Source organism: Dasypus novemcinctus, chromosome 17 (assembly GCF_030445035.2).
Source record: "Dasypus novemcinctus isolate mDasNov1 chromosome 17, mDasNov1.1.hap2, whole genome shotgun sequence".
NCBI lineage: Eukaryota > Metazoa > Chordata > Mammalia > Cingulata > Dasypodidae > Dasypus > Dasypus novemcinctus.
This window is the reverse complement of record NC_080689.1, coordinates 50,802,950-51,379,665: the sequence shown is the minus strand read 5'-3', so window position 1 is coordinate 51,379,665 and position 576,716 is coordinate 50,802,950. Positions and strand designations below refer to the sequence as shown.

Here is a 576,716-nt window from a genome sequence, read left to right as displayed (position 1 = left end):
CTCAGGGTTGTTGCTTATGCCTCTGATGGTCTCCCTCACAGCCAATGCACTTTAACACATTGATTCCCTTCTGGGCGGTGGGGGTTGCAGACTGGTGGGGGCTGAGACCCGCAGGCTGTTAACAGTCTAGTTCAGGACTCCAAATTCCCTCCGGTTTACCCCAGGGAGCCATGTCATGCCAAGAGGTAAAAATGGTTGGGTGAAATGGTTGCCTGGCCCAGTGCTTCTCAAACAGCTCTGGTTTTTCAGTGGTCTCTGAACCAGCAGCACCCAGGAAATGCGAATTCTCAGGCCCCATCCCACATGTGCTGAATCAAAAACCATTTCAACAACTCTGGGTGGAACCCAGACACCTGCATTTTCACAAGCCCTCCAGGGGAGTCTGATGCCCACCGAAGTTTGAAACCATTGTCTAGATTCTAAGGTCCATGAGGCAGAGGGACAACTGCCTTGTTTTCAGTGCGTATCCTCAGCACCAGGCTATGTCCGTCTGGAATAGTAAGTAGTCATTAAGATGTTGAATGAGTGAGTGAATGAATGAATGAATGAATGAATGGTTTAGCTCCATGTGTCACTGACTTCCTCTCTCCAACAAGGTTTCACCCAGGACATCTGCAAGCTGATAAAACAAGAAGGGTGTGCCTATATCTGATAATACATACCAGCTTCTTGTTGGGTCAGTTTAGTCTCTGAATTATTAAGCAGGACTCACAGCCCATTTCACGTTTTCTTTTTAGAGATGAAATCTTGGATCTTGGACAATTTTTTTCTCTAACCTCTAGAAATAAAAGCAATTTCCATTTGATTTTGGAACGAAGCTCTCCCCCACAGCATTCTGACCCTGGAAGGAAAAGGCAGATACAGCTGAATGTTTTTTTTTTTTTTGCTTTTTGGGGTAAAATGTACCCACATTTATTATATATCTGGCTCCTAGGAGAAACAAGAAATAGAGGCCAGGCATTTCTTAGAAATCCTGGGTGGGGGGTGGGGATGAATGGCAGGTGGGTTGTACACAAAAAGAAACAGACTTGTTCCCCTTTTATAAGCTGTGGTTTGGCCTAGGTCTGAGCAGAGCTTGGTGCCTTCCTTCATCTGATTCCAAATTAGGGGCAGACTTTCTGGTTTTCTGGTGCACCTTCCTCTAACTCTTCTCTCTAATGCCCCAAAGCTTGCATTTTTTTCAGCTGCACACCTCCCTCAACCACTCACTCTGTCACCCTATCCAGTGTCCTTTCTGCTGTCACAAAACATTTCAGCTGGCAAGATACCAGCCTCAGACAGGCTGGGCATACTGCCAGGACACTGAGGTGTTCTCTGTCTCCAGAGCGCTCTGCTTCCTGCCACTGGATCCTCCCTCAGAAGTCACCACACTCAGCTGACATGCCCTGACCACCCTCTGGGACCATCTCACCCCACACTCCCACTGGGCATCCAACATCTTCTCCTTTTAGAACAGGGCCCCCACAGTAGTATGCCTGCATCTGTTGGTAGACCAGCAGGCTGCCTGCTCTACTCCCTCCTTCATCTGTCACCTGGGATTGCCAACAACAAGGGGGAGGGCAGGGCGGGTCGCAGTGCTCTTAGTCACTCTGCTCAGGCTCTGAGTTGTCCGCTTCACTTCCCATCCATCGTTTGTCACACAACTCAAGGACCATCATCCAGGCCTGCTGACTGTAGATCTCAAAGCTTTGGGAAAATCCAACACAACCACTCAACTCACAAGGGTCGAGTCCTCCGTGAAGGAATATTACCTCTGAGTGCTCAGCCCTGAAATCTTCTAAGGAGTCTCCTCTAGTTGATATTGACACCTCTGGAGATAAAACACCGATGAGGAGGGAAAAAGCAGACTCCAGACAAGGAGACAATAGAGCACTCTTAAAAGTGAGGTTCTGTCCAGGAATATACCAATTCACTCATAAGAAAACTAATTCCTTCCTTCCTTCCTTCCTTTATTAATTCCCTTGACATTTATTGGGCACCAACACCTACTGTATGTGGCAGGCAACAGAGATACAAAGAGAAATGAGATATGGTCCCTTCTTCAAGGTGTTTATAATCTTGTAGGGAGACAATCTGTCTCATCTCAGTGCTCTGATGGAGGCGACCTCAAGCTAACAGAGAGGAAGGGCATCTTTCTTGGCCTATGGAGGGGTGCAGAGGGGAGGAGAAAGTGGCCCATTGAATGATGGGAAGTAAAAGAGAGCATGGTGCCTTTGGGGGAGGCCAAGTAATTTGGTATGTCTAGTGAAGGGAAAGGGGTGCAGGGAGAGGAGCCCTGGTGAGGGACCTGCTAATCCATGTGCTACAAATGGATCTAAGACAAATTGATTTTTCACAATTAGTAGGTTCTTTTTAGAAGCTCTCAGTACCTTCCCCAGTTAAAGGTAGGAGATGTTACGAGTCACCTGCCCCATAACTCTGTTTCTAAGGCACGTGTTATAAAGAAAGCATACTCAGGCTGAACTTTGCCACACTTACACGTATTCATCACCAAGGAGGTACAACATATCCCTGTCCCTTTCAGGTTTTCCATTGGCCCCCTGCATGAAATGTTCACTTAGGGCAGATGCAACAGTACTCTGGTGGCAGGATTCAGCTAACCACCCAGGGGCCAGGTGAGAGGATTCTCTGTGAAGCAGCTGAACAGGACTAGGGTAGGCTCCTGAGCCAGAGGCAGCATTTTAAAGGGGCTAGACAGTCTTCTTGCTGAATTCCCTCTCATGTAAGGGCCTGCTCAATATGTCTAGTCAATCTACATGTCATGAACACTTTTCTTTTCCCCAATGAAGACTGGTTTCTAGCTATTATGCAAATTAATAAACCTCTGATACTGGTCAGTGATAAAGGTGATTGAAGCTGGAGGGGTCCCTCTGGAAGAAAAGCTTCCATTTAGAGTTGTTCAAATGGTAACAGCCAACCACTCCTGGAATGTTCCCCATTAGGGTACTTCAAATGTTTACTAACCCTCCTGGCGTTCAGACTCAGACAAGCATACGTCATATGGTCTAGGTTAAATATTGTGAAGTATATTATAGGAAAATTAAATACCATCAATATCACACTGTTAAGGAAAGCGATGAGGGGAGTGAGCTGAAAGCTTTTAAGATTTTCATTTTAGGAAGATCATTCCAACTATGGACAATGGATTGTAGAGGGGCAAAAGGAGGAAAGACCAGTTAGCAGGAAGTAATCCCAGAGAGAAATTATGAGGACATATTTGCAGTTAGTGAGAAGATAGGGATGCAGTATGGGAAAAAGTAGATGGGAAACAGTAGATTCAGGAGATAGAATTGAGAGAACTTGGTGAGTAATGGGTTGTAAAGGGTAAAGGAAAAGGCTTGGCAGTAGATGGATGGGAACCACTTGCTGAGATAAGGATGGGAGGAAGGGCAGGAGGTGGAGGGGAGAAGACCGAGTGTTGGGTGGAAGATTTGAGGTGCCTGTAGGTCATCACCTGGAAAGGTCCAGAGGCAGGGCCATATATGCATGTGGATCTCCCTAAGAGAGTCAAACAACAATATAACAACAAACAGTTATAAAAATAAACCAGGACCACAATAAAAATTTAAATACTAACAACAGTTACCTCTTCAGGTCATCATGAAGAATAACAGATAATAGGAAAAAAATGCTTAAAACAAAACCTGGCATACACTAAGTGCCAAGTATTATCTGTTATCTGTTGCCCGCTTTGACATGATGTAATCTTAATATTTCCTAATAATAAACAATATTTGCATTCTTGGGAAATCATTGTTCAGTCGTGGAGAATTGTTTTTCATTATATTATATAATTAAAAAACAAAAAAACAACCCGGGACCAGAAGCTAGAGGAGAGTCCACTAAAAACTAGGCGGTGGGCCCAGGGATAATTAGACCAGCAGTGATAGGACAAACTGAGCCTACACGGTCTAGAAAAACAAAAAGCCATGTAATCATTATTGACTCCTGTCTTTTTCCATCCCTACATCCAGTCTCACAAAATAGGCAGAAAAATACGAATTACACGTCTATCTATTTGGAGCCCATAATAAACCATGATTTACATGGAGCAAGCCATCACGGAATTCTGGCTTCCAAGGTCTTCCAGAATCTGTACCCACTTCGTATCCCTGTCTTAATTCCCACCAATGTCCTTCCGTGCACTTAGACCAATCTATTCTTCCTCCACACCCTCAGCCTTGCTCGTTCCCCTCTGCACTAGCCTTTTCCTTAATCTTCTTCTCCACTACCCAAACCCCACCCACACGCCCAAGTCCCACTAAGGTCCCACCCATCCCTGGTGGCTTCCACACCCCAACCAGAGATTCACCCTCTTTGAAGTCAGTTCAGTGGAACACATTCTTCTTCTGAGGGTCCACTGTATGCCAGGCACTATTCTGGGTCCTGGGAAAATCATGGAGAACATGACAGCCACCGCCCCTGACCTCATGGCATTCTTGAGGGGAAGATGGGATTTAACAACTGATTCCACATGTGCTGGGGATTAGAAAAGAAAAACCAGGTGCTGCAGGAACTGAAAACAAGGGAGCTTAAACCAGTCCAAGAGGCCAGAGAAGCAAGGGCCTGAGGAGATTCAGTACACCAGTCTCATTTAAATTATTTTGAGCCACAGTCCCAGAAACTATTGCCCTCTTGTTTGAGCAGGTGGTGGAACAAGAGAACTGAGAAATTAACTGTCTGTTGTTTTCTGGTCTGGAAGCTCATAATGAAAAAAACAAAGCATCTTCCCCTTCTCCTGATGGACACCAGAGTCCTGGGGGTTTGAGTTTCCCTTGCCCAAAGAGGTAAAGTTGTTGTTGTTGTTGTTTGTTTGTTTGTTTTAATCAAGCAGATAAAGAGCTGGTAGGAGAGCTTAGATGGTAGCTAGAGAGGGGAGGAACCCAAACTGGAGGCAAGGAACGGGGGAGGGCTTTAGCCCACCCTCAACAGGCCCCAGGACTCACAGAGCTCTGCACCCCAGGAGTGGAGGCATCTTGAAGGGGTGGTGGCCTGAGAGCCTCCACAAAAATGTGTCCTAGCTTGGCCCAAAAGTAGGGAAGCCTCAAGTATGGAAAAGACCACGAGGGCTATGGACAAACTGCACCAGGAGAGGCAGTCGGTGCTGGATTAGGGACTGCGCAAGGCCAGGGTTCATTTGCAAACCCGCAGGCTGGGATGGAGGGGGCTAGTAAAGATGGTAGAGGAGGGGGAGTCCACAAAATGACAAAGAGTGTGTTTCCTGCCAACCCACGTGGGCAGACGAGATTGGGTTTGTGATTTCTCACACTTGGGGGAGCATGAAGAAAAATTATAAGCTCCTAGAGACAGGACCCAAGTCTTTTACATTTTATATTCCCTTCCTGGCCCTTGATGGTGGCCGGCACGTTGTGACTTGGCTGAGTGGGTATTATCATTTCTGTGTGGTCATTTTTCCCCTCCTCCTCCTTCCTCTTCCTCTTCTACTTCTTCTTTCGAAATTAACTTTTTTAAAGGTATTATTTACATACAATGAAATGCACCCTTTTTAGTGCACAGTGCTATTAGATTTTATAAGTTCATATAGTCATGTATCCATCAATGAAGACAATTATAATTCAGTAATAATAAGGAAAAACAACCAAGTTTTTAAATAACCAAAAGAGTGAAACGTATTTTTGGACTCTGCATTATCTTTATAATTTTTCTGTAAATCTGAAATTATTACAAAATAAGTTTATTTTTTAAAAGGGAATAAAAGATTTGAACAGATATTTCACAAAAGAAGATATACGAATTCCCAGTAAGTGCATTAAAAGAAGCTCAACATTATTTGTCATCAAAGACATGCACATTAAAACCACAATGTAACACCACTATACACTAAAATGGCCAATATTTAAAGACTGACAAAAACCAAGAGGTTGCAAAGATGTAGAATAACTGGAGCTCTCATACATTGCTGGTGGGGATGTAAAATGGTTCAATAACTCTCAAAAACAGTCTGGCAGTTTCTTAAAAAGTTAAATATACCCTTAGCATAGGACCTAGGTATTTACCTAAAAGAAATGAAAACCCAAAAATGGCCAAAAAGCACATGAAAAGATGCTCAACGTCACTAGCTATTAGGGAAATGTAGATCAAAACTGCGGTGAGAGGGAGTGGATGTGGCTCAAGCAGTTGAACGCCCACCTCTCACATGGGAGGTCCCAGGTTCAGTTCCCCGTGCCCCCTAAAGAAAAAACAGACAGACAATGAGCAAAAGACAATGAGCAGACAATGAGCGAACAACAAGTGCAAATGAGCAAAACTAAGCAAACAGAGGAGGGAGACGGGGAGGGGGGGACAATTACAATGAGACATCACTTCACACCTTACAGAATGACCATTATTAAAATAACAGAAAACTGCAAGTGCTGGGGAGGATGTGGAGAAGAGGGAACACTTCCTCACTGTTGATGGGAATGCAGAACGGTGCAGACTCTGAGGAAGACAGTTTGGTAGTTCCTCAGGAAGCTAAATATAGAACTGCTGTATGATCCAGCAATTCTGCTACTCGGAATATAATCAGAAGAACTGAAAGCAAGGACATGAACAAATATTTACACACCAATGTTCATAGTGGCATTATTCACAATTGCTAAAAGATGGAAACAACCTAAGTGCCGGGCAACCAATGAATGAATGAACAAAATGTGGTATATATATATATGATGGAATACTATTCAACTGTAAGAATAAATGAACTTGGGAAGTATATGACAACATGGATGAACCTTGAGGACATTATGTTGAGTGAAATTAGCTAGACACAAAAGGACGAATATTGTATGGTCTCACTAATATGAGCTAAATATGGTGAGTAAACTTACGTGTTAAAGTATAGAATAATGGTTACTAGAAGGTAGAATGTGGGGTGAGAAAGGGAGATGATGCTTAATGTACGTAGAATTTTTTATAAGGCTTATTGTAAATGTGTGGAAATGAATAGAGTTGATGGTAATACATTATAGTGAGTATAACTAATACTGCTGATTTTTAAATGTGATTGTGGCTCATAAGGGTAGTCTGTGGATATATTTCATTTGAAAGGAAGCTAGAGAATAATGTAGGGACTGTATAACATAGTGATTTTGGTTGGGATGAGGCTTATGGTTAATAGTATAAGAATACTTTTCCTTTACAAAGTGTTAAGCATATGGTGATACATAGGAAAATTACAACTAATGTAATTTATAGATTATAGTTAACAGTAATATTGTAATATTTTTGCGACAATGGCAAAGAAGATATTGTATCAATTCTAAGGGACAACAATAGAGGGGTATAAAGGGGGGTGGATTTTTCATTTTGGAGTAATAAAAACATTTTATTTATTTATTTTTTATTGACTTTGTAATAATATTACATTAAAAATATATATATATATATGAGGTCCCATTCAACCCCACCACCCCCACCCCACCTCTCCCCCCCCCCCCCCCCCCAGCAACACTCGTTCCCATCATCATGACACATCCATTGCATTTGGTAAGTACATCTTTGGGCACCTCTGCACCTCATGGTCAATGGTCCACATCATGGCCCACACTCTCCCCCATTCCATCCAGTGGGCCCTGTGAGGATTTACAATGTCCGGTGATTGCCCCTGAAGCACCATCCAGGGCAGCTCCATGTCCCAAAGACGCCTCCACCTCTCATCTCTTCCTGCCTTTCCCCATACCCATCAGCCACCATGTCCACTTTTCCCAATCCAGTGCCACCTTTTCTATGTGGACATTGGATTGGTTGTGTCCATTGCACCTCTATGTCAAGAGGAGGCTCAGATTCCACATGGATACTGGATGCAATCCTCCCACTTTCAGTTGTAATCACTCTAGGCTCCATGGTGTGGTGGTTGTCCTTCTTCAACTCCATCTTAGCTGAGTGTGGTGAGTCCAATGAATCAGATTGTAGGTGCTGGAGTCTGTTGAGGCTCAGGACCTGGCTATCACATTGTCCGTCCAGAGATTCAAATCCCCTAAATATATCTTAAACCCCAACACTAACTGCACCTCCAGCACATTAGAATGAAAGTCTTATGAAGAGAGATCCCATCTGAGTCCAGATTCATCACACCTAAACACCATTTCCAAAGAGGGGCCATCTGACCTGGTAGTTAACCCCATCGGCCATGACCATAACTCCCATGGGTCTCTTTAGCCCTCAAAGGAACCAATACCTGGGGGTTGTATCTGCTTTATCTGTCTCTCAGACTCTGCTCAGTTGTGCATAAGGGCAATCCTTCTGCCAGCCTCCAGACTCTTTTTTAGAGACTCGTAGCCATATAAACTCATTTCTCCTTTCCATTTCCCCCTTACATTAGGTCAAACAGCATTTTAAAGTCATGTTATAATAAAAACATTTTAAAATTGACTAGGTGATGACAGCACAACTCTGTGATGAATATGAGAGCCATGAGTGTACACTTTGAATGGGTTTTACAAAGCATGCACCTATATAACACAATGAATCCTGAGGTGGAAGATAGACTGTGGTTAACAGAACAACTATGAGAATGTTCTCTCATGAACTATAACAAGTATATAATACTAACACTGTATAACATGGTTATTTGGGGGATAGATGTGGATTATGGTTAATAATATAAATATAAGAATAGTCCTCTATTACAAGGTGTTAAGAATATAGTGATACATGGAAAAATATAACTAATGTAATTTACAGATTATAGTTAGCAGTAATATTGTAATACTTTGGAGTAAAGGCAAAGAAGGTGCTATATCAATGCTAAAGGTCAAAAAAGAATATGGGATTTAGTTTTATGAGATATAAATATGATAAAGCTTTTTTTCCTTCTTCATTCACTTCATTAACAAGGAGACCTTGGTCATGTCATTTAACCAATCTCTGCTCATTTATGTATCTCTCTGAACCCTGGAGAAACAATGGAGTTTGTTTTTAGGATTAAATGGGATAAATGTACCAGGACAGAATTTTTTAAAGTAATGCTTCCTTAATTTATTAAACTGCCTTTTGTCTATTATTTTATTTTTTGAAGTTGAACTAAACTTGACTTAAAAATTAAATTAAAAATTGGTTGTTTTTTTCTTATAGTTACTGAGTGGTAAAAGTCCTTCATAGTTTCTGAATACAAGTCAGATATATGCACTACAAATATTTTCTGCCAACCTTTGCTTTTCATCTTCTTAATGATGTCTTCCAAGGAGCAGACGCTCCGTATATTTAATAAATTTCAATTTAAAAATTCTCTTTTCTTTCATCCTAGACTTTCTGTGTCTTGTTCAAAAAAAATTTGCCTACCACAGTTCATGAAGACTACGATTTATTCTAGAAGTTTTTATTACTTATTTTTAACTCTAACATGCCCTCAGGGGTGACTAGTTAACACTGTTAACATTTGAAATACCCTAATTACGAGTAATACAACAGAGATGGTTACTTAGCTGTTCAAAACTGCTATCAAAATCTACACCAGGGGGTTTGTTAATTAGCCTAAGGGAAATTAGAAATGCATTTTCATAGGTGAAATCAGTGATGTTCAAGAAATGATGGTTGGTTGTGGAAGTTGCACAGACCACACCAGCACGAGGCAGGTGTAAGGCTCGATTGGGCAGGCCCCTGCCGCCCACCCCATCGCAGGGCACTCAGCCGAGGCCCAGGGGTGCTCCGTCCCTCCACATCACCGAGGAGCCTGTCTTCTGTCTGAACCACAGGACTGGCTGAATCTTTGGTCAGGATCGTGTGACCTTCAACTCGCCTCAGAAAAAAACATTTCAATGAAGGGAACAGATGCTGTTCTCAGGACAGAGAGCAGAACTTCACAAAGCTATAGAACAGGCTGATCACTGTTTTTGTGCCTGCTTGCTAGAATGTATTTGTGTGTTTTGTGGGCTTTGGTCTCATGTGCACCTGTCTCTGCTCCATTTTGTCTAGGAAAACTCAAAGAGCTAAGGGTGTGGATGTGCCGAGATCATCCAGAACTGCATTGTCCAATTCAATACAGTCTAGCCACATGTCACTATTTAAATGACTATTTAAATTAATTAAAATTAAATACAATTTAAAAGTCAGTTTCTCCATGGTGCTGGACACATTTCAGGGCTCAAAGCTACATGTGGCTAGTGGCTACCATATTGGAAGTACAAATAAAGCAAATTTCCATCATGGTAGAAAGTTTTGTTGGACAGCCTGCTCTGGAGGCTTCTTCACTCACCTGGAACATGAGCTGGGATGACTTGAAATCTGGGCTCAGCTGGGACCTTTGACTGCAGCTCCTACATGGTGGCTGGATTCCAAGAGGGAATGCCCTGAGGAGGAGATCCTGTAGCACAAGAGGAAGGCAGAAGCTGCAAAGCTTCTTCTAACCTAGCCTTGAGAAATCATGCACATTCCTTCTGCCATGGTCTATTGTCTACAAGAAGGGTTGCCAGATAAAATATACATACTGCATGGGACATATTTATACTAAAAAAAATTCAGTGTTTAATTCAAATTTACTAGGTGTGATGGCTTGAAGCTGTGCAGACCCCCAGAAAATCATATTCTTAAAGCTAATCCATTCCTTTGGCTATAAACCTATTGTAAGCAGGACACTTTGATTAGGTTACTTCAGTGAAGGTGTGGCCCAGGGTGGGTCTTAATCTTTTTAGGGGAGTCCTTGATAAAAGGGATGAATGTGGGGAGAGAAAGAGAAAAAAGGCCGTGGAAGCAAGAAGTTGAAAACAAGGAAACCCAGAAGAGAAGGGAGGGGCCAGCAGAGGCTGCCATGTGCCTTGCCATGAGACAGAGGATCCCTGGCAGCTGGTCTTCTGGGGAGAAGCACTGCCTGAAGAAGGCTTGATTTAGACATTTTCACAGCCTCCGTACTGTAAACTTGTGAGTTTGTGAGTTAATAAATCCCCATTGTTAAAAGTCAACCCATTTTATGGCATCTGCATTTTGGCAACCTAGCAGACTAGAACATTGGACATCTTGTATTTTTATTTACTAAATTTGGCAACCCTACAGGTGAGTCACTAAAGCCAGCCAGATTTAAGCAGAGGAGAATTAAATCCACCTTTTGATGGGGGATTGGCAAAGTCACATTGAAGAAGAACATGTGGATCCAGAGATATTTTGTAGCTGTCTTCGCAGATTGAAGTGGCATCTGACAGGTTTCTTTGTTAGGAGGTTACTTTTTGTTATCCCTATTAATTTAGAGTTCTACTTAATGACTTCCTGGAATTAGCTATTTATATAGAAATACTTCGGTTTAGAAAATGCTTTTACAAACTTCCCATAATTATCCATAACTACATAGACCTAGTTATTTCACCTTAAAATATATTTCACCTTTAATAGATGAAATTTACTTTCACAAGCCCTCTGCAACTTTTTATATTTATTCAGGTCTTGTCCTACTTATTCCTGCCTTCATGAAAACCAACCATTTTATCTTAGGACAAAAACCACATTCCCTTAAACAAGCTTATCAAGTTTTAGACAGGATTGACTATGAATTCACTTCCACAAACTTTTTACATCCCTCTATATTCTTAAGTCTCATCTTACATCCCTCATTCTGTTTTGTGAAAACTAATAGTTTTATGTCAGGACAGATTTACATGTGTTTTTTTTTCCTTTAACTTAATTTTATTAAACACAAACTTACTACTTTCATTATTTTAAAAATCTAATAAGTATAGTGTTCATTTAATTAGCATCTGTAAAACCTATGGAGATTACAAAAACAAAACTGAAACAATTATAGTTTATGCAAGAAATTTTTTTTCCTCCATAAAAGACTAAAATTTCTTTTTTAAATAATATTCTTAAAATTTTGAACAACCTCAAAAGCATACTAACTATCAGTCTCTGGCATATACTATAAATTATTTAACTTGTTTTAATCATAATTTAGAAAAACCTTTCTATAGCTTTTAAGGATCTTTTTTTCCTACTGAAATTTGACAATTGGATTATTAATTATTCTCATCCCAAAGCTGTTAAAAAGTTGAAATCAAATTGAATTACAGGGCAAACTAAGGTTTATTCTGTGAACATTTCCTCTGTCCATATCATTCTTAATTTCCAGGCCAGCTAAACTTGCATTTCCCTTCCCCCACAGCTCTCTCAAAGATAAGATGGGGGGGGAGGGGTGAGCTCCTAGGAAAGACTTTTTTAAAAAAAGTTATTCAGTTTAAAAGTTACTAAACTTTAACAGGACCAATTTTATTAATGTGGTTATCCAGGCCCAATAAGAATTAACATGGAAACAGAACAGAGAACATTAATATTGTTGTTTTTTACCTTATCCCTTGTTTTTTCTAAATAATATAGCAACACTACACAAATGAAACTATGAAAACACATTTTGTACTAGCAGATTTTTTAAATACTTAAAACACTTTAATTAATGCACTTAAAAGCAGTAATACACAACTTTTAAAAGAAGAATTAATGGCACATATCAGTATTACTCTGTTTTCAAGAAAAACAATGTAATGTATACAATTTAATTTTATATGAAATTTGAAAGTTACAGAGGTATTCTATCTTAACAGTTTTGTTAAATACTTTGTAATTAGGTATATATGCATATACAAATTTAATTTATACAAAACCTGGAGAGAAGAAATTTCCTTAAATAATTACTTTTTTTTATGAGGACATAAATAATAAGCATTCAAAATGTTTGTTTTAAATTATACTCTATTTTTATGATAAGATTCTTAGATTGCTGTGTAGTGAAAAGCACCTTTGCTTTGCTTTTCCAAATAGTTTTGTTTATCTAAATTTTTGCATGATTGCTATCAGCAGTCCTGTAAATCAATTGGCAAAGGTCTGAGTATCCAGATTTATAAATCTGAATAAGCTTGAATTCTTTACAAGGCCTACTGAATCTTCATGAGAATTTGGGAAATCTTGTTATTAAAGAAGAGGAGTTAAACTAAGAGCCCAGAGGAAGAAGGCAGGATTTTAAAGAGCACCCGAAGCTCAGCCTCTCTAATTGCTGGGACCCTAGGAGTATTCATTTATCGTTAAGCAATTTGAATAGAGCTCTCTTAAGAATTTTCATTTGTTAATTTAGTATTACCATCTGGAAGTAGGGAAAATATATATTGAACAAACAGACACAAATCACAGAAACACAAAGTACAGAAATATAAAACTTACTGATTCCCACAACTCTAGGGAAATAGTAAAGAAACTGAAACAGTTCTCTTACCTGATGGCCGAAAACAGAGGCCATGACAGAGGACCTGACCAGACTTTAGCTCAACAAATGGATTTTGACCTCAACCACAACATAACAGGAGTGCAAAGACCCGAGGGCTTCCTGGGTGAGCCAGGAGACCGAGAGGATGGAACACAAAGGACTCCGACAGGTATCTTGCTCCTCTCTGAGGTGTCGGAGGTGTCGTCCCAGCATCCACCTTTGGATCCCATTTCTGTAGAATAAGTACTATTGTGCTGAAAATGAAACAGCCTTTTCTAAAAAGGGTGGTGCAGAGTACGTTTACTGAGCTAAAGTTGCATTAATGCAGGAGCAGCATCAAAAAGTTTCTGCTCGAGGGATGCAAACTTGGCCCAGTGGTTAGGGCGTCCGCCTACCACATGGGAGGTCCATGGTTAAAACCCCGGGCCTCCTTGACCCGTGTGCAGCTGGCCCACGTGCAGTGCTGATGCGCGCAAGGAGTGCCGTGCCACGCAGGGGTGTCCCCTGCGTAGGGAAGCCCCACACGCAAGGAGTGTGCCCTGTAAGGAGAGCCGCCCAGCGCGAAAGTGCAGCCTGCCCAGGAATGGTGCCGCACACATGGAGAGCTGACACAACAAAAAGAAACACAGATTCCCATGCCGCTGACAACAGAAGCGGACAAAGAAGACAACGCAGCAAACAGACACAGAGAACAGACAACCAGGGTGGGGGGGAATGGGGAGATAAATAAATAAATAAATAAATCTTTTTTAAAAAAAAGTTTCTGCTCAAAAGGTTGAGTTGGGGGAGCAGCTTATATGGCTGCTTGAGGCAAAGGGTGTAGCTGTCTTTGGAAAACAAAATCTTTCACATGCTGCCAGGTGGGTCCGTACGACCTTCAGCTTGGAGACCTACATGGCTCTCCACCATCTACAAGATGGCATTCAAGTTTCATGGCCTGGATGGATAGAATTAGGAGAAAGGATATTCTTTTATCTTTTTCCACTTCACTCTGAGCTTTGATGCACAAAGCTCTCTTGACAATAGGCCTTTGTCTCTGCTGACCTCATGGCCAAAATAAATTATAGAGAATGATGGCAGTTATCCCACGGCACCACGGTAGACAATGTCTTCCCTTAAGTAAGGCCATCTGAGAAGACAACATGCTGTGGGCACACTGAGTGAGTATCAGTGAAGGACCTTTTGCTAGGGACAAATAGCTGCCCATGTAGAGTTCCTAAAGTTCTGGCTTGGCAGGAGAAACTCTCCTCTGCACACCTCTGTATTATCCAATGTAATGACACACACGGTGAAAGTATGAGTGATATATTGTGGAAAAGAGTAACTATCTCACTAACACCAGGTCTGTGTACATCTTGCATTATCAGGTCTTCTAGAGATATGGTTGTTCTACTGAGGCCTGCAAGAGTAAAGCTGTGACTTTTCAAGAGAGTGAGACCGCTCTGATTGGCAAGCGCTTGCCAGGAAGAATATATCCTCGCTCTCTCAACCTAAATGGCAAGATGTCCCGGGAGTCTCGAGGGTGCTCTTGGATGGAGAGTGTTAAGATGGTATCTTTCATGTGGAGACAGTTAGGAGCTAGGAAGTCAGGACCTTCCCAAACTAAAATGACTCTGAGCTCATTGATAACATTACTGAGAATCTAGATAGGTTCTGTGCTTCTTTTCCTTTCCTTTGAACATAGGTAGAGAAGGGGCTGGGACCAAAAAGGAACAGCAACATCACCATAGACTTTTACATTTTTCCATGTATACTATATTCTCTCCAATGAGCAATGAATATACATTACTTTTGTAATAAGAAACATACAACATTATTTTAAAAGAAGAAAAAGAAGGAGGACAAGGTTATTAACAGAATTTCAAATTAAAGAGAAGACAAACCAAAGAGCCATGAGCAGCAGCCACAGCCGATTGTTGATCCAGCTGCCATTTTCTCTTCTTTCTTCTTAACATAAAACCTGATTTGATTCAGGAACAGTGGGCCCAACCCAAGAATTTTAATCATAGTTAGTCCAAGGCTATCATAGTAAGCTCAACCTCTTTGCCAGAAATGAGAAATAGATTGGGCATATGACCCATTACTGGTCAATGAAACTCTAGTTGAAGTTTGCTAGTGGTTGTTAGGGAAGATTTTACTCCTTGACTTAAAATAGAGAGAGTCACAAGAAGAGAATGTCCTCTATGTCCCCTTCCTCACCTTCATACTTAGAATGCTGCCATGTGCTACAGCAGACATCATGAGACCACAAGGGGAGACATGCCAGCGTGTTGACACAGCACAAAGTAAAGGTGAGAAGAGTTCAGGTCTCCAATAACATCACTGAGCCCCAAACACACCCTGAAATTGCTCATTACCAGACTCGTTACATGAAATAATAAAATGCCTTTATTGTTGAAGCTATTTTAATTGGTATTCTGTTACCTGCTGCCACCCAAACTGATATTCCCAATCAGGAGATAAGGTTAGGAACCAGGAGTTGAGAATATATTCAGGTGGTTGAAGCCACTGGAAGAGCTAAGGAAAAGCCATGTTAGGTGGGAGAGATCGGGTATGATTCAAAATATTTAACAGCCAGGCCATTATGGGCACTAAATAATCTGAAAAGGCACTGGCCCAGTGTGATGGTTAGGCTAACGTGTCAACTTGGCCAGGTAATTGTGCCCAGTTGTTTGGTCACGCAAGCACTGGGTTAACTGTAATACAAGGGCATTTATGGACTTTAGTCACCATTGACTTTACTGCAGTGGCAAATCATAGATAGCTGGTTATAATTACATCAATCAGGGAGACTGCCATCAGCAATGAGTGATGCTTTATCCAATCAGTTGAATGCCTTAAAAGGGGAAGTGATTCCAGCATTGAGTGAGAATTTCCTAGTTCCGTCTTTGGATAGCAACATCTCCCAGAACTCGTCAAGAACCTTCATTAGACTTTGATTGGAGCCACTGGTTGCAGCCTGCCTGCAGAACCTGGGCTTGTGCATCCTCACAGTCACGTGAGAGACTCTGATAAAATCACACACTATTGACATCTCTCATTGATTCCGTTTCCCTAGAGAATCCTGACTAATACACCCGGTCAGAATGGATAGCAGCTATAAATAACTGATATGCCCATGCCAATGCATCCCAGCAACCACAGTCCCAGACATTTCATTTCACCCAACTATTTAAAGAGAAATTAATTTCTCCTTATCCATCTCCTTTATTAGGGAGGAAATCTTTTCCCAGAAGGCCAGCTGCAGAATCCCCTTCATAATACATTGCCTAGAACATGACCAGCCAGAAACCAATCACTGGCAAAGAGGAATAGAATTACTATTATTGGCTTATACCAATTAGGGTTAATCCCCCAGGATGGGAAGGGCCACTTTCCCTGAGCACAGTGCCTGCTGAACCTGAACCAAATCAAGGTTCTATTGGCAAGAAGGAAGGACAAAATGTCCATTGAGTAGCAACCAAGAGGGCTTTCCACAAACACCCTACATAGCCATTTTTGTGTATACATGCAAGTCTACTGATAAAGTCCTCTTACAGACTTGCTGGGTCAAAAGAGTATGTTCATTTACAATGTTGATAGATATTGCCAAATGGTCCTCAAAGAAGCTTTAGCATTTAACCCACCCTCCCTACTGGATAGGACAGCACTTGGGCTCCCCATAATGGTATTTTGGTTTTCTGTTGTTGTTTTTTAGGAAGTACTGGGAATTGCACCCAGCAAGGCAGGGTAGTATAGTGAAAGGGGGAAGGCGGCTGGCCCAGCAGCAACATGGCCGGCAGCCCACATGGCCATGAGACCCCGCCCGGAAACCTCTGAAAAGAAGGCTGAGATCCTGGTCATGAGAATCTCATTTGGAATGAGAGGGGAAGCCCCAGAGAGCCTCAAAAGGGCCCTCATCACTGGACCTCCTGAGGAACTGGGTGGGGCCATCAATCAGAACAGCAAACAGCTGGGGCTCCTTCCTGAACATTAGCAAGGGGAGGAATAATTAATAGCTTAAAAGGTGACCACACAAGCCAAATCCCACTCTCTCTGCCTAGAGGAGTCTGTATCAAATCTCGGTGTGTATTTCCATCCTTCTCTTCCATTTCTCAGCAAGCTCTGTTCTTTTCCCCCATTTCTCAATTAATCCTCTTTACTGGCCTAATTAAACTGGTGTTTAAATTCTTAAATTCTTTCATGTCACATAGCCAAGAACCTAGAAGAATCCAACACTTCCCTGGCTTTACCAGGACCTCGTGCATGAGAAGTGGATGCCCAACCACCTCACTACATCCGTTCCCCAATGAGAGTTGGTTTTTTCGTTTGTTTTGTTTTTAGGAAGTACTGGAGATGGAACCCAGGACCTTGTACATGGGAAGCAGATACTCAACCACTTCAGCTGCATCCACTCCTACCCCATAATGTTTTGAATCCAATGCTAGATCCAGAATCCCCAAGTGGTGGCACAGTTTGGTGGATGTAAGAAAATCAACAGTCGGATCAGTAGCTAAAAGTTCCAATTTTAGAAGTAAAAGAAGAAGCCTCAAGAGGGAAGGGCTGAGCAGATATTTCTCTTTGTCTTCCTTGAGTTTCAACGTTGCCTGGCTTTCTTTTCTCGTAATTAAGGGTTGTGATGGCTCCAGGACTCCACTGACCCCTTCAATTCTCGGACCTAAGAGAGGTCAAAAGTGCAGTCCCTTGCTTCCGCATGGTTAAGAAAAGTTATCTAGAATCTGGAAATTGAGCAGAAAGATTACTGCACACCCTTTCAAAGTCACATGACTGAGTATTGTGTAACAATCTGCCTGAGAATCATCTGATTTTCTAAGGGATGTAACTTTGTTTGGTTTACTATTTGCAATTGATTAGACCTGGCTCTGTAAAGTTAGATTTAACCTGCAGAATTTAACCTGATGAATTTTACAAGCAACTTTATTTTTTTCCTGGTAGGGATGATTTCTCTCTGGAAGAAAGGATAACCCCAAAGTTACAGTTTGATTGCTCTGTATGGACTTAAGCCTATTTTCCATCTAACTTCTTTTCACTAACTAGATATACCTCAGTCTAGTCTCCTTTGAGTGAGCTATGCCATCACGCTGGTTCTCTCATCAGTGAACTAAATAAATCCTCACTCTATGTTTGTGTGAGAATCAAGTTTTCAACTTACGGAAAATTATACTTTTAAACCTATAGTCCAACTGAAGCAGGCTTTTGAACAGTCTCTGCTAAATATGAAAGAACAAATGCAATAAACTGAGGGAATGTGAGAAGCATAAAAACAGCGTGGTTCACAAAGTGGTAGCTTTGTTACCTTGTTAGCTTGCCCCCAATGATAACAAGTGGCTGCTGCAGAGGGCCACGGGGATCATCGTCGGGTTCCTTCCTCACTCTGCATCCCCACAGACCAGGCCATCTGTCCAGCTGCTGACTCCAGGCCCGCTGATACCCGCAGAGCTCCAAACCTGCCATCCACCTGATCGACCCGCTTTTGAGGTGGTGGGTAGGAGAGATTGACAAGGGGTGTGTCATCTCCCCTCTGGACACCCTCCTCTTCCCACACCCTAATCCCCCACCGGCCACCATCCAGCAGTGAGACTTGGTCTCTTCCAGCACCCAACAGCACCCTCATTGCCATGGCTCATAGGCGGGCTGGGAAGCCTTTCCTTGAATGTTTGCATCTCAGGCTCAGGCTCTGCATCCCGGGGGCTTCCGGCTCCTGGCTCTCTCCCCTTCCAACCTCCTATTCCCACTGAGCTTCCCTTTGGAGCTGTCATCTCCGCCCAGAGGAGAAACCCAGCCCCCTGCGCACCCCTCAGAGCCACGGCTTGCCCAAAGCAGTTCCACGTAGCAGATATTTCTGAAGTGCCTTTATAGCACTGTTTGCCCAGCATCTTAGCATTTAGTATTAAATTCCGCACGCCTCCCTGCCTTTGCCAGGCCCCAGCAGGCTCGCCCTTCTCAGCCTGGTGGCTGCTTCCCCGACCTCAAGCCCTTCCCTCTTCCCCTTTCTCTCACCCTCTCCATATTTCCTCCCTCCTCTTCCCTGCGCCTCAGCCCTCTCCCTTGTACTGTCTCTGGGAATTCACCACTCAAAACTCTTCCTACAATATAACCTATAATCCGTGCAGAGCAGCAGTGCTCCAGAATGTACTCACCAGATGCAATGAAAGTGCCACACTGATGAAAGAGGTTGTTGATGTGGGAGGAGTGGGGGGAGGGGAGTGGGGTATACGGGAACTTCTTATATTTTTTAATGTAACATTTTGTCATGTACCATTTAAAAAAAGACAATAAAAAAATCTGCTAAAATTGAAACTTAAAAAAAACTCTTCCCACCTTACCAGGCAAGCAATTCCTCTTCCATCTTTGCGTAGCCCTGGCCCATCCTGCCCATGAACGGAGGGATTGTTCGCCTTTAACAGCCCAAGAGGCCGTGAAGGTATTTCCTAAGTGAAGGGCCAGTTCTCCTCACACAAAATATGACATTTCTCTAGACTGTGAAGGTGGTGGCTGTGGTTCTTATTTTAAAAAGCAAAATTTTCTTCTCCCAGCACACAAGGGAAAGAATAATACATAAGTAGAGCAAAATGGAGGGAGGAAAAAGAATTTTTTTTCTCTCACATGACTCCCAGGGATACTATCCCTAAATTTACCATATTTATATTCTCACTCTCAGAGTCCCCAAAGAGCTTAATCAAGAATTTCTCTCTGAAGAGAAACCAGATTTCCCAAAGTGCAGGGCAAACCTCTCTGGCACAGGGATTTGTGTCCTTCTCCACATACATAGTCTAAAAGCTCTCAGCTGTACCAGGAAATGACCAAGCTCTCGGGAGATACTCTTAGAAGCAGCAGCAGGAAACCTGCCAAAACAGCAAAACGCTCCTACATGTGTATCAACTCATCATCTCCATATTTAGGCCAGAAAAGAAACTGAGCAGCAGTTAAACTGCATGGTGCAATTCCTTAAAATAAAAAGTTCTAACTTTGAGTTTCATCAAGGCCTCGTGTAGTTTTGCAGCATCATGCCATCTGTCCTTTCCCCTCCCATGTTGCTTCAACATTGACACAGCTTTTAGCAGACTTCCTTTTGCATGGAGAGCTGGCCTAGGAAGCTCGATGTGTAACCCCTTTGCTGACCCTGAATTTGGAGGGGAGTGTCACCAGACAATGTCCCCATCTCGGCCTGTCACATGATTGACAGGAGAGCCAAGGTCGCCAGCTGCTTTTTAAATTGTCACTCATGACTGGAAACAGGAAAGCATTTTAAAAATTACTACCCTTGTTTTTAAAGGTTTTTTAAAGTACTCTATGGATACTTACTTTCATTAGCAAAGTGGGTAGTAAATTTCTATGAATTTCAGAAAGTTTGTGCAACATGGCCTTCTTTTGGAGAAAACGAAAGTCATGCTAGATACAGGAAGAGGATGACAGTAAGTTCCTCTTTGCTGTGATCTAAAAAGATCACAGAATGCTTAGGAGTTCAAAATGCACAGTGACTTTCTTACCACCCTTTTATATCTCCATTTATAGACTATGATTCATAAGAATGCTCTGTCACTGAAAAAGCATAAAAATCAAATTTCACCACAGCATATTATTATTACCACTAGGAAAATATGTGGTATTGAGAGTGTGGGTGACTCTTTTTCCTTCTCTGAGGTGTTACAATGTTGGTTGTATAACCATTTAGTAGAAGGATAGTAAGTAATAGAGCTTGCTAACCTTTACTGAGTTTTTTGTTATGCATAAGTGATGTTTATTATAGCTTTGCTTTTAATAGAAAAAGGATTGGAAACAACAGAGAAGCCCATCGACAAATGAATACATAAATAGTGACATTCTTACAATAGAAAACTATATAGCAGTGAAAATGAATGTACTAGAGCTACATGTATCAACATGGAAAAAAACAACAACAAACATACATTTGCCAGCAACTTGCCACAGCTTTACATGCTATCTCTTTTAATTCTCACAAAACCCCATGTGGTAGATATTATTATTATCCATGAAACAGTGAAAAAAAAATCTCAAATGTTTAGTTATTTATAATTGTCTCCCTGCTTTTTGCATTCTAAGAAGGTAGATTTCTTAAAGGATCCTTTATTTTCCTTGGTGGAAGTGCTATTGGGCACAGGAATCAGAGAAATCAAGAAAGGAAGCTAAATTGGAGTGAAGAGATGGAAACCCTGAGGAGCTCGAGGGAGGGGGACAAATGATGGGGTGGATGGAAGGAGTAAGCAGAGGGATAGAGAGCTGAGGGGCTGGGAGGAGCCTGGCAAGGGCAGGCAGAGTGCACGAAGGAACTAGAGAGCAAAAGAAGAAAATGCATGGCCGCTGTAGAGGGAAAATGAATTTTGAAAAACAGTTGGATACTCAACAGGATTTTTCAAAGTTCTGATAATGTGAAGTGTAACTTAACTCCTTCTTCCATATCCCTGGGAAAACCTCAGTACAGGATCTGCCAAATATCATTTAATCTAAGACATTACTAACTACGAGGTACAATCAACGGCAAGAAACACCTTGATTTTCTGTGCCAGTGAGAATGAAAGGGAAAAAGTTACCAGTTACAATTACAAGGCCCCATCAGTGGTAAGAAGCATCCCGATTTCAGAGAATTCAAATGTGAAAACAAGTGCTCTAAGGGTTGATCAATGCAGCATATTATACTTTAATCCTTTCTTGGACAGATTTATGTGTTTTTTTCTTTTTTAATGCATCATAATCCTGCAAGGCCAGATCTGATTTGCCCAGAAAGGCTGGGTTACATTTGAGTTATACTCATTTTACAGGTGTGTGAAATCAAGTCTCTGAAAACCTGTAGGCTCCAAGACAATGAATAGGAAACAAAGAGTGTAACTTAAATCAGTTTGATTCCCAAACCTGTATGCTTAACAGTACTATATACTTTTTCATTAAGACACACAGACTTGAAGGCCTTTTATTAGATATGTAGTTATCAACAACCTTTAAATTAAAAAATTAGAGTTTACACAGCATCTCTTAGACATTGTGTTGATTCAGGACCTCCTCCTCCTCTAGAGCGAAAGGTGGGAAACTGACATGGGTTTTGTGGCTTAAACATCTTACAAGATAATGAATGGAAGGAGGGTACAGTGGGCCAAGTGCCAGAATGTCCATCAGTGGGTGTCTAAAATCAGAGCAGAGTCTCCACCACTCACTGAGCAAGCATTTTCTTTCTGAGTCAACAAAAGTGAAGGTTTTGTGTGATTCACAGGAAGAGAAGACAATCAAGCTCTAAGACCAAACCCAGTTAAGCAAATGCAAACGGAACAGATGATAAACCTGGGAAAACCTGCTCAACACCACTAATAATTACAAAAATCCTGGCCTCTCTGGTCCCATACTGGGCACCTGACAACACGGTTTCCCAAACTGACTGGCACCTTAACAATCTGCTCACCCTCCACCCAGGAATGCCCGCCTCCACCACCACTCTGCTGTCAAGACCCTTCAAAGTGGGTCCAAAAGCTGCCTTTTCCACGAACCCCTCCCAAATCCTCCATCAGGGATTGAATCCTGTCCCCCACAAAGCATGTTCAAGCCCGAGCCCCTGGTCCTGTGGTGTGGACTCCTTTGTGAATAGAATCATCAAAAATCCTATTAAGATGGGGCCAAACTGAATCAGGTCGGGCCTTAATCTTACATACCTGGAGACCTTATAAGCAGAATACATTTAGACACCATGGTAGAAACCACAGAAAGAGACCAAAGGAGTGAGATGGCCATGTGACAGAGGCAGAGATTGATTACCAGCAAGCTGCCACCAGAATGCTAAAGACTTCACAGAAGGCATGGGCTGAAAATGCCCTGATTTGGGACTTCGAGCCTCCAAAACTGTAAGACAATAAACGCCTGTTGTTTAAGCCAATCTGTGTGCAGTATTTGTTATAGCAGCCTGGCTAACTAATGGTTGTTTCTTGAATCTCCTGCCTCTTTATTGAATAGGGAGCTGTTGAATGATGCATCTGTCAAGTAGCTCTCAGCATGCATGTTCATTGCATGTTTTTAAAAAGAAATTTTCCTAAAGTTTGAGCACAGTACCTGGTATATATTATAGAAGGAAGCTGAGATCCAAGGGGGGGGGTACCTAGTTAACGGTGGAACCCCAATAGAAGTGAGAGCTGTAGCCCCAGTCCTCCACGGAACACTGGCTCTTCAATTGCCATTCTTGATAACAATAATCACTACCTCAACAAACAAATAAAAACAAAAAACAAAAAAGTTGATACATAAGAATTAGAAGGAAACATGGAGCAGTAATGTTCTATTTCTTTTATTTCTTAACTTTTATTATGGAAATTATCAAACAATCAAAAGAAGTTGAAAGACTTGTAGAGAGAACTCCTTCTGTACTCATCAATTGTTAACGTTTTTTTTCCTGCTGAACAATTTGACAATAAATTCACATCAGGACACTTCAGCATGCATTTCCTAAAATAAGGACATTCTCCTACATAACCACAGTAATACTGCAATATAATAATTTCCTGGCATCATCACATATCCAGTTCGTATTTACATTTCCCCGATGCCCGCACCGCCCCCCCCCCCCCCGCCCCCGGCCCCCAAATGTCTCTCACAGCTGGGTTTTGTTTTCTTTTGTTTTGCCAAGTACGGTCCAATCAAGACTTAAACATTGCATTTGGTTATTATTTATCTTTAGAGCCTCTTAATGTAGAACATTGCCCCAATGGTTTTTATTGTTTATAACATTGACTTTTTGAAGAATTCAGGCCAATTGTCTTATAGAATGTCCCCTGACTGATCGTGTGTGTGTGTGTGATATAGTCTGCATTTCCTATAAATGGAAGTTGGGTGACTCAAGTTAAACTTTTTTGGTAATATTATTCCACAGACGAAGCTTTATACCTCCTAGGGCAGCCCATCAGAATGTACATGTCATTGTCACACTCCCAGTTACTAAATTGGATCACATGGTTAAAAGGCCGATGACCAGCTCTCTCTCTTTGCAATGAACAAGTAACTTGCTTGCGGAGTGATGCTTTGGCGACATGCAATATCCTCTTCTGCTCTATTTATTCTTGTAGCCCACAGTTCCTAGCACCGGCCACACCCAATAGACAGATAAGACTATGATTGCACAGAAGCTCCCAAACCTCACCAAGGCACTTCCTGTTGTGGAGGGGTGTGGAGACCCTGTAGCACTGAGAGAAGCCAGCACTGATCCCTGGAGCAGGGGCTGAGGGGGACAAAGTTTTCTCTGCCAGAGCATCAAGCTGAGTTCCCAGACCCACGCTACATGCTTGGAAGGAGCTGCCTTCTTCCAGAGATTGTTGTGGGAGGCTACCCTAAGCTTGACAGAAGCCAGAAAAACAAAAATAGAAAAAACTGCCATTTCAAACCTGGGAACAGTTCTCTGTTTTGCAGTAGGTGAAGACTCAGGTATCTCCCTTTGTTCTGAGAAACCACCTGCCTGGTTCATTAATGTTATGCAAATGTTATACGGGAAATATTTGAGCTAAATTGTTTTCTATAATAATGTAAGAGGGTGTCGACACATCTGCAGAGTCAAATCTATTTAGGGTTTGTTCCCTTAGAAGAAATGTTTTTTGTTTTAGAGTGTGTGTGTGTGTGTGTGTTTTGCTTACGTGTGGTTTGAAGATACTCTATGCTTGAAAACTGCTGCTAGTTTTGGAGGAGATGGGTGGAAGGGGCAACCCAGGAGATGGTGGCCTGTTCACAGCCTCGCTGTTATCCACAGAAGCCTCTCCATGCTAGGTTGGCTCCTGGGCAGTCTGAGAACAAACCCAGGGCCTTACCAGAAATCCCTGGGGGACCTCCTGAATGATAGCTTAAAGTCATCTTATTTGGCTATGAAAATCTAATGTGACCTCACTGAGATACCAGTTCTACAAAGCACACAAAATGCCTCTTAACTAATTTGCATTTCATAAAGCAATGTGGTGCAGGAAGTAGTGGGCACAGGTGTAAGAGACAAAGAAAAGGGGCGTCCTCCTTTGAGAGACAATGAAAGGGCACCAGTTGGTACTAGATCCCTTCAAATTTTAAACAACAAAGATTCTTCTTTAGCCAGTCTTGGAGGGTAGCTACCTATGGAATGTCATTAAAGTTGATGAGTGCTAGATAAGGGGCAGTTCTCTCACCTGCTAACCTTGATGCATTAGCAGTGGGTCAGCCTTTGGCCACATCAGAGTGGGATTTCTTCCCTGGGATGAATACATGATCCAAAAGCTTCTTGATTATATGGAATCCCTAAATACCCTAAACCTCTGGAAAATAAAGTTTGGAGAACAGTCCACCAATCTCCATTTATCTCAAACAAACCATGAGGTCCCTCCCAAGTCCCCAGGGACAAAGCACTCTGGGGACTCACCCTTTGCGGGGTCTTGAGTAGCCTTGTGACTGGTTCTGCACACGGGTGGGGAAGGGGGCAGGTGTGATCTTGTCTCTCTTGTCTCTCCCTCTTATAAGCCACTGTCTTGATAGGAACCCTGCCCCCCATAAGCTCTACCCCCAAATGTTCATTTCTCCAAATCTCAAATATACAGTCAGGTCTGAGCCTTCCAATTGACCTTGATTTCATGGCGCATGGCAGATATTCATGACTGTAGTTTGGGATGATGATAGTTTTCTAGTTTCATAGAAAATGGAAGTCTCTATTTTCCTTTAAAAATTTTTTTTTTAAGTTTGATTTCGGGGAGAAGAGTGAAATAGAAATGGCTTATTCATCATCTCTAAAAGTCTTATTTTTTTTCTACCTTCTTGAGTTAATGTTTTCTTCAGTTGTGTCCAGTAGTTCTTGTCCTTTTGTAAGAACAAGACAAAACAAAACAAAACAAAAAAAACTTTGGGGACTATAAACTGTCTTCTAATTGATGCTTATGTTGCAACTCACCAGTTTTGGCACAAATTATTCTCATTGTCATTGGTTCTCTAAATAGTTTGCAATTTTAGTTTTAATTTTCTATTTATCCCAAGAGTTATTTAATATAAAAACACCCTTAACAAGGATGTTCTTACTTTACTGAGAGCGAGATTTTTATTTTTTTGCTATTCCATTGGTTGTACATTATTTATTTTATTGTATCATGGTCTTAATGTACTCTCCATAATTTCTAATTTATGTTTTTTACAATTTGTTTCAATTTCTTAATGACTTTGTTCTAGTTTGCTAGGCTACTGAAAGCAGATACCATTAATGCATTGGCTTTTAGCAATGGGAATTTATTAGCTTACAAGTTTAAAGTTCTGAGGCTGTAAAAATGTCCAGATTGAGGCATCATCTATTTACCTTCTTCCCGAAGACCAGCTGCCAGCGATTCTGGACTTCTCTGTCACATGGCAAGGCACATAGCAGTATCTACTAATCTCCTCCTTCTCCTCTGGGTTTCGTTGCTTTCAGCGTCTTGCTTCTATGGCTTTCTCCATCTCTTCCCCTGAATTTCATTCTCTTATAAAGGACTCCATCAAGAGGATTAAGACCCACCTTGAATGAGGTGTGTCACCTCTTAAGTTAAGAACCTACTCACTAAAATATCCTACCTATATTGAGTCCACACCCATGGGAATGGATTAACTTTAAGAACATACTTTCCTGGGGTACATACAGCTTCAAATCATCACATCTTGCTACATAGTCAATTATCATCAATGTTCCTCTAGTGTGTGAAAAAAAGTGAGTTCTCTTATTGTTGGTTACAAAAAATATATATAATACATAGCATTATAATTGTTATACAATTAATATGTTATATATAATGAATATATTATATAACGTGTTAATTCAAGTATATCATTTAAATTACCCAAATTCTCAAACTTTTTCATCTTAGGACCTCTTTATATTCTTAAAAGTTTTATTTATATAGTTTCATTTATCAATATTTACTATTTTAGAAATTAAAACAGAAATTTAAAAAATATTTAAAGATGAAAATTACAGATAGACTTTGAAGACAGCATAATAAAGACATTACATATTAATAAAAGTAATATATTTTATGAAAAATTACTATGTATTTTCCAAAACCAAAAAACAATTTAGTTAGAAAAGAAGATTTGTTTTACATTTTTTCAAATCTTTTTCTAATTGACTTTATTTTTTAGAGTTGTACGTTTACAGAAAAATTACACAAAGTACAGTGTTCCCACATACCACCCTCCTGAGTTCTCACAATTAATAACATTTTTATTTAAATCTTTCTAAATTTATTGAGACTTTTTTTTTTTTTAAAGGTTTATTTTTATTTATTTAATTCCCCTCCCCTCCCCCGGTTGTCTGTTTTCTGTGTCTTTTTGCTGCGTCTTGTTTCTTTGTCCGCTTCTGTTGTCATCAGCGGCACGGGAAGTGTGGGCGGCGCCATTCCTTGGCAGGCTGCTCCCTCCTTCGTGCTGGGCAGCTCTCCTTATGGGTGCACTCCTTGCGCGTGGGGCTCCCCTACGCGGGGGACACCCCTGCATGGCAGGGCACTCCTTGCGCGCATCAGCACTGCGCATGGGCCAGCTCCACATGGGTCAAGGAGGCCCGGGGCTTGAACTGCAGGCCTCCCATGTGGTAGACGGACGCCCTAACCACTGGGCCAAGTCCGTTTCCCGAGACATGTTTTATGGCCCACAATATGGTCTATCCATGTGCACTTGAAAAGAATGTGTGTTCTGCTGTTGTTGGATGGAATATTTTATAATGTCAATTAGACCAAGTTGGTTCATAGTGTTGTTCAAATCATCTATATCCTTAATGATTTTCTGTCTTCATATTCTATCAATTATTAAAAGAAGTGTAACAAAATCTCCAACCATAGGTATAGACTTGCTTGTTTTTCCTTTCGTTGCATCACTTTTTGCTACACATGTTTTTTTAAAGACACTTAGACTACCTAAATGTTACATAAAAAACATAGGGGATTCCCATATGCCCCACTCCTTACTCCTCCCACATTTTCCCACATTAACAACATCTTTCTTTAGTGTGGTACATTCATTACAATTGATGAACACATTCTGGAGCATTGCCACTAAGCATGGATTATAGTTTACATTGTAGTTTACACTGTCTCCCAAACAATTTTGTAGGTTATGGCAAGATATATAAAGGCCTGTATCTGTCTTTGCAATGTCATTCAGGACAATTCCCAAGTCCTGAGAACACCCCCATATTACACCTGTTTTTCCCTCTCCCTCCCCCCAGTAACTCAGGAGGCCACTGCCTCCACATCAATGATAAAAGTTCTTCCATTGCTAGAATAACAATAAGTCTATAGTAGAATAACAGTAAATCTACTCTAGTCCATCGTTCATTCCCCGATTCTGAGGATTCTGGGATGGTGATGTCCACTCTGCCTCTAATTGAGAAGTGGCTTAGATCCCATGGGGCAGATGGATGGGACTATCTTGCTTGCAGTTGTAGACTCTCTCTGTTCCTTGGGATGGTCATTGCCCAAAATCATTAGTTGTCCTGGGTGAGTCCAATGAACTGGAGAGTAGATGTTACAACTCTGGCACATGGAAAGCCCAAAGATTTAAGTCTCTTGGACATAAACCTATCAACTCTAATAAGCATAAGCCTATCGACTCTAGTACTAACTATAGGATCAAATAGAAGGGGCAGAAGAGCCATGTGTAGGGAAACCACAACTGAGTCCAACTCTGTCACACTGGGGAGCATAAATTCCAAAGCAGGTCCCACTGGCAAAGCACCAAACTCCTGAGCTGTCAGCCCTGACTATACTGTCTGGATGTCTCCAGAGTCCTCAGGAGCTCCACTATTTGAGGTAGAATTTACTTAGGCAGTCTATGATATTCCTGCTGAGATCTGCATAAGCATAACCTCTGGGATGACCTCCTGACTCACTTTGAAATCTCTTAGCCATATGAATTCATTTGTCTTTACGTTTTCCCCCTTTTGGTCAAGGTCTCTTTCCAGTTGCATTGCTAGTTGGTACTTGGTAGTAATTCCTTGGTGCCAGGGAGGCTCATCCTCAGGAGTCATGTCCCACTGGGTACATGACTGGGGGGAAGGTAATGCATTTATATGCTGAGTTCAACTTAGAGAGAGGCCACATTTGAGATTTGAAAAAATGTAAAACAAATTACCTTTCATGAGGTAAGTTTTAGGCACCCTATAATACTAGGCTAAGCTTCAATTTCAAAAGTTAAGGTTCATAAGTACAGTCATCAATATCAAGGGTCCATCAATGGTCCATCCTCCTTCATCCGTCACCGCCCCTGTTCTCAGGGGATCCTCACTGTCCCACTAGAGAATGTGGCAGAGTTTCCCAGGATGGGAATTTGATATTCTTTCAATTATTGTGTGAATCTCCACCCACCGTGACAATGCCCCATGAATATCTGAACACATTTATATGCCTTATAAATGCTTCATGTGTTCTGAAGATGTGTTATTGTCTACATAAACATTTAGGATTATTGTGTCCTCTTGATGAACTGATCCTTTTATCATTACAAAATGACTTTTTAAATTATTTTTTTTTTAATTTTTAAAGAAGCTTTAGATTACATAAATGTTACATAAAAACTATGCCCCACTCCCTCCCCCTCCCATACTTTCCCACATCAACAACATCCCTCATTAAGTGTGGTACATTTGTTACAATTGATGAACACATTTTGAAGCATTGCTAGTAACTATGTATTATAGTTTACATTATAGTTCACGTTCTGCCCTGCACAATTTTGTAGGTTATGACAAAATATACAATGACCTATATCCATCATTGCAATGTTACATAGGACAACTCCAATGTCCTGAAAATGCCCCCATATCACACCTATTCTTCCCTCTCCCATCCCTCAGAACCTCTGGTGGCCACTGCCTTTATATCAATAAGAGTTCTTCCATTGTTAGAATAATAATGTCTATAGTAGAATAATAATAAGTCTGCTTTAGTCCATTGTTCATTACCCAATCTTGAGGATTTTTTGGGGGGGATGGTGATGCCTACTCTGCTGCTAATTGAGAGGGAGCTTAGATCCCCTGGAGCAGATGGATGGAACTCTCTTGCTTGTGGTTGTAGACACTCTGTTCCTTGGCATGGGCATTGTCCATCATCATTTCCTTTTAGTTATCCTGGGTGAGCCCAATGAACTGGAGAGTAGGAGTTGCAACTCTGCTGAAATTCAGGGTTCAACTGGCACATGGACAGATCAAAGATTTCAGTCTCTACCCCTGGTAATATTCTTTGCTCTGAAATCTATTTTGTCTAATATTGAAATTGCCACTCCAGTTTTCATTTGACAGTGATATATCTTTTTCCATTCTTTTACATTTAACACAGGTTCCTTTACATATAAAGTGTGTTTCATGTAGGCAGCATAAAATTGGGTCTTTCTTTTATCTTTAGTCTGGCATTCTCTGTCTTTTAATTCAGGTGTTTAGACTATTTTTGTTCAATGTATTTATTGATATAATCAGGTTTAAGTTTATGATAACTACTCAATGTCTCTGCTAATTCTAACATCTGTGGTATTTTTGGGTTGGTTTCGGCAATCTTTGTTTGGGTTCCAGTCATTGCTGGGTGCTAGGCATTTTTATATTCCTATAAATACTCTTGAGCTTTGTTCTAGGATGCGATTAAGTTACCTAGAAACAGTTTGATGTTTTCCATTCTTGCTTTTATGATTTGTTAGGCAGATCTAGAACCATTTTCAGTCTAGGGTCAATTATTGATGCAAAACCTTCCTGAATATTCTACCCAGTGCCTCATGAATTAAGAGGTTTTCTAGTCTAGCTGTTAGGAATAAGTGTTATATTCGGTCCTGTGTAAGAACTGGGTATTGTTTTTCTTTTCCTTTTGGATGTTTTTTTTCCCAGGTCTTAATGACATGTGCTTAAAACACATGTGCTGATTAATACCTTCCTGAACATGCAAGGAGGCCCCATGATAGATCTCTGGATTTCTCTCTCTGTCTCCCTCGGTCCCTCTCTGTCTCTCTCTCTCTCTCTCTCTCTCTCCAGCTCTCTCCAATCTAGCACTCTCTTGACGCACTCTAGCCACTTTGGTCTCCCCAGACTCTCCACTCCATCTCCTCAATTCAGGGAATATACTGGGTTCCACATCTCTGAGTCAGGGCCTGGAAACTTTCTCAAGGCAGTAAACTGAGGCAACTGTAATTCCACCTAGTTTGTATCCTTACTCACAATTGCCTTATGTCCAGTTGCTTGAAAATTATTCTTTTAAATCTTTTGCCACTGTTTTTATTTGTTCATTTGTTTGTTTGTTTTTGTTTTTGTAGGCAGGGGTATAAATCCAGTTTCTGTTACTCCTTCTTAGTTAGAAGTGAACGTCTACATTTAAATATTTGATTGACTTGAAATTTATCTTGGTATATAATATGAGGTGAAAAGCCAACTTCAGGGAAGAGGCTGTGGCTCTATCAGTTGGGCTCCCATCTACCATATGGGAGGCCCTAGGTTCACGTCCCGGGGCCTCCTTGTGAAGGCAGGCTTGCCTGCACACTGCAGAGAGCCGCTGGCCCACAAGCACTGCGGAGTGCCGCTTGGCCCACAAGCACCACGGAAAACCAATTCATCAAGGTGATGCAACAGAGAGGGAGACAGGTGAAAACCAGAAGAGTGTGCAGTGAATGGACACAGAGAGCAAAACAACAAGCAAGCCACAAGGAGAGGGGGCAATAAATAAAAATAAATACAGACACACAGAAGAATGCACAGTGAATGGACCCAGAGAGCAGACGGCAAAGCAAGCCGCACAAGGAGGTGGGAATAAAAAAATCCAATTTCAATTTTTCAGATGGCTACTCTGCTAGGCTGAATAATGGTCCCCCAAAGAATGCTCTAATCACCAGAAACTATGAATTTGTTTTCTTAATGGCAAAAGGAATTTTACAGATGTGATAATGTTAAGGAGCTTGAGATGGGGAAATTATCCTTAATTATCTGGGTAGACCTGATGAAATCACAAGGGTCCTTATTAGAGGGAGGCAAGAAAGTCAAAGGTGGGGGAAGGCAATGTGAAGACGGGAGCAGAGATTGGAATAATAAGGCCACAAGCCAAGGAATGCCTGTAGTCTCTAGAAGCTTGAAGAAATAAGGAACAGATTTTCTTCTGGAGCCTCCAGAAGAAGCCAGCCCTATCACCCCCCTTGATTTTAGCCCTGCAAGACTTACTTCAGATTTCTGAACTCCAGAAGTATAAGAATACATTTATGTTGTTTTAAGTCACTAAGTTTGTGGCAATTTGTTAGAGCAGCAACAGAAACTAACACAGCTGCCCAAAATCCACTTATTCAAGAGTCTATCTAGGAAGCGGATTTGACTTAACTGATAGAATGTCCGTCTACCACACGGGAGGTCCAGGGTTCAAACCCCGGGCCTCCTGACCCATGTGGTGAGCTGGCCCATGCGCAGCGCTGATGCACGCAAGGAGTGCCGTGCCACACAGGGGTGTCCCCCTCATGGGGGAGCCTCATGCATAAGGAGTGCGCCCCATAAGGAGAGCTGCCCCATGTGAAAAAAGTGCAGCCTGCCCAGGAGTGGCACTGTGGACACGGAGAGCTGACACAGCAAGATGACGCAACAAAAAGAGACACAGATTCCTGGTGCCACCGACAAGAATACAAGTGGACACAGAAGAATATACAGCAAATAGACACAGAAAGCAGACAACTGGGGGGGGGGGGGTGCGGGGGGAGGATAGAGAAAGAAATAAAAAATAAAATAAATAAAATAAAATAAAAAAGAATGTCTATCACTCATGGTTAAAAAATATCAAATTTATCATAGTTGTGAAGGAGCAACTCAGTTCTAGCAGGGGGAATGTAAACAGAAGTGACTTGGGTTTCTCCCACTTTTTGCCTTTAAAAAGATTTTCTATCATTCTGTCTGGCTCCTTTTCCTTTTCCCATTGGTTGGAAGATGGCAAAGCTGTAGCATGTACCATGGACCAGAAGTGAAAACCACATGTTCAAAATGACAGAGCTGCTCTTCTGGCCCTGGACTGCTCAATGATGACAGGACTGTTTCGTGAAGGGAAAGTAATTGTCTATCCTAGTTTAAGTCTTTGATTTGGGGTCTCTTTTGTACCTAAAAGTGGAGAAACCATAAACACATGGCATTTGCATAGGAGTTGAATGGCAGACAAGGCAAGGCATAGACATTACAGATGAGAAAACTGGTGACCTTAATGCCAGGACAAATTTTTGGTGGGGACTGGAGAAGATTCAGGCTTTGTGGACCCTGAAGCTTATGCAATTTTTGGCCCTTTTAAGGAGAATACAAACTTCCAAAAACCCACCAAAAAATTATTTAACATAAGAAAGAAAGTTGCAACAAATTAACAACTTTATGATGCTTATAAATACTATGAGAATCACAAAACCCAGAAAAACTACATATTTTCAGTAACTGCCTGACACACCTCTATAATGCTTTCTCCCTGCATCTTTCATCCATGCATTCTGATTACTACTACATATCACTTTGCAATAGAATTTCCATTAGAGAGATTAGAAAGAAAATTCAATTATTATTCTAGCATGGTTGATCAAAATTAGCTTTTCAATGACATTTTTTAAAGGTTTCTTTTAGTTTCCCAACTTGTTATTGGTAATGCTAGGTATATTGTTGGATTTAGGGCAAATTTGGGGAAAACCTCTATCAAGTTCCTGTCATATAAGGGCTATGTGATTTTGGGAACTCTCAAATTTTCTTGTTCAGTGACTCATCTTAAATACTCTTTGAAGTGATTACATTCATTACCCCAGTTTGTCATCAATAAACTTGTAGTGTCTTTTGGTGAGTTTTTAGTCAGTATTTAGAACAAGATGGCAAAAAACAAGAGTCTGTATAGATATGCTTGAGAGAAGTCCTTTCAGGCTGAGGAAGAAGCAGGAGCACAGGCAGGTCCGGCAAAGGCAAGAGTTCATGGATGGAGTATAGGTGCAGGGATGGTGGCAATGGGTGAAAAGCCTGGGCCTTATGTAATTTCTAGCCTGCTGGGCTGCCAAAATCAATATACCAGAAATGAGTTGGCTTTTGCCATGAGGATTTATTACCTTACAAGCTTACAGTTCTGAGGCTGTGAAAATGTCCAAATCAAGGCATCATCAAGGTGATGATTTTTCCTGAAGACTGGCTGCTGGCAATCCTTGGGTCCTTTGCCACATGGCAAGGCACATGGCCGTGTCAGCTAGTCTCTCCCTTCTCTTCTGGGTTTCGTTGCTTTCAGCTTCTTACTTTTGTGGCTTTCTCCATCTCTTTGTTTGCATTTCATTCTCTTACACAGGACTCCAGTGAGAGGATTAAAATCCACCCTGGGCCATGCCTTAGCTGAAGTAACCTAATCAAAAGTCCTACACACATTTGGTTTACATCCATAAAAAGGGACTAACTTTAAGAAAATATTTTCCTGGGGTCCATTCATCTTCACACCATCACAGATAGGTAGGCAGGTGAGAAACAGTGTCAAACGTGGCAAGTGTCTGAGGATGGACTCTAATGCCTTTAGTCTGAGGAATCATGGATGCTTGGTTGATTGCTGGGAATATGAAGGCAGTGTAGGCCCATGTGAAAGTCATGGCATCAGAGTGAGACAAGCTTTGGACCGAATCCCAACTCTGCCAAGTACTATCCTGGGAAAATTTGTCCGCAAAAACATGACTCGACACAGAAGTGACTGCAAGCCACATGAATATATTCCCCTAAGTCCTACTAAATGCACTCCCAGTTCAACTTCCCCTTAGATCAATCCCCGTAACTACCCCATTCTCAGGCTGCAAGACTCAAGGGGAAGTCTGAGGGGGAAGATGAAGTGGCGAGAGACACAAGCCCTATCTGAATTCAGTTAAAATAATTTTTGCAAATTTTACAAAAACATATGACTATGTGAACACATTGCTAGGGACTCTCCCAGAGCCCTACAAGGGGCTTATACAAGCAAAGGGCCCAGAAGCTCAAGCTTCATTAGCTTCATAGTAAAACCATCTCTTGTTGGGGAGCATAAAACAAAACACACACACGATGCATTAGTTATCTACTCTTGGATAACAAATTATGCCAAAATTCAGTGCCTTCAAATGATACACATCGATTACCTTGCAGTTTCTGTGGGTCAGGAATCCAGGCAGGACTTACCTGGGTTCTCTGTTTCATGGTCTCTCACAAGGCTGCCTTCAAGATGTCAACCCGAGGTCTGTGGTGTCATCTGATGGCTTACCAGGGAAGGATCTGCATCCAAGTTCATACAGTGGTTGTTGGCAGGATTCAGTTCATTAAGGGCTAAGCTGAAGGCATCAGGTTTCAGCTGTTTGCTGTACACCCTCAGTTCCAACAGGACAGCTTGCTTCACCAGCAGTTCCTGAAAAGCATAATAAACACCCTTAACTCTCTTAATATAGAGGATCCCAGATGTTTTTGTTTGTGTGAGTTATAAATATTGATAGTTACTGTATTAGAAATGAAAACAATGGTTAAAGAGTGTGAGTGTCAGAAACAACAATCTGGGCTCTACTCTGTAACACTGGAGGAGCTATAGCATTCTCTGTGCCTCAGTTTCATCATCTATAAAATGGGGACAATGGTATCTACTTCATAGGACACCTTGAAGAGTCAATGAACTAATAAGGGTAAGGCACTCGGAACTTGATTAAAAGAAGAAACCCTCCTTCCAAGAAAAAAAGACAAATTTATACTTGGTGGAATGAGAGTTACATGGGTTATGAGAACAATATCTGAGTTTGCCACGAACTCATGGATGTAATCTCTCTCCTGGTGTTATTTTCCTCCATTGATTTTCAGCTCGTTGATTATTTGCATCTGACACTTCAGTTTGAGTGGTGGAGTCTCAGGGTTTTCTTCTTCTGCCTCAAATATTCTTCTCTTCCTTGTTGTTCCCTATTAATCTTTGCGTTTGAAGGGTTTCACACCAGCTGATTTGTTTCATCAGCATATCTTTTACATATCTCATAGAACCTACCCTTTCTAACACTACTTAAAACTCTTAAGCCTTTGATTAAGTGAATATGCATTTAAAAATTTTTCAAAACCTTTTTTTTACTAAGTTGTACAATCATTTCCATCTCTAAGAACCATGAATGTACTTTCTGCCTATATGAATTTACCAATTCTGGGCATTCCATATAAATGGAATTATATAATATGTGGCCTTTTGTGATAGTCTTCCGTCACTTAGCGTAATATTTTCAAGGTTCATTCATGTTGTAGCATGTATCGTCAGTATTTCATTCATTTTTATGGCTGAATAATATTCCTTTATAAAGATTACCACATTTTGGGAAACGGACTTTGGCCCAGTGGTTAGGGCGTCCGTCTACCACATGGGAGGCCCGCGGTTCAAACCACGGGCCTCCTTGACCCGTGTGGAGCTGGCCCATGCGCAGTGCTGATGCGCGCAAGGAGTGCCGTGCCACACAGGGGTGTCCCCCGCGTAGGGGAGCCCCACGCGCAAGGAGTGCACCCATAAGGAGAGCCGCCCAGCGCGAAGGAGGGAGCAGCCTGCTGAGGAATGGCGCCACCCACACTTCCCGTGCCTCTGACGACAACAGAAGCGGACAAAGAAACAAGACGCAGCAAAAAGACACAGAAAACAGACAACCGGGGGAGGGGAGGGGAATTAAATAAATAAAAAATAAATCTTTAAAAAAAAAAAAAAAGATTACCACATTTTGTTCATCCATTCATCTGTTGTTGGGCATTTGGGTTGTTTCTACATTGGAATAGGCTAAATAATAGCCCCCAAATATATCAGGTCCTAAACACTAGAACCTGTAAATGTTACCTTATTTGGAAAAACAGTCTTGCAAATGAGATTAAATTAAGGATCTTGAGATGGGAGATTATCTTGGATTGCAGGGTGGGCCCTTAATGCAATCACATATTGACCACACGGATGTAGAAAAAGAGAAAGCAATGTAAGCATGGAGGCAGGGATTGGAGTGCTGCCCCCACAACCCAAGGAATGCAGGCAGCTACCAGAAACAGGAAGGGGCAAGGAGCAGATATCCCTCTAGAGCCTCTGGAACAGTGCTACTTACATCTGGATTTCAGCCCAGTTTGGACTTCCAGCCTCTAGAACTGTGAGAGAAAAAAAAAATCAGTTTTTTTAAGCCACCAAATTTTGTTGTAATTTGTTACAGCAATGACAGGAAACACAGTTTTTGGGGTTTTTTTTTTGCTGGATCCAGTGTACTTTATTGATGATACATGACAAGGTAGGTCTCTTGGGAATAGACTTGGCCCAATGGATAGGGTGTCTGCCTACCACAAGGGAGGTCTATGGTTCAAATCCCAGGCCTCCTTGACCCATGTGGAGCTGACCCATGCGCGGTGCTGATGTGCACAAGGAGTGCCCTGCCATGCAGGGGTGTCCCCCACGTAGGGGAGCCCCATGCTCAAGGAGTGGGCCCCATAAGGAGAGCTGCCCAGTGCAAAAGAAAGTGCAGCCTGCCCATGAGTGGCGCCGCACACATGGAGAGCTGACACAACAAGATGACGCAACAAAAAGAAACACAGATTCCTGGTGCTGCTAATAAGGATAGAAGTAGTCACAGAAGAACACACAGCAAATGGGCACAGAGAGCAGACAACTGGAGGCGGGTGGGAAGGGGAGAGAAATAAATTTTTTAAAAAAAAGGTAGGTCTCTCTAAAACCCTCCCCTTCTTCAGGGGTCTGGGATGGGAACTGTGTCAAGGATGAAAGATTATTAATGCTGGGGAAGGAAGGTGTGGCAAGGATGCCCCAGCAGCTGCCTGCCTCTTGTGCTATTGCTGGGGCTGGTGGTCCAGGGGCTTCTTACTCCTTGGAGGCCATGGCTTATTGCTCTGTAGCTATAGCCAAATTCATTGTGACACCAGGAAATGAGCTTGACATAACGGTCATTAAGGGCAGTGCTTGCCCCAGCATCAGAGGTAGAGGAGTGGGTGTCACTATTAAAGTCTCAGGAGAAAGTTAAAACATGTACTTTAATTAATAGAAAAATTATAAAAATGTGCTTTCATCAATTGTAACAAATGTTCCCCATGAATACAAGGTGGTGGTGGTGGGATGGGGTGTGGGAATCCTGCATTTTATGCATGATTGTTCTGTAAATCCATAAATTCTCTAATATGGAAAAAAAAATAAAAGTCTTAGGAGACAACCTCGTCCTCAGGGTAGCCTGGGATGCCCTTTAGGTGGCCCTCTGATGCCTGTGTCACCATCTTCTTGATGTCATTGTATTTGGCTGCTTTCTGCAAATGGCTGCTCGGGTCCATGATGGACACAATGGGGATGCAGGCCATGTCAGTGAGATTCCCATTCAGTTCAGGGATGACCTTTCCCTCTGCCTTGGTACTGCCAATAGATGAGAATGATGTTCTGGGCAGCCCCTTAGCCATCATACCACTGTTTCTTAGAGGGGTCATCCATAGCCTTCTGGATGGCAATTATAGCATGGACTATGTTATGAGTCCCTCCATGATGCCAAAATTGTCATGAATGACTTTGGCCTGCAAGGTCAGACAGTTGGTGATGCAGGGAGCATTGCTGACAATCTTGAGGGAGGTCTCATACTTCTCATGATTCATGCCATCACAAACATGGGAGCATTGGCAGGAGAAACAGAGATGATGACTTGTTTGGCTCCACCCTTCAGGTGAGTCTCTGGCTTCTCTAAAGTAGTGACGGTATCAGCAGACTCCACAACGTATTCAGCATCAGCATCACTCCATTTGATGTTGGAGAGATGGAAGCCCTGGAAGATAGATATGGGCTTCCCATTGATGACAAGTTTCACAGTTTCAGCCTTGATGTTACCGATGAACTTGCCACGGGTGGAATCATACTGGACCATTAGACCATGTAGTTGAGGTCAATGAAGGGTTGACTGATGGCAACAATTTCCACTTTGCTGAGTTAAAAACAGCCCAGATGACCAGACACACAATATGGCCAAATCCGTTTACTCTAAACTTTAACTTCATGTCTCAGGGATGCACTGGTCTGGTACAAGCAGATATGGCTATTGATCAAAGAGGGAGGAGCAGAGACAGGAACACAGTTTTTGGCTGTTATAAGCAATGCTGTTACAAACATTCAAGTACAAGTTTTTTGGGTGGACATATGTTTTTACTTCTCTTGGATTTAGACTTAGGAGTGGGATTTCTGGGTCACATTGTAACTCTATGTTAAACTTTTTGAAGAAATGTCAAACTGCTTTCCACTTCACATCCCTACCAGCAATGTACAAAAGTTCCAATTTCTCCACATCCATACTAACACTTATTTTCCTTTTTTGATAATAGCCATCCTAATGAGTTTCAAGTGGGATCTCATTGTGGTTTGATTTGTAATTCCCTAATACCTAATGATGTTAAGCATCTATTCATGCGCTTATCAGCCATTTATATATCTTCTTTGGAGAAATGTTTATTCAAATCCTTTCCCCACTTTTTCATTTGCCTATTTTTAAATGGGTTATTTGTATTTTTATTATTGAGTTGTAATAGTTCTTTATATATTCTGAATACTAGACTTATTAAATATATAATTTGCAAATATTTTTTCTCATTCCATAGGTTGTCTTTTCATTTTCTTGATAGTGTCCTTTGAATCACAAACATTTCCAATTTTGATGAAGTTCAATTTATCTACTTTTTCTTTTGGGCCTTGTGCTTTTAGTATCATATCTAAGAAACCATGGACAAATCCAAAGCCATAAAGATTTATGCCTATGTCTTCTTCTAAGAGTTTCACAGCTTTAGCTTTCACATTTAGGTCTCTGAACCACTTTGAGTCAATTTCTGTATATGGCATGAGGTAGGGATCCAGCCTCATACTTCGGTCAATGGATATATGGATATCCAGTGACCCAGCACCATATGTTGAAAAGACAATTCTTTTGCTATTTAATTGACTTGGCACCCTTGTTGAAAATTAATTGACCATAATGTGAAGGTTTATTTCTGAACTCTCAATTCTGTTCCACTGATCTATTATATCTTTAGCCTTATGCCAGTACTACACTGTCTTGATTATTGTAAGCTTAGAAATTGTGAAGTTAAAGTCCTCCAACTTTGTTCTTCTTTTCCATAAGCATTTTGGGATGAGCTTATCAATTTCTGCAAAAAAAGGCACATGGAAAACTTTGTAGAGATTATGTTGAATCTGAGGAGTATGGTCATTTTAACAATATTAAGTCTTCAATCCATGAACACAGGATGTAGTTCCATTTATTTAGTTCTTCTTTAATTTCTTTCAATAGTGTTTTGTACTTTTCAGTGTACAAGTGTTGTCCTTTTTTTGTTAAATTTATTCCTAAGAATTTTATTTTTTTGATGCTACTGTAACTAGAATTGCTTTCCTAATTTCACTTTTGATATGGTCATTGCTAGTGTCCAGTGGTGGGCTTGAATGTCAGCAGGAGTAGGTGTGATCCCCTGATGCACAGGGTCTGCTTCCCCTTCAGCTCCAGAGGAGCCTACCCACAAGCGAGGGAGGGAGATGGAGCGGGAGGGGAGCTAGATGGAACCTCCAGCCAACTGCCAAAATATAAACCCTCTGAGAGGGGTTTAGTCACTCAAATCAGTGTACTGTACAGTGCCTCCTATGGTCTTCCTGGAATTATTCAATCCCAAATCTTTTTTAAAAGGCAGATTTAATTGGGTTAACTGCACCACTGGAATTTGTGAAAGGCAAAGGTGACAACCACTTAGCAAAGTACCAGAGAGCTGATTTTTGGAAACTAACAACCTACCACTCACCAACTATGACTTTGTGCTATGACTTAATTCCTCCCTTTCGGATCTGTGTTGGGGATAAAATGAGATTGTATATTATAATATACATATAAATGAAATTATATATATCCTTAAAGTTTATATATATAGGTGTGTATATATGTATGTGTGTGTATATATGTATGTGTGTATGTATACACACACACATATATGACCTAGCTCACCACCTATCATTTAATAGGTACTCAGCAAATGTTACATGTGATAATTAGCTCTGTAGTTGGTGGGCAGGCAGAGCCAAACTTCTTGACGCATTCAATCAATTAGGATGCCCTTAGGGGAACCCAAGGAAGAAATATAGACCCTCTCTCAATTCTGCCCGGCACAAATCAAAGAACCACTTACTGAAAATTCTCCTCAGCCTGGGAGCTCAGTGTTTCCTCTTTCAGTTGTATGTGGATCGAAAAAGCAGAGTGAGACACAGAAGTTCTTGGTAAAGGTTTGGTTTGGGGTACCAGTGGCAAAGGGGAGGCATGGCCTCTATTACCTGCTCACGGAAGGCTGACTATGGGACACCTAGTCACGTGGTGCCCAGCTGCATGGCACGAGGTCCCCCTTGGCTCTGGAAGGACAGTACTGCTTGGGCCCAGGAATGGAGTGGGACATTAGGTCACCCATCATCCCCTGGACCCAGAGATATTTGCAGGCCCCAAGAAGTAAGCTGTCTTCTAGAGTAATTTCCAATTCCCCTCCACTATGAGGGACACTGGGCAGGAAACAGCCTGGTTGTTGGCCTACAGGGCGGGGTAGGAAAGAGGAGTGTCTCTACGTGCTGAGACGATAGCCAGGGCTAGAGCCAGAATGCTGGACTCACGCCAGTCCAATGGCTAGTGCTAAGATTCAGATCTCAAAATGCGTCATCCAAGGCAGGGCTGGGAAGGGTCTCAAAGCTGAGAGCCAAGGCAGATGGAGGTGGAGGACTGGACAGGAGGTGATTCAGGGAGTTCTTGAGGTAAGTGACCCACACCCATGGCCGGGTGTGTGCTGGTCCTTAGGTTATCCTTGCCTTGGCATTTGAGTCATGCACAGGCCCAGATAGGACAGACAGAAACATTAAAATGGAGAGTTGGTGACTCTGTGGAACAGATTTTTTGCTCCTTCTTCCTCTCCTGTCAGGAGACTTTTCCATTGTCACTCACACATTTTTTTCCTTCAGCAAATATTACAGTGTTCATTTATTCATTCACTCAACAACAACTATCATGCTCCTACTATAGACAAGGTGCAGAAATGAACACAACAGATAACTTTCCTGCCCATAGGGCACTTTTCTCCTGGACACTGGGTGAAAGAGAACAAAGATTAAATTCAAATTAAATCAGTCTATCTACTTCCTACAAAATCTTATGAAAAACACTTTGGGAATCTGAAATTATAATTTATTCACTCACATATTTCTTCAACAATAAGATTGTGTTCATTCATTAAACTGCTACCTTATTGAGCACCTACTGTGGGCAAGGTATGGAGGTGAAGGGGATGGTAACTTCCCACATGCCCCGGGAAGATTTTCATTTTAGTGGGTGGGAGACATTATATAGACTAAATAACAAGTGCTTTGAAGACAATAAAATGGAGTAACAGGACAGGAGGCACTGGGGACTCTGGGACAAACAAGAGAGAACAGGTGTCTACCCTACGTGGGCACCTAGCCTAACAGGGTGACAGGAGAGAGGGCAGGGTACAGGACAGCCCTGCTCCGCAGACGGCACCCTGATTCCAGGCAACCTGCTCAGAAACGGCAGGGACCCACCAGGGAATCAGCTCCCAGGATCGGTTCCCGGAGCCTCCTAATGAGAACACAAGCAGACACAGAAGAACACACAGCGAATGGCCACAGAGAGCAGCCAACCGGGCAGCAGGATGGGAGAAATAAATAAATCAATCTTTAAAACAACGCCCTAGGCATTCAGCATCAGAAGAGACCTTAGGCCTTTATTTTGTACTGGAACTGGGAAAGAGTGTGTGGACAACTCAGGCAGGGCCCATGCCCTTCCTGGGGGAAAAATGTTAAAAGGATACTTCTAGTGGGTCAAGGACCTAGAGGAGCACAGTGTGAAGGGCCTGTCTGTTACTGGTGTTGGGAGAGCAGTCTGAGGCGATTGATTTGGTCTGGTTTTGGCAAGACCTGGACTACAGGCTCTGCTTTACCTTCTTTAAAATTCCGTATTTAGCAACAGAAGAAATTGTACCATTGATGTGGAGACAGTGGTCATGAGAGTTGCTGAGGGCAGGAGAGGGAAGAAGAGGTGTGATGTGGGGGCATTTTTGGGACTTGGAGTTGTCCTAAATGATATTGCAGGGACAGATGCCGGACATTATATACCCTGCCATAACCCACTGAATGGACTGGGGGAGAGTGTAAAACTACAATATTAACTATAATCTGTTGTGGGAAACTGGCTTACCTGTTCCTTATTGTAAATGTTACATCTGTTCTATTGTAGATGTTGCAATTGTTCCCAATTATTGTTGATGATGTTGCAGTTCTGATAGCAGACAGCTGCTCGGTAGTTTCCAATAAACATGAGGTGGGAACTAAGGTTGAGGCTTTCAGTTCCCGAAGCTGTGAGTCCCCTGGTCCCATGTTTATCTCCTTTCTTGTGTGTCTCTCTCTGTCCTTTATTTTGTAAAGTTCTACGCTGCCTTCCCTTCAAGCCAACCTATTGCTGAGCTGATCTCAGCAATAATCCGTGCGGTGCAGCAGTGCTCCAAAATGTATTCACCAAATGCGGCCACCCTTCAGGCTGAAGTGTGGTTTGCTGGCCTAGCAGGAGAGCAGCCGCGGCAGGCCAAGCTGCTGCCCCCATAATAGGGTGGCTGGTCGGGCCCACCGCCACCCCTGAAGGGAGCTCGGCATGGGTGCAGAGTGCCCTCGGGTCTCCCCTTCTCAGCAGCCATGCTTCCGCGGCCGCCCCTCCTCCCGGATGGCACCACACGATGCCTGTGGGGCGGCACCCTTCTTCTTTCTCCCTGGGCAGGCACAGGGCGGAAAATTCCAGTCTGCCCTTTTCCCCTCCCCCGACAGCAGCAACAGCCAGGCGTGGGCGGAAAAATCCAGTCTGCCCTCCACCCCAGCAACAGCAGCCACCAATCCCTAAACCCTGCCCCTTCCCCCAGCAACAGCGACAGCCAATCCCTAACCACCACCCCTCCCCCGTCCAGTACCGCCCACTGACCTTTCGCCGGCAACCAATCAGAACAGGGCGTGGCTTCGACCAATCAGCCTTCCCCAGCCCCTATAAAACTGTTGCCTCTCCCTCAATAAAGTGGACCTGCGTATTTACCTTGTCTCCACGGTAGTTCTTCTGCCGTGCGCCCTCCAGTCCTGAGAGCCCCTGACAAGGGCCTGGCCTCCCTTGTCCCCAGTTCGTCGCCTGCTTCTCCGGGCGACCCCTTCGTCACCTGCTTCTCCGGGTGACCCCTTCGTCGCCGGCTTTGCCGGGCGACCCCGTCAGCCAAACCGCGCAACCCCTTGTGAGACCAATCCCTCGTCTGCTGCCGGACCGACCCCTCGTCCCAAGCGGGACCGACCCCTCGTCCAGAGCTGGACCGACCCCTCGTCCGCAGCCAGACCCCACCTCTACCGACCGAGCAAGCCGCCGTAACCAAATGCAATGAATGTGCCACAATGATGAGGGAGGTTGTTGATGTGGGAGGAGTGGGGGGCAGTATATGGGAAACTCATTTTTTTAATGTAACATTTTTTGTGATCTATTTATCTTTTTTAAAAAGGACAATTAAAAATAAATTAAAGAAAAAAATCTATATTTTAGATTTACTGAAATTAATTTAACTATGATTTTTTTAGTAACAGCTTTATTAAGGTATAATTCATATATTGCACAACCCACCTATTTAAAGTGTGTAATTCCAGGGTTTCAGTAGATTCACTGAGTTGTGTAACCATTGCCACAATCAATTGTAGAAGAAATTCTGTATCCATAGCAGTCAGTTCTCATTTCCCTCCCTCCCACTCCCAGTCTTAGGCAACCACTACCCCACCTTATCTTTTACTGCCTATTTGATATTAAAAAGGTCACATACTCTCGGAGCCTCAGCTTTCTCAGAGTACACATGTGTACTCTGAGGTGGCCAGGCAAGTTCATTGGCAAACCATGAAGGTTGTGCACAGACCTTGCACGTGGAGGCCCCTGGAATGACAGAGCCTGAGCGAGGCAACTGATAGAGGACAAAATCTCTGGCCAAAAGTGAAAATACAGGTGGGCTGCTTGGCAGAGGCAACGTGGCGCTGCGGGCACTTCCTTAACCATGGCGGCTGTGCCCATCAGCCTTGGGAAGGACCAGTGAGGCAGCCCCACAGGGTGGGAGTGTGGGAATTTGTGTCAAAGAGACCCCAAGTATAAATCCTAGCTCCTGCACTTGCTAGTTGTGTGAACTTGGGTGTTTGTAACTATTTAACCTCACTTTCCTCATCTGTAAATTGCAGGAGGAGATCCAGGACAGGGTTACTGGAGCAAAGCTGGCAAGACAACTGACTACTCTCTGTGGTGGCCGAGTGCTGGCCAAACTGCTGGACCCCTTACACTCCCTCCAGCAGGGCACGGGGGTCCACCACTCTTGCCCCGCCACATCCTTGCCAACGCCAAGCAGGTTTTCAGGAACGAGCCCATCGATTATGAGAACAAGAAACTGTCGGCTAACTATTGCACGGCCTGGCCCCAGCTCGCTCTGGCCCCTTGAACCTGGAGGCACCCACAGCCGGGCTCAACTTAAAACTCAAGGAAGGAACAAGGCTTTCTGCTGTTCTCATATATCAAGAAGCTCAACTCCAGCTAAAGCGAAGTGGGAATGCTCCAACTCACAGAACTGAAAAGGCCTGGGATGGACATGGATTCGGGGGCTCGAGGTTCTCTGCCCTCTCCCTGCTGCTTCCACACGCACAGTGCTCTTCTCCTCTCTCCTGCAGTTGAATGCAGCCTTCAGTCAAGGAGGTGGCCAGGTAACTCTGAAGAAGGGCTCCCGCCCCAGGCCGAAGGAAGATTCCGATTGGCCCGGCTTGGTCACGTGCCCACCTCTTCAGCCCTGGGCATGGTCTGTCTCCAGGAGGCAGGTGGAGGAAAGCAGGCTGGGTAGGCAAAAACAGTACAACCGTTCTCTACATGGCAGCTGTTTTCAAACATGGAAACTTCTCCTGTCTCAGTAAAAATAGAACCCAAATGCTCCAAAGTAGGGGAAAAGTCTGGGAACCTGAGAAAGCTGCCAAGAACAGCTGTCTGCAAATAAAGCTCTGTGTGCTAGAGAAGGAGCAGGAATCTCCTGGAAAGCAATCTGTGGTCGGTTGTCCTCAAGCACATTGGTGTCTCCGGGTCGTGGCTGAGAAGGTGTGGAGGGCCCCTGGTCTCACTGACAGAGGAAGCCAAGGTTGTGTTCCTTCAGCTCGGGCGTCCTTCCCTGGTGAAGCAGGAAGGCTCTCGCACATCAGCCTTCGGGGCTCCCCCCCCTGCCCCTAGCAGGTCACGCCGCACGGCAACCCAGCCCCTCTTCGGGGAAAACACCACTTCCTTCTAGAGGAGAAGGCCGCCTCTGTCTCATTTCTGTTTCAAGGCCTCAGCCGAGAGGGTTCCTTCTCCATCCTACCTCTCCATCCCAGGTCTATCAGGAGTGTGAGTGTGGGTCTGGCTTCTCATTCTGGTGCGATCTTCTCCAGAGGGAAGCGGACAAGCTGGGGCCCTCCAGGTTACTTCTGAAGCAAGCACTCCTTGCAAAGACAGATGCTAATTGAGCTGGGAAGCATCCCTCCTCCCGTGAGCACGTCTTCGTCCCTCCCTTGGGGCGACAGTAGGCTCTTCCCCTACCCTGACACCCGAGGACTGAGAGGCACATGGTTCTGCGCATTGTTCTCGAATGAGAGATCCAACACTAACGTGTGGAAGTACCAGTGTTGGGGTCAGAGGAGAATCAACACCAGACGTGAAAACCAGGGAGAGAGAGGGGCAGATGCAGTGAGAACAGGGGTGAAGAAAGCAGCAGGTGACATTCACGGAGCACTGAACTACACCCCGGGCACAAAGTACTTGACATGATTAACCCATTTCAATATTTGTACATTTTCAGTGCATGAACTTTTAAAAGTACAAAGCAAATATTTTTCCTTTATTCACTCAGCAAGTCTTTACTGAGGCTCTCCCCTGTTCCAGATGGTGTGGCCGCACTGGGGTTAGTTACAGCATGGCAAGGCAGAGGCTGTCCCCATCTCCCAGAGTTTGCTGCCTGACGGGAAACAAACCAGCAGGCGATTATGATAAGGCGTGCTGCGGTGGATGGTGGGGAAGCTGTGGCTGCTGCAAGAGAGTAGGGCAGGGGCCCTAAACCAAGAGACCGTGACTGCTGAGCAAGGCTGAGGAGGCGCGACCCAGGTGAGGAGGATGTGAAGAGTGTGGGGGCTCAGAGGGAGAGGATGTGGCATAGGAGGAACAGAAAGTTCCCCAAGTCTGGCACAGAGATGGCAGAGGGACAGAACATTAAGCAACGAGGCTGGAGAGGAGAGCAGTGACCTGCTGAGGCTCTGCTTTACAGCTCAGGTGGGAGCACGAGCTGTGGAACCCAGAAGACCTAATTCCCAGCCTGTTTCCTTCACTTACAGCCTATTTGACATTGGGCAAGCTCATAAATCCCTTCACCCTAAGATAAGGTTCTTTTTTTCTCCCAAAGGTTTGTTTATTTATTTATTTCTCTCCACCCCATCATTGTTTGCACTTGCTGTGTGCTGTATCTTTAGGAGGCACCAAGAACTGAACCTGGGACCTCTGATATGGGAGGGAGGCATCTAATAACTTGAGTCACCTCTGTTTCCTGCTTTGTTCTGTCTCTCATTATGTTTTTTCTTCTTGTGTCTCTTGTTGGGTCAACTTACCATGCCTGCCCATTGCATCATCTCACTCTCTTGCTTGTTTTCTTTAGGAGGCACCGGGAACCTCTGCTCCCTGCTTTGTTGTGTCTACCATTATGTCCTTTCTTCTTGTGTTTCTTGTTGCATCATCTTGTTGTATCAGCTAGTCGCACCTGTCTGTCATGCCAACTCGCTGTCTTCTTTAGGAGGCAATGGGAACCAAACAACAGACCTCCCATGTGATAGGCGGGAGCTCAGTCACCTGAGCCACATCCACTTCCCCCTAAGATGAGGTTCTTAATGGACTTAAACTGCCCCCACACATGTACAGACCATATTCCATATTATTAATGTCAAGTACTTTAGTTCCCTGTGCTTTATTGTTATTTTTTTATTAGAAAACTTGGAGGTTTATAGAAAAGTCATGCAGAAAGTACAGAATTCCCATACACACACCTTCACATTGTTTTCCCTCTTATTAACACTTTGCATTAGAGCATTAATGTGCCACCTTTGTTACAATTAGTAAGACAATATTATAGTAATTATACTGTTAACCAAAAGCCATAGTTTAGGGTTCACTGTTTGTGTTGTACAGTTCCATGGTTTTTTAAACTTTTATTCTTGTAACATACATACAACCAAAAATTACCCCTTCTAACTACTTTCAAACATACAATTCAGTGATATTGTTTAGTTTCCCAATGTTGTGCTACCATCACCACCACCCATCATCAAAACTTTTCTCTCATTCCAAACAGAAACTCCGTACCAATGAAGCATTAAGTCCCCATTCCCTAACCCTACGCTGGCCACTGATAAACTCTATTCTACTTTCTAGCTTATGAATTTGCTTACATAGTCTAATTGTTTCATACCGGTGAGCTCATGCACTATTTGTCCTTTTTTTGTCAGGCTTATTTCATTCAACATGAGGTCTTCAGGTTTCATCTATGTTGTTGCATGTTTCAGAACTTCATTGCTTTTTACAGCCAAAGAGTGTTGAGTGTATGTATATACCACATTTTGCTTATCCATTCATTGGTTAATAGACACTTGGGCTGCGTCCACCTTTTGGTAGTTGTGAATAATGCCTCTATGAACATTGGTGTTCCAAGAGCTATTGGAGTCCTGGATCTCGGTAATTCTGTACTTAACTTTCTGAGAAACCACCAAACTGTATTCCACAACGGCTGTACTATTTTCCATTTCCACCACAATGAACAAGTGTTCCTATTTCTCCACATGCTCTTTAGCACTAGTTATGTTTCTGTTTTTTTAATAGTAGCCATTTTAGTGGGTATGACATGGTATATCATTGTGGTTTAGATTTGCATTTTCTTAATGGCTAATGATGTTGAGTATCTCTTCATGTTCTTATTGGCCATTTGTATATCTTCTTCAGAGAAATGTCTGTTCAAGTCATTTACTCCTTTTTTAATTGGGTTGTCTTTTTTTTGTTGGTTGTAGGATCTCTTTGTATATTCTGGATATTAAACCCTTATGAGATATATTGTTTCCAGATATTTTCCCCAATATTTTTAATAACTACAAAGGGAAAGATAGTAACTTACAGTGGAGAGACTCAGTGAACAAGGTTAACATTGTCAATAACGACAAAGCAAACTCATGACCCCTCTGATGGGATGTCCTGAGAAGGATATGATATCACTTCTGTGATATTCTTGCCAAAAATACGTAATCTCATTCTAGTGTAAGGAAGCATCTGACAAGTCCAAACTGAAGGACATTCTACCATTCTAGTAGAACTATGGCCATGTTGGTTTCCTGGTTTTGATGTCTATACCATGTTTGTGTAAGATGTTACATAGGGGAAGCTGAATAACATGTACAGGTACTCTTTGGACTATTTTTGCAACTTTTCTACAAGCCAAACATTTTTTTTTAATTTTAAAATTATTTTGAATTTCAGGTTCTGTAAATGATAGCTTTTCCAAGCAACTAAATCAATTACATCTCAGAAAAGTAACTTTAATAGTGGATGCCATAATTGTTTTAGCCAATTAAAAAATTATAATAGTCTGTATCATATTTAATTGAACCATTAATAAAGGTAGCTAAAAGTGATTTTACAATTTGGGGAGTGGAACAATAAACTGTTATTAAAACAAAAGTATATGTTTTGTTTTGTTTTTTAATCTGTGAAAGGTAAATGATTAAAATTAAGTAACAGACCAGAACTAAATACTATTTATTTGCCTCAGTGTCAGCACTGGAACTCTTTACAGATACATAAGGGGATAAGAACAATAATCTCAATTGTTAGCACAAAATTATATATAAATTTAAAAGAGAAAACCTGGGACTATTTAAGAAATGCCTTCAAATCTATAATTTCATTTTTTTCAGCATTTTAGATGTGAAGCATCATTTCCACATTCATCTGAAATGCCCTCAGCCTCTGTTTGGAACTGCAGAAAGTATGTCCTTAGGAAACAAGGCCTTTGGGCAGGGCCTTTGATCACCAGAGTCTTGGCTATTTTCTTGGTCAACCTTTCAATTAATTCAGGATCTGCCATCTGCAATAACAAAATAAAAGAGTAGAAAACCGCCTACATGATCCACAATAAAAGAGAATTAGATGAGAAAACTACGAGGGTCCATGCTCAACGTTTATGAATAAAACTGTGTTTATGAAGAGTTTTAAAATAACATGGGGAATGCACCACACTAATGAAAGAAGTTGTTGATGTGGGAGGAGTGGGGGATGTGGGGAGTGAGGTATATGGGAACCTCATATTTTTTAATGTAACATTTTGTGTGATCTATTTATCTTTTTAAAAAAATATTTTTAAAAAGTATGTTAATAAATAAATAATATGGGTGTGGTAGTGATTGCGGTACAACATTGTAGATATAATTAATACCACTCAATTGTATGCTTAAAAATTTTATGAGCTATATATATGACATATATTACCACCACAAAGAAAGAAATTTTTAAAAATTTTAAAGTAAAAAGTAAAAAACCATGGGGAAATACTAAACAGAAAGAAATGCTAACAATTACCCAGTAGTTACTACATCTTAAGCACTGTTTAGTCCTCATAACAACCCCATGAAGTAAGTGAATCATCACTCCATTTTACACATGGGGAAACTGAGGCACAGAACAGTTAAATGACTTGCTCAAGTTTATACCGCAAGTAAGGGCAGAACCAGGAAGATTTGAGCCCAACCATTTGCTCTCTCACCCCCCATAAATAACAAAGTAGCATTTTTATGGTTATTAAAATGAAACTTGTTTAAAATGTATAGAAAAGAAACTAGAATGAAAGAGTCCCCAGTAGTAACAGTGGTTGTTCTGGGGTATTGGGGTTGGAATGACTTTTTTTCTTTTCAGTGTTTTTCAAATTTATTCAATGCACAGGTACTACTTCCATCATTTAAAAAATGGTTTTTGACTAAAATTTTAAAAAATAACGAGCATTCACAAAAATATCACTCCTTTTAAAAATAACCTGGGCATATTGAATAGAGATTGCTCACCCACTTCAGAAACAGGACTTCTTTCGGAGTAAATTGAAGAAAGTGCTTTTGTTTTCAAAGAAAACAGAGTGGTTTGGGAGTGGTTCTCACTCCCAAATTTCAACCTATTTGAAGGATCTAGATAGTTATCCTGGAGGGCGGGGGCAGGCACAGGAGTTGGGGAATTAAGCTGTTGCAGACTTCCAAATATCTCCAATATTTGAGATATACAAATATCTAGTTTCCAAGCAAAATGCAAATAACAAGATTACTTATTTGCTTAGTGTAAATCTTCATATCAGATGGTAATATGATAATATGGTAATAAGGAAACTGACAAATGAAAATTCTTAAAAGAGTTCTATTCAAATTGTTAAAAATTAAGTATGCAATTACATATGTGAATGAATATTCCTGAAGCCCAAATTAGGATAAGCAGGATGGAACCGTCATATAGAAATCTAAATAAAGAAACTACTGGGAAAGAGAAAAAGATTTTCCTGAGCTTTTTGACCTACCCAGCCCCCAGGGCCTTCTCTTTGCAAGAGCTCTGAGGGAGGGACTAGATGTGGCAGACTGAAACTCTGTGTTCTATACCGGGGAATTAAGAATCAGTTTGTCCTGTAATTCCTCAATTTAAACCTTTTAATAGCCTAAAAATAAAGGTGGTTAATAATTCTATTACCAGGGAAGTGGATTTGGCCCAACGGATAGGGTGTCCACCTACCACATGGGAAGTCCAAGGTTCAAACCCTGGGCCCCCTTGACCTGTGTGCAGCTGGCCCATGCGCAGTGCTGATGTGTGCAAGGAGTGCCGTGCCATGCAGGGGTGTCCCCCGTGTAGGGGAGCCCCATGCGCAAGGAGTACACCCTGCAAGGAGAGCCGCCCCATGCAAAAAAAGTGCAGCCTGCCCAGGAATGGCGCCACACACATGGAGAGCTGACGTAGCAAGATGACGCAACAAAAAGAGACACAGATCCCCGGTGCTGCTGACAAGAATATAAACGGACACAGAAGATCACACAGCGAATGGACACAGAGAGCAGACAACTGGGGGGCGGGTGGGGGGTGGGGGGAGGGCGGAGAAGGGGAGATAAATAAATAAAAAATATATCTTAAAAAAAAAATTTATTACCAAATTTCAGTAAGTAAAGGGAATGTCCTTGAAAGCTATGAAAAGATCTTTTAAAACAAATTAAACAATTATAATTATTCCAGAACCTAGCAGTCAGTCTGCTTTTAGGACTATTCAGTTTTATTTAGCTTAGGTGTTATCACCCCAGGTTTATAGAATACCAATTAAATAAATTAAAATTCTTTGTGGTTATGGTTAATTCTGGGGAGTTTGTGAAAGCATCTTCTAAACTGAAGCATTTGAATGGCTGTAGCAGTTTAATATAATTGACAAATTCAAAAAAGAAATATTGGATTATGTTTATAATCTGATCTGTACCTGGGCATGACTAAGTTATGATTAGGGCATTGAGTCACCACCCACCAATGGGTGGGGACTCACAGATAAAAGGCATGGCAAAGAACAGAGGTTAGAGTTTCTGATGTTGGAGTTTGATACTGAAGCTGGAGCCCCAGGGAAAGAGACAAAGCTGTTCACCTGATAGTCTACAGCTGACCTTGTGGAAAGAGGCAAACCTAGAGAGTCTCATAGTCTACAGCTGACCTTGTGGAGGAAACAGAGGAGCCAAGCCTAGAGGAACCCAGGAAGCCTGAACCCTCGCAGACATCAGCAGCCATCTTGGTCCAACACGTGGAAATAGACTTTTGTGAGGGAAGTAACTTATGCTTTATGACCTGGTAACTGTAAGCTCCCACCCCAAATAAATACCCTTTATAATGCCCAGCAGATTTCTGGTATTTCGCATCAGCACCCCTTTGGCTAATACAATGGCTAATTCCAGGAAGCAATTATTAGAAACCTAAACTGATATTGATAGCAAAAAAGTAACTTCATAACAAGAGAACTTGTCAGAGGCCACCACAATCTGCATGTTAAAATGGTGGTAAGGAAAGACAATCTTGATTCATTGGGAAGCTTAGATTTTCATAAAATAATTGAGAAAGTAGTTTTTCTGTACTGCTAAAGTAAAATATCTGTTAATTAATGTAATCATGGTAAAGGTGTAAAAGTAAAAAGCAAAGTACTTAGTTATATTCATTTAATATGTTATATATTGCATTGGAAGTGTTTAAAAAGTGTATAAGAGATAATAATAAAAGAGAAAAGAAAAAAGAAAAAAAAAGTGAATAAGAATCAAAAGTGACAAACTTCAGTATTATCAGTCTCTCTTGTGTGTTCAGGCCAGGTGCAAATACCCTGCATTGTGTCTCTCCATTTGAGTTATTGGCTAGATTGGTCACTGACCTCCAAAACAATAAAAGTTTCTACTACGTGTCTGAACATGCTCCTGAAGTGGATGGAGAGCATGACGCAGTTTCAGACTCCTGCAGCAGCTGGTGATTGCGCAATATGGCCAGATGCACAATGGATATTGCCTTCGGACTGGCACTATTTCAGCAAAGGGCACCATGCACCAGGCCAGTGAACTACTGGAGTCTACCTTCCTAGCTTCTCTCTAGGGTCCAAGGTACTGCAACACACTGGCTGTGCAAAGGGCATACCAAGTGGAGCAGTGATTACCAGAGTGATGTGAGTAAGATCTAAACACAAATGGCATTGTGACCTGCTCCCATGGAGAGATCACGTGTGTGGTATGGCAAACCCAGAGCTTAAACCTATTCATTGGATCTCAAAGGGGAACTTGTGTGCTGATTAGCATTAAGTACTGTACCTATATACCTGCTGATTATGATGATATCTTTTCTATTCTAGATCATATGCAGAGGGATGTTGAATATGTTAATAGTTCTGGTAAACTTAATTCATTTTCTAAGTAGTTAATGAACATGCCTATAAGATGAAGGAATGGCTTCCTTAAGAACTGTCTTTATGTTGTCGACCACGTGCTTGTCTTGCTGTTACCTATACTGTCTTTGTGAGTTTATGTCTAGAGCAGTGCCTCTCCATCCTCCTCTTGGCTGTCTTAGGCATAACCACCAGCAGGAAAGACTGGGATTGACAATTTAAACCAACCCCTGCTGTTCACTACAATCTCTCCCTAGAGCTAACGGCATAGAATAAACTAGACGTGCCTTAGAAGCTCAAAAACAGCAAACGGACTTTCTTGCTGCAGTGGTGCTGCAAGATCACAAGGCCCTTAGCACGTGAGCAGCAGCGTAGGGATGAGCATGTCTGTCCTTAAAGAGGAGTGCTGCCTCTATGAAAGTCACTCTGAAATGGTCCTAGGGAACATTTGAAACCTGTAAGGTGAAGCCCACCAGCTCCGGGAGGATGCAGCCTTTGCAGCACCTGGGCTTCCCTACTCTTGTGGCCCACTATCCTTTTAGTGGGACCACATATCTTCAAAATTCTAATTCAGTTTATTTTTTCCAGAATCAGTGCCTTGTTAGCTGGATTTCATCCAGCTCCACCCATGATGCCAGATTTGTCTTCCCTCAACCATGATAGAGTAGCAAGAGGGTTTTACACCTTGTCAGGTAGGGTCTACTGCCCCTAATCAGCAGGAGGTCATTACAGAAGAATGACCATCGTCCTTCAGTACCCCCTTAAGAATAGGGTGTAAACCCTCTGAGGGGGGAGTAGAAACAGGCTAGTTTGAGGAATGAGAAGGCAATATGGGACCTAGCAGAAAACCACAGCCATGAAACATGTGAAACTGCCTGGAATCCCCTGAAGGAAAGACCCCTCCCAGAAGTCTCCTGGAAGAACTTTGCAAGAAACCCTATTTGGGATTTCATCCAGGATCATGGAAAAGCCCCAGATGTTCTCAAGGGACCTTAACATTGCCTCCCCCCCAGCAGGGGGGAATTGATGGGTGGGGTAACCAATCAAAACAGCAAATAGCTGGGACTCCTCCCCCCAACATTGACAAGGGGAAAGGTAATCAATGGTTTAAAAAGCAATCACACAAGCTCTCTCTCATTCTATCTTTCTGGCTGGACCAGCCCACAAGTATACCTGGGAGCCATAATCGGTTATTTTCTCCCATTTCTATTCTCTTCTCTCATTTCCTTAATAAACTACTGGCCTAATTGAACTGGCATGTTCTTAAATTCTTTTATGTAACAAAGCCAAGGACCTAGAGGAATCTGGTGATAGATAGATAGTAGATAGATAGATAGATAGATAGATAGATAGATAGATAGATAGATAGATAGATAGATAGATGATAGATAGGCAAAGATGATAAAATGCTAAAATTGGTAGAGCTGGGGATTCAGCATGAGGTATGTTGGAGTTTTTTAAATGCATTTGTATTATTTTTGTAGCTGTCCTTAAGTCAGAAATTATTTTATAATAAAAAGTTATTAGTCTGCCAAAAGGGTGCTGATGCAAAGTACCAGAAATCTGTTGGCTTTTATAAAGTGTACTTATTTGGGGTAAAAGCTTAGTCCTGAGGCCGTGGAAAGTCTAACTCAAGGCACCATAGGAGGTGCTTTCTCACCGAAGTCAGTTGCCAATGTGTTGAAGCAAGATGGCTGTGATCTCTGGCTGGTCTCTGCTTCCCCTCCGGGCTCACCCTTTCATCTTGATCTCCATGGACCCAGGCACTTGAGGCTTCCTGCTTAAGTGGTCCTGCAGTCCTCTCTCCTGGCATAGGGCTTGTTTCTTTCCAGGCCTCCTATATCAGTCCCGGCTGGTCTGAGCTCTTTCCAGCCTCAGCTGTAAGCTCTCAGTTCATCTTTCCCAGCTGTTTGAGCCTTCTCCGTTGTCACAGGGCTGGATCAAAAACGACAGAACTCTCTCTTCCTGTGTGTCTGTGTGAGTGTCCATTCAGAGCAGACCCAGCAAGGGGGCAGGGATCAACCTGAGTCTAGAAACCCCTCAACTAAATTGATTACAATAAAAAGGGTATCCCACCTAGAGGAAAGGATTCATTTACAAACATAATCTTTCTCTTTTTGGGATTCAGAAATAATCTCAAACTACCACAAGAAGTAACAGAAAAAATGCTCACACATTGGATAAAGCTGAAAATGGTTTTAAATGCCTGCCGTAGTTATAAAATATTGCCACAGCTGTTTCATCTTGCTATCACAGTCAATGTTTGTGGAGCACACACTTCAGTCCAGGGGCAGTGATAAGCACTCATTTAGATAAGGCGCTCTCATTTCTGGAGGTGTGACCTGAGACAGCTGGTCAGGGTGGCGTCACCCGCATCTTTCCTTGGTCTGGCTCTTCAGTCCAGCAGGGCTCAATGAGCAAATTGTCTAGCTTTCTTGCCAGAGCATCGTAACTCCTCCTTTTTCATTCCTTCCACAGTGACTCACTTCTGGAGGCTTTTGGAATCAAATAAAGGCATTTTCTACCAATTTTAAGCCCAACAACTTTATCGCTCAATGGCCACCATTCATGCATCGTATCTAACAGGAAGAAAACTAAACATGAGATTATCGGTATTTAAGGGATCTAGGTTTGCACAGATGTGATTAGTCTCTGTTTTTCTCCCTTTATGTTTCCCTGGGTATCTCCCATCTCGCCAGCCAGGAGAATACAGCAGATCAGAGGCTGCTGCTGTGCAGCTCTGGGAGGTTGGTCCACGGAGTTTCCAAAGGCAAATCTATGTGGCAGGGCTTGTTTGCCTCTCACTGTGCTGGGTCTTAGGGCCTCTTGTCTAACTCCCTGTGCTTTCTTCACAGCACGCTTCCTGCCAGCTCCCCTGCGGGCTCCCCTTTGCTACCTTTAAGCTGATTCAGCAAAATTCCACATTTTCGTTCTTCTCTCTCCACCCCACAGACTGTAAGTAAATTACCCAAAGATTGGTTAACACCCCATTACTGTGCCACATTTTGCAATGAGGTGGGACAATTGTGACCCCAATAGCCTTGAACCCCTGAACTAGAGGAGAGGGAGCCAACAGTGAGCCAGTTAGTCAAAAGGAAGCAGGAGGGTAGCAGACTTGGCCCAGTGAATAGGGCGTCTGTCTACCACATGGGAGGTCCGCGGTTCAAACCCCGGGCCTCCTTGACCTGTGTGGAGCTGGCCCATGCGCAGTGCTGATGTGTGCAAGGAGTGCCGTGCCATGCAGGGGTGTCCCCCGCGTAGGGGAGCCCCATGCGCAAGGAGTGCATCCCATAAGGAGAGCCGCCCAGCGTGAAAGAAAGTGCAGCCTGCCCAGGAATGGCTACGCACACAGGGAGAGCTGACACAACGAGATGATGCAACAAAAAGAAACACAGATTCCCAGTGCCACTGATAAGGATAGAAGCGGTCACAGAAGAACATACAGAGGGCAGGCTACTGGGGCGGGGGGGGTGGGGAGGGAGAGAAATTAAAAAAAAAATAAATCTTAAAAAAAAAAAAAAGGGAAGCAGGAGCCAGGGCTTTCTGGAGAGACCAGGGAGATCTTGTTTAGACGAAGCCTGAAGCTGGAGGGCCTGGCCACTTCCCACACACCCCAGGACTGTGTGGCAGCTGCAGGGGTGCTGCCTGGGCCTGGAGCCCTGCTCCCTGAGGCTATCTCCCCAGCCGCTGAGCTCTGCAGAGAGGGCCTCATGGATTCCAGGGCGCAGGGAGACAGCTCTGTCCCAAGCCCTTTCAGGGGAGCCCCCAAGCAGAAGAATGAATAAACGAACAAGGGGGCAGCAGCCTCACCCCAGGCAGTCTGAGGTGGCCCTTCGTGGGGCTGGGGGGCGCAGGACACAGGGAGGATGAGGGGTTGGCCTTGACACAGGATGCAAGTGCACAAGGGCGAGGCAAGGTAGAAAGTGCTCCAACCACAGAGGAACCGACCTGGAGGATTCGGGTTTTTGCCTTGGAGTGAGGGGCACTCCCGCCGCCTTCACACTCAAGGCTCTGGGCAGCCCAGAGGCCCTGAAAGGGAGCCGAGCGCCCATAAGCGCACTCCAGCCTTCCGCAGAGGTCAGAGCACTCGAGGGGCTCAGAAGCCAAGGGGGAGATACATGCTTAGGCCATGACACTGACCTCCCACTAGGTAAGGCCTCCCCCAGGACAGGATGGGGATCAGAGGGGTTTAACTGGGATTCTGGGAATCTAACGGATTAGACCGGTGGGACCCTGAGAGTCTTGCTGAGCTGGGAGATCTGTACTCCAGGGAGCACTAGGTGAGCAGGTTCTGCGGAGATGGGACCGCCTGGAGGGAAGGAGGGGCAACTGACCGTGAGGGCCTTAGCGTCATGGCCCTCGGCTCTGGAAGGGTGGGCCAGAAGTCCACTTGGCAGTTTTCTTCTTGGTTTGAAGGGCCAACTCAGCTGGCAATGGCCTGAAGAGGGCGGCTGACTCAGAAAAGGGCTGAGAGGTAGAAATATGGGTGACAGGGGGTCCCACAGAAAAGGCTCCTGAGGAGAAAGGGAGGAGCCCACCAAGGGAGGGGCCCAGGAAGAGGCTGTGGGGGCAGCACAGGAAGCTCGGGTCCAGGAGCCAAAGAAGGACTTCATGATGGAATGGGCGAGAGCAAGAACTCCAAGAACACCATATCACATGAGGTAGGGAAGAGAACTGAAACGCCTACAAGGTCAAGGATGGCAAGAAAAAGCGCTGGGGGCTTCCAGTTCAGGATCGTGGGTGGTCAGAAGACGAGCCTCCTCCCCCTGTGAAATGTCAGAAGAGATACAAAAACGAGGAACGTCAGAGCAGCACCGAAGAGTGCCGTCAGCAGGAAGATTTTATTTCTCTAAAATGGGAAATGCATGGGATTGTGCTAACGGACAAACCAGAAGAGGAAACCGCAGCCCGAAGATGAATGGAGAAGGCTGCGGGGGACGTGGGGATGAGTCCCCCAGGGAAGCCTCAGAGGCCTCCAGCTTGGAGGACACAGCGGAGGCATTAGCGGAGGGCCTGGCTGTGCCACAGCTGAGCCAGCCCTCCCTCCCTCCCACACCTACACACGGACACGCAAGTTCGCTGAGCAGGAGCCTGAGGCTTACGTGCTAAGAAACGTCCTATGAACTGAGCAGAGGTATCGTTTCAGGCCGGGAGGAGAGGCTAGACAGAGCACCCCAAAAGAAACTTCAGAGCACAAGAGAGGAAAGGCAGCTCCAGCATCTGCTCCAGCATCCAGTCGCCTGTTTCCCACCCACTCAGTCCTTAAAGGACATGAGCCTAAGAGGACACTCACACAGACCTGAATCCAGCCTTCCAAGGCCGCAAGGGGCCTCTGGGGTAAACAGATGTGAAGAAGAAACCCTTCCCAGGAACTTACATGAATTACTTTCATCCTTCATTCATAAAAATGTCAGGAGCGGATGTAGCTCAAGTGGTTGAGCACCTGCTTCCCACATATGAGGTCCTGGGTTTGATCCCTGCACCTCCTTAAAAAAAATGTCAATCAAGGATCACTTGGTATTCTCTCTCATGAGAACTAAGAATTAGCACACTGAACCCTGAGAGAACTCATTAAGAATCATCAGAATAAAACATATAAATTCATAAGAAGTCATTGCATCCACAAAGAGCAGGCTGCTATGGAAAAAGGAGCAATCAGAGAGCAAGATCTTGGGAATTAAAAAAAAAAAAAAAGACCCAGACAAAAAACTTCTATAGGACTAAGTAATAAAATGGTTATGCCTGAAAACCAAATTGGTTTTGTGGTAGTTTGCAGTAATCGCTGCACAACTTTATACATCTACTAAAAAATCATTGGACACTTAAAATGGGTAGATATTATGGTGGGAAAATTATACCACAGTAAAGCTGAGGTATAATTTTTTTTAAAAAGCCCCAGTCAGCTCCCTCGCCCTTTAGGAGGGATGATCCCAAAGCATGTATTTTGCGCGATTGCTCAGAGGTTCCCCTGAGATTAGGCGCCGGTCTCACGGTGGTAGCAGCTTAGCCTGCATTTCTTACTGGCTTTCCTTCCTCCCCAGTATCCTGTCCCCACTTCCCTAACTATGTACCTGCACTTCCCCCAAAACAGACTTGCCCTAGAACCCTCATTTGAAGGTCCGTTTCTGGTAGAACCAAGAGCAGGATAAGAGTTTTTCTGTTTGTTCTCTTCCGAATGCTCTATTTAAAGCCGTGTGCGCGATCAGGATTACTGATGACTTGCCAGGGGAGCCAGATTTCAAGAGGGACTTGGGTGATGAGCAGGGAGAGAGAATATCAGTGGAAGACGGGCTGGGAAAGGGCGAGTCACAGGAAGCTTTCCAGAGCAGTGGGGGTTGCTGTGCTTTATTGTTGGGTAGGAAAATTCCTAAACGCAGATCAGGGTGACAGAGAAGCAGGAAATGCACCTAAATACTAAATAAGTCACCTTGCAGGTAAAGTTTTATTTTGGTGCACCTTATAAAAAACGTTTACACACACATTTATGTAATTCATGTGATGTCAGCAAACAAGTTTAGGGTTCCTTAAAGACAGTCCCTGATTCTTAACATCTACTTTTGAAGACAGCATTTAAAGAATAAAGCCATTATAGAAATAAAGAACATTAGGGGAAAAAGGAACTTCTCCAATGCCCAGCACATGAAGTAATTTTCTGTTCTGGATGAAGATTTTTATTTCATTTAAAGATAAATCATGCAGAAGTTAACTTCTGGCCCAAGTAAAGTCTCATTTCACTTTAGTTTTCCTGGAAGTGAAGGTAAGTCATCCTTTGCTCCAATAAAGTCACCCTTTCTTTCTTCATCTCAGTGGTGGTAAGATGACCCAGCACCTCAAAATCCTACTCCGTATGGGTGGAGAAGTATGAGACAGTTATACTTTGTGTGCCTATAATTATGGACTCAACTTCCAAGTGTACCTCAAAGGTGTGCCCACCCCCTCACACACACACAACATGCTCCCCAATTTCCTATACTTCTATTCTTCCTTGACCTACTCAAAAAAGGAGATGGGTAAGACCAGGGGCCCAGGTGGGAATGAACTGGGTCTCTTTCGTCCTTTTCCTCTTAAGGCCAGGTTGGGTTTGTGAAAAGTCCAAATGCTGGCTGGCAAGTGCTTCTTCAGACTTTTTTTGACAACAAAAAATCAACATGATTTAGGAGCAGCCGTGAAAAAGATCCAAACACCAATTTCTGCTGTGGCATTGTTAAGCAGTTCTTGAAGGATAAAATAACCCTCTGACACTCACATACATGAGGTGGAGGCTCAGGGAATAATCCACCTCATCAGTACAGAGAGGGCTTCACAGATTTAACGATCAGTTAGTACCACGTCTGGCCCCAAGTGTGTGTAAAGCTTTGCAACCCAATTAGTCCTTGCTGAAGAGACGGTGAGATCGACCTCACAGTGCAGCAAGTGATGGTGTGAAGCTGTATGTGCCCCAGAAAAATATGGTCTTAAATCTAACCCATTCCTGTGGGTGTGCAGCCTTTTTAAGTAGGACCTTTTGATGAAGTTGCTTTAGTCAAGGTATGGCCCAGCACAGTCGGAATGGATCTTAATTCTATTACTGGAGTCCTTTATAAGCAGACTGCAACTCAGAGAGAGAACGCCAGAAGGAGCAACCAGAAACTGAATATCAACAGAACTGGAAGAGAAAGGAGAGACAAGGAGTGTCACCATGGGCTTTGCCATGTGACAAGCTAAGAACCAAGGGTCATCAGCAGCCAGCCCCAGGATGCCAGTCTTCAGGAAGAAAGCATTACCTTGATGATACCTGGATTTGGACTTTTTCCTAACCTCAAAATCATGAGCAAATAAATTCCCATTGTTTTAACCCAACCCATTTCAGGGTATTTGCTTAAGCAGCCTAGGAAACTAAAACAAAGTCACCAGGTCTTGTGGGCTTGGGCAGTTGCTGCACACAAGAACTTCTGTCAAAAAAAGAAGGGCCAGAGGTTATTTCACCCACCAAACATCATCAGCACCAAGGACTTATGTTCTAACAATGGCACAGGCCAAAAAAGGCATGGACACATGCAAACTGTGTACCAATTATCTGTGAGTGTTCCTAGAGCTGCTTTATTCTTCCTTAAACCCAGTGTGGCCCTCAGAGTTGTACCGCAACCACTGGCATAGGAAGGTCAGATGAAGGCTCCATGAAACCTTCAGAACGACCTGGCTGATGCAAGTATTCAAACCCACATCGATATTTGTCCCCAATTGTGTTCCTACATGGCCTCAACATTCCAAGTAGGAGAAAGTAGTCATAAAATTATTCAAGACAGGCCTTCTAACAACACTAATCCTTCTATCTTTGAGTTTTACCATGTGTCTACTCGGGGTTTTTTTTTTTTCCTCTCCCTGTCCCCACCCCCCCCAGTTGTCTATTTTCCGTGTCCATTCGCTGTGTCTTCTTCTGCATCCGCTTGTATTCTTGTCAGCAGCATCGGGAATCTGTCTCTTTTTGTTGCATCATCTTGCTGTGTCAGCTCTCCTTGTGTGCAGTGCCACTCCTGGGCAGGCTGCACTTTTTTCGCACAGGGTAGATCTCCATATGGGGCACACTCCTTGCACGTGGGGCTCCACTACACAGGGGACACCCCTACATGGCACAGCACTCCTTGCACACATCAGCACTGCGTGTGGGCCAGCTCATCACACAGGTCAGGAGGCACGGGGTTTGAACCCTGAACTTCCCATGTGGTAGGCAGATGCTATATCTGTTGAGCCAAATCCGCTTCCCATGTCTACTCGTTTTTAATTGAATATTAGCAATTTATTCTGAACATTAGTCTATGAAAGAAACTCCAATCATCAAGGGTTGCCTCTGTATTTCATCATGGGTACAAACCCCAAATGGACATGGCTCAGGATAATACGGTTTTCATGCTGCAGCTCCATTTACTAATTATAGTCTTTATGTTCACTGAAAATGGAAGCACAAACAGAGGTTCACACTTCTCTTCAAAGACTCTAAACTGAAAAGCACTTTTGAGAATTTTAAATATAGAGGGAAATAATGACCCATTGAGAGAAAAAGTAATAGTTTAATGTTACTGTTATGATTTTGGGTATGGCACAGGGGCAGGGGGAGGAATGGTTTCTTTCTGGAAAATGTTATCCAAGGTAGGAAAAAGGATGGGCACTGGGAAAATTCTGGAACATTCTTTGTGATAATTTGAAGAGATCATGGACTATTACATATTATATATTACATATGACAATTAAAAATACACAGTCTTTATTTCCTCCTTCTTACAGTCCCCAGTATTGCGTCAGAGAAGAAAATCCTCACACCTATAGACACAAAAATATTTCAAGAAAGCATGTTGCAAGATAGTATGTATAAGCAATAGTTTGGCAGGGTTTCATCACCTCTAGTAGCTCATACAAAAAAAAAACACACACATTTTAAAATTCAAAAATAACAGTTAGCTTTATTTAACATATATTACACCTTAACATTTTAAAATACCATGCTCTAGTTAAATATTTCATCAACAACACTGTATACAAATAAAATATTACACAAAATATATTTAAGAAAATGTTTTGGTCTTTGATCTGAACAATAAATAAAAACACAGGCACTTCTACACTGAGACAGGGAAGCAGTGACTATTCAGAATAGTAATTTTGTATAAGCAATGTGTGAAAATATGGCAAGAATAGAATTCTGGAGTTTCAACCTGACAAAGTTCAAAAGTTATATATGCCTTCCAGGTCCACATTTAAAAATCACAAACTCAGTATAGTTGTCAGGGGCAATTCAATCTTCAGTTGGCCATTATGGACTTATACTCATTATTTTCAAATACTAAAATTAGAGAACTATTTTATTATTTTCAAATACTAAAATTAGAGAACTATCATGACGCCACCCAGCAAACCAAATACTAGGAAAATGAAATTGTCTTTCTCTTTATTATGAGGGTAGTAAGACCAGGACAAAATAAACTGGACCCATGTTAGTGACTCTCATTTTGCAAAATTAACTGACTAGATTAACACAAGAAAACACTGTTGGGGTAGCAGGAAATTTCAACAGAAGTCAAGTTTTCTTGACAATTTTAAAAATTCACCCAAATTTCATGGAAATAATTTAATTCCATTAAATTCCAGAAGCCACTGGATAGTGTGTAACAAAATCTTTGCGGTCAACAGGTTTATAAACACCCATATGACAGACAAATGAATGAAATATCATATCTGAAGGCTAAACAAAAATAACTTAAAATGGTTAAATTCCAGAAACTTAGGATTTCAGACTAAAAGGGAGGACAAATAAGGAAAAAATGACCACAAAACAGTGGTAAGGATCAGAGCCAATTGTCCTGCCATATCCTCTTTAAAAAATCAACATCTTCTGCCTTCCTTCTTCAGAAAAGTACCAAATTAAAAGGTTTACAGACCCTCAAATGGATACTATTTATGAAGGCAATTCTGATGGATTAACATAGAAATTACTCTAAATATGTGAACACAACATGGGAGTTACTCAAGATATATGCCTTCCTATGCAAACTTTAGTCTATCTGTATTTCAGCATTTTAAATGAGCATTTTGTAACCGAGACCAAATATCGATCATCTCTTGGGGTTTTCTACTATGGACTAACATCAGATCGACATAGGAACAAATGTTATTCTTGTTTTTCTCCTCTATATCAAATGTTCTGAAGCCTTTGTGCTTCTCTGGAACGAGGCCGAGTTTCTGAAGGCACATTCCAGTATAAACGTCGTCAATGGGGTAGAGGTGGACGCGCTCGGTGACGTTGTACAGCCTCAGGGCCAGCGGGCCCGAGTAGAGGAAGCCACCGCCCCCGGCGTACGGCGGGTAGACGCCCGAGTACACGACTTCCGGGATGTAGTACTTCAGCTTCTTATCGCGATGAGGTCCCGCGTTGTGGATCACGTCGCCGATAAACAAATCTTTGGCTTTGTTCTTGGATAAGCTATTCAAGTAATTCAGGATGTGATGCGTGTTCACGAACACATCGTCGTCGCCCTTGAAGACAAACTCGGCGTTTGGGCAGGAAGTGCTCACCCACCTGAGAAACAGTACTTCTTTCAGGGACAGGTTGAAGAAAGTGTCTCTGTAGTTCCACAGGAGAATGTCTTGGTGTCTCTCGCTCTCAAATCTCAGCATGTCTGACAGGTTGGGATGGTTGTCCTCGGGGGGCGTCTGGCCCAGCAGGAAGACTCGCACCACCGTTTGGTTTCCCACGTTGGCCTCTCTGCCCCAGGATTCCCGGATCGCCTGCCTTCTAGCAAAATGCGGGGTGAGTGACTTAATCGCCAGCAAGAGGAAGGGTTTCTTTGCACACTTATCTGGTTGATCTATCAGCAGTGAATAATTTCGACATCTCAAATAGAGCAAAAAGTCTTTAAATCTGTCCGGCAAATTGTTAAAACCTGTAACTACTGAAGTGACCCGCAGGTCAGGCTCGCAGTAATTCAGATGGCTGATGTTGGAAAACCCGTGCATGTCCCCCGTCTGGTTGACCAGCATGCTCAATATGGGATTGTACCGCTTGTTCAGTTTTTCTTGTTCTCTGTTCCAATACGCCACGGGAGGATCGGTTATCTTCCAGAACTTTTCTTTGGGTATGATTACTTCTCCCTTTCCATTTTTTTCTTGGGTACTGCTTTTGGAGACTTCCACAATCAAATAAATGAAGACATTTACCATCATCAGGATACCCAACAACTTTATTCTTCGACGTCCAACACTCATTTCTCATATCTGGAATAAAAGGGGGAGGGACATTATATTAATTACATAATTATTAATGAACATTTGCTCATACATTTTTATTTATTTCGCTTGCCTCTTTGTCTTGTTTCCCCTGGAAAGTGGTTGAGAGCACAGATCCTGGAGTCACACTGCCCTGGTTCAAAAAAATAGTGGCCCTTCCACTCTAGCTTTGGGATCACAGGCAAGTTGCATAATTTGTGTCTCAGCTTCTCCATCTATCAAAGGGAAATAATACCCACTTCATAGAATGGTTGTGAGGACCATATCTTTCTTTTTTTGAGGTACCAGGGGCTGGGGATTGAAGCTGGCACACAACCACTGAGCCACAGTGGCTGCCTTGAGTTGGCTTTTTCACTTGTTTGCTTGTTATTTGTTTTTGTTTTTTCAGGAAGTACCAGAAATCAAACCCGGGACCTCCCGTGTGGGAGGCAGACGCTCAACCACTTGAGCCACATCCATTCCCATGGACCATATGATTTTAAACGTAAAGCTTTTAGAACAGTGCCTGACCCCTACTATGGCACTATGTTAAGTGACTCTTAACATGACTGTTGTTGTTCTGGACACCATGAGGGAAGAGATATGCATTTGCTGAATAACCTCATAGCTGTTCAACTTCCTTGCTTAACAGGGCACATATAAGCCGGTGCCTTGCAAACTGATTTTACCACAATCCATAGTAACAAATACATTTCACATTGTGTTCCAGCATACACAAGTGTACATACACATATTACTTTCTTTAAAAATGCTAGTCCCAACCCTACATTATTTCATGACCTGCCATTTGACAGATGAGGAAACTAAGGTAGAAAGATTAAGATATTTGCCCATTATGGTGTGGACCATTGAACATGGGGTGCAGCGATGCCCAGAGATGTACTCACCAAATGCAATGGATGTGTCATGATGATGGGGGAGAGTGTTACTGTGGGGGGAGTGCTGGGGTGGGGGCGGTGGGGGTGAATGGGGACCTCATATTTTTTTAATGTAATATTAAAAAAAAAAAAATGAATAAAAATAAAAAGATATTTGCCCAGGGTTGCAGCTTAGTGCAGACTCAGAGATAGAATGTAGAAGAAATTCAGAGCAGCTTTATCCACAACAGCCAAAAACTGAGAACAACCCAAATAATAGGGGAACAGATTAAGAGCTGTGGTATATTCATATAATAGAATTACTCCACTTTCCTTTGAAAAGAATCCTACAGAAGCACTGTGTCCCAGGCACTATGAAGTAGGTATTGTTATTTATTCCTAGTTTATATTGAAGAGCATAAACCAACCAAAGCAATGTGGTTCCAAGAACACCTGTTAAATAGTGGCCACTCTTCTCCGACCTCTATAACAAAGTTGAGTGACCATTTTAATCAAGAACAGTGTCTACATTTGTCATAGGTTTTATAAATTCACTGGATTCTAACTAATAGTCCCAGAATATCTGGGACTGATGAGTATGGGACATGCTGAGTATGCTGTGAAGCTTTTACATCTTTGACAGCCAGAGTAGAGCAACAGGAATTCACAAGCTATTTTGTGTCTCATAAAATTCACCTAGTATCTACTTAATCTAGTTGCTTGTATTAGTCACTGCTTCAACTAGGGACATAGAAGTAAAATTCTTTTAAAAGCCAGGCTCTATCCATACCCCCACTCTCTAAAAACCTTTGCAAGTCTAGAGAATAACATGGCAGATGATGAAATTAGGCAGGTGTTCTCAGAGCTCCACCAAGTACACAGTCTTCCCTTACAACTCACTTCTCCCCTCATTTTCCCAACCACTATCTATCTGCCCTCTAACACTGAGGATTCCCATTACTGAAATATCAAGAGAGAGGGCCTTCTTAAACTTTTTTCCAAAGAAGGTACCATGAAACATTTCTTACTCCCCAATTACAGGCTTCAAATCACATATAGCCTGACAAATTCCAAACGTCCACACCAAAGTCTAGGGTCCATACCATTCTTAGGTCAAATGAGCCTCTGAAGAAATCTTAGGAGCGCACTAAAGGTCTGAATCAGTACGTCTTTGTCAATCTTCCTTCTAGTTTAAAATGATATCTATGGCAACCTACATTTCTTTACTATGAGCCTAACTGGGAAGGGCTAAAGCACTTAAATAGACACTTCATGGGTATCTGATGAAGTTTAAGAACCAGTATCAGGGAAGCGGACTTGGCCCAGTGGTTAGGGCGTCCGTCTACCACATGGGAGGTCCATGGTTCAAACCCTGGGCCTCCTTGACCCGTGTGCAGCTGGCCCACGTGCAGTGCTGATGCACACAAGGAGTGCTGTGCCACGCAGGGGTGTCCCCACGTACGGGAGCCCCACTTGCAAGGAGTGCGCCCCATAAGGAGAGCCACCCAGCGTGAAAGAAAGTGCAGCCTGCCCAGAAATGGCACTGCACACACGGAGAGCTGACACAACAAGATGACACAACAAAAAGAAAACACAGATTCCCATGTTGCTGACAACAACGGAAGCGGACAAAGAAGAACATGCAGCAAATAGACACAGAGAACAGACTATTGGGGTGGGGGAATAGAGAAATAAAATAAATAAATAAATCTTAAAAAAAAAAAAAAAGAACAGTATCAGGGGACAGATGTGGCCCAAGTGGTTGAGCACCTGCTTCCCACACAGGAGATCCCAGGTTCGGACCCCAATGCCTCCTAAAAACAAAGAAACAAACAACAAGCAAACAAATGAAAAAACCAACTCCAGGGAGCCAATGTGGCTCAGTGGTTGACAGTGTTGGCTTTCCAAATATGAGGTCCAGGGTTCAATCCCCGGCCCCCATACCTAAAAAAAACAAACAAACAAAAAACTAGTATATTTTAATAAAACAAATCCTAGACATTTATTTAAGCATTATTTTTTGGCTTCCAGATTTGAGACATTTTTAAGAATTAAATGATTCCCTTTAAATTGGGAAAACTTTCTTATGCCAAAGTAGCAATAATCTCTAGGTTTTGGGCTGAAAGCAATTGGGAGAAGAAGAAGGGCCGGAAGGAGAAGTATGAGGATGAATGGAAGAATGGACTACAATAAGGGAAAAGATTTAGAAGGGTATACAGGAAAAAAATGCACATATTATAAACACAAAACTACTCGGCAGAAATTTTCAACTCAGAACAGGAATTTACACATCAATAGGTATTCCTAAAACTCTTGAGTAAAAGGACAGCTTAGGGAAGAAAGAAGGGAATCAGAGTATGCTACATAGCAGGCAGTGAACTTCTAGAACTAATTTTCCCAGGAAAAAGTATAGGGTGTATAGAACATGAAATGATCCCAGCTAAATCAATAGGTAACAGGGAATGCCGTGGAGTCTGGAATCTAGCTTAACTATTTGGAATTTCTATCATTGACATCAACAGTCCTTTTTTGGAAAGGCTTTGAAGACTAGACTCCCAACTTCATTTGCCATGAATTCGGACTATTATTTCCCAAATCCAGGCAGGATATAGTCCCCAGTTGCCCTCAACTCAGAGAGAGCTGTGTAGCTTCTAAGGAACACTATTTTCACCTTGCTAAGGCTTCAGTAAGTAAAGCGTTTTCTACACGTCTTATTAGAAGCCCAAAGTGAAGCTGAGGGGATGCCACTTATCCGCTGGGGGTGGGATGGGGAGTGGAAGTCCAGAAGGGGCCAAGTAATGTGTCCGAATGATACTTAACAGTGGCTGACAAGGCTGAGACAACCCACTCCCAGCGCAGGGCTCTTAGGATCTCTTCCTCTTTCTAGTAATACAAGGTACGGCTACATTCTCATAACCTGGTCCAGGTAAAAAGTGAAGCCTCAAGAGCTGGCTCAATTAGAGTGATTACAACTGAAAATGGGAGGATTGCATCCAGCATCCATGTGGAATCTGAGCCTCCTCTTGACATAGAGGTGCAATGGACACAACCAATCCAATGTCCACATAGAAGAGGTGGCATTGGATTGGGAAAAGTGGACATGGTGGACGATGGGTATGGGGAAAGGCAGGAAGAGATGAGAGGTGGAGGCGTCTTTGGGACATGGAGCTGCCCTGGATGGTGCCTCAGAGGTAATCACCGGACATTGTAAATCCTCACAGGGCCCACTGGATGGAATGGAGGAGAGTATGGGCCATGATGTGGACCATTGTCTATGAGGTGCAGAGGTGCCCAAAGATGTACTTACCAAATCCAATGGATGTGTCATGATGATGGGAACGAGTGTTGTTGGGGGGGAAGAGGGGGGGTGGGGGGGGTGGGGTTGAATGGGACCTCACATATATATATTTTTTTAATGTAATATTATTACAAAGTCAATAAAAAAAAAAAAAAAAGAGCTGGCTCAAGACTGAAAACACAAGATCATAATATATTTGACTACTAGAGAGAGAGAGAGAAAGGGTGGAATGGGAACACCTAGAAGCTTCCCTCCTCACCCCGTAAGAGAATAGGCCAGCTTTCTTGTGTAAGGGCCCAAATTCTCAAAGGCATAGCTTAGGGGAACTCTTGCTCTTACTTGCAAAAGAGCATTTCTTCGAAACCAACCTGAGGTGGAAGGGTGAGGAAACCAAGAATCTCAATTACAGATTCCCATCAATTTTAAACGTCACCTTCCATTTGTGACCTGGCACAGTCCCTTACGTGGGAACTCTGCTTTTGGTAACCTCTTACAACAAGCTGAAGTTCATGGAAAGGACGATCAAGCAATGACCCCCATAAAAATATCTGTGGGAAAAGGCTCTGAGAGTATCTGAGTAAATATTCCCATCGCAGACATAGAACTGATTCCCTGTCCCTTCTGAGCAGGAAGTTACGTTGCTTCAAAAGAATTTGCAAAAGAAAACTTACCCCACAGCTGGGGAAGATGTTCTAAAACAGAATTTTCATTCTGAGTAACAGAAATAGGAGAAAATCCCATATGCAAACAAGGAACAACCTTAGCTTTTTACCTTGTGCTGGGGAGTGGCCCCACAGCTCACCCGCCGTGTTCGCCCTGCAGTGTCAAGCAGGGGCTCTGTCCCAGGGCCCACCCTGCAGCACCTCCATCCTTCCCTGTGGCCCTGCCGCCCGTGTACCCACAGCCATCTATTAGAGAGGGCTCCTAAGTGTAAAACTGTGAACACCTCTGCTTTATTTTAACAAGCACTGTGAACCACCCACTCTGTGCCAGGCACCAGCAATTCTATGAGGCAGCTGTGCTAAACACCCCCTCCCCTTTTTTCCCAGATGAGGAAACTGAGGTAAGAGAAGTGAATTAACTTGCCCAAGGTCACAGAGCTGGTAAATGGCAGAGCCAGGATTCAGACCCGAGCAGCTTGGCTTCAGAGTCTGAGTTTTTAACCATGATGCAAGTAAATACTGCTGCACAGGGTTATGGCTAAAGGAACTGAAAGGATGCTGATTTTATTTCCTGTGGTCAATCTTTACAAAAGCCTTATGTTTATACATTTTGATTCATGAAACTCCCATGAATCAAAATTAGATCTGAGAAGCAGGGTGGTATCACAAGGAACATTTCTTGACAGACTGCTCTAGGTCCAGCTCAGGTAAAACACCTCACACATTCCATTTTCGTGCCCTAGTAGGCGGCCTGTGCTGTGGTCAAGAATCTCATAAATGAGGAAAATGAAGTTTCGAGACATTAGGCATAATTGGCCCTGGTTCCGAGCTAGTGGAGTGAGAATCTAAACCCGAGCAGTGTGGCGCCACACCTGCTATACGTTACGCTGGAATATGAGGAAAGATGACCCGACTGTGAAGAGACACATAGACTTTCTCTATGACACTGAGGAAGTCAATTTCTCAAGTTTCTTATGAGAGGCGGCTTTTACTTCTTCTCACACAAAGCCACAGTTTGGAACGATTTCTCCATTTTTATCAGTTTTCTCATTTCTCCGCTAATCACCCTCACACCTGCCTCCTACCCATCCACAGAAGACGCATGCTAGGCATTCAGGCGGTTTCACTCCAACCAAAAGCAAAGGCTTTCAGCATCTACGTAGCCTTCACAGCCTTGATTTTCTTTAGGCGTCTGAAATGCTGAAAATAACAAACAACCCCAAAGCTTCCTTCATGGATACTAGACTGGGAACTCCTGAGCTAGATGACTCCAAAGGGTTCCCTTCAGTTCTGACAGCACTATAAACACCGAAGCAAAGCACTGGTCAGAAGACCTTGTAATGGGGCCAGCGTGGCCACTGACCAGCCGGCACCCACCCCCAGGGCTGATTCCAAAATCGATGCCTGGGTCTGCCCTGTACTCCCCCCAGCACCAAGGCGAAGAGGAAAAGGAAGGCAGGACCTTCCTGTGATAATGAAATGAAATGATCGGCCATTCTCACCCACCCCCCAAAATCAAGCTGAGACATGCCTGGTCAGCCACAGGAGAGCCAGCTACAGAAGAAGAGTCTGAGTTAGCAGCTTCCTGTCCAGTCTCCTGTGCAATCAGCACAAACACATCCTCAGAGAATGAGCATAATTCCAGCATGATGTCACGGGTGGGAAGGGGGCTGGAGGGAAGAGCGCGTTCCTCTTTGGGGAACCTGTCCGTCAGCCTGCCTGCCCCCCGTGCCTCCAGGAGCTTGGCGAGAGCAGCTTACCTCAATCCTTACCTCCCACACGGCTCCCATCTGTTGCCTGGTTCCTGCCAGCCCTTTCTAGGTTCTGCTCAGATCAACCCAGACAGGGACAATTTGTAGCTAAGTGGTTCTGGGGGAGAGGAGAGCAGCTCCCAGCCTCATGGCAGATGGTGAGGATGAGAGGGAAGCAGCGGAAGGGGGTGAGAGGAACTGAGCCATACCTAGAGCTTTGTTCCTTAACCAGAGCAAGAAGCCTGGCCTGGGCTCCTGCCAGGGCTGGGGCCGGGGGGCCCGGGACTCCCTCTACCCCTCACCCAGATGCTGGCACTAAGCTGAGAAGATGTGTCCAACTCTTCCCTCAGGTCTGTAAAGTCATGGAACAACGACCAGCTAAATTCAGCAATTTGGCACCGAGTTCATTTTTTATTATACTTCATGTTCACAACTGAAAAGTACGTATAATGAAGCCATGTACCCACACATCCCCACCGGCAAAAGCATACATCAAAGTGGCTGGCAGGACATATTCTGATCCCTACTGATAACAAATGCCCCAAAGCCCACTGCTGCTATTTTTCTCACATAATAGTTATCATTTAAAATTAAATTAGTCGCTAAACTTATTCTTCAACTAAGCACATGTAGAACTTTCAGAAAAGGAGGAAGGAAAGAGATGACTAGAAACTTAGCAAATGGTGATAGGGAATTAAACGTCCCAGAGGCCATTTGCTCTGCCTTTAGTAAAACTGAAAAGGGAAAGATTTTCCTTAGTGGAAAGATTATGTGATTATAAATCAAGGGTGGCAGATGTTTGAGGAAAGAGATGTCCTAGATCCACTTTCAGTTTTGAAAAGCAGTTTGGCACCTGGAGCCAGACAAATTCTGTGTAACCTTAGGTTAGTTACTTGACCTCTCTGAGCCTCAGCTCCTCATTTGTAAAATATAACTTAAGATATTAGCTTGTTTTAAGAATCAATTCTGACTAAATATACACAAAAACGCCTAACACACAGTAGGCATTCAACAGTTCTCCTTCAGGAGTTCTGCCTCCTCTACATAACACTAAATGACAGCACATTTTCCCAGTTTTGTCCTTCACTACCTCTTTCATAAATATTCGCTCCAGAAACTCAACCATCCACTACTATAAACATCACTTCCAAAAAGAGGACTTAAAAAAAGAGTCAACTCCAGACATGAACTTCGAAATGCTTCGGGGAGTCAGTCCTGTTTCGCAGGTCGCCCATCTGTCAATGGCATGAGCTTCCCAGCTACTTGGGCGGCAATCTCTGGAAGGGCTCCTTCCTGCCGTCCACAGCCTCCCATCTCCTCCTCCTCCGCCTCTCCTCCGTTCCATCTGAGCTCTGCCACTGAGTACTGCAGCAGCCTACTGTCTCGTTTTCCACTATGCTCCCAAACAGGTTCTATCCCCCAAGGAAACCCGGTCTCCTGCGTTCCCGGTGGCTGTGCCCTGCAGGCAGCCGAGCAGAGGAAAAACAACAGGCTCCTTGGGAGACTGGCGAGACCCACCCTCAGCTCCACCCAGACGTGGGACCCTGGAAGGAAAACCCCTTCCTCCTGCAGGGTGCACCGCAGCGCCCTCAGCTGACACACAGCTGGCAAAGGAAAAACACGTAAGGGGCCCACATCCACTTTCATAGAAGGGTGAATTTTCAGCTGAGAGGCAATAACTGAGAATAATTGGCACAGGAAGGCAGCTGCCTATGTCATCAGCCCCAAGTTATCTTATGATTATAAACATATTCATTTTGAGTCTGGAGCTGGGGTGAAAAAAGCTATAAAACATGGTTTCTGTCCATTGATTTGGCACAGATAAGCCTTAAATACAAGGCCAAAAGCCAACACCTTCAGGCAAGCAGGAATTCCACTCCATGCGGGAGAAGACCTAGGTTCTCTACAGCTGAGTCTCCCTCTAATACCTGCCCACGGAATTAGCCAGCACCCAAATGGGAAATTTCTACAACACCAAATATAAGCTAAATTCAAATGAGATTAATCTCCTAGGCTGGCATTAAAATTAATCTTTTATGACACTAGTTTAGTTAAATGATACCCTGCAATCATGATAGTTCCATGATTTTGGTCATTGTTCACACAAACACAAGGGACAGTAAGTGAATGAAGCAAAGTCACTTTCCCTTGGCATATTTTGATGAAACTTGATTTTTTTCTTTAGGGTCTGACTGAATTAGCAGACTATCGAAAATCTGGATTGAACTAATTTTATCACTGATATAAATCAAGATCTGCGCTAGGGGTTTTCACAAGGTCATTCACATTTAATCTCAGAAATAGCTTTACTGCTTATTCTGCTTGATAATGAACCTGATATATACATCTTGAAAAGAAACCACACAGTCTTACCTGCCACAGATAACGTTTTGATACATACAGTCTTCTAGATTTTTCAATGCACATATTTAATGCTTTTCCAAAAATGGTACTAGTTCTGATTTATGAAATATAATCCACATGCCATAAGTCATTAAGGTGTATCATTCAACAGTTTTAATATATTCATAATTTGTACAACTGTCACTATGATCTGAGTTTAGAATGTTTCATCACTGCCCAAAGAAATTCCAAACCCATTAGCAGTTACTTCCCATTTCCCCTCAACCTCTCCAGACCTAGGCAACCTCAGTCCATTTTCTATCTCTATAGATTTACCTATTCTGAACATTTCATATAAACAGAATCATACAGCACGTAGTCTTTTGTGAATGGCTTTTGGAACAACATCATTTTTAATGTCACAGACTGTTCAACTTTTGTGGATGTACCCTGACCAATTGCTTTCTGATTTCGCCAATTATTTAAAAAAAAAAAAAAGGTGGTGAACAACCTCTTATGTGCAGCTTTTCTCACTTGTCTGATTATTTGCTTTGAAAAATTTACAAAGAGAACAAGTCTTTAAAGTCAGCAAAGAGAAATGCTGGACTGACTTGTCCTTTCCCTGTTTCAATTTGTCAATTTCATTTCTTCCTTACCAATTTTCCTACTCCTCATGTGCTGTGCCCATTTTTCTATGCCAGGCTGCTCTCGTCTCATTGAATGTTTACAAGTTCAAAGGTGTGCAATAATTAGTCTAAGGTCACAGAACTAATCTCGGTGAAGCAAGCATTTGGACCTTGCAAACCAGCCCTAGGTCTATTCTGCCACACAACACTGTTGCTCAAAGAGGATGCCAAGAATCCCCAAATGAAGGTTTTCCAAAAAACAAGTAATTGAAATCATTGCCTTTGCAGACACCCAGGAAGATGTAAACAATGCCATGGAAAGCTACGGATATTAGAGATTTTCCTTTTTTAATCAACACAAGAAAATCTCTCAGTTGGAACAATTCACTGATTCAACATGTCCGGGGGTGACAGAGGTACCTTCCATTGCCCTGGTGGCATCCCTGCAGAAGTCTATTTTGTGCCTGAGGAGTTACTTTTTGATTGTTGGTTATCCTAGCCAATTCACAAATACCTCCCTTTCCTCCTCTTCCCCCCAAATTACATGATTTCCCACCACTTTATTCCATGGATTGTGATAGATGACCAAAAACAAAAATAGAAATTTTAAAAGTTCTTTTTAAAAACCAATCATTTTAATGTTAAGCACTTGGACAGCGTATTTCAAGCCACCATTTTTCCTGGCATAGAAAAATGTCCTTCCAAAAGGTACACCTACAGACAAACTTTTCCAAAACAATGAACTGCCCTTCCCAATTCTATTAAACTATATTTGGCAATCCCCATGAAATGTGGAGTTTGAGAGCATCTCCTTTAATTTCCTGCAATATAATAAAGTTTACTTTTATACCCCTTCCAAAACAAAAGTATAATCTCCAAGAGCCACCCAGCGCGAAAGAAAGTGCAGCCTGCCCAGAAATGGTGCCAAATACACGGAGAACTGACACAACAAGATGACGCAACAAAAAGAAACACAGATTCCCGTGCTGCTGACAACAACAGAAGTGGACAAAGAAGAAGCAGCAAATAGACACAGAGAGCAGACAACCGGGGAGGCGGGGGGAGGGGAGAGAAATAAATAAATAAATCTTAAAAAAAAAAAGGTATAATCTCCGAAAATCAGGAAGAAATTGTTGCGTGAAGCCTAATCTCAGCTGGTCCCTATATAGACCCATTGCTGCCCCAATGAAATGAAAGAAACTATCATGAACCAGGAGAAATTTGCCAAACTGCAGGCACAAGTATACATTACTGGGAAAGGAACTGCTCACAGAAAGAAGGCAGTTCACAGAACAGTGACAGCTGGTGATAAAAGCTTCAGTTCTACTTAAAGAAAGTAGGGGTAAACGATATCTCTGGTATTGAAGAGGTGAATATGTTTACACACCAAGGAACGGTGAATCCACTTTAACACCCCTAAAGTTCAGCCATCTCTGGCAAGAGAACTCTTTCACCATTACAGGCCATGCCGAGACCCAGCAGCTGACAAAAATGCTACCCAGCATCTTAAACCAGCCAGACACAGACAGTTTGTCCAGTTTAAGGAGACTGGCTGAAGCTCTGCTCAAACAATCTGTGGACAGAAAAGCAACACTTGCCACTAAAGAGGTGAAGATGAAGTTCCAGATCTTGTGGACAATTTTGATGAGGCTTCCAAGAATGAATTGAGTCAACTTCTGAAAGGGATAGAACTTGGAGCTGCTATTTTATATCACAACTGCTTTTTTAAAAACTTGTTTTGCTTATGGATCTAATAAAATCTAGATCTCTAATGTATTTTAATATAATAAGCTTTATTTTTAAAGAGGTTTTAGATTATAGAAAAGTTACATCAAAAGTATAAGGGATGCTATATTAGTCAGCCAAAAGGGTGCTGATGCAAAACACCAGAAATTGATTGGTTTTTATAAAAGGTATTTATTTGGGGTAGGAGCTTACAGATACCAGGCCATAAAGCATAAGTTACTTCCCTAAGCAAAGTCCATTTTCACGTGTTGGAGCAAGATGGCTGCTGACATCTGTGAGGGTTCAGGCTTCCTGGGTTCTCCCCTTCCTGGGGCTTGCTTCTCTTTCCTCTGTGTGCTTACTTTCTGGGGCTCCAGCTCAGGGCTTCAGCATCAAACTCCAACATCAAAACTCCAATATCAAAAACCCCCAACTCGGTCCTTTGCCATGCCTTTTATCTGTGAGTCCCCACCCCTTGGTGGGGACTCAACACCCTAATAATGTGGCCCAATCAAAGCCCTAATCATAACTTAATCACACCCAGGTACAGGCCAGATTACAAGCATAATCTAATATCTATATTTGGAATTCATAAGCATATCAAACTGCTACAGATGCCCATATACCCCACCCTGTCCCCCTCTCCCATCTTCCCCTATTAACAACATCTTACAATTGTGTGGTGCATTTGTTACAATTGATGAATAAATATTGAAGTATTGCTACTAACCAAGGTCCATAGTTTACACTCTGGTTTACACTTAATTCTGATGTCCTAAAAATGTCCTACGTTCCAACTATTATTCCCTCCCCCTTTCCTCAGAACCTCTGATAACCACTAATGTTATGACAATGCTACATCTTCTTCCTTTACTACAAAGTTAATAAGCTTACTTTTGTGCATGGTTGCATTTCCCCCTTATGTTTGTTCATTCCTCAACCCTGAGGATTTGGGGATGACGATAGATGCCTGCTCTGCCTCAGACTGAGAAGGGGCTTAGATCTTAGGAGCAGATGGAAGGAGCTTTTTTGTTTGTAGTGTAGATACTCTGTTTTTTGGGGATGGAGGTTATCCATCATTATCATTTTGTGAACTGTCTTGGGGACCTCTAATATTTTTGAGTTCAAGGCCCCTGGACTTTTCAGTTTTGGCTTATACACAATTTATTTTTTGCAGCTAATTAAGCTGAAGAAGCCTGTGAATAAAATGTTTTCCCCCCACTATTTTTTTATTAGAGAAGTTGTAGGTTTACAGAAAAATCAGACCTAAAACACAGAGTTCCCATATACCACCCTATTATTAACACCTTGCATTAGTGTGGCACATTTGTTACAATTCATGAAAGAACACTTTTATAATTGTACTATCAACTACAGTCCACTGTTTACAATAGGATTCACTGTTTTTATTGTACAGTCCTATGTTGTTGGGTTTTTTAAAACTTCTATTCTAGTAACATATATACAACCTAAAATTTTTCCCTTTAAGCACATTCAAATATATAATTCAGTGCTATTAATTATGTTCACAATGTTGTGCTACCATCACCACCATCCATCTGGGAATAAAATCTGAAAACAAAGATTAATAAAGTTCCTTGCATAGTTAAAAAAAAAAAAGCTGCTGCAGCTTGGGGTTGCACATTATATATTAAAAATAGCCTTCTTTAAAAACTTTGATGGTTGAATCAATCCCACTGACATTCATTGTGTTTATTTTAAGTAATTTAATAAATTGCCTTGGGAATTCTCAATTTCTTGGTTGTTAAGGATGACGGTTTCCAGTGACAGATTTTCTTAAAGAGAAATGCACTTAGTTACAGTGAAGGGACATACCAAGGAGCACAAGGCGGGCAGCCTCACACTCCAAGAGCCCCAGCCCCTTGCCCTGTACCACCCATCTGGAGGGTCTTACCGGATTAGCTTTGAGATATCTGTCTGATACACCCTTCAAAAAGCATGCATGAGAATCACAGAATTTCTGTAGAACTTACATATGCAAAAATTTGTAAATAATGTTGTATTTAAAATAAAGGAATCAACTGGAAGGCTGGCCAAGAGTCTGACACCTCGAGGGAAGGGAAAAAAAGGCTTTAAGAAAGTGAAGAAATGGGATTAAAGTATCACGGACACTCTCTCTTATTACATGGCAAAGTAATAATTGTACACCCCAACCCCCATCTGTTCACCAAGGGTTTCATGTGCTAGGAAGTGTGCCAAGGGCTCAACTGGACCCCGAGTCCTGTGAGTGGCTACTGAGGTATCCTCATGTCACAGAGTAAGTGGCTCCAAGGATCAGAATCTTGTTGAGGCTATTATATACCCAAAGCACAAGCAACAAACTAAAAACAAAACAAAAAAAACAATAAATTGAACTTCATGAAAATAAACTTTTGTACATCAAAGGACATTATCAAGAAAGTGAAAAAACAACCTATAGTACGGGAGAAAATATTTGGGACCTATATCTCTAATAAGAGCTTAATATCCAGAATATATAAGGAAATCCTACATCTCAACAAGAAAAAGACCAAAAAAACCTAATTTAAAAATGGGCAAAAGACGTGAATAGACATGTTTCCAAAGAACATATATAAATGGTCAAAAGGCATGTGAAAAGACCCTCAATATCATTAGCCATTATGGAAACACAAATAAAAACCACAATGAGGTATCATTTTACTCCCGCTAGAATGACTACTATTTAAAAAAAAAAAAAAAAAAAAACAGAAAATAGCAAGTGTTGGTGAGAATACAGAGAATTAGGAACATTCATTCATTGTTGGTGGGAATGTAAAATGCTGCAGCCATAGTAAGAACTACAATGTGACCCAGAGATCTCACTTCTAGGTAAATAACCAAAAAGTATTGAAAGCAGGGACTCGAACACGTATTCGTACACCAATGGACACAGCAGTATTAGCCACAATAGTCAAAGGGCAGAAGCAATCCAAATGTCTGCCAGCAGATGAAGGGATAACAAAATATGGTATATATAAACAATGGAATGTTATTCAGCCCCCAGGCATTCTCGTACAGGGTGCCACACAGATGAACCTTGTAGGGATGTTCAACACAGTAAGTCATACAAAAAGGGACAGATATTTATGATTCCACTTAATTGAAATAGCTAGAATGTACAAATTCATAGAGACAGAAAGTAGAGTACAGCTTACCAGTGGCAGAAGGGGAAATGGAAAGTTAATACATAAAAGGTGTGGGGTTTCTGTCTGGGGAGGGGAAAGTTCTGGTAATGGATGGTGGTAAAGGTAGCAGGACATTGTGAATGTGATTAATCCACTGAACTGCAAGCTTGGGAATCACTGAGATGGGACAGTTTATGTTGTATATTGTTTTTACCATTTAAAAATAGAGATACTAAAGAGACAAGAACAATTAAATGCAATACATGATGGGCCGGATCTAATAATGGAAAATGCCTAAAAGGACATTACTGAGACATATGAAAATACTGGAATACAGACTAGAAGTTTTATATCCATGATAAATTTCTAGAACTTGATAACTACTTAAGATAGTTACAGAAGTGATTATCGTGGGGGCTAGGTGTGGCTCAGTGGTTGAGCACCTGATTCCCATATACAAAAATCCCCGGGACCTCCTTAAAAAAAAGTGAAAGTCATTATTCTTAGGAAATGTACCTGGAAATGTTAAATATTCACAGAGCAGGATGTATACAACCTACTGTCAAATGTTTTAAAAATAGATAAATAGACAGACATATAGAGTGCTACAGCAAATGTGGCAAAATGTTAAAAGGTGGTGGATCTGGGTATCTGGAGGGGGATGGCTCAAGTTCTCTATATATGTTTTGTATTCTTTTTGCAACTGTGCTGTAAGTTTGAAATTATTTCAAAATTAAATGGTTTTTATTTTTAAAGAAAAAGATACTTATAGAGGCCCCTACGTTCCCCGGACGGAGAAGGGGAGCAGGAACTGGGAACCCAGCGGGCCACCCCCAGCCTGGCCCAGCCACTGCCAAACCCCCAAGGCGGGAAAGGGGCGGGCAGGACGGCGAGCACCCCGTCCTCACTGAGTGCTCTCGCAAAGCCCCGCGCCCGCCCCAGGCCTGCCGCCCTAACACCTCCAGCCCCCTCCTGGAAGGCCTCTGGGCGGGAGGCGGGAGCCCGGGGTCAGGCTGTGTAGGTTCTCACCCCCACACCGGGCTTCCGAGTCGTGCAGTTCCTCCTCCACCCCTTCCCACACCAAGCCGCCCCTCTCATCTTCCTGTCCCCCCTCCAGTCCCCAAGGACTCCTCGGCTGCTTCCTCAAGGCAGGGGCAGCCCGAGTCACTCTCCTCCCAGCCTGCAGGGCTGCACTCCCCCACCAGCCGGGAGCCCGAACCCGCAGGCACCCTGCTCCAGCTCTCCCGCTCCAGCCAGCTCCAGCCCCCCTCCCACCGCCCCGGGCCCGCGCGCCTCTCCAGCCTCAGCCGCACCTCTCCTGCCGCCCGTCCCACCCCCACCCTTGAAGGCCTAGGTTCAATCTTCCCTCCCGGGAGGATGACCTAGATTCCCCCAAGCAGAGCTGGCCACTGCATTATATGTAGTCCTCACCTCCAGCCCTCAGGATCCCCCCAGCACTGGAGCCCCTCAAGGGGAGGTGCGAAGCGCTAGTGGCCAGCACCCTCCCACAGCCATGCTTCCCAGCCCAGATGCGCCCAGGTGGGCCAAGCTCCAGCTCTCCTCCCCCGCGGGAGGCAGGGCTCACCCGTCCCAGGGCGCTGAGGGGAAGGGCTGGGAGGCCGCTCCTCCTGCGTACGGAGTAGCCAATTAAGGTGGGCTCCCTCTGGGATGCCCCTCTCCTCCAGAGTCAGAGGCCATCCTTCTCCCAGAAAACAGCCTGTTTGTGACCCATGACCCTGGGGTGGTAACCTCAGGAACAGGCACCAAACAAGCAAAACGTCTTCCTTCCCCTTCTCCCCTACTCCTACTCTCAGACTCCTTTCCTTCCTCTTCTCCCACTCTCAAATGTTGATTAAATTTCAACAAGTTACTGACACCGATGCTTGAGGATTGTGTTTAACCCTGGTTTTTTTTTAAAAAAATCAAAATAAATCCTATATATTTAAAATACATATCCCCAACCAGTGATGTTTTCGTCTCTTTTACAGATGCTCTGTTAAAGGGGGAGCTATTCAACCATGACTTAGGTCTACATAGTTAAAGAGAAGGTGAAATATTAACACAGCCTCCTCTGGCCACCTGTCGAGACAAATGTGTGCTGTTAAAATAAAAGGGAACATGTTGTTTGCTCAAAATATGAGCAGCTTAGAAACTGGGCTTCTATTACCAAGCAATTTAAATCGACTTAACTCACCTCGATTTTAAGTACGTTTAAGCTATCACATATGAGGAAGCCTCGAGCTTCCACCCTCTGCCCACGGCTCACTGTCCTGGTACTTTACTACCTCCACACTGGAACCCCCCTCCCCCGGGAACTTTCCTCTCCCGCTCTGCGTGGTGCAGTCTCCGGCTTGGCAGCCACCTATGGGGCAAGGATGGGAGAGAGACCATCACCTCGGTGAATCTGGTGGTGGCTACCTGAGGCTTCAGTATATCAGTCTCTACATTTCCATTGTTTGAAAATTTCCATTAAAAAGTTTTTTGTTTTTTGTTTTTTTTTTTAAATGAGAATCCATCTCTGGGTAAGAAATTCAAAAAAGATGCATTCAGTTAAAAATAGGAATATTCATGAGAGATATTTTAAGTTCACTTGAAGAAAACAATTCCTTATGTGGTGAGGCGAAAGAAAAAAAAATGGCTGCATCTTATTTACCTAAAGAATAAAAGCCACACAATTTCCTCAAGAACAAGCTTCAAAGTCAGCTGTAAAATAATAAATGTAAAAATACACCTCATTAGTTCCAAATGTCACACTATTGTGCTAAAGCCTGATCCGGGTTCAAAAGAAACACTTCAAAGAAGCATTTGGATGTTAAGTGTGTCTCAAAGAAAAAGTAACAAAATTCTGAAGCACAAACTGTAAACCTTAGCAGAGGTTTATGGTTCCCAAGAATACCTTACTAGAATATTAATATTTTCACATCTGATTTCATCTGATTCAAACAATGAGCGTGGTAAGTTGTGTAAGTTTTATCATATTTGCAGAGGGGTAAGCTGGAGCTAAGTGGGTTGCCAAAGTTACCTAGATATTTGATGTCAGGTCTGGGACCAAAATCTTCTCCAAGCCCTCCACAAAGGCCAGTCTCCCCTTTTCAATACATCACCCCACTCCAACTCTCTCCGGGATCACCGTCCCTTAGGGTCTTGTGACAATAACCATCTCCCACTGCCTCTTCCACCTGAAAGCTCTCCTTCCTCCTGCGGTGCCAGGTATATGCTTCTCCTTCCCTTCTCTGCCAACTTCCTGAAAAGATGCCGTCCCTTGTCATGCTTTGACCTTCCCGATCCCCTTCATTAGTCCTTGCAGTTTCCCAGCTTCCCAGGGCATCCAACACTGCTGTCTACCACCTCTACCTCCATCAAGTTCAAGATCACCCCCTAAACCTGTGATTCTCTTCCTAGTTCTCTCGCACCTTTTGTCCTTGCCCTACCCCACACAAAATGGGCATTCCTCACAGTCCTGAGCCCAGAGACACTGCTGTCTCTTCCCGTACCCGCACACTCCTGTTGCCTGGACTTTCTCAGACAATACCACAGCTTCCAAGGTTCCAGAGTGCTAAAAAATGCCCTCAACATACCTTTAACTGCAGGTCACCTCCTTCAGATCTCCCTTAATCAGCTTCTGAATCCCATCCCACCCACCATGAGAGGTTTTTTTCCCCTAATCTCTCACTCCCTCTTTTTTTTTTTTTACATTATCAGTAGTAACTTTTTAAAATTTAATTGCCTTTTTAAAAAAGATACATACATCACAAAAAAAATTACATAAAAAAATATAAGAGGTTCCCACATACCCCACCACCCACCCCACTCCTCCCACATCAACAACCTTTTTCATCATTGTGGCACAGTCATTGCATTTGATGAATACATTTTGGAGCACTGCTGCACCACATGCATTATAGTTTACACTGTAGTTTATACTCTCCCCAGTACCTTCAGTAGGTTATGGCAGGATATATAATGTCCAGCATCTGTCCCTGCAATATCATTTAGGAAAATTCAACTGCAAGCAGAGAACTGCATGTATCAACCATGTGGGATCTAAGCCCCCTCTCAATTTAGAGGGGGAGTGGACATCACCAACCCAGGGTCCACAAGATGGAGTAATAAAGTATGGATTAGAGTGAACTTACTGATATTCTAATATAGAACTATTGTGACTCTAGCAATTGAAGAAACTGTATCATTGGTGTGGAGACAGTGGCCATGGTAATTGCTGAGGGCAGGGAGAGGGCAGTGATATGGGGGCATTTTTGAGACTTGGAGTTGTCTCACTCCCTCAACTCCAACACAATCATGCCCACACACACTTCAATCTTGTACCGTACCTCCCTGGTTTGGGCCCTGAGTTTTCCCTCCACCCAGACTACTGAAATGGCTTCACTGAACAAATACATACCAAGCACCTACTATGCACCAAGTGGTGCTCTAAGGTCTGGTGACACGGCAATAAACAAATCACACCTCCATCGATGCTCCTACGGAATTTACTCCAGTGGAAGGAAACATACAATGAAGAGTAACATTCTGTGGTTGAGTGTGAGGCTGAAATGAGCCAAGATGAAAAGTAAAACCTGGTAAAGGGGACAAGGATGTGGTTGGTTTTAAAACAGGGTGGCCAAAGAAATCCTCTCTCCTCAGAGAAGGGGGCCGGGCTTATTCCAGGCAGGGGCAACAAATAGCCAGTGCAAAGGCCAGAGGCAGGAGACTGCCCCAGAAGGACAGATTCAAGCCCTAACCCCAAGTGTGGGAATGTGACCTTATTTGGAAATAGGGTCTTTGAAGATGCAATTAGTAAAGATGAGGTCCAACCAGATAGGATGGACCTAATTCATATAACGGGTGTCCTTAGGAGGAGGAGGAAATTGGACACAGATAAAGGGGAGAATGCCATATGAAGACAGGCAGAGACTGAACTGTGGCAGCTGAAGGCCAAGAAGTGAATGCCAAGGACTGCCAGCACACCACGGGGGCTTAACAAGAGGCAAGGAAGCCTTCCACCCCACAGGTTTGAGGGAGTGTGGCCGTGCCAACACCTTGATTTTGGACCTCTAACCTCCAGAACTGAGAGACAACACATTCCTATTGTTTTAAGCCACCTAGTTGGTTGTGCTTTGTTAAGGCAGCAGAGGAAACCAAGATACGGTCTTTCAAAATCTGCCTAAAGTGTGTTTTTCCTAAGGTCTTTCTAGAAGTATGTAGATACAGAGAAAAGTAACTAGAAGAGAAGGGTCTAGACCAAGTTCTTAACAGTGTAAAAAAAAAAAAAGATAGAATTATGCTTTTATTTTCTTCTAGCATATTTTAAATTTTTCTAAATAAACATGTTCTAAGAAAAAAAAAAAGTTCTTTAGAAAGTACCTCCCAAGTATCACTCAAGTGAAAGAATGATCCTAAAGTAAGAAGTATCTCCTCCCCAAAAACACTGGGGACAGGAGACCAGATGTATAATATACCATCTGTGGAATAGGATTACAAAAACTGATGTTTTAAATGGTTTGTCTGAAGCATGCAATTAATAGTCGGCCTGTGCTTTCACTTTTGAATAAATATAAATAAATATCTCATAAAACAAAAAGTAATCTATGTTGTTCTGAGCATCTTGGGCATTTATTGGCGCCTAGTAGCCAAGCTAAACTCTTCCATCAGCTTCAACTAGCTCTCACTGTGCCCTTCTGCACATATCACAGAGGTGACTAAATAATAAATAGGACGATTCAATGACTATCATTTCATGACTTAGAGAGGAAATATCAATTTAAAACAACAGGGTACTAGCTATTAACAAATAATACATCTTATTTAAACTAAATGCTACATCAACAAGGTGTTAAACCAACCAAGATTTGATGCTAACTTTCAATTTAAAAACCCTATATAACTTTTATAACAAAACAGCTTATTAAAGTACACGGAAGATTTATTTGTTTTAGTTACCACCTTTGTAAAGAAATAAAAGAGGGAAGAGGAAACTGATGTTTGTGTGTCAAACATCAGTACTATGTACATTAAGTATATTATCAACATGAATCTTCCCAGAAAATCTACGATAGGGCTTTATTGCCACTTCACAAATAAGAAAACTGGGATTCAGAGAGGTTAAGTAACTTGTTCAGTCACAAAGTAAGTGGCAAAAGCGGATTCAATTCCAAGTCTGTTTCACAAACAATCTACACATAGCATGATTTTGTGTGATTCCATTTATATGAAGTTCAAGAACAGACAAAACCAATCTATAATGATATATGTCAGAATAATGGTTCCTTCTGGGGGCAGATATTGATTGGAAAGGGGCCCAAGGAACTTTTGGGGGCGCTAAAATGTTCTCTATCTTGATCTGGGAGATGGATACACATTAATGAGCTGCCCATAAACTGCCCATAAGCCCATAAGATTACTTTACTATAAACTGCACCTCAAGATTTTTTTGAAAATCCTGGTCTGATCAACTCCAGGTTCCTGATCACAACCCCTAAACAACCGCATGGCCACCCTGACAAATCCTGGCCATTCCCTAGAATTGACTGTCTTGGATAATCAGTTTTAAAAAACATTCTGGTAAGCAATGTACATCCTAATCACATCAGAGTGAAGATGTCTGAATAATAAACCTGCTTTAAAATACCACAGAATGAAAAGTAGAAAGCATCATTTTCTGGCTACTGGGAATTTCCCCTCTAAAACCACATCAGAATCAAAACAAAATTTAACCCTGCTATAAAAGAATATTCACATGCACAGAAAATAGGTTGTAACAAAGTTCTTTGAGACAGAATTATCTATAGCAAATAGCTAAAGCTAGAATCACACAAATTATTTCAAGACATAAATGCAATTACTTCATCAACACTACTAAATCTCAAAAACAATTGAACTGTTACAAAAACTAAGACAAAGTAAAAGACAAAACTAGTGGGCAAAGGGCATAAAACAATAGGGGCAGCACTAGGGCCGAGCAAAATTAAATTTGAGAACTGTTACAAACAGAAAACTCGGTAAAAATAGCTTTTTTCCAGTGTAAAGTGTGTAACACATGTAACAGATTCTCCTTCAGCTAACAAGTTCTCACTGCAGCTTCGCTCAGGCTGGTAAAGCCTCATCACCAGCAGATGATGATGAAATCATTTCATCAATTCTCTCAAAGACTTACCCCATACATACACACACCTCTTTTTCAAAGGGTAACTGCCTCCCCAGAGAGAGGAATTTATTCATCATACAATTTGGAGACACATTTGACAAGCACTTAGTAACAGTTATTCCACCTTAGACCGGAAAAGAAACGAATAGCTGGACCCATACCAATTGGGTATAGCCACTGTCTTCTTTCCTGGATGCTTTCAATAATGCAGCCAGGAAACACTTTCTACTTTCAAATGATGAGAGCCGGGTTTAGCTCATGCTTTAACAAAACACAAAAAATACCAGGCAATTGACTGAAATGACTTGAAAGAAGTTTTACCTAGACCAAAGGTCATTACGTGAATTTTTCAGCGTTGGTAATTTATGCACCACCATTGGATGAGTTGCAACAGATTACATAACCTAAGTAAAATATCAATTGCAAGAATGTCAGTGTTTATAAAACCAATCATTTGCATTTATGAGTTTTAAAGTTTTTAAGAAACTGTTAAAACAAAACTGTCAACAAGTTAGACAGAGTCGAATATTGAATCCATTTCAGTGAGTCAAAGAATTAAAAGCAAAAAAAGTGCCTCAGTAATATTCACAATCCTGGTCAGCACATCTAAATTATGGGTATAAAAAAACCAAACCAGCATTACTAGAAAACATTAAAGCTTAAATTTCAAAGTTCCTTTGTTTGAGAAACAAAGTCTTCACCTTATCTCTTACCCCTGTATCAGCTGAAAAATCATTTCTATCCAGAACATGTCAGCTTTGTACCAACAGTGCATAATGTAAAGCAAAATGAGTAATAATTTTTCTGACCCTGATTCATTTCCTAATGTAACTCTTATTTTTTTAAATCCCCTCTGAATGAAAAGTATAGTGAAAAAATCAACCATGAATGAACACTTCTTCTTTTCTATTTTTAGCATAACTTTAGTATACTAGAATTAGAGAAATGTGAACCATGGATATTTTTCAAACAAGGAAATCTTAAAAACTACAAGCCAACTATATATTCAGGCCTCCATTAGAAATCTGGAAAAAAATCATAAGGCTTTACAGCAAGCAAATTATGTTTATTTACTCAAAAGAGGGTCTCATTCTTTGGATTCTAAAAACCTGCACTCTGCATCGGCCAAATTTTGCTAATTTCAGCCTAGGACACATCTAAAGGGTTACTGGCTTTGGTAAGGGGAATCTGATGTCAGGAGAAAATTCTACATTAATTACTGCCACTTATTAAACACTTCCTAATTCTCATGAATCACTGTGTTTTGTAAATATTATCCTATTTTGTCCCTGAAAACAATATTTTACGGCAGACACAATGATCCCCACAGCCAGATATGGAAAATCAGGCGCGGGTGAAAAACTTGTCCAAGGTCACTGAGCGGGACTGGGTCTCAACAATGAGGATGGGAACTCAGAACTTTTAAGGAGAATCATGCCTTTCAATCACACACAGGTCGCCCGCGCAAAAAGCTAAATGCAAAGCAGCGAGCCCAGCAAAGGAGACCCCCATAGGAAAAAGTGATATTCCAAATTGCAAAAGTAATTTTAAACAGAAGATATAAGGAAAAAGTTATTTTTAAAGGCTGGGTGGAAGAAGGTGTACTCAAGTATAGATATATAGGGCTCCCACACTTACCGGATCTTAAAATCTAATTTGGTTTAAGAGCAGACGGGCTATGTGTAAAACTCTCACAATTTCCACCAGGCTTAATAGCCTCCATTGAAATGAATCAGAAATGGGAAGAAGTGACCGCCCTGACCTGGTCTCCCTCAGGGTCAGCTGTCAGATCGGCATCCCCCCACTGCGAGCCGCCAAGGGGGTCCCCGTCCCGCCTTCCCAATCCCGGCCCTGCCCCCCCACCGGGCACCTCTTTAACATCCCACCACCGCCCGAGGCACAAGCAATTACAATGGAAGAATTCGTTGTAACAAGTACAAAACCATATTCACCAACTGGCTTCCAATCTGAAATCCACAGAAAGAATACCACAAGGGAGGGGCAGGGAAAAAAATTGGGAGAATTGTTCTGAGCAATCATTGTACGAAATTGGGGGAGATTAAAGCGGCCCTGGGGACTGGAAAGCAAAAACCAACCAACCACTCTTACACGCGTTAGGCAGGAGAGGGAAGCCTCCTCGCCAATCCAGGTTATAAACGTATGTATTATTTTAAAAATGAACTCGACACCAGTTAACCTCGGAGTCTCTCGACTTCTCCCAAATTAATGGGGGGGGGGGGGGGTTCCGCAACTCCCCAGCGCTGAGTGTAAAATGCTGTGGCCTGAAAATCAAGTTAACTCGGTTTTGTTGCCGCCAGGAAGGGCCTGCCTGCAGTCCTGGGATAGCAGCCAGAACCTGCGCCCTCAGGCCCCGCGGGGCTCCCCACTCAGTGCCCCCCACGCACACTGTTACGCGAGGTGTTTTTACCGAAATACGCATTACCTTCCCCCGGACCTGGTAGAAAACCCCCTGCCCCTCCCCCCCCCTCCGCCCCCATCTCGGGCAAGTACCCTGGTTAATCATTCAGTGAGGGCGGCGTGGAATATTTTTTAGAGGTCAAAGATAAAGATTAGCCCTAAATTTCACAGAATACAGCCTCTGGACCCAGGGGTGGCAGTGGCAGTGGCAGGCGGCTGGGGGTGGGGAGAGGCTGCCAGCCGCTCAGTGGCTGGTACAACACCTGATCTCCCCATGCGGCACCCAGACCAGCGCAGTGCGAGGCGGGGTGCTGAGGCGCGACCCCTTCCGAAACGCCCTGCGCCCCACTTCACTGCGCCGGGACCCGGACGCCTCGCCAACATCCGCATCACCCCGGCGCGGGCTCCCCCGGAAGTTGGGGTGCAGCGGGGAGGGGGAAGGTCTTTGGACTACCCAGGGTGGGGAGGGGAGGGGTGGCGGTGGAATGGGGCACAGGGCCGCCGGCTCTTTCGTTATCCTTTTCCTCTGGGGTCAGGAAGGCGACCAGGGATGGAGGCGCTTAAATACGCCAAGAGCTACCTAGGTACGGTTTCCTCGGCCGGGGCGCCGGGGCGAAGCCGGAACCGGCGAGGAGAGCGCGGGGGGAGGAAGGGTCCAGTGGATGGGGCCGGCGAGCGGGCGGGGGGCCGGCGAGAGCCGCGGGGAGGGGCGGCGGACAGGAGGGATGCGGCGCGGGTGCCGCGCGCCCCGGCCCTACCTTGTCCGGGAGCAGCTCCTGCTCGGCGGGGCGGGGGCGGGAGATCGCGGCCGCATCCACGTCCCGGCCGCTCCGCGCGGCTCAGCCCGGCGACCGCCGCGACCCCCGCTCCATGCGCAGCGCCCGGACGCGCGGCCGGACAGGATCGGCGGCGGCGAGGGCTCGGGCTCGGCTGCCTCCGGCACTTGTTGCCTGCGCCGCTCCGGGTCCCGGCTCCCCGCGCCGCGGCCGCCGCAGCCTGCCGGCTCCGGGCCCCCGCCTCCCCGGACGCGCCAATCAGGCCCGGCGCCGCCCCTCGCGTCACCGCCCCGCCGCGCTCGCCGCCCCTCGCCCCAAGTTTGGGGAAGGCCCTGCGCGCCGCGGTCGGCGGTCTGCGCCCAGAGCCCACCCAGGCTCCGGGCCCCTTGGCCACACCTGGAGAGCCAAGGTTAAGCCTTGGTAAGGGGACCCCCCAGGAAAGAGAACCCCTGAGAAACAGGGAACCCGAAACCCACTCTTTGCAAACTCCAGTCTAAATCCCGCCAGGAGCAGCTTCCCCCTCTTGTCTGTCCGATGCTGGGGGACTAACCACATCGCCTGATGAGGACCCCAGGGACGTTTTCTGGCAGGAGCCAGTTGGTGACTGGCCCTAGCTGTTTCTCGAAGGCCCGGGTTGGTGCGTGGTGGTAAGGGCTCCACCACGGCAAGTCAGGGGAGGGGGAAACCAGCGCCTTTGCTCTCTGCCCGCCGATACCTGCCAAACGACGCCCTAGAGGCCGAGGCCCAGGTGGCGCCCTGCTTGGCACTGGCAGCCGACCCTCGGGTTTGTGAAGCCGCCCGGGATTTGGCGGGGGACTGCTCTCGGTTCTCCTTGCCGTGCAAAGGGTTCTCTCAAGGTCTCATGTGCGGCCCAAGGAGCGGGAGAGCTGGAAGGGCAAGGTGCCTGAGCTTTGGGTCTGGAACCCGCGCCGCGGCCGGGGGGCAGCAAGAGTGCCTAAGCGCGGCCTAAAGGGCTGAACTCTGACGTCCCACCACGCTTCGTGGCGCGGACGACCACCGACGTGCCTCGGTGGCAACCCTTGAGCCGTGCATTCCCACTCCGCCCCTAGAACCCACCCGGAGCCTGACTCGGGAAGGTGAGTCCGAGCCGCTGTTTGACACAGCCTAGGGGCCCGCAGGTGGCCCCGCGCTGCGGGACGGAGATTTTGCCCCTGGCTTGAAAGGTCCAGTGAGCACCCGAGCGAGCTCGGCTGGGCGACAGGCCTGGCCCGAGGCGAAGCTGGAAGCGCGGGTCCGCTAGGTCTTTAACTCTTGGAGAAGAAAGGAACCCCTTCTAGATAATCGGACTGAGGAATTATGGCCCCACTCCCTACGATTTGCATTTTTCTGAAGGCTCACGAAAGAGGATTAGCGGAAAGGGAAGGAATTGCTGAAGGAGAATTTCAGATACCTGTGAGTTTAGCCCACTCTCCTACCCGCCCTTACTCTAAGAGCAAGTTCCTGCAGGATGTAGAGAGCCACGTGGGTGCTGCTCTCTAAAACAGGAATTCTGAGTCAGTGGATCTGGGAAGGTTATGATTGGCCTTCAGACGTTTTTGCTTTTATGTGGATCACATGATTCTCCCCAGCCTGCCATATAAAGTCCAAGAAACAAGTCGGGTTTTTGTGTACTTGTTGAAAGACATTTGAAAAGATGCACACGGACGTTTAGCCACGGTTACCCCAGGTGTAAGGCTGGGGTGGAAGAAGGAGGGGAGATGAATTGTATTCCCTTATCCACTTTGAATTTTATGAATTTTTTTTCTCAATTATGTTTACCTAAATAAGCTAGAAAATAAAACATTTAAAAAGAAACAAATTACAAATTCAGTAAAAGCTCTACAGAAACTATAAATGAATAGATAAATGAAACCTATGTCTTTCATTCTATGTCAAAATAAATTCATCCTGAGTCCATGTTCCTAAAGATATTTCTAGGCTTCTGTTTTGATCTCTAGATGCTGTGACGGGACAAAACCAACATTTGAAAAATATTGTTTCTCTGCATATGTTTCCCTTTAAGAGCATTCCCAGCAGCCACAGACAGCTTTCAGGGACTGCCAGCCAAGGATTTTTTAGTGAAGGAACTGCTACCATGTCAGCTGGCAACAAACAAAGAAATTAAAGCTTGCTTCCTTCATAGCTGCCAAATGCTGCCCAGGCCCTGATATTAAAAAAAAAAAAAAAAGGGGGGGGGCACATTCTCTCCACTGTGCCATCAAATAATGCAGCTGGTAGTGGTGTATCTGCAACAGCTATGCTGTGTCATTGAGGGAATTACTCAATGCTATATTCCACACCCATTGGGTTGGGTTCTGGGTGGTAGGTGGAGATGTATTATTTGTTACTCAGGAAATATGTATTGACTACCTACTACGTCCATGGCCCAGGGCTAGGTGCTGGAATGGTGATCATGGTAGACAATTCTTCCCTCTTGGAGCCCACAGTCTAGCCAGAGAGAGAGAGACAATTACACATACTATCAGTTGTATAATTACAATTGTGTTATGGGCAATGCAAGATAGTAGGACTGTTTGTCTGGGGGGTCAAGAGAGGGCTTCCAAGAGGAAGTGACATTTGAGCTGAGCTCTGAAGGATGATCAGGGTAAGAGGAGGGTGGAAGAGAGTTCCAGGTTGGTTCAGGCTGCAAAGGGAGAAGTGGTTGAGGGGAAGTCAGAGAGGTAGGCAGGGGCTTGACCATGCAAGGCCTAGTACACTATGTTAAAGAGTTTGGCCTTTATCCTAAGAGTACTGGGGAAACATTAAAGCCTTTTAAGCGTAGTAATATGCTCAAATTTGTATTATAAGTAAGATCACTCTAACTGCCATGTGAAAAAGGAACAGAAGAGAGGGTGTAATAGGATGGAGGAACAATTACAAAACTGTTACCATAAGTAAGAGGGACTGTTTGTCTAGGCTAAGAGGTAATGCAAAGGAGAGAAATAGACACCAACAAGACTTAGTGGTTCTCCTGATAAGGAGGAATCAAGGAAATCTCCTAGGTCTCTGCTTCTTCAACCAGATGGGTAGTGATGGCAATTGTCTGACTTGGGGAGCCCTGGCAGAGAAGGGATGAGAAGACCCTCCCAACCAAGTTTAAATATGGTCAAAGTGGGTTTGAGGTGCCAGTGCAATGCACAACTGGAGATGGTAAGTAAGGGTCTGTTGCTAGGAGGAGAGGCTGGGGATGGAGTAGCTGATGTAGAGGTTTTGATGGAGCCATGGGAGTGAGAAGGTCTAGGAGAAAATGGAGACTTAGACCAGAAGAAGGCCTGAGGAACCCTTATCTAAAGGCCAGAGAGAGGCATACTATCTGACAGTGGTGGCTGAGAAGGAGCAGCCAGTGGGGCAGGAGGAAAAGTAGGAGCTTGGGGAGGTGGGAAAATGTTTGAAGAAGGAAGATGTAGTTGACAGGACTCAACACGGCTGAGAGACCCAAGGTAAATGAGGACTGAAAAATGTTCACTTGGCTTAGTGACCTTAGTGCCACTGCAGCTCTTACAGAGTAGTAATACTGGTGGAATAAAGGGGACAGGAGACTGGAGAGAACTGAGGAGTCAGTGAGAGGTAAAGAAATGAAGAAAAGCACTGAGGATAAGAAACTCTTGAGAGGTTTGACTGAAGCGTAGGAGAGCCAAAGAGAAGTAGCTGGAGAGGAAAGCTGAGTCAGAGGTGGATTTATTTTCATTTAAAAAAAAATTATTATCATTTTAGGATGAATAACTTAAGTTTGTTTAAATGCAGAGTAGAAGGATCTCAGAGAGAAGAAGATGAAGGTACAGGAGAGAGAGGACAAAGGATATTAAAGATTCCTGTGACCATAGCAGGGGATAAAACCAGAGTTGGGTAAAAAGACTGCAGGAGATCACCTCTTCTGTTATAATAGGGAGAAAGACGTTGAATGAGGACTGAGCCAGGCAGGTTTGATGTGTGAAGTTGAGTCTTTCTACCTGATGACTTCCTCCAGGGAAGGCTGGAGACAGGGCAAGGAGAGGTGGGAGATTTGAAGAAAGTAGAGAAGGTTTGACACAGTCATTGCAGAAGGTAGGAGAGCAAGCTGACCAGAGAAATCAGTTGATGGCAAGCAGCATAGCAACTCACTTGAAGTTGGTGGCTGTGAGCTTTTTGGATGTCCTTTGGTCCTTCTGTGTGGTTTCCTCCAGCAGAGTTCAGCTGTCTGCTCTGGCACAAGCTCAGAGAATACTGAGACTCATGTTTTACAGATGAGGAAGTTGCTAGGTTAGAAAGGTTAAGGAATTGAGCATGTTGGCAGGAGTGAGGTTGGTTTGATGCATGTTAAGAGAGAAAAGACGTAAGTCAGTGGGCTGGAGGGGTGAACAGGATCAAGGCTCAGTTGCACAGGAAAGGAGAAAGTTGGGTCAGAGATCTGGTTGCTTAAGTTAGTGATTTAGGAAGTGAGAATTTTACAGGGATGTCAATGCCAGGAGTTAGAGGGGAAAGTAGAGGAGAAAGTCATTGGAGAATATGGGGTCAAGGGACTGAGAGGCAGGGCATTGGATGAGTCATCTGGGTGGACAGGGAAGACATCCAGGATGTGGGCAGGAATTGTGGTCATGGTGTGAAGGCCACAGAGCCAGGTCCCAAACTCTTAAGGAAGTGAGAAGGAGGGGTGGCCAGGAAAAAAGAAAATGGGAGCTAACAAGAAAGAAGAGAAGGGAATATGACTAGGCAGCAGTCTCTTCAAAGGAAGAGGTGGAGGAAAGAAGATCAGGTGGAGGACCCACCCAAGGGAGATGGGTGACAGAATCAGCAACCTCGTCTCCCAATGCTGCAGGGAAAGCAAAGAGAAGGTGGGAGTTTCCTGAGCAGAGGTTAAGGATCTTGCATGGACACGTGGATGCATGGGTGCATGGATGGATGAACAGAACTTCCAATCAGTTTACTTGTTGAAGGTGCAGTTCCAGAGGACCATGTGCAAGGATTTGGAATGTTGCCCAGTAGAGAGGGCTAGGTAAGAGGTGAGGTAGGAAAGAGAATGATGAAAATAGAAATGGGTGGCCCAGTGGATTTTGCCTGAGACATCTCTTTGTGAAGCCTGTCCAAGTAGCTCTGCAAACCAGGGCCATATCCCCTTCAGTTCCTTTTCCTCCTTACTATTTCCATCAGGGAAAGGTATGTGGAAGCTTCACCCTTCTCTCTTATCCACTTTGGGCTTTGTTGTCTCCAAATGAGCTCCTCTGGGGCCCTTGCCAGGAATCAAGAATCCCCGGCTTCCTACCTCTGCTACTCACCTCTCTCCTTCAGACTGGTTGTTGATCCCTTGAGTCTCAGTTTGATGGGGACACTGAAACACACCTACCTCTCCAGGCTTTTGTAAGAATTAGAGGAGATAACAAGTTCAAACACTTCCTAAACTGAAGGCCTGTGTGACTGTGAGTGGTTTCCCTTTTTCAGAAACCCCCACCCACCACCACACCCATCTCTTCCAGGAATCCTTCCCAAAGGATGGGGAATCCTTGCTCTTGAGGAAGCTATAATCTTGCCCCGGAGACAGGACAAACACACCCAAAACAATTAGAGTGGAATGCACAGCTGTGTCGGATTAAGTGCTAAATTGTTAAGGTGCAGACAATAAGAGCTCTGATATCAGAAAAAGGGAAAATTTGCCTGGGTTAGAAAAGTCTGGAAGACTTCCTGGACAAGGCCGGGTGGGAGGTGCTTAGATACTCCACTTATCCTGAGCACAGCATTTGCAAATATACCCATTTTCTTTAACTGACAGGGGTCTACAAAAAGTTTCTAGGTCATAAGATTTCTTCTTAGTTGCTTCCCAACTTGGTGTCACTTCTGTGGTCCTGTCCCCTCAGTCCTCCCAGCTGATCCAGCAGCCTTGGCATCAAACACCTATGTGCTTTGTCTCAGGTCTCTCATATTTGGGACCTGTTTTCCTGGTGAGGAAACAGAGGCTGATCTTCAGCAAGTTTTCCATGTCCCCTTTGGGGCCAGCAGCCACTAAGTATTTTTGTCCAGCCTTTTGAGCTATAGGCTTTTGAGCAAGCCATCCTAGATGCCCTGCCTTTTTTGGCCTTTGAGGTCTTTGGTTCATCTCACTGCACCTGGCCAGCCTTGGGCACCTGCATGTCCACCGAGTTGCAGCCCTGGATCTAGCCTGGCCCAGCTCACACACTCTGTCCTCTTTGCTCTCGACTGCCTCCACCTCACTGGCCAGCACCTCCCACCATTCAGATACAAACCTCACAGAGTGGCCACCCCAGAGCCCAGGCACCTGCAAGCCCAGAGCTGGCTTCCACACTCTTGGTTTTGTTGGAGCCAACCCCTGTGGCCTTTTGCACATGGTTCAGAATAAAGGCCTCCTTCCTTGGCAGCCAGCCCCATGGCCTGGTTGGTGCCTCAGCCCTATACCACCTGTCATCACAGGCCAGGGAAAGGCCCAACATGCCTCAGAGCCAAGCTCACATTGGGTAGTATCAGCAGAAGAAATCCCCAAACCTTATACGTGCTGTGACTTAGGTTATTCCAGAAGGACGGCAGTGCTTTGCTAGTCTCTTAATCAATCCTAGATGGGGCTATGAAAACCACAGCCATCTCTATCAGTGGCTAAAATATTAATTATTGATGGAAAGGATGGAATTTTGGCACTGGGTCACACTTTAGAATTTTAGTCAAATCCCTTGGATCTTGCAAATGAGAAAAAAAAAAAAAAAGGCCCCCAAAGTAGCTTTCTGAAATCCAAACACCTGATATTAGAGATAATATCATAAATGTTGGACAACTAAGTCACAGGTTAAACATTACCTGGCTCTAAAAGTAGACCCTTTGCTAACCAGGTGACTGTTACTTTGCAACAGCAGAAAAACATAAAGCCTTTTTATCAGATGCGGATACCAATAACATGATTCCCAGGGGGACTTGCTCCATGTCTTTAAGGAGTTCTGAAGCTGAAAGGACTAAAAATTCCCAGGTTAGTAAAGTCCAGCTTATGTATATGACATTGTGGTAGTGCCTGAGGCCAGCAGTTTGAAGGGGCATGAACAGCCATCTCTACTGGGGCATCACATTGTTTTGGCAATGTAACTCTCATTAAGGAGAAATGCAAAATCATACTCCCAGTTATTATCAAACTGCAAAATTACATTCAAGAGGAGAGGCCCATAATTGCAGCATCAAGCATGAGACAGTGCCATTAATACGATTATCAGGGCATAAGCCTATTAGAGAACTTAATGCCTCTTTGCCGGTATCATCCTTTGTAAAGCTTCCCTGGTCTGGAAACCATCTCAGTTGTAAACATAATTGTTAAGCACCAGTAATTTTCAAGGGGCATAACAAAGATCTGCTGACCTTTACTAAAGGGCAAAGCTGCCTCGCTAAGGAGAACAGAGGACATTTCTGGAAAATGAAGACTGATCTGCCAACTCTAATTGAGAAAGGAAAGGCATCTGGCTTCCAGTCCTCACCAGCCCTGCAGCTTTCTAGTCATGGATATAACCTGGAGACATTCCTATGCCACCTCAGATGGACACAGAGGCGCAGGTCTTTACCATCTGTTACCAGTGAAAAATCATGGCATGTTAATCTTCAAGTCCAAATTCAAATCCCACTATGAGAACAAGCCATGTGTGGAACTCATGGGAATAGTAACACCTTCCTCAAAGAATTCCCAGGAAAGGAAATGAGGTCATCTATGACCAAATGCCTGGCAGACACTTGGTGCTTACTAAGTGTTTGTTTCCTTCCTTGGTCTGGCCATAGGACCAAGACCTCATTAGGAGGAAGTGTGGGTAGTATATTGGCATAGAACGCCAAGAATTCTCAGCATTTGATCTGGGGAACTCACAAGTAGAATTGTCACTCTAGCCTTCTTCTAAAGTTTTCAAAATCATCATTTTCATCATGTAGAATTGACAAATCAATAGGCCTCCCTGGGAGGTGTCATCTGCTTGATCTTCAGGAGCCAGGGATCCTATGAAACTCACTTGGCAGGCCCATCTCACAGCAAAACCATCACCACACGGGGCATGGTCTCCTCCTCAAACATGGCAGTCAGGGGAATCAGAGCAATGAATCTCATGGATAGTCTTAAAAGGGAAGCAGGATATTATGCTGAGTGGAAGAAGTCATACGTAAAAGAATATATATGAAGTTCAAGAACAGGTAAAACTATGGGGATAACACAGGTTGCCTCTGGGACAAGGGGAGAATTAACAGGAAAGAGACATGGAGAAATTTTCTAGGATGAAAGAAATGTTCTATCTTCTTATTAGAATGATGGTTACATGGGAACATACAATGTCAAAATGTATCACATTGTACACTTTAAATTTGTGCATTTTATATACGTTATAACTCATTTTATATAAATAATAACTCAACCAAAAAAAAAAAAAAAAAAAAACCAAAGGAAATTGCAAGCTTTAGGCAAAGGAGAATATGGGCTAGTGGGAAAAAGCAGGGAACTGCCCACTCATCAATCCCACCACCATCTGGTGGTTTCCCAGGACAAACTTTAGTGCAGCTAAAGAACTAACATTTCAAAATGAATGAATGATAGGAGAGTTCGCATTTTCTAAAAATGAATATCCTAGTCTGGGTGAAATATTTAGGTTCATGTCCTGTATCTCTACATTTTGAAAGCCTTTCATCACCATTTCCTTCTTTTCTCATCTCTGGCCATCCCAGGACAAGATTTTCCAGCATCTGCATCCTTTAGGAGACATCTTCCCTTCACCCCCAGCTGCACATACACATTATTACATAACATTGACAATAAACTTTGATGTTCATAATGCCATAGAAAAAGGAAGCAGAGTTTAATTGGTCAACCAAAGAAAAAAGATCATCAAAAGTCAGAAAAATGAGAGTTTGGCCACCAGGAGACTTTCAGGAATAAAGAATTTTGACATTGTAATATTTCAAAAATGCACAGGCCCCAAAAGAGTGGAAAAATGGAATGGGCAGTTGGAACTGGGACAAAAAACATAGATTGTAGACCCATCTCTGTCTCTAAGTATTTGTATGACAAATCCCTCCTGTGTTGTCAAGGGTATTTATTGTCGCACATAGCAATATCATAGGCAGGTGGACTCTGGCCCAGCATGTTGTAATTCTGCTTCAGTTTGACTTCTCTGTTATTTTTTTTTTTATTCCACCCCTATCACACATCCACTCCTTTCAACAGCTTTCCCAGGCAACTCATCTGGAGCCATCAGCAGCAGAAGAGGGACTCTTTCTTCCCTTGTCTCTTTTTTTGATCTAAGAAACCTTTCCTGAAAGTTCCTGTGACGGTTTGAAGCTGGTTGGATCCCAGAAAGTCATGTCCTTATGGCTAATTCCATTCCTGTGGGTGTAGGACTCTTTGACAGGATTGTATTCAGTTTTGGGGGGGTGGGGGTGGGGGCTCTGATTGAATTATTTCCGTGAGGCATGACCCAGGGTGGGTCTTGGTCTCTTGCTGGATTCCTTTATAAATAGAGGACTGAAAGCAGAGACACACAGAAAAGAGAGGCTGAGAGAGAGGTCCCAGAGCCAGAGGCCGAAATCAGCAGAGAACAGAGGCATGGAAAGAGGCCCCCAAGAGGCTGAGATAGAGGCCTGGAGGAGAGTGGAGAGAGAAGCCACGTGCCTGATCACCCACAGCTGAGCTTGGAGAGAAACCCTCACTTGATGCCTTGATTTGAACATTTCCATAGCCTCAGAACTATAAGCTTTTAACCGAATAAATTCCCATTTTAAAAGCCAACCTGTATCTGGTATATTGCTCCCAGCAGCTTTTACCAAACTAAAACAGTTCCCTACCAGATTTCCCTTCCCATCTCATTGGCTGGGATGGAGTCACATTGACCCTTCTTAAGTCAATCACTGGCAATGTGAATGACATGGACTTTGTAGTTTAGACCAACTACGGCTTTCTTCTGAGATACACAAAGGTGTATGCTCCCAAACACAGTGATCTACCAGCTAGAATAAAGGGGGTGTTGCAGGTAGGGCTTTTTCTCTGAATCAGCAATTTGCATGTAGGAAGTTTATTGGGAAGTACTCTCTCAGCACCAATACCTGGAGGGAAGTGAAGGCAGCAGGATTGCACAATGAAGTTCAACTGCAGTGCAATTGCAATAAAGGCCTCAGCCGATCCTACAGGGAGTTCTGCTGCTGAAATGACTCAGAGTTGTCCCAAAATTGGGGTGAAAGGGCTGGACCTTTTAATCTCTAAATTGCCCAGTCATTAGATGTGGGCCCCCTGGTTGAGGGCACAACATTGGCAAGGTGGCTCTGTGAGCAGAGGACAAGTCTCAGAGAAGGACTCCGTTGAGAGTTGCTGTGATCAACACTCCTAGTAGATGGGGAATGAGTGCTTCAGTCTTGAGGGTACAACTGGGTAGCACAATATGTCATTCTCGACCAGGGGGAAGGATGTCACATGGACAGTTCCTCAGGCGTCCTAGAGACTAACCTGGAGTCCACACTCGTGTCCAGAGATAACATTATATAACAGCCTTTACCAGGACCAGCTCTGGAACCAGTTATCTCCATTCCCCTCTACTTCCTCAGGGTCCAACACAGAAGGGTCCTCCAAGGGCGGGACAGATGGGAGGCAGCTATGAGGATTGAATTTGGGTGGGACCCAAGCCCTCAGACTTAAGAGGCCTGATGCCCACAAGAATGAAAATCCGCAGGATTAGTCTTGAACAAGCTGGGAGCCTGCTAGGCCCTGGCATCTGCTGAGCTTACCAAATTACGCACATTAAGCTGTTCAGTTCCCCATTTCCATAGTGTGCTTCCTGCCAAGCTTCCCAGTACAGTCTACACAATAGGAAAAGCAAAATGAGCAGTTAGGGAAATTATGGATAAGACATGTCAAACAAGTCTTTATGTAGGACTTAAACAGAAATAGTCAACAAGGGTCTAATCCAAAATTTAGATTTGGACAAAGAAAGGGGCTTTACAAAACAGGAAGAAGGTGGAGGGGGGTGGGCAGAGCAGAGATATTTGGATGGTTTTATTTTATCACTGAAAATACTAAAATAATATTTTTTTCAGCTCCTCCATGCTTCCCCTGCCTGCCCCTTGAACATTCCCTAATTCTACCACTAGTCTGGCTGTAGGGCCAACTCACAGGAAATATTATGCTAGAGTATCAAAATAGTCATCATTGAAAGGAGCCAAGGAATTTACTTTGTTCATTATTACATATTTAATTAAATACTTAAAGAATTAAAGTCATATACATTCGTGTTTATGTGTATGTTCAGGAATGACAGAGACTGTGTATTATAGAAACCCCGAGCATTTCGGCTACGTGAACCCTACCTAGGTAGAACCAGGAACTTGAATCTGATACTATAGACTGCTAGGACTGTAGTGGTGAGCCAGATGTGGTAGTCTTTTTATTATTTTTTTTTAAGAGAGAAACTGGTTAAAAGTTTCTGGCCACTCCCTGTTCTAGCAGTAGAGACAACAAGTTTTTGAAGGATCCCTTCAGTATTGTGGATGTAAGGTCAGGGGCTACTCATTGTTCTAAGAAAAAGGAAATGAGAAGAGCTTTGCTTTCTCTGTCTTTTTCCTCTTGAGCCTGACAAAGGCCACCCCTCCTCATTCAAGCCCACAATCTCTTTTCTGCAATTCTGAAGGCTATAAAGCGCTGGAAAAGAAAGTTTTTTCATAAGGGGGCACTAAAATTAACTTGGCAGCAAAATCTGACTGGAACTTACAGGAAGATAGTTTATAGTTTTTATTTATTCACTTCATTTGCCTAAAGTTTCACTGCAGATATATTAACGTGTTTGATCATAAGTCTTTGATACAAGAAACTTCTCTTACTAAATTTCGAAAATTCTGATTCCTGAGTAAGGATTGTGGGCCTGTATTGGAAAAGATGATCCCAACTGATGTTAGTATGTAGGACAGGACACTGGGGACATCTGGACTGGTGGCCAAGGCTCAGCTCTAGGACTCAGTTTGGTATGGAGGGAGGTGGGCATAGTGTGTGGCCGATGGGGAGTCAGTCACATCCAGTCACCCGTATGTCAGGAAAGTGACAAAATCAGGAACCCAGACCTTTTGGTGGATGGAAGCACCCATTTCTGTTGAGTATATACCCAGGTGTTAAATTGCTCAGTCATAGGCTATACATCTGCTTAGCTTTAGTAGTTTTAGCCAAACAGGTTTCCAACATTATTGTACCAATCTACACACCCATCTGTCTGAGAATTTGTGTTGCTCCACATCCTCACCAAAACTTGGTATTGTCTTTTTAATTTTAGCTGTTTTATCTGGAATGTGGTGGTACCTCATTGTGGTTATAATGTATATTTCCCTGATAATTAATGATGCTGACCATCCTTTCATATTGGACACTTTTTTTTTTAAAGATTTATTTTTTAAAATTTCTCTCCCCTTCCCCGCCCCCATTGTCTGCTTTCTGTGTCCATTCGCTGTGTGTTCTTCTGTGTCCACTTATATTCTTTTATTTTTATTTTTATTTTTTTCCAAATTCTACTCAATTTATTCATTTTAAAAAAAATATTACATTCAAAAAATATGAGGTCCCCATTCACCCCCACCGCCCCCACCCCACCATTCCCCTTACAGTAACACTCTCCCCCATCATCATGACACATCCATTGCATCTGGTGAGTACATCTCTGGGCATCGCTGCACCCCATGTCCTGTGGTCCACACCATAGCCCACACTCTCCCACGTTCCATCCAGTGGGCCATGGGAGGATCTACAATGTCCAGCAATTGTCCCTGGAGCACCACCCAGGACAACTCCAAGTCCCGAAAATGCCTCCACATCTCATCTCTTCCTCCCATTCCCCGCACCCAGCAGCCACCATGGCCGCTTTTTCCACACCAATGCCACATTTTCTTGATTACTAACCACAATAGTTCATGAATAGGATATCATTAAGTCCACTCTAATCCTTACTGTATTCCTCCTTCCTGTGGACCTTGGCTTGGTTGTGTCCATTCCACATCTATGTCAAGAGGGGGTTTAGATTCCACATGGATACTGGATGCAATCCTCCTGCTTTCAGCTGTAGGCACTCTAGGCTCCACGGTGTGGTGGTTGACATTCTTCAACTCCATGTTAGCTGAGTGGGGTAAGTCCAATAAATCAGAGTGTAGGAGCTGAAGTCTGCTGAGGCTCAGGGCCTGGCTATCACACTGTCAGTCCAGAGATTCAAATCCCCTAGATATATCTTAAACCCCAGCACCAACTACAATGCCAGTAAAGTAGCATGAAAGTCTTGTGAAAAGAGATCCCATCTGAGTCCAGCTCCATCACGCAGAAACACCAGCTCCAAAGAAGGGCCAACTGACATGGCAGTGAACCCCATCTGCCATGACCATAGAACCTGTGGGTCTTTTTAGCCCTCAAAAGGACCAATACCTGGGCTTGTATCTACTTTATCTGTCTCTGAGACTCTGCTCAGGTGTGCATAAGGGCAATCCTTCTGACAACCTCCAGACTCTGTTTTAGAGACTCATAGCCATATAAACTCATTTGTCCTTTCCATTTCCCCCTTACTTTAAGTCAAACAGCATTTTTAACTCCTGTTATTATATGTAGACAGGGATATTCTGCTGGTCCATGATGAACCTTTAATTCAAGGTCATTTTCTAGTTATGTCATCAGCTGGTACTTGGTAGTGATCCCTCGGTGCCAGGGAGGCTCATCCCCGGGTGTCATGTCCCACCCTGGGGGGAAGGCATTGCATTTACATGCTGAGTTTGGCTTCGAGACTGGCCACATTTGAGTAACACGGAGGCTGTCAGGAGGGAACTCTTAGGCACAGTGCTGCTCTAGGCCTTGTTCTTATTTCAGGTGTATAGGCTCACAAGCATAGTCATTAGTATCAGGGGCTCACTGTTGGACCCTCATTCCTTCCTGATCCTTACCGTTGCACCTGGGGGACTGCTGCTGCTCCCCTAGGGACCACAACAGAGCCCCCACCCCCCCCCCCCCCCGGCCAGGAACCCAGTACCCCCCCAGCTGTTGTTTTTAATTGTTTCCACTATGAGTATATCCAAACATTTCCATGCACCCTGGACACATGCCCTGTATAACTCCCTGTCAACCATATATCACCTGTCAATAACATCCCATACCAGTATTCCTCCACTGCCATTGTTGAACCACTCTGTGATCCAAAACTTCCTGAAAAGAGAAGCCCAGTATAATGTCAGGTTCCCTTACTAGTAAAATGGAATATAGCGATGAGTTTAAAGGTTAGATATAGAATACATATTGATTTGGAAAAATTCTACATCCTATCTTTTTCTTTTGTTTTTTCCTAATTATTGAGCTTCTCTTCACAAGAGCCTTAGATCACAGTAATTCATATATACAATATAGAGTACTCCCACATATCCATTATAAAACCTTTTCCCTTCCACAGCAATAATCTTTTAACTTATTCATATCATATTTACTGAAACTGATGTACAGATATTGAGACAATAGCTTTCAAACAAGGTGACATTTGTGTTTACATTGTGGTTTATACTTTAGGCTATACAGTTTTCTAAATTTTTTAGTTATCCTATGTTTTACATTATGGTTTACATTATTAGTCTGTCGTCCCCTATATGTTTTTGGTGTAATATTACATGTTTTATATCCATCCTTGTGTACTCTTGTGAAACACTTCTTTTGCCCTCACATTTACTTTGGTTCCATCTATTCAATATCTATTTCCCCCTCCCCTTGGGCCCCACAGTGACAGTCAATCTTCATTTCTTGAGGAGCCATGTTCAGAGATACTTGCAACAGTGTTGAGGGTTTGACTTGCTCAACTGCCCTAATGCCCTGGGAGCCACCCTTTCTCTTGAGAGATACAGTTCCCTCTATTTGATGGCATTAGTCCTCCCCAGGATGTGGGTCTACCTTCACTCTCATTATATGGGTCTCTACCCAATGGTATAACCCACTCTGGCAAAATGAGCATTCAGATATTCCCTAGGAGTCTGTCCTGCGTCAGATTATCCCCTTTGAGTATCTTAAACAGGTAACTTTCCTAATTATATTTTGAAAAGGTTTTCTCAGCATTTTACTTTCAACCAACACTTGACAATCTCCTATGTTCGTATGTTGCCCCTCCCTCCCCCCAATTTCTTGGGCAATATTTCTTGGGCCATCCGCCCATCCCTTGTCCCCCTCAATCCCGCATGCTTATATTCTTGTCAGCAGCACTGGGAATGTGTCTCTTTTCGTTGCATCATCTTGCTGCATCAGCTCTTCGTGTGTGCAGTGCTGCACTTTTTTTGCACTGGGTGGCTCACCTCACGGGGCACACTCCTTGCGTGCGGGGCTCCCCTACATGGGGGACACCCCTGCGTGGCATGGCACTCCTTGTGCGCATCAGCACTGCACGTGAGCAGCTCATCACACAGGTCAGGAGGCCCTAGGTTTGAACCCTGGACCTCCCATGTGGTAGGTGGATGCTCTATCCATTGAGCCAAATCCGCTTCCCTGGACACCTTTTGTGATGTGCCTGTTCAGGTCTTTTGTCATTTTTTAAAATTTGTATATTTTTAATTTATTTTTAAAAGATACATAGATTGCACAAAATGTTACATTAAAATGTTTTGTTTTGTTTTGTTTGAGGTACCAGGTACAGGGATTGAACTTGGGACCTTATATGTAGGAAGCCGGTGCTCAACCACCGAGCTGCACCAGCTCCCCCAAGTTGGGTTTTTCATTTGTTGTTGGTTTTTAAGAGGGGATTGAACCTGGGACATTATACATGGGAAACTGGCACTCAATCACTTGAGCTACATTCTCTCCCCATTTTGTCCATGTTGAAACTAGGTTGTCTGTCTTTTTCTTATTGATTTGCAGGCATTCTTTAAAATATTCTGGGTAAGTCCTTCATGGATTATAAATAACTTTTTTTCTGGTCTCTGGCTTGCCAAGATTTTCTTTTTAAATTAAAAATCCCCTGCACTGGGTGCTGGACACATGGATTATCTAATCATGCCATGATAAAGGTGGCGCAAACAAGTAAACCAGAAGGTTTCCATTGAATAAGTATTCTTTGAGCCTGAACAGTTGGAATATTTTGCAGCTTCCTCACAAGTGCACAGATACATCTTTTTGTTCTACTGACAGAACCCTCAAAAGACTGATGTTCACATAAACTCATTTGAACTCTTAAAAAAAAAAAAAAAAGCCCTGTGCCAAGGAAAATGAACTGGGGAGAAGCAAGTTCGGATGTGGAGGCCAGTTAGGAAGCACGAAGAGTAGCAGAGTTGGCAGGTGATAGAGGTTAGGACTAATATACAGGGAGTGGGGATGGAGAGAAGCAGATGGATTCGTGAGATATTTATGAGACAATTGATTAGATGTAGGGCAGGGGTGGGGCAGAGAGACTGGAGGAAAGAAGAGTGCCAGGTTTCTGGATTGAATGACCGGTTAGATGGTGACAGTGACATTTACTAGATTTGGAATCTGGGAGGCAGGGGTAGGGGGTTGGGGGAAAGGTGATGAACTCAGTTGTGACTATGGGGAGTTTGAGGTGCCTGTGTGATGTCAAAGTGGAGATATCCATGAGGCAACTGGACATTCAGGTCTGGAACTCAGATGTATTGGGGAATGATTGGCATATAAATGGTTATTAAAGCCATGGGAATTATAGAAATGGTCCAGGAAATGACAATGAGCCTGAGAAGAGAAGAAGGCCTAAGTGTGGAGTCACTGAATCCCAAAGAGAGCCTTTCAGCACAGCAACTGGTTATCATTGTGGACAGCAGGAGAGCTTGGAAGACCAAAAGGCAGCACAGGGATACATTGGCTCAGAGGTCTTATTTTATCTTTTTAACACTACTGAGCTGTGCTTTGTCCATTGTAGGTGCCTGATAAAAACTTATTAATTAATTGAATACATCAGTTAAAACCAAAGATCACAGAGGCCAGCCTGCTGTTCTGGGGACTCATCTGGGATAAAAGGCTGGGGAGACAACAGAAAGGGCGGGAGAAAGACCATGAGAGAAGTTTGCTCACTGGTGTGAAGAGTCTGGAAAGGAGATGCTTTCAAAACTTACAAATGGAAGTGCATAAGAGGGGCTTAGTAATGAGGACCTGTGAAATTTGGTAGATCTTCAAGGTGAAAAGAATAAGAACTGTGTTGGAGAGGGGGAGGAAGTAGGTAAACCAAATAAATATTTTACCCTTAAACTCTATGGGTCTGAGCAATTTATAGAACCTGAGATACAATCAAATCTAACCAAATTACATAGCAAATTATAAATACTCGGCGTGAGAGTCTTGCTTAAAGAAACACAGCTGGTGACGAGCAAAGCCTGGACTCAAAGGTAAGGTTTAGCCTCCAGTTCAGTGCTATTTGCATTAGAAACCTGCGCTCTCATTACTGAGGCCCCTCTCCCCATTTCTTTCTTGTCACTCCACACTTTTACATGAGGGAAATCTGTTGAAAATGAGCATCTGTCGCGGTTGTCATCATCTGGATGAAAGCACAATCACAAACACAGCTGAAGCACTGTTGATGGGCAGCAGTGTCACGATGGAGCTGAGGGCGGGACAGAGACCGAGGCTTTACTCCCAGGTGCAGCCTCATCTGCCTTCTTGGGAAACCCCTAAAGGGGAGAGTCCAGCCCAGCTTCAGAAATGCACCCTGCAGATCATTTTAGAAATGCATTAGAGTAGGGGACAGTATGCTCTCTTTTCCAAATTGCTTCCATTATTGTTTTATAATCAAACTAATTATTAAAAATATATATTTTTTAAAATGAAAGAGTGGGCAGTTGAGGAGGAAGAGTTAAGTGGGTAGGTGACGACTGGCAGCCACCTAGAAGTCAAGTGGTGCCAGATGAAAACCAAGCAGGACTGAAAGGGAAACCAAGTCTCTTTTCCCTCCCCCTCTTGTTCTCTTTTGGTTCGGTTTGTAGTTGTTGGTTTTGGTTTATAGGTGAACTTATGCACAAGGTGGCAACTCGTACAAGGAAGATGTTGCATTTCCTTGACACGGGAGACAGGTCAAAGGAGGGAAGGGGATAGAAAATAGACACTGGAGAATAGGGCAAAGCCATGTGACTCTAGGGAAACATTTTAGTGACATATTAGCTGAGTGCCTCTTATGATCAAGACAAAGAATGAAACATGGTCCTTGCCTTTAAAATGTGTGACTGTTTGAATCACTGCTCTATCCCCAATACCCAGCATGGTGCCTAGTAGACAGAAGGTAGTCAGCCAATCTTATCTGATGAAAGAATGAGATATCCTCTCTAGAAAAGATTCAGTACGTCCCTTCAAATGGAAAAAAACTTCCCATACCTTTGCCTTGCCTCTTTTTAGATCCGTTAGTCCCAACAGGCACCCTCAGCTCCAAGATGTCAAGCAAAGCAGGCCTCATGTCCCTTTTCCTGTTAGTCAGCACTGCCTGGCTAGCCATTACATCAGCTAGCTGTCTCTCAAAGTCCTGGACATCGGGATACGTCCCAGACCGTTGCAGAGGGTGCAAAGTCAAGCGGGCAGTGTGTGCAAGAGAACCGAGCCTAAGGTCAAACAGGCCATTCGGGCCCCAAGGAGATTCCAGAGAAGTTTCTCACCTATTTAGTGGCAAGATTCAGGCTTAGTGGATGCATTTTGCTTCCAAAAGTCACTTTTGGGTCCCAGAAAGGGGAAGCTTTAGCCTCTGCACCTTGACACATTCCAAAACAGCTGGAAAGGCCTTAGAAATTTTTCAGAAGTTAATTGAAACCTTCCTCTGCCTGAAAAGTCAGCTTCTGGTGTTTATGGAAAGACTTCGAATTGCTGTCCAGCTAAATCTCTGTGTAACCAAGTCTCCAAAGACTTGAGAACTTGGTTTGAAAATAGTGCCATGTAGAAAGTGTTGGCTGTCACTGCTAGGAAAATAACTTTTTTCCTCTGCCTCAGAGGCTCTAAGCCAGAAGGGTAGAAAAGCCCAAAGGTTTTTCTGGTAGCAGTTTTTACTGTGGTCCATAGCCCCCAGTTTTGAGCCAAAGGAATTCGTCCTCAAAATCTACCCAGGAAAACACTCTATGGCCTTCATCATTGAAGCTCTCTCCTCACTATAAGAAAGGACAGTTTTGCTCCAGGAAGAATTAGCCGTATCAGTCTCTGTGCAATGTCAATGAGCTCATATCACTAAAACAGAGTAACTGGTTATCTCCACATGAAGGTGGTGCCCGATTTCATAGGGCAGGGAATTGAGCCCAGCCCTGGCTTGGCCACACACAGTTGGGAGGTGTTTCAACATAAAGGAGCCCTTGTCTGGGAAGTGGACTTGGCCCAGTGGTTAGGGCGTCTGCCTACCACACGGGAGGTCCGCGGTTCAAACCCCGGGCCTCCTTGACCCGTGTGGAGCTGGCCCACGTGCAGTGCTGATGCGCGCAAGGAGTGCCCTGCCACGTAGAGGTGTCCCCCGCGTAGGGGAGCCCCACACATGTGCCCCATGAGGAGAGCCGCCCAGCGCGAAAGAAAGTGCAGCCTGCCCAAGAATGGTGCCGCTACACGGAGAGCTGACACAACAAGATGATGCAACAAAAAGAAACACAGATTCCTGTGCCACTGACAACAACAGAAGCGGACAAAGAACACACAGCAAATAGACACAGAGAGCAGACAACTGGGGCAGGGGGAGAAGGGGAGAGAAATAAATAAATACATCTTTAAAAAAAAAAAAAAGGAGCCCTTGTCTCCCACAGGATGCACGCTTTACCAGCATGTCTCCTCATCAGCCCAAACACAGGTTGACTTCTCTGTCTGTGGATCACAAAGTCCTTCTCAACAAATGTCAAATGTCTTTGTGCTTTAAAAGATACCTACAAATGGATGTGTTTGAGATATATAATTGTAACTTAGCCGTTATTTTGCCCAGTTTAATTCAGCAAACACTGCCTGAGAAGCTGACTTACAAGAAACAATCTAAGTGCTACTGGAAAATCAGTGTAAGGTTCAGGTCCTTGACCTCAAGGACCTTATCATGTAGGACAGAGTCCTGGGCATGTTGTGCAAGGCTCTGCCACAACCAATGTCTCCTTTCTAAGGGAAACTGCCCCATCAACAGCCCCTGCCCAGAGAGATAACATGAAGCTGTTTTATGCCCAGGAATGGCCACCTGATTGGACCAGGATCAGGGATCTCACCCAAGAACCACCTCCTATAGCCTAGGCAGTGACCTCGGGTGAGGCTGAAGTGGAGATATGGTCTGGGCCAAACCTTTGGGAATGTGAGCTGGAAGCTGGATGTATATGGAAGAGGCAGAGGGCCAGTCCCCTGAGTTGGGTAGCATTAAAGACTAAGCCCTAGAGAGAAGCTCCTGGGACCTGGCTTAACCTCCCTTACTGCTTTTCCTGAAGATAGGCTGTTTCTTTTTCTATGGATTCCTCTGTACATGAGCCTTCAATACTCACTCCTCAACACACACACTGACATATATATGCCATCATTACTGCCATTACTTATGGTAATGAGACAGTCTCTATTCCTGACCAAGAAGGAAGAGGAATAAGCAAGTGCTGGATGAATGACTGATTGAATAAATGACCAAATGGACTGGAAACCCAAAAGATTAATAAAGGTTTAGAATTGGATATGATCTTTGTATGTGACCTCTCTTGGCTACTCTGAGCCCTGAGGGCTGACCTATAGGTACTACATTAAAGGACTTCCTTGTCGTCTTCCAGAGGAGTCAGTCAAAATGGGGGACCCTAGGAGAATGATACTGGGATATTTATACCAACACCAAAGGCTACATTCTTGTAAGTGACTCTTTCCTTATGACTCCTCTGTCTCCTGCTTCTCTGGCTACTTCAGGTCTAGGCATGGTAACGACCCCCAACCCCCAATCCCAGACCAATCCTTTGTGGTTTCCCCACCAACCCTTGTAAATTATCCCTTCATTAAACTCTCCTCAAATTACCTGGTTTGAGTGTGCCATCTGTTTCCTGCTCAGACCTTGACTGACAGAGGTTCCAAAACTCAAGTGTGCACTTTTTTTTAGTTCATTTTTTGGGGGTGGGATAGGAATAGGGTTCTTTTTGTTTTTGAGTATAGTTTTACAGAAAAATCACACAGAAAATAGAGTTCCCATATACTTTGCCCCCCCATCACATATAGTTTTCCTTATTCTTAACACTTTACATTAGTGAGATACCTTTGTTACAATTGATGAAAGCATATTATTATAATTGTACTATTAACTACAGTCCATAGTTTACATTAAGGTTTACTGTTTGTATTGTACTGTCCTATTTTTTTATTCTAGTAATATATATATACAACCTAAAACCTAGCCTTTTAACTCTATTTGAATATATAATTCAATGGTGTTAATTACATTCTCAATGTAGTGTTACTATCGCCACCATCCCTTAACAAAACTTTACCATCACTCCAAACAGAATAAAATAAAACAAGCATTAACTCCCATTCTGTACCCCTACCCTCGTCACTGGTAACCTGTATTCCAGTTTCTGAATCTATGAAGTTGCTTATTGTAATTATTTAATGTCAGTAAGACCATAAAATATTTGCCCTTTTGTGTCTGGCTTATTTCACTCCACATGTCATCAAAGTTAATCCATGCTGTCTTGTGTATCAAAAATTCATTCCTTTTTATAGCCAAATAATATTCCATTGTATGTCTATACCAGATTTTGTTTAACTATTCATCTACTGATGGACACCTTTTAGCAATTGTGAATAAATGCTCCTATGAATATCAGTGTGCAAATATCTGTTCAAGTCCCTAATTTCAATTCTTTTGGGTATATACCTAGAAGTGGGATTGTCAGGTCATATGGTAATTCTGTACTTAACTTTCTGAGGAGCCACCAAACTGCCTTCTGCAGTAACTGCAGTCTCACCAACAATGAAATGAGTGTTGCTATTTCTCCACATCCTCTCCAACACTTGTTACTTTCCTTTTTTAAAAAAATAGTAACCATTCTAGCGGGTATGAGATGGTATCTCATTGTGGTTTTGATTTGCATTTCCCTAATGGCTAATGATGTTGAGCATCTTTTCATGTGCTTTTGGTTATTTGTATATCTTTTTTTGAGAAACCTTTATTCAAGTATTTTCCCCATACTTAAATTGGTTTGTTTGTGTTTTTTATGGTTGAGTTGTAGGAGTTCTTTATAAATTCTGGATATTAAACTCTTATTGGATTTGTGGATTCTAAAAATTTTCTCCCATTCTCTAAGTTGTCCTTTTAGTTTTAGGATAAAGTCTTTTGATGATAAAGGTTTAAATTTTGATGAAGTACTATTTATCTATTTTTTCATTTGTAACTCATGCTTATGCTGTAGAGTCTAAGAAACCATTGCTTAACATAAGGTCCTGAAGATGCTTCCCTAAGTTTTCTTCTAGGAGTTTTATAGTTTTGGTTCTTATATTTAAGTCTTTGATCCATTTTAAATTAATTTTTATATATGCTGTGAGGTAGGGTCCACCTTCCTTCTTTTGCATATGGACAGCCAGTTTTCCCAGCACTATTTGGTAAAGAGACTATTTCCCATCTGAGTAAACTTGGCACCCTTGTCAAAAACCAATTGGCCATAGATATGAGAGTTTATTTCTGAACTCTCAATTTGATTCTATCAGTCCACGTTTGTCCTTGTGCCAGTATCATGCTGTTTTGATCACTGTAACTTTATAATTAATTTTAAAATTGTAAAGTGTGAGTCCTCCTACTGTATTCTTCCTTTTCAAGGTGGTTTTGGCTAGTCAGAGCCCCTTAGCCTTCAATATAAATATGATGATTGGCATTTCCATATCTGCAAAGAGGCTTTTGGAATTTTTAAAAAAATTTCTCTCCCCTTTCCCCTCCCCCGCTCCAGTTGTCTGTTCTCTGTGTCCATTTGCTGTGTGTTCTTCTTTTTGTCCACTTCTGTTGTCAGCGGCACAGGAATCTGTGTTTCTTTTTGTTGTTGTTGCATCATTTTGCTGTGTCAGTTCTCCGTGTGTGCGGCACCATTCTTGGGCAGGCTGCACTTTTTTTCACGCTGGGCTGCTCTCCTTACGGGGCGCACTCCTTGCACGTGGGGCTCCCCTATGCAGGGGACACCCATGCATGGCAAGGCACTCCTTGAGCGCATCAGCACTGCACATGGGCCAGCTCCACACGGGTCAAGGAGGCCTGGGGTTTGAACTACGGACCTCCCATGTGGTAGACGGATGCCCTATCCACTGGGCCAAGTCCGCTTCCCAGCTTTTGGAATTTTGATTGGGGTTATACTGAATCTGTAAATTGCTTTGAGTAGAATTGACATCTTAACAATATTTAGTCTTCCAATTCATGGACATGAAATTTCCATATATTTAGCTCTTTGATTTCTTTTAGCAATGTTTTATAGTTTTCCATGTATAAGTCCTTTACATTCATGGTTAAATTTATTCCTAGATTTTTATTCTTTTAGTTGCTATTATAAATGGACTTTTTTCCTTGATTTCCTCTTTAGACTGTTCATTATTAGAGTGTAGAAATATTACTGATTTTTTGATAGGTTGATCTTATATACCCTGCCACTTTGTCGAATTCATTTATTAACTCTAGTTAACTTTCTTGTGGATTTTCCAGGATTTGCTATGTATAGAATCATGTTATCTGCAAATAGGGAACGTTTTACTTTTTCCTTTCCAATTTGGATGCTTCAATTTTTTTTCTTTCCCTAATTGCTCTGGCTAGAACTTCCAATATAATGTTGAATAGCAGTGGTGACAGTGGGCATCCTTGTCTTGTTCCAAATCTTAGAAGAAAGTTTCAGTCTTTCACTATTGAGTATGCTGTGGGTTTTTCATATATGACTTTTATTTTTAGGAAGTTTCTTCCTACTCCTACTTTTCTAAGGGTTTTGATTGAGAAAGTTGCTAGACTTTGTGACAATTGAGATGACCATGTGATTTTCCCCCTTCATTCTATTAATGTGGTATATTACATTAATCAATTTTCTTTTTTTTTTTAAGATTTATTTATTTATTTATTTCTCTCCCTTCCCCCCACCCTGGTTGTCTGTTCTCCATGTCTATTTGCTGTGTCTTCTTTTGTCCACTTCTGTTGTTGTCAGTGGCACAGGAATCTGTGTTTCTTTTTTTTGTTGTTGTGTCATCTTGCTGTGTCAGCTCTTCGTGTGTGCGGCACCATTCCTGGGCAGGCTGCACTTTCTTTCGTGCTGGGTGGCTCTCCTTACGGGGCGCACTCCTTGCGTGTGGGGTTCCCCTATGTGGGGGACATCCCTGCGTGGCACAGCACGGCACTCCTTGCGCGCATCAGTACTGTGCATGGGCCAGCTCCACACGGGTTGAGGAGGACTGGGGTTTGAACCGTGGACCTCGCATGTGGTAGACGGACGCGCTAATCACTGGGCCAAGTCCGCTGCCCTCAATTTTCTTATGTCAAAATAACCTTGCAAAACCGGGATAAAACCTGCTTGATCATTCTTTTAATGTGCTATTGGATTTGGCTTGCTAGTATTTTGTTAAGGAATTTTACATCATATTCACAAGGGACATAAGGGACATTGGTCTGTAATTTTCTTTATTGGGTTATTTTTATCTGCCTTTGGTATTAGGGTGATGTTGGCCTCAGAGAATTAGTTAGGGAGTGTTCCCTCTTCTTAGTTTTTTGGGAGTTTGAACAGGATTGGTGTTAATTCTTCTTGGACTGTTTGGTACAGGCACCTGTGAAGCCCTGTGGTCTTGGGCTTTTCTTTCTTGGGAGGTTTTTGATGACTGATTCCATCTCCTTACTTGTTATTGGCCTGCTGAGATCTTCTGTTTCTCCTTGAGTCAGTGTAGTATATAGGTAGTTTGTGTGTTTCTAGGAATTTGTCCATTTCATCTGTTTTTCAATTTGTTGGTGTACGGTTGTTCATAATATCCTCTTACAATCTTTTTTATTTCTATGGTGTTGGTAGTAATGCCCCCCTTTCATTTCTGAGTGTAGTTATGTGCATCAAGTATGTACTTTTTGCTACCTGTTTTTTTAGGTACATATATACCTTCTCAATTCTATCAGCAAAGGCTCATTACTTCACAGAAGCAAGCTGGAAGTAGGAGAAGGAAGAGAGTGTCATGTTTTAATGCCAATAAACACATTTCATAAACACTAATATATCCACTTAGCCTGGTAGCTTTCTTTCCCCAGAATGTAGTATGGGTCCAACCTTCTACTAAGCAAGAAAGTTTTTCCTCTTAAGTAAAATTAGCTTCTTTGGCTAAAAATGCTTTGTTTTGATTTATGTTTAATTGTACAATCATACAATAACAATCAAAAGCCAGGTTCTCTTGGTGGGAAGAGCCTCTGTTCTGTTCTAATCATACAAATGATTTAGCAGAAGCAGGGTAAGGGTAGAAACTTCTTTTCTATCTCATTTTGCCTTTTTAATATTAACAAACTCTCCTAAAGCAAGAACTTCTGGGAAGCTCAGGCTGTACTCTTTTTTAATTCTGTAGTATAGAGTTAAGGAAAGTAGGTGGAAACAGGATTTTTAAAAAAAAATAATTTATGCCCTCTGAGCATACTAATGGGGAAAGGTACATTTAAAATATTCTTAAAAGAACATTAAAAGGGTCTCAAATGATCCAAAGCTTTCTCTCACCTCTAAAAAAATAACTTTTCTCAGTTCTTTAGTGCATATTATCTTGTCCACTTGGAATCTGCTCTTAAAGCAGGCTTCCCACTAGGCAGCGGTGTAAGATAGAAATGCCTGACCGCCTACTTAAGACTCAAATGGAAAAACACAGGAGCTGAGTTTACTTGATCTTCGCCCCACCCCACCCCCATCCCTTAAAAAAAACAAAAAAAACCCCCACATACTGGTTTCTTTAGTCTGCAGTCTTTTGGCAACAGCCATTTAAAAGAAAGAATCATGTGGCAATTATTAATTTTACATGGAATCAACTCTGGCCTCAGCTTTCATTTGAGATGCAGTTACATGAAAAACAGACTGCGTTAATTTCATCCCCTCCAGGGTTGCCTGGCAACAAGGCCTTGTTCCAGACCATCTCTTCTCCTTGGCCCAGAGCGTTCTCTTTGGGGTGCTGCTCATGCTATGGCAATTATCATCCTGTTGCTCTTGCTTCTGAGTGTGTTCCTACAGTCCCAATGGAGAGGAGGTTGGTGGCTTCACACCAGTTGTACCGGCTGGGGTCTGTATAACCCTGAGCTTGACAGCTCAGGGAATGAACTCTGCCTGGGGAATCTGGGATTTGAACAATCAGGGTAAGACAGGAAAGAGAGGGAGCATGAGCAGTGTCTGAGGGGATGCTGAAGGGCAGCAGGGCTGAGATACAGACTGGCTCTAATGAAGTAAATACTAAAGTCCTTTAAAAAGAAACATAAGGGAAGTGGATTTGGCTCAACTGATAGAGTGTCTGCCTACCATATAGGAGGTCCAGGGTTCAAACCCAGGGCCTCCTGATCTGTGTGGTGAGCTGGCCCACGTGCAGGGCTGATGTGCACAAGGAGTGCATTATTATGCCTTGGTTTGGAAATGCTCCTAAGATACAGTATTAAAGAATAAATGCAAGATTCAAAACAGTATGCATGGGATACTGGCTTTGGGGAGGAGGATGGGGAGCCGGGTAAGAAAATATTTTGTTTACATTTGCATACAGAAAAATACAAATGGTCACCTGTGAGTGCCTGCGAGGGGTGGCAGTGAGGAGGTATTAGGAGCAGAGAGGGGAACAAGATTTTTCACTTTGTACTTGCTTTGCTTTATAAGCCAAATAAATGTGTTCTCTAGTTTAAAATTTTTTAAAAAAATAAACATTAAAAAAGTGTTAGCAAACCAATGCAAGTTGTTAACATTTGAGAAGATTGGGTGAACCATATATGGGAAGTTTTTTGTGCTGTTTTTGCAACTTTTTGGTGAGTCTGGAATTATTTCAAAATTAAGTTAGAAAGGAAATGTTTTGGGGTATATGGGAACTCTGTACTTTCTGCATGACTTTTCTGTAAACTGCAATTTCTTTAAATGTAAAAAAAGGTAAAAATGGCAAAAATAAAAAAAGAGAAAAAGAAATGTTTAAATGTTAGCAGCCCACTGTTAAATACCTTCTTGCTATCCTTTGTAAAGGAAGTCAACCCGCACATTTTGAATGTTTTGAGTGACTTGGTAGGAGTTGGGAGTGCCTTCGAGCATTTCAAATGGCACAGGAAAGCCCTCAGCTAGGATGAAGTTAGGAGCATTAGCCTTCATCAGGGTGTGGCCCATCCATCATCCAAAGAGCTGCAGCTCCCTAGAGATCTGAGGTAAAATAAGTGACCACCTCTGAGTGTGGCACTCCCATGATCACTCTTGAATCAAATGAGTCCTTAACTGTGCCTTCATGGATAAGTAAGCACCATACTCTAGTTGATAAAAAAAATGTTCCCCATCAGGGTATGAAGAACAATTCTGAAACCACTATACATGTACATTGGACTTGAAGAAATAGGTAAATAAATGACAGGTCATGGGAGCCAGATTTCTCACTGTTGGAATGGGAGGTTATGGATAAGCAAAGGGAGGAGGATTTGAGTTGGAGACATCCGTAAGAAGTCATGTTTAGCTTAATATAGATACAGGTCGTTATACACAGAAATATTTATAGATATGTGTATAGACACAGGTTAGTATACACACATATATTTCTTTGCTCTGTCAATTTAGAGGGCTTAAAAGAGATAACACCCCAGAAGCAGTGAGCACGCCAAGAGCCCAGATCTGTATTTATAATACCATTCTCCAATAAAAGAAACCAGGGTTTTTGGAGAAACAACTAATTCTAGGACTGGGGCAGGAAATATACAAGATGAGTCTGGAGCATTTTGTTGTGCCAAGAAGTAAGAAAATGTTCAAAACAAAATGAAACAAACCACACACACAAATCCCACAATGATCGTCATTTGTCAAAGGGATACAGGAACCAACTGAAAGATCTTCCAGCAATTTGAACAATTTGAGAAGCAAAATGAATAAAGTAGTATTGGCTTATAACCCAAAATAGAAAATAAATATTCAAGAGCCTATATTTATATAAATAAATGATTGAATAAATAAATAAATGGTGAAGCCAGCTGACCAAGGGCTTTTGTTTGTGGGAACTTTTAAAATTATTAATTCAATTCCTGCTCATTTCGTAAGATTGTTAGATCAGATTCTATTCCTCTTGTTTCACACATTTGTAATACATTTAAATTCTTTATTCATAGTCTGCATTCCATCCTGGCATACCCCAACCTCCTAAATGATTTTTAAAAATTTGCATATAACGTTTACTCTCCGCAATGCTGTGTATTCATCATTACAGTAATAGTTTCAGTGTCCTAAGACATGGTTTTGCTTTGCCTATTCAAACCCCACCCTTCCCCCTGAATTCCTGGCAACCACCAATGATCTGTTCACCATCTCTCTAATTTTGCCTTTCCTAAAATGTCATATAATTGGAATCATACAGTATGCTATTTCTTTTAGACTGACTTCTTTCACTTAGCCATATGCATTTAAGATTCATCTACATCTTTTTGTGGCTTGAAAACTCATTTCTTTTTGTCACTGTATAATATGTGGTGCAACTGTACTGGGTTTATTTATCCATTCACCCACTGAAAGACTTTGGTTACTTCCAGCTTTTGGCAATTGTGAATAATGGTGGTAATAAACATTCACGTACAGATTTTTGTGTGAGTATAGGTTTTCATTTCTCTGGCACTCACAGGGGAGTGATGCCCAGGAGTGCCATTGCTGCATCGTATGGTAAGTGCATTTTCAGGTTTGTAAGAAACTGTTAAACTATTTTTCAGAGTGGCTGTAGCATTTTACATCCCCACCAGCAATGTGTGAGTGATCTAGAGTCTCTTCATCCTTGCCAGCATTTGGTGTTATCGCTGTTTTTCCCACCCCCCCAGCCATTGTGATAGATGTGTACATTCTTTCTTATGGAAAGTCATAAACATCTTAAAACAACTGAGCCAATACTAGCTAGTGTTTCCGATACACCTGGTTCCCAAGCTGTGCTTTTCCCCCAGCTCCTGCATGTGAGGGGCTGGAGAGGCAAGAAGAGAGCACAGGAGGAAGCCATTTTCTTCCAAGTCACCTCGAAGAACCCTCGAGGCTCATCATAATGCTGTGTGTTATATGGTACTCCCTGAGCTCTAATAGGAAGCTGTCTCGGGCAAGCTTCTCTGTGGAGCCCCTGGCCCAGGGTGAAAAACAGCTTTGGGAAAGGATAGGTAGAAGTACACTGTCTAGATCCAGCAGAGGATCAAAATCAACTTTTTGAAGTTCCGGGTGAAAAGAATGGCATTTACTATCTGGGTTTCCAAAAAAGGGTTCTGATTCTGCCTGCACTGTGCAATGAAATGGGCACAGCTAACCAACAGGACAAAGCTGCCTTCCTATGGCAATGTGAGACTGATTTTCCTTCTACCCAAGAAAACACCTGGTCCCCTTCCTAGTGGTCTGTTGAAGAAGATTCTTGGGTAATGGGTTATTCAACACTCTTATTTACCTCACTTTCTATCTACTGTATCAAGCCTATGGCAATAAGTTCCATTTACTAAGAATCAGAAGTATGGATGAAACAATGTTACTGAACATGAATGGATTTCAGTTATCCAAGAAGTATAAGATTTTGATATATCAAAAGTATTTGACTGGGAGTGGCTGTAGCTCCGTGGTTTGAGCAACTGCTTCCCATGTAGGGGGTTCTGGGTTCAATCTCTGGTACCACCTTAAAAAAACAACAACTATTTGGCCTTTTAAAAAAATTACTATTTAGACAAAAAGCAGTTTCATCTGGAATGAAACAGAACACTGTGCTCAGGCCCTCACTGCCCAGTGATACTCCCAGGGGACTCTGTCCTTTCTGGCCTACCTTTCTCCACCTCTGCTCTTCCAGCCCTTCTCCCCAGGGGAAATCTATTGTCCACACTCTAGTCTGATTTTTCAAAAAGGTATTTATTTACACAAACCTACCCCCAAAAAACTATGAAGACATTTAAGTATTAAATATTTTCCTATGTAAAACAGGACAATAAAAATGAAAACAGAACCCACCTAGTTAAAAGGAGCAGCAGAACAGATTTGGACAAGTGAGTAGTTATCACCCACATCGATCATACTTTGCTTGACCGAATACTCTTGCCCTCTAATATTCAATCACAATGGAACTCTTTTAGAAAGTCCTTTAACATTCCCCACATATCTTCAAAGATTTAGGTTCAATTTATGCTCTCATTTTCTATTTCACTCCTTTGTTTCTTAATTACAGAGCTTTGAATAACTAATCCATGTAAAAAAAACAAACAAAAAACTTTAAGGATTTTCCAGTGGCCTAAGACTCTAGCTGATGGCTATTACATCTTCTAGAATGCTCAACAGATTGCCCTTCTGTTGCTCCCAAGAACAGGCATTATTCATCTTAAAAACTTTCTGATGATAATTTGCAAAAATGTGATAAAACCAGTTTCTCAGAGAGAAAAATCTATGGATGAGTAAATATAATTTAAGGAACTCGGGAATTCATATATATATATATATAGCCACTGTTTATTTCATGAAAACTGGCATTACTCTGATGGTTGAGCAACACACACATTGAAAAAAATATATAATAGTCATTAAGTCTGTGTTTGGACATCTCCTTTGGAAGTTACAAAGGGCAGTGATATTTTACCAGCTGGACCAGGCTCCAGTTCTAGGCTTCCTGGCTCATTCAATATACCTCCTGTAGCTGTTTGATATTATTAATGAATTCCAAAAAGAAATATTGGATCATGTTTGTAAACTGATCTTTTCCTCTGGTCATATTAGATTATATTGGATTCATAGGTTTACTTGATTAAGTAATTATGTAAACCTCTTGTGCCAATAGGGTACTGAGTCCCCACCCTTTGGTGGGTGAGGACTCACAGATAAAAGGTATGGCAAAGGACAGAGTTAAGGGCTTTAGTGTTGGAGTTTTGATGTTGGAGTTTGATGCTGAAGCTGGAGCCCCAGGGAGAGAGACAGCTGTTTGCCTGATAGTCTACAGCTGACCGTGTGGAGAAAACAGAGGCGCAGAGCCCAAAGGAACCCAGGAAGCCCGAACCCCTGCAGCTGTCGGCAGCCATCTTGCTCCATCACGTGAAAGTAGACTTTGGTGAGGGAAGTAACTTATGCTTTATGGTCTGGTATCTGTAAGGCCCTACCCCAAATAAATACCCTTTATAAAAAACAGCCAGTTTCTGGTATTTTGCATCAGCACCTCTTTGGCTGACTACTCCACCTCCCTACCTAAATAAAAGTGCATGCCCCAGCCCCATTCTCCCAAAGGATTGGGGGTAGAGAATGGGGAAGAAAAAGAAGAAAGGGGGAGCAGATGTGGCTCAAGCAGTCGAGTGCCTACCTCCCACATGGAATGTCGTGGGTTTGGTTCTTGGCGCCTCCTAAAGAAGACAAACAAACAACAAGCAGACAACAAGCTGACATCAAACAAAAACAATGAGCAGACAACAAGAAAAAAACAAGCAGGCAAAGAGCAAAAACAAAAAAATGAGAGGTAATGGCTATGGCTCAAGTAGTTGAGTGTCCGCCTCACACATGGGAGGTCCCAGGTTCAGTTTCCTGAGCCTCCGAAAGAAAAAACAAACACAACAAGCAGATAATGAAAAAAAAACAAACAAAAAAAACGAGTAGACAATGGACAGACAATGAGTAAAAACAACAAACAACAAGCACAAATAATGAGCAAAAACAACAAGCAAACAGACGAAGGAGCCATCTTGGGGTGGGGAATAAAAAATTAAATTTAAAAAATAAAATAAAAATACCTTGTTAAAAAAAATCCTTAAAAAAAAAAGGAGTTGATACTGAATTACCTCACTTTCACCTGTGATGCCCTTTGCCCAAGCCAGAAGAAAGCAAAGGGGAAAGGGGCTGCAGGGCACACTATGTATTTTCACTTGAGCATGGGAGGAAAATGTAACACTCCCCCTTCCCCTTTTCAAGGGGAATGGGTTTTTTTTTGCTTCATTTGTTTTGTTTTATTAACCAGCCACCTCTTCTCCATCTATCCTGCGTAGTGTGTACCCACGCCACAGCTGGGAGGAGTGACTAGGCTGACCCAGTTCTCTTACCTATTACTCTCTTGAAGAAGATTTTATAAGGGAGAAGAAGGAAGGAACCACACCAGTCAGAAGTTTCAAAACAAGAACGGAGATAAGGAGGCAGGAGCAGCACTGGAGGCCAGGAGAGTGGAAAGGGCCACAGCGTCTTTGTTTTTAAAAAATTCTGTAATTTGGGAAAGAGTGGTGATTAATTTTCAAAATACACTTCAGAGGCCCACCTTCCACAGAGCTCCCTTACTCAGAGACCTTTGGTTTTTCAGACAAAATTTAAGAGCCCTCATAGAGCCAGAAGTATTGATAACCCCTCAATGCGCCTGCAAGCAGCGTTCACTTCAATCTCTTACAAAGACTCAGTTCTCCAGACTTTGCCTCTCCCCACACATTTGGCTCAGTGGGTGGTAAGGTGGCTGTAGAGACACACATTAGGGGTAACTGGAAAAGGGAAACTAAGGGAAAGCAAGGCACACCGGTGCAGGGAGGGGTGGGGACACCACTTCCACCTCCCTTTGTCTTTACCTTAGAAAAAAAAGAGACAGGAAGTGATCGGAAGTGTAGAGAACAAGCCCCAGAACCATAGCTAAGCTCCGGGGTGGGTGGGAGCAGACCCCAGAGAGGTGGAGCAGGAGGGAAGGTCAGGGCAATGCCTGCAGCAGCAAGTTCCTCAGGAATTTCTGTCAGCACATCAGAGCCCTCCTGGTCCACGTTCCCCAGCAGCTTGGTGGCTTCCTGGCCCATAGCCTGCTTGAGGGAGGCTGTGAGAAAACACCTTTAAGTCCTTCTGGTAATTAGCATTGATAGAGCTGCACCAGAATGCGTTGAGGTAGGTGAGCTCAGAGAACTTGATGTCACAGATGATGGAGCCCAGGTCCTGGGACCTGAGGATGGCGTTGGCCTGGTTAAAGTGCTCAAACTGGTGCTCAAGCACATCCTGCTTGTCAGAGAAGCCATTGCCCTGCAAAGCAGTCTCGTGCTGGCAGTATTCAGCCTGGACTTGCAGTGTGATGTCACATGCCTGTTTTTCCTTAGGATCTGGTGTCACTGACTGCCGGTGTTTTCTCTGACTCCTAAGTGTGGCTCTCCTTCTGGCTGGCCACTGGCTACACACCTGAGAGCCTGAAGTGGGGTGGCACACCACTGCAGAGTGTGGAGGCACTGTGTTAGGGGACTGGGGGGGGCCTTGGTTCTGGATCACTGGGGCTCTGGAGGACACACAGCACATTGACATCTCCTCCAGACACTGGTCTAAATACAGCCTGCCTCTTCTTGAGGGTGACTTAGGGCAGCAGGTCATGGCGAGTGATGATGTGCAGCAGCTGCAGCACTTGGTGAGTTATTCTCAGCACAGTGACCCTGGCGTTCCAGTGAAAATGAGAAGTCCTGTTGTTTCGGATGAGGCCACGCTTATAGTCATCAATGACATCAATAAAGAGGACGGAAAACCCACATATCTCTATGCCCACCCTGTAAAACATGTGGCGCAGGCTCTACTGTCCTTGCTCTACCTCACCATGCCTTCTGGCCACACCTGGCTTGCTTGCTGCTTTAGGCCTGCCATGCTAGGGGCTCAGGTGCACAATGCTTTCCAGAATCCCTGTTTGGTAGTTGTAATTCCCACTGGACTCTGCAAGAAATTTAGCTTCACAGGTCTCTTTCTTGCAGCATCCCATTACCTACTCTTAAAACACTGTACTCTTTCTTCTTATCACTTACCCTAATTACAGCTTGACAGTTACTGGCATGATTCATTAATTCATGTCCGACTCCTCCAGTAGACTGTGTGCTACCTGAGGGCAGGGGACTGGCACACAGTAGATCTTTGCTTACGTATTTACTGAAAGTTGCTGAGTGCCTTCTCAGAGCAGGATACTGTGCTCAGACATTTTGGGAACATGCAAAAAGGATTCATGACCAGTACCTCCCACTCTCCCACCCACCCACCCAAGGCACATACATTCAATGGTGGGTGGAAGCTTCAACTTCCAGAGAAGCTAGTATTTCCTTTGTGATTCCCTTGTTCTTTGGAGGCTTTAGAATCCCTGCGCAGGTCCATGATGTGGAACTGGGAGGGGCATAACCCTGGACCCTTAGCCACTCAGCCTCTGGAAATGGCATTTCATGAGGGGAGACCCAGCAGCAAGAGTCATATGTGACATATCTCTGGGGTTCTTTAAGTCCTGTGGTGTGGTTTATTACAATGTCATAGAAGGGCTGCCTCAAACAGGGACCAGATCTTCCAAGCGACAGGCTTTACTGTCTTGGTGAGCCATGTTAATGCTGCCACCTGACTTCTCACTTGCTGCCTATCACTTAAATACTCGTGTCTATTAGTTTATGGTGCTATTCACATACTACAACAGATTGTGTCTGGTCCCTATCTTAAGCAAATGTTTAGGCTAGGGGAATCAACTGAAAGACCAAGTGATAAGTAAATCATATGAGGTACATACACCCTATGCCCAAAACCCTGATCTGAGAGTAAAATCCCCACCCTGTCTCTCTCCTTCTTTCTCTATTAAAAATAATTGTTATTTATTAATATTACATCTCAGTTCCCCCTATTTTTTTTATTCTATTCTATTTTATTTCATTTTATTTTAGGAGGTACTAGAGATCGAAGCCAGGAACTTGCATGTGGGAAGCAGGTGCTATACCCAGTCCCCCATAATTTTCTCTTTTTGACAAACACCTTAACAGAGTAGAGCAGGTTTTCTCAACCTTGGCACTATTGTCATCGGGTTGGGTAATTCATTGTTGGGAAGGTGACCTGTGCATTGTCGGGGGTTTAGTAGCATTTCGGTTCTCTACACACTAGATGCCAGTAGCAGTTCCCCACCCCCACTTGTGACAGCCCAAAATATCTCCAAACATTGCCAAATGTCCCCAACTGAGAACCACTGGGGTAAATGACACTATCTGAAAGTCAATGAATGCATCAGCCTGAAGTTGATGAAATTTGTCCTTAAAAAGACACAAAATGTTAATAATTGGTGAACCTTGCAACTTCCTGTAACCTTGAAATTGTTTCCAAATAAAAAGTTTAAAAAAGATAATTTGGGGAAGCAGATGTGGCTCAAGGAATTGGGCTCCCATCTACTATATAGGAGGTCTAGCGTTCGATGCCCAGGGCCTCCTGGTGAAGGCAAGCTGGCCCATGTGGCGAGCTGGCCCACATGAAGTGTTGGCCTGCACAGAGTGCTGGCCTGTGCAGAGTACTGTTCCATGCAGGAGTGCTGCCCTGCGCAGGAGTGCTGACCCACATGGAGAGCTGGCACAGCAAGATGACTCAACAAAGAGACACAGAGGAGAGACAATAAGAGACACAGCAAGGCAAGTGGTTGTAGCTCAACTGATAGAGCATCTGCCTGCCATATGGAAGGGCCAGGGTTTGATACCCAGGGCCTCCTGACCTGTTAGGTGAGTTGGCCCACGTGCAGTGCTACTGTGCACAAGGAGTGCCATGCAGTGCAGGGATGTCCCCGGCATAGGGGTCCCCACACTCAAGGAGTGCGCCCTACAAGGAGAGTTGCCCCATGTGAAAAAAACGTAGCCTGCCCAGGAGTGGCGCCGCACAGGAAGAGCTGACGCAGCAAAATGATACAACAAAAAAAGCGACAGTTTCCTGGTGCTGCATGACAAGAATGCAAGTGGACACTGAAGAACACAGCAAATGGAACAGCAAGCAGACAACAGGAGGAAAGGGGAGAGAAATTAATAAAATAAATCTTAAAAAAAAGAGAGAGAGACACAGCAGATTGGGAAGCTGAGGTGGCACAAGAGAATAAGCGCCTCCCTCCCACTCCAGAAGGTCCCAGGATTGGTTCCCAGAGTCATCTAATGAGAATACAAGCAGACAGAGAAGAACACACAGCAAATGGACACAGAGAGCAGACAATGCTGGGGGTGGGGGGGAGGGGGCGGAGAGGGGAGAAATAAATGAAACAAATTTTTAAAAAAGGAAAAGACAGCCTGCATTCCAGTTACTTTTTTAAAAACAGTTTTGAGATATAATTCATATTCCATACAATTCACCTATTTAAAGGGTTCTTTAGTAAATTCACAGGCTTATGTAACCATCACCATAATCTAATTTTAGACATTCCTATTCTCCACAGAAGAACTGTATCCATTAGCCAAAATTCCCCTGACCCTCCCTCCCCTAGGTAATCTCTAATCTATATTCTGTCTCTAAATATTTGACTATTCTAGACATTTTATATAAATGGAATGATAGAATATGTCTTTTGTGACTCACTTAGAATAATATCACTTAGAATAATGTTTGTTAAGTTTATCCATGTTGTAACATGATTCAGTAATTCATCCCTTTTTACTGCTGATTTATAGTTTTTGGGGACATGTTTTCATTTCTCTTGGTTATATACCTAAGAATAGAATAGCTGGATCATATGATAAATCTAATGTTTATGATTTTAGGGAACTGTCAAACTGTTTTGAAAGATGCTGCACCATTTTACATTCCCATCACAATGTGTAAGGGTTTCACTTTCTCTGCCTCCTCCCCGAACTTGTCATTGTCTCTCTGATTACAGCCAGTCTTGTGCATATTAAGTATTATTTCGTAGTTTTGATTTGCATTTCCCTAATGACTAATGATGTTAAGCATTTTTTAATGTACTTATTGGCCATTTGTATGCCTTCTTTGGAAAAGCGTCAATTTAAATCCTTTCCCAATTTTTAAAAAAAGTAAGCTTTTTGTTTTGAGATAATTCTAGACTACGTGCAGTTATAAGCAATAACAGAGAAAAGTGCTAAGTTATCTACTACCCAGTTTCACCCAATGGTAACATCTTACAAAACTACAGTACAAGATTACAACCAGGATACTAACATTGATACAGTGAAGCTATAGAACAGTCCCATCACCACAAGTACACCTCATGTTGCTCTGTCGTCTTGGAGTTTGGTATTTTTGTTTGTTTTAAATACAGTAACATATATGACATAAAATTTGCCATTTTAACCATTTTTAAGTGTACATTGCTTGTTTTTAACAAAAGCTAGTACTTATTTCACAGGTAAAATTTCCCTTAGTTGCTGAGAAGTCTGAGTTACCAACCACTCCAGATCAGGGGCATTCCCTATGGCAAGTCCAAGGCCCCTGTCATGAACCCTGTATGTACTGGAAGCATCTCTCTCTCTCATGCTCATTCTTTTAAGAGATAGGTTTTAAAGAGGTGAAGAAAAGACTGTTAAAGGGTTTAAAGTGATTGCCTCTGTGAAGGATTGACAGGGTAAAAATGAGTAGGATTGGAGAGTGAAAAAGAAATGAAAGGTGCTGCTTTTTAATTTTAGCTCTTTGCCTTCTTTTTTCCTCCGAACTTTTTATTATGAAAAATTTCAAGGGAAGTGGAGTGGCTCAAGCAATTGGGCTCCCATCTACCTTATAGGAGGTCCAGGGTTCGATGCCCAGGGCCTCCTGATGAGGACAAGCTGTGTGGCGAGCTGACCCACACGGAGTGCTGGCCTCCGCAGAGTGCTGCCCCGTGCAGGAGTGCTGCCCACACGGACAGCTAGCACAGCAAGATGATGCAACAAAAAGAGACAAAGAGAAGAGATAATAAGAGATGCAGTAGACCAGGGAGCTGAGGTGGTGCAAGAGAATGATCGCCTCTCTCTCACTCTGGAAGGTCCCAGAATTGGTTCCCAGAGCCACCTAATGAGAAAACAAGCAGGCTCAGAAGAATACACAGCGAATGAATAGGGAGAGCAGACAATGGAGGGAGGGAAGAATAAATAAATAAATAAATCTTGAGAAAAAAATTCAAACCCACAGAAAAGCTGAAAAACATTGACAATGATGACATCAAAAGAACTATACATAAATTGATAAACTGGGCTTCAATAAAATTAAGAGCTTCTGTTTGTTGAAAGACTCTGTTAAGAAAAAAAAGCCACAGACTAGGAGAAAATATGTATCTTATTTACATACTGGTAGCCAGAATATATAAAGAACTTATAAAATTTAATAACACAGTCTAGTAAAAAATGGGCAAAAGATTCAAACAGCTACTTCTCCAAAGAAGAAATACAAATGGCAAATAAGCACATGAAAAGATGTGCAAATCATTAGTTATTAGGAAAATAAGGATTAAAATTACAGTGAGATACTACTACATGCCTATTAAAATGGTTATAATCAGAAAAACTGACAATATAAAGTCTTGGTGAGGATGTGGAGAACTAGAACTCTTATATATTGTGCATGGGACTAGTAAATGGTACTACCACTTTGGAAAACAGCTTGGCAGTTTTGCATAGTTAAACATAATACCACTCCTAGATATTTACCCAAGAGAAGTGAAAATTTATGCTTGCCCAAAAACCTACACACAAATGTTTATAGTGGTTTTATTCATAATTGCCTCAGATTAAAAAAACCCAAATGTTCTTCAGCTGCTAAAAGGATAAGAAAAACAACTGTGCTACATCTATATTGTGGAATACTACTCAGCAATTAAAAAACAAACAAATCTATTGATACATGCAAAAACATGGTCAATTCTCAAATGCATCCTGCTAGGTGAAAGAAGCCAACATACTATATGATAGCATTTATATGACATTCTGGAAAAGGCAAAACTAGAGGGATGGAGAACAGATCAGTGGTACCAGACATTGCAGGAAAGGGTTATTGATTTAATATTTGTCAATATTTGGCCATGTTTGCTTCATCTATATATTAGTGTGCTTTTTGTTGAATAATTTAAAAAGAAGTTATAGGTATCATAACACTTCATTGTTAAATACCTCATCATGCATCTTCTAAAAATACACATTTTTATATAAGACATCTAAGAAAAGTCATAATAATTTCTTCAATTGTACTCAAAATGTCTTTTGTAATTGCCTTTTTCTAACAAGGATCATATAATATATTTGGATGTCATGTTGCTTCAATATCAATCTAGAACAATCTTCCCACCTTTATCTTTCCATGATCTTTTTATCCTGGCCAATTGTCTTGCAGAGTGTCTGTTTCTGGACTGGTCTGACTGCTTCCTCCTGCATATGTCATTAAATATATTCCTTTACCCCCGTATTTCCTATAAACTAGAAGTTAGGCCTAGAAGCTTGATTAGAGTCAGGTTAAGCACTTTGGGCAAGAATATTCCACAGGTGATGGAGACCTATTTTTCCATCATGTTGGCTTCCTTGAAAACCATTTTCCTGTCTTTCTGTTCCACACCATAAAGGACTTGTGTACATCAGCAGCAAAATCTTGTGGAGGGCCTGCTGTACTTTGTACCAGCTCGATACTGAGGTCACAAATATCAATAAGACAGGTGCTGTCCTATAGGAGAAGAATGAATGAAATAGCATGTTTTATCATCCAATGACTACTTAGTAAGTGCTACAAGGGGCCAAGCTAGGTGCAGAGAATAGAGATTAAGCAAATGCCAGCTATGGTCCCTGCCCTGTCTAATGCAGGAGACATTCATAATAGGAAAAAAAATCCAGAAATAATTCGCAATAAATGCTATGAAAGTAAAGTACAGGAATCTATGGCCCTGAAGGTCACGGAAACCTTACCTAGAAGGTGTGCCACATGAGCTGAGGAATAAAGGCAGAACAGGTATCAAGTAGGTGAGAGCCAGGGGAGGGCATGGCACATTCAGAAGGGGAATGGAAGAAGGCCAGGATGCCTGCAGTGCCAAAAGGAAAGATTAGTGGGAGAAAGGGGAGGGGAGCAGGTCCACATGGCTTTCATGGTGAAGGCTTGAAAGAAACCTGCCTGTGTGATCAATTAGAGGATCAGAAAATGCTTCCCTGAGAGAATGATGTCTAAGCTTCTAAAGGGAATCCAAGTGAATGAAGACAAACGGAGGGGGGATGATGGGAAGTAAAGGAGCGAACAACTAACTAGTGTGTTGTTGGAATTAAATCTGTGTAGGAACTTAGGTTCAAGAAAACAATGAAGGGGGGCGGATGTGGCTCAAGTGGTTGAGGGTCTGCTTCCACATGGCAGGTCCTGGGTTTGGTCCCTGATGCATCCTAAAAACAAAAAAACAAACAAGCAAACAAATGAAAAAACCAACTCAGGGAAGGTGACGTGGCTCAGTGGTACAAGGTACTGCCCCCAGTACCTTAAAAAAAGAAACGAAAGAAAACTATGAAGTATTCTTGCCAATAATTTTAATTTGAACCTAATCAAGTTTCTAAGACTTAACTTCAGGTTTACAGGAAACACAGATTGTTTCAACCTTAAGTTGAATTAAAAACCTTAACCAGAGAAGTTCAGAATTATAATCAGACCAAATCACTGGTCTATGCTGTCATCTGAAAGAACTGTGGATCCTGGAAGAAAAGATGGCCTGGTTAAAGTTAGTGTTTATCAGCCTTTTACTTTGTCCCACTTTCCTGAATATTCAGGTTAGGCCAAAGAACTCAAACCCATTCTCCAATAGAATCATAGCCCTGCTATTATTGCGTTTAATAGTAATAATGATATAAATAAATAAAAGAAAAAATACATGTTCCCCTAAGCCACATAACTAACCAGTGGCAGAGTCAGGATTCAATCTAAAGTTGCTGGCTCCAAATACCTGGGTTTAAAACTATCACACAACTCAAGCCCAACAGTAATAGTAATCATGGTACCTACTGAGATGAAGGTAATAGAAAAGGACTTTTTGCAGGTAATTCAAGGGCTGGAAGGGATACTCTTTTAGCACAATAAGAGTGCAGGAGTGATGCCAGCAGGAGGATAACTGATCCAGTATGAGTGGCTGGGTTATTTTTAGTTGCTCCAACAGGAGGCCAGGCCACAGTGGGCATCCCTTTCCATTTCCTATCCTTCTCACCCTCCATCAGGAAGAGAAGATGATGGTACTAGAGATAAGCAGACATTTAGGTGAAGGAACAATGGGGTACAAAGGAGAAAAAGGATATGAAGGAGGGGAAGATAAGGGGAGCATAAAGGAAAGGTTGGGGGGAGGTCTGCTAACCAGAGGTGGGCCTCCTGGTACCATGGCCAAGTAAGCCCCCTTGCCCACAGCTGAACTTAAGACAAGTTGAACAGCTTAGAGAGTCCATGCAAATCTCTGTCATCCATGTACTCTGTATTGGTTAAAATATGATGTATGAGCCTGAATAAAAAGAGTCACTCACCACCCTCCAGCTTCAACAGTCAAGTGGAAGACAGTTTTTTTTTGATGGGCTTCCACTAACTTCTATTAATATCAGGTACTGTGCTAGGTGCTTTAGATAAATACACTAAACCTTAGATAATTACTTGCCTATGTCCACAAAGCTACCAAATCAGAGAATTTTTAGTACTATCTGTCTGATTTAGATGGTCTAGAAGAGTGCTTCTAACACTGTCTATAAGGGAGGACCAATTTTTAAATTTTCCAGTCATCATAGACTGACAATTTTATAAGATACATAATTTTGTAAAACACAAAATGAAATAAAAGACATGCAAAATATAAACCCAAATTTCTTTTTAGTACATTCAACAGACTAAAATTACTGTCAAATAGCTGTAAACGTTTCTAAACACTGTCACTGTCTATGGAGGTATAAATTGGGCTGCTTTAAAAAAGGGCTATTTGCCAATATCTATTTGCATTCTGAGTTTGATGGATTCTGGGAACTGTGTTGGAGGCAGTTCACAGGAGCTCCCAAGAGCCAATTGTGCACATTTCTTTCCAGTTCCAAGTTCATAATGCCATGTGGTAGTCTGCAATCAGCCAAGGTGCTAGAATTCACACCATGGAAACCAGCAAGTGCTACAAATCAGCCCCAATTCCCCTCTTTTGTTTGTTAAACATTTACCAGGATTCTACTGTCTACTTGAGTGTCTACAATCTAAAAAGCACATTACCCATGATATAGCAGTTTTTCTTTTCTAATTTTGCACTTATATATAGGCAGGGAAGTACAAGTTTCTTTGAAACATTGTTTGCAATGGGGAAAAATTGGAAACAACCTAAATATCTATTGTTGGGGAACCGAATTTTTAAAAAATTACTGGATATCTATATTCTACAGTAGTTGGAGTCAATGAAGTAAATTTATAGGTATTAAAAAGGGAAAGCCTCAAAACATATTGTTGGTAAGAAAAAGCAAATTGCAGGACAATGCATACAGCATTTATGTTATAAAATACTATAAAATACCATAAATAAATAATACTATGAATATGGGTCTATATACACATAGATATAAAGCAATACTATAAATATGAGCATATATACACATAGATAAAAAGCACAGAAAAGCCTGGAACAAGACTGGAGAAGTGAAGGACAGAACTGGTGTCGGGTATTGGCCAAAGTAGACTTCAACATAATTATAAGGTTTAAGTATTTTTCAAGGATGATATATTCATGCATTATTTGTGTGAAGTTCAAACTAAGACAAAACAACTCCTGAAGACAGAATGTTCATAAGCTTCCATAAAACAGACCAAGGAAATGGTCAGGGTTTGCGGGTCCTAGACTGGGAGGCACCCTACTCCTGGAATACAATCCCTCCCTCTCCATTTGCCAGTGGCCCCCCTGCTTCTTGGGCCAGCCCAAGGCTTCTCCCCTAGGGTACTGTGGAAACTTTGTGAGATGTCTCTGGTTATCAGGCCAGGCTAAAACCCTTAAATACTTCCGAAAAGCACTGAAAAGATGATTCTCTTTTCTCCTCTGCAAATGTAATTCAAAATAAAAAATACTATGTAAGTAAGGAAACCCTATAAATTTCTAATTTTTTTCATGACACAAGGGTGTTTTTGGCATTTGAAACTAAAATCAAAATTTAAAAAACTCTAAAAATTTTTGACTTAGCCAGAGGCTACTGTTTAATTCTGATTCACTGTGTAATTTAGCATCTGGTAATATAAGGATGGGAAATGAAGTAGTCACCAGCAATCATCAGTCCTTTCTCAAAGGGCAAGAAGGATAAAAGAATGGAAGGAAAGTTATAAGTTGAATTACTACTTGTCTCCTCAAACCAGCACCTTAGCAAACCATAAACACAGTTAATTGGCTAAACTTCCAGGTGCAAAACTAGGTGTGGAGTTTGAATTGCAAAGAACAGCCCAGGCTGTAGTTACCATAGCAACCACTTCTCTCCCTGGGCTCATTTAAGGCAACAGCAACAGGGACTTGCTGGGTCTTGCCACTCCAGCAGTGATTCCTGGGCTGGTTTCCCAAAAGGCATGCAGGTCGATTCTCCCAGGGTTGGGTCCCCAGTGAGGAGATTTCTCCAGCTCTTAAGGGACCTTCAGAACCAAATTCCCTTGGCTTTTAGTTCCACTGTTCCCTAAGTGTACAGGGAGAGGAGAGAGGACTATTTGTTAAACATTTGCATTACCCTTCCCCATTTACTAAAATTATGTGCACATGCATTGATGAGGAACAGGCTCTGCTGCTTCTACCTTTCTCAGGAAGGGAACTGATCAGGCCCAATAATACACCACCAGATATTCTTGGACCCAAATTACCATGTTTTCTTGTTTCTTCATTTAAAATTTCCTGATAGTGGGGGAAAAGTTTTTTCTCTTAAATTCCCTATAGACGATGTTTAAGTGGTATACTATCTAGCAAATGGTTACATCTATGGTTTAAATTATCATTCAATAATTTGAGGTGATATGCTTTCTTCCAGCTCAGAGGGGATCCAGGGAAAGCACTTTCTTGCTAAAGGAGGAACAAAGTCAGGTAGAACGTCAGCACTCCAGGGGATCTAGAACCTCACCTCTAGCCCCCACTCTAGTCAAGTTCAAGTCAGCCTGGGGCTCCAGGGAAGAATGAACTGTTACATGACCTGCCTGCCTGCTTGTGCCATTCTTTGGCTGATATTGTTTGAAAGCAAATAGAAAACCTTTGGATAAAGATAGGTTTTGCACAGAGCAACAACCTTCACCCCTTTAGGTCTTCCACAACTGAACTCTGCTTTGAGGGTAAGGCCAGGAAAGGATTTGTTTTTAAGAACTCTCATCCCACTCCTGCAAACTGCTTGCGGGACAAGGCTAAAAAAGAACATGAATCTCATGGGCTAACAAGACAAAGTCTTCTCTTAGATGTTCTTCCTGCTTTCCCTTACCCTTCCAGAATCTAGGCCCTGGCCATTCCTTTCTCTTGGCATCTAAGAGACCCTTAAAGTACAGTAGACCTCACCTTCCTTTCCCATTAAGCTAGAATGTCCTCACAGTTCTGCCCAGAATGCTACAGATTCTGCTTCTGGCCTCAACTCCCCAGGGAAAGAGCACGCCTTGGGGTTTGTTTAGTTGCACAGTCCCACGTCTGTTAGCAGTCATAGGCTCTTTCTCCAGCTATGTTTAGATTTGTTTGATTCTTTTCCATGGGAACACAACTGCATTAGGTTTGCTTTTCTCAGCTCTCCATTTATAATAACTTGTCAGCAAGAGCCCGAGCTGCTGCTGAGGATAAGTCGGATGCAACCTGGGTTTGTAAACATGCACCAGAGAGAAAGGCCCATTCCGTGAAGAAGTGCGACCCCACCCACTCCAGGAAAGGTAGTCCCTTTCCAAGGCTAGATCTGAAGACACTGCCAAACTAGAAAGCCTTCATTTATTTGACTTCCCCACCCTACCCTGGAGTACCCTTTTACCCTTCTAAAGTGTGCCCAATTTTAAAAGCTTTGGCTTTCTCCAAATCAATGCTACAATTTCTTCCATTACTAGTCACAACAGTTCCATAAACTTTCCTTGGCGATGCCAGCACCCTCTGACTTTGCTGAAACTCTCAGAGCAATTGTAGTGTGTACCATTCAATTTAGCACTTAATTGGCTACTGACTTAAATTGCTTGTAAATTGTTTCATGCTTACTAGTTTCATCTTCATAACTAGATACTGTAATTCCTGACAGTAGTAATAATGACAAAGTAATAGTAGCAGCAAACACTTATATATGTTGACTCTGTCAGATATTGCTCTAAGCGCTTTCCACATGTAACTTATTTTTTTCTCCCAATATGCCCACTGAGGTAGATGTATTATCACCCCCTCTTTTTTTTTTTAACAGATAAAGAAACCTAGGTACACAGATGTAAAATAAGTTGCCCGGGGTTACAGAGCTAGCAAGTATAAGAGCTTACTCTTTGACCAGGATTTGACTCAGGTATTTTGGCCCATGGGGGCCAAAAAAATGTTGAAGACTATTTCCTAATTCCTATTCACTCCATAGTACCTAACCCTGTGAATTGGATTTATCATCTTTAATTTCAGTTGAGAAAACGAAACTTTCCTGAGGTCACACAGCTAGGACCCAGAGAGGAGTTGTGATCCAAATCTAGTTCTTGACTTTAATGCTTTATTTTCCATACTAAATGGAAACCATGGATTTGCTCATTACCCAACTCAATCATCACTCCCATAATGAGTGCCCTTGGATGCTCATTCATCTCATGCACATTTGTAGGAAGACTTTGGGCCCAAAACTCTCCCTGTGCTGGGGAAGGATACTAAGATGTACAAGACAAGGTCCCAGCCCTTAAGGAGTCTACAATCCTGGGGGAGACTGACATGCAAACAAGCAGGTGTAATGAAATGTTGTAGGTGCTGGGATGGCACTTGTGGAAGTTTAGCAGGCTATAATAAAAGAAGTAGAGAGGTTGGAGTAGATCCTGGATTGTTAACACAGGGAACTGAACTCAGCTTTTCTTTAAAGTTTTTAATCCAAGTTTTGTGATTTAAAGAAATATTTTGTTATTAAAGTCTCCGTTGACTAGAAAATTCAACTAAGAGCACCCTGAGAATTCTGGGTTATTAAATTTCTGCTGTAAATAATAATCCTCTCCAAATCCATTATGAATTGTTGCTATTTTCTAGGTTGCCCCTGGCTCCATGAAAACTTGGGGGTTAGGGAGAGGAGGAGGGGTCAGAGATTGCCTCCAGGGAATTTCTGAAATTCCTGGCTCCAAATGAAAAATTCTGTATGTGCATTTTGGGAGGAGAATGGATTAGGGGAATCTATAGCCTGTCCTTGATTTTATTTTAAAGGAGGTACTAGGGATTGAACCCAGGATCTTGTACATGGGAAGCAGGTGCTCAATCACTGAGCTACATCTGTTCCCCTCCCTTGATTCTTTTATTTTTATTTGAAAATTTTAAAATTTGAGGTACCAGGGCCAGGGATTGAACCTGGGACCCCCTAAGTGGAAAACCTGGCATTCAACCACTGAGTCACATCAGATCCCAAGTTGGCTTCTTAGTTTGCTCGCTATTTGTCTTTGTTTTTAGAAGGCACCGGGAATCAAACCCAAGACCTCCCATGTGGGAAGAGGGTGCTCAACTGCTTGAGCCACATCTGCTTTCCCCCCTTGATTCTTTTTTTTTTTTTACGATTTATTTTTTATTTATTTCTCTTCCCTCCCCACAGTTGTCTGCTCTCTGTGTCCACTCACTGTGTGTTCTTCTGTGACTGCTTCTATCCTTATCAGCGGCACTGGGAATCTGTGTTTCTTTTTGTTGCTTCAACAAGATGTTGTGGCTTGAGCCACATCAGCTTCCTCCTTCCTTGCTTCTTGAAGACAAGGTATAACCCAAAAATTAGAAACATTCAGATGATGCTTTGAAGGCATACCTGGGCATCTAACTATATATAACTATAAAAACACACACACAAAACTCTAAAACTCTGAGGGACATAAAAGTAGTACCAGAACCATCAGTTAAATATGAGAATTTAGTATATCACAAAGGTGTTAAGGCAAGTGGCTAGCCATATAAAATAAAATACAACAGGTTTCTTACATCACTCCTTCCACCAAAATATATTTAAAATTGATTAAACTATTTAGACCAAAACAAACAAAAGGAGGAGAAGGGGGAGAGGGAGAAGAGAAGGGGAGGGGAGAGGAGGGGAGGGAGAGGAGGGGAGGAGAGGGTGAGGAGGGGAGGAGAGGGAGAAAGACAAAGAGAGCACCAGAAGGAAACATGGAAACATTTTTAAAAAATCTTATAATAGAAAAGGCCTTGTTGGGAAAACCATAATGGTGAGGAGTACAGCTGTTACAAAATTCATTATAGACATAATTACAACTAATTAATAGGCAAGAATTATGCTGTAATTAGCAAATTTGGGTCATAGCTGTCCAGCAAGGATGAGGACAATCCATTGTCTTACCTGGGCACAATGAACAGCCAGGAAGCCCATGTGGCAGCAGACTTACTTGTTTTGCACATTGCAACAAGAGATGAGTGGCATCTAGCAGACAGTGAGGCCAAGGCCATTACCAATAGCACTCAGCTCTACAAAGAACAATGGCCTCAAGCACAAGGACAGGTCTAACAGGGATGCAGGATGCAAGTGACATTGGGCCTCCTAGCCCCCAAGGTCACTTCTGCATACAAAAAGTATCACATGGGACTATCATCATCTAACACAATGCGTAAGAACATAGTTACTTTTTCCAAAGACAAATTATTCTTTTGAAGGATCTGACAGGTAGAACATAATGATGAAAGACAGTCGCCCTGAAATCTTCCTGACTATAGCCTTATACAAGACCATCTACCCTGTCTATACAGATGTTTCCTCATTTTTGACACAATGATACAATAGCTTCTACCAAAGCCTCCAAATTAATCATTCTGAGATCAGCACCAAATCTTAGCCATGGTCCTAAAAATAGCCAGAATGGTAAATCTATAACCCCTCCCAATTTATTTTTATTTAATATAAAAGCAGTAGAACAACAGCATTAAAAGATTTTCAGTATCTGATTTTTCAGCCTATATTTCTTTTAGGTAATAGTTTTATCTATTCTAGATAATAGCAGGAAACAGAAAACTAGCCAAGATCAGATAAAAGAGAAACAAAAGGCCTAATTACAGTCCTTGGTGAGTAAATGATGTAAATACCCATATTTTATTATCTGCTCATGTACAGATTAAGTCTCTTATTCTGATAATATATGTAACAAGCTTGCAAACTATGTCAGTGGGCACCATTTATCTGACAGGAAGCAGGCCCAGGCAGGTTCCTTTGTAACAAAGGCTAGTTCAGTGTTGCATACACTTGAGAAGCTGTGAAAGACAAAGTATGGCCATCTCCACAAAAAGGACAGTTGACCATACAGATAAAAATTGCTATTTCTGAAACTGTGAGGTAAAAAACAACTGTACACTTTACAACCGGAGTTAAGCTCAAGCTAACTATGTTTCATTTGGGTTTTCCCTTCTGCTGAGTAAGTCACCATCTCAAGTATTTGAAAATCTTGGCTGCAAAGTTGGAGAACTAAGAATTATAAGGGAGCAATTGTTCCACAAAGGCTCATCCCTTCCAGCATCCTGTTCTTTTAGGAAAACATTCAAACATTTCTCGGTTGACCCCAGTAGGCTTCACGCGACAGTCTGTTCTTTCCACAGGGCTAGATATTACTATAGACTATAGAAAACAATACAATATTTTCTAACATTCATTTTCCTTTAATTTCTATTTATATCTGATTTCCAAATTCTCACCCAGGTCTAAAAAAAGAACTTTCAATAACTAGTAGCTTGACACAATGACAGCTATTTAATATGATTTCAGATAGACAATGTCATCCTTTGCTTTTCACCACCTTCTTGCATTTGGGGGAGAATAAATTAAACTAAATTTTAAAATGTTGTATTCTTTATGAATCATCATTGAAATAAGACTTGGGGAAGAGAGGTTTTATAAAGGCAAGAAACAGCTATAATGGTGGATGAAGCCACTAAAAGCCAGAGATTTTAAGTAAAGTCAGTTCTGAGAATAAGGCCAAATTCATTGCTCCTTAGCAACACTACAGAAGGTTGGAAGTAACTGAGTTTATTCTGAAACCTAGCTTTTGGCCTGGCTTGGCTTGACTGTTTATAAACAGACTAAGTTACAGAGTGCTTATGGCTTAAGTAAGGACAAATTCTTTAATTCTGGTTAAGGATTAATTTAATTTTGTCCTACATGTCTTGAACTCAGAACAAACTGGTTTAAACCTGGGGTCAAAGACCTAGTGGGCTCTGCTGTGAACTGTAAGTCAATTTTCTCCTTCCCTAATGGCCCTATCAGGAGTTAATAGCATGCTTCTTGCACTATCCGCAGGGAAATATCCTGGTTTATTTTAAGGGTCCCTCAAAAACTTACAAAAAACAGCTTAGTCCCAGAAAATACAGTAATACAAATATCCAATTATTTTCCTTCCTTAGAGGGAATAAAAATTGATACAACCTTTCTGGAGAGCAATTTCGCAATGTTTATCAAAGTCTTCAAAATATATGTACTCCACTTCCAGGTAAGGCAACTTGTTTTTGATTTCTAGCCTTTTTTCTGTTATTTCTGTACGTTAGATTGATAGGCCATTTGTTCTTTTTGGCATGTTTCTATATTTTCACAATAGACTATAATAAATATATACTACTTTGGTAATCAGAAATAAAAAAACTACCATAACTATTAAACACACACAAACACATCTTGTCCGAAAACCATAGTGTTAAATGTGAGGACCACTTGAGCAAACTCTTTTTTTTTTAATTTTGGGAAACTCAGTAAACATTAACAGTAGTTTTTCCTCAACTACTGCAAGTATATCCTCAAACTACTGCGAGTTTGAGGATATAATAAAAATAAAATACTGGAAAAAGCCCATGCTCAGTTTTGTGACTATTACTTTCATAGGATGGCCTAAACAGAGCTTCAAATGAAGACAATGATTTGCATTCCTTGTGGGTCCATGGACTGTTCCTTCACATTTTCACATATTTTCATAGGATATGTGAGTTAATATTAATGTGGTAGCTACAGTTCTTCCTTCCAAAGACATCTGGAATCCCATTATCTGATGTGATATTCTTTTCCTCCATTTTACAGCAGGAGACATTGTCTAAATTCTCCTGGATTGCCTGGCAGTAGCCCTGGGAACAGAAAAGCAAGTTTTAATAGTTCTTGGCCAAATCTACAAGTCTTTTCTGAATCTATTTATAGTACTATTTCAAGATGTTTTCTGAAGGGTTCACAGGGGCTACATTAAAAACCTTCTGGTCATTGTTTGCTAACTGCTGGGATGGTTTTAATCAGGAAGGAAGCCAGTATTTTCAGCTTCAGTGTTGGAAAAGCTTCTGAAATGTCTTCAAACTGATTTAGGAGAAACTGTTTAACAGAAGAGGACTTATTACTGCCCTGGAATAAATTCATTATAACTGACACATGCTGTAACCGTGAATCAAAAGAACCACATTTTTTGAACATATTACATCCTAAAGGCAAATAAAGTTTCTAAATCTTTAGAATTTAGACTTGCTCAACAAGGGCCACAGCCTCAATATATTGGTTTACAGCCTTCTCTTGGAGTACTCTTAGCATTTGGTGTAACTTCTTTATTAGGATCTAGTTTTCATTACACTAGTTTTTCTTGCAGAAATTTTCTAGAAGCAGTTTTATTTGATGACTCAGAAAAATATTCTGAGATAAAAGACCTCATATAACCTCACTGACATTTCCCCTCTCCACAATTCCAAGGCAAGTGAAAGGGATCCCTTCATGATGAGACCAGTTTTTCTAGGTTCCAGAAAAGCTTGAGTCTTACAGTAACTCAGATCAAAGCAAACAGATTAGATCAAGACAAATCCAAGTGCCTGAATTAGTTCTACAATTCTCTCAGGTTTTACTAAGCTCAGGTATGCCTCTTCTAGATTAGAAAGACCTCTAGACTTCTCAATGCAGGACACATAGCACTGTAGGTCAGCCCTGGATATGTATGCCTAAAATGTTTTCTTCCTCCTTTTCTAATTCTTGCATGATTTATCCTGTATAAACTCCTAAAATCCCACCCAAGAACAAACTATCATAGCGAAGGTTTCCAAAGTTGTGGTCCTGAACTTACTCTATCAGAGCCATCCGAATTACTTGTCAAATGTACAAATTCCTAGATCCCACCCCATTCCCACTGAATCAAAATCTCTGGGCATAGAGCCCTAGAAGCCTGCTTTTAAAATTAATTTTAAAATGTTTTTACAACTCCCCCTGGTGATTCATATGCATGCTAAAGTATGAGAATCCCTGCACTGGAACAACTGTAAGAGTAAATGAAAGGGCAAGGGAGAAAGAAATCCCAGCAAGAAGAGGCAGTCAAGGTTTGAATTTGAGGATTTAATACCAATGGAAAAACAAGATTAAAAAAAAGTCATTGGGAGGGACCATGGACACCTTTGCATCAACACCTCCAACTCCTTCCTTACATCATCTTCAGTTAGGCTGGGTGCATCAGTGTGCTGATACTTTCTTCTATCTCTGAGAGTTTCTTCAGGATTTGGTTGACCTTGACCTCATCAAATTCCAAACAGAGAAATTCAGATTCCTAGAAAAACAAAAGAACGTTTTAAAGGGGATCCCAAGACAGACAGGTCTCTCCATCCAGTGTGACCCAGTTCCAAAGGCTCTAGGTCCCTACTCATAAAGAGGCTGGCTCAGGCCTCAACTCTGCAAATGCCTCTTTGATATTTTACCCAGCAAAGCAGCTCTTCTACAATGCCCTAAACCATTTTTAGGAAGGTGTCTCATAATCGGTGAAGAGGTATACAAATGTCAGGTGTTCTCATTATGAGGCAAATGAGAAGCTCTGCACATCTGTGATCTCATTTGATCCTATAATAATTTTTAAGGTAAGTAGTTAAGTATTGCCACTTTACAGACAAGGACCTTAGGGCACAGAGAGGCTGACTTGTATCATAAACTTTGAGAAAGGCAGAGTCAGAATGTGAATTCCCAGCTCTGGCTGACTCCAAAGCCCATGCTGTCTCCACTATAGTATAGCAACGGAAGGAGGATTTGCACTGGCCCTGAGTTAGCCTGGCAATTGGGCTAACTCGGAGTTAGTAGTTACGTAGAAATTGTGACAAGTAGCTTAGGAAACATCAACCAGATAATTACTAACTGTAGCAGTTTGATATGGTTCATGAATTCCAAAAATAGATATTGGATTATGTTTGTAAACTTGTTTGTACCTGGGCGTGATTAAATTATGATTAGGGCTTTGATTGGGCCACATCAGTAGGGTGTTGTGTCCCTGCCCCTTGGTGGGTGAGGACTCACAGATAAAAGGCATGGCAAAGGACAAGAGTTGGAGATTTTGATGCTGGAGCTTTGAGCTGGGGCCCAGGAAGTGAACACACAGGAGAAGAACACAGAGGAATAGAGACAGCCCCTTAGACATGGCAGAAGCCCCAGGGAGAGAGTCAGCGCCTGTTGCCTAATAGTCTATAGCTGGCCTTGTGGAGAGAAGCAAAGCCTAGAAGGCCTCATAGTCTACATCTAATCTTGTGGAGAAAACAGAGAAGCTGAGCCCAGAAAGAAATGAACCCTAGGAAGAGAGGAATCCAGGAAGCCTGAACCCTGGCAGACATCATAGCCATCATGCTCCAACACGCAGCAATAGATTTTGGTGAGGGAAGTAACTTACACTTTACAGCCTGGTAACTGTAAGCTTCTACCCCAAATAAATAACTTTTATAAAACCAACAGATTTCTGGTATTTTGCATCAGCACCCCTTTGGTTGACTAATATACTAACCTGCGATCTTGACAGAGCAATAAACATTCCTGGGGTTTTTCCACTTGCTGCAAGCCACCCCTCCCCAAGATCCCTCAAAAACATTCTCTTCAGTCACTGTTTTCCCACTGTGTACAGTGGTCAATCAATCCTAAATTAGGTAGACATAAAAGAAAGGATTTCAAGTGCAGTGGCAGAAGTATCATGTACACTGGACAGATTCTAGGCCCACAATATCTAGAGAAAGAAGGGCAAATTATATGTATCCAAAAATGACCATATTCAAGATCTTCAAGGGAAGCAGATGTGGCTCAAGCAGTTGGGTGCCCGCCTACCATATGGGAAGTCCATTTAGGAGGCACATAGGGTTCGGTTCCCAAAGCCTACTGAAGAAGACAAGCAAGATGGTAGGCTGACGTGATGGGTTGGTGCGGCAAGCTGACGCAACAAGATGATGCACCAAGATGATGCAGTGAAGAGACAAAGCGAGGAAACACAATGAAAGACACAAGCAGGGAGCAGAGCTGGCTCAAGTGTCTGGGTGTCTCCCTCCCACATGGGAAGTCCTGGGTTTGGCTCCCAGTGCCACCTAAAAAAGAAGACGAACAGAGAGCATACAGTGAGCACAAACATGGTGAAGGGGGGAGGAGGCGGGAGGTAGAAATAAAAATAAATCTTAAAAAAATAAATAGATCTTCAAGAACATGAATCACATTTTAAGAATAGTATGGATCCTTAGTGATCATATAATCCAACTACTTTGGTTTCGAGATAATGAAATTGAGGCCCCAGGCATGTTAAATGACTTGCCTAATAATGTCCCTCTGTCAATGGTAGAACTGTCAAGCCAATGCTATTTTCTCTACAGTTTCAGCTCTAGATACCACAGCATCCCCTCACTTCCTTCTCCATGTAGGTAAAGGACACCCTTGGAGCCTTTTCAGAGGGAGGAAGTTACTCTGCCCTCAGGTGGAAGAACCTTCAGAGTCTGTTTTGAAAAAGCACCTTTGCTGTTGTTAAGCAGCAGTGCTGAGCCTACAATGATGCCAATGAACACCCCCCAGGAGAAGTGAGTGCAGAGGGAAAGAGCAGGCCTCTCCCAGCAAAAGGCCTCCAAAGGGAGGGAAGGCGGCGTTCTTTACTCACAGGGAACCCTCTCCTCAACATGAATAGAAGAGTAGAGGAGAGGAGTGTGGTCTCATATATGAACCTGGAAACTCTGCCAAGTTTTCTTTTGGTCCAAAGCAAAAACCGATTTTAAAGAAAGAAAGAATATTTATAATGTAAGCCTTCTGGATTCAAGCTGCAGTCAGGATTATTTCCTTTTGGAAAGAACAAATTCATGGCTGATTACGGAGTTCAGTTGGTTAAGAATAGGTCTCAGATTTGACAGCCTCTTGTTTTTCATTCAGTTTTTACTGAAATTTTTAAGTTTGTGTGTGTGTGTATTTTTGTTGTTGTTGATTTAACATTTGGCCTTGGAAACAATGGTCTAGAAACTAATAATTACCAGAGTCTAACATATACATTCAGGAAATTGGCAGAAAAGATGATAAAACCAGTGTTTTGCCTCAATGAAAGAAAGTTGGTCACAACAATATATCACCCTATTTTCTATTTTTTGGGAAAGATTATCACGGACACTATTCATAGTTAGGAATCACTGAGCAGAGTGTATTAATGAATAGCCAGGATCTTTTCTGATTATGGGGCTGTCAGTTTATTGTAGGTTTCTGTACTCAAATTACCTCTGACTGAACCTCTAAGTATTAATGAAGCCCAGTAATAAGGTATACCAAATACTAAAGAGAAATAGTAAGCCATCTAAAGAAAGTCCAAAGTTAAACAAATATATTTTCCCTCCACTCTCAAGGTCTACCTTCCTCAGTTTATATTATCAAAATATTTTATAAGGAATTCAAGAGCCATAGGGAGCAGATGTAGCTCAGTGGTTGAGTACCTGCTTCATATGTACAAGATCCTAGGTTTAATCCTTAAACAAAATAAAAGAGCTTTTAAACTGGAGCGCAACACATGGGGTTTTGTTAAAATTTCACATTGGCTAGGGTACCCTGCAGAAAGTAAATCCAATGATCTTGAAAATATCTTTAAAAATGTAGGTGATGTCTATCAAGCCAGAAGCAGAAGATAAATGAACAATCTGAAATAGTATTTTTTTCAGTCATCCTTCCTTATGTGAACCTAATTGGTAATAACAAGAGAGACAACAAGACTAAGCTTACCGTATTTAGGCATCTGAGCCAAGAGTTAGAACTTGCTTCTTTTTAGTAGAGGGTATAGCATGGAGGAGAGTCAGAAAGTAGATAGGTAGTACATGAATAAACAAGCATATCACATCACAATCAAGAATATGTATTTGGTGATAATGGGGGGTACAGCCTTATATTAAACTGAAGGGTTTAAATAACTATTTCAGATTAGAAAAGAAAGCAAAGGCAAAATATTGAAACTCTGCATTTCCAAACGTAAAAGCCAAAGTCTTAAAATATTAAGAAATCCTCAAGAGGCCGCTCTCTCCCAGACCAACAAAAAAAACAGGCCAGCCTTAAAGATTTCCAGAGAAGTACATTTCACACATGTGTAAGGAATTCTTTTCTCAGGTATCCACTTTAACCTCCTCAGGAAACTCTTACCTATCAAGCCTAAATCCTAATTTCCTAGCATTTCCTAGCTGGGTCAGAGAGTATAATTGATTATTAGTCTATATAATAATTGAAGGCTGTAATTAAGCAAATGTTCAGTTTTCTCCACTTACACACTAAATAACATCTTTGTATATAATGTTCTAGGTCTATAGACATACCCTGAGCAATTCTGCAAAATACGGTAGTGACAAAATGCTAAAAATCAAAAATATAATGGACTTACGGCTTAGTAATACCCAAGTAGGACCATTTAAAACAAAACAAATAAAAAATCCCATTATTTGTTTTCTATAATATTACTATTTCCTACGCAAAATTCTCTCAAAATTTTATCCCCAATTTATTGATCATAATTAATATTATGATACAACTTGGGAAACTTCTAACATGTTGCAGTTTCTTTTTAAAAAAATGCTAAAGTTGGGACATGAAGGGTGAGAGTGGGAAAGGTGCCTTAGGATCTAACTAATCAATACTGAGTCAGGAAGACCACATGCATACAGCTGGCCAGGTTTCATAAGGCTTATTACCCAAGTGTTTCTTTTGGTTTCATTTATTGACACAAGGGAACTCTGCTGAGCACAAACTTTGGCCATAATAAGGCCTATCACCTGTTTGGGCTATTCTTTCATAAGCCTTTTTTTTTTTTTTAACAAATCAATTTTATTGATACATATTAATAAAGCATACAAATCATCCAAAGTGTACAATCAATGGTATCTGGTATAATCACATAGTTGTGTATTCATCACTTCAATCATTATTAGAATATTTTCATTATTTCAATAATAATAATAATAGGAAACAAAAAACAGACAAGAAAATTAATCACCTCTCAATCTCTCTCTGTTTCCCCTGTTGCACACTGCTGCTATTTCTGGCTATTCTTGTACAAGTATTTATTTCATAAACTTATATTAACCCTCTAACCTACAGCTCTGTAACTCTGTGTCTACTGTGTTTAATGACTGGAGAGAATGCGAACATGTGGAAAGGTCGCAATCGGCAATGGCTTTTTGGACAGCAATTATAGAATACGTAAGATACCCAGGAGCTCTGCCCACAAGAGAAATTTAAAACATTTTCATAAGTAAACCTGCGTTTACACTCACTCCCAAACTTCCTGTGGCTTTCTCATTATTATCACTTACACTGCACCATAAGTCCCTCAGGAGACCCTGAATTCCAGAAATGGTTCCTCTATAGCAAAGACCTTCCAAGTCCCTTCTTCCCTGAAAACTAGACTAATTACTCTTCATTTGTCCTTTTACATCTATTCTCCGCCCTTTTTCTTTCTTGTTCCATGTCCTGTGAGGCTGTTCTCTAAAGACAGCATCACCCCCTTGTTCTCTGGCTTACAGGTGGGTTCAGCAAGAGGAGAAAGAGGTCAGGATATCTGTTCCCCCACCACCAACTCCTTCTTGGCTTCACTTGGTTCTAGTTGAGGTCATGTTCCTTTATGTCCACAGCTCCCAATGTGTGGTACCTCTTCCACGGCAACAGTTCTTCCTGAGTTCCTGGAACACTATTCTCTCCCCTACACTGTCAGGCCTAGGCTTCCTTGCTTGCTATTCCTAAGCTGCTTCACTATCCTTTGCTGATTCTCTTGATGTGGGCTATGGGTGGGAGGCTCTTTGTCTCTTAATAGATAACCTAAGCTGTCTGTGACTTGTGGGTGTGGGATGATAAGAGGCTGCAGTCCTGCCCTTGGTAACCATGGCACCTGACTCCAGTCCCAGAAAACGGTTTAACAATGCAAAGTCTACAAACTTTAAATATTCAGAGAAAATGCAGACCAAATGGGCTAGAAGCTTATCTGGAATGTGTGAAGTCCAGGCTGGGGGCTTGCCTAAGATGTGGAAGACATATATGCTAATTCAAGCCTATTGAGAACTGAAACAACAGGACCATTTAACCTTTCCTCTCTGTATAAAAGAAACTAAATGCCCGTACTTAAAGTCTAAAGTTACTATTTTTAACCTTCTCCTAAACCACACAATGACCTTGAAACACATTAACTCCAATAACCCTCTCTATTTACATGCTATTATTGTCTAGTATTTTTGTTCTATTTTGATTAGCTCCACAAATTAGATATTACTATTTAATTAAAGGCACTGATTAGATATTACTAGTATACGTGTATATAAGCTTTTAGATATTATCATTGTTTATGTTTGTTTAGATTTATCAGGAGAGAGATTGATCAAAGTTCTAGTAATCCATTCTTTTGCTATCTCTACTCCCTATCTTCAGTCCAAGAAGTACAGGACAAAATAGTGATGACACTTCCTGCCCACTTAACCCTAAGCCTGAGTGCTCTGCCTGGAGTTGCTATATCTCTCTGACTAGGCCCAATCTGCCTTAATAGCCATGTGTCCTCCCTCTCAGATCGAACTTCTATCTCTACCTAGAGTCGTCCACTCATCATATCCTGCCCCAGAAGTCTTTCCTTATGATATTCCTCCCATTTATGCTTCTCTTCCTTCTCCTATTGCCTACATTTTACATCTCCCCTAGAACTAAGTTGAAATATCAAATCATGAAAATTTCATTAACCAATTTACGTCCATTTTTTGGATTTTCCTTTGCATTAAATATTCTTTGGATGGTTACGTTTTTATGTATCTTTGTACTCCTTCCCAGGTGCTCAATAAAGATTTCTTGTTTCCTTTTCACTTTTAGAAAAAATTGAGATCATCATCAATTAAGATTTTTAAAGCATCTTTTGGGTTTGGGTTGCATTCAGGAACTCTGAGTGGCTTTTATAGACCACTTCTTAAGCTCAAGGCTATCCTCAGAGTCTCAAAGTGCTTACACGTTAAAGAGCATAAAGATACAGAATGACCCTGATACTCTCTGGCCTGTGCTTCTGAGGAAGATATGGAGAAGCCTGCATACGGGGATCCTAGAAGCACAAATGGAGCATCTTACACTTGCAACACTATTGGTCAAAAAAAAAAAAAAAAAGCTAGAAGTAAATGGCCAATACTTTTTAACATAAATTTTGTTTCACCAATGAGGAGTATTTTATTTAGAGTTAACACAGAAACCTGTTCTCCCTAGGCAGTGGAATTCTCACTTTCCCTCCCCACCCTTACCCCTGCCCCCACCTCCTCAAACAGACACTACAGACTGGGTAGAAAGTCTTAATGTAAGCAGACTACCTCCCCATAGATAATAATACACAAAGATAAAAATGCTTTCTTCACACTACCAGTGCCATTTTCCTCACCTTCCCTTGGCAGAAACAAAGGAGACATAAACACAGTTAATGCCACTTTTGACTTAACTGAGGTAAAGATGGCAGCTGTACTTGCTGGGATTACTTCAGGATATTACTGGATCTTTCTAACCAGGAATGCAGAGAAACCTTTGTTCTACCTCTGGCAAAAAAAAAAACAACAGGTGCCAGGCCTTGACTACCTCCCACAGCCGCAGCAAAGAGCTGTGAAAAACTAGAGCAGTGGTTAACAATAGATAACTTAAAAACCTTTCTGAAAACTGACTCTTGAAATTCCTTAACCACTTATTTTTGCAATTATATAAATATGACAGGCTGCAGGTGGGAGGACTCCCTTAATGTTCTGATCTCAATGCAATGGAGGTCAGGACTTGACTATGAGTCACTTCTCTACCTGTCAAACTGGGTATTTTTTCCTTTTCCTCTGCCATTTCCAGTATTTTCTATGTAGGGGTGTCATTTCTCCATTTGCTTTATTTTCTGACATCAAACACTACTTCTTCTGACTTACTCAACCAACCCTATAAACACAAAACCTAAATCTCAGACCATCAAAATACATAATCATTAAATACAAACTCCAAAGATGAGCAAGGCAAGAATTTTCATCACATCTAAGTTATAAGAAGACTATTCTCTAAGTGAAAAATGAGATGAGCCAGAATCAATATCTGATTTTTTCCATTATCATTTGATATTGAAATCTTGTATGGCAGCACTTTTTGTGGGGGTTAAAATAACCTTTAAATATTTTTATTATTATTGACATATAATTCACATAACATCACCATTTTAAGGCGTACAATTCAGTGGTTTTTAATATATTCACAATATTGTATAACCATCACCACTCTCTAATTCTGGGACATTTCCATCACTGCAACAAGAAACCCTATACCTATTACATGGTAGCACTTTGATATTCAAAAAAAAGATAACAAGACTATGAGGAAGGAGGACAACTGTGGAGGGTGAAATTCATTAAGAATTTGTAAAACAGAAACATGCCCTCAGCCCTACAATTTGTTCTTATAGCTGATATCTAAAGAAATAGCTCATGCTGTTCCTTAAGATAGTTTCAAAAAGCTAATAACTTGTGATTTATTAACTTTTTAATTTTTCAATGAGTTTTTTTTTTTAGGTATTACAGCTGGGGGATTGAAACCTGGACCTCAAATGTGGGAAGCTGGTACTAAACCACTGAGGCACACTGACTCCACTCAATGAGATTTTTAAACAATATATATTACAACCAATATACTAAGTCCATTTTTATCCTGAGGCAATCTTATTTCAAATATAATAGCCAATAAGACCTGCTTCTATTGTGTAAAGAGCATGCTAACCCAAGTTTCCTAAACGGTGAAAAAAATCATACTGTAAATCATAAAGCAAGTCATCCAACTGAAAATGAAAAAGGGCTGGAATCAGGCATTTTTGGAGCTCTAAGATGGCAACTTAATAACCAAGCAACTGAATTAAAATGACTTGGCCAAAAACTCAATAGGTTTGTCCATAATATGCTAAGAGAACATACTCTAACAAATGAAATAGCAGTGCCCCAGCAAAATACCAGGTACTCTCAGAGCCAATGCAACATTCTAATGGAAGCCTTCAACCATAAGCTAAAACCTCCTAGAAGATGGCTGAGGATTGCTGGTATAGTAGGAAGTCATTAACTGTCACTAGACAACAACTCTTCATTTCTTTGGAGATGTCACTCAGGCAAGTTAAAGGACTTCTGTGAGGACAAACTGACAACAGCAAAGTGTTTTTAAAAAATTAAAAGCATTATCCCCATTCTTACTGTGTTTAAAAGTAAACCTGATAGGAAAGGACAGAATTTTAAACAGTTATTAGAAACTCAAGGGGGAGAAAAGACACTGGGTATCTAGAAAGTTTCAGGTACGTCAGTTATGTAAGTTACAGCTAAACAAATTAAGGGCACCTAATTTCAACTTCCCAAGTGGCACACAAGTTTTATATAAAATGGCAAACTTTTAAAATAACATCAGCTCTCAATTATTCCAAACACCTACTATATGGGTCTTTTACTGCTTCTTATCCCCCTCATATTTTGGTTCATCTTCTGGATTATTTCCACAAGATGGAAAAATGAGATGACATCTAAATAGGTTAAACTTAAATTTAATAGATTATATCACAGCAGCTCTGCAAAAGGTTTCAGAGAAAAGGCGATTAGAGCTATTGGGAGGAACTGTATGACTTCACAAACAACTTGTGAAAATTATTTCCACATGATGCAACGTAAGCCAAAAAGATCTTTTTATTCCCAAATATTTCCCTTCTTTTAGACACAAGGATTACTGCCATCCACTTAGATACTGTCTTTAAAATAAATATTTCCAGGAGTTGTCAAAAAGTCATTAACACTTTTCTGCTACTTAAGTGAGGAGATTTATTTTCTTCCCACTAGAATGAACCTGAATTGCCTGCCTTAAAAATACAGAGTACTTAGCATTAAGCGAGACTTGGGAAAAGGTAGAGTCAAAATATAGAAGAACCAGGAGAGTATCCAACGTATATCTCTCTCCCTACCCTATAACCATATCCTGAGATCCACAGTACGGACACATAGGTTAAGTATCTTCAGCTACTCAGATCCATATTCATTTCATGTTTCTTTATTTCATTTTGTTTAATGTGGTAAAATATCCATATGGTAAACATTTTAAAGCATACAATTCTATGATGCTAAGTACAATGACAATGTTGGGTAATTCTAGAACATTTAATTCCCATGTTGTGTAGTTCCAAAACTATTTTCAGAACATTTTTTCATCCCAACCAGAAACTCATAGCCAATAAGCAATACTCCCCAAAACCCTGTCTCCCCAGCCCCTGGTAACCATTGCATTCTGCCTCTAAGAAAATTCTTATTCTAAGTATTTCATATAAAGAGAAATCATACAGTTTTGCCATTTTGGCTTACTTCACTCTATAAGATGTTTTTAAGGGTCATTCATGTTGTGGCACGTATCAGCCCTTATTTCTTTTTATGGCTGAATAATATTCCACTGTATGCCTATAGTGCATTTTGTTATTCATTCATCTGTTAATGGACATTGGATTGTTTCTATCTTTTGGCTATGAAAAAAATGAATATGCTGTGATAAACACTCGTGTACAAATAACTATCCAAGTCCCTGCTTTCAATTCTTTGGGATATATACCTAGAAGTGAAATTGGATAATATAGTAAATTTAGTTCAACTTTCTGAGGAACCACCCAGCTGTTTTCCACAGTGGCTCCAACATTTTACATTCACAACCATGTAGGAGGGTTCCGATTTCTCCCCATCCTCCACAACATTTTCTTATCTCATTTTGAAAAATCATCCTCCTCGAGGGCGTGAAATTGTTGTGGAGAAGTGGGGTGTGTGCAGTACTGAAGGCCAGGACACGAGAACTCTGAGAAGGAAGTTGGTTTATTTTGACCTGCCGGACTCAGTGGACTCTTGTCCTAATAATAACCGAGCCCCAAACAGCATTTTTCCGTCCCTATTATACAGAGGTTTAAGATTAGGGAGACAAAGGGTGATGGTATGCAAACAGACCTTTGGTTAGTTTCTCCAGTGTTTGAGTTGAGTATCATAGGTTATTTCCTCCAGGTGAGTTGCATATTCCCCACATTCCAAGCCAGCTTGGATTTAGCATATCTTCCACATTCCATCTGGATTCAACTTTGAATACACCTTTAGTCTTACATCCTTTTTGAACATTCAAAGACTGTAGGGCCTATATTACTTATTTGGACTTTTAGGGACTAGGTACACTTGGAAACAATTTTGAATTTATGCACAGGCTATATTATATTTCCCCCTCTGAGGTCAAGCTTAAGTTATTAAGCTTCGGCATCACTACTGTCTGAGTCCCTCTGGACTGACGGGTATGTATATAGAGTCATGAGATGGGCAGCTGTTTGCCTTCTTACTATACCATTTATTAGGGTGTACATTCTGTTTATGATGAAAGGGAGGAGGCATGGAAGGATGGTGCTTGCTCCTATGAAGAAGGCAATTATTCCCAGTAGAAGCTTGAAATTGTTTACTATTGACTGCCAGCTTCCAAAGGGATTATTTAAATTCCAACCATTCCAGGTTTGCACTGGGACATGAGCAATTTTTACTATTTTGCTTGTAATTTCATCAATAACCTTTCTAGTGTTATCTAATTCAAGGCAGCAGTTAGAGAGGTTGAACTTTCCACAAACTCCCCCTTCAGCTGCCAACAGATAGTCTAGGGCAAGATGGTTTTGATAGATAGCATTTCTGAATTTAGTTTGCTGTTGGGCTAGTAAGTTTAGTGAATGGGCAGTTTCATTAGTTATTATCTCCACCACAGCTTGTCGGATGATTCAGTTTAGCATATAGATAGGGGTTCGATAACCCCACATGCCATCCTCTGCCCAAGTTGCTGGCCCATAGTATTGGATTATATGCTCAGGGGGCCATTCTTCACCTCCCTAGGTAGTGACAGCCCTCGTTTCCCTTATGTTTTGATACACTGGCTGGCTTAGCTCTTTCCCTTCTGTTAAGGGAATGAGGAAGAAGGAGGGTTTTATTGTACCAAGCATACAAGTTCCACACCAGTTTCGCGGAAGTTCTCAGAATGCAACCTTCCCACAAATCCAGTACAAACCATTTGGGGCAGTAAAGGGGCCCTTTGTGGTGGAGTTCCACACTGTGATTAATTTGGGGAAAGTACAATTTATGAGAACGAGGTCAGATTCGTTCCATGTTCCCCAAGGCTCTGTTGTATTTGTGGTATAACTCTGGAATTTTCCCCCTGTACATGTTAAGTTTCCAACAGCTATAGAGGAGCTTAGGTAGGCCCTTGAAGCACAATATTTTTCTATGACAGAAGTTTGCAAGGGCCACACACTATCTCGGGGGAGAGCCGGGAGGTCAGTTGCATTATATGATTGGCTGTAATTGTATTCCCTGGTTTCCCAGGGTCATTGGTCTCCCATATTAGTTATCGCCACATACATAGCATGAGGAGACATTTAAGGCTGCCCCTACCACTTCAGCCAGGCTTATAAAGAGGTTTCTTGCAGCTTGTGGGATGGAAAAAGGCTTTTCCATTTCTTCATAGAAGGAATGGAACACAGAATGGGCTTTATTTGTGAGTGGGTATTCCCGATACCCAACCCAGATGTAGGCTCCTGGGTCTATTCCTTTACCATCAATGTGGAGGCCCATTTGGACTCCCTGAGTCTGCCAGGATTCAGGTTTAAGGATGGTGAGGTTTAAGGGGTTACATGGACCATGTGGACAGTTAGCTGAGGCCACACCCTTGGTGAGGATAGCCGTTTGTTTAGCTATGTCTGTGTTTCAGGTGGCCCAGGTGACACAAGACCAGTAGGGGCAGTAGTATGCACCTATGTATTTGCACCAAAAGCCCCCCCGCCTTGGGCTGCACTTTTTATTTCTGGAGCGCACATATACTTATTCTTATGAGTACATGTGTGCTCCCAGCTGAGCCCTCACAATCTGTGTTCCATGGTATCCCGGAGTCTGTAACTTGACATGCGTCAAATAGGAGGGACACTCGTCAGTTCTGGCTAGTGACTGGGGTGGAGGAAAGTAGCTCCCCATTTTGATCAAGCACTCTTATTTCCCATTTATGGGAGACTTTTGGGGGTCTAGGGTCATAGCAGGTTATTGGCCAGATGCGTTACAGACACTATAGGAGATTCCCTGAAACTGACAGGTGGTTATCTGGCCCTTGCAGGTGTAATGACTATGATATATTAATGTGGTGCTGACATGGGCCCCTGCACGCACCTTTTGAATACAAGGCTCACACTCCGTGGTGTCGACCTGGGACCAGGGGAGGGTTAGGGCTAGAAGTAGAAAAATAGCTGAAGGGGCATTGTAACGGATTAAACTGGATTTCTAATTTTCGGCTGTGCGTAGACCAATCAGCTTCCAGGGTGTGATTGGAGCAAAGCTTGGTGTTCCATCCTCAATCTTCAGCCGTGTGTGGACCAGTCAGCTTCCGGGGTGTGACTGGAGCAGGGCTTGGTGTTCCTTTTTATCGCAAGATGAGTTTGGTTGGGCTGTGGGTATCTGGAATACAGGTCCAGGATTCTGGGGCAGCTTGCTTGACTTGGCTATGGTGTATCCACGGAGTTATTTCAGCTACTTTAACTGCAGTGGGGGTGGATAAAATGACAAGATAGGGTCCTCGCCATCGAGGGGTTAGTGGAGCTGACTTCCAGTCCTTGACCCAAACTGCATCTCCTGGCTTGTACGGGTGTACAGAGCTGCTTAAGCTAATGGGGGCCCTTTCTTGGACTCAGTAATGCAGGTTATGTAGGGTTTTTCCTGTAGGGTTTTTCCTAAGCTGATCATCTGCTGGGCTATTGATAAGTTTCCTCTTTCTCTGAGATCCCCTCCTATATTTCTGATTAAGGGAGGAGGCCTCCCAAAGAGGATTTCATAAGGGGTTAGGCTTAGTTTTCGGCTAGGCCTGGCTCTAACTTGTAGGAGAGCACTTGGAAGTACTTGCACCCATGTTAGCCCAGTTTCTTGGCAAATCTTGGCAATGTAAATCTTTATCGTACGGTTCACTCGCTCTACCTATCCTGAGCTCTGAGGATGGTAAGCGGCGTGCAGTTTCCATTGGATGCGCAGTGCCTTTGCAATCTTTTGAGTGATTTCGGAGACGAAGGCAGGTCGGTTGTCAGAGCCAATTGAGAGGGGTAGCCCATAGTGAGGAATGATTTCCCTGAGGAGAACCTTAGCTACTTCTTCAGATTTTTTTGTTCGAGTGGGAAAGGCTTCCACCCAGCCAGAAAACGTGCAAACTAGGACTAGGAGATATTTATAGCCTCCGGATCGTGGCATTTCAGTGAAATCAACTTCTAGATCTTCAAGAGGCATATTGCCAATTCTCTGGACTCCTGGGGCTCCTGGGGCCCCTGGCGAGGGTTATTTTTTGCACATGCCACACACCGCTGGCATACAGCATGGGTAATAACGACTAGTCTTAGGGTGTAGAAGAATCTTTCTAACACTTTCTTAAGATGGGTTTTTCCCAAGTGTGTGTTCTCATGGTAGCCTTGAACTACAGTTGCTGCTAATATTTGTGGCACAACTATTCTGTGATCAGGCAGTGTCCACCATCCATTTTCTCCTTGTGTCCCGCCCTCAGAGAGTATCCACTCTCTCTCGGCTTGAGTATATTGCGGCTCTTGGTGACTCAGAGGCTGCGGAAGAGAGCAGGCATTGGATACTGGAGGTTCTGATAATTAGGATGTTGAAAAATGAGAGCGGTGGCCAGGTTTTCAGATAAGGATCCTTCCCGTGCCACTCTTTTTGCTTCAGCGTCTACCCTACAATTTCCCTGGGCAATGGGGCTATGGCTTGTCTGGTGTCCCTTACAGTGCATTACAGCCACTTTGACAGGCTCCCAAACTGCTTCTAGTAGCTCCAGAATCTGTGTTTAATGCTCATATTTAATGCTCTCCCCTCCCGAGTTAATGAGTCCCTTTTGTTTGTATAAGGCTCCATGTGCATGCAGGGTAATGAAGGCGTATTTGGAGTCTGTGTAGATGTTAACTTTGGCTCCAGCTGCAAGTTGCAGGGCTCAGGTGAGGGCAATGAGTTCAGCTTTCTGTGCTGATGTGTTATGCACCTCTACTGTGGTTTCAGATGTTACTACAGCATATCCTGCTCGCCGACTGCTGCCCTGCATAAAGCTACTCCCATCTGTGAAGAACTCCATGTCAGGATTTGCCAGTGGCTGGTCTTGGAGGTCTGGCCGCTGGAATATGCTTCTTGCAATGTTTCCAGGCAGTTCTGGGCTGGAACCCCTGGCTCCACGGGTAGCAGGGTGGCGGGATTTAGGGTTTATACAAGTTCCAGCTGGATGGATGGATTTTCACATAATAGGGTTTGATATTTAACCAGGCGGCTGTTAGTAAGCCAATGTGTTCCTTTGGCTTCTAAGATTGTGATTACTGCATGCAGAACCTGGACAATTATAGGCTGCCCAAGAGTTAATTTTATAGCTTCTACTGTAAGCATGGCTGCAGCTGCTACGGCTTGCAAACATGAGGGCCATCCCTGGGCTACAGTGTCCAGTTGTTTGGATAGATACGCTACAGGTCTTTACCAGGAACCGAGGTATTGAGTGAGTACTCCTACTGCAATGCTTTGGCGGTTGTGAACGTAGAGGTAGAACGGCTTAGTGAGGTCTGGAAGTCCGAGGCTCGGTGCTTCCATTAGAGCTTGTTTCAGAGCAGTGAAAGCATTTTTCTGTGGGCTTTCCCAGAGCAGGGGGTCACGATCTCCCCCCTCTGTGGCTTCATATAAGGGGCACGCGAGGATCCCAAAATTGGGGATCCAATTGCAGCAGAATCCTGCTGCCCCAAGGAACTCTCACATCTTCCAGTGGGTATTGGGCTCAGGGAGACTACAGATCGCTTGCTTTCTTTCAAGTCCCAATTCACGGCGCCCCTGCGTTATTTTATAACCTAAATATTTGACCTGAGGTAGGCAGATTTGGGCTTTTTTCTTAGACACCCGATAGCCTTTCTGCTGTAGATGCTTTAAAAGAGCATGGGTTCCACCAGCGCAGTCTTGATAGGTGGGACTTCCGAGAATGAGGTCATCTACATATTGGAGAAGAAAACAATTATGGCTTTCTGCTTTAAAGGGTTTGAGATCACTGGCCAGGGCTTGTCCAAAAATAGTGGGTGCATTTTTAAATCCCTGAGGCAATTGCATCCATGTTAGCTGCTGCTTTTCACCTGAGTTTGGATTTTCCCATGTAAAGGCAAAAATCGGCTGGCTCCAGGGTGCTACCCAAATGCAGAAGAAGGCATCCTTAAGATCTAGGGATGAAAAGTAGATTGCCAATGAGGGTATTAAGCTGAGAAGAGTATATGGATTAGAAACCGCAGAATGAAGGGTTATTACTAGCGGTAATCCCCATCAGCCTTTTTAACTGGGAAGAGTGGGGTGTTCCACGGAGACTGGCACAGCCTCAATATGCCCTCACTCAGCAATCTCTGAATATGTAGCTGGACCTTTTCTTGTGCTTTGCGTGGAACTGGATATTGCCTTATGCTTACTGGACTGGCCGTAGGCTTTATTTCAATAATAACTGGAGGAATGTCATGTGCCATCCCCATTGGGTTACCCTCTGCCCATACTTCAGGCACATCTTCAAAGGGGAACTGCATGGCCATGGATTGGCCAGTCTCACTAAGGCAAAACAGTCTCCATGTTGCAGGTCCTGGCTTGAAGGAAGAGCCATTGGGCACCTTCCTTCATACCTTACCCTATGATAGTGGCTTGTCTTTTTGATAGAGGCCCAACTGGCTTGGTCATTACAGAATGTTGAGCCCCAGTGTCAACCACCATATGTATGGTATGGCCCCAAACTGGACTCTGACCATAGGCTCCGCAGGGCCAATAGGAGGCCAGTCTGTCCTAATAATCTCCATCAGAGTCCTCCATTCCTGCCAGCCCAATGATCTGATCTGCAGGGTTTTTTTCTGAACTTCGGACCCAGCGTTTGGGTTGTGATGCCCCACTGGCTTTTCTTTTTTTTTTTTTTTTTTTATTGACTTTGTAATAATATTACATTAAAAATATATATGTGAGGTCCCATTCAACCCCACCCCCCCCCCACCCCGCCTCTCCCCCCCCCAGCAACACTCATTCCCATCATCATGACACATCCATTGGATTTGGTAAGTACATCTTTGGGCACCTCTGCACCTCATAGTCAATGGTCCACATCATGGCCCATACTCTCCTGCATTCCATCCAGTAGGCCCTGTGAGGATTTACTTTTCTGGCTAATGTTTTGGCTGCAGAGGCCAGGTCAAGTGGCCAGCTGGGACACTCTCGCTTCCAATGCCCATCCTCTTTGCAGTATGCACACTGATTTCGCCCTAGACGTGGGCCTTTCCCTTTCCTTGGGGCTGGGGCTTGCCAGGTTACTTTTCTTGACTCAGGAATGGATTTTTCCACAATTGCCGCTGCCAGAAGATCTGCCTTTTTTTCATTTTTCTATTTTCTTCCCTTCTTGTTTCTACATCACAGTTGACATAGACCTTAGTAGCTACTTCCATGAGCTGAGAGATATTCATTCCAGCAAACCCATCCAATTTCTGCAGCTTTCTTCAGATGTCAGTCTGTAATTGGGCAACAAATGCTGCATTGACCATTGTTTGGCTCTCTGGAGCGTCTGGGTTAAAGGGCGTGTATATACGAAACGCTTCACACAGTCTCTCATAGAATTGAGCAGGACTCTCATGCAGAACCTGTAGAATTTGACTGTCTTTGCCATATTCACTGCCTTGCAGCTCCCCGTCTTGAATCCTTCAACTAAGGCCCTATGGAACGTTTCTAGTTGGTTGAGCCTGACGGCACTATTCGGATCCCACAGGGGGTCCTCCTCTGGGAACTGCAAGCAGGCATATTGATCACTGTCCAAAGTTCCCTCAGGTGAGTGCTCTCTAAGCCAGGTTAGAGCTCCCTGTGTGACATGCATTCTCTCTTCAAAGTTCAATAAAATCATTATAAGTTGTTTACAATCAGCCCAGGTGGGTTTGTGGGTCTGTATGATGGACTGGAAAAGGTCTGTCATGGCCTGAGGCTTCTCCGAGAATGGTGGGGTGTGGCTTTTCCAGTTAAAGAGGTCCATTGTCGTAAAGGGCTGATAGATGAATGTCCTGTTTCCCCCCTGAACCTGGCCATCTGCATCGTAAAAGATTGGGGTCTAGGCTTCACGGAGAGGTAGCTGAAAGGCAGCCCTTCTCTCTGCTCCCTCTGCCCCCGGGGCTCCCTGTGGTTTGAGTTGCCGCCTCTCAGCGTCTCCTTCCTGGCTGAGGGGCAGCACTGCAGCCGGCGTTGCCAGGGGTAACTAGCTGTAAAAGCAGCTGGTCTGCATTTTCCCTTGGAAGGTACCAAAGACTGCTACAGAGACGGTAAAAGCTGGGGATGGCATAGGGCTCTCAGGTGCAGATGGCGATAAAGGCAACTGCGGGGATGGTATAGGTGCCCTCTCAGATGGCGATAAAAGCAGCGGCAGGGATGGTGTGGGCGACGCACTTTCCCACGTGGATGACGACAATGGGGCACTGCTTAGGGAGACTAGCTCATTTTTATTCCTTAGTACTGCCGGGGTGGGAGTCATGGCATAAGGCGGAGGAAATTCATGTTCATATGGCCCTTCTGAAATGGGCAGATCGGCACTGGATTTGGGGCGCACTTTCTCTGGGCCCTTTGCACGGTGATTGTTTGGTCTGGTCCCTGGGACGGCACCCCTCGGTTTCTGTATTAAGCAAATTCTAGCTTCCTTAGTCATGCACTTCCCTAACCAAGGTGGGTTTTGGCTCACAGCGTTTTCCCAAGCATCAATGTAGGGGAATTGGTCTGGATGTCCTGGATTTCCAGTTACTGCATCGTGGACTTTACGGATGCTCCGGGGATCCAAAGTGCCCTCCTGGGGCCAGCCCATGCCAAAAGTTGGCCATTATAATTCACAAAGCATTCTAAGCTTTCCTGGCTTAAACCTTATGCCGTACACATCTTCTGGGAATGCACGGGGGAAAGTTTTTCAGCATACAACCTAAGGGGTTTTACTGTGTTTTTTTCCCATTTCCACCCTGTGGTGATGGTACACAGCAGTCACTCAAGCCTTACGCTTCATCCATCTCCGGCCGCGTCCCTTGTGGGAGCTTTCGGCACCTCTTAACCTTAGTGGATCGGTATATAAGCCCCCGATACAGAAGAGGGTCTCTTTGCAGGGACCCCACAGACCGCCCTTGATAGTATGAGGTTGCCACGGAACCGTGGATCAGGACTCCGCACTCGCCCTGCAGAAGTGATTTTCTGCGTCTCACTCAGTCGCCACAAGCACACGCACACAACCACCCCCCTTTCCTTTCCTCGGACCTGGAGAGGAGACAGCTTCCTCCTGTATTCTCAGGAATACTAGGGCCTCCCCTTTTAGAGAGTTGATCAGGTTCCCTCCTACTTTTAGAATTAGGCTTTTCCTGCACTATGCCCCCGGGAGTCTTACCAGTCCTACATGTGGAGCTCCTTGCTTCGTTCTCAGGGTCTCTCAAACCTTCCGGTGCCTCCAGTTCATCTGGGAGGGCTCCAGCGAAGACCACAACCTCTTTATGGACTCAAATGGGGTGTCCAGGGGTGCCCAGGGCTGGGTTTCACCTGGGCCCTTCCGGCCTCCTTGGAGACGTCCGGGAGGGGCAAACAACTGTTGCTGCCTCTGACCTTCTCAGCGCTATCCTGGACGAGCCCCCAAAATGTTGTAGAGAAGTGGGGTGTGCGCGGTATTGAAGGCCAGGACACGAGAACTCTGAGAAGGAAGTTGGTTTATTTCAACAAGCCGGACTCGGAGGACTCTTGTCCTAATAATAACCAAGCCCCGAATAGCATTTTTTGGTCCCTTTTATACAGAGGTTTAAGATTAGGGAGACAGGGAAACGGACTTTGGCCCAGTGGTTAGGGCGTCCGTCTACCATATGGGAGGTCCGCGGTTCAAACCCTGGGCCTCCATGACCCGTGTGGAGCTGGCCATGCGCAGTGCTGATGCGCGCAAGGAGTACCGTGCCACGCAAGGGTGTCCCCCGCGTGGGGGAGCCCCACGCGCAAGGAGTGCGCCCATGAGGAGAGCCGCCCAGCGTGAAAAAAAAAAAAAAAAAAAAAGAAAGTGCAGCCTGCCCAGGAATGGCGCCGCCCACACTTCCTGTGCCGCTGACGACAACAGAAGCGGACAAAGAAACAAAAGCAGACAAAGAAACAAGACGCAACAAATAGACACCAAGAACAGACAACCAGGGGAGGGGGGGAAATTAAATAAATAAATAAATCTTAAAAAAAAAAAAAAAAAAAAAGATTAGGGAGACAAAGGGTGATGGTATGCAAACAGACCTTTGGTTAGTTTCTCCAGTGTTTGATCTGAGTATCAGATAGGTTATTTCCTACAGGTGAGTTGCATATTCCCCACATTCCAAGCCAGCTTGGATTTAGCGTATCTTCCACATTCCATCTGGATGCAACCTTGAATACACCTATAGTCTTAAACTATAGTTTAAGAAATTATAGTTTCTGAACATTCAAAGACTGTAGGGCCTATATTACTTATTTGGACTTCTAGGGACTAGGTACGCTTGGAAACAATTTTGAATTTATGCACAGGCTATATCAAAATAACATCTCACTCTGGTTTTGATTAGCATTTCTCTAAGGCTAATGATGTTGGCATCTTTTTGTGGCTTATTAGCCATTCGTATGTCCTCTTTCAAGTAATTTGCCCATTTTTAAAATTGGGTTGCTTGTCTTTTTATTGTTAATTTCTTTATATATTCTGGATTTTAAACCCTTATCAAATAAACAGTTTCCAAACATTTTCTCCCATTGAATAGGTTGCCTTTTATACCAAACATTCCAAAAGACTTAATTTTCGCTCAAACTATTCCAAAAAATTTAAGTGGAGGGAAAACTCCCTAATTCACTATATGAGGCAAACATCACCCCATACAAAAGCCAAATAAAGATACCACAAGATAAGAAAGCTATATACCAATAACTCTCATTGTTGCAGAATTCCAGAGAGGTTCAATTATTTGCGTATAGAGAGGCCAGGACTCAGGAATGATTTGGGGAAGGAAAAATAATTTATTGATGGCCCGCCAGACTCGGGAGCTTCCTGTTGCAAACCCGAGCCCCTAATAAGATTTTCTAGTTTCTTTTATACAGAGAGGAAAGGTTAAATGGTCCTTTTGTTTCAGTTCTCAATAGGCTTGCATTATCATATATATCTTCCACATCTTAGGTAAGCTTTTAGCATGGACTTCATACATTCTAGATAAGCCTTTAGCACATTTGGTTTGCATTTCCCCTGAATATTTAAAGTTTATAGACCTTGCATTGTTAAACTGTTTCCTGGGACTGGAGTCGTTGCCATGGTCACCAAGGGCAGAACTGCAGCCTCTTACCTTCTCACACCCACAAGTCACAGACAGCTTAAGTTTCTCTGAAGAGACAAAGAGCCTCTCACCCATAGCCCACATCATCATGAATATAGATGCAAAAATCCTCAACAAAATACTTGCAAACTGAATCCAACAGCATACTAATAGAATTATACACCATGATCAAGTGGGATTTATCTCTGGTATGCAAGGTTGGTTTGGCATAAGAAAATCAATTAATGTAATACACCACATTAACACAATGAAGGAAAAAAGCTACATAATCTCAATTGATGCAGAAAAGGCATTTGACAAAATCCAGCACCATTTCTTGATAAAATCACTTAGAACAATAAGAATAGAAGGATAATTCTGTGACATGATAAAGGGCACTTAGGAAAAGACCACAGTTAACATCCTATATAATGGTGAAAGACTGAAAGCTTTCCCTCTAATATCAGGAACAAGACAAGGATATGCACTGTTACCACTAATATCTAATATCAGGATATCTAATATCAGGAACAAGACAAGGATTAAACACTGTATTGGATATTCTAGCCAGAGCAATTAGGCAAGAGAAAGAAATACAAGCCATCCAAATTAGAAAGAAGTAAAACTTTCCCTATTTGTAGATGAGATTATTTTATATACATAAAATCCTAAAAAAGCTACAGCAAAGCTCATAAAGCTAATAAATGAATTCAGCAACATGGTGGAATATAAGATCAACAAAAAATCAGTAGGGTTTATATACATAAGCAATGAACAGTCAGAAGAAGAAATCAAGAAAAAAGTTCCATTCACAATAGTAACTAAAAGAATCAAATATCTAGGAATGAAAACACCATTAATCTCATTGTACATCTCCATCAGAGATTTGGGTAACTAGGTACATTGTCAATGAGCAGTAGTATATTAAATCTTTTTTGTTGACAGGTCTCAACAGTGGGCTTAAAATATTCAGTAAACCATGTTATAAACAGATGTGCTGTCATCCATACTTTGTTCTTCCATTGATAAAGCAGAGGCAGAGTAGATTTAGCATCATTCTTAAGGGCCCTAGGATTTTTGGAATGGTAAATGAGCATTGGTTTCAACTTAAAGTCACCAGTTACATCAGCCTGTAACAAGAGAATTGGCCTATCTTCGAAGCTTTGAAGCCGGTCTAGACATCTCTCTAGCTATGAAAGTCCTAGATGGCATCTTCTCCAATATACGTTTGTTTTGTCCATGATGGAAATCTGTTGTTTAAAGTAGGTGCCTTCATTAATTATCTTAGCTAGATTTTCTAGATAACTTGTTGGAGATTCTACATTATCACCTGCTGCTTTACCCTTCATGTTAGAGAGATGGCTTCTTTCCTTAAACCTCATGAACTAACCTCTGCTTCCTTCAGACTTTTCTTCTACAGCTTCCTCATATCTCGAAATTCGTGAGAGTTAGGGCCTTGCTCTGGATTAGGCTTTTGCTTAAGGAATGTTGTGGCTGGTGCGACCTTCTATCCAGATCACTAAAGCTTTCTCCATATTGGCAATAAGGCTCTTTCACTTTCTTATCATTTGTGTGTTCACTGGAATAGAATTTTTTTTTTAATTAGAGAAGTTGTGAGTTTCCAGAAAAATCATACCTAAAATACAGGATTCCCATATTATTACTATTATTATTATTTACATTTCACCATGGTCAATTTTTTTTTTTTAAGATTTATTTTATTTATTTCTCTACTCACCCCCCTGGCCATTCCCCCTATTTTTGGCTCTCTGTGTCCATTTGCGTGTGTTCTGTGTCTGCTTGTATTCTCACTAGGCAGTTCCAGGAACCAATCCTGGGACCTTCGGGGAGAGAGGCGATTACTCTCTTGCACCACTTCAACTCCCTGTTCTGCTATGTCTTCTTATTTTTCTCTTTTCTGTGTCTCTTGTTGCATGATCTTGCTGAGCCAGCTCTTAGCACCGGCTAGCACTCCTGAGTGGGGCAGCTTTCCCGCGCTGGGTCGCATTCCCATGCAGGGGGGCATTCCAACATGGGCTGGCACTCACCAGGAGGCCCTGGGTATTGAACCCTGGACTCCTATATAGTAGATAGGAGCCCAATTGGTTGAGCCACATCCATTTCTCCCACCATGGTCAATTTTATTGCTTAGGAACTGGAACAGTCATTTGTAAAAGCCTTTCCAGGGCACACAAGCCAAAACCCCGCTAAGCAAAACTGCTGGGACAGAGCAGGGCAAACACAGAACCTCATGGGCCCCAATCATCCCTTAAGCTTTCCTTAAGCTTTGGCTTCAGGGAATGTCATGGCTGGTGTGACCTTCTATCCAGACCACTAAAACTTTCTCCATATCAGCAATAAGGCTGTTTTGCTTTCTTATCACTTGTGTCTTCACTGGACTGACATTTTTAATTTCCTTCAAGAATTTTTCCTTTGTATTCACAACTTGTCTGTTTGGTCCAAGAGGCTGTGTTGGGCTTATCTTTTGTTTTCAATGTGCCTTCCTCACTAAGCTTAATTATCTCTGGCTTTTTTTTTTTAACCAAATCAATTTTATTGATACATATTAATAAAGCATAAATCCATACAAAACATACAATCAATGGTATTTAGTATAATCACAGTTGTACATTCATCACTTCATTTTTTGAGAATTTTCATTATTCCAATAATAATAATAAACAAAAAAACTCATCACCTCTTAATCTCTCTATGCTTCCCCTGCCATACATAGCTGTTACTGTTTCCATCTAATATATCTGTATTTATAGTTTGTAAGAAGTCTTATATATGTAATATCACCCATATTTGTATTTTACATGAGGTTTCACTATATTATAGTCCCATGTCACATTTTTTCACTTTCCTTCTAGTAATACATATGATGTTAGACTTACCCTTTCAACCACTGTCATATCCATATAATATCTCTGCTAGTTACAAACACTATGATACGCTTTCATATTTCCAAAGATTTACAACCAACCTTTTTACCAATTCTGCACAGACTAACCCTCAGCTTTCCATTCTCTATCCTCATTCTATTTTCTGGTAACCTATATTCTAATTATTAATTCCATGAGTTTACACAATATATTTAGTTGATAATAGCACAATCATACAGTGTTTGTCCCTTGCATCTCACTTACTTCACTCAAAATAATGTCCTCCAGATTCATCCGTATTGTCAAATGCTTCATGACTTCATTTCTTCTTACTGCTGCATAATATTCTATAGTGTGTCTACACCACAGTTTGTTTATCCATTCATCAGTTGATGGGCTGTTTCCAACTTTTGGCAATTGTGAATAACGCCGCTATGAATATCAGAGTGCAGAAGTTTATTTGAGTCACTGCTCTCAGTGATTGCACTGAATCTGTAAATCAGTTTGGGGAGGACTGACGTTTTAACGCTATTTAGTCTTCAATTCATGAACATGGAAAATCCTTACATTTATTTAAGTCTTTTTTGGTTTCTTTTAGCAATGTTTTGTAGTTTTCTGAATATAGGGCCTTTATGTCCTAGGATAAGTTTATTCCTAAATCTTTCATTCTTTTAGTTGCTATTATAAATGGAATTTTTTTCTGATTTCCTCCTCAGATTGCACATCTGTAGTGTATAGAAATGCTATGGATTTTTGCATATTAATCTTGTATCTCGCTACTTTGCTGAACACGTCTATTGGTTCTAGTAGCTTTGTTGTGGATTCTTCAGGATTTTCTAGATATAGTATCATGTCATCAGTGAACAGATGAAAGTTTTACTTCTTCAGTTCCTAAATGGGTGCCTTTTATTTCTTTATCTACACTAAGTTCTAGCTAGAATTTCCACCACAATATTGATTAACAGTAGTGACAGTGGGCATCCTTGTTTTGTTCCTGATCTCAGTGGGAAAGTATTCAGTCTTTCACTATTGAATATAATGCTAGCTGTAGATTTTACATATATTCACTTTACCATATTGAGAAAGCTTCCTTCTATTACAATCTTTTGGAGTTTGTTGTTTTTTTTAAATCTAGGGTGCTATATTTTGTCAAATACTTTTTCTGCATCAATTGGGAGGATAATGTGATTTTTCTTCTTCAGTTTATTAATGTGTTTTATTACATTAACTGATTTTCTTGTGTTGAACCATCCTTGCATTCATGGTATGAAATCCACTTGATTGTGGTGTATAATTCTTTTAATATGCTTCTCAATTTGGTTTGCAAATATTTTATTGAGGATTTTTGCATCTATATTCATTAGAGATACTGGTCTGTAATTTTCTTTATTCATAGTGCTTTATCTTGTTTTAGTATCAGGGTGATATTTGCTTCATAGAATGAGTTTCATAGTGTTCTTTCCAGTTCAATTTTTTGGAAGAGCTTGAAGAACATTGGCATTAGATCTTTGAATGATTGGTAGAATTCACTTGTGAAGCCATCTGGTCCAGGGCTTTTCATCTATAGGAGGTTTTTGATAACGGCTTCAATCACTTCACTTGTGATTGGTTTGTTGATGTCTTCTGTTTCTTCTAGGGTCAGTGCAGGTGGTTCATGTGTTTCTAGGAATTTGTCCATCTCATCTACATTGTTTAGTTTGTTGGCATATAATTGCTCATAGTATCTTCTCATGATCTCTCTTATTTCTGCAAGTCAGTGGTAATGTCCCCCCACTTATTTCTGATTTTATTTTCATCTTCTCTCTTTTTTTCTTTGTCAGTCTAGCTAAGGGTTTGCTGATTTTGTTGATTTTCTCAAAGAACCAGCTTTTGGTTTTGTTGATTTTATTTTTTTTGTTGTTGTCCTCAATTTCATTTATTTCTGCTCTGATCTTTACTCTTTCTTTCCTTCAGCTCGATTTTGGATTAGTTTGCTGTTCTTTTTCTAGTTCCTCCAGGTGTGCAGTTAGATCTTCAATTTTAGCTCTTTTTTCTTTTTTAATGTAAGCATTGCGGACTATAAATTTCCCTCTCGGCATTGCCTTTTCAGTGTGCTAAACATTTTGGGTTTTTAAAAAAGATTTATTTATTTATTTCTCTCTCTCCCCTCCCCCCCCCCCCCACCCCTCCCTGGTTGTCTGTTCTCTGTGTCTATTTGCTGTGTCTTCTTTGCCTGCTTCTGTTGTTCTCAGCAGCACGGGAATCTGGGTTTCTTTTTGTTGCATCATCTTGTATGTCAGCTCTCCGTGTGTGCAGTGCCATTCCTGGGCAGGCTGCACTTTCTTTTGCACTGGGCGGCTCTCCTTACGGGGTGCACTCCTTGCACGTGGGGCTCCCCTATGCGGGCGACACCCCTGCGTGGCACGGCACTCCTTGCGCACATCAGCACTGCGCATGGGCCAGCTCCACACGGGTCAGGGAGGCCCGGGGTTTGAACTGCGGACCTCCCATGTGGTAGACGGACACCCCAACCACTGGGCCAAGTCCAATTCCCTGCTATAGGTTTTGATATGTTGTATTCTCATTTTCATGTCTTAAGATATTTACTGAATTCTCCTGCAATTTCTTCTTTGACCCACTGATTATTTAAGAATATGTTGTTTAATCTCCATATATTTATGAATTTTCCTTTTGTCAGTTACTGATTTCCACTTTCATTCCGTTATGATCAGAGAAAGTGCGTTGTATAATTTTAATCTTTTAAATATCTTTAAAATATATGATCTATCCTAGAGAAGGATCCATGAGTACTTGAAAAGAATGTATATCTTGCTGTTTTAGGGTGCGATGCTCTACAGAGTCTGTTAGGTCTAGTTCATTTATCATATTACTCAAGCTTTCTGTTTCTCTATTTATCCTCTGTCCAAATGTCCTGTCCAATAATGAGAGTGGTGTATTGAAGTCTCCAACTATTATTGTAAAGATATATATTTCTCCATTCAGTTTTGCCAGTGTATGCTTCATGTATCTTGGGGCATTCAGGTTAGGAGCATAAATATTCAGTATAATAATTTCTTCTTGGTGAATTGCCCCTTTATTAATATATAACATAGTGACCTTTTCCATCCCTTATAATAAGTTTGCAGTTAAAATCTATGTTGTCTGATATTAGTACTGCTACTCCAGCTCTTTTTTGGTTATTATTTGAGTGGAATATCTTTTCCAACCTTTCACTTTTAACCAGGTTGTGTCCTTATGTCTGAGGTGAGTCACTTTTAGACAACACAGAGGTGGCTCATATTTTAAAAATGCATTCTATCAGTCTATGTCTTTTGATTGGGGGGGAGAGGTTCAAGCCATTAACATTCAGTGTTATTATTATAAAGGCAGTACCTACTTGATCTTGGCTTTCTGTTGTCATATCATACTACTGTCTGTCTTTTACCCCTTAATTTACCCTTCTTAAAAACTTCATTTCTACATTCCTCTCCAAGTTTCTTGCCCTTGTTTTTTCCTTTCAGGCTGCAGGACTCCCTTTAGTATCTCTGGTAATTCTGGTCTTTTGGTAACATACTTTATCAGTGTTTGTTTGTCTGTGAAAACTTTGAATTCACTCTTATCCTCCACCAACTGAGATGGCTCCCTCACCTGTCTGCTCATTGTGTCTGCTCATGGTGTCCACTCCTGGTCTGCTTGTCTTCTTTAGAAGGCACCAGAAACCAAACCCAGAACTTCCCATGTGGGAGGTGGGGGCCCAACTGCTTGAGCCACTTCTACTCCCCTCATCCTTTTTTGAAGGACGGTTTTGCCAGATAAAGAATTCTTGGCTGGCAGGTTTTTTTCTCCTTCAGTATTTTAAATATCATACCACTTTCTTCCTGCCTCCATGGTTTCTGATGAGCAGTTGGCATTTAATCTTACTGAGGTTCCCACATATGTGATGCTTTGCTTTTCTCTTGTTGCTTTTAGAATCCTTGCTTTATCTCTGATATTTGTCATTCTGAATAGTAGGTGTCTCAGGGTAGTCCTATTCAGATTTATTCTGTTTGGGGTGTGTTGTCCTTCTTGGATATTGAAATTTATATCTTTCAAAGTTTCTGGCTGTTATGTCCTCAAATATTCTTTCTGTCCCTCTTCCCTTTTCCATTCTCTTCTCCTCGGGCACACTGATAATACATATGTTTGTGCATTTTGCATTGTCATTCAATTCTCTGAGACCCTGTTCCCTTTCTTCCATTCTCCTCTCTTTCTGTTCTCCTGTCTTTTCCAGTTCAGATGTTCTGTCTTCAAAATCATTTATTCTGTCTTCAAGCAATTCAAATCTGCTCTATGTGCCTCTAGTGTATTTTTAATCTCATTCATCATGTCTTTCATTCTCATAAGCTCTGTTACTTTTCTTGCAGGCTTTCAAATTGTTCTTTATGCTCATCCAGTGTCTTAATATCTTTTGTATATATTTTTTTCTGTAAAAAATTTTTTTTTAATTTAATAAGTAAAAATGGCTATTCTTCCAAAAGTTCTTAAATAGGAATTCAGGGGGAAGAAAGGCCAAAAGGCCAGTGAGCAAGAACTTGGAATCAGGCAGATGAGGAGAGTACACAGGCCTCCCTGCCTGCTGGCCTCTGCCAGCTTAAACAGAACCTGGCCCCATGGAGAGGCCACTCCCGTGTCTACCCGGGAACACTACATACATGCATATCTGTGGGCTCACGGCAAGGGCAGGGCTGCCCTCCAGTGCCCACACACCCACCCCGATTAACATGGCCCAGTTCCAGGCAGGGCCGTCCTGCAGGCTCCTCAGCCCACCCTCAGGAAGGGGCCACCCAGCCCTGCATGCCTGGGAGAGGAGCTGGGCCAGCCCTGGCAAGGGCTCTTGAAGGCTTCCTCACTCCCCACAGGGTGAGGGGCCCCCTTTATATCTTTAGTTATATTTTCTTTCAATTCTTGGAACTGATTTAGGAGATTTGTGTGATTATCATTGATTAATTATCTTAAATCCAGTATCTCTTCAGGATATTTGGTTTGCTCCTTTGTCTGGGCCATCTCTTCCTGTTTCCTAGTATGGCACGTAAGGTTTTGCTGATGTCTAGGTATCTGAACATGTTGGTGAATTTACTCTGATGGCCAATTTCTCTCTCTTTCCTGCTGGTTTTTTCCCCACAGCTCTTCTTTGATACTTGGTTCAACTTATTCTAAGTCTTTAAAATTGCCCAACTTAAGTTATCAAAATTGGGCCAGGGATTCATTAATGGGGTACAGATTTTCTCCCAGGAGCTTGGGAAAAGCAGTTTTTCTCTGTGCAATTTTCAGACTGGTCAGCAGATGGCACTTGTCGGAACACCTTTCCAAGGAGGTATTTCTTTCAATCTCCTGCTTTTCTGTGTTTTTGTCTGGCCAGAGCTGAGATTCAAAGCAGGTTCTGCTGGATGAATTCATGAAGAGAAGCCCCCCAACACCCCCTTTTTCTTCATAACGGGGAGGAAGACGTCCATACCCTTCTCCCTTCTCAGTCAGCTGCAGTGAGCCAGGGGTTTATCCTAGCTTAATATCGTGGGAGCCGGGGATGACAGCCCTTCCTGGCTGCCGTGAGGGGGTTTGGTAACTCATGTTTGTTGTTTTGGGTTCTTCGTCTCTCTGTCCCTTGCCCTCTGGGGAGTTTATAGCACCATCCAGGTCTGCTGACCCCCAAGCAGGTCCCTCAGACAGCTTTTGGCCCTTTCTCCAATGTTTTCATGACAGAGTTGAGCCCTGCCTGCCTACTCTGAAGGCATCTTCCCAGAACTCCTCTAGCTTGGTACTTATGTTGGTATGTTTGATGGTGTCTCACGGGTCCCTCAGGTTCTGTCCATTTTTCTTCATTCCTTTTTCTTTCCATTCCTCATACTGGATAATTTCAACTGCCTTATCTTCATGTTCCCTGATCCTTTATTTTATCTGCTCAAATCACTCCGGTGAGTTTTTCAATTCAATTATTATACTTTTTAGCTCCACAATTTCTGTTTGGTTCCTTTTAATAATGTCTATCCCTTTGTCCAGACAACATTTTCCCAATTTCCTTTAGCTCACTGAACATATTTAAGATAGTTGACTTAATGTCTTTTACCATATTTCCAATGTATGAGCTTCCTAAGGGATGGCTTCTGTCAAATTCTTTTACCTTGAGAATGGGCCATACTTTCCTGTTTCTTTGTGTGCTGAGCAATTTTTAAAATTGAGAACTGGGCATTCTGAGTATTATGTTATTGTAACTCTGGAAATCTAATTCTCTCTCTCTCCTTTGGGATTTGTGGTGTTTTTTCCTTATTGATGGCTGGAGCCATCAGTTTGTGACTTTATCACAATATATTTGTCCCCAAACTGAGAAAAAAAAAGGAAAAAAAAAAACACGAAAGAAAAAGAGGTACTGTCTCTGTAAGACTCCTCTACTGCCCCTGCCTACTGGGAGTTAAAACTGTACTAACCTCTATGCCGGCATCATGGAGCTCAAAAGCAGTGATCAAGAGTCAAACCCTACACCTTTGGTTTTGGAGGATGGAGGACAAGATTCTTATTGCCTAACCTGGAGCCAGCAAGCTGCAACAGGAATGTAGGCTACAGTCCCTCAGCTGCCTGCTATGCAGCTGGGAGATGGGGGATGGTAGTCAGATTAGCAGGAAGATGAAATTCACGGATAATAAGTAAAATTTACCAGCCTTCCTCCAACTCTTCCCAAGTGTTCCACTCGAGTCCAGAGTTCCCAAAGAGTTGCTTCTGTCAGTTCCTGCCAGTGCAATAGTTGTTTTGGTAAAGGGACCAGTTTGTGGATCTTCCTACTCCATCTTCCTATAATCTCCCTCCATGGTTTTCTAATTACTCAATCTCCAAAATTGCTAGGCACTAGGAACACTTAGGCAACTTTATAAAGGAGGCATCAGCAAGATAATTCTCAATGAAAACAAAGGGTTGGATTTTGATGTATACATACACACACACACACAATACATACATACATACATACATACATATCCCTAGTGCTGCTGTGTTTTCACTTTTATCTGCAGACTCAGGCCCTGAAAGTCAAGGTAATGAGTATCTAGAAATACTGTCCACTCAAAGTTGTCTGAATTTCTAAAAAGAGAGAAGGTGGGAGTATGCCAAGAACAAAGACCCTGAGATCCTTTTGGTTTAAGATTTCCTAGCTAGAGAAAAGCCAGAGTCATGATTGAGAGGAAAACTAGACATGCCTATCCTGCCAATGTGTTGTCAAAAGGAACAAGTATTTTGGCCCAGGCAACCATGACTTGTTTCTGAAAGGGACAAAATAGCTTTGACCTTGCAAGATATGAGTGGCTCTTTGGCTGGCTGAATTATAAACTGCTAAACCAAGACTATCACTATTTCTCCCCGCTCCCGCCCCAGAGATCTCAAGGCAGCCTGACATACATTCTGCATCACCTGACTCATCAGTCAGTGGATAGTGAAAGAAAGAAGTATCATCTACCTTCACTTTACCATTAGGGAAAAAATGAAACCCAGAGACTTGCACAGTTTCATGAGGCCCAGAATTCTCAGCTCTTTGATTGAACCTATCCCCTGCTAACACCCACATTCGACTGATTTCCGATACTTTCAAACCTGACTAGAGTAAATGTAACAGATTAGAATGGTAATTAATTAGAAATACCTGGTTTTGTCTGATTTCCATAAGTACTAAGACTTAAGCATTCACAAAGAGATTTTAGAAATATCCAACAAAAGAAAAAAAAAAGGTAGCCAGGTTATATAAAGAGTAAAAGCTCAATACAATTAAATGATTGGCATAATTTCTATGTGTTTCAAAAATATAGTGTTCCAATTCCTTTTACAGGTTTTCCTTTTTGGTTGAATTTATTTATTTATTTAAAAAAAATTTTTTTTAATGTCAATGTTACAAGCACACCACTAACACACAATCTACAATAACAATACGCCTGCTTTGGTCCATGGTTACACTTCTTATTTTTGTTCATTCCTCAGTCTTGAGGGATTAGGAATGATGTCTACTTTGACTGGTTCAAGCTGAGCATGGACTTAGATATTATGGGTCAGAGGAAAGGAATTGTTTTGCTTGCCACTGAAGATACTCCTTGTTTTCTAGTAGTCCAGGGCAAGCCTAAAGTACTGGGGAGTAGGAGTCGGCCACAACTCTGCTGGATTTCAGTGCTCTACCATATGAAACAATCTGCAGATTTAAGTCTCTGAGAAATATAATTTAACAGGTACATTAAAAATTATAGGTTCAGGGAAGCAGATGTAGCTCAAAAATTGGGCTCTTGCCTACCACACAGGAGGTTCATCGTTTGGTTCCCAGTGCCTCTGGGCTGGGGCAGAAGACAGCGAGGTGGTCCAGCAGGCAGGCGCGGCAAGCTGACACAACAAGATGATGCAACACGTGACACAAGAAGGAAAACATAACAAGAGACGTGACAAAGCAGGGAGCAGAGGTTCCTGGTGCTCCTTACTAAAGAGGATGGGCTGGTGCGCGGTGAGCTGACACAACAAGATGATGCAACAAGAGACACGAGTGGAAAAACATAACAAGAGACACAGCAAAGCAGGGAACGAGGTGGTTCAAGTGATCACATCTGAGGTCCTGGGTTCAGTTCTTGGTGCCACCTACATCAACAAAGAAGACAAACAGAGCAAGTGCAAACAATTATAATTTTAAAGATTATAGGTTTAAATAAAAGGAGGAGAAGAATCATGATTAGGGGAATTATAAACGAGTATAACTATGCTTATTGGGGAAACAGATTTTCATATATTCCTAAACAAGGCCCACATGAGGCTGTGTGGCTTGCCCATGGAGCACTTTTATTTGAGGCTTTGTTTACTCTGGCAATTTGTGAAATCTTTCTGAGACCTGCATAATTATAACCTCTGGAATAACTCTCCATCTCACTTTGAAATATCTTAGCCATAAAAATTCTGTTTTATTTAATATTACCCCCTTTTGGTCAAGGTATTCTTCAAAATGCATTGCTGATTAATGCCTAGTAATAATCCTTCAGTGCCAGGAGGCATATCCTTGGGAGTCATGTCCCACTACAGGGAGTGGGTAGGGGTAGTGAGTTTATTTGCATAGTTTGGCTTAGAGATATTTCACATTTAAGTAACATGGAGGTTTTCAGGAGGTAACACTTAGGCACTAAATATAATTAGGCTTAGTTTCATTATTACAGGAATAAGGTTCATAGGTGCAAGCACTAGGATTAAGGGCTTGGCATATTGGCCTATTTTCTTTTATTAGGCAAGGCTTATATATTCCAGAGATTTTTGCCATCTTATTTGAGAAAGTAGCAGGAATTCCCCAGGACAGATGTTTAATATTTTATTAGTTACTGTGTGGGCCTCTATCTATCCAGAAAACATACCTACAACAAGAATATATTTATATCCCATAGAAGTATGCTTTAGGTGCATTTTCTCCCATATACAAACCCACTATCAATATTTGGTAGGATTTAATGCTTTGCTCTTAAGATTTTCTGTATTCTGAAAGCTTTTGTTGAACAATATTTGGATAAAAAAACTGTTTTTAGTTGGTCTGATTTGATCTGCAGGATACTGGTTTTGGCCAAGTAGAACTAGCTCCCACGTCACACTGGGCAAAGTACCTGAGGAACAACTGTTGAACAGTTAGGAGGAAATCTCACTGAAATCTTAGAGAAATGGCGAAACTCTCAGCATAAATGAAGAGTGTCTCTAATTTTAGTCTGAAGTTCAAACTGCGGCCATCATCATTCTTTTTGAGATACATACCAGGGCAAACTCATTTGCAAACAACTTTGACAAACAAACTAAAATATATTTACATGAAACAAACAGAGAAGATTTAAACAAAAACAACTAATTCAGAGTCAGGCAGGAACAAACTATGCAATAGTACATGCTTTGTAAGGGATTCTTGATAACCTGTAAATTAAGTGGGGAAACATTTAGGCTCAAATCTTCTAAAGACATATAGTAATGACTGACAAACTTGCTGGCATGAGGAGTTAGGCAGAGGCAGTAATAATCAAACCAATTCTGGATTCCAGATTTTCTCCAACTAGAGGGATCACCATTTTGCTTTGTAAACCGCACTATCTATTCCCAGGTTTTGTTTTTTTTTTAAGATTTATTTTATTTATTTAAACCACGCCCCCCCTTGTTTTGTACTCGCTGTTTGCTCTGTGTGCTCATTTGCTGTGTGCTCTCTGTGTCTGCTCAACTTCTCTGTAGGAGGTACTAGTAACTATACCTGGGACTTCCCATGTGGGAGACAGATGCTCAATCACTTGAGCCACCTCGGGTCTTTGCTTTGTTGTATCACTCATTGTTTTTCTTCTGTGCCTCCTTGTTGCATCACCTTGTTGCATCAGTTCACTGCACCTGCCCCTAGCACCAGCTCGCTATCTTGCTTGTTTTCTCCAGGAGGCACTGGGAACCAAACACAGAACCTCCCATATGATAGGCAGGAGCTCAATCACCTGAGCCACATCTGCTTCTCTTCCTAGCTTTTTTGATATGGTTTCTTTAAGTCATTTATGACAGCCCAATTAAACAGAAATAGGCAAGGCTAGAAAGCAGCATTTCCCTTGGCCATTCTTTAGAGGAAGCAAATAAAGCTGTGTGAGGAGGGTAAAGTTTGACATGGTCAAGGACAAGAAGGACTTCCAAATTCAGGAAATGCTGTTTTGGAGAGAAAAAGCCTTGTATAATTTTCAGGAGTCATGTCACATATACATTGGAATGCTGGGGTTATGGGAAAAGGAGTCTAATTTTGTTGAGTTTCCAACTGCAAAAGCTCTTTCTACAGGCCTGCCAGAATCATATCACATCTATTTGTATCTCTAAAGCTTGGACAGTTTTGGGTTTATCAAGCATCCACTAAATGTTTGTTCATGATAATGATGACAATCTCACATACAGTTCTGCCTGCTGCTCACTCTGCACAGCTAAAAATTTTTAGCACTTAGTCCAGAAATTAGAAAAATATACATACACAAAAGCTATCTTCTGATTGTCCAAGTAATCCATATCTGGCCTCACACTCACTGAACTTGATTTTGAAACGCCATTTAATCTATGGGGGCTCCAGAGTAAAAGCTGCCAGGAAGGGGATTAGAAAATCACGCAGAAGAAATCTCTCCTAATCCCCACTCCAGATCCTTTTAAGTACCTTGCCTGCCATACTATATTCCAAAGTACAACTCCGAAGATTGATTCAGGATCTGGCATACCATTCTGTACAAGAGTACTATAGGGATGAGGGAAGGAGAAAAGAGTTGTAATTACTGTAAAAAGTTAGTCATTAGCCTCTCTAGCGCAAATGACTTCCTGCAAACTTCTAGAGGTAGTGTGTAGGGAAAAAGGAGGAGGGGAAGTTGCATGTTTATTATCTAGTGTTGAATTCTGCCTTTACTTGGGTTGCTAGAGGCTTTGTTCATATACAATAACCATTCCTCATATTAACACAGTTTATAAAAGTCCTTTCACATGTACGGCCTTATTTGATCATTAGGAACAGTCCTGTTTACAGGGAAGAGACCAAGCAAGCAGATGCTAAGAACTGTATGAGAAGTGAAAAACTTTGTCCATTTGACCTAAGGCAGATCTTTTCAGCCATACCTGACAGAAGACCTCGTCAGATAGTGCAATAGATTTTATGGGCTTTGGTGTACTCCCGATTCAATTTATGGGGAAAGTAATACTTCATTTACTTAAAATTGCCCACAATTCTAGAACTAGTGTATAAAAGTTCAGCCCTTTACAAGAGACAGAATAGGCAGTCAGGTCCAAAATGGCAAAGGAATGGACTTTTTCACTTGGTCTCCATTCATTCAGTAGACTTTGGAAGCAGTGGAGGGAATGGAAAAGCTTGGGGGAGGGAAGGGATGTGAGCAGAGGGTCATGATGGAGTAAATCTTCCACTTGTGGGGTGAGATCATCTCTGGAACCTGGAGGAAACTGAGATGCCTAAAAATGAAATGTCACAATTTTTAAATAATCAGCCTGGAAATTAGGAGTAGCAGAGATTGAGGAGAAGACTGGCTAATATTTATTGGACACATAAAATCCTAGGTTTTACTCTATATGCATCATGTTGGTAAGGATAATTTTATCCCATTTTATAGATGAGAAAAGTGAGGAAAGATGCTGAGTGATAGTTCAAGGCCACACAGGTGGTAAGTGGCAGACAGGTCTGTCTGGCTTAAACCTGAGCATTTAACCATTGCACAATCTTGACTCTTATTCATACATAGCATAAACAATGTCACTAAGTATCTACATGTGAATGTTATTCTATGATTCAATTAACTTTAACAGAGACACAAATGAAAGCTGGGTATTGACTATATGATACCCAAAGTTAATCTAAAGTGACCTCTAAAACTAAGTGGATAGAAAGTGGTACATCTTGGCTGCATTTGGAAGACTTTCAGCAGCAACTCTGCATGAACATGGTTGTGTGAGAGGACAGCAGCACAGCTAGGTTAGTGTGGGCATGGTCCCAGGGCAGAGAAGCATATTATAGAGACCACGTTTTTATTATGAGGCAGGATGGCCTCTTGTTCCCTCTGTATGTGGAGGGAAAAGAGGGGGTGGAAGGAGGAGAGAACGGGAAGGTTCAATTATATATATATATATCCACTTGTCTCTATCAGCAGGAAAGCTAGAGGCAAGGTTTACTTTTGTTGTTCTACTGGACTAATGTGAAGTTTTTTGAGAAGGTTACCTTTCCCATTACCCCAAAGTCAGAGTCAGTAGAACCAAAATACCTGCTTAAACCTGGGGTTCTTTCCATCTAAAATCAGAAAGAATTTTCAATTCTGACTAGTACAACTCCAACAATACCAAATTATTCATCTTGAAAAATAAAATCACATCTACATTTACAGGTATTTTGGGCATGCAAAAAGATATAAATATATTAAACTGTGAGTTTAAACCTTTAAATCCTTCACATCAATTCCCTGCCCAAGCCAAGGTTAAGTAGGCTTGGGGTGAGGGGTAAAGGAAAAGAAGGCCCCGTTCATGCCCCCAACAGTACAGTTTACTCATACACAACCAAGGCTTGATAACCACCCAGAATGTAAAGAGTATGCAGGCAGGGAAGCGGACTTGGCCCAATGGATAGGGCATCCGCCTACTACATGGGAGGTCTGCGGTTCAAACCTCGGGCCTCCTTGACCCGTGTGGAGCTGTTACAGAAGAACACACAGTGAATGGACAGAGAGAGCAGACAACTGGTGGGGAAGGGGAGAGAAATAAATTAAATTAAATTAATCTTAAAAAAAAAAAAAAGAGTATGCAGGCAGCACATACAGTTATGAATAAAATAAAGAAGTAATTCTTAGTCTACTTAGTAGTCTGTCCTTTCACTAAAAAGAATACATTTACTACTCTATCCAATATTGTCAGTAATCCAGAAATATGAACTTCCTGAAAGAGACCAAAAGAAATGGGGCAAAAATTTAGCCAAAGCAACTATTTTGAAGAAGAGTGAGGTATGTTTCAAATGGAAGCATAAGAAAAACACCTAAAATTATAGTCTATGTCTATCTCTACAACTTGGTTTGGAAAATTCTCTTCCAATGGAGGAAGTAAAAGTAGAATATAGTTCTTACCTCCTAACAGTTTGGTTTGATGGTTTCTGAAGAATTTTAGCTACATATGTAGAATATAAGGCCTCCCTCACCCCCCATTTTGTTATATAATTTCAAATGTACAAAAAAATTGCAAGAGTATGAGAGGAACTCTGAGGTAATATACTCTTTACCCAGATTTACTTTGTTCAATTATTTACATTTTGCTCCATTTGCTTTGTCATTCTCTCTCTCTCTCACAACTTGAGAGTAAATTATAGATGCCGGTCCCTTTTATCACGAAATGCTTTAATGTATATTTTCTAAAGATAACCACAACTATGTAACATTGATAAACATTACTAACTAATCCACAGCCTATATTCAAATTTCACCAATTGCTCCAATACTATCTGTAGCAGTTTGATATGGCTTATGAATTCCAAAAATAGATATTGGATTATGTTTATAAACTGGTCTGTACCTGGGCATGATTAAATTATGATTAGAGCTTTGATTGCGCCATGTCATTAGGATGTTGAGTCCACGCCCCTTGGTGGGTGAGGACTCACAGATAAAAGATATGGCAAAGGACACAGTTGGATAGGTGATGTTGGGAGGTTTTTTTGTTTTGCTTTGTTTTGTTTTTTTTTTAAGATTTATTTTTATTTATTTCTCTCCCCCCCGCTCCCAATTGTCTGCTCTCTGTGTCCATTCACTGTGTGTTCTTCTGTAACCGCTTCTATCCTTATCAGGTGCACCGGGAATCGGTGTTTCTTTTTGTTGTGTCATCTTGTTGTGTCAGCTCTCCATGTGTGCAGTGCCACTCTTGGGCAGGCTGCACTTTCTTTTGCACTGAGAGGCTCTCCTTCTGGGGCACACTACTTGCACATGAGGCTCCCCTAACCGGGGGACACCCCTGCATGGCACAGCACTCCTTGCGTGCATCAGCACTGAGCATGGGCCGGCTCCACACAGGTCAAGGAGGCCCGGGGTTTGAACCATGGACCCCCCCATATGGTAGATGGACACCATATCCATTGGGCCAAGTCCACTTCCCTGATGTTGGGAGTTTTGATGTTGGAGTTTTTTCGATGCTGGAATCTTGAGCTGGAGCTCCAGGAAGTAAGCACACAGAGGAGCTTGGCTGTGAGGAAAGAGAAGCAAACCCTAGGAAGAGAGGAATGCTGAGCCCAGAGAGAAGCAAGCCCCAGGAAGAGAGAAACCCAGGAAGCCTGAACCCTGGCAGACATCAGCAGCCATCTTGTTCCAACACATGGCAAAAGACTTTGGTGAGGGAAGTAACTTACGCTTTATGGCCTGGTAACTGTAAGCTCCTACCCCAAATAAATATCCTTTATAAAAGCCAACAGATTTCTGGTATTTTGCATCAGCTCCCCTTTGGATGACTAATACACTATACTTGATAGATTTTTTTTCCTGGTCCAGAATACAATCTCCAATCACAAATTGCATTTAAATATCATGTAATTTTAGTTCCCTTTAATCTGGAACCATTTATCAGCATTTCTCATGGCTCTTGACTTTGCTGAAGAATATAAGCCAATTTTCTAAATAGTATCAATTTTGACTTGTCTGACATTTCCTCAGGATTAGATTCAGGTTATACATCTTTGTGAGTATACTATTAAAGTGATGGTATGTACTTCTCAGTACATTTTATTAGGAAGCACATGATGATAGTTCTAACATTTGTTTTGTGGTTTGATTTAGGCAGTCATTTATCAGATTTCTCTACTGTAAAGTTATTTTTTCTTTTGTAAGAAAGAAGCGATTAGTAGAGAGATACTTGGTGACAATGTGAATATCCTGGTCCTTGCCAAACTTACACCACCTAGTTTTAGCATCCATTGATGATTTAGCATTCATAGATACTTTTCTCCTATCCCAAGTATTTATTCATGGACTTCTATATGCTTATGAAATTCAATAGGCTCAAATTATCTCATATTTGGCCTGGAGGAGACCCTTCATATTGGATCCTGTGTCCTTTTAACATGTCTCCATGATTGTTTATTTTCTTACTTTCTGAAGCAACATGATGTTCTAGGTTCTTCTTAAAGAGGTTCCCTGCCCAGTCCTGGAAATGGCCATTTCTCCAAAGAGTGTATAGCAAAATTATTTTTAAAATAAGTTTTCTTATTATAAATGGAAGTTTATGAATTGTAGAAAATTGTTTTAGTTTGCTAAATGCTGCCAAAGCATATACCAGAAATGAGTTGGCTTTTACATTGGGGAATTATTAACTTACTTATGAGCTTACAGTGAGTGTCCAAATCTAGGTATCATCAGAGATGTGTTCTCTCTGAGTTGCAGGTGCAGGTATCAGAAGATGCGCAGCTGTGGGCAAACAGGCATATGGTAGTGTCAGCTCCTCTCTCCCTTTTCCTCTGGGTCTTATTGCTTTCAGCTTCTGGCTAACGTATGTTCCATTGATTTCAGCTTCTGGGTTCCTCTCTGTTTCTTAGCTTTTTTCTCTGTACCTTTGGCTTTTTATTATTTGGTTTATAAAGGACTCCAGTAAGAGGATTATGGCCCATCCTGGGTCATGCAATCTAATCAATGGCCCTTAACTGAAGCAATTTAACCAAAAGTTCCTACCTACAATAGGTTTACATGCACAGGAATGGATTAGCTTTAAGAACAAGACTTTCTGCAGTCCACAAAAGCTTCAAACTGCCACAAAGGCTATACTCACCTTTCACCCCATCCTCCTTAGGAGGAAAAAAATGAAATAGCTAATACTAACATAGCACATACTTTGTGCCAGGCACTGTTCTAAGCATCCTATGCATATTAATTTATATCACTGTACCTATTAGTAGGTGCTACTATTACCTCCATTTTACAAATGAAGAAATAGATACAGAGAGGTAAAAGGACTTGCTTAAAGTCACAGACACAGTAAGTGATAGAACAGGGATGCAAATCCAGGTAATAAGGCCTCAGAGCCTATATTCTTTATCACCACAAAAATAAAAAATTGCTTTAACCCCATCAAGAAGCAACCAATTTTAACATTTTGATATATATACATACTTCCAGACTGTTTATGAAAGTCTTTTTAAAGGTATATTATATTTATCTTCTTAAATAGAAGATAATGGTTTTAATTTAACATTTTCTAAAGACAACGTGTAGTATGTTGGAATATGTACTAAACTAGAAGACAATCAGAGCATATGGCTTCTATTCAAGGGCACCTTAGGCCAGTCATTTCTCTTCATAGTTTCCTCATCTATGTAAACTTGGTCTTAAACTAAGTGTCTGCAAAAGCTGCCTAACTAGTCTGTGCCTCCCCACACCCCTTCTCCTTTCAATATCTTCTAAACACTGCACAGAGATTAATATTCCTAAACTATAGTTTTATGTTTTTTAAAATCATGTCATTGCTGGTGAAAGAAGAACTCTTAAAAGTTCCTCTCTGCCCTTGGATAAAGTCCACGTTCCTTAGCTTGGCATTCAAAGGTCCTCCATGATCCAGACCCTTTACATCATCCAGCTTTATTACCAAGTACAGCCCGACATGACCCTCTGCTCCATATAAACAACTTCAATATGTATGAACACACCCTGAGTGTTACTATCTTTTACCCTTTACTCACATTATTGTTCCCACATGGAACTCCTAACTACTTCTGGCTACTTCTGAATCTTATATTTCTTTCAAGGTCTAGTACCATTTCCTTAATTAGGATTTTCCTGACCACTCCAGCCCCCAAAGCCTCTCCCTCCTCTGAATTTCCAGGATACTTGTTGATTTTATAAATATGACAATTATTACACTCTACCTTGTACTGTCTGATTATATGTAAATGTGCATGCCTATCCATCCATCTACCAATTCCTATCCCCAGTAATTAGTGAACATGGGCTTTGGAGTCACATAGACCTAAATTCAAATCTAAATCAAGACTCCATCACTTTCCAGCTCTTTGATTGGCTAAGTTTTAGTTTCCTAATCTGTAAAATGGTGTTGTGAGGATTTAATGAGATAATGTATCTAAAACATTTAACATAGTCTTTAGGGTAAGACTATATCTTATATCTTATATACACAGTACCTTATACCCAGCAAAATTAAAATAATATTGATTGTTTCAAAAAAGCATCTCTATTTACTTCCCAAAAGTGCGTGGGTGGGGGAGAGGGGAGTACTTCACTCTGATACACACTGCCTCTAGCAATCTAGTCTGGCCAAGGTACTTCACTGACAGCCTAAAAGCACTAGCATTCCCCTCCTGGTTGTTTCTAATGACTGTCTCCTGAGATTCTGTACTAGCCCAAGAAGTAGACATGGCATTGACTAATGGAAGAATACCAGAGATGCTGTGGTTGAATGTGTTCTTTCCTAATGAGCTCTGGCCATGACACTGGCCAGTGCAGCAGAGTGGAAGAGTCGGACATGGCACCAAATGCAAACAAGACTCTAGGCTAGAGCTGCCAAGAACGTGAACTTGCTTAGGGGGACTGGTAATGAGTACTCTAAGTAAAAGAAGGCCAGGAGCTCAGGTGCAAACTCTGCGCTTCCTGTCAACCCATCACTGTCAATCCTAAGAAAGAATAGGAGACTATCCAAATAAAGCCATTTCCTTATAATCAAATTGAGAGATAATTTTAATATTCAAAGATAACACTGAAAACTCAGGAAATCCACAGTTAAGATGCCACTCATACTTTATTTCCATAATCCTCTTGACCATAACAAGATGGAATGGGAGCTAATACGCCAAACATTTCTAATCTATTATTGTAGTATGATAATCTCATCCTCCCCACCCTCTCTTAGAAAAGATCAATAAAATTATTCTATTTATGTTAAATCAATCTTCTATGTCAGAGATAAACCAAGCTAAACCAAACCAAACGAAACCAAAGCAAAAGAATTACAGCACTGGACCAATTCTTTAAAGTACAGAAGTACAAGTCCACTTTGGGATTCAGAATCAAATTTAATCTGGATACTTACATGTTATTAACTCAAATATTCCACCATTTTTCTGTTTTTCTCTCTGTCAATGAAAACTTCAAATGAAAGTCAAATGCCCTGGGGTAAAAATATAAAATGAAACAAACAAGAAAGTCCCTTTATCCCACATTTCAATTCAGCAAAACTAATGAAAAATTATGTTCTCATCGCTGGGCTGTAATGAAATAAAGGTTTACATCTATAATCTGAAAAGAGAAAAGAAAATTCTGATGCAAAGCCTTTCTTTTATCTTCTCCAATGAAGAGTAAAAATACCATAACATTAACATTAAAACAGAACTTCCAATAATTCTGTCATTTACTGGACAGAAAGAGTATGTCTGATAATGCCCCTGAGAAGTACTAGCACTCACATTAAAATGATTTAGAAATGGGAATTCTCATCTGGAGCATAAATCTAAACAGATGACAATAAAAGATGTTCTATTCTGAAGGTCACTATCAGAGCCTATTCCTTAGGATATAATGGCACTATTGGAAATTTCCAGAAAGCTGTATATACTCTGTAGACTCTTCAATTCAGGGAGAACAACACTTAGCTAAATCCACTGCATCATTTAAGAGATCTCAGTGTTATGCTTAAAAGTTGAGGATATGTGAAACATTTTGAATGTCAGGATTAGAAAGGAGTCCTTGCAGGTAGATCCTGCCATTTTACATTTATGCCAGGAAGTGAATTTTTTCCATCAGTATCCATGGAACCTAAAGCAGTATTATGGGACCAAAAAAAAAAATTTTTTTTTTCACTGATTAGAGAGCTAAACAATTTATTTGCTGTATGACTTTGGAAAATTCATTTCATTTTCTTGAGTCTGGGTTTCCAAATATAAAGGGAAAAAATGGAGAAAGAATACCTAAACTATAGGACTGTAAATAAGACTAAATAAGAACACATGTTCGAACACCCAGAACTCTGTCTGGCATAAAACAGGCTTGTAATAAATGTTTTCCCTTTCTAATCTATTCCATACATACCGTCCCCTGACATTTCATAAGGAGTTCTACTAAGCACTTTAACTACCAGCTCTGTTTTCTTCAAAACAGTCACTTGGTTCTCAACAGTGACAAATAGTCATGTGAAAGACTCCTGGGGCCTGACGCTGTTCCAGAGAAACAAAAAGGTTCTCACATTGGGAAACAGCACCAACTGCTTCAGGCTAAAACAAGGCCCAAACAGTAAATCCTTCCTGCATGCTTTCAGCGTTACTTAACATCCTGAGAGTTTTGTGCTCTTCCAAGAGTCTTTCTCCCTGGAAGGGTCAGCACACTATTTGTCTTCTTTTCCCTTCTTAAAAGATGTCTTTATTGAACAAGACCACCAGCCAGATTCCAGTATCAGGAATCAGAAAAGGCAGGTGCAACTAAGAAGAAACGAGCAGGATGCGGACTTAGTCCAGTGGTTAGGGCATCCATCTACCACATGGGAGGTCCGCGGTTCAAATCCCGGGCCTCCTTGACCCATGAGCTGGCCCATGAGCAGTGCTGATGTGTGCAAGGAGTGCCATGTCACGCAGGGGTGTCCCACAGGTAAGGAGTGCGCCCCGTAAGGAGAGCCACCCAGCACGCAAGAAAGTGCAGCCTGCCTAAGAATGGCGCCACCCACATGGAGAGCGGACACAACAAGATGACGTAACAAAAGGAGACACAGATTCCTGTGCCGCTGACAAAAACAGAAGCAGACAAAAGAACACGCAGCAAATGGACACAGAGAACAGACAACCGGGGTGGGGGGGAAGGGGAAGAGAAATAATAAATAAAATAAATCTTTAAAAAAAAAAGAAGAAGAAACGAGCAAAGTCTCAGGACTAAACAGTAAGCCCTTCTTGGCCTTTTACAATCTGGTCTTCTTGCTTTCTGCCCTTGGAAATGGCAAACTTGCTGATGCACTAGTTTAAACATATCTGTGTAGATCCTTCACCTACATTATCAAAGAACTCTTGCCATGTACAAGATTTCCCACTGAAGTCCAGAATCTCGGATGAAACAATTATCTAATAAAGCAGAGCTTCCCAAACTTTCCCACTGCATGGCACAGCCAAACTTTAACACAGGGCACCTCTTAGAAAGATCTGAACTAAAGTGACTTAAAAGTGTTGATGGCTATGAAAGGTTAAAGTACAAGCAGCATTGAGAGAAAAGGTATATAAAGAAAAACCTGTCATCTAACTAGGGGGAGAGGGAGGGGAATGGGGACGAAAAATACAATAAAGCTGTAATCTAAAAAAAACAAGATAAAATAAAATAGGTTAATATGACAGACTTGAAGAGTGTTATTTTAACTAGGGTGATCAGGGACTGCCTTCCTGAGAAGGTGACATTTCAGTTAGACCTTTGTGAAGATCTAGAACTGCACTGTCCAATTTGACTCCTGTGCACTGGAAATGTGCCTAGACCAGAGTAGATTACATGCTAGATTAAGAAGGCTTAGCACAAAAAAGAATGTAAAATATAATGAATAATTTCTTAATATTGATTTCATGCTTAATTTATATTTTGGATATATTAGGTTAAATAACATATCATTAAAATTAATTTTCACTGTTTCTTTTTTACTTTTAAAAAATGTGGCTACTACATAACCTACAGAGTTGAGTGGGAGATAGTATAAATTACAATGTAAACTATAATCCATGCTTAGTGGCAATGCTCCAAAATGTGTTTATCAATTGCAGTGACTGTATTACACTAATGAAAGAAGTTGCCAATTTGGGAAAATGTGGGAAGTGTGGGGAGCAGGGCATATGGGAATCCCCTATATATTCTATGTAACATTTATGTAATCTAAGTATCTTTAAAAAAAATAAGATTAAAAAAAAATGAGGCTACTATAAAACCAAGCTACTAGAGCTAATAAACAAATTCAGAAAGTGGCAGGGTATAAGATTAACATACAAACATCAACAGTGTTCCTATATAATGAAAAATCTGAAAAGAAAATCAAGAAAAATATTCCATTTACTATAGCAACTAAAATAATTAAATACCTAGGAATAAATTTAACCAAAGATGTAAAGGACTGATAAATGGAAAACTATAAAACACTGCTGAGAGAAAATAAAGAAGCTCTAATAAATGGAAGGACATTTCATTTTTATGGATTGGAAAACTAAATATTGTTAAGATGTTGTGATGGTTTGAAGCTATATGGACCCTAGAAAAGTATGTTCTTTCTTTTTTTTTTTTAAAGATTTATTCATTTCTCTCCCCATCCCCTCCCACCCCGGTTGTCTGTTCTCTGTGTCTATTTGCTGTGTCTTCTTTGTCCGCTTCTGTTGTTGTCAGCAGCACAGGAATCTGTGTCTCTTTTCATTGCATCATCTTGTGTCAGCTCTCCGTGTGTGCGGCGCCATTCCTGGGCAGGCTGCAGCTTCTTTCGCGCTGGGCGGCTCTCCTTATGGTGCACTCCTTGCGCGTGGGGCTCCCCTACGCGGGGGACACCCCTGCGTGGCATGGCACTCCTTGCACACATCAGCACTGTGCATGGGCCAGCTCGACACGGGTCAAGGAGGCCCGGGGTTTGAAACGTGGACCTCCCATGTGGTAGGCAGATGCCCTAACCACTGGGCCAAGTCTGCTGCCCTGAAAAAAGTATGTTCTTAAAGTTAATTCATTCCTGCGGGTGTAAGCCTTTTGATTAAGTTACTTTAGTTAAGGCATGGCTCAGGGTGGGTCTTAATTCTCTTACTGGAGTCCTTTATAAGAGAATGTAATTCAGAGGGAAAGCCACATAAGCAAGCCATGGAAGCCAGAAGTTGAAAGCAATGAAATCCAGAAGAGAAGGGAGATCAGCATATGCTGCTGTGCATATGTCATGTGACAGAGGAGTCCAGGAGATGATGCCTTGATTTGGACATTTTCATGGCTTCGAAATTGTAAGCTTGTAGGCTAATAAATCCCTATTGTAAAAGCCAACCATTTGGCATATTGCATTTCAGCAGCCTAGCAGACTAAACAGATGTCAATTCTACCTAAAGCAATATACAGAGTCAATCCAATCCCAATCAAAATTCCAACAACCATGTTTGCAGAAATAGAAACACCAATCATCAAATTCATAAGGTAGGGTAAGGGGTTCTGAATAGTCAAAAACATCTTGAAAAAGAACAAAGTTGGAGGACTCATACTTCCTGATTTTAAAACTTATACAAAGGCACAGTATCAAAACACCATGGTTCTGGCACAAGGAGAGACATATAAACTGAATCCTCAGAAATAAACCTTTACGTCTGTTGCCAACTGATTTTTGACAAGGGTGCCAAGTTTACTCAATGGGGAAAGAATAATCTCTTCAACAAATAGTGCTGGGAAAACTGGATATCCACATGGAAAAAAGTATAAAAGTGAACACCTATCACATACAATATACAAAATAACCCAAGGTGGATTAAAGAACTAAAACTATGTAACTCCTAAAAGAATACTAAGGGAACATCTTTAAGACCTTGTTCTAGGAAATGGATTCTTAGACTTTACAGCAAAAGAAAAACAATAGATAAATGGGATTTCTTCAAATTTTTGTGCATCAAATGGGAGAAAATATTTGGAAAATATATCTGATAGGCATTAATAACCTGAATATTTAAAGAAATACTACAACTCAACAACAAAAAGACAATTCAATTTCAAAAATGGGCAAAGGAACAGACATTTCTCTAAAGACATACAAATGACTAATAAGTACACCAAAAGATGCTCCACATCATTAGCCATTAGGAATGTGCAAATCAAAACTACAATGAGATTCCATTTCACACCAATTTGAATGGCTACTATTATAAAAAACAGAAAATAATGAGTGTTGACAAGGATTCAGAGAAATAGGAACACTTGTTCATTGTTGGTAGAAATGTAAAATAGTACAGCTCTTGTGGAAAACAGTTTGTTGGTTCCCCAGAAAGTTAAATATAGAATTATCATATGATGTGGCAATCCCACTTCTAGGGATACACAGAGAAGAACTGAGAGCAGGGCCTGAAACAGATATTTGTACATCAATGTTCACAGCATTATTCACAATTGAAAAAGGTAGAAGCAACCCAAGTTTCTATCAGTGGAAGAATGGATTAAAAAATGTGGAATATAAATACAATGGAATATTATTTAGGCATAAAAAGGTACGAAGTCATAGAGAAATTTAGAGGTGAAGAATTTTGTCTGTTTTTTGTTTATTATTATTACTATTATTGAATTAATGAAAATACTCTAATAATGATTGAAGCTATGAATGCACAACTATGTAATTAAACCAAATACCACTGATTGTAAACTTTGGATGGATTGTATGCTTATTAATATGCATCAATAAAATTGTAAAAAAAAAAAAGGAATGAAGTACTGATACATGTGACAACATGGCTGAATCTTTTTTTTTTTTTAAGATTTATTTTTATTTCTCTCCCCTTCCCCGCCCCAGTTGTCTGTTCTCTGTGTTCATCCTTTACGTGTTCTTTTGTCTGCTTCTGTTGTTGTCAGCAGCAAGGGAATCTGTGTTTCTTTCTGTTGCGTCATCTTGTTGTGTCAGCTCTCCGTGTGTGCGGCGCCATTTCCTGGACAGGCAGCACTTTTTTCACACTGGGCGGCTCTCCTTACGGGGCGCACTCCTTGCGCGTGGGGCTCCCCTATGCAGGGTACATCCCTGCGTGGCACAGCACTCCTTGCGCGCATCAGCACTGCGCATGGGCCAGCTCTACACAGGTCAAAGAGGCCAGGGGTCTGAACCGCGGACCTCCCACGTGGTAGACGGACGCCCTATCCATTCAGCCAAGTCCACTTCCCAACATGGCTGAATCTTAAAGACATGTTGTTGAGTAAAACAAGCCCGGGACAAAGTGACAAATATTGTATGAGCTCACCAACATGAAATAATTAGAATAAGTATATTCTAGAGCCAGAAACTAGAATATAGGTTACCAGGGGTGGGTGAGGAATGAAGTATTAATGCTTACTTTATACAGAGTTTCTATTAGGGTGATGGAAAAGTTTTGGTAATGGATGGTAGTGACAGTGGCACAACATTGTGAATGTAATTAACACCACTGATTGTATATTTGAAAGTGGTTAAAATGGGAAATTTTAGGTTATATATATGTTACCAGAATGAAAAAAAAATAAAAGTCCTCTACAACAAAGTGAAGCCTAATGTAAACAACTATACACTATAGTTAATAATGAAATGATACTAATATTTCATTAGTTGTAACAAAGCATAATAATGCAAAATGTTAAAAGGGAAAACTGTGTGGGAGGGAGGGGTATATAGGAATTTTGTACTTTATGCATGAATTTTCTGTAAACCTACAAATGTAACAAAAATTTTTTTAAATGGCTACTAGAAAAGTTTATGTAAGATATACTCACATTATATTTCTATTGGACAGTGTGGATCTAAAGGAAGCATACTCTGTGAAAGTTTAAGAGGAGAATAATTATTTGTCAGTGTTTAAAATTTTGAAAGTGGATCTAAAGGAAGCATACTCTGTGAAGGCCTTAAGAGGAGAATAATTATTTGTCAGTGTTTAAAATTCTGAAGGTGTTACATAAAAATGTGCTTTCAAAGATTGAATTAACTATAGATAAAGGCTGACCTAGTTCCAAAGGACAATTTTTACATTATTGTCCACTTACTATGGACTTAGTGTCACTACCTCTGTCCTTTGGTACACTAAGACATGATAAATCATTTATGGGAAGATAATGAAATCACAGGTAATATAAAATGGCAGCACAAAAGAGCAGGTATCAGAAGATTTAGGATCTGCTTTTAATTCTATCACTTAATGGCTGGGGTAATTCACTTAAACTCTTTGGAGCCTTACTTTCCTCACCTATTTTATCCCACATCATAGGGGTTTACATGTTGCATAAGAATAAAAGAACTTGAAACTGTTTAAAACATTGGAAAATATCAACCATGACTACCTAATCAAGACATTTATTAGAAGACTCAAATGAGAAAATATATAGGAATAAACTTTAAGACTAAAATGAGTACCTGCTCCTGTACATCATGGCATATCTCTCTCTTTTCCCTTGGGAAGACTGCCCTTTTATTTTCCTTGGCTATCTCTATAATCACCATCTCAAATTCAGATGCCCATGGGGCAGGCAGGTCAAGTAGAATGCTAAAGCAGGCTGGGGTAACAATGGTGTGGTACCTTGGATCTATGTACGCCAGTAAAACATGTTCTCAAACTTAATCCATTCGTATGGGTGTGAACCCTTGTAAATAGAACCTTTTTATGAGGTTACTTCAACTAAAGTGTGGCCAACTGAGGTAATGGGCCGTTATCCTATTACTGAGGGCCTTATAGGGAAGGGCACACAGAGAGAACAAGGCACAGGAGCAGTCAGAAACTGGAAGTAAATGGGATCCAGAGGAGAAGATAGGAGAGGCCACCATGTATATTACCATGTGACAGAAAAGTCAAGGACAAGGATTGCCAGCAGCCAGCTCCAGAACGCCAGTTTTCTGGAAGAAAACATCACTTTGATGATGCTTTGATTTTTTTCTCTTCTAGCCTTAAAACCATGAGCCAATAAATTCCTCTTGTTTAAGTCAACCCATGGCACGGTATTTGCTATAGTAGCCAGGAAACTAAAACAAAAAGGGAGACAATATCAAGGAGTGGTGGGAGTGAAGTGGTGAGCATAAGTATTATCTACAGGGATAGATGTTTCTCAGCTCCAGCCTGTTGTTGTCTCGTAGAAGAGTGAGCCCAGATTTTTGTTGTTTCAAAAGATTCTAACCACATTTGTATGTGACACACCCAAAATTATGTTTTATTTTATTTGTAAAATGCCCATAGTCATTTGGGCTATGATAAATTCATAGTGTAGATTTCTTCTGCCAAAAAAATGGCAACTCATTTATGTAAAAAATATTTACTTATCCTGATACACCATTTATCAATATTCTAATTTTAGAAAGTAAATATTAAGTTAGGCCTTGAGAGTAAGAGATGAGGAGTGGGCATTTCAGGCTGAGTAAACAGTATGAGGCAAGACACTGAGGCAGAAATTAACCAGTCATTTTGGGGTAGGAGGATAGGGGAATGCATAGACTAATTTGGCTAAAATGGAGGACACCTTTAGAGAAGGAATGGGTCATAGGTTGGAAAAATTTGCAAAGGACCTTGAACTCTAGAATAAGGTGCTAAGATTTTTAGATAACCTTTAAAGGATAAAACCTACTCACAATGGAGACCCATTATGAACTACTGATTCATTGTATTTCCCCTCTTGCCAAGATTATATATTGCTGTTCTTTCCATTATTTATCTTTTTTTTTTTCCAAAATAGAGGGTAATGCTAAATGTTGACCCATGAAACTTGGAGTTTTGAAAAATTCCCAAATGTCTAAGTCAATTCTGTTGGCACCATGGTGGTCAAGGCTTTCAAAGCAAAAATTAAGTGATCTCCAAAGGGCTATTTCTTTGTGATCAATAAAGCATTTAGAATTTAAAACCAAAGAAAAGGCTACTGGACAGTTTGGTACACTGTCAAGTTCATCATCAGGCAGAACTCTCATCCAGACGGTCTTTCAGTTGGCAAGAAGCTGAATGAGGAAGGCTGGCTTCATAAAAGTCTTCTACCACAGGCACAGGCCTCAGAAAGCACCACCATCCATATTCACTATGTAGAGACCTGCCAGTAGCTCGTGTTTCAACCTCAGAGCCATTTTATTTTCTTCTACAAAAAAATGATTTGGTGCTTCTAGTCCAGTTAACACTCTCAATAAAATTCCTTGAGGCAGTGGCCAGGAGAATACAGCTAGTGGCTTTCACCATGACCGACAATACTATAAAATACCAAATTAAATGAACTTTGCTCTTTGACAGAAAATATTTTAGAAGGCAGTCCTGAAAAAAAGACTTTCTTCACATTGTTAAGTTATTTAAACTTTATTATGAAGGCAAAGGGAGAAGCATTAATGATTTTTGGCCAGGTAAATAACATGATCAGAGCAGATTTTAGGGAGCCTAACCTGGAGGTAATATTCAGGAAGGCTTGATGTGGGGAGAAAAACTAGAAGCAAGGAGACTAACTTAAGAAATGCACAGAGTTGGGAAGAAGCATGGTATGTCTGTAGGATAGTGAGAAGGCTAATTTAAGCCTTTCAGTGCCTATAAAAACCAAAAAGAACTGCTGCTTCTTTCCCTCAGGCTTTTGTCTTTCTTTTACATACACACCTACTATACAGTGGTTGCTTCTTTCTGCTTACCCATTCCGTTATGTTCTTCCTTCTAGAAAGCTTTGTCAGCAATGTTCAATAATGACAAACCCTAATCCAAGATCTATCTGATCTCACAGCTACAACACACATCACCATCTGGAAGCTTCCCTATGTCAATAAGTGGAAACCCTGATAAGAATCTATTATCTCTACCTGGGCAGAGCCCATTATACCAATCTGAGTCACAAATACCTGTTTAGCCTATGGGTGGGCCACCTTTGTTCAGATTCTCCTTTGATTTAATTAGCTGGTTGGGGTTAAAAATTGGTATGGTCCGCTGCTCATATTTCAAGAACTCTAGGGAAAGCAGCTCTTCTTAGGTCATTTGGCAGGGTAGGGCAGGCAATGATAGACATTTTGGTTATAGACCAGAAGAGTAGAAAATAAAGCTGCCTGCCCAGAGAATTTTTGCCAATCAGAAATAACAGTCCCTTATATACTAGCAAATGTATGCAATTAACTAGTACCCGATGGAAACAAATTGATCATTTTACTAAAAATTGTTGTGTGCCTACACCTTAATTCAAGCAAACTACCATATATAAAAACTGAATTTCACACAAGTGAAAAATGACTGTTCATTTTCTAAAGGAAATGATTAAATTTTAAAAATTTTGATGTTCATATGTATATAGGATTATGTAATCTGTAACCCAAAATACAAACCCTAAACAAAATCAGCAAAGGTAAGGAAAATGGTAGACGAGCAAGAATTTCAGTGGAAATTTAAACACAACAAGCATAGCTCAGATTCTGACAATCATATAGAAATAGATTTTCTCTATGTTTTGCTGGCATTTTGTACAACTCCTAATCTATTACTGTATTGTATATATTTACTTTCTTTATATAAGTGTTTTCTGAACCTAGAAGACAGACACTGTTTTGTTTACTATTCTATCTCTAGCACCTATAGTCAGACCTGGCATATAGTAGGCATTTCTCAATGATGAGTGAGTGGCTGGATCGAAGGATATAAAAATGGAACAGACTAGACATTGTGAATCCTACTGGCCCATATTGTTGTCCTACAAAGAGTTTCATAGAAAAGAATACAAAATGGAACATACATTAATACAACATTAAAATTTTAATTGTTTAGAATGATTTTCTATGGATGATAAAAGATTCTCCTTCTATCTGCACTGTGGATTTCAGGAAACATGTAGAAAGACAGAAATTTTGTCCTGAGTTTTACTGTCAGTGAGGCAAAATTGTTCTTTCTTCTCATTACTTTTTAGTGGTAGTATGAAGATGAATTAATATTTTTTCAAGGAGGTACTGGGGATTGAACCTGGGACTTCATGTGTGGGAGGCAGGTGCTCAACCCCTGAGCTACATCTGCTCCCTGATGAACCAATTTTTGAAAATACTCAATTGATCTATTCAGTGAATTATAAAATTAAACTAAAATTTGCAAGCAAAGACTACTACATGCAAAGTTATAAAGGGGTGGCTATGTGTGGAGAGGCTACTGTGCATATAGGTTCTGCTTGCAAAAAAGCTCATGGCTTTGGAAGTATGGCACAATGAACTATAATTTGAGGTAAAATGTCAAAGATGCAATAGAAAGGGTACAGGCCAGGTATTATAAGAGAATATAGAAGGGGATGTTAATTGTGACTGGAGGAATTCACAAATTTAGTGAAGGAAATGGCATTTGTTCTAGATCTGAAGTATGACTAGGATTTTTTACAGGAAGAAAGAGAAGAGGGTTTTTTAATTTACTTATTTATTTTTTATTTATTTCTTCCCCGCCCCCCCATTGTCTGCTCTCTGTGTCCATTTGCTGTGTGTCCTTCTGTGTCTGCTTGCATTCTTGTCAGCAGCACTGGGAATCTGTGTCTCTCTTTGTTGCGTCATCTTGCTGCATCAGCTCTCCATGTGTGCGGCGCCATTCCTGGGCAGGCTGTGCTTTTTTTGCATGGGGTGACTCTCCTTGCAGGGGCAGGCTCCTTGTGTGTGGGGCTCTCCTATGCAGGGGACAACACTGCATGGCACGGCACTCCTTGCACACATCAGCACTGTGTGTGGGCCAGCTCACCACATGGGTCAGGAGGCCCTGGGTTTGAACCCTGGGCTCCCATATGGTAGGCGGACGCTCTATCAGTTGAGCCAAATCCACTTCCCAACAGGGTTTTTATAAATTGAGGGAATAGCAAAAATACAAAAAATAACAGTGCAAAGTATTTGCGGAAAGTTTAAAAGTCTGGACTGATGGAAGGAGAGTGAAGATGTGACAAAATCAAGATGGGAATTCATAGTAAGGCATTAGCATTTTTTATTTCAGATGATGGGAAGCACTCAAGAGGAATCAAATGATCGGGTGTACATTTCAGGAAGCTATGTGAAGAACGGACTGGCGAAACAAAAGATTAGAGACCACACATGACCATGGGAATGCATAGACAGATGGATACACAAAATACTTAGACATATAAGATTAGGTAACACAAAATATCTGAGGTGAGGGAGAGAGAAGTAATGAAGATTCCTGATATTTCCAGCCTGGGTGATGAGTATGACGCCATTAACTGAGATAGGAAACCAGGAAAAGAAACTGTTTGAAGTAAGAATAACACATATTGGGCTAGAGATAACCTTATGCAGCCCTGCTTACTATGTAGTTAAAAAAAAATGTGGATACAAGTCTTTGAGGAGAAGAGAGCACTGAAGACATATATGAGGAAGTCACTCACATGGAACAGACAGTGAAGATAGTGGGGCATGAGGGGATGGCTTTAATTTTCATGAGAAAGCATACAGAAAAGAGAAGTATATTTACAGGATAAGTAGTGAAGTAGTAAGGAAGGAATCAATGAAAGAGACAGGAAAAGAAAGGGAAGAGAAACAGGAGAGCAGTATCAAAGAAGTCAAAGGTAGAGGGAAAGGTGAAATATCATATGTGACAAGTGGACTGGAATAAGAAGAGGATAGTGTAAAATCTGGTGGCTAAGAAGTTACGGGGAGAAGCGGATGTGGGTGCCCATCTACCACATGGGAAGTCCCGGGTTCAGTTCCCAGTGCCTCCTAACGAAGATGAGCAAGAAAGTGAGCAGGCATGGTGAGCTGATGCAACAAGATGACACAACGAGACAATGCAATGAAGAGACACAATGAGGGAACACAATGAGAGACACAACAAGCAGGGAGTGGAGATTGCTCAAGCGATTGGGTACCTCCCTCCCATATGCGAGGTCCCAGGTTCAGTTCCCAGTGCCTCCTAAAAAGAAGATGAGCAGACACAGAGAGCACACAACAAACAGACATAGAGAGCAGACAGCAAGCACAAACAACAAGGTGGGGGAGAGAAATAAATAAATAAAAATAAATCTTTTAAAAAAAAAAAGAAGACATTATTAGTGAGAGGAGTGGGTGTAGCTAAGTGAGCGCCTGCTTCCCATGTATGAGGTCCCAGGTTCAAGCCCCAGTTCCTCCTAAAAAATAAAAAATAATAAAAATTAAAAAAAAAAAAAAGAAGTTATTGGTGATCTTTGCCAGAAAATTTAAAGAAAAACAGGTAGGAGGAAGAAGATGGTTACCACTATGACCAAAAGTAAATGGCCTGCAAAAGTAGAAAAAATGAGTATGGACTAGCTTTTTAATGAATTTTGACGGTAAAGCAAAGAGTCTCCAACTCCTCATTATACAACATTGATATTAATTCTCTGTTAGGTATACAGCAGAAATATCAGTAGGCATTTTATGAAATTTATCAAGGTTTTAGTGAATTAATAATGAGCAGTATAGGGTAATTAGGAAAACATCTTTATATCAAAAAGGCATTTGAAAATAATAGTGGGTCCTGTTTTTATACAAGCATGCTAACTACAAGTTAACAGTAAAAATTTGTTATCTACCCTCCACTTCCACTCAGTCCCTTTGATGGTTCCTGAAGCCTCATGGACTCAAAATTATGGAATATCTCAGGAAGACTGAAAACTATTACCAAACAATAATTCTGTTCAGAATTTAAAATTATTTTATTATTTGTCGGACATTATTCAGAAATTGTGCCAATGTTAGATTGCAGCTTCACATGTAGAATTGTCTCTTTAACTCTAAATTGAAAACATAAATAATCTGTATCCTATTGGCTTTCGATGTTGGGCCTACTGTTTAATTCTGGGGAACATTTAAGGACAAATTACTATTCTCATTGAGTTTAGTTAGAAGATAAATAATAAATGATAATGTGTCCATTGTTCATTGTAAAATCAAATTATTTTGATGAAAGAGACTATCACCAATAATTATTTATTAAACACTCACTAGATACGTTAGTTGAGCATGAAATGCAGTAACGAGAACAGACTAAAATTTTCATTTTGCTTTTATCTTTTGACAAGAAAAAAATTCAAACTAGATTATCATGATTACTATAGCTCTGAAAAGCCCCATTTTGGATTTAGAGTAATCTAGAAGATTAAGAAACATTTTAAAATTCCATTCCTACTTTTGCTTTTAACTCTATGTGGAGCAGTTTTCTAACCTCTTAAAGACCACAAACTACATTTGTAAATTCAGTTAATAGTGTTTGCCTGCCCACTTCAGAGGATCATTTGAGAATTATGAGATAATATTTTTGTAGCTCTTTGAACTACAAAGATAAAAGGCCTTAATTATCAATCATCAGTGGAATTATTCTGATGTCATTTTTCCTACTCAGGTTTCCCTATAGTCTATTCTTGGAAGAGGCTACAAAAATCTTTCAAAGTAAGTCTTCGCTTGTTTCATCTAGATGTAAGTCAGTCACGGCAATTATAGAGCCTAAACAGCGCATTCAAAAGAACACTGGTAAGAAAAGACATGCTTATAAGATCAGAAAACATGCAAAGAACAGAAAACAATTTAGAAAACAACTGATGCTGGCATGTTTTTACAGAACTACAAAAAAATAAAATAAACCTTTTGAAATGACATAAAACTGGATATTAAATAATGAATTAGGAAGTAATCTTGTAAGCCATCTGCTCTCCTGATTTATGACAATGTAATTGTGTTTAGAAGCTGACCCTTTGAGGGAAAACAAAACAAAATTTAAAAAACAGCAATAGAGAAATCATTCAATGTTTACAAATTTTGCTTTATTTAGAAGGAATAAAACATATTTAATTAAATCTTCTAAAAACCAGAATTCCAGTTGCCAATTAGACTGAGCACTCTGAGACCAATGAGTCCATTAATGAATAGTCAAGTGATAGGAATAGCTTTGTGAAAACTTAAAATCTCTTTGTCCAGGACCTGGGGATATTTTTCTGTCACTCCTTCTGTTCTGGCCATACCTTTCTCAGATGTTCAGTCTATTGAGAGCCTGGTTCATCTGAACCTGCTATCTACAAAGAGTGACACTCTGAAAATCTTCTCTCTTCCCTTTCCTTGAGCAAAACTTCTATTAAAAAATTTACCTCTGAATTATTCTTGCAAAAATATTTTATCTGAATCTAATCAATTCTCTAGATTGAATTCCCATTTTACAGGCAATACAGGAACAAAATGAACAAGTTAATTGACACATGAGGAAGCACAAGGACAAGTCCAGAACATGAGATATTCTACAAGAATACTGGCTAAAACTCTTTAAGAAAAGAAAGGAAAAGAAAACAAAAAGTTATAGGATTGCTCTAGGTCAGATTTGGCAAACTTTGGCTCATGGGCCAAATTTGGTTTGCCCTGCTTCTACTGAAACACAGTATATAGCTCATTCATTTTCGTATTGTCTGTGGCTACTTTTCAACTATACAAGCAGAATCAGGTAGTTGCCAAGAGACCTATAGCACACAAAGACTAAAATACTTATTATCCAGCCCTTCAAAGAAAAATATTGCCAACCCCTACTCTAGATTAACGTAGATTAAAGGGCTCCAAAAACAATACAATAGTGAGAAGCTTTATTTGACCCTGGTTCAAACAAAATAGCTATAAAAAGGCACTTTGGAGACCAACTGTGAAATCTGAATATAGACTGAATATTAGCTGTTTTTCTAAAAAAACTTTATTTTATTAGTGTAATAACAGTTGTTTTAGTTTCTTAGGCTGTTTAAAACGAATACCATGAAATGGTTCAGCTTGAAAAATGGGAATTTTTTTCTTTCATAATAGAGATTTTGTTGGTTGTTTTGAAGATCAGCACACAGACATCATTAAAAATTTGTACACAATTCTTAAGGTATGTACTGAAAACGTGAAAAGCTGTGAAATTGTAAATATTTTCTAAAGTTATTCTAGTGACTTTCTAGCTTAAAATTTAGAAGCAAGTTTTTTCTTAAAATGACATCAAGTACCAATAACGTCAAATATCAACAATCTATTACATTGGTAAACCCCACTAATTCACAATTTAATATCATACGCACTACATACTGATATTTTCAGTCTTTCACAGCACCTAACAAAGTCATTATAAAAACTGGACAACCATGACCAAGGATGTCACAGAGTGCACAGAGCTCTGAGAGCAAGAGCCAAGATCAGGGAATAGTTTTAAGAAACAATTCTACTTGAAAGCATGAAAAGAGAAGTAATTTTAAAATGTTCAACACATATTAAATGCATAACTGTGACTACAAATCACCACGTAGTATGTGTTGTATTATAGGGTATAAAAACTGCCCGCCCTATGGAATGTTAAATTGACATCCAAGACAAAGTCTCCCATAATTCAATATCCCACTATTTCCTGGTTGTACAAAAATAAACAAGTAAATCATTTCCCCTCTTTAAAAAACCATTTACACTTAAAAAATGGGATGAGGTGGGATTCCAATCTCCTTTAAAATGTTCCTTCTAGAGTTACTGAAAAACTCATATTTACAAAATAGTCAATAAAAATATTCCTCTGGTTTGTTCAAAAAGGGAGAAACAGCAACCACTGATAAGACATGGTATATGATATCAAGCAGACTTGGCTTCTTTCTCTCCTGCTTCATCAGAGGCTGCACTCTCATTTTTAGTTTCTCCATTTTCTTTAGTTTCTTAGTTAGCCACTTCAGCTTGTTTTCCCTTTGCTTCCCTTTCCTCTTTTGGTTGCACTTTTTTGTCTGAAGATTAATCCTTTCCTGCAGTTTTTTTTTTTGGCTTTGTTTCCACTTCGCAGGGACAGGTTTAGCTGCCAGCTTCACGGATCTCCTCTTGGGCTCCTCCTTCTCTGCTCTTGTGGCCAGTTAATTTTCCTGTTGCACATCTTGGTAGTGGAAGCTACCGTGTGTTGCAGGCCAAGAGCCTTCACAAAACTGGGTTGCTGGCCACTGCTGCTCCTCCCACCACCAGAGTGGCTAACAATCGGAAGTTATTAGTATACAGTTTTGAGGTTGTAAAAATGTCCAAATCAAGGCACCATCATGGTGATGCTTTCTTCCTGAAGACTGGCTGCTGGCAATCCTTGGCTCCTCTGCCACCTGGCAAGTCACATGGTCTACTGGTCTCTCCATCTCTTACAAGTTTCACTGATTTCAGCTTCTTGTTTCTGTGGCTTTCTTTCTCTCTGTATTCATTCCATTTATAAAGGATTCCAGTAAAAGGATTAAGACCCATTTTGAATGAGGTAAGTCTCAAAAGGTCCTACTTACAATGGGTGTCCACAACCACAGGAATAGATTAAATTTAAGAACATAGCTTCCTGAGGTACATACGGCTTCAAACCACCACAATGGTTATGTAGGAGAATAACATTTTTTTAAGAGATACATGCTGAAAAAGTTAAGGATGAAGTTTCTTGATGTTTACAATTACTTTTCAAATAATTAGGTAAAAATACAGGTATCACATCCATAGATAGGTAATATGGCAAAATAATAATTGTTGAAATGGAACATTATACTATGTTTTAAAGTTTCTTTCTATGGGTAGAAAAATTATCAAAGTAAAATGTTGGGAAAAATTGTTTTAATTAAGTAAATGTCAAAATTGCAAGGGGGGAAGCGGACTTGGCCCAGTGGTTAGGCGTCCGTCTACCACACGGGAGGTCCGCGGTTCAAACCCCGGGCCTCCTTGACCTGTGTGCAGCTGGCCCATGTGCAATGCTGATGCGCCAAGGAGTGCCGTGCCATGCTGGGGTGTCCCCCGCGTAGGGGAGCCCCACATGCAAGGAGTGCACCCCATAAGGAAAGCCGCCTAGCGTGAAAGAAAGTGCAGCCTACCCAAGAATGACCCACCCACATGGAGAGCTGACACAACTAGATGATGCAACAAAAAGAAACACAGTTTCCGGTGCCGCTGACAACAACAGAGGCGGACAAAGAAACAAGACACAGCAAATAGACAAGCAGACAACCAGAGTGGGGGGGGGGGGGGAGAAAAATAAATAAATAAAAATAAAAAATAAAAAACTTACAAAATAAAAATTGCAAGGGACTTCTGTTCCCTTAGTGCCCTACTCTTTTCTGTGTCAGAAAGTTTTAAAAACTCTACTGTCTTAGTGACCAAAAAAAATTTAAAGAATGACTTAATTAAAAATGGCCTCTCTTAAGCATATTTTACAGGACTCACTATGATTAAGACAAAAAGATAAATCTTTTAGGAGATGATTTTAGGTATTAGTGGTAGGCAACTAGCACTCCTCATACAATGGTAATACAACTAATTTCTTCCTTTGTGTATAAAGCTGGACTTTCCACAGACTGACAACAGATCAGACAGTTGAGGGGTCTTCTGAAGAGATTTTTATTTCTCCAAGATTGACATTTCATTTCTCAAAGTATTCTCTATTTCTCCTTGTTATTTGTGTTTTTTTGGAGGGGTTAAGGGGACTTGAGATATAATTCATATACTAAAATTAACCCTTTTAAAGTATACAATTCAGTGGGTTTTATGAAATTGTGCAACTATCCCCACAATCTTTTCTTTTTTTTTAAAGATTTATTTATTTATTTCTCTCTCCTTCCCATCCACCCCCTCGCCCCAGTTGTCTGTTCTCTGTGTCTATTTGCTGCGTCTTCTTCTTTGTCCACTTCTGTTGTTGTCAGCAGCACTGGGAATCTGTGTTTCTTTTTGTTGCATCATCTTGTTGTGTCAGCTCTCTGTGTGGGCGGCGCCATTCCTGGGCAGGCTGCACTTTCTTTCACGCTGGGCGGCTCTCCTTACGGAGCGCACTCCTTGCGCGTGGGGCTCCCCTACGTGGGGGACACCCCAGTGTGGCAGGGCACTCCTTGCACGCATCAGCACTGCACATGGGCCAGCTCCACATGGGTCAAGGAGGCTCGGGGTTTGAACGGTAGACCTCCCATGTGGTAGATGGACGCCCTAACCACTGGGCCAACTCCTTCATCTCCTTCCACCCCTGTCCTTGGAAATCATAATCTACTTTCTGTGTCTATATATTTGTATAATCTAGTTGTTTCAAATAAATGGAATCATCCAATATCTGTCCTTTTGGGTCAAATGCATTTCACTCAACACGAAATCTTTAAGGTTCACTCATGTTGTAGTATAGTTTAGAACTTCACCCCTTTTTATGGCCAAATGCTATTCCATTTATGTATATACTACATTTTATTTGCTAAGGGACAGTTGGGTTGTTTCTACATTTTGGCTATTGTGAATAATGCCACAATGAACATTGGTGTACAAATATTTGCTCAAATACCCACTTTCAATTTTTTGGATATATACCTAGAAGTGGGATTGTTGTGTCACATGTTAATTCTATGTTTAACTATTTGAGAAACTACCAAACTGTTTTCCACAGTGGCTGCACAGTTTTATATCCCCACCAAAATATTCTAGGGTTCCTGTTTTTCTACATCCTCTCCAACACTTGTTATTTTTCATTTTTTAAAACAGTAGCCATTCTAAAGTGGTTTGAGATGGTATATCACTGTGGTTTTGGTTTGTACTTCCTTAACGGCTGATGCCATTAACATCTTTTCACGTGAAAGTTTTTATTAGCTCTTGATATGAAACATTTTCTTTTTTAAAAAAAAAGATTATTATATTTTTACTCTCCCCCCCCTCAGTTGTCTGCTCTCTGTGTCCATTTGCTGTGTATTCTTCTGTGTCCACTGGTATTCTTGTCAGTGGCATTGGGAATCTATGTCTCTTTTTGTTGCATCATCTTGCTGCGTCAGCTCTCCGTGTGTGTGGAGCCACTCCTGGGCAGGCTGCACTTTTTTCGTGCAGGGTGGCTCTCCTTACGGGGAGCACTCCCTGCGCATGGGGCTCCCCTATGCGGGGGACACCCCTGAGTGGCACAGCACTCTTTGCGCACATCAGCACTGCACGTGGGCCTGACACGGGCCAGGAGGCCCTGGGTTTTGATCCCCGGACCTCCCATGTGGAAAGTGGACACTCTATCTGTTGAGACAAATCCACTTCCCATGAAGCATTTTCTGAGATGATGAAGAATATAGGTTTTTTGCTCAATTCTGAAGGCATATATACTTTGCCGATGCCTGAAATTATCACAGATCACAGCTCTGTGTCCTATATTCAATTTCTATTTAGTGAGGAATTATGTTAAATTATGGATAAAAGGTTAGCTTTGAGGTCCAATGATAAATTACACTTTTCTAGTTACCAGAAAAGGGAAAAGAGATCTCCAACTCTGGCTTACAAATTTAATGTTAAAACCAAATAATAATAATAATGCACCAAAAAAAATGGGAGAAAAATTTTAGGGAAGATCTAAGAATAAAGAACAAAATCTAAATATTTAACAATATAAAAAGTAAAAATCTTTCTTAAGAAAAAAATCACAATTAACAACAGCAGTATATAAGGATATAAGTATCTTTGTGTGTGTGTGTGTGTGTGTATGTAGGTAGGTAGGTATACATATACACAAGGATGTTTTTTGCTGGATTGTTTGTGGTGGCAAAAACACCAATAAATACAACAAAGTGGGTACATCCTGAAAGTCCACTAATAGGACAACAGTTGAATAGATGTAGAATATCTATACTATAGAGTATTACGTAGCTATTTTTAAAGAATGAATCATTTCTGTACCTACTGACCTGGTAGTGCCCATGATCTATTTATTAAGAGAGCAATTTCAGAGTAAGATGTATAATATAATCAAATTCTGATCAAAACATTCAACCACTCCTAACCCCGTAATTATAATTATGCTTACATTTGCAAGGAAAACAATGTGAAAGAATACTACCATTGGTAGAATTGGGGGATATCTTATTAAAGTTTTACATATTTTTGTAGTTTTCACTAGGTTTATAAATGCATATCTGTTTAGTTTTTGAAATGGAATTTGATAAACAGAATTTACTTGAAATGGGAGTTCTTTACCCATTAAGCGGCTATTTAAAAAGAATTGTTCTGCTAGGAGTCAATTACATGCAACAATTTCCACTAATATTGGCCTTGTGTATCCAATTTCTCCCCTGACCATAACCTGATCAAAATGTATTTATCAGTCACCAATTAACAAACACTTAACGCAGAGTTTATTCATCCACTCAACGCATACTTAATTTACAGCCAACTCTGCTGGGTACTAGAGGTACAGCAGTGAATAAGGAGACACAGCACTAGTTTTCACCTTCATGCTGGCATTCTTTGGAAGCATATTCATTACATAAATTCTACCAGATGGGTGGATACCAGAGCAAATCATGCAAAATAAGACCAGACCTACAGGTGGAATTGTGAGGCATACAACTATTTACATTTCCCAGGAAGGAGGATTATTTGGTTACTAACTTCAGACCTTTTGGAAAGATAATATTCAAATAGTCATTACTTTTCAATTCTTCACATTCCAGCACACTCTACTTATTTAAATGCTGCATAAAAGCCTCTATGTATCAATTCTCAGTGCATTTCCAGCTCAATCAATTTTTTTCTGTTGATGTCAGACAAAGGCATAAGCAGGCAGAATTTTGCCTTGGGAAGGCATTTTTTTTTTGGGGGGGGGGTGGCCAGTAAGAACAGAACTTGCTGAGAAATGGGAGAAAAAGATGGAAATATGCACTGAGATTTGGTGCAGGCTCTTCTAGGCAGACATCGGGTTTTGATTGGTGTAGTCATCTTTTAAACTATTAATTATTCCTCCTCTTGCTAATTCTAAGGGGAGGGACCCCAGTTGTTATTGGTTACCCTACTAATGGTGGGGGCCAATGGTGAGGCCTGTTTGGTATATACGGGGCCTCTCCTCGGCCTGGAGAAGAGTTCTAACTGGGACCTCAAGTTCAAGGTCAAGGTCTCAGTAAAATCTTATGGCCATGTTGTCTGTCGGCCATGTTGTGGCTCAACTTCTCATTTCCCTGTACTAACCTGCCTCAACTCCCCCCTCAGACAGTTCATGCTCTTATTCTTAAGGGGGTGCTGAGGGGCAATGGTCATTCTTCTGTAGTTACTGTATTTCCTGCTGGTTAGAAAGGGCTCTTTTTAGATGAGGCCTCCCTCGTTTAAATGGGAAGGAAAAAGTGGTTTCATTTCTAAGCACCCATTATGTCTACACACTGTGCTAGCCACTAGGAACACAAAAGTAGTAAGACTGGATCCCTTCAGGAATTTACAATTTCCTGTAAGTCACAGCTATGTAAGTAGATCCTGTCCATAAAGTGAAGTAAAGTACAATGATAATTAATATGTACAGAAGACATCAAGTTGCCTTGATAAGCAGAACAATGTCAAATTCTACTTGGTGGTCCAATTCTAGTTTGCCAATAATAAGAACATCAGAAAATTCCTACTTAGAGATAAAAACAGTTTCAGTTGAGTGTTTTTACCTTCAATTAGTCAGTTTAGAAAATAGGAAGGGATTTGATTTAGTTAACCCTGAAATCATCTCTTTGTTTAAAATTTACTATTTGTTCTTTATAATATTAACTCTAACAAGTATACTTACAAAACAAAATTAATTCCTGGAGGTTGGAATAATGAGTTTTTTCCATATCTTAAACCTAATTAAATATCTACTGCAGGAGGCGGATTTGGCCCAGTGGTTAGGGCATCCGTCTACCACATGGGAGGTCTGAGGTTCAAACCCTGGGCCTCCTTGACCCGTGTGGAGCTGGCCTATGTGCAGTGCTGATGCGTGCAAGGAGTGCCGTGCCACGCAGGGGTGTCCCCCGCATAGGGGACCCCCAGGCACAAAGAGTGTGCCTCGTAAGGAGAGCCGCCCAGCGCAAAAGAAAGTGCAGCCTGCCCAAGAATGGCGCCGCACACACGGAGAGCTGACACAACAAGATGATGCAACAAAAAGAAACACAGATTCCTGTGCCACTGACAACAACAGAAGCAGACAAAGAAGAACATGTAGCAAATAGACACAGAGAACAGACAACTGGGGTGGGGGAAGGGGAGAGAAATAAATCTTTAAAAAAATATACCTACTGCTAGCTATTTTAGGTAACATGAAACTGAACTTGTCTAATAACAATTATTCTTAACAAATATATGCCAAATTATTTTCATATGCCAAAGTACAAAAGTATCTTTACTTTTTTCTCTCACTCAATAAAGAGATGTTCCCAATTTTCTGACTTTGGATGTCTTATCTTCCTTGTTCCTTCCCTGGGCAGTTATAAACCAGCTCATTGTTATGACAATGAAGTCTGCAGAATACTTTGAGATTAATCATTTCAGTCCTGACATATCTCTTGAGCACAGTTTCTGTATTTCTAACTATATACTAGACATCTCCACAAAGGTTTTCTGCTAGCACCTTAAACCTAGTATATCAGCCCTTTCCCTTCCCCCTCCCAATGAACTCTGGAGCCACATAGTCATGGGTTCAAATACTAGTTTCTATCACTCATCAGATGTAAAACAATAGGCAAATGACAAACCGAGTGGGTTTCCTCCTTGGAAAATGCAGATAAGAGTAGTTCCTCTATAAAGGCTTGCTGCAATGTCTAAATAAGATAATGCATGTAAAGACCTGAGCACAGTGGCTGACACACAGGAATCACTCAAAATATATTAGACATGTTCTTTCCAAAACTTGTTCTTCATGCAGTGTTACCTGTTTCTCCAAAAAGCATCAGTATCCTACCAGTCAATAACCTCAAATTCTTCAATTTCACTATTGAAGAACATGCCTTCAAGAAGGTCACAGTGAGGAAGCAGACTTGGCCCAGTGGTTAGGGTGTCCATCTACCACATAGGAGATCCGCGGTTCAAACCCCGGGCCTCCTTGACCCCTGTGGAGCCGTGCCTGCAGGAGTGTCCCCCATGCAGGGGAGCCCCACACGCAAGGAGTGTGCCCCATAAGGAGAGCCGCCCAGCACAACAGAAAGTACAGCCTGCACACATGGAGAGCTGACACAACAAGATGATGCAACAAAAAGAAACAGAGATTCCTGTACCACTGACAACAACAGAAGTGGACAAAGAAGAAGACGCAGCAAATAGACACAGAGAACAGACCACTGGGGTGGGAAGGGGAGATAAATAAATAAATAAATAAATAAATCTTTAAAAAAAAAAAAAGGTCACGTTGTACTACCGGAAAAACTGAAATTATAATCTATTCTTTTCTCTCTACTACCACAAACACTATCCTACTTGAGGTTCTTATCTACCATCACTTGGATGACTGCAAGAGTCTCCTACAGAAGTTTACACCGCTAATTCTTTTTACTCCAAAACATGAAGTTTATCCACTATAAACAGATTAACTTTCTAAAGGATACCTATAATTCTTTCACTTCCTCACTCAAAAATCGTCTGCATTGCCTTTCAAATCAAGTCCAACCAATTTCCTAACTTAAAATTCCTAGGCCTTCTGTCTGATTCTACCAAGTTCCCCCAAGTTTATTCCCTTTTCAAATACCCTCTGACACAGTCAACAGACAACCTGGTTTTCTTCGTACATGCCCCTGCTTTTTGGACTTCTTCCATTTGCTCTCACTTCTGTTTTAACCTGAAATGACCTCTCACCCTTCCCTATTGTCCAAAATCTATTTTTTTAGGGAGGAGGGGAGGGTGGTAGGCAAAAGTTTATTCAAAAACAAGAAAAGAGATAGTGTACACCCTAGACACAGGTGTAGTCGTGCCACATACAGGATGAGATACACTCTATCCATTCTTTACAGTTTAGGCTGAAGACATCCTCTTTTATACATCCCTCTCAGATGCTATTCCCAGCTTCTCTTCCCATGTCTGGTCCCCCTCAGTACTTTACCTTTCCTGGCAATCATTCTTTCCTAACAAAGACTACAGTTATTTGTATGACAGTTCTTTTCTTTCACAAGTGTCTGATTTATTATTCATTTACACAATGTTTTTGAATTGCTGACAAGTTGAGGAAAGGATAAAAGTTTGGACCTCAGTTAAGCAGGGTCAGAGAGAATGAGAGAAGCAAATTCATAACACAGCTACCAAATGCCCCAGCCTGATGGTGGCTAAGACAGTGGGAAATGAATATTACAACTATAGAAAGTCTTTTCCTTTCTTTTTAACACAGCCTCCCCCGACCCATAGCTGTCAGGGGAAGAATTCTGGGGAACTTACAGCCAGAGTGGCCTTAGACTCTGGGACATTCCAGCAACTCAGCTAACTGGAAGATACCTCTTCCAAGGGCTCCCAAGTTATTATATTGCCATGTGACAACATACGGTTCATACAACTTAGACATAGTATTCTGGCTGTCAATAAATTCATCATTTAATTTTTATTTCAACTATCGAGCTGCCATACTGAGCAAGAAGACGTGCTAGACACTTAAACATGCCTTGTTTGCATCTGAATTATGAGCAGCAGCTCTCAGAACAGCCTGGGAACCAGAGATCTGGGGTCATATGAGCAGAACTATAACCAGTAAAGAATGAGATTTGAATTACAGTTCTTCCATTTATTATGATGTCTTGGGAAATATATTTAGCCAAAGTTTCATTTGTTCAACTACAAAATGGGAGTTATAATGCTTACCTTACATGATTATATACAGAATTAACTGAAAGAGCATAAACAATGGGCTCTAGTTAGAGCTTGACATACTATAAATGAGTTTATTTTTATTTTTTTAACTCAGAAGTTCCTTAAAGTTCAAGCTGCAAGATAGGGGTGAGAAGGGGACGTAAGAACTGTGGTGAACTGGAAAGTCTTCCAGATTGCCTTTTAAAGGGGCTGGCTATTATTCCACTTTGGCCTATTGTTGCTGTCCAGGAAAACAGGCCCAAAGAGGATTTTTATTTTTTTAAGACAAGTCAGAAAGTTCATATTACTGTGACTCTCCTTGTTTTTTAAACATTGGCATGCAATTCAGATTTTTTTAAAAATGTGCACACCAAATAAAATGTGCCAGCTAACACCTACAAGCCACCAGTTTGCAATCGATAACTTAATGATTAAGAGAGAAAGGATAAACAGCAAAAAGTTACCTTGCTAGACACCAGAAAGACTTGGTGCAAGCAGAAGGTAATGCTTTGTATGTTTTCTTCACTTGGTTCTTAGTTTTTCCTGTGCTGAAAAAGAGGTAATAGACAATACAGGTAAGACAAGAAGATACACTATTCAGAGACAATGCTAGAAACAGAAAGCAAAGACCTTAAATAGTGTTTAGACCTTTGGGTTCAGAGTATATCCTTTAAAGTAAGACTTAGTCTAATGTAAGGCTTACTGAAATATTTTGATAGATCTAACTTGTTGGTGCCAGAGAGAACTCCAGTATCAGATTCTGTAATCTGGAGCCAGTCATTTAGGTTATCGTCTAAACTCAACAATTTGTATTTCAGCAACAAATGATAATGTCAGCAAAGCAGGTATGAAATGTTACCTTGAGAAGACAAAGTCAACTTGAAAATTTTTCCTTTCTTAAAGCAAAATAAAAATCCAATATTTATTCTCCCTTGAAGACATCAGGTCACAAATCCAGCAGCCAGGAAAGAGGAGTGAGGGTTTGTCCTTCAGGCCCAGCAGTATGTGCTATTACTTACTTTCATTCAACTATAATTTCTTGCCTTCCCCATTCAACTACAATTCCTTTGGCAGGCCTCCCACCTGAGGTTCTTTTTCCACTACTAACTGAGCTCTAATTCTTTTCTCAAGTCAAATAATAGGCATGGCTTAATCAAGGAGGACTTCATCTGTTAGATCATTTCCTATCAGATAGTTAAAATATTTTGGCTGTTTTACCAAAACTCTCAAATCTCCCATATCTACCTCTGTCCTTGTTGTCTAGAGTCCTAAAACTCAAGCTTCAATTCATTTCAAAACTTGACATCAATATCCAGAAAAAGCAAAACTAAAGTCAGCATATAAAACAATATCTGCTCTTTTTTAATGCAAAGCCAAGGTTTTCTAATTCTCAAATAGTATGGCTATGGAAAAAATATTTAATAAATGTTGGCGTAATTGACTTCCATACTCTCTAAAAACATCTCTAGTATCTTTTCAAAATTATTTCAAAATTATTTACTTTTATTTCATTTGTGTTTTAAATGAGTTTCATCATAAACTTAAGAACATATGTAAGGTTTAAAGGATAACAAAAATGCTCAGTCATCCAGCTGAAGGATTAATATGCTATCAACGTCTTTGAAGCCCCTGTGACCACTTTCCAATTACATTCTCCAGTCTTCCCCTAGGATGTAATCACTATCCTTGCAGTAACTTTTGCGAGTCACTTTTAATTCCAAATGTTTTTATGCCCTTATAATTTTTTTCTTCTTCTTTTAATTGAGATGTAATTTATGAATAGCAAAATTCATCCTTTTTAAAGTGTAAAGTTTTACGAATTTTGACAAATGCATACAGTCATGCAATAATCACTATAACCAAGATATGGAACTATAATATCTCCCCCCCCGAAAAAAAGCAAAACCCTCCCCTCATACCTAGTCCAGAAAGAGACCCACACATATAGATATGGTCAATTGATTTTCTGCTGACCTGTTCTGTTCAATAAAATTTGTACTAAAACAGATGTTTTAGTACACTGGTCTGTTCATATAAAGTCGAACACTGGTCTGTACATATAAAGTTGCCTGTTACGAAATCCCATATAAATGAAATTGTACAGAATGTAGCTTTTTGGGTCTGGCTTCTTTTATTTGGCAAAATGCATAGGAGATTCATCTATTTATTATGTGTATCAGTAATTCATTCCTTTTATTATTCAATAAAAGCATACATTTAAAAACATTTTTGGTCATTATGAATAAAGTGCTATCAATGTTTGTGAACAGGTTTTTGTGTGAAGATAATTTATCACTTCATGAGTAAATACTTAAGAGTGAAATTTCTGGGTTGTATGATAAACTTTACAGGAAACTGCTAAACTGTTTCCCAAACTGTTGTTACATTTCCCATTCCAAAGCAATATATGAGAGTTCTAGTTGTTCTGCATCCTTATCAGCACTTGGTATTGTCATTAAAAAAAATTTTCGGCCATTCTAATCAGGTGTGTAGTGATATTTCATTGTGGTTTTAATTTGCATTTTCTTAATGACTAATGATGTTGAGTATTTTTTTAATATGCTCATTTGACATTCATACCTGATCTTTGGTGAACTATCTACTCAAATCTTTGACCATTTCTCTTTTGGGTTGTTTTTATTACTGAATTTTGAAAATTTTTCATATCGGAAACAAGTCCTTTATCATATATGTGTTTTGCAAATATTTTCTCAGTATCTGGCTTGCCATTTCAGTCCCTTAATAGTATCTTTTGCAGAGCAGAAGTTTTTTTTATTTTGATGAAATCCAATTTACCAATTTTTTTTCTTTAATGGATTACGCTTCTGGTGTCATATCTAAGAATTCTCTGCCTAACCTAAGATCACAAAAATGTTCTTCTATGTTTCCGTCTTTTTTTCTGAAAAAGACAGTTAAGGAAATGAAAAGACAAGCCAGCACCTGGGAGAAAGTATTTAAGAGAGCTTTTATAGTTTATAATCCATTTTAAATTAATTTTTTTATCTGGTGCAAGGTATGGATATAGGTATTTTTTTCCCTGCACAGATATCTAATTGTCCCAATCCGATTTCTTGCAAAGACCTACTTCCATTGAATAAAAACTTTCCTTCATTGAATTACCTTTGCACCATTGTCGAAAATAAATTGACAATGTATGTGTGGGTCTATTTCTGGATTCTATTCCATTCCATTGACCTACATTCCATTGACCTATGTGCTTACAGGGACCACAGACTTATTGATTTTGATTTGGTGGCTCCATTGTGAACAGTTTGTTTCTTCATTAACTGGGATTTGAGCATGTACTCAGCATCCCATAAATAGAACATGGAGCTAACAATCAGTAGACATCAATTTTAGTACAAAGTTTATTGGCAATGACCTGAAGCCACATACCTCCATGTAACCTAGGGACAGGATTGTTGAGGACAAGTGAGAAAAGAGATTTAAAAAAAAAAGTACTGAATAGGAGACACATATAAAATATTTATTCTGATATTACAGTTTGGAGACTAATTTTAAATACTCATGAAGAGCAGCTTGCATTCTTTTTTTGGAGCTGAATATTGAAACTTAAACCTAGAACTTGAGCAACAACAAACAGCCCATTAAATCTGTATAGATTTGGTCTTGATTTGCATCCCTGATCAGTCATTATGAGAGTGAAACAGTTGTAGTCAAAATTTCCCCTCAATGTCTCCTGGGAGCTTAGGTATTTTAATATAAACTTTTATGCAGATATTTTGTCCTCTCCTCCTGCTCTACCTAGAGTGTAGGCATTTAAACCCCAAACAAAGATTATCTTAAGAGTTAGAGCATGGTAGGAAAAAAAAGGGAGGAGGTTTCTACTGGCCATTTCTGGAAACAAGTGTGAAATTAGAAATAAATAAATGAAGAACCGGATTGTCCTTTCTCTAACTTTACCTTTTGGGAGAAATGAGAACAAATACCCTTAGTCAATTCAAATTAAGGCTGAGTAATGTCAGTTTCACTGCCTAACATCAGCCAAATTAACTGGGAAATGCCACTGTTAATTCTGATGTACTTCTAGAGTAGTTAATGGAAAGACCCACCTATCACATCTCTCCCCTGGGTATGTCACACACTCCTTTCATGGTGACTAGCTGCTTCCTATCCTTATTTCTTTCCTTTTCCTTTTCCTTTATTTTCACAGTTTATCTAATTGTAATTTAATAATCAAACTGCATGACAGACTTCAAATAATCCCAAAGAGATTTCAGTTAAACAGTTCCCTCTTTTCTTAATTACACAGAAATATCTGTTAATTTTTGCTTTGAGGTATAATCTATCAAATTTCACCCCGAGGACATCTATCAAAAACAAACTAAATATTATAATAAACAAAAAAACTTATCATCTGAAAAACGTCATTCCTTAAAGAACGTATGAATGAGAATAACAATTAAATTCCAGGCTCCCTGTAAAGCAGGGGTTCTTACCTTTTTTGTTCCATGGACCCCTTACTAGCCAACACTATACTGTGTGTTATTTAATATATATATCACACTCACACCAACATGTCCCCACAAGAAAAATGTTTTTAAATTTCAATTCAAGTTCATGGACCCCTTGTTAAGAACCCCTGCTTTAAAAGTAAAGTGCATATTAAATGCCATTACTGTATTTTTCTGGTGACAGAGTTATAACTAGTTATAATTAGTTTGGATTCATAAATTTTTAATCTCTACATCCTATTGATAAAACTTCAAGCTTCATCATCTACTTGCCATATAAAAAAGCATTTTTTTTTTAATAAAAACAAAAACTTGTACAATAGGGCTAGTCATGTTCCTTTGCATCCATCCAGGGCAGGATAACAGTAATAATACTATCTGAATTAATGTAGCTGGAGATTTTGGTTTCTGATAACACAGTAGTTAAATACCCTAAAAAATGTCTCATAAGAGATATTAAAAAGAAATGCTGGATAAATAAAGCACACATCCTTTTAAATGAACAGCTAAGCTCACAAAAAGAGCAAAGGGGCCAAAAACAAAGAGGAAGCTGAAATCAGTGAGTTTTGCGGATTACACAAGGACAGAAGACAAAGACATAGGACCAGGCAAGGCAGGGAAGGAACTGAGACTCTTGCATAAACTGTAACCTTTAGAGTGTTTTCCCCTCAGCAAAAGAATGAACAAGTCAAAAATCTACTTCCCATAAAAGGAAACAACAAAGAGATCACATGACATTCCCATCCAAACTTAGAAAACACAGGAAGATAAAAAGCCACTATGAGTGAGAGTAAGTAGAAGAAATAGAATTTAGAGCTTCAAGGACTTCATAAAATGGAATCATCAGATACAGAATGAAGAATATATAATTTTTAACTGACCAGATGGCTTTTAAAAAGAGCCAAACAGAATTTCTAGAAATGAAAATATAATCTCTAAATGCAAGTGTCTGCTCTAATCGCAAAGAAAAATTCTTTTAAAGTGCCCACATGATGTCAAGACCTATACAAAAGAAATTCTTAATTTGTGTATAGAAAATTCTAGTGGACTTCCAGGAAGATGGCATAGGAGTAGGACATCAGGGTTCAACTCTCTTACAAAAACAATATAGGAAGGATAAAATAGCTGTCTAAGGGAGCTGGTTTGGGAATCAGCAGATCAGAATAGGGCTGTACACCACCCACAGACAAAGAAGCCTAAGCAAAAACCATGAATTACTGGACCTGGTGGCCAGGAACAGCACACATCACCCACACTCAAGGCAAACAGCCTGGGTAAAACCCATGGCTCACTGCAACCAACTGAGAGAGGAATGGAAGTCTTCCTCTCTGGGAGTAGGAAGGATGCTGAGAAGGGCAGAGTGGTGGGTTTGGCCAGCAGAGTCTGTTTCAAATCTCGGCTCCAGCCAGATAAGAATCACCAGCGAGGATAAGCTGAAAGAGACACTGCCTGGAAAGGTTCACCAAAGAACACCATCTGCTGATAGGCCAGGAAACTGCAAGAAATGAAAACGCTTTTTGGAGCCTCTCATGTCCCAGGCCCTCTTATCTGGTCTGTGCTCCATTAATGGATCCCTGGCCCTGTTTTGATAACTTAAGTTAGGCAATCTTAAAGATTTAGAATAAGTTGAACCGAAAACCAAAGAGTCACGAAACAAAACCACTAGGCAAAAGAGAGAAATCAACTGTCAGAGTAAATTCACTAACATAATCAGCTGCTTAGGTATCAGCATAAAATTACAAGCCATACTAAGAAACAGGAAGAGATGGCCCTGCCAAAGGATCAATAAAAAAATCCTGACGAGACACAGGATTTAAGACCAATAATCAATGATCAACTAAGAGATAAAGGATATTAAGAAGACACTGATGAGCATAAAAACAATTTGAAAGCCGGCAAAGAATATTAACAGAGCTTATGGAAATGAAAGACACAATGAGTGAGATTAAAAATAATTAGGGGTAAGCAGTTGTGGCTCAGCTGATAGAGCATCCACCTACCATATGGAGGGTCCAAGGGTTTGATCCCCAGGGCCTCCTGACCTGTGTGGTGAGTTGACCCATGCATAGTGCTGCCGTGTGCAACAAGTGCCGTGCCACGCAGGGGTGTCCCCCACACAGAGGTGCCCCAAGCACAAGGAATGCACCCCACAAGGAGAGCCGCCCCATGCGAAAAAAGCACAGCCTGCCCCATGAGTGGCAGTGCACACACAGAGAGCTGACACAGCAAGATGATGCAACAAAAAAGTGACACTGTTTCCCAGTGCCACATGACAAGAATGCAAGTGGACACAGAAGAACACACAGCAAATGGACACAGAACAGACAATGGTGGGGAAGGGGAGAAAAATAAATAAAATAAATCTTAAAAAAAAACACATTAGGGGGTAAGCAGATGTTGCTCAAGCAGTTGGGCTACTGTCTACCATATAGGAGGTCCAGGGTTCAATGCCCAGGGCCTCCTGGTGAAGGCAAGCTGGCCCGTGTGGTGAGCTGGCCCACACTGAGTGCCAGCCCATGTGGGAGTGCCGCCCCACACAGGAATGCAGGCCAACACAGAGAGCTGGTGCAGCAAGAAGACACACTAAACAGAAACACAGAGGAGAGACAATGAGAGATGTAGCAGAATAGGGAGCTGAGGTGGCGCAAGATAATGATTGCCTCTCTCCCACTCTGGAAGGTCCCAGGATTGGTTCCCAGAGCCGCCTAACGAGAATACAAGCAGACACAGAAGAACATACAGTGAATGGACACAGAAAGCAGACAATGGGGGGGGGGGGGAGTGGAGAGATAAATAAATAAATAAATCTTAAAAAAAAAATTCATTGGGGGAAGTGGATGTGGCTCAGGTGATAAAACCTCCACCTACCATATGGGAGGACACGGGGCCTCCTGGTGAAAAAGAAGAGAAAGCATGCCTGTGCAGCAAGCCAGTGCCCACATGGTGAGCCGAGTTCCTGCGCAGTGAACCAAGTGCCTACGTAGGTGCCCACGCAGTGAGCCAAGTGCCACACGAGTGCCCGTGTGGCAAGTCAAGTGCTGCGTGGTGAGCCAAGTGCCTATGCAGTGATCTGAGTGCCCGTGTGGTGAACCAGTGCCTGCGCGGCAAGCCAAAGCCCGTGCATTGAGCTAAGTGCCTGCGCAGTTACCCACATGGTGAGCCAAGTGCCCGTGTGGCAAGCCAAGTGCCTCTGCAGTGAGCCAGTGCCCATGCAAGTGAGTCACATGGCAAGATGATGATGCAACAAAAGAGAGACAAAGGGGAGAGTCAAGGTAAGGCACAGCAGAGACCAGGAACTGAGGTGGTACAGTTAACAGGGAACTTCTCTCCACATCAGAGGTTCCCAGGATTGAATCTGGAGAATCCTAGAGGAGAAAGATGAGAAGACAAAAAGAGAAATAGATACAGAAGAGCATACAGCAAATGGACACAGACAGCAAAAACAGCAGGGAGGAGAAGAAAGGGGGAGGGGAGGGAAAGGGAGAGAAAAACTACATTAGAGTCATATAATAGCAGATTTGAATTGGTTAAAGACAGAATAAATGAGCTGGATGACAAAAATCTGAACTTGAAAAGACAGGAGACCAGAAAGAGAAAAGAATGGAAAAAATGTAACAGGGTTCTCAGGGAATTGAATGGCAATTCAAAACGCACAAACATACACATACACAGATGTCCTAGAAGGAAAAGAAAACAGAAAACAGAGAGAAAAAATGTGAGGAAATAATGACCAAAATCTTCCCAAAAGTTACGAAAGACATAAATACCAATATCCAAGAAGGACAACGTATTCCAAACAGAACAAATCCAAACAGAGCTATTCTGAGACACCTACTATTCAGAATGTCAAGTACCAGGAATAAAGAGAGAATTCTGAAAGCAGCAAAAGAAAAGCAATGTATCACATACAAGGGAAACTCAATAAGACTACATACTGATCTCTCATCAGAAACCATGGAAGTGTGAAGACAGTGGTATGAAATATTTAAGGTTCTGAATGAGAAAAACTTTCAGCCAAGAATACTTTATCCAGAAAAACTATCCTTAAAAAATGAGGGTCAGTTTAAAGTCTTCACAAACAAACAAAAACTGAGAAAGTCTGTTACCAAAAGACCAGATTTACAAGAGGTATTACTGGGAGTTCTGCAGTCTGAAAGGAAAAGACAAAGGTAGAATGAGAATGTACAAATGAAGAATATTAATAAGGAAAACCTAAAAGGGTAAAAAGACAGTAGTAAGATATGACAACGGAAAGTCAAAGGATAAAATGGACAAAGTAATGTCTTTACAGTAATAATATTGAAAGTTAATGGATTGAACTTCCCAATCAAAAGACATAGGCTGACAGAATGGATTAAAAAATATGAACTATCTATATGCTGTCTGCAAGAGACTGACATCAGACTTAAGGACACAATCAGACCAAAAGTGAAAAGTTGGAAAAAGATATTCTATGCAAATAGTAATAAAAAAAGATCTGGAGTAGTGATACTAATATCAGAGAAAATAGATTTTAAATGCAAAACAGTTAAAAGAGATGAAAATGGTTATTATATATTAATAATAGGGGCAATTTGCCAAGGAGAAATAAGGATACTAAATATTTATTGACCTAACTTGGGTGCTTCCAAAATACACGAGACACATACTGGTAAAACTCAAGGGAGAAATAGATGTTTCTATAGTAACAGTTGGAAATTTCAATACACTACTCTCAGCACTGGATAGAACATCTGGACAGAGGATAAATAAAGAAACTGAAAGCTTGAATAATATGACAAATGGACTAGACCTAACAGACACTTATGGTGCATTATACCCCAAAACGGCAGTATATACATTCTTCTCAAGTACTCAGGAATCGTTTTCCAGGATAGACCATATGTTCAGTCACAAGACAGGTCTCAATAAATTTAAAAAGACTGAAATTATACAAAGCACTTTCTCTGATCAAAATGGAACGAAGCTGGAAATCAATAACAGGGAAATAGGTAAAATTCACAAATATGTGGAGATTAAGCAACATACTCTTAAATAATTAATGGCTCAAAGAAGTTAACAGTAATATAATATTTTTACAGCAATGACAAAGAAGGCACTATATTAAGGCTAGGTGTCAATAAAGGGGGGTATAAAGGGATATGGGAGTTTTCCTTTTGCATTAATGAAAACATTCTGAAATGGACTGAGGTGATGACAGCACAACTCTGTGTTGAAACTGAGACGCACTGAGTGTACACTTTGGATAGATTATACAAGGCAGGGGACTGTATAAAGCACTGAATAATGGACTTTAGTTGACAGTACAAGAATAATAACGTTCATTCATGAACTACAATAAATATACAATACTAACATATGGTGTTAATAATAGGATGGTTTGTGGGAAAAACATACCAAAAATAAGCTATGAACTATAGACAGCAGTAATATTATGATGATGTTCTGTCATCATTTGTAACAAATATGTCATAACAACTGTAGCAGTTTGGTATTATTTATGAATTCCAAAAATAGATACTGGATTATGTTTGTAAACTGGTCTGTTCCTCCAGGTATATTAGATTGTATTAACTTGAGAGGTTTCATTTTTACTTGATTAAATTATGATTAGGGCTTTGATTGGGCCACATAAGTAGGACATTGAATCCCGCCCCCTTACTGGGCAGGGACTCACAGAGAAATCTACACAGCAGAGGATTTAGAGAAGTTTTTTGATGTTGGAGCTATGGGAAATAAACACACAGGAGGAGAACACAGAAGAACAGAGATGACTCCATAGACACACAGAGAACCAGGGAAGAGAGAGCCTGATAGTCTACAGCTGACCTTGTGGAAAGACCAGAGCAGCTGAGCCCAGACAGAAACAGCCCCAGGAGAGAGATGAGACTTATCCCAGTCTACAGATGATATTGGAAGAAGTTGGTACTATGGAGCCTTAAGAGGAAGAGGAAGGTTGAATGGCAGCAGCCATCTTGCTCCAACACATGGCAACAGACTTTGGTGAGGGAAGTAACTTATACTTTATGACCTGGAAACTGTAAGCTTCTACCCCAAATAAATACCCTTTATAAAACCCAACACATTTTTGGTACTTCGCTTCAGCACCCCTTTGGCTGACTAATACAACAATGTAAGGTGTTAGTGGTGGAGCAATATATCAGAATCCTGTATGGCATGCACGATTGTTTTGTTAATTTACAACTTCTCAAATAAAAAATAAAAATAAAGAAAAGTTTTTAATTTAAATCTTTAAAAAAAATAAAGAAAATTCTAGCAATCATACAGGCCAAATCCTTTATTCAAAAGTATAATGTAGAGAGATTGAAAGTGAAGAATATTTTTGCTTACTTGTTTGTCTGTTTATTATTATTATTGAAATAATGAAAATGGTCTAATAAGATTGAAGTGCTGAATGCACAACTATGTGATTATGCCCAATACCATTGATTGTACACTTTGGATGTACTGTATGCTTTATTAATATGTACCAATAAAACGGATTTATTTAAAATAAAGTATAATGTAGCATAAATGCTTTAAACTATAGTTCTGTTCTCAGGAACGTAATAATTTGGCTTTACTGTAATAAAAATCTGTCTTGTTCACTCATTCATCACTTGAGAAATATTTACTGAGCACCTCCTTCAATGTACAAGTTAATAAACAACCAAGGAATTTGCTAAGAGAATTACAGAGAATACATGACTGGCAAACAGAATACTTAATGCCATCAATAAGCTGTGTCTCAATTTATCTTCTGTTAAATGCTTGTTTTAATACTTTATAGAGCATAAGGATAACAGATATGAACAGAATTTAATTTTTGAAAAATTAAAAGTCCTACACAAATACAAGGTATTGGCAAATGATGTTTTAAGAGGGATGAATATGAATCCACTTAAAAATAAATAAATAAATAAAATATATGAAGAAAAACAAAAAAATTTTAAATCTAATAAAAAGATAGATTAAAAACAAAAAAAATTTTAAAAAGAATCCATTTATTTAGCAAAAGGTATGCTGTTTTCTCCTGTAATATATTGACCCATCTAATATTGTATTTTAAAAGAAAATCTTTAAGAACAGTAATGGAAGATAACTCTCCATAGGTTTCTTACAATTTTGCATGTTCTTTGAACAAAAGCACTGACTGCCACTGTTCACACCGTTTTTTCAAAAATGTTAGTATAGGAAACAGCCTTGGAAGATAGAAAAAACATCTCTCTCAGGTGTGGAGGGCAGGTTTGTTCACTGTCCAGTATAATGAAGTTAATGTCTCTCCCCAGGGCAAAGGTCAGGTATGCCAAATGCCTACTTTGCCTATGGGTTCCTCTCCTGCATTATCAGGTGTCACTTGGCCCCTTCTGCATAACTCTGAGAGAACTGAGGCTTGGGCAATGAGCACAAATGCTGGCACTTTGGCTACTGAGATTACCATGAGTGCTAAAGTCCTTTGTCTCTGCTCTAGGAATCTTGTATCTTCTGCCATTATCCACAAAACTAATACAGTGAAAACACTTCATAGTTCTTGAGAGACAAGAACCACAGTGTCTCATCTTTATTCAATTCTTTAAAGATTTATTTATTTAATTTCTCTCCCCTTCCCCCCCACCCTTGCCCCCGCCCCCGCCCCAGTTGTCTGTTCTCTGTGTCTATTTGCTGTGTGTTCTTTGTCCGCTTCTGTTGTTGTCAGTGGCACGGGAATCTGTTTCTTTTTGTTGCATCATCTTATGTCAGCTCTCCGTGTGTGCGGCGCCATTTTGGGGCAGGCTGCACTTTCTTTCACGCTGGGCGGCTCTCCTCACGGGGCGCACTCCTTGCGCATGGGGCTCCCCTACGTGGGGACACCCCTGCATGGCAGGGCATTCCTTGCGCGCATCAGCACTGCACGTGGGCCAGCTGCACACGGGTCAAGGAGGCCTGGGGTTTGAACCGCGGACCTCCCATGTGGTAGACGGACGCCCTAACCACTGCACCAAGTCTGCTTCCCTCAATTCTTTAATTAGTACAAACACTCTGAGCAAATGGGGAAACTGTTTTGAGGTCACTATCTCTGTAACAATGCAATGCTGTCATCACAACAAATAATTTATTCAAATGTCTTCATTCTCTGTTCCAAGATGGCCTTCAGTGACCTTCCAATTCAATATAATGGCCTACTTGAGCTCTTCCACAGGGGAAATCCCACTAGGAAAAGCAAAGTGTAAGGCACCAAATAAATGTGAAATTTGTTAGGCTCTAAAACATTTTAATATCTGTAGTTTTTTTCCTCATACATACATACTACCAGACACAGAATCAAGAAGAGCTCTGTATAAACGCATGCCTGCTACTAGAAAAAATACCTCAAAGTGATGATCTCAATTAGAGTATGTTTATTATCCAATGGTCCAGGTGTGATGTGATTAATAGTTTCATCCTTATTCAACAACAGCTGGTTAAACAGGTGCACCCTTTGTTGCTGACTGCTCTGTGTCTTGTAAACTGAACACAGTTGACAGGCAATATGTTATTATCATTACTCCAAGAGGACAAGGTTTGAAGATTTTAACAAATCTGATAAATCCATGGGTTCCTTAGGACCAAAGCATGCAAAAATAAACTACAGTATTTATTCTGTTGACTAATAATGTGAATTAAGTAATTTAAGTCTGAGTTATTTATCCACAGTTCAATTTTAATATATTAATAGGTTGTTCAAATGTGTGTATACACGTACTGGAAAGTTGAAATCATAAGCACCTAGCATAATGCTCTATTTTCTTCTTTTTTTTTTTTTTTTCCAAAGATTTATTTTATTTATTTAATTCCCTCCCCCCCCCCGCCCCCCCCCCCGCCCCGGTTGTCTGTTCTCTGTGTCTATTTGCTGCGTCTTGTTTCTTTGTCTGCTTCTGTTGTCGTCAGCGGCACAGGAAGTGTGGGTGGCGCCATTCCTGGGCAGCCTGCACTTTCTTTCGTGCTGGGCGGCTCTCCTTACGGGGCACACTCCTCGTGCGTGGGGCTCCCCTACGTGGGGACACCGCTGCGTGGCAGGGCACTCCTTGCGCGCATCAGCACTGCGCGTGGGCCAGCTCCACACAGGTCAAGGAGGCCCGGGGTTTGAACCGCGGACCTCCCATGTGGTAGACGGATGCCCTAACCACTGGGCCAAGTCCGTTTCCCTCTATTTTCTTCTTGAAGGGAGTAGCCCCTAATTCCCACTGTGAAGTACCACATTTTGCTTTTCCTTGTGCTGTTTTTCCTAGTCTCACAACTCAAAAGGATATTTCAATTATAACACCAGTTGCATCTAGCATTCAAAGTACTCCCCCCTTAATACTGGAAGGTACAGAGGCAAAGCCATATGAGGGTATTGGTAAAACTTAAAGTATAAATGAACAGCGCAATTTTTTTCTCAACTTTTTAAAGCAAATAAGTTAAATTAACCTTGGAATCATAAAACACCTGGTTAATGAAGGATCTGGGACTATAGTTTAGATGCTGTGGCATCTCAATCTCATCTTTCCCCTATATTATGTTGTCTTCTAATTTCCAATTTTTAATAAGACATAGAATATCAATAGAATCTGTGCCCCTGGTATTCAGAATGGCCAAGAAGAAGAATCTTAAGTTACTGCTTGGTGGCATCCTACCTTGCTGCCCTTCCAAAAAGCAGTTTTAGGTGGCTTTTTTGGTTTTAAACCAAAACAAACATTCTACTTCCATTTATTCTACCATCCCACATTTAAGAATTATAAACACAGGATAAAAGAAACAACAACAACAAACAACAAAACCTTCAACTATATGAAGGCACTGAGCAACCAAAAGCAGACAGAAATTGCTGGGGGGACAACACCTAAGAACGGCACTGACTAGGTGAGCATTTCCCTTTGCCCTTTAAAATTATTTAAACAGCTCTTCATACAGAGGGCAGGTCCCAGTAAATTTGCAGTATTACTGGTTTGTGGAGCAAAAAGGACAGTATAAATACCAGTTAGAAATTGAGAAAAAATCTTAAAAAGGAGGCAGCCAAAAAAAAGAAACCCCACTTTCTGCAGATAAACTCTAATGAAATTTCTGACAAGTAAACAATGCATTCATAGGGTAATTTCCAAGAAGCTCAAATAAGGCTTAAAAATCTGGAGAGAGGGAAACGGACTTGGCCCAGTGGTTAGGGTGTCCGTCTACCACATGGGAGGTCCGCGGTTCAAACCCCGGGCCTCCTTGACCCGTGTGGAGCTGGCCCATGCGCAGTGCTGATGCGCGCAAGGAGTGCCCTGCCACGCAGGGGTGTCCCCCCGCGTAGGGGAGCCCCACGCGCAAGGAGTGTGCCCCATAAGGAGAGCCGCCCAGCGCGAAAGAAAGTGCAGCTTGCCCAGGAATGGCGCCGCCCACACTTCCCATGCTGCTGACAACAGAAGCGGACAAAGAAACAAGACGCAGCAAATAGACACAGAGAACAGACAACGGGGGGGGGGGATGCTACCCACAGGCAGAGTTTGGTGCTAGATTCGGCCAAGTTAACTGCCTACCAAATGAACCACACAAAATAAATCAACATTTCTCAGAGGATCTTAACAGAAACCATATTATCTACACTGCATCATTTACAATGTCCAATATACAATCCAAAATTATCAGACACGTGAAGAAAACAATAACTATGACACACACTCAGGAGAGAAAATGGATACAGCCCAAACTCAAAAGAAGCCAGATGCTGGAATTAGTTAGTAAAGCTACTATAACTATACTTAAGGATGTAAAGAAAAAGATGTGTTTGAAAAAAAGACAGGCAATCTCAGCAGAGAAATAGAAACAATATTAAAAAACCAAATTGAAATTCTAAAAAAAAAAAAAAAAATTATATAAGAAATTAAATATTTACAAAATGGGCAAAACATTAGATTGGAGATGACAGAAGGGTCAGTGAACCTGAAGATGAAGCAATAAAACTACCCAGTTTGAAGATCAGAGAGAAGAAAGATGAAAGAAAGATGAACACACACACACATACACACCACTACTACCAGCACCTGAGGAAAATGTGGGACAATCTTAAAATATTTAAAGTTTTAACATATGTGCGACTGGGCTCCCATATGAAAAACAGAATGATTTTAAAACAATTAGACTAAGCAAACTCATAAGAGTCAGAATCTAGAATATAGGTTACCAGGAGACAGGATGGGAATAGGGAATGGGAAGTTAAGGCTTAAAATGTACAAGGTTCCTATTTGGAGTGATGTAAATGTTTTAATAATGGATGGTGGTGATGGTAGCACAACATTGTGAATGCCGTTAATAGCACTGAAATATATATCTGATTATGATTAAAAGGGGAAATGTTAGATTGTATATATGATAACAGAATAATTTTTTAAAATCCATGGAACTATATTATACAGTGAACCCTAAATTAAACATGAACTTTAATTAATAGTACAATTATAAAAATGTACAATTATAAAAATAGTACAAATATAAAAATGATCAATTGGAACAAATTTCCATACCAATGCAATGTGTTGGGTATGATACAGGAATCCTGTATTTTATGCATGATTGTTCTGTACCTACAACTTCTCTAATTAAGAAAAAAACTGTTCATAGTAACTTTATACATAATAGCCCCAAACTGAAAATAGTCCAGGTGATGATCAAAAGGAGAAATGATGAATAAGCTATAGTATATCCATACAATGGAATACTACTCAGCAATAAAAAGGAATGAAACACAGATACATGCAATAACATGGATGAATTTCAGAAACCTTATGCTGAGTCAAAAGCCTTTCACAAAAGAATACATACTGATTCAATTTAAATGAAGTTCAAGACAAGGCAAATCAATCAATTACAAAAAAAAATCAGAATAGTGTTACTTTAGCAGACAAGGACTGAATGGGAAGAGGCATAAGGGAACTTTCTGGGGTGAAGAAAATATTCTATAACTTGACAGGGGATATGGTAATACAAATGTATGCATTTTTCAAAGCTCGTGACATGATACCCTTAAAATTCACGCATGTGTAAATCTTACCTAAAATATATATATTTAAAAAACACCACAAATATTGAAATCTAATTAATGAAATGCATGCTGAAGTGCTTAAGGGAAAATTGTGCTGTTGTATGCAGTTTACTTTTATTTTTATTTTTTATTTTTAAAGACGATTTAGATGGGTGGATGGATGGAAAGAGAGCAGCAAATAATAAAATAAATAGAACAAAGTGTTTAAAATTGTATAATATATATGGTGGGTCTGTAGGTGTAATTCTTTCAATTACTCTATGTTTGAAAATGTTAAAAATAAGTAAGTAAATAAATAAATAAATAGTAACTCAAAATAAATCCCAGGATGTACAAGGTCCTGGGATCAATCCCAAGTGTCTCCTTTAAAAAATAAATAAATAAATAACTCAGAAAATGTTCATAATAAAACATCAGGGGAAAATTACGTTTTCAAAAAATCAAGGCACAGACACTATGGTTCATAGATCTAACAATTGATTTGCATTTTTCTACCCCATCCATGATATGTAGAATTCTGTTTCCTGGTATTTTGCTAACATGTCCACTAGTTTATTATGCTTATTTTAGATTTAAAATGTTTTCTTTTATTATTTCTTAAGTGTAATAACCTATCTTGGAACATTGGTTAAATTCTTTTGAATTTCCTCATACAAAAGTGACTTTTTAAAAAAAATATTTATTTTAATTTATTTCTCCCCACCCTTCATTCCTCCCATGTCTACTCTCTGTGTCTATTCACTGTGTGTTCTTCTGTGTCTGCTTGTATTCTCATTAGGCAGCTCCAAGAACCAATCCTGCGACCTTCTGGAGTGTGAGAGCTCTAGTGCCACCTCATCTCCCTGTTCTGCTACATCTACTTATTTTCTCTCCTCTGTGTCTCCTGTTGTGTCATTTTGCTGTGCAAGCTCTCCTCATCAGCTGGCACTCCCATGCAGGGCGGCTTCCCTATTGCAGATTGGCATTCCCAAGCAGGGTGGCACTCCTGTGTGGGGGCCACATTCCCAGCTCGCCACGTGGGCCAGCTTGCCACGTGGGCCAGCTTGCCTTCAGCAGGAGGCCCTGGGTATCAAACCCTGGACCACCGATGTGGCAGACGGGAGCCCAATTGGTTGAGCCACATCCATTTCCCCAAAAGTGACTTTTAAAGTGTTTTTCATAACCCATTGAATGGACTGGGGGAGAGTGTAAACTACAATGTAAACTATAATCCATGTGGTGTAGCAGTGCCTCAAAATCTATTCATCAAATGCAATGAATGTGCCACACTGATGAAAGAGGTTATATTGATGTGGGAGGAGTGGGAGGGTAAGGGTGGGGGGAGTGGGGTATATGGGAACCTCTTATATTTTTTAATGTAACATTTTGTACGATCTATGTATCTTTTATAAAAAAGACAATAAAAAAATACATTTTAAAAAAATAAAGTGTTTTTCCACTATCTGAAAAGTGCTCCAAGAGTGAGAAAATGCCTTTCAGCTTGCCCTAGATTTCTGAAACATATGTAATTTAATAAAAAGCATTAAGTTCTTGCTTTTTCAGGTCTTGTTTTAAATAGGTAAAAAACAAAATGAAACATGCAGCAATATACCAAATACTCTAGATACATTTAAAAATATATATGCCAACCCTTCTATCTGATTTACAAAAAAACCCTCTTCTCTTATATAAGGTACAACACTAATGTGATATCCAGGAACATACCCACTATTCCCTGGAATTTTGTCAAATGTGTGTACAGATGTTCCACTGGACTACATTATAGCCTATCCAACCTTTTTGGTCATCCCTAAAGTCCAAATGCTGATGTCAATCCCACAGGAACTCACTGAGTTCATTCCGACAATTCAAAAGCAATTGGCCCCCCTGTTCCTTTTTCTCAGAGCCCCAGTGTTAGCCTCAAAATTGCATTCAGATCATTAAGAGCTGATAATTAAGTATTGTTTCTCTCATCCACTGGGTGCGTGAGTGGGTAGCATCTCCCTTCAATTCTGAAAACTGCACAAAATTCTATTAATAAAATTTTGATGCTTAAAAAAAAAAAGGCAACAACCTCCCAAATGCAGTCTTGGTCGTCATTTCTTTTCCAGGGATCCCAACTTCTCATGGTCTCATGTTCTATTTCTTTGGATATCACCCAGCCTTAAAAGCCCTGAATTCCTGGAAAAAAGTTCTCTATTAACATCTTATTTGTCATTATTTTCCCTGTAACTGCCTCATGCTTACCTTCTTCTCATTATTTTGTAACTTCTATCACTACATTGAACACTCGGATGCATTCATGAAACACAAACCCCTACAAAAGGTAAGCATCAGAATTATAAAAGATATTGTAAATGATGCTTTTTAATCAGCTTAATTTTCATGCCCAGGCTTTTTGAAGACTGGAAGGACCTTCCATAAACATGACTTCTACTCAGCCGTCCCTTTGGCCCAAATGAAACTGCAGGGATTAGTGAGAAAAACTCCATACTGATATGGAAACTCAAAAAGAAAAAAGAGGGCTGTGTGAATACAGTGGCATATAGCTTATGTCAGTTCTATCCCTGACCCCCATCTCATTCTACCCGCACCAAAATTATCCCAAAGACAATATACTAAAATTGATATAAATTGCATTGAAATTTATTCTACTCATGACAATGGATGAAACAGAAGTCATGGTGCAATTGTGAACAGATTGCCATTTGTCCTCTACATCCATTTTCCCTTTTTCCATAGTAATAAGTAGGCATATGATTGTCCAGAATAAAAACATGTCCCTCACTCCCGTGCAACTAGGTATGGCCATGTGACTAAGTTTTAGTCAATGGGGTGGTAAGTGGAAGAGTTGCCAGGGCAACTTCAAAGAATCCTACTTGAAGGACAGGAGATATGAACATTTTGCCCCTTTCTTCTTCAACCCTTCCTTCATCCTTACACCTGAGATGTGTAGTAGCTTCTTAGATCATGACTCTAGGGACAATATACAGTGATCTGATGATCTGGGACTCTGAGGGACTACGTGGTATAGAGCCTATATGTGGACTTTCACATAAAAGAGAAATAAACTCCAATCCTTTTAAAGCCTGTATTAATTTGGATCTCTGTTACTGGAAGCTGAACTATATCCCAACTGATCAGGAAGTAAGAAAAAACAGGATGGTTAAGAGACTCTTTCTGAGTGAGTTTTAGTCCACTAGCTGACTATTTTAGTCTGCTAGGCTACCAAAATGCAATATATCAGAAATGGGTTTAGCCTTTACAATGGGAGTTTATTAATTTTCAAGCTTACAGTAATCAACGTTGGAAAAAAAAAAGTCCAAATCAAGGCATCATCAGGCAATGCTTTCTCCTTGAAGACTGGCTGCCACAATCCTGGACTCCTCTGTCACATGGCAAGGCACATGACAGCGTCTCCTGGTCTCTCCCTTCTCATTCGGGTTTTGTTGCTTTTAGCTTCTGGCTTCTGTGGCTTTCTCTCTCAGTTCCTGTGTCTTTCTCTCTGTATTCGTCTCCATTTATAAAGGGACTCCAGTATGAGGATTAAGGTCCACCCTGGGTCTTAGTTATAAGTAACCTAATCAAAAGGTCCCACCTCACAATAGGTTAACACCCACAGGAATGGACCAGTTTTAAAACATGATTTTCTGGGGGTACATACATTCTCAAACTACCACAACTGACTTGAAAGAGTCAATGACATACTCTCTGAAAAAGGAGATCTGGAACTTTTGATTACTGTTCTTCCAATAAAGTCTGGCAGGTCTGAAGGCTTGTCTGTATAGCATAACTTTGAGTCTTTTAAGAATTGAGCTCAGCTGACTGAATGATATAAAATCTTTGGCATATTCACAGAATGCGGACAGTTGCTATGAAGCCCAGTCACATTGATAACAGGATATGCTAGCTTACTGAACCATTAACGTGTTTTATTAAACATACATATGGCTTTAAAAACCTTTGGACTATCTCAATTCCACAAGGTCCAAATGAAACCAAATTATGATATACATTAGGAAACCTAAAAGCCCATTTCTAAAAAAAGTTACACTCAAGAAAATCCATTAAAGAATCACTCCTCATATGGCTAAATAACCAATAAGATATATAATCACTCTTAGAAATTTGTCAACTTAATATATCACGAACTTAATCAAGGCAGTTCCATCCATCTGCCTCATGGGATCTAAACCCCCTCTCAGTCAGGAGCAGAGTGGGCATAATCATCCCCAAATCCTCAAGATAAAGGAATGAACAAATATGAGGGGGAATGCAACTATGTACTAAAGTAGACTTATTATTATTCTAGTAATAAGAATTTGTAACACTGATATAAAGGAAATGGTTGGATTAGAGTGGACTTACTGATATTCTACAATTGTAAGAAAAAGAAGGGATTTCCTTAAGAAAAAAATGTTTAATTTCAAATAGCAATGCATGTTTCTTGAGTAGGTCAAGTCCCAGAAAATCAGTCATGTATCTTCTAGGAAAAAGAAAATCAAATTTAAGCATGGACTTTTCTTATTTTAGCTTCTCCCAGTGATCAGAAATATATTTTTAAGTGCCACACGATGTAAGTCAGCTTACAAAATGCAGTCTCTACAGCAAGACATGTGATTCCTGATCTCTCTCAGCAGGTCTCTTCCTAAGTAATAAATTCTTTCCTGAACTGTTCAAAGCTTAGCAACAAAACACAGTAGTAGAGAGGACAAAGAAAGTGAGAAAAAAATGAAGGGGAATTTTTTTACTTCCTTGTTTGCAACAAAAGCAGATATACCATGTATAGTGCATATACTGTGGTTAAGGATTTAAATTTTTTTTTAGCGCAATTGTAGGTCTACAGAAAAATCACCCAGGAAGTACAAAGTTTCCATAAGCCTTCCCCCACCACACACAGTTTTCCCTATTGTTAACATTTTGCATTAGTGTGGTACCTTTTTTACAAATTTTGAAACGATATTACTATTCATTAACTATACTCCATAGTTTCTATTAGGACTTACTCTTTGTGTTGTACAGGTCTATGGTTTATTATTATTTTTATCCTGGTAACATATACGCAACCTAAAATTTCCCATTTTAACTACTTTTAAGTACAGTATACAATTCAGTGGTGTTAATTATATTCACAATGTTGTGTTACCATCACCACCATTAAGAATATATATTTTCCAAGGTCCATAGGTTAAATAACTGGAAGAAAATGCACAGAATACTAGCTACTTCTTTGGAGTGGGAAAATGATTAGTACTAGAAATTTCTCTTTTCATTTTATTTTTCGAAACGTCTCCAACATTAGTTTTACCATTTTATAATGAAAAAGCAAAATTATAAATAAAATGTGGGGAAAGTCTTTTTTAAAATGAGCCTTCTTTCTTTTGTTCAAGGAACACTGATATGCACAAAAGATCTTGCACAAAAGAATTGCAATGATGGATACAGGCCATTATATATTATGTCAAAATGTATAAAACTGTACAATGCAAAGTGTAAATCATAATATAAACTACTGACCATGGTTAGTAGCAGTGCTTCCATAAGTGCTCATCAACTGTAGCAAATTTATCACATTAAATGAAAGATATTGAGAGGCGGAGGGGATGGGGTATATGGGAATCCCCTATATTTCTTTATGTAACATTTATATAATCTAAAGGTTCTTAAAAATAAAAATAAAAAATAATATATTAATCATTCCACAACATTTTGAGCAAAGCTTTTAAAAGAAAGCATGTTCCTGACTCCAAACCCAAGCCACCATCTCCTATAATCCCTATTATAGTAACCATATCCCTTGAAATGGACCAAAACCAGAATACAAGTTGAGTATACCAGAGAATCTTTTAATATACCCTGTAATCCACTGTTGATAACATACTAGAACCACACAGGATGGCATATTGCAGCACAGTAAATGTTTGAGTGTTCATTTACTTTGAACTGTTCATACAGGGCAGTTTCTCAATCTTGGCACCACTGACATTTGGGCCAGATGATTATTTGTGTGTGTGTGTGTGTGTGTGTGTGTGTGTGTGTGTGTGTGTGTGTGTGACTCTCCTAAAATCCACCCACAGAGAGTATGCTCTCTCATTCCTGTATGATCATTAATATTTATGGACCACACAACTGAACAGTACAAGTAAGTGGTAACTGTCATAGTTTCTCATTCAGATTCTGGAATTACTAATCATGTAGCTCTAGTTTGTCAATTGGGCTCCTTGCATGGGGATAATGAGAATCTTAGAAATACAGTATGTGAGGAAAGTGCTTAAAAGCTATAAGAATACATCATCTTAAATTATTTTCTTTTCTGTATCCCCAACCAAATTACAAGGAACCTGGGAGCAGAGATTGTATATTGTAATTCTCCTGAATACTTTTTGAGGACCTGCAAAACTGAATGAGTGTTTCTTAAAGTCCGCCTCAAGCCAGAGGGCTTGCTTCCACAGTTGGGGAAGTGGTAGTAACCATCTCTAATCTGCATCCGAAGTGAATACAGAGAGACCAAACATTGCCTCACAAAAACTTCACTGGCCTGGTCCTATCTTTGTAAGTCATATATTAACGCATCTACTAACTTTACTCCATTACTGTAGCTATTGTAGAGTTAGCTAAACACCTGAAAAATGTGAAGGCTTTATAAATCATGAGTTGGAGAGAGAAAAAAAGAAATCCATCATGTTTCTTTCCTCAAAACTGCTTCTCTGAATCAAGCAGTCAAGATTCATTAAAAGGAAAATGAACTATGTCGGAGGATCAAGACAATACACAGTTAGGTATAAAAATTTACAAGCTTTTCTCTTTGCTCAATTTCTTTAGTGAATGTTTCATAGTGAGTTCTATACTAATTTTAATTCTCAGACAGAAAATGGTCACATAATGAAAACCACAATGGACAACAAATTCCAGTTCTGTTAGAATCCATGGAGCTCTGAATAAATCCTACCTTCCTTTGGAGTCCAATTCAAGTCATCTTTCTATGAACTCTGTTGTGACTAGCCTCAATTCCCTTGGCTTTGTGGTTACCAGCACTTTTGTCAACAGTCCCTCAGGCCATTTTATCATAAACTTTATTGATCAAAACTGTATAGCCAAGTATCTGTTGTACCTCCCTAGTCAGATCAAGTCCTCTACTTTCTTGTGTCTTTGTAGCATAGAGATAGCCACATTTTTGGCACTTGCTAAAGGATAGGTAAAATAAAATGAAGTTATATGACTTAACCAGCCCTTGATTTCTTCTTCTGTAAAAACAACACTAATAATCCCAACCCCAATGTCTGTATCACAGACCAAATTAATGCGAATGTACTGACAGAAACCCTCTAATCATTTATTATACAGGAAGAAAATAGGTAATTCTTCTCATGGTCAGGAGCCCATTCCTGGGTGATCCTACATACAAATGACTAGATGCCCATTCTCACCTATTTCTTTGGTAGGTGATAGGGAGGGATCTGGTCCCTAACGTCTATTTATTGTCACTTCTTTTTACTGTTCTTTGGCACTGGTTACTAGTCCACAATGTATGGTTTACCCTTTGAGAAAAAAAAAATGTAAAAAAACAGGATAATTTCAGTTCTTAAATCTATTTTGAAAAGATGTCAAGAAAACAAATAAAACACATAACCTAAAATCAGGAAGCACTTTGGAGGAAAGTTACTATGCAAACAAAATATACTAAAGAACTACTTTCTATTTCTAATTTCCAATTTAAATTGGTAGTTTTTTTAAAAAAGCAATCAGTAGAAAGGATCAAAGCAGGGAATTGAAATCAACAAAAAGTAAAAACAAGAGATTAGGGAAGCGGACTTGGCCCAGTGCTTAGGGCATCCATCTACCAGATGGGAGGTCCACGGTTCAAACTCCGGGCCTACATGACCGGTGTGGAGCTGGCCCATGTGCAGGGCTGATGCGCGCAAGGAGTGCCGTGCCACGCAGGGGTGTCCCCCACGTAGGGGAGCCCCACGTGCAAGGAGTGCACCCTGTAAGGAAAGCCACCCAGCACGAAAGAAAGTGCAGCCTGCCTAAGAATGGCGCCGCCCACACGGAGAGCTGACACCACAAGATGATGCAACAAAAAGAAACACAGTTTCCCATGCCACTGACAATAACAGAAGTGGACAAAGAAGAAGACACAGCAAATAGACACCGAGAACAGACAACCAGGGTGGGGGGAAGGGGAGAGAAATAAAATAAATAAATAAATCTTTAAAAAAACCACAAAACCCGAAGAGATTTATCCAGAAGTACATTAGAAGGTAACTAGAAATAACATAAAGACCTGGCCTTCAAAATGACAGCTGTCCTCTACTAGCATGACAAAAACAGAATGAAGGTTACACAAGCTACAATTTCAAGTAAATGTGCAAATTAAAATCTAGTCTCCGTTAATCATAATGAAAGAAAACAATAAAGAAACGGATTACAAATATCCTGCCAGAATTTTCAATGGTTTGGAATTTAATCATCGGTATATTTAACACAAACAAGAAGGAACCCAAAAAGGTAAAAAGAATACCTGAAGTACAGCAACAGGAAGTCCATCAAAACAGCAAAAAAGGGAAACGGACTTTGGCCCAGTGGTTAGGGCGTCCGTCTACCATATGGGAGGTCCGCGGTTCAAACCCCGGGCCTCCTCGACCCGTGTGGAGCTGGCCATGCGCAGTGCTGATGCGCGCAAGGAGTGCCGTGCCACGCAAGGGTGTCCCCCGCGTGGGGGAGCCCCACGCGCAAGGAGTGCGCCCGTGAGGAAAGCCGCCTAGCGTGAAAAGAAAGAGCAGCCTGCCCAGGAATGGCGCCGTCCACACTTCCCGTGCCGCTGACGACAACAGAAGCGGACAAAGAAACAAGACGCAGCAAATAGACACCAAGAACAGACAACCAGGGGAGGGGGGGAAATTAAATAAATAAATAAATCTTTAAAAGAAAAACAGCAAAAAAGAAGACTTTACTACTTGATGGTCACAATTTTTCTGTGGAAAATATTTTGATTCCTCCTATCCCTTAAGAGAAACAAAAAAAAAACCACTCTACGAATGATACAACAAATATTCTGAAATGGCACAGTGAGTGATACAGGACTTTTGTGAGCAATAATAGTTATTATTAGGCATGGTTTACAAGGTCATTCATATAATTATGATATTACTTTTCTTTCCCATCTCTCAGGCTCTACCCACAATTTAGCAGAATTACACATTCTGCTAAAATCTTCACTGCCTTTAAAAAAATCAAACAATGAAATGATCACACAAAAACCCTAAGCTAGGGAAATGGACTTTGGCCCAGTGGTTAGGGCGTCCGTCTACCACATGGGAGTTCCGCGGTTCAAGCCCCGGGCCTCCTTGACCCGTGTGGAGCTGGCCCATGCGCAGTGCTGATGCGCGCAAGGAGTGCCCTGCCACACAGGGGTGTCCCCCGCGTAGGGGAGCCCCACGCGCAAGGAGTGCACCCATAAGGAGAGCCGCCCAGCGCGAAGGAGGGAGCAGCCTGCCCAGGAATGGCGCCACCCACACTTCCCGTGCCGCTGACGACAACAGAAGCGGACAGAGAAACAAGATGCAGCAAAAAGACACAGAAAACAGACAACCGGGGGGAGGGAAGGGGAATTAAATTAAAAAATATATATATATTAAAAAAAAACAAAAAACAAAAAACAAAAACCCTAAGCTACATGAGCATCAAAAGAGCATTAATATAGTCTAACTAGAAAATAGAAAAATAAAATATGCATACCAAAAAATAAATAAAAACGAAAACCCAGCACAATAAATAGAAAACAAATACCCCAATGCTCCCATAGTTACTAAAAAACAAATTATTCCCCACCTTGTAAATTTATACAGGATTCTCCCTCAGAACAATTCTCTTAGTCCATATTCATTTTTAATGTTCTTTTCTCAATCTCTGCTTAGTCTAGGTCATGCATAGATTTTAGAGGAGAGTTCTTACTTTAGGGAATTAAATTTCCGGGGAAAATGAGTTAGGCAAGTATTCACTCAAAACTACTATCCTCTCTAAACATCTAACCATTCATTTGCTCATTCATACAACAAGCTTTTATTTGGCACCACTGTGCCTAGTACTGTGATAAACACCTGTGATTCAGACAGGACCAAGAACAGCTTAACTCCTACTTTCATGGCCCTTAAAGTCTGGTGAGACCTATACAAAATAAGGAACTACAAACGTGATGGGCATTATAAAGGGCAAAGGAGGCACTGTGGAAGGCAGTGTAATAGGAGGAACTAACCCATACGACGGAATCAGGGAAAAATCTCCATAATCAAAGGACATTTGAGACATGAAGAATGAAAAGGAATTGGTTAAGTTTCCCAGGGTAAGCACTTAAATTTCCTCCCTTCCTATTCATACGGAAGAATAATAGTACTCCTTTACTTTTTCTCTAATACCAGTATGACATTTTCGGTTCAGCTTCATTGTATTTCAAACCTTAAGTGTTCCTGATTTTAATAATTTGCATATAAACAAGCCAGAGAACTATAAATAAGTCCTTTCCCCCTCTACTAACTGTTCCCAATCATTTGATAGGTAGACTTATTCAGACCTAACTTCCAGAAGTAAAGTTCAAGTAAACCCAAATTAGATTTAAGGACAGAGCAATTAGAGACATACTTTCTGTATATCAGATACTACTGAATGACAAGAAAAAAATGTAAAAACCTTTCTTCCTTCCTTAAGATATTGAGAAATGATTTCCAACAGATGTGGTTCTTCAATAAAATAACAATATTAAAAACTGAGGGGAGGGCACCTAACAAAAAAAAGAAATCTGAAATAAGACAGTGAACTCAAGTCTAATATTTTGAAGAGACATCTTTAGACCACCTAGGCATTGTTACACAAAGGAAAACAGTGACTGCTTTTCTTGTTTAATCTTCAATTGATCAAGATACACGCTATTCCCTTTGCTTGAAGATATATCCAGTGTCACTGGCTTAGCTGGTGTTTCTAAAGGCTCTGAGTCATAGACAAATCTCAAGATGATGATCGGGTTTGGAATCTTTGAATAAAACAATGTGTGTTTAGTAGGTGAAAGACTGTACACTCAATGTTCCTTATCCAAAGTTAGAGGATACTTGACAATCTTCTCATGTGTCTAAATCTTCACAGAAAATAGGTTTGGAGTATTGTTTGGCCTGAAAAATAAAAAGGGTATTTCAATTTCTTGTTAATACCTCTTGGAAAGCAAAGGCTTTAACTGGCCTAATATCTCATGTGCGTCAAAGGGTTGTTTTTACTGTCGGCGCCATTACCTAAGCACCAGCATATAAAATGCATAAAAGCAGCTCAGTAATGACTCAACTTCTTTTACTGACAAAGCAGGGACAGAAAACATAACTCAACCAATGTCAGTATTGACAAATGTCAAAACTAGAAGTATTTTTCCAGAGACTAGAAAAGTACTCATTTAAAATAAAGGCATGAATAAAAGAAATCTCAAGCTGAAGCACGTCATGTGTTAGAGGATGACTTCTACTGACTAGATGTAATATTGCACTGACATCTGGAAGAAGAGCAAAGTTTCTGGTGACAGGAACCAAAAAGATCCCCATAATCTCTTGCAGATCACAGGTATAGCTGTGTGGTGAGGAAAACAGCAAACAATGCTCAAGGAAAATTCCCTTACTAAAGAACATAACACAAATAAAAAATGAGCTGATAGGGGTACAAAAACCCTCAGCAAGGCAAATCACAGCTGGTGATCTATAATGACAAGTATTCCAACCTTAACTTTCTTCCTGAAATATTTTAATTGAGGTTTTTTGTATTCTAATTCTCAGGGACATTAAATCTAATTTCACCACACACAAAAAATAAAAAGCAAAATAGGGTTACTTGACATAAATTGTTTAAAGGCAAATTATGCTCCCTGAAAGGTAAGACATATTTCATAAATGAGTCTTCACTGACAGGGAGCGTGGTAGGAAAATGAGTTTTACAGTTAGGGAAAATTGTGTTCAGCAATCTAATCTAGTCCTGCTACCTAGTTGTATGACCATGGGGTTTACTGCTTAAATTCTCTGAATCTTCTTTCTCATTTATGAAATAAAGATAGTAATTCTGACCTTGAAAGTGTTGTTTTAAGAACTGATACATAGGCGGTACTGAATAAATAGCTATTATTATACTTATTAGGAATTCCTACCCACACATATTTTTCTCAGAAGGACTTCTGAACAATAAAACTATCCATTATTGTGCCAGAAAATATCTGACTAGTTTCATAACTCCTATGTAAACTCCTGGTTCTAATGACTTTTGTTTGTTTAGCAGAGAATTAAATAAAGAAAAAGAGGGCTTCTTTTCAGATATTTATTTTTGTTAAATTCCAGAAGATAGAAAATACTACCCTTCAGCATATTTCACATTTAACTCTATGGGCAGATACTCAAGTTTTTATATTTTCCCATAAAAACTGGCTGGCTATGCTCAAAATTATAATTTGGGCTCTCTATCCTTGGTGGTATGATGCCAGCAACAGCTGCACTGTGGATACTTAAAGGATACATGCAGTGCAAGAGCTAGAAAATCAGTCAGCATCACCTAACCTTACAGTGCTACTGTCACAACCACTTTTTGAGTCAAGATTGCTAATGAACTCCAAATAAGAAAGGCCATTCTGATACCCTATTAGGTAATAGGGAAGCATACAGGCTTTCTCTATTTAAGGCTAGAACACTGTTATTGAGAATTTTTCCCAAAAAGAACTATTTTTCATTCCTGTCCCTGTGATTTTACAAGCTGTCAGATTTAAATTAATATAAAGGCTAGGGACGGTTTCCTAAAGGAAACATAAAGTTCTGTTCTCTGCTTGAACAAGAAATGAAATGGCATCCAACCCAACTAAATAGAGAAACTGTATTAACAAGAGTCAGATTCAGGAATGTGCCAATCCAATTTTCAGGCTAAGTTTTCTGGCCCTACAAAGAGTAGAAATGAACGCAAGCACACTGAGATTTGATTTCTCTTGGGAACTAAACTAAGCTTCACTTATTTATGTTCTTAGAGAGGCACCATGAAAAGAAATCTATATAAAGTTTAAAGCCCACAGACCTATATAAATGCATTCATATTTATGCATAGAAATAGTCATTATCTTCCATTAGAAATGAAGTTTTAAACAAGGCTGCCAACAAGCATTATTTGAAATTAGGAAATAATAATGCCCAAATATCACAGAAAATTGGAAGATACTTTCTGCAAAAAAACTCAAAACTATACTGGATTTCTCAGTTCGTAGGTATTGCTGCTATTTTAAGAGTATTTTTTATAGTTACTTTATATTTTTGGCTCATGGCAGGTTTTAAATCTCAAAACAACCCATTAGGAAGATAAAAGTAGTGTTATTTTGTATACAAAAACCTGAGAAAGACATTTTAAGTAACTTGTCTAACATTAGAAAACTAGTTAATGGTGTAGCCAAAAGAGACTTAAGTTTCCTTACCCCTAGATCTTTCTACTAATCTGGTGGTATACAAATTTATTTTATTTTCTTTCAAATTAAATCTTTTGTGGAACCCCAGCAACTCAACAGATAAAACTGGAGTTGCTCCAACTGAAGTAGATATTGGCCAGAGCGAGCCATATATACACAGCTTCCCTTTCACTCCCCCATGATGGACCTTGAGGGACTTCTGAGGAGCAGCATGGCTCCAAAGAACATGGTTTAAAATACTATCATTAGGGAATTGGATTTGACTCAACTGATAGGGCATCCGCCTACCACATGGGAGGTCCAGGGTTCAAACCCAGGGCCTCCTGACCCATGTGGTGAGCTGGCCCACATGCAGTGCTGATACATGCAAGGAGTGCCATGCCATGCAGGGGAATCCCCCGCGTAGGGGAGCCCCATGAACAAGGAGTGCGCCCTGTAAGGAGAGCCGCCCCACGTGAAAAAAGGACAGCCTGCCCAGGAGTGGTGCTGCACACAGAGAGCTGACACAGCAAGATGATGCAACAAAAAAGAGATACAGATTCCCAGTGCCACTGACAAGAATACAAGAGGACACAGAAGAACACACAGCAAATGGACACAGACAGCAGACAACTGGGGCGGGGGGGTTAGGAAGGAGAGAGAAATAAATAAAAAATAAATCTTAAAAATAAAATAAAATAAAATACTACCATTAGGGGAGAAGGTGCAGCTCAGTGGTTTAGCACCTGCTTCCCATATCGAGGTCTCAAGTTCAATCTCCCGGACCTCAAAAAAAAAATACTACCATCAAAGGTCATCCTTGAGATTCATTCCTTAAGTAAAATCCATGAAATTAATTTCTAATCCAAATATGAATAAGACTAATAATTAATAAAATGACACTTCCACACAACTACCATATTGAAAACTAGTATAGGCACAAATATATATATTGATGAAAGCAAGTAAAAGCTATAGCCCACATGTACCATTCTATTGATAACTCTATTATGAATTGCTCCCACATACTGTGAGATGTGGTTGGGAACTGAGAGGGAGAAGATATTATATTCCTTTAGTAACACTGCCATCTCATTTACAACTCTGAAATAGAAAACACTTTTTTGGAAGCCATTTGCTTCCAAAGTTAAAGGTAGACAAAATAAAATCTCATATATATATATATGGTACTCTAGTTAAATGGGGGGTGGGGGTGGGGGGAGAAGGGACTCTCCCCAAATTAGGCTAAGGTTCTAGGAACACTACAATGGAGGAACAGCTGGCATAAGTAAAAGATTATTTCCAGGTTGCTAAGTGGTTGCTGAAATGTACATGGGGCACAGTACATGCTCTTGATGGGCTGACATCTAAAGCAGAAGCAGAGGCAGCAACACCTGATTTATAGCAATAAGTAAAGGTATTTGAGTACAAAGTACAGCATAAACTTCCAGCCAACTCACCTGGGTAAATCACTTTATGCTCTTCTGCAAAAAAAAAAACTAGTCAGAGTCATACACAAGTCTCATAAAATAAAAAATTATTTAAAAAAATATTACCACAAACTTTCCAGAATTTCAGCAGTTATCAACTAACAGACCACGTTTATTAATCCCAGGTGCCAAATAGGAGTCAAACCTCAAACTTATCTTTGAAAATATAGATTAAATTCAGAAGAGAAGCAGGGTAGAGAACAGTGATAGTTTATGTAAAAAAGCAGCAAACAATAAGAGGATACATCTATGAGAACCATCAGGAAAATTAGTGCCGGTATCAATGTGTAAATCACATACATGATTAAAAAACAAACAAACAAACCTGCACCAAATTCAGAGAAGCCATTCTCAGCCCCACTACCTAGTTATTACCAAACACATTCCATCCAATAAATCAACTATTGTACCCAAAAATACATCCTCAAATCATAACACATAATAAATTAAAGACTACATGGTTTTCAGAAAGGGATTTCAAACTGGAAGGTAATTTTGTATCCTTCTTGACTGTGTAAATTTTAGCACAAATTCAACAACTTATTTCAGTAGCCTGAGCAATTTTTCAGTTGTGTTGCATAAATCTAATATTACAAATATTTATGAAAATGAGAATGGGGGAATAATTTGGGAAAACATTTAGAGAAAGCATTAAATAAGATGGCTTCTCTTTTTTTGGACGTATAAGTATATAAAATGATCCAATTTTTCAAATATGGAGTGAACACCTCACCTATTCCACTCTGTCCAAAGACCTTTCCTGTAGAGATTTGTGCTGTAATGGCTTGGACTTGCAAACAGTCTAATACAAATTTTTACCTAAAGCATATACTGAGATTAACTTCTAACCTTCCTGCATGCTTCACTGAAGGAAGTGAAAAAATTAAACATGTTAAATTATAATGTCCTACACCAAACAGGCACTCTATAACAGTTTTTAGCTATTTTGAGAACAAGGATGATAATGATGAGGCATGTGATGTGGGCCTCATGTGCTAACAACCTCCAGTATCACTTAGTTTTCTTTGTTAGTATGTGACTAAACTGAGGGTAAAAAAGTCTAGCATTCAAAAACATAGGATGAGATCTTTTGCGTTTTTATGTAATTGGTTTTTTTTTAACCTCACTGACATTTATAGAATACTCCAACCAACAGCAGAATAAACATTTTTACAAGAGAACATGGAACCCATTTTACTGAATGTAAACCAATGAAAAAAATTTAAAAGAATTCAAATCACACAAAGTACAAATTGTGATCTATGCCTCTCTTTCTTTATAAAGACCCTTGTGATTACACGAGTTCCCTCCCTGCTCATTGTTTATTTCCTTTTTGTTTTTTTTTACTATCCTATAGTATTTATTTTTTCATTTTGACAGAATTCTTTTTTTTTTTTTAGAAATTAGAAATTTGTACAATCTAAAATATAAACCATAATCTAACCAAAATAGAACCATGTTTGGTAGCTATACATCAGCTGCAGCAAATACAACATGAACATGTAAAAAGATTACTGCTGGAGAAGGGGGAAAAGGGTTTGATGTTGGATATATGGGAGTCCCCTATATTGTATATATGACTTTACTGTGATCTAAAACTTTTTTGAAGACAAAATTAAAAATTTTTGAAAAAAAAAGGATGTAGACAATGAGGAAGAAATGAAAGAAATTGCCTTGCCGCTGTACATACAGGACAACACCTATTACAGTGATGAAAGGCAAAATGTAAAAAACAAAGTTTTATATTTTTAATTTTTTAATACCCCAATTTATTTTTACTTTATTTTTTCTAAATTAGTATGTATTCTATTTCTAATCTTTAAACCTATCATTACTATTTCATTTTCCTATTAACTGAATTTGGCAATATAATAGGCTTCATTTTTTAAGAAGTTTTGGACCACAGAGGGTTTCAACTATGGCAAGGGAGGAACACTGGTGTGGAATGTTATTGATGGGGGACACATGATTGGGAGGGAGTTATCCAAGGCATGTATATAGGGTATATAAAAATGTTCAGATATTCGTTGGGTATTTTCATAGTAGTTACAGTTACAAACAACAACTGAGGGAGTACTGAGTTCCTAGCCAAGGGAGCTCTGTCACATTCCCCAATGGAACAGCAACAATCCCCCAAATGCAAGGGCAAAGACCAGCAAAGAAGGATGGTCCAATGATGAACACTTGATACTGATGACTATGCTTATGAGCCTGTGTGACTGAAATATGAACGAGGCCTAGTGCTGCAGGGTGCCTAAGAATTACCTCCTGAGAGCCTCCATGTTGCTCAAATGTGACCACTCTCTAAGTCAAACTCAGCATGTAAATGCATTACCTTCCTCCCAGCATGGGACATGACTCCCAGGGATGAGCCTCCCTGGCGCCGAGGGATTACTACCAATCACTAACAGGTGATTCAACTAGAAAAAGACCTTGAATAAAAGGGGAAAATGGTAAAGACAAATGAATTTATATGGCTAAGAGTCTTCAAAAAAGAGTTGGGAGGTCATCAGAGGGGTTGCACTTATTCACGCCTCAGCAGGATCCCAGAGACAGCCAAAGCAGATGCAACCCCAAAACTAGTGCTCCTGAAGGCCATGGAGACACATAGGTTCTCTGGTCATGGCAGATGGCTCTGGAGTTCAGTACCTTGTCAGTAGGCCCTACTTTGTAATTTCTGTTCCTGAGTGTGATGGAGTTGGACTCAGATGTGATCTTTCTACACATGCCTCTTCTGTCGTTTTTACTGAACCTGTGGTTGGCGCTGGGGTTGCTGTATACTCAGAAGACCTGAATCTCTGGACTGGCCATGTGCAAGCTGGTCCCTGAGCCTCAGCAGAGTTGCAACTCCAACTCTCCAGTTCCTTGGACTTACCTAGGTCAGCTAACAAGGAGGTGAAGATGGTCAACCACCACACCAGGAAACCGAGAGTGCCTACAACTGAGAATCACATCCATCAACCATGTGGGATCTAAGCCCCCTCTCGATATAGAGGGGGAGTGGACATCACTATTCCAGGGTCCACAGGATGGAGCAATAAAATATGGATTAGAGTGGACTTACTGGTATTCTACTATAGAACTATTGTGACTAGTAATGGAAGAAACTATAGCATTGATGTAGAGAAAGTGGCCATGGCAATTGCTGAGGGCAGGGAGAGGGAAGAAGAGATGTGATGTGGAGGCATTTTCAGGACCTGGAGTTATCCTAAATGATACTGCAGGGATAGATGCTGGACATTATATATCCTGCCATAACCCACTGAACGTACTGGGGGAGAGTGTAAACTACAATATAAACTATAATCCATGCAGTGCAGCAGTGCTCCAAAATGTATTCACCAAATGCAATGAATGTGCCAAAATGATGAAAGAAGTTGTTGATGTGGGAGGAGTGGGGATGTGGGGTATATGGGAACCTCTCATATATATATATATATATAAACATATATATATATAATTTTTTAAAGATTTATTTTTTATTTTTTTCTCTCCCCTCCCCTCCCCCCTGCCCCCTCATGTCTGCTCTCTCTGTCCATTCACTATGTGTGTTCTTCTGTGTCTGCTTGGATTCTTGTCAGTTGCACCAAGAATCTGGGTCTCTTTTTGTTGCATCATCTTGCTGTGTCAGCTCTCCATGTGTGCGGTGCCACTCCTGGGCAGGCTGTGCTTTTTTTGCATGGGACAGCTCTCCTTACGGGGCACACTCCTTGCACATGGGGCTCCCCTACGTGGGGGACACCCCTGTGTGGCACGGCACTCCTTGCACACATCAGCACTGCACGTGGGCCAGCTCACCACATGGATCAGGAGGCCCTGGGTTTGAACCCTGGACCTCCCATGTGGTAGGCAGATGCTCTATCAGTTGAGCCAAATCCACTTCGCTCTCATATTTTTTAATGTAACATTTTTTGTGATTTATGTATCTTTAAAAAAAAAAGGCACTTTATTTCATATATTGAATAAACGTTACCAGTGTTACACGGAATATATACATGGTGACTGGTTATTATACTGCAATTGCTACATATTGTATACTATGCTATAACAACTTCCTGGTCAAGGCAGATATGATCTGATTACAAAAGGGGAAGTTGTGAAGTTCAGTACTGAGAGTTTGTTAGTTATCACTGAGAGGTAAAACTAAAAGGTCACGATGAAGAGAAGGGATGGGAAAACCATGAGCATTACACATACCACAGCTATGATGGAAAAAGCAAAAGGTGCTAGTCAAAAAGGGAGAGGAAAATGGTGGAAGAGAGACAGTGAAGGTGACTATGCAGAAAGCAGAGGGAGGAAAGAGACAGAGACACAGAGAGAAAAACTGGTCAGAGAAAGACCAGTCCTGCAGCAATCCTGGGGCTACCTAGGCTCAGTTCTAGTAGACATGCACCCTTATAAAAAATTCTCCACTCTTTGACAGAGTTTGAGAATAATCATTAATAAAAACTAAAAGTACCAAACTAAAGGGAAACGGACTTTGGCCCAGTGGTTAGGGCGTCCGTCTACCATATGGGAGGTCCGCGGTTCAAACCCCGGGCCTCCTCGACCCGTGTGGAGCTGGCCATGCGCAGGGCTGATGCGCGCAAGGAGTGCCGTGCCACGCAAGGGTGTCCCCCGCGTGGGGGAGCCCCACGCGCAAGGAGTGCGCCCGTGAGGAGAGCCGCCCAGCGTGAAAACAAAGAGCAGCCTGCCCAGGAATGGCGCCGCCCACACTTCCCGTGCCGCTGACGACAACAGAAGCGGACAAAGAAACAAAAGCAGACAAAGAAACAAGACGCAACAAATAGACACCAAGAACAGACAACCAGGGGAGGGGGGGAAATTAAATAAATAAATAAATCTTTAAAAAAAAAAAAAAAAAAAAAAGTACCAAACTAAAATACACTGTTTCCTACCTGACATTTCCAACAGAACAGGCTGAAGTTTTGAATTCATAGTCTCTTTTCACATATTTTCTTTTTTCATCACAAACTGCACAGAACAAAGTGGGCAGTCACACACCCTTTTATGGGTTCTCTCCAAATGTGCTATCTAATTATACCCACCAACTAAAATCCAGGATTCAAATTTAACAATTAAATGTAGTAACTTGAGAGCAGGGCAATTCAAACAATAAATATTTGAATTTCTACTACATAAGACTCTTCTTTTTAAGAAGTGACTTTTAAAGAAAATCTTTTTCTGATCCTTCTTCCTTAAGCTCTCATAGATTCAACATTTTCATTCTAAAAAAAAGGCATGACACAGTTGCCCTTGTCATTAACTGGGAGAAAGGTGAGTAAAAACATAATGAAAGAAAACCCTACTAGTAGAAATAATCTTAGAACTATGGCTTCCATATTCATTTCTCATCAGTTCCTTATAGCAGATATTCTTGTCCCCAAAGAAATAGGAAAGTATTTTAGGTCCTGTAATATGCATTTTTTTTTCTTTTTAAAACTAATTCAAAATAATAGCCATGGGAAGTGGATGTGACTGCCAGTTGGGCATCCACCTACCACACAGGAGCTCTTGGTACCTCCTAAAGAAGATGAGCAAGACAGCGACCTGATGTGATGGGCTGGCATGGTGAGCTGATGCAACAAGATGACACGATGAGGAAATACAATGAGAGACACAACAAGCAAGGAGCAGAGGTGGTTCAAGTGATTAGGCACCTCCCTCCCACATGGGAGTTTCCAAGTACGGCTCCCAGTGCCTCCTAAAGAAAAAAGACGGGCAGACACAGACAGCACATGACGAACAGACACAGAGAGTGCAGACAGTGAGTACAAACAATAGGATGTAGTAGTACATTAAAAATAATAATAACAGCCATAGGCAGAGGACTCATTAAATGGCCCAGGAATCTAAATATAAGATTTAAAGTAATGTGCTTTTATTTGTGTCGGTTTTAAAGAAGCTAAATTTATAGAAAAAGGGCAGCAAAGGAGAAGTCCATATCAGTCTAATAGTTTCCACCAAAGTAAATAATTCTCATTTCCAAAGAATATGCTTCAGTCTTTGAAAAGCTGATATATGACATTTTATTCTATTAATCAGTGGTTTTTAGCCTAGTCAGATCTGTAGTAAATCCTCCTAAGAACAAATTCACAAAATTCACACATTCTGGACTTAATCATATGTCAGTCACTCACAAACATACTCTAAGTATTTTCTATAGATTTGGTATAAGAAACAACAAGCTGTTCCTATACTCAAAAAGTTTTAAGTTTAACTGTAGACCGCATGGGGAAAACTTGTAAATTGTAAAGGAAAATATAATTAAATGCTAGACTGCATTAGACATACTGAAGTGCCAGAAGAGTATAAAGGAAAGTTAGACCAATGTAACAGAAAACTCTGCTATACAGAAGCAATAATCAACTAAGTGCTGTTGTCAGTATGACAGCAGATGTGCTCAGAATCAAATTAACAGGAAGCTAAAGCAACTCAGTTTCTATCTACAGCAGACAAATAAAAGGAGTCAAGTTCATTGGAACCCCACCATGCAAGCCTTTCTTTCATGATTCATTAAAGTTCAACTTCTTAGTCTTCCTAAGAATGCAAAATCATTTTTATAATTCAACTGAAGGTCTTCAAAACAAAGTTCAATATAAATGTGACACTATAAATATAAGCATCAAACAAAATTTTGTCTAAAGTAATGGCTATATGCTAGCTGAGCCCTGAATTTCAGAAGAGTTGCAGGCAACACCTACTCTCTAGATTATCGGACTTGCCCAGAACAACTAACAAACAGATGATGATGGACCACAGCCATCCCAAAAACAGCGAGTATCTATAATTGCAAGCAAAACAGTTCCTTTCATCTGCCCCATAAGATCTAAGCCACCTCTCAATCTGAGGCACAGCAGGCATCACCTTTCCAAAATTCTCAAAGATGAAGAATGGACAAACTAAGTGGGGAATGCAACCATGGACAAAGTAAGCTTATTAATATGGTAGTAATGGAAGAATATGTAACATTGTTATTAAGACAGTGGTTACCAGAAGTTCTGAGGGTAGGGGGAGGGAATAATAGGACGAACTTGGGGCATTGGAATTAAATGTAAACTATAGGTCTTGATTTGTAGCAATGCTTCAATATTTATTCATCAATTTAAAGAAATGTACCTCATAATTGTAAGATGTTATTAATAGGGGAAGATGGGAGAGGGGGAGAGAGGTATATGTGAATCCCTTATACTTTTGAGTGACTTTTCTGTAATATAAAACCTCTTTAAAAATGAAGTTTATTATATTAAAAAATAATAACAATAAAATAAATGGCAACAGGCCTCTAGAGAAAAGATGAGCTCAGTGAAAAATGATACCCTAGCTCTTCAAGTTTAATGTAAAATGAAAAACCAGATAAGTTAATCAATTTTAATTGCCAACAAGTTTTACTGTAAAACACATTTAGGGACAACTAGTGATTTTTTGTGTCCTACCAATGATACTATTTAGCATTCTTCAGTCAAGCCAATTATTGGGATAGAAAAAATTTCATGATCTTTAGCAATATAGGCAGGTTGCTTAAAGGATCACATATGAAACATTATCTACTGAATACATCTGAGTTTCCAGATAAACCCAATTTTAAAAGAAAAAGTACTCATTAAATACAACAGCATTTATTTAGGATTTAATTATACTTTGTCTTGTATCATTTAGAGGCCTGGTTCACTGAAGCTAGGGCTGATTTTGTCAAAGCATTGTGAAGATTTACAGATGAAAGTAAAAACAGAAGCCCCAAAGAAAGGCAACCCAATCTTAGCTGGGGTTGGCAAGTGTAAGGTCAGATGGAAAGGAGATTCTAAGAGAAAAATGAAGGCAAAAGGAGGCAGATAAAGAAGTGAAGGGAATGTGATGCTTTCTTACTAAAGCAAGGATGTTCATCTACTATAAAAGGTGAAAAGGAACAGTCAATTAAGAGGTCAAGAGACAAAGGTCAATTGCAAAAGGTTGAAAGAGAGTAGCGAGGCAATAACCAATATGGCTAGGAGATAAAGAAAAGAGAAAATGTTTCACAAAACCTCAAAGCTATGCTTGGTCTGTATTTGCCCTTTTCTTAACTATTTGGAATTCTATTGAGTGATACTAGGTATTCTTCCTTTTCATGTAACTGGTATTTTGTAAAGATAATACTAAAACAAGAGAATCACCTGCACATAAAAAACTGTAAAACTGGGGCGGCGGCCAGGTGCAGCCTTCCAGACGCAGCTTGCCAGCTGGGTCCCCAGTGTTGGCCCATGGCCGAGGTGGCTGAGCCCAAGCCCGGGGTGGTTCCGGAGACGCCGGCCTGGGAGGCCCCGGAGCACGCGGGTCCCAGCCCCGCAGCTACGAGATCCGCAGCTATGGACCCGCCAAGTGGATCAGGACCTTGGTGGAGTCCATGGATTGGGAGTCGGCAGTCCAGGTCAGTTTCTCCAAACTGAGTGGCTACACTGCAGGCAAGAACGACAGAGAGATGAAAATACAGAAGACAGCCCCGGTGACAAGCTTCTTGGAGCCGGGCTCAGGCCCTTTCAGCCAGTCCACGGTCACCATTTCCCTGTACCTCCCCTCAGCACAGCAACCCGATCCACCCAAGCCTGTAGAGCCGGGTGTTTTCATTCAAGACAGAGCTGAAATGACCGTGTTTGTCAGGTCTTTCGATGGATTCTCGAATGCCCAAAAGAATCAAGAACGACTCCTAACGTTAGCCAGCATTTTGAGGGAAGAAGGCAAAGTTTTCTATGAAAAGGTTTACTATACTGCAGGTTACAATAGTTCTTTCCAATTGCTTGACAGAAATAATAAAGTATAGTTGATTCAGAAAAATGAAGACGCCAAAGAAAATGAGTAAGAAAATGAGAATCCCACTGCCAGGGGCAAAGCTTGTATTTAACAGACATCAAGACAACCCATATGTAAGTGTGTGTTTAGTATCTTCCAGCTGAGAGCAATCCTATGTACCGAGCTTACTTCCAATGTGCCTTTTTAATGCTCAAAGTTCTGTCAGAACACGGAGACAATAATCTATCAACATGTAGATTGGGGGAAACGGACTTTGGCCCAGTGGTTGGGGCGTCCGTCTACCACATGGGAGGTCTGTGGTTCAAACCCCGGGCCTCCTTGACCCATGTGGAGCTGGCCCATGCGCAGTGCTGATGCCCGCAAGGAGTGCCATGCCACGCAGGGGTGTCCCCCGCATGGGGGAGCCCCACGCGCAAGGAGTGCACCCATAAGGAGAGCCGCCCAGCGTGAAAAGAAAGAGCAGCCTGCCCAGGAATGGCGCAGCCCACACTTCCCATGCCGCTGACGACAACAGGAGCGGACAAAGAAACAAGACGCAGCAAATAGACACCGAGAACAGACAACCAGGGGAGGGGGGGAAATTAAATAAATAAATAAATCTTTAAAAAAAAAAACAAAACATGTAGATTGGGAATGACTCTAGTTATCTGTCTGTGAGGATCCAGAAATGGGACACTGCTTCCTGCTCCTTTCTGTCCTCACAATTGGTTGCCTTTTGGTTTGTGTCATTTGGCTGTTACCCCTCCAGATACTATCAATAAAATGGATAAAATAAGAATCTTAAAAAAAAAAAACTGTAAAACTAAATCTAAAACCTGAAGGCCATAAGTAAAAATTTCAAAAAAGGGCACACAGCCAACTTGTGCACTGTACGTTAATATCTTTATCAAATTGTAAAACATAGTTCCTTCTAAAGCTCAAAATAAATGGCAAAATAACTAATGTATTTTGGATATTACCATCTAATATACTCAAATAAATTTTAAATTTTAAATATAAAGCTTTAAGAAATATTTTAAATATATAGTCTACTAAGAGAATATGTATATGACAAAGGAAATAGAGAAAAAGTAGTACTAGGAAAAAGGAAAAACCACCACCATCATATATGAGGGATTCCTGTCAAGAAACTGAACCTAAATCTGATCAAGCCTCCCCTAGATTAGTGGTTCTCAATAGGAGCAGTTTTCCCCCAGGGGACATTTGGCAATGTCATAACTGGGGGTGGACAGGCTGCAGTGCTAGTGGCATCTAATGATCAGAGGCCAAGATGCTGCTAAACACCTAAATACCCCCCAATGAACAGGAGAGTCCTCCCCACCCCAACAAATTATCCAGCAGAAAATATCAACAATGCTGAGGTTTAGAAACCCTTCTCTAGATCTAACTGGAAATACATACAGAGGTCAGATAAACATGTTAAAGAACTTCATGGGTATGCAATCAGCAAATCCAGATCATGGGAAACTCTAGAATACAAACGACCCAATTCTTCAACTAATATATTACGAAGGAGAAAAACATGACAGAGGTATCTAGGATGTAAAAGAGTCTTAAGAATCATATCTACCAAAGGCAATATGTGGCTTTAAAAACAAAACAACTGTTTAAAAAAGGTAATAACCAAATAGTTAGTAACTATTAATAATAACTAAATAGTTGATAATTTTAAGACACTATTGTTAATTTTTTTCAGATGTGATAATGATATTTTGGTTATATGTGTGGAGATACAGAACAAAGTTTTTATAGATTTAATGACTTTTAGAATTTGCTTCAAAATAATCCAGGGGCAGGAAGCTGTAAGTAAAATAAGAAGGGTCATGCGTTAGGGACTATTGAGTCTGGGTACTGGGTACACAGGGGCTCATGAGTGTCTTATCTCTACTTTTATATATGTTTGAATTTTTCTGTAACAAAAACTTTTTAAAGGGAGGTAAAAAAACAAATCCATGTCAGGACAAGATTAGAAAGAATTTAGTAATGTCAAATTAGATGTCTCTAAATCTGTGAACTTTATGAATACACATAACCTGTTGTATTTTCTTTGGTTTATAACCTTGGTGCCAATTGGCAGCATGCCTAAAATGTATAACTAGCAGATTGGGCTACTCAATTGAAAATATATATACATCCCATAATATTAGCATTTCTATTCTTAGGTTTAGTGGTTGTCCAGCAGTACCTCATTATATGAATCTTATCTCTATAATTATGTTTTGAATCATTATAAAGGAACCAGATGGTAGCTAAATAGAACCCTAGTAACTTGCCTTTGGAGAGTGAACCATATTTTTCCACTATCTCATAAACTGGATGGTGAAGTCAACTTCCTCTTTCTTCTGATAACCACAGTGCCACTGACAAGAAAGACCAATTAGATAAAAGCAGCCTATAGGCAAAAATTTTCAGTAATTGTCAGTGAATGTAATTAACAGCACTGGAATATATACCTGAATGTGATTAAAAGAGGAAATGTTAGACTGTATATAGGGTTACAGAATAAATTTGTTTTAAAAATCATGGAACTATACTACACAGTGAACCCTAAGTTAAATAATGGGCTATAGTTAATAGTACAACAATTAAAAATGTGCTATCATAAAAAAGTCAGTTATCAGTACACCAGCACCTCAAAATAAAATGAACTTAAGTAACTTGAAACAAAGCATTCGTCAAGCAAATGTTCACATAAACACAACATAAATAAAAACTATTAAAAGTATCTAAAAAATAAAATAACCTCATTAATAGACTAAGTCAAGTAAATGACTCATTTATAATTTTCCTATACATAGTTCTTATGTTCTTTTATTTGAACCTACAATTAGCACTATACCAGTTAAATATGTGTCCCAGACACTTAAATCTTCTGGTTGTTCATATGCCAGTTGAGCCCTGAACCTCAGCATAATTGCAGCTACCATCAGACTCGCCCAGGAGAACTAACAAAAGAATGATGATGGAGAACGCCCATGGCAAAAAGCAGAGTATCTACAACTGCAAGCAAGACAGTTCTATCCATCTGCCCCATAGGATCTAAGCCCCCTCTCAATCAGAAACAGGGGGGCATCACCATACCTAAATCCTCAAGACTGAGGAATAAACAAACATAAGGGGGAAATGTAACTATAGACTAAAGTAGACATATTATTATTCTAGAAATGGAAGAACCTGTAACACTGATATAAATGCAGTGGTCACCAGAGTTTCTGAGGGGAGGGAGAAAGAAGAGTAGGTATAACATGGGCCATTATTGGAACATTGGAATTTTTCTGCATGATATTGCAATAATGGATACAGGCCATTATACGTGTTGTCGAAATCTATAAAATTGTGTGGTACAAAGTGTAAACCATAATGTAAACTATAGACCATGGTTGGTAGCAATGCTTCAGTATGTGTTTATTAATTGTAATAAATGTACCACACTAATGAAAAATGTTGTTAATGGGGAAAAGGGGAGGAGGAGGGGGTAGAGTATATGGGAATCCCCTATATTTTCTATGTAACATGTAACCAAAGAGACCCTGGTCATGTCATTTAACAAATTTGTGCTCATTTATTCATCTTTTGAAACACTGGAGAAACAACTGAGTTTGTTTTAGGATTAAATAAAATAATTGTGATTTTTAAAGTAATGCTTCCATAGTTTGTTAAGCTGCATTTTGTCTGTTATTTTATTTTTTGAAGTTGAAATAAAGTAAAAAAAAAAAAAAAGAATATGTATTCTACTGCGGTTGGTAAGAGAATGCTATGTCTATTATGTCTAGTTGATTTATAGTACTGTTCAAGTGTTATAATTCTTTGTTGATCATCTTCTATCCATTAGAGAAAGGAGTATATTAAATTCTCCACTATTATTGCTGAATTGTCTATTTCTCCATTAAATTCCATCAGTTTTAGCTTCATATCCTTTAGGGATTCTGTTAGAAACATGTATGTTCATAATTGTAAATATTCCTGATGGATGACTCTTTTAGCATTACAAACTTCCCCCTTTATCTCTAGTAATATAGACTAGTTCTTTTAGGATTGTTGTTTGGATTGTTTCCATCCTTTTGCTTTCACCCTATTTGGACATTTGAGTCTACAGACAACATATTATTGTACATTGATTTTTTATCCAGTCTGACAACCTCTGCCTTTTGATTGGATTGTTTAATGCATTCACAATTAATGCTATTAAGTGGTTGGATGTACACCTGCCAATTTGGTGTTTGTTTTCTATATGTCTCATGTCTTTTTTCTTCCTCTAGTCAGTCTTTATCACCATCTTTTGCATTATTTCCTAATGTAGTATTTTAATTTCTTTTAAGTTTTTTTTATCCGCCCCCCCCCCGTGGCTTTTTTTGTGTGCTGTCTGCTCTCTGTGTCCATTCACTGTATGTTCTTCTGTGTCTGTATTTTTATTTATTTCATTTCCCCTCCCCCCTTGCAGCTTGCTTGCTGTCTGCTCTCTGTGTCCATTCACTGTGGGCTCTTTCTGTGTTCTTGCTTGTCTCCCTCCTTTTTATTGTGTCACCTTGCTGAGTCAGCTCTTCACTGCGCCTGCGGGCAAGCCTGCCTTTACAAGACGGCCCCGGGACGTGAATCGAGGGCCTCCCATATGGTAGGCGGGATCTCATCTGATTGAGCCACAGCCACTTTCCCTCCTTAAAGCTTTTTTAACTTTAACTTTTTAAGGCTATTTTTAGTGATTGCTCTAAAGCTTACAGTATAAAACTTATTACAATCTATTTCATACTTATATTAAATTAATTCCTGTTAAATACAGAAATGTTACTCGTGTAGGTCTATTCTCTCTCCCACCTTATTTGTGCTACTACTGCTATACATATTATGTTTATATATGTTACAAATGCAACAATACATTGCTATAGTTATCACTTTAAATCTTATGTTTTCTAAAGAAGCTGATTTAAAAAAAAGGGGAGCAAGTATATTTTTATAGGGTTTTCTATATTAATCTATTATTTACCCTTTCTGGTCTTCTTCATTTTTCCTATTGATTTGAGCCACCAGTTGGTGCCATCTACTTATTCCATTATAACTTTGTTGCCATCTCCTTTGTGTTATTATGGTCAAATATGACACATTTCTATATGTAATAGATACAATATACAAACATATACATATTGTTAAAGGCAATTGTTTTGAAATCTGTTAAGAGAAGAAAGAAGAAATATGCTATTATACTCTCTTTTGTAATTACCTTTACCAGTGTTCTGTTTTCTGTTTATATGTATTCAAATTACTGTGTGGTATTTATTTCACCCTGATGAGATTCCTTTAGTATTTCTTATAAAACAGGTCAGCTAGCAACAAATTCTCTCACCTTTTGTTTATCTGGGAATATATTTATTGTACCTTCATTTTTAAAAGATGGGCTTACTGTATATGACATTCTTTTTTAACAGTCTGTTACTTTCGGCACTTTGATTATACCATCCCACTGCCTTCTGGCCTCCATTGTTTCTGTTGATAAGTCAGTTGTTCATATTTGTGATAATTCCCTTATATGTGATGAATGATTTTTCTCTTGCTTCTTTCAAGATTTTCACTTTTTTTGCTTTCAACATTTTGACTATTTTATGCCTGGGTGTGAATCATGTTATGTTTATCCTACTTGGATTTACTGAAATTCATGTTTATCATCAAATTTGGGGAGCTTTCAGACATTATTTCTTTGAAATTTTTTCTCTTTCTTCTAGGACTCCCGTTACACATTTGCTACTCCACCTAAAGGAGTCCCACATTTCTCTGAAGTTCTGTTCATTTTTCTTCATTCTTTTTTTCTGTCAGGTCTTCAAAAGCATATTGATCTATATTTATGTTTACTGATTATTTCTTCTGCCAGTTCAAATCTGCTGATAAGCCCCTTAGTGAATTTTTCATTTCAGTTCTTGTAACTTTCAACTCCAGAATTCCACTTGATTCTTCTTAATAATTTCTATCTCTTCATTAATATTCTCTGTTTGGTGAGATATTTTAATCATACTTTTCTTTAAGCATGATTTCCTTTAGTTCTTTAACACATGCATAATAGCTGACTTGAAATCTTTGCTAAGTTTACCATCTGGGCCCAACCCCATTCTAATCATAAGATAAACGTGAGGGACATTCTATGAAATACGTAAACAGTACTCTTCAAGACTGTTAAAAAATAAGGGAAGTCTGAGAAATTGTTACAGGCAAAGGGCATCTAAGGAGACACGACAACTAAATACAATGTGATATTGTGGATGGGCTTCTGGGAGCAGAAAAAATACATGAAGTAAAAACTAAGGATGTGGATAAAATATGGATTTCAGTTAATAATAATTTATCAATATTGCTTCATTAATTGTAGGAAATCTACCATACCAATAACAGGGAAAACTGGGTACAGGATACATAGGAACTCTCTATATTAGCTTCACAACAAATCTATAAATCTAAAGCTATATTAAAATTTAAAATTTACTTTTTAAAAAAAGCCCTCTGATGTACTATAAGAAAATTATTAAGAATTGTGAATTCATAAGCATTCTAATCAATAATGTCTGCTGTTTTAGCCTAGAAATGTGAATGATTAACTTGTCCATTGTCCTTTGGAATGTTATAATGCTGCTATGCAGGCAACCCCCTCACCTAGTGACCAAAAAAACACAAATGTTTAAAAGGAACAAGTTACCAGACATGGCATTTGCACATCCTGTTAGTATCCCCTGTAAAACTAAAAGCCGAAAACCTCATGTTCCTGTTCAGTGTACCATGTAGAATAGAGCACTTTGGGGCATGATGTCCCACCACAGGGGGAGTGGCCATTCCCCTGGAAACAGGCATTGTTGTTCCAGGGGGAGCTGACAAATTACAAGTTGCATGACCACCCTGAGATCAGAGATTTGGTCTCTTGGCAGCTGGTCGAAGTCTCACCCAGGAGAGGACGCTCTGCCTGGGACCGTTTTTCTAATTAGGACTCTGATCGGCTGCCAAAGGGACTTGCCAGCCTTGTAAAAGATCAGATGTTGTGTTTTCCCCCAATTGGTAAGTGTTTGTATATACTTTCATTCTTTCTTATATCTTTAATTGATTACTTTCTTTTGTGATTGCTCACTTATCATAATAATTTGATATAACCTGAAATGCATTTAATTGAGTAAAGCTGCTTTTATATAGCATTTAGAGTTTCTGCCTTTTCCTTAGCAAAACATCCCCCAAGAGCCTTAGAACTATACTTTTATAATAAAACCATACTGTCCTTAAACAAATTCACTCATCCCCAGAACACGAGTTCCTTATGGACAATATGAACAATCTATAAACAAATAAATCCATATTTTTAAAAAGGGTCTAAAAGTATATTAAAGAATGGTCTTCAATAGATCAGAAAATAGAATCAGTCTTTTATGAATATGTTTGATATGAGCTAAATCCTGTAACACCCAAAACACCACAGCACTCATATAAGCAACTATTTCAGGAACATTTAAGAGAGTCAAATAACGTTATCTAATTAAACTTACCAAGAGAAGAACAAACCTTTTCTAATTCTTTGATCTCATATCTTATCTCTCTTAATCCTTCTCTTCCCACTGACCCCCAACCTCACAAAAATTTCCCACTGGTGGGTTCAAAATTCTCCTATTCTCCGAAAAATGAGTTCAGATCCTCTTTATCAAAGCAACTCATTCACTCATACTAAGACTAGGTCTGTGTAGCATAGCGTTAAGCAGCAATTATCCTGTGTTTCTGGGCAAGATAATCAACCACATGACTAGAAGAAGACTGAGCTGGGCTGAGAAAGCAAAGTCAGGAAATACACATAGGGAATTGTATGGAAAACTGAGTATCCTTCCTCCTCTATTTCATTTTAGGATATGGAAAAGGATATAAGAAGGCTAGTGATAAGGTCAATACCATGGCAAAAAAAAAAAAAACTGGTTTTTATTTCCTTTCTCTTTTTTCTATTTATCTTCTCTACTCCAAATTATTCCAGCTCCACCCCAAAGCTAATGCAAGCCACCATGGTCCACTAGGTTCTTGCAGGATAGGTATGCTATCCTCCCTTATCCTTTCCTGTTCTTGGTAAACTTATATAAGAATGTCTTCTATGCTGTACAGATAGTACATTCCTAAAGAAAAAAAAATTCTGAAGATGTAACTCTTATATATGTTTATATACTTACAAATTATATCAATATACTATTGCACCAAAATAAAAATTTAAAGAGCTAAGATTAAAAAAAAAAAAAGTTAACAGTTCTAAAAACTTTTCCCATATTCCCATGGGTCATCTTATACACCTAACTTGTGAAACCACTTCTTTTGCTTTCCATTTCCCAAGTGAAGTTAATAGTAACAGATTTATCTACTATGATAAAACAAATTTGGGGAATGCTCAATCCTATCTCTTTCCTACTTGTCAACCTTATGAAGATCCACAATACTGCCTACTCATTAAGAACCGGAGCTTTAGAGTCAGACTATGAGTTCAAATTCCAGCTCTACCTCATTTAAGCTGTGTGACCTTGGATAAGTTACTTAACCTCTTGGAGCCTCAGTTCTTCACCTATAAAATGGTAATAATGTTTCCTCCTCATATGTTTGCTGTGATAATTAGAAAGCTGGGATAATCTATTCAAAGAAAGGCCAAATAAGTGTGATAATCAATACAACAGCATATTAAGGTTCTACAAGTTCTACCAAAAGAAACCTGTTTAGTGGTGGGAGCCAAGATGGCGGCAAAGTAAGGAGCTCCTGGAGTCAGCTCTTGATACAGAGCATTGGTGGTCACCCAGAGTTACCTAAAGCACCTGTTTGGAGGACCCAGGAGACCAGAGGAGTATCCTGCAACATCCTTGAGAGTGTCTAAGGAGGAGACCGCCCATCTGCATAGAGGATTCGTGAGTAGAGCCCTCCACACTGTAGAGGTCTGTGCTCATGGTGCACAAGCCGCCTCGGGAGCTATTCCATGGTTGGAGTTGGAAGCTGCACTTCTCAACAGGAGGAAGACATGGTGTGGCACCGACTTCAACTATTGATTGATTCGGTGGGCTGAAGCAGAATCCTAGGAACAACTAAACTTTGAGCCTGTCCAAGTCAAAGGGAAGCCAGTGGCCACCGTTTTGACTCCACCTCAGGCACAAGTGGAAGTGGGGCTGACTGAAAATCACAGTGCTTGTAAGGACCGACTTCTTTCCACCCAGGTTGGATTGCAGGTCTAGCCTAAACTCCAGTTCCACCTTCAGCAGGGAGGAAGCTGGGGGGACCTGCACGACCTCTCTAGGAATACTATAATATTCTTGCATCAATGCCAAAGATGTACTGTGTTGATAAAGGGGAGTATGGAAAAAGTGTGCCAAATATACAGTATGGACCATGGTTGGTGGTAATAGTCTGATGATATTATCTCATAATCTGTAACAAATGTTCCACAATGGTGTAGTGTGTTGTATGGGAATTCTACTCATGAGCTGTGCATGACTGTTTTGTAAGTTCACAACTTCTGTAATAAAAATATATTAAAAAATAATAATAGGGTGGGTTGGGGGGAAAATACACCAAATGTAAGACATGGACTAAAGTTAGTAGTAACATTTTTATGATATTCTCTTATAATTAACAACAAATGTTTCACAACAATGCAAGGTGTTTGTGTTGGGGTGATGTATGGGACCCCTGTATGATATTATGCATGCTTGTTTTCTAAGTTCACAATGTTTACTATATACCTATTGTTTATGTATGTTCACATTGAATGATATACTTCAATAAAATTTTTAAAATAAATAAATTTTAAAAAGTAAATGGTGACATATATTTACTATTTAAAAAAAAAAGAAGTAATAATATATGGCTGAGATACTAGGTCATACAAGGCTTCACCACTTTCTGCTTACTCTCTCTCGAATCACTTGCTCTAGGAGAAACCAGCTACTATATTACCATATGGAAAGGCCCAACACCACTGGCCAACAAGCTACAAGGAACTGAGGGATGAGGCTCCAACAGCCCCGTAAGTAAGACTGAAGGCTGATCCTCCAACTCCAGTCAAATCTTTGGATGACTGCAGCGCTGACTAACATCTTGATTGCAACTCATGAAAGATCCTGCACTAGAACCAGTTATCTAAGCTCCCAAATTCCTATCCCAATTCCTATGTGAGGTAATAAGTGTTTGTTATTTTATAGTCCTTAAGTTTGGGGGTAATTTACTATGTCTGATATTAATGGTAAATTGTAGGCTTCTTGTAGGCATAAAGTAAGAGGACTCTAGTAGACCTAAAATGGTTTTGTCTAGTATGCTGTTTCCTTTGGGGAATTGCTCACCTCTTCCCTCAGATATCAGCTGTCAATCTCACTTTACCTTACCCTTGGTCAAAGGGCTGGGTAAATGCTACAGTTTTAAATTACCTTATTTCCTGTACACAGTGACTTCTCCAGAGGTGGGTATAGAACCTAAGCAAGGAAAATAATAATCTTCCCTTGATCAATCTACACATTGGGAAGAGAGATATACATCTTTCCACTGCTATTGCTAAACTGAGAAGATGTGAGCCTGGGTCTGCTAGCCATCATCTTACCCTCTGCATGTAGTCTGCTTGTTTACAGAATGACAGAGCCAAGCCAGATAGAGATAAGAGATAGCTGAAGCCAGGAACTAAGTTGGAGCTTCTTACATACATAAGCCAATAACCTCCTTTTTTGCTTAAGTTAGTTTGACACTAATATAGATGTGTATTTTTTTAAATGTAAGTTGTATTAAGTACTATAAAAAGGTTCAAAATATCCAGGGAAATTAGACGATCAGATCTGGTTGGGATAACTGGACAGGAATTCATGGTAGAGGTATTCAGGAATCTAGACTTTAAAGAAGGGAGAGGACTTCAACAAGTGAAAATGGTGATAGATACAGAATATTCCAAGTAGCAACAGAAAAGGATATGGCACGTATGGAAAATGTAGTCCAGCATGGTTGGTGACAGATCATGGAAGCCTTAAATTATATTCAAAGAGACTAGGGTATATCCTCCAGTCTAAAAGGGTATGTGAGGGGGAGGTATCACATGATGACAGGTCAAATTCATTTTGTGATCAATACTGTTTGGCTATCGTCAAATAGCTATGTACTCAAAACTTTTATCTTATTAATCCAGTTCATGTTTCTCTACAATATGCGTAAGGTTATTAAATGACTGAATAAAATTCAGGTATATTTCCTCTGTTTTTGATTTCTTCTAACCTATTTAGGTTAATAACCTGGCAATAAAGAGGAAGTTTGGCTTATTTGGCAATCACATTGCAGGGGTTCTTAACCTTTTTTGTTCCACAGACCACTTTGCCAGTCAGGTGAAAACCACAGACCCCTTATTAAGTCTATACTATATTACAGATTGTTTAATAAATATATCACACCCACACCAACATGGCCCCACAAGAATGTTTTTTTTTCATTTAAATTCAAGTTCATTGACCCCTTTTTAAGAACCCCTGCTTAACTGACTCCTGCATCTTGAGTGATACTAATGAGCTCTCTTTAATTAAGTAAACTCAGAACTATACTGAAAGATCAGAAACACGATAAACCTGAAACTTATCGGCTTCCAAGTTCTTAAGTCCCCTTTTCTGCACCACCACCACCCAGGTCCATAAATCATGACCAAAAAAATCCACACAAAAGTACTAAGAATGGGCTTGGGCGAAGGCCTCCTACATTTATATTGGCAGCAAGTAGTGGCATACATGGCACAAGGCCCACAGCGAATGGCTAGTATACAAATACTAGACAAACGCAAGCAGTCTCAACATTGCTGGGCAGGATACCCTGTCACCCTGAGTTACTTTAAGACAAGGGACTTACATCCAAACATTGTTTCCAAGTCCTCCTAAGACTAGGCTTCCTGGTTTCTTCTTAAGCACCCCTTCTGTCCACAAGAACAGAACCAGAGAGAAAGAACGGCAACAATCTGAAAGAAGTCCAACACCAGGGACTGCCGGTTGGCAGGCTACTAGTCAGAAGCTAAGGCCTTCAGGAAGGCCAAAACCCAGGTCTCACTGGGTCACTGAGTTTGCAAAAACAAACACTCCTCTCTCTCTCTCTCTTAGTATAATAAATATAGAGAAAAGAAACACCATAAGAAACAATGATTTTGTTAAATACTTTTTTGGAAAAATTTTAGCTCAGTAATCACAAATATATCTCTTCTTAAATTAAGAGTTTAAAAATAAAATCATTTCAGCACAAAAGCATTTTGCTAAATGCCAAGTGTTAAATAATTTTTTTTTGTTTTGTTTTTTCCCAAGTGAATGGCTTAATTATAGCTATCAAAATACTCAAGTTGTGTGGTCAACTTAATAACACCATTAAACAAACCCAGGATTACCAATTTATACCAACATATCCATGCAAAAACCCGAGTTACTCCAGATTCCTCACTTGCTTTCACCCCCCACATCCCATCAAGACATCTCCAAGCAACTCATCTATGTTCAAAATATATCCTCTATCAAAAATATATATATATATATCCTCTATCTACTCATTTCTCTTCACTTTGATGACTAAAATTCCTGACTATTAAAATACTTCCATCTTCCTTGCTATTATTATCTCGCCTAGACCACTGCAACAGTCCCCTAAAGTGGTTTCCTGGCCTCATTATTTTTTTCACAACACCAGTTCTTATCAGTTTTCCCTGGGCTTGGCAAACAAATTTAGGAATATATTAGGAAAACTTTTAAAAGGAAAGAAACTGTCATTAGTGAGGTGTAGCAATAAAAACGTGGAGATTGCTAGAGTCATGTAACCCTATTTCTAGTATGTTTTGTTTGCTTATTTTATTGCTTTTTGTCTCTTGATTGTTCTAATACCTTTTTTTTTAGGATTTATTTATTTACTTCCCCCCTTCCCCTTCTCCCACCCTGCTGTTTTTGCTGTCTGTGTTGTCTTCTCTTCTAATTTTCTCTCCTCTAGGATTCACCACGGTTCAATCCTGGAGACCTCTGATGGTGAGAGAGGTTCCGTCAGCTGCACCACACAGTTCCTGGTTTCTGCTGTGATTCACCTTGACTCTTCCCTTGTCTCTCGTTTTGATTCGTCATCATTTTGCTGCATGACTCACTTGTGCGGGGCACTGGCTCACCACGCAGGCACTCACGCAGGCACTGGCTTGCCACACGAGCATGCTTTTTCTTCTTCTTTTTCACCAGGAGGCCCCCAGGGATCAAAGCCAGGTCCTCCCATATGGTAGGTGGAAGCTCTATCAGTTTAGCCATATCTGCTTCTCTGTTCTGATATCTTCTTTTTTTTTGAGATTTGTTTTTTTATTTTCTCTTCCCTTCACCCCCTCCTCCAACCCCACCATTGTCTGCTTTCTTGTGTCCATTTGCTGTGTGTTCTTCTGTGTCCGCTTGCATTTTTGTCAGGCAGCACGGGAATCTGTGTCTCTTTTTGTTGCATCATCTTATTGCGCCAGCCCCCCCCCACTGTGTACAGTGCCACTCTTGAGCAGGTTGCACTTTTCACGAGGGGTGGCTCTCCTTGTGGGGTGCACGCCTTGTGCATGGGGCTCTCCTACATAGGGGACACCCCTGCGTGGCATGGTACTCCTTGTGCACAGCCACACTGCACATGGGCCAGCTCACTGCACGGGCCAGGAGGCCCTGGGTTTGAACTCTGGACCTTCTATATGGTAGGTAGATGCTCTGTCAGTTGAGCCATATCCGCTTTCCATGTTCTAATACCTTTTTAAAATGAAATGTTAATTTTGGCTCTGTTCATTTCCACATACCTAATCTTGTTAACAGAATGAAGGACGAAGGTTTGTTTTTATGTTGAGTTCCCATCTTACCTAATACTATCACATAAAAATTTGGAAGCAAAAGAAAACTGCTTTTAATGTACAAAAAAGCAATTCCAACTTTAGTGATTTTTTTTCCCCTGGGCTCTTGGCATCCTGGCTTCACTCCTGACCATACTATAATGCATCCTCCAAGTGTTAGTCAAAGTGATCTTACTAGAACATCAATCACATCTTATCACTCCAAGTATACTTCAAGTATAGTCTAATAGAATATTGGCAGCATCCAGAGAAGAGCTGGATGAAGAGGCTGGTAAATGTTAGTAAACATAGGTGAATTACATTCCCTCATGCTGCTACCATCCCCTAAACCCTCTTATATGAAATACTTAGAACAAGCAACTTCATAGAGACAGAAAGCAGAAGAGTGGTTACCAAGGGCTGGGGGAAGGAGAATGGGGAGTTATTGCTTAATGGCTAAGAGTTTCTGTTTAGGGTAACAAAAATGTTCTGGAAATAGAAAGTAGTAAAGTTACAAAACACTCTCAAAGTACTTAATGTCACAGAATTGTACACTTAAAATGGTGAAAATGATTTTTATGTTAGGTATATTTTACAACAATAAAAATAAAATGAATGAAATAAATAGCATACAATAATAATAAGTTACAAGGAATAAAAATAAAACAGAAACAAATTACAGGAGGCAGATCAGTAATTGCCTAGGAATTGGGGTGGAGGAAGAGATACAATACAAAGTGAGACAAGGGAACCTTTGGGGGGTGATGGACATGCTCTCTTTCTTGATTGTGGCAGTGGTTTCACCGGTGTATATATTTGTAAAAACTCATCAAATTATACTTCAAATAGGATCGGTTTATTTTATGGAAATATAGTATCACTCAATAACATTTTAAGAAATAAAACAGGGAAGTGAAAGACCAAATATTCGAGTCAGTGAAGGCCCCGCTGTGGTGATTTTTAAGAAAAGAAGCGAAGGAAGTGAAGGAGTTAGTTATGCAGGTATCTGGGGAAAGAACTACCTAGAGGGGAATAGCAAATGCAAAAGTCCTGAAGGGAAACATACCTGGCATGTTACAGGAGTCAGCATGGTCTGTGTGAACAGGTGAACAAGGGAAAGAGCTCTTACTCAATTAACATGCGAAGCCACTGGAGTGAGAAAGAAAGCCATGAATACATTCTCTAACTTAGGGCAAGAAGATGTGGCTCAACCAGTTGGGAGCCCACCTACCACATAGGAAGACCCGGATTCAGGTCACAGTGCCTCCTAAAGAAGACAAGCTAGATACCACCCCTGCCACAACAAGCTAGGTGCTGCACCTGCTGCAACAAGCAGATGCCTAAATGAGCAGATGCCAAAAGCCAGCAGACACTGAAGCTTGCGAGGAGCAGATGTGTTTCAAGCCACTGGATCCTTGCCTTGCATGTGGGAGGTCCCAGGTTCAGTTCCCAGTGCCTCCAGGAGAAGATGAGCAAACACTGAGCAGACAGACAAGAAAACCATAGGCGGGGAGGTGTGGGGATGCGGGGGGGATAAGTAAGTAAATAAATAAATAGATAGATAGATAAATATCTTTACCAAAAAAAAAAGTCACTCTGAGGGAGCAGATGTAGCTCATATGGTTGACCTCCTAAAAACAAAACAGACAAATGAAAAAACCAACTCTCATTGAGGAGTGTATGTGACTTAGTGGTTGAGCACCTGTTTCCCATGTACAAGGTCCTAGGTTCAATCCCTGGTACCTCTTTAAAAAAAAAAAAAGGTTCACGCTGTATGCTGTGTGTTCAGAATAGGCTAAAGAGCAGAAGTAGAGAGGCCAGTTAGAGAACGTTAAAATCTAAGTGAGAGGTAGTGGTGATCTACACAGAGTAATGGGGGTGGTGAAATTTTAGATATTTTTTAATTATCACACAAAATTTCATGATGGACTACATATGGTTGTGAAAAAAAGAGAATGAAAAGCATGAGGACCACTGCTTTAATACAACATAAATTGAAGACATTAATTTAATTGCTTTGTGATATATCAGAGGTCAAGAAAAATCTAGTCATCATTCTTGGAAACAATCTCTTAATATCCAAGGATCATTAATTCTCTTGTGAGTTCATCTAGTGTCAGTAATGTAAAAATAACTTTGACATTTACAGATGTTCTGAAAACTGGAAACTTGATTTACTGTAATATTTCATAAGTAACACTTACCTAGAAACTGAAAAGGTAAGCATGAAGGATCTATATTTCATTTTAAAAATTCCTATATGATTTGGACTATGTATCATACTGCCTGCTTCAATTCTTGTTTACTTTTTTCTGTAAAACTTTTGTCAGTTAAGAAAATATTACTATTGAATTTGCTATGGATTGAATCATGTCCTCACAAAGACACATTCAAATCTTAACCCCTGGTCATGTGGATGTTGGCCCATTTCTAAACAGGATCTCTGAAGATGTTATTAGTTAATGTGAGGCCAAATTGAGTAAGGGCAGGCCTTAATCCAATATGACTGGAGTCCTTATAAACAGAGGAAATTTAGACACAGGAGGAGAAAGATGGGAAGAGAGATGGCCATGTGACAGAGGCAGAGATTGAGCTGTGGATTGCCTGCAAGCTATCACCAGCAATCTACAGACTTCACATAAAGTATGATCCTACCAACACTTCAATTTTGGATTTCTAGCCTCCGAAATGGTAAGATACTGAATTCCTACTGTTTAAGCCAACTAGTCTATGGTACTTTGTTACAGCAGCCCTGGCAAACTAAGACAACTTTATATAGAATTTTGTTAGGTAAAGTACAATTTCAGTCATTTTCACAATGACCAACATTATTTATAACTTTGAAGTGGCACACAATAAATTACACATATTTCGAGTATACATTTTGACATACCGGTGAAACCATCACCACAATTAACATAAAACATTTTTATCATCCTCAAAAGTTTTCACCCAAACCTATGTAATCTAATCCATCCTCCCACTTTACCTCTATGTGACCACTAATCAGTTTTCTGTCACTACAGATTACTGTACATTTTCCGGGATTTTATATGAATGAAATCATATCTTTGCCTGGCTCATTTCACTAAAAAAAATGATTTTGAGATTCAACCATGTTGCTGCATGTATCAAAAGTTCTTTCTTTTTTATTGCTAAGTGATACTCCCACTGACACTTTTGACTACCATATTTTATAACCAACATGTTTTCTTGGCACAGAATACTATGAGAAGCTTACAAAAGCTCCTAAATGTTAGGAAAAATAGTCAGGTTTTTTTCCCTGTTTAGTTCTCATTTCACCACTAATCAACTATGTCTGAGCAAGTCACTTACCCATCTCACATATCTTCTCTAGAAAATAAGGATATATCATATCACCTATATAATTCACTTACTTAAATTAGACGATCTCTAAAGGATTCTGACTTTTAAAATCTATTGACTCTATGGAGATTGGTAAACCTCATAGGAATACAGCAATGCCCAAGTATTGTCTGTGGCTCCTTCTGAGTTACAAACAGCAAAACTGAGTACTTGCAACAGGGACTAAATAACCCTCAAGTTTAAAATATCTGGCCTTTGAGGAAAAAGTTTACCAACCTCTGTTCTAGGTAATCATGAAATTTCCCTAAAACTACCCTAAAAAATCCTTTGTAGTGGTATTAGGTTTATTGACTGCCAAAAATAATTCTACTGTTAATTTTTTTTCCTACCACTTTCACTAACATGACCAAAGTAAAAACAGAGAGCATTGCAGTCCTATGGTGGTACTCAATAAATGTAGATGTTCTGTAAGTTACTAAAATCACAAGGCACACTCAAAACCAGAGTTCAAGAAATATTAGGAAAATGTCAATTTAAAGAAATACTAAAATAGCTTTCTAGAAAAGTCTTTTTTTTTTTTTTTTAAGATTTATTTATTATTTAATTTCCCCCCCTCCCCTGGTTGTCTGTTCTTGGTGTCTATCTGCTGCGTCTTGTGTCTTTGTCCGCTTCTGTTGTCGTCAGCGGCACGGGAAGTGTGGGTGGCGCCATTCCTAGGCAGGCTGCACTTTCTTTTCACGCTGGGTGGCTTTCCTCACGGGCGCACTCCTTGCGCGTGGGGCTCCCCCACGCGGGGAACACCCCTGCGTGGCACGGCACTCCTTGCACGCATCAGCACTGTGCATGGGCCAGCTCCACACGGGTCAAGGAGGCCCGGGATTTGAACCGCGGACCTCCCATATGGTAGACGGATGCCCTAACCACTGGGCCAAAGTCCGTTTCCCTCTAGAAAAGTCTTGAAACAGATATGTGTGTTTTCATATTCTTTCCCAAATTTTAACTTAAAGACAAAATAATCACTACTGCCAGAATAAAAAACAAATAACCTGTACAAATGGCTGGTGAAACTTAGGTATCCAAATATATTTATCACTTTCTAACCTGTCAGATTTCTGGTTTAGGAAGAATAGGAGGAAGGCTATAAAATCTTTAATATAATGATTAACAGAATGACTTTAAGGTCAGACAAACCAAAGTCAATTAGCAAAATTGGCACTGTTTTGCAATAACAATAAAAAGCCCTCTGAATGTATTTTGAAAAGGAATTACTTTTTAAAATAAGTTATCTTTTTCATTAAAATTTAAGTCAGTATGGAACTGTGAACATTGCAAAATATTAAGAAACTAAAGAAGGGAATATGTGAGGAAACTTGCCAACTAAAACTCTCATCATTACAAAAAAAGAAATAGACGTCTGTAACAGGATACAATAAAAAGCCTTTATTTGATTATCTATGTGAAAACATATCTGATTAGCTAGTTCACTGATCTGGATTTTCTCTCCATAACTCCAAGTCTTCTTTCTTTCCAAAAGATATAAACTAGGTCATCAAAAACCTGATCAGCAATATTTAGAGAACAAATGAATGTTCAAGAAAAAACATGGAAATAATAAAATTATGTTATAATGACTGTGGAAACTACATGGAAAAGGAGCAGTGTTTTATAAATAACCAAAATCAAATTTAAAATTATTTGCCGGCTCAAGAACAGAGATAGCATACTCAGGGTCCTTAGGAACAATACAATAATATAATTAAGATACACTGCTTCCCAAACCTGGCTTTGACTGTAAAGATGACTGGGTAAGATAGTTTTGTTCTATGTTGTTTAATCTCTATTCTGGGTCTTTAATTAGTACTCTCACCACTGCCTTGGAGATATGCCAAGGATTTTGATATCTAACCAAAATACAATAATGACCAACTTCTGTGCAGTCCCTTGTTTACCCGTTCTGTTCTTCTGAGATCCCTAAGGCTGGTTTCCAGATTCTATCCACAATTAGGACTATACACAAATTTTCAGAGGATTCTACCACCATATGAAATAGGGGCTTTTCCTATTATCTCTGCAAAGATGACTTTTATATAAAATCAGTCTGAATGCATGGATAATATTCTCTAATAAATAATGGAAAATATCATTTACCAAGGGAAATGGACTGAAGTTAAACTCACCTGTCCACTCTTTCCTAATTCCAACTCCACTATGGCAACAGGAGTATGTATTTGAGCCGAGCACTTTGACTGTGACTTGCCATCGACTCTCCAGCTCAGACCTTGAAGCCCGCTGTCCCAACGGCTCTGGTTAATGAGGCTTTCTCGGATTTTTGTCTTATGGCTCTTCCAGAATTTGGAAATGACAGCAGCCTGGTCAGATGTGATTCCACCTTGCTTTTTGGTTTGAGCAGTCAAGAATGCCTCCAGCTGGCTGAAATCCATGTCTGCTGATGCAATAGACTATAAAGATGACAGAAAAAGTAAAACATTTGATTTTGGCAAATAAGTGGAAAAAGATAACTTCTTAACTATAGAACATTTTGAGTGATTTTCAATCACTAAATAAGTTTTCAAAAAGGGAACCAAATGACAGTAATAAGAATAAGCTGTTCATAAGTATAAAAATATTCCCTTTGGAAATATCAAATAAGCTACTGTTAAATCCCATGTCCCCCCCAAATTCTCTATCAGTACCTAGAGTCTGATTTTTAAATAATCAGTTTCATGAATGGGGAAATAATAAAACAAGAAAATAAAAAATTAATTTAGCTCAGGAGCAGATGTGGCTCAAGTGGTTGAGCACCTGCTTTCTACATGGAAGGTCCCAGGTTCAGTTCCCAGAGCCTCCTAAAGACAAAAGCAAACAACAAGCTAACAAATAAGACAACCAATTCAGGGGAGTCAATGTGCCTCAGTGGTTGAGTGCCAGCTTCCCACATATGATGTCCGGGGTTCAATCCCAGCATGGGTACCTCAAAAAAAATTTAATTTAGTTTTCTGATTAAATGTTACATAATTTAAAGATGGCTTCTAGCCAAGTTTGATATATACAATAACTGTACAATGACTTATCCAGGAGAAGCACTAAGTAAATTTTGTTAAATGAATTATCTTAGCTTTGCAGCCTATCTTCAGCCAAATGTCTCACTCACAATAATACTCTGAAGTTGTATACTACTTTATGTTTTTCCATAAGTTTTCAAAACTTAACTGCTACTGAAACTGGGTTCTCCCTTCAAACATCCACTAAACAGTAACTAAATATAATTTCAAGTACAATAAAAATGCCTTAAATTTGCAAGGTACTTTTTTAACCTTTCAAAGCATTTTCATACCTATTACCTCATTTGAGCTTCCTAATCCTCTTTCAAAGGCAATGAGGTAAACTCCTATGTTAGCTGGGTTTAACTTCAATTTGTAGACAAGGAAACTGAAGCATAGAGAAGCAATATGATTTTCCTAAAAGTTCAATGAAATTAGTGCAGAGCCAAAGCCTCCAAACTGGTAAGCCATGTTTCCTCCTGACTAGTTTCATACTGACTACAAAGAGAAGACAATTCTGTAACATTACTAATGAAAAAATCTAAACTGGTAAACATTCTGCCAACAATGAAACAGAGATGTTGCCAGTACCTAAGAAGCAGCTATAATGGTTCAGTCTCTGGCCTTCAGAGCCTGAAATATGAAATAAATAATAATATGGAAACTATTACCACAAAACTTTTACTTCAGATTTGGCTCACTCAGGGAGGAATACAAAAGTGTTATCAGAACTCAGAGAGGCCAAGTAGCTCAGTTTAGCAGGGAATAGGAAAGCAGAAATAAAAGTGAAAAGGCAGTTTGGAGGCAGAGTACAAAATGCATCCAAAGCCATAAATTTAGATGTTGCTATATATAGGCAATAAGAAGCCACTAAAAGTTAGGTAACTGGGGAATCATGATGCAAGTTCTTGGTTAGCAAGATGAGTCTGAGAATAGTAAGTAGCTGGACTGAGGTGGGAAATCATCAGAGGACTGGGGTAATAGAGCCTTGGAGAGGACACTAACGGTTAATGATCTTGCCATCCTGCCTCTTCTTTAGTTATGCACCTATGCGCTCCTGGTCACGAGGTTGCATGGGTTCCAAAACAGACAAATCATACAACTCTCCTTTCTCTGGGCAAACTGGTTTATCCAAATAAATTTCTCAATTTTAGAGCAAGAGAAATGGTTTTGCCTCTGGGGTCAAGGCACCAGAATGAGATGAGCCTGCAGCAACCCTCTCTGATCTTATAGACAAATGCCTAACTGAAATAAAAAAGGATGAAACCAAGCAGAGGCAAGCAGAGATGAGAATAGTTCCTTTCAGTGTGATTTCCCCGTTCCGCTCCCCAAGACCCTGGTCCTACAGCCCTTCATTCAATTCTGTATGCTGCCTCAAGATCCTTCCCACCTACGAGCACCAAAAAATTCAATTTAATGTCAAGCTATGAGAGTCCTGACTAAACTAGTGTAAAGGCAGAGGGAACAGAGGACTGTAAAGGTAGACAATTTATAGGTAGAACATAGGTAGAGAAAGTAGAACTAGGGCAGAAAGAAACACACTGCCTTTCATTTCTCCATTAATTTAAAAAAAAAAAAACTTGTACAGTAAATATTACAACTTTCTGGTAGATTAAAGATATTTCACATTACAATTCAATAAACAGCTTTTGAATACCTGCCCATTTACCAGGCATTAGGACCCCAAATATCTGGCTATGCCACTCAATAGAAGCATTAATTTGTATAGCAATATACTGTTAAATGAAATTATTTCCACTGGCACCTTGTTTCACACTATCATACAACAAATCAAAGAAATTTGTATCATCTTATTGACTGATTTCTTTTACTCAAATCATATCCAGAGAAATCTATATTCTGACATGATTTCACCTGTGACAGAAATTATTTTGGTTGGGTCTAGTTAGTAAGATCTTGAACTGGGGTCAATTCATCCAAATATAAAACAATCAAAAATTAAAAGGGGAATTGATTTTGGTTTGAGTCCAAAGTCATCGGTTTTCATTTAATTTTAAAAAATATTAGAATAGCTACCACGGAACAGACACTGTTCAAGGCACCAACATCCCCATTTACCTAAGCCTAAGTCAGCAGCCTGGGACTCACCCTTCATTCTTTCCTTTCCTCTACAACTGGAATTAATGGTTCTCATCACTGGCTGCATATTAGAATCATGAAGCACTTCATAAAAACAAAGTAGTAATATTTCTCCCAAGAGCACCTGAGAAACACTGGGTCACATTTTTGGTTTCACAGAAATTAGAGTGCTGTTGGAATCTCCTGAACAGGAGCAAGGAATGCTAAGCACGCAGTAATGCTCACGGAAACAGTAGCTGACAAACATTTTCTATAAGGCTATTACCATCTCTGTTATATATTCCTTTTTTATTCCCCAACCCTTTAAAACTCTAAAAATCGTTCTCATGGATTTTTATATAAAAATCACATAGGGAAGCAGATGTGGCTCAAGTGACTGGGCCCATCTACCATAGGGGAGGCCCAGGTTTCAGTTCCTGGGGCCTCCTGGTGAAGGCAGCCTGGCCTGCGCCTGTGGAGAGCTGACAGCCCATTTCCAGGGAGAGCTGGTGCAGCAAGATGACGCAACAAAGGGAGACAAGGAGACACAGAAAAACGTGCAGTGAGTGGACACAGGGAGCAGACAGTGAGCACAAGCACAAGCAGGGGAGGGAAGAAGGGGGGAATAAATAAATAAACATTTTTAAAAAATCATACAGACTGTGGGCAATACAAAACTGGCAGTGTGGTCTTCGGGCTATTGTTTGCCAATCCCAGATCAAGAACATCTCACAGAACAAATAGATCCATGGCCCACATGACTTTGTAATGTCCCATCTAAGTTGATGTGGAAAAACCTGTTAATAATTATTTGTGCCTAGAATTTAACTTTTTTTTAACATAAGAAAGCATTTTTTCAGTTTTAATAAACACTAAAATTTTTAGGAAAGCAACTAACATAACATATACTTTGTTTTGGTCAGAACTTTATTTACAAATGGGTTGTTGAGACTTTTGGAAAATCTCATCACCAATAGGAATGTCATTTAAACTATATGAGCTACAATATAACACATCTATATAGGTCCACATTTGTGGATGCCACATTTGCAGTATTTCTACATATAGGCACAAGTATTTAATACATTAAATGCTCAAAGCATAATGCTTAAACATTTACATTTTGAAATACATATTTCAAGTTACTATATTATTTTAGTTCCCTTATTTTTTCCTTCATATTACATTTATGGCAACATATTCATGTCACAAATAATGCATGTTGGTAATCTTATTACATAAGAGTTTCATTTAAGGATAACAAAGGGACATAAGGAAACAATTACTCTAAAAGGAAGATACTGGGACTGATAGGGTTGAGAACCACTGAGGATCAAGTCCAAGCTCAATAAAACAGGACCTTCAAGATTTAACTCTAGCCTCATATCTTATAACCTCCTGCCTCCAACACTTAATGCTCAAACAGCACTAACTGGGTTCGTGATTCCCCTATTAACAAACCTAATCTGCTGCTTGTTTTTTGTGTGCCTCTGGTTCATGCTGTTCTAACTACCAAAATATCCTTCCAACACCACCTTCATCAAATTAACTTCTATTCACCATTTAAAATTCAGTTCAAGCCTAGATTCCCCAATCTTTCTCCTCTCCTACTATGATAATTGTTCCCTTCTATACCAAAAATGCTATAATATCTCAATTACTGGACTTCCCTAAGGTAATGAAATTATCTGTTTACGAGTTTATTTCACCTACCACATTCTAATATTTGAGGACAGGGTCTATGCTATTCACCTCTGCAATATATTATTTAATACAACCCCTTAAAATGGAATTCATGCTCTCACATTTGCTGATATGAAGATACCATCTCTGCAATTGTAAGAATTCACAATAACTTTTTAAATCAAGAATACTAAATGTTTTGGATAAATTTAAATCTAGAATTATTTAAAGTTACTGCTGGGTTTTTTTTCTGGCATTTTGTATCTGGCTTGTTTTCAAGGTTCATTCATGTTGTAGCAAGTATGAGTACTTACTTGCTTTTTATCAGAATGATATACCACTGCATGGATAAAGCACATTTTTTTTATCCATTCACAAGATGATGAACCTTTGATTTGTTTACACTTTGGGAGTTATTAGGAATAATACTGCTTTGTACATTCATGTACAAGTTTCTACATGAAAGGAAATTAACTTTCTAAATGTTTTTACATACTTCTAGGTCTTAGCCCTCTCATTTTTATTATTATTAGAGAAGATATAGGTTTACAGAACGATCATGCAGAAAATACAGAGTTCTTAAATGCATGACAATTGTTTTTACTATAGAAAATTGTGGATTTACAGAATAATCATGCATAAAATACAGGATTCCCATAAACCACCCCACCATCAACACCTTGCATTGGTATGGAACATTTGTTACAATGGATGAAAGCACATTTTTACAACTGTACTATTAACTAGAGTCCATGGTTTAACTTAGGGTTCATTGTTTGTGTAGTGTGGGTCCATGGATTTTTTTTTTTTTGAGTTTTTACTCTATTACCATATATACAATCTAACATTTCCACTTTTAATCACATTCAGATATATATTTCAGAGCTGTTAATTGCGTTCACAATGTTGTGCTACCATCATACCACCATCCATTACCAAAATAATTCCATCATTCCAAACATGAATCCTGTATATTTTAAGCCTTAACTTCCCATTCCCCATCCCCATCTTGTCCTCTGGTAACCTATATCCTAGATTCTGACTCTGTAGCAGTTTGATATTATTTATGAATTCCAAAAAGGAAGGATTATGTTTGTAAACCGGCCAGTTCCTCTGGATGTGATCCCCTTTGATTGCATTAGATTCACCTGAGATGTCTTTGATTAAAATTACCTCCTAAGATTAGGGCTTTGATTTCACCACAGCAATAGGGTATAATTCAGGTTAAGCCCCACCCCCTTGGTGGGCCTATATAAATAGACACTCACTCAAAAAGACACACAGGAAGAAAGAGCTCCATAGACACAGTATAGGAGAGAACTTTGATCTTGTGGCCCCGAGAAGAGAGATAAGCCCTTCGCCAGCCTACAGCTGGGATCAGAAGAAGCTAGGTCCACAACAGAACCTTAAAAGGAAGAAGGAAGGAGACCAGTCAGAGATCTTCTGCCATCTTGCTTCAACATTGTGGCAACAGACTTTGTTGAGAAAACAGCTTTGAGATGGACTCCTTAGGGTCTTGTAACTGTAAGCTTTTACCCCAAATAATACCCTTTATTAAAACCAACAGATTCTTGGTACTTTGCATCAGCACCCCTTTGGCTGACTAATATAGACTCAGGACTGTGCTTATTCTAATTGTTTCAAATCACTGAGATCCCTCAATACTTGTCCTTTTGTGTCTGGCTCATTTCACTAAACATGATGTCTTCAAGATCCATCCATGTTGTCACATGTATCAGGACTTCATTTTTATGGTTCAGTAAAATTCCATTGAATGTGTATACCACATTTATTTATCATTCAGTGGTTGATAGACACTTCAGTTGCTTCCATCTTTGGCAATTGAGAATAATGCTGCTATGAACATTGGTGTGCAAATATCTATTCATGTCCCTGCTTTCAATTCTTTGGGGTATATATAGAGTACTGAGATTGCCAGGTTATATGGTATTTCAATATTTAACTTTCTGAGGAAACCCCACATCATTTTCCAGAAGGACACACCATTTTACATTCCCACCAATGATAAACAAGTATTCTTACTTCTCCACATCTTCTCCAAAACTTGTTATTTTCCATGTTATAACAGTAGTCATTCTAGTGAGAAGGAAATGAGATCTCATTATGGTTTTGAATTGCATTTCCCTAGTGGCATTTCCCTAGCACATGAGCATTCTTTCATGTGCTTTTTCGCCATTTGCTTATCTTCTTTGGAGAAATGGCTATTCAAGTCTTTTGCCCATTTTTTCATTTGACTGTCTTTTGTTGTTTAGTTATAGGAGTTTTTAAATAAACTCTAGATATTAAATCCTTATCAGATATGCTTTCCAAATATTTTATCCCATTCTGTAAGTTGTCTTTGTACTTTCATGATGAAGTTGTTCACTGCACAAAAGTTTTAAATTTTGATGAAATTCCATTTATCTATTTAGTTTTCTTGCTCGTGCTTTTGGTGTAAAGTCCAAGAAACTACTGCCTAACACAATGTCCCAAAGATGCTTCTTTATGCCTTCTTCTAGAAGCTTTATAGTTCTAGTTCTTATATCTAGGTCTTTGATCTATTATGAGTTCATTATTGAATATGGTCTGAGTGAGGGATCCAACTTCAATCTTTTGCACATTGATATAGAGTTTTCCTTGTACCATTTGTTGAAAAGGCTATTTTTTCTTAATTTAGTAGACTTGGCACCCATGTCAAAAGTCAATTAGGAGTATTCTCTTAGCCTCTGAGCCTTGAAGGGTGGGAAGGGGGCACCGAGACCTGGCCTGGAGAGCAGAGACAGGGCGCCCGGCCCACCACGCATGGAGCAGAAGCTCCACTAGAAGGAATGCACTGGACTGATCTTCCTTCCGCCCAAGTCTACTTCTGCTCCTCGGAGTGAGTCCAGAGCTATGGGGCCCTTGGGGAGCCCTGTCCCAGGAGATACACTTCCTGCCGAATCGTGAGCATGAGGCATGAGGGAGCTTCTTGGGAAAGGCACATGGTGAGGGGTGCAGAGCCCCAAGAGATACTACTCTCCCTCAGAAGGGCAGGCAGGAATGGGCGCCAGGAAGGGCCACATACCGCAGCTTGGGCTTCCCCTTTCCATGCTCTGGGCCTGGCTCCCACTCTTCTCCACATTTTGACCCAGAGAAAATGCCTTGTTCTTTTTCTGAAACAGAAAAATCTTTCTTCTTGGTGGTGTTAGTTACAAATTTAGTGTTGAAAAGAAAGTCAAGACTGCATGGAGAACTAGAAAGGTATTTTTCTTTCTCTTAGTCCCCACAAGACTAGCGCACTCTGCTCAAAAGTCAACCTCTCAAAGACTGCTTCCTCAGCCCTACCTAAACATCTCTCTCCCTTATGCCTCTTCCCTGCCTTATTTTTCTTCCTAACATTTACCACTATGTGCCAAAGTTTGCTTGTGTAGGGATGTCACAAACTGCTCGACTATAAGCTCCATAAATAGATACTTTGTTTTTTACTGCTGTACCCCCCAGCACCTAGAATTGTGCGTGGCACTGGTATGTGCTCAGTAAATTTGTTGAATGAATGAAGATAAAAAAAACATTCCTAACACCACCATCTAAAAATAACTGCTACTAATATTTTAGTCTATTCTTAACAGTTCTATATCTTTGAATATATTTCTAATAGAAATCTGGAATCATTCTAAGTACAACAAAAAAGTCAATAGGCCATATGTGAGGGTCTATTTCTGAACTTTCTATTTGATTCTATTGGCTTATAAGTCTGTCACTGTGCTAGTACAATGCTTTAAGAAATGCTTTTTTGATCACTCTAGCTTGGTAGTAAGTTTTTAAATCAGGAAGTGTGAGTCCTCCAAGTTGCTCTTTTTCAAGGTAGTTTTTTTTATTTGAAGATCTGATGATTGTTATTTAAAAATCTGATGATTGGCTTTGCCATTTCTGCAAAGATAGCTGTTAGAGTTTTGATTCGGATGACATTTAATTTTGTAAATTGCTTTAAGTAGAATTGACATCTTGGCAATATTAGTCTAAAAATCCATAACTATGGTATGTTTTTCATTTATTTTTAGGTCTTATTTGATTTTTTTGTTAATGTTTTGTGGTTTTCTGTGTATAAGCCCTTTCACATTCTCAGTTAAATGTATTCCTAGATATTTGATTCTTTTAGTTGCTATTGTAAATGGAATTCTTCTCAATTTCTTCTTCAAATTATTCATTACTAGTATATAGAAATGTTACTGATTAGGGGGTGTTGATCTTGTATCACCGCATTGCTAAATTCGATTAGCTCTAGTAAAATCTTGTATTTTATGCATATATGTGTGTGTGTGTAAATGTATGATCATAACATTTGCAAATAGTTTTTACTTCTTCCTTTCTTATTTGGATGCTTTTTATTTCTTTCTCTGGCCTAACTTCTCTGGCTAGAATTTCTAGCACAAATGTTCTATCTTAGATGGAAAATTTTCAGTCTTACACCACTCAGTATGACGTTAGCTACGGGCTTCTCATATATGTGTGTGTTTGTTTGTTTGTTTTCAAATCATGTTGAGGAAGTTTTCTTTTATTCCTAGTTTTCTGGGGGTTTTTTTCTTTTTTTTTCCTAGGTGTTTTTAACTAGAAGTGTTGCTAGAACTTGTCAGTGCTTTTCTGCATCCATTGAGATGATCATGTATTTTTTCCCTTTGCTTTATGAATGAGATATATTACATTAATTATTCTATTAAAGTGGTATATTCCATTAATTGATTTTATTATGTTGAACCACCCTTGCATGCCTGGAATAAATCCCACTCTACCAATCATGGTATATAATTCTTTTAATAGGCTCTTGGATTCAGTTTGCTAGTATTTTGTTGAGGATTTTTGCATCTATATCACAAGGGATATTGGTCAATAATTTTCTTTTCTTGTGGTATCTTTATCTGGTTTGGGTAGTAAAGTGATGCTCTCCTCACTGAATGAGTTGGGAAGCATTCCCTCCTCTTCAATTTTTTGGAAGAGTTAGAACAGTACTGGTGTTACTTCTTCAAGGAATGTTTAGTAAAAGTCATCATTGAAGTTGTCTCATCCTACAATTTTCTTTTTTGGGACGTTTTTAATGACTGATCCAATCTCTTTACTTGCTACTTGTCTATTGAGATCTTTTATTTCTTCTTGAGTGAGTGTAGGTAATATGTGTTTCTAAGAATTTGTCCATTTCATCTCAATTATCTAATTTGCTGGCATACATTTGTTCATAGTATCCTCTTGAAATCCTTTTCATTTCTTTGGGGTTGGTAGTAACATTCCCACTTTCATTCCTAATTTTAATTATTTGCGTCTTCTCATTCTTTTGTCAGTCTATCTAAGAAGGTTTGTTGAATTTCTTTATCTTTGCCAAGAACCAAATTTTGGTTTTGCTGATTCTATTTTTTTTATCCTCTTATTTAACTTACCTCATTCTAATCTTTGTAATAACTTTCCTTCCACTCTCTGTGTTTAGTTGCTCTTCTTTTTCTAGATGCTCCAGCTGTAAGGCAAGGTCTCTGATTTTGAGATCTCTCTTCTTCTTTTTTAATATAAGCAATTAGAGCTTTCAGTTGCCCCATCAGCACTGCCTTTGATGCATCCCATAAGTTTTGATATGCTGAAAGGGGTTTTTTCATCTGCCTCAAGCTATTTCCTAATTTCCTTTGTGATTTCTTCTTCGAGCCATTGGTTGTTTAAGAGTGTGCTGCTTAATTTCCACATTTTAGGGAATTTTCCAGTTCTCCCTTGCTGATTGATAACTAACTTCATTACATTTGCAGTTGGAGAAGATACACTGTATGATTTTGCTATTTTAAAATTCATTGAGACTTGTTTTGTGAACTAATATATGATCTATCTTGGAGAAAGATCCATATGCACTAGACAAGAATGTGTAATCTGCTGTTTTTGGATGAAGTATTCCATATATATCTGTTAAGTCTAGTTGGTTTAGAGCATCATTCAAGTCTTCTGTTTCCTTATTAATCTTCTATCTTGATGTCCTACCCAATATTAAAAGTGGTGTATTGAAACCTACTACTACTAATAAAGATAGTTTGTTTATCCCTTCAGATCTGTCAATATTTGTTTTGTATATTTTGGGGCTCTGACATGAGGTGCATATTTAGGTACATTTATAATCATTATGTCCTCCTGTTGAATTGACCTATTTGTCCTTCCTAACTGTTTTTGACTTAACCTCTATTTTATATAGGTATAGCTACCATAGCTCTTTTGGTTACTATTTGCATAAGAGAACAAAACAGAAAAAAATAAATAAATAAAATGGCAGACCTATTGTTGAAGCCTAACATTCAACAATTAAATTTAATGAATAGTCTATATATACCAATTAAAAGTCAAAGCCTGGCAGGGTGGATTAAAAAACATCATCCAAATTCATGCTTTTACATGTATTTATAACAAACACACCCAAATATGACAATACAGGCAGGTTTTAATTAAAGGATGGAAAACAATACACTATAAAACTTAAATCAATAAAAACCAAAAGTGTTGAGCAGCAGGTATAGCTCAGTGGTTGAGCACCTGCTTCACATATACAAGTATACAAGGTCCCAGGTTCAAAACCTCCTTTAAAGAAAAACAGTTAAGGGAAACGGACTTTGGCCCAGTGGTTAGGGCGTCCGTCTACCATATGGGAGGTCCGCGGTTCAAACCCCAGGCCTCCTTGACCCGTGTGGAGCTGGCCATGCGCAGTGCTGATGCGCGCAAGGAGTGCCGTGCCACGCAAGGGTGTCCCCCACGTGGGGGAGCCCCACGCGCAAGGAGTGCGCTCGTGAGGAAAGCCGCCCAGCGTGAAAAGAAAGAGCAGCCTGCCCAGGAATGGCGCCGCCCACACTTCCCGTGCCGCTGACGACAACAGAAGCGGACAAAGAAACAAGACGCAGCAAATAGACACCAAGAACAGACAACCAGGGGAGGGGGGGAAATTAAATAAATAAATAAATCTTTTAAAAAAAAAAAAAAAGGTAAAATCTACCTTTAAAAAAAAAGAAAGAAAAAACAGTTAAAATAGATTTTATAGCAAAGAAAATCACCAGAGACTGAGACAGGCATTATATAATGATAAAAGGTTCAATCCAGATAGCCATCTCTTCCAGCCCCTCATACTCTTCCGCTCATTCAATCTTACCTTCATCCATATTGAACTACCTTTAGGCCTAACTATGCCATTTGCTCTCTATTCTCTAGACCTTTGTCTTTGCTCTTCCTTCAGTTAGAAACACCTTATTTACTGCTTTACCAGTCCTCACTTGTTGACACCACCTTTTTCTTCAGGCTTCAACATCTATCTTACGTTCCAGGAAGCCTTCCCTAAACCCCCAAATCTGAGAGAGAGGTATCTTTCTGGGTTGCCATAGTAAACTAGTAGTATTTATAACAATGTAGGTTAACTGCCTGTTTTATATGTCATTCTAAAATACGTGTGCTCTAATAGGGCAAGAAACTTTGCCTCTATTGTTTAGTATTTAATCCCTAGGGCATAACACAGTCACTGCCACATAGTAGAAGCTTAGTAAATAAAGTCTGAATAAATGAATATTTGGATGTGTGCAGAATCTGGAATTCACGATACCAGGTCCTGACTACCCATTTTGTCTTTTTTAAGATGCTTGCTTTTGGAACTCAGGCACAATGCTGAGTAAGCAGCTTACAGAGGGATCCATGGCAAAAGAACTTGGGCCTACAGTCAACAGCACTGTCTGAGTTTCTGGCCAAAAACCAGCATCAACTTGACAGCCACATGAATAAATCATTTTGGAAGTAGATCATCCAGCTCCCTGCCCCTTCCCCCAGGTTGAGCTGACACCATGTGGAGAGAAATGTCCCTTCTAAGCCCTGCCCAAAGGTCAGATTCATGAGCTAAATAAATGATGGTTGTTGTTTTAATATAAAAAATTTTAAAAACTGACGTCAAGAGAGTGGTGCCTCTTTGAGTAAATTGCTCACTAAGTATCAAATTATTTATTTAAGTAATTAAAATTGAGAGCTAATATTTGAAAAGAGAAAACTATGGGCTTGATTTGATATTAATCAAGGCCAAGTCTTTCTTTTGTCCTGTATCAGTCCCTTATAACTTAATATTTATATTTAATTAATTTCTTCTTGCTGCTCTAAAGGAACAGTATATAAAATTGGCACTAAAAATAAACCACAGAAAGTTCTTGTTACTCTATGATAGATAAAACATAAATTTTCCCATTAAGTTTCTAGTTTAGGAGAGTGGTGTTTTAAAACAAAGGTTCAATAATAAACAAGCAAACATGGAAAAGAGGCTTTTAGAGAAAAATATAGACTCACACAATGTAAGTTTTATATATCAGAACAAAGTAATTCCATAGTATCAGCTAGTAGGAATGTACCAATGATGCACACTTCTGCCTTGAGTATTTGAAAAAACTAGAACTATGAAAAACAAACCACGTAACATCTTTAATAATCAGTAAGTTCCAAATGCATTTTTTCAGCCATTTCTTTTTATTTTTAAAAGATACATAGATCACATAAAATTTTACATTAAAAAATATAGGGAAGCGACAGTGGCTTAATTAGTTGGGCTCCCGACTACCATATGGGAGGCCCTGGGTTCACGTCCCAGGGCCTCCTTGTGAAGGCAAGCTGGCCTGTGTGCCGCGGAATGCTGACGGCCTGTGCGCTGCAGAGAGCTGACAGCCCGTGCGCTGTGGAGAGCTGGCGCAGCAAGGTGACACAGTAAAGGGAGACAAGCAGATACAGAAAAAATGTGCAGCGAATGGACACAGAGAAGAGACAGCAAAGAATGCAACAAGCCAAAACGGGGGGGGTAAATAAATCTTTAAAAAAAATATATATATATATAAGAGGTTCCCATATAACCCACTCCCCACACCCTCCCACGCCTCCCACATCAACACCTTCTTTCACTAGTGTGGTACATTCGTTGCATTTGATGAATACATTTTGGAGCACTGCTACACAGCATGAATTACAGTTAACATCATAATTTATGCTCTACCCCAGTCCGTTCAGTGGGTTATGGCAGGGTATATAATGTCCTGCATCTGTCCCTACAATATCACTCAGGACAACGCCAAGTCCTAAAAATGCCCCCATATCACACCTCTTTTCCCTCTCCCTGCCTTCAGCAACTCCAGTGGTCACTGTCTTCACATCAACGATATAATTTCTTCAATTGCTTGAGTCACAAAAATGTAATAGTAGAATACCAGTAAATCCACTCTAATCCATATTTTATTCCTCCATCTTGAGGACCCTGGGATGGCAATGCCCACTCCACCTCTAAATTGGGAGGGGGCTTAGATCCCGCATGGCTAATGGGTGGGATTCTCCTTGCAGTCTACAAGCTTGGAGTTGTAGACTCTCTCGGTTCCTTGGTGTGGTGGGTGACCAACCTCACCTTCTTGTTAGCTGACCTGGGTAAGTCCAACAAACTGGAGAGTGGGTGTTGCAACACTGCTGAGGCTCAGGGTCCAGCTGGCACACGGATAGTCCAGAGATTCCAGTCTCCTGGGCATACACCAAACCCAGTGCCAAGCACAGGTTCAGTTAAAGGGACTGAAGAGGCATGTGTAGAGAAGTCACATCTGAGTCCAACTCCATCACACCCAGGAGCACAAATTCCAAAGTAGGGCCCCCTGGCAAGGCACCAAACTCCAGAGCCATCTGCCATGACCATAGAACCTGGGTGTCTCCAAAGCTCTCAGGAGCACCACTACCTGGGATTTTATCTACTTGGCTGTCTCTGAGATCCTGCTAAGACGTACTTAAGCACAACCCCCCTGATCACCTCCAGACTCATTTTGAAATCTTTTATACAAATGCATTTGTCTTTACCATTTCCCCCTTTTAATCAAGTAATTTTTCTAGTTGCATCACCAGCCGCACTTGGTAGTAATCCCTCAGCACCAGGGAGGATCATCCGGGAGTCATGTTCCATGTTGGGGGGAAGGTAATGCATTTATACGCTGAATCTGGCTTAGAGAGTGGTCACATTTAAGCAACATGGAGGCTCTCAGGAGGTAACTCTTAGGCACTGTGCAGCTCTAGGCCAAATTGAAATTTCAAGCGCACAGGCTCATAAGCACAGTCATCGATATCAAAGGCCCATCATTAGACTATCCTTCTCCACTGGTCATTGCCCTTTCACTTGGAAGATTGTTGCTCTTCTATTGAGGAATGCAACAGTGGTCCCTAGGATGGGAACTCAGCACTCCCTCAGTTGTCCTGTGAAACTCTACCCACTATGTTAATACCCAACAAACATCTGAACATATCATAACTCTATAACCTATATGCATGCCTTGGTAAACTCCCTCCCATGCATCCCCCATCAATGACACCCCATACCAATGCTCCTCCCCTGCCATAGTTGACACCTTCTGTGATCCAAAACTTCTTCAAAAATGAAGCCTAATATATTACAAAATTCAGTTAATAGGAAATAAAATAGCAATGATAGGTTTAAAGATTAGAAATAAAATACATAATATGTTTTCACCATCTGCCCACTATATATCATATCCTCTTCTATGTTCTAGAATAATATAGTGAATAATATATGGACCTGCCTTTGAAGAACTTTCAATCTTGTCATGTAACCAGAAGCACCGTACAGTATCCTTATACTGTGAAGATCTAGAAGAGTGCTACTCAAAAGTGTGGTGTGCAGACCAACACCAGTCCACAAACTTCATCACCAGTTCACAACAAAGTAATTAGAGAAATTGAGCGTAAACACAAACATTTTGTAGCAATTTGATGTAATTTTTATGTTATTAATCAAATAAAACAATTTGGAGCTTCTATTTCGTGTCTTTTATTTTGTTTCCAAGATTGAAATTTTAAACACATGCACAAAACTGATCCTTACCAGATATCATTTAAGAAGCACTATTGAGGGTACACATATTGGAAGGTTCTATTCTCTTTGCAATTGAGGTCAGCTGCATTTAAAAATAAAATCATTCATCTCATAATGGATTTCATCAACTAATGGTTAATGGCCCCCATTTCTATGATAAGGGAAAAGGATGCCAAGAAAAAAATAAGGTGCTTGCTATGGTCAAGGCAGAAAGCTAAAAGCCAAAACTAAAAATTTAAAAATAAAAAAATACTATCACTCTCCATTGGGAAGACAGGAAAATATTTCAAGTTTGCGGTCACCCCTCAGGCTGAAGTGTGGTTTGCTGGCCTGGCGGGGGAGCAGCCGCGGCAGGCCAAGCCGCTGCCCCCATAATAGGGTGGCTGGTCGGACTCACCGCCACCCCTGAAGGAAGCTCGGCATGGGCGCAGAGTGCCCTCGGGTCTCCCCTTCTCGGCAGCCATGCTTCCGCGGCCGCCCCTCCTCCCGGATTGCGCCACACGATGCCTTCTTTCTCCCTGCGCAGGCGCAGGGCAGAAAATTCCAGTCTGCCCTTTTCCCCTCCCCCGACAGCAGCAACAGCCAGGTGTGGGCGGAAAGGTCCAGCCCGCCCTTTTCCCCTCCCCCGACAGCAGCAACAGCCAGGTGTGGGCGGAAAAATCCAGCCCGCCCTTTTCCCTTCCCCCGACGGCAGCAACAGCCAGGCGTGGGCGGGAAACTCAAGTCTGCCCTCCACCCCAGCAACAGCAGCCACCAATCCCGAAACCCTGCCCTTCCCCCAGCAACAGCGACAGCCAATCCCTAACCACCACCCCTCCCCCGTCCAGTACCGCCCACTGACCTTTTGCCGGCGACCAATCAGAACAGGGCGTGGCTTCGACCAATCAGCCTTCCCCAGCCCCTATAAAACTGTTGCCTCTCCCTCAGTAAAGTGGACTTGCGTGTTTACCTTGTCTCCGCGGTAGTTCTTCTGCCGTGCGCCCTCCAGTCCTGAGAGCCCCCGACAAGGGCCTGGCCTCCCTTGTCCCCAGTTCGTCGCCTGCTTCTCCGGGCGACCCCTTCGTCGCCGGCTTCGCCGGGCGACCCCGTCAGCCGAACCGCACAACCCCTTGTGAGACCGATCCCTCGTCTGCTGCCGGACCGACCCCTCGTCCCAGGTGGGACCGACCCCTCGTCCCAAGCGGGACCGACCCCTCGTCCAGAGCTGGACCGACCCCTCGTCCGCAGCCAGACCCCACCTCTACCGACCGAGCAAGCCGCCGCACAAGTTGACAGTAAATTCTAAAAAGTACTGTTGTCTATGCCTGGCTCTGCTTGTAGAAAAAGAAAGAAAAAAAAAACTCTAGTAGAATTTCTCACTTATACAATTTAGCAATCTAAAAGTTCGTGAAAAAAGGAAACTATAGCTAAAAGAACTATGGAATGGTAAGTGACTTTGTTCCTCACAAATCTGTGTAATTAATCCTGTTTTTGCCATCTGTGATAAAATAATAAAGTCTCTATATAGCTGATGTCTCCAAGCCCTGGGAAATTACTGGAGCCCTTATACACAAAGTCCAGTCTTATTTCATTTGGCACAGATTAAAACAGAAATGAAGCCAAATTATATTTTGAGGGCAAATTCATTTTTCCCATTACTAAATTTAATATACAATGGACTGAGCACTATTGCCATATTCTGCATGTTAATTTAACAAATTTATACCTTAAAAAAGAAATCTGTTCTCTTAAGAAAAATGTGGTCTGGGATGGATTCACCTAGAGCACTTCTGGATGCTTCCCAAAGTTCAATGACTTCTTTTTTTTTTTTAAGATTTATTTTTTTTTTTATTTCCCTCCCCTGCCCGCCCCCCCCGGGTTGTCTGTTCTCTGTGTCTATTTGCTGCGTCTTCTTTGTCCACTTCTGTTGTTGTCAGCTGCACAGGAATCTGTTTCTTTTTGTTATGTCATCTTGTGTCAGCTCCCCATGTGTGCGGCACCATTCCTGGGCAGGCTGAACTTTCTTCACACTGGGCAGCTCTCCTTACAGGTGCACTCCTTGCGCATGGGGCTCCCCTACAAGGGGGACACCCCTGCGTGGCACAGCACTCCTTGCTCGCATCAGCAACTGTGCATGGGCCAGCTCCACACGGGTCAGGGAGGCCCAGGGTTTGAACCGCGGACCTCCCATGTGGTAGGCAGACGCCCTAACCACTAGGCCAAGTCCGCCGCCCTCAATGACTTCTTGATCACCTACTATAAGTCACTATGTAAAGAACTTTCCAGTTTATTGGCTGCTCTAATGGCAGCTAGACAATTGAACCAATAATCAAGGCAATAGTCTGGTAAGAGAGAACTAGGTGGGGAATGGGAAAAAATAAAAGTACATATTGTATTAGAGACAGTATGGAATCTGGTTAACATGTTTATCAATGACAAGTGAAAAACATGAACAGTCACAATTTCAAACAATTTCAAGCAAATGGAAGGTCTTATAATTAGTTAATGTACTAAGATGTGAATTTGAATCTTATATACTAGGAGGTTTGCTTAGCCTAGCCAGCTGCCCAGCATTTCAGGGCAGCTTTATAGAATTTATTTAAGACCTTAAAGAAATCAACCATGATAATTCAATATCAGCAACTTATTTACCTTTGTGTTTGTCTAAAAATTCTTAGTAAAGTCTTTTTTTTAAGCAAAGAATTAGCAAAGTACTAAAAAAAAAAGTGACAATTGAGGGAGACTCTCCATTTGAGAATGTTAGCTGACTTTGAAGAATCAGATTCTACCCTTGAGATTTATCTTGCCCTTCCGAATAACTCAGTCCCTTACAGCAGCCATTTTTGTAGTTTAGTAACTATTTTGCAGGATTTTCTAACCTCTTCCCCTGCCCGCACTTGTTTTAAGGTCTTTCTTAATCACTGTGGTGACCTGAAGCTATGTACCCCAGAAAAAAGCATGTTCTTAAACTTAATCCAGGGAAGCAGACTTGGCTCAACGGGTAGAGTGTCTGCCTACCATATGAAGTCCAGGGTTCAAACGCAGGGCCTCCTGACCCGTGTGGAGCTGGCCCACGTGCAGTGCTGATGTGTGCAAGGAGTGCCATGCCATGCAGGGATGTCCCCTGCGTAGGGTGCCCCACACATAAGGAGCATGCCCCTTAAGGAGAGCCGCCCAGCGCAAAAGAAAGTTCAGCCTGCCCAGGAGTGGCACCGCACACACGGAGAGTTGACGCAGCAAGACGACACCACAAAAAGAGACAGATATTCCCGGTGCCACTGACAAGAATAGAAGCAGACACAGAATAACACAGAGTGAATGGACACAGAGAGAGAACAGACAACTGGGGTGGGGGGGGAGGAGGGTAGGGGGAAGAAATTAAAACAAAAACCTTAATCTATTCCTGTGGGCCTGCACCCACTGTAAATAAGATCTCTTCAAGACGTTACTTCAGTTAAGGTGTGGCCCAAATGAATCAGATTGGGTTTTTAAGAGGAGCCAGACAGGAAGAAAGAAAGAGACAGCACCAGAAGTTGAGTATCAACTAAATGCAGAAGAGAGGAGAAGCCAGGAGAGCCTGCTGTGTGCACTGCCATGTGACAGAAAAGCCAAGGACCAAGGATCACAGGTACATCTCTCGGAATGCCACAGTCTGCTGAGAGAAAGCATCACCTGGATGACATCTAGCCTCAAACAGTGAGCCAATAAATTCCCATTGTTTAAGTGGTTAAAAAGCATGTGAAAAGATGCTCAGCATCACTAGGTTTTAGGGAAATGCAAATCAAAACTACAATGAGGTATCACCTTATACCTATTAACTGGCAGCTAAAAAAACAGAGGATACAAGTGTTGGAGAGGATGTGGAGGAAAGGGAACACTCATCCACTGCTGGTGGGAATGCAGAATATTGCAGTCATATAGGAAGCTAACTACAGAATTGCCATATGATCCAGCAATCCTACTTCTGGGTATTTACACAGAAGAAATTTAAGCAGGAACATGAACTGATATATGCACACCAATGTTAATAGTGGCATTTCACTATTGCCTGAAGTTAGAAGCAACACAAGTGTCCATTAACAGATGAATGGATAAACAAATTGTGATATATACATAGAATGGAATATTACTCAGCTGTAAAAAGGAATGCAGTATTAACACACAGAACCACATGGATGAATCTTGAAGACCTTATGTTGACTGAAGTAAGCCAATCGCTGAAGGGCAAATATTACATTACCTCACAGACTTAAGTAAATTGAACAGACTCACAGAGCTAGAGTTTGGAATATTGGTTATCAGGAGACAGAAAGGGAGTAGAGGGTGGTGAGACAATGTTAAATATGGGCAAAATCCATATTAAGGTGGAAGGGGGTGATTAGAGAGTAGATGGGGGTGATAGTGGTGCAGTGATGTGATTGGGTTCAATGGTGCTGGAATGTGAGGGAGAGTAGGTTGGGAAGTGGGACTGGACTATCCATGGAACTAGGGGAGGGCTGGAGGAAGGAGAAGGTGAACTCTGGGAATATGTAGGTCTGTGGTTAAAACTACAATGGTGGGAATGGTCTTGTAGCAAATAGGGCAGATGATATATGAAACTTAGTGTGGCAGTTTGGTATTGTTTATGAATTCCAAAAATAGATAATGGATTGTGTTTGTAAACTGGTCTGTTCCTCAGGTCATATCAGACTGTAATAGATTCAGAGGTTTCACTTTTACTTTATTAAATCAAGATTAGGGCTTTTATTTTACCACATCATTAGGGCGACTTGGTTTGAGTTCCCATCCCGCCCCCCCTGTGGGCTATATAAATTGATACCCAATAATGACAGGGAAGTAAATATATGGAAAAGGAGAACACTGAGTTTAGTTTTGAACACTGGAGCCCCAGGGAAAGAGCCAAGCCATTCGCCTGATAGTTTGCAGCTGAAGAGACCAGAGCCCTAAACAGCTGAGTAAGCCCAGAAAGAAACAAGCCCAGGGAGAGAAATGAGCTTTGTGCTAACCTACTGCTGAGACTGGAAGAAGCTGGGACCACAGAGCCTTAGAAGGAGGGGAAGGCTCAACTGGCAGCCATCTTCCTCCTACACATGGCAACAAACTTTGGTGAGGTAAGTAATTTACTCTTTATGGACTTGTGACTGTAAGTTTCTACCCAAATAAATACCCTTTATAAAAGCCAACAGATTTCTGGTATTTTGCATCGGCACCCCTTTGGCTGACTAATCCACTTAGTCTTGAAAAATTGAAACTTGGTGGTTACCATTGGTTCCAAGAAGAGGAGGAGGGAAGAACAGAAGAGTTGGAATATATGGCATTTTTAAGGCACTGGAATTGTTCTGCACAATCGTGCAATGAAGGATACAGGCCATTTTTAATTTTGTCAAAACCTATAAAAGTGTACAATGCAAAATGTAAACTATAATGTAAAACCATTGACCATGGTTAGTAGCAATGCTTCAATATTTGTGCATCAACTCTAACAAATGTACCATCCACATGTAAAATATTATAAAAGAGGAGAGTAAGAGGGGGGAGGGGGTTGGATATATAGGAATCCCTGTATTTTCCATGTGACTTTTCTGTAACCTAAAGCTTCTTTGATGAAAAGCAAAAAATAAGACACTGAGGGAACATATGGAAGAAATTGTCATTGTACATAAAGGATAACAGAACTAAGGGTGATGAAAGACACATTGAAAAAAAAATTTCTTACCGTTTTAAATTCTTTCATTTTACTTCTATTTTTTACTTTTGTATTTTATTTGTTATTTATTATTGTTTTATTTTATTTTATTTTGGCTTTGTATTTGGGGAGGTTTTAGATCACAGAAGGGTCACAACTGTGGCAGACAAGGATCTCTGGTGTGGGGTGTCAGTGATAGGGGGATGTGTGGGGAGGGGTGCATTTGGGGCATACCTCTATGCATATGAATATGTTCAAGTGGTCATGGGGCATTGTCTGGGTGGGTGGAGAGCCACAAATAACCAAAAGAATACTGAATTCCCATCCTGGGAAGTCCTGCTACATTCTCTATTAGAGCAGCAAGAATCCCCAAATACATAGGCAGTGCCTAGCAAAGGACAGACCATTATGCCAGGCCCTTGACATTAATGGTTATACTTATGAGCTTTTCCTTATAAAATAGAAATTTAGCCTAATATTATATATTATCTAAGAGTTACCTCCCTTGTTGCTCAAATGTGGCCTCTCTCTAAGCCAAACTCAGCATATATACATACAACCTTACCCCGGTGTGGAACATGATTCCCAGGGATGAGCCTCCCTGGCACCAAGGGATTACTACCAAGCACCAACTAGAGATGCATTTGGAAAAAAACTTTGTCTAGAAGGGAGAAATATTAAATACAAATGAATTTTTACAGCTAAAAGATTTTGAAATGAGAGGTCATTCCAGAGGTTATGCTTATGCACATCTAAGCAGGATTTCATTGACTACCACAGTAAACAATGCCTCGAACAGCAGGGCTCCTGAGGGCTCTAGAGACAATCTGGACACTATAGGCAGGGCAGACAATCTCAGGAATTCTGCACCCTGTCAGTGGGCCTTACTTTGGAATATATACTCCCCAATGTAAAAGAGTTAGACTCATTTATAATTTCCCTACACATGACTCTTCTGCCCTTTTTATTTGACCTATGATTATCACTATATTCATTAAAAACTTGTCCCAGAGATTTAACTCTTCAGTCTGCTCATATGCTGGTTAAGGCCTGAATCTCCGCAGAGTTGCAACACCTACTCTCCAGTTCATTGGACTCACCCAGGACAGCTAACAAAAGGATGATAATGGACAACACTCATCCCAAAAAAACAGAGTATCTACAATCGCAAACAAGAAAGTTCCATTCATCTGCACCATGGGATCTAAGTCCCCTCTCAATCAGAAACAGAGTAGGCATCACCATCCCAAAATCCTCCAGACAGAGGAATGAACAAACATAAGGGGTGAATGCAACCATGGTCTACAACAGACTTATTATTGTAGCCATAGAAGGACTCATATCATTCATATAAAGGTAGTGGCCACCAGAGGTACTGAGGGGAGGGAGAGGGAAGGATAAGTGTAATATGGGACTGGAACTGTCCTGCATGACTTTGCAATGGTGGATACAAGCCATTATACATTTTGTCAACACTTATAAAATTGTGTGGTGCAAAGTGTAAAAGTATAATGTAAACTACAGACCATGGTTTGTAGCAATGCTTCAATATGTGCTCATCAATTTTAACAAATGTACAACATTAACAAGAGATGTTAATGGGGGCAGGTGTGGGGGGGTGTGAGGCATATGGAATTCCCTATTTTTTTTCATTTGTTTTGTTCAAGTATATCACTCATACATAAACATACATAGGCAATATGTATACTAATAGTTGTGAATTTACAAAACAAATATACATAACATCAAACAGGGCTCTCAGACCTCACACTACCACCAATACCTTGCATTGTTATGAAACATTTTTAACTAAGGATTAAAGAGCATCATCAAAATATCACTACTAACCAAAGTATCTTATATTTGGTGTATTTTCCCCCTAACCTACCTTATTATTATTATTATTTTTAAATCATTTATACATAAACATACATAAAACAATTAAGTGTATAATAAAAGTTGTGAACTTAAAAAGCAAAAGTCAAATAAGATCATACAGGGATCCCATACATTAACCCAACACCAACACCTTGCATTGTTATGAGACATTTATTACAAATTATGAAAGAATATCATCTCTTACTACTATAGTCCTTATCTTACATTTGGGGTATTTTCCTCCAATCTACCCTACTATTATTTTTTAAATATATTTTTATGACAGAAGTTGTAAACTTACAAAACAATCATGCACATGTGCTGAATTCCCATATAAAACCCCTCTATCAACACGCTACCACTGTGGTGGCACATATGTTATAGATTATGAGATAATATCATCAGATTATTACCAGGCATACTCACTTTTTTAATACTCCCCCATTATCAAGACAGTACATCTTTGACATAGATGCATAAATATTACATTATTACTGCTAACCGCAGTCCACAGGTCATCCCAGTTGTATTTTTCCATGCCTTTCCACATTCCCACCACTCTGCAATAGTGATGTATATCTGCTCTAACTCACAAAGGACACTCTTGCATCGTACCATCAACCACAATTCTCATCCACCTCTGGGTTTACTGTGTTATTCGGTCCCTAGATTATTCTCTGGCTTTCTGTCAATTGGCAATTACATTCCTAGACTAACCTTTTAAGCCACATTCCCATTTATAAACCAGCTGTTACTGACCATAATGTGTTACCATCAACTCTATACATTTCCACACTTTTATAGTAAAGTTAATTAAAACTTAAACATATATTAAACATCAATAGTCCATCTTAGTCCTCGTCTTATCTCCTTTAAGAATACACCACCTACCACCAGGTCTTGAATATTTTCCAACTTCTTTTACTAGAAGCTTTATGGTTCTTGCTTTTATATTTTGGTTTTTGTTCCATTTTGAGTTAATTTTTGTATAAGATGTGACATAGGGGTCCTCTTTCTTTCTTTTGGCTAGGGATATCCAGATCTCCCAACACCATATGTTTAATGGACTGTTCTGCCTGTGCTGGGTGGGTTTAAGAGGCTTATTAACAATCTCTTGACCCTGCACTTTTTTCACACTGGGCAGTTCTCCTTATCGGGCGCACTCCTTGAGCGTGGGGCTCCCCTACACGGGGGACACCCCTGCATGGCACAGCACTCCTTGCGTGCATCAGCAATGCAGATGGGCCAGCTCATCACATGGGTCAGAAGGCTCTGGGTTTGAACCTTGGACCTCCCATGTAGTAGGCGGATGCCCTATTAGTTGAACCAAATCTGCTTCCCTCTCTTCTTCTTCTGAGACACCCATGACATGTATGTTTGCACTCCTCTTGCTGTCGTTCAGTTCTGAGATCTTGTTCAATTTTTTCCATTCTTTTCTCCATCTGTTCTTTTGTATGTTTGCTTTCAGAGGCCATATCTTCAACCTCACCAGTCCTTTCTTCTGCCTCCTCAATTCTGCTATTATATGATTCCAGTGTATTTTAAATTTCATTTATTGTGCCTTTCATTTACATAAGATCTATTTTTTCTATGCATGCTTTCAAATTCTTTGTGCTCGTCCAATGTCTTTTTAATATCCTTCATCTCCTTAACCATCTCATTGAATTTGTTAAGGAAATTTGTTTGAACATCTATGATTAGTTGTCTCAACTCCTTTAGGTCACCTGGAGGCTTATCTCATTCCTTTAACTGAGCCATATCTACCTGTTTCTTGGTGTGGATTATAATTTTTTGTTGGTGTCCTGGCATCTGGCTTACTAGATATATTTATTCCGGGTGAAGTTTCTCTCTTTAGACATTACCCTTTCTCCCTTGCTGATTGTGCAGTAGGAGACAAAGGTGTAGTTGGTGCTGTAAGCTGTGGAGACTCAAGCTGCTCTAATTGTCCCAGGGACTGATGAAACTTCTCCCAACTTTCTCCTTTGCCAGGGGGAGGAACAGAGTCACAGCTGTGTGAAGTTGTGCAGGCCTAGGCTGTTGTTGCCCAGAGAGACTGATGAAGCTTTCTGCCCCTATTCCATGCAGGTCCAAAAGGACCACAGTTGCCCTGGTAGAATTTCAACTATTCAGTCTGCCTGCCAAATGTACCTGCAGTTACTGGAGGATCTGGTTGAGGGCCCACCAGCTTCCTCCCTGCTAGAGGTAGGGCTAAAGCCTAGGCTAGGGCTGCAGGTCGATCTAGGTGAAAGAAGCCAGTCCATACCAGCACTGTTATTTCCAGTCAGCCTGGCTTCCCCTCATGCTGGACAGAGTCAAAATGGCAGCTACTGGCCTCTTTCTGACTTCGACAGGTTCAAACTTTAGCTGTTCTTAGAGTTATAATTTAGCCAGCCAAATTTACTAATCAGTAGCTGAAATCAGTGGCCAACCATCTCTCCCTCCCCTTTTTTGGGAAATGGAGCTCCCAATTTCAGCCACAGAATAGCTCCTGAAGCACTTTGTGCCACCAGAGTAGGATGCTCTCCAACCCCGCAGAATGGCCTGTATTTTTCTGGAGAGCTATGCATGTCCCCTCAGCTTCCTCCCTGCTGGAGGTGGGGCTGGGCCTTATGATACAGCTACAATCTGATCTGGATGGAAAGAAGTTGATTCTTTCCAGCACTGTAATTTTCAGTCTTCCACTTCCCTTCTTGCCAAGCGCAGAGTAAAAATGGCAGATACCAACTTTTCTGACTTGGACAGGTTTAAGCTTTAGCTGTTCTTAGAATTATACTTTAGCCCTCTGAATTTACTAATCAGTAGCTGAAGCTGGTGCCAAATTGCCTCGTCTTCCCCTGTTTTGGGGAAGTGGAACTTCCAAATCCATCCACAGAATAGTTGCCAAGGCAGCTTGTGCCCCCAGTGGAGGATGGGCACTGGCCTCCAGGGCATGGAGTGCTCTACTTATGAATCTTCTCTGCAGATGGGTAGTTTTCTCCTTCCATTCTTTCAAATATGTTGCAGGATGCTCTTCTGATATTCTGGAGGCCCCAAACAGGTGCTTTAGATACCTCTGGGTGATTACTAACTGCCCTGTAGCAGGCGCTGACTCTAGGAAGCTCCTTACTCTGCCGCCACCTTGCTGGTTGTTTTCAATTCCCTATATTTTTTATGTAAAAGTTATATAATCCAAAGCTTTTTTAAAAATAAAAATATATGTATTTTTAAAAATTGGTTCAACGGAACAAAAATGACAAAAATTCCCATTGTTTAAACCAACCCATTGCACGGTATTTGTTTCACCAGTTAGGGAAACTGAAACAGTCATGTTGTGGCTTCAAAAAGTTTATATCCCAAGCAACCTTTTGTACAGCTAGAGGAAAATATGTTACTCCTCCCTCCAAAAAAGGAGTACACTAAAATAGAAGAGAGAAAATTTGAACAGAGAGAGAAGACAGGTATGATAATGTGAGGCAAAGCTTGCAGAAGCCAAGGAAAACCTGGGACTAATAGAAGCTATAAGAGACAAGGAAAGATGCTCCCCAAGAGATATTATGGTATGCCAATATAATACAATACTAAATAGTCTATATATTAAAGTTATATAGAAATGTGGAAAACATGGAAATTATTAAAAATTATTTAACACAATCTAATACAATCTGATATCAGGACAATGGAAATAAGATGTGATCCAGAAAAAACCTAAGATATCACTGCCTACATTTTAATTTTAAAAGCAAATTATAATCTATACATTATGACTGCTAATACATAAAAATTAAAATGTTTATAAATAAAGACTAGAAAGATTATTAAAACAAAATGGTTTTGCTAAGATGATGGAATTGTGGATAATCTTTCACCAAAATCGGTAGAAAGGTTTTTCACCTCATTCAGTATGTTTCTAACTAAACTATAATATAAGTCAGTTTTCACAATTTTAAGCTATTTAATTTTGTTGTTCCTCACACTTTGTACATGCATGTGTGCACGTGCATTTGGACGAGAGCATGTGTGTGGCTTTTCTGTGAAAAATAAATGAGGCACCCTCATTGTTCCAAAAGTCTTCTAAAACATCAGCAGAGAAACAGGCAATGGGAAAATGTTAAAGTTTAAGATGCCCTTTGGCTTCACTGTAGTAGCAATAGTGACTTGCAGAGTGTCCAAGAAAGTTATATTTGCTGATGATACTGCTTGCAGGAACTCTGAACAACAAACGACTACTGGTTTGCAATTGCTTTCTTCAAATTTTTCAAATGGAATCAGGACACTTGAAAATAAAACATAGAAAAAAGAGTTAGATATACTGGTTTGTTTGGTTTTTTTTGTCTTTTTTTGTCTTTATTTTCTTGCTTTTTTAATTTTTGAGATTTTAAAATTTTTTTTTTTATTAGTAGAGGGCTTTCTGAGTGATGAGGCTATAAATAAAAGTATAGCATCTAGGGAAAACATGGCACATCTATGGAACATATTGAGAAAATATTCCTGGCTAGGATTCGGCGTCTTTTCTGTTTATTTGCTTTATTTTATTTTTTAAAATTTTATTTTATTTTTTTTAATTATCTTCTTTAAAAATTAATAGATCAAGAATCAGCAAGATGGCGGCGGAGTAAGGAGCTCCTAGAGTCAGCTCCTGCTACAGGGCAGTTAGCAAACATCCAGAGCTCTCTGGAGCTAGCTGAAGCACCTGTTTGGGGGCCCCAGGAGACCAGAAGAGCATCCTGCAACATCCTTGAAGGAGTGGAAGGAAGAGACTGCCCATCTGCAGAGAAGACTCGTAAGTAGAGCGCTCCACGCCACGGAAGCTGGTGCCCATCCTCCAATGGAGGCACAAGCCACCTCAGGAGCTATTCCGCAGCTAGAACTGAAAGCTCCACTTCCCCAAAATGGGGGAGGAAGAGACAGTTGGGCACCAATTTCAGCCATGATGAGGAAATTCAGTGGGCAAAAGTATGATCCTGAGAACAGCTAAGGTTTGAGCCTGTCCAGGTCAGAAAGAGGCCGGGAGCTGCCATCTTAACTCCATACCTGGCAAGAAGGGAAGCGGGGCGGACTGAAAATCCCAGTGCTGGTGGGGACTGGCTTCTTCCCATCCAGATCATATTGCAGGTCTAGCCTAGGCCCCAGTGCGGTGCACCTCCAGTAGGGAGGAAGCTGCGGGGACCTGCGCCAGCCTCTCCGAGAAATTACCGGCCAAGCCGCAGAGGCTGGTGATTATCCTACTCTGGCGGCACAAGCCATCCCAGGAGCTGCTCTGTGATGGGAATTAGAAACTCCATTTCCCAGAAACAGGGGAGGAGGAGATGATAGGCTGCCCATCAGCTACTGATTGGGAGACTTGGCTAAGAGATAACCCTGGGAACAGCTGCGGTGAGAATCAGCCCAAGTCAGAAAGAGGCCAGTGGCCACCATTCTGACTCTGCCCCCAGTCTGAGGGGAAGTTGGGCTGACAGTTTCTTTCACGCAGATCAGCCTGCAGCCCTAGCCTATACTTCAGCCCTGCCTCTGGCAGGGAGGAGGCTGAGCCCTGCACCAGCCTATACAGGTAACTGCAAGGAACTTTGGCTGGCAAAGACTGAAAATCAAAAGTCTACCAGGGCAACTGCAGTCATCTTAGGACCCGCACTACATAGTTGCTGCCCACACCTGCAGCTCCATCCCTGCCTCAGGTAGGGGAGAAAGGGATGTGAAGCTTTATCAGTCTCTCTGGGCAACTACAGTCTAGGCCTGTGAGTGGATTATTCCACATAGCTGTGAGTCTTTTCCTACCCCTGGCAAAGGAGAAAGTTGGAAGAAGCTTCATTGGCCCCTGGTGCAATGAGGGCAGCTTGAGCCTCCCCAGCTTACAGCACCAACTACATGCTTGGCTCCTATTGCATAACCAGCAAGGGAGAAGTGATAGGAAGCCCTAAACTAGAGAGAAAAACTGTACCCAGAAAATATACTCTAGTAAGCCAGATGCAAAGACACCAACAAAAAATTACAATCCACACCAAGAAACAGGAAGATATGGCCCAGTTAAATGAACAAGATAGGCCTCCAGATGACATAAAGGAGTTGAGACAACTAATTATAGATGCTCAAACAAATCCCCTTAATAAATTCAATGAGATGGCTAAAGAGATTAGGGATATTAAAAAGACACTGGAGGGTGGCGGACTTGGCCCAGTGGTTAGGGCGCCTGTCTACCACATGGGAGGTCCGTGGTTCAAACCCCGGGCCTCCTTGACCCGTGTGGAGCTGGCCCATGCGCAGTGCTGATGCACTTGTGCGCAAGGAGTGCCGTGCCACGCAGGGGTGTCCGCTGTGTAGGGGAGCTCCACATGCAAGGAGAGCGGCCCGTAAGGAGAGCACCCAGTGCGAAAGAAAGTGCAGCCTGCCCAAGAATGGCGCCACACACACGGAGAGCTGACACAACAAGATGACGCAACAAAAAGAAACACAGATTCCTGTGCCGTGAGAACAGAAGCAGACAAAGAAAACACAGCAAATAGACACAGAGAACAGACAACCAGGGTGGGGGGGTAAGGGGAGATAGATAGATAGATAGATAGATAGATAGATAGATAGATAGATAGATAGATAGATAGATAGATAGAAATTAAAAAATAAAAAAAAGAAGACATTGGATGAGCACAAAGAATTTGAAAGCATACATAAAAAAATAGCAGATCTTATGGGAATGAAAGGTGCAACAAATGAAATTTAAAAAACATTGGAATCATATAATAGCAGATTTGAGGAGGCAGAAGAAAGGATTGGTGAGCCAAGAAATGGCCTCTGAAAGAAGAGATGAAGAATGGAAAAAATTGAACAAGGTCTCAGGGAACTAAATGACAGCAAAAGGCATGCAAACATATGTGTCACGGATGTCCCAGAAGGAGAAGAGAAGGGAAAAGGGGCAGAAGGAATATTTAAAGAAATAATGGTAGAAAATTTCCCAACCCTATTGAAGGTCATAGATATCCTTGTCCAAGAAGCACAATGTACTCCCATCCAAAAAAATCCAAATAGACCAACTCCGAGACACATACTCATCAGAATGTCAAATGCCAAAGACAAAGAGAATTCTGAACACAGCAAGAGAAAAGCAATGCATAACATATAGGGGATACCCAATAAGATTAAATGCTGATTTCTCACCAGAAACCATGGAGGCAAGAAGACAGTGGTATGATATATTTAAGATACTACAAGAGAAAAACTTCCAGCCAAGAATCTTATACCAGCAAGACTATCTTTCAAAAATGAGGGCGAAATTAGAATATTCACAGATAAACAGAAACTGAGAGAATTTCTAAGCAAGAGACCAGATTTTCAGGAAATACTAAAGGGTGTGCTAGAGCCTGAAAAGAAAAGACAGGAGAGAGGGGCCTGGAAGAGAGTCTAGAAATGAAGATTATATCAATGAAAATAACAGTGTTAAAAGAGTGATGAAAAATAAAATATAACAGATAAAACTCAAATAGTCAGGAATAAACTTAATCGATGTAAAGCATTTGTATTCAGAAAACTGCAACTCAATGTTAAATCAAAAAAGCCCTAACTGGAAGAACATTCCATGCTCATGGATTGGAAGACTAAATATCATTAAGATGTCAATTCTACTCAAACTGATATACAGATTTAATTCCATACTGATAAAAATTCCACCAGCATTAAAGAAAAAATTGAAAACATAATCATTAAATTTATTTGGAAGGGTAAGGAGCCCTGAATAGCCAGAAACATCATAAAAAGGAAAAGGAATCCTCATCTCCAGACCTGAAATCATAATACTTACCTATAGTGGTAAAAATAACAAGGCCTAAAGACAGACACAAGAGACCAATGGAACCAAATTTATGGTTCAGAATCAGACCCTCACAGATATGGTCAAGTGATTTTTTACTAGCCTGTCAAACTCACACAGCTTGGGCAGAACAATCCATTCAACAAACACTGCTGAAAGAATTGGACATCCATAGCTGAAAGAAGGAAAGAGGACCCCTATCTCACACCTTATCCAAAAACTAACTCAAAATGGATCAAAAAACTAAAAATAAAAGAACCATAAAACTTCTAGAAGAAATTATTGGAAAATATTTTCAAGACCTGGTGGTAAGTGTTGGAGTCTTAAAGCAGATAAGAGAAGGACTAAGTGGACTACTGATGTTTAATGTATGTAGAAGTTTTAATTAGCTTTACTGTAAAATTGTGGAGATATATAGAGTGGATGGTAACACACAGTCAGTAACAGCTAGTTTATAAATGGGGATGTGACTGAAAATGGTAGTCTAGTTATGTAAATACCAATTGACAGAATGCTTGAGAATAATCTAGGAACTGGATAACACAGTAAACCAAGAGGTGGGTAAGAATTGTGGTTGATGGTACAGATGCAAGAGTGTCCTCTGTTAGCTAGAACAAATGTATATCACTACTGTAGGATGTTAGGAATGTGGAGAAGCATGGGAAAAATACAGCTGGACTGACCTATGGACTGTGGTTAGTAGTAATAATATAATATTCTTGCATCTATGCGAAAGATGTACTGTGTTGATACTGAGGCAGTATGGAAAATGTGAGCCAAATGTATACTATGGACATGGCAATAATCGGATGATATTATTTTATCTGTAGCAAATGACACACCACATTGTGGTGTGTTGATGGAATTCTGCACATGTACATGGCTGTTTTATAAGTTTACAACTTCTGTCATAAAAAAATATATTTAAAAAATAGGGAATCAGACTTGGCCCAATGGATAGGGCATCCACCTACACATGGAGGTCTGCAGTTCAAACCCCGGGCCTCCTTGACCTGTGTTGAGCTGGCCCACGTGCAGTGCTGCTGTGCACAAGGAGTGCCGTGCCACGCAGGGGTGTCCCCCATGTAGGGGAGCCCACGCGCAAGGAGTGCGCCCTGCAAGGAGAGCCGCCCAGCGTGAAAGTGCAGCCTTCCCAAGAATGGTGCCGCACACATGGAAAGCTGACACAACAAGATGATGCAACAAAAAGAAACACGGATTCCTGTTGCCACTGATAAGGATAGAAGTGGTCACAGAAGAGTACACAGCGAATGGACACAGAGAGCAGACAACTGGGGTGGGGGGAAGGGAAAAGAAATAAAAATAAATAAAATCTTAAAAAAATAATAATAATAGGGTGGGCTGGGGGAAAAACACACCAAATATAAGAAAAGAACTATGATTAGTGGTAAGATTTTGACAGTGTTCTTCATAGTTTGTAACAAACATCTCATGACAATGCAAGGTGTTAGTGGAGGGTTGACATATGGGACTTCTGTATGATGTTATGCATGTTTGCTCTGTAAGTTCACAACTTTTGCTGTACACTTAATTGTTTGTTTGTGTTCATGTATAAACGATATAAAGATAATAATAATAGGATTGGTTAGGGGGAAAATACTTTGTTTAGTAGTAATATTTTGACAACGCTCTTTAATCATTAGTTAAAAAGATTTAAAAACAATGCAAGTTATTAGTGGTAGGGTGAGATGTTATATATGTTTGTGTGATGTTATATATGTTTGTTTTGTAAGTTCACAACTATTACACATTTATTGTGTATGTATGTTTATGTATGAGCGATATAGTACAATAATTTAAAAATACATATATAAAAAAATGATAGCTCACACAAAATATCAGATTAAAAAACATAAGAGGTTCCCATACACCCCACTCCCCACCCCCTACCCCCATCATTTTTTAACTGTATTTTTTTTAAGATACATAGATCACAAAAAATGCTACATTAAAAAATACAAGAGGTTCCCATATACCCCCCACGCCCCCATACCTCACTCCTCCCACATTAACAACTTCTTTCATCATTGTGGCACATTCACTGCATTTGGTGAATACATTCTGGAGCACTGCTGTACCACAGGGAGGTGAAGATGGTCAACCACCACACCAGGAAACCGAGAGTGCCTACAACTACTAGCAGGAGAATCACATCCATCAACCATGTGGGATCTAAGCCCCCTCTCGATATAGAGGTGAAGTGGACATCACTATTCCAGGGTCCACAGGATGAAGCAATAAAATATGGATTAGAGTGGACTTACTGGTATTCTACTATAGAACTATTGTGACTAGTAATGGAAGAAACTATAGCATTGATGTAGAGAAAGTGGCCATGGCAGTTGCTGAGGGCAGGGAGAGGGAAGAAGAGATATGATGTGGAGGCATTTTCGGGACTTGGAGTTGTCCTAAATGATACTGCAGGGACAGATGCTGGACATTATCTATCCTGCCATAACCCAATGAATATACTGCGGGAGAGCGTAAACTACAATGTTTGTTTTATTTCTATAGAACACTCTCCCTTCCCCCCTTGCTCCATCCTCTGTAACCTCTAATCTGCTTTCTATTTCTGTGAATCTGCCATTTCTATCTCTTATAAGTGATATCATACAATTTTTATGCTTATCTGTCTTGCTTATTTCTTTGAGCATAATGTTTTCAAGGTTATTCCACGTTGCAGCATGTCTCAAACCTATGATTTTGTTATTACTGAATAATATTTCTTATGGCTGTATGTACCACATTTTTTTTATCCATTCATTTGTTGATGGACATTTGGCTGTTTTCAGCTTTTGGCTATTGTGGCTAATGCTTCTATAAATATTGGTGTACAAGTATCTGTATCTAACCCTGATTTCACTCTTTGGGTATATACCTAGAAGTGGACTCAAATGGTTATTCTATATTTAACTGTTTGAGGAACCACCATATTGCTTTCTACAGTGGCTATACTATTTTACATTCCCACCAAAAATGCATTAGAGTTTCAATTTCAACACATATTGCCTAATGCTTATTTTCTATTTTTTAAAGAAATTAACTTTGAAGAAACTAATTTTTAAGGAAATATTTCCTCTCAATTTAAAAGACTCAGCTTAAAAATACCCCAGAATAAGAACACAGGCTTTACAATTAGAAAGATCTCTTACCAGGTACAAGATCTTAGACAAGTCACCAAACTTCCATTTCTCTCAGTTTTAAATGGAGCTAATAATACTTACCTCAAAATAAAGAGTGGCAAGATTTCAATGAGATAATGTACAAAAGCATATAATAGTACCCAGCATATGGGAGACACTCAAGAAACTTTTTTTTTTCTTTCCTTTCTTCATCTAAGCTTATTATTTCATAAGCAGTGCACTACTTTCCTAAACACAATTAGAAAATGCTTTGAAGTCTTTATTTACAATTCTTAGTAGTGAGGCAAGCTAGTTAGGAAATACAGAGATGAATCTGGAATCTGGCAGAAAAACTGCCACCATTAAACACACGTGGCCTTCAGTATTCCCAGGATGGCTGCTGGAAGACCTCTGCAAGAACTCCCATTCGGAACTAGATTTCCTCCAGAAACAAGAAGCCCCAGATATTCTCCAGGGGCCTTAACATTGGGCCCTCCCACAGGATTGATGGGTGGGATAACCAAAACAGCAAACAACTGGGACTCCTTCCCTGGCATTAGCAAAGGGGTGGAATAACCAATGGTTTAAAAAGCAAAGCAGGAAATTAAACTGCCCCCTGCTCTTGCCTTCTTCCCCTTTTCTGGCCTCTCCCCGACCCCACCGCACCCCAGCCTGGATCAAAATGCAAGTCAACCTGGGGATTTATAATCTAATGGGGAATTACAGCCTGTAAATCAGCCCTCTTTACACTTTTCAGCCCCTTCCTCTCTACCTGGGACCTTGATCTGTTATTTCCTTCCATTTCTCTTCCCTCCCTTCCTTAATAAATTACAGGCCTATACTAACCTGGCTTGCTCTTGAAATTCGTATCTTGACCTTAGCCAAGAACCTAGAGAAAATTCAGCAACAGTGGGAAGTAAAGAAAAAGACCATAGTTACTTGAGTTTGTTAGACAACGAGTTTGTTCAGCAACAAACTCAAAATCCTACAATAGAAACAACAGTCAATTTTTTATGTCAAAGAAACTCAGTAAAATATTAATAAATGGAATGCCCTTTTCCTTTCTTTAAATTTCCTTTTGTTGATGTGCTTTTATTTTAAGAACAAGATTTTACAGCTGACATTTGTTTATGGAAATATCAACTCAGCCAGCAAAGCAATTAATTCAAAAGCTGAGCGAAGAATCTTTGGCAGAAAACAAAAAACCACAGTACCACAAAAAAACTGCAAAACTTAAACTTACACAGAAAATATGGGATTTTACTCAAGCTAGAAGGCAATTTAAAATATTTCAGTATGGTAGTTCAAGGACATACCTAAAAGTTACAAAAACCATTGTATACTAAAAACAAGAACAGTTTAACAACTTTTCCATGTTAAAAGGAAATGTTGAGTGAATAGATCTGGAATACTGTTTTTTGTTTAAATGAATGAATGAGGCTTCAACACTTGAGTCTACTTTCATTTCTAATTTTCTTCAGTAATTATTTTAAAGTAAATCATTGTTTTTCTTTTTTACTTTTTTAAATAACAAAGCTTAAGATGACTATTTAAATCCTTTCCTTAATGTTCTTTTGTGGATTTGATTAACATTAGGGAAGCGGATGTGGCTCAACTGAAGAGCTTCTGCCTACCATATAGGAGGTCCAGGGTTTGATACCCAGGGCCTCCTGGCCTGTGTGGTGAGCTGGCCCACATGGAGTGCTGCTGCACGCAAGGAGTGCCCCCCTGCACAAGGAGTGCAGCCCCATGTAGGAGTGCAGCCCACACAGGAGTGGTGCTGCCCACATGGAGAGCTGATGCAGCAAGGTGATGCAACAAAAAAGAGACACGAGAAGAGACAATATGGGGGATGCAGCAAACTAGGGAGCTGAGGTTGAGCAAAAGAATGATCACCTCTTAGTAATCAAAGAAAATGTGGCATTGGTGTGGAGAAAGTAGCCATGGTGGCTGCTAGGGGTAGGGAGTAGGAGGAAGAGATGTTATGTGGGGACATTTTCAGGGGTTGAAGTTGTCCTGGGTGGTGCTGCAGGGACAGTTACTAGATATTGTATGTCCTCCCATGGCCCACTGGGTGGAATGTGGGAGAGTGTGGGCTATGGTGTGGACCACTGACCATGAGGTACAGCGGTGCTCACAGATGTACTCACCAAGTGCAATGAATGTCTCCTGATGATGGAGGAGGTTGTTGTTATGGGGGGAAGAGTGGGGCGAAGGGGATGGGGGATATATGGGGACCTCATATTTTTTTAATGTATTAAAAAAATAAAGACAAAAAAAAATATGACCATGTAAGAGACCAGCAAGAGGAGGAAGTTTAACAGGCAAATAATCCCACTGTTAGCAGCTACAAAAAGCCCTAGAGTGTGGGTATCAGTACAGGAAAGAGTGAGCAAAGAGTTCAGATCATATATGAAGTGATCTATGATATTAGGGCCACAGAAGGGTAATCAGAATGTAAAGAGTATCTGTATAGTTGCATGAAATAAACCACCTACCCATGCCACTCCCACTAGCAAGCCACGGACATGCCGGTTCATGACGGTTGTATAGTGCAAGGGCTTACAAATGGTCACATAGTGGTCATAGGCCAACACAGTAAGCAGGATGATCTCAGACCCTCCAAAGAAATGTTCCCGGAAAACTTGGGTCATACATCTACTGAATGGTATGGTCTTCTTTTCATGGAGTGAATCTATGATCAATTTTGGAGTATTGACAGAAGAATAACAGGCATTTATAAAGGACAGGCCAGGAAATAGTACATGGGGGAACCTATCAATGGACTGGCAATGATGGTGACCACAATGAGCACATTTCCTACCACAGTGATGATGCAGATGACAAAAAACACCACATATATGATTTTCTGCATTTTTGGGTTCTCCGTAAGCCCCACGAGAATAAACTCTGTCGTTCCTATTCTCCATGAATTTCATGTTGCTCTTAATATCTGAAAAGATAGCATTTTTTATTAATGCAACCTTGAATCTATTAAACTTTCCCATTGTAAGAATAAACAGCTGAATTCTATTGATTTGTTCATTACTATGTGATTTTTTTGAGATAGAAATAAAGGTTATGAACTCTTTGGGTTCACTAAAACTGCCTCCCAGGTGAAATTCTGTAAGGGCATAGATATCACAAATTTTTTTTTTTAAGATTTATTTATTTATTTATTTCTCTCCTCTTCCCTCCCACTCCCCGCCCCAGTGATAGCATGAATTTTTAAACATATAGGACAGGAGATAATCTGTGCTCATTGATGATTAACAGCCTAATTTGGAAGTAGTGGCTAGTATACATACTTTCAGATAACATGGGAAGGATAGATAGAAGATTTATATAAATGCCATGGATGTAAGACTAAGAAATTTATTCTTTATTGTATGGTAAATGGAGATTTCTGGAAGATAATGAGAAAGTGAGTGAAAGGATAAAGAAGAATCTGGGAAAAGGAGATTATTAGGAAATTGCTACGTCTTGAAGAAAGCATAGTTTGGAGTTCAGAAAGAAGGTAGCAGCCAGTGACAGAGAAACTAGCTAGGAGTGTTTATAGTAGTCGATTAATGAATAACTGGTTATTGCTGCTGTTAATGAAAAGAATGACCACCTCTCTCTTACTCTGGAAGGTCAAAGGATGGGTTCCTGGAGTCACCTAATGAGAATACAACGGACACAGAAGAACACACAGAGAATGGACACAGAGAGCAAACAAGGGCGGGGGGGGGGGGAAGAAATGAGAAGAAAATAAAAACTAAGCAGGTGCTTGAAAGAAATTTAAATTTTCATTTTCCAGTCAACTAATTACATTATAAAAAATTCAAATGCAAAGTTTTATTGGGGGAAAAATATAAATATGCACCTTGCTTCAACTAAAAATTATGACCTTTCAAATAAAAATCACAAAGAACTAATTTTGAGATGCTAATTTTTAAAGCACCTAAAAAAATTATTATATCCATTATATGTGATCTTAAAACCAAGTTATCTGACATAATATAGGTCAATGAAACAGAATGCAGAATCCAAAACTAAATCTTTATATTTATGGTCAATTGAGTTCAGGCACTTTAATGGGAAAAGGATAGTCTTTTTAACAAAAGGGGCTGTGGCAACTGGTATCCACATGCACAAAGTTTAATTTAGACCATGTTTCTTAAGGTTTTTTTCATTATTGCCTCCTCCATGAATCTTTCTAGACATTTTTCCACTATATGTGCCTCCTCCCTTGAAATTTCTATATCGCAGATATCCTGTATGTCTATTTATGTACTGTATTTAGGTCTGTGCTTTATACACTGAACGTGTAAGATTTTTCTGCTCCTCAGGTACATTTTTTGCCCTCTTAGAAGCAATGTTGCCTCCGTTGGGAATGCATTAGAATATTAACTAATACAAGCATACAAATTAATTCAAAATGGATCATAGACAAAAACGTAAAACCTAAAACTACAAAACTGAAAAAAAAGAGAGGAAAAATCTTTATAACCTGTGCTTAGAAAAAGAGTTCTTATATACAACAACGAAAGCACATCCCATTTTTAAAAATTATAAGCTGCACTTCACCAAAGTTAAAACATACGTCATTCAAAAGACACCATTAAGAAAATGAAAAGGTAAGCCATGGACTAGAAGAAAATATTTGCAAATTGTATATCTGATAAAAGACTTGTATCTAGAGAGGACTTCCGGCAAGATGGTGGCTGAGTGAGCTTGCCTTGCCGTCTCTCCTGGGAAGAGGCAGCGGGCACCGCTGGAGGTTCTCCGGGACCAGGCTTTTTCAGGATTTTTTCAGGGCAGGAAGTGTCTGGACATCGATTTGGTGGGAAGGTAACGGAAAGGACTGATTTATAAGATATAAATTGGGACTTTTCAGGAGGGGGAGGCAAGATGGCGGCTGAGTGAACTTCCCGGTTACTAGCTCCTGGGGGGAATTGGCTGGGAGGCGTCGGAGACTCTTTGGGACCGGCTGTTTCGGGATTTTTCCTGGTCCAGAGGTGTCTGGACATCGATTTGGAGGGAAGGTAACAGAGAGGATCCATCTGTGAAATATACACGGAGATCTCAGCTACGTGTGGAGGATTCCCTCCTTGGGTAGGCAGAGCCGAGGCAGCTAGCACCGCGCGGAGCCCCGGCGGGCGGCGGCCAGGGTAGCCGAGTCCAGCCGAGCCCGCCTGAGCCGCGGCGGGCGGGGGGGCGGGGCCCAGCTGAGCTCGGCCGAGCCCAGTCGCGCCGCGCCAGGCGGCGAGCGGGAGAGCCGAGCCGCGCTGCGCCGCGCCGGGCGGCGGGCGGGAAAGCCGAGCCCAGCCGAGCCCAGCCGAGCTGCGGCGGGCGGCGGGCGGGGGACCGGAGCCCAGCTGAGCCCAGCCGAGCCTGGAGGCGGGGTTTCTGTTCTTTGGTTTTTTTGTTTTTTTTTTATTTTTTATTTTTTGTTGTTGTTGTTCTTTTTTTTTTTTTTTCAATCCTCTCTTTCTTGTCCCCAATATTCTTCTTATACTATTTTACCTTAACAATACAATAGGTCCTACAGGAAATACCTCACATTTGCTGGGTTTCCTCACCCTCCACTGCCTCATTTCTCTGTGAATAGATTTAGCCTATGTACACTATCCCCTTTCCCCTACAACTTGATATCCTCCACCATCTGCTATCTCTCCTATATTCCATCTCCCTTTCTTTGATCCACAAAGTATCTAACTCTTAATTTCTAATACCTTTGTTTAGTTTTCCATCTGGTATTCGTCCCTGAAACTATTACCTTTCTTTTCTCTTTCCCTCTCTCACGAAAACAATAGCCTCTTAGTACGTACCACATTCCTCCCATATTCAGTCGTCTACCTCATTATAGGTACTTTCCTACTACTATAACTCTACACAATTTACATGATCTAACCTCCATCCTCCCAGAACTCATATTGATGCTTTGTAAACATATATCACCAATACTACTTCACACTTTTTCCTTCCTTACACAATTGACTTTCCCCAGCACTAATACTTTCCTTTAAAGTGAGCTTAACTAGCAATAAGAAATTGGAATAAGAAGAACAAAGTGACAAAGAGAAGATATAACACTTACGCAAAAACAACAGCTAATTAATTTCCAAGACTAGACAAAGAAGCTAAGGAACTGATTAAACCCGTCAAGAAAAAATGTTGACAAGAAAGCAACAAAAATCTACAAACCAAACCAGTAATCAGGAAAACATGGCTGAATCCAATCAACAAACTGAAAATCAGGAAGGGGGGCAGGACTTCGCACAAGCAATGAAAGATCTCAGAACATTTATCACCGACAAATTTGATGAAGTAATGAAAGAGGTTAACAGCGTGAAGACAACACTTGGAGGGGAAATTGCAGACATGCGCAAAAAAATAACAGATATGATGGAAATGAACACCACAATTCAAGTACCCATGTGGAATCTAAGCCCTCACTTGACATAGGTGTGCAATGGACACAACCAATCCAGTGTCCACAGAGGAAATGTGAAATGGGTGTGGGAACGGTAGACATGGGGGCTGCTGGGTGTGGGGAACGGGAGGAAGAGATGAGATGTGGAGGCGTTTTCGGGACGTGAGTTGTCCTGGATAGTGCTTCACGGACAATTACGGGACACTGTAGATCCCCCCAGGGCCCACTGGATGGAACGTGAGAGAGTCTGGGCTATGATGTGGACCATTGACTATGGGGTGCAGTGATGCTCAGAGATGAACTTACCAGGTGCAATGGATGTATCACGATGATGGGAGAGAGTGTTGCTGTGGGGGGAGTGGGGGGCGGGGGCGGTGGGGTTGAATGGGACCTCATATATTTTTTTTTAATGTAATTAAAAAATAATAATAATAAATAAATATTAAAAAAAAAAAAAGAAATCAAAAATACACTTGCAGCAAATATCAGCAGACTAGAAGAGGCAGAGCAGAGAATTAGTGATGTGGAAGACAGTGCATTGGAAATCAAACAGATAGTAGAAGTGGTCAATAAAAAGGTAGAAAAAATCCAGATAGGACTTAGGGACCTGAATGATAACGCAAAACGCTCAAACATACGTATTATAGGCATTCCAGAAGGAGAAGAGAAGGGAAAGGGGTCAGAAGGAGTGTTGCACGAAATAATGAATGAAAACTTCCCAAATCTACTGAAAGAGACAGATGTACATATCCAAGAAGCACAACGCACTCCACTGGTCATAAACCCCAACAGGCCCACCCCAAGACATATACTTGTCAAATTATCCAATGCTCAAGACAAAGAAAAAATTCTAAAAGCAGCAAGAGAAAAGAAAACCATCACATACAAAGGAAACTCCATAAGATTAAGTGCTGATTTCTCATCTGAAACGATGGAGGCCAGAAGGCAGTGGTATGATATAGTCAAGGTACTAAAGGAAAAAAATTTCCAACCAAGAATACTCTATCCAGCTAAACTAGCATTCAAAAATGATGGAGAGTTCAAAATATTCACAGATAAACAGAAACTGAAAGAGTATATCAACAAGAAACCTCCCCTTCAAGAAATTCTTAAGGGAATTCTGCAGGAAGAAAGGAAAAAACAGGACAGTCAGAGATGGAGGAGAGTGTAAAACCAACAAGAAAGACAAAAATAGAAGGGGAAAATAAAATAATACAAACAAAATATAACAAACACAAATCCAACCAAAATATGGCTACCATAAATAACTCTCTAAACGTAATAACACTGAATGTCAACGGATTAAACTCACCTATCAAAAGATTCAGACTGGGACACTGGATAAGGAAATACGACCCATCTATATGCTGCCTACAAGAGACACATCTTAGACCCAGAGACTCATGGAGGTTGAAAGTGAATGGCTGGAAAACAATCATACAAGCAAACAACAACCAAAAAAAGGCAGGAGTAGCTATATTAATATCAGACAAAATAGACTTTAAATGCGAAACAATTGTGAGAGACAAAGAAGGATACTATATTTTAGTGAAAGGGACAATTTGTCAAGAAGATCGAACAATCATAAATATTTATGCTCCTAACAAGGGCGCCTCTAAATATGTGAGGCAAACGCTGGAAAAACTAAGTGAAAGAATAGATGCATCTACAATTATAGTGGGGGATTTTAATACACCACTATCAACTCTGGACAGAACATCTCAAAAGAGAATCACTAAAGAAACAAAACATTTGAACAGTATATTAGAAGAGCTGGATCTAATAGACATATATAGATCATTACACCCAAACACAGCAGGATATACATTTTTCTCAAGTGCACATGGAACATTCTCCAAGATTGACCACATGCTAGGCCACAAAGAAAGGCTTAATGAATTCAGAAAGATCGAAATCATACAAAACAATATCTCTGACCACAGTGGAGTGAAGCTGGAAATTTGCAAGGGACAGAGACCCAGACTTCACACGACAATTTGGAAATTAAACAGCACACTCTTAGAAAAACAGTGGGTCACAGAGGAAATCTCAAAAGAAATCAATGACTACCTTGAAACAAATGATAATGATAACACAACATACCAAAATTTATGGGATGCAGCAAAAGCGGTACTGAGAGGGAAATTTATAGCCATAAATTCATATATCAAAAAAGAAGAAAGAGCAGAAATTGAAGAATTAACTGCACATTTGAAGGAATTAGAAAAACAACAACAAAGTAACCCAACAGGAAGAAGAAGGAAGGAAATAACAAAGATAAGAGCAGAACTAAATGAAATAGAAAATAAGAAAGCACTTGAAAAAATAAACAAGACCAAGAGCTGGTTTTTTGAGAAGATCAACAAAATTGACAAACCTTCAGCGAGACTAACAAAGAAAAAAAGAGAAAAGATGCAAATACACAAAATAAGAAATGAGAAAGGTGATATCACCACTGACCCCACAGAAATAAAGACTATCATAAGAGGATACTTTGAAAAACTATATTCCAACAAAAATGACAATTTAGAGGAAATGGACAAATTCCTAGAAACTCATAAGCAGCCCATACTGACGAAAGAAGAAACTGATGATCTTAACAAACCAATCACAAGCAAAGAGATAGAATCAGTCATTAAAAATCTCCCAACTAAGAAGAGCCCAGGGCCAGACGGCTTCACAGGTGAATTCTACAAAACATTCCGGAAAGAACTAACACCAATCCTGTTGAAACTATTCCAAAAAATTGAAACAGAAGGAACACTGCCTAATTCCTTCTATGATGCCAACATTACCCTAGTACCAAAGCCAAACAAAGACACCACAAGAAAGGAAAATTACAGACCAATTTCTCTAATGAACCTAGACGCAAAAATACTTAACAAAATACTTGCTAATCGCATTCAACAACACATTAAACGAATTATACACCATGACCAAGTGGGATTTATTCCAGGTATGCAAGGATGGTTCAACATAAGAAAATCAATCAATGTAACACACCATATAAACAGATTGAGAGAAAAAAACCACATGATTATATCTATAGATGCAGAAAAGGCATTTGACAAAATACAGCACCCCTTCCTGATAAAAACACTCCAAAAGATCGGAATACAAGGAAACTTTTTGAACATGATAAAGAGTATATATGAAAAACCGAAAGCCAACATTGTTTACAATGGCGAAATCCTGAAATCCTTCCCTCTAAAATCAGGAACAAGACAAGGATGCCCATTGTCTCCGCTCCTATTTAACATTGTCTTGGAAGTACTGGCTCGAGCACTGAGACAAGAACCAGATATAAAAGGCATTCAAATTGGAAGGGAAGAAGTCAAAATTTCATTATTTGCAGATGACATGATCCTATATATAGAAAACCCTGAGAGATCTACAACAAAGCTCCTAGAACTCATAAATGAGTTTAGCAAAGTCGCAGGTTATAAGATCAATGCGCAAAAATCAGTAGCATTTCTATACACCAATAATGAGCAAGATCAGGAGGAAATCAAGAAACAAATACCATTCACAATAGTAAATAAAAAAATCAAATACTTAGGAATAAATTTAACTAAAGAGGTAAAAAACTTATACATCGAGAACTATACAAGATTGTTCAAGGAAATCAAAGAAGACCTAAATAAATGGAAGAATATTCCCTGTTCATGGATAGGAAGACTGAATATTATTAAGATGTCTATCCTACCAAAACTGATCTACACATTCAATGCAATCCCAATAAAAATCAACACAGCCTTCTTTAAGGAACTAGAAAAACTAACTATGAAATTTATTTGGAATAAAAAGAGGCCCCGAATAGACAAAGACATATTGAAAAAGAAAAACGAAATAGGAGGAATCACACTTCCTGACTTCAAAACATACTACAAAGCTACAGTAGTGAAAACAGCATGGTACTGGCATAAGGAGAGACACACAGACCAATGGAATCGAATTGAAAGTTCAGATATAGAACCTCATGTATATAGCCATATAATATTCGATAAAGCCACCAAACCCTCTCAACTGGGAGAGAATGGCCTATTCAACAAATGGTGCCTGGAGAACTGGATAGCTATATGTAGAAGAATGAAAGAGGATTACCATCTCACACCTTATACAAAGATCAACTCAAGATGGATCAAAGACCTAAATATAAGAGCCAAGACCATAAAGACCTTAGAAAGCAGTGTAGGGAAACATCTACAGGACCTTGTAATAGGAAATGGCTTCATGAATATCACACCAAAAGCACGAGCAGCAAAAGAACAAATAGATAAATGGGACTACCTCAAAATTAAAGCCTTCTGCACCTCAAAGGAGTTTGTCAAGAAAGTAAAAAGGGAACCCACACAATGGGAGAAAATATTTGGCAACCATATATCTGATAAGAGACTTATAACTTGCATATATAAAGAACTCATAGATCTCGAAAACAAAAAGATAAACAACCCATTTAAAAAATGGGAAAAAGATTTAAACAGACACTTCTCCAAAGAAGAAATACAAATGGCTAAAAAGCACATGAAAAAATGCTCCAAATCCCTAGCTATCAGGGAAATGCAAATCAAAACTACAATGAGATACCATCTTACTCCCATAAGATTGGCAGCCATGAAAAAAACAGTAGAATACAAATGCTGGAGAGGATGTGAAGAAAGGGGACACTCATCCATTGCTGGTGGGAATGCAGAAGGATCCAACCATTCTGGAGGACAGTTTGGCAGTTTCTCAAAAAATTATCCATAGATTTGCCATATGACCCAGCAATACCACTGCTGGGTATATACCCATCAGATCTGAAAACAAGGACACAAACCGATATATGTACACCAATGTTCATAGCAGCATTGTTCACCATCGCCAAAAGTTGGAATCAATCCAAAAGTCCATCAACAGAGGAGTGGATCAATAAAATGTGGTATATACACACAATGGAATACTACTCAGCTGTAAGAACCAATACACTACAATCGCACGTGATAACATGGATGAACCTTGAGAATCTTATGTTGAGTGAAGCAACCCAGGCATTGAAGGACAAATACTATATGACCTCAATGATATGAAATAAGTTAACTGCCTCAGAGAGCTAGAGTCTGGAAAAGTGGCTTACTGGAAATCGGGGGGTGGAGGAAGGATGTGAGTTAATGTCTGTAGGGGTGGAATCTGTGATGAGCTGGGGGTAAGTATGAGCACAAAGAAAGGACAAAATGGGGGCAAGGGGTTACCTTCGGGTGGGGTTTTCTGGGTTTGAGGGGGGCTGGGGATGGGAAGAGGGGTAATATGGTCCAAGAAATAGGTGGGAGGGAAGGGCAACATACAAACATGGGAGAGTGCCAGAAGTTCATTGAGAACTAAATGTTGAGTAAAACGTATCAAAGTATAAGTAGGAGGGTTACCTGGTTAGGATGCTCAGGGGGTATGGTCTGATGCGGGAGGACTCCGGAGGGAATAGCTGAAGGCTCATTTTGCCAAGGTGGGTTCTACCATTGGGTGGGGTGGACCCATATCCTGGGGAAGACTAATGCCGTCGAATAGAGAGAACTGTATCTCTCGTGAGAAAGGACGGCTCCCAGGGCATTAGATTGGCAGGCGTTGTGGGCCCTAAGGGGAGGGGAAAATGGATGTGCAATGGATGGAACAAAGGTAAATAAGGGGGCAAAAGAGGAGTTATGTGAGAGTACACGAGGATGAATATAAAACAGCTAATATTACACCAAAAACATATAGGGGACGACAGACTAATAATGAAAACCATAAGACAAAACATAGGATAACTAAAAAATTTAGAAAACTGTACAACCTAAAGTATGGACCACATAGTAAGCACAAATGTTACCTTGTTTGAAAACTATAGTTTCGGAATCTGTACATCAGTTTCAGGAAATATGATATGAATAAGTTAAAAGATTATTGCTGTGGAAGGGAAAAGGTTTTATGGTGGATCTGGGGAAATACTGTATATTGTATATATGAATTTTGGTGATCTAAGACTCTTCTGAAGCTGACATTATGTTGGGATTCACTTTACGGGAAGTTTTGGATCACAGAGTGGTTCAACAATGGCAGCGGAGGAATACTGATATGGGGTGTTATTGACAGGATATATATGGTTGACAGGGAGTTATACAGGGCATATGCCCAGGGTATATGGTAATGTCCATATATACTCATAGTGGAAACAATTAAAAACAACAGCTCGGGGGTTACTGGGCTCCTGGCCGGGGGGTCACTGTTGTGGGCCCTGGGAGAGCAGCGGCAATCCTCCAGGTGCAACGGCAAGAACCAGGAAGGAAGGAGGGCCCAACAGTGGGCTCTTGATACTAATGGCTACACTTTTGAGCCTATGCACCCGCAATAAGAACAAGGCCTAGAGTAGCATTGTGCCTGGGGGTTTCCTCCTGACAGCCTTCATGTTACTCAAATGTGGCCACTCTCACAGCCAAACTCAGCGTGTAGATGTGATGCATTCCCCCCAGCGTGGGACACGACACCCGGGGATGAGCCTCCCTGGCACCGAGGGATCACTACCACATACCAGCTGAAGAAGCAACTAGAAAATGACCTTGAATTAAAGATTCAATGCGGAACAGCAGAATATACCTATCTGCATATAATAACATGACTTCGGGAAGCGGTTTGACCTAATGTAAGGGGGAAAAGGAAAGGAGAAATGAGATTATAAGGCTGTGAGTCTCTAAAAAAGAGTCTGGAGGTTGTCAGAAGGAATACCCCTATGTACAACTGAACAGAGTCTAAGAGACAGATAAGGTAGATACAACCCCAGGTATTGGTTCTTTTGAGGGATAAAGAGACCCACGGGTTCTATGGTCATGGCAGAAGGGGTTCACTGCTATGACAGATGGCCCTTCTTTGGAGCTGGTGTTTCTGCATGATGGAAATGGACTCAGAGGGGATCTCTTTTCACAAGACTTGCATGCTACTTTATTGGAATTGTAGTTGGTGCTGGGTTTAAGATATATGTAGGGGATTTGAATCTCTGGACTGATAATATGACACCCAGGCCCAGAGCCTCAACAGACTTCAGCTCCTACACTTTGACTTATTGGACTTACTCCACTCAGCTAACATGGAGTTGAAGAAGGTCAACCACCACAACATGGAGCCTAGAGTGTCTACAACTAGAAGCGGGAAGAGTGCATCCAGTACCCAAGTGGAATCTAAGCCCTCACTTGACATAGGTGTGCAATGGACACAACCAATCCAATGTCCACAGAGAAAATGTGGAATGGGTGTGGGAACGGTAGCCATGGGGGCTGCTGGGTGTGGGGAACGGGAGGAAGAGATGAGATGTGGAGGCGTTTTCGGGACGTGGAGTTGTCCTGGATAGTGCTTCACGGACAATTACGGGACACTGTAGATCCCCCCAGGGCCCACTGGATGGAACGTGAGAGAGTCTGGGCTATGATGTGGACCATTGACTATGGGGTGCAGTGATGCTCAGAGATGAACTTACCAGGTGCAATGGATGTATCACGATGATGGGAGAGAGTGTTGCTGTGGGGGGAGTGGGGGGCGGGGGCGGTGGGGTTGAATGGGACCTCATATATTTTTTTTAATGTAATTAAAAATAATAATAATAAATAAATATTAAAAAAAAAAAAGACTTGTATCTAGAATATATAAAGAACTCTTACAAATAAATAACACAAGACAACCTAATTTTAAAATGAGCAGATTTAAATAGACATTTACCACAGAAAATATTCAAATGACTAATTAACACATAAACAGATTAGGGAAATGCAAATTAAAACCATAATGAGGTCCTACTATACACCTATTAGAATGGCTAAAATTAAAGGCTGCTATACCAAGTGTTGGAGATTTCAAAGAATGGAAACTCTCATAAACTGCAAGCATTTTAGAAAATGATTTGGCAGTTTCTTAAAAAGTTAAACATATCTACCATATGATCCAGCCATTCCACTCCTAGCTATTTACATCAGAAAAATGAAAGCATATGTTCACACAAAGATTTGTACACAAATGGCCACAGCAGCTTTATCTGTAATAGTCCAAAACTAGAAACAACTCAAATGTCCATTAACAAATGAATGGATAAACAAATTGTGGTACATCGTACAAAGGAATATTACTCTGCAATAAAAAAGAATGAACATGAACTGCTGACAAGAGTAACATGAATGAATCTCAAAATAATTATGCTGAGTGAAGGAAGGTGGACCAAAAGAAAAAGAGTACATACTACATAATTCAATTCATAGAAAATCCTAGAAAATGTAATCTAATCTATAGTGACAAAAATCAGATCAGTGGTTTCCTAGGGAGGAATGGGTAGGTAGGGGCAGAAAGGAATAATTAAAAAGGAGCATAGAGAAAAGTTTGAGTAATAGATTTACTATCACAATTGTGTTGCTGGCTCCACATATGTTACATATGTTAACTTATCGAATTGTGTACTTTAAATATGTAAAATTTCTTTTGTCCATTATCTTTCAATAAAGTAGTTTTAAAAATTTGAAGGACACAAATAACTAAAATCAGTAATGAAAGAGGGGACGTTACTACCAACCCAACAGAAATAAAAAGGATTATAATAGGATACTATGAACAACAAATTAGGTAAAGAAGAAATGGACAAATTCCAAAAAACACACAAACTACATGCACCAACTCTAGAAGAATAAGAAGCTCTCAGATGACCAACAGCTAATAAAAAGATGGTTTTAGTAATCAAAACCCCCCAACAAAGAAAAGCCCAGGATCAGATGGTGAATTTTACCAAACATTCCAAGAAAAATTAACAGCAGTCTGCTCAAATCTTTCAAAAAATTAAAGAAGAGGGAATACCCTGTAACTCATCCTATGAGGCCAACGTCACCTTCATACCAAAGTCAAATAAAGTTACCACGATAAAAGAAAACTGCAAACCAATATCCCTTGTAACTATAGATACAAAAATCCTCAACAAAATACCTGTGAAACAAATCCGACTGTAAGTTAAAAGAATTATGCATCAAATCAAGTGGGATTTATCCTAGGTATGCAGGGTGGTTCAACATAAGAAAATCAATTAATGTAATAACAAAAGGGGGAGAAAAACACATGCTCATCTCAATTGATGTCAATAAAAAGGCATTTGACAAATTCCAGCAAATTTCTTGTTAGAAACATTTAGAAACCTAGGAATAGAAGGATCCTCAACATGATAAAGGGCATACATAAAAAACCTACATCTGGACTGACAATATGATAGCCAGGCCCTGAGCCTCAACAGACTTCAGCTCCTACACTCTGATTTATTGGACTTACCCCACTCAGCTAACATGGAGTTGAAGAATGTCAACCACCACACCATGGAGCCTAGAGTGCCTATAACTGAAAGCAGGAGGATTGCATCCAGTATCCATGTGGAATCTAAGCCCCTCTTGACATAGATGTGGAATGGACACAACCAAGCCAAGGTCCACAGGAAGGAGGAATACAGTAAGGATTAGAGTGGACTTAATGATATTCTATTATTGAATTACTGTGGTTAATAATCAAGAAAATGTGGCATTGGTGTGAAAAAAGTGGCCATGGTGGCTGCTGGGTATGGGGAATGGGAGGAAAAGATGAGATGTGGAGGCATTTTCGGGACTTGGAGTTGTCCTGGGTGGTGCTGCAGGGACAATTGCTGGACATTGTATGTCTTCCCATGGCCCACTAGATGGCACGTGGGAAAGTGTGGGCTATGGTGTGGACCACAGGCCAAGGGGTGCAGCGATGCCCAGAGATGTACTCACCAGATGCAATGGATGTGTCATGATGATGGGGGAGAGTGTTACTGTGGGGGGAGTGGTGGGGTGGAGGCAGTGGGGGTGAATGGGGACCTCATATTTTTTTAATGCAATATTTTTTTTAAATGAATAAACAAAATAAAATTTTAAAAAAAAGAATTCAAAAAGGAAAAAAAAACCTACAGATAACATTATACTCAATAACATACTCAATGTTGAAAGACTAAAAGCTTTCCCTCTAAGATGAGGAACAAGACACTGTCTCTACTCTTATTCAATATTGTGCTAGAAGTTCTGGCCAGAGCAAGTAGGCAAAAGAAATAAAGGCATCCAAATTGGAAAGAAGTGAAACTCCCTAATTGCAGGTGATATGATTCCAGAAAATCCCAAAAAAATCTACAACAAAGCTCTTAGAACTAATAAATTAATTCAGCAAAAGGGTAGAGTACAAGATCAATACGCAAAAATCAGTAGTGTTTCTATGTACTGATAATTAACAATATGAAGAAGAAATCAAGTAAAAAATCTCATTCACAATATCAACTAAAGAATCAAGGAGTAAATCTAAATATAAATAAATCTAAATCTAAAGAATCTAGGAATAAATCTAACCAAGGATACAAAGTACTTATACAGAGAAAACTACAAAACATTACTAAAAGAAATCAAAGGAGATCTATGTAAATGGAAAGGCATTCTGTGTTCATGGATTAGAAGACAAAATATTGTTAAGATGTCAACTCTACCCAAAGCAATTTACAGTCAATGAAATCCATTCAAACACCCAACAGCCTTTTTCGCAAAAATGGAAAAGCCAATCATCAAATTTATATGGAAAGGTGGCAAGAGCAGGAGGGAGCACAAGAGCAGGAGCCCCTGGCAGGTGGTTAGTGCCTGTCCTCAGGACCAGCAAGGGGACTTTACCGTTTACAGTGAGCCAGGCCGCTAGGAGTATGGACCCCACCATCCTGCAGTCCCCCTGCAGTCCCAGGAGTGCATGTGCAAGCTGGACACAGAGCCCACCAAGGTCCTGCCAGCTGACTAAAATGCATCCACACAGCTCTCCAAGAAAGACCCACATGGGCCCCAGGACCAGCTGAGTGGTAACGTGATCCTGCCGGAGCTGTTTCAGGAAACTACAAAGCAGGAGGTGTCTGGATGTCGATCTGGAGAGACTGCGACAAAATTAGTGCTTTCTCAAGGTAAAACTGTGGGTTTCTAACACTGAACTATGGAAGCTGTGGGAAGGTAAATCCCTTCCCCCTAGGGCAAAGGGCTGCAGCCTTTCCTGAGAACTACCGGCCACAAGGAAGAGTTCCCAAGCCCTGTGTTCCACTAAATGCATGTGTTCCGCTAAGCCCGTGTTTCCTGAACCCCCGCAACCCACATCTCACAGACCCACGTACCCCAAGTCCACATTCTCCCAGGCCGCTGTTTGCCAAACCCAGTACTCCCGGAAATCTGGCATTGCCCTAGCCCACCAGGCTAACTTCAGGAGTGGGAGGGTTTAGGTGGGAAGTGCAGAGGGGACCAAGAAGCGCAGGTTTAATTCTCTGGTCCCTGCCTTTTAATCAGTTTGGAAGAGCATACCAGCTGACTTGGGGAGAGCCTAGGAAGAGAGGAGAGGCGAATCTGCTGAGAGCGCCTGATTTATCTAAACACCCTGGGATAGGAACCTAGGTCAGGGAGAACGTGGAGTTAGAAAATTAACTAGTCAGTCTGTAGCACACCTAAGGGAGAGGTACAGTAGCCTGTGCTTGGCAGGCTTACAAAAGCATATTTAGGGTTCCTGGCAAGGGGTGGGTGCTCTCTCTCAAGAAATTAAGAGACATTATTTTCTGAAGAGAGTTGGTTCACCAGGGACCCATTTGAATCTCCTCTGGGAGCCCTCACACAGCCTTCCTCCTGCCCTGAGAGAGAGGGAAATGAGGAAGGGAGAAAGGGGGAAGGCAGACTCCTAAGCAGTTTATTCAATTGCAGAGAGGATTCCTTCCTTGAGGACTTGTCTGGTCTTTCTTGTTGACTTGTTTTCTTGTTTCTCCTTTCTCTTTATCTCCTCAAGGCCCTTTTATTTCTTTTTTTCCTTTCTCTTTCTCTTGCTAGCTTCCGCCCCCCCCCCCCCCTTTTCCTTTTTCCCTTTTTTTTTTTTTCCCCTTCTATCCTCTTTTTTTTATATTAGGAGCTGCAGGCAACAATTCTTATTTGCTGTGCTTCCTTGTTCTCAATTTCCTCCTTCCTGTGTGTATACTGATTTTGGCTACCAACTCTATCCCCTATCCTTTACACCTCTCTATCCTCCATCATTTACTGTTTCTCTTGCATTCCACCTCTTTTTGTTTAGCCCCCAATATTTCTGACTTTTTATCTCTAATACCTCTATTCTGTTTTCCATCTTTTATTCACTCTTTACATTATTGTCCTTTCTTTTCTCTTTACCTCTCTCTGGACCACAATGGCCTTTTAATTCATACTATATTCCTCCCCATATTCAGTTTACGATCCCATTATAGGAACTCCACTTTTTTCCTGTTATAACCCCACACACCTTATATGAGTTCAATATCCATTTTCCTAGATCTCACATGGTTCTTCTGCTAACATCCACTATCATTACTACTATTATCTTTTTCTTTTCTCACCCCTTTTGTTGTCTCTGGCCCTAATATTTTCCTTCAAGGGAACTTAGCCAACAACAAGAAAATAGAATAAGAACAAAGTGACAAAGGGAAGACTTAACATGCACACAAAAACAACTAAATGAACCCCGAAACGAAGAAGCTAATCAACTGAATAAACCCATTAAGATACAATGATGAACAGACAGCAACAAAAAACTACAAACCATACCAATAATCAGGAAAACATAACCCAATCCCATGACAAACTAAAAGCCAGGAAGAGGAGTGGAACACCAAACAACCTAATTAAAGCTCTCAAAACATGTATCATGGGCCAATTTAATGAAACGAAGGAAGAGATTAAGGATATGAAGAAAACACTTGGGGAGCATACAGAAGAAATTGTAATCATGCACAAAAGATGATGGATATGATGGAGATGAACAGCACAATCCAAGAAATCAAAAATACACTCTCAGCAAATAACAGCAGATTTGAAGAGGCAAAGGAAAGAATTAGTGATGTGGAAGATAGTACATCTGAAATCAAACAGATAGTAGAACTGATTGATAAAAAGACAGAAAAAATCCAGCAGGGACTTAGGGACCTGAATGAAAACACAAAACATACAAACATATGCATTACAGGCATCCCAGAAGGAGATGAGAAGGGAAAGGGTACAGACGGGTGTTGGAGTAAATAATGGCTGAAAACTTCCCAAACCTATTGAGAGAGATGCATATACATATCCAGGAAGCACAACGCACCCCAAACAGCATAAATCCCAACAGGCCTACCTCAAGACATATACTTGTCAAATTATCCAATTCAAAAGACAAAGAGAAAATACTAAAAGCAGCAAGAGAAAAGAGAACCATCACTTACAAAGGAGGCTCCATAAGACTAATTGCTGATTTCTTATCTGAAACCATGAAGGCAAGAAGGCAGTGGTATGACACAGACAAGGTACTGAAAGAAAAGAATTTCCAACAAGAATACTCTATCCAGCAAAGCTAGCATTCAAAAGTGATGGAGGGTTCAAAATAGTCACAGATAAACAGAAACTGAGAGAGTATGCCAACAAGAAACCTGCCGTTCAAGAAATACTAATGTGAGTTCTGCAGAAGGAAAGAAAAAAAACAGGAGAGAAAGAGTTGGAGGAGACTGTAACACCAACTAAATTGACCAAAAGATATAAAAAAAAAAAAAAATCAAACGACATATGACAAACACAAATCCAAAGAAAATATGGCTGATATAAGTAATTCCTTGAAAGTAATAACACTGAATGTCAATGGATTAAACTCACCTGTTAAGAGACACAGATTGGAAGATTGGATATGACCCACCAATATGCTTCTACAAGAAACACATCTTAGACTCAGGGATTCAAGGAGATTGAAAGTGAATGACTGGAAAACAATCTTACAGGCAAACAATAACCAAAAAAAGGGCAGAAGTAACTATATTAATATCGGACAAAATAGACTTTAAATGAAAAACAATTATTTATTTTTCTTTTTTTTCTTTTTTTTTTAAAGATTTATTTTTATTTATTTATTTCCCCTCCCCTCCCCTGGTTGTCTGTTTTCTGTGTCTTTTTGCTGCGTCTTGTTTCTTGTTTCTTTGTCCGCTTCTGTTGTCGGCAGCGGCACGGGAAGTGTGGGCAGCGCCATTCCTGGGCAGGCTGCTCCCTCCTTCGTGCTGGGCGGCTCTCCTTATGGGTGCACTCCTTGCGCATGGGGCTCCCCTACGCGGGGGACACCCTGCGTGGCGCAGCACTCCTTGCGCGCATCAGCACTGCACATGGGCCAGCTCCACAAGGGTCAAGGAGGCCCGGGGCTTGAACCGCGGGCCTCCCATGTGGTAGACGGACGCCCTAACCACTGGGCCAAAGTCCGTTTCCGAAAAACAATTATGAGAGACAAAGATGGACACTACATATTAGTAAAGGAATAACCTTTCAAGAAGAAAGAACAATCATAAATATTTATGCCCCCAACAAGTGCACCTCCACATACATGAGGAAAACACTGAAAAACTAAGGGAAGGAATAGATACCTCAACAATTATAGTGGGGGACTTTAACACACCACTGTCACCATTGGACAGCACATCTCAAAAGAGAATCAATAAAGAAACAACGACTTTGAACAACATGTTAGAGGATCTGGACATCATAGTCATATACAGAACATTATAACCAAATACAGCAGGATATACATTCTTCTCAAGTGTACATGGCTCATTCTCCAAGATAGATCCCATGCTAGGCCACAGAGAAAGTCTCAAGGAATTCAGAAAGATTGAAATCATACAAAAAAATTTATCTGACCACAGTGGAATGAAGCTGGAAATCTGCAAGGGCCAGAGACCCAGATTTGGCACCAAGATATGGAAGTTAACACACTCTTAGAAAAACAGTGGGTCAGGAAGAAATCTCAACAGAAATCAATAACCACCTTGAAACTAATGAAAATGATAACATAACATATCAAAACTTACGGATGCAGCAAAAGCTGTATAGAAAGGGAAATTCATAGCCATAAATTCATACCTCAAAAAAGAAGAGCTAAGATTGAAAAACTAACTGCACAATTGGAGGAATTAGTTAAAAAAGAAAACTAAACCAAAAGAAAGAAGAAAGAAAGAAATAACAAAGATCAGAGCAGAACTAAATGAAATAGAAAATAAGAAAGCACTTGAAAAAATAACCAAAACAAAGAGCTGGTTCTTTGAGAAGATCAATAAAATTTACAAACCCATAGCTAGACTAACAAAAAAAAAAAAAAAAGAGACAGAGAGAAGATGCAGAAACACAAAATAAGAAATGAGAAAGGGGATATCACCATTGACCCCACTGAAATAAAGACTATCATAAGAGGATACTTTGAAAAACTATATTCCAAGAAGAAAGATAATTTAGAGGAAATGGACAAATTCCTAGAAACACATAAGCAACCTATATTGACAAAAGAAGAAATCAATGATCTCAACAAACCAATCGCAAGTAAAGAGATAGAATCAGTCATTAAAAACCTCCCAACTAAGAAGAGTCCTGGAAAAAAAAAAAAAAAATAAGAGTCCTGGGCCAGATGGTTTCACAGGTGAATTCTACCAAACATTCCTCAAAGAACTAACACAAATACAGCTTAAACTTGGGAAGCAGACTTGGCCCAGTGATTAGGATGTCCGTCTACCACATGGGAGGTCAGCGGTTCAAACCCCGGGCCTCCTTGACCCTTGTGGAGCTGGCCCATGCGCAGTGCTGATGCACTCAAGCAGTGCACCCCGTAAGGAGAGCCACCCAGCATTAAAGAAAGTTCGGCCTGCCCAGGAATGGCGCCGCACGCACGGAAAGCTGACACAACAAGATGACACAACAGAAACACAGATTCCCGTGCCACTGACAACAACAGAAGCAGACAAAGAAGAACACACAGCAAACAGACACAGAGAACAGACAACTGGGGTAGGGGGAGAGGAAGGGGAGAGAAATAAATAAATAAATCTTTTTTTTAAAAGTATATTATAAAATATATATATATATATTGCTTAAAGTTTTCCAAAAAATCAAAATAGAAGGAACGTTGCCTGACTCATTCTATGATGCCAACATTACCCTAATACCAAAGCCAAACAAAGTGACCACAAGAAAGGAAAATTACAGACCAATCTCTCTAAGGAACCTAGATGTGAAAATCCTCAACAAAATACTTGCTAAACGTATTCAACAACACATTAAACAAATTATACACCATGACCAAGTGGGCTTCATTCCTGGCATGCAAGGTTGGTTCAACATAAGAAAATCCATTAATGTAATACACCACATAAATAGATTGAAGGAAAAAAACCACATGATCATATTTATAGGTGCAGAAAAAGCATTTGACAAAATTCAGCACCCTTTCTTGATAAAAACACTGCAAAAGTTAGGATGAGAAGGAAACTTTCCAGACATGATAAAGGGTATATATGAAAATCCCACAGCTAACATCATTTACAATGGTGAAATCCTAAAATATTTCCCTCTAAGGTCAGGAACACGACAAGGAAGCCCACTATCACCCCATCTATTTAACATTGTGTTAGAAGTACTTGATTGAGCACTGAGGCAAGAACCAGATATAAAAGGAATCCAAATAGGGAAGGAAGAAGTCAAAATTTCACTATTTGCAGATGACATGATCCTACACATAGAAAGCCCTGAGAAGTCTACAACAAAGCTTCTAGAATTTATAAATGAGTTCAGTAAAGTCATAGGTTATAAGATCAATACGCAAAAATCAGTAGCATTTCTGTACATCAATAATGAGCAATCTGAGGAGGAAATTAAGAAACAAATACAATTTACAATAGTAAATTAAAAAATCAAATACCTAGGAATAAATTTAACTAAAGATGTAAACAACTTATACACAGAAAACTACACAACACTGTTCAAGGAAATCAAAGAAGACCTAAATACTTGGAATAATATTCCCTGTTCATGGATAGGAAGACTAAATATTATTAAGATGTCTATCCTACCAAAACTGATCTACAGATTCAATGCAATCCTAATAAAAATCAACACAATATTTTTTTTAATTTTTTTATTTTTTATTGACTTTGTAATAATATTACATTAAAAATATATATGTGAGGTCCCATTCAACCCCATCCCCCCACCCACAATATTTTTTAATGAACTAGAAAAACTAACTGTGAAATTTATTTGGAAAGGAAAGAGGCCCCGAATAGTCAAAGACATATTGAAAAAGAAAAATGAAATTGGAGGAATCACACTACCTGACTTCAAAACATTCTACAGAGCTACACTAGTAAAAACAGCATGGTATTGGCACAAGGATAGACGCACTGACCAGTGCAACTGAATTGAGAGTTCTGATATAGATCCTCATATATACACTCATCTGATATTCAACAAGGCCACCAAGCCCACTCAACTGGGAGAGAAAGGCCTCTTCAACAAATGGTGCCTAGAGAATTGGATAACTATATGCAAGAAGGAAAGAGGATTACCATCTCACACATTATACAAAAATCAACTCAAGATGGATCAAGGACTTAAATGTAAGAGCCAAGACCATAAAGATCTTGGAAGACAATGTAGGGAAGCATCTACAGGACCTTGTAATAGGAAATGGGTTCATGAACTTCACACCCAAAGCATGAGCAGCAAAAGAACAGAGATAAAAGGGACTTCCTCAAAATTAAAGCCTTTTGCACCTTAAAGGAGTTTGTCAAGAAAGTGAAAAGAGAGCCCTACCCAATGGGAGAAAATATTTGGCAACCATATATCTGATAGGAAACTTATATCCTGCATATATAAAGAACTCCTATATCTCAAAAATAAAAAGCAAAACAACCCATTTAAAAAATGGGAAAAAGATTTGAACAGATGCTTCTCCAAAGAAGAAATACAAATGGCTATAAAGCACATGAAAAAATGCTCAAAATCACTAGCTATTAGGGAAATGCAAATCAAAACTACAATGAGATACCATCTTACTCCCATAAGACTGGCAGCTATCGAAAAAACAGAAGACTACAAGTGCTGGAGAGGATGTGGAGGAATGGGAACACTTGTCCACTGCTGCAGAAGGATCCAGCCATTCTGGAGGACAGTGTGGTGGTTTCTCAAAAATTTAACTATAGATTTTCCATATGACCCAGCAATTCCACTGCTGGGTATATACCCAGAAGAACTGAAAAGGACAAAAACCAATATATGCACACAAATGTTCATAGCAGCATTATTCACTATTGCCAAAAGTTGGAATCAACCCAAATGCCCATCAACAGATGAATGGATAAATAAAATGTGGTATATACATACAATGGAATACTAATCAGCTATGAGAAGGAATACAGTACAAACAAACGTGATAACATGGATGAATCTTGAGGTCCTTATGTTGAATGAAGCAAGCCAGACATTGAAGGACAAATACTACTTGACTCTCTCTGATATGAAACAAGCAAACCAAGCTGTCTCAGAGAACTAGAGACTGGAAGATAGGCTTAAAGGAATGTGGGTGGGGGTGGGGAGAGAGGAAGGTTGCGAGCTGACGCCTACATGAGTTAAGTCTATGATAAGTTGGAGGTAAGTATTTGTACAGGGAAGAGATAAGATGGGGGCATAGGGATACCACTGAGTGGAGCTTTGAGGGTTTGAGGGGGACTAGGGTTGGGAGGATGGGTCAAATGGCCCAAGGAATTGGAGGGAGGGCCAGGGGAACAGTTGAATATGGGAGAATCTTAGGTATATGGTTAAAACTATAAGGTTGAGAAAACTCTTTAGAAAATATAATAAGGAAGGATTACATGTTTAAAGTGCTTAAGGGGGGGGGCATCTGGCATGGGGGCATGCTGCTGGGGAGTATGTGAGTGCTCAGTTTGTCATAGTGTGTTAAATCAATCAGTGGAGATCATACAATGAGTGTGAAGGTATACCCATGTCCTAGGGAGATCTGATGTTCTCAAATAGAGAAAACCATGTCCCTCAAGAGAATCAGTGGCTCCCAATGGGTTAGGGCAGTCTAGAATGTCAAGCCCTCAACATTGTTGCAAGTATCTGTAAATCTGGTCCCCCAAGTGTTGAATATTGATTGTCACTGTGGGCCCCGAGGGGAGGGGGAGAGAGGTAAAGAATAGATGGAAGCAGGGCAATTGGGGGGCAATGGAAGTGCTCCACAAGATTATGTAATGATGGATATAGGACATGTTAACGTACAGCAAAAATGTATACAAGTTTATAAGCTAAAATGTAAACCATAATATAAAACATCAGAAAACTAAAAATTTAGAAATTTGTAGTCTAAAATATAAACCATAATGTAAACCAAAATGGAACCATGTTTGAAAGCTATGTTTCAAAATCTGTACATCAGCTGCAGCAAATGTAACATGGACATGTTAAAAGATCATTGCTGGGGAAGGGGGAAAGGGTTTGATATTGGATATATGGGAGTCCCCTATATTGTATATGTGAATTACTGTGATCTAAAACTTTTTTGAAGACAAAATTAAAAATCAGAAAAAAATTTTTTAAAAAGGAATGAATGTAGACACTGAGGAAGAAATGAAAGAAAGTGCTTGCCACTGTATATACAGAGCAACACCTATCACAATCTTTATAATGTTGTTCATTTTTATTAATACGCCAATTAATTTTTACTTTATCTTAGTATTTCTAAATTAGTATGTCTACTTCTAATCTTTAAACCCATTACTATATTTCATTTTCCTATTAATTGAATTTGGCAATATATTAGGTTTCATTGTTGAAGAAGTTCTGGACCACAGAGAGGTTCAACAATGGCAGGGGAGGAACATTGGTGTGGGGTGTTATTGATGGGGGGGACCACATGGTTGGGAGGGAGATCTCCAGGGCATGTATATAGGGGACATAAAAATATTTAGATTACAGTTACAAATGACAACTGAGGGAGTGCTGAGTTCTGAACCAGGAGAGCTCTATCACATTCCCCAATGGAACAGCAACCATCCCCCAAATGTAACGGCAAAGACGAACAAAGGATTTTCCAACAATGAGCCCTTGATACTGATGACTATGCTTATGAGTCTGTGTGTCTGAAATATGAACTAGGCCTAGAGCTGCAGGGTGCCTAAGAGTTACCTCCTGAGAACCTCCATGTTGTTCAAATGTGGCCACTCTCTAAGCCAAACTCAGCATGTAAATGCATTATATTCCCCCCAGCGTGGGACATGACTCTGGGGATGAGCCTCCCTGGCACCAGGGATTACTAGCAAGCACCAGCTGGTGATGTAAATAGAAAAAGACCTTGAATAAAAGGTCAACTCAGACCAGCAGAATATCTCAGCCCACATATAGGATCATGTGTTAAAAATTGCTTTTTGACCTTGAATAAAAGGAGGAAATGGCAAAGCCAAATGAGTTTGTATGGCTAAGAGTCTTCAAAAAAGAGTCAGGGGGTCATCAGAGGGGTCACATGCATTCCTCATGAGGACCCCAGAAACAGTGAAAGTGGATACAACCCCAGCTACTGGTTCTCCTGAGGGCTACGGAGACCCACAGGGATATGGTCATGGCAGGAGCTCAGTACCATGTCAGTGGGCCCTACTTTGGAATTTGTGTCCCTGAGTGTGATGGAGTTGGACTCAGATGTGACCTTTCTACACATGCCTCTTCTGTCACTGTTAATGAACCTTTGGTTGGTGCTAGCATTGGTGTATACTCAGGAGACTTGTATCTCTGGACTGTCCATGTGCCAGCTGGGCCCTGAGCCTCAACGGAACTCCTACTCTCTTCTTGTTCATTGGACTTACACAGGAGAGCTAACAGGGAGGTGAAGATGGTCAATCACCATACCAGGGAACTGAGAGTGCCTACAATTGCAAGCAGGAGAATTGCATCCATCATCCATGTGGAATCTAAGCCCCCTCTCAAAATAGAGGTGGAGTGGACATCACCATCACAGGGCCCACAGAATGGAGGAATAAAATATGGATTAGAGTGGACTTACTGATATTCTACTATAAAACTTTTATGACTATTAATAGAAGAAATTGTATAATTGACAGGGAGAAAGTGGCCACAGTAGGTACTAAGGGCAGGGAGTGGGAAGAAGAAATGTGATGAGGGGGCATTTTGGAGACTTTGGAGTTGTCCTAAATGATATTGCAGGGTCAGATGCTGGACATTATATATCCTGCCATAACCCACTGAATATAGCGGGGGAGAGTGTGAACTACAGAGTGAACTAGTATCCATGTGGTACAGCAGTGCTCCAAAATGTGTTCACTAAGTGTGATGAGAGTGCCACGGTGATGGGGAGGTTGTTGGTGTGGGAGGAGTGGGTTGGGGGGATGGGGGATATACAGGAATCTCTTATGTTTTTTATAATGTAACTTTTTTTGTGATGTATATATCTTTAAAAAAATACAATTTACAAAAACGATGGGGGTGATGGAATGGGGACCTCCTATTTTTTTTTAATGTAATGTTCTATGTGATCTATTAACTTCAATTTTAAAAATTTTATTAAAAAAAAAAAATTTATATGGAAAGGTGGAAAGGTAAGAGATCCAAAATAGCCAAAGCCATCTTGAAAAAGAAGAATAAAGTTGGAGGACTCATACTTTCCAATCTTAGAACTTATTACCGGGAAGTGAATGTCGCTCAAATGATAAGGCCTCCGCCTATCATATGGGAGGGCCCAGGTTTGATCCTTGGGCTCTCCTGGTGAAAAAGAAGAAGAGAAAGCATACCTGTGTGGCAAGCCAATGCCCATGTGGCGAGTCGAGTGCCCACGCAGTGAGCCAAATGCCCGTGAGGTGAGCCGAGTGCCCATGTGGGTGCCCCTGCGGCAAGCTGAGTGCCCACGTAGTGAGCCAAGTGCCCACATAAGTGTCCTCGTGGCAAGCCAAGTGCCCATGTGGCAAGCCAAGTGCCTGTGCAGTGAGCCAAGTGTCCACGTGAGTCTGCATGGTAAGCCAGTGCCCATGCAGCAAGGCAGTGCCCACGTGGTGAGCCAAGTACCCAGGCAAGTGCCTGCGTAGTAAGTCAAGTACCTGTGTGGTAAGCCAGGTGCCCACATGAGTGCCTGCATGGTTAGCCAGTGCCCATGTGGTAAGTTGAGTGCTGGCGTGGCAAGCCAAGTGCCCGTGTGGTGTGCCAATGCCCACACAAGTGAGTCACACAGCAAGATGATGACAAAAGAAAAGACAGACGAAGGAGATCGTCAAGATGAAGCACAGCAGAGACCAGGAACTGAGGTGGCACAATTGACAGGGAGCCTTTCTCCACATCAAAGGTCCCCAGGATCAAATTCCGGTGAATCCTAGGGGAGAAAGATGAGAAAACAAAAAGAAATAGATACAGAAAATCACACAGAAAATGGACACAGCAAAAATAGCAGGGCAGGGGAGGAGGAGGAGAAGGAAAAAAAGTATTCTTTCAAAATAAAAAACTTATTACAAAGGTACAATAACCAAAACAATGTGGTACTGGCACAAGGACAGTCATATAGACCAATGGAATCTAATTGAGAGCTCAGAAATAAATCATCAAATCTTTAGCCACCTGATTTTTGTCAAGAGTCCATGTCCATTCAATTGGGAAAGAATAGTCTTTTCAACAAATGGTGCTGGGAAAACTGGTTCTCCATTTGCAAAAGAATGAAGGTGAAACCCTACCTCACATATACTAAAACCAAGTCAAAATGGGTCAAAGACCTAAATACAAAAACCAGAACTAGAAAACTCCTGGAAGAAGACATAAGGAAGCATCTTACATATCTTGTAGTAAGCAATGGTTTCTTAGACTTTACACTAAAAGCATAAGCAACCAAAAATAAATAAATAAATAAATGGGATCTCATCAAAATTAAAAACTTCTGCGCAAAGGACTTTTCCATGAAGGTAAAAAGACAACCTACACAGTGGGAGAAAATATTTGGAAGCCATAGATCAAAATAAGGGTTTAATATCCAGAATATATATAAAGAAATCCTACAACTCAACAACAAAAAGACAAAACACCAAATTAAAAAAAGAGCAAGAAAAGTGGCTCAAGCAGTTGAGCACCAGCCTTCTACATGGGAGGTCCTAGGTTTGGTTCCCGGTGCCTCTTCTAAAAACAAAAACAAGCAAAACAAATGGGGGGGGTGGGGGGGACTCAGGGAAGCGATGTGACTCAGTGGTCAGTACTGGCTTCCCACATATAAGGTCCTGGGTTCAATCTCTGGCTCTCGAGACCTCAAAAAAAAAAACAAAAAAAAAACCCACAACTACAGCAAAATACTTGACAGGCATTTCTCCAAAGAAGATAAACAAACGGCCAAAAAGCAACATGAAAAGATGTTGTTCAACATCATTACCCATGAGGGAAATGTAAATCAAAACCACAAATGAGATACCATTTCACACCCACTGGAAAAGCTACTATTAAGAAAATGAAAAATAACAAGTGTTGGAGAGGATGTGGAGAAATAGGAACATTCATTCATTGCTGGTATATCATTTTACTTTCTAGCCACTGTAAAAAACAGTTTGGAAGTTCCTCAGAAAGTTAACTATAGAATTAGCATATGACTTGGCAATCCCATTTCTAAGTATATATCAAAAATAATTGAAAGCAGGGTCTAGAACAGGTATTTGTGCACCAATGTTCATAGCCACATTTTTCATGATTACTAAAAGATGGAACCAACGCAAAGAAAATGTGGTATATACATACAATGGAATATTAGTCAGCCGTAAAAGGGAACTAAATTCTGATACATGCAGCAACATGGATCAACCTTGAAGACATCAATTTGTGAAACAACCTAGACATGAAAAGACTAAGATTGTATGATCTCACTGATAAGAAATAACTATAGTATGCAAATTCAGAGTCAGAAACTAGAATACAGGTTAACAGCGGCCAGAGTAGGGATAGGAAATGGGACATTAATTTTTAATTGGTGCATAATTTCTGTTTGGGGTGATGGAAAAGTTTTGGAAATCTATAGTGGTGATGAAAACACATTTATGAATGTTATTAACGTAATTAACACCACTGAATTATATATCTGAATGTTGCTAGAATTAAAAAAAAAAATAGGACTGTATAACACAGTGAACTCCAATGTAAATCCATGGAGTATAGTTAATAGTACAATTATAATAATGTTCTTTCAATTTTAACAAATGTCCTGGGTGGTGCTTCACGGACAATTACGGGACATTGTAGATCCCCCCAGGGCCCACTGGATGGAACATGGGAGAGTGTGGGCTATGATGTGGACCATTGACTAGGGGTGCAGTGATGCTCAGAGATGTACTTACCAGGTGCAATGGATGTGTCACGATGATGGGAGAGAGTGTTGCTGTGGGGGGAGTGGGGGGTGGGGGCGGGGGGGTTGAATGGGACCTCATATTTTTTGAATGTAATTTTAAAAAAATAAATAAATAATTTTAAAAAAATTTAACAAATGTACCCCTACAGTAATGCAAAGTGTTAATAATAGAGGGGTTTATGGGAATTCTGTATTTTATGCATGATTTTTCTGTAAACCTACAATTTCTCTTTATTTAAAAAATCAGTTGACATAAAAATTGAAAGTCTCAGGTAAGATTTATGTATTTTAGAAAAATTTCAACATCAAGTAATAAAACAAAACAGATATTCTCCTTAACACAGTCTAGTCAATACAAATAACCTCAAAACTCTGGAGACTCTGAACATCCTAGAAAGTAGTATTTGGTCTAGTGGGTCCTTCACTAATTCCCCCAGTGCATACTGAACTATCCCAACCCTTTGTTTATTTTGTTTATTTCTCTATTTCACATCCCTGATTTTCTGGCTTAATTGAAATTTTCAGTTCATAACTTGAACTTGTATACCCTTTTGTAAGAGAAAAATAAATTTTATTTACATGTATATTGCTTCATTTTGATAGCCAGAAGGGCTCAGCCCTGAGGCAAAACTTAATTAATGTGTGGGGGAGTGGCATCCCCTCTCTATAAATCAGGAGCACCCCATGGACCCTCCAGAACATCTGTCCCAACTATAGCACCCAAGAGATAGGCCTGCTCATAACTAATATCTAATATTCATTCCCTACCACATATGGGAGGAAGGGAGGGAGGAAAAAGTTGCTTGTTTGCTTGTTCTTTCTTACTCCTCAGACTTAGTGCCAACCTCTGCTATGTCTCTGGCAAAACAAGAACTGAAAAAGAGAAGAGAGAACATAGTATCAACAGTTCTTTTTTTCACCTGTCTCACTTGAGCTATGTGCATGGACTACAACGGACTGTTTTACTATTGACAGTCCTGCAAAACATAGGTGGTATTTCTGAATATCTTGGCAATTCAGACAACTGAAATAACAGCAAAGAAATGCCGTGAATAAGTTTACTGTTTTAAAGAAATTCACTTTTGGCTTTCCTGTACATTTTATCCAAAGAATATTGCAGATTTAGGGGTTATTATAAGAGAAGAATTAAGGATGTAGGCAGAGAAGGAAGAAAAGATTTGCAATTAATTTGGAAAAACGGAGACAAGGCCTCTTCAATTGGTGGGCTTTGCTGAGAAGGTGGTTTTCTACCCCATCATAGAACAGTCAAAGTAATTGATGGGAAAGAGAGAGACACACACACACAGATTTAGTCTGTGCAATGCTGCCTGGAGTTTCTATGCATGTATTATAAATGATAAAAAAAAAAAAAGGGATGTTGAATTCATAAACCAAAGGAGAAGAGTGTGTGTGTTTTCTGCTAATGTGTTTTGTTTCCCTTATAATCAACCAAACAATTTGAAAATAACACAATCAAACATGAATGTACATACTGAGATCTGAAATTTTATTCTAAGGAAACGGAGAGGAAAGCCTGATTTCAGGGATCCACGGATATATAATCTCTTTCCTAAGACACTACAACAGTGGACATGGGATACTGACATTAAACAGAAATGATGGAATCTCAGTCTACACAAAAAGAAAAATGTCTGACAAGAAAGACTCTGAAAACTATGAATATTTCACTACCTTCTTTACAAATTCAAATGTTTAGTCATTCATTTAGCAAATGCTTAGTTAGTGCTCACTAATGTTCAAGCCACTGAGCTTACTGGGATCTTTCAAGGCTCTTAGCAACAAACGAATAACAGTGACAGAAATCCTGAATTACTCGGCTTCATCCACAAATGCCAAATACATTTAGCAAATATCTTCTTAAAATTCTCATTCCCAAAAGGCTGTCTTCCCTAACTGAAGCTAACAACATTTTTCATTACAACTTAGCCGAGATCCTTAGCATACTTGAAACTTGGTTCTTCCCTCCAAGAGCCCCAAAGATGCTACTACCTCAACTCGCTCTGCCCCAATTCCATGCCAAAAACATTCCAATGATCTTCATAGCCTTCCAAGAGGTAACTTGATGTTAGAAAGGAATATTATTAATGGTGGATACAAATATTCTGGTAATTGATCAGGTAAGCTCATCATAAAGTGAAAAAAAAAAAAAGTTTTCTTGTTTATCCAACAGTCTTTTAGAAGTCTACTTAGACCAGTCATAGTCTCCAACAATAACCAGTTTTGGGTGCCAGGACTAAAGAGGTTTGTAGAGCAGCAACACTCTAAGTTCCACCACCTGAAGACAACTGTGTTAGCAGTCATCTGGCTTCCCTCTATTAAATAATTCCTATTTCTCCTGAAATTCAATAGCAGTCATCTGGATTTTTAACAACACATAGCCATGATTATATAGATTCAGGTTATTCCTGAAAAGGCCAATACATGACAAATTCCTTTTCCAAAACTGAAAAATTCATAGTTAGCGCTTTAGGATTTTTCATAAAGGTATAAATTAGTCACTGGCTGCTTATTATTCAGCTTTCCCATAGGACTGTCAACATCATGCCTAAAAGTGTATTCTCTAAAAGTTACCTCCTGAGAGCCTCCGTGTTGCTCAAATGTGGCCAGTCTCAAAGCCAAACTCAGCATGTAAATTCGTTGCCTTCCCCCCAGCACAGGACATGACTCCTGGGGATGAGCCTCCCTGGAGCCGAGGGATTACTACCAAGTACCAGCTGATGATGTAACTAGAAAATGACCTTGAATAAAAGGTTCAACTCAGACAAGCAGAATATCGAATATCTCTGTCTACATATAATAACAGGAGTTAAAAATGCTTTTTGACCTAAATTAAGAGATAAATGGAAAGGACAAATGAGTTTATATGGCTATGAGTCTCTAAAAAAGAGCTGGGAGGTTATCAGAGGGGTTGCCCTTATGCACACCTCAGCAGAGTCCCAGAGACAGATAAAGTAGATACAACCCCAGGTATTGGTTCTTCTAAGGACTACAGAGACCCACAGGTTTTATGGTCATGGCAGATGGAGTTCAGTGCTATGTCAGTTGGCCCTTCTTTGGAGTTGGTGTTTCTGTGTGATGGAGCTGGACTCAGATGTGATCTCTTTTCACAAGACTTTCCTGTTACTTTACCAGAATTGTAGTTGGTGCTGGGGTTTAATATATTCCCAGGGGATCTGAATCTCTGGACTGACCATATGATAGACAGGCCCTGAGCCTCAACAGACTTCAGCTCCTACACTCTGGTTTATTGGACTTACCCCACTCAGCTAACATGGAGGTGAAGAAGGTCAACCACCACACCATGGAGCCAAGAGTGCCTACAACTGAAAGCAGGAGGCTTGCACCCAGCATCCATGTGGAATCTAAGCCCCCTCTTGACATAGATATGGAACGGACACAACCAATCCAAGGTCCACAGGATGGAGGAATAGAATATGGATTAGAGTGGACTTACTGATATTCTATTCATGAACTATTGTGATTAGTAATCGAAGAAAATGTGGCATTGGTGTGAAGAAAGTGGCCATGGTGGCTGCTGGGTGTGGGGAAGGGAGAAAGAGATGAGATGTGGAGGCATTTTCGGGACTTGGAGTTGTCCTGAGTGGCAATGCAGGGACAATTACTGGACATTATAGGTCCTCCCATGGCCCACTGGATGGAACGTGGGACAGCGTGGGCTATGATGCGGACCATTGACCATGAGGTGCAGCAATGCTCAGAGATGTATTCACCAAATGCAATGAATGTCTCATGATGATGGAGGAGAATGTTGCTATGGGGGGAGTAGTGGGGTAAGGTGGGTGGGGGGTATATGGGGACCTCATTTTTTTTAATGTAATATTTAAAAAATGAATAAAGACAAAAAATTTAAAAATTTAAAAATTAAAGTGTATTCTACCAGAGTCGAACACTGCTCACAAAGACAAATAACTAACACCTAATTTTATGTTTTATTTTCCTGGCTGCTAAAGCAATGAGTTGACTTAAACAACAGGAATTTATTGGCTCACAGTTTTGAGGCGGGGAGAAGTCTGAAATCAAGGCATCATAAAGGCAGTGTTTTCTCACAGAAGTCTGTGGCATTTTAGAGCTGACTGCTGGTGATCCTTGCAAGGCCCTGGCTTTTCTTTCACATGGCAATTCACACAGCAGCCTCTCCTTGCTCTCAGTTCCATTGACTTCCAGCTTCTGGCTGCTCCCTGTGATTTTCCCATAAGGCCTTCAGTAATTCAGTTTGGCCACATCATAACTGAAGTAACCTCATCAAAAGGTCCTACATACAATGGGTTCACACTCACAAGAGTGGATTAAGTTTAAGAGTATGTTTTTCTGGGGTACATGGCTCCAAGTCACCACACTTTATAAAGGGGACAGCTTGACTTGTACATTACTTACATAAATATTTATGTTTAACTTTAAAAACACTAACCTCAAAATTGACCTCTTTTTTCAGCTGTAATATTCTGCATCCAGTGGATCAAACCACAGATCTCTGAAATAAACAATTTTCTTTTTTTTTAGGAGTTACTGGAGATTGAACCCAGGACCTTGTATATACAAATACAAAGCAAGCGCTCAATCACTGAGCTACACTGGCTCCACAAATGATTTTCCTAAAGGAGTAAAGGGAGCTAACATTTTAACATACAAAAGGATTTTAAAATAATAGCTTCCAATTATTAAATATAAACTGTACACTAAATATTACATTAGGCATTTTATATATATTAAGATTAAGGAACTTTCTACCTCTTAAGACATTATTTCCACAATAACAAACTGCCCCCTAAAGTCACAAATTCATCAGAATGGAATCAGGTGGCCTCCAAATCCCATGTTCTATCGTCAATAAAATGTATTCTTCTCAGAAGTAGGAATGTGGGAGTTTCTGATATTTCTTTTTTACTTATTTCTCAGATACCCCATGATCTTTTACATCCCAATGAGCCTTGGCTCATGCTGCCTCCTCTGGCTGTGATATCCTCTTCAACCCCCATACCTTCTGAATTCCTTTAGAACTTGGTTCAGTAAACTAATTGCTTCCTCCTCTTTATCTACACAGGAGTTAAGATAACCTGTATTTAATACTAACTCTTTTTTTCCACTTCCTAAGTAAATGTTGGGCTAGTTATTTATCTACTCTAACTCAGTGTTGTCATTTCTTATGTGGAGATAAAAGAACCTGCTTCATAGGACTCTAGTGAGGATTATATGAGGAAACTTAACAAAATAACTAGCAATACATATATATTCAATAAAGATTAATTAGTACCACAGAAAAAACTTTTGTGCTTCAAGGGAAACTGTGCATCATCTATAGCATATTCTTCCAGGTAGGCTATCAGATTCTAGCCCAGTTCACTCTAAGCAACACTTTGTAAATTGTCCATAACTGATATATATGTAATAAGTGATACCTCCCTGACCCCCTCCCTGCCCCAGAAAAAAACAGTTTTGTCTCAATTTGCAATTCATTTCTATTCATTTACTCCATAAAAATTTGCGGAGTTTTGACTTTTCCTTGGAAACAGTTAAAATATCTACCTGATTCCTTCATGTCACAAATAAAAAAAAATTCTTTATCTTGTGTTCACTTTAATATCCGGGGCTCATGGTTTGATCTTTCTCTGAAAATTATCTCCTTTTTTTAGCCAAAGATTTCTTCCTTTACTCTGTAATTGTGGTAAATTTCATTACTTGGCTTTCATTTTTCAAAGCTTTTCATAAAGGTTACATGAATAATACAATTAGCAACTATATTCACCAGTTTGATAGAACAATTGCTAAAATTTTGCTGTTTTTGCTCTACCAATCATTTATAATACAAAAAACTTTTTTTTCTAAACCACTTGAAGGTAAGCTATACACATCAGGACATTATAATCCACAGTTCCTAAAAATAAGGATATTCTGCTACGAAAACATTATATATTGTCATACCTAAGAAAATTAACAATTAGTTGACGTCTTACTACTAAAACTGTACAGCATTCTTGGGGTAAATCCAACTTGGTAATAATGTTCAGTTACCAATCCTAAACTCTACAACCCTCATATTCAAGAATCACTAGAATGTTTCACAAAAATGGTTTTATTTAGAAATCCTGTTCCTCCTGTGGTAGCCAGTCTCAAAGATGAACCCCAAGAATTCTGTCTTCTTCCTGACATTATTGAAGAGTCCAGGTTGGTTGTTTTACATAATGTCCCATTATTTGGGTTTATAAGATTATTTCATTAGATTCAGATTACAGCTTTTTTGGTAGAAATATTATATTGGTGATACTTGGTCCTCAGTAGCCATCACATTAGGGGGCACAAAAAAGTCAATTTGTCTAATTACTGATGATGTTTGAATTCGAACATTTGATTATGATGTCCATTACTGACTCTATGTTTCTGTTGTTCACTGTCACATCTATCCAAGCTGCCATCTATTTATCTATCTATAGTAATATCTTTTCCAAATATTTTCTAAATATTTTCCAAATATTTCTAAATTCTCAAGACTCCCTTTCAATCCATCTCTATATAGGGAATCTATGTTCTACTTCATCACTAAATCCAGAGGTGGCTCCCTCAATATTACCTATACTTCTAAGTTTCCTTCCAGACATAACAACCAAATGCAATGTGATCAAGTCTTGATTTAAACAAAGCAGCAATAAGAGACTTTTCTGGAGACAATTAGGGAACTCCAAATATTAGGAAATTGTTTTGGTTTTTTGTTTTTTAAAGATTTATTTATTTATTTCTCTCCCCTCCCCCCTCAGCCCCGCCCCAGTTGTCTGTTCTCTGTCTATTTGCTGTGTCTTCTCCTTTGTCTGCTTCTGTTGTTGTCAGCGGCACAGGAATCTGTGTTTCTTTTTGTTGCGTCATCTTGTTGTGTCAGCTCTCTGTGTGTGCAGCACCATTCTTGGGCAGGCTGCACTTTCTTTCACGCTGGGCGGCTCTCCTTATGGGGCGCACTCCTTGCGCATGGGGCTCCCCTACGCGGGGACACCCTTGCGTGGCACAGCACTCGTGCACATCAGCACTGCGCATGGGCCAGCTCCACACGGGTCAAGAAGGCCCCGGGTTTGAACCACAGACCTCCCATGTGGTAGATGGACGCCCTAACCACTGGGTCAAGTCCACTTCCCAAGAAAATTATTGTTAATATTGTTAGTCTTATAATCACATTGTGGTTATGTAATATTATATCCTTATTTTTTCAGAGATGCACACTGAAGTAAAGATGAAATATACTTTATAATACACCAGAAAAAAGCAAATACAGCAAAGTATCAACAATTATTGAACTAAAGATATAATATTCTCTATTTTTCTTATATTGAACATTTTCATAATAACTCACATTAGAAAACTGAGGTAAAGAATTAAGTGGCTCACTCAAAATCTCAAGTTATAAGTGGCATGACTAGGATTCTAATACAGTTGGCCTAGCTCCAAGCCTGGGTGGGCTCTTTGCTTTTGTATTCACTGCCTCTCTTGTTTCACGGATCAGTTTGTGAGGTGAGAGATAAATAAAAGATAGTTGGCTTAACAAAGAAGATAAACAAATTAATAATTAATATACATAAGGCACTTAAAACAGTGCCTGGCATATATTAAGAACTATATATTAACTAACTAAACTAAAAGTTAACTATAAGATCACTTGTTCCATAGAAAATTATTATGGGTCTGTGTGTGGAAAAAAAGAAGTTCCATGGATCAAGTAAGTTTGAAAAATCCTGAGTCAAAGCAAGTTAAACAGGTTTCTTTACTGCAGAATGTTGTATTATCAACACATTAACAGGCATCTCCAAGAAAGGAATTTAGCAGGCAATATTTCCCAATCTTAACTAGATCTTTTTTTTTCCCCCAAAGAAAATACCATGAGATACCGATATTCTGTGGAACAAAGTTGGGATTCCTTGAAGAAATCAGGTTCTACATAATACAAAACTATATTTCAGTAGTTAGAAAAAAGAGGAAACAAAGAAAACTGATAAAGCCTTAAATGAATCCCTTTAAATATTAGTTAGCATGCTTAACAAACCGCCTTCTTGAAGTTTGTTTAACTACTATGGCCTCTTTTCTACCCACTCTCTAACGCTAAGAATCATGAGATCTTGTATCCTATAACTGAGATTCATTAAGTCTCCTCCTCCTTCCCCAAGAGTCATTAGAATCCTCCTCTACTAAGAATAAGGCAATTTCCCTCAAAAAGGGTCTCTCAAAATAGAAATCCATACTTTTGATGTATTAAGGAACTGGTGTAGTAATCCTTACCCTGTACCTAATGAGTACACGCCTTCTTCCTTCTTACAATGCAGTTATTTTAATAACAAAATCTTTATTTTTAAATTCTGAAATCTGTGGTCTTTTTTTCTTGCAACATGACGTAGCATATTGCTGACATAATACAAAAAAAGATTCATTTTCAAGCCTTACCCTTGTTTTGTTGGAAGGAAAACATAGTGCAGGAGAACATTTGTCAAATTTCAAAGGAAACCTTAAAGAATACATCTAAGATTGGAACTTAAGAATTTTTAAGGTGAGAGGTCATTTCCAGACAGTGGATAAAGTATAGTGGTATTTTAGGCACCACTAGTGTTTTAAAAATACAAAACCAGTGAAATTCATCGTAGCCTACATTCCATTTCTGCTCTATTTTCCATGTTTGGGGAACATAATTAAACACACAGTAAAAAATGACCAAATAAGAAAAGATTTTGTACATGTATGTCTAACAAAAACAAATGTCACAAAGACTTCACAAATGGCCTGGAATATAACTAAAATCAACTCTAATAGTAGTATTATCAGAAACACATCCATAAAGGTAATCTATACAAGCTTTCTTTTATTTTATCACAAGCATTATAATTCATGAAAACAAAAGGTATGTCAACAAATCACAATTTTTGTAGTTCTCTTCTGACTCTTGTATATATTATATATAATATGTAATTATAGCTTAATCATAGTATAGATAAACTTTAAAGCTAAACATTTAGACACTTAATGACCCAAGACTATTTGTCACTTGCAACTAGATTCTATTTTGGGTGAATAAACTAGCTATATCATGAAAGATGTTAATGCCAAATACTTGTACACAATCAAGAAAGGCCCTAGGATGCTAAGAAATAAATCACCCTCATGTAAACTATGGAGTTAATAATATTATTATAATAATATTGTTTTATCAATTATAACAAATGTACATTAATATAAAATGTTAATAGAGAAAACTGTAGGGGGGTAATGTGGAAACACTGTACTTTCTGCATAATTTTTCTGTAAACCTACAACTGCCCTAAAGCATAAAGTCTCTCAAAATAAAAAATAATAGCAATATGTTTCAATGATCTTAGTTACTATGAAGAAAGTTAAGTTCCTCGGTTTTTCTATCAAAAGGCACATGGTCAAACGAAAACTTTTAGTTAGTTTTGTTTTGTTTTTTAAAGGAGCAGGAGACAGAGCTATTTTCCAGGAGCTGACACTGTTACCAGCCTCTTTAGCAGTGCCAGAAGATAGGAACAAACCACAACCACAGCTTAAATACACTTCCAGTTCCTGGTACAAAGAACAATTATGAGTTGGTAGACTTCAGAATGAGACCATTCCAGTGGTTTTGACAATTAGGAAATAAAAGTAAAAGGTAATATTCTATGGTAATCAAAATTCAGTATTTTGGACTGTAGAAAAATCAATGTTATGATTCAGGACCAACCTCCCAGCCTATGGATCGTATCTGCTGCTCTGCTTCCTTCTGTTGCATTCGTGACCATTTTGTCATTTATTCAAAAGCTGAGCTGAGTAAGTAGCAACAGAAGTGGTGAAATTTAAACTGATTAATTTTCTGATCCTTCTAAGCAAATTTAATAAAAAGTGTCCATAAATAGTAAAGAGATCCTCTGTATTTCTGAGGTAACATTTATGTAACCTAAAGCTTCTTTAAAACTAAAAAATAATATATTAAAAAAAAAAAAGTAAGAAGAAACCATACCAAGATTATAACTTTCAGGATTACCTCCGACTTAAAAAAATTCATACCCCCAATCTTCAGTCTGTCCCTATGCCAACTGAGCCCTGAATCTCAGCAGAGTTGCAACACTGGACTCACTCAGGACATCTAACAAAAGGATAATAATGGACAATGCCCATCCCAAAAAAACACAGTATCCACAACTGCAAGCAAAGACAGTTCCACCCATCTGCACCACAGGATCTAAGCCCCCTCTTGATCAGAAACATGGTGGGCATCACCATCTCAAAATCCTCAAGAATGAGGAATGAACAAACATAAGGGGGAATGCAACCGTGGACTAAAGTAGAAACTATTATTCTAGCAATGGAAGAACCTGTATCATTGATATAAAGAAAGTGACCACCAGAGGTTCTGAGGGGGGTATTTTGAGGACACTGGAATTGTCCTGCATAACATTGCAATGATGGATACAGGCCATTATACACTTTATCAAAACCTACAAAATTGTGCACTGTAAAGTGTAAATTATATATAAACTATAGACCAATTCTGCATAATCTATCATTGTTGGCCCATACCTTGACAGAAGAAAATTGACTATATCTAATCTGATGAAGTGTTAAAAGGGTTCACAATTTAATTTAAAATTTTTTGAAAGGTACTCTATAAAAAGTAGTGTTTCAAGTCCACTAATCAAGACAGCTTTCTGTTTTCAAGTTCACTAATCAAGACAGCTTTCAAACCTTAATATTCTGAATGAATGAAAGAACAGTTTATTATCTGCCTCAGCAAAATCTCTTGAGGCTAGATATCATGAAAGCAATTTGCTGCCTTCCTCATTACCCAAGTCTAATTACAGAATATTACATTAGGATTATATTAAATTACACTGTTATTCAACAAAATGACCTACAATTTTAGCCATTCCGGAACAAATATACATACTAACCCAGAAATCATCCAAAGCAAAGACAATGGTGATTCTGTGAATTTGATTCTCAATCATTTTCCTCCAGACTGAGGTTTATCACCATCTTATCCTTTTCCTACATTGGTAATACACAATTTTTCATCAAAAGCCTATAAAGGATATTTTTAAGTAGTTAGAAATAATAATATCTCTAGAATTACTCCACATTTGTTTATTTTAATCAAATTTCAAGAGGGGAAAAAAATTAAGCCTCACAAATGTTTTTAAGATAATAAAATAGCCATAAAGCTATAAAAATAGAAACAGAAGCTTAAAAACCAGACTAAGAATATAAAAGTCTATCCTTAGGGTTAATCCTTAGAATGCTTCCTGAACTGGCCCAGATTCCTCCAAAATATAATCTCTCTTCATAGTTGAATGTCAAAAAACCACCTAGTTTTCTAATGTCATAACACAAAATGTTATAAAACCAAGAGCTGGTCATTTCCTGTGTTAAAAGGCTTATTAGGGAAACGGACTTGGCCCAATGGTTAGGGCGTCCGTCTACCACATGGGAGGTCCGCGGTTCAAACCCCGGGCCTCCTTGACCCGTGTGGAGCTGGCCCGTGCGCAGTGCTGATGCGCGCAAGGAGTGCCATGCCACGCAGGGGTGTCCCCGCGTAGGGGAGCCCCACGCTCAAGAAGTGCACCCCGTAAGGAGAGCCGCCCAGCGCAAAAGAAAGTGCAGCCTGCCCAGGGATGGCGCCGCCCATACTTCCCGTGCCGCTGACCTGACGACAACAGAAGCGGACAAAGAAACAAGACGCAGCAAACAGACACAGAGAACAGACAACTGGGGGGGGTAGGGGGAATTAAATAAATAAATCTTTTTTAAAAAAAATAAATAAATAAAATTTAAAAAATTAAAAAAGGCTTATTAAACTAATTATTATATTCTACATTTCTTCTTGTACAATGTTACTATAATAAAATGGTAACAGAAACATATTACTCGGATCCTAAATACTCTATAGAATGCAGCCAGAACTGCTGAAACGGATAAAGCTTTTTTTGGGAAAAGATACTTGCTCATTGTAGCATCCAACTCAAGTGCTTAAATTAATATTTATGTTTTAAAAATTACTGTTCAAGAACCAGAATTGCTTTAGAGATAATCTCATATTATAACTAGAGCCCCACTATCATCTGAACCTGAAGTTCATTGGTCTGCAATATAGATTAGGAAGTCCTGAGCCTGAGGAAATTTTGAAAACTCAGTATTAAAGAACAATGAAGGGAAACGGACTTGGCCCAGTGGTTAGGGCGTCCGTCCACCATATGGGAGGTCCATGGTTCAAACCCTGGGCCTCCTTGACCCGTGTGGAGCTGGCCATGCGCAGTGCTGATGCGTGCAAGGGGTGCCGTGCCACACAGGGTGTCCCCCGCGTAGCGGAGCCCCATGCGCAAGGAGTGTGCCCGTGAGGAGAGCCACCCAGTGTGAAAAGAAAGGGCAGCCTGCCCAGGAATGGCGCCGCCCACACTTTCCCTGCCGCTGACGACAACAGAAGCGGACAAAGAAACAAGATGCAGCAAACAGACACAGAGAACAGACAACCGGGGTGGGTTAAATAAATAAATAAATAAAATAAAGAACAATGAAAATGAGAAAAAAAGACAGAAAAATACTATACTAGGTATACTCGTTAATAAGACCACTAAAGAACCATTGGAGAAGCTATTAAATGTATGATGAGGGTAACAGAGATATAAAACTTGGAGAGAAAAATATACAAATTTATTCAACTATCTGCTATTCAGCTTCAAAGCACAACATATCCCAGTTTAAAAGGGGTGCAAAAGAGACAGAAGTCAGGCACAGGTCTCTGTCTCACAATCCATTTTTAAGAACAAACTGTGTGGGGGCAGTGAGGTGCCTCAAGCGATTGAGCGCCAGTCTCCCACATGGGTGGTCCCAGGTTCAGTTCCTGGTGACTCCGAAAGAAGAGATGAGCAGACACAAAGAGCACACAGTGAATGGACATAGAGAGCAGACAGTGAGTGCAAACAATGGGGTGGGGGACCGGGGAATAAATAAATCTTTGGGAAAAAAAAGACTGTGCTAAATGAAACAAAATATAAAACTTATAAAATCAACCTGTAAGTAGATCAAAAATTATTCTCTTCAAAATGGAAGAGACTTAATTAGAAAATAATGGCTAAATTTTAAGGATAAAAAAAGTGTCCTCTATCCATAATAGGAAAAAAAAAAACAACTGGAAACGTCCCAAATGCCCATCAATAGTAGAATGGATAAGTATACTGTGGTCTATTCAGACATGATGTACTCTAGAGCAGGGGTTGGCAAACTTTTTCTACAAAGGATAAGAGAGTAAATATTTTGGCTTTGCCAGCCATCCTGTCTCTGTTACAACTACTCAACTCTGGTTGCAAAGCAACCATACATAATAGGTAAACAAATGTGTGTCTGTGCTCTAATAAACATTATCATGGACACTGAAATTTGAATTTCATATAATTTTCAGGTGTTACAAAATATTCCTCTTTTAATTTTATTCCACCATTTAAAAATATAAAAAACATTCTTAGCTCACTAGCAGTACAAAAACAGACTTGGGGCCAGATTCTGCCTGTGGGCTATAGTTTTGACCCCTGCTCTACAGTAATTAAAATGAATGAACTATAACAACATCCAATAATGCTGAATCCCATAAACACACTGTTGAGCAAAAGAAGCCAGACTCAAAATCTGTACCATGAAATTACATTTATATAAAGTTCACAAAAAGGTAAAACTAAACTATGGTATTAGAAGGTAGGAAAGTGGTTCCACCAAGGGTAGGAGCTAGCAACTAGAAGAAAGCACAAAGGGGTGGGGCGGTTTCGGGATACTGCCAGTATCCTGTCCTGTCCTGTCCTGTCCTGTCCTGTCCTGTCCTGTCCTGTCCTGTCCTGTTCTGTTTTGAGATACCCATGCCAGTGGGATCTCGTATGTGGGAAGAAGGCGCTCAACCACTTGAGCTACATCTGCTCCCCTACCCTGTTCCTTGATCTGGGTGGTGGGTTACATGAATATGTTTATAGAGTGTGATAATTCATTAAACTGTACACAAGTGATTTGTATACTTTTCTATGTCTACTATATCAAATAACAAGTTTTTTTACATAACGTAAATTAATTAAGGATAGATCAGTAATGAGAATCCAAGGAAGAGTAAATTAAATATATGATATATATGTGGGAGTGGAATTCCTAGAGTGCAATTATCAACAAATATCTCTACCTCAAGGTACTGATTATAAATTACTAAAAAATCTAGATAATAAAAAAATTAACTGGGAGACTATTCTAAACATCAAATTTTTGTAAAATTAATATATTAATATTCATCACCTTCATTGTAAGTGAAATCTGGTTTTCTCAGTGGAAAGCTAAAGATACTAACAATGTAGGATTCATATTCCAGGTAAACTTTTTTTTTAAAGAAATGCACTTTATTTCTTTTTCTTCCGCTCCCCCACTCCCAACCTGCTGTTTTCACCAGGTGATCTTCTGTATCTATTTCTCTTTTTGTCTTCTCTTCTCATCTTTCTCTTCTACGATTCACCAGGATTCAATCCTGTGGGCCTCTGACGTGGGGAGAGATTCCCTGACAATTGTGCCACCTTAGTTCCTGGTCTCTGCTGCGCTTTACCTTGACTATTCCCTTTGTCTCTCTTTGTTGCATCATCATCTTGTTGTGTGACTCTTGTGCAGGCACTGCCTCGCCACGTGGGTACTCGGTTTGTTGCGTGGACACTCAGCTTGCCACATGGTCACTGGCACACCACATGGGCATTCACATGGGCACTCAGCTTGCCATGCGGGCACTTGCACAGGCACTCAGTTACCATGTGGGCACTGGTTCACCACACGGGCACTAGCGTACCACGTGGGGACACACGTGGGCACTGGGCTCACCACGTGAACAACTGGCTCACTGTGCGGGGCACTGGGCTCACCACACAGGCACTGGCTCACCACACAGGCACGCTTTTTCTTCTTCTTTTTCACCAGGAGGTCCCAGGGATTTAACCCAGGTCCTCCCATATGGTAGGTGGAGGCCTTATCACTTGAGCCACATCTGCTTCCCCCAGGTAAATTTTTGTAATTGATTTTTTTTCCCCACCTGAGATGGCTCCCTCGTCTGTCTGCTCATTGTTTTTGCTCTTTGTCTGCTTGTTGTCTTTGTTTTTTTCTCTAGGAGGCACCAGGAACTAAACCCAGGATCTCCCACATGGGAGGTGGGTGCTCAACTACTCGAGCCACATCCACTCCCTGCTCATTTTGTTTTTTTGCTCATTGTTTGCTCATTGTTTTTGCTTGTTGTCTCCTTGTTTTTGCTCAATATCTGTAGGTTGTTTCCTCATTGTCTGTCTGTCTTCTATAGAAGGCACTGGGAACTGAATCAAGGACACCTCCCCTCATGTGGGAGGTGGGCACTGAACTGCTTAAGCTACATCCACTCCCCTTTGTCATTGATTTTTTTTTAAGATTTATTTCATTTATTTCTCCCCCCTACCCCCCATTGTTTTACACTCACTGTCTGCTCTCTGTGTTCTTTTATGTCTGCTTATCGTCTCTTTAGGCAACATCAGGAACAAATACTGGAACCTTCTAGAGAAGGAGAGAGGTGCTCAATCTTTTGCCGCACCTCAGCTTCCTAGTCTGCTCAGTCTCTTATTGTCTTTCCTCTGTGTCTCTTTTTCTTGCATCATCTTGCTGCACCAGCTCTCTGCACAGGCTAGCACTCTTTATGGGCCAGTACTCCGCTCAGGCCAGCTCATTACTCAGGCCAGGTTGCTGTGGAGGCCAGTTTGCCTTTCACCAGGAGGCGGCAGAAATCAAACACTGGACCTCCTATATGGTCAGGAGGAGCCCAATCGCTTGAGCCACATCAGTTTCCCTAGGGATAAAATGATTATTAGAGGAGAAGGGAGGAAGTATATAAAAAATGAATACATTTTCTGTCTTCATTCTTTTGTGCACATCTTCTTGTTTACTGTCAGGATATCGCCCACCTTTGAATATCAGCTCCAGGAAGCAGGAAAATTGTCTGTCTAATTCACCAATATTTCCAGTGCCAGCACAGGGCACGGCACACAATAGATACTCAATAAGTGTTCATTTGAATAAATGAACACATTTTTAATAAATAATGTGATTATTCCTTAAGAAAGAAATGTAAACTCACAATAAACATACTGTAAATCCAGGAATTTCATAAATGGCAGCTTCTTTTTTTAGAAAAAAGTCTGTGGGAAATAGATGGAAAGCGCTATACCTCTCTCAGATATCATAACAGGGAATAATGTCCAGAACAATATCCTTCAAATATAATCCAATACTGGCATATAAAGACATTAGAAGTTAATACAGATAAAACACACAAGATGCCATACCAAAATTTCTATAATTTAGTATAATGAAACAAATTTTCATTAAAGATGAACTATAATGAAAGCCCAAATTTATAAAAATTGTATTCTAATTAAGACAAAGCCAAAATATCTGAGTGTTTTATTAAGACAGAAATCCTGGTTTTTCATATTTACTCTAGTCTAAAATGAGGATCTACTCTACCAGACCCCATCATCTATATCCTTATTTCAGGTATTTACCATATATTATAGGATTCTTTAAGGCAGCAACTGTGATGTTCACCTGTAATGTGGAGGGTACAACACATTAGGGGCTCAGTAAATACTTAATAAGTAAACCAAACATAGAAATTTTATTTAAAATCTCCTTACCCAACCCATAATCCTTCCCTCTCTTCCTTTCCAACTTGGTGCAAGTGGGCTGACTCCTACAAACTAGAGTGGTGAGAAGAAGGGCCATTCTGCCATCAACTAGGTGGTGACTAGGGAAGACACCATCAGCCCTCACAAGTGTACCCATAGAGTGGGCTTCAAGAAATGTGCTCCTTGGGCACTCAGAGAGATCCAGAAATGTGCCAGGAAGAAGATGGGAACATCAGATGTACGCATTGACACCAGCTCAACAAAGCTGTCTGGGCCAAAGTAATAAGGGATCCGTGTACGGCTGTCCAGAAAACACAATAGGGATGAAGACTAACCAAACAAGCTCTATACATTGGTTACCTATGTACCTGCCACCACTTTCAAAAACCAACAGACAGCCAATGTAGATGAAAAGTAATAGCTGATCAACAAACAAAATTATAAAATAACTGGGGAAAAGAAAAACAAACCCTTAAGAAACTCCTTAAACTTAAGTCAACCTTCCAGGCCCAGAATAGTTGATTTGACAAAGGAGGACAAAAAATAGATTCTCAATTAATATGGTTTTTTTTCAAGGGTTTTTTTAAAAATGTCTCCCCACCCCCTCATTGTTTTGCACTTGCTATGTTTGTTCACCTTCCTTGTTTCTTTTGGAGGCACTGGGAACTGAACCCAGGACTTACAATGTGTGAGGCACCTAATGACTTGAACCATCTCCATTCCCTTAATATGGGTTTTGCCTTAAACTAGGGGTTCTTAACCATTTTTTTCCACTGACCCCTCTGCCAGTCAGGTAAAATGGACAGTACTGTAATTTATTTATTGCATACATTCATAGGGAAGGAAATGTTAAGATTTCAGTTAGAGATCAGAGAAAATAAAGACAATAAGTTGATTTTTTGCAATTCAAGCTCACAGGACCCCTGAAATCTTTCCATGCAGCCTAAGAATCCCTGCCTTAAACTAAGAAAAAAAGAAAGAAAGTAAAGAGCACCTCATTATAGGTCACTTGAGTCTATTATAGTACTCTGAAAACCCCAGTGGGGTAATCTGCAACTGCTGCTTTATCATGTGATAACCAGCAAGTGATATACAACAGTAATATCCTGTCAAACAGTCGCTCACCAATCCTTTAGAGAATTAGGAATGCATAAAATCAGATCTCATGTAAATTCTCAAAAAACACTCAATGAAATTAGCAAAATTTATAACAAAAGGAAACCAAATTTTACAGAGCTTTAACTTTTTCAGAAAATGGGTATTTCTAAATTCAAAATATCAAGCCAATAGTTAGACTTCTTTTTTAATGAGAAATTCTTATTGCTGTATTGCCAACTTTTGAGTGTTTTCTGAACTAGAACATTCAAGAAAAAGAATACTTTAAACATTATTGTTGGGAAATGGACTTTGGCCCAGTGGTTAGGGCGTCGGTCTACCACATGGGAGGCCCGCAGTTCAAACCCCGGGCCTCCTTGACCCGTGTGGAGCTGGCCCATGGGCAGTGCTGATGCGCGCAAGGAGTGCCCTGCCACACAGGGGTGTCCCCCGCGTAGCGGAGCCCCACACACAAGGAGTGCACCCGTAAGGAGAGCCGCCCAGCGCGAAAGAAAGTGCAGCCTGCCGAGGAATGGCGCCGCTCACACTTCCTGTGCCGCTGATGACAACAGAAGCAGACAAAGAAACAAGACGCAGCAAAAAGACACAGAGAACAGACAACCGGGGGAGGGGAGGGGAATTAAATAAATAAAAATAAATCTTAAAAATAAATAAATAAAATAAACATTATTGTTGCATCCAGCATATTTTATCAGTGTGTTAGCAAGTCAATATTCTGCCATCCAAAGTAGAAAAATATAATTACTGCTCATGGTTAAGACAAAGATATAGACAGAAAACAAATAAAACCTAAATAAATGTAAGACTAAATAAATCAAACGTTACCAGTCTCTTCTAGTCATATCTCCTAATCTAAACATTTTAAACCAGATATTTTTGCAAATATTTTTTTATACTCAAGTTAGTTTTATTATTTAATATTTGTTGTCCAAAATGGTTTAGGTTGAGTTCATTTCTAAATTGACTTCAAAGTATCAAAAGGATACTATTTATATATCTTTCTTTATTTGTAAAGAGAGCAATAATAAAGTATCTTGTCCAGTTAAAACACTCAATATTACATAATAAATGCAAAAATTCTACTGTAAAAAGGAGGGGAAAAGTTCAATATTAAAAACTATCCTGGCTTTTTCACAAGAACGAGGAAGGTGATACATTTCACTTGATAAATCTCAATAAAGAAGCTGATAATGCCACTCTTTGATTTAAAAAAAAATCACAAAGGGCACTCAACTCTTGCCATTTTGTAAACTTGATACCAAATGTACTTTTTTTTTAAAGATTTATTTTATTTATTTCTCCCCCCACCCCCATTTTCCCCGTTATCTGCTCTCTGTGTTCATTTGCTGTGTGTTCTTCTGTGTCTGCTTGTATTCTCATTAGGTGTCTCCAGAAACCAATCCTGGGACCTTCCAGAATGGGAGAGAGGCGATTACTCTCTTGAGCCACCTCAACTCCCTGTTCTGCTACATCTTCTTATTTTCTCTCCTCTGTGTCTTTTGCTGCATCATCTTGCTGTGGCAGCTCTCAGTATTAGCCGGCATTCCTTTGTGATGTGGCTCTCCCGCACTGGGTGGCAATCCCACATAGGGGCGCACTCCTGTACGGGGCAGCATTCAAGTGTGGGCTGGCACTCCACATGGGCCAGCACTCCAGGTGGGCTAGTTTGCCCTCACCAGGAGACCCTAGGCATCGAACCCTGGACCTCCTATATGGTAGGCAGGAGCCCAATTAGTTGAGCCATATCCATTTCCCCCAAATGCACTTTTAAGCCTCTGGTTTTACTGCAAAAACTTTCCACACAGGTTTCCAGATATTTGGAAATTAAGCTCAAATTCCTATTTTTCTCACCATTAGAATCTCTTGTTTTTAAAATAATACATACAGCAATATAATGTTCTTCAAAGGCCTCCAAAAAAAAGCTTTTACCAGTACTGACTATAAACGGACTAAATTCCAAATATGGAAGAATGGCATAAAAAAATAAGAGTCAAGATGATTAAATGGGGGGAAAAAAAAAAGGCCAAGAGCAGAAAATATGTAGAGTATGCGCCCCCTTGTGTTTAAAAAAAAGAGAGAGGAAAGATTATTGGTTAAACATAGAAATTATCCATATGAAAAAAGAACAAAGAACACTTGAAAATTAAAATCACAATCAAATTAAAATAGAAGAGAAAATAAAAGAGATTAAGAAGGCACAGTCTAGAAGGTCTAACATCAACATATCAGTGTTAGAAAGAGAAAAGACAAAACGGAGGTATAATAAATATATAAAGTAGTAACACAACTTTTTCCAGAACTAAATGCCATGAGTCTTCAGATTGCACATATAATGAAATGAAAGAAACTACATACTAAGGCACAAGACATTCCAGAAAACAAAGGATAAAGAGAAAATCCTAAAAGCTTCCAAAGAGGGAAAGGCAAGTTGAATTCAATGAAGCAATGGCTTCAACACTGTGAGTTGATTATTTTACAACCTAGAAGTATATTCTCAATCAAATTATCAATTAGGTGTCAAACAATCAATTAAGTAAACCCTCAAGTACACACTTTCTTGGGGTGCTACTGAAGCATGTGCCCTAGTATTTAGAAAGAGGTACACTGTAAGTTGCGGCCCAGTGAGAAGATGGAGCCTACTGTACTGCACATTTTGGCCTGTTCAGGTGATGCTTTGAGACCCAATTCGGCCCCAAAGTTAAGAAACTTAAAATAAGGTCCCTGCACAGTCAAATCTTCATCCAAGAAAGATGTTATCATGACCTTGGTCAGTCATATTCATGAGAAACCTTGGGACCTGAAAATTACCTTCAATTCTGTGCTTTCTTTCTTTTCCTTTTAGCCCATTATACCTAATAAGTAGTCCTTTTATTTTTCTCCTTTTCTCTTTCTTTGTTCATATTGTAGAGTAGACTAGGAACTACTCTAAACCACCTATAAATTACTTAAGATGTCACAGAGCACTCTGTGCTCTATAATCACTGGCTTAATGTCTATATTCCCCAGGAAAGAGCATGATCATGAAAACAGAGACTAAATCTGTAAAGTTTACTGCTATATCTCAAGCACAATGCCTGGCATATAATTAATTATATTAATATGGCATATAATTAATTTATGATATGAATAAATGCACAAAAATATTAATTTTAAATTTATTAATACTGGTTATGTCAGGAGAATGGTATTATACTTGTTTCTTCTCAAATTTCCAGCTTTTCTTTAATATAGTTAAATAATTTTTATAATAAAAATTAATAAGGGAAAGCATACAGGTAGCTTATGTTTTTTAAAAACTAAAATTCAGCATCCTTCAGATGCTATTACCCAAATTAAAAGATGTACAAAAACTGTATGTAGTACCACAGGATTTTCCTTTCTAGTCAGTTCTGATTCTCAAACAAAATATAAATTCTTATTATTTCAAGAGGAGAAACAGGACAAGGTTGTTTAAAACATAAATATTTCTTATAATCATTTATAATTATAATTCTTAATATCATGCTATTGATAAGCTATTTTCTGTAATGTTTAAACCAGCTTTCATCTGTTGATAGTTTTTACTTGATTGATTTCTGGGCTCACACCATTAAATTTTATATTAATTTTTATTTGTGTGATACATATAGTATTTCCTAACTGGCTGAGGAGTGACCTCACCCCTATCTTCTTCCTCCTCAGACATCCCTAGCTGCAACACCCTAGAAGCACACCCCAAGCTTTGGATGCTATAATCTTGAGGGCAGCCCATCCTCCACTGCATCATATTTTGAAAACATACCCAAATGTTTTCCCCAGACTTGCACACAAGCCCCTGGCACTTAGCCACCTTTGTTCCTTAACCATATGTAATCTGAAGAGCGGTTGCTATAGGCGCCAGCATAATGGATTAAACTTCTTGCCCTCTTACTGTCCATCTACTGTCCATTTGGAGTAGCTTAAGCTCTCTGTACATAAATTCCCCCGATAAATGCTTTTGGGCTGATCACCATGGCATTCAGTGTCTCTTTCTTTAGAATCTCAACTAGCCCTATTATAGGGCAGTGTGGGACAATCCCAGCTGCATCTTCCTCTATGTCTTCTTCAGGGTGAGACCTCCTGCTGGTTCAGGAGGACACAAATATTATATTAACAAATACATAAATTTTATATCCTCTGAATATGAAAAAAGAAGTCCAAATTCAAATTCTGTCTCTTAAGAAGAACATACACTTAGTATCAGAGGAACATTAAGACTCATTTGTTATTTACCACAGATCTCACACACATAAAGAACAAGTTAGTAAAAAAAAAAAAAAAAAGAACAAGTTAGTGAAATTCCTCAAGAGGACACAAAGAGCAAATGATCTCTATCTTTAATTTTCAGATTTTTATAATAATCAACTTGCAAAAATAATTTACATGCTATATTGTTTCCTAATATTAAACATTATGAATTTAAGAACAGCTCTGCTAACAGAGTTAGCAAACTTTTTTCTGTCAATAATCAGATGGTAAACATTTTAGGTTTTGAAGACCATATCGTTTCTGTCCCAACTACTCAACACTGCTATTGTAGTGGTGAAAGCTGCTATAGACAAGATATAACAAATAAGTATGGCTGTGTTCCAATAAAGCTTTATTTATAAAATCAGGCAGCAAGCTGGATTTGTCCCATGGGTATTTTATTTCCCAACCCCTGGTACATAGTATTATGCTTTCCAGCTTTCCCCATAAAGAAATGGTGTAGGTTTTCTCTCAATGCTTGTCTTTTTAATGGCAAGCTCCACATTTAAGCAATATCCATTCATTCGCTTACTGTACAAATTTTTATTAAGTATCTACCACATGTCAGAAACAGTACTAAGTGTTAGGGAGAAAGAAGAAAATAATAATAATAATAAAACCCCTGCCCTCTTATTGCTTGTATTCTAATAGAGGAATCAACAAATAAACTAGTAAGTATACAATATAATTTCAGGTAAAAACAGTGGGAGAGGGAGGAGAGGCTCTTAAGATAGGTCAGGAAAGACTTCTTACAGGAAATGACTTTTAAGTAGAGACTGAAGTAAACCAACAATCCATACAAACATCAGGGGGACGTGCACTGCAGGCATCTGGAAAGCAACTACAAAGGCCCTGAAGAGGATCAGAAAGAACTTAACATGTTTAAATAAAGACAAGAGGATCAGTATGGCTGGAAATGGGAAAATGATATCAATGAAGTACGATGTATGTTTTAAAACGATCATGGGTAGATGTATGAAGACTAGACTACAGGGGGTAAGAATGGAACAGGAAGACAAACCCAAAAGCTATTGCATATATTTCTAAAACAGGACGTAAACCTATTTATTAATTCAAAATTTAGAGGAAAAGAGAAATGGCCAAATAGACTTTTGAATAAAAGAACTAAGTACAGGAGTATATAAATTAATAAAAGAATTTTTACAGAAAGTTTTAATATAAAATTCCAGACGAAAATACAAAATCATCACTATCAGAGGGCAGTAATGAGCACGGTACTTAAGAATACAAAAACACGATCTAGCTTCAAAGTTAAGATCTTGTAGCTCTATCTAGATGTATACTAGGTTTCTCTAAAATTCTAGTAAAATAGAATTAAGGAGCATAGGGTTAACAGCAATAGGAAGAAAATGTACAAATTCAAACAAGAAGTTGAAATTATAAATGAGAGTCAAAAATTAGGGAAAAAATGGCAAGCAGAGTATTTATATAGGATGTCACTCCCCTAACTAAATACACCATTCATTAAGTTCAATGGTCCTCAGAGAGTATTGTGCCATCTAGGAGCCAGGAATCAACCAAAAATAAGAACTTGAGTAAGTAAACGGCCAGAGAGGTTCAGTGTCCCAGGTAAGTAGGGTAGGAGGACTCCACTCTAAGTAGAAACTGGGGTCAGTACAAATGCCAATCATTACACCTAGACACACAGGTGTAGATTAAAGGGAAAGGCTGCAGCTCAGGGAACACCTAAACCTGAAGCACAGCTATGAGTGGATGCAAGCAGCTGGCAGTAAGGAAGCTCTTAATATGGGTGTTACTGCCTATTCACTGCTGGGAGTTACACATTCCTTCATTCCTTTCCTCCTACTCCTATTGTCCCTCTTCGTTTTCACTTTCTTCAAATCCCATGAATTTTTAATAGATGAATGAAAACTATGGCCACCAAATAGAAAGTTCTATTTGAAATTATAAATGAGAGTCAAAAATTAGGGAAAAAATGGCAAGCAGAGTATTTATATAGGATGTCACTCCCCTAACTAAATACACCATGGGGTAAAAAAATACCCCATTTTTATCCTCAGTTCATTTCCCTTTGCTTAGACTCCTATATTTCCTTAGTATTTTCCTCACTGCTTTTCTTCTGGCCTGCATTCAACATTGCCAAGACTCCACAAAGACAAAAAGAAGAAAAAATTGACCCCAACTGTCTTCAGTAAGTAAAAATATGCTCTTAAGCAGGAATAGGTTTTTTTTCACATTTTCTTGCCTCCTCCACCAATATTTCCTCTTGGGTATACCCTTGCTGTCAAATAAGACTATCTATCTTTCCTGAACCCAACCTACATTTTCCTGCCCCCTCCCTTCTATTACTTAACCTAGAATGCCCTATATGGCTGCCTATGATTTTAGCCTAAAATCTTCTACACTTCCTTCAAGAGCAGCACAAACGACATCTCTAAGAAGCCTGCCAAAAGGAACTAACACTAGAAATGAGGAGCCTCTTTTCTGTCCACAACTACCTCCTCAGATCTCTACTTCCAAGTACCATAGGATCTTTGCATCATGCTTATTTGTTCGTGTTCTCCCTTATTACAGATGGACCACATATTTCTGAGAAGGGGCACAAAGACCCTTTCCTTGCTTATGCGTAACTGTCAGCATTAAATCTGTTCATCTTAAATCCTTCCTAAGAGAAGGCAAGGTCATAACAAATAGTCATCAAGGGGTCTCAGACAGAACCTATGAAAGGACTATTCCAAAGGTCTCCCATAACAGGTAGGATAATAATGTCAAATAGTCTAGCAAATTAATGGAACTGCAAGTGATTGAGATATCTGAACCATAGAGCGTGAGAACAAATATAGGAGATAAACCTGGCAAGGTAGTAAGGAGACAAATAATGGGCATACTGTGGCACATTCTGGCACCTACAATTCTGTGCACACTGTAGTTGCTTAGTAAATACAGAATTAACTAAATTTGGCATCAAAGGCCTCCAATTATCTAAAACAAGCATTTTCATTGGGTAGTCAATGGCCCACTGACTGGTTATAAACTTACTTGCTTCCTGTAGATGATCAATGAGTAAAATGTACCCTATCCCACAAAAGAGTATACAAAGTTAGAACAAAGTCTGTAAGACAGAGCGTTTGGATGAATAGGTTTTGAGACTTAGTATGGGGCACCATATAACTTTCTGCAGACCAAAGGAAGATTGCCTATTTACCGAAATACATAATAACTTTGCCTCGAGTATATTGGATAGATGTAGCTAGGACAGTATAGAGTTTTACCCAATTAATAACCAGCCTACAGACTGACTGCATAAATAAATGTTGTGAAATGGTTTTACAAAGACTGAGATTTTAAGACTTTAATAGTAACTGCTTTATAATTATAAACTGCTAGTGTTGTTTTAATTGCACTATAATTATTAACTGCTAATATTGTCTTGAGTCTTCTATTCCCTTCAAATGAGTTGCTAAAAATTCAAGTATCTGAAAAGCATGCCAAAAGCATTTGAGAAACACTGATCTAAAAAATAAAATACAAATTTTTAACATGTCACAGAAGGCCTTCCTTTAATCAGTTCCTGCCTACCCTTCTAAACTTATTTTCCACAGCTCTGCCCCTGTCAGTTCTGTATTTCCCCTATCTTCCACACTATGAGACACCTTCTTGCCTGTTATGGGAGACCAGTCTTAGATTTCCTGAGGCTTGAATGCTAAGAATTTGCTTTTTCATGAGAAACCAGTGGGGATAATACACTATATCTACTATGCTTAATAGAGGTAAACAAAAGTCTGTAGCACTGCCATACAGAGACTGCCAATCTGCAAAAAGGAGATCACATAACTTCTATGATTATAGAAATAATGTTTCCATAATAATTAGAGACATTTACTCCACTGTTGCTTAGAATGTAAATGAATACTGGAATTGGATATCACCCTGAGCCCATGATTTCTACCTTAACTCAAAGACTTTCTCCTTGGTATCTCAGACCAAGCAGGTATGCAGAGGCAGAGCTGCTAGGCATCAAAAAATCTTCTGTTGACTATCCCTAATACCAAAGGCACCAGGCCAACTCTGGTCCAAAACCACTCAGAAAACTGAAATATCCCACCTCAAGCAAAGGACTGAAAGCAGTGAGAGCAATACCTAGATATTACTTGGCAATGTATTTAAAAGAAAATAAGGAAGAGATAGTCAGTTTTCAGGCACTCTCTTCTCTGATATCCCACAATTTTTTATCTCATAACAAAACAAAAGAATCAAAATACAGTCCACCTAGGGAAGGCCACCAACACTGGAAGATCCTAAGATACTGTCTAATACTGTTCTTTCTTCTTGGCCTGAAATCTCTTATCTGCATTTCTCATATGCCCAGCAAACACCTCAAAAAAACAGATAGGATATAGGATGTCAAATCCTCTAGGAAGCCTTCCTTGATCACTTGAAGATTTGACAGAATAGGAGGCATTTGCTAGTTGTTTAAGATATCAACTAAAATTCTAAATTACTTAGAATGCCTAGGATCACACCTGAGATATCACCCCTTACAATTCCATGAGACAAACCACTTACTTTCTGGGAGATATTTTTTTTTCCTGGATTCAACTCCTATAAGCAAAAACAACTGTGGTTAAAAAAATAAATAACAGACTTGCCTACTTTTTTTATTTTCATCTGAAAATCAATTTTATAGTTCATAATGTAAAATAACTCTCAATATGGAATCATACTTTAGAAACAAAATTAGCTTTGGTGAGTACATGAAATCAGAGGGTGCCCAAATGAAAAGCCCTCCTTAGAAGGCCCCCTTTTCACAACCAATATACTAGAGATGCGCTAATTCCAGTTTCTCTCTAAGCCGCTCTTTTTTAACATTCCAACTGATATATTAATTTAAATTAAATAATGTATACAAAATTTGTACTCTATATATTATCCCATAAACAGTAAGTATTAACTTGAGAAATATCTCTAATATGAAAGCTCACTTAATATATTCCTCTTAAAAGCTAGAACAAGTTTGACTTTTCTCTATGAATATCTATGTATCCCATTATTAAGTAAGAGCTATGTAAATTTTGTTCCAGTTTTATACTGCCTTCCATGATTCTGAGTTAGGTTTTCTGCTCAGCTGCGGTAGTTATCCTTGGAAGTTGAACTTCCAGGACAATTATCCCTTCACTGTTGTCACATACCCTTTGTTCTTTTGTCTTTTGTGCTAATGGATTTATCATTTCAGTCTTTTATTATGAACCCACATCAAATACATCAAATATGTAAGGAAGATAAATATATTATACATAATGATAAGTAAAAATAATAAATTAGCTTGAGCCACATGAAAAACAGTCCACTTGTTACCTATGAAAATGTCAGTTTCAAAAGGTTTAACCTAGTTAAACCTTTTAATGAACAAATGGAGATGTTACCTATAATCACTTCAATCCATTTTTTTCTTTCAGTAAATAACTATCATTTATTAAGAAAAGAGAGGACTTGCTGTAGCTCAAGTTGGGTTTGGGTTGACCACCTGTTTCCCATATACGAGGTCTCAGGTTCCATCCCTGGTACCTCTTACAAAAAAAAAACAAAAAAAGCAGGGGCTCTGAATACATGCACAGGGCTTTTTGTTCTGCTTCATTAGCCAAATTCTAACTAGAATGTCCTTTTTCAATATTTATTATTCATACTATAACCATCCTATAGGCCCACAGCTATTTTTAATAACATTCCACCTCCAAACAGATGAGCTCTTGCCTCCCTGCTAACCACACAGTCTTTTTTTTTTTTTTTTTTTAAAGATTTATTTATTTATTTAATTTCCCCCCTTCCCCTGGTTGTCTGTTCTTGGTGTCTACTTGCTGCGTCTTGTTTCTTTGTCCGCTTCTGTTGTCGTCAGCGGCACGGGAAGTGTGGGCGGCCTCCCTGCTAACCACACAGTCTTTTTTTTTTTTTTTTTTTAAAGATTTATTTATTTATTTAATTTCCCCCCCTCCCCTGGTTGTCTGTTCTTGGTGTCTATTTGCTGCTTCTTGTTTCTTTGTCCGCTTCTGTTGTCGTCAGCGGCACGGGAAGTGTGGGCGGCGCCATTCCTGGGCAGGCTGCTCTTTCTTTTCACGCTGGGCGGCTTTCCTCACGGGTGCACTCCTTGCGCGTGGGGCTCTCACGCGGGGGACACCCCTGCGTGGCAAGGCACTCCTTGCGCGCATCAGCACTTCTCATGGCCAGCTCCACACGGGTCAAGGAGGCCCGGGGTTTGAACCGCGGACCTCCCATATGGTAGACGGACGCTCTAACCACTGGGCCAAAGTCCGTTTCCCCACACAGTCTTATTCTATCATAAATTGTGTTTATTTTCCACCTCTATTTCTTATTTTTCTATTTACATATAATTTATTATAATTAATAATATAGTTGGGTTACTATATACCATATTATTATTCACTTCCTTAGGTTTATCTGCTTTATGTTTCCTTGATTTTCACCTCCACGAATTTTTTTTACTCTAATAACTTATAAAAAATCTAAAATTTCCCATTTTATCCACTTTCAAATATACAATTCAGTGGTGTTAATTACATTCAAAAGTTATCCCTCTATCACCATTACCAAACTTTTCCATCACCCCAAACCATACCAATTAAGCATTACTCCCCATTCCCCAACCCCACTGGGCCCCTGGTAACTTGTAAACTAATTTCTGACTTAATGAACTTGCATATTCTACTTGTTTGACATTAGTGAGAGCATAACATATTCGTCCTTTTGTGTCTGGCTTATTTCACTCAACGTGTTTTCAAGTTTCATCAATGTTGCAGCATATATCAGAACTTCATCCTTTTTTACTACTGACTAATATTCCTTTGTGTATATACCACATTTTGTTTATCCATTTATCTGTTGATGAACATTAGGTTGCTTCCGTCTTTTGGCAATTGTAAATAATACCACTATGAACACCAGTGTGCAAATATCGGTTCAAGTCCCTGGTTTCAGATCTTTTGGGTATAAACCTAGAAGTGGGATTGCAGGATATAGCTGCCTTTTTTTCCCCCAAAGTATAGCAGTTTTGAAACAAATAGCAAGTACAAAAGGATAGCAGATAAAATATCAACACTGACTTGAATCAAAGTGTGATTTTTGACTGTTTAGACTTCTTGAGCCTGTTTCCTAATCTTTAATTGGGTGTCCACTATATAAGGAAGAAACAAATGAAATAATTTGTTTCTTGGAAGAAACAAATGAAATAACATGTAAAACGTCTAGTACAGTTCCTAACTCCCGAGAAGCCCACCAAAATAGGTAATTATTTCTACAGTATATCTCTAGAATACAGGTTGGCATTAGACACAGTGATTTCTCATTTTCCTATGACCAGTTCTCCGTTTAAATATGAACTGTCCCATACAGTAGCCATTGACTATATGTCCAAATTGAGATGGGTTATAAGTGTAAAATACACACTGGAATTCAAAGGCTTAGTGAAAAACATAATATAAAATAACACATTTTATACTGATTATATGTGAGGTCGTAATATTTTGGATATACTGGGTTAAAGTATATCATTAAAACTAATTTTACCTGTTTCTTTTTATTTTATTAATGTATTAACAAAAATATTATGTATTAATGTATTAACAAAATGTTTAAAGTTACATGCTTGCCTCTCACCGTATTTCTATTGGACAGACTGGTCTATACTGTGACTTCACGTTAGTAAATATGCTCTCTTAATCACAAAGTGGACCGCTTAACAAGTGTTCACTCCGGATAACCCACCCTTTATCCTGGCAGACACTGGTTCACTCTAACGCTCCCCACTTCCACCAACCCGGAAAGCTCGAGATTTATGTCGCTCAACTTTTAAAATCCCGGAGCCTACAGATCCTCCAAGGCAACTGGAAATCGCTACCTGCACGAGGCCAAGCAAAGAAAAGATGTCTTGGGCAAAATCCCGTGAGTGTTGGTCACCCCGATCACCCCTAGGAAAATGAGAAGGGGCGGCGGAGTGAACTCCCAGATCTGAAGGAGCGCAAAGCGCAGTCCCGGAGCCCCTTGAGTAGAAGTCTAGGAGGAAAGCTTTCTCAGCCTCGGAATGACAGGTCTGCAGACAGCAGCAAAGGGGATGGGCTCTGCAGCAGAGCCTGAAAGGAAGATCAGTACCTTAAGAATTCCCCTCATCTTTGCCAGGAAGGGGCGGAACTCCTCTTGCGGCACCTCGGGGTAGAGCTGACTCCGCAGCAGCTCCTCGGTAATGCCCGGGTGCCCGTGAAAGACATCCTGGGCCAGGCCACTCAGCAGTCCGCCCAGAGGCTTGCAATCCTCTAGCTCGCCCGCCATGGTCTGTGGAGCCCCGCCCCTTAAACAGCCTAGCGAGGCGCCGTCACGGAGGCCGGGATGGATCTAAATAGCCTGGGCAAAGGGGCCAGGAAACCTGGGAGCCAAGGGTCCGTGAAGATTAACTATTCCCATCCCTTTGCTGCAAACTGGGTCCCTCCTAAATTGCCACCTCTTCGATTCAGGAATGGTCACTTTGCTAACGCTGATTTTCTTCATCATCCCAGGCCTCCTCAAAGAAAAGAGCCCTTGGTGGAGACCACAAGAGATGGGGTAGGATCCTATAAGGGTGTCCAGTTTGTTATCTTTCAGAGGGCTGTATCTCAGTCCAGGCCCTACTCCATTAACCGAATAGGATCTATCACTCAGATCTAATCTCTGCCTAATCCTTACCTGTCCACACTTGGTCCGCTAAAACTTAACTGTCCCTGATGACTTAAAATGGGTTAATTGACTTTTTACATATACGTGCCCTGTCTTTCCAGATAAGTGGCTATTTCAAGAATAAATATTTTTAACACCTTCTTTACTATCCTGAAATGAATTGCAAAGATAAGACAACTTCCTATCCATGTTGTAGTTTGCTAGGCTGCCAAAAGGCAACAATGTACCAAAAATGAGATTTATTTGCTTAAAAGCTTACAGTTTTGAAGCCATGAAAATGTTCAAATCAAGGCATCATCAGACAGTACGGAAGACCACTGCTGGTGATTCTGAATTCCTCTGTCCTGTCATATGGCAAGGCACAAGACAGAGTCTCTCTCTCTCTCTCTCTCTCTCTCTCTCTCTCTCTCTCTCTCTCTCTCTCTGGTGATTCTGAATTCCTCTGTCCTGTCATATGGCAAGGCACAAGACAGAGTCTCTCTCTCTCTCTCTCTCTCTCTCTCTCTCTCTTTCTCTCTCCATCCCATTTATAAAGGACTCCTGGGCCAACCCCCCATACATTAGGTTCACACCCACATGAATGGATTAGTTCTAAGGGCGTGATTTTTCTGGGCCCATAAAAGCCTCAAACTACTGCATAATAGAATTTCAAAAACATTATTCAGCCATAAAAAGTAATGAAGCACGGATTCATGCTACAAGGTGGATGAACCTTGAAAGCATTATGCTAAGTTAAAGAAGCCATACACAAAAGGCCACATAGTATATGATCCCAATTATATGAAATATCCAGAACAGACATCCAGAGAGACAGAAAGTATTTTAATGGTTGCCAGGGGCTTGGGGAGTGGAGAATGGGAGTGATTTCTAAAGGCCAAGGATTTCTTGGGTGATGAAATGTTCTAAAATTAGATAGTGGTGATAGTTGCACAATTTTATGAATATGCTATAAACCACTGAGTTGTACATGTCAAAAGGGTGAGTTTCACATTATGTGAATTGTACCTCAATTTTTAAAAATTAGTGTAATGGGGAGGATACAGCGATTATTGAGCGGTGACTGCTAAGGGGTGTGGAGTTTTTCTTTTTGGAAAAATGAAATTGTTCTAAAATGTTTTGTGGTGATGAAGGCACAACATTGTGATTATACTAAAAGCCACCGATTATACACTTTGGATAGTTTGCATGGTATATGAATATATCTCAATAAAACTGCTGTAAAATAAATAAATAAATAAGAACAGCCAGAAATAGCCACTATGTACAAGGGAAGCATAGAGAAATTGAGAAGTGATGAATTTTTTGTCTGTTTTGAAATTATCGAAATAATGAAAATTATTTTTAATGATTGAAGTGATGAATGCACAACTCTATGAATATGTCAAATACCATTGACTATACACTTTGGATGAATTGTATGCTTTATTAATATGTATCAATAAAATTGATTTGTTTTAAAAAAAAGTTTTTAAAAAGGTAAACATATTAGTATAATGACCTAATTGTAATTTAGAATAAAATAAAAGGAAAGTAAATGTACACTACAGACCCTAGTTAGTGGTAATAGTCTCATGGTGTTCTTTTATAACCTGTAATAAATGTTCCTCAACAATATAAGGTGTTGGTGGAGGGGTGATGTATGGGCATTCTGCACATTATGCATGATTGTTTTGTAAGCTCACAACGTCTCTAATAAAAATATAAATTAAGTAAAAGGAAAGTAATGTATAATATAATATGTATTTCAGTGTGAAAGTATTTAAGCACAGCTACATGCGGTAACAAGAAGACATGAAGAAGCCAGATGCCTGCATCCTTTTATGAAACCACCTCCCACATTGAGGTCCCGGTTGCCTCCTAAAAAATAAAAAACAAACAAAAAAACCAACTCATGGGAGCTGATGTAGCTCAATTGTTGAGCGCTGACTTCCCACATGCAAGATCCCGGGTTCAATGGCCAGCCGCACTACCTCAAAACAAATAAACAAAAAAGAAAAAACCACCTTTGACTTCTACAAATGCAAACTGATACAAGTGAGCTGTACTAGTGACTGCAGAGAGAGCAGTTGCTATTGGTAACGTTTTGAAATGTGAACAAAGGTTAGTAAAGTTCAGAGGAGCAAAAGACATTCTTCCTTTACTCAGTAGTTGCAAACTTGGAATTTCTATGTATGCTAAAAATATACATTATATGTAAAATGGAGTTGGGTTTGCGTCTCAAACAACAAACAAGTAGGTTTTTCACCTTTATAAATGTCCTTTGCATGGCAAGATGTCTTGTATCCCTGGCCCCTGTTCAGCCTGTGTCATTCCTTCCCCTCTATTATTGTGACAACTGAAATGCCCCTTTTAAGGCAGCGCCACCCTGTCAAGAATCACTGATCTTGACTGCTTTTAATTCAACCATTGTTTGCTTGTAGGAGGCACTCTTTTTTAGTAGAAAAAAAAACTTTTTTTCCCTAAAGCAATTAATTTTCTAAAAAGGAAATTCAGTGATGCTTCTGAAAAGCAAACCTAGTGTGAAATGGTATGTTACGTAAAGTGTGCTGGGGCCATTGCAGATAATGTTTAACTTAAAAGAAAAGTAGAAAGCAACAGCACTATTAAGCACATGAACCACTCAAGATTGCCCAGTTATTTCCCTGAACCCTCAACACTGACTGGTATTGTTCTTTTTAATATTTTCTATATGAGAGGTGAAAATATTATATTATCGTTTTAATTTGCATTTCTTGAGTTTTGAAAGTGAACACTTTTATGTATTTATTGGTTGCTTGTATTTTTTTTCCATTTCCTTGCAAATTTTCTTTAGGAGTTTTTGTCACTTTCTCATTGATTTATAAGAGTTCTTTATACATTAGGAATATTAACTACTCGTCACATATTTTGCTGTGTTTTACTCAAATTTCTGTAGTTAAACCTATTAACCTGCATTTTAAAAAGTCTAGGTTATCCAACAGCAGTTACATCTCTGAGCAATTGAGTATGATTTTTATTTTTTCTGCTTACTTGATTTTTCTAAAATGTCTATAGTATACATATATTACTGTTGTGATAAAAGTTACTTAACAAAATAACATTTAAATAGTGTGTTCTAAAGTCAATATTCTTGTAATGAGTAGCTTAAATGAACATATATTCTACATAACTGATTAAAGCTGTGAACCTTATATTAATGGTTCTTAAACTTTTAATATCATTACATGCTTTAAGACGCTGAAAAAAGCCTCAGATTCTTTTCCCCCAAAATGCAAACACACACCAAATGTAGGCTATATTATCTATAGGTGAATGTACCCCTCTGAAATCTCCCTAAAAACTCCATCTCTGAACTCCCCAGTTCTTTCAATTAATCCTCACAAGGAAAAGATTACTCTTTTAGAAGCAGAGAAAAAGACATCACTATCATTATTTAACTCCTTTTCAAATGTATGCAATACCTGGATAAATCCTGCTTGCCTGAGAGCACTGAAAGCTCCAAAACACCATGGTAAGCAATACAAGAAATTCACGCCTGTGCCACCAGAGGCTGCTATTGCTAATGCAACTGCTAAAGGTTGGTAGCAGCAGCGTTTTTGGAATGCCTTTCAAACGAAAGGATCAAAGTACAAAGCTTTATTCCATTAAATCTCAAAACACCCCTATTTCTGCCGGGTGGCGGCAGTACCCCCGCCCTGACTACACGGCCGCGGTGCGTGGTGGCTTTCAGAGGGCACGCTTCGCGGCCAGCAGGACACCTTCGGGTGGTGACTCATTCTAGTGGGAAAACGGGCAGGAACCTGGGCGGGAAGATCTCGAAAACACGGTGCGGGGTGTTTCACTGCTTTCCGGTGGTCGCCAGTCACCGCGCCCCACGGAACCTTGACCTCAGATTGCAGTGTAATCCACGATTCTCCGGTAATTTTCCTTCAGAGGTCTCTTGAACGGCAGCCTCAAGGCCTTGAGGTTGTTCGGCCTGTGTGTGGGTACCCAGGATACCCAGTTTGCTGAGAAATGATCTTGAGAGTCTCCATTTCCTCCTTCCTAAAATTGTTAGAAAACACACCTCATTTTCAATCAAAACCAGATTTCCTTTTCATTGTGGCCAAGCAGGTTTTCCTTCTAAGTTCCATTAGGCAACTGAACTCTTCTGCTATTAAACTATTTCTTCTATGGCTCATAGACGTCTGTGGTCCCAGGCCATCAAAAGGTGTTTTTATGAGGTTTCCCACCCCTGAAAGAGTTAAAATTAAAAATGTGAACCAAAATGGTATGCAAATATAGGGGCCTCAAAGTTTTGCGAAAAACTCTCAAACTCTCTCTGTTCCATCTTTTCCAATTCTACTTTTTACACACCACTCGATCGGCCACTCGGGTATTAGTTGAGAACTTTGTGCCTATCATTCTGCTAAGCTCTAGGAATTCAGAAATGAATAAGAGGATTGTGTGGGTCTGACATAAGGCAGTGACAATGAAGATGGACAACCCAATATAGTTTTCTTAACAATAAAGTAAAATTAACAGGTTTTAGGTGGAGCATCTAGGGGAGAAGTAAAAGGAATAACTCTTGGGTTTCTGGTTTAGGTGACTGAGTAGATAGATGATGGTTCAGAGCTAAGGAAGCTCAGTTTATTTGTAACTACCCCTCAGTCTTGTGTGCTTTTTACCCATCCATGAGCCATGTTAACCAAAATAGCTATTATAGCAAGCACTTGGAATGAAACTGCCACAGAACATAACAGTCGATCTGTATTTTTAAAAATTGTACTTCAAATTCACTGTAAGATTTAGAAAATGAGATTGATTTTGGAAAGATGGAAAATAGTTGGAGCAATCTGATCTTATTCTCTTGTTGAATATCCAGTAATACTTTTAAGACCTTACATAACCGTTTGAATTTGGTGAATCCCAAAAAGAAAAAGATTATGTCCTTGAACTAATCCATTCCTATGAGTGTGGGACCCTTTTGATTAGACTACATCAGTGAGGCATGGCTCATTATGTTTCCACCCTGTTGCTGGGTCTTATATAAATGAAGACACAGAGAAAGAGATATAAAGAAAGGAAGTCACCACTTTGATCTTGCCATGTGAGAGAGAGATTCCCAGAGTCTGGAATCAGCAGAGCACTGAGGCACAGAAAGAAACCCCAAAGGCTGGGCCCATAGAGCAGCTCAAGGTTGAAGAGACAAGCCATGTGCCTGATAGCCCACAGCTGTACTAGGGAAGAAAAGGAGTGGCCAAGACTGAGAGAGGAGACCCAGAAAGAGACAAGACCTATGCCTGATCACCCACAGCTGGGCTCTGGGAGATGGTGCACCCAGAAGGGAAGGGACCATCCTCAGCAGAGACTGGCCACCATTTTCCTTCCCCATATGACAGGACCTCAGGATCACCAGAATCTGGTTTTGGTGAGAAAGGATCTGATGGAGGCTTGATTTGGACATTTCATGGTTTCAGAACTGTTAGCTTTTACCCCTAATAAATTTCATATTATCAAAGTCAATCCATTTCTGGTACTTAGCACTAGTAGCCCTGCGGCAAGCTAAGGCACATATTATGAAAAATTTCAAGCACGTGAAAAATAAAAAGAATACTACAAGGGGAGCAGATGTAACTCAAGTGGTTGAGCACCTGTTTCCCATGTATGAGATCCTGGGTCAATTCCCAGTACCTCAAAAAAAAAAAGCAACTACGAGTCCCCATGTCCCCATCATTCAACAATTATCAACTCATTGCCTATCTTGATACCATCAACTTTCCCTATTCCCAGCTTTCCTTTTTTTTTTGATACTTAGGCACAAAATATTTTGTATGCTAAAATATGTATAATATAAAATTTGCCTTTTTTTTTGGAGGTACTGGGGATTGAATCCAGGACCATGAATATAGGAAGCAGGCACTCAACCAGTGAGCTATACCTGCTCCCCTAAAGTTTCCCATTTTAACCATATTTAAGTCTATAATTTAGTGGCATTAATGACATTCACCATGTTGTGCAACCAACAATGTTTCCAAAAATTTTCATCACCCCAATGGAAACTTTATTCATTAAGCAATAATTCCCCACTAATCTACTTTTCATCTGTTAAGTTGCATGTTCTAGATAGTTCATGTACGTGAAATCACATAAATGTGTCCTCTTATGTTTGGCTTATTTCACTTAGAATAATGTTTTCGAGGTTCTGCCATTTGTAGCACTTATCAGAATGCCATTCCTTTTTATGACAGAATAACATTTCAATGTATACATATACCACATTTTGTTTACCCATTCATCTGTTGAAGGACACTTCAGTTATTTGGGTTATTTCCACCTTTTGGCTATTGTGAATAAAGGTGCCATGAATGTTGGCCTAAAAGTACCTGGGTCCCTGTTTTAAATTATTTTGAGTATACACCTGGAAGTAGAATTGCCGGGTCATGTGGTAGTCCTATGTTTAACTTTTTGAGGAACCACCAAACTGTTTTCCACAGTGGCTGTGTTGTGGAATTTAAGAGAAGTTCAATTATTTTAGTATAGAGAGGCCAGGACTCAGTAATGATTTTGAGAAGGAAAATGGTTTATTGACGGCCGGCCGGACTCGGGAGCTTTCAGTTTGAATCCCGAGCCCTGAACAAGATTTTCAAACGTCTTTTATACAGAGAGGAAAGGCCAAATCGTCCCTTTGTTTCAGTTCTCAATAGGCTTCAATTAGCATATATCTCTTCCACATCTTAGGTAAGCTTTTAGCAAGGACTCCAGACATTTTAGATAAGCCTTGGTTTTTGCATTTCCCCTAAATACTTAAAGTTTATAGCCCTTGCTTTGTTAAACATTTCCCGGGACTGGAGCCTGCTGGTCCCTAAGAGCAGGACTGCAGCCTCTTACACAAGTCAAACAACTTAGTTATTTCTGAAGAGACACAAGTCAAACAGCTTAGTTATTTCTGAAGAGACAAAGAGCCTTCCACCCATAGCCCACATCAGCTGCACCATTTTTCATTCCCATGAGCTATGTACAAGAGTTCCAATTTCACCCACTTCATTGCCAGCACTTTAGTTTCCTTTTTTTCCCCCAAATTATTACTACTTTAGTAAATGTAAAATGTTATTTCATTGTGGTTTTGATTTGTATTTCCTAATGACTATTGTAATAATAACATTGGCCATTTGTCATTGGAAAAATATCTATTCAAGTCCTTGGCTCATTTTCTAATTAGGTTTTCTGTATTTTTTATAAGAGTTGTAAGAGTTCCTCATATATTCTGAATAGTAAACCCCTAGTTGATGCATAATTTGCAAATACTTTCTCTCATTCTGAGTTGCCTTTTCACTTTTGATAATGTCCTTTGATGCACAAAATTTCTGATTTTGATGAGGTTCAGTTTGTGTTTTTTCTTTCATTGCCTTTGCTTTTGGTGTCATGTTTAAGAAACCAAAGCCAAATCCAAAGTCATGAAGACTTTGCCCTATGACTTCTAAGTGTTTCATAATTTTAGCTCTTAAATTTTCATCCCTGATCCATTTTGAATTAATTTTTTATACAGTATAAGGTAAGGATCCAACTCAAACCCAGGATTTTGGTCCCCCAAAGTAATGCTATTTCCAACAACACACACTTGTTTCCATTATACTTTATCAGCTGTCTAAACAAGTAACCGTACGGTGTTTATGTGCTGCATGGAAGTAAGCTGGTCCTTTGAAGACAAGACTATTCCCAAAGGCTTATGGATCACAAGAGTGTTTTAGTTTCCTTGGCTGCTCAAACAAATACTGTTCTGGCTTGGCTTAAACAATGGGAATTTACTGGGTTATGATTTTGAAGGCAGGAGAATTCCAAATCAAAGCATCAAGGCAATGCTTTCTTCCCAAAGACTGTCATTCTGGCGCTAGCTTCTGATTATCCTGGGTTCCTCTGGCACATGGCAATGCACATGGCGACTCTCCAGGGCTCTCACTTGGTTCCACTGACTTTCAGTTCTGGCCGCTCCCTCTCTTTCTGAATTTCATTCTGCTTATAAAGAACTGTTGTAGGAAAGCACATGTGGCTCAACAGATAACGTATCTGCCTACCATATAGGAGGTCAAAAGGTTTGATACCCAGGACCTCCTGGTTTGTGTGGTGAGCTGGCCCACACCATGTAAGAATGCTCCCTGCCCCTGTGCAAGGAGTGGCCCCTGAGCAAGTGGAGCTGCCCCACGCGAAACCACAGCTGCCCAGGAGTGGTGCCACACACAGAGAGCTGACACAGCATGATGATGCAACAAAAAGAGCCACAGCTCCCCAGTGTTGCCTGATGAAAATACAAACGGACATAGAAGAACACACATCAAATGGACACAGAGAGCAGAACGGGGGGGGGGGGGGGGGGGTGGAATTAATAAATAAATCTTTAAAAAAAAAGAACTCTTGTAATAGAATAACATCCTCACCGAGTGGGGATACAACTGAAGTCATCTCTTCTACAAGTACTATTTACAACAGATTCACACCTACAGGAATGGTTTAAGGGCTTGTTTTTCTAGGATACATAGCTCTAAACCACCACAAAAATCATCTAGGAAGCCTCGTTTTTCAGTGCTAATATCCTGCATGCCTGTAAAAGCACTTCATGATCACAAGATTACATACTTACTACAGCTGCCTTTCCACTATGGCAAGAATTCAGGGCTTTTCGGGCCTTCAATAATTCCATAAATGAATACTGAATCAACCTCACCTGTATAAACTCAGTACTAGAGACACCATAGTAGTAAAGGAGCCCAGCAGTTTATGGCATTGCCTCTGGATTGGAATACTGTTTCCATCTTCTTACTGGTTTACCTAGGGCTTCGGTTCCCTTTGTACGTCAGTTCTCTCATCTGCTAAATAAAGACAATGACACCCAATTCACAGAACTGTTGTGAGGATTAAACAATATAAAACATGTAAATGGCTTAGTACTGTGCCTAACATATAATTGCACTAAATAATCGTTCGCTATTACAATGATGTGGGTTATGGGTGGAAGGCTCTTTAGCTTCTCAGAGATAACCTTAACCTAAACTGTCCTAACTTGTGTGACTGGAAAGGTAAGAGGCTGCAGTTCTGCCTTTGGTGACCATGGCAACGACTCCAGCCCGGAAAAAACAGTTTAGCAATGCAAACTCTATAAACTTTAAATATTCAGAGAAAATGCAAACCAAATGTGCTAAAAGCTTATCTAGAATGTAAGAAGTCCATGCTAAAAGCTTACCTAGGATGTGGAAGATATATGCTAATTCAAGCCTATTGAAAACTGAAACAAAAGGACCATTTGACTCCCCACCCTGTTTAAAAGGAACTTGAAAGTCTTGTTCCGGGCTCCGGTTTGAAACAGAAAGCTCCTAAGTCGGCCGGCCGTCAATAAATCATTTTTCCTTCTCAAAATCATTCCTGAGTCCTGGCCTTTCTATACGCAAATAATTGAACCTCTCTCATATTCTACAACACAATGCTTAGGCTTCCTAAGATGAAGTGGCTATGTTATGTAGGAGACATTAACGGAAAAGGAAGCGGTTCTTCTAACTAGGCAATCCGCTTAGATTTCGCAATCACAGCTCCATAACTTTGAGTCTCTTGTATTTATCCAGGTTGTATTTACCTCTAACTACCACCTACTATAAATCAACATTTGACAACCAAACGCCACACGCAAGCCTAGCAACCACCTAGCCAAAATATCTCTTCCGACTTCCTTTCAAAATAAATAAACCTGAAAAAAACAGGTCTAGATCAGGGCAGCAAAACCCAAACCAGACACACACACTAGAGAGTAGTTTACGGAGGGGACCTCACAGGCAAAGAAGGCGGAGTATTGAGAAAGGAGTGTGTCCAATATCCGCCTTTAAAATCTGGAGTTATTTCTGTTTCCCACCACGTCGTCCCCCTGTACCTCCCACCCCCAGCGCCGCAGGTCAACAATCCCCCCAACCCGCATTCCAAGCTCCCGGTGCGCAGTCATCTCATCCGGCGCGCGGCGGGCAGCCTTCTACGTCATGCCAGCGCCGTGCCTCCAGGTAGGCCCCCTTCTCCTCCTCCCGGCATTGGCGCCGATTTCTGGAAGGTTCGTGAAGGCGGTGGGTGTGCACCGTTACTCCGTTGTCTGCCAGAATCCGAGTCCATCCGTCCTTTCCCAGCTCTCACAGATTCAACCAAGCTTGCCATGCCAGAGAACGTCGCTCCCAGGAGCGGGGCGCCTGCTGGGGCTGCCGGGGGCCGCGGGAAAGGCGCCTATCAGGACCGGGACAAGCCGGCCCAGATACGCTTCAGCAACATATCCGCGGCCAAAGGTATCGACCCCCGGTGCCTGACCCACCCTGTCCTTTCTTCCTGGCCTCGGGCGAGTCTTGCCCATTTTCACTTCCCTCAGGTCATCTCCTCTTGTCCTCCCAGTAGATTAAGTTCTACAGAGAAATCCCTCTTTCCGTTTTCCCCCAATAATGCTCTCTTCCTAGTAAGGAGGCCTTTGGACTTGCTCCATTCTGTGTTTTCGTCCCCTATGATTTTTCATCCTGAGATGTGCATCATTCATCACTTTGGGGCAGAAAACGATTCGGTCTAAAGTGCGGAGGCCTGCGTGCAATGGCTTCTTGAGATCTGAGTCTTAAGAAATGTCGTTTATCTGCTTATTGTACCCACTGATAGAATGTCAGCACTTATTTTCCCCCCTCAGTTCTCTTTTTATAAAAACGCCGTTTAAGTAAGCTTCCCAAGGCACGACTGTTGAGAGGAATTTGGGTAAATTCTGCGTCTTGATTGGAGCGGGACCCATTGTACCCCTGAGGTGGGGATGGGGGAGTGGGAAAAACACCAGATTTGCCGTTAGTTTAGTGTTTGGGAATAATTAGGGAAAGCTACATTGTGCATATATAGCGTCTCTGTGTATGTGCAGTCAAACTCAAACATATCAAGAAATGTGGATAATCTACTGGTTTTTGTAGAACAGTTTGGCGTATGGTGGAAATCAAGAATACTTGAGTTTCAGTCCTCTGATCCTGATATTTTACACCTCTGAGCCAAGGTTTTCTCGTCCATAAAACTGAGAAGGAATGTGGTTGATTTGTAGAGCTGTGATTATTAGAAGTCGAGCTGAGATAGGGGACTCGGGAAAGAAAAGTGAGAATAAAGGCTTAGCGATCCTACCTGGGTTGTGTGTTGAGGATAGAGTGTTTTATTTGGGTTGGAGACTGAAGGTGCATGAAGATGTGAGAGATGAGATAGATGAGGTAGCTTGGGTCACGTCTTGAAGAATCTGGTGTCCTCCTAATCTCTAGCTTCAGTTTGTTCTTTGATAGAATGATGTGGTAGCTAACTTAAAGGGCTGCTGTGAGGATGAAAACGAGATAGTTTCTTTTAAAGTGTATATAAATAGTACTTTATAATATTTGAAGCATCAACCCAGGTGACAAGAGAAGTGATAATAAAAGAAATAGATAACAGTAAGAAGGATGGTGGGAGAGAAGATAATAAGTTCTAATTTGGGTCTAATGAATTGGAGATGTCAGAATGATCAGATGGATAGATTTAGAAGTCATTTGGAATTTCAAAACATTTGGTAGATATTTTGTGGGAAGCATTAGTTGAAGGCATAAAGGAGACTTATTGAACTAGAAAGAAGATGTTGAAAGATAAATTTTGGGGGCCATCTGTAAGGCCAAGAAAGTGTAACACATTGGTAAATTTTCATTAAGGAAGATATGGAATGGGAGCTTTAAAAGGATTGAAACAAAACAAGGGAGGTATGAGTGTAGGAAGGAAAGACCATCTAAATTATCTTCAGACCTGACCCTTACCGTCATAAGTGAGGAGAGCTCTGAGGACAAAGGGTCACAGGTAGTTTTTCCAAGTCAGACAGAATCTCACAAGCTAATCAGAAAAGGTGCTACTATATACATCTTTAGTTTAATTCAAGGAGGCAGTTTTTTATTTCACCATTACCAAAAGAGAGAGAATGTGATTTGATGATGTTAAACACACACACAGAAGTAGCAGTAGTTTTATTACTGTCTAGCATGAGTCATCTAACAGACACTATTGCATATGTATTATTAAACTTCATACACATTCAGAAATGTAAGCGATCTGAAATCTTATTTTTATGTTTTAGCTGTCATGTATCTTTCTAGGGTGTTCACATTGATAGGACATTCTTAAAATGAATTGGTCTGCTTATAGAATTTTGGCCCTCAAAGTGTAAAGTTGACTGAATAATTAGAAATACCATTCCAAAGTTACAAAATAATTGTGTAGAATATAAATTTTAATTTATACCAAATATTTCTCTTAAAAACTCTTGGGTACTGTTCTTCAATTCCAGTTTCTCTTGGGAAGTAATTAGAAGTGTATTAGTAAAATAGGGTTTTCATGGACAAGTAATAAGAATATGACTTGGAGGTTTTGGTTTTGGATTGGGGGACAGGATCTCAAAGAATATTTTGTTCTATAGCATTTTTGGAAGTTGTACCAGTATCATTTGCTGTTGAAAGTCTTAATGTTAATTTTTTACTGCAGGCAGTCCATATTCCAGCTGCTGAAACCACATCAGTGAAAAAAAAAATCTTTACCCTCAGCGATTATATTCTAATTGGGGGAGACAGAATAAACAAAATAGTGAATTATTTAGTATGTTAGGAGGTCTAGCTTGTCCTATTGCTACTCGACCTTTTTTTTTTTCTTCTTTTTTTAAGGAATGGAGGAAATGTTTCATACAGTCCTCAATAATACGAGCTTGTAGCTAGATTGTACCATTTTTAAATATAAAAGATTATGTGAATTTTCAAATTTTGTTCTGCCATAGGGAGAACACAAATATGGTGCATAGTGACTTTAACAATAAAAAGGTGAAGCATTATACATTTAAAAGGAATATATCTATTTCCAGTAGCTTATTAGACAGTTTTTTTTATGGACATGGTGAGCTCTTATATACTACACTGTAATGAGGACAAAAATGATCATTTGAGGGGAGAAATACTTTTAAAGACGCTTGATAGTCTTTTTTTTCCTTCTGTTTACAGCTGTTGCTGATGCTATTAGAACAAGCCTTGGACCAAAAGGAATGGATAAAATGGTAAAAAGCTGAATCATTTATTACTGAGCACTGCTGTCTACACTGCAAAATTGGATGGAGGGATAAGATGTACATTTAAAAAGCAAAAAGTGTTAGATACCTTGAGAGTTCAAAGGAGGGAGATAATACTTCGGGATGGACAGGGATAAGATGTGCTATTTAAAAAGCAAAATGATGGATACCTTGAGAGTTCAGAGGAGGGAGATAATACTTTGAGATGGGCAGGATTTTGTTTAATGCTTTTTTAAACAATGAATGCATACACCAAAGTAGTTACATGTTGTGTAATTAGATAGAAAGTACAGTAAGGCTAGGTGTCAGGACTTGAGTTTAATGTTCCTTATTAATGCAACTGTGTGACCTAGCAGGTCCTTGTGATTTCAACTCTACTTGTAGCTTGGTTGGCTAGCAGCATAAAACAGGTCCATTCCAGTAACTTTTGAGTAATATACTCTCAAATTCTGAGCTAGTTAACACCCAACATGAAAGATAAGAAAAAGAATATAAAGGATTGTGTGGCAGAAATACAGATGGTTATTACCTCTGCATATTCTAAAATCTGTCCCTGCTACTAATATTGTTCAGGATAAGTTTCTGTGTTCACTGTTAAATGTGTGTTCACCACAATACATGGTGCTGTCTTTTTAGGGCTGCAGGTGGAAAATTGTGTTTCTGATTATTAATATTAAACCAGGAATGATGGCGATTCTTTATAGTATCTTCTCTCCTTGTTTGTCTCAGATTCCTTCAGTTTTTTATTTGAGAGTTAACAGAACAGTCCTACATACATACAGAATCCCCATACATATCCCACCAGCAACACCTTACGTTGTTATGACATATTTGTTACAAATGATGAAAGAACATCATCATAGTATTACTGGTATTTATGGTCTATAGCTTATATTTGGTGTGTTTTCCCCACAAGCCATCCTGTTATTAACACCATGTATTAGTATTGTGTATTTGTTACAGTTCATGAGAGAATGTTCTCATATTTGTACTGTTAACCACAGTCTGTCATCCACCATGTATTATACGGTTCCCTGCCTTGTACAGTCCATCCAAAACTTATATTCAGTAGCTCTCAGTTTCATCACAGAGTTCTATCCACCTCAGTCCATTTCAGAACGTTTTCATTACCTCCGAAAGTAAAAATCCCATACCCCCTTAAATTCCCCCCATTGACATTTGCTGTTGCTCTAAAAATATTGCGATATTAACTGTAGTCTATATACTATAATTCTTGTGTTTTCCCCATTTATCTCCATATACTTAATACCTTGTAATAGAAGAACATTCTTGTATTTGTACTATTAACCATAATTGCCATCCACCACCAAAATCACTGTTATACAGTTTCTATACTTAGATTCCTTCACTTTTAAGAACCTGGTTACAAAGCCAGTTGCCTTGTTCGTAAGGTGGGACTGTTACTACATGTTCTTAAGTGATTATACTAATGTAAGGGGAGAGAATTTGAAATTAAGCACTATGTTCAGCCATAAGTTGTTAATTTCTCTGTTAAATTTTAAGGGAGGCTTTAGAATGTCACATTAATGCTTGGTAAAGAAAACAAAACTTTTGAAATATAACTTTAAAAAATGAAAACTTTCCAGATTCAAGATGGAAAAGGTGATGTGACCATTACAAACGATGGTGCCACAATTCTGAAACAAATGCAAGTGTTGCATCCAGCAGCCAGAATGGTAAGTATAATTTTAGGTGAGGGGTCTGTGTGTTTTAAGGTGTGTTGTTTGATGTTTGGTAAGCAATTAAGTGTGTTTTATTTGATCACATAGTATCATTTAAACATAGTGAAAATTTTTTTCTTCATGCTAAACAGGTGTTTATTTAGGACACATTGTGTGTGTGGCATTGTGTTCTTCATTGTGGGATAATAAAAAAGAAATGAATCACTTTGTCCACAGGAATGTGCTATATATAGTTGAAGGAAAAGGGAGTATCAATTCAGTACAGATTATTAGCTCAATGAGTATTAGATGGAAGAGATCAAAATAATTTGAATTGTGTGCAGAATAAATCATTTGTCTAAACTTGAATTGTTTAAAAAAAAAAATCACTAGTTAACTCATGGATCATGATTATAGTGTCAACTGAGAAGTCACCATGTCAGCAAAACATTTGCCAGAGAAAGAAATTCTTATCAAAGTGGCTTTGAATTATGTGAAGATTACTTTAAAAATGAGTCAAAATAAGCTCACACAGGTTCCATTCATATGAATTTGGTAAAAGATTCCAGGGTAATCCTTTATCCTCGTATAGGATGCCTCATTTCATAAACTTTTAGTAAGTTTTCTTTTGTGTAGCTGAAAAAAATTTATAACCCACAGTCTGAACTGCAAATCATAATATAGTCTCTATATTAAGAGGTATTTCAGTAGAATTTTATGTGCTACAAATATATTTGCCCTTATTTTAAATGAAACCCAGGGTGGGCAATAAAGCAGAAAGAAATTAAGAATTAAATATTCTAGTGTTGTTAAGAATCAAATTCTGTTTGTAACACTGGTGTGAAGGGCATTGGTGTGGTATTTGAATTATATCTTATTGGGTGCACACATTTCTCACTGAACATCTTGGCATGTTCGTTTCATTTAGCTGGTGGAGCTGTCTAAGGCTCAAGATATAGAAGCAGGAGATGGCACCACATCAGTAGTCATCATTGCTGGCTCTCTCTTGGATTCCTGTACCAAACTTCTTCAAAAAGGTTTGTGGGACATAGAACATGTTTTATTACTGAATAAAAAAGGATTTTAAAAATGTTTTAGGGAAAGCCAAGTTATTAAGTAGAATGAGATAATAGGATTTAATTTGGAATAATCTTTACCAGGATTTTTTAGGTTAAATATTACTGTATTGATAATATGAATACATATGTAGTTTATCTGCTGTAATTAAGTACTTTGGTTTTCACAAATTTCACAGGAATTCATCCAACCATCATTTCGGAATCATTCCAGAAGGCTTTGGAAAAGGGTATTGAAGTCTTGACTGATATGTCTCGACCCGTGGAACTCAGTGACAGAGAAACTTTGTTAAATAGTGCAACCACTTCATTGAACTCAAAGGTAAGGCAAACCCTAAGGTGGTGTTGTCAAATTACAGTTTAAGGTGTGTTTGAATTGTAATTCTTGTTGTGTGATGCTTGATAGCATGTAGTATATAAATATTAAGTCTCAAAAGTGACTAGATGAGTAATTTGTATAGCTGGATTCATTTAAGTAAGATTATAAAATGAACTGAACTACAGGGTTAACAAAGAGGATAGAATATTTATGTATCCCTGTTAGAAACCTATCTCCCAAATTGGGAAGACTGCCATATACTTCCTGCCAATATAGCTAGTGTTTTTTGTTTGTTTGTTTGTTTTTAATCTTTCACTTTTTATTCTAGTAACATATACAACTTAAAATTTCCTTTTTGAACCACATTCACATATATCAGTGCTGTTAATTATACTCACCACCATCCATTTCCAAAACTTTACAATCAACCTAAATAGAAATTCTACACATTTTAAGCATAATTCCGTATTCCCTACTCCTGTCCCAGTCCCTGGTAACTTCTAGATTCTAACTCTGGGTCTGGCAGTATCGATAGTTTTTATTGAATATTTAATGTGCCAAGCATTCTGAGTCCTTATATTAGTTGACCAAAGGGGTGCTAATGCAAAATACCAGAAATTGGTTGGTTTTTATAAATTTGGGGTAGGCACTTACAGATGCCAGAGCAGAAAGCATAAGTTACTTCCCTCACCAAAGTCTATTTTCGCATGTTGGAGCAAGATGGCTGCCAATGTCTGCAAGGGTTAGGCTTCCTGGGTTCCTCTGGGCTCAACTCCTCTGTTTCCTCCACAAAGTCAGCTGTAGACTCTGAGACTCTCTAGACTTTGCCTCTCTCCACAAAGTCAGCTGTAGACTTATCAGGTGAATGGCTCTATCTCCCTGGGGTTTCTGCTGTGGACTGTCTCTATTTCTCTGTGTTCTTTTCTTGGCTCAGGTCCTCTCTTCCCAGGGCTGGCTTCTCTTTCCTCTGTGTGCCTACTTCCTAGGTTCCAGCTTAAGACTTCAGCATCAAACTCCAGCATCAAAACTCTCAACATCAGAAACCCTAACTCTGTCCTTTGCCACACCCTAATGACAAGGCCCAATCAAATCCCTAATCATAACTTAATCATGCCCAGGTACTGACCGGATTACAAATATAATCCAGTACCTATTTTTGGAATTCATAACCATATCAAACTGCTACATTCCACCCCCTGAATTCCAAAAAGACACTATAATATTTGAAAAAACCTTAAATCAGTAAAAATATAAGTACTAAATCATATCACAATCAATTTAAAGAAATACAGTTTGTCTTGGGGCAAAGTCCTGTCTGCTATAGACCTCTGAAGCCTACAGTACAATATATCTGTTTCCAATACACAAATAGAGAAAGGATAAACACTTTCAGTACAATAAGGAGAAATTGGGAGGGAAACATGAGTCACTGGGTCCTCTACAGTTCAGTAAACCTGCAGGGCATCCTCCATTCGATTTCAGTCTGAGAGTCATTCTTAAGATGATGGTTTCTTCTTGGTGCCTTAAGGGAACCCACCCTTCCCATGTGCTTGCCCAACAGCCATTTTCTTAGTTCCGCCCTCATCAGGCATCTGGGTGTCCACCAAGCTCCAGACCTCTCCCTCTAAGAGTGTTGGGGTGATTGCCACACCTTACCCAATCTTTGGGTTAGAGTCTTAACCCCCCTAGCACAGTGATGTGATGACAACACTCCCCCTAACCTTTGGCATACAGGCTCAACCCTCTCAGAGCAATGAGTTGACCACCTGAACTCCCAAGCCCTAGTCATAACTAATCACACCCAGGTACAGACCAGATTACAAACATAATCCATTATCTGTTTTTGGAATTCATAACCATATCAAACTGCTACGGTTCTTTACATTTATTGTCTCTTTCAAGGCTTTCAAGTTGGTGGTAGTGTGTCTGTTTTACAGATGGACAAACAGGTTTAGAGAAGTTAACAGAAACTCATCAGTAAGAGATGGAGCTGGGATTTGAACCCAGGACAGGGCTACCCATCTGCATGTCTCTCTTAACTACCAATACCTACACTGCTTTTCATATTTGTCAAACTTAAAGCAGTGATGTACTTTTTAAAAAAATTTCCTAAGAACTCTCATGTCACCTATTTTCTGTCATGTCCTGCATCATCCCAAATCTCTTTACTTTTCCTTTTATTGACCTTAAAACCATAACATTAATTTTTTTGAATGTTAACTGGAGAGCTAGATAGTATTAGTGACATTAAGCGATATTGTTTTCGGTATCCCCAAAGTAATACAGACAACATAGTATAGTGGTTTACAAGTACATCATAGAGTCAAGACTGAGTTCTGTGCTGATTTAGTCACTAAATTAGCTGAGTGACTTTGGGCAAACTGTTAAGCTCTCTGCGTAAATTTCTTCATCTGAAGATGAACTAGATAGTTAATATATGGAATGTGCCAAAACCATTTCCTGACATATAAGTGCTCAGTAAATGCCATTAGCTCTTTCTACAACTCTATTAGGTGCACATGTAATATTGATATCCAGTCACATATTAATTTTAGATTGGAACCTTTACATAAATTAGATAAGAACCTTTTAGATTGGTGCTTTATTGGATTTCCTATGTAACATTTAGTCATCCAGACAGTCCCCACTACTATATATTAATAAAAGGAAAAAGGCAAGTATGCATAGTTTTATTTTGTGTCGATATGCCTGTCAACCTGATTGGAAGAGGCTGTTTATATGACATTTTCTCATGTGTACCCACCTTCCCTTCCACCAAAGAAAAGTGATCATGATTTCTTCTTGAATATATTTGTCATTAAAGAACTAAGATTTTTTTCCTACTGTGAAGCTAACTTTATTTTTTTTTATTAAATATTTCTAGGTTGTCTCTCAATATTCAAGTCTACTTTCTCCAATGAGTGTAAATGCAGTGATGAAAGTGATTGACCCAGCCACAGCTACTAGTGTGGATCTTAGAGATATTAAAATAGTTAAGAAACTTGGGTAAGCATCTCTAAATATAACTTTGATGAATAAAAATTAATTTTGAAAGTAAACATAATCAACCTGTCTTAATGTGGGAATCTCAAAAATTTGTTTATATTCTTTTACAAATTAGAGCAGTAGTGTTATCAAAGAGTCCCAGGTTTGGGGACTAATACATGTGAGTGAGGTAGAAGCACATTTTTCTTTGTTAGCAGTCTATTAAACTCAGATTTCCATTCCCTCATAACTCCTCACTACTTGATTTCTTTTTTCTTAGTGGGACAATTGATGACTGTGAATTGGTGGAAGGTCTGGTTCTTACCCAGAAGGTGGCAAATTCTGGCATAACCAGAGTTGAAAAGGCTAAGATTGGGCTCATTCAGTTTTGCTTATCTGCTCCAAAAACAGATGTAAGTAGAATCCAACTGAAATTGGTTCCTTGTTTATGTCTTTAACTTTCTAATAACACAAACTATTGTTTATATAATACAAATTGAAAATACTGGTACTAGTTCTGAATGCATTAGAAATTGCTAGGAGCTAAAATTTACAGACTTGTAATCCTCAATTTTGGATATTCATTGAAAATGAGCTTCACAGATAAGGTAAATAACAATTAGGACTATGTATGAGGTAAATAAAAATAGATTATAAATTTATTTACCTCATATATAGTAGAGAAAGTATGGTATTTAACTGGCATTTTCAGATCCTTTCTAACTCTCCTTCCAGTAACATGCAGATCTTTTGTTATACATTTGCACTAATAGAACACTAAGCCAACTTATTTAATATCCATTCTCTGAAGAAATTCCTTCTTACTGATAGTCCCATATCTGCAGTGCCTTTCTCTAAAAGTAGTGAATATCCGTAACACCTCACTCAGATTTGCTTTCATTTTACTTGACACTAGCATACAGACTTCTTAGTAGTTTGTTTCGCAAAAGTTTACTTTAGCCCATAAAAAACGTAATACTATTGTATGTCTTTGATATAAACAAGACTTGTTCTTGGCATCTCCTCTCAGCATACCTGCAACTTAAATTATTCAGTAATATACCTATTTTTATGAAGAGGATTGACATTCAGGATATAAGATTGTTTTCTTAAATTTTTAACAAGTGCACTTGTGAAAACCTTGAATGAATAATTGTGTATGTAGTTGGAAGATTTAAAATTAAAAGAAAAAAAAAAACCCTCCAGAGTTAAGTTTGGGATATATACATCTTTCTAAACCTTTTCCTGTATTAGGTCTACATAGTTTCTTGTTTGGGTTGTATTTGCTTGAATTTATATTATAATACTGTCTTTACTTTTAAAAGTCTTTTTTTTTTTTACTTAAAAACTCTTACTATGTGTATTTTTTATGTGCTGTTTTTTTCTTAACAGATGGATAACCAAATAGTAGTTTCTGACTATGCCCAAATGGACCGAGTACTGCGAGAGGAGAGATCCTATATTTTAAATTTAGTGAAGCAAATTAAGAAAACAGGCTGTAATGTCCTTCTCATACAGAAGTCTATTCTAAGGTGTGAGGCTTATATATTTTGTTCATCCCTTAAAGATCATTGAATTTTGGAAACCTAGCAGTTTTTTAAGAAGCATTTGCGGTGGGTTAACCACAAGAAATGTATTGAATAGATGGAACCAATATAACTGTGTGGGCAGTAGAAGTGTTTCACAAGAGTACGCAAGGATGGATATAAGACATGTAAAATTACACCAAAAATAATAGGGCCTGATAGGCCAAAATGTAAATCATAATGTAAAACATAAGATAACTAAAAATTTAGGAAATTGTATAGTCTAAAATATAAACCACAGTGTAAACACACACACAAAAAAGAAACGTAGAATGAATCTACATTTGGGGGTGTCATTGTATTTGGATAAGCCCTCAAAAGTGGGTTCTGTTTTCCCATTGTAAAAATTTAAATGTGGAATATATAATTTTTCTAGACCAAGGTCCAATAATCAAATAATGGAATTGCTGCCCCTGCTGTTGTTTTCCTTGGCAAATTTTTTTATTTTTTTATTTTTAGGAGGTACCAGGAATCAAACCCAGGACCTTGCACAAGGGAGGGCAGGTGCTCAACCACTTGAACTACATCTGCTCCCTGCCTATTTTTTTTTAACTTCTAAATAGGCTTGATCTTAAATTAGTTAGCTTTAAAAGAGACATTTATTTAAAGGTAAATATAAGTGATTGCCTTGGAATTTAAAAGTTAATTTTTGAAATATTTTAGATAGCCCAAGGATTTGAAGACTTCTCCAAAATTTAATGGATCCCTTTTTAAAGTTTAATATTCTGTTATAATAGATGCCCTCACATTTACTCCATAGATAGGTTATGCCAGAAAGTACTGTGGATGCTCGTTTTACTTAGAGTCCTTGATAATGAGTTGAGAAACTGTTCTGGTCCCAAATCCTTTAATAGCTACTAACCTTGAGTAAATCTCCAAAAAACTCACTATACTTACTGTAAAACAGATAATAACATCTACCCTTTTCTTTTAAAAAGGGTTGTTCAGCATATCATTCCAGATAATTTGTGGGACAGTGTAAATTGTTTTGTAGACTCCAAATTAATCATACTTTGTTTTAAATTTAGGAAATGCCAGTACAGTTTCAGTTGTCAGAGATTAGCTCATTTAGTATTAAGTAAAATAGTGGTGCAATTTTGTCTTACTGTATATTCTACATATAGGGCAGTGGTTGGACCATTTTCATAATACTGATGGTAAATTTTACTTAAAAATTTTTTAAAGCTCATATATTTAAGCTAATATTTAAAACATTTTCCTTCAAGTAATTTGTGGGACTGGCCATTTAAAAAGAAGGAAAAATAATTAAAATCTCAAAAGCAATTATATAGCAAAAAATATTTTTTTAACGTAACATTGACACTGATTTTATATTTTAGAGATGCACTCAGTGATCTTGCATTACATTTTCTGAATAAAATGAAGATTCTGGTGGTTAAAGATATTGAAAGAGAAGACATTGAATTCATTTGTAAGGTAAAATATTCTTAATATCTGTATGTGTGGAAATGTCCAATTATTAGATGTCTCAAAATTTGTAGTTTGACTTTTTTCCAGACAATTGGAACCAAGCCAGTTGCTCATATTGACCAGTTCACTGCTGACATGCTGGGTTCTGCTGAGTTAGCAGAGGAAGTAAATTTAAATGGTTCTGGCAAACTATTCAAGGTAACAGTATTAAAAGCAAATATTTTTATGCCTGGCCATTTTTTTTAACTCTTACTTTAAATACTCACCTTTGGGTTTATTTTTTAAAGATTACAGGTTGTGCAAGCCCTGGAAAGACAGTTACAATTGTTGTTCGTGGTTCTAACAAATTGGTGATTGAAGAAGCAGAACGCTCAATTCATGATGCCCTGTGTGTTATTCGCTGTTTAGTGAAGAAGAGGTAATATAAATTACTGATATTTTGTCATTAAAATTGAATGGTTTAGCTATTTTTAATATATAAATAGGAAATTATTAAAAATAGCCTTCTGTTGGATAAAATAAGCTAAAAATATATTGGTCAATTTCAGAGCTCTTATTGCAGGAGGTGGTGCTCCAGAAATAGAGTTGGCCCTACGATTAACTGAGTATTCACGAACTTTGAGTGGTATGGAATCCTACTGCGTTCGTGCTTTTGCAGATGCTATGGAAGTCATTCCATCAACACTAGCTGAAAATGCAGGCCTAAATCCCATTTCTACAGTAACAGAACTGAGAAACCGGCATGCTCAAGGAGAAAAAACTACAGGCATTAATGTCCGAAAGGTAATTTAATTTTTATTGCAGAAAATGTTAGAAGTATATATCATTTATATATAACAATATATATGTATAAACGTTAAAAGTAGAGTAATCTCAAATTTAAATAAAAGACTTGCAGTTTAATTAATGTATATCCTTGAGAACAAAAATGGTGCCTAAGTGGGGAAGTACTATTTATTAACTCCGCCATTTTAGCACGTTATTTAGTCTGTGTTTCAGTTTGCTCATTTGTGAAAACAGTGATAGGTCATAATTCCCTGATAGGGCTTTTGTGGAATTAAATGTGTAACTAATTAGAAAATGCTTAGAATAATGCCAGGCATGTAGTAAACAATATTAATTATTGCTGTTGCTGTGAGCAACAACTAGCATAGTTGTGTGATGTAAACACAGGGAACAGTAATATTTCCTTTTTTATTAATGTTTAATTGAGATAAATAATACATGATGGAAAAATCTGACAATCGGTATTTTCTGAATGGTATAGAAAAAAGAGGAGAGGGTACTGTCTAGTAAGGGAAAAACTTTATGAAGATGCAAGTTTGGTTGGTAGGGGATATTGATGTAGTAGACTTGAAGGTTAGAAAGTTTAGATAAAGGAAAGAATGAGGAGACCCTTGAGTTTTGAGGCAAGCATGGGTTTTTGTTTTTGTCTTCCAGTAGTTGGGAGCCAGTTACATTTTCTAAGCAAGAGGCCAAGGTGATGAAAAGTAGGTTAAGGAGGGTACTTTGGAGGCAGAGATTCCTATTACAGCCATCAGTAGTAATCCTGGGATAAAGGGGGCTAAGATAGTAGCAATAAGAATCCAAAGGTGGTAAATTCAAGAGAAATAAAGAAAGAGTACACCAGACTAGTATGATTTCTTATGTACATTTGTCAGAATATTTTAAAATATATTTAAAGTTGTTTTGGAATTAGGATTGGGGGCATCCAGCATTAATTCAGTTTTTCCAAATTTTAGTTGAAATATAACTTTAAAATGTAGGGAATAGTTTAGAGATTCTTATTCTAAAGTGATAGATTAAGGGAAAACTAGGTTTGAAAAGGTCTTGAGAGGAATCCTGGTGACCTGTAGTTGTTGATCTATATACTCACTTGCAGGGTGGAATTTCCAACATTTTGGAGGAGCTAGTTGTCCAGCCTTTGTTGGTTTCAGTCAGTGCTCTGACCCTGGCAACTGAAACTGTCCGGAGCATTCTGAAGATTGATGATGTGGTGAGTGTGTGTGTATGTTGTAAATATCAAGTTTCCCTACATGATCAAAAAGGCATATATTTATTTGAAGATGATTTTTTTTTAATGTTGTTTGCTGATCATCAAGGTGATAATTCATACTTGTTTTTTCTCACCTGTAAAATGGGGATTATTGCCATAAGCATCTTCTAACTTTAAAATTCTGTCAATGTATGTTTTGAAACATAAGTTTTTCTCTTACCAGGTAAACACTCGATAATCTGGATAAACTGGCTGACGGGCACCATTATGGCCACTAATAGTACAGCTGGAGTGGAAGAAGAATGTCTTGATGTTTCCTGTTTGAAAGATTGTTTATTCTATGAATTCCTGGCTTGAGCTTCCAGCTGACATTTGTTTTTGAAATTGTATTGACACATTAATGAAAATATTAAATACTTGGTTTCAAAAGACAGATTTATTTTGCTTCTCTGCATTCTCTTATTGCTAATGCTCTTGAAAAATCTATATATAAAGAAAATAAGTAGTATTGCTTTATCTTCATGTTTGATTAACTTAGGGCTTAAACCTGGGTATATTCTTTACCTTTGTACATACTCTATATAAGCAATTATCCATTCCACTGGTTAAATTTTTTCTGTTTTTTTTTTTTTTAACAGTATTTAGAAGGAAAAAATTACCCTTTAGGCTCATCAGCCTTGATAAATCCCCATTGGTGTAAAAATATCAAACTAATTTATGTTTGAAAAGTTAACAGTACAGAAAGGTATGAAGTGTGAAAAACGAAAGCCTCCACCACCCTGTTATCCCAGCCTGTTTCCCCAAGAATAACTACTTGTGTGAATTTGGAATTCTTTCTACAAATAAAAGTATGTACATATAACTAGCAAAATTTAATCTATACGAAAGGGGTGAGCTAACATTACTTATTTTAAATATCTTTATTGCTTCTGCCCTGTTCAAAGTACCATCATCTCTCACCATGAATTGAATTTTTTTAAGTGCTGTTTACCCTTGCTTTAGACACTTTCTAATACATTCTGCACATTGTAGTTAGTGATTTTTTTAAAACTTGTCAGGCGTTCCATTTTGTAAAAACTTTCATGGCTTCTGATTATCTTGGATAAAGGCCAGAACTTTAAAGTAGACCACACATTGGTCTACACACTCAGATATATCTTCTACCGTCTCCTTGAGTATTTCAGAAGGAGTGTGAGGAAAGCTGCTGGGGCCCTCCTCTCACATCATTGGAGAAAGGATTTCTGCTAATCAATCTGAAGCTCCTTTTGTATCTATGCCAGAACCAATGTTACTTAAGTTTGATAAATAATAAGTTTTAATATTTCTGGATTGTCTGGAATTTAGTAGTTCAGTTATTTTTTATCTTAACTTTCTGTCATAAAACAGTTGAATCAGTTATCTCCTAGAAATTTAAAATACTTCTCTAACACAAATTATTTACATTTGAGCTTTTTTTTTTTCCAGATATATTTATTTATCTCCCCACCCTGGTTGTCTGTTCTCTGTGTCTATTTGCTGCATCTTTGTCCGCGGCATGGGAATCTGTGTTTCTTTTTTGTTGCATCATCTTGTGTCAGCTCTCCGTGTGTGCGGCACCATTACTGGGCAGGCTGCACTTTGTTTCGTGCTGGGCGGCTCTCCTTATGGGGCGCACTCCTTGCGCGTGGGGCTCCCCTATGCGGGGACACCCCTGCGTGGCAGGGCACTCCTTGTGCGCATCAGCACTGCGCATGGGCCAGCTCCACATGGGTCAAGGAGGCCCAGGGTTTGAACCGCAGACCTCCCATGTGGTAGACGGACGCCCTAACCACTGGGCCAAGTCCGCCACCTATTTACGTTTGAGCTTTATCCAGTATTTAGCACAGGGTTCTGTGAATAGATAAAATAACAAAATTTTTAAAAGAGAATGCTTCCAACACAAAGATGTTTTCTGATCATCAGTTCTATTACATTTGCTTTGATGAAAATTGAACCATTAACTTGTATGTGTGTGGTTTGATGGGTTTTAAAGCAGCTTAAAAACTAGTCTAAAGCCAGCTCCGTTTTAGGGAATGGAAGAACAAATGAAAAAGCTCTCAAAAAGAAGTATCAGCTTTATCAAAAGCTTAGTCACATAATTCTAAAGCAGTGAAAGGGAAATGTATCCTGCTAAACATTTAAAAAGTATATTTGTAATGAATGAAAAGGGATATGAGGCTGAGGTTTCATATGCTTGTTTTTCCCTCTTGAGTGCTATTTATTCCCCACCCTCAACTTATTACAAAAACTTTCTAGTGTGTAGAAAATGTTAAAGAATTGTATGAATACTGTATATGCTCCACCTAGATTCAACAATTACATTTTGTTATATCGGTTCTGTAACTTACATAGAAATCACACAGCAGAATTGTACAACAGAAACCACAGGGCTTATGGGGGAAATGTGGTTAGGGAGGCAACACTCAAAAGCTTATCAGTGACCAAAAATAGGAACCTAATAAAATGGTAATGATTTTACATATATTAAATGATAAGGAAATACTATGTTAAATAAGGCATTTTATCTTAAAAAACACAAGTTTCCTTGTGTAAATGGGTGATTGGTAAGTTTGCAGCTGAGTTACTATGAAGTGGTAGAATTATCTGCACTCTGACAGTTATAACACCAGATATGGATGGATGTGTCTCGTTACTGTGAATTGAGGTGGATGGGTGTTTTGTGTATTCTTAAATAGCTCGATCCAGCTGGGTGCATTTATGTATTCACCTAGTGTTTCTTGTGGAGGATATCACAAGCAAATATGAAATCAGTGTTCAGATTGCTCACTGATACCAATTGCTTTGGAATTTGTTCATTTTTAAAACAAGCATTATAGTAAAACATATAGTGTTCACTTTTGAATCATTTGAAAGTAAGTTACAGGCATGAAACTTCATAATTACTCAAACATGCTTGTCAGAATGTAAGTTTCAGACCTAAGAAAACAATTCATATCTAATAACAGTCTGTATTCAGGTTTCTCTGATTGTCTCCAGATTGTCTTTTTTAGCTTTGTTTTCAAGCAAGATCAATTTGTGCCATAAGTCTTCAGTCTCTGTAATCACCCTTTTATTTTTTTCAAAAAATTATAAATATCAATTCATTTATTAATAGTACTTTCCAAAACAAATTTACTGAAAAGAGTGCACCATTTTATCTTTTTGCAAACTTCTTTAATGTCTGGTTCTGCCACATTTTGAGAAGTGTCAGTCATTCAGAGGACACTCTTAGGTAGACTTCTGATGGAGGGATATGTTACATGTTCAACTTTTTATGAGATGACAATTACTCTCTTAAAAACAGTGTTAACAGTCTCCCACCAGCAAACAACATATAGGTGGTTCCTATTTCCCCAAATCCTTGCCAACTCCCCACTATTTTCAGTCTTACTTAGGAGCATAGAGTATGAAGTAGTATCTGAGGTTTTTATTTGCATTTCTCTTTGTGTATTTATTAGTTATTTGAGTTTACTTCTCAAGAAATTATGTATCCTATACTTGTTTGACTTTATTCCTCTAATCACCCCTTTATTATTTTTTTCTTTTTTTTAAATGTTACATTAAAAAAATATAAGAGGTCCCCACATACCCTCCACCCCCCTCACCCCACTCCTCCCACATCAACAACCTCTTCCATCATCGTGGGACATTCACTGCATTTGGTGAATACATTTTAGAGCACTGCTACACCACATGGATAGTGGTTTACATTGCAGTTTACACTCTCCCCCAGTCCACACAGTGGGCAATGGCAGCACATACAGTGTCCAGCATCTGTCCATGCGGTACCACCCAGGACAACTCCTACTCCTGAAAATGCCCCCACAGTATATCTCTTCTTCCCTCTCCCTACCCTCAGCAGCTACTGTGGCCACTTTATCCACATTAATGCTACAATTTCTTCTATTACTAATGACAATAGTTCCATAGTAGAATATCAGGAAGTCCACTCTAATCCACACACTATTCCTCCATCCTGTGGACCCTGGGATGGTGATGTCCACTCCACCTCTATATTGAGAGGGGGCTTGGATTCCACATGGATGGTGGATGCAATTTCCTACTTGAAGTTGTAGGCACTCTTGGCTCCCTGGTGTAATGGTTGACCTCCAGGAGACCTCAATCTCTGGACTGTCCATGTGACAGCCAGGCTGGTCAGTGAACAGGAAGGTGAAGGTCGTCAACCACCCCTTTATTTTTAATGACATTGACCTTTTGAACAGTTAGACCTATTGTCTGTCTTATATTCTGCATTTCTGCATTTTGTTTAATTTGCTCCTCTGTCCTCTACATTTCCTGTAAAATCAAAATTAACTCTAAAGAGCCTTCATGAAATTAAAGTTAAACCTTTGTTTTGCTAAATAAAGAGGCAGAAACTCTAAATGCTATGAAAGGCAGCTTTATTCAATTAAATGTTTTTTAGGTTATATCAAATGATTATAGTAATAGGGTAATCACAGTAGAAAATAATTAGAGATATAGGAAAGAAAGAAAGTATACACATACCAAATTGGGGGAAATCACAACATCTGATCTCGGTAAGTCCCTTTGGTGGCAGATCAGAGTCCCAGTTGGAAAAATGGTCCCAGGTAAAGCATCCTCTCCTAGGTGAAACTTCAAGCAGCAGCCAAAAGGTCTCTTATAAAAGGAACCTTTTATAAGAGACCAAATCTCTGGTCTCAGTCTGGTCATGCAACTTGTGATTTGTCAGCTCCCCCTGGAACAACAATTCCTGTCTCCAGGGGAATGGTCACTCCCCCCTAGGAGGGACATCATGCCCCAGAGTGCTCTATTCTGTACATGGTACACTGAACAGGAACATGAAGGTTTTCCGCTTTTAGTTTTACAGGGGAACTCGTTCCTTTTAAACGTTTTTTGGTTACTAGGTGAGGGGGTTGCCTGCATAGCAGCATTACAACATTCCAAAGGACAATGGAGAAGTTAATTATCCACATTTCTGGGCTAAAACAGACACGTGATTCAAAAGCTTGTGAATTTACAGTTCTTAATAATTTTCTTATAATACATCAACCTTTTTGGCAAGAGTACTCAATAGGGCATACTGTGTATACTTCGTATTCAGCACTCAGAAAGCATAATGTAGGGGAATCGACTGTGGCTCAATTAGTTGGGCTCCTGTCTAACATGGGAGGCCCTGGGTTCACGTGCGGGGGCCTCCTTGTGAAGGCCTGACCAGCTGCCAGCGCCGCGGAGAGCCGACTCAGCCAGGTGACGCAACAAAAAGGGAGACAAGCAAAAAAAAACACAGAAGAGCGTGCAGTGAATGGACACAGAGAGCAGACAACAAGCAAGCCACAAAGGGTGGGGGGGGAGGAATAAATAAATGCAGACACAGAAGAACACACAGTGAATGGACACAGACCAGACAGCAAGCAAAAAGCCACAAGGGGAAGGGTATAAATAAAAATAATACATTGTTTTAAAGTCATAAAAGAAAGCATAATGTTGGTTTTAAAGACACTAAATTTGATCACTTGGGTTAGTGTGATTACCAGTTCTTTATAAAAGTGCATTTTCTCCCTCTGCAATTAAGTAATCTTCAAGTAATACTTGGGCAACATGCAAATATCCTAATTTTTAAACCTAACTGATAAATGTAATTTGGTTAATTTTAACTATAGAAAGAACTGGTTAGGTTGATAATTTTTAAATGCTTTCAAAATATAATGATTTTTACTATGAAGATTTTATAAAGGAAAGGTATGCAAAAACCAGAAAATAATGTCATATTTCTTTTTAAGCAGGAGAAAATTTTCTGAGCAAAAGGGGTGGCGTGGGGGGTCGAACTACCCTGACAAGGTGTTAATATGCCTACTATATAAGGAACTCAAAGGAAAAGATAACCACACTAAAACAAAACCAGCCAAAGGACATGAATGATTCAGTTTACAGAAGAAGTATAAATGGACAATCAACATGAAAAAGTAGATGTTTGTTATCACTGCTAATCAAATGCAAATAATATCAGATTTTTAGAAATAATAAAATTTACAAAACCTTATGTTGGTGGGGAAATCTGGTTGGCATGTAAACTAGTGTAAGTAGTCTGGCAATATCAAGTCTTAAAACCATGCGTGCCTTTCACTCATAATTGTCCTTAAGGAATAATACCGCATACCGTGACAGCACAAAAATGTAGACACAGTATGTAATACTTGGTGGACAAAGATCAGGAGTATTACAGATACTCTCAAGGGATTCACTAAAGTGTTGACAAGAACAGTGGTTATATATTGTTATAGTTTTTACATTGAGATTTTTTTTTTCATTTTGGGATATAAATAAAAGCAACTCTGAAAATTATATGCCAGATAATTGAGGTGCAGGAGCTCTGTAACCAGTGGAAGAATAAGTAAATGAAATATGAAGCTAGTTATTCCATATTTCAAAAGTAATTTCCCAAGTACAGCATTGTAATAATCATACAGTAAAAGGATAAGCAGCATTAATAAAAAATATATTGGTGAATATTTTCCATTAAAAGAAACTTTAAACTTAGATGATATCATCTCAGCACAATACCTTCACAGAGCAAATGTAAAGACATGGGTCATTCTTTGATGCCAATTAAAATGCAGGCATCTCCAGACAGTCTTTTTCACATGCCACATGATACATTGTGCTTCTGTGACAGATTGGCGTTTTTTTTTGTTTGTTTGTTTGTTTTTTTAAGATTTATTTATTTACTTAATTCCCCCCCCCCTCCCCTGGTTGTCTTCTTGGTGTCTATTTGCTGCGTCTTGTTTCTTTGTCCGCTTCTGTTGTCGTCAGCAGCATGGGAAGTGTGGGCGGTGCCATTCCTGGGCAGGCTGCTCTTTCTTTTCACGCTGGGCGGCTCTCCTCACGGGCGCACTCCTTGCGCGTGGGGCTCTCCTACGCGGGGGACACCCTTGCGTGGCACGGCACTCCTTGCGCGCATCAGCACTGCGCATGGCCAGCTCCACACGGGTCAAGGAGGCCCGGGGTTTGAACCGCGGGCCTCCCATGTGGTAGACGGACGCCCTAACCACTGGGCCAAAGTCCGTTTCCCAGATTGGCGTTCTTTTGGGAATCCCAGAAGATTATGTTCTTAGAATTAATCCATCCCTGTGGCTGTGTGTCCTAATTGGAACATGTCAGTGAGGGGTGACCCAGGTGGGGTCTCCCATCTTGTGAAGTTTGCTGAAGGCTGCCAATGCAGTACGCCAGAAATGGGTTGGCTTTTACAATGGGAATTTATTAGGTTAAAAGCTTACAGTTGTGAAGCTGTGAAAATATTCAAATCAAAGTATCATCAGAGATGCTTTCTCACTGAAGGTCAGCTGCTGACAATCCTGTACTCCTGCCACATGGCAAGGCACAGTGGCAGCTCTGCCAGTCTCTGCCTTCTGCATGCTTACTTTCTCCCCAACCTCAGGGAGATCAGGCAGGTGATGGCCCTCCAGGCCTCACTGCTAGTTCTGCTTTGGGCTGCTCTGTTTGTGGTTTTTCTCTCTCCCAGTTTCATTGATTTCAACTTCTGGAGGCTTCTCTGTATCACCATGGTCTTCTTTCTGTGTGGCTTTTTAGTCCTCTGTTTATAAAGGACTTCAGTAAAAGGATTAAGACCCACCCTGGTTACACCCTACTGAAATGATCTAATCCAAAGGATGGTCCTTTAACTGAATCTAATTGAAAGGCCCTGTCTACAATGGGTTTTGGGGCACAGGAATGGATTCACTTTAAGAATAGAATTTTCTGGGGTCCACAAGACTCAAACCAGCAAATCTGGCCTCCACCCTAGTTTTCTCAGTGGGTGGAGCCCATTCCCTGGGAATTGGAGAGTATGGCCATCACCCCAGTGTTCTTGGAAGATGGAGCCTAGAGTTTGGCCACCAACAAGATGCTTGGCAAGGGTGGAGCCAAAAGCATGGCCCTCACCACAATGCTTGGAGAGATTGGAGTATTCACCCCAGTGTTTGGAGAGAGCAGAGTTGCTGCACAAACCATTGGAAGGGTGGAACTGCTGCTCTGTTAAGCCCAGAGGACACAGCAGCATTCTGCAGATGACTCTCAAACCTTGAAATCTAACGAAGTATGCCCTGCAGGGTTTCTGAACTGTTTGGAACCCATGACCCCTGTTTGTCTTCCAATTTCTCCCTATGGCAATGGGAACATTTATTCCTTTGTATATTGGAAGCAGATCTAGTTCTAAATTTCACAGGTCCACAAGTGAAGGGGAATTGTACGTCAGAACAGAACACACTTATAATTTATTTTGATGAGAATTTGTACTCAATATTGTTACTGAAACGATTTAAGACTTTATGGAATATTGTGATAGAATGAATATATTTATATATGGAAAGAACATGTCTTCTCGGGGTCCAAAAGGTGGAGTATGGTAGTTTGAAAATGTATATACCACAGAAAATCATGTCCTTAAAGCTGGTCCATTCGTGGGTTTGAAGTTATTGTGGGTGACTGACACACACACATATCCATTGTGATTCTATACACCAGCAATGAACAACCCAAAGGAAAATTAAGAAAGCTATTCTATTTTTAATAGCACATATTTTAGTTTGCCAAATGACTGCTGATGTTAAGTACCAGAAATGGGTTGGCTTTTATAAAGAGGATTTGTTTGCGGTAAAAGCCTACAGTTCTAAGGCTGTGAAAAGTCCAAATCGAGGTACCATAAGAGGTGCTTTCTTACCTAAGTCAGCTGCCAACAATACTTGTTGAAGCAAGATGGCCACTCATCTCTGCCAAGATTTGAGCTCAGCTGAGGGCAACCAGGCACAGGGCTTGTCTTTTTCCAGGCCTCCTATATCAGTGTCAGCTGGTCTGATTTCTTTCAAAGATTTGAGCTCAGCTGAGGGCAACCAGGCATATAGCAGAGCTCAACTCCTCTTGAGCTGCTCGTGCACCCAGTGTCTTTGAGCCTCTCTGGGGCTTCTGTTTTCCTGCAGTCCTCTCTCTCACATTGCAGAATCAGATATACTGGTTTCCTTTCCCTGTGTCTATTGCTCTCTGTGTCTCTGGGTTTCTAACAGAACCAGCAAAGAGGTGGAGACTCAACCTGATTCATGCCTCACTAACATCCCCATTAAAAACCCTAAAGCAATTTTATCAAATAAGCTAATGAAAGGACCCACAGCCAACTTCAGTGCAATTAAAGGGTATCATGCCCACAGGAACAAACTAGTAAAAAAAAAATAATCATTCTTTTTGGGAATCCATAATTTCAAATTGCCACAGCACACAACAGAATAAAATACCTAGGAATACATAGAAATAAATACGTATGAAATACTTGTACATTGGAAACTACAAAACATTTCTGAAATAAATTAAGACCTAATTATATGGAAAGACATCCCATGCTCATAGATGTGAAGACAGTGTTGTTAAGATGGCGATACTACCCAAAGTAATCTACAGATTGAATGTAAACCCAATAAAAATTCCCATGCCTATTTTTTGCCAAAATGAAAAAGCCAGTTCTCGAATTCATATGGAATTGCAAGGTGCCCTGAATTGCCAAAACAATCTTGAAAAAGAACAATGTTGGAGGACTCACACTTCCTAATTTCAAAACTTACTCCAAATCTACAGTAACCAAAACAGTGTAGTAATGGCATAAGGATAGATACATGGACCAGTGGAATAGAATTGAGATTTCAGATATAACCCCATACATCTGTGAACAACTGACTTTCAAGAAGGGTGTCAAGACCATTCAATGGGTTAAGATAGTCTTTTCAGCAAACAGTTCTGGGAAACTGTGTATCCACATGCTAAAGAACAAAGCTGGGCAACTACCTTACACTGTTCACAAAAATTAACTCAAATATAATTAAAACTCTGAGAGTGAAATATTGGGATAAATCTTCATGACCTTGAATTTGGAAGTGGATTCTTAGATATGACACAAAGCATCCACAACAAAGGAAAAAATAAACCGGACTTTATCAAAGATAGAAACTTTTGTGCATCAAAGGACATTATAAAAAAAGTGTGTGTGTGGGAAGCCTACAAAATTGGACAAAATATTTGCAAATCAATCTGATAAGGGTCTAGTATCCAGAATATATAAAGAACTACAACTCAATAGTAAAAGACAAACAACTTATAAACTGGCAAAAGACATGAATAAACATTTCTCCACAGAAAATATACAAAATGACCAACAAGCACTTAAAAAGATGCTCAACATCATTAATTATTAGGGAAATGTCAGACAAAACTGTGAGACACCACACCCAGAAGTATGGTTAGAATTAAAAAGACAACAATTCCAAGTGTTGACAAGTATGTGGAGAAATGTGAACCCTTATACATGTGGTGGGAATGTAAAATAGCCCCTCTACTGTGGAAAACAGTTCGGTGATTCCTCAAAGTTCAAACACAGAATTATCACATAACCCAACAACTCCACTCCTACCTATGTGTCCAAAACAATGGAAAACAGGTGCTCAAACAAATGCATACACATGTGTGTTCTTAGCAGCAGTATTCACAATAGCCATAAAATTGAAGCAACCCAAATGTACATCAACAGAATAATGGAAAAAGCAGATTGTGGTATAAAAATATAGAATAGATTATTATTCAGTTATAAAAAGGAATGAAATTCTGGGGACATGCTATAACATGGAAGAAACTAGGAAACTTTATGCTAACTGAAAGAAGCCAGCCAGAATGTCATATATTTTATATGAAAATATATTGTTTTCTGAAGTGGGTATACCTATTCTCACAACCACCAGTATTGTAGGTTTTTAATTTTTTAAAAGAAGTTGTATTTCAGAATCCATGCAGAAAATAGAGTTCCTATATTCATCCACACAGTTTTTTCTGTTATTAACACTGCAATAGTGTAGTACATGTTATAGTTAATGAAACAATATTATAATAATTACACTATTGTATAGTCCATAGTTTACATTAGAGTTCACTGTGTTGTGCAATACTGAGGTTTTTTTTATTCTAGTAACATATATACAACTTAAAATTTCCCTTTTGACCAAATATGTAATTCAATAGAGTTACATTCATGTAATTCATATATATTAATTCAAATATATAATTCAATGGTGTTAATTACGTGCATGATATTGTGCTACCATCACCACTATCTATCAACCCAAACAGAAATTCTGTACCAATTGAGCATTAACTTCCCATTCCCTACTGCCCATAATTCTAGGTTCTGACTCTATGAATTTGTTTATTCAAATTATTTAATATCAGATCATACAATATTTGTTCATTTTTATCTGGTTTATTTCAGTCAACCTAAGTTTTACAAGGTTCATCCATGTTTTCACATGTATGAGAACTTCATCCCTTTTTTTTTTTAAGATTTATTTATTTATTTCTCTCCCCTTCCCCCCTCCCACACCTGCTGTCTGTTCTCTGTGTCTATTTTGCTGCGTCTTCTTCTTTGTCCGCTTCTGTTGTTGTCAGTGGCATGGGAATCTGTTTCTTTTCATTGCAACATCTTGTTGTGTCAGCTCTGTGTGTGTGCGGCACCATTCCTGGGCAGACTGCATTTTCTTTCGGCTTTCCTTACGGGCGCACTCCTTGCGCATGGGGCTCCCCTACACGGGGGACACCCCTGCGTGGCCCGGCACTCCTTGCGCGCATCAGCACTGCGCGTGGGCCAGCTCTACACGGGTCAAGGAGGCCCAGGGTTTGAACCGCGGACACCCTAGACGGACACCCTAACCATTGGGTAGACAGACACCCTAACCACTGGGCCAAGTCCGCCGCCCTTCATCCCTTTTTATGGCTGAATAATGTTTCATTGTATGTATATACCACAGTTTGTTTATCCATTCATTAGTTGATGGACACTTTGGTTGCTTCCATCTTTTGTAATTGTGAATAATACTGCTATGAACAACAGTGTGCAAATATCTGTTTGAGTCCCTGCTTTCAATTCTTTCGAGTATATACCTAGAAGTAAGATTTCCAGATCATACAGTAATTCCATACTTAACTTTCTGAGGAATCACCAAACTGTTTTCTACAGCAGTTGCCTCATTTTATATTCCCATCAACAAAGAACAGGTATCCCTATTTCTCCACATCCCTTCCAGTAAGTTATTTTTTTTTAGTAGTAGCCATTCTAGTGGGTGTGAAGTGGTATTTCATTGTGGTTTTGATTTGCATTTGCCTAATGGCTAATGATGTTGAGCATTTTCTCATGTATATATTGGCCATTTGTTTATCTTCTTTGGAGAAATATCTACTCAAGTCTTTTGCCCATTTCTTAAAGATTTATTTTATTTATTTATCCCCCTTCCCTCACTGTTTGCAGTCACTGCCTGCTCATCTCCTCTTTAGGAGGCACCAGGAACCAAACCCAGGGCTTCCAATATGGAAAAGGGGCGCTCAATCACCTGAGCCACCTCAGCTTTCTGGTTTGTTGTGTCTCTCATTGTCTTTCCTCTTTGTATCTCTATTGTTGCATTATTTTGTTGTGTCACCTTGTTGCACCTGCCTGCCGCACCAGCTTGCCTTCTACAGGAGGCACTGGGAACCGAACCCAGGACCTCCCATGTGGCAGGTGGAAGCTCAATCCCTTGAGCCACATCTTCCCTTTCTCCTATTTTTAAATTGGTTTGTCTTTTTGTTGTTTGTAAGGATTTCTTTATATATTCCAAATATCAAACCCTTATCAGATATGTAGCTTCCAAATATTTTCTCCCATTCCATAGATGTCTTTTTAAATTTCATGATAAAATTCTCTGGTACACAAACTTTTTTATTTTATTTTGATGAAGTCCCATTTACCTATTTTTTCTTTTGTTGCTTATGCTTTTAATATAAAGTCTTAGAAACCATTGCCTAGCAGACGGTCCTAAAGCTGCTTTCCTATGTTTTCTTCTAGGAGTTTCATAGGTTTGGTTCTTATATTTAAGTCTTTGATCCATTCTAAGTTAATTTTTGTTTATGGTATAAAGTAGGGGTCCACTTTTATTCTTTGGCATATAGACATCCAGTTTTCCCAGCACCATTTGTTGGAGAAACTATTCTTTCCCCATTGAATGGGCTTGGCACCCTCTTCAAAAATAATTATTCATAGATTTGAGGGTTTATTTCTGAATTCTCAATTCAATTCCATTGATCAATATGGTATATTCACAGAGTTGTGCGACCATCATCACTATCCCAGAAAGTTTTATAGCCCCAAATAGGAACCCTGTACCCATTAGCAGTCACTCCACATTTCCCTCTCTCTATCCCCGGCAACAACTAATCTACTCTCTATCTTTATGGATTTGCCTATTCTGGATTTTTCTTATAAGTGGAATCATATATACGATGTTTTGTGTCTGGCTTCTTTCACTCAGCTTAATGTTTTCAAGGTTCATCTGTGGTGTGTTAGGTATCAGCACTTCATTGCTTTTATATGGCCAAATAACATTCCAGTGAATGGATAGTCCATATTTTGTTAATTTGTTCATCACTTTTTGGCTATTATGAATAACATTGCTATAAAGATTAATGTACATGTTTTTGCATGATATATATTTTCAATTCTCTTGCATATATGCCTAGAAGTGAGTCATATAGTCATTCTATATTTAACTTTTTTTTTACAGATTTATTTTATTTATTTTTCCGTGCCCACTTGTGTTTTACTTCCTATGTCTGTTTGTCTTCCTTGTTTCTTTAGAATGCATCTGGAGCGGAATCCAGAAACTGATGCAGGAGGGAGGTGCCTAATCACTTGAGCCACCTCCACTTCATGCTTTATCTATTATGTTTTTTCCTCCTCCCCGAGTCTCTTGTTGCATCATCTTGTTGCGTGATCTTGCCGCACCTGCCCAGCACATCAGCTTGCTGACCTCTGCTCCTTGCTTTGTTGTGTCTCTCATTACACTTTTTCTTCTTGTGTCTCTTGTTGTGTCAGCTTCCATGCCTGCCTGTTGCGCCAGCTTGCCGTCTTCTTTAGGAGGCACCGGGATCTGAACCAGCACCTCCCGTGTGGTAGGCAGGAACCCAGTCACCTGAGCCACATCTGCTTCCCAATAAGTTTAACTTCTGAGAGACTGCTTTCCAACTATTTTATAAAGTGACTGTACTTATTTTTATTATTCAATTCTAAATATTTTCTAATCTCCACTATGATCTCTTTTGCAACCCATGAATTGTTTTTAAAAGTGGTTTTAAGTCTCCAAACAGAAAAGGCCATTCTAGTTAATTTTCTTTTATTAATGTCTAACTTAATTGCATTGTTATCAGAGCATGTTGCTTGCATGACATTAATCCTTTGAAACATGTTGAGGTTAGCTTTATGACTTAATACCATGAGCACTTTCATAAATGCCCCATGTGTGCTTAAAGGAATGAATATTCTCAAATTGTCATACATATATATATGTATGTATGTTAGCGATGTATCATCTAATTGATTTATATTATCTCATTGTTAACTGTGCTGTTCAAATCCTCTATACCCCTTGATTTTCTTCTTTTCACTGGATGATTTTTTTTTTTTTGGCTTGCCATATAAAGTAATGAAAGAGGTGTGTTAAAATTTCCCTTTTTGTGTGTAGAATGAGACCCACTTTGGAAATCAGTGTGGCAGTTTCATAAAGTTAAATATACACTAGCCTATGACACAGCAATTCCATTTCTAGCTATTTTACCCAAGAGAAATTGCGGTCACCCCTCGGGCTGAAGTGTGGCCCGGCGGGGGAGCGGCCGCGGTAGGCCTAATTCCAAGCCGCTGCCCCCATAATAGGGTGGCTGGTCGGACTCACCGCCACCCCTGAAGGAAGCTCGGCATGGGCGCAGAGTGCCCTCGGGTCTCCCCTTCTCGGCAGCCATGCCTCCTCCCGGATGGCGCCACACGATGCCTGTGGAGTGGCACCCTTCTTCTTTCTCCCTGCGCAGGCGCAGGGCGGAAAATTCCAGTCTGCCCTTTTCCCCTCCCCCGACAGCAGCAACAGCCAGGCGTGGGCGGAAAAATCCAGTCTGCCCTTTTCCCTTCCCCCGACAGCAGCAACAGCCAGGCGTGGGCGGAAAAATCCAGTCTGCCCTCCACCCCAGCAACAGCAGCCACCAATCCCTAAACCCTGCCCCTTCCCCCAGCAACAGCGACAGCCAATCCCTAACCACCACCCCTCCCCCGTCCAGTACCGCCCACTGACCTTTCTCCGGCAACCAATCAGAACAGGGCGTGGCTTCGACCAATCAGCCTTCCCCAGCCCCTATAAAACTGTTGCCTCTCCCTCAATAAAGTGGACCTGCGTATTTACCTCGTCTCCGCGGTAGTTCTTCTGCCGTGCGCCCTCCAGTCCTGAGAGCCCCTGACAAGGGCCTGGCCTCCCTTGTCCCCAGTTCGTTGCCTGCTTCTCCGGGCGACCCCTTCGTCGCCGGCTTTGCTGGGCGACCCCGTCAGCCGAACCGCGCAACCCCTGTGAGACCGACCCCTCGTCTGCTGCCGGACCGACCCCTCGTCCCAAGTGGGACCGACCCCTCGTCCCAAGCGGGACCGACCCCTCGTCCAGAGCTGGACCGACCCCTCGTCCGCAGCCAGACCCCACCTCTACCGACCGAGCAAGCCGCCGCAAGAAATAAGACCACAGTACACAAATATATTAAGAAGACTTACAGAGAAGTGGATGTGACTTAAGCAACTGGGCTCCAGTCCATCATAAGGAGGGCCCCAGGTTTGATTCCTGAGGCCGCCTGGTATAAAGCAAGCTGGACCACAAGGTGCAGAGAGCTGATGGCCTGCACGGTGCAGAGAGCAGACACAACAAAAAGAGACACAGAGAGCAGACAGTGAGCACAAGTGGTGGTGGGAGGGAGAGGGGGAATAAATAAATAAATAAATCTTTTAAAAAAATAAAGGTGGCAGATCCTCATTAAAAAAAAGACTTACAGAGATGCGGATGTATCTCATGTGGTTGAGCACCTACTTACCATGTACAAGGTCCTGGGATCAATCCCTGGTACCTCCTAAGAAAAAAAAAAAGGCTAACAAATGAATATAGATAACTGCTTTATTCACAATAGCAAATGTGGTAGTCATAGGAGAGTATCAGTTGATACAGTGCATGGCCTGCTCACAGCATGCTAGCAATGGCTTGTGAGTTTATTAAAAATTTTCAGGAAATTTCCAAACAGGTTCTTAAACACAGCCATTATTAAATATTATATTTTGTCAACTTACATTTTAAGTAAGATAAAAGCAAAGATAATTTCCCAGAATTCTTCACTTACTAATTACGTTACTACATTTTATGCTCTTTGATGCTATTTGCAGCTACTGTCCCTCTTTGGTAGATATACTTTATAATGATGTGCTCTTCAACATCTTCTCCCAACTTTATATTTAGTGATGTCACATTGGTATGTTGAAATAAGCCATGATGGGAATATTGACACCACAATAATCAGCAAATGCTACCAATCAGACATTTAAACTAGAAACCAATGGGAAAAAAATGGTAATAATTCAGAGTAAACTTAAAAACAAGCTGCATCTATAACTGTTACACTGTGAACAGCACACACAAAAAAATGAAGAAAATTCTGGTATTAGAAAAGTATTATCTATTTCCCAAAGAAGCCACTCACAACCTTGAAGAACAAGTGAAAATGTGGCATATATCTTGAGTGTTTTACTTTCATCCTATTCATTAACATTAAAATATCAACCAAGGGAAGTGGATGTGGCTCAGGCAATTGGGCTCCCACCTGCCATATAGGAGGTCCAGGGTTCAATATCAAGGGCATCCTGGTGAGGGCAAGCTGGTCCATGTGGGAGGGAGGGAGGAAGGGAGGAAGGGAGGAAGGAAGGAAGGAAGGAAGGAAGGAATCTTTTAAAAACCAATACTCATATCAGAATTAATAGCTGTTAATTGCAACCGTAGGTTGGCTACAGCTACAAGACTTAAGCAAAAAACAAAAAACAAAAAAAAACACCAAAAACAATGGAAGTATTCTGTGAGAATCAATTGTCTTTGTGGAATTTACAGTAAATAGTATGTTTTATTATTATTTGTAAGGTGTGTGCTACCGCCCTTACATATCTAAATTTCCAATAGGCTTAATTACACATACACACACAACAATACTAACAATAATATTAGTATTATTTGTTAGTAACAAAACTAACAATAATATTAATTTTAAAAAAAACAAAAAACAAAGACCACCAAAATGTCCATCAACAGATAAATGGATAAATGAATAAATTTAAGTGATAAAGACAGTATTATAGAGCAGATCAAATTTAACAGTATAACTTGTCTGTGGCTACCACATTATGAATAGCACAAAACCATTTTTATGAACTCTCTTAGTTTCCATTTGTTTGTGAATATTTTAAACTCACCTTCATTATTTGAGGGACAATTTTGCCAGATAAAGAATTCTCAGCCGGCAATTTTTCTCTTTCAGTATCCTAATTATATCATACTACTCTCTTCTCACCTCCATGGTTTCTGATGAAAAGTCTGTACTAGGTCTTAAAAATGGGCACCCCTTGATTGTGATGGCTTGCTTTTCCCTTGATGTTCTCAAATTTTCTCTTTGCACTCACTGTCTGCTCTCTGTGTCCACCCACTGCGTGTTCTCCTGTGTCTGCTTGTCTTTTCTTCTCATCTTTATCTTTAGTCCCAATACTGGGACTTTCTGATATGGGAGAGAAGCTAAGGTGGCTTGAGCCACCTTAGCTCCCTGGTTTGTTGTGTCTCTATCTCTCTTTTTTGTTTCATCATCTTGTTACACCAGCTCTCTGTGCCATGTGAGCCAGCTCTCCGTGCCATGTTGGCCAGCTCACTTTCACCAGGAGGTCCCGAGAACCAAACCCAGAACCCTCCAAATGGTAGACAGGAGCCCAATCAATTAAGTCACATCTGCTTCCTTCTAATGGGTTTTTTTTTTAGATATAATCACAGTTTTGTTTTGTTTGCAGTCAAGAGGCTTTATATTTTTTTTACTGTTATATCTTTTTTCTTTAATTATCTTTCTTTTTTTAAAGTTACATAGATCACACAAAATATTACAATAAAAAATATAAGAGGTTCCCATATACCCCAGTCCTCACACCCCCCACTTCTCCCACATCAACAATTTCTTTCATTAGTGTGGTACATTCATTGTATTTGATGAGTACATTTTGGAGCATTGCTGCACAGCATGGATTATAGTTTATGTTGTAGTTTACACTCTCTCCTAGTCCATTCAGTGGGTTATGGCAGGATATATAATGTCCTGCATCTATCCCTGCAATATCATTGAGGACAACTCCAAGTCCCAAAAATGCCCCAATATCACATCTCTTTTTCCCTCTCCCTGACTTCAGCAACTACCATGGCCACTGTCTCCACATCAGCGATATAATTACATTTCTTCCATTGCTAGAGTCACAGCAATTCTATAGTAGAATATCAGTAAGTTCACTCTAGTCCATATTTTATTCCTCCATCCTGAGGACCTTGGGATGGCAATGTCCACTCCACCTCTAAATAGAGAGGGGGCTTAGATCCCACATGGCTAATGGATGGAAATCTCCTGCTTGCAGTTGTAGACTCTCTCGGTTCCCTGGTGAGGTGGTTGACCATCCTCACCTCCCTGTTAGCTGACCTGGGTAAGTCCAATGAACTGGAGAGTAGGTGTTGCAACTCTGCTGAGGTTCAGGGCCCAGATGGCACATAGACAGTCCAGAGATTCAACACCAACCCCAGTGCCAATCACAGGATCAGTAAAAGTGACAGAAGAAGCATGCACAGAGAGGTCACATCTGAGTCCAACTCCATTATACTCAGGAGCACAAATTCAAAAGTAGGGACTACTGGCAAGGCACTGAACTCCAGAGCCATCTGTCATGACCATAGGACCTGAGTGTCTCCATAGCCCTCAGGAGCACTCCTACCTGGGGTTGTATCTACTTTGGCTGTCTCTGAGATCCTATCCTGCTGAGATATGCATAAGTGCGACCCCTCTGATGATCTCCCAACTCATTTTGAAGTCTCTTAGTCATATAAACTCATGCGTCTTTACCATTTCCCCCTTTTATTCAAGGTCTTTTTCTAGTTCCATCATAAGCTAGTGTTTGGTAGTAGTCCCTTGGCACCAGGAAGGTTCATCCCTGGGAGTCATGCATGTCCCATGCTGGGGGGAAGGTAATGCATTTACATGCTGAGTTTGGCTTAGAGAGCGGCCATATTTGAGCAACATGGAGGCTCTCAGGAGGTAACACTTAGGCATCCTATTCACAGTTTTATTGAGATATATTCACATACCATATAGCCTATCCAAAGTGAACAATCAATAGCTTTTAGTATAACCACAATGTTATGTTCATTACAAAATATTTTAGAACAATCTCATTATTTCAAAAAGAAAATCTCCATACCCCTTAGCAGTCACCACTCAATCCCTCTAACTTGCCCTAGCCCTACATAACCACTAATCTAATTCCATCTTTATAACTTGATTTATATTTACATTTTATATAAATGGAATCATACAATATATAGATACTTTGTGTCTGGTTTCTTTCACTTAGAATTGTGTTATTTGGTGTGTGGTGTTTTTTGTTGTTATTTTTGTTTTTTCCTGATGTTAACATCTTGAAACATTAACATATATTTGTTGAGTTTCAAAGAAAGAGTCTTATATACACAATAGTGAATATTCATATTTTAAGAGGTTTTACTATGCTGTACAGTCCCATGTTACATTTTTTACCTTTCCTTTTAGTAATATAATGACCTTAGACTTTTCCTTTCAACCACTGTCATACCCATGTAATAGCACTGCTAGTTACAAACATTACATTGTGCTTTCACATTTTCTATTCACTGCCAAAGATTAAACAAAACCTTTTTACCAATTCTGCACAAGTTAACCCTTAGCTTTCCATTCTCTAACCTCATTCTATTATATGGCAACCCATATTTCAGATATTAATTCCATGCGATTAAACAATATATTTAACTCATAAAAGCACAGTCATACATTATTTGTCCTTTTGTGGCTTGCTTCATGCAACCACATGTCCTTCAGGTTCATCCATGTTATTATATGCTTCACAACTTCATTTCTTCTTACAGCTGCATAATATTCCATCATGTGTATACACTATAATTTGTTTATCCATTCATCAGTTGATAGGCACCTGGGTTGTTTCCATCTTCTGGCAATCATGAATAACACTGCTATGAACATTGGTTTGCAGATGTCTGTTCGTGTCACTGGCTCTCAGTTCTTCTGGGCATATACCCAGTGGTAGTGTTGCACAGTCATGTGGCAAATCAATATTCAACTTCTTTAGGAACTGCCAAACCAGTCCTCCACAGAGGCTGTACCATTCTGCAGTCACAGCAACAGTGAATAAGTGTTCCTATCTCTCCACATCCTCTCCAGCATTTGCTCTTTTTTTTTTTTTTTTTTTGAGGTACCAGGGGCCAAGGATTGAACCCAGCAGTTTGTATGTGAGAAGCCAGTGCTCAACCACTGAGCTACATCAGCTTCCCTGAGTTGGTTTTATCATTTGTTTGGCTTGTGGTCTGGTGTTTTTTTTTCCAGGATGCCCTGGGAACTGAATCTGGGACCTCATGTGGGAGGCAGGAACTCAACTCCTTGAGCTGCATACACTCGCCCTCTCTGTCTTTTTTTTTTTTAAGATTTATTTTTTTAAATTTATTTCTCTCCCCCACCCCCCCGCCAGTTGTCTGCTCTCTGTGTCCATTTGCTGTGTGTGTTCTTCTATGTCCAGCAGCACAAAATGGCAGGAAACATGATCAAACACAAAAACCAGTTTCTGTACAGTAGTATTGAACAATCTGAAGAGGAAATTAGGAAAAAAAATTCTATTTTTAATAGCAACAAAAAGACTTTTTGTTATGTGATCTTGCTGCTTCAGCTCTCTGTGTGTGCAGCACCATACCTGGGCAGGCTGCACTTTTTTTGTGCAGGGTGGCTCTCCTTACGGGGCACACTCCTTGTATATGGGGCTCCTCTATGCGGGGGACACCCTGTGTGGCACTGTACTCCTTGCATGCATCAGCACTGCATGTGGGCCAGCTCACTGCATGGGTCATTTTCCTTTCCAAAAAAAATTTGGTAATTGCCTTTTATATTTTTGTAAAGTAGGCTCTTGGAATTTTGATTGGTATTGCATTGAATCTATAAATCAGTTTGGGTAGCATTGTCATCTTCATCATAATTAGTCTTCCAACCCATGAACACGCAATGTCTTTCTATTTGTTTAGGTGTTCTTTGATTTCATTTAGCATTGTTTGTAGTTTTCTGAATATAGGCCCTGTACTTCTTTGATTAAATTGATTCCTAGGTGTTTGAGTCTTTTTGTTGCTATTGAAAATGGAAATTTTTTCTTCATTTCCTCTTCAGATTGTTCAATAGTACTGTATAGAAACTGGTTTTTGTTTGACCTAGTATCCTGTCATTTTGCTGAACTTGTTTATGAATTCAAGTAGCTTTGTTGTAGATATTTCAGAATTTTCCAAATATAGGATCATGTCATCTGTGAACAGAGTTTTATTTTCTCTTTAGATGTCTTTTATTATTATTTTTTCTTGTCTAACAGCTCTACCTAGAGCTTCTAAGCACAATATTGAGACCTGCCTTGCAACCTAACATATGGTATATCCTGGGAAAAGATCCACGAGCATTTGAGAAGGCATAGCCTGCTGATTTGGGATGCAATATTCTGTATATATCTGCTAGGTCTAGCTCATTTATCATATTGTTCAAGTTCTCTGTTTCCTTCCTGATCTTCTGAGTAGCTGTTCTATTAATGATGTGAGTGGTGTGTTGAAGTCTTCAACTAGTATTGTAGAGAAGTCTATTTCTCCCTTCAGTTTTGCCAGAGTATGCATCATGTATTTTGGGGCACTCTGGTTAGGTGCATACATATTTATGACTATTACTTCTTCCTGATGGATTGTCCCTTTTATTAACATATAATGGCCTTATATATCTCTTATAACTTCTTTGCATTTAAAGTCTGTTTTGTCCAATATTAGAATCACTACCCCTGCTCTTTTTGGTTACTGTTTGTGTGGAATATCTTTTTTCCAACCTTTCACTATCAGCCGATTTGTATCCCTGGGTCTAAGGTGAGTCTCTTGTAGGCAGCGTATGGATGGCTCATGTTTCTTACCCATTCTGTCAGAATCTTTTGATTGGGGAGTTTAAACTGTTCACATTCAATTATATTACTGAAAATGCATTATTTAATTCTACCATTTTATACCTTGGTTTTTGTATGTAATATCTTATTTTACTCTATTTATTATTTTGGTTCTTTCTGCTATTCTTGCCATCTACACTCTTATCCAGTCTCTATCTCTTGTCTTTTTCTTTTGGGCTATAGGCTCCTTTTACTATTTCTAGCAAAGGCAGATTTTTTTAAATGAACTCTTTGTTTCTGCTTGTGAAAATTTTAAACTTACCTTCATATTAGAAGGACAATTTTACCAGATAAAGAATTCTTGGCTGTCAATTTTTCTCTTTCAGTATCCTAATTATAGCATAGAAGTCTTCTCATCTCCATGGTTTCTGAGGAGAAATCTGCACTAAGTCTTACTGAGCATTGTATGTGATGGTTTGCTTCTCCTTTCATTCTCTTTATCTTTGGTGTTTGACATTCTGTGTAGTATGTATCTTGGAATAGGTCTAGTGTGGCAGTTTGATATTGTTTATGAATTCCAAAAATAGTTATTAGATTATGTTTGTAAACTGGTCAGTCTCTCTGGGCATATTAGATTATATTGGAATCAAAGGTTTCACTTTTACTTGATTAAATAATGATTAAGGCTTTGATTGGGCCATGTCAGTATGAGTGTTGCATCCCTGCCCCCTCCGTGGGAGGGGATTAACAGAGAAACCACACTGTAGAGAAGGGAGGCTGGAGTTTTAAGCAGGAGCCTGGGAAGTAAGCACACATAGGAGCAGAGCAGCTGAGTCAGGAGAGAATCGAGTCCCAGGGAGAGAGACAGAGCCAGTCACCTCATAGTGTCAGCTGGCCTTGTGGAGACAGCAGGGCAGCTGAGTCCAGAGAGAAACAAGCCCCAGGACGAGAGGAACCCAGGAAGCCTGTACTCTTGGCAGATGTCAGCTGTCATCTTGCTCCAACACGTGGCAACAGACTTTGGTGAAGGAAGTAACTTATGCTTTGTGGTCTGGTAACTGTAAGCTTCTACCCCAAATAAATACCCTTTATAAAAGCCAACAGATTTCTGGTATTTTGCATCAGCACCCCTTGGCTAACTAACAGAGTCTATTTGAATTTATTCTGATTAGGGTATGCTGCACTTCTTGAACATGTAAATTAATTTCTTTCATGACAGTTGGGAAATTTTCAGCCATTATTTCCTCGAATATGCTTTTTGCCCCTTTTCCCTTCTCTTTTCCTTCTGGAACTCCCAAGACACCTATGTTGTTGTGCTTCATGTTATCATTCAACTCAGTTAGCACCTGCTCAATTTTTCCCATGCTTTTCTCTCTCTGCTCTTCTCTCTCTTCAATTTCAGCTGTTCTGTCATCTGTATCACTTATTCCTTCTTCTGTCATATCAAGTCTGCTCTTGTATGCCTCTAATTATTTTTAGGAGGTACCAGAGATTGAACTCAGGACCTTATACATGGGAATCAGGCATTCAACTACTGAGCTACCTCTTTTCCCCTCTAATGTGTTTTTTATCTCATCTATTTTGTCTTTCATTCCCATGAGCTCTGTTAGTTTTCTATTCAGGTTTTCAATTCTTTTTACTCTCTCAGTGTCTTTTTTTTTTTTAATTTATTTTATTTATTTCTCTCTACCCCCCCCCCCCCCCCGCCCCGTTGACTGCTATGTCCACTCACTGTGTGTTCTTCTGTGTCCACTCACTCCCTTGGCAGCACCGAGAAACTGTGTCTCTTTTTTGTTGTGTCATCTTGCTGCATCAGCTCTCCGGGGTGGGCTGCACATTTTTCACAAGGGGTGGCTCTCCTTGCAGGGTGCACTCCTTGCACGTGAAGCACCCCCACACGGGGGCACCCTTGTGAAGCATGGCACCCCTCACACACAGCAGCTCTGCACATTGACCAGCTCACCACACGGGTCAGGAGGCCATGGGTATCAAACCCTGGGCCCTTCCATATCAGTTGAGCCACAACCACTTCCCTTTCAGTGTCTTCTTGATGCCATTTATAACTTTAGCCATATTGTCTTTAAACTCATCAATTTGATTTTGGAAATTTTTATCAATCTTGTTGATTAGTTGTCTCAAATCCTGTGTGTCATCTAGAGCTTTGATATATTCCTTTGCTTGGGCCATTTATTCCACTTTCTTTGTATGGCTTGTAATTTTTTTACTGATGACTAGGCATCTGATTTTGATGGTGACTTTATTCTGATGCTCAATTTCTCTCTCGCAGGGATTTAGTAGTGAGATGCTGTGTGTTACTGCCATTCTTTGATTCTTGGTTTAACCTGTTCTAGGTCTTTAGGATTGTCCCCATTAGTTGTTCAAATCTGGGCCAAGGTCACAGTAATGGGTTGAAGACTTTGGGGAGGGACGCTGTAAAGGCGGGGAAAAAAGCCTCTCTTACTTTGAATTTCCTCACATTTACTTCAGTCCGCCAGCAGGTGGTGCTCTTTAGCAGCCCTCTCAGTTCAAACCCTGGTCAGAATATGTTCAAGTTTTGCCCCTCTCTTTTCTGGATTGTGTCCAGCTTTCCCCTAGTGTCCTAAACCCTAGTACATTTTTTTCCAGATTGTTTCTCCTGTCCTCTATTTTTCTGGGAGAGAAGTGAGTCTTGTGTATCTCTAATCTGCCATCTTCCTGGAAGTCCTGAATGCACAAAATCTTGAGGAAAATTCTTCCAGTAATGGACAATTATTATCTGACTTAGCAAAGAATACTAGATGAATCTAAAAAATAGTATGCTGAGCAAAAGAAGCTTAGTGCAAAAAGTGTACATAGTGTATGATTCTGTTCACATGAGGTTCTAAAACATTCAAGAGGGTGGAGTGGGTAACTGATTGGGAAAGGGAACAGGGATCTTTCTAGGATGATGGAAATACTATTTTTTTTTTCTCTTATTTTTTTATTTAACACTTTTTAAAATTAAAGTTAATAGATCACAAGGAATGTTACATTAAAAAACATAAAGGTTCCCATATAACCCACTCCCCACCCCCACCCCCATTATTTTTGTAAATTATATATTTTTTGAAGATATATACATCTCAAAAAATGTCACATTAAAAACATGAGGTTCCCTTATACCCCCCACCTCCCCACCCCACTCCTCCCAAACCAACAACCTCCCCCATCATTGTGGCACACTCATCACACTCGGTGAATTTATTTTGGAGACTGCTGCACTACATGAATAATAGTTTACCCTGTAGCTCACACTCTCCACCAGTACATTCAATGGGTTATGGCAGGATATATGAAGTCCAGCATCTGACCCTGAAATATCATTTAGGACAACTCAAAGTCCCAAAAATGCAGGATATATAAAGTCCAGCATCTGACCCTGAAATATCATTTAGGACAACTCAAAGTCCCAAAAATGCCCCCACATCACATCTTTTCTTCCCTCTCCTTGCCCTCAGCAACTACTGTGGCCACTTTCTCCACCTCAGTGCTACAATTTCTTCTATTACTATTGACAATATTTTTATAGAAGAATATCAGTAAGTCCACGCTAATCCATATTTTATTCCTCCATTCTGTGGACCCTGGGATGGTGATGTCCTCTCCACCTCTAGATCAAGAGGGGGTTTAGAGTCCACATGGATGATGGATGGAATTCTTCTGCTTGCAGTTGCAGGCACTCTTTTTTTTTTTTTTTTTAAGATTTATTTATTTCTCCCCCACCCCCACCCCCACTGGCTGTTCTCTGTGTCCATTTGCTGTGCATTCTTCTTTGTCTGTTTGCATTCTTGTCAGTGGCACCGGGAATCTGTATCTCTTTTTGTTACGTCATCTTGCTGCATTAGCTCCCCATGTGTACAATGCCACTCGTGGGCAGGCTGCGCTTTTCTCGTGTGGAGCAGCACTCCTTGAGGGGTGCAATCCTTGCGCATGGGGCTCCCCACATGGGGGACACCCCTGTGTGGCACGGCACTCTTTGTGTGCATCAGCACTGTGTGGACCAGCTCACCACATGGGTCAGGAGGCCCTGGGTTTGAACCTCAGACCTCCTATGTGGTAGGTGGATGATCTATAGTAGTTGAGCCAAATCTGCTTCCCTGTAAGCACCCTTGATTCCCTGGTGTGGTGGTTGACCATCATCACCTCCCTGTTAGTTGACCTCAGCTTATCATAGACTTCACTCACGTAGGTGTCAGCTCACAACCTTCCTCTCCCCCGCCCCCCCCCCCCCCCCAAATTCCTTGAAGCCTATCTTCCAGACTCTAGTTCTCTGAGACAGCTTGGTTTGCTTGTTTCACATCAGGGAGATTATGTAGTATTTCTCCTTCAATGCCTGGCTTGCTTTACTCAACATAAGGTCCTGAAGGTTCATCCATGTTATCACATGTGTTTGTACTTTATTCCTTGTTATAGCTGAGTAGTATTCCATAATATATATACACCACATTTTATTTATCCATTCATCTGTTTTGGGGCATTTGGGCTGATTCCAACTTTTGTCAATAGTGAAAAATGCTGCTATGAACATTGCTGTGCATATATCAGTTTGTGTCCTTATTTTCAGTTCTTTAGGATATATACCCAGCAGTGGAATTGCTGGGTCATATGGCAAATCTACAGCTAACTTTTTGAGAAACTGCCAAACTGTCCTCCAGAATGGCTGAATTCTTCTGCATTTCCACCAGCAGTGGACGAGTGTTCCCATTCCTCCACATCCTCTCCAGCACTTGTAGTCTTCTGTTTTTTCGATAGCTGCCAGTCTTATGGGAGTAAGATGGTATCTCATTGTAGTTTTGATTTGCATTTCCCTAAAAGCTAGTGATTTTGAACATTTTTTCATGTGCTTTTTAGCTGTTTGTATTTCTTCTTTGGAGAAGCGTCTGTTCAAATCTTTTTCCCATTTTTAAAATGAGTTGTTTTGCTTTTTATTTTTGAGATATAGGAGTTCTTTATATATGCAGGATATAAGTTTCCAATGAGGTATATGGTTACCAAATATTTTCTCCCATTGGGTAGGGCTCTCTTTTCACTTTCTTGACAAACTCCTTTAAGGTGCAAAAGGCTTTAATTTTGAGGAAGTCCCTTTTATCTTTCTTCTTTTGCTGCTCATGCTTTGGGTGTGAAGTTCATGAAGCCATTTCCTATTACAAGGTCCTATAGATGCTTCCCTACATTATTTTCCAAGATCTTTATGGTCTTGGCTCTTACATTTAGGTCCTTGATCCATCTTGAGTTGATTTTTGTATAATGTGTGAGATGGTAATCCTCTTTCCTTTTTGCATATGGATATCCAATTCTCTAGGCACCATTTGTTGAAGAGGCCTTTCTCTCCCAGTTGAGTGGGCTTGGCGGCCTTGTTGAATATCAGATGAGTGTATATATGAGGATCTATATCAGAACTCCCAATTCAGTTGCACTGGTCAGTGCGTCTGTCCTTGTGCCAATACCATGCTGTTTTCACTACTGTAGCTTTGTAGAATGTTTTGAAGTCAGGTAGTGTGATTCTTCCAATTTCATTTTTCTTTTTCAATATATCTTTGGCTATTTGGGCCTCTTTCCTTTCCAAATAAATGTCATAGTTAGTTTTTCTAGTTCATTAAAAAATGCTGTGTTGATTTTTATTAGGATTGCATTGAATCTGTAGATCAGTTTTGGTAGGATAGACATCTTAATAATATTTAGTCTTCCTATCCATGAACAGGGAATATTCTTCCATGTTTTTAGGTCTTCTTTGATTTCCTTGAACAGTGTTGTGTAGTTTTCTGTGTATAACTCTTTTACATCTTTAGTTAAATTTATTCCTAGGTATTTGATTTTTTAATTTACTATTGTAAATTGTATTTGTTTCTTAGTTTCCTCCTCAGATTGCTCATTATTGGTGTACAGAAGTGCTACTGATTTTTGCACATTGATCTCATAACCTGCAACTGTACTGAACTCATAAGTTTTAGAAGCTTTCTTGTAGACTTCTCAGGGCTTCCTATGTATAGGATCATGTCATCTGCAAATAGTGAAATTTTGACTTCTTCCTTTCCTATTTGGATCCCTTTTACATCTGGTTCTTGCCTCAGTGATCAGTCAAGTACTTCTAACACAATGTTAAATAGAAGGGGTAATAGTGGGCTTCCTTGTCTTGTTCCTAATCTTAGAGGGAAAGACTTTAGGATTTCACCATTGTAAATGATGTTAGCTGTGGGATTTTCATATATGCCCTTTATCATGTTCAGAAAGTTTCCTTCTATTCCTATCTTTTGTAGTGTTTTTATCAAGAAAGGGTGCTGAATTTTGTCAAATGCTTTTTCTGCATCTATAGATATGATCATGTGGTTTTTTTTCCTTCAATCTGTTTATGTGGTGTATTACATTAGTTGTAATACATTTTCTTATGTTGAACCATCCTTGCATACCAGGAATGAAACCCACTTGGTCATGGTGTATAATTTGTTTAATGTGTTGTTGAATATGATTAGGAAGTATTTTGTTGAGGATTTTCACATCAACGTTCCTTAGAGAGATTGATCTGTAACTTTCCTTTTTTTGTGGTTTCTTTGTTTGGCTTTGGTATTGGGTAATGTTGCCATTAAAGAAAGCATTAGGCAATGTTCCTTCTATTTCGATTTTTTGGAAGAGTTTAAGCAAGGTTGGTATTAGTTCTTTCTGGAATGTTTGGTAGAAATCATCTGTGAAGCCATCTGGCCTAGGGCTCTTCTTAGTTGGGAGTTTTTTAATGACTGATTCTATCTCTTTGTGATTGGTTTGTTGAGATCATCAATTCCTTCTTTTGTCAATGCAGGCTGCTTATGTGTTTCTAGGAATTTGTTCTTTTGCTCTAAATTGTTCTTCTTGTTGGAATGTAATTTCTCAAAGTATCCTCTTATGATAGTCTTTATTTCAGTGGGGTCAGTGGTGATATCCCCTTTCTCATTTCTTATATTGTATATCCGCATCTTTTCTCTTTTTTTCTTTATTAGTCTAGCCTAGGGCTTGTCAATTTTATTGATCTTCTCAAAGAACCAGCCCTTTGTTTTGTTTATTTTTTCAAGTGCTTTCTTATTTTCTATTACATTTAGTTCTGCTCTGACCTTTATTATTTTTTTCTTCTTTCTCTGGGGTAGTTTGTTGTTTTTTTACTAATTCCTACAATTGTGCAGTTTTTCAAAATTGATGTATGAATTTCCCTGTCAGTACAGATTTTGCTGCATCCCATAAGTTTTGATATGTTATCATTTTCATTAGTTTCAAGATAGTTATCGATTTTTGTTGAGATTTCCTCCTTGGCCCACTGTTTTTCTGAGTGTGTTGTTTAATTTCCATATCTTGGTGCCAAATCTAGGTCTCTGGCCCTTGCAGATTCCAGCTTCATTCCACCGTCATCAGATAATTTATTTTGTATGATTTCAATCTTTCTGAATTCATTGAGACTTTCTTTGTGGTCTAACATGTGGTCTATCTTGGAGAATGATCCATGTGCGCTTGAGAAGAATGTATATCCTGGTGTATTTGGGTGTTCTGTATGTGTCTATTAGGTCCAGATCCTCTAATATATTGTTCAAAGTCTTTTTTTATTGATTTTCTCTTTTGGGTTGTTCTGTCAAATGGTGATAGTGGTGTGTTAAAGTCCCCCACTATAATTGTAGAGGCATCTATTCCTTCCCTTCGGTTCTCCAGTGTTTGCCTCACATATTTGGAGGCGCCCTTGTTAGGGGCATAAATGTTTATGATTGTTCTTTTTTCTTGAAAGATTATCCCTTTCACTAATATATAGTGCACATCTTCGTCTCTCACAATAATTTTGCATTTAAAGTCTATTTCGTCCAATATTAATATAGCTACTCCTGCCCTTTTTTGGTTATTGTTTGCCTGTAAGATTTTTTCCAGCCATTCACTTTCGACCTCCTTGAATCCCTGGGCCTAAGATGTGTTTCTTGTAGACAGCATATAGATGGGTCATATTTCCAGATCCAATCTTCCAATCTGTGTCTCTTAATAGGTGAGTTTAATCCATTGACATTTAGTGTTATTACTTTCAAGAAATTACTTATATTAGCCATATTTTCTTTGGATTTGTGTTTGTCATATGTTGTTTGATTTTTTTTCTATTTTTGTTGTTTTAATTGTTCTTACACTCTCCTCTAACTGTCTCTCCTGTTTTTTCCTTTCCTCCTGCAGAAGTCCCTTTAGTATTTCTTGAAGGGCAGGCTTCTTGTTGGCATACTCTCTTAGTTTCTGTTTATCTGTGACTATTTTGAACTCTCCATCATTTTTTAATGCTATCTTTGCTGGATAGAGTATTCTTGGTTGGAAATTCTTTTCTTTTAGTACCTTGACTATGTCATACCACTGCCTCCTTGCCGCCATGGTTTCAGATGAGAAATTGGCACTTAATCTTATGGAGCCTCCCTTGTATGTGATGGTTCTCTAGTCTCTTGCTACTTTTAGTATTTTCTCTTTATCTTGAGCATTGGATAATTTGACAAGTGTATGTCTTGGGGTAGACCTGTTGGGATTTATGATGTTTGGGCTGTGTTGTGCTTCCTGGACATGTACATGCATCTCCCTCAATAGGTTTGGGAAGTTTTCAGCCATATTTCCTCCAACACCTTCTGTCCCCTTTCCCTTCTCTTCTTATTCCGGGATGCCTACAATGAGTATGTTTGTGTCTTTTGCATTGTCATTCAGGTCCCTAAATCCCTGCTGGATTTTGTCTATCTTTTTATTGATCAACTCTATTATCTCTTTGATTTCAGATGTACTGTCTTCCACATCACTAATTCTTTCCTCTGCCTCTTCAAATCTGCTATTATTTGCTGAGAGTGTAGTTTGATTTCTTGGATTGTGCTGTTGATCCCCATTATATCCATTATCTTTTTGTGTATGATTACAAGTTATTCTGTATGCTCTCCAAGTGTTTTCTTAATATGCTTAATCTCTTCCTTCACTTCATTAAACTGGTCCATGATACATGTTTTGAGAGCTTTAATTAGTTGTTCGGTGTTCCACTCCTCTTCCCAGTTTTTAGTTTGTTCATTGGATTGGGCCATGTTTTCTTGATTATTGGTATGGTCTGTAGTTTTTTGTTGTGGTCTGATCATCATTTTATATTGTTGGGTTTATGCAGTTGATTAGCTTCTTTATTTCGGGGTTTAATTAGTTGTTGTTGTTTTTGTGTGCATGTTAAGTCTTCCCTTTGTCACTTTGTTCTTCTTATTCTATTTCCTTGTTGGCTAAGTTCCCTTGAGCAAGCACTAATTTTGGTGGTCTCTCCAGATGGACGGCCAGACACCTCCTGCTTTGTAGCTTCCCCAAACAGCCCTCTCCTGCAGGATTCTGTCCTTACTTTGCTGGCTCTGGGGTCAGTGTGGGTCTTTGGTGGAGAGCTGTGCAGATGCTTTTTATTCAGCTGGCAGGAACTTGGTGAGCCCTGTGTCCAGCTCGCACTCATGCTCCTGGGATGGTGAGGGGACTGCAGGGTGGGGTCCCTGCTCCTTGCGGCCTGTCTCACAGTAAACAGTAGAGTCCCCTTGCTGCCCCTGAGGACAGGCACAAATCCAAGCTCCAGAAGGTAGACACTACCCACCTCTCTCTATCTTAATAAGGGTATGGTTTCATGGGTGTTTGCATTTGTCAAAATCCATCTACCTATATATTTAAGAATGATACATTTCAATATACAAAAACTACACCTCAATACAAAATGCAAAAGCAATTACACTTATGATGATGAAAGCTTGTCATTTTCTTGTAGATGTGTCCATTTCTGCTCTATATACTTTGATGCTATGTTATTAGGTGGCTTCAAATTTAGAATATTCCTGGTGAACTGAATCTTTCCTTCTTTTCTACATACACATACATGTCCTCCACACTCATTGTTATATGTTTCTTTTGTCGTTGTTTTGTCTAATCTTACATTTGCAGTGCTTAAACATCCAGACCTCTGGGTCAGGTTTACACCAAATTCCAGGAAGGGCTCATACAGAGACAGATCCACCTGCATGTGACTGACAGAAAGTCCCTACTCTCATGGCTTGGGTGTTCTGCTCAGAACCCTGCCAACATTTGTTCCAGAGTGCCAAACAAATGCTCCACCAAAAATCTGAAGAAAGTGAAGGAGTGGGGGATTTTATAGGTGCTCACACCCCAAATCAGGAATCAAGGAAGGCTTGTTAATTAGGCCATACGCTACATGTGAACTAAGCAGAAAAGATTCAAAGTGATGCAGCAGAGCATCTCAGTAGGCTGGTAGAGCACAGAGGCAGGGATTCCTGGGAAGCCTGGCATTTAGTGCCAGGAAGGAAGGAGAGGAGGGGAGGGCAGAGAAGGGAATGGGAGGGAGAAAGGAAGACTCACACCTTAAAGATGGATTCTACACTTACGCACAGCGGAGAAAATTCTGTAACTTTATGGCGGTTAAGGTCTGGTAGTAGAGACGGTAGTGGGAGGAGGATAAGGGGTAGGGAGGAGGAGGGGAAGGTTGCTGCTGCCCCAGCTTCAGGAAGTAGAGATTTAGGTAGCCAGTGGCTGAGACTGCGCCACACAGGGTTTTTTGAGGCTTGGACTCTCTTCTAGCCTCGTGGCACCTGCAGAAAGTGCCATTTGAAGCGCCCGAACCCTGAATGAGAAGACTTGGTAGAGGCGAGGTGGTGATGGTGTGGGTCTTGGGTCACCGTTGGAATTCGCATCCTCCAAACCCAACATTATAAAGCTGACTGAACCCAAGCAGCAAACGCCGGTTTCACGCTACCTGCTCTGTCACTCACTGGTCGGTGGGCCTGGCTCCCCCAACCTCAGGGCGTTATCCGTCAAATCAAAGAAAACGCGAGAGGGACAACTAGCAGCCTTCTGATTGGCCGACTCCTTTTTGCTTTCCAGTCAATCACTGCAAAATGCACCACACTGCTTCCTATTCTCTGGTTCCCGGGACAGCTATGTTAGAAAGAGGGATGTAAACCTTGCCATTGCCAAACAATATCCCTTCCTTTCCTCCTCCGCCGCTGTCTCCTAGCATGTTATCTCAATGAATACAAAGACGTTTATTTTCTCCACAAAACGAGGGAGTTAGCACAATGTGAGAAATCTGCGTTTAGGCGGTGAGATGAGAAGAAGAGGTTCCCTTTTCTCCCTGTCAACTTCTCAAACCAGCAATCGGGCTCAACACGGACTTCCGCTATTCAGGAGACTCCTGGGCCCAGTCTATGGCAAAGGGAGAGAAATTTGCAATGACTTTTGGTCCCTCGCGGCCCCCGTAGCGTCCCTGGTTACGGAACCCCTAGTAACCGCCCGCCCCAGGCCACACCAGCTTCCCCGCCCCGGGCCAGCGCTGGCGCTCAGGCCTCGGCGGCGCGGTGATGGAAGCCTCGCACCGAGCGGCGAAGCTACCTGACTCCAGTCTCCAATTACCGGTTAATTCCAACACCGGAGCGCAAGCCGCCAAGTACGAACTCGACGATTCTTTAGAGGCCCTGGCGACAGCGGCGGCGGCGGCGGCCTTGGAAGAGGTGGAGGAAGAAGAGGCGGGGAAGGCAGAGTGGTCGGCGCCGGCGTCGGTAAGGTAGGGGCGGGGCGTGGACTGGGACTGGGTGCCCGCGCTTCGTAAACTGAGCGGGTCGGAGTTCGGACCTTGCTGAGGAACCGCGTGGGAACGCGGTGTCCTGTCCGGATCTCCCCCTCACCTTCCCCCACGAAAAATACCCCGAACAGAGACGTTGGAAAGTCTTTCAATATTCACCAAAGAGATTGTTGTAAAAATTTCTTGAAGAGTATTTCTATTATTCTGTTTCTACAAAGTACAGAACTGCTTACGCTGAATCTCTTGGGATCGGATACCCCCCCCCCTTTTTTTTTTAAACTTAAGTAAAACTAATCTACTCCAATAGTTGATAAGCCATAAAAAACTAAAGTGAATCAGCTTTGCTGTCAGGTATATCTCGTTATTGCCTTAAGGTCTTTGTTATTGGTGGATCTGACACAATACGTTAGAGGCAAAGGTTTAAAACCATCAAGAATTACGTGAATAGACCAGACATATACATATATGTGTATACGAGAAAAGTACATTACCGAGGTTTTTCCTGATAGGCTCTTCAGGGTGGAATGAAACAGTCCTTTCACTGATAAGTTTTCATTGTCAAATGTGTGCGGATACCTGTCTACCAGGGGAGGGCAGAGTCTGCCGTCTGTTCTATTGACTTAAAAGATGGGAACCTTGAATTTAAACTAGCAATCTGCACAAATAATGCTCCTTACTCTCAGTTAAATTTTATTCATATCATAGGTCCAAAACTTCTCAGACACAAAACGTTATGGAATAGGGTTAATAGAATCACTGGGTATTTTGGGATTCTTATTAATCTGCACTATAGCTGTTTGTGAGAAAATCTGTGACAGCACCTTTTATGGTCAGTATTTCATCAACTGACAAATACTACTCATGGTTATCCATAGCAAGGCAGATTGAGATCAAGAACATGAATCAGGGTAAGATTCCTAGAACCACTTTTATTCATGATAAAACTTGCTCTCAATACAAGTTACAAAAGTCAACAGAGGAGGCAAAGGAATGGAGAGAGGAAAAGATTTGAATGGAAGAAAAGGACTTGGAGTCCTGGGTTGGGATCCAGGTTCTGCCACTTGCTAGATAACATTAGCACTTAACTTCCTTAATCTATTTTCTTTTTTTGTAAAAGAGTAATAATTAGCACTCTCTTTTTTGTCTTGCCTGTGTTGTTTTGAGAATCAAATGAGAGAATGTGTGTTACGTCTAAAGAACAGTTTATATAAATTCAAAACAATAGTAGTAACTGCCAGCAAGACTCACCCAAAGATTAAATTCTGCTCTGGTTTGCTGTGGTAGAGAAGTCAGTCATTTCTATACTTGTAGTTATACTTCCCAAGTGTCCTATTAAATTGCAATGTGTATTTGAAATGGTTACTTTAGAAGAGATTAATTTACCCAATAAGCTAATGTTGAAAAGGCTAATGTTAAAAAAAAAAAAAAAAGGAAAAGATAGAAAAATAAAGAGAAAAAGAAAAGAGGGAAGAAAGAAAAGAAGGAAGTCTTGTGAATTTGGACTGTCTGTGAGGAGTCCAGAAGCAAACCTGGATAGGCAGCCACAGAGGAAATGGGGCAGCAAGAAGAAACCCTAAAAAGGCAGGAATGAGAGAGTAGGATCCAGGCTTTGTCTTCTTCACAGTTTAACTTGGGTCTCTAACTTGATTTTCAAAAATTAATTTATCTCAACTTTATCATCTATAAAATGTAGTCAGTTCAAACACAGTTCCACCACACAAGACTGATTCAAGAACCAACTGCAACAATAGGCTGTTGGTTTTGCCAAAGTCAGACTACCCCCATACCCCTTGTCATGTTGGTCACTGAGCTTCATTTCCTGGGGTGTGGAGAGTTAGGGAGATGTCAGTTCTTAGGCCTTGTTAGGTGGTTGATGATGACATGAGTAAAGTAATATTGTATAACTTGCATTTAAAATTTCACTGCATTTCCTAATGGGGTGGCCTTCTGTTTCCCAGCAAATATTGAGCATTTATTGAGTGCTAGTCAATGACTTTACAGTGGTGAATGAAGCAAACATAGTCCCATTCTCACAGAGCTTCCAGTCCAGTGTGGAAGTTAAGAAAAAAGAATAATCAAATGATTATAACACAAGAAATATTGGGTAAGAAGTGAATAGGGTACTATGATTAAAAAAGAAATAGACGTGGCTCAAGCGGTTGAGTGCCTCCTTCCCACATGGGAGGTCCTGGGTTTGGTTTCTGGTGCCTCCTAAAAAAATCAACAAGCCAAACAAACAAAAAAACCAACTCAGGGAAGCCAATGTGGCTTGGTGGTTGAGTGTCCACTTCCCACATACAAGGTTCCAGGTTCAATCCCCAGCCCTCGGTACCACACACACACACACAAAAAAAAAAAAAAAAAAAGGAAGATGGAACTTACTTAAATGAGGTGGTAACTTTTAAGTGATGTTGATGGATGAGAAAGAGCAGGCATTTGAAGAGTGGGAATGGAAAGAACATTCCAGGCAGAGGCCCTAGTTGGGAAGGGAAGGAGCTTTGTGTGCTTAAGAATCTGAAAGAAAACTAGCAGGACTGGAAAAGAGAGAGGAGGAGAGGTAGGTGGGCCCTGATTATACGGGCCTTCTTGACTAAGGTAAGGAACTTAGATTTTATTCTAGGAGCAGTAGAAGGTTGTTGAAGGCTTTTAAGAGATGTGACACATTCCTATTTACATTTTTGAGAATTCCCTCTGATAGCTTTTTGGAGAGTGATGGAAGGGTTGAAGAAGTGGAAGTAAGTAGATAGGTTAGGAGGATGTTGCAGTAATTCAGGTGTGATAAGTGATAGCTTGGACTTTGGGTCCAGGGGGATAGTGAGAAGTGGATAGATTTCTCTAGAATGGACAGGACTTATAGTTGGAGTGAATGTGAGGGCCAAGGCAGAGGAAGGAATCAAGACTGCTCAAACCATGTTTCTAAGTTTGAACCTCTGCCTGTTAGGTGAGGCCATTTACTGAATTTGGGAAGACTGGGGGAAGAATAAGTTTGGGTGGGGCTTAGGGATCAAGGTTTCGGTTTTGGACATGGTAAGTTAGAAATGCCTGTGAAACATCCATTCGGGCCTATGAGACTGGAGTCCTGTGGCACTGGGCTGGAGATTTATATGGCGAGTTTTCAGCATTTTTAAAACCACAAGAATGAGTTCACCCAGGGAGGGAGTGCAGAGAAAGAAGAGAAAGGGCTTGGTATGGGGCTTTTAAGAACCTCAACATCTAGCAGTCAGGTAAGTGAAAAGGGGCGAAAGAAATTAAGGAACAGCTACTATGGTAGAAGGAAAATTATAAGAGTGTGGAAGTCTCACATTTATTGTTTTTAACAATGAGGGGAAGTGTCTGATGCTGTTAAGAGAGGGAATATTTCGTCTCTGAAACAGGAGAGAAGGAGAAAAGTGACACAAAAGCAGGTCTTTTTTTGGGTGGAGTGGATGTGGCTTAAGCAGTTGAGTGCCCACCTCCCACATGGGAGGTCCCAGGTTCAGTTCCTGGTGCTTCCTAAAGAAGACAAGCAATGAACAGACAAGCAGACATTGAGCGAAAACAATGAGCAGACAATGAGCAAAAACAACTACAACAACAACAAAAAAAAACAAGCAGGGAATGGATGTGGCTCAAGCAGTTGAGCAACTGCTTCCCACATGGGAGGTCCTGGGTTCAGTTTCCATGCCTCCTAAAGGAAAAAAAACAAGCAGAAACGAGCAAAGCAATGAGCAAACAGACGTGGGGGCCATCTCAGGGATGGGGGAAGCAGGTAGTTTTGTATATAAGGAGATGAAAGAACCTTCCTCTGATGGCTTCTATTTTTTTAAAGAAATAAAAGTCAGAATTATCAATCGGCAGCTGGGGAGCAGGAGCAAAAGTTAGAGGAGGAAGGCAAAGGTAGGCAGTATTGCTGGGAGAGTGGGAAAGCCATTTTCCAGAAGGAACAAGGGGGTGCCTGGCAGGCCAAGTAACCCATTTGAAATTTTCAAGCGTTAACTTATGATTAATATTCATAAAACATTCTTTTTTTAGGTACCAAAGCCAGTAATCGAACTGGGGATTGATTCCTCATAATCAATCTCTCAACTGCAAGTCACATTGTCTCCCCTGAGTTGGTTTTTTCATTTTTTGCTTATTGTTTGTTTTGTTTTTAAGAGACACCAGGAACTGAACCTGGGACTTCCCATGTGGAATGCAGGTGCTCAACTGCTTGAGCCACATCCGCTCCCCCTTTTTCTTTTTTTAATTTACATTTCATTTTATAAATAGTTCATGAATACTTTCTCCTTTTAAAATACTAAATGTTATAAGTAAGGATAGACCCTTTTATCTCTCTCCTCCAAAAGAATATCCAGATACCCCCATCTCCGTTGGTGGCCACTGTTTTGGAGTCAATACATATATATTCTTCCACACTTTTTTCTATGCTCCTATGTTCATGCTATATAAATATGTGGTAGCATTATATATAAATAATATATATACATTTTATATATATATAGTGTTCTACAACTTGCTTTTTTTTACTTATCAATAAATACCTCTGTAGTTTAGCCATGTTAGTATATGTAGATTTGCCTCATTGCAGAATAGTGACTAAAACTAGACGACTACAACATAAATACTTCTTTAAGTGTGCTGATTGCTAATGAAAAAACAGGTGCTGGGAGGATTCACCATCTAAATGGGTCAAGCCAGTCTAGGGAAGATTATCCTCTAATCTAGCAGCTACATTTATAGCATTCCACAAAAATCCAGACAGCTAAAGGAAAGGGTACTCTTAGAAAATAATGTCCTTGGCCTAGGCCATCTATACTAAATGTTTTCTTCTGTGTGGAGACAATTAAAGATGAAATTAGAATGGGAAGCCACTTGTTAACCATTCATCTGTTTTATTTAAAATACTGTTGGGATCACTGTATCAGCTTATATGAAAAGTTCAAGCTTGTGCTAACAGTATTAAGCTGCAAATGGAATAGATGCTATGCAAAAGTCATTGCATACTCATCCTTGTATATCTGAGTTTTTCCAGGTCCTTCTATGAGGAGTAAAAAAAGTTGAATCTTATTTGTGCAAGTGATCGCTGTAAGGCATTATTTTAAGAGATGCTCTAAAAGAATGAAAGGAGAAAACATAGATGCTTATGTCTAAAAACAGTTCTTTGGAATATCTGCCCCCTGTGATAGTTAAAGTTTTTGGAAAATAAGCCTTTTCCTTAATACTCAGTAGACTATAGCTCTTTAGAGCAGCCAACATTTCTTTGAATGATTCTGACCTCTGTGAGGGAATTTCTGTCCTCTTCCCTTGATGGAAACTTAAAATTTTTCTTAACTGTACATTCATTCATTCAACAGCCATTGTTTGAGCATGTGCTGTTTGCCTTCTCACAAGGTCTCTAGACATATTTACCCGCCCATTTGCTGGACATCTCTATCTGGTTTCCCCACCATCCCCTCAAATTCACTGTACCCTAAGGCAGAGCTTAGCCATAGTTCCCTAAAATACTCTCCTTCCCTGTGTTCCCTATATTAATGAATGACAGTTTCATCATCTACCTAGACAGCCATAACTCCAAACAGAAAATAAATATTTTCAATTCCTTGTCCCCAATCCAGGCTGTCATCGAGTTAGTGTTCAGCCTCCTAAATCTCCCAAGTCAGCCCCGGTGCTCGTGCCCCGACGCTGCTCCCTCTAATCCAGACCTTTGTGTAGCCCACTAACTGCTGCCTCCTCACTTTCCTTCAGTCCACCCTTCTTGTTACCGGAAGAATCCTTCTGACTATTCCTGACCAAGCTACTGCCCTGCTTCACATCCCCCAGGGCTCTCCATGGGGTAAAGGCCAGCCTGGCCCCCTGGGCTCTTGGTGGGGGCCCTAGACTTGCCTTTCTCACCTTGTTTCTCTGCCACTTCTGCTCTATGAGCTCTCTTCCCACCCCGTTCAGAGCTGTTTACATCTCTGAGCATACCAGGCCTGTTCCTACTAAGCATGCTGGTCCTTGTGGCTCAAAAGTCTTCCCAGCCTTGGGAGGAGCATGGTATGTCTTTGGAGACTTAACAGTCTTTGGATTGAATTCCAGTCCTGCTTTTTACCAGCTATGTGACTGCAAGCAGATTACCTAACTCTTCCAAGCCTCAGTTTCCTCATGGAGAGCAGTTCCTGCCTAGAAGTCATGCTGGGGTCATATATAATGAAGGCTCTTGCACTGTACCTTGAATTTATGTCTTCCTTTTTCATTGATTTGTCTTTATCCAACTTTATGTATACAGTCTGGCTCACTTCTGTACAAATTCTACCTCTTCTTTTCCCTGCCCTGGTTAGGATCAGACATTCCTTCTGGGAGCTCTCAGCATCCTGGCACTTCTGATATGGTGATATCTGTGATCATGTCTCTGTCTCCCTGTTCAGCTAGAGAGGAATCAGCAGCTCAGGCAGGAATCAGGGTTTCTGTCTCCTTCAAAGTCTCCCATCAGTTATTTGCTTATATGTTCTCTCCCAAACTAGCGTCTCAAGGACAGGGTTTCTATCAGATTTGTTGTTGTTGTTGTTGTTGTTGTTGCTGCTGTTGTTTTTGGTGATTTGTATTTTTTCAGCAGCCAGGTGAATGCAGATGTCTCCAAATATTAATATTTCATGAATCAGGAAATTAGCAAAGTACACATCCAAGAGCTAAGAAGGTAATGGTGAGGAACACATACACAAACAGTGAAAGAAATCAGAAAATTCCCTTAAATAAGTTGTATAACATAAATAAACATTTCTCTGATTCATAGATTTGTTAACAACAAATTTCTACATGTCAGTTTTATTAAGGAAGAATTTCCCCCCATTATTTTCTCTAAGTTACCTGCACTGATACATCATAGGCCTCTTGTACATTGTTTATAGTCCATTTTTAAAACTCTCCCTATATAACTGTTATATACAATTGAATCTCTGAATTTCCTTGCTGGGAGAAGCTAAACAAATTTATTTTCTAGAGCTTTTCATAATGTATCTATAATATTCTGTAGCAAATATACTTTTAAAAATTTTGTGTCTATTCCAGGCAGTAGGCTAAATTTAAAACCATGTTCAGCAGATCTTTATGTATAGTATCATAGATGTGGCAGACTTTTATGCAGTGACATAGATAATTTCAACTGTTTCTCAACTGAGAAAATATTTTAAATGTTATATTCATGGAGAAAATGGGGTTTTACCTCTTTAAGTCCAGTTAGACACTCCTGGACATAGACTAACTATAACCACGTACAATCCTCTCTGCCTTTGCCACTCCCAGAATTACCATTACCCATGGGAGCTACTGCTCTTTTTGCCCACAGGAGCTCCTGCTTGGAAAGTCCCTGCCACTCCCTCACATTCCCTCCTGGGGTCTTGCCCACTGTGGGGAGTGTGTCTCCCTAGCTCCTTCATGAGCCATCAAGAACTCTGTCACCCCAGGACCCCCTTACCCCAGTCCCCTACCTTCTCTCAACTGGCACACCCTCAAGTCCACACTGCAGGAGCCCAGCTCAAGAGAGGGTGCTGGCTGTGTTTGTTTTGCAGCAGGAGAAACTGTGTTCCTCTTCATCTTAGTTAAAACTTACAACTCAGAATGAGGCTCCTTATGAAAAGAGGATGATTTTTGTTCTATCTTATTACAGTGTGAATAAAATGTGTTAAATACCTTTGTAGGTTGATCTGGGAATCTAACCATCCTTTATTTTCTGGCAACTTGATCTATTTTGTTTTTAATAAAGCATCATGAGGGGAAATTGTATAGAGCCCACCAGTAACTTGTACTGTTGTTCATATAAATTATATGTGCAGGGAAACGGACTTTGGCCCAGTGGTTAGGGCGTCCGTCTACCATATGGGAGGTCCGCGGTTCAAACCCCGGGCTTCCTTGACCCGTGTGGAGCTGGCCATGCGCAGCGCTAATGCGCGCAAGGAGTGCCGTGCCACGCAAGGGTGTCCCCTGCGTGGGGGAGCCCCACGCGCAAGGAGTGCGCCCGTGAGGAAATCCGCCCAGCGTGAAAAGAAAGAGCAGCCTGCCCAGGAATGGCGCCACCCACACTTCCCGTGCTGCTGACGACAGCAGAAGCGGACAAAGAAACAAGATTCAGCAAATAGACACCAAGAACAGACAACCAGGGGAGGGGGGGAAATTAAATAAATAAATAAATCTTTAAAAAAAAATAAAATAAAATAAATTATATGTGCAGAGCCCACAAGTAGTGTATAACCTATTAGGTGGCCTCTTTAAGAAACATCATTCAGGTCCATGTCAACTTAATTTGCCTTTCAGTTCTAAACACCATAACAGATTTGTTTCTTCTCCCCTCCCACCCAGGCTGATTTTGACACCAACTTTTCTGGGGTGGATGAACAAACACCTATAAGCTATGAGGACTTTGTGAACTTGTCTGATATATACCGCTCTAATGAAGAGTATTTCAGGAAACTGGAAGAGCTGAAGGCTGCACACATGGAAACTATGGCAAAGTTAGAGAAAATGTACCAGAATAAATTAAGTTTAAAGGGAGTTCAGCCAGTGGTTATCAGAGAAGATGCTGCTAGTACCTCTTCCAGGTAAGTTCATACACAACATTATTTGTAGACTAAAATAAAATATATTTAAAAGTGAAGAACAAAAATATTTCAGACTGTTTTCCCTCAAATTTCCCTTAACTCTCTTAATGATTAATGGAGGTGGGATTTTATTCAAGATATTTAATGGCTTATCAACCTACTAGGTGACTTCTTGCTTTAAGAGTCTTTTGGTGTACATTTTGGTCTTTTCTCTCTAAGTCACCACTAGTGTAACTGTAGGCATGTATCAAAATAGTCTGGGCCATTAAAAGGATGAAAATTTAAAGCTTAATTTTAAAAGCCTTTTGTAATATGTGTATTAACTTGAACTCCTTAAAGATATAGTACAGAGAGTTCAGGATTAGGAGACAGAAATCTTAATTCATCTTTTCAAAATGGCCTATAATTTCAAGACCCATTTCTGTTGTAAACTTGCTTGCTTTCAAACCTGAGGCAAATCCCTTAACTCATTCAGTCAGTCCATGCTCATCGTGCATCTCCTATGTGCCAGACTTTGCTGGGCCCTGAGAAGTCAAGTCAAATACAGGATGCCCTCACAGAGCCCTCAAGGAACTCAAAGACTAACTAAGAACCAAAAATTGCAAGACAACATTTTGTAAGGGTGTAGTATGGAGATAGAGAAAGAAGCAGTTGATCAGGCTGAGGTATCAGTGGAGGGAGGCAAGCAGGGAAGTTTCCACAGAAGGGTAACATTGCAGTTCAGTCTTGAAGGAGGAGTAGAGGGACCATAGATGCAGGGGCGTGGAGTGGCCTTCTGGGCATCAGAATCCCTGAATGCAAAGGCACGGCCACATGAGAAGTGGTGTGTGTGAGGAAGCTCACATAATCAAATATGACTTAAGTGATGGTGACTGGGAGGTGGCAAGAGGTGAGACTGGAAAAGTAGGCAGGGGCCAGACTTTATAATCTACACTATGTACAAATGAGGAATCATTGTTAAGTTTCAAGCAAGGACTTATGGACAGATATATGTCTTAGGAAGGTGACTCTGGAAAAAGTGTAGAGAAGTCAGTAGAGGTCAGATGCAAAGAGCCTCTAGTTTCAGCCCCTGTAAAATTAGGAAGTCGAACTAGATAATCTATAGGCTGACTGCCAACTCTATTTTACATAAAAGCAATGATTTTTACAAACCCTGCCCTGCTCCTGTCTTCTAACTGATTATACCCAGATATTAGAAAATATGTAACTCTATCTTAATTTTTATATTTGACCACATACAATTGAAAGTGTAACGTTATTCTTCTTACTTAGATCTGTATCAGAAAAAAACTTTTGTCACCCTGAATCTTCAATGCCATCGCATTCAGAGCTTGATTTAGGCCAGTCTTCCTCCTTGTCTGAGTCTTCCTCTGAAGACGAGTTGCCCAAACTAGAAAAGGAGTACATCCAGGAAAACAAAATGATGACCTATGCTAAGGAGCTCATCAACAACATGTGGACAGACTTTTCTGTTGAAGATTATCTTCAGCATAAAGATCCCGACTTCCCAGCAGTAGAAAAAATAAGGAAAAAACCCAAAGAATGGGTGCCAACGATTACAGTACCTGAACCTTTTCAAATGATGATTAGAGAACAGAAAAAAAAAGAAGAGAACATGAAATCCAAATCAGATATTGAAATGGCACACAACCTATTAAAAAACCAAGATGATGATGCAGAGTGTCAGAAGAAATTCCGAGCCAATCCAGTCCCTGCATATGTCTTTCTCCCCCTTTATCAGGATTTAGTCAAGCAAAATGAAGAACGGAGGAGGTATATGAAGGAGAAGAACAAAGAAGCTCTTTTGGCCTCACAAAAGCCATTTAAGTTTATTGCTAGGGAGGAACAGAAGCAAGCAGCCCGGGAAAAGCAGCTGAGAGACTTTTTAAAATCTAAAAATAAAAGAAATCGATTTAAAGCCAGACCTATTCCTCGATCTACTTATAGTTGGAGTGTCAGTGACAGGTTAAAAGAAGAAGAGCGCTATAGAAACTTTGGGAGGCAACTGAGAGCCCAAGAACTTTCGCAGAATTCGTCCCCTCTGCCAGGTAGGCCAGTTCATGGAAGTCTTGGTACAAGGAAACCCAAAAGTTCTGAAGAGGCTGAAAAGTTGAAGGGTAAACATAAGGTCAGGAGCCAGACTCCTGATTTTGAAGACATTCCTGAGAAGTATCAGAAAAACCTCTCAGATCATAAATGCCCGAAACTCCTGACAGTTTGTGAACCATTTGATCTTACTGCATCACCACACTTAGCCTCTAAAAGGGGGAAAATTTTGGCAGACATTAAAGCAGATGAAGAAAATTTAAAAGAAACGCGTTGGCCTTATCTGTCTCCAAGGCGCAAGTCGCCAGTAAAAGGTGCAAGTGCAAAGCCTATGCCCTGTGGCTTCAGCCCTCCTAGGCCCACCGAATCTTCCAGAGGAAGAGAAGAAGCCATAAGGTAAAGAACTGACTCATGGTTGCTTAAAATTGTGTGGCATTCTGTTCATTTTATCTTGGTGAATTTGAAATCATTAAAAAATTACTTTTGTATCTGGGAAGATGTTTTACTATAGAATATAAAACCTCTTGCCAGAGGGTATTTCTCCAAGAAATGTATTTTCTATTTTATGTCTCTTTGGGGATAGAGAAGGTTACAAGTCGGCCTGTTGCTTTTGAGTGTCACAAGTCAGATCCTTCTCAAAAGGTTTGCTTTTTTTGTCTTTTTTCAACCTCTGAATTATCCCATGTTGAATCTTTGCTAAACAACATTCTCATTGGCTTAAAGTGAATTAAGCCTTAGTTTGTTGCCCTCAGGAGATCACTTGAGGAAAAGAAAATGTTGGAAGAAGAGAGAAATCGGATACTAACTAAGCAGAAGCAAAGAATGAAAGAATTGCAGAAACTCCTGGCAACCCGGGCTAAGGCTTATGACTCACACCAGAGTTTAGCTCAAATGTCTAAATCCAGAGTAAAATCTCTCAGGTATCATGGAAAGAATCCTAAACCTCCAGACCATTGGTTTTCAAACTTTTTTTTTTTAATCAGTGGATACTAATACAGAAACAGATTAAGAATGGCATTCACACTTTATTTTATGGATTCACATTACTGTCAGTTACTTATAGTCAGCAGTGAGAATCATGAGGTCATTTTGATGAACAGGAATGTTTTATATTGGGGCCATACTTGATAGTTGTAATCTTCTATCAGCATCTAATCTTTTTCTTTATTTATTTTTTATTGTACAGTACAGTATTGAGGGGAAAAAAATTTTTTTTAGAAGGTACCAGGAATTGAACCTGGGACCTTGTACATGAAAAGCAGGTGCTCAAACCACTGAGCTATACCTGCTCCTCAGTATTGAGGAAAATTTTGATGCATAGAGATAAAACTTTTTTTTTAACAGCTTGCTGTGTAATCACAGAAAACTCTTCAATAAACAGCTATGTCAAAGAGTTTTGTTCCAAGATCGGCATGAAGTTTGATAACCCAAATTAACACAATCTTGGGCCCCTGTGTATTCATGTTAGTGTGCATGTTTTGCATTTTGTTAGTTTTAGTATAGAACCCCTATACCCCCTTCATAGAAAACTAGAATTCTGAAGTACAAAGTTTGAAAACTAGTGTTCCAGAGGAACATTTTTACGTTACACATAAAAATGTTCATGTTTCAGTAGGGGAGTATTCCCCCATAGCTGGGTAAGTAATATGATTTATTAATTGCTAATAATCTGATTTATAAGACTCAAAAGTACATATATACTTATATATATTTGATTTAATTACAATGTATGTTCCTTTATAATGAAGCATAATTCCTTTGATAAAACTTAATTCGATGAGCTTGAGTCAAAACTCCTTAGAAAAAATTACTCACCCTTAGAAAGTAAACTGGCTTTATATAACACCATAATTACCTTTCTGTATTATAATGTTTTCTCTAATCCATGAAATCATATTACCTTGGTACATATATCTTACACTAAAAAAGTAGCATAGCTTCTTGAGAGAGTCTTGTCTAAAGAATAAATACATTTATGCTGAACGGAAGTATTTTGGTTCCTGATCCTCTTTATATTATGTTCTCAATCTCCCCAGACCTGGTCCCATTTGATTAACTTTGCCACCAACCTATAGGAGATCCCACTTAGGGGAAAAAATAAGAGCAAGGTCTTGTTTTGAGGAAAAATCTTTTAAAGAGAAGATATCTAATTTGAACCAAGTTTTCTTAGTTTTATGCACTGACAACTTAGAAATGAGATAAGAGGGCATTCATTCATCTCTTCAGGCCAGTCTGAAGCCCCTTCATACATTACGCCTTGAAGATTTCAGAAATCCGAAGTACCCACACTGTTTAAAGTTAAATGTATGTTCCCAGAACCTAGGATTTTTAAACTTTTTAAATTTTTTATTGAAGTATATATTCATACATGAACACGCATAAACAATAAGTGTATAGTAAAGATTGTGAACTTACAAAATAAACATATGTAACGTCACACAGGGGTCTCATACGTCATCCCTCCACCAACACTTTGCATTGTTGTGAAACATTTGTTAACAAGCTATGCAAGAGCATCGTCAAAGTAGTTGTCCTAAATGATATTGCAGGGGCAGATCCTGGACGTTGTATGTCCTGCCATAGCCCACCTCATGTACTGGGGGAGAGTGTAAACTACGACGTAAACTGTTGTCCATGTGGCGCAGCAGTGCTCCAGGGTGTAGTCACCAAGTGCAGTGATAGGTGCCACAGTGATGAGGGAGGTTGTTGATGTGGGAGGAGGGGGGCATGGGGGGTATATGGGAACCTCTTCTATTTTTAAATTTAATGTTTCTATGTATTTTCAAAAAAATAAAATAAATTGATGGGGGTAGGGGTGGAGAGTGGGGTATGTGGGAACCTCTTATGTTTTTAAATGTAACATTTTGTATGATCTATTAACTTTAAAAAAAGATAATTTAAAAAAATTACTACCAACTATAGTCCTTAAGAACCTAGGATTTTTAATTTTCCTTTCCTTGGAAATACACCTGCCTAAAAAAGGAATAGTGGTAAACTGTGCTTATAAATAAATTTCTGATTTGTCATATAGACTGTGTTATCTATGCAAGTTCTTATTTCTTAGATGACCTTTTAAAATTCCATTCCTTTTATTTAATTTTAGAAAGAGTGAAAAGGAAAGAATGAGAGAATACAGCAAAGAACTAGAAGAAAGAGAAGAAAAATTGAAAATGAGGCCGTTATTATTTGAAAGAGTTGCTCAGGTTGTGTTCGTTGGAATTTAAGAGCTTTCATCAACTTTTTTTTTTTTAACATCTTCAGGTCCTAATTATGCAGTCCATTTTTCTTAGGTTATATAATTTACTGAAACACTATTGTTTCTATGACAACTTCAAACATCAGCCAAGTAAGTGATTTTACTTAAAATCTGAGCAATGAGTCTTGTTGATGAGACACGTAAGCATGATAAAGAACATACTGTTTAGCTAATCATTCTTAAAATAATATTTCACAACCTCTTTTTAATGGCTGGACTGTTTTCAGTAACAACTTGGCCAAGAATTAATATGAGGCTTCATGATATGATTTGGAGGTCTTTGAAGAATTAAAAGATGAAACAGAATGGCTAATTGAATCAGATTTATTTCTGCTAGTGTTTTTGAAGTGAGTCTATAATTTTCAATTTTATACACACTTACTGAAAAATCTTTCTTTTTATAGGAAAAACAAGCTAGTGTTCGGGACATTGGATCTTGATTTTACTAGATTTACCCTCAAATTTACTATCTTTCCCTTATGGGGAGTTTGTCAATTACAGGTCCTCTTTTTTCTCCCCTTAAGAAAGAAGTTTGTATAGTTTGCATGGTTTAACAATAGGGAAAAAATCACTGGAGTTTACAGGTGCTATGTTGTAAATTTCAAGCTGTTACAGTTGAACTATAGATCATTGGAGCCTCCTGCCAGCACTAACCCGTGACTGATGAGTATAGACAGGACTTTCTGTGACTCACTAGGACAAAGGGCCTTGGGTGAATCTACACATTACAGTCTCTCATAGTTATGTCATCCATCCTTTTACTTACTGACTCAGAAATAATATGTAATGCTTTTCACTTTACTTTTTTTTTTTTTTTTTAGATTTTATTTTATTTATTTATTTCTCCCCAACCCTTTGTTTGCCTTTGCTGTGTCTGTTGTGTGCTGGTCTTCTTTTTAGGAGGCACCAGGAACCAAACCTGGGACCTCCATTGTGGAAGGGAAACACCTAATTGCTTGAGCTGCCCTCTACTCCCTGCTTTGTTGTGTCTCATTGTTTTCCTCATATCTCTTGTTGCATCAGCTCACCATTCCAGTCCCTCACGTCAGCTCACTGTCTTGCTTGTCCTCCCTAGGACACCAGGAACCAAACCCAGGACCTCCCATGTGGTAGGCGGGAGCTCAATCGCTTGAGCCACATCTGCTTCCCTGATTTTTTTTTTTAGCACCTCAGTTTCAACTGTGAATGAAAAAAGAATCATTATAAGCTGTTCTCCACTATACAGTATAAAGTGATTAACTTTTAACCCAAAATAGTTCTCTCCAGCTCTGAACTGCAGGTTTTTATGCCAACTTGTCTTATGTACATGTCTGCCCAGATTTCACATAGACATCTTCCATTCACCTTGCAAGTAGATCTTTCCCCTTGATTTCCTGTTTTGGTTGGAAGAACAATTTAGTTGATGGGGAGCCACTTTTCCTCCTGGTTCAGTTGTTCACCAAAAGACCTGTCAAATTTTCTTCCTAAATAATTTTTGGGTCTGCCCTTCACTGTCATTAAGGCCTATATGCGGGGTGAAACCTCTATTATTTCCTATCTGAATTATGATACTAGTTTGACTAGTCTTCTTATCTTGCTCTTTACAGACCTACCCATTCTCTTGTCACTTTGCCATTCCCATTCCCTTGCCAACATGTTCAGCCTGGGTAGCCAGTAATAGCCCCTGCTAACAGCGGCAATCATGCATTCTCACTGATTCCATTTGTCCTCCTTTTCAGTGAATGTTATCAAGGAGTCTTGTCATTGATTTCTCCAAGGCTGTGAGGTAGATCTCCCCATAGTAAAGATGAAGACACAAATTCAGAGAAGATGAGTAATTCTTAGGTTTTATAGTTAGTAGATGGTGAGATTGGGATTGCAACCCAAGTTGATCTGCTTCCAAAGCCCATGTTCTGAACACTAAGCTGCCCTGCTTGCTTCACAGATAAATCCATGAGCCTTAGCAGGGTATACAAAATCCTCTAGGATCTGATCTCTGTTACCTCTTTAGTCTCTCCCCCACTGCACTTCCTTTGCCCTCCCACTTCCCCACTCAATTTTGTACACAACACACCCTTATGCTTACCTTTTACTTTCAGGCCATACCAGATTACTCATTTCAAACTTAAAGTTTTTATTCATGCTGGTTCCCTAACCACCCTTAGAGCCTCTTTCTGTCTTTACCTAAGACCCACCGGTCTTTCATGCCCTAGAGCGTAATCACTCCTTCCATTGTTTCCTCTGGCTGGGTTGGGGGTCCTCTCCTCTATGTTCTTTTCGTATGTGTACACACCTCTGCATTTGCTCCTACCGCATTGTGTGAAACGACCTGTTTAATAGTCTCTCTTCTCTTCTAGCTAATTAACTTTAAGGGTGGTGGTAGTTAAACTGTTGTTTTTCCAGTACCTACCACATAAGACAATGCCTGGCACAGAGGAGATGTTAATAAACATTTGTTGAACCAGAATGTAACAGCTATGATCAAATAGAGCCAGATAATGGCCTTATAGCTCCTCTCTTGGGTTAGCCCAGGCCAAGAGCACTACCCTAACATTTTAGTGAGCAGTTTCCCTGCTGCGAATTTCCACTATTTCCAAGCATCAGAGAAAATGTGACAAAATAAATGATGTATATAAAATTAAACCCATGTAGAAATGTTAAATGCTGAAAACATAGGTTAGTTTCATAGCTGATATTTCTTCTGCCACTGTTGAGTCATATATGCTGTTCCCTCCCCCCCAAAACCTCTTCTCTCACCAAGCACCTCCCACCCCTCATGAGAGAGATCACAAGTTAGATGTTCAGTAATTATTTATTAAATAAATGAAAGATTTTAACTAAACTTTTGGACATTAAACGTATTTTTTCTCTTCAAACTGAAGCACTGATTATAAACAAACTTTCATCTTCACCTGTTATTTTAGTTTTTGGAAGTTTCTGGAACAAACAATAAAGGTAATTTTTTCCCAGAGTCTTTGATGGTAAAATGAAATAACCATACACTTATTTAAACTGTTTCTTTTATCACATAGTCTTTACAATTCTTTTGCAGGGTGAGATGCAGGGTAAAGTGTTTGTTCCACTTAGGAAAAATTACACAATGTTTGCCTTGATGGCAAATATTAAAATGTGATGATACAGAGTCTGTAGCAGTGAATCACCATTACTTGGTTTTGTTAACGTAAATTAGGGCATGTTTTCTTGTATCTACTGTGCTGTGAATATTGCTGCTAAATAGTAGCTGCTACTCAGTAAATTCACTCGCTTCATGTCTTACCCATTTATAAGTGTTAACTGTGGTGTGATTACTGTTGAGTTATCCTTAGCAGAGTATGCCTTGATCCGTTTCAGAACCACGTTGTCCTGTTTGTTGGACATTACAGTGTTTATTCATTGAGTAGATGAAGTCTTACTAGCACTAACTTTGATTAGTATCATTTTAATCTCTACTGTTTGATATTTAATTTGCTTAACTTAGAATATGCTATTCTTAATGCATTCAGACTTAGGGTTGGGGTTTCTCCATTCTGTTTTACAGGCTATAAAGCACAGTTCTTATTTTCCAACTTAGCTCCACATTAGAGAAATCAACGTGGTGGAGTAGAAGGGCCCAGGAAAGGTCAAGAGACTTGATTCTACCACTCACCAGCCTTGTAACCCCTTGGCAAACCATTTAACCTCTGGGGGTCTTGGTGTCCTCTTTTGTTAAACATGGGGGTTGAACTAGGTGTTTTCCCCTTCCCTTTCCAATATGGGATGGAACTGGGCCATTTCTAGTCACCTTGCATTAGTTGGAAGTGCAGAGAGCAGTTCTTGGTCCTGTACTAGTTCAGATCTACCTTAGGAGCTAAAACCAAAATAGGACCTGTAATCCCAAGTAGGCAAAAGCCGAGCCACTAACATGAACCCCAGTCACTTGCGGATCCATAAAACCTGTGGTCTTGGGAACATGATGAGTTCCTGTTGGCTCTAAGTATAAGAGGGTCATCACTAATCCCCACAGTTCCCAAAGCCAGAAAGTGACATTCCAGAGATTTGAAGCCAGTGCTAAATTCATGTTCTTCTCACTGCATACCTTGCTTCCTCTCTAGAGTAAAGATAAGAACACTGATGATTTTATCATCTTTAATGCATTGGAGATATGGCTTGTAGAGAGTGAAAATCATGGGAACAGAAGTGACTCAAGCGATTGAGTGCCTTCTTCCCACATGGGAGGTCCCAGGTTTGGTCCCTGGTGCCTCCTAAACACCAAACAACAAGCAAACAAATGAAAAAAAAAACAGCTCAGGGGAGCTGATATGGCTCAGTGGTCGAGCACCAGCTTCTCACATACGAGGCCCAGGGTTCAATCCCCGGTGCTGGTACCTCAAAAAAAAAAAAAGAGTAGAAATCATAGTATGTATATGAAAGAACCCTGTCACATCTACTATGGGAACTTATTTTCTTACTGACTTTTCCAGATACCTTTATATAGTTATAAAAGCCCATAAAAACATAAGTTCAGTGTAAAGAATATTTATAGATAAAATCCTCATGTGGCCATCATCCAATCCAGCTTAACAAGTAGAGCATTGCCAGCACCCCAGGAACCCTCAGTGTGCCCCTCCCAGGTCACAGCCCTTTACCTCTCCTTTAGAGAGGTATTCTATTCTATTCTAACTTTTGAGATAATTTCCTTGTTTTTCTTTGCAGTTTATAACCTATCTCCAAACAATATACTTAATTTTTTTTTTTAATCTGTTAATTTCGAAATAATTTCAGATTTACGGGACAGTTGCAAAAATAATACAAAACCTATACAAGAGAACTCCAAACATATCACTCTCCATCCTGCAGACCCAGATCCACCAACTTTGAACATATGACCACATTTGCCATATCATTCTATCTACCCATCCATCAATACATCTACCTCTATCTATGTTGTGTATTTTCTAAACAGTTAAGAGTAGGTTGTATACATCATGCTTCTTGAATATGTACTTCTTTGAACATTTCCTAAGAACAAGGATTTTCATTTATGTAACTTCTTTAAGGACAGTTATCAAGTTCTGGAAATTTAATATTGATATAAAGCTTACAGTTTAATATTCCATTTGCATATGACCCAGTGAATGTCCTTTGGGGCCTTTTCTTTTCCATTATTAGATCTAGTACAGGATTTAGTTGTCTTCTTTCTTTAGGGTTTTTTTTTTTTTCCAATTGTGGAAACACACAACATAAACTTTCCCTTCTCAACCACTCCTAAGCATTGAATGGGATTAGTCATATTCACAATGTTGTGTTACTCTTACCACCATCCATTACTAGAACTTTCCCATGTAGTTTAGTTTTACCTGTTTCTGAACTTTATACAAATCAATCATACTATAGTACTCTTTTTTATTTTTTTATTTTTGAGATACTAGGTACCTCCTAAGTGGGACCCAGACCTCCTAAGTAGGAAGCTGATGCTCAACCACTGAGCCACATCACTTCCCCTGAGTTGGTTTTTTCATTTGTTTGTTTCTGTTTTTAGGAGGCACTGGAACCAAACCTGGACCTCCCATGTGGGAAGCAGGTGCTCAACTGCTTGAGCCACATGCACTCCCCAGCTTTGCTTTTTTTGCTCAGTATTCGTGAGACCCACTGATGTTGTGGTGTTTAGCTATAGTTCATTCATTCTGAGTGCTTTATTTTACTCTATTATATGAACAGACCACACTTTATCTATTCTATTAAAGGATATTTGGATGGTTTCCAGCTTGGGGCTATTGCAAACAGTACTATTCTGAATTTTCTTGTACATGTCTCCTGGGGTATGTATGTAGAAGTTTCTCTAGGTATATGTACCTAGGAGAGAATTTATGGTCATAGGGTATGCATATATTCAACTAGGATTGTTGAACTTAAATTTTCAGTGGAGCTTTAACCCATAAATCTTTTATGGAAATTTGAAATCTTTTTTTCTCATCTAAAAAGGTTTGTCTTTCCTATAGAAAAATGCAAGAATGGCAGCAGAAAGGCATTATTCTAACACCTTAAAAGCACTAGGAATATGTGATGAGTTTGTTTCAAAGAAAGGCCAAAGACGAAAAATATTTGAGTACTTCAGCAATCAAGAGGTGAAAAGTTTCACTGAAGATAAAGAAAGGTAACATGTCATATGTCTGAATGGTTTACTTTTGAAAAAAAAGTCTTACCTGTAGGAAAGCATACGACTTGTTTTGTGCTGTTTTTTAAAGTCTTTTATCTAATGGAACATTTGTGAACTACTGTAAAACATGTTTATATTTTAACATGTGTTGACACATTCAAAATATTACACAATAATGACATAATTTGTTTTTTAAGACATAATAATCTAGATTTCTGACTGACATCAATAACAAAAATAACAACATGCTTTCAAAATGAAGTTTAAAGAGTCAGTTACTCAAATTGGAAATAAAATAATTCAGAGGAGTCCAGTTGGCACTCCTGTTCAATTTTCTGGATAACAAATTGAAACTCATACACTTGAGGAAGACTGACTACATGATGGCATACATTTACAAAGAGTTTGTTTACCTTTAAAGCAAATCTTTTTTCCTTTCAAATTGATGAATTTCTTCCCCTAGCTATAATGAAGAAAAGGTAGCAGAAAGAGAGAACGGGGAAGAAAATTATTTTATTGATACCAACAGCCAGGATTCTTGCCAGGAAGAAGAGGAAGCCAATGAAGAAAGTGAAGAAGAGAGATCTGTTGAATGAAACTGAATCAGCAAGGCCTCTTCCCTGTGCCCTTGCTTTTTGTTGTTTGCAGCATCAGGTTGTCATCATCTCTTGTGGTGTTAGAGCATGTGTGGAAACATCTTTGCTATGTGCAGGACTGTGGAGCAAAGTCATCTGTAGCCTGAAAAGGCCAAATCCATCTGATTGGTTGTTTAGTCAGGTAGAGTAAGGCTTTGCCTCTTCAGTTTTACTAGTAACTACTTAAGGTGTCTGTTTGCACCTTTGACCTTAAAGTGTCTGATAATCATAGCTGTCACAAACTGAGTAATTATAAAAATATACATTACTTAAAGTTTTTTGATAGAAAAATGGCTTAATATTGAGAGCAGAGAGAAGTATTGGCCTTTGGCGATTTATCTGAAATTTTTTTATGGAAAGTGAATCAAATCAATAAATATTTTAAAACTATATTATTTGCCCATTTCTTTTTCTCAGACATACATCTCACATAGTGAGTTCTCAAACTTATTTTGTTCAGTATTTTAAGCTTCTCAACTGAACCATTAAAAATGTAATAAAACATATAAAACTAGATACTTGCAAATTTATATTCATTTCTGCACTGAGAATTTATTCTTAATTATCCATGCCGTCATCACTTTTTGTTGATCCCGTTTAGTCCAAATTATTTTTGTTATGTAAATTACTAGGAAAGTTTTCATACTAGTAGTGTTTTTTAACTCTGTGTATTATGGCAAATGGAAATAATTATGGCATCTGTGAGTTATATAATCTTAAATAGAGGTAAATATCAATCCTGTTTTATGGATAATGAAATTGTTCATAGTAACTTGTCTATAGCAAGTTCCAAGGTAATTCATATTTAACTCTTTAATGCTAGACCCAGTTGTACTCAACTTTTTACATGTTATTGCAAACACACATTTTTTCTCTGTTTCTTAAATTAAGTTTATAGATCATACATTTTTCTTCTTTAAGCAATTTTTTGCTTTTAAAATTCAAACCAATCATAAAGATGTGATATGGTAAGATATTTTCTTTTCTAAAAACAATTGATATCCTTTAAAGAGGATGAACTAATAAAGGTGTAATAATAGCAGTAATTCCCAGCTGACAATTAAATGAAGAAATTGTTATTTTTTTTATCAACTAGAGCAAATGTTAACTTGTAAATCCTTTTGTACAGTTTATGTTAAACTATTCATCATTAGATTGTAAACTTCTTAAAAGTTGGCACCATTTTAAAATTCATCTTTGTAGCTCCTTAATATTTAGCACAGGATTGTGCATGTGGTAGGTACTTAATAAAGATTGGATGAGTGAGTAGATAAATATGGTTTGTTTGTTTTTATTTATTTTTTAGGAGATACCAGCGATTGAACCCAGGACCTTGTACATGGGAAGCAGGTGCTCAACCACTGGGCTACACCTGCTCCCCTAAATATGGTTTTGATAATGTTGACAGTTACTTTATTTATTTATTTTACCCCCCCACACCCATGGCTTTTTGCGTGCTGTCTGTTCTCTGTGTCCACGTGCTATGCATTCTTCTGTGTCTGTACTAATTTTTTATTTATTCCCCATCCCCCCATGGCTTGTTTGCTGTGCATTCTTCTGTGTTTTTGCTTATCTCCTTTTTTGTTGTGTCACCTTGCTGAGTCGGCTCTCTGCAGTGTTTGTGGGCTGGGCAGCACTCCATGGCATCTGGGCAAGCCTGCCATCACAAGGAGGCCCCGGGACATGAACCCAGGGCCTCCCATGGGATAGACGGGAGCCCAACTGATTGAGCCATAGCCGCTTCCCCTGACAGTTACTTTAAGTAAATATGCATAGGATAAAAAACTGTTCCCTTCCAACTAATTGAGAACCTGATGGTTTGACTGTATGTTAGAACAAATGCATGTGAAACACAATCCACACCTTTTAATGTTTAAAATGTGACTAGTTTCCAAAGATTCACTCCATTCATCTTATTGCTTTAAAAAGTATATACCCTTCTCAAGTATCATATACTTGTGTGTGTATGTGTTAGTTTAGTGGTTACTTTAGAAGGAAGAATTAAGTTTTTTTTTTTTGTTTTTTTTTTTAAAGATTTATTTTCATTTATTTAATTCCCCTCCCCTCCCCCGGTTGTCTGTTTTCTGTGTCTTTTTGCTGCGTCTTGTTTCTTTGTCCGCTTCTGTTGTCGTCAGCGGCACAGGAAGTGTGGGCGGCGCCATTCCTCGGCAGGCTGCTCCCTCCTTCGCGCTGGGCGGCTCTCCTTATGGGTGCACTCCTTGCGCGTGGGGCTCCCCTACGCGGGGGACACCCCTGTGTAGCACGGCACTCCTTGCGCGCATCAGCACTGCTCATGGGCCAGCTCCACACGGGTCAAGGAGGCCCGGGGCTTGAACCGCGGACCTCCCATGTGGTAGACCGACGCCCTAACCGCTGGGCCAAAGTCGGTTTCCCAGAATTAGGTTCTTAAATGAAGTTTTTGTCAATGTATCTTAGTCTAACTAAAGTGATTAGTAATCGGCCTTAAATGTTCTAGGCATTCTCATTTCTTATAGCTTATAAATTCTCTTGACATGGCCTGTGATTGGCTAATTTATCCGCATCATCCTTTGTAAATATTATAGGAATAACTTTTATAATAGTTTCTTTCTACAGAGAAAAAAAAATCAGTATCACTGTATAGTTGTAAAATTCTGAGAAAAAAAATCCCAATATTCAGAATGTTTAACAACTAATGAAGACTGAATCAATTAAAAACAAAACCATCATTTGTAAGATTTCCTAGCTATAAAAACAGATATGCTAATATTTAAAATGTCTATTTACTCTAGTTATTTTTTTCCTTTTTGTAACAACTAAGACTTTGTGGTGTTTGGCAGATTCTAAAGCTCAATAGAAGGAGATAAAAAATTGAAAAGAAAAAATAAAAGCTGGTACATAACTGTTGAAGGACAATGAATATATGCTTATATCTAACTTTGAAAAGATATGTAAGAAATGATAATAGAATTTGCCTCTGGGAACAGATCCTGGAGTAGGTGGTGGAAGAGAGAATTAGTGTCGTCCTTATGTGTGTCATCCCCCTCTGCCCCCCTCCCCCCCCCACTTCAACACTTAAAGGAAAAGTTAATGAGGCTTTAACCTTGTGGGGAGCTTTTGTCCCTAGCCATGGATTTATAGCAACCCAATACCAAGAAAAGAGAAATATTTATTTTTTCCTTTTTTTTAAAGATTTATTTTATTTGTATATTTCTCCCTACCCCCTCTTTGTTTGGACTTTGCTTTGTGCTGTGTCTTTAGGAGGCATCAGGAACTGAACCCAGGACCTCCGGGAGGGAGGCGCCTAATCACTTGAGCCACCTCCATTCACTGCTTTGTTGTGTCTCTCGTGTTTTTTCTTCTTGTGTCTCTTGTTGCATCATCTTGTGTCAGCTTGCTGCACCTGCCCATCATGCCAGCCCCCTGTCTTCTTTAGGAGACACTGGGAACCGAACCACGGACCTCCCATGTGACAGATGTGAGCTCAGTCACCTAAGCCACATCCGCTTCCCTTTATTTTTCTTAATATTAAAAAATTTTTTTCTTGATACCAAAAGTAATCCATAATAAATATGGAAGATTTTGGACATAGGCAATATGAGAATGGCAAAGAACCATGTACCCAATTCCCAACTTCAACAATTGCCAACTTGTGATTAAGCTTAGTTTTTGCTATCACACTACGCTACTTCCAACTGTGTTTTGTTTTGTTTGTTTGTTTTTGAGGTACCAGGAACTGGGGATTGAACTGGGGCCTCCTCGTATGTGGGAAGCCAGCGCTCAACCACTGAGCCACATTGGCTCCTCCAAGTTGGTTTCCTCGTTTGTTTGCTTGTTTGTTTTTTTGTTTTGTTTTATTTTTAGGAGGCATCAGGATCTGAACCCAGGACCTCCCATGTGGGAAGCAAGCACTTAACAGCTTGAGCCACATCTGCTCCCCTGTTATTTTTATAATGTGAAAAACAAAGCAAAACAAAAAAGAGGTATAAGGACTTGAACTTTCTGAGATTTTCCTACTCTGCTCACCCACCCACTTTTATCTCCATCTTTTATTTCCTTTGTCCCTGTTGTCCCTACTCATGGAAGTTTCTCCTTGATGTGGTACTTTTCCTTTGGCCATTTAGTTTCAGGCTCCCAGCCATTAGAGCATTATCAGACCTTTCTGTGGTCTCTTCATACATGACTACATATTGGAGACTACAGCATCTGTTTTCATTTCTACTGCTGTTCTCAAAACAGCCTTCTAAATGGTCAAGTGAGTACCTGATGACAATTTTATTTTATTTTATTTGTTTAAAGATTTATTTTATTTATTTCTCCCCATCTACTTGTTGTTTGCACTTGCTGTGTCTGCTTGTCTTCCTTGTTTCCCTGGGAGGCACCAGGAACTGCACCAAGGACCTCCCATGTTATAGGCAGGAGCCCAATCGTTTGAGCCATATCCACTTCCCCTGATGACAATTTTATTTATTTTTTATTTATTTTTTTAATATTTATTTATTATTATTATTATTTTTTAAATTACATTAAAAAAAATATATGAGGTCCCATTCAACCCCACCGCCCCCGCCCCCCACTCCCCCCACAGCAACACTCTCTCCCATCATCGTGATACATCCATTGCACCTGGTAAGTTCATCTCTGAGCATCACTGCACCCCATAGTCAATGGTCCACATCATAGCCCAGACTCTCTCACGTTCCATCCAGTGGGCCCTGGGGGGATCTACAGTGTCCCGTAATTGTCCGTGAAGCACTATCCAGGACAACTCCACGTCCCGAAAACGCCTCCACATCTCATCTCTTCCTCCCGTTCCCCACACCCAGCAGCCCCCATGGCTACCGTTCCCACACCCATTCCACATTTTCTCTGTGGACATTGGATTGGTTGTGTCCATTGCACACCTATGTCAAGTGAGGGCTTAGATTCCACTTGGGTACTGGATGCACTCTTCCCGCTTCTAGTTGTAGACACTCTAGGCTCCATGTTGTGGTGGTTGACCTTCTTCAACTCCATGTTAGCTGAGTGGAGTAAGTCCAATAAGTCAAAGTGTAGGAGCTGAAGTCTGTTGATGCTCTGGGCCTGGGTGTCATATTATCAGTCCAGAGATTCAAATCCCCTACATATATCTTAAACCCAGCACCAACTACAATTCCAATAAAGTAGCATGCAAGTCTTGTGAAAAGAGATCCCCTCTGAGTCCATTTCCATCACACAGAAACACCAGCTCCAAAGAAGGGCCATCTGTCATGGCAGTGAACCCCTTCTGCCATGACCATAGAACCCGTGGGTCTCTTTATCCCTCAAAAGAACCAATACCTGGGGTTGTATCTACCTTATCTGTCTCTTAGACTCTGTTCAGTTGTACATAGGAGTATTCCTTCTGACAACCTCCAGACTCTTTTTTAGAGACTCACAGCCTTATAATCTCATTTCTCCTTTCCATTTCCCCCTTACATTAGGTCAAACCGCTTCCTGAAGTCATGTTATTATATGCAGATAGGTATATTCTGCTGTTCCGCATTGAATCTTTAATTCAAGGTCATTTTCTAGTTGCTTCTTCAGCTGGTATGTGGTAGTGATCCCTCGGTGCCAGGGAGGCTCATCCCCGGGTGTCGTGTCCCATGCTGGGGGGAATGACAATTTTAAATTCTCAGCCTCTCAAGGCCTTCACAAGTATCTTTCACTTCTCTATTTCCATATTCTTTCAGACACCACAAGGGTTTTGTTGCTCTTGAATTTTTTTCCACTTTGGAATCTGTAGTGTTACCTTATAACCATTTTTTTTTTTTAAATTTTAGAGAGGGTGTAAGTTTACAGTAAATCATGCAGAAAATAGTGTTCTCATATACACTCCCCACACACTATAATACCTAGCATTAATGTGGTACATTTGTTACAATTGATGAGAGAATATTATTATAATTTTATTAACTATTATCCATGGTTTACGTTAGGGTTCCTTGTTTGTGTTGTACAGCCCTATGTTTTTATAACTAAAAATTGTAGGTTTATAGAAAAATCACAAATAAAATACAGAGTTCCCATAAACTACACTGTTATTAACACCTTGCATTATTGTCGTACATTTGCCACAATTCATGAAAGAACATTCTTAAAATTGTACTATTAGGGACAACCAGCAAGATGGTGGTGGAGTAAGAAGCTCCTAAAGTCACTTCTGCTACAGGGCAGTTAGTAAACACCCAGAGCTATCTGAAGCTAGCTGAAGCACCTGTTCGGGGCTTCAGGAGGCCAGAAGGGCATCCTGCAACATCCTGGAAGGAATGGAAGGAGGAGACTGCCCATCTGCAGAGAAGACTCGTAAGTAGAGCGCTCCACGCCACAGAGGCCGAGGCCCATCCTCCACTGGAGGCAAAGGCTGCCTCAGGAGCTGTTCTGTGACTGGAATTGGAAGCTCCACTTCCCAAAAACAGGAGAAGAAGAGATGGTTGGGCACCAACTTCAGCTACTGAGGAGTAAATTCAGAAGGCTAAAAGTCAGAAAGAGGCCAGTAGCCGCCATCTTAACTCCATGCTTGGCATGAGGGGAAGCAGGGTTGAGTGAAAATCCCAGTGCTGGTGGGGACCAGCTTCTTTCCATCCAGGTCAGATTGCAGCTCCAGCGTAAGTCCCAGCCCCACCTCCATCAGGGAGGAAGCTGGGGGCCCTGCCCCAGTGTCTCCAGGAAATCTCTGGACAAACCAGGGAGGCCAGTGATTATTCTACTTTGGCAGTGCAAGCTGCCCCAGGAGCTATTCTGTGGCTGGAATTTGAAGCTCCATTTCCCGAAAACAGGAGGAAGAAACAGTTGGCCACTGATTTCAGCTACTGATTAGTAGGCTCGGCTGGCTAAATTATAACCCTAAGAAGAGCTAAAGTTTGAACCTGTCCAAGTTAGAAAGAGGCCTATAGCCACCATTTTGACTCTGCCCCTAGCCTGAGAGGAAGCTGGGCTGACCAAAAATCACAGTGACAGTAAGGTCTGGTTTCTTTCACCCAGATCAGCCTGCAGCCCTCGCCTAGGTTTCAGCCCCATCTCTGGCAGGGAGGAAGTTGGTGGACCCTGTACCAGCCTATCCAGGTAACTGCAGGAACATTTGGCTGACACAGACTGAATAATCAGAAGTCTACTGGGGCAACTGTGGTCATCTTAGACCCGCACTGCGTAGATTACTGCCCACACCTGCAGCCCTGTCTCCACCCCAGGCAGGGAGAAATGGGTGAGAAGCTTTATCAGTCTCTCTGGGTAACTATAGTCTAGGCCTGCACAACTTGGATTATTCCACATAGTTGTGACTCTGTCCTTACCCCTGGCAAAGGAGAAAGTTGAGAGAAGCTTCATTGGTCCCTAGGGCAATGAGGGCAGCTTGAGCCTGCACAGCTTACTGCACCAACTACATCCTTGGCTCCTACTGCACAACCAGTAAGGGAGAAAGGGCAGGAAGCCCTAAACTAAAGAGAAAAACTGCACCCAGAATACTCTAGCAAGCTGAGTGCCAAGACACCAACAAAAATTTATAATCCACACCAAGAAACAGGTAGATATGGCCTAGTTAAAGGAACAAGATAAGCCTCCAGATGACATAAAGGAGTTGAGACAACTAATCACAGATGTTCAAACATATCTCCTTAATAAATTCAATGAGATGGCTAAAGAGATTAAGGATGTTAAGAGGACATTGGATGAGCACAAAGAAGAACTTGAAAGCATACATAGAAAAATAGCAGATCTTATGGGAATGAAAGGCACAATGAATGAAATTTAAAAAACAGTGGAATCATAAGCAGATTTGAGGGGCAGAAGAAAGGATTGGTGAGCTTGCAAAAGGGGCCTCTGAAAGTGAACATACAAAAGAAAATATTTTTAAAAATGGAGAAAATTGAACAAGATCTCAGGGAACTAAATGACAGCAAAAGATGTACAAATGTATGTGTCATGGGTCCCACAAGGAGAAGAGAAGGAAAAAGGGGCAGAAGGAATATTTGAAGATATAATGGTGGAAAATTTCCCAACCCTATTGAGGACACAGATATCCATGTCCAAGAAGCACAACATACTCCCATCCAAAAAAAAAAAAAAAATCCATATAGACCTACTCAGAGACACATACTAATCAGAATGTCAAATGCTAAAGACCAAGAGAGAATTCTGAGAATAGCAAGAGGAAAGGAATGAATAAATATAAGGGATATTCAATAAGATTCAGTACTGATTTCTCACCAGAAATCATGGAGGGAAGAAGACAGCGGTATGATATATTTAAGATACTGCAAGAGAAAAACTTCCAGCCAAGAATCTTATATCCAGCAAGATTGTCTTTCAAAAATGAGGGCAAGTTTAAAATATGCACAGATAAACAGAAACTCAGAGAATTTCTAACCAAGAACTGGATTTTCAGGAAATACTAAACGGTGTGCTAGAGCCTGAAAAGGAAGGACAGGAGAGAGAGGCCTGGAAGAGAGTCTAGAAATGAAGATTATATCAGTAAAAGTAACAAAGTGTCAAAAGAGTGGTGAAAATAAAATATGACAGATAAAACTTAAATAGGAATAAACTTAATCAACAATATAAAGCACTTGTATTTAGAAAACTGCAACTCAATGTTAAAAGAAAAGTCCTAAATAACTGGAAGAGGGAAACGGACTTGGCCCAGTGGTTAGGGCGTCCATCTACCACATGGGAGGTCCGCGGTTCAAACCCCGGGCCTCCTTGACCTGTGTGGAGCTGGCCCATGCGCAGTGCTGATGCGCGCAAGGAGTGCCCTGCCACGCAGGGGTGTCCCCCGCGTAGCGGAGCCCCACGTGCAAGGAGTGCGCCCCATAAGGAGAGCCTCCCAGCACGAAAGAAAGTGCAGCCTGCCCAGGAATGGCGCCGCCCACACTTCCCGTGCCGCTGACGACAACAGAAGCGGACAAAGAAACAAGATGCAGCAAATAGACACAGAGAACAGACAACCGGGGGGGATTAAATAAATAAATAAATCTTAAAAAAAAAATAATAACTGGAAGAACATTCCATGCTCATGGATTGGAAGAGTAAATATCATTTAGATGTCAGTTCTACTCAAATCAATATACATATTCAATGCAATTCTGAAAAAATTACACCAGCATTCTTTTTTAAAGATTTATTTTTATTTCTCTCCCCTTGCCCCCCTCACCCTGTTGTCTGCTTTCTGTGTCCATTCGCTGTGTGTTCTTCTGTGTCCGCTTCTATCCTTATCAGTGGCACAGGGAATCTGTGTTTCTCTTTGTAGTGTCATCTTGTTGTGTCAGCACTCTGTGTGTGCGGCGCCATTCTTGGGCAGGCTGCACCTTCTTTCGCGCTGGGCGGCTCTCCTTATGGGGCACACTCCTTGCGCATGGGGCTCCCCTACACGGGGGACACCCCTGCATGGCACGGCACTCCTTGCGCGCATCAGCACTGCACGTGGGCCAGCTCCACATGGGTCAAGGAGGCCCAGGGTTTGAACCATGGATGCCCTATCCATTGGGCCAAGTCTGCTTCCCTATCCATGCTCTTTTTTTAATTTTTTTAATTTTTTTTATTTTTTTATTTTTTTATTTTTATTGACTTTGTAATAATATTACATTAAAAAAATATATATATGTGAGGTCCCATTCAACCCCACCCCCCCACCCCCCCTCTCCCCTCCCAACAACACTCGTTCCCATCATCATGACACATCCATTGGATTTGGTAAGTACATCTTTGGGCACCTCTGCACCTCATAGACAATGGTCCACATCATGGCCCATACTCTCCTCCATTCCATCCAGTGGGCCCTGTGAGGATTTACAATGTCCGGTGATTACCTCTGAGGCACCATCCAGGGCAGCTCCATGTCCCAAAGACGCCTCCACCTCTCATCTCTTCCTGCCTTTCCCCATACCCATCGTCCACCATGTCCACTTTTCCCAATCCGCTGCCACCTCTTCTATGTGGACATTGGATTGGTTGTGTCCATTGCACCTCTATGTCAAGAGGAGGCTCAGATTCCACATGGATGCTGGATGCAATCCTCCCATTTTCAGTTGTAATCACTCTAGGCTCAATGGTGTGGTGATTGTCCTTCTTCAACTCCATCTTAGCTGAATGTGGTAAGTCCAATAAATCAGATTGTAGGTGCTGGAGTCTGTTGAGGCTCAGGACCTGGCTATCACATTGTCAGACCAGAGATTCAAATCCCCTAAATATATCTTAAACCCCAACATTAACTGCACCTCCAGCACATTAGCATGAAAGTCTTATGAAGGGAGATCTCATCTGAGTCCAGATTCATCACACATAAACACCATTTCCAAAGAGGGGCCATCTGCCCTGGTAGTTAACCCCATCGGCCATGACCATAACTCTCATGGGTCTCTTTAGCCTTCAAAGGAACCAATATCTGGGGGTTGTATCTGCTTTATCTGTCTCTCTGACTCTGCTCAGTTGTGCATGAGGGCAATCCTTCTGCCAGCCTCCAGACTCTTTTTTAGAAACTCGTAGCCATATAAACTCATTTCTCCTTTCCATTTCCCCCTTATTTTAGGTCAAACAGCATTTTAAAGTCATGTTATTTTATGTAGACATGGATATTCTGCTGATCCGCATTGAACCTTCCGTATAAGGTCCTTTTCCAGTTGCATCATCAGTTGGTAGTTGATAGTGGTCCCTCGTTGCCAGGGAGGCTCATCCCCGGGTGTCATGTCCCACGCTGGAGGGAAGGCATTGCATTTACATGCTGAGTTTGGCTTCGAGACTGGCCACATTTGAGTAACATGAAGGCTGACAGGAGGAAATTCCCAGGCACAATGTTGTTCTAGGCCTTGTTCTTATTTTAGGTTTATCAGCTCACAAGCATAGTCATTAGCATCAGGGGCTCACTGTTGAACCCTCACTCCCTCCCGGTCCCCGCCGCTGTACCTGGGAGACTGTCACTGCTCCCCTAGGGACCACGACAGAGCACCACTGGCCAGGAACCCAGTACCCCCCCTGCTGTGGTTTTTAATTGTTGCCACTATGAGTATATCCAATCATTACCATGCACCCTGGACATATGTTCTGTACAGCTCCCTGTCAGCCATATATCACCTGTCATTGGTATCCCATACCAGTATCCCTCCATTGCCATTGTTGAAACACTCTGTGATCCAGAACTCCCCGTAATTTGAAGCCCAATATAATGTCATGGTCCCTTACTAGGGAATGGCATATAGCGATGGGTTTAAAGGATAAAGAACTTGGATAAAGTTAGATAAATGTTGATTTGAAAAAATTCCACATCCTATCCTTTTTTTTTTTTTTTTTTTCCCCCCCTAATTATTCAGCATTTCTTCACAGGAGTCCTAGACCACAGCAATGCATATATATAATATACAGCACTCCCACACATCCACCAGAAAACCTTTTCCCTTCCACAGTGATACTCTTACGCCCTTTTCATATCATATTTACTTAAGGTGATGTACAGAGTCTGAGATATTAGCTTTCTAACAAGGTAACATCTGTGCTTACATTATGGTGCGTACTTTAGGATACACAGTTCTTTACATTTTTAGTTATCCTATGTTTTACATTATGATTTACATTATCAGTCTGTCATCTCCTATATGTTATGGTGTAATATTACATGTTTTATATCCATCCTTTTGTACTCTCAAGAAACTCCTCTCTTGCCCCCCATTTACTTTGGTTCCACACATTTAACGTCCATTTTCCCTTCCACCTTGGTGCCCACAGTGACAGCCCACCTCCGTTTCCTGAGGAGCCACTTCCAGAGATAGATGGAATAGTGTTCAGGGCCTAACTTGCTCAACTGCCCCAATGCCCTGGGAGCCACCCTTTCTCTCGAGGGATACAGTTCCCTCTATTTGATGGCATTAGTCCTCCCCAGGATGTGGGTCCACCCCCACTCTCACTACTTGGGATTCCACCCCATGGTGTCCCCCACTCTGGCAGAATGAGCATTTAGACATTCCCCAGGAGCCCGTCCTGCAGCAGACCCTTCCCTCCGAGCATTCTAAACAGGTAACCCTCTTTATTATATTTTGATATGATTTTCTTGGCATTTTACTCTCCACCACCTCCTGACCCTCTCCTGTGTTCGTATGCTACCCCTCCCTCCCCCCACTTTTGGGCAACGTTACCCATCCGTCCCTCCCCAGCCACCCTCAAACCCGTAAAGCCCCAACCAAAGGCAACCCCTTGCCCCCCTTTTATCTCTTCTTTGTGTTCATACTTACCACCATCTCGTCTTAAATTCCACCCCTGCAGACATCGGCTCATATCCTTCCTCCACCCTCCGATTTCCTGTAAGCCTATCGTTCAGTCTCTTGCTATCTAGGGCAGCTTGTTTATTTCATATCATTGAGGTCATGTAGTATTTGTCCTTCAATGTCTGGGTTGCTTCACTCAACATAAGGTTCTCAAGATTCATCCATGTTATCACATGTGTTTGTAGTGTGTTTGTTCTTACAGCCGAGTAGTATTCCATTGTGTGTATATACCACATTTTATTGATCCACTCATCTGTTGATGGGCATTTGGGTTGATTCCAACTTTTGGCAATAGTGAACAATGCTGCTATGAACATTGGTGTACATATATCAGTTTGTGTCCTTGTTTTCAGTTCTGCTGGGTATATACCCAGCAGTGGTATTGCTGGGTCATATATCCATGCTCTTTTGACCACTGTGGCTTTATAGTAAGTTTTAAGATTTGGAAGTGTGAGTCCTTCAATATTTTTCTTCTTTTTAATGATGGCTTTAACTACCCTTCCGTATACCATATGGAGGGTCCAGGGTTCAATCCCCAGGGCCTCCTGATCTGTGTGATAAGCTGGCCCACCCACAGTGCTGCAGCACACAAGGAGTGCCCTGCCACTCAAGGGTGTCCCCACGTAGGGGAGCCCCACGTGCAAGGAGTACACCCCCCAAGGAGAGCTGCCCCACGTGAAAAAAACACAGCCTGCCCAGGAGTGGCACTGCACACATGGAGAGCTGACACAGCAAAATGACACAACAAAAAGAGACGCAGTTTCCCAGTGTTGCCAGATAATGCAAGCAGATGTGGAAGAACACACAGCGAATGGACACGGAGTTCAGACAATGGGGGGGGGGAAAGGGAGATAAATACATAAATAAATAAAAATCTAAAAAAAAAAAAAGAACCAGCCTTTTCTTTTGTTGATTTTCTCTATTTTTCTATTCTCTACTTCATTTAGCTCTGCTCAGATCTTTGTTATCCCTTGTTCTGACTGCTTTGGGTTTAGTTTGCTCTTCTTTTAGATCTTCTTCTTGTAAGATTAGGTGTCTAATTAGAGATCTTCTTTTTTAATGTAAGTATTTAGAGCTGTAAATTTCTCTCTTGACACTGCCTTTGCGGCATCCCTGAAGTTTTGCTATGTTGTGTTTTCATTTTCCTTTGCCTCAAGAAATTTCCTAGTTTCCCCTGTGATTGGTTGAGTACTTTTAAAAATTTCCACATATTTGTGAAATTTTCATTTCTTCTTCTGTAATTGGTTTCTAGCTTCATTCCATAGTAGTTGGAGAAGCTACATTGTGTGATTTCAATATTTTTTAATGTATTGAGACTTGTTTTGTGACCTAACATATGATCGATCCCAGAGAACGAGCCATGTGGACTAGAGATGAATGTTTATTCTGCTGTTGTTGGGTGAAGTGTTCTATATATGTCAGGTCTAGTTTGTTTAGAGTATTGTTGAAGTCTCCTATTTCCTCATTTAAGGAAGGATATTTCTTCCTTAAATTCTGTCTAAATGTCCATTTTTGTAAGTGATGTATTGAAGTCTCCTATAATTAATGTAGAACCATCTGTTTCTCCCTTCAAATCTGTCAATATTTGCTTCATATGTTTTTTTAAAAGATTTATTTGTTTATTTATTTATTTATCTCCCCTTCCCCACCCCACCCCAGTTGTCTGTTCTCTGTCTGTTTGCTGCATGTTCTTCTTTGTCCACTTCTGTTGTTGTCAGTGGCATGGGAATCTGTGTTTCTTTTTGTTGCGTCATCTTCTTGTGTCAGCGCTCTGTGTGGGCGGCACCATTCCTGAGCAGGCTGAACTTTTCTTTTGCGCTGGGCAGCTCTCCTTATGAGGCGCACTCCTTGCACGTGGGGCTCCCCTACGCAGGGGACACCCCTGCATGGCACAGCACTCCTTGTGCGCATCAGCACTGCACATGGGCCAGCTCCACACAGATCAAGGAGGCCCAGGGTTTGAACCACAGACCTCCCATGTGGTTGGCAGATGCCGCATCCATTGGGCCAAGTCTGCTTCCCTGCTTCATATGTTTTGGTCTCTGTCATAAGCTGCATATATATACTTAAAATTGTTATGTCTTCCTGTTGAATTGACATCTTTATTGATATATAGTGACCTTCATTGTCCCTCCTAACAGTTTCTGACTTAAAATCTATTCTAGATGTTATTGTTATAGGTATCTTTTGGCTACCATTTACATGGTATATATATATTTCCATCTTTTCACTTACAACCTACTGTGTTGTTTGTTTGCTTGTTTGTTTTAGCTAGAGGGGCTGGGGATTGAATCTGGGACCTTGTATATGGGCAGCTGGTGCTCAACCACTGAGCTATACCGGCTCCCCCTACTATGTCTTTGAATTTAGTGTGAGTCTCTTGTAAACAACATGTAGTTGGGTCATGCTTTTTTATCCATTCTGCTAAAATCTGCCTTTTGACTGGAAAGTGTAATCCATTTACATTTAAAATAACTACTGATAATGCAGGACCTATTTCTGCCATTTTGCTGTTTGGTTCTTATAAGGCTTATACCTTTTTTTTTCCCTCAAATTTTCCAGTCATATCTGCTTTCATATTTATTTGATTTTGTTTAGTTACCATTTTTAGGCCCTTCTCATTTATTTCTAAATATATTTTTCATATGTTTTCTTTGTGGTTACTATGGGGCTAAAATTTACATCCTAAATCTGTAGCAATTACATTTGATTCAATACCAACTTAACTTCAGTAGCGTATTCATGTACTGTTCCAATAACCCTTTACCCCCACCCTTTTTTATCTTTATATGTTATGTGTCCCAATCCATAGATTTATCATTACTTTTATATTTTAGCTTTTGTGTTTTAGCACCTGTAAGAAGTTAAGAAGTAAACCTAAAAAAAACCAATAGTACTGGCATTTATAATTACCCATATGGTTACTTGTTGGAGATCCTTATTTTTTTATGCTTCTTTGATCCATTGTCTGATATACTTTCCTTTCAGTCTGAAGAACTCCCTTTAACACTGCTTGTAAGTCAGGTCTAGTGATGAATTCCCTCAGTTTAGTTTATCTAAGAATGTCTTAATCTTGGCCTTACTTTTGAAGGAAAGTCTCACCAGATATGAAAGTCTTTCTTGGCAACTGTTTTCTCTGTGTACTTTAAATATTTCATGCTACTGTCTTCTCGCCTCCATGGTTTTTGATAAGCAGTAGGCATTTAATCTTTTTTAGTTTTAGGTACCGTGACTGGGGACCTCATATGTGGGAAACGCACTCAACCGCTGAGTCACATCAGTTCCCCCGAGTTGGTTTTTTTGTTTGTTTGTTGTTTTTTTCTTTTCAGGAAGACTAGGAACCAAACCCAGGACAACCCATGTGGGAAGCAGGCTCTCAACCCCTTGAGCCACATCTGCTCCTTGCATTAATCTTAAGTCTGGGATTTAGTTGCTAGTTGTCTGTTCCTTAAGTTTGTATCTAACTAGTGCTGTGACAGATTTCCTTGAGTGCCAGGGGCCAACAAAAACAAACAGACCTAAGGAAAAAGCACCTTTCAGAATCTTTGCAAATTGCTTGACTGGTGGTTTCCTTCAAAGTTTAGCCCTCCTATCAAGATCAGCCCGAGGTGAATGAAGCACAGGGTCCTGTCTGTGTATCGTGCTTCTTTTCCTTGACTTGTGCTTACTTGTGGCCTTAGAAATCCCCCAAATTACAGGATTTTGAATGCCTCCCCTTCCCCCTTGGAAGTAGATTTTCAATCCCTCCTGAATGCTCTCTTGTATAACTTAATGCAGGTAGTTCCTTTCTCCAGGCCATTTTGACTTAATTGTTTCTTACATTGCTTTATCTATCTGCAAGCTGCTTCTCTGACTTCAGGACAGATTCTGGGAGGGAGAGCCTGAGACAAGTTTTTCTCACTTCGGCTAGATAGATTGGCAGTGACATACAGGCAACCCCGAATGCATAGGGATTACTCAGCTCCTCTGGAATAGGGCCAGGGACCCACATTCTGGCTCCACCCCATGCTGAGGAGGGTGTGTGTAGGTTCCAGCAAGGACACCATGAGCTTTACCTACCATTTTTTCTTGATTCGGCACTTGCCCAGTTACTGCAACACTTTTTTGTTTAAAAGAGTTTTGAGGAAGATAGCTCTGAATTTTTGCTAGATTTTCAAAGACTGTCTTGGGAGAAGCATCCTAGAACATCTTACCCTGCTGTCTTGTCTACTGAAACTTTAGTACCTAATTTTATAGTGCATATTATCCAAGGGTTTTGGTTTTGCCATTCTTGTCTTTTTATATGGGAGGGATTCAGGAATATTCAAACACTAGACTGCTATCACTGTTATTTTCCCAGAACACTCTCAAGACTCAATTTTTCCATGTACCTTTTTTTTTCAAAGATTTATTTATCTCCCCTTCCCCCCACCCCCACCCCAGTTGTCTGTTCTCTGTGTCTATTTGCTGCGTCTTCTTTGTCCACTTCTGTTGTCAGCAGCATGGGAATCTGTGTTTCTTTTTTGTTGCGTCCTCTTTTTGTGTCTGCTCTCTGTGTGGGTGGCACCATTCCTGGGCAGGCTGCACTTTCTTTTGCGCTGGGCAGCTCTCCTTACGGGGCACACTCCTTGTGCGTGGGGCTCCCATAGGGGGGGGACACCCCTGCATGGCACAGCACTACTTGCGGGCATCAGCACTGCACGTGGGCCAGCTCCACACGGGTCAAGGAGGCCTGGGGTTTGAACCACGGACCTCCCATATGGTAGACAGACACCCTAACCACAGGGCCAAGTCTGCCGCCCCCATGTACTTTTTGAGCTGTTTGATATTTTTTTACTGTATTACTTAGAGAAATAATTTAAAAGAAAATATTGCACCGTAAATAAAGGTTTTGTCCCAACCTGTAGCTTAAATGAAGTAAGATCAAAAGATAGTGATGGGAAGCAGATATAGTTCAAGTGGCTGAGTGCCTGCTTCCCATGCACGAGATCCTGGGTTCAATCCCCAGTACCCCCTAAAAAAAAAGTGGTGATAAAAGCAAATATTATAGAAAAAACTAATCAGAGAAGATAGATGGTAGGGGAGAGCTCATATTGCAAGCATAAGTGAAGTTGATTAGAGAGGATGGCATCTAAATAAAGACCTGCAGGGGTGAGGGATGAAGCCCTGTGGATGTCTGGACGGAAAAGTGGCAGGCAGAGAAGAGCCAGTGCAGAGCTCTGAGTAGCAGTAGCCTGGAATGTTTGAGGAACAGCAAGGAGGCCAGGGCTGCTGGAACAGACTGAGGAAGAGGGAAAGACCGAGGAAATGAGGTCAGAAAGAGGCAGAGGCTGGGGCGGCAGGCAGAAAAGGAAGGGATCTTGGAGGCCATAGTGAGGACTTTGGCTTCTTCTCTGAATGAGATGGGGAACCTCTGGGTTTTTTGAACAGGGTGACAGGGTCTTTCTGCTGCTGGGTGAGAATGAACAGTAAGTGGCAAGGGCAAAAGCAGGGAAGTCACTTCAGAGGCTTTTTAGATAACCCATATATCAATTCCAGATGTGCCTGTTTTCAAAGCCAATTCTCCTTCCATTGTACCTTTTGGATATTAATGTAGTCATGACAGTGATTCTCCTTCTACTGTATGGGTGATTATTTTTTCCTCAAAACTACTTGATTATAAATAGGCCATGAAAATTGTCCTTTTAAAAAGATAAAAATCCTCTAAGACCCTCTTATTAGAATTTTGAGTATATAACACTTGAAATCCCCTTATTTTGCCATTTATTATAAGCTTCTCCCCAAAGGAAGGAAAACTTGGACTTACTTTAGTAATAGCACAGAAAAATTCAAACCAGTCCTTGTAACTGCTTAAACATGTCTTTCTTTGGATTAAATCTTCCCCAGAGTCAGTCCACTGGGGCTGAAAGCAGCAGGAGAACTATTTTATGAAGGTATTTCTTTGTTGTTCTTATAATTAGAAAATATCCATTAGGTTGCAGACATGATCTTGAAATAAAGTAATACTTTTCCAATAAAAGGATGTGGTAGACACTGCCAATTGTTTGGCCAGTATCTATTTTCCATTTCTTCCTTACTAAAATAGCTCCTTACTTTTGCTGGAGGTGGCAGTATGCCCAGCTGAAAAGCTATCTATTTCTCCACCTTCCTTGCCAAACTCTCCTGGCCACAGAGAAGTAAATGCAGTTTTCCAGACAGCCCTTTAAAAGAGAAAATTTCACTGGGTAGGTAGGACCCATTGGTCTTTACTTTTGCTCTTTCCTCCTTCTTCCTTCCTGGAACTTGACTATGATGGTTAGGACTAGCTGTCTTGTTATCATGAGGAAAAGGCCATGGAAAATCTGAGAAACCTTTGACCTCACACTTTTGAGCCACAGAATACTACTAAAGTGCCAAACTCCAGACTTTGTTGCCTTGTTTAAGCCTCAATTATTTGTGTTTTTTATTTAAATGAAGCAGAACACAACTCTTAATTCAAAAGATATACCCAACCTATCATTAAACATTCTTTAGGAAGAAGCAACATTTCTGAATTTATACAAGCTACATGCATGTCTCTGTGATGTTCAACATGTATTCTGAGGTCACTCTTTTACTTCTCTGTGAAGACTACTCACTTTTTCCAAGAAGAGAAATAATCTCTGAGTTTATTTATGAGGAAAGATTTGCAAATCAGGAAATTGACAGTGTAGAGAAAATTAACAATGGAGCCTTTCTCAAAGAAATGACATTTCTATTTGTCTTGAATTATTAATAACAAGAACAAAAGAATATGGTATATTTTATTATGAAAATAAGATATCTCGTGACACCATAATAATGCTCAGATGGACTGAATAAACTACGAATATCCCTTTGCCAACCCTAAAAGTTATGTTCCTGAAAATTATGCAAAGAGACTGTGTGGCTAAGGAACTAAAATACTTTGTGGGAAAAATAGAGACAGAGAAATCAAAATAGGACAGGAGGAAATCTAAGAAAATCAAAATATTTTTAAAATGTTCATGAATATAAAATAAAGCAGCTGTCTAAATACAGGTAATACCAATAACATTATATATACATATACATAAATTATAATGAGTACTACAATTTTCTGTATTATTTCTTGCCCATCAAGAAATTTTCAGGTAGCATGTTAGAGTGAATATAATTAGCAGCACAAATATGGGGGGTATGGTTGTGGTGGAAAGCGAAAGTTTAGGGATGTGTATGTCACTAGAAGAACAGCTAAAGGATGAAACCTGGGACTGTATAGCAGACATTGTTTACAGACAATGAATGTGGTTAATAGTACAAATATAAGAATGTTTTCCCATGAACCAGAACAAATGTACGTTAATATTACAGGATGTCAGTAATGGTGGCATTTGATATAAAAATGCACCTTAAAACAAACTATGAACTGTAGCGAATAGGAATATATGAATTTTTTCATATATTAGTAGTAAATGAATATGAGTAATATATGGATATGAGTAATGTGAGTAATATATGAATTTTTTTTTGGTAAAAAAAAGAATTATCCTAAGTGACAAAAACCAGACAAAGTACTCCATATTGTTTGACTCCACTTATATAATTTGTAAATATAAATAAAATTACAGGAGGTAGAATTAGATTAGCAGATATATATGGCAGGGGAAGGACAGAGGGATTGAGAGGTGACTGCTAAGGGGTGGGAGGTTTTTCTTTTTGGAGCAATGAAAACACTCTAATACTGATTGTGGTAATGAATGCACAACTCTGTGATTATACCAAGAGCCACTAAATGTACACTTTGGATTGACTGTATGGTGTATGAATATAACTCGGTAAAATTGCTTTAAAAAATTTTTTTAAAGAAATTTTCAGGACTTCCTATTTCTCCCACAGTTTAATCAGATGCTTGTAAATTTGTTTTGCTCTTCAGGGAGTGGAGAGAAATTGTATTTGTCTTTCTCTCACAGGATGCTCTGAACCAGCATATCCCGTGGCTCTGTTGTTAGTTCTGTCTCTCTCCTTCCTCCCCAGTTTCTGATCTCAGGCCACCTGGGTGAGCTGGGCCAGCTCCAAAGGGCCCTCTGGAGCCTCTCCCTTCTGGAGCCAGTAGGAAAATCAGATTTTTAAGAAAAGGGGAATAGGAGAAGAATTTAAAAGCAGCAAATATATGGGAGGAGATACCTTATTCATTGAAAAAGAATTTCTAATTTGCTTATATAAGTCAGTCGTTTTTAAAGTATTGCACTTACAGATATCTACCCTGTGAGGCAGGTAGAGTATTCTTCACATTTTTTGGAGGAGAAAATGAATTAACTCAGGCAATAGTGTATTCCCTTTATCATCAAGAAGTAATCTGGAGAGGGTACTACTATGACACTGTATGAATATACCAGTCCCCTTTTCACCCAATAGTTTTAGTATTTCTTGATGTCCTTGCCTGAATGAATTATTGTTCTGTAGGTTGCAAATTTTCTAATTCAATTATTCCTTCTATGTTTATTAGCTGATAGTCTCTGTGAAAAAAGAGCTTCTTTCTCTTCTTTATTCTAAGTATCACTATGGACCCATGCCTTCTTTTATTCAGTATGTGATAACCTATTACCACCATTAAATTTTAAAAATTATACTCACATTACAGGGGCTTACAGTGGGAGCCCCTATAAGCTGGTCCATGTGTTTATTGGCATTTTTCCCATCGGTCTTTGGACACTTTCTTACTTTCTGGCACAAGAAGTTGTTCTAGGCACATCTTATACTTTCTCGGCCCCAGCCCTGGAGCCAGCAATTTCTCTGAGGAGCCCCCATGCCTTTTTTTTTTAAGATTATTTTTAAATTTTTAAATTTATTTCTCTCCCCTTCCCCACCCTCCCCTCCAGTTGTCTGCTCTCTTTGTCTATTCGCTGTGTGTTCTTCTGTGTCCACTTATATTCTTGTCAGCAGCACTGGGAATCTGTGTCTCTTTTTGTTGCATCATCTTGTTGTGTCAGCTCTCTGTATGCTGTGCCACTCCTGGGCAGGCTACGCTTTTTTCACGCAGGGCGGCTCTCCTTACAGGGCTCACTCCTTGTGCATGGGGCTCCCCTACATGGGGGATGCTCCTGCATGGCATAGTACTCCCATGTTCAGAAAGTTGGATCTGAATGTTCAGTGTGTTCACTGCTACTGGTGTCATTGCTTCCAGGCTTTCAGTGGACAGAACTGGGAAACAAATACATTTAAAAATCATGAGTTACACTGATAGCACCAATTCAAATGAGCACCACAGATTCTTCCTTGCCTTTCTCCATTGCATATTTATATCTCTTTTCTCTCACAGTGAGAACCCTGGCTCCCCTCAACATCTATATATTTACTCATATATATTTACCCCCACAAGACACATAAAATAACTTCAGAAGTACTACACAATATCACTACTAATGACAGCCCTAATACGGAAAGCTGAAGGAGTAAAGTTCAGGGAAAATGCGTTTTTTTTTGGTCCCTAGAACAGATGCCACTAAAGGTGATTTTTTTTCTTTGTGGTTGTGTGGTTAATATTGAGGTTAGAATAATTTGGCTTTTGTTTTTATTTAATTTTATGGTTTTCCTTTCCTCATCCTTTTTTCAAATACAATTTTATGTATTAAATATGTAAAATATATATGGTTCAAAAGTCACACTATAGTAACAGCTATACTCAGAGAAGTCTTGCTTCTATCCCTGTTCCTTCTACCCCATTCCTTCCCACCTGTAGTTTTCACTGATTTTTTGCCATTTCAGTCTTCCTTTTAGCAAAAATAAAAAACTTATTTATATTCTTATTTCTTATTCCCCTACTTCCTTACAGAAAAGATAGCCCACTATTTACAATCTTTTCAGCTTCTTTTTTCCACTTAATGGAAATATCCTGGAGAAAAGCCATATCATTTCATACATCAACTTCTCACTCTCTTTTATAGCTGCATAGTACTCTTGGTGGCCATTTCATAGTTTAATAAACCAGTCTCTAAGGATGGCACTTGGATAATTTACAATATTTTGAGATTTCAAACTATGCTGTGATTATAACTATGTTTATGCTATTTTGTATTTGTGGAGGTATATCTTCAGTGTAAATTCCTAGAAGTGAGATTACTGAATCAAAGGGTAAATGCATATGTTGTATTGCTGAACATTGCCAAATTCCCCTCCGTAGAGGTTGTAGCATGCTTAGAATTGCCAATTTTAACTCAGTACTTTGTATATCCTGTAGAATCTATTTAACATATCTATTTGTAACTGAGTGTTTTATTGTAATATTTTCACCATCAAATTTTAATAACCATTCAAAATCTAGAAGCTATCCAGAATCTAGAAACTTTAAAAATGCCTCAAATGTAATGGAAGGTATATCTAAGAAAGGTGTTAAAGTCATGTTATGAAAACTATCAGGAGTACCTGAATAAATTTTTAAAGTTTTAAGTATTTTATATGGTCATGGGAAAGCTTTAAATAATATAGAAGGGCCTAAAGTAGTTTAAGCAGCTTTATGTATATTCAGAAATGTTCTATACACATACGTAATCTATAATGTATAATATGCATAATCTATTTCTATGTGTTTATATCTGTAGCCCATGAATGGAATCATAGATTTCATACACATTCACCATCTACAGTACTCTCAAAGATGTCATCTCTAGGTGGACAACTTATTTTTCCCCTGATTTCTTAGACTATAGACTTTTTTAAATTTTGGAATGATTTCAAAGTTAAATTCGAAAGTTGCAAAAAATAATACAGAACCCGTACAGAGAACTCCAACATATCCCTCTCCATCCCAGATACCCGATCCACCAACTTTCAACATTTTGCCACATTTGCCGTATCATTCTACCTATCCATCCATCAATACATCTACCCCTATCTACCTACTAGACAGTTTTGGGGATTTTGTTTGTTTGTTTGTTTGTTTGTTTTTTAGGTACCAGGGGCCTGGGATTGAATTGGGACCTCCTATGTGGGAAGCCAGCACTCAACTGCTGAGCCATATCAGCTCCCCTGAATTGTTTTTTTTTTTTCATTTGTTTTGCTTGTGTTTGTTTTTTTTAGGAGGTACCAGGAACCCAACCCTGCATCTCTCATGTGAGAAGCAGGCACTCAACTGTCTGCTCCCCATAATAAAATTTTGTTAGTTTATAACAATATGTGTATAATAAAAGCTGTGAACTTACAAAACGAACACGCATATCATCATAACACGCATATCATCATACAGGGCTCCCATACATCACCCCACTTTCTTTCTTTAATTGTGGAAATATATATACACAACATAAACTTTCCCATATCAACCACTCCCAATCATACCCTTCAGTAGGATTTTTTTTTTTTTTAAAGATTTATTTACTTATTTAATTCCCCCCCCTCCCCTGGTTGTCTGTTCTTGGTGTCTGTTTGCTGCGTCTTGTTTCTTTGTCCGCTTCTGTTGTCGTCAGCGGCACGGGAAGTGTGGGCGGCGCCATTCCTGGGCAGGCTGCTCTTTCTTTTCACGCTGGGCGGCTCTCCTCACGGGCGCACTCCTTGTGCGTGGGGCTCCCCTACGCGGGGGACACCCCTGCATGGCAGGGCACTCCTTGCGCGCATCAGCACTGCGCATGGCCAGCTCCACACGGGTCAAGAAGGCCTGGGGTTTGAACCGCGGACCTCCCATATGGTAGACGGACGCCCTAACCCTGGGCCAAAGTCCGTTTCCCTGTTCAGTAGGATTGATTAATCACATTCACAATGTTGTACTACCCTCCCCACCATCCATTACCAGAACTTTCCCTCACCCCAAATCCTGCACCCGTTATGCATTAACTGCGTAATTCCTCTCTAGCCACCCCCAGTCCCCACCCCTGCACCCCTGCCAGCTCCTGGTAACTTGTTTTCTACTTTTGTCCCTATGTGTTTGCATATTCTAGCTATTCCATATACGTGGAATCATACAGTAATTTGCTCTGTTGTGCCTGGCTTATTTCACTTAGCATAAGGTTTTCAAGGTTCACACATGCTGTAGCATTGATCAGAACTCATTTCTTTTTATGGCTGAATAATATTCCATGTTACATTTTACCCTTTCATCTGGCGATGGACACTTGGGTTGTTTCCACCTTTAACTATTTTAACTAATGCTGCTATGAATACCAGTGTATAACTATCTGTTTGAGTCTTTGCTTTCAATTTTTTGGGGCATATGCCTAGGAGTACAAATTGCTGAGTCCTACGGTAATTCAACATTAACTTTTTGAGGAACCACCAAACTCTTTTCCACAGCAGCCGCACTATTTTACATTCCCACTAGCAATACATGAGGTTCCAATTTCTCCACATCCTTCCCAACTCTAGTTATTTTCCAGGTTTTTTTGGTTTTGTTTTGTTTTGTTTTCTGTTTTTAATAACAGCTACCCTAGTGGGTGTGAAGTGGTATCTCACTTGGTTTTGATTTGCATTTCCCTAATGGCAAAGGATGTTTCAGCACATTTTCATGGGCTTCGTGGCCATTTATATATCTTCTTTGAGAAATGTCTATTAAAGCCCTTTGCCATTTTTAAATTGAGTTGTTTGTCTTTTTGTTGAGTTGTAGGGGTTCTTTATATATTCTGGGTGTTAAACCCTTATCAGATAGATGATTTGCAACTATTTTCTCCCATTCTGTAGGCTGTCTTTTCACTTTCTTTTTTTTTTTTTAAAGATTCATTTATTTTTTTTTAAATTCCTCTCCCTTTCCCCCTGCACCCCGCCCCTCCTTGCCTGCTCTCTGTGTCCATTAGCTGTGTGTTCCTCTGTGTCTGCTTCTATTGTCAGCCTCTTTCTTTTTTTCTAAAGATTTATTTTTTATTTATTTCTCTCCCTCCCCCCCCCCACTTGTCTGCTCTTTATGTCCATTCGCTGTGTGTTCTTCTGTGACCGCTTTTATCCTTATCAATAGCACCAGGAATCTGTGTTTCTTTTTGTTGCGTCATCTTGTTGTATCAGCTCTCCGTGTGTGTGGCACCATTCCTGGGCAGGCGGAACTTTCTTTTGCGCTGGGCGGCTTTCCTTAGGGGCACACTCCTTGCGTGTGGAGCTCCCCTATGTGGGGACACCCCTGCATGGTACGGCACTCCTTGCGCGCATCAGCACTGTGCATGGGCCAGCTCCACACGGGTCAAGGAGGCCCGGGGTTTGAACCGCGGACCTCCCATGTGGTAGACAGACGCCCTATTCATTGGGCCAAGTCCACTTCCCTCACTTTCTTGATAATGTCCTTTGATGCATAAAAGTTTCTGATTTCCATGAAGTCCAATTTACCTATTTTTACTTTTGTTGCTCATGCTTTTTCTGTCATAACTAAGATCTATTGCCAGATACAAGGTCCTAAAGCTTTCACCTGTTTTTTCTTCTAAGATGCCTCATCTGTTTAAGTAGCTCTTCCATTACCCAGTTGTAGTTGGAAAACTGGGAATTGTTCAGCTTTGTTTCCTGCTCCTCCCTTATTGCCTGTATCCTGTCTATCAGCAAGTCCCATTGTGAATCCCTCCACAATACATCTCAGATCAGACCACTTCTTTCCTTTTCCATACTAGTCCAAATCATTACCATTTCTCATCAAGATAGGTGGTCTCCAGTCTTTTATGATTGTACACACCATGAAAAAAGAAATTTGAGCATGTACCACTAATGTTTATTATATATGTATGCTATTCTGCTGCATATTATCTTTATTATAAGACATGTACAAAAAAAATCTTTAAAAAGAATAAGATTGGATTATAACATTTTCCTATAAGTTTTTTTAAACATATCAACTTTATTGGTACATATTAATAAAATATACACTTCATCCAAAGTGTACAATCAATGGCATTTGGTATAATCACATAGCTGTGCAATAATCACTTCAGTTATTATTAGAGCATTTTCATTATTTCAGTAATAACAGCAGCAATAAACAAAAAACAGACAAACATAAAAACAAGAAAATTCTTCACCTCTCAATCTCTGTTTCCCCTGCTGTACATGACTGCTATTTCTGGCTATTTTTGCACAATTATTTATTTATTAAGCAGTTTTACTGAGATATATTCACATCCCATACCCATGTATTTTTAATGTAATAATAAAATAAAATTTTGCTCCATGAGAAGAAGGTAATTGAAAATGCTTCTTTATTTTTGAAAATGTTGGTTTGATATTTTGTGAAAAAGCAATTTGAAGGTTTGACTCTAAGTTGAGTGAATCTCAGTGATGGGCTGGAATGTCTGCCATGCTGAGAAAGATATAACCCATGAGGCTCCATGCTCAGTTCCCCGTATTTCATATTGCAAGTTTTGTTAATTATAGTGACTATAAATCCTTATTTCAATAATCTTGATAATGTTGAATTGTCAACATTATCCAAATACTTACTCCAAAGTAGGACTTGATTAGATTACCATTGTTTTTGCCTCCCTAATGTGGCTGAATAAGATTTGGTTCCAAGTACAGGAAAATCACTCTGGCATTTTTTGTTTTTGTTATTCATTTATGCTTGCATTAATGATATTATCCTCAGTATGAGGTTTCTTTGTAGGATTTTTTTTAAAAGTTGCTTGTCCATTTTGTGAGGATTGGTTTTGTGAAGCCGATAATAAAATCTGTAACACTACCTACCAGGGCACACACAACCTGAGAGGCATGGCCACAAGTTCAAAGTGAATGAAAGGGGGAGGACTTATTCCCATGTGTGCTCAGCTGTCCGAGGACTGAACCATATGAGCAGCCAGAGATAATCCAGCTTTATTTTGTAATAAAATAAATTTTGTAAAGCTTTCTTTCTTTCTTAGATAAGATTAGTAGAAATTTTCTGGTAGCAGTTTCCTCTGCAGTGGATGTAGCACCTTGCTCCCCTTCCACTACAGAGGAGTGCATCTCACCTAGGAAATGACTCATCTGGCTCTGTGGTTTCTCCTGACTGTTCTCTCTGCTTCCTGTCTTGCCCATGCCGTCAGCATGGCTAGAGGGAACAGAGATTGTAAGAATATGGTCACAGAGACAAGTAGGTCAGAGAATAAGGGGAAAGGGCCACTTGTTCTAAGTCAAGCAGTTCAGACACATCATCAAACTTGCTGATAAACACAGTCCATGGGGCAAGATAGAGGCGGGGCAAACCAGAACTCCCCACCCATCACTGCCCCCTATATTGGGTGAGTCTTGGGATTAGAGAGAAGTGCTTGGGCAAGAGGCCTTCACTGTCCATAAGGGTCAAGTGCTTTGTAATGTGTCCCAGGCAGGAGGGAGGGTGAATATAAGGTAATAAATGCCAGAAAATGTGTTACTAGGAATAAGACTTCTTTAGTAGATAGCTGTGGACCTTCAGAAGAACTTAGCCCTCTTTTTAAAAAAATTATTTTTTACCACCCCCCTCCCCTGGTTGTCTGCTCTCTGTGTCTATTCGCTGTGTGTTCTTCTGTGTCCGTTTGTCTTTTCTTTAAGTGGCACTGCAAACGAATCCTGGGTCCTTCCAGAGTGAGAGAGAGGCACTCAATCTCTTGCAACACATCAGCACCCTGATCTGTTGCATCTCTGATTGTCTCTCTTCTGTATCTCTTTTTGTTGCATCATCTTGCACCAGCTCTCTGCTCGGGCCAGTTTGCTGTGCAGGCCAGCACTCCTGTGCAGGCCAGCACTCTGCATGGACCAGCTCACCGAGCAGGTCAGCTTGCCTTCACCAGGAGGCCCCAGGAATTGAACCCTGGACCTCCCATATGGTAGGCGGGAGCCCAATTGCTTGAGCCACATCCACTTCCCAGAACTTGCATCCTTAGGTAAGGAGATCTGTTGGATTTCATGCTCTGGAGAAAGCCAGCATGGAATGGAAGTCTTATAACCGTCCAAGGGTCCATAGCTCACCCCTCCTCAATGGGTAGGAAGCAAGAAAAGCCTGCACTTACCACTCTGTCTCTGGAGCCTGGAGAATGGAGCTGAGGGTTAAAGACAAGGCACTGATTTTCAGAAGATGCCCAAGGAGGCAAAATTTGCAAAACATAAGAAAGAAGGTGATAGGAATCCCATTATTTTTGTAAGGAGGAACAGTTTGTCCTGGGTAAAAGGAGTGTTGAGTGGGAGGAAAGAGCAAAAAATAGGGAGAAGTTAGAAAGGGGGACTTTGGGAAATAAGGGGGAAGAGGATTAGTGAAGGAGGACCACCTACAACCTGCTTGTCCTTTGGGCAGTCCAAGAGAGCAGAGGCCAGAGTCTGATTTTCTATACCCCACTCCATTCCCGCAGTGAAGAACTTTTTAAACCTTCCCAGGGACTTGTGTGTATGCTTTGCTCCATTAAGCAGATAATCCGTAGATATTTGCCAAAATTCCTCTGTTAATCCTAATTCAGTTCTTGCTCTTTCTTTAAAATCAATTAAGCAGAATTTTCAGGACAGCATGAGACCTAGAGACCAATCAAAGGACTATGCAGTTGCCTTGTCTTCTCCACACAAACAATATTGCATAATGTTCAGATGTTACCACCTGGTTGCCGCCTTTTGCCTGTGAGAACTTTTTATCTTCAAGTATCTGAACAGATGCAGTCACCGCCCCCCACCACACATACCTTTCGGGGGGTGACTACAGAAGACTTTGCCCTCAAACACTTTGCTCCAGAGTGGAGCGGTTTCTGGCGGTGTGTGCTCTCCAGAGGCACAGGTCATAACTCATCCCCTCCCTGGAGGCGGTTCTGTGGGCAGGGTCTTTCCTGCTCTCAAGGCACATCTCAGACAGCATGGTGGCATGGCTTTTGGACAAAAAGTTTCCATGTAATATTGCAAATATATGGAATCTCTCTGAGAAAGGTCCTTCCAGATGCTGGCAGGACTTAGTAGAGAATAATAACCTGTACCCATAATTTGCTAGTCCCATTTGTATCTCTAGAGAGAGGAAAAGCCTGATTGCATGGAAGGTGCAGGGATTTCAAACCTCTGGAGAAGGACTGACCCAGGTTTGGGCCTCATTACCCAGGGTCATCTGACGGGGCAGAGCTCCCTCCTCACAGACCCCTCAGCATCAAGGAATAGTTGTCCATCCCCAAATGGCACCCGGACTGGACAAACAGGGAGCTGCTCACTCACTCCTCAAAGTGGCTAGGGATGAGCTCTAAAGTTCAGAAGATGGAAGGAACTCGCAGGGTTGCATGGGGCTTGAGATGGCCAAGATTTCCATTAAGCTTCTTGATTCTAAGTGGGACATGGAGAAGGGAGGAGAAGCAGAGATGTAGAATATAATTGTGATAACAGTTGTCTGAGTAAACTATTATGGTATCACAACTACCTTTCAACTCATGTTACATGTGTTTCAGTTACACACACAATTATTCCTCTTCAATTATTCCTCAAAACAAAGAATGGGGTTAAAATACATATTTGGAACTGATATCACAATTGACTAGGAGAATCCAAGTTTTACACAGAGGAGCAAGAAAGATGACAGAAGGGGAGGAAAGGAGGGAAAGGGAAAAAAAGAACAAAATTGAAGTAAAGCACCACCTTTAGTGGAGGCACTCTGTAATTCATAGGCAAAAAAAAAAAAAAGCAGTCAAAAAATCTGACAGGGGAGTGGATGTGGCTCAAGCAGTTGGGCGCCTGCTTCCCACATGGGGGGTCCCGGGTTTGTCCCCACTGCTGCCTAAAAACAAACAACAAGCAAACAAACGAGGAAGCCAACTCAGGGGAGCCGGTATGGCTCAGTGACTGAGCAGCAGCTTCCCACATACGAGGTCCAGGGTTCAATCCCTGGCCCCGGTACCTCAAAAACAAAGAAACAAACAAAACACTGACAAAATTTTGGTAATACGGGACTAAGGAGTCCAAAAGAGCAGACGGTCAAGAATCTAGGAACTCAGAGAAAATGATGATAAATTCTGAAAGAACTTCAGGTGATTTCTGGTAGAAAAACCAATTAGCAAGACTCCGAATCTCAAACATTGGGTACAACAATTCAAATACATCCTTAAAATACTAAAAATGTTCCCAAATATTTGTGCTGCTTCATTACATCTCCTGTAACAGAAGTTGTTTGTTTAGGCTTAAAACCAACAGAGGTTTCATTCCAGGAGTCCATATCCCCTCACGTTTCTAAAGCTGCACTTTTCTTGCAGGTGGTGACACTCCAGCCACCCTGAAGCACCTCTCGGCGGCCTCACCCGCGCCCCGGCCACTGTGGATGCTTACCTGGCCTCCCCTTTCCCCCTGACTGAGTCTGAGGCACCTCTGCCTCTTCCCTCCTGTCACTCCCTCCAGGAATCTTTCTGGCACCTCTGACCTTACACCTGCTGGCAGCTCTGACCTTCAGCATCCCTCCGACACGTCTAGCTCAGAACTTCTTATTGCTCTGTTGTAATTGCTTGTGATCTATCACTGAAGACAGGACTTTATAGTTCATCTTTCTGTCCCCAGGGCTGGCTCAGAGTCCAGCACACAGCACTCTGGGCTGCGCCATTGTCCAGCACTTAGGAAGGGCTTACTCTGAATTTTTGAGTGAATGATTAATGAATGGACCTATAATAATCAAGCACAACATGTCTCAATAAACTTCCCAATAGTACAATCTAATAATGTTTTTCTAATATTGCTATTTTAATCTGTAGATGAATACAAGAATATGCACTACTAAATTTACAATAAAATATTCTTTTTTATGGTATGGAACATTTTACATGAGGCTTTTAATTCCTTTATTTCAACCTGACAGCCTCTTGACGCAAAATAAGAACACCCCATAATACATACTAATTTGTTAAGTCAGCGAAAACTTAATCTGAGTGCAGAGGATACATCTGCAAACAAACAAACAAACCCAACTTTCAAGGACATGGGGGGAGATAAGCAGTATAAAAATTATATGTAAGTTGATGATTACTAAGAAAAATAAAGCAAGTTTAAGGGGATAAAGAGTGACTGGGGTCATTTGCCTGGCTAGAACCAGGGCAGGTGTCTCTGATAAGGGGACTTTTTTTTTTTCCAAAGGTACTTAGATTACATAAATGTTACTTAAAAAATACAGGGGATTCCGCTCCAACCCCTCCCACATTTCCCCACATTAACAACAGCTTTTGTTAGTGTGGTACATCTGTTACAATTTTGGAACATTGCCACTAAGCCTGGATTATATATTAGTTTACATTGTAGTTTACGCTATCTCCCACACAATTTTTTAACTTATAACAAGACATATAATGGCTTGTATCTGTCATTGCAATGTCATTCAGGACAATTCCCAGGTCCTAAAAATGTCCGCATTTCGCACCTGCTTTTCCTTCTCCTGATAAGGGGACTTTTGAGCAAGGGTGCAAAGGCCAGTGGATCCCTGCGGGAGAGTGTTTCAGGGAGAAGGAATAGGAAGTATAATGGCCCTGAGGTAGAAGGGTGTTTTTAATTTTCTCAATTTTATTCCATTGGTCTATATGTTTATCCTTACGCCAGTATCACACTGGTGTTTTTTCCTTTATTTTTGTTTTCTCCTTTTTTTAAAAAAAAAATTTATTGTGGTAAAAAATATATATAACATGAAATTTGCCATTTTAACTTTTTATGTGTACAATTCAGTGGCATTAATTACATTTAAGATGTTATGCAACCATCACTACTGTTTATTTCCAGAACATGTTCATTATCCCAAACAGAAGCACCATACACAGTAAGCAATAAGTCCCTATTTCTCCCTTTCCCCTGCCCCTGATAACCTCTAATCTACTTCCTTTCTTTCTCTATGAATTTGTTTATTCTAAATATTTCATATAAATAGAATCATACAATATTTGTTCTTTTGTGTCTGACTTATTTCATTTAGCATAATGTTTTCAAGGTTCATCCATGTTGTAGCGGGTATCAGAACTTTTTAAATTTTTTTTTTTTTTAAAGATTTATTTTTATTTATTTAATTCCCCTCCCCCGGTTGTCTGTTTTCTGTGTCTTTTTGCTGCATCTTGTTTCTTTGTCCGCTTCTGTTGTTGTCAGCGGCGCCATTCCTCGGCAGGCTGCTCCCTCCTTCGCGCTGGGCGGCTCCCTCCTTCGCGCTGGGCGGCTCTCCTTACGGGGTGCACTCCTTGCGCGTGGGGCTCCCCTACGCGGGGGACACCCCTGCGTGGCAGGGCACTCCTTGCGCGCATCAGCACTGCGCATGGGCCAGCTCCACACGGGTCAAGGAGGCCCGGGGCTTGAACCGCGGACCTCCCATGTGGTAGACGGACGCCCTAACCACTGGGCCAAAGTCCGTTTCCCGGTATCAGAACTTCATTTCCTTTTCTATGGTTGAATAATATTTCATTGTATGGTATATAACACATTTTATTTATCCATTCGTTGATGGACACTTGGGTCGTTTCCACCTTTCAACTATTGTGAATAATTCTGCTATGAACATTGGTGTACAAGTATCTGTTTGAGTCCCTGCTTGCAATTGATTGAGGGGATAAATCTAGGAGTGGAATTCCTGGGTCATATGGTAATTCTATGTTTAATTTTCTGAGGAACCTCCAAACTGTTTTCCATAGCTGCTGCACCAATTTACATTCCCATCAGCGATGTGTAAGGGTTCTAATTTCTCCACATTCTTGCCAGCACTGGTTATTTTCCATTTTGGTTGTTGTTGTTGTTTATTTTGTTTTTGTTTTTTTAGGAGGTACTGGGGATCGAACCTGGGAACTTGTACATGGGAAGCAGGTGCTCAACTGCTTGAGCCACATCCACTCCCCTGTTGTTGTTGTTAGCAGTGGCCATCCTAGTGGGTATGAAGTGGTGTTTCATTGTGGTTTAATTTCCAGTTCCCTAATGACTAATGTTGTTGAACATTTTTTCATGTGCTTTTTGGACATCTGTATATATTTTTGGAGAAATATCTATTCAAGTCTTATGCCCATTTTTAAATTGAGTTGTTTGTTTTTTTGTTGTTGAGTTGCAGTTCTTTATATATCCCAGATGTTAAATCCTTACCAGATATATGATTTGAAACTATTTTCTCCCATCCTGTAGGTTGTCTTCTCACTTTCATGATAATTGATTCACAAAAGTTTTTAATTTTCATGAAGTCCAATTTATCTGTTTTTTTCTTTTGTTGCTCTTGCTTTGGTATCATATCTAAAAATCCATTGCCTAATACAAGGTCCTGAAGATTATACGTATGTTTTCTTCTAAGAGTTTTATGGTTTTAGCTCTTATATTCCATTTTGGATTAGTTTTTGTTCGTTTGTTTGTTTTTGTTTTTGTGGTACTGGGGGCTGGGGATTGAACTTGGGACCTTGTATGTGGGAAACCAGTGCTCAATCACTGAGCCACATCAGTTTCCCTGAGTTGGTTTTTTTGTTTGTTTTGCTTATTGTTTACTTTTGTTTTTTTTCAGGAGGCGCTAGGAACCGAACCCAGGACCTCCCATGGTGGGCACTTGAATCACGTCTGCTCCCAGTGAATCTGGATTTTTTATGAACTTACAAGGAAACCAGTGAGGCCACAGCAGTGAGAGAAAGGGAGAGTCATTAGATGTGAGGCCAGAAAAATAGCAGGGGCCAGATCCCAGGGAGACTTGTAGGCCATGATAAGGGTTTTGAATTTTATCCTGAATGAGATTGGGAGCTCTTGGAGGGTTGAGAATAGAAGAGGGACTTATGTTGTAAATGGTCACAGGAGACCAGTGAGGAGGCTGTAGCAACAGTTTAAGTGAGAGCTGATTTTGGCTTGCACCAGAGAGCAGGAGTGGAGGAGATTGTGAGAAATGGTTAGACTGGGATATATTTCAAAGATAATGCTGAAAGGATTTGAATGTGGGCTGTGAGTACAATGACGAAGTTTCTAGCTTGAACATCTGGAGGATGGAGTTACCACTTGTTGAGTTGGGGAAGATTTGGAAAGGAATGGGACTCTTGGTTGGATGCTATAGACGCCCTGTTCCCCAGCCCCTTGACCATTCTCTAAATTTATTTGCAGCCAGGGTGGACAGTTCCAGTATATACTGACAAGCTTCCACCTCAAGCTCACAGGCATCCTCTACTTCCTTTCTCCATTGCTCGGGGAACTTGCTCAGCCTGGCTGCAGAGCAGTCCAGAGAAGTACTGGGGCCTAAATTCCCAGGGGCAGCCTGCAACTGAGAGAGAGTGGGAATTATTGGATAAACAACCCAACCTTACTCTTCCTCAGCAGGGCAATTCTGAGATGCCTTCAACAAGATTCCTCAGAGGGTCTACAGCACTACTGAGCTTCAACTATCCACAGAAGTCAGCTGCTCTTTAACAGACCCTTTATTAACTTTTCTCCCTTCTCTTTTGTACTTCCCCTACATCCTTGCTTGTGCCTCCAGGGATATCTTTCTGTATACGTTTTTGCTTTATATGGAACCACCTCACAACTTTGTGGCTTAGAACAAGCATTATCTTTGTCTCTGCTTCTGTGGATTGACAATTTGGGCTGGACCCAGCTGGGCAGCTCTCCTCCTGGCCTTGCCTGGCCTCAGTCATCCCACCCATCGACTGGCTTGACTGGATGGTCTAAGAAGGCTTCACCCCACTTTTCTGATGACAGGTGCTGGCTGTCAGCTGGTGGGCTTAGGGGCCTCACATGGGATGACCCATTTTCTTCCCATGCCCTTTTTAAAAAAAATTTTTTTTATTTCTCTCTCCCCTTCTCCCCACCCCCATCCCAGATGTCTGTTCTCTGTGTCTATTTGCTGTGTGTTCTTCTTTGTCCGCTTCTGTTTTTGTCAGTGGCACAGGAATCTATGTTTCTTTTTGTTGTGTCATCTTGCTCTGTCACTTCTCTGCAGGTGCGGTGCCATTCCTGGGCAGGCTGAACTTTCTTTCACGCTGGGCGGCTCTCCTTATAGGGCGCACTCCTTGCACATGGGGCTCCCCTACGCGGGGACACACCCTGCGTGGCGCGGCACTCTGTGCGCGCATGAGACCTGCGCATGGGCCAGCTCCACACGGGTCAAGGAGGCCCGGGGTTTGAACTGCGGACCTCCCATGTGGTAGATGGACGCCCTAACCACTGGGCCAAGTCCGCTTCCCTTCCTATGCCCTTTCGTCTTCTAGTAGGCCAGCCTGGGACTCCTCACATGGCAGTCTCAGATAGTGTAAGGCTTCTTGAAGCTGCAAGTCTTCAGGAGCCCTGGGCTCAGAAGTCCCACCATGTCACTGCATTCTCTTGTTCAAATCAAGTCACAAGGCCAGATCAGATTCAAAGGGTGAAGAGACAAATCCCACCTCTTGATGGGAAGAATATCAACATCACATTGCAAAGGGGTAGGCATACAAGAATGGGAAGAATTGTTGAGGCCATCTTTGCAAGCAATCTACCAAATTAACTACTAATTCAGTCCTTGTCTCAAGGCCTGCTTTTGGGAAAATCCAAACTAAGCCGGGGGTGGGTGGGAATCAAAGCTCTGGTTTGTATGTGCTAAGTTTGAGATATTTATTATGGAAACCCAAGTGGAGATTTTGAATTGGCAGGTGGATATATGAGTCTGGAATTCAGAACAGAGGTCTGGGCTAGAGATACTTGATGTGGGAGTCATTGGGATAGGCATAATATTTAAAGTCGCGCACCTGGGTAAGAGCATCTAGGCACCATATGTAGATGAGAAGAGGTGGAAGACTGAGCCCAGGACTACTCCAGAGCTGAAAGGCCTGGAGAGGAAGAGCAGCCAGCAAAGACCTGGAGTGACAGTGGTGACCTAAAGGCCAAGGAAAGACAGTTTCCAGGAACAGTGATAAACTGTGACAGGGAAGAACATTCTATCTTCTCTCCATGTATAGTGACTTAAGAACATTGTGTGTCATATATGTCAGCATTTTATATTTATCCTCATTGTTTTCTCATTAACTCACTTTTAAGTTTTATTTCACAACTCAAAGGCAGAGATAAGTAAAACATTTGCTTTGGGTAAGTCTATAAACATGGAGGGAATTGAGAAGGAATCAAAGAAAAGCCACAGCCCTGACGTTCAACATAGTAACGATTTTAATTCTTCTCCACCAGCCTATGAGGCTTTTCATGATTTCTATGCAGTTTAGCCCTGCATGCAGGAGCTACCATGAGTCTTAAAAATGAACAAGGAGGGGAAGCAGCTGTGGCTTAAGCAACTGAGCTCCCATTTACCAGGCGGAGAGGCGCAGGCCACCAAGCAGCAAAGCAATGCACACACACAAAAAAGATGATGCAACCATATAGGAAAAAACAGAGGATTAAGCTATTTAAAAATTCATATTTTTAAAAAGTGAACATTATATTGCTTGTTCATTAGCTTGTGATCAGGTATTATCACCCAACCTCACCCCCAACAGACACCATAACCGCATTCTGCTGTGCTATTGCCTTCTCATTTTATTTTACCCAGTGGGATTTCGTTCCCCATCTCCACCCCTAATGTAACAGCCTAACTTTTCCCCTCCATATTTTCCTGAATTTATTCTTGTTATGAATCCCAGAGCATAATAATGCCCTAATTTCCCGAATAGTACATTCTTAAAACCTGGGGTTTGCCCAATTGTCTGCTCAATTTAAGAAGCTTTAAATATTTTTACAGTTAATAACTGAAACCTCAGAATACTTATTTTGAAAGACAAGACAAGCACTGCCAGAAGGCAGTGACCCTCATTGACCCACTCCTTCACCAAGCTCCCAGGGGTGACCTGTCAAATTAATACTTGCACCCAAATTGTTTTCTCAGGGTCTGCTTTTGGCGGAGTCCAAATCAGAACAGTGTTCTGAATACTTGGAATGCAGCAGTCGGCCTGAGGCCCTGAGGCAGCGGCCCTTTTCATGGCCACGTGTTCCCCGGTTTGGCAGGGCCTTCTGTGGGATTGCCCCACTCGGCCCCCGTAGGCATCTGAGTTTGCAATCCTGCACATGTAAAATTCAGACAAGGGAGTTCTGCCTTCTTTTTTACATGTTCAAACAGAGAGAGAAGAGACACACAATGAATGACATACTTTATTTCTTCAAAACCGTAGTACAATCCCTACATGTAATGAAAAAACAAAATATATACTTAATCAGACAAAAAACACTTCTTTTCAGAAGGATCTCTTATTCTGTATGTCTGGTTTTTTCATTTTCCTGTTTATTTTTTCAAGTTGGAGTTTCAAGAATTATATTTCAAGAACTAACTTGTTTTGTTTAATTTTTGTCTTCTGGGCTTTGGTTACCTCATTAGCTTGCGTGCTTTCTGGGGACAAATGTTTAATGCCTCAACTTCAATTAGCAAGCTCTCCTAGAAGAAAGAACATACCACTGTCATTTCTAAATTAGTTTCACCATCTTACAAAATTTGATTTCCACAAAAGAATGTGAAAAATCATCTTGGATAATTTAGGCAGCAATTTCATCTGACAAATGTGAGATTTGATGCTTTCAAATAAAAAGACATGGAAAGCAAAAGTGCTTTCATATGAAAAAATGATAGCTTATACACGATCTAAACTTATTTTTTCTTAAATCATAAAATCTTCTTTCCCTAAATTTACTTCTAAATAACAAAGGTTAATCTGTGTGAAAACTAAAAGCTGAGAATTAGTATTAAAACTTCAAAACCATTAATCTTTTATCTAATATTAAGTCATGGTTAATTTTCCATTCCCTAGGTGTTTAAAATTAACATTTCACAATGACAGTGACAGAATAATAGGGGGCAATTGCAATCACTGCTACAACTGAAAGCTGCTCATTGTATGGTAAGGCTAGATTCCTAAACTGGTGTGATAAAATAATGTGAGTTTTTAAATAGAACTCCAACATGCATTTATTCAAGTAGTGATGGCTCCTTCAAAGAATGGTTCCAAATATATTTTGAGCCACAGTAGATCAAAACATATTTAAAACCATTCTTTTGCAATGAAATTGATTTCTGAATCTGTGCTATATCTTTTGACTATCTCAATAGTGCCAAATATTTCTTCTCTGAGAACAGGTTAATTAAAAAAAAAAATGACAGAATGAATTTGATAGCAAGACTGGTGAATAAGATAGGTTATCAGGTGTTACTGGTTTAGCAAAAAGCTTAGCAGTAAAATAATGAGACCGGTGTTCTTGCATCGCTCAAACCCCCTCTGAGATGAGTCCATAAATGGTGCCCCCAAAGCGTTTCGGGCAATGCAGCCACATCCCTGGCAGCTGGATGAGGGCAGGGGCTGTGACCATATTTCCAATTATTGTACCCAGTATTGTACAATCCAAGTATTGTACCCAGTACCTAGCAGAGAGCCTGGAGCACACTAGATGCTCAGTAAACATCGGTTGAATGAATACATGCATAAATTTACAATGTGACTAATTTAAAGTACCAGGTACTTGTTTGAATGCATATATCTGAAATGGTTGCTTTAAAATGAAGTTTCCATATTTTTTGCAAATATTAATACAACAATAATCTGATGGTTTATAGGAGATGCCCCAAGCTATTCAACCTACTATTATTTCTTTTGACATAATACCACCTTCTGAATATATTCCATTTTGCAAAATAAAAAAAGCATTTATACGGAGATTATGGTGATAGATAGAAAAGAGATAAGCCCACCCCTGTTTTGTAGATTAGAACATTGGGATGCTGGACAGTTCAGTAATTTGTTAAATATTAATATTATTAGTTAGTATACTTTGGCTACTAACAACAGAAATTCTAATTTATACTACCCAGTGCCCATTCCTAACCAAATCATCGGTCAGTGTCCCCGCAGTGCTGGGGATGGATCAGCTAAGGCACAGGGGCTGTGTGAGGCGGGCTGGATACCTGAGCAAGGCTGGGGTGCTACCAGGAGGGAGGAAGGTGGGGCTGGCCCCCAGGTAGGCACCGTGTCCCCTACAGTCAACAACTAATAATGGGAAGAACTGCACTCAAACCTGGCCCTCTTGAAATCAAATGCAGGGCTTCTGTTTTAAGGGAACTTGTTAGAACAAACAGTTAATTTTAAAGAATGTTTTTAGAGCTTAATAAACATTACCCAGAGCAGTAATGTTTATTACTGCAATAAAATTGTCAGCAGTTTTATTCTGATTGAAAGTTAAATTCTGTTTATGTATCAGTGTATGTTTTAATTCAGTTTAATACATTTCACGGATGAAGAGGTGCTGGTTGTGGGGAATATGCAAGTTATAGAAATTTTTGATTGCTTTATTTTCTATTTAAAATTACATGACATTCCTAGAGTCCTTCTCTTAGCATTATTCTAAGTCCCTTATTAACATTATTTAAAAGAGTATGCAAAATGTATTCTGATAATTTTGAATTGGTGTTATTTAATATTTCTCTACAGACAAGAATTAACGTTTTCTGTGAGCTTCTGCCCTAAGTCCTCCTAAAAAATTCCAGAGTTCAATAAATGTCAGATTTATAACTAGCATCCTTTAGGTACATATTATGCCAGGGTGACAGACATTGAAAGTTGCTTTCATGGTCATTCTTCTATCATCCTCACAGAGTCCAATTTTATTCTTGGCACAGTGCACCAAGCTAAAATATTGCACACTCAGCCTCTCTTATTGTTGGGGATACATAGAATGTGGGTTCTGGCCAGTTCTCAATTCTATAAACTGTGGGTGGCTGGCGCTTCTGGGAAAGATTCTGATTTCCACAAAAGGGGACAGACTTAGCAGGCACATGTGCATGGCCCTTGTCTCCTCCTCCTGCCTGATGGCTGGATGTGATAGCTGATTGCGAGAGAACAATTTTGCCACCGTGAAGATGAAGGCAATATCTTAAGGAAGGGGGACCAGGGAGCTGGAAGGAACCTGGGTCCTTGATGACTTCTCTGAGCAGCTGCAGCAGCCTAGAATGGCCACCTTTGACTCCTATCATGTGAAAAAATCCCTGTTTGGTGACGTGATTGTGGTTGATTTCTGTTTATATGCATCCAGATACAATCAGCATTTCCTTTTTTTTTTTTTTTGCATTATTTAAAATTCCAATAAAAAGACTGAATAACAGGCCATCGCTACATACCCCTCCACCAATCCACTGGATGCGCTTCATTCTTCTGTGATGCGTGTTTCTGTCACCATGCTCAGCTTACATGCAGTTGGTATATAGGGGGATGAGGACAGCATAACAAGGAAGTCATGTTGAGTTTTTAAAAAATTTCTCCTCCTTTCCTCCCCCCCCCCCCCAGTTGTCTGCTTTCTGCGTCCATTTGCTGTGTGTTCTCTGTGCCCGCTGTGTCAGCGGTACCCAGAATCTGTGTCTCGTTTTGTTGCGCCATCTTGTTGTGTCAGCTCCCTGTGTCTGCGGCGCCACTCCTGGGCAGGCTGCACTTTCTTTCGCGCTGGGTGGCTCTCCTTACGGGGTGCACTCCTTGCGCGCGGGGCTCCCTTACACGGGGGACACCCCTGCGTGGCACGGCACTCCTTGCGCGCATCAGCACTGCGCATGGGCCAGCTCCACACGGGTCAAGGAGGCCCGGGGTTTGAACTGCAGACCTCCCATGTGGTAGGCGGATGCCCTATCTGTTGGGCCAAATCTGCTTGCCGTCATGTTCTTTTATATGCATTTTTTCCCAGCACGTTAATATTTTCAAGCCATATAGGAAGATTTTAAGGGTAAAACATGGAAAATCCTGCAGAAATGTCTTCCTTAAGTGCAACTTGTGGCAATTTAGTGACTTCAAGAAGCACCAGGGAAGCAGACTTGGCCCAATGGATAGGGCGGCCGTCCACCACATGGGAGGTCCCCGGTTCAAACCCCGGGCCTCCTTGACCCATGCGGAGCTGGCCCATGCGCAGTGCTAATGTGCACAAGGAGTGCCCTGCCACGCAGGGGTGTCCCCCGCATAGGGGAGCCCCATGCGCAAGGAGAGCCGCCCAGCACGACACAAAGTGCAGCCTGCCCAGGAATGGCGCCGCATACACGGAGAGGTGACACAGCAAGATGACGCAGCAAAAAGAAACACAGATTCCCGGTGCCACTGATAAGGACAGAAGCAACCACAGAAGAACACACAGCGAGTGGACACAGAGAGCAGACAACGCGGGGCAGGGGGGTGGGGAGAGAAATAAATAAATAAATAAATAAATCTTTAAAAAAAAAAAAAAGGAGCACCAATCTTTTCCCAATGTTAAGATATTGTCAAAGGGCAACTCAGATGCAACTGAAGAACCTAGAAACACATTTCTTCCTGTGTGGAAAAATATAATTCATTGAATTTCATAAGAATTTTTTCCCGTGGTGTCTAATGGTGTCTAATTTCCTCACATAGCAACATCTCAAAGGAGGCAGTACAAGCCCTAAGGTTTGAGATTTCAAAGACTGACTATGATCCTGGTGCAGATGCATGTGAAGATTGAGTGCACATACATACATATATATATATACACACATATACATATATTTATTTTTATATATATATACTTTTTTTTTTTGAGGTAGTAGGACTGGGGATTGGACCTGAGGCCTCGTATGCAGGAGGGAGGCACTCATCCCCTGAACCACGTCAGCTTCCCTGAGCTCTCCCTGGTCTGTTTGCTTGTTGTTTTGCACGTTTGTCTTCTTTAGGAGGCATCGGGAACTGAACCTGGGACCTCTCATGTGGGAGGTGAGTGCTCAACTGCTTGAGCCACATCCACTCCTGAATGTTCTAATATTTTAAATCAGGATTATTAGTTTTTATTGGTCCTCTTTTGACAATATTACATGGAATTTGAGCAGTTTGCTCCAGTCCCATTTTCCTTCCAAGTCCAGGGGATTTTAGAGTGTGATTTTGCAAATCCAACTTTGTAAAAGGAAAGTATATATTCATTGTAGTAGAAATGTTCAAGTCTTAGAAACAGATATTAACCCCAGCCTGAATGCCATCAGTTTCTTGGGTAGAGAAAAAATCGTCTAATTGGAACTTGAAAAAAAACACTGAGTAATGGAAATTTTAGTGTGTTTTGAATGGCCTGCCACAGAGAAGTGACTTGAGCATATTACTGTTCTCCATGTAAAAGAAGCCATTTTCACACCTTTACAAGTAACCACATGCTCTATTTTCTAAGCCTTCTGGAAACATATTTGTAGTAGTTTCTGCCTACCCAACAGTCTCTGACAAAGTGACCAAACTGTGCTGACCCTTAACTATCATAGTGAACAACACAACTCACTTTAAAGCCCATACCCCCAAGAGCCTTTCTAAGTCCCATCTCAACTCCCACCAGAAAAGATGAACTAAACTCGCCACCCATCCATAAAGCCAAATAACACCCTCTGAAATTTGAGGCCAGAGGAAGAAAAGGGTCAGGAGAAAGGCAGATATGTGAAACCTCCCTTTTTCTTTCAACAGCTAGAGTACAGAAAATTTACCATCACTTGTAACTTCTTTGTAGAGAAACAACAGAGTTCCCCCCTTCCTATTCCAGCCAATTCCTAACCAAAAAGGCCCCTTATAATCTGGTCCCTGCCCCAATCTAATGACCCCAGTTCCATCCCTTCCAATATCCAACTTCAAAGACACACTGTCTGTTTTGCTGTTCCTCCCCTACACCAAGGGCTTTTCCACCTCAGCCTTCATGCCGCATTTCCCTCTGCCTGGAACACTCCAGATGGTCACCAGACTTGCTCTTGCTCACCTCATTCAAGTCTCTGTTCAAATGTCACCTTCTCAGAGAAGCCTTTCCTAACTTCTAAAAGGGCACCATCCCACACTTCAAGGTTCTCTCTAACCCCTTACTCTGCTTTTCCCACATAGCACTTATAACTACAGGGCTTTATGTGATATCGGGTTTTGGTGTTTGGGGTTTTTTGTGTGTGTGTGGTTTTTTTTTTTTTTTTGCTTATTTATGGTCTCTCATCCACTACAATGTAAGGGCCATGAGGGCAGGGATGTCATCTGTCTTGGGTACTGCATCCCTAGGGCCTAAAACAATGACTAGCACATATTCATTAAAAAATATTTCCTGAGCATCTACTATGTGCCAGGCACTGTTCTAGGTGCTGCATATGTACTAGGGAACAAACAGAGGATCTCTGCCCTATAGCCTGTATGGTGCCTATATTTTAGTGTCACATAGTAGGTGTTCAATAATTATTTCTTGAATATTTCTCAGGACTAAAACCCAAATCCACTAAAATAAACATTTGCCTCATAAGCTCTTTATTAAATGGGTGTTGACACCTAGTTATATTAGTTTCCTATGACTGCTGTAACAAATTACCACAAACTGCATGACTTAAAACAGCAGAAACTTATTCTCTCAGAGTTTTAGGGGCCAGAAATAAAAAATTAATATCACTGGGTCAAAATCAAGGTGTCACCAGAGCCATACTCCCTGCAGAGGCTGCAGGGGAGAATCCGTGCCTTGCCCTCCCAGCTTCTGGCGGCTGCCTCATTCCTTGGTTTGTGGCCTTATCACTCCAATGTCTACTCTGCTTCTATCTTCACACTTAACTTCTTCTCTGTATGTACTCAATCTCCATCTCACTTTTATAAGGATACATGTGATTTCATTTAGGGCCCATCTGATAACCCAGGATCATTTCTCTATCTCAAGATCCTTAACTTAATCATATCTGCAAATAAAATAACACAGGTCCCAAGGATTAGAACCTGATATTAGTGTTTTTGTAGCCAGAGGGAAGTTCCTATAAAGATGATACTAAGAGGCAGCTTTTATTTTCTGCTTTTGCCTTTTCCCTTTTTGGAAAACATGTCTATTTCTAGAAAAATAAGAAATGCTGTGACTATTTTCTTACATAACAAAAATTATCTTTTTCCAGAGAAGCTGTGTAATAGTATTTGTGACTCATTCATAAAAGTGTTTGATTGTCTTCCAGCAAGAAACTCCCACAAAATTAAGTTAATGAGCAGTGGAGGTGGTAAAACAGCACTTGAGAACAAACTGTTTCATGTCTTATACCAGTAGATCCCATCATGCATTGCAGACAGGTATTCACCACTGAGAGTCATTATCCTCGCATTGTAAAACGAGGCCTCAGTGTCCTTGCCAAATGACACTGAACACATAGCGACCACTTCTCGGGTGCAGTGAGATCCCCAGCAGCCTTTGCTGTGTTTGGGAGCCTAGACTAGAGGAGTACATAAGCACCAGCAACAGTAAGGTCATTTGGGCACAACAAAGCCTTCTGAAATTTCATTTGGAGGCCCAGAATTTACACTTGGCTGCTTTTTGCCCTCTTTTTAAAATGTCATCTAGAACTTTCTTCAAACAAAGTATGTTCACAACTTCTTTAGTGGGAAAGAATATTATGGATTATTTAAATATGGCCAAGTTTAATCAGTGTGTAAAGCCACACTTATTTTTCATAATAGTATTTTAGTCAATTGTAAAAAAAATCTCATTCTCAAGTAATGTATCCTATTGAGAAAGTCAGGTCTAAAAAGAGAAAGATTTCAATAATTTTTATGAATCTTTTATTTCACTAATAATGGATTTGATAGGACATTATTATTTTATCTCTTACATTAGTACTCTTTAAAATAAAATTGCCAGAGTAAATTGTGAATTTCTTCATTGGAAAATCTACTTTTAATAAAGACTGATTCTGATAAAGTCTATAAATTGGTGGCATTCATTTCTCTAATTGGGAATTTAAAATGCTTCAAATATGCTATTTTATTTATTTATGCAACATTTATTTTTTGAACACCTATTATGTGCCACATATGGTGCTAGGTGCTGGGGATAAAAAGTAAACAACAGCCAGCCCCTGCTCTCAAGAAGCTTGCAGTCTAAAGAGGGATGGAGATAAAGATAAAGGCTCTCACAGACTGTGAAACACTCACTGCTGGGACATCTTCTGAGAGGAAGCTAAGGAAGCTAGGGCCCAGAGAGTGAGTACAAGTCAGCTAGCTGCTCAAGAAAAGAGGCTGCAGTGTGTGTGTGAAGGATAGTGCTTGAGAAAAGGAGAGGGGTTCATATGGCAAGTGCCAAGAGTGGCATGGGGAAGGATTAAAAGAAGGGGGGGGCAGCCCCCGAATGACCTCATAAGCGCATTAGAAAGTCTATATTCCTAAAGCCATTGCAGGGTTTTTTAAAGAAATCAATTTTATTGATACAAATTAATAATGCATACAGTTCATGCAAAGTGTACAATCAATGGTATTTAGTATAATCACATAGGTGTGCATTCATCACTTCAATCATTATTAGAGTATTTTGATTATTTCAATAATAATAAAGAAAAAACAAGAAAATTCTTCACCTGCTGTACATAGCTGCCATTTCTGGCTATTCTTGCACAATTATTTATTTATTCAGCAGTTTTATTGAGATACATTCACATACCATATGACCTATCCAAAGTGTATAAGCATTGAAAGATTTTTAAGCAGAGCAACCACATGCTCAGATCTGCATTTTATTATCATTCTAGTTGTAGAAGAGAATGGATTGGAGGTCGGGGGAAGTAGTCCAGATGAAATAGCCTAGTTACCTAAGCTCAACTGGAAAGGAAAGGAGCTGGCAGATTTGAAAAACAATTTCCCCTTAGTAAAATTCTTGAAACAGTACAATTAAATACTTTATGGAGTCATGAAAAATCTGTGGTGCATGAACTTCCAAATCGCCTGCTAATCAACCAAAGATTACATCTACAAAGAACAGGCTTGAAAACAGTTTTCTCTTATCCTTAAACCTAAGGTCATATGACGTTAGCTAAATAAGTAAGCCTAACCTGGCCTCCGAGTCTAAAGACGTAATAGCAAAGCCGCTCCAAACCAACAGCAGCAGGTACCGAAGCAGCAACGTTATCACCACCGGCCCGTGCCTTGGCTCTCGGAAGCGGGAGGTGAATTCGCGCGCTCATATTCCAGCTCACCGGGTGCCCTCGCGCCAGCCCCACCTGCAACTCCCGTGCATAAGAGAGGGATGGAAGGGCAAGGCCAGAGAACCAGCTTCTCTCCAGTCCACACCACAAGCCATTCCTCTGCTTTCACTTGGGGCAATGAGGGGCGACTCCTCTAAGGCATGGATATGATTTCCACAGCTGAGAAGGGGAAACACACCTAAGTAGCCGGCAAGTATGCAGCTGCACTTCTTCTTTACTCCAGCAGGTGGCAATGAGTAAGTGACAGAACTCCAAAGAGATCTATTCAGAGCCAAAAGCACAAGGGCATGAATGTTTAAAGTTCTTAATTAAATGCCAACTTCTAAAATATTTAAATTTTGTCAAAATTGGCATAAAACGGAAGGCCTTCAAAAGTCCTGGGGATTGCAAACAATCGTGGCAGAAAGAGCTTAAAATTGTAAATTTTTTTTCTTTTTTAGGAGGTGCCGGGGATTGAACCGGATACCTCGTACATGGGAAGCAGGTACTCAACCACTGAGCTTCATCCACTCCCCTGTAATTAAAATTGAACCCTAAATTTTTGGCTTTTTATATGAAAGGATGATGCTACTGATCAGTACCAGAGGTGAAACAAGATAATCTGAAAACAAACCCAGGAGATAATTCCGAATTGCCTGGACAAATGAACCAGCTTTGACCAGAGGTCTCCCTATTTATTCCCAAATTCAGATTCCTATGGCACCGGTGACTTTCTCTCCCACCAAGAGGGGCTGCCACTTCCCATGGACAGTCACCGAGTCCGGTACGAGGTACCTGGCTTTCTCAGATAATCCTTGACAGTTGGCATCTCAACCCAGGCAGCCTGATATCAAGTGTTCTGAGTGGAACCCCCTGACAAGGACGTTCACCCCTTTGGTCTTGAAGAAGAGAGACAGCAAAAGGGGAGCAGACGTCCCTGCTCTGGAATGCATACTTGTGACATGGCCAACAGAGCACCCTGACCCCAGCCCTCCATCCTGTATCTTCTCTTGTAGACCCTTGGCTTGTGAGTTTCCCAGTAAAGTTTGTTGCTTAATCTATGATATGTGACATTGTGGAATTTGCCTGGAGCCTGATTGCAGGACAATATATGCTTTGAGTTGCTTTCCAGAAGCATGAGAATTTTTTGCACCTTCAGTGGTCTCCACTGGGATCTCTCTGGGGGTCAACAACATAATACGGGAAGACAGTACTCTTTCTACTTTGAAGAAGACAAATACACCCCTCCTCTGGTTTCTAGCCGAATGTCTTTAATGCTCTTATAAAGAAGTATGAGGATGTTGGTATGACACTTAAGAAATCTATAATTTTCATTTCTGTTTTTATCTATGGCACTATCAGTCCAATTGATTTGTAAAATTTACCCTGACTTTTTCTGCCTCATATGAATATGGGAAAATCTAGGTGTACAGAACCCTTTTTTTTCTGTGGATTTGATGGAGCACTGAGACTGAGGTCAATTGCAGAAGAATAAGTCCAAGCTGGGAAATACATTTTTAGTTTTCCATGTCTCAAAATAAATTAGTAGAAGACCTTATCAATCATACTACAACAACAGCAAAATGTCATGGTTTTATGGTTCCCTGTAATAGGTTTGTGTGAGCAAAATCTTACTTACGACTGGAAAATGAAGAGAGAACAGCTCTCTCTGGTTAAATTATGGAAATCCCTCAGCACCAATATGCAAAAATGACTATTCTCTTGAATGTGACTAAAATACTGGGTTTGAGAGTAACCTTGAAGACTCAACATTTTTAGTCAAATCATAATGACTACAGTCAATAATTCACCAGCTGATCATCACCTTAAGATGTAAAAATACACAATTTACAATTTTATTTCACTTTCTAAAACCACCATACTATAAGTTTAATCACTTGTTCAGAACAAGAAATTAAACTTTCAGACTGAGCAATTATGAAAAACCCTAAAGTATTTCCAAAGTTGAATAAATATAATCTTGATATTTAAAAAAAAGGATTATACAATCTAATATATAAAATAAAACAAATTTACGGATTAGTAATGATTTTAAGAAGTAAAGTGACAGCTACTATTTGCATATGTCAAGGCAATGGTATTCTTTTATTTATCAATATATTTGAAATACAAAAAGAATCATTATTTTTTGTTGTTTTTAGGAGGTGCCAGGAGATTGAACCTGGGACCTCTTACATGGGAAGCAGGCACTCAACCACTGAGCTACATCCACTCCCCTGGAATCATTGTTGTTGTCGTTTTTAATTTTTTTTATTATTCTCCCCCACCCCCTGCAGCTTGCTTGTTGTCTGTTCTGTGTCCATTCGCTATGAGTTCCTCTGTGTGTCTGTATTTATTTTTTATTTATTCCCCCCCCACCTTGCGGCTTGCTTGTTGTTTTTGCTCTCTGTGTCCATTCGCTGTGCACTCTTGTGTGTTTTCACTTGTCTCCTTTTTTGTTGGGTCATCTTGCTGAGTCGGCACTCTGCAGCGTGTGGGCAAGCCTGACTTCACAAGGAGGCCCTGGGACGCGAACCCAGGGCCTCCCATATGGTAGATGGGATTGAGCCACAGCCACTTCCCTGCTTCAACATCTTTCTATCTCGTCCCTTTTTTCTTTTTTTAAGATTTATTTATTTCTCTCCCCTTCCCTCCTTCACCCCGCCCACCCGCCCCAGTTGTCTGTTCTCTGTGTCTATTCGCTGTCTGTTCTTTGTCCACTTCTGTTGTTGTCAGCAGTACGGGAATCTGTGTTTCTTTTTGTTGCATCATCTTGTTCTGTCAACTCTCCACATGTGCGACACCATTCTTAGGCAGGCTGCACGTCCTTTCGTGCTGGGCGGCTCTCCTTACGGGGTGTACTCCTTGCCCGTGGGGTCCCCCTATGCGGGGGACACCCCTGCATGGCAGGGCACTCCTTGCGTGCATCAGCACTGCACATGGGCCAGCTCCACACGGGTCAAGGAGGCCTGGGGTTTGAACCGTGGACCTCCCATGTGGTAGACGGACGCCCTAACCACTGGGCCAAGTCCGCTTCCCTCTCATCCCTTTTTAAGACCATGCATATCATTATGCTAACCAATTCCTTATTTATGAATACTGGCATTGTTTTCAATCTTTTGCTATTACATGTACTGCTGCCATAAATATCCCTGTTGGATATATATCTGTCTTTGGGCTCTTGAATGGTTATTTGTGTAGGATCAATTGCTAGAGGTAGAACTGCTGAGTTAAATGCTATGAATGTTTAGATTTTAAGAGATAATGCCAAGTAGTACCCCTAAAAGTTTGAACCACTTCATATTCTTGTATAAACACCATGTCAAGGTAAGGCAGTGATTTTCAGACTTTTGTTATTTGGGAATCCTTTCTGTAAAAGACATTCTCTTAAGAAATTCAAAATGAAAAGCAGAAAAGGAGTTCCATTTTGAATGAAGCAGACACGGGGATGGGAAACCTGGAGCTCTGCCTCTTGGCCCTGCCCTGCCTCCACTGGCATCCTGGAGCATAATACAGCCTTCGCCATTCCTGTCTTTCTAACACTACGCAGTCTTACATGTATTTGAATGGCTGAAAGCAGAACTAGTATAATTTAAGTATAATATAAAAATTATTATAGAATCCCTAATTACCCCTCAATTTCAGGCACAATCTTGGGTAATTTAGTCCCAGTACTTTCTATGTGTTCTTTCTTTGGTTTCTTTTCCTTTACAGTGAATATCTGGTTGAGGCTAAGTTCTGTTCCTTTTAGATAGCCAAGTGATTTTCATCTTTGTCTTAATAGTACTAAAGGTATGAAACCTAAATTTGTTATCATGGGTACCAGCACTTTCGTTTTTTTCTGTTTCCCTTCACTTTAATGTGATAGGGCCAAAATATAATAAAATAGTCAAATATTTGTTTGAACAAATCCACTAACAAAGGTGGTGAACTTAAACTCTTGGCTCTGTCACAATAATACTTCAAAATACAGATTCATTAGTTGACACATTTAAACCTGAATTGAATGAAAGGTGGATTGGGGTCTGACTGTATAATATACAGAAGGGCAGCTGGTAAGCAATTAAAGAGCCATCTATTTATAATTGCAGTCAGCAACTCTGTACCACAGTTAAAAAGCTCACTTTCAATTTTCCCTTAACTGCTGCAGCTAAAGAATACATGAATGTCCACCGAGGCTAGGCAGCCGTTTGGACTAGTAATCTTTAAAAACCAGACTTCCCTCTTGGAGCTCTTGCTCTCCACACACAAGTTTCTGCAGGATTCCTCTAAGTGGAGGCCTCCACTTGCCCCGATGTTCCAGGAGAAGTTCAGTCTCTTTTTGCTCTAAGCCTTTTCACTTTTCTAATTTTTGTTGGATTGAAGAGAAATCATCTAAAGTTTATTTCAAGGTTGTTTTGCATGGGCATAATTTGGCTTATTGTGTTTAGCCAATCAGGTATTGTTATTTTTTATAATTTTATAACACTTCTTTAAAGCATTCAGAAATCCTGGCTCTTAGAGACAAGGATGGAACATATTTGGCTTTCTAAAATGAACAGATCTTTAGCCTCAATCAGACGGTTATTGTGAAAGAAGGAAAAAAATCCAATAGAAGAACACACACAAAATGCAAGAGTGATTTTATTCATTGATTCGACAAATATATGTGGCTACAAAGCAATGTGCTAGCTGGTAGAGGGATACAAAAAATGTATAAACCGTGGTCACTACCCTAAGTTTATGATTTCACCAGGGCAACTAGGCATATACACCAAAAAAGCTATCTGATCATATATGGCAGCACAGAAATAAACTATGGCATGTATGGTACAGATTGTAATTGCTATGGAAGTTTTGCCCCATCATATTCTCAGTTCATTAACCCCCTATAGTTTCACATGCCATTGTACCCAGGTGGGATGTCATGTCCAGCCACTTCAATTACGTCAGCATCCCAGATCCTTTGTCTGCTTGATCTTTCATATCTGCCTTATTCACCTCCAATTGTGGGTAAGCTCCACTGTCTGCTCTCTCATCTGACTCTCCCATGGTGGTAAGCACAGCTGGAGAAACTTATATCCTTTGCTTTACCTGATTCCCTATTTGGTATCTCACAATAGCTCTTCCAACTTTTTCTCCTCTCCTGGAACTCCTGATCCCAGGGGCTCCTACATCTCAGCAGATGACCTGACCCTTTTCCTTTACTGAAGAAATCAAAGACATCTGACTTGATTTCACATTCCACCCTTCCAATCTGAACATTTTTCTGATCCTCACGCGTACTTTCCAAAAGTAACATCTCCAATCTTTCCTCTTACAAACTCCTTCCAGAATTGATCTAAGGATGATTCCCTCTTTCTTTTCGCTGCAGGATCTATAATCTCTCAGTCTCCATTGACTCCTTCCTCTTAACCCACAAATATATCTAAGATTTTCCTATTTCTAAATCTTCTACATTAGTTACCTATTGCTGCAGAAGAATTGACCACAATTATTATCTCACATACTTGTGGGTCAGGAATTTGAGAACAGCTTAGCTGGTGGTAGTTCTGGCTCAGGGTATCTTACAAGGCTGCAATCAAATGTCTGCCAGAGCTGTAGTCATCTGAAGTCTTGCCTATAGCTGGAGAATCCACTTCCAAGATGGCTCACGCACATGGCTGTGGGCAGCCTTGCCAAGTGGGCCTCTCCAGGACTACTTGAGTGTCCTCACAACATGGCAGCTGGCTTTCCCCCATGGCAAGTGGCCCCAGAAAGACACTCATAAGAGGTAGTGCTTTTCATGACCCACTCGCAGAAATGGCAGTCTGTACTTCTGTCTTATTCTTTTTGTTAGGAGCTAGTCACTAAATTCCAGCCCACACTTAAAAGAGTGGAATTAGTCTCCACCTCCTGAAGGAAGAAATTTCCCAAAAAATTGTGGGCATGTTTTAAAACCACCATGTCTCAAATAAACCATTGCTTCAAGCCTGCTAGTCCTTCAAGCTACTGCCCAGCTCTTAGTCTTTTCAGTGCCACTTTTCTCAAAATAATGATCTATTTTAATTTCCCTTAATGTCTCATCAGACAACATTCAACTGTTGACAGTCCAAATTATTATCTCCTAGCTGAACACTACTGCTGCTGAGCATAATATTCAAAGTTCCATGGCATTCAAGGCCCTCCAAAACCTAGCCGTAGTCTATCTTTCTATCTTACCTTCTCCAGTTTCCTGTCATAACTCAATGAATTGAACTTCTCACCATTCCCCAAACATGCCCTCTGTGTCTTTTCTCAGATGTTTTCCCTTTCCAGGAAGACCTTCTCCCACTTTCTCATTCTTCAAGACCTAGCTCAACTGCCATTTCATCCAAGAGCAGCTCCTTTTTTTTTAAAGATTTATTTTTTATTTAATTCTCCCCTCCTCCCCCCAGTTGTCTGCTCTCTGTGTCCATTCACTGTGTGTTCTTCTGTGACCGCTTCTATCCTTACCAGCGGCACCGGGAATCTGTGTTTCTTTCTGTTGCGTCATTTTTCTGCGTCAGCTCTCCGTGTGTGCAGTGTCATTCTTGGGTAGGCTGCACTTTCTTTCGCGCTGGGTGGCTCTCCTTACTGGGTGCACTCCTTGCACGTGGGGCTCCCCTACACAGGGGACACCCCTGCTTGGCAGGGCACTCCTTGCGCGCATCAGCACTGCACATGGGCCAGCTCCACACGGGTCAAGGAAGCCCGGGGTTTGAACTGCAGACCTCCCATGTGGTAGGCAGATACCCTATCCATTGGGCCAAGTCTGCTTCCCCAAGAGCAGCTCCTTGAGCTTACCAATCAGAAACATGCCCTCCCTCCTCTATACTCCCAGAGTATCTTAATTGCCCTCTTTGCTGTAGTCATCTCATTGTATGTTGTTATAGTATTGGTATACATCTTTTATTACTTTCAGCACCCCAACAATACCTGACTCATATTAAGTCCTTTATCTTGTTTGAATGAATAAATTTACCTAAATCATTAACATTTAATTTTATTCTCATTAAAAGGCAAATTAAAGTCACTATAATCTCCAACTCTGTTAGATTAATACATTGAGCAAAGGGAAATTGCAGAATGGTCCCTGATAAAGAAAAATAGTGATCTTTTCTATTATTTGGACAATTTTAATGATCTGATTCAAATTAAATCATGATTATTTCCCAAAAAGGTTTGTTTCTGAGATATGTTTGCATATAGTATTTTTACAATTCCTGGCCAACATGAAATTTCCATGGAAACAGATCACACACACTGGAAAAGAAAGGAATTGAATTGTACTTGAGCCGCATTTTGTCATCACCATGGAGCTATTCATGCTAAATATTTGAGTGTTCAGGGGAACTCTAATTTTAAATCACCTAAGTAAAGACATAATATTTAATGCTTTTTTAAAAAAGGAACTGGCTAGTATTAATTTTAAAGATTTTTATTAATGTACTGAGATAAATATAAAAGGCAGCCAGAGTAGTTCTTGATCCACACATTAATATCAGTAAACACGTACTTTTTTTCCCCTCTTTTCTATGCAGAAAAGGAAAAGATACCAAATGCCCAGCATGGAAAGGACAGTGTTGCTGTTTTTGTCTATCAGTAAAATGATTTCTTCTGACGTCATTCAGCTGTTTGTCAAAAAAAACCTGTACTCTAAATTCATTGTCTAGTAATGAGCCTCTCTAACAATTTTGATTCCAAATCTGTTTAATCAAATCAGGACAGTTTGTTTAAAATACATGTATAGAAACTGAAAGCTGAAAACATTTTCCACTCATTAAACAGTGCTGCAAACCTTTATGATTTGAGAAATTTGTTCTTAAGCACTGTAAAAATTTACCCACAAACTTAAAATCGCTAGAAGTACTGTATTCTGAAATTTATCTTTCTCTAATATGTATCTCTAATTCAATATTAATTTATTCTCGTAAAGCAAAATTCTTAGACATCTCTTCAAGGAACTCAAAATGGTCAAGAGGTATCAGAAACACCTCAGCATTTTCTTTAGGTTCCCATGTACTGCATGTCAACATTTGATTTTTATTTTTACATTTCAATAAATAGATTCAAAACAAGAAACACAGAAAAAAGGAAAAGAATTACAATAACTGTACATACTGTTCATTAAAAATGTGCACATAGGTTATTGATATAGAGAGGTGACATCACACTGTTCCACAATCTTAACAACTGTTGGCATTTAGTGTTAATGAATGAATGCATGGGTAGAAGGCAATTTAAATCGGTATCAGTATACACACTTGGCTTGTTCTTAACAGATCAACTCTCCACCAAAATTTATTTTGCAAAAAGGACCGCATCTCCTATTTTGGCAATTGTAAAAACTGTTATAAAGCAAGAAGGTAAATGTCAAAAAGGCAGGGGAAACCTGCTAATGGAGTTTTACTTCGATTTGGCTAGTTTTAACTATTTCCTGGTAGTTATGTTCCAGTGGAAATTTGAATGAAGTCTCTACCAAGTTGGGCAGAGGAAGACCAAGTGATAATAACCGTCTCAGATTTCCTTCATGCTCAGCTACTTTCTCCCTCTGGGCACGCGCTGCCTCCTTATGTATTTATCATACTTCTGTTTCCTTATAGGCCTTTGTAGGGCTGCCCATACCTGGCAGCCATGCTTAAATATATAAGGAATAAGAGCTCCATCTATAGGCTTTGACCCAGTGGCAGGAACCAGTTTGGAAAAGGTGTTCAGGCAGCACTTTCCTTTTCTGGGACAGCTGTGGCTTTGATTGGAAAAAACAGCTATCCAGAGGCTCAGGGATAATTAGGCTTTGATTCTCCCAAGTAGTGTATAAAAGCAATAGGCCCAAAAGACAGGTAAGTCTAAAGTCCAAGAGATAATGACAGAAGCAAAAACAGATGAAAAAGTAAAAATATTCAGGCCAAGAAAGTGACTCCCTCTTTGATTAAAATTAATGAGAATCTAAACATCACAGATAACACAACTTCCCATTAGAGTCATCCTCCACCCTTTGCTATCCTTCTCAGAGGCTGACTCATGTGGACTGCACCATTGGGTTTCCTTGCCCTCTGGCTTCTTCTTGGGGCCAGCCACCACGGAAGGAAGGATGGTTTTGGTAGGAAGTTGGTAAGAGAGCAAGGAGAGGGTATTTACTCTCCTGGCTTCTTCCCTGCCACATAGCCATATGTTGGGTTTTCCCTTTATCAAAGGCTTCCACTCATCTCAGGTGGCCCTTGTAGCATACCTCTGTCTCAGGGTTCCTTCCCCTTGTCCTTCAGGCTTAAGGGAGGTAATATCTCCCTTCTGTTACTAGCCCTGGGTACTGCACCATCCCTCTTTATTTTTCTTAAACCTTGCCTTTATAAATAACCACTTTATTAAATTCTCCCGATTACCCAGTCTGAAGGTGCCACCTGTTTTCTAGATCCTGACTGATAGAGACGGTGTTGATTTTCAACAAGAAATCTCAGAAATATAATATTCTATATTGCAATCTGACTACACAATAACATTCATATTGCAGAGCCATTTCTTTGTTCACAGCATAGCTTACAATAACTACAACCTCCCCTTCACAAAGCAGATCTGGAGATACACTCTGCACTAGTGGGAGGAATTTAGAATAGGCTTTCCTTCTTTTCTGGGGATGAACTGAGAATGGGGCATGTTTGTGAACAATGAGTCTGTAGCTTTCCTTCAAGGCATTGTCAGTCTGTCTGACCATCCTTTAGACCTGGTTACTGGTTTTCAACTCTGCCCCCTCACTGGGCCTGTAGCCTGACCTTGAATCCCAGGTTTGCAAATCTTGCCAATACTTTCCCTCCAGAGATTTGCTTTTGCTTCCACTGTCTTTCAGTAGCTTGTTGCTCCCTACGTCACCAAGATGGACTTCCTTGTCGCTATGTCCCTGGCATGCTCCTGAACCTGAAAATTACTTCAGTCTCAAATCCCTTCTATTATACTACTCTTGTTCCTTAGACTGGAATCATATTTACTGATTCTCATGTTATTTTCTATTTCTACTGCTAGCCCCTCCTTGGAGCCTATGCCCATTGGATGAATTTATGCCTCCTTCTTGGATTACTGGCCATGGGATTCTGGATTGCTTCATGGCCAAGGTCACATCACTCATGATCTTCTGAAAACAGAAGAGGGATGGGCTACATGGTATCTAAAATAGAGAGATAGAAAACAATCAGTGTGCTTTCAGCAAAATCCAAAGGATAATGCATTCTAAGGAACTGATGCAAGAACTGCTCAGTTTATTAATGAATTTGCATTTTGATTTATAAGTCAGCCCTTATTAGTCAATTCCCCAAGGCAGAATCACCCTAGATGAACTTTAAAATAATGTTTCTAGATAAAAAAAATCTAGGAGGGGGAAGTAGATATGGCTCAAGAGATTGGCCTCTGACCTACCACATGGGAGGACTGTGGTTCAGTTCCCAGTGCCTCCTAAAGAAGACAGCGAGCTGGCATGATGGGCAGGCATGGCAAGCTGACGCAACAAGATGATGCAACAAGAGACACAAGAAGAAAAACGTAATGAGAAACACAGCAAAGCAGGGAGCAGAGGTTCCCAGTGCCTCCTAAAGAGGATGAGAGGATGACAGGCAGGTACAGTGAGCTGATGCAACAAGATGACGCAACAAGAGACACAAGAGGAAAAAAGTAATGAGAGGCACAACAAAGCAGGCCATGGAGGTGGCTTAAGCAACTAGGCTCCTCCCTCCCACATCAGAGGTCCTGGGTTCAGTTCCCAGTGCCTCCTAAAGAAACAAAGATGATGAACAGACACAGCAAGTGCAAACAATGAGGGTTGGGGAGAGATAAATAAAATAAATCTTAAAAAAAAAAAAACCTAGGAAGGTTAAAACCATGGTATTAATAGCAGCTACTTTGCTGAGCACCTATGATGTACCAGGCATTTTACATATACCACTTTATTTAACTCTTAACAACCCTGAAATGTTGGTATTTTAGAGATAACTGAGGCTGAGAGAAATTAACTGCCTTGTTTCACATTGCTTAGATTTGGGGAATTGGAATCTGAACCTAAGCTTATCTAAAAACCTCACATTCTTATTGCTTTATGATGCTGATATATAAATATGTAGAATAATGGTAGCCCTTAAAAATAATAAATATGATGACTCTATTGATAAGGAGAAAATGTATGTGAAAATTTAAGCAAAATATAAAAGCATAAATATTCAATGATTTTAACTATATAAAATAATTTACATAAGGGAAACCAGAGAAAAATAAAATAATTACCACTTCAGTGAGATTATGTTTTGATCAACTTATGCCAAAGTATCTATTGAAAGTGATATTGGTTTTTAAATTTGACTTCTAATTGTTCACTATTAGTATAAAGAAATACAGTTCATTGCTCTGTATTGACCTTGTTTCCTGCGACCTTGCTAAATTCATTTACTAGGAACTTTCCTGGAGCTTTTTCTTTTTTTTTTTTTTTGTAGATTGCTTGAAAATTTCTTCATAGACAATCATGTCATCTGCAAATAGGGAAGGTTTTATTTTTTAAGAATGTATTTTTTTTTTTAGATTTATTTATTTCTCTCCCTTCCCCTCCTCCCCCTTGTTTGCACTGTGTCCATTCACTGTGTGTTCTTCTGTGTCTACTTGTATTCTTGTCAGCGGCACTGGGAATCTGTGTCTCTCTTTGTTGCATCATCTTGCTGCATTTGTTCTCCATGTGTGCAGTGCCATTCCTGGGCAGGTTGTGCTTTTTTCACATGGGGTGGTCCTTCTTGCCAGGCATACTCCTTGTGCGTGGAGCTCCCCTATGCGGGAGATACTACTGTGTGACACAGCACTGTGCATCAGCACTGTGCATGGGCCAGCTCCACATGGGTCAGGAGGCCCTGGGTTTGAACCCTGGACCTCCCATGTGGTAGGCGGACGCTCTATCTGTTGAGCCAAATACGCTTCCCTGTATGCCTTTTATTTATTTTTCTTGCCTAATTACACTGGCTTGGACAACAAGTACAGAGTTAAATAGGAGTGCTGAAAACAGACACCACTGCCTTATGCTTGATCATATGGTGAAAGCATTCAGCCTTTCAACTTTAAGCGTGATATTAGCTGTAAGTTTTTTCAAGATGCTCTTTATCATGTCAGGGAAGTTCCCTTCCTATTCTTAGTTTGTTGAAAGGCTTTTAAAAATATTATGAATGGTTGTTTACTTTTTTTCAAATGCTTTTTCTGCATCTACTAATATGATCTTGTGGTTTTTCTTCTTCAGACTGTTAAAATGTGGCTTATGTTAATTTTGAGATATTGAACAAACCTTGCATTCACAAAATAAACCCCACTTGCTCATGGTGTATTATTCTTTATTTATATTACTGGGTTCAACTTGCTAATATTTTGCTGAAGATTTTTCTATGTTCATATGCAATATTGAACTATAGTTTTCTTTTCATGTAATATCTTTGGTTCTAGTATTAAGGTAATGATGGCCTCATAAAATGATTTGGAAAGTGTTCCCTCTTCATGCCTCTCTAGTTCATCTTGGATGAGTTTTGGTAATTTCTGTTTTTCAAGGAATTGGCCCATTTCACCTAAGTTGTTGAATTGATGTGTACAGAGTTGTTCATATTATTCCCTTATTATCCTTTTAATATCCATAGAGCCTATAATGGTATCTCCTCTTTAAGTCTGGATATTGGTCATTGATGTCATCTCTTTCTTTGTCAGTTTTGCTAAAGATTTATCAATTTTATTGATCATTTCAAAGAGCCAACTTTTGACTTCATTGATTTTCTCTATTGCTTTTCTGTTTTCAAATTCATTGATTTCTACTCTTGTCTGAAGTGTTTCTTTCCTTCTGTGTGCTTTGGGATTTATTTATTTCTAATTTCTTAAGACGGAAACAGGCCATTGATTTGAGAACTTTCTTTTTTTTAAAGATTTATTTTATTTATTTCTCTCCCCTTCCCCCCCCCCCACCCCCGTTGTCTGCTTCCCTTGTCCATTCACTGTGTGTTCTTCTGTGTCTGCTTGCATTATCAGGCGGCACTGGGAAACTGCATCTCTTTTTTGTTGTTGTTGCATCATCTTGCGGCGTCAGCACTCTGTGTGTGTGGTGCCACTCCTGGGCAGGCCGTGCTTTTTTCACATGGGTTGGCTTTCCTTGTGGGGCGCATTCCTTGCTCATGGGGCACCCCTACATGGAGGCACCCCTGCGGGGCACAGTGCTCCTTGCATGCAGCAGCACTGTGCGTGGACTGGTTTACCACACAGACCAGGAGGCCCTGGGTATCGAACCCTGGACCCTCAAAATGGGAGACGGACACTGTATCAGTTGAGTCACGTCTGTTTCCTGAGAACTTTCTTTTCTGATATAAGAATTTAATATTATAATTTTTCCTCAAAGCACTGCTTTAGATGCATCCAACAAATTTTAATATATTTTATAATTTCACTGAGACTTCCACTTAGACCCATGAAGTATTTTTCAGTGCATTGTTTAATTTCCAAGTGTTTGGAGATTTTCTTATTATCTTTCTGTTATTGATTTCTAATATAATTTCATTATTACCAGAGAATATACTTTGCATTATTATTTTTAAGATTTATTTCCCTCCATCCCCTCCTCCCACCCTGCTGTTTTTGCTGTGTTGTCTTCTCTTCTCATTTATTCTCTAGGATTCACTGGGATTCGATCCTGGAGAACTCTGATGGGGAGAGAGGTTCCCTGTCAATTGTGCCACCTCAGTTCCTGGTTTCTGCTGCGCTTCACCTTGACTCTCCCCTTGTCTCTCTTTTGATGCATCATCATCTTGCTGAATGACTTACTTGTGCAGGCACTGGCTCACCACATGGGCACTCACATGGGCACTGGCTTGTCGTGCAGGCATGCTTTCTCTTCTTTTTTTTCACCAGGAGACCCCAGGGAATGAACCCAGGTCCTCCCATATGGTAGGCGGAAGTTCTATCACTTGAGCCACATCTGCTTCCCTGCATTATTATTTTTCTCTCTCTCTTTTTTTTAATGTTATATTAAATATATATATATAAGTGGTCCCCATATACCCCCCCAACCCCTCACCCCACTCCTCCCACATCAACATCCTCTTTCATCATTGTGGCACATTTATTGTATTTGGTGAATACATTTGGAACACTGCTGCATCACATGGATAATGGTTTACATTGTAGCTTACACTCTCCCCTAGTCCACCCAGTGGGCTATGGCAGGACATACAGTGTCCAGTATCTGTCCCTGCAGTACTACCCACAACAACACCAAGCCCTGAAAATGCCCCCACATCAAATCTCTTCTTTCCTTTCCCTACCCTCAGCAGCTACCATGACCACTTTCTCCACATCATTGCTACAGTTTCTTCCATTACTAATCACAATAGTTTCATAGTAGAGTATCAGTTAGTTCACTCTAATCCATATTCTATTTCTCCATCCTGTGGACCCTGGGATGGTTATGTCCACTCCACTTCTATATCAAGAGGGGGCTTAGATTCCACATGGATGATGGATGCAATTCTCCTGCTTGCAGTTGTAGGCACTCTCAGCTCCCTGGTGTGGCGGTTGACCGTCTTCACTCCCTGTTAGCTGATCAGGGTAAGTCCAATGAACCAGAGGATAGGAGTTGCAAGTCTGCTGAGGCTCAGGGACCAGCTGTCACATGGACAGTCCAGAGATTCAGTTCTCCTGAGTATACAACAACCCCAGTGCCAAACACAGGTTCAGTAAAAGTGACAGAAGAGGCATGTGTGGAGAGGTCATATCTGAGTCCAACTCTGTCACACTCAGAAGCACAAACTCCAAAGTAGGACCAACTGATATGGCACTGAACTCCAGAGCCATCTGCCATGACCATAGAAACTGTGGGTCTCTGTAGCCCTCAGGAGAACTAGTACCTGGGGTTGTATCTACTTTGACTGTCTCTGAGATCCTGCTGAGGCATGCCTAAGCATGACCCCTCTGATGACCTCCCAACTCTTTTTTGAAGACTCATAGCCTTATAAACTCATTTGTCCTTTCCATTTCCCCCTTTAATTCAAGGTCAAAAAGCAGTTTTTAACACCTGATCCTACATGTAGGCTGTGATATTCTGCTGGTCTGAATTGACCCTTTTATTCAAGGTCTTTTTCTTGTTACATCACCAGCTGGTGCTTGGTAGTAATCCCTCAGCATCAGGGAGGCTCATCCTCGGGAGTCATATCCCATGCTGGGGGAAGGTAACTCTGCATTATTTTTTAATCACTTTTTTTTTAAAGGAGGTATCAGACATTGATATCAGGACCTTGTACATGGCAAACAGGTGTTCAACCACTGAGCTACACCTGTTTCCCTGCATTACTATTTATTCTTTTAAATTTTCAAGGTTTGTTTTATAACCCAAGATCTAGTCTATCTTGGCAAATTTTCCATGTGCGCATTTAAGAAATATGTATTCTGCTGCTGTTGAATGAAATATTCCATAAATGTCAATTAGAGATTAAGTGAAGGTGTTATTTAGTTCATCTATTTCTACATAGAAGACATAGATGTACTTATACAGAAGATACAGATATCTGTATCTTCTATGTCCTTGCTGATTTTCATTCTGCTACTCTGTTGAATACCAAGAAAGGAGTATTGAAGTCTCCAACTATACTCATGGCTTTCTTCTTTCAGTTTTGTCAGGTTTTGCTCCATGTATTGTGAAGCTCTCTCATTTTGTGCATAAACAATTATATTTTTATATTCTCTTAATAAAATGACCCCTTTATTATGAAGCCACTTTCTTTAGCCCTTGTCATTTTCTATGCTCTGAAGTCTATTTAGTAGTCTGATTAATATAGCCATTCCAGGCTGGCCCCCTTTTTGGGGCCACTTACCATCATCTTTTTTATCCTTTTAAGTAAGACCATGTATCTTAAATTCTAACTATGTTTATTTCTTCCAGAATCAATGCCTCCTAGAACAAGATATTAGTCATTTGGGGATTTCATCCAGCTCCAACCACAGTGCTGGACTTATCTTCCCTCAACCTCAATAGAATAGTCAGAGGGTTTTACACCTTGTCAGCAGGAAGCAGCTACAGAAGAATGACCATTGCCCTTCAGCTCCCCCTCAAGAAAAAGGCTGTAAACTCCCTGAAGGGGAAGTTGAGGCAGGTTAGTATACGGAATGAGGGAAGGCAAGGGAAAACATCCTGTCATTGCTGGGACCCAGCAGTGAACATGGCCATGAGACCCCACCCAGAAACACCCTGCTACTAAAAACAAAGCTGGAAAGACCCCACCTAGACCCTGGCCATAAGGTCACATTTGGAGCTCTTTCCAGGTTAAGGGAAACTTCTTTAGAAGCCCTGGATAACTTCTAAAGAACAGGAGTTCCCATTGGCTCCCTGAGAACTAAAAAGTGGGGCAACAAATCAGAACGGCAAACAGCTGGGGCCCCTCCCCAACATTTGGAAAGGGGAGGAGGAAAGACTTTAAAAAGCCCTAACCTGGGCCCCACATGTACATCTCACCCTGTAGCACACATGCAACCCATGTCTCAGGTTGTGTACTTATTTCTTTTCTTGTTTCTTAATAAACTCTTCCCTCCTTTGCCTACCCTCTCTCTCTATATATATAGCCATTCCAGTTTTCTTTGGGTTAGATTTTGCATGTATATCTTTTTCCATTCTTTTAATGTATCTATTCATTATTTTTGAAATGAATTTCTTATAGACAGTTGGGCCATGTTTTTCTCTTATCCACTTTGATGATCTCTGTCTTATAGTTGGTATATTTAGCTCATTTATACTTGATGTAATTATTGATATGTTTGGGCACAGGTGAGCCATTTTATCATGTGTTTTCTGTTTGATCCTTCTGTCTTTTCATTTCTGTTTCCCCTTTTCTGCTTTCTTTTGTTATTTATTTGAACTTTTCTAGTATTCCATTTGAATGTATTTATTGAGATTTTTACTATATCTCTTTGTCCAGTTTTTCCCCACTGATTGTTCTAGGAATTACAATATCCACATGTAAATTTTAACTCTTTCTTTAAATTAAAATATTACAACTTTAAATGGAATATAGATACCTTACCTTCATGTAGGTCCTTTTATCACCCCCTCATATGTTGTAGTTGTTGTATGTATAGCTATCTCTATACATTAAAAATCCCATTAGACAGTGTTGTAATTTTTGCTTTCAACCATGAAACACATTTTAAGTAACTCGAGAGAAGAATAATTAATTACATTTACCCAGGTAGTTATCACAGTTGTAGCTCTTCCTACATTCCTGATCTTCTAAGTTTCCTTTTAATATCATTTATCATTTCCCTTTTGCCTGAAAACTTTCCTTTGGCATTTATTTTACAGCAGATCTGCTGGCAACAAAGTCTCTTAGATTTCCTTCATCTGTGAATGTCTTTATTTCATCTTCATGGCTGAGGGATTTTTTTTTTTTTCTGGATATAGAGCTCTGGCTTGAGTTTTCTTTTCTTTCTGTACTTTAGAAATGTTCTATTTCCTCTGGCTTCCTTGGTTTCTTATGAGAAATCCACTATCATTTTAATCATTGTTCTCATATAGAACAATGTCTGCTTTTTTCTCTGGCTGCTTTCAAGATTTTTTCTTTGTCCTTAGTTTCCTGCATATTGACTATGTCTAGGTATGAATTTCATTGGCTTTATCCTGTTTAGAAGTCACTGAGATTCTTGAATCTGTAAATCTATGTCTTTCAACAAATTAGAGAAGTTTTCAACTATTACTTATTCAAACAGATTTTCTGCACTGAAGCTTTCTCATTTCTGGGACTCTAATGAAATACGTTAGACCTTTTGGTATTATCCTAGAGGTCTCTAGGACTCTGTTCTTTTTTCCTTTTGATCTTCTTTCTCAATGCTTTTCAGATCAGTTAATTTCTTATTGATTTACCTTTAAGAACACTGACTCTTTCATCTGCCATCTCAATTCTGCCTATCCAATGATTTTTTTATGTTGGTCATTGTATTTTTCAGTTCTAAAATTTCCTTTTAGTTCTGCTTTATATCTTCTATTTTTGTGCTGAGATTTTCTCTTTCTATTCATTTCAAGAGTGTTTGCCCATACATCTTGGAGCATTTTTAGAATAGCTACTTTAAGTCTTTTTTGGTTGATTCCAACATCTGTGCCATCTTGGCATTGGTGTCTATTGATTATCTTTTCCCATGTGAGTTTAGATTTTCATGTTTTTTTCCTATGTTGAGTAATTTTAGATTGTATCCTGGACATTCTGAATAGTATGCTATACTCTGTGTCTTGTTTAAATGCTATAGAAAAAATAAATAAATAAATGCTATAGAAAATGTTGATATATTTCTTTTAGCAGACAATTAACCTGGTTGGAATTAGTCTATAAGTTCTAGCCAGAATTCTATAGGTCATGAGTTAAATTATAAGTTTTGTTTCCAAAGCATTTACAATGATATTTGGATCTGTCTTCAGTGCTAACCACCAAGTAGCTGGTCTAGATCCTGGGTAGTGCTATATCCTGTATTTCCATTTGCAAAGCCAAAAGTGTGCTGCTGAGGGTCAGATCCACACATGCATAACTTGGGGGTTAGCCCAGGAGTCATAAACAATTTTATGGGGTCACCTTCCTGAGCTTTTCCCTCTACACAATCTCCCTGGTGCTTTCTGATTCTATAGGGATCACATTTTTGGTTATTTGGTCAGAAAGCTGGGGTTTTATATGTCCCACTCTGCTGTGTTCTTATTGTGACTGTGTCTGTGTCTGTGCCAAGCAACAAGAAGACAGAGATGGAAAAAAACAAACGGGGCTTTGTCCTACCCTTAGAGGTTTGGAATCACAGCTCATCAGACTGGGCAGGATGGTTCCCTTCCTTCAGAGTTTTAAGCTTCTGCTGGTCCCTTTTACCATTACTGTTGCTTACTTTTGCTGCTGCCACCACAGGATTACTTAGGGATGGAGATGCTAGAGAATGGAAAAAAGAAACAAAATAAAAAGAAACAAACACAAATAAAGAAGAGAAAAAACAGGAAATAAAATAATTTTTTTCAAAAATTAAAAAAAAGAAATAAACGAAACATAGATTTCCCTCACTCTCTCTGTTCAGAAGGACATGACTTTCCCACTCCTCAAGCCAGAACTAGAAGGCTTCTTCTAGCGCTCTCTCTGTCCACATTGGTGGGCACTCAGACTTTTGAACTACATTGAATCCAGGTTAGCCTGGACAGAGAGGAATGTGCTTACTTCATCTTACTCAGAACTAGAATCTTCCTAAAATAGTGAGTTTAAGAAATGATAAAACTTAAGTTATAACTTTTAAATTTTACAATTTTTAAATGACTGGATATAAATTTTTAAAAGAGATTTTAAGGCCCCAATATTAACATTATATTTTGAACTATTTAATCCTTAATTGAATGTCCTACCAGACTGTTTAATATGTAAGTAAAATACATTATATTATAAGCAAATATATATTATAAGTCAATATATTATAAGTAAAATACATTCACACTCATCTCTCTACTTTTGGTATTTCTCTATTTGCAATGTAATACATATGCTAGGAATGCTAATTTATCACATAAAAATTCAAATAATTCAGAACTTTGGTGTGGGATTCATTTATGATTCACAAGTTATATGGTAGAGTTTGACCTATAAGGAAGCACATAGTGTAACATCCATATGGTTTAGAGGTAGTTAGGATTTGACTCAGCTATAAATGACCAAAAAAATCCCAACACAATATAATAGTAGCTTGCAAAATGCATGTTTATTTTTCTCTCACATAAAGCAGGAACTAGGAGGTCCAAAGTTGATATGATGTTTCATTGTGTCAGGAACCCAGGGTCCAGCTTCCTTCTTCCTTTTTTCTTTTTTTTCAACAAAGATTTGTTTATTTATTTCCCCCCACCCCATCCCCACCCTGTCCCTGCCCTGCTGTTTTTCCTGTCTGTGTCCATTCATTGTGTGATCTTCTATATCTATTTCTCTCTCTCTCTCTTTTTGTCTTCTCATCTTTCTCCTCTAGAATTCAGAGGGATTTGATCCTGGGGACCTCTGATGTGGAGAGAGGTTCCCTGTCAATTGTGCCATCTCAGTTACAGGTCTCTGCTGCACCTCACTTTGACTCTCCCCTTTGTCTCTCTTTTGTTGCATCATCATCTTGCTGGTGACTCATTTGCACAGGCATAGGATCACTGCACGGGCACTCACGTGGACACCTGGCTCACCACACAGGTACTCGCACGAGCAGACAGTGGCTCACCGTGCAGGCATGCTTTCTCTTCTTCTTTTTCACCAGGAGGTCCCAGGGATCGAAACTGGATCCTCCCATATGGTAGGTGGGGGCCTTATCACTTGATCACATCTGCTTCCCATGTTCCTTCTTTCTTGATGCTCTTCTATGCATGACCTCCAATCCCTCCTGATTATCTCATGATCCAAAATGGCTGGAACAATTCAAACTGTCAGAGAAAGAGAGCAGAGCAGCTGAGCATGGAATGAACTGAGCTCCAGGGAGACAGACAAGCTTCATGTCAGCCTACAGCTGAGATCGGAAGAAAGTGGGACCACGGAGCCTTAAGAGGAAGAAGGAAGGCTGAACCCTTGCAAGCATCGCCCACTATCTTGCTTCAACGTGTGGCAAATGAATTTGGGTGAGCAATTACCTCTTACGGTACCTTGAATTGAACTCCTTAGGGCCTTGTGACTGTAATACAGCTTCTATCCCATATAAATACCCTTTGTAAAAGCCAACAGGGAAGTGGACTTGGCCCAGTGGTTAGGGCGTCCACCTACCATATGGGAGGTCTGCGATTCAAACCCCAGGCCCCCTTGACCCGTGTGGAGGTGGCCCATGCTCAGTGCTGATGTGCGCAAGGAGTACCATGCCACGCAGGGGTGTCCCCCACGTAGGGGAGCCCCATGCGCAAGGAGTGCGCCCCGTAAGGAGAGCCACCCAGCGCGAAAGAAAGTGCAGCCTGCCCAGGAATAGTGCTGCACACACGGAGAGCTGACACAAGATGACACAACAAAAAGAAACATAGATTCCTGGTGCCGCTGATAAGGATAGAAGCGGTCACAGAAGAACACACAGCGAATGGACACAGAGAGCAGACAACCGGGGAGAGGGGAAGGGGAGAGAAATAAATAAAAAATAAATCTTAAAAAAAAAAAAAGCCAACGGATTTCTGGTATTTTACATCAGCACCCCTTTGGCTGACTAATACACAGGAAGTAATGTAATTTGCTTTGGCCAGTGAGGTATGAGTAAACTGGACATGTGTCAACTTGCAGGCAAAAAATTTAAGAGCTGGTGGTTTACTATGTTCTCTTTTCTCTCTGCCATGATGACCAACAATATTACACTGAAGCATGAGTGAGATTCTGGGGCCATTTGTTACTACAGAATAATTAGCCTATCCTGATGGATATATCCTGCACATGCTTTGCTTCCTCCAAACTTTCTTTCTAACCTCTTCTCTCTCCTGCTTCCTTTGTGTGTGTGTGATGTGTCCCTTCCTATGCTTTTATATTTCACCACAATCCAGCCCTTGAGAGTTTGAGTAGATGAAGAGCACAGAAAGAGTTAATTAGTCAGTGGCTTTGAAGGACTATTTTCTTGTCCTACAAAGGCCAAATAGCTGCTGAAAGAATCTTGGACATACTGCCGCCCAGATAAAACACTAGAAACCTGAGAATTAGATTCATATGATATAACTGCTTACATTTAACTAGCTTTTAATTACTAATTTTATAATAAACATTTTTATAACAACTTCAACTTACATATTGTTAACTCCAACAAATGTATTCTATTTTCTATAAACACAATACTAATATGAAGTTTGAAATGAAGGCTTTAAAAAAATATGTCTAACACTCTGGTCACTTGAAGAAAAAGAATTTTGACAAAGAAACCTCCCTCAATTTTCTTCCAAGCCCTCAAGGAAAAATAGTACTATGTCACTTTATAAATCTACTTAGAGTATAGATTCTAGGTACCTCCCTTAAAAATTCTGATTCCATAGATATTTGGTGAATCATTGTGTTAAAGAACTGTGAATCACCAGTCTAACCAGTTCCAGTCTAACTAGAACTTAATCCTCAATCCTCAAGTTGTATTTGTCTCTTTTAATTACTAGTCAGGAAATTTTTGGAGTGCCTTCGCCACCCACAACTCTTTCTGTGAGAAACTGCTCTGGCCACAGTTCCAGTCAAGGAAAGTGACTGGGCTATTCTTTGCGTATCCATGTTCTATTTCCATATTACTTTGCTTTCCTCTTCCACTCTGTACTGGACCAAGGACAACTAAGCTACCCAGACAAGACGTGACAAATGGTGACTAAAACATGATTCTTTCTCTTGGCAGTTTGAACTGAAAAATATGAAGAAAATCTAATTGGTAAGAGAAGATGGAAAAAAATGTTCCAAAGGGAAGTACAAATCAAGAGACTAGGTGAATAATGTTAAAGGTGGAACACCACACTACAGTCTACAAACCCAGGCTTAGAGAGGGATGCCTTAAGTTCTGACTCCATGAGACTTGACTGTGCTTTGATTCCTGTTGTAGGATTTTGTGGGAGTCTTTTCTCCCTTATTGACTGTCCCTTACTGACTGTGTAGCATTGTAATAAAATCTCCATTACTTGAGAGAGCCCTAATAAGAATCTATTGCTAACCCATATATACTATCACTCATTGGGACCTTGATGGTCCTAATTTCTATGGAATACTGTATTATTCTAAACCTACAGTGTTTCTCAAAAGACTCATGTGTGGACCACCTAGCTCAGAATGATTCAGATTATTAATAATTTAGATTTTGAGTCACTTCTTTAGGATTATTGAATCCAGGATAGAGCACAGGAATAAATATTTTTGAGAAATTAATACTTTAGAACAATTTTAGATTTATAGAAAAATTTAGCAGATAGTATAGAGAGTTCCTGTATTATGCTCTCCAACTATACACATACAGTATCTCCTATTATTAACATCTTCTAATGTGGGTACATATGTTAGAATTAATGAACCAATATTGATACATATTAGTAACCAAAGTCCAAATGTTATTCAGATTTCCTTAGTTTTTCCCTAATGTCCTTTTTCTGTTCCAGGATCCACATTACACTTCTGTTCCAGGATACCACTTTACATTTAGCTGTCGTGTCTACTTAGGCTCCTCTTGGTTGTTACATAGTCTTGGATTTTCCTTGTTTTTGATGACCTTGACAAGTTTTGAGGAGTATTGGTCAGCTATTTTGTAGGATGCTTGACTACTGAAATTTGTCTGACTTTTTTCTCATGATTAGACTGGGGTTATGGATTTGGGGAGGAAGATCACAGAGGTGAAGTGGTAATAAGCCATTTTGACAGGGACCCAGGCGATTTTTATATGTACACTGTAAGTTAGAGGCCATGTTGTTAACATGCGTATGCCTGTAGCTGTGACCGAATGCAGCTTTGAGTATACTATTAAAATACTTATATTTTCAAGGTAGAAATCATGTTTTACTCATCTTTAAATCGTTAGGGTTTTAGCATAGGGTTTGTCATGTAGTACAGATTCCATAATGCTTGAGCAAACAGCAGCAAAAGAGGTACAAAAGGGAAGCAGATGTGGCTTAAGCAACTGAGCTCCCACATACCACATGGAAGGCCCCTGGTTCGGTTTCCAGTGCCTTCTAAAGAATTCAGCAAGCTAGCACAACAGGCAGGTGTGGCAAGCTGATGCAACAAGAGACACAGACACAAGAAGAAAAAAAAGAAAGAAAAACATAATGAGAGACACAACACAGCAGGGCACGGAGGTTCCCGGTGCCTCATAAAGACAGCAAGCTGATGCGACAGGCAGGTGCGGCAAGCTGATGTGACAAGATGATGCAACAAGAGACACAAGAAGAAAAACACAAGGAGAGACAACAAAGCAGGGAGCAGAGGTGGCTCAAGCAATTAGACGCCTCACTCCCATATAGAGGTCCCAGGTTCAGTTCCTGGAGTCTCTTAAAGAAGCAGGGAAGACAAAAAGACATAGCAAACAATGAGGGGGTAGGGAGAAATAAATAAATTAAATAAATCTTAAAGAAAAAAGGTGCAAAGCTAGAGACTTATCCTATGAATTTACTCTTATACACAAATATAATACATCTATTGATATGTTTCTTCCCTGGAAACCTGGAGAAACAGTGGAGCAACAGAGGCTCACTTCAGTTACCTCTATTGACTAATCATTGGTTTCATCACCTTCTCTATTCCCTCTGCAAAGCAAACTGAATAAAGCCCACAATAAACTTTGAGTATCTGTGGCTGTTAGTCTACTTCTCACACACCTGTGCACTTCTGCGTTCACCAGCTGAGTTGTTTGGTCCTAAATCTGTGTCAGTTTTACTTGTTACTGAAATTATGAAATTTTACTCAATATTAGAAAAGCAGATTAAATATAAGTGAAAGAGTTGTTTCATTGAAAATCAATATGAAGATGAATTGTGCACACACACAGAACCACTATCAAATTAAGTTAGGGTAAGAGAAGATTAAAATATGAAAGAAAAATTGTAAAAATCTAAAATTTTGGGAAGCAGATGTGGCTCCTGTCTACCGTATGGGAGGTCCAAGGTTCAATTCCTGGGTCCTCCTGGTAAAGGCAAGCTGGCCCTGGCGGAGAGCTGACCCGAGCAGAGTGGTGGCCTGCGTGGCGAGCTGGTACAACAAGATGATGCAACACAAAAAGATACAGAGGAGTGACAATAAGAGACACAGCAGAAAAGGGAGCTGAGGTGGCCCAAGAGATTGAATGCCTCTCTCCCACTCAGGAAGATCCCAGGATCCGTTCCCAGCCACCTAAAAAGAAGATAAGCAGACACAGAAAAATGCACAGTCAATGGACACAGAGAATAGAGAACAAAGGGGTTGGGGAGAAATAAATCTTTAAAAGAAAAACCTCAGATTACACGATAAGTAACTTTAAGCTCTTACTCCACATAAAAGAAATGAAAACTTTCAATAATAGAAAATGCATTATGGGTGTGGTTTTTGGAAGTATGTTGATGAACTCCCATCAGAGAATTCAAATTCAAAAAGTCTTGGTATAAGAGTATTTTCAGGGTAGTGATACTATAATGTTGGATACATGACATTGTCTATTTATCAAAACTCATACTACTGTATACAGAGTGGACCCTAATATAAATTGTAGAGTTTACTTACTAATAATGTATCAATACTGGTTCATCAATCGTAACAAATGCACCACAGCAATGTACCACAATAATGCAAGACGTTCATAACTGGGGGACTGTGTGTGCAGTGGTAGCGGTGGTGGTGGTGGGGTTATTAGGGTACTCTTATTTTCTGAGCAATTTTCTACAAACCCAAAACTGCTCTAAAAATAAACTTTACTATTACTTTTTTAAGTCTTGGCGCTACACTGTGCTACCGGGTAAGTCACTCGAGGTCTCTCCCCGCCTTCTACAGCCTCTCGGCGGTTCGCTGTCCAGCGACATCTTCAGCCCCGACGTCCCGGGCAGTCATTTCCTCCCATCCCGCTTTTCCGCCCGCGCCTTCCTTGCCATCCGTTCTGCGGGCTCTGGAAATGGACCCACCCTTTCTGCCCAGACCGCCTCACGGGCGGCGCGCGATCTCACTCATTGAGTCACGCCTTTCCTTCTTGTCCTCCGCAGTCGCACGCCCAACGCCGGCCTAACCGGGGCAAGCCTGGCTGGACTCCAGCAGCCTGTTAGTTACGCGAGGACCACCAGCCCTCCCCTCCCGCAGAGCGCGCATCCGGCTCTTCCCCCGCGCCGCCGAGTCCGGGGGTGGGGTAAGCGAAGGGGCGCCTCTACGCACGCGCACAGGCCGCCCCAACGCCCGCTCCTCGCGCTCCTGGCCTGAAAGGCCCGGGACCAATCAGAGGGGGCCTCGCCTCTACCGCCCCCGCTCCGCCGCGCGGCCAGTGCCTTCAGAGCGGCCCTCGGAACACTGTAGCGTGATCCCAGCATTTCCTCTAGGAGAGTCCTCGAAGCCCCTTCGGGATGAGAAGGAAGCGGGGGAAGCTGTTTTTCACTTTCGCGGAAAAAACCTTTATTCCTCTCCCTGTCACCCCTACGAGTGTCTTAGGTTAGAAAGGCCCCTAGGCTGCGTTCATGTTAATAAGAGATGTGTTCAAAGAAAGAATTCGTTTTTCTTCACAGAGGTAACAGTTTTCCTGCTGGTGAGGTAATATGGTGTCGGTTCGTTACCCAGAATCCCCGAGCTCCCGCGTGGCGTGTTGGGCTGCGGTGCGTCTCCCGGGCGAGGCTGGGCCTCAGGGGCGTCGGGAGCGCTCGGTTCTCTTTTCCCCTGCGGAAAGAGAAGCTTCTCAACACCTGTTTTCCTTCACAAGTTAATAGTTATGTGTGTGTGTTTTTCATTCTGATTGCACTTTAAAAAAATACCTGCTCTCAGTAAAACTGTCCCAACAGTGTATACAGGTATATAAAAGAAAGTTAAACATCACAGCCTCGTCGCCCAGAAATAACACTACTAACACATTGCTGTATAAACAAAAACTTCATATTTACACGTGAAAGTAACTTTTAATAGAAAAATGTGTGTTAATGTCTCATTAACAGGTAAATTGCTGTAGATTACATAATCATCTTTGATACCTTTGATAGCTGTATGGATGTCATAATTTGTTCAGTCAGCCCCTAAATTGCTGGACTTTTGGGTATCTCCAGTCTTTAACTTCCACAAGCAATACTAGGTGAATATTCTTATATATAAATCTGAACATATACCTAATTATTTACTTAGAATAAATCTATAGAAATATAACTACTGGATTAAATGGAATGCCTGTTTTTTTGGTTGTTGTTTTTTAGGATGTACTGAGGATTGAACCGTTTTCCGTACTTGGGAAGCAGGTGCACGACCACTGAGCTACACCTGCTCGCCAAGTTTTTTAAGATCTGTCCTCTGGAAGCATATTTTTAATTTGCATTTCATTGCTTAGGTGTAAAATTGAACATCTTTCATATATTTGTTGGTTCCATTTTAGTAAATTGCCCATTTATGATGTATACCTTTTAAATTGCAATATTCACAGTTTTAAAAATTGTGTTATTTGTATATAGAAATATTAATCTTTGTCTGAAATACAGTTACAAAAATGTTCCTGTCTGTTTATATTATTATCTGAGCTGTAGTGTTTATTTGCTGAAGGAAGTTTTTCGTTTTTATGTATGTATATCTATCAAGTGTCTTCCTTACCAATCTGTATTTTCTTCTATCATTTCTTTTTCCTTTTATTTTGAAATAATGCAAAAACAGTATAAACCCCATACAGAGAATTCCAGTTTACCCTCACCTTGTCCCCGGACACCCACATCCACCAATTCTACACCTTTGATGGTATCATTCCATCTCTCCATTTATCCCTCCATCCATCCATCTATCCATTCATCTACTTATCTACCCTTTGAACACCTGAGAGCAGGTTGCACATATCATATTCTCCCAACACTTAATACTTCCATATACGTTTGCTACAAACAAGGATATTCATTCATATAATCACTGTAAGTGCATTTACCAAGTTCAAGAAATCTAACATTGAATATTTACATTCTATATTCCAGTTTTTTCTTATGTTCCAGTAATGTCCCTTTGAGATTTTTCTCCTCCATTCTAAGATTTCATCCAGTATCATGTATTGCATTTAATTTCATTATCTTTTTAGTTTTTTTTAAATTGTGGAACCATATATATAACAAAAATCTTCCCATCCCAACCCATCCCACTCACACCATTCATTGGGATTAATCATATTCACAATGTTGTGCTAACCTCACCACCATCCATTATTAGAACTTGCCCTTCACCCCAAACAGAAACCCTACTCTCAATTTGCATTAACTTCCCCATTGCCCCTACCCCTTGCCGCTGGTAACCTCTATGCCACTACTTTCTGTGTCTCTGAGATTGCATATTCTCTGATAATTTCTTAGAGGATGCCATGGGGCTTAACTTTAACATTCTAAATCTATAAAAATCTCATTTCTTTGATATCAACTTTACTTCAGTAACGTAAACTACATCCTATCCCTTTCAGTCCCCCACCTTTATGCAGTTCTTGTCACAAATTACATATTTATACATTATGAGTCCAAAACCATTGTTTATCATTACACTCTATGCAATTGCCTTTTTGATCCTGTAGGAAGAAAAAGTGGAGTTACAAATAAGTAATATAATAGTACTGGTATTTATATTTAGCTTTGCCAATATCTTTACTGGGAATCTTTATTTCTTAACGTGGTTTCAGCCAATCATCTAGTGCCTTTTCCTTTCAACCTACAGAATTCCCCTTAGCATTTCTTTTAGGGCCTGTCTAGTGGTGACAGAATCCCTCAGCTTTTGTTTACCTGGAAATGTCTTAATTCCTCCTTTGGTCTTTTTTTTTTCAAGGTACCAGATGGGAAGCAGACAAGGCTCAACTGATAGGGCATCTGCCTACCATATGGAGGGTCCAGGGTTCGATACCCAGGGCCTCCTGACCTGTGTGGTAAGCTGACCCATATGGTAAGCTGGCCCAGGTGGTAAGCTGACCGACACGCAGTGCTGTCATGCAAGGAGTGCTGGGCTGTGCGGGAGCACCCCCATGTAGGGTGCCCCATGCACAAGGAGTGCGCCCTGCAGGGAGAGCTGCCCCATGTGAAAAAAGCAACAGCCCACCCAGGAGTGGCACCGCACGCATGGAGAGCTGACGCAGCAAGAGGACGCAACAAAATGAGACACAGATTCCGGTGCCGCCTGACAATGCATGCAGACACAGAAGAACATGCAGTGAATGGACACAGAGAACAGACAACGGGGGGTGGAGGGGTGGAGGTGGGGGTGGGAGGGAGGGGAGAGAAATAAATAAATCTTTAAAAAAAAAAAGGTACCAGAGAATGAACCCAGGACTTTGAACATGGGAAGCAGGTGCTCAACCACTGAGCTACATCTGCTCCCCAAAGAGACTTGGTTTTTTAATTTGTTTGCTTTTTTAAGAGGTATTGGGGATTGAACCTGGACCTCATATATGGGAAGCAAGCACTCAACCACTTGAGCTACGTCCCCTCCCCCTGTTTTTGAAAGACAGTTTTGCTGGATATAGGATTCTTGGTTGGCAATTTTTTACTTTCAGTGCTTTAAATATGTCATCCCACTGCCTTTGAGAAATCAGCATTTAATCTTAGTGAAGCTCCTTTGTATGTGACTCTTTCCTTCTCTCTTGCAGCTCTCAGAGTTCTCTATCGTTGGTATTTTACAGTTGGATTATAACATGGCATAGGGTGGTTCTCTTTGAATTTATCCTGTTATAAATTTGTTGGGCATTTTGGATGTGCATATACATGTCTTTCATTAAATGTGGGAAGCTTTAAACCATTATTTCTTTGAGTATTTTCTCTGTCCCTTTCTCTTCTCTTTCTGGGATTCCATAATGCATATATTGGCGCACTTAATGGTGTTGTACAGGTTCCTCAGGCTCTGTTTACTTTTCTTCATTCTTTCTTCTCCTCAGACTGGATGATTTCAATTGTCTTATCTTCAGGGTCACTGCTGCTTTCTTCTGCCAGCTCCAATATGCTAGGGAATTTTTAATTTCTGTTACTGTGATCTTTAGTTCTTTTTGGTTTCTTTTCATAATTTCGAGCCCCCAATGATATTCTCTTTGTGTTTGTTTATTGTTTTCCTGATTTCCTTTAGTTCTTTGTCCATGTTTTCCTTTAGTTCATTGAGCATATTTAGGATTTTTTTTTTAAGTTTTTGTCTGAAATGTCCCAGGTCTGATACTCCTTATTGATGATTTGTAATGCTTTAATCTTCTTTGCTGGGACTGATTGCTTCCTGTTTTTCTGGTATGTTTTCTAATCTTTTGTTGAAGCCTGGACATTTTGATTTTTTATTGTGTTTTCACTGGAATTTAGACTCTGAAGTGTCTGTTCCTTAAAATTATATCCAGCTAGTGCTGTAACAGCTTTCCTTGAAGGCCAGGAGCTAACAAAAAGAAAAAGAAGAAGGAAAAAAAAAAAACCTTTCTCAGTCTTTGCAGATTAACTTGTGTGAGTGCTCTTCTTCAGGGCTTATCCATACATTGAGTATGGAGAATATTTCCAGGTCAAAGTGTAGGGGGGCTCCTATGAACATTGGTATGCAAATATCTGTTCAAGTCCCTGTTTTCAATCCTTTTGGGTATATACAAGTAGTGGAATTGCCGGGTTATATGACAGTTCTATACTTAGCTTTCAAATGGTCCCCACCTGCCTACAAGCCACTTCTTTGCCCTCAGGACAAATTCTTGGATAGAGAAACTGAGACCTATTACCCAGTTTCAATACAGTAGATTGGCACTGACATACATTTACCCCAGTGTGCACACAGAAGCCAGTCTGCTCCCCCTGGAACAGGGCCAGGAATCCATAATGGCAGTGTAAGGTGGCTCCACCATGCATTGTGGAGAGGTGGAGGTTGGGGCAGCAAGGGAGCCAGGAGCAGCTTCTTTGGGTTTTGAAGCTGTGTTTTCTAGATACAGCACTTGCCCAGGTAGTCCAGCCCTTTCATTTTTTTCTGTAGTTTTGAGGAAGTTTACTGTCTTTAAAGATTCATCTGCCACCTTTGCCTGAGAGAGATTGGAACAATGGCTACCTTCAGAGTAGGCCCCCAGAGATCTGAAGTAGATCATCAAAAGCAGTGGGCACGTGTGGCAAGCTGGTCCACAGGTAATGCTGGCCTGCATAGAGTACTGCCCAGCGCAAGAGTGCTGCCCCATGCAGGAGTGCTGCCCCACATGGAGAGCTGGCACAGCAAGGTGCAACAAAAAGAGACAAAGAGATAATAAGAGACACAGCAGACCAGGGAGCTGAGGTGGTACAAGAGAATGATCACTCTCTCCCACTCCGGAAGATCCCAGATTGGTTCCTGGAGCTACCCAACGAGAACACAAGCAGACACAGAAGAACACACAGGAAATGGACACAGAGAGCAGACAATGGGTGGGGCAGGGATAAATAAATAAATAAACCTTAAAAAAAAAAAGCAGTGGGTAGGGGAATGGATGTGGCTCAAGCAATTGAGCGCCTGCCTCCCACATAGGCGTTCCCAGGTTCGGTTCCAGTGCCTCCTAAAGAGGACAACAGGCAGATGCCAAGTTAAAAAAAAAAAAAAAAAAAAAGACAATGAGCAAAAATAATGAGCAAGACAATGAGTGAACAATGAGCAGACGAGTGAACAATGAGCAGATGAGTAAAAAACAAGCAGGGAGCAGATGTGGCTCAAGCACTTGCGTGCCCACCTCCCACATGGGAGGTCCTGGGTTTGGTCCTGGTGCTTCCTAAAGAAAAAAGACAATGAGCAGACAATGAGCAAAAAATGAGCAATGAGCAAAAACAACAAGCAGACTGAGCATGAACAAGCAAAAAACAATGAGCAAACAAAGAAGCAGAGGAGAAAGCCATCTGTGGGGGGTGGGGAATTTTAAAAAAGAGAAAAAGCAGTGGTCAATGATTAGAGCACACACCCTCGGGGTTCAGAGAACTAGGTCTTTATGTCCCACCCTGGTACCAGGAGCTGCGCTAGGAGTCTGAGCTATAGTCCCTCCTGCTGCCTGCCATGAAGCTGGGGGATGGGAAGTCATAGCTACTGCAGTGAAGGTGGAACTCACTCATGTTACGTTTACCAGCTTCTTGCTCCCACTCCTCCCTGGATGCTGTACAGTGTCCCACTAGACTCTGGAATTTCAAAATAGTTGATTCAGACTGTTCCTGCTAGTTCAATAGTTGTTTTGCTGGAGGGACTGATTTCCTGTAACTTCCTTCTCTGCCATCTTCCCCAAATCCTCTTACCAATGTTTTTTGTTGTTTTGTTTTTTAAATTAGATAAGTTGTGGGTTGTAGAACAATCATCCACAAAATACAGGATTCCCATATACCACCTATTATTAACACCTTGTGTTAGTGTGGAGCCGGAAGTAAAACTGATGAAAACACTGCTTTTTAGTGGATTTTTCTTGATTTGGTACTCATCCAGTTACTGCGATCCTTTAACTATTTTCTAGAGCCTTTAAGGTGGATGTTTCTGCCAGTTCTTGCTGGTTGTTCAAGCTTCTGTGGGGGACAGTCCTGAAGCATCTTACTCTGCCATCTGGATTGAGGCAGGGCCTTCTTAGATATTATTTTTTAATATTATTTAATCCATCTGAAATTTTTTTACAAGAGGCAAAGGAAGAATCTAGCTTAATTTTTTTTTTTCCTAAATGACTTGCTGGGTGTCTTACACCATTTATTGACCTCTCAGTCTTCCCTACTGATTTAAAATACCCCTGTATAAAATACTAATTTTCCATATGTACTTTATTTCATTGATTTATCTATTACTGGGCATAATACTATTCTTCTACTTTATATAGTTTTAAATTGCTTTTTAATTTCTGATAGAGTAAATCTTCAATCAGTAATCTTTTTTAGAGTATTTCTTTAAATTTGGCTTTTAAAAATATATTTGATACATACAAAAGAAAACTGTGTAATATATGTAAGTTAAAAATTGTCATAATATAAAACCAGCCCCCAACCTAAGACCTAGAGGGTTACCAACAACTTGCATCAATCTATGTGTTCTTCCCCTGCCAGATCCCCAATAGATATGCTATTTTTTCCATAATAACTTTTATTTTGTCAAGTTAAAAAACTTGTGATTTTTTTATTGGAAATTGTATTAGGAATTAGGAGGAAACTAAGGCACAAAGAGATTGACTAACTTGTCCATGGTCAAGTGACTAATAAATGGCAAAGTCAAACCCAGGCTGTTTGATCCCAGAGCTATGGTATATTGCCTTTCCATGATATGGAATCTGCCCATCCATAATGCCTATGGCTGTTTGCCTCTACTCTGCCCCACCTTCCCCTCCCTCCAATTCTCAGTCTCCATCCTATCCTTACCTCACTTGTCCCTACTCATCCCCCTCACCTACCATAGCAGACTGAGCCAGGGGTAGGTAGAAAACTGATTCAAGCCCAGCCCATCAGATTCTCTCTCCTAGAAATTTGCAATTAGTCTTAGCTGGTCTCTTGGAAGGGAAAGTGATAAATTGTAGGCAGAGCCGGGAGAAGAGCCTGACCTATGTGCAGTGGTGCAGAGAAAGCAGGCCCACAGAGAGAGGCAGAGTGCAGCTGCTCTGTGGCCACACAGAGAAGTGGTAGGATAGCCACCTGGGATTCTGGGGCTTTTCAGACCCTAGGTTGGCCTAGTAAGGGCCTACTCTTCCACATGCTTTTAGGAGTTTACAAGGTACCCTTCTTTCAAATAAATTCCTCCTTCAGTTCAAGCTTTCTTGAGTGAGTTCTCTTCCTTGTGAAATCAAATATTCCATCTAAAACACGGTATGGCTCTGTATTTACCCAAGTATTCTTTTAACGTTTACAGTAGCATTTTCTTCACTTAGGTCCTGTACATTTCTTGTTTAGTTCATTCCTAAATATTTCAGTAGATTTTCCCTCTTTACAATTATATCTGTTTATTGTTGTTCCCTTTACATCTTAATCTACAAATTCGATTTGATTGGTTGAAATGGCCAAGTGTCAATGGCTTGTTAATGTGACATTAGTCTTCAAATGTGTTCCAAAATAATTTTCCAACTAGATTTTCAGTTCTGTACTTTCCATTTTTCTAGCAATGATTAATGTGAGGATGATGATGATTCGTCTGATATAAATGAGCTACAAGGATCCCAAAGAAGTATAGAATTTCCTATAGTCTGACTTAAAAAGAAAGTCTCATATATAAATAAGAACAGTGAGGTTCCAACAATATTTAACCAATATTAAAACAAGGTAAAATGAAGAAAGCTATTTACAATAAGACCAATTTTCAGATGCAAAGCAATAAAATAATAGAAGGTGTTATCTAGATAAATATTTGAGATACAATAGACCAAAATTCGAGATTAAGAGAAATTGATATCTCACTTTTAATACAGGCACTTTTATCACTTTTAAAAGTGATATCTTACTTTTATCATAGTCCTTTATCCGATCCTTTGGGCTACAAATCCCAAATCCTTTAAACACAAAATTCTTTGTGTTTCAGAATTCAGAACTGCTTGGATTTTAGACAGGTATATAATGTATATACCATGTTTCCTTTCTTTTTTTTTTTTAAAGATTTATTTATTTATTTAATTTCCCCCCCTCCCCTGGTTGTCTGTTCTTGGTATCTGTTTGCTGCGTCTTGTTTCTCTGTCCGCTTCTGTTGTTGTCAGCGGCACGGGAAGTGTGGGCGCCATTCCTGGGCAGGCTGCTCTTTCTTTTCACGCAGGGCGGCTTTCCTCACGGGCGCACTCCTTGCACGTGGGGCTCCCCCACGCGGGGGACACCCTTGCGTGGCACGGCACTCCTTGCGCGCATCAGCGCTGCGCATGGCCAGCTCCACATGGGTCAAGGAGGCCTGGGGTTTGAACCGCGGACCTCCCATATGGTAGACGGACTCCCTAAACACTGGGCCAAAGTCCGTTTCCATCTTTTTTTTTTTTTTTAAGTTATTTCTCTCCACCACCCACCCCCAGTTGTCTGCTCTCTGTGTCCATTCACTGTCTGTTCTGTGTCTGCTTGTATTCTCATCAGGTGGCACTGGAGATCTGTGTCTCTTTTTGTTGCATCAGCTCTCTGTGTGTGTCATACCACTCCTAGGTGGGCTGCGGTTTCACACAGGGCAGCTCTCCTTGCACAGGGGCTGCTCCTTGTGTGTGGAGCACCCTTACCTGGGGGCATCCCTGCATAGGCCAGCACTCCTTGCACACAGCAGCACTGCACGTGGGCCAGCTCACTACACAAGCCAGGAGGCCCTGGGTATCGAACCCTTGGACCTCCTATATGGTAGGCAGATGCTCTATCTGTTGAGCCACATCTGCTTCCCTACCATATTTTCTGTAACACCTCGGTGGGGTCTGGAGCAGCATCTTGTAATTAAATACATTAATATTTATGCAACAGAATGCATTAATATTAACCTGATGTTCAAGAAATAAAGGTTAGAAATAGCCACACAGCTGGTCAGTCAGATTTTGCTGCCAAAAGAGTTTGCTGCAAACTTGGGAAAAGCTTTTGGTCTCTAGTGCGTTTGGGTTTTGGAAATTCAGATAATGGTTTGTGGCCCTGTTTAAGCAAATAAATTCCGATTTCAACACTGTGTCAGATCTGGAGGTGAATTAAAGAATTCTTTAAAGGGCCGCAAATGGCAGCTAACTGCCGTCGATGTTTTCTTAATCTCTGGGAGGAATGGCAATGGACAAGACCAAATGAGGCTGGGACTTGGGCATGTATCTGTAGCAGCAGGTAGCACAGGCCTTTGGGGAGGGAGAGAACACCGACTGCAGAGCATGAGGCCTGTGGTCAGACGTATGAGAGCTTAGCATGACTCCATTCAAACGCATACAAATACAAGTACCCTCGGCCCAGAGACACAAGCTTCAGCGGCTTGTTCATGGAAGAGTACAACCTCATCCTGTCCACAGACACCTTGGAAGCGTTAAGGAAATGAATAAAGGCATGTGGAGGAAACTGCAGGAGAAGTTCACACCCAAGAGACGTGAAGAGGAGCATAAGGTCTGAGCACAGTCCTTATCTTGCCCATGTACATAAGTATAGAGTCTTCAATGTTACCATCATAAAATATTAATAAAAGTGCCCTGATTTGCGCTGAAAAAAAATTCTTTAAAGTCCTGGCTACGCTAGATCATCTTGTGGTTTTGGGTGTTCATTCTGAAGGCAAAAGAATACTTTTAGAAAAACAAAACAAACTTTAAAGTAATTATTGAAAAAGTGCTAAAAAAAATGGGTAAAGTTTCATATCAACATATATTTTTTACTTTGGCTGCCAGTCATTATTTCAGTGTGTTGTGTTTTGGTTGAAAAGAATTGCAGTAAACACTAAAACTACCTAACAAATCTTAACATAAAAAACCTTGCCAGTTAAAAAGTGTTCAGAAACTGTTTATAAAAGATAGGATAGGGAAGCGGTTGTGGCTCAACTGATAGAGTGTTCACCTACCACATGGAAGGTCCAGGGTTCAAACCCAGGGCCTCCTGACTCGTGTGATGAGCTGGCCCACGCGCAGTGCTGATGCGTGCAAGGAGTGCCGTGCCACACGGGGTGTCCCCCATGTAGGGGAGCCCCACACACAAGGAGTACACCCCACAAGGAGAGCTGCCTCGCATGAAAAAAGTGCAGCCCACCCAGGAGTGACGCTGCACACATGGAGAGCTGACGCAGCAAGATGACACAACAAAAAAGTAACACAGTTTCCTGGTGCTGCATGACAAGAATGCAAGTGAACACAGAAGAACACACAGCGAATGGACACAGAGAGCAGACAACAGGGGGGAAGGGGAGAGAAATAAATAAAATAAATCTTAAAAAAAAAATAGGATAAAGGTATTTGTAGTGGCAGTTCTTACAGTAATGATTATAATAAAATGATTGGCTATACAGCATCCATTTACATTCCAATTGATAACTATATTGCAGAGATTCATTAATTCATCAAGAAAGGAAGAATTAAACTGTATCACACTAAATAAAGATACTATTTGAAGCAAAAACAAAGAAAAAACAAAAAACTTTGCCAGATTTTTCTTTTAACCTATCAATGAAGAGATCCCTGCCACGATACTTTCATATTTTATTTCTAACACATAGAAGCACTTCATTCTAAATAGCCAGTGACTGTACAGATGTCATTTCAGTTAAGTCTTTAAACGTAGTAAAATTAAGGAACTTAATCAACATGTATATAGAATGCCTACTCTGTGTCAGGCTGTATATTAAGTGCTGAGGATACAATCTGGTGGGAGAGAAACATAATTAGTACATTACAGTATAGTGTGATTAGTGATGTGATGGGGTAAGAATAGTGCCATGTTCTGGGGTGAGGTGGGCACTGAAGGTTAAGTAAGAAACAAGGCAGATAAAGAGGGGAGGCAAATAAAAATGTTCCAAGCCAGTGATGCTCAACTGTAGTCCATGGTCCAGCAGCATCAGAATCATTTGAGAAATTGTCAGAAGTGCAGATTCTTGGGCCTTACCCCAGACCTAATGTTTCAGAAACTCTGTGGATGGGGGCCCAGTAATCTGTATTTTAAAAGCCCAAGGTGATTTTGATGGACAGTGAAGTTTGAGAACTACTGTTCTAACCAGAACAAATGTGTGAAAATATTAGAAAGTAGGATGCATTTCACAAATGGCAAGATCTTTAGTGTATCTCAGGGGCAGAGTATAAAAGTGGGAATGGGGTGGAGAAGTCATAGAAGTGAAAGATGAGATTAGAAATGTAAAGCTGCTTCATTCAAGGTTTTATAGGCCATGTTAAAGAGTTTGCACTTCATTCATTCAACATATATTTTTTGTATGCCTACATTTTAAGTCCAATGTACAAAATAGATTCCCTGCTCTCATGAAACTTAGCCTAATAAGCTAATAAACATGTATGTCAGATGGTAAAAAAAATGCTATGACACACAACTTGGAAAAAAAAATAATCCCAAAAGGTTAATACTGTATGATTCCATTTATATAACATTCTGGAAATGACAAAACTATAGAAATGGAGAACAGATTAGTGGTTGCCAGGAAATGATGAGGTGGTAGGAGGGGGAGGGAAGTGGGTATAGCTATAAAAAATCAACATGAGGGATCCTTGTGGTGACAGAACTGTGGAAATGTTCTGTGTCTTGACTGTATGAATGTCAATATCCCTAATTGTGACAATGAACTGTAGTTTTATAAGATGAGACCAACGGGGGAAACTGAATAAAAAATATATGCAATCTCTCAGTATTGTTTCTCATAACTGAAAGTGAATCTACAATTATCTCAAAATTTAAAAAAAATTTTAATCTATGAAGAATAAATCAGGATGAGGGGATAGAGAGTACTGAAAGAATTTATTTTATATGGGGTGTATTAGTCAGCCAAAAGGGTGCTGATGCAAAATTCCAGAAATTGGTTGATTTTTATAAAACGTATATATTTGGGGTAGGAGCTTACAGTTAACAGGCCATAAAGCATAAGTTACTTCCCTCACCAAAGTCTATTTCCATGTGTTGGAGCAAGATGGCTGCTGACGTATGTGAAGGTTCAGGCTTTCTGGGTTCCTCTGGGCTCAGCTCCTCTGTTTCCTGTAGACTATGAGGCTCTCTAGGCTTTGCCTCTCTCCACAAGGTCAGTTGTAGACTATCAGGCGAATGCTCTGTCTCTTTCCCCGAGGCTTCAGCTTAAGACTTCAGCATCAAACTCCAACATCAAAACTCCAACATCAGAAACCCACAACTCTGTCCTTTGCCATGCCTTTTATCTGTGACTCCCCACCCACCAAGGGGCAGGGACTCAATGCCATAATGATGTGACCCAATTAAAGCCCTAATCATAACTCAGTCAGGCCTAGGTACAGATCAGATTACAAACATAATCCAATATCTATTTTTGGAATTCATAACCATCTCAAACTGCTACATGGGGTAATTAGAAAAGGCCTAGCAGATAAAGGAAGTTAGGACATGCTATATGACTATCTGGAGGATATTAGAAATATGAAGACTGGGAGATGGGATGTGCTTGGTGTGTTTGAGGAACAGCAAGTACACCATTGTGGATAGAGTAGCATGATCAAAAGGAGAGCAATAAGAAATGAAATGGAAGAATTGGTAGTGATTGCGGTGGTAGAGACATCACATAGGGACTTACAGCCTACAATTAAGGATTTTTCTTTTATTGTGAGTAAAATGGGAAGCCATTGGAGGGCTTTAAGCAGAAAAGCAACATGATCTAGCTTAATATTTTAAAAATCTAACTCACTGGGCAAAAGATTGACTGGATGGGTAGTATGTTTTGAAATGGAGTAACCAGTTACGAGGCTATTGCAGTAATTTAGGCAAGAGATGATATTAGCTTGGACTAAGACGTAGAAGGAGGTAAGTAGTAGTAATCTATTACTTTTTTTTTAAGATTTATTTTTTAAGTTTATTTCTCTCCCCTTCCCTGTCCCTGCCCTGCCCCCCAGTTGTCTGCTCTGTGTCAATTTGCTGTGTGTTCTTCTGTGTCCGTTTGTATTCTTGTCAGCAGCACCCGGCATCTGTGTCTCTCTTTGTTGCATCATCTTGCTGCGTCAGCTCTCCTTGTGTGCAGCATCACTCTTGGGCAGGCTGCACTTTTTTTGCACTGGGTGGTTCTCCTTATGGGGTGCAATCCTTGTACATGGGGCTCCCCTACGCAGGGGACACCTCTGCATGGAACAGCACTCTGTGCAAATCAGGACTGCACATGGGCCAGCTCATCACATGGGTCAGGAGGCCCTGGGTTTGAACCTTGGACTTCCCATGTGGTAGGCAGAAGCCCTATCCACTGGGCCAAATCTGCTTCCCAGTAATATGTTACTAAATAAATTTATTATGAATAAATTTTAGAGATACAGCTAATTGGATGTTCTAATGGATTGGATATAGGATGTGAGAGAGGAAAGGAGTAAAGAATGATTGCAAAGTTTGAGCCTGAGCAAGTGGAAGGATGGAGTTACTACTTTCATGAAATTGAGATGTAAAGGAAGTACAACATGGGGCAGAAGATCAGGAGTTCAGTTTTGGGTTTGTTATGTTTGAGATGCCTCATGTCCATAAACATCAGTGAGATGCCTACAAACATCTCAAATATCCAACTGAGATATATCCAATAGCCAGTTGGATACTTATACATGTCAGGAGTTTGGGTGAGGGTTTGGATTCAATATATAAATTTGGGAGGAAAGCATATGGATGGTATTTAAAGTTATAAATCTAGATGAGGTCACCAAGGAGTGAGTACAGATATGGACTAAGATCTAGGCACTCTGATTTTCAGAGGTCAGAAAGATAAAAGAGGACGAAGCAAAGAATACAGAAAGGAATGGCCATTGAGGTAGGAGAAGAATCAAGGTGGGGTGGGGTTTAGTCAGCCAAAGGGGTGCTGATGCAAAATACCAGAAATTGGTTGGTTTTTATAAAGGGTATTTATTTGGGGTAGGAGCTTACAGATACCAGGCCATAAAGCGTAAGTTACTTCCCTTATCAAAGTCTATTTTCATGTATTGGAGTAAGATGGCTGCTGACATCTGTGAGGGTTCAGGCTTCCCAGGTTCCTCCCTTCCTGGTGCTTGCTTCTGTTTCCTCCATGATCTTACTTACTGGTGCTCAGCTTAAGGCTTCAGCATCAAACTCTAACATCAAAACTCCAACATCTAAAACCCCTTAACTGGGAAGCGGACTTGGCCCAGTGGTTAGGTCATCCGTCTACCACATGGGAGGTCCACGGTTCAAACCCCGGGCCTCCTTGACCCGTGTGGAGCTGGCCCATGTGCAGTGCTGATGCAGGCAAGGAGTGCCCTGCTACGCAAGGGTGTCCCCCGTGTAGGGGAGCCCCACGCGCAAGGAGTGCACCCATAAGGAGAGCCGCCCGTCACGAAAGAAAGTGCAGCCTGCCCAGGAATGGTGCCGCCCACGTGGAGAGCTGACACAAGATGACGTAACAAAAAGAGACACAGATTCCCGTGCCGCTGACAACAACAGAAGCAGACAAAGAAGACACAGCAAATGGACACAGAGAACAGACAACTGGGACGGGGCGGGGAAGGGGGGGAAGGGGAGAGAAATAAATAAATAAATCTTTAATAAAATAAAATAAAATAAAACCCTTAACTCTTGTCCTTTGCCATGCCTTTTATTTGTGAGGCCCCACCCACCAAAGGGTGGGGACTCAATGCCCTACTGGCACAAGAGGTTTACATAACTACTTTATCAAATAAACCTATGAATCCAATATAACCTAATATGCCCAGAGGAGAAGATCAGTTTAAAAACATAATCCAATATATCTTTGTGGAATTCATCAATAGTATCAAACTGCTACAGGTGGATGAGGTGGGTGTATCTTGGAGACAATGTGAAGAAAGTGCTTCAGCAAGGAAAGACCAACCAAATCAAATGCTTTGACTTATTCAGTCAAAGGCTGAATAAGATAAAAACTGAGATTTAGCCTTTAGATTTGACTGCATCGAAGTCATTGGTCATTTTGATAAGTGCAGCTTTGGCGAAAGAGTGATAGAAAGAGCTAATTGAAGTAGGTTCAAGAAAGAAAAAGAGGAGATGCTCCTCTCCAACCCAGGATCTTGTACATGGGAAGCAGGTATTCAACCACTGAGCTATACTGGCTCCCCAGAAGCTGGTATTTTCTATTGTTTAAATGAAGAAATTTGAGCCTCAGACTAGCTTTCCCAATAACTAAAAAGTAGCAGAGCAAAGACTGCAATCCAGATATTTCTGACTGCAAGGCTTTATTCTGGCCACTTATGTAAATTGGAGGGAGGATAGGCTGGAGAAGAATGGAAAGATACTAAGGAAAAATGCAATTGTATTTGTCTACAGTTTTAAGCCCATGTCTTACATGTAAGAATTCAGTATATCATTATGAAACAAATGTAAACTAAATAAAATATAGCTTCCAGTTGAACCAGAATACTAATCTTGGCTAACTAAGGCATTATTATTGTCTCAATAGGAAATTATACCTTTCCTTCTTTTTTCTTTTAAACCTAAATGGAAAATAACTTGTCTCTTTCCTGTACGCCTCCAAATCTAAAAGTAATTCATAAGAATAGAAAGGATCAAGACAGTGGACTGAGAACATGCATCTTTACCACTTCTTATGTAAAATCCAGAAAAAGTGTATATACACACATTCACACACATATATACATACGTACATAGATACAAAAAAAACACAAAAAACAAAACCAGATAAACTCATATTTTATTGAATACCTGCTACACCCCCAGGACTGTTCTATATGCTAGACATATACACACACACCAATTTATAAAAGCATGGACAAAACAAGAAAGAAATTCATCAGAAATGTTGAGAAGTTCCTGAGAGATAGATATCCTGAGCGATCATATATATATATGCCTTCACAAAAGTGAAAGAAACTATGATCCAAAACACTTGCAAGAGAAGATGGCTATAAAGATAGGAGTAGTTCAGTGTCATTCCAACTCCAGAATCAATGAATAAAACAAGTGAGAGCAATGAGCTCTGGGTATTCATCAAGATGAATAGTCACATTAGAAGTAATTAATTCTGGCTGACCACTAACCCATGTCCTACCCCATTAAATAGCAGGTGGCAGCAGTGTTTGTTCATACACTAAAGAAGAGAATGTAAGCACTGAAGTCAGAGAGAGAGGACCATACTGCCCCAGTTAGCTACCTACCACCAGGAGGGATGAGAAGTCTCACCCCAAAAAGGAAGTCATTAGCATACCTTTCCCTGTAGCTCTCCCTCCCCTCTACTTACAAAAGGCAAGCTAGAGTGACCTTTACTGCATTTATTGAGCAGGCAAATAGGAATCAACAAACAGTAAGAAAAAGATCATCAAAATATTGAGGAAGATCAACCCCATATAACTAAAGCCCTGAACTCAATAAACAAGACCTAAATAAAGTAAGACAATACAGCTAAAGGAGGGAGACTTGTGGAATAAGTAAAATTAATATTTTCAGAGTATTATGAATGGATGCTGCAACCATTTTAAAAAGCAGGAAGTGGATGTGATTCAAGCAATTGGGTTCCTGTCTACCATATAGGAGGCCCAGGGTTCGATACCCAGGACCTCCTGGTGAAGGCAACCTGGCCCGTGTGGTGAGCTGGTCCGCGCAGAGTGCTACCCCATGCAGGAGTGCTGCCCCGCACAGGAGTGCTGGCCCATGCGGAGAGCTAATGCAGCAAGATGACGCAACAAAAAGAGACACAGAGGAAAGACAATAAAAGACACAGCAGACCAGGCAGGCTGAGGTGGCACAAAAGAATGGTTGCCTCTCTGCCACTCTGGAAGGTCCCAGGATCAGTTCCTGAAGCCACCTAATAAGAATATAAGCAGACACAGAAGAACACACAGGGATTGGACACAGAGAGCAGACAATGGGGGTGGGGGGTAGGGTGCAGGGAGAAATAAATAAATAAATCTTTTTTAAAAATCAATTAGCAAGTAGAAAGCCTGGAAATTATTATTTTTTTAAAATAGAAGAGGCAAGTCTGAAGAATAAGTTAGTTGGAAGATAGAGATGGAGGAATTCCTTTTTAGTACATTTCAAAGGACAAAGGAAAGTTAAGAAAAATAGAAGAGATCCAGAGGTTTCAATATCCATGTAATAGAGGTACTAGAAAGAGAGGAAGGGAAGAATGGAGATGAGAAAATAATTAAAGCAAGTACATTTCTCAGAGTTTAAGAAGGATACAAGTCTTCAAATTGAAAATACTAAGCAAGATAAATGGAAAAGGATCAACATCTAGATATGTCATGGTGAAATTTTAGAACACCAGGGATGAAAACAAAATCCTAAAAGCTTCCAAAGTGTTAAATAGGTTAAGCTCAGAGGAATGAGCTTCAATGTGGCACCAGATTTTTCACTGGCAACACCTCTGGAAAACAATGGAAAAATATCTTCAAAAATCTGAGAGAAAATGATACTGAGAAAGGCAGCTTTTAAGTGGAAGTACAAAATATAGTTATTTTTGCCTTCCCAATGATGCATAAATTTTACCACCCACACATCTTTTTTTTTAAGATTACTTTATTTTTATTTATCCCCCCACCTCACTGTTTGCAGTCACTGTCTGCTCTCTGTGTCCATTTGCTGTGTGCTCTCTGTGTCTGCTTGTCTTCTCTTTAGGAAGCACAGGGAACCAAACCTGGGACCTCCCATGTGGGAGAGAGGTGCTCAGTCACTTGAGCCACCTCTGCTCCCTGCTTTGTTGCCTCATTGTGTTTCCTCTTTGTGTCTCCTTGTTGCGTCATCTTGTTGCATCAGTGTGCCACACCAGCCTGTCGTGCCAACTAGTGGGATCAGCTTGCTGCCTTGCTTATCTTCTCCAGGTAGTACCAAGAACTGAACCCAGGACCTCCCATGTGGTAGATGGGAGCTCAATTGCTTGAGCCACATCTGCTTCCCCACCCACACATCTTTATTGAAATAATTATTCAGGGATGTACTCTAGCGAAGTGAACAGTGAGTTTGAGAAAGAGGAAGATGTGAAATTTATGAAATAATATGAAGGGGAGATTGGCCATACCAAACAGGCCTCATTTCAATCCCTGATATTACTTAGGATATTCATCACCAAAAAGTGCCCCTTCAATAAAGAAAATCACAAAAATTTTTGGATATGAGGGACTTTTCCAACTCAGACCTAAACTTTGGAATATAGTTGTACATTATTGTCTCTTAGAGCAGTGGAGAAAAGGGGTCACTTTTGATAGGAAAATAATTACAAGATATTTTGCATTTTATCCATCATTTTTCCATTTGCAAAATTTAAATTAAAAGGTTGTTCTTACTCATTGAGGCATAGAAAGATGGGAACTGGTAGAGCAGTGCAGCCTGAGAAGTCAAATCAATTTGGGTTTGAATTATGACTCTGTAATTTGATCTTAAGCAAGATATTTAACCTCTCTGAAACTCAGTTTATTAATATATAAGGAATAATAAGATCTACGTCTTAGGTTTGTGTGAGAATTTAACAAGTTAACATATGTAAATGAGCATAGTGTTTTTCAACCCTTGCGCACTAGAATTATCCAGGGAGCATTAAAGAACTCTGTATACTCATCCAAAGATTTTGTTTTAATTGGTCCCAGGTTGGTATATTTTAAAAGCTTCCCAGATGATTCTAATGCATTAGCAAAGTTGAGAAATGGGAAGTGGATTTGGCTCAATTGATAGAGCATCCGCCTACCACATGGCAGGTCCAGGGTTCAAACCCAGGGCCTCCTGACCCGTGTGGTGAGCTGGCCCATGTGCAATGCTGATGCATGCAAGAAGTGCCATGCCACACCGGGGTGTCCCCCCACATAGGGGAGGCCCACGTGCAAGGAGTGCGCCCCATAAGGAGAACTGCCCAGTGCGAAAAACATGCAGCCTGCAGCCTGCCCAGGAATGGTACCGCACACATGGAGAGCTGATGCAGCAAGATGACCCAACAAAAAGAGACACAGATTCCCGGTGCCGCTGACAAGAATGCAAGCAGATACAGAAGAACACACAGCAAATGGATAGAGAGAGCAGACAACCAGGGCATGGGGGGGGGGGGGGGGGGGGGCGAGGAGAGAAAAATAAATAAATAATAAATCTTTTAAAAAATTAAGAAAAATCAACAAGCATACATATGTCTGGCACAAAGCAAGTACCCAATAAATGGAAATTTTTAAAAATTGGGAAAAAATTGTATTAATAATAGAAGACTTTCAGACAGAGGCAGATTTAACTTGAAGCAAATGAGGTGTAAGCTGCAGGACCCCTCACTTGCACTGCCTCCTTCCAAGGCCAGTGAATCCTCCCCAGGCACAAAGGGGAGATGGCAGCAGCCCCAGCCCAGTGCTGGACTCGTGCCTCCACAGGGCAGTCACCTTCTGCTCACCTCATGGTAGTCCTAGGGCTACAAGACTGTCACAGCTTTTAAAAGTTTTACATTTTATGCTATCAATTCTCTTTCACTTCACTGTTTCTCTTTCTTCCCATTGTAAAGGGAACTTTAGGTAATGGAAGGGATCAGACAATTCAGACCAAGGATTAAAATTATTTCCATTGGAAGGTCTCAGTAGGCTCCACAGATGGGTAATTCTTGTTCCTCTCATTTTACTAGTGTTGAAACCAACACCGGGAAATGAAATGATCTGCCTCAAGTCAGAAATCAGCAACATGGCAATGGTAGCAGTAGTAGCAGCAACGTGGTAATAGAATCTGTGAGTCTTGTCTTACATGCCTGCGCCTAAGCACACGGTTATAGCTCCTGAGCTCTTATGCAGTCTATGTTGGGTGATCAGGCATAAATTTCATAGGATAGGGCCACTGACATTTCAAAACTTGCCCCATTTCTTGTGAAATTGATGTGTCTTCAGGCCTCACTAGCTTATGATCTCAAGACAAGGGCACACAGTTTAATATCTAAGCTACAGCTCCGAGTCCACAGAGCTGGGAAACCTATTCCACTAGTGGAGCCATACCCTCCTCCCCCAACCCAAGAAACGCGTAGGAATTACTTGTCATCTCCATCAGTCCCTCACTTGCCAGGCCTCCTCCAAGGCCCTGGGAGAGGCCCTAGCAGTTACACAAATGGACACATGTTTTTGTAAAATTTGTTATTTTTTTAATCACAGTTGGTTAAGACCTCTGTCTCTTTCTATTCTTACTTCCATGTCTTTATAGTTTCCCTCATCTAGGGTGGAACTGGAGTGGTGATGGGCCTTTTTTAGAATCTGGTTAAGAGGAAGGTAAATTCATACATATTTTTCCTCAAAAGATTTTTAAAAGAGGAAGTTAAGTCGGAAACATTCTGTTTTTAACAGCTTAATTAAGGTATTATAATTAACACACATAATAACTCACAAATATTTAAAGTATACAATTCGGTAAGTTTTGACTTAAGTATAGCGTGTGAAACCATTAGCCAAATCAAGATTCTGAACATATTCATCACCCTCAAAAGTTTGCCCATGCCCTTCTGTAATTCCTCCCTCCTGACCCTCACCCCCATCTCTCGTCAACCACTGATCTGCTTTCTGCCATTACAGATTTATAGATTAGTTTGCATTTGCTATAATTTCCTTTAAATGGAGTCATGCAGTGTATATTCCTTTTTGTCTGACTTCTTTCATTCGACAGTTATTTTAGATTCATCATGTTGTTGTATATATCAATATTCCTTTTTATTGCTAGATAGTATTCCATTATATGGAAATGCCAAATTGGTTTATCCATCCAACTATTGAGAGACATTTGGATTGTTTACAACTTTTGGCTATTATAAAGCGGCTATGAACTTTTGTAAATATGTAATTCTTTTTTTTTGGACATTTGTTTCCATTTCTCTGGGATAAATACTTGGAAGAAGAGTGACTGGTCATATGGTAGGTGCACATGTAATTTTTAAGAACCTGCTCTTTTCCAAAGTGGTTGTATCATTTTGCACTCCCAGTAGCAATGTATGTAAGTTCCAATTGATCTACATCGTTGCCTATACTTAGTATGGACAGTCTTTTTTATTTTAGTCATTCTAAGTGTAGTGGAATCTAATTGTGATTTTAATTTACAATTCCATAATGACTAATGAAGCCAAATGCCTTTTCATATGCTTATTTGACATTTCTTTGTCTCCTCTGGGAAATGTCTTTTCAAATCCTTTGCCCATTTTTTCAAAAAGTTTGGATTGTTTGGTTTCTTGTTATTGAGGATGAAAGTTCTTTATGTATTCTGGATACTCCTAGATGGGGTCTAGCTCCATGTGGCCAGAATAGGGCAATCGCCCTGGGCCACAGAATATCTCCAAAGCCAATTCTGAGTGTTAAATAACACCAATGTGGGGTCCTCCTGCAATATATAGAGGCAAAACCAAGCTATGTCTTTTTCACAGATTTTCTTCTAGTATGGGGGAAAGATAGGTTCAGACCTGCATCGCATCCTGCCTGTGGTCTAGTCTTATACTCTCCCTTGAGCAAGTGCTTTACCAAAAATCCATATATATCTTCCAAGAACCATTAACTACAAGGACACCTAGTCTATATTTACAGTTAGAAAAGCAAAAAAAAAAAAACAGAAACAGTGTCACTTCTTCAGATTCTCAAAACTATAAACTTACTTGTCCACTTGACTCTGGTTTGTACATATATATCAGTAAGGAACAGCTGCAACTCTCCCTTCTAAAAAAGCCTTCTGATTAAGGGGTAGGTTGGATAGTGTGACAGTTAAGCTAATGTGTCAACTCGGCCAGGAAATTGTGCCCAGTTATTTGGTCAGGCAAGCACTGGGCTAATTGTAATACAAGGGCATTTATGGACTTTAATCACCAGTGACTTGACCGCATAGATAGCTGGTTACATCTACATCAATCAGGTAGCTTGCCATCAGCAATGAGTAACACTTTATCCAAGCAGTTAGGGAAGTGATTTAAGCATTCAGAGAGAATTTCCCAGCTTGTGTCATGGACACTCATCAAGGACCTCCACTGGACTTTCATCACAGCCCTGGTTTGCAGCCTGTCTGCGGAACCTGGACTTGTGCATCCCCACGGTCACGCGAGAGACTCTTATAAAATCGCATAGTATTGACAGATATCGCCTGTTGGCTCTGTTTCCCTAGAGAACCCTGACTATTACAGATAGTCTGGATCCATGGTCCAATGCACTAGTCTAGCATCTAGCCAAACACTGGCAAAACGGACAGAAGAATGAGGGAGCCCCTTAACAAAGCAAAAAGTGAGTGGCAGACTCTTCTTCCCATCCTAAACCTTCCCCTGCTGCTACACAAAAAGGTTCTACAGAGATGCAAAGAATAGGAAAATTCATGGAAATTAGAGCTAAAATTATGAAAAGGACAGTTGTGGTTGACACAACAAGATGGATAGGAGGCCACAGACCCAAGAGGGAGCTGTGGGAAGCCATGGATCTTGGAATAAATTGACAGTGGCAAGAAAATTAGTTATATCTCTGGATTCTGGGAATATGAAAATATTTCCTGAAGTTTTGCCATTTTTTTCCTGCCTTGAGCTCCTTCCCATTTATGCTATTTTTCTGCTTAAATTAGAAAACTCTTTAAATTATTCTTCACTAAAATTTATTGCAGGATGTTGAAAACCTTTGGATATTAACACCAAATCAATGGAATTTAAAAGCCATAATAGTTGGGGAGTATTTATTATAAGACCAAAAAGCATTATATACTCCTCAAGAGCTCCTGAGTACATTATTGTATTCAATACAACACTGTCATCACCACCACAGCATAACAATAACTTTTGCTCTTATTTATTAGTGTTAACTATGTGTCAGGCTCCAAGCTATATGCTTTATGCATTATCTCATTCAATAACTCAGAACAGCCTTATGTGTTAGATATTATTATCTCCTTTACACAGATTGAAAAACTGAGGCATAAAAAAATCAAGTAATTTTCTTGCAGCCACAGACTAATAAATGGTGGAATTAAAAATCAAACCCAGTACCAAACTTAGAATACATAGCTGAAGAATTCAATGCAAAGAGAGTGAAGTTCAGACCCAGTGCTGACTTACCACATTGGCTCAGACTCAACAAGCCACAAACAGCAAGGCACAAGAGGCCTTTGTGGGCACCGCACCTGATCGAAGGCAGGCAGTACCGACTGGGGCTCAGTGGAACCTCCATGATAACTGTGAATAAATGGATGAGTGAATGAATCATTAGATTTATAAGATGAAGAGATGAATTACTTCAGTCCCTTCACTCTCCAGAACAACATCTCCTGGGTCAGAGAGGCTGATTGACGTACCTCTTTAACCTGATCATTGGGAAGGTGAGACAAGGATTCCAGTTGCCTGTGCTCTTTAGAAAGATTTCAGATTGTGGATGTTTTCTAGAAGGCTTCAAACTAATCTCCACCATTTCCGACAATGATAGGTATCATATTAGTGGCTGAAATTACGTCTTTATGTACTAGTGACTGTTGTCCTACAGAAAAGGATTCCTCCTGGGAAATCCAGGAAACAAAGCAGTGATTGTTTTAGATTTGCCTTCCTATTATCTGACCTGATACTGATAGACAAAATGTCAAAAGAGCTTTTTTGGCATCAAGAGCAAGATCAAGGGTTTTCAAAGTGTGGGTCTTAGTGACTCTCTGTGGTCTGAGGGGTTAGTGAAATCAATTTAATTAAGCTCAATTTTTTAATACAATGAAAAATATCAGATTGCATTTCCACAGATAAAGGACTATTTATTGTTTGGGAAAAACTCTTTATGCACCTTGTAATAATATAAAACATTTTTTATTGTGGATTATGGTCAAATTTTTAAAAAGGAAAAAAAACTAGGGTCAGTGACCATGTGCTTAGCACAGAATAAGAATATAACATTCCAGATATATTTAGAAGGTAAGCCTGGGGATATAAATGGAGTTGTTTTGGGCTGAGGGGTATAAAAAGGGGGTAGGACTACCAGGCTTGGGCCAAAACCTTGAAACGATGCACAGAGGAGAAGGAGCTCAGAGCCCATGTGGAGGCTGGAGGTTGGAGCTTGGAGGTCCCTGGAGAATGAATGGGAGACTCAGAATCCTGGGAAGCCTCTCGTTAGGTAGAGAGTCAACCTGAGCTTGGACTTGTGATTGAATCTAACTGGACCTGATGTGGACAGGCTTGCAAGGGGCCAGGGGGGACAGAGATATCAGGGGCTTGGGGTAGATTGAGGGTGCAAGCTTTTAAGTTCATTGAGCCCTAGTTGCAGCTGGTGGTTTTATATAGCACTGATTTTAGAGAGGCATGAGGGGAAGTGTCTAGAGTCCATTGGGAGTGAGTATGAAAACAACAGGAAAACTGGAACTGGAAACCTACAAGTTGTAGAGGATCCTACAGATAAGGAGGTAGGAGTAAGCAAGGATATAAAATGGGCTTAAGAAAGCATTTCTGTTAACTTGCTTTTTCTGAGATTACTAATTAGTTCATGAAAGAGTTATAAATGTACAATACTACAATGCTATACTGAATAATATCCAAGAGAATAATGAGCGTAAAAGTGCTATAGCTGTCTTCCTTTTGTTAACATTTTTCTGGTGAATCTTTTACATTTATATATGTATGTATGATTTATTTATTTATTTATTTGGAGGTACTGGGGATTGAACCCGGGACCTCATACATGGGAAGCAGGCACCCAACCACTGAGCTACAACCACTCCCACATCCCTTTATTTTTAACTTTTCTTGGATGTTTTGTTTTAGGTGTTTCTCTTATAAATAGGATATAGATATATTTTTTATTTAATTAAAATATATTAAAATGTTAAACAGTATTTTGGTGAGGAAGATGATAACTGTTAAGCTTTAAATATCTTGAAGAAGCAATTATTAGAAACAACTAAAGATGTTAAATAACAGGATGGCTTATAATAAATAATTCATCAATAACTTGAAATACAACTCAGTAAATGTGAATCCATGAAGTTATAATTACTTTAGAGTAAGTGACCACATAAAGGGGAGGGGGCAAATAGTACCATCAGTATTATATAGCACTATAGCACTATAGTACCAGATTATTGGAGATTTGCCATCCACTAAATATAACCAGGAGAAAAAAATGACAAAAATTTTAAAAAGAGAGAGATGTGATCTATTTTTATAGTAATTTGGAAACTTGGAAAAAAGTCAAATTTTAATTTGAAAAATTTATATAACAGAAAGGCTCTAAGAAATCTACAAGTTAATGAGATATTTCTTGACTGCTAGCTGTAAGGAAAAAAACTGTAGTCTTAAAATTCATGAAAGAAAACTTTGGACTATAGCCAGTATATTTGCATAAAAATACAATATTATGGCTCAACTCTCAAGAATACAAGAATGTGAATATTATTTCTGTCTTTGTTACTATATCAGTGATGTGGAAACACCAAGGTATTATCTGAATAAAACAGTAATTAGATCAGAAAGGATTAAAGACATAACTCTATCAGAAATCATGTCATCAAACTTAATGGAAAAAAAAAAGGTCATTGTTAAAACTGGAGGATACTTGGATGTTCGTTTTTCTATTCTTTCTACCTCTGTGTAAGTTTGAAATTTTCCATTAAAATAAATAATTTCTAGGGGAGTGGGTGTAATTCAGTGGGTGAACACCTACTTCTCATGTATGAGGTCCAGGGTTCAATCCCTGGTAACTCCTGAAAAAAAAAGAAAAGAAAGAAAAGTAATTTCCATTAAAATAAACAAATAAAAGGAGAACTACTGGGAAGATGGAGGACTAGAAAAACGTGGGACTCTCTTCTCTCCCAGAAAAATAGCTAGAGGACTGGCAGAAACAACCTGGAAAAAAATCTTCTAGGGCATAGGAAACCAGGGGAAGGCTGGACACCATCCAGAAAGAGAGGAGCAAAGGAAAAGAACTGCAATTGCAAAACTGTAAGTTAAAAACTGCAGCTGCAATTGCTGGCTCCCTCTCCCAACCTATAGACACTTTTGAATGCTCAGATCTTAGTGCCTGCAGCTACAGATAAAGGGGGCCCCAGCAATCCATCTCCCCAGGAAAGGGCAGAGAGACACACACAACCTAAGGCTGTCTGAGCTTTTGACCCACAAAGTTGGTCTGCTGTGTCGTGCAAACCCTTCCAGGCCAGGGGTCTGCACCATTGATTATCTTGGGAACTGACAAGGGACTAAGGAGATCTGACTCTCTCAATCTCCTTCTCTACTGACTGGGACTGGTTGTTGAGGATGCAGAGGGGAATGGAGTTATTTCCTACCCAGGAAAAGGGAAGGGGCTGGCAGCAAAGGTTGGAGAACTGCCTGTTAGAAAGTTTGAATTGTAAGACTCTTAGCTTTCAGGCAGCATCTTCTATCACACTGATCCAGTCCATGTGGCAGCAAACACATGCCAACCAGACATTGAACTGAGAGGGCTGCCAAAGAGCACCATCTTTTGGTGGACAAAGGAAGTGCATGTGAGGAAACTAAAAGTAAATAAGAAAGGCTTTTTCCAGCCACAGCCTCCTTCTCCAAGGCCCTAGGAAGCAGGTCTGCAACCCCTTACTGGGCCCAGGACACAGGTTTGAGCAGTTAACAAGGATAATCCTAAAGACCCAGAACAGGCTGAACCAGGAATCAAAGGACAGCAGTAACACACAGCCTCCTGCCACTAAATCCCTATGAAAGAGAGAGGAATTGAGCATCTGAGTAATCTCACCATCCTAATCAGATGCCTAGGCATCAGCAAAAATGTACAAGCCATACTAAGAAAATGGAAGAAATAGTCCAAAAAAGAAATATACAAAACCCCAGAAGAGGCATAGCATTTGAGATAACTAATCAGTGAGCGGCACACAAATTTTCAAAATCAATAAGTTGAAAGACAATATGGCGAAAGAGATAAAGGACATCCAGAAGACACTCAGTGAGCACAAAGAAGAATTTAAAAACCTGAATAGAAAAATAACTGCGCTCATGGAAATCAAAGACATGATAGGTGACATAAAAAAACATATTAAGAGGAGGCAAGATGGCGGCTGAGTGAACTTCCCGGTTACTAGCTCCTGGGGGGAATCGGCTGGGAGGCGTCGGAGACTCTTTGGGACCGGCTGTTTCGGGATTTTTCCTGGTCCGGAGGTGTCTGGACATCGATTTGGAGGGAAGGTAACAGAGAGGATCCATCTGTGAAATATACACGGAGATCCCAGCTACATGTGGAGGATTCCCTCCTTGGGTAGGCGGAGCCGAGGCAGCTAGCACCGCTCTGAGCCCCGGCGGGCAGCAGCCAGGGTAGCCTAGCTGGGCCGTGGTGGGCAGCGGGCGGGGGATCCGAGCCGCGCCGGGGCGGGCGGCGGGTGGGAGAGCCGAGCCGTGCTGCGCAGCGGCGGGCGGCGGGCGGGGGAACCGAGCCCAGCCAAACCTAGCCGCGCCACGGTGGGCGGCGGGCGGCAGGCGGGAGAGCCGAGCCGCGCTGTGCCGCGGCGGCGGGCAGTGGGCGGGGAAGCCAAGTCCGGCTGAGCCCAGCTGAGCCGCGGCGGGCGGGGGCGCCGAGCCCAGCTGAGCTCGGTCGAGCCCAGCCGCACCGCGGCGGGCGGCAAGCGGGAGAGCCGAGTCGCGCTGCGTTGCGGCGGGTGGCGGGCGGGGAGGCCGGGCCCAGCCGGGCCCAGCCGAGCCGCGGCGGGCGAGGGAGCCGAGCCCAAACGAGCTCAGCCAAGCTCAGCCGAGCCGCGGCGGGCGGCGGGCGGGGAACCGGAGCCCAGCCGAGCCCAGCTGAGACTGGCGGCGGGGTTTCTGTTCTTTGTTTTTTTTTTTTATTTTTTATTTTTTGTTGTTGTTGTTGTTGTTGTTCTTTTTTTTTTTTTAATCCTCTCTTTCTTGTCCCCAATATTCTTCTTATACTATTTTACCTTAACAATACAATAGGTCCTACAGGAAATACCTCACATTTGCTGGGTTTCCTCACCGTCCACTGCCTCATTTCTCTGTGAATAGATTTAGCCTATCTACACTATCCCCTTTCCCCTACAACTTGATATCCTCCACCATCTGCTATCTCTCCTATGTTCCATCTCCCTTTCTTTGATCCACAAAGTGTCTAACTCTTAATTTCTAATACCTTTGTTTAGTTTTCCATCTGGTATTCGTCCCTGAAACTATTACCTTTCTTTTCTCTTTCCCTCTCTCACGAAAACAATAGCCTCTTAGTACGTACCACATTCCTCCCATATTCAGTCGTCTACCTCATTATAGGTACTTTCCTACTACTATAACTCTACACAATTTACATGATCTAACCTCCATCCTCCCAGAACTCATATTGTTGCTTTGTTAACATATATCACCAATACTACTTCACACTTTTTCTTTCCTTACACAATTGCCTTTCCCCAGCACTAATACTTTCCTTTAAAGTGAGCTTAACTAGCAATAAGAAATTGGAATAAGAAGAACAAAGTGACAAAGAGAAGATATAACACTTACTCAAAAACAACAGCTAATTAATCTCCAAGACTAGACAAAGAAGCTAAGGAACTGATTAAACCCGTCAAGAAAAAATGTTGACAAGACAGCAACAAAAATCTACAAACCAAACCAGTAATCAGGAAAACATGACTGAATCCAATCAACAAACTAAAAATCAGGAAGGGGGGCAGGACTTCGCACAAGCAATGAAAGATCTCAGAACATTTATCACCGACAAATTTGATGAAGTAATGAAAGAGGTTAACAGCGTGAAGACAACACTTGGAGGGGAAATTGCAGACATGCGCAAAAAAAATAACAGATATGATGGAAATGAACACCACAATTCAAGAAATCAAAAATACACTTGCAGCAAATATCAGCAGACTAGAAGAGGCAGAGCAGAGAATTAGTGATGTGGAAGACAGTGCATTGGAAATCAAACAGATAGTAGAAGTGGTCAATAAAAAGGTAGAAAAAATCCAGATAGGACTTAGGGACCTGAATGATAACGCAAAACGCTCAAACATACGTATTATAGGCATTCCAGAAGGAGAAGAGAAGGGAAAGGGGTCAGAAGGAGTGTTGCAGGAAATAATGAATGAAAACTTCCCAAATCTACTGAAAGAGACAGATGTACATATCCAAGAAGCACAGCGCACTCCACTGGTCATAAACCCCAACAGGCCCACCCCAAGACATATACTTGTCAAATTATCCAATGCTCAAGACAAAGAAAAAATTCTAAAAGCAGCAAGAGAAAAGAAAACCATCACATACAAGGGAAACTCCATAAGATTAAGTGCTGATTTCTCATCCGAAACGATGGAGGCAAGAAGGCAGTGGTATGATATAGTAAAGGTACTAAAGGAAAAAAATTTCCAACCAAGAATACTCTATCCAGCTAAACTAGCATTCAAAAATGATGGAGAGTTCAAAATATTCACAGATAAACAGAAACTGAAAGAGTATATCATCAAGAAACCTCCCCTTCAAGAAATTCTTAAGGGAATTCTGCAGGAAGAAAGGAAAAAACAGGACAGTCAGAGATGGAGGAGAGTGTAAAAGCAACAAGAAAGACAAAAATAGAAGGGGAAAATAAAATAATACAAACAAAATATAACAAACACAAATCCAACCAAAATATGGCTACCATAAATAACTCTCTAAATGTAATAACACTGAATGTCAACGGATTAAACTCACCTATCAAAAGATTCAGACTGGGACACTGGATAAGGAAATATGACCCATCTATATGCTGCCTACAAGAGACACATCTTAGACCCAGAGACTCATGGAGGTTGAAAGTGAATGGCTGGAAAACAATCATACAAGCAAACAACAACCAAAAAAAGGCAGGAGTAGCTATATTAATATCAGACAAAATAGACTTTAAATGCGAAACAATTGTGAGAGACAAAGAAGGATACTATATTTTAGTGAAAGGGACAATTTGTCAAGAAGATCGAACAATCATAAATATTTATGCTCCTAACAAGGGCGCCTCTAAATATGTGAGGCAAATGCTGGAAAAACTAAGTGAAAGAATAGATGCATCTACAATTATAGTGGGGGATTTTAATACACCACTATCAACTCTGGACAGAACATCTCAAAAGAGAATCACTAAAGAAACAAAACATTTGAACAGTATATTAGAAGAGCTGGATCTAATAGACATATATAGATCATTACACCCAAACACAGCAGGATATACATTTTTCTCAAGCGCACATGGAACATTCTCCAAGATTGACCATATGCTAGGCCACAAAGAAAGGCTTAATGAATTCAGAAAGATCGAAATCATACAAAACAATATCTCTGACCACAGTGGAGTCAAGCTGGAAATTTGCAAGGGTCAGAGACCCAGACTTCACATGACAATTTGGAAATTAAACAGCACACTCTTAGAAAAACAGTGGGTCAAAGAGGAAATCTCAAAAGAAATCAATGACTACCTTGAAACAAATGATAATGATAACACAACATACCAAAATTTATGGGATGCAGCAAAAGCGGTACTGAGAGGGAAATTTATAGCCATAAATTCATATATCAAAAAAGAAGAAAGACCAAAAATTGGAGAACTAACTGCACTTTTGACGGAATTAGAAAAACAACAACAAAGTAACCCAACAGGAAGAAGAAGGAAGGAAATAACAAAGATAAGAGCAGAACTAAATGAAATAGAAAATAAGAAAGCACTTGAAAAAATAAACAAGACCAAGAGCTGGTTTTTTGAGAAGATCAACAAAATTGACAAACCTTTAGCGAGACTAACAAAGAAAAAAAGAGAAAAGATGCAAATACACAAAATAAGAAATGAGAAAGGTGATATCACCACTGACCCCACAGAAATAAAGACTATCATAAGAGGATACTTTGAAAAACTATATTCCAACAAAAATGACAATTTAGAGGAAATGGACAAATTCCTAGAAACTCATAAGCAGCCCATACTGACGAAAGAAGAAATTGATGATCTTAACAAACCAATCACAAGCAAAGAGATAGAATCAGTCATTAAAAATCTCCCAACTAAGAAGAGCCCAGGGCCAGACGGCTTCACAGGTGAATTCTACAAAACATTCCGGAACGAACTAACACCAATCCTGTTGAAACTATTCCAAAAAATCGAAATAGAAGGAACACTGCCTAATTCCTTCTATGATGCCAACATTACCCTAGTACCAAAGCCAAACAAAGACACCACAAGAAAGGAAAATTACAGACCAATTTCTCTAATGAACCTAGACGCAAAAATACTTAACAAAATACTTGCTAATCGTATTCAACAACACATTAAACGAATTATACACCATGACCAAGTGGGATTTATTCCAGGTATGCAAGGATGGTTCAACATAAGAAAATCAATCAATGTAATACACCATATAAACAGATTGAGAGAAAAAAACCACATGATTATATCTATAGATGCAGAAAAGGCATTTGACAAAATACAGCACCCCTTCCTGATAAAAACACTCCAAAAGATCGGAATACAAGGAAACTTTTTGAACATGATAAAGAGTATATATGAAAAACCGAAAGCCAACATTGTTTACAATGGCGAAATCCTGAAATCCTTCCCTCTAAACTCAGGAACAAGACAAGGATGCCCATTGTCTCCGCTCCTATTTAACATTGTCCTGGAAGTACTTCCTCGAGCACTGAGACAAGAACCAGATATAAAAGGCATTCAAATTGGAAGGGAAGAAGTCAAAATTTCATTATTTGCAGATGACATGATCCTATATATAGAAAACCCTGAGAGATCTACAACAAAGCTCCTAGAACTCATAAATTAGTTTAGCAAAGTCGCAGGTTATAAGATCAATGCGCAAAAATCAGTAGCATTTCTGTACACCAATAATGAGCAAGATCAGGAGGAAATCAAGAAACAAATACCATTCACAATAGTAAATAAAAAAATCAAATACTTAGGAATAAATTAACTAAAGAGGTAAAAAACTTATACATCGAGAACTATACAAGATTGTTCAAGGAAATCAAAGAAGACCTAAATAAATGGAAGAATATTCCCTGTTCATGGATAGGAAGACTGAATATTATTAAGATGTCTATCCTACCAAAACTGATCTACACATTCAATGCAATCCCAATAAAAATCAACGCAGCCTTCTTTAAGGAACTAGAAAAACTAACTATGAAATTTATTTGGAATAAAAAGAGGCCCCGAATAGACAAAGACATATTGAAAAAGAAAAACAAAATAGGAGGAATCACACTTCCTGACTTCAAAACATACTACAAAGCTACAGTAGTGAAAACAGCATGGTACTGGCATAAGGAGAGACACACAGACCAATGGAATCGAATTGAAAGTTCAGATATAGAACCTCATGTATATAGCCGTATAATATTCAATAAAGCCACCAAACCCTCTCAACTGGGAGAGAATGGCCTATTCAACAAATGGTGCCTGGAGAACTGGATAGCCATATGTAAAAGAATGAAAGAGGATTACCATCTCACACCTTATACAAAGATCAACTCAAGATGGATCAAAGACCTAAATATAAGAGCCAAGACCATAAAGACCTTAGAAAGCAGTGTAGGGAAACATCTACAGGACCTTGTAATAGGAAATGGCTTCATGAATATCACACCAAAAGCACGAGCAGCAAAAGAACAAATAGATAAATGGGACTACCTCAAAATTAAAGCCTTCTGCACCTCAAAGGAGTTTGTCAAGAAAGTAAAAAGGGAACCCACACAATGGGAGAAAATATTTGGCAACCATATATCTGATAAGAGACTTATAACTTGCATATATAAAGAACTCATATATCTCGAAAACAAAAAGATAAACAACCCATTTAAAAAATGGGAAAAAGATTTAAACAGACACTTCTCCAAAGAAGAAATACAAATGGCTAAAAAGCACATGAAAAAATGCTCCAAATCTCTAGCTATCAGGGAAATGCAAATCAAAACTACAATGAGATACCATCTTACTCCCATAAGATTGGCAGCCATGAAAAAAACAGTAGAATACAAATGCTGGAGAGGATGTGAAGAAAGGGGAACACTCATCCATTGCTGGTGGGAATGCAGAAGGATCCAACCACTCTGGAGGACAGTTTGGCAGTTTCTCAAAAAATTATCCATAAATTTGCCATATGACCCAGCAATACCACTGCTGGGTATATACCCATCAGATCTGAAAACAAGGACACAAACCGATATATGTACACCAATGTTCATAGCAGCATTGTTCGACATCGCCAAAAGTTGGAATCAATCCAAATGTCCATCAACAGATGAGTGGATCAATAAAATGTGGTATATACACACAATGGAATACTACTCAGCTGTAAAAACCAATACACTACAATCGCACATGATAACATGGATGAACCTTGAGAATCTTATGTTGAGTGAAGCAACCCAGGCATTGAAGGACAAATACTATATGACCTCAATGATATGAAATAAGTTAACTGCCTCAGAGAGCTAGAGTCTGGAAAAGTGGCTTACTGGAAATCGGGGGGTGGAGGAAGGATGTGAGTTAATGTCTGCAGGGGTGGAATCTGTGATGAGCTGGGGGTAAGTATGAGCACAAAGAAGGGACAAAATGGGAGCAAGGGGTTACCTTCGGGTGGGGTTTTCTGGGTTTGAGGGGGGCTGGGGATGGGAAGAGGGGTAATATGGTCCAAGAAATAGGTGGGAGGGAGGGGCAACATACAAACATGGGAGAGTGTCAGAAGTTCGTTGAGAACTAAATGTTGAGTAAAACGTATCAAAGTATAAGTAGGAGGGTTACCTGGTTAGGATGCTCAGGGGGTATGGTCTGATGCGGGACGGACTCCGGAGGGAATAGCTGAAGGCTCATTTTGCCAAGGTGGGTTCTACCATTGGGTGGGGTGGACCCATATCCTGGGGAAGACTAATGCCGTCGAATAGAGAGAACTGTATCTCTCGTGAGAAAGGACGGCTCCCAGGGCATTAGATTGGCAGGCGATGTGGGCCCTAAGGGGAGGAGAAAATGGATGTGCAATGGATGGAACAAAGGTAAATAAGGGGGCAAAAGAGGAGTTATGTGAGAGTACACGAGGATGAATATAAAACAGCTAATATTACACCAAAAACATATAGGGGACGACAGACTAATAATGAAAACCATAAGACAAAACATAGGATAACTAAAAAATTTAGAAAACTGTACAACCTAAAGTGTGGACCACATAGTAAGCACAAATGTTACCTTGTTTGAAAACTATAGTTTCAGAATCTGTACATCAGTTTCAGGAAATATGATATGAATAAGTTAAAAGATTATTGCTGTGGAAGGGAAAAGGTTTTATGGTGGATCTGGGGAAATACTGTATATTGTATATATGAATTTTGGTGATCTAAGACTTCTGAAGCTGACATTATGTTGGGATTCACTTTACGGGAAGTTTTGGATCACAGAGTGGTTCAACAATGGCAGCGGAGGAATACTGATATGGGATGTTATTGACAAGATATATATGGTTGACAGGGAGTTATACAGGGCATATGCCCAGGGTATATGGTAATGTCTATATATACTCATAGTGGAAACAATTAAAAACAACAGCTGGGGGGGTACTGGGCTCCTGGCCGGGGGGTCACTGTTGTGGGCCCTGGGAGAGCAGCGGCAATCCTCCAGGTGCAACGGCAAGAACCAGGAAGGAAGGAGGGCCCAACAGTGGGCTCTTGATACTAATGGCTACACTTTTGAGCCTATGCACCTGCAATAAGAACAAGGCCTAGAGTAACATTGTGCCTGGGGGTTTCCTCCTGACAGCCTTCATGTTACTCAAATGTGGCCACTCTCACAGCCAAACTCAGCGTGTAGATGTGATGCATTCCCCCCAGCGTGGGGCACGACACCCGGGGATGAGCCTCCCTGGCACCGAGGGATCACTACCACATACCAGCTGAAGAAGCAACTAGAAAATGACCTTGAATTAAAGATTCAATGCGGAACAGCAGAATATACCTGTCTACATATAATAACATGACTTCGGGAAGCGGTTTGACCTAATGTAAGGGGGAAATGGAAAGGAGAAATGAGATTATAAGGCTGTGAGTCTCTAAAAAAGAGTCTGGAGGTTGTCAGAAGGAATAGCCCTATGTACAACTGAACAGAGTCTAAGAGACAGATAAGGTAGATACAACCCCAGGTATTGGTTCTTTTGAGGGATAAAGAGACCCACGGGTTCTATGGTCATGGCAGAAGGGGTTCACTGCCATGACAGATGGCCCTTCTTTGGAGCTGGTGTTTCTGCGTGATGGAATTGGACTCAGAGGGGATCTCTTTTCACAAGACTTGCATGCTACTTTATTGGAATTGTAGTTGGTGCTGGGTTTAAGATATATGTAGGGGATTTGAATCTCTGGACTGATAATATGACACCCAGGCCCAGAGCCTCAACAGATTTCAGCTCCTACACTTTGACTTATTGGACTTACTCCACTCAGCTAACATGGAGTTGAAGAAGGTCAACCACCACAACATGGAGCCTAGAGTGTCTACAACTAGAAGCGGGAAGAGTGCATCCAGTACCCATGTGGAATCTAAGCCCTCACTTGACATAGGTGTGCAATGGACATAACCAATCCAATGTCCACAGAGAAAATGTGGAATGGGTGTGGGAACGGTAGCCATGGGGGCTGCTGGGTGTGGGGAACGGGAGGAAGAGATGAGATGTGGAGGCGTTTTCGGGACGTGGAGTTGTCCTGGATAGTGCTTCACGGACAATTACGGGACTCTGTAGATCCCCCCAGGGCCCACTGGATGGAACGTGAGAGAGTCTGGACTATGATATGGACCATTGACTATGGGGTGCAGTGATGCTCAGAGATGAACTTACCAGGTGCAATGGATGTGTCATGATGATGGGAGAGAGTGTTGCTGTGGGGGGAGTGGGGGGCGGGGGCGGTGGGGTTGAATGGGACCTCATATTTTTTTTTAATGTAATTTAAAAAATAAATAAATAAATAATTTAATTTAAAAAAAAAACATATTAGATGGGAAGCAGACTTTGCCCAATGGATAGGGAGTCCGCCTACCACATGGAAGGCCCATGGTTCAAACCCTGGGCCTCCTCTACCCATGTGGAGCTGGCCCATGCGCAGTGCTGATGCGCACAAGGAGTGCTGTGCCATGCAGGGGTGTCCCCCACGTAGGGGAGCCCCACGCGCAAGAAGTGCACCCCATAAGGAGAGCCGCCCAGCGCGAAAGAAAGTTCAGCCTGCCCAGGAATTGCACTGCACACACCGAGAGCTGACACAACAAGATGACACAATAGAAAGAAACACAGATTCCTGGTGAGGCTGATAGGGATAGAAGCAGTCACAGAAGAACACACAGTGAATGGAGACAGAGAGCAGACAACTGGGGGGGAGGGCGGGGAAGGAAGCAGGAAGGGGAGAGAAATAAGTCTTAAAAAAAAACATATTAGAGGCACACAACAGCAGACTCAAAATGATCCAAGAAAGAATAAGTGACACAGAACACAGAACAGCTGAAAAGCAGAGAAGAACAGAGAGAGAAGAAAATGGAAAAAATTGAGCAGGAGCTCAGGAAGTTGAATGATATCACAAAACCCAAAAATATACATGTCATGGGAGTTCCAGAAGAAGAAGAGAAGGGAAAAGGGGCAGAAAGATTATTTGAGGAAATATACTGAAAATTTCCCAACTCTCATGAAAGAAATGAACTTATATGCCCAAGAAGCATACAGTACCCCAATCAGAATAAATGTTAATAGACCTACTTTAAGACACACACTACCCAGAATGTCATACACCAAAGATAAATAGAAAATTCTGAGAGCAGCAAGGAAGAAACAAAACCATCATATACAAGGGATGCCCAGTAAGACTTAGTGCAGATTTCTTATCAGAAACTATGGAGGTGAGAAGACAGTGATATGATATAATTAGGATACTGTAAGAGAAAAACTGCCAGCAGAAGAATTCTTTATTCAGTAAATATGAAGGTGAGTTTAAATAATTCATAAACAAACAAAAACTAAGAAATTTTGTAAAAAGGAATCCACCTTTGCAGGAAATATTAAAGGAAGGCTTATAGCCTGAAAGAGATAGAAGAGGGAGTCTTGGAGGAGAGTATAGAGGAAAGAATAGCAGAAAGGATAACCAAAAGAGTAAAAAGACATATGAAAATAAAATATGACTTATGAAAACCAAAGAACAAATGGTGGAAGTAAGTAATGCATTTACATTAATATCTTTGAATGTGAAAGGATTGAACTACCCAGTCAAGGCATAGAGGCTGACAGAATAGATTTTAAAAAGCATGAGCCATCCATGTGCAGCCTGCAAGAGACTCACCCTAGACACAGGGATACAAACCAGTTGAAAGTGAAAGGTTGGAAAAAGATATTCCATACAAACGTTAACCAAAAAAGAGCAGGAATAGCTATACTAATATTGGACAAAACAGACTTTAAATGCAAAAAAGTTATAAGACATACAGAAGGCCATTATGCATTAATAAAAGGAACAATCCACAAGAAAGAAATAACAGACATAAACATCTATGCACCTAATTAGGGTGCCCCAAAATACATGAGGCAAACTCTGGCAAATGTAAAGGGAGAAATAGACATTTCTACAATAGTCGGAGACTTCAACACACCATTCAAATCATTGCAAAACCTACTCTCCAGTTCATTGGATTCACCCAGGACAACTAACTAGGAGAAAATGATGAACAATGACCATCCCAAGGAACCCAGAGTCTACAACTGTAAGCAAGAGAGTCCCATCTATCTACCCTATGGGATTGAAGATCCCTCAATTAGAGTCGGAGTGGGCATCACCATCCCAAAATCCTCAGGATTAGGGCATGAACTATGGACTAGAGTGGACTTATTGGTATTTTACCATAGACTTATTGTGCTTCTTGCAACTGAAGAACTTATATCACTGATGTAGAGTCAGTGGCCACTGGAGGTTTTGAGGTCAGGAAGAGGGAAAAACAGGTGTAATACAGGGACATTTTTGGGACTTGGAAATTGTCCTGAATGACATTGCAATGAAAGATACAGGCCATTATATATCTTGCTATAAACTACAAAATTGTTTGGGAGAGAGTGTAAACTACAATGTAAATCATAATCCATGCTTAGTGGCAATGCTCCAAAATGTGTTCATCAATTACAATGAATGTATCAGACTAATGATACATTTTTTATGTAACATTTATACAATCTAAGTATCTTTTAAAAAATAAAAATACATATTAAAAATATATATTATAAATATATAAAAATATATATGTTTTTATATATAATATATTAAACAAAACAAAACAGCATGCTTTTAGCATAAAGATAGACACATTGATCAGTGGAATGGAATTAAAGGCCAGAAATAAACCCTCAACTCTAAGGCCAACTGGTTTTTTGACAAACCTACCAAAGCCATGTTAATGAAACAAAACAGTCTCTTCAACAAATGATGCTGGGAAAACTGGATATCCATAACCAAAGAATGAAAGAGGACCCCTATCTCACTCCCTTTAAAAGAATCAACTGAAGATGGATCAAAGACCTAAAAATAAAAACCAGAACCATAAAAATTCTAGACGAAAATGTAGAGAAACATCTTAAAGACTTTGTGGTAGTTGGTGGTTTCTTGGACCTTACAGCCAAAGCATGAGCAACAAAAGAAAAAAACAGATAAATGGGACCTCCTCAAAATTAAACACTTTTGCACCTCACAGGACTTTGTCAAAAGCATGAAAAGGCAGCCAACTCAATGGGAGAAAATATTTAGGAATCAAATATCTGATAAAAGGTTTAATATCCATGATATATAAAAGATGTGCTACAAGTCAACAATAAAAAGACAAAAGACCTTATTAAAAAATGGACAAAAGATTTTAATAGACCTTTGCCCAAAGAAGAAATAGAAATGACAAAAAAAAAAAACAACATGAAGGGAAGTGGATTGACTCAACGGATTGAGTGTCCGCCTACCACATGGGAGGTCCAGTATTCAAACCCAGGGCCTCCTGACCTGTGTGATGAGCTGGCCCACAAGCAGTGCTGATGCAGCAAGGAGTGCCGTACTACACAGGGGTGTCCCCCGCATAAGGGAGCCCCACGGCGCAAGGAGTGAGCCCTGTAAGGAGAACCACCCAGCCAAAAAAGTGCAGCCTGCCCAGGAGTGGCGCCGCACACATGGAGAACTGATGCAGCAAGATGACACAACAAAAACAAAGATTCCCAGTACTGCTGACAAGAATACAAGTGGTCACAGAAGAACACCCAGGGGATGGACACAGACAACTGGGGGGAGGGGGGGTGGTAAGGGGGAAGAAGGGGAGAGAAGTAAAATAATAAAAATAAAATCTTTAAGAAAAAAAAACATGAAAAATGTTCAATTTTACTAGCAATTAAGGAAATGCAAATCACAACTACAATGAGATATCATTTCACAATTAAAATGTCCACTATTAAAAATACAGAAAACTGCAAGTGTTGGAGAGGATGCAGAGAGATAGGAGCACTTTTTCACTGTTGGTAGGAATGTAGAATGGTGCAGCCACTGTGGAGGACTGTGTTTGAACTGAAAGAAATTGAATATTGATTTTCCATGTGACCCAGCAATACCACAACTGGGTATATACCCAGAAGAACTGAGAGCAGTGACACAAGCAGATATTTGCATACCAATGTTCATAGCAGCACTGGCCACAATTGCCAAAAGTTGGAGACAACCGGTATCCATCAAACAATGAATGAATAAACAAACTGGTGTATTCACAAGATGGAATATTATGCAGCTCTAAGAAAAAATGAAGTCATAAAACATATGACATTGATGAATATGAAGGACATTATGTTGAGTGAAACAAGTCAGACACAAAAGGACAAATATTGTATAATTGTGCTACTATGAAATAAATATATTGTGTAAACTCATGTAGTTAATAATCTGAATATGGGTCACCAGAAAATAGAATGAGGTTAGAGATAGGAAAGCTGAGGGTTAACTTGTGCAGAATTGGTAACAAGGATGTGTTAATCTTTGGAAATGAATAGAAAAGGTACAGGCATAACATAATGTTTGTACCTAGCCATACTATTACGTGTGTCTGAAAGGGGTTTAAAGGGAAAGTATAAGGTCATGTATGTTACTAAAAGGAAAGCTAAAAAATGTAACATAGGTGTGTATAACATAGTAAGACTACATATGAAATATGAATATGGGTAAAATTGCATATTTAAGACTGTCTTAATCAGACACAAAGTACTACATATTGCATGCTTCCATTTATAAAAATGTAAATATAAATCAATTTATAAAGATGAATTTAGGCTGGCCCATGCGCAGTGCTGATGTGCACAAGGAGTGCCGTGCCACGCAGGGATGTCCCCCATGTAGGGGAGCCCCACATGCAAAAAGTGCACCCCATAAGGAGAGTCGCCCTGTGTGAAAAAAGCGCAGCCTGCCCAGGAGTGGTGCCCCACACATGAAGAGCAGACGCAGCAAGATGGTGCAACAAAAAAGAGATGCATTTTCCCAGTGCCGCCTGATAATGCAAACGGATGCAGAAGAACACACAGCGAATGGACACAGAGAGCAGACGATGGGGCGGGGGAGGGAAGGGGAGAGAAATAAATAAAACAAATCTTTAAAAATAAATAAATAAATAAAAAGATGAAGTTAGATTAGTGGTTATGTAAGGCTGGGGAAGTACTGCTAAGAGGTGTGGAGGTTTTTTTTTTTGGGATAATGAAATTGTTCTAAAATTTTTTGTGGTGATGAATGCACAACATTGTGATTATATTAAAAGCCATTGATTATAGACTTAGGATAGACTGTATGGTATGTGAATATATCTCAACAAAACTGCTTAATAAATAAATAAATGTGCAAGAATAGCCAGAAATAACAGCTATGTATAGTAGTGGAAGCATAGAGAGACTGAGAGGTGAAAATGTTTCTTTTTTATTTGTCTGTTTTTTGTTTATTATTATCATTCAGAAGACTTAATGCCAATTCTGCACAAACGCTTCCAAAACATTCAAGAGGAGGGAACACTCCCTAATTCATTCTATGAGACCAACATCACCCTCATACCAAAACCAGATAAAGATACCACAAGAAAAAACTACAGTCCAATATCACTTATGAATATAGGTGCAAAACTCCTCAACAAAATACTAGCAAACCAAATCCGACAACATACGAAAAGAATTAGACACCATGATCAAGTGGGATTTATCCTGGCATGCAAGGTTTATTTAACACAAGAAAATCAATTAATATAATATATGACATTAACACAATGAAGGGGAAAAAAACTATATGATCATCTCAATTGATACAGAAAAGGCATTTGACAAAATACAGCACTCTTTCTTGATTAAAAAGATAAAATAAAACTTAGAACACTAGGAATAGAGGGAAAACTCCTCAACATGATGAAGGGCATATATGAAAAGCCCACAGCTAATATTCTACTTAACCTTGAAAGTCTGAAAGCTTTCTCTCTAAGAACAGGAACAACAAAGGATACCCATTATCACCATTGTTATTCAACATTGTACTAGAAGTTCTTGTCAGAACCATTATTAGTCCAGAAGAAGAAAAGGTATCCAAATTGAAAAGAAATAAATAAAATGTTCCCTGTTTGCAGATAACATACACAAATCCTGAAAAATCCACAACAAGGCTAAAACTAATAAATGAATTCAGCAAAGTATTGGCACAAAGCCAGACTTACCAAATGGAATCAAATTAAGAGCTCAAAAGTTGACTTCCATATTTATGATCAACTGATTTGTGACAAGGAGGCAAAGACCATTCAACTGGGAAAGAATAGTCTCTTCAACAAGAAGAGACTGGTGCTGGGAAAACTGGATCTCCATTTGTAAATCCATACACTGGAATATTATTCAGCTGTAAAAGGAATGAAGTCCTGATACATGTGATAACATGGATCAACCTTGAAGACATCATGTGAAGTGAAATAATCCATACACAAAAGGACAAATATTGTACAATCTTACTGATTGGAAATGACTAGAATAGGCAAAAATCACACAAGTTGGAATCTAAAATATAGATTACCAGGAGACAAGATGGGGATAAGAAATGGGAATTTAAGGCTTAAAATGCACAGAGTTCTTCTTTGGAGCGATGGAAACTTCTGGTAATGGATGGTGGTTATGGGAGCACAACATTACAGACATAATTGACAGCACTGAAATATATACCTGGATGTGATTACAAGGGGCAATGTTTGATTGTATAGATAGTAACAGAATAAAAGTTTTTAAAAAAATCCACTCAACTACCTGACACAAGTAGTGAGCTCTAAGTTAAACCATGAACTATAGTTAATAGTACAATTATAAAAATGTGCTATCATTATTGTAACAAATATTGCACACCAATGCAAGTTGTAAACAATATGGTGGTATATGGGAATTCTGTATTTTATGCATGATTGTTCTGTAAACCCACAATTTCTCTAACAAAGAAAAGAAATTGCAAAAAAGGACAAATAACCCAATTTAAAAATGGGCAAAAGATCAGAACAGACATTTCACCAAAAAAGATATACAAATGGCCAACAAACACATGAAAAGATGTTCAACATCATTAGCCAATAGGGAAGTACAAATCGAAGCCACAATGAGATACTACTTTACACCCACTAAGCATGCCTATAATGAAATGACAGGTAATAAAAGTGTTGGCAAGGATGTGGAGAATGTGGATCCCTCATACACTGTTGGTGGGAAGGTAAAAAGATGCAGCCGCTTTGAAATATAGTCTGGCAGGCCTACAAAGATTAAACATAAAGTTATCACATGTCCCAGCTATATACTGCTAAATATATACCCAAGAGAAATGGAAACATATGCTCACAAGCATAAACTTGTACATGAATATTTATATCAGCATTATTCATAATACTCAAAGACTAGAAACAACCCACATTAACTGAACAATGGATAAATAAAATATGATATAGCCACACAATGGGACATTGCTTGGCAATAAAATGGAATGAAATACAGATACATGGTGCTGCATGAACGAGCCTTGAGAACATCATGATATCTGAAAGAAGCTAGTCACAAAGACTACGTATTGTGTGATTCCATTTATATTAAAAGTCTGGAACAGACAAATAGAGACACAAAGTAGATAAGTGGTTGCCTAGGACCAGGGAAAATTAAGGGAAAAAGGGAAATTACTGCTAATGAGTATGGGGCTTTGGGGGAGCCCTTAAACTGTCCTAAAATGTATTGTGGTGATGACTGCAAAACTCTAAGTATCCTAAAAAAAAACACAACACATCGAATTACGCATTTCACATAGGTGAATTGTATGGTGTATGAAGTATACCTCAATAAAACTGTTATAAAAAAATTAAGAGACAAAATAAGCTTGACACTATTTTTGAGACTCTTGGTTAAAGATATCTTAATTCATTAGCTCCTAATAGATTATTGCAAATAATATGTGAGTAGGAACTATAGAATACTGGCTAATAGCAATACTATAATTTTTTACATGACACATTATGGAAAAAGCAAATAATACCGCATTGAATATAATTGGCCTTTAACACAAATTGAATTCATATTAATGAAAATTTTTGCATTGATTTTGTGCATATATGTATGGGCTCAAATGCTCATAATATGTGAGGTGAGTTTGGATAAAATGTTTTTGGAAGTGTAAGATATTCATATTATTCATTCTGAAAATTACTAGTGTCCAAATGTCACCAAAGCTGATAGAGGGCAGCATGGTCTTATTATTCCAGCAATGGATCCAGAAAAATGGACTGTGATCCCAGTTTTGCTGACTAAGAGTAGACCAATTCAATCATTATTTAAATGACATCCATTAAGGGTTCAGCATTGTACTGGGACAGTGTTGCTTGGAGGTTCTGCATAATGGCAGGTCTAGAGTCACGCGTGGGTTAGAATCCTGGTTTGGCCATTTACCAGACGTGTGATCTAAAGCAAATTAACTTAAACTTACTGGACCAGGCTCAGCTTCCTCTTCTGTAAACAAGAACAATAATACCTAACAAGAGGGGGTGTTGTAAGGATAAAATGAGATGAAACTGTGCCTGGTATTTAGAATGTGCAATAAAGAGTAGTTGTTATTATTACTACCTGTCCCAGAGAGTATTATAATAGGAGGACGAAAAATAAACAGTAAATATACGACTAATTTTAAAAACAGGAGAGTGGGAGGTGAGAAAGGGTCACAATTATTTCTGACTGGGGACGTCAAGGAGAGGTAGCATTTCCCAGGAACACAGGGAAACAACCCAGGGCCATCAGAGAGGTGAGTTAGTGATTCCATTAAACTGGAGGAGACAGTGGGCAAAGGACAATCAGGGCATATACATAGGTAGGTTGAGGTCACACCATGAAGAGCCAAGATAAAAGAGAAGAAACCATAATAGACTTTTGAGCAGAATGCCATGATCAAATATTTTAGGTAGGCATTTCAGGAGGCAGGGAAAAGAACAGATGAATGACGAAAGAGAAACAAGTGGGTAAGATAGAGCTCAGGCAAAGTGAGGCAAGCCTTAATGAGAGGAGTGGCGGTGAGGAGGAAAGAGGTAGAGACCTAGATGCGCAGGACTTGTCAGCTGACTGAATACCCAGGGGGAAAGGTGTGTCAAAGGAGAAGGAATCTATTTTAGAAGAGGAGGAGTTGGAGGAGTTCGTTTGGGACACCAGACTTTGTCATCCCTGCCACTCACCAGCTAGAGCATCCTTGAGGGCAGGAGCTGTTTATCATCTTTGTATCCTCTGCATCACCTCCAGTCACTGAGCCATCCAGATAGAGGCAGAGATGCCTGGAAGTAGTTGAAAATCATTTCTGAAGCCCAGTGAGAGGAGGAGACCCCACATAGCCTGAGCCCCACACTGCTGCGTTCTAGAAGCAACATTGCCACTGGGCAAGAGAAAGGAGTCCCAAACCAGGCTGCCTGGATTTGAATCCCAGGTCTACCACTACTAGTGGTGAGACGTTGACCAAGTTACTCAACTTTTCAATTTCCTCACTCATCTGTAAAATGTGGACAACAATAGTGGCTACTTTGTTGGGTTGTTGTGAGGGTTAAATGAGATAATATTGTTTATTAAGACCCTGCTTGGTACATTGTAAGATCTAGAGAAGTGTTATCTTTTATTATCCAGCCACTTGCAGGCTGTCCTCCTGGCCCTGGAACCAAAGTGACTTCTACCAGGCAGGACTTTATAGTGGTAAGCAGGTTTAACAAATATTTTTCTATTGCACTAGACACTCTAGGGCAGTCACAGACACAGACATGGTGTAACTTAACTCTTGAGATGAGCAATATTATTTGGAGGCAATTTCCTTGAGCCAATCTGTCAGGCTCCTTTCCTTCCCTTTTTTTTTTTAAAGGTTTATTTTATTTATTTATTTGTTGTTGTTTGCCTTTGCTGTGTCTGTTTGTTGTGTGTTGGTCTTGTTAGGAAGCATGGGAGACTGAACCTGGGCACACCCATGTGGGAGGGAAATGCCTAATCACTTAAGCCACCTCTATTCCTTTCTTTGTTGATCTCTCATTATGTTTTCCTCCTTGTGTCTCTTGTTGCATCATCTTGTTCCATCAGCTCACCGTCTTGCTCGTCTTCTTTAGGTGGCACCAGGAACCAAACCCAGGACATCCCGTGTGGTAGGTAGGAGCTCAGCTGCTTGAGTAACATCAGTTTCCCAGGCTCCTTTCCTTTTGGTGATATACCTCCTAGGATTCCTTCAGTCTCTGAGGGCTGGTGTTTTGAGGACTCAGGCAAGTACCCTAACAGGACTTCTGAAACCTGTCCTGCTCTCACTTTGCATCCACCTTCTCCATAGCTGCACTCCTCTTCCAGGCATCTCTGCTTCCCACCTATCTGATTCCTGGTCTGCCCCAGCACCATGACAATTGCCCAGAGCTCCCATTTCACCGCTCAGATCACACCATCACTTGCATGCTTTTGCCTTTTTGGGTTTAGCCACTCTCCTTTGGCTGAATGTTAAAAGACTTCTATATGTCTTCCCAGCTAAGAGAGGGCCCACCTTTTCTAAGGATATTATTCAGACTGTTATCTTCTCCCAGGTTCTGTCCCCCACCCCTGACCCATCTTAGCATGTTATATGGCATGTATACAATATCTAGCATGTAGAGGATATTTAATAAATATTTGTTGAATAAATGCTGTTTACATTAAATATAGTGGGAGGATATTCAACTGATATGACATGGTACAGGCATGTCTACAGGCAGGGAAACTAACTAAGCAGAATGGACACAAGCCACAGGGCTGGAGAAGAGCCCTGAAAGTCCACTATAATACGAGTCTTGTGGTCAGATTTATCATCATGACCAGTTTTGGGGATAAAAACAACTGAAAAGATATTCAAAAGTTTCATTTGATGACAAATGTGTAAAACAAAGAGACCAAAAAATAGAAAAATATATCAAGAGGAGCCTCTTCCTTTTGAATTCTATGAAATATAATCAGAAATAGAATTTTCTTTTAATGCTAAAAATAGAAACTCCTAAAGCTGGAATTAGTTAGAATTACAAATTAAACCTAGATAAAATTCCATTTTTAGCAGCAGAAGAAAGAGAATGTCAGGTGTTGATACCAAAAACAAATAAATTTGGTGAAGGGGAATGTATTAGTCAGACAAAGGGGTGCTGATGCAAAGTACCAGAAATCTGTTGGCTTTTATAAAGGGTATTTATTTGGGGTAAAAGCTCACAGTTACAAGGACCTAAAGAGTCCAACTCAAGGCTCCTTTCTCACCAAAGTCAGTTGCTATGTGCTGAAGAAAGATGGTTACCGATCTCTGCAAGGGTTCACCCTTCCTTTCTCTCAGCTACAGGCTAGCATGGGGCTTATTTCTTTCCAGCATCTCTCCTTGGGGCTCCAGGATTAAAGTTCTCTCCTCTGCTGTGCCTATGGAGCTCTCTCTTCCTGTATCTTCTTGAGTGAGTGTCCATTTATATCAGCCCATCAAGGGGGCAAGGACTCGACCCTGAATCATGCCCTACTGATGTGGTCTAATCAAAGCCCTAATCTTAACAGATAATTTAATCAAGACATGTCAGCTGAGTCTAATGCATTCAAGGGTATCAAACCCAGAGGAACAGATCAGTTTACAAACAGTCTCTTTTGGGGATTCATAAATAATCTCAAACTGCCACACTCCACCCTCTGAATCCCCAAAAGACTTTATAATATTCAAAAACTTTATTTCAGTAGCAATGCTAAGTACAAAACAACATCACGATCAGTTTATAGAAATACAGCTTGTCTTGGGGCAAAGTCCCCTCTGGCTGTAGACCTGTGAAACCCACAAAACAATTTATCTGCTTCCAATATACAAAGGAACAGGTAAAGATAAACATGTGCATTACCATAAGGAGAATTCGGGAGAGTAACATGAGTCACAAGTCCCCAACAATTCTGAAAGCCTTCAGGGCATACTCCATTAGATTTCAAAGTCTGAGAGCCGTTCTCAAGATGATGGTTTCTTCTCCTTGGGGCCTCATGGGGGCCCACCCTTTCTACAGGCTTGCCCAACGGCCACCTTCTTGGTTCCACCTTCATCAAGCATCTGGGTGGTGATGGAGCTCCAGACCTCACCCTCCAAGATCATTGGGGTGATGGCCATCTTTCCCCAATCTCTGGGGTACAGTCTCAACACGCTTAGTACAGTGAGGTGGTGGCAGCATTCTCCCTCATCTCTGCCATATAGGCCCAACCCTCTCAGAACAGCGAGGTAGTGACCTGGCCTTCCCCAACCTATGGGAACAGGCCCGCCCCTCTCAGAGCACTAGGGTGGCAGCCTCACTCTCCCCAACCCTTTGGAAATGTGCTCCACCTTCTCTGTAGCCTGAGGTGGCAAAAAATTTCCCTCAACAGCAGGCTGGAACATTCACCCCTTCAAATAACAGGTTAAACTTACCCTCTCCATACACACGGGTGGGGTTCCTCTGGCCCAAGGAGATGTCTTAATTCCAGACCTCAGCTTCCATGGTTTTCCTCTTACAGCCATTTTCCCTTCCATTTCCCTTTTAGACCAGGCTGACAGTGGTTTTGTTCATACAGAGCTTGCTAAAAGCTTGTTGGTTTAGCATGCAGGAAGCAGGGGTTCATGCCATCAGATGGTAACACTTTCCACAAGTCTTTCAGGAAGCAGATGTGGCTCAAGTGATAAGGTCTCTGCCTACCATATGGGAGGACCCGGGTTCAATCTCTGGTGCCTCCTGGTGAAAAGAAGAAGAGAAAGTGTGCCTGTGCAGTGAGCCAGTGCCCGCATGGCAAGCCAAGTGCCTGTGTGGCGAGCCAGGTGCCCACATGGTGAGCCGAGTGCCTGCATGGTGAGCTGAGTGCCCATGTGAGTGTCTCTACAGTGAGCCGAGTGCCTGCATGGTGAGCTGAGTGCCCATGCGAGCCAAGAGCCTGTGTGGCGAGCCAAGAGCCTGTGTGGCGAGCCAAGTGCCCGCAAGGTGAGCCGAGTACCTGCGAGGCGAGCCAATGCACATGCGGTGAGCCGAGTGCCCACGTGAGTGCCCATGTGGTGGGCCAGTTCCTGCATGGCGAGCCGAATACCTGTGAAGCCAGCTGAGTGCCTGTGCAGTGAGCCAGGGCCCCCGCAAGTGAGTGACGCAATAAAAGAGAGACAAAGGGGAGCATCAAGGTGAAGCACAACAGAGACGAGGAACTGAGGTGGCACAATTGACAGGGAACCTCTCTCCACATCAGAGGTCCCCAGGATCGAATCCTGGTGAATCCTAGAGGAGAGAGACAAGAAGAGAAGACAAAAACGGAAATAATACAGAAGATCACACAGCGAATGGACACAAGAAAAACAGCAGGGAGGGGGAGGGGAGAATAAATACTCTTTTTTTTAAATTTTTTTATTTAATTCATTTTTTAAAAAAATATTACATTGAAAAACATGAGGTCCCATTCAACCCCACCGCCCCCACCCCCCACTCCCCCCACAGCAACACTCTCTCCCGTCATCATGACACATCCATTGCACCTGGTAAGTACATCTCTGGGCATCGCTGCACCCCATAGTCAATGGTCCGTATCATAGCCCACACTCTCCCACTTTCCATCCAGTGGGCCCTGGGGGGTTCTACTAAATACTCTTTTTTTAAAATTACTGAAAGATGATTATGGCTTTATAAAGGTGTTGCAGAATTTATAATTTATTATGATTTTGCTGTATTCTAATTTTGTCCTTACATTTGTGTCTTTCATACATAAATATGTACTTCAAATCTATTCTCCCATTTCTCAGAAATCCAAGAATTCTGTCTATGATGCATAACTTCTTCCTGGATATTTCCTGACTTTTGCACAATAATTTACTCGTCTTACTTTCTCTGGCAATTAAGTGTCACTAAATTCTCCTTCCCTGATCAGTTTAGAGAAACTCTTTCATTTAATAGAATAGCTAGAGCATTTAAGATTTATCATCATAGCCACTATTCCTCTTGGAAAAAAGGACAATTCATATCATTACCATCACAGAAATATCTCCTGCTAAATTTTTCAAGTCAAATAACTCATTCACTTTCCACAACTTTTACCTCTCTTCTCAGACCTCAGACCATTCCCTCCTACCCTCTCCTCACTGGCAATACCTAAACTTACCTACTACGTAATAGAAGAAATGGGCGCCCCATCTACTTTTTTTTTTTTTAAAAGACTTATTTATCTCTCCCCGCCCCGCCCCATTGTCTGTTCTCTGTGTCCATTGGCTGTGTGTGCTTCTGTGTCTGCTTGTATTCTCATTAGACGGCTCCAGGAACCGATCCCGGGACCTTCCAGAGTGGGAGAGAGGCCATCATTCTCCTGCACCCACCTCAGCTCCCTGTTCTGCTACATCTCTTATTGTCTTTCCTCTGTCTCTTCTTGTTGCATCTTCTTGCTGTGCCAGCTCTCCACATTGGCCAGCACTCCCGCATGGGCCAGCACTCCCGCATTGGCCAGCACTCCCGCATGGGCCAGCACTCCACGTGGGCCAGCTCGCTGCATGGGCCAGCTTGCCCTCACCAGAAGCCCTGGGCATCAATCCCTGGACCTCCTATAAGGTAGATGGGAGCCCAACTGCTTGAGCCACATCTGTTTCCCCCCATCTTAATACAAAGCCTAAGCCCACCTTCCTTCCTTCCTGTTATTACAATACAGAAACTATCCTTATACCTGTTTAATGTTAATTCTCCCTTTCCTGATTTAGATTCCATTCCCTCCCTCCTTCCAAGGAACATTCCACTATCAATTATCCTTGTATATCCAAACTCTCCCACAATTATATCTTTCTCACTATGTTTTAAACATGACCAAGTCACTCCCATTTATTTTCAAAGTCCCTCAATCCCACATACCCCTCCAACTATCATTTTATCTGTCTCCTTTCCTTTATGTACTTTTTGAACATATGATTTGTACTTGCTGTGTAGCTGCTATAACTGCCTCCCCCTTACCTATCTCTCCTTCTTCCTAATGAAGCTGATTCTGTCTGGAGCAGCAGTGTGCTCAGCTAAAGAGCTACATTTCCTAGCCTCCCTTGAAGCTACAGGTGGCCACATGACACAGTGACACAGACCAATGACATGTAAACTGAGATAAGCTGGAGCTATACAGAAAACTTTTGCTTTCTAGACTTTCCCTTGATATTTCTTCGTTCTTCCTACTTGAAATACAGACTTAGGGTTCAAGAGTAAGCAGCCATGAAGGAGATGTGACTCAAGTGATTGGGCTCCTGTCTACCATATAGGAGGTCCAGGGTTCGATTCCCAGGGCCTCCTGGTGAAGGGAAGCTGGCCTGCATGGCAGGCTGAACTGAGGGGAGAGCTGGCCCATGCAGAAAGCTGGCACAGCAATATGACACAACAAAAAGAGACACAGAGGAGAGACAATAAGAGAAGCAGCAGACCAGGAAACTGAGGTGGCACAAGTAGTTGAGCATCTCTCTCCCACTCCAGAAGGTTCCAGGATCAGATCCTGGTGCCACCTAAAGATAAGACAAGCAGACACAGAAGAATGCACAGTGAATGGACACAGAGAGCAGACAGCAAGCTCAAACGAGGGGTGGGGAGAGATTTTTTTGTGTTGTTGCATTTTCTTTTTTTTTAATTACTGTCTTTTTTAAATAGATAAATAGATCACGCAAAACGTTACATTGAAAAACATAAGAGGTTCCCATATACCCCACTCCCCACTCGCCCCCACCCCTGCTCCTCCCACATTAACATCCCCTTTCATCAGTGAGGCACATTCATTGCATTTGATGAATACACCCTAGAGCACTGCCACACCACATAGTTTACACTGCAGCTCACACTCTTCCCCAATCCATCCAGTGGGTTATGAGGGGAGGGGGAGAAATTTTTTAAAAATTAAAATATATATATTTAGGAAGTGGTTGTGGTTCAACTGATAGAGCATCCGCCTACCATATGGAAGGTCCAGGGTTCGATATCCAGGGCCTCCTGACCCATGTGGTGAGCTGCAACTCAAGGAGTGCTGTGCTACACAGGGGTGTCCCCCGTGTAGGGGTGCCGCATGCACAAGGAGTGCACCCCTCAAGGAGAGCTGCCCCATGTGAAAAAAGTGCAGCCCACCCAGGAGTGGTGCCACACACACGGAGAGCTGATGCAGCAAGATGATGCAACAACAACAAAAAGCAACACAGTTTCCCGGTGCCACATGACAAGAATGCAAGCAGACACAGAAGAACACACAGTAAATGGACAAGAGAGTAGACAATGGGGTGGGGGGGGGAAGGGGAGAGAAATAAATAAAATAAATCTTTTAAAAATACATATATATATATTTTTTTTTTAAAAGAGTAAGCAGCCATCTTGCAATTGAGAAAAAAACCACACAGGATAACAGAGAAGACAGACAGAAGGATTCTGGGACATGGATGACATCATGGAGCCACTGCACCAGCTTGTTATATGGGAAAAGTAACCATATTTAGTTTAGCTATGGTCATCAGCTTCCTTACATGTGGCCAAATGCAATTCCCAATCCATCACCTGACTTCCTACATTTCCTCACTGCCACTCACTCTCAAACTACTCCATCCTGGCTTCTGGTCCATCATTCCACTGTGTTCACCAAGGACTGGCATGTTGTGAAGCCCAAGGGGGCATTTTAGTTCCCTGTTGCTTAACCTCTCAGCAGCGTTTGACTCTGTTGTCAACACTCCTTGACACATTCTCTTCGCGTGGCTTCCATGAACAGTACTCCCTGCATTTGCTCCTTCAACTCCAGTCACTTCCTCTCTGTCTCCTCCATGAGCTCACCCCTCAAGCCACATTAACCATCTTTTCGCTTCTAGGATATGCCATTGCCTTAACCACATGCTTCTCCCTCTGACCTGGTTTCCCTGGCCTCCTTGTAAAGTCAAATTCCTTTATTGTATGCTCTTTCATCACTCTTAGCACAGAGACAACTTTACTTTTTTAGCATGACTCTTTGATTAAATTGCTTCTCCCCCAAGACTGTAAGCCCCATGAAGGCAGGGACCATGACTATTTTTGCTCATCATTGATTCCCCAAAACCCAACATATCATAGTAAGTGCTCAATAATTATTTATTGAATAAGTAAATGAATGAATGTGTAATTATATAGTGATTCATTTGCTTACCTGCTGTCTTCTTCCACTTAACCATATGCTCCATGATAAAAGGAAACACATCTCTTTTGTTTACTAATGTATATGCAGTAACTAGCACATAGTGGCATATAGTCGGGACTTGTAGAAGTTTGATATTTTTGATGAATTCCAAAAAGAAATATTGGATTATGTTTGTAAACTGGTCTTTTCCTCTGGGCATATGAGATTATATTGGATTCAGAGGTTTACTTGATGACTTAATCAGGTAAACTTCTTGTGTCAATAAGGTGTCAATAAGATAAAAGGCATGGCAAAAGACAGAGTTGGAGGGTTTTTGATGTTGGAGTTTTGATGTTGGACTTTGATGCTGAAGCCTTAAGCTGGAGCCCCAAGAAGTAAGCTCACAGAGGAAGCAGAAGCAAACCCCAGGAATAGAAAAACCCAGAGCCCAGGAAAAAGAAGCCTGAGGAAGGGAAGAACCCAGGAAGTCTGAACCCTCGCAGATGTCAGCAGCCATCTTGCTCCAACACGTGGAAATAGACTTTGGTGAGGGGAGTAACTTATTATGCCTTATGGCCTGGTATCTGTAAGCTCCTACCCCAAATAAATACCCTTTATAAAAACCAACCAATTTCTGGTATTTTGCATCAGCACCCCTTTGGCTAATACAGAAATATAATAAATTAAATGAATAAAAGAATAAATGAACACGTAGTGTTCCAAGAAATACATTCCATTAGTTCTACCTTCTAGAATGTCAATATTTGGGATATATTTTCCTGTGTTTGATAAAGCTTCTGTTTATAATAGAGTATCAAATCCCTTTATTGTCTGTATAGAAAAGTCTATTAAAAAAAACATTACCTGCTAGCTTGTTCTGCTTACAATATGTCATGTCCAAAATAGCCTCTCTAGGAAGATGTTGAATCCGTACATATCTCCCCTTCTTCCTTTGCATCAACCAATTGAACTTGTATTTCAACTGGATGAAATTGTATTTCCCCTGGATGAAATTGGGCCAAACTTTTCCTTAAGCATAATTTATTAAACTATGTATAAACTTACATGATGGGAAGTGGATGTGGTTCAAGGGATTGAGCTCCCGCCTACCACATGGGAAGTCCCTAGTTCAGTTTCCGGTGCCTCCTAAAGAAGACAACAAGCTGGCACGATGGGCAGGTGGAGCAAGTTGATACAACAAGAGGACACAACAAGAGACACGAGAAGAAAAATATAATGAGAGACACAACAAAGCAAGGAGCAGAGGTTCCCAGCGCCTCCTAAAGAAGATGAGCAGGACAGGGTGAAGCAATGGGCAGGTGCAGCAAGCTGATGCAACATGATGATGCAATAAGAAGCACAAGAAGGAAAATATAATGAGAGACACAACAAAACAGGGAACAGAGGTGGCTTAAGCAATTAGGCACCTCCCTCCTACATTGGAGGTCCTGGGTTCAGTTCCCAGTGCCTCCTAAAAAGAAAAACAAGGAAGACGAACAGACAGCAAGTACAAACAACGAGGAGGTGGAGGGAAATAAATAAACCAAATAAATCTTTTAAAAAAACACAAAACTTACATGGTGCAGAGTTTTGGTTGCATCTTAAGAACAAGGACCATATTTGTTTATGTTATCCCAAGACAGCAAGGCACATATGGGTGCATAAGTAGTTTTTTATTTTGTTGTGGCAGATGATTATTTTTGTTATGCATATGGCAATCCAGGAAGTATTTAGATGAGTTAAGGAAAAGAAGTATTTTTAAACCAGCAACCATTTTTTGTTTTAAAATTAACTGAAAATAATCATTTTTTTAAAAAACTGCTGATGATCTTTTTAAGCCCACCCCCCACCTCTCCACCTGATGAATTTTTAGCCATTGAAGCACCTGAGATACTCAATGAGGTTGGCAAGAAGAGTGGCTTCCCTTTCACCTGTGCACCTGTGACAGCATGCCCTCTGCCTTGGGGGCAGCTTACCTGAATACTTCTCCTCCTTCACGTCCATTTATCCTCCTCAAACAAGCCTTTTCAGATGCCCCTGCTCACTCACTGCATGTTACGTCATCTTATTATAATTGCATTAGTTTGCCAAAAGGATGCTGATGCAAAGTACTAGAAATCTGTTGGCATTTATAGAGGGTATTTATCTGGGGTAGAAGCTTACAGTCACAGGCCATAAAATGTAAGTTACTTCCCTCACCAAAGTCTGTTGCCATGTGTTGGAGCAAGATGGGGGCCGACATCTGCAAGGGTGTAGCTTTCCTCTTCCTCTCTAGGCTCCGTGGCCCCAGCTTCTTCCAATATCAGCTGTAGGCTGGGATAAGTCTCACCTCTTTGCTGGGGCTCGTTTCTCTCCAGGCTCAGCTGCTCTGTTTTCTCCACAAGGTCAGCTATAGACTATCAGGCTTTCTCTCTTCCCGGATCCCCTGCCATCTCTATTCCTCTGTGTTCTTCTCCTGTGTGTTTACTTCCCAGGGCTCCATCCTCAAAACTCCCACTAAATCCTCTGCCGTGTTGTTATCTCTGTGAGTCTCTGTCCACCAAGGGGACAGGGACTTGACGTCCTACTGATGTGGTCCAATGAAAGCCCTAATCATAATTTAATCAAGTAAAAGTGAAACCTCTGAAGTTAATACAATCTAATATGCCCAGAGGAACAGACCAGTTTACAAACCTTATTCAATATCTATTTTTGGAATTCATAAACAATACCAAACTGCTCCAATATTTACATAAACATATGTGTGTATAGGTCCTTTCTCCCCAACCTTCCTGGGAAGGGTGAACTGGGCATCTTAAACATTGTATCCTCGGGGCCTAGAACAAAATCCTGTGCGCATATGTTTTATGGATGATGTTGCTTATTTTCTTTTTAGCTCATAAGGTTTAGCAAGCACTTACTATGTGCCGGGTACTGGGTTAAGGCCAGTGCTACCATTGTTCCCTTTTCACGGATGAGAGTTTAAGTAACTTGCACAAGTCCCGCATCTAGTGAACAGGGGACCCAGGCCTCAAAACCCAGGTTACCAGACTCCAGACCTGATGCTCTTAACCGCCAGCTCCTTGCCCTCGGGAACATCCCTACGCCTGGCGGCATTTGCTCCTGACTAACTTTGAAGGCACTGGTGGCCAGTTTCACTCATAACTAGTCAGGGTCATTTCAAATTGTTCCCAAGTGAAAGTGTAAGTCTGCAAATACTTAAGAAAGAACCCATTTTGGAAACAGCAGGAAGGGGTGATATGTCGAGGTCCACTTTCACAATTGCGTGTGCATTTAAAGACATAGCTCAGGGCTATAAAAAGCCACTACGCTAAGACTGCAGAAGCATTAAAAATCAAATTGCCTTATAAATTTTTTAGGACACTGTCGATGGCATCCTATCATCTCTGGGGAAATCTTTCCCTGCAGCTCTGAGCATCTTGATGACCGGGATGAAAATTGACCTCCTTCCTTTTCATCTCTCCATTTTCTGCCCCAGAGGGTCAAAAGGAAACCATCTCATTTTCAGATTTAAGCTTTCTTCCCTGAAGCTTCTGGGTAGTTAAACTGAAAGCAAGAAAAGTCATTTCATACCGGTATGATAGTAGAGAGCATTTAGCCGCATTCCTGCTTAATGATAGAAGATTAGCCCAGGCTATTATTAAGTTTTAATCTCTTCATTTAACTAATAAGGTCAATTAATACCCTTCCTGTCAAGGGAGAAAAAAGCTTTACAAAGTCTTGACATATTGCTATTTTAACCAGCTTTACCCTTTTGTATTTTGACTGAAAGGCACTATAACATGGATCACTTAGTTTCCCCAAAAGCTCAAGAGAATCCAGTAGTTGGGGAAAGGTCCAGGGTAAAATAACCCAATGATTTGAACCTGCAGCCAAATGGGGTTTTTCCAAATTAGGCACCGGGAGAAGCAGCAGAAAAGAGCAACTGTCAACTGGAGATATTCTTTTTATTCTCTGGGCTAGAAACACGTTGGCAGAAGCTCTAACTAACTAAATTTACTTGCAAATTCTCCGAAGGGAGTGATCATGTTGCACCGGGATCTCCTTTTCATAACACACTACTTTGTATAAGCAAGTTCCTTGGACCCTGTAAAATATTTGAATTCTAAACCTCCATATTAGTATACAAAAATGCCATAATGTCCATCACAAGGCACCCCAACCACACACACACACAAATGAACTTAACTATTCATGGAAAATGGGAACTCCAACAATATTTGTGATTTATGAGAACATATAATTTTCATTTTGAAGGACTTAGAGCCTCGAGGAGGTGTTTATCCAAAATTAGCCTCCACTAACAGCACATTGGGGTATCCCTATTTTGGCAGTGTATGTAGCCAGATCTGGTTACAGTTAATAAATCTAATGCAGCAGCCGCTGACCTCAGAAAGACAGGTGTCCTCTCCACAATCCACATTCTGGGCAATGAGGAATGTGCTTGATTAAATTGCTTGGAGGCCTGGCCTGCTTGCTCAATTACCTGGCCAGCAGAGTGGTTCCTTCTCAAAGAATTCATGGAGTTTTCATCTCTTCCTCCAAATAAGTTACTCTCTAATGAATGAGGCATTACATTTCCCCCAAAAAAATTCTTGTATGGCTGAATATACAATGCCCTTCGTCAATTTATTGCTTGATTAATCCAAAATTAATTGAATACCTACTCTGTGCCAATCACGTGGCAGAGCAGATAGGGAGAAAAATGAATGACAAGGAATCCCTTTCATCAATAAATTCAACTTAGTAGCCCAATAATTATATTTGAAGATCCCAGAGTAGATCTTCTATCTATAGTCTATCTATCCAGCCCAATTTTCAAAGTACATCTCAGGTCTGGCCTCCTTAGCCATCATTTAAGAAAACTTTTTTGGGTTCTCAAAACTGTATTAGGCACTGGAACTATAACGTTGAGGAGAACACAATCCCCGTCACCAGCAATGTCTAGCCTTCTGGGAGGTAAACAAGGTAAGCAGGACGAGGTCATGGAAGACATTGTGAACCAGGCTAACCAAGGAGCACGGGGATACTACGGCAGTGAGGAGCTAGTAGGTAACCTTAAGGAAGAGAGAAGCACTATCAAGTTTGTGTTTTGGAAAAATCAGTTTGACAATGATAAGGAAGATGGATAATAAGAAAGTGTGGCTGGTGGAAGAAGACCAGAGGAGAAGAAAACTCAAATTCCAAAGCTATTAAAGAAACAGAAATAACGAGATTGAGTAAAAATTGGAAGTGAAGACTGAGAGGACGGTCTGGAATAACTTCTCAGACTCTGTTCAGGGTGCCATGTCATTAGCAGCAGGAGGAGGAGCAGGTTTATCATGGAAATAGTGAGTTCAGTTTTGGGCATGTTTTGTTGCATGTGCCTTTGGAACATGTAGGTGTAAACTTCAAGTCCGCTGTTATAAATGCCTGCCTGAAGCTCACAGAAGAGTAAGGATTCAAGAGGCATCATCTTAATAGATGGTATCTGAAACACGCTAATGAATGTCATTGCCAGTTCTGTAGCCACCCCATTCCTTCCCTGATCCAAAACCCCTTGTACTCATCCAGCATTCATTTATCCATTAACTTATTATTCATTAAGTCATCCCTTCATTTGTTTGACTAATACATATTCCAGGTAAAGTAAAAGACTCTGGATGTACATAGATGAATAAGCATTGATTGCTATTCTAAAGGATCTCAAAACCTGGCTGTTCATTATTTCATTATAAACTAGTTATCTAATCCTGTACGTCTAAGTCTTATATCTTCAAGAAGATGACACACTCGCTGAAGTAAAACATACTCCCTTAGACCTCTTTTTAAAAATCTCCATAAAGACCTTTTTTTTAAAGAGTTATTTTATTTCTTTATTTCTCCCCACCCCCTCATTGTTCACACAACGGGAAACAAACCCAGGACCTCCCATGTGGGAGGGGGTGCCTAATTGCTTGAGCCACCTCCACTCCCTGCTTTATAGTGCCTTTCATTATGTTTTCCTCCTTGTGTCTCTTGTTGCATCATCTTGTTGAATCAGCTCGCCACACCAGCCTGTCACATCACCTTGCCATCTTGCTCATTTTCTTTAGGAGGCACCTAAAGAAACGGAACCCGGGACCTCCCATGTGATAGGCGGGAGCTTCATTGCTTCAGCCACATCTGCTTCCCTTAATATGAACCTTGAATGATGGATTGATTTCTCCTTTAAAAATGTACACCTATTTCTTTGTTTTTATTTTTTTATTTTTATTTTAGAAATAAAGGTAGCAGCTTTAATTTAGATAAAGCAATCTTGGAAGGCATGACTTGAATATTCCTGCAGGAATTCCTACATTTTATGTGTGTGCTCTGTGCAGGACTGTAGGGAATCCTATTTTCCTCAGAATGCCAATGTAAAGCTTCATGTACCCAGTGACTTTTTAAAAGAATTTTGTCGTATCATAAATATAATACAAAAGTTGCCAGTTTAGACACTTATATGTGATAAGGACATTCACAAAATTGTGCCACTGTCACCACCATCCATCACCAAAACTTTTCTGTACCTCAATCAGAAACCTTGTTCCCATTAAGCAAGAACTCCCTTATCTCCATTCCCACTCAGTCCCTGGTAACTCCTAAATTACCTTTGGTCTCTATAAATTTGCTTACTCTAAGTATTTTGTATAAGCGAAATCATACAATATTCGTCCTTCTGTGTCTGGTTTATTTCACTCAACATGATGTCTTCAAGGTTCATCTACATTGTATCATGTACCAGAAGGACATTCTCTTACGTGGCTGGATAATAGTCCATTGTGGGTACATTCCACAGTTTGTTTATCCATTCATCTGTTGATGGACATGTGGGTTGTTTTCTTCTTTTGACTTTTGCGAATAATGCAGCTCAGAACTTTGGCATACAAATATCTGTTTGAGTCCCTGTTTTCAATTCTTTGTGGTATATTTCTAGATGCGGAATTGCCATGTCACATGGTAATTCTAAGTTTAACTTCCTGAGGAACTGCCAAACTGTTTTCCACAGAGGCTGCATCATTTTACATTCCCACCAACAATGTACAAAGGTTCCTATTTCTCCATATCCTTGCCAACACTTGTTACTTTCCATTAAAAAAAAATAGCCATCCTAGTTCATCTAATTGTGGTTTAGATTTGCATCTCCCTAATGGCTAATGAGATCAATTTATTTATTTTTAAATAACATTTTCTGAAGAGTTTTGATTAGAAGGGTATTAAATTTTCATTTTAGAAAATTTAGAAACTATATTTAAAAGATAAAGAAAATAATAATCATTTTAATATACTGTCTACAACGACTAATATTTTATGTAAAATACTCATAATCTTTTCTCTAAGTATAAAAACATGTACTTACTATATTTTTGGGAAAGGGGGTCATACTGAACACACTTTTGTGCTCCTTCTTTTTATTTACTAATGCTGTATCATGAACATAGTCCCACATCATTAAATAAAGATTTTGATAATCTTTTAACTGCTTTATTTTATTCCTTTGTATGAATGCACCATAATTTAGTTAACAGTCCCTGTACTGATGGAAATTTAGGTTGTTTCCATATGTTCTGTCAGTCTGGAGAGAGACATCTAAAGAGATGTCAACCTAACAGCTCACTAAAGCACTACTGACACAGGCTCTGAGGGAAAGATGTTTTACTCACAAGAGCAAGACAGAATAAGGTCAGTTTCACTAGTGAGTGCTGGTTCCCCATAGCCAGTGGGCACTCTGGGAGATGGTCTGCGGAAGCACCCTCTCCTGTGCTCATGTGCTGCTGCAGTGAAGGAACCCTGCTCTCTCCCCACCAGGCTGTGAGCTGGATGCCAGAAAACCTGCCCACCAGGGTCAGACTGTCTCCAGTGAGGGTTTAGGTACACTTGAGGCAATGTGGGAAGCTGTTCCCTTATATACTAGGGGTGTGTGTTTTATCCCACCAGGCTGACACACCTGTTCCTAAGATAGGATGTATTTATAGGTGCCAAGGAAGGGTAGCAGGGCAGTGATGGAACATCTTTGTAATTAAGACTTTATACATTGTATGGTCTTTACAATAAATTCCTAGAAATGGATCTATATGTTTCTAAGATGGTCTGGGTATATTACCAAATTGCTGTCAGGTATGAGCAGTTAGGGTTTGAGTTTAAAATCCTAATTAAGAACCTTTAGTGAAAGAAAGAAAGAGAGAGAGAGAAAGGGAGGGAGGGAGGAAGGAAAAAAGAAAGAAAGAAGAAAGGAAGGGAGGGAGGGAAAGAAAGAGAGAGAGAGAGAGAAAAGGAAAGAAGGGAGGGAAGGAGTGAGGGGAAATAAAGAAGGAAGGAAGGAAGGAAGGAAGGAAGGAAGGAAGGAAGTTAGGGAAAGAAAGAAAGAGAGAGAGAGAGGAAGAAAAGAAAAAAGTGGAGCAGGTGTAGCTGAGCAGCTGAGTGCCTGCTTTGCATATATGAGATCCCGGGTTCAATGCCCAGTACCTCCTTAAATAAATAAATAAATAAATAAATAATAAATAATCTTTAGTAATTTTGCCATAGGCAGAGACCTATGACTTCTTTCCTTTTTGGTAAATTTTATTGCGATTTAGCAGATATATGTAAAAGTTCACAAATCAAAGGTGAGATTGATAAAGTTTTATAAAATGAACACATACACAAAATCAGCACCCAAACAAAGAAACAGATCATTACCCAAATCCCAGAAGCCCTCTTCTGCCTTCTTCCAGTCACTGTGCCATAGCCACGTTCTCCCCAGGAAGCTCCCAACCCATGACTGATCACAGTACCTATGTGTTCATGTGGACATTTCTGCCCAACAAGAGTCCCCTCTGTGAACCGGCTGAGATTCTGTCAGTCACACCTCAGGTTGATGCTCTTCCTACCCAATCTTTCTTTGTCTTCCCCTCTCCCTTCACAGGTATCAGTCCTGCATCAAAGTCTAAAGACTTTCCCTAACTTCTCTTCCTCCTTTTCCCTTTTGCCCTTGAACAGATATTACCCACAATAAATCTCTTCCATTTCTAACTCTGCCTTGATGTCTGCTTCCCAAGGAACCTAATCAACCTAGTGAGAACTGGAAGTGGTCCAAAACAGCTAGCTCTGTGTGGGGACTGGATCTCATTCCTCCTGGCTGGCAAG

The 576,716-nt window shown here is 40.3% G+C and overlaps 4 protein-coding genes, 5 long non-coding RNA genes and 4 pseudogenes across 10 annotated transcripts; 6 read left to right on the top strand and 7 right to left on the bottom strand.

Annotated features, from left to right (window-relative positions):
- Positions 1-5,644: 5,644 nt before the first annotated feature.
- On the bottom strand, positions 5,645-13,241 carry LOC131273027 (uncharacterized). The gene is made up of 3 exons (XR_009181162.2): positions 13,190-13,241; positions 10,196-10,303; positions 5,645-6,190 (listed from the first exon to the last, which is right to left on the bottom strand). It is a non-coding gene; the product is annotated as an uncharacterized lncRNA (long non-coding RNA).
- A 24,996-nt stretch (positions 13,242-38,237) lies between these two features.
- LOC101425078 (glyceraldehyde-3-phosphate dehydrogenase-like) lies at positions 38,238-55,925 on the bottom strand (annotated as a pseudogene).
- A 7,654-nt stretch (positions 55,926-63,579) lies between these two features.
- Positions 63,580-90,791, bottom strand: B3GNT2 (UDP-GlcNAc:betaGal beta-1,3-N-acetylglucosaminyltransferase 2). Its single transcript, XM_058278644.2, has 2 exons — positions 90,656-90,791; positions 63,580-65,915 (listed from the first exon to the last, which is right to left on the bottom strand). Exon 2 carries the CDS (start codon positions 65,904-65,906, stop codon positions 64,713-64,715), a length of 1,194 nt encoding a protein of 397 aa, XP_058134627.1. The 5' UTR covers positions 65,907-65,915; positions 90,656-90,791; the 3' UTR covers positions 63,580-64,712.
- Positions 76,670-77,218, top strand: LOC101425529 (transcription factor BTF3 pseudogene; annotated as a pseudogene).
- A 32,580-nt stretch (positions 90,792-123,371) lies between the features above and the next one.
- Positions 123,372-124,502, bottom strand: LOC101445913 (death effector domain-containing protein pseudogene; annotated as a pseudogene).
- A 17,308-nt stretch (positions 124,503-141,810) lies between these two features.
- Positions 141,811-364,154, bottom strand: COMMD1 (copper metabolism domain containing 1). Its single transcript, XM_004476528.4, has 3 exons — positions 363,954-364,154; positions 269,128-269,409; positions 141,811-142,039 (listed from the first exon to the last, which is right to left on the bottom strand). The coding sequence occupies exons 1-3, from the start codon at positions 364,128-364,130 to the stop codon at positions 141,932-141,934; spliced, it is 567 nt and encodes a 188-aa protein (XP_004476585.2). The 5' UTR covers positions 364,131-364,154; the 3' UTR covers positions 141,811-141,931.
- Positions 249,273-249,868, top strand: LOC139436799 (heme-binding protein 2 pseudogene; annotated as a pseudogene).
- Positions 256,506-284,564, top strand: LOC131273974 (uncharacterized). The gene is made up of 4 exons (XR_009181159.2): positions 256,506-256,848; positions 259,728-259,819; positions 262,777-263,049; positions 284,298-284,564. It is a non-coding gene; the product is annotated as an uncharacterized lncRNA (long non-coding RNA).
- Positions 364,155-364,161: 7 nt separating the features above from the next.
- Positions 364,162-370,080, top strand: LOC131273973 (uncharacterized). Its single transcript, XR_009181158.2, has 2 exons — positions 364,162-364,400; positions 366,260-370,080. It is a non-coding gene; the product is annotated as an uncharacterized lncRNA (long non-coding RNA).
- Positions 365,317-374,292, bottom strand: LOC131273972 (uncharacterized). Its single transcript, XR_009181157.1, has 3 exons — positions 373,708-374,292; positions 373,192-373,336; positions 365,317-368,724 (listed from the first exon to the last, which is right to left on the bottom strand). It is a non-coding gene; the product is annotated as an uncharacterized lncRNA (long non-coding RNA).
- A 221-nt stretch (positions 374,293-374,513) lies between these two features.
- Positions 374,514-389,082, top strand: CCT4 (chaperonin containing TCP1 subunit 4). The gene is made up of 14 exons (XM_004476531.4): positions 374,514-374,782; positions 377,510-377,562; positions 379,182-379,271; positions 380,185-380,293; positions 380,512-380,654; positions 383,536-383,657; positions 383,917-384,049; positions 385,029-385,168; positions 386,563-386,659; positions 386,741-386,851; positions 386,941-387,071; positions 387,202-387,436; positions 388,536-388,649; positions 388,873-389,082. Exons 1-14 carry the CDS (start codon positions 374,656-374,658, stop codon positions 388,885-388,887), a joined length of 1,620 nt encoding a protein of 539 aa, XP_004476588.1. The 5' UTR covers positions 374,514-374,655; the 3' UTR covers positions 388,888-389,082.
- A 32,994-nt stretch (positions 389,083-422,076) lies between these two features.
- FAM161A (FAM161 centrosomal protein A) lies at positions 422,077-444,247 on the top strand. Of its 2 annotated transcripts, XM_004476532.4 has the most exons (7): positions 422,077-422,345; positions 430,682-430,920; positions 432,193-433,362; positions 433,719-433,886; positions 436,070-436,169; positions 442,180-442,334; positions 442,801-444,247. In XM_004476532.4, exons 1-7 carry the CDS (start codon positions 422,148-422,150, stop codon positions 442,931-442,933), a joined length of 2,163 nt encoding a protein of 720 aa, XP_004476589.2. In that variant the 5' UTR covers positions 422,077-422,147; the 3' UTR covers positions 442,934-444,247. The 2 variants fall into 2 exon arrangements, with proteins under 2 accessions (XP_004476589.2, XP_004476590.2); XM_004476533.4 differs by lacking the exon at positions 433,719-433,886 and having other exon boundaries at positions 422,078-422,345.
- A 64,364-nt stretch (positions 444,248-508,611) lies between these two features.
- LOC131273971 (uncharacterized) lies at positions 508,612-514,731 on the bottom strand. The gene is made up of 2 exons (XR_011646111.1): positions 514,464-514,731; positions 508,612-509,324 (listed from the first exon to the last, which is right to left on the bottom strand). It is a non-coding gene; the product is annotated as an uncharacterized lncRNA (long non-coding RNA).
- Positions 514,732-576,716: the final 61,985 nt, after the last annotated feature.

Excerpts from the sequence above, each read along its gene's own strand:
- B3GNT2 (XM_058278644.2), bottom strand. The coding sequence starts at position 65,906 with ATGAGTGTTGGACGTCGAAGAATAAAGTTGTTGGGTATCCTGATGATG.
- FAM161A (XM_004476532.4), top strand. The coding sequence starts at position 422,148 with ATGGAAGCCTCGCACCGAGCGGCGAAGCTACCTGACTCCAGTCTCCAA. Across the intron at positions 433,363-433,718 it reads GGAAGAGAAGAAGCCATAAG|GAGATCACTTGAGGAAAAGA; the intron begins GTAAAGAACTGA and ends TGTTGCCCTCAG. Across the intron at positions 442,335-442,800 it reads TTCACTGAAGATAAAGAAAG|CTATAATGAAGAAAAGGTAG; the intron begins GTAACATGTCAT and ends TTCTTCCCCTAG.
- COMMD1 (XM_004476528.4), bottom strand. The coding sequence starts at position 364,130 with ATGGCGGGCGAGCTAGAGGATTGCAAGCCTCTGGGCGGACTGCTGAGT. Across the intron at positions 269,410-363,953 it reads AGATGAGGGGAATTCTTAAG|TCTATTGCATCAGCAGACAT; the intron begins GTACTGATCTTC and ends TCATCTTTATAG. Across the intron at positions 142,040-269,127 it reads AATTAGGAAAGAGTGGACAG|GAATCTGAATTTCTCTGTTT; the intron begins GTGAGTTTAACT and ends TTGTTTTTCTAG.
- CCT4 (XM_004476531.4), top strand. The coding sequence starts at position 374,656 with ATGCCAGAGAACGTCGCTCCCAGGAGCGGGGCGCCTGCTGGGGCTGCC. Across the intron at positions 377,563-379,181 it reads CAAAAGGAATGGATAAAATG|ATTCAAGATGGAAAAGGTGA; the intron begins GTAAAAAGCTGA and ends AAAACTTTCCAG. Across the intron at positions 387,437-388,535 it reads CAGGCATTAATGTCCGAAAG|GGTGGAATTTCCAACATTTT; the intron begins GTAATTTAATTT and ends ACTCACTTGCAG.